This window comes from Paramisgurnus dabryanus, chromosome 17 (assembly GCF_030506205.2).
Source record: "Paramisgurnus dabryanus chromosome 17, PD_genome_1.1, whole genome shotgun sequence".
Taxonomy (NCBI): Eukaryota; Metazoa; Chordata; class Actinopteri; order Cypriniformes; family Cobitidae; genus Paramisgurnus; species Paramisgurnus dabryanus.
The window spans coordinates 35,663,885-36,240,600 of NC_133353.1; the positions used below are offsets into that span (position 1 = coordinate 35,663,885).

At 37.6% G+C, this 576,716-nt stretch overlaps 23 protein-coding genes across 48 annotated transcripts in view; 10 read left to right on the forward strand and 13 right to left on the reverse strand.

Annotated features, from left to right (window-relative positions):
- Positions 1–4,050: 4,050 nt before the first annotated feature.
- On the reverse strand, positions 4,051–71,377 carry col12a1a (collagen, type XII, alpha 1a). Of its 4 annotated transcripts, none has more exons than XM_065267321.2 (66): positions 71,255–71,377; positions 70,507–70,612; positions 66,591–66,707; positions 66,379–66,519; positions 65,550–65,600; positions 64,712–64,975; positions 64,374–64,538; positions 64,114–64,284; positions 63,718–64,008; positions 62,937–63,539; positions 62,162–62,440; positions 61,801–62,073; positions 61,446–61,715; positions 55,359–55,628; positions 53,510–53,776; positions 53,232–53,424; positions 52,856–52,977; positions 49,869–50,018; positions 48,520–48,639; positions 48,125–48,289; positions 47,893–48,039; positions 47,563–47,702; positions 46,319–46,448; positions 44,839–44,990; positions 42,380–42,509; positions 42,136–42,272; positions 41,085–41,214; positions 40,820–40,959; positions 39,411–39,543; positions 39,273–39,293; positions 39,048–39,187; positions 37,294–37,423; positions 37,044–37,183; positions 35,471–35,600; positions 33,597–33,739; positions 32,254–32,383; positions 29,989–30,131; positions 29,719–29,848; positions 29,026–29,145; positions 28,794–28,940; positions 28,591–28,707; positions 26,827–26,979; positions 26,667–26,741; positions 26,017–26,156; positions 25,807–25,930; positions 23,955–24,098; positions 23,504–23,668; positions 23,376–23,414; positions 23,140–23,278; positions 22,316–22,458; positions 22,072–22,181; positions 18,189–18,347; positions 17,852–17,929; positions 16,716–16,802; positions 16,243–16,296; positions 15,680–15,775; positions 14,746–14,799; positions 14,245–14,298; positions 12,610–12,663; positions 11,929–12,000; positions 11,764–11,799; positions 11,591–11,657; positions 11,301–11,483; positions 9,347–9,424; positions 7,419–7,589; positions 4,051–4,907 (listed from the first exon to the last, which is right to left on the reverse strand). In XM_065267321.2, the coding sequence occupies exons 2-66, from the start codon at positions 70,574–70,576 to the stop codon at positions 4,762–4,764; spliced, it is 9,333 nt and encodes a 3,110-aa protein (XP_065123393.1). In that variant the 5' UTR covers positions 70,577–70,612; positions 71,255–71,377; the 3' UTR covers positions 4,051–4,761. The 4 variants fall into 4 exon arrangements, with proteins under 4 accessions (XP_065123393.1, XP_065123395.1, XP_065123396.1 ...); XM_065267322.2 differs by lacking the exon at positions 4,051–4,907 and adding an exon at positions 4,978–5,827; XM_065267323.2 differs by lacking the exons at positions 42,380–42,509; positions 44,839–44,990.
- A 1,272-nt stretch (positions 71,378–72,649) lies between these two features.
- Positions 72,650–76,647, reverse strand: cox7a2a (cytochrome c oxidase subunit 7A2a). The gene is made up of 4 exons (XM_065288123.2): positions 76,510–76,647; positions 75,946–76,035; positions 73,278–73,362; positions 72,650–72,857 (listed from the first exon to the last, which is right to left on the reverse strand). Exons 1-4 carry the CDS (start codon positions 76,525–76,527, stop codon positions 72,802–72,804), a joined length of 249 nt encoding a protein of 82 aa, XP_065144195.1. The 5' UTR covers positions 76,528–76,647; the 3' UTR covers positions 72,650–72,801.
- Positions 76,648–77,883: 1,236 nt separating this feature from the next.
- tmem30aa (transmembrane protein 30Aa) lies at positions 77,884–83,058 on the reverse strand. Its single transcript, XM_065267423.2, has 7 exons — positions 82,627–83,058; positions 82,404–82,523; positions 80,822–80,929; positions 80,510–80,597; positions 80,280–80,423; positions 79,367–79,579; positions 77,884–79,149 (listed from the first exon to the last, which is right to left on the reverse strand). The coding sequence occupies exons 1-7, from the start codon at positions 82,873–82,875 to the stop codon at positions 78,956–78,958; spliced, it is 1,116 nt and encodes a 371-aa protein (XP_065123495.1). The 5' UTR covers positions 82,876–83,058; the 3' UTR covers positions 77,884–78,955.
- A 567-nt stretch (positions 83,059–83,625) lies between these two features.
- On the reverse strand, positions 83,626–91,800 carry filip1a (filamin A interacting protein 1a). 3 transcript variants are annotated; one of them, XM_065288117.2, is made up of 5 exons: positions 90,709–91,800; positions 90,077–90,253; positions 89,816–89,994; positions 86,734–89,299; positions 83,626–85,637 (listed from the first exon to the last, which is right to left on the reverse strand). In XM_065288117.2, the coding sequence occupies exons 1-5, from the start codon at positions 91,054–91,056 to the stop codon at positions 85,431–85,433; spliced, it is 3,477 nt and encodes a 1,158-aa protein (XP_065144189.2). In that variant the 5' UTR covers positions 91,057–91,800; the 3' UTR covers positions 83,626–85,430. The 3 variants fall into 3 exon arrangements, with proteins under 3 accessions (XP_065144189.2, XP_073668538.1, XP_065144187.2); XM_073812437.1 differs by having other exon boundaries at positions 83,626–85,640; positions 90,739–91,799; XM_065288115.2 differs by having other exon boundaries at positions 83,626–85,640; positions 90,709–91,798.
- Positions 91,801–99,685: 7,885 nt separating this feature from the next.
- On the reverse strand, positions 99,686–136,420 carry paplna (papilin a, proteoglycan-like sulfated glycoprotein). Of its 2 annotated transcripts, XM_065288113.2 has the most exons (28): positions 136,341–136,420; positions 133,921–133,995; positions 132,471–132,574; positions 131,027–131,087; positions 130,816–130,918; positions 130,344–130,474; positions 129,137–129,260; positions 128,982–129,062; positions 128,725–128,897; positions 128,523–128,646; positions 127,855–127,981; positions 126,848–126,919; positions 120,279–120,483; positions 118,548–118,724; positions 118,280–118,430; positions 117,410–117,490; positions 116,832–116,988; positions 115,681–115,768; positions 114,304–114,424; positions 109,849–110,170; positions 106,597–106,755; positions 104,913–105,040; positions 104,768–104,843; positions 104,552–104,692; positions 102,448–102,575; positions 102,246–102,354; positions 101,979–102,154; positions 99,686–100,602 (listed from the first exon to the last, which is right to left on the reverse strand). In XM_065288113.2, exons 2-28 carry the CDS (start codon positions 133,969–133,971, stop codon positions 100,436–100,438), a joined length of 3,537 nt encoding a protein of 1,178 aa, XP_065144185.2. In that variant the 5' UTR covers positions 133,972–133,995; positions 136,341–136,420; the 3' UTR covers positions 99,686–100,435. The 2 variants fall into 2 exon arrangements, with proteins under 2 accessions (XP_065144185.2, XP_073668406.1); XM_073812305.1 differs by lacking the exon at positions 126,848–126,919.
- Positions 136,421–140,820: 4,400 nt separating this feature from the next.
- On the reverse strand, positions 140,821–328,273 carry psen1 (presenilin 1). 4 transcript variants are annotated; one of them, XM_073812487.1, is made up of 11 exons: positions 328,262–328,273; positions 148,792–148,887; positions 146,969–147,240; positions 144,875–145,016; positions 144,730–144,797; positions 143,929–144,149; positions 143,580–143,678; positions 143,374–143,457; positions 143,003–143,194; positions 141,824–141,942; positions 140,821–141,734 (listed from the first exon to the last, which is right to left on the reverse strand). In XM_073812487.1, exons 2-11 carry the CDS (start codon positions 148,825–148,827, stop codon positions 141,579–141,581), a joined length of 1,389 nt encoding a protein of 462 aa, XP_073668588.1. In that variant the 5' UTR covers positions 148,828–148,887; positions 328,262–328,273; the 3' UTR covers positions 140,821–141,578. The 4 variants fall into 4 exon arrangements, with proteins under 4 accessions (XP_073668588.1, XP_065123454.1, XP_065123452.1 ...); XM_065267382.2 differs by lacking the exon at positions 328,262–328,273 and adding an exon at positions 149,590–149,642 and having other exon boundaries at positions 143,003–143,176; positions 148,792–148,886; XM_065267380.2 differs by lacking the exon at positions 328,262–328,273 and adding an exon at positions 149,590–149,642 and having other exon boundaries at positions 148,792–148,886.
- On the forward strand, positions 150,051–151,991 carry adi1 (acireductone dioxygenase 1). Its single transcript, XM_065267299.2, has 4 exons — positions 150,051–150,245; positions 150,496–150,615; positions 150,699–150,878; positions 151,580–151,991. Exons 1-4 carry the CDS (start codon positions 150,111–150,113, stop codon positions 151,694–151,696), a joined length of 552 nt encoding a protein of 183 aa, XP_065123371.1. The 5' UTR covers positions 150,051–150,110; the 3' UTR covers positions 151,697–151,991.
- Positions 152,876–166,760, reverse strand: trappc12 (trafficking protein particle complex subunit 12). The gene is made up of 12 exons (XM_065267298.1): positions 166,690–166,760; positions 164,364–165,628; positions 162,494–162,610; positions 159,850–159,963; positions 159,183–159,321; positions 158,888–159,000; positions 158,694–158,766; positions 156,966–157,039; positions 155,531–155,629; positions 154,041–154,144; positions 153,858–153,945; positions 152,876–153,433 (listed from the first exon to the last, which is right to left on the reverse strand). Exons 2-12 carry the CDS (start codon positions 165,606–165,608, stop codon positions 153,191–153,193), a joined length of 2,409 nt encoding a protein of 802 aa, XP_065123370.1. The 5' UTR covers positions 165,609–165,628; positions 166,690–166,760; the 3' UTR covers positions 152,876–153,190.
- Positions 166,837–197,784, forward strand: eipr1 (EARP complex and GARP complex interacting protein 1). Its single transcript, XM_065267326.2, has 10 exons — positions 166,837–167,023; positions 167,445–167,528; positions 169,562–169,694; positions 171,914–172,070; positions 177,696–177,795; positions 185,196–185,332; positions 191,550–191,717; positions 194,126–194,293; positions 196,130–196,309; positions 197,398–197,784. The coding sequence occupies exons 1-9, from the start codon at positions 166,976–166,978 to the stop codon at positions 196,302–196,304; spliced, it is 1,170 nt and encodes a 389-aa protein (XP_065123398.1). The 5' UTR covers positions 166,837–166,975; the 3' UTR covers positions 196,305–196,309; positions 197,398–197,784.
- Positions 231,326–312,656, forward strand: myt1lb (myelin transcription factor 1-like, b). Of its 5 annotated transcripts, none has more exons than XM_065288102.2 (22): positions 231,326–231,432; positions 231,623–231,856; positions 258,477–258,570; positions 260,200–260,248; positions 260,355–260,429; positions 279,511–279,884; positions 282,493–283,500; positions 289,614–289,748; positions 293,246–293,336; positions 296,400–296,507; positions 296,615–296,832; positions 297,596–297,867; positions 302,090–302,211; positions 303,169–303,237; positions 305,087–305,149; positions 305,230–305,313; positions 305,431–305,652; positions 306,025–306,116; positions 306,469–306,572; positions 306,937–306,984; positions 308,187–308,246; positions 309,225–312,656. In XM_065288102.2, the coding sequence occupies exons 6-22, from the start codon at positions 279,617–279,619 to the stop codon at positions 309,363–309,365; spliced, it is 3,105 nt and encodes a 1,034-aa protein (XP_065144174.2). In that variant the 5' UTR covers positions 231,326–231,432; positions 231,623–231,856; positions 258,477–258,570; positions 260,200–260,248; positions 260,355–260,429; positions 279,511–279,616; the 3' UTR covers positions 309,366–312,656. The 5 variants fall into 5 exon arrangements, with proteins under 5 accessions (XP_065144174.2, XP_065144172.2, XP_065144176.2 ...); XM_065288100.2 differs by having other exon boundaries at positions 260,396–260,429; XM_065288104.2 differs by lacking the exon at positions 279,511–279,884.
- Positions 314,991–360,191, forward strand: pxdn (peroxidasin). Its single transcript, XM_065267320.2, has 23 exons — positions 314,991–315,255; positions 329,596–329,667; positions 330,060–330,131; positions 331,329–331,400; positions 332,093–332,164; positions 335,568–335,639; positions 336,101–336,270; positions 340,004–340,121; positions 341,434–341,603; positions 342,095–342,367; positions 342,452–342,568; positions 342,794–342,952; positions 345,419–345,531; positions 345,650–345,806; positions 347,078–347,186; positions 350,430–350,587; positions 351,086–352,589; positions 352,672–352,806; positions 353,903–354,111; positions 356,004–356,118; positions 356,230–356,353; positions 357,477–357,590; positions 358,343–360,191. Exons 1-23 carry the CDS (start codon positions 315,071–315,073, stop codon positions 358,466–358,468), a joined length of 4,416 nt encoding a protein of 1,471 aa, XP_065123392.1. The 5' UTR covers positions 314,991–315,070; the 3' UTR covers positions 358,469–360,191.
- Positions 360,192–367,542: 7,351 nt separating this feature from the next.
- LOC135749014 (retinol dehydrogenase 7) lies at positions 367,543–375,803 on the forward strand. Of its 2 annotated transcripts, none has more exons than XM_065267373.2 (6): positions 367,543–367,617; positions 372,026–372,109; positions 373,763–374,192; positions 374,278–374,430; positions 374,521–374,654; positions 374,748–375,803. In XM_065267373.2, the coding sequence occupies exons 3-6, from the start codon at positions 373,808–373,810 to the stop codon at positions 375,108–375,110; spliced, it is 1,035 nt and encodes a 344-aa protein (XP_065123445.1). In that variant the 5' UTR covers positions 367,543–367,617; positions 372,026–372,109; positions 373,763–373,807; the 3' UTR covers positions 375,111–375,803. The 2 variants fall into 2 exon arrangements, with proteins under 2 accessions (XP_065123445.1, XP_065123447.1); XM_065267375.2 differs by lacking the exon at positions 367,543–367,617 and adding an exon at positions 370,696–371,065.
- Positions 375,804–377,544: 1,741 nt separating this feature from the next.
- ccr6b (chemokine (C-C motif) receptor 6b) lies at positions 377,545–379,798 on the reverse strand. Its single transcript, XM_065267456.2, has 2 exons — positions 379,429–379,798; positions 377,545–378,914 (listed from the first exon to the last, which is right to left on the reverse strand). Exon 2 carries the CDS (start codon positions 378,900–378,902, stop codon positions 377,802–377,804), a length of 1,101 nt encoding a protein of 366 aa, XP_065123528.1. The 5' UTR covers positions 378,903–378,914; positions 379,429–379,798; the 3' UTR covers positions 377,545–377,801.
- A 3,402-nt stretch (positions 379,799–383,200) lies between these two features.
- Positions 383,201–391,297, reverse strand: atp6v1c2 (ATPase H+ transporting V1 subunit C2). Its single transcript, XM_065267459.1, has 13 exons — positions 391,169–391,297; positions 389,303–389,370; positions 388,549–388,634; positions 387,992–388,054; positions 386,417–386,511; positions 386,231–386,322; positions 385,802–385,900; positions 385,655–385,723; positions 384,247–384,339; positions 383,780–383,867; positions 383,598–383,695; positions 383,396–383,522; positions 383,201–383,296 (listed from the first exon to the last, which is right to left on the reverse strand). Exons 1-13 carry the CDS (start codon positions 391,295–391,297, stop codon positions 383,201–383,203), a joined length of 1,203 nt encoding a protein of 400 aa, XP_065123531.1.
- A 1,181-nt stretch (positions 391,298–392,478) lies between these two features.
- nol10 (nucleolar protein 10) lies at positions 392,479–408,537 on the forward strand. Its single transcript, XM_065288094.2, has 21 exons — positions 392,479–392,668; positions 392,973–393,018; positions 393,149–393,247; positions 393,366–393,443; positions 395,232–395,269; positions 395,392–395,528; positions 395,623–395,688; positions 395,954–396,014; positions 396,098–396,183; positions 397,425–397,503; positions 397,607–397,756; positions 397,837–397,903; positions 398,305–398,357; positions 399,851–399,977; positions 403,871–403,950; positions 404,061–404,159; positions 404,591–404,677; positions 404,791–404,961; positions 406,477–406,784; positions 407,313–407,415; positions 408,079–408,537. The coding sequence occupies exons 1-21, from the start codon at positions 392,603–392,605 to the stop codon at positions 408,253–408,255; spliced, it is 2,178 nt and encodes a 725-aa protein (XP_065144166.2). The 5' UTR covers positions 392,479–392,602; the 3' UTR covers positions 408,256–408,537.
- A 13,839-nt stretch (positions 408,538–422,376) lies between these two features.
- Positions 422,377–424,700, forward strand: LOC135778300 (ornithine decarboxylase-like). Of its 2 annotated transcripts, none has more exons than XM_073812315.1 (6): positions 422,377–422,587; positions 422,681–422,764; positions 422,828–422,990; positions 423,074–423,189; positions 423,263–423,477; positions 424,568–424,700. In XM_073812315.1, exons 1-6 carry the CDS (start codon positions 422,408–422,410, stop codon positions 424,647–424,649), a joined length of 840 nt encoding a protein of 279 aa, XP_073668416.1. In that variant the 5' UTR covers positions 422,377–422,407; the 3' UTR covers positions 424,650–424,700. The 2 variants fall into 2 exon arrangements, with proteins under 2 accessions (XP_073668416.1, XP_073668417.1); XM_073812316.1 differs by having other exon boundaries at positions 423,077–423,189.
- A 3,096-nt stretch (positions 424,701–427,796) lies between these two features.
- Positions 427,797–430,833, forward strand: LOC135749037 (ornithine decarboxylase 1-like). Of its 3 annotated transcripts, none has more exons than XM_065267415.1 (9): positions 427,797–428,219; positions 428,753–428,926; positions 429,008–429,180; positions 429,255–429,471; positions 429,560–429,643; positions 429,730–429,892; positions 429,969–430,078; positions 430,152–430,366; positions 430,522–430,833. In XM_065267415.1, the coding sequence occupies exons 1-9, from the start codon at positions 428,118–428,120 to the stop codon at positions 430,571–430,573; spliced, it is 1,290 nt and encodes a 429-aa protein (XP_065123487.1). In that variant the 5' UTR covers positions 427,797–428,117; the 3' UTR covers positions 430,574–430,833. The 3 variants fall into 3 exon arrangements, with proteins under 3 accessions (XP_065123487.1, XP_065123488.1, XP_065123491.1); XM_065267416.1 differs by having other exon boundaries at positions 429,972–430,078; XM_065267419.2 differs by lacking the exon at positions 430,522–430,833 and having other exon boundaries at positions 430,187–430,352.
- An 11,273-nt stretch (positions 430,834–442,106) lies between these two features.
- LOC135748987 (ornithine decarboxylase-like) lies at positions 442,107–446,933 on the forward strand. Its single transcript, XM_065267329.1, has 11 exons — positions 442,107–442,263; positions 443,567–443,701; positions 444,117–444,250; positions 444,408–444,581; positions 444,683–444,855; positions 444,928–445,144; positions 445,238–445,321; positions 445,404–445,566; positions 445,650–445,771; positions 445,850–446,064; positions 446,185–446,933. The coding sequence occupies exons 3-11, from the start codon at positions 444,149–444,151 to the stop codon at positions 446,321–446,323; spliced, it is 1,389 nt and encodes a 462-aa protein (XP_065123401.1). The 5' UTR covers positions 442,107–442,263; positions 443,567–443,701; positions 444,117–444,148; the 3' UTR covers positions 446,324–446,933.
- Positions 446,934–450,349: 3,416 nt separating this feature from the next.
- On the forward strand, positions 450,350–460,167 carry LOC135777849 (uncharacterized). 5 transcript variants are annotated; one of them, XM_065288086.2, is made up of 15 exons: positions 450,390–450,453; positions 450,580–450,701; positions 451,642–451,782; positions 452,824–452,869; positions 452,984–453,026; positions 453,278–453,343; positions 453,517–454,941; positions 455,069–455,284; positions 455,373–455,850; positions 456,052–456,191; positions 456,385–456,446; positions 456,543–456,691; positions 456,775–456,869; positions 457,116–457,218; positions 457,354–460,167. In XM_065288086.2, the coding sequence occupies exons 4-15, from the start codon at positions 452,829–452,831 to the stop codon at positions 458,067–458,069; spliced, it is 3,534 nt and encodes a 1,177-aa protein (XP_065144158.2). In that variant the 5' UTR covers positions 450,390–450,453; positions 450,580–450,701; positions 451,642–451,782; positions 452,824–452,828; the 3' UTR covers positions 458,070–460,167. The 5 variants fall into 5 exon arrangements, with proteins under 5 accessions (XP_065144157.2, XP_065144159.2, XP_073668558.1 ...); XM_065288085.2 differs by lacking the exon at positions 450,580–450,701 and having other exon boundaries at positions 450,350–450,453; XM_065288087.2 differs by lacking the exon at positions 450,580–450,701 and having other exon boundaries at positions 450,350–450,453; positions 457,357–460,167.
- Positions 460,168–460,423: 256 nt separating this feature from the next.
- Positions 460,424–466,421, reverse strand: exd2 (exonuclease 3'-5' domain containing 2). Of its 4 annotated transcripts, none has more exons than XM_065267463.2 (9): positions 466,310–466,421; positions 465,405–465,797; positions 465,067–465,323; positions 464,588–464,714; positions 464,211–464,509; positions 464,009–464,115; positions 462,628–462,763; positions 462,095–462,457; positions 460,426–462,020 (listed from the first exon to the last, which is right to left on the reverse strand). In XM_065267463.2, the coding sequence occupies exons 2-9, from the start codon at positions 465,771–465,773 to the stop codon at positions 461,804–461,806; spliced, it is 1,875 nt and encodes a 624-aa protein (XP_065123535.1). In that variant the 5' UTR covers positions 465,774–465,797; positions 466,310–466,421; the 3' UTR covers positions 460,426–461,803. The 4 variants fall into 4 exon arrangements, with proteins under 4 accessions (XP_065123534.1, XP_065123533.1, XP_065123535.1 ...); XM_065267464.2 differs by having other exon boundaries at positions 460,428–462,020; positions 465,420–465,797; XM_065267462.2 differs by having other exon boundaries at positions 460,424–462,020; positions 465,067–465,797; positions 466,353–466,405.
- Positions 466,422–468,961: 2,540 nt separating this feature from the next.
- numb (NUMB endocytic adaptor protein) lies at positions 468,962–536,764 on the reverse strand. Of its 2 annotated transcripts, XM_065267523.2 has the most exons (11): positions 536,543–536,764; positions 490,894–491,033; positions 485,426–485,500; positions 479,212–479,244; positions 477,576–477,650; positions 475,028–475,168; positions 473,881–474,085; positions 473,100–473,393; positions 471,623–471,766; positions 470,918–471,061; positions 468,962–470,837 (listed from the first exon to the last, which is right to left on the reverse strand). In XM_065267523.2, exons 2-11 carry the CDS (start codon positions 491,017–491,019, stop codon positions 470,104–470,106), a joined length of 1,971 nt encoding a protein of 656 aa, XP_065123595.1. In that variant the 5' UTR covers positions 491,020–491,033; positions 536,543–536,764; the 3' UTR covers positions 468,962–470,103. The 2 variants fall into 2 exon arrangements, with proteins under 2 accessions (XP_065123595.1, XP_065123596.1); XM_065267524.2 differs by lacking the exon at positions 479,212–479,244.
- A 3,076-nt stretch (positions 536,765–539,840) lies between these two features.
- galnt16 (UDP-N-acetyl-alpha-D-galactosamine:polypeptide N-acetylgalactosaminyltransferase 16) lies at positions 539,841–567,897 on the reverse strand. Its single transcript, XM_065267437.2, has 15 exons — positions 567,567–567,897; positions 561,153–561,334; positions 560,895–560,993; positions 560,624–560,691; positions 557,288–557,353; positions 556,312–556,433; positions 554,066–554,153; positions 553,104–553,188; positions 552,861–552,964; positions 550,821–550,947; positions 550,642–550,734; positions 550,288–550,371; positions 550,051–550,174; positions 548,384–548,500; positions 539,841–540,987 (listed from the first exon to the last, which is right to left on the reverse strand). Exons 1-15 carry the CDS (start codon positions 567,732–567,734, stop codon positions 540,844–540,846), a joined length of 1,671 nt encoding a protein of 556 aa, XP_065123509.1. The 5' UTR covers positions 567,735–567,897; the 3' UTR covers positions 539,841–540,843.
- A 4,396-nt stretch (positions 567,898–572,293) lies between these two features.
- vps39 (VPS39 subunit of HOPS complex) overlaps positions 572,294–576,716 on the reverse strand; it is a 20,064-nt gene continuing 15,641 nt past the window's right edge. Inside the window, exons 22-24 of the mRNA XM_065267294.2 lie at positions 576,302–576,436; positions 574,109–574,200; positions 572,294–574,026 (exon numbers count right to left, since the gene is read on the reverse strand). Coding sequence (XP_065123366.1) covers positions 573,948–574,026; positions 574,109–574,200; positions 576,302–576,436 — 306 coding nt within the window. The 3' untranslated portion in view covers positions 572,294–573,947. The remainder of the gene's footprint in view (positions 574,027–574,108; positions 574,201–576,301; positions 576,437–576,716) is intronic.

Genomic DNA, 576,716 nt, shown 5'->3' on the forward strand with positions numbered 1-576,716 from the left:
ACTATGAATGAGAATCGGGAAAAGCCTGGTGGAAAATAAACAAATAAACACATTGGTATAAACCTCGGTGACATGGATGAATGTGCAATGGATGAGTAAGTGATTTAAAATTCAAGCCATGTGTTGATGTTCTGCCCAGCGTTGTGAGGTCAGGATTCAGATCTCATGGGTATTTGTGCTGAGTTGCTCTGAGAGATGAGCAATGTGCACAAATATGTTATACCACGAGAACCCTTCAGACGGGAGATTAGTTAGTTTTACGGCATCCTATGATGAGAACTGACTGAAGGGTCTAAAAACAACTGGAGATATATGATCCTCCATACGAAAAGTATTAAATAACCATCTGGTAATGGCTAATTTTGTATAATTCAGGGTTTGGATAAATACATCTTAGTTCAAAAACACTTCATCTTATTTGATTTTATAATTGTTATTTGGAAGTTGAAGGAATGAAAGCAAAATATATAATTATTCATAAAATAATTGAGTACAGAAATGCAACCGCATAATTATACGGTAATGTTTATAAAAATATCATGTACTAGAATTACTTTCATACTTTGAAAATTAAAATAAACAACAGGTTATAGTAATACAGGCAGGCATGTATCATTTTTGAGATTTGACAGTGCAGTGTGGCTACATTACAGCAATTTCACTTATAAAAGGGGTTTTTTACTGTAAAATTGCAGTATGTGGTAAAACTACTACTATCAAATGACTGACATTTGGCATCTAGTAGACAGCGATATACAGCTTAATGTTTACAGTAAAGACAACAAACTCTACATTGATGAATTTTAATATAGTTTGCATAAAAGTTTCTGCTAAACAACTTTTTAACAAACAGAGGCGGTCCTAACATAGAGGCATAGGTACGCACTGCTTGGGGACCCCTACCAGCGGCCATATTAGGGGGGCCCCCAACAAACTAAATAAATAAATAAAACCCTTATCATCATGAACTCTTCAAAAGCATTGCAAATTGAATTAATATTCTTAAGAAATACGTTTAAACTTTGAAATAGTAGTTAAAATGTCCAGTTCATGTTTATCTGTCACTACACACAAACACCCCCTTCTTTCACAATGAAATTGATGGTCTGTAACGGTGCGCGCTGCGCGGTGTGAAAGATTAATACAGAATGACAGGAGGACTGGGAAAGTACAGGAACAGAGACGAATCAAGACAAATATAAACGCTAAAATGGGGCTTTGGTGAGTCAACCGCCTAGTTCTGCTGGTAATAGCCTTAGCCCTACACTGATCAAAATTGTTCTGTGGTGAAGTAAATAACGTTACTACAGAAAAAACTAATTTAACCCATATGTTATGTTGGGGATGTTTTTGTCTACTATGGGGTGCTGTTGAGTCTTAATTTGGCCACAACTTTCTCTGTGTTTCAGCAAATGGAATGATTTTTGGTGACAAATCTTATTTTGACAATCATTTTGGGAAAATGCTTTGAATTTTTTTCTAAAACTCAACAATACACTGTGGGCAAATTCACAACCCTTTTGTTATGTTCGTAAAGAAAACATCCACTAAATTAAACTGTAAAAATCTGATAATTTTTTTTTATAAATCTGTTAATCAGCCTCAGTCCTGATTAATGTTTAATAAAAAATCCAGGATTTTTACTCTTTAATTGCCAATGAGTCAAAACTGATTTGGGGAAACAAACATACAATTACTTATTTACATTATAAAAAGTGATTGTGGATTGGACCTTTTATCACAGTCTTGGGCATGTGAAAGATTAGTAACAACGTTGGCTTTGATGCATTGCTAGTTTTTGTGCAGCATCAGATTTAAATTTTTGCTCCCTCCTTTACTGTTCATGGCTGTTTTTGTCCCATTGACTAATATTCTCTTTTGGTTTGTGTAGTGCTACAATTTGTGTGCTCTTTGCTTTCCATCTTAATTTTGGAGTAAACATTTTTTTGTTCTCTTTTATAGATCGGATGGGGGGCCCCATACATACCTTCGCCTTGGGCCCCCATTTTGCTAAATCTGCCAATGGTAACAAATGTGTATAGCTTTCAGTTTTGTATTGTGGAATTGATATAAAAACAGGGCAGTTTCAATATCTCATTGAAAATATTTCACGTCATTTAAAAATAGACACACACAGGGGAACATAAGAAAGCAGCTGACCTACAGCTAGAACAGCAGGATACTGTAGCTTGCAGAAAAAAGGATTTCATTTCCATCCAAGCATGTCACAAACAATAAATAAAACGATCAAATAACTGTAAGAACATCACATCCTATTCACATGCATATAGAACATCTATATTGTATCATGAGAGACAAAAAAGGCTGAATTAAATTGTGGTCATATCACATACACACTCCAAGAGCAACCAAAGAGAGAGAGACAGGCCTATGATCATCATTTACTGTGGTAACAAAATGACTTTCAGCATTTTAAAAGTGATCCAGTCAATTTTCAATGACATGATGTCAGAGATGAGGTCATTTCAGCTAGAGATTCAGGCACATGTTAAACAGTATGTGGTACTTTTACACTGGCAAGTTAACTCATCTGGACTGCTTGCACTACTGACGTGAGCAAACCTATGACTTGTTGAGGAGTGTGCTTAAAATGAGATATCGGATAGGACCACAATCACTTTTTTGGAAATGTTCATCTATGTTTAACAACATCATTTGGATGCTACTCCAAAAATGATTTTTAAAAGTTGTTCATTTTGCTTAAGCAGTTTAGTGTAATGCTACACATTTGTTTTAGTTTTTTATTCGAACAAAATTGTAATGCATAATACTGACATAAATGGGTAACTCTTTGAAATAACTTAATCTGTTTTGAAAATACTCAGTTAAGATGCTTACCTGCTTGCTCAGTTTACTTAATTAAGATGAGTTGGAAGTTTACTTGATCCATTTGTGTTGAGACAACATCAATCATTTTCATCTACTAACTGAAAAATTAAGTAATAAATCTTTGAGTAAGATGAAAATTATGGAGACATGTTATTGTTTGTTATTCTGTATTGTTAAAATTCAGAAGTTTTCTGTTTTGTATACATTTTTGGGTTACCATAATGGTAAAGTGTGTGCTTCACTTAAACCTCATTCACACATAAATATTTTTCTTGACCTCAACTATAGTGGTACAAATTAAATTTGTCATTAAAATGTCATTAAGTGTTAACACTCTTTCAAATAGTTTTATAACAGCGTCATGAATATTTTTCTTGACCTCAGCTACAGTGGTACAAATTAAATTTGTCATTAAAATGTCATTAAGTGTTAATACTCCGTCAAATGGTTTTCTAACAGTGTCATAAATATTTGTCTTGACCTCAACTACAGTGGTACAAATTAAATTTGTCATTAAAATGTCATTGTGTTAATACTCAAATAAATTTATAACAGCGTCATGAATATTCTTCAGTTCATAATGTTTTTCAGTTTCCTCCAAGTGTCTAACAAATAAAATCAATCATCCAATAATAATAATAATTAAAATGGATAAAATTATATTTTATTGCATTCAGAGACAGATTCACATAAAATTAAATGAAAACAGTACAGTAATGGGTTAAGCCATGAGTTTGGTTAATATCGTGCAAAAACATTCTTTTCTTCTATGCCAGAAAATTTTAGAACCCTCTATGTGAGGAAGAACAAGTTCTATTAGTCGTCTGTTTTTTATGTATTTTTATTTGTCAATATATATATTTTTATATATAGATTTTTTTTCTGGTAAGGAAATTTACAAATACCATTCATGAAACCTTTACATTTTTTGAATATTTTTTTTATAATTTTGACCCATACAATCTATTTTTGGCTATACCCCTTCTACTTATGACTGGTTTTGTGGTCCAGGGTCACAAATGTTTTCATACCTTTATTATTAAGAGTGTATGGTAAGTTTAGTAAACCACAAACTTTAGAGAATATCCAAAATAATTTTTTAAAATGACTACCCTTTTCAGTTCATGAAATATTAAAATAACGATTCAGAATATGTTGTGACTGATGCTGATGATCACAGACGACACATAACAGCCGTGAAACATTTTCAGTAGTTTTATTGAAAAATGCCTCTTCTGATTCAGAAATAAATAAGAAAATAAGGCTATGGAATTCACATGTGCAATTCTGACATAAAAGAAAAACAATTCTATGTCTATAGTCTTGCAACAAATTCCAAGTTTCCATTCGAGACCGATAGTGTTGGAAAACAACTATATTCTGATTGTAAACGTCTTTACTAAATATACAACACAGGCATGCAATTCCTCCTTTGGCGCGAATTGGTATACTACAGATAAATATTCAGTTTAAGATAACAAAACAAAAGCCATGTCTAACAAGAACGAAGGGAATTTGACCCATTTGCCATTTTCATTGAGGGAAAAAGACATAAAATTGCACTGCAACAAACATGTTTACAATCTTTCAAACTTGTGCAAGGAATCAGTTCATAGTGTTTATAATTCGTAGTTTTTACATTGAGTACAGGTTCTCCGGCTGGGCTACTAAACAAAAAAAAAAAAAAAACATTTCTTACAAAAACAAAACGCAGTTATGTTACAAGCAAAGACACATTTTGGAACCGTTAGCATTAGCACACAGGTTTCTTCCAAGGAAGCCAGGGTTGAACATCGGCCTTATTTCCACTTCAGCGTGTTAAATGTGCATACGAACAAAGCTCGATCTAGATTAAAATGCAGTTTTTTGACGTTACAGAAGATACGACTGAACAATTCAGTAGCGTTGGCTTTATGTTTTTATTCTTTTGGCTTCCTGTCTTGATAGCGATCTTTTTCCACGCTGGTTTCTTAAACCCGGTGACTGCGTCTCAATATCTTCTGAGGGTTCGGCCGGTATGGGGACTACGTAGGTTTCGGGGTCCGGCTGGTAAGGGCCTGCTTGGAAATATTTGGCCGACTGAGCATTTGCTTTTGGGTTCCAACATGTTACATTTCTTAACTTATACATGGTATGAATGTAATCTTAAGAATAAAATAGTAATAAAAAAGATATTAATACAAAAATGACAATATTAGCCACACTAACCCAGATCTGTAGTGCGTTCAGTTGTTTCCCTAAACTAATATATGTGTAAAAAAAAATAAGACAAGAATTCGGTTGTGGACGAGGCCACTCCTGTTTTGATCTCGCTGAGGTATCACACAATCATAACAATCACAATACAATAAAAATGACTAAGCGGCAAGTTTTTTAACACACAGCACCCTGCGAACGTACCAGAAACTTCATGGTTGTGTTACAATAAAGGAACGCACTACATTTTGACCTGAGCGATGGCTGCATACACATACATCAAGAAAGGTGTTTAAAAAAAAAAAAATAAGATTAAAACAAACAAGGTTACGTCAGCAAGAAAAGAGTTATCAGGCACAAGCTTGGATGACTGCTGTTAACCTATTTGTGTCATCGATTAACGTTTATTAGTTTATGTACAGTCATCTCACCATCATACAGAGCTACCACTGCTAATCGCTGTTAACATCCATGGCCATTGTTAGTAGTTTGACATGCGTCCTCAATAAACAGAAGCTCTCTCTTGCTGTTTTGCTGTTTAAGTTCTAGAAGCAAACAGGCCGTAACCATCACTGTCTTCAGTATGATATAGTAGCGCTCAGCTGGTGTTAGTGGCAGTCCAGTCCTTTCTTTGGTTTCGATTGTTTTAGAGTCGGCCAGCAAATATTCAGCATTTTAATCCATGGTGGTTATCCTTAATAACTCATGAGCGAGTGTGTTAATCTCTCTGACACAGGATGCGTAAGGGATCAGGCAGTCTAGATAGCCTACTATGCAAAACCTGAAATAGGTTAAAGATTGTGTTAGTTCAGGGGCATCATGACTACTTCCTTTAAAGTGTAAAAAATGACAAACGTGCAATTCTTTATCGATCAGTTATATTGTTATACACGAGCCATTTAAACAACGATATACAGTACACTACTGCGTACTCGAAAGCTCTGTTCTGAAGCCAAGTGAGTTGCCTACATAAAAAATCAGGACGTATCAGGACGAATCAGGATGTATCAGGATATATCAGGATGCTACTTTTTTTTGTAATTTAAGTAATCTTAATGATGTAGGGAATCCCAGAATGCATTATTAAACTTAATTTAAAGTCAATTGAAACTTTATTTAAGTTGTGACATGTTTATTAGAAATACATTCAATTCCAGTGCAACCTCATGGCAATTTGTACATGTTTTACACTGCAAAAAATTAGTATTTTTGTCTTGTTTTCAGTAGAAATATCTAAACATTCTTAAACAAGATGTATTTTCTTGATGAGCAATCTGACCTAAGAAAATAATACTAGTTTTTAGACCAAAAATATATACAAATGAAGTGAATTTGTGCTTAAAACAAACAAAAATATCTGCCAATGGGGTGAGAACATTTTACTTGAATTAAGTGTTTAAGAAAAAAGAAATCTTATTTCACAATTTTTTTCTTACCCCATTGGCAGATAATTTTGCTTGTTTTAAGGACAATTTCGCTTAAATTGTATATTATTTGTCTTAAAACTAGACTTATTTACTTGGGTCATTTTGCTCATCAAGAAAAAACTTTTTCTTGATATTTCTACTAGTGATGCACCGATGTATCGGCCGATTAGTGATGAATTTGAAACCATCGGCATATCGGCAATAGCACGAGAAAGGCCGATACCGATTGTTTATTAATTAACTGCATAAAGAAATCCATTATATGTAAAAACATTTGTTAATGTTGTTAATTTGTGCCTCTCTTATTATGTTGGTCAGTTGAATGTTAATTAGATCCAATCCATGTTCAGTAAAAATAAGTTGATGCAGAAATAAACTAGCTAATAGACCAACTGTATAGTATTGTATGCAAGTGTTTAATATCGGTATTGGCATCGGCCAGAAGTTGTCTGTTTAAATCGGTATCGGCCCTATCGGTGCATCCTTAATTTCTACTGAAAACAAGACAAAAATACTAAGTAAGAAAGACATTTTTTGCAGTATATGTATTAATTTGTATGACCACATCTGTACGTTTTTGAATGATTTGCTTCGCCCCGTGTCATTGGGGTTATGGGTGGGGGTTTATGATAAAAAAAATAATCGTACATTTTAGGTTACATTATTTTTTTACATACTTATAAGTGTTGCTATCTTCTAAAAAAGCTAAACTCAAACTTACATGAATCAGTTGAGTACACTTGGTCAGTGGTTGTGCCCCAAACTCCTCTAAAACCATCAGACCAGCTTAACTAGTTTGTCCAGATGGGATGACCCGCTAACCTTAATCTGGTTTCAGCAGGATTATGTTCACATTGATTTAAGACGTTCATATAAAAGGCACAGCAGCTCATCAGGCTTTAGAACAAAGAACTTTTCATTGGCTTACATCACAGAAGCGTTTACCTTGATATCCTTGTCCGTTGTACGGGATTCCTACACACTGAGAAGAATCACAGTATCCTGGAGGTCCAGGAGGTCCTCTGACACCAGGAGAACCCTGACGCCCTGGTGGGCCACTGGGCCCGGACGAACCTGTGGGACCTGGTGGTCCTGTATGAGATTGCCCTTGTGGACCTGAATAAAAAGAGAGGTGTCAACAAGTTTCTGACATTGCCGGATATGGTAGGGGAAGCTGATTTGAACGCTGTAATTTAAATATTTTGATGACTTAATTGAAAGGAAGAAGGGGGAAACTCTGCTGGCCTCCCCCCAAGCCCCTTGCAGTCTAGACAGTATAAACCAAACTGGAATGTTGTCCCCTGACTCTCTTGCACAGTAAAGTCAGAACATGTGTTGCCAATGAGGTCTCCACTAAAAACACTGAAGTCACTCCCTCACCGCAGGCTTCCTCCTACTGTACATATACAAGCTTCGTGTGTTTCATTCACACAGAGATCTTGGCGCTGTTTGTACGAGAAAAAGAGATTTCCACTAGGTCTCTACTGATGGCCTAGCTCTCGGGAATATGTGGTTTTAAACAAGCAGACTAGCAGATTGCACAGCTATTAAATAAGTCCCGTGGAGAGGATGCTGAATCGTGTTTGTGTGCCGCTGTTGTTACCATGGAGGTTATAAATCATTCGGACCCTTTGTGTTGTACTGAGTATCGAGATTGACAACATTCAAAACCCCAAACATGTCTGTACAAACTCTGTCTAATAACAACTGGATTACTTCGGTCGTCTGTGCTACTTCTTTTGGTTTATGACTCAGCGTGCAAACTACCATTCTGGCTAGCCTTGCCTTTTGGACAATGGAAGTGGTGTGTTTGATGAAAACCAATTTATTTATAGGTTCTCAAGTGTATTTGGAGGTCAGATCGATGATTATTATAGTTATAAGTTACTGTCATAATCATCAGTTATATGCTGAGGCGAATTCTCCCTACACTGTGCATAAACCATTTAAAATCTAGTGATGGGAAATGCAGTGAATTTCTAATTCAGATTTTGATTCCACATAACTATTCTTGTTCTTGGTGATGGCTTTTTCAGTCTTTTTAGGAAAGATAAATGTGCAGTGTCTGAAACCCAATCCTTATTGCATTCATCTCCATCAGAAGGGGGAAGCTCATCCAAGATTTCAGTAAAGTGTTTTGATGCTGATTCATGAACAAACACACCAGAAAATGCTCAGTGCCATCTGCATTGAGACGTTTCAAAACCATTACTGGAACAATCATTCAGTTCCACTCATTTGTATAAATAAAATCAAAATGAGAATCTGTTCTCGCTTCCCAACCCTCTCTTTGTCGATGGCTTTCTGGGATTCCTGAGATAGGTGAAGCTAGGCGCAGAACAAAAAGAAACACATTTGAAAACGCCTCAACGATTTAAAGATTTTTCATCTGTCTAGATATTGTTACACGCCCTTTGAGGCAAACACGCTCCCGTTGGCCCCTTTATCAAACTCTTGAAGTTCTTCTAATCCCAATTGTCACAACACGCTTTAATGAGAGGTTGGCACACTTCTGAACCAACCTGTCTAAACAAGCCAGGGAAAACAATCATTCCCGAACTTTTGGAAAAACTCATTCCAGCTATTGCCTAAGAAACCATTCATTTGATGATGAATCATCATTTTTGTGAAAATGTTCATCTGTCAGGCTTAAAACCTTCACTGTTCCTCTGGAAATTACTCACCATTCAAATACCTGTTAATGTTGTTAAATACACGATAATGATGATCAGTAAAATTGGTTTCATAAATCAAGAGATTTTGGAAAAGGCTACTGTAACTACGCCTGAACCCTACGGTAAAAAAGTGTGCTAACAAACTGTGGATAAATTTAAAGTGAACCCTAGATGGAGTTAGACTGAAGAAAGTCATACCAGGTGGTCCAGCTGGTCCTCTCTGTCCTCGAACGCCAACACCTGGACTTCCTCTTTCACCCTTCTCTCCAGGCAATCCTGGAACGGTATGGAATAATCTTTTTAAAACTGTGACTTATACAAAGTATACAATTTTGGATGATTTTGAGGTGAAATGAGAAGTTGTCCAATAAAACTGACCAGATATAACAGCTTTTTAGACAAGCTTTTATGAAAAATCTAGGATTAAACTTAGAAATACATTTGCACGACATATATGTAAATGAATGTAACTAGATTATTTTTGTTGCCCATGCCAACCTCATTAGTTGTTGTGTGGGATTACCCAAAAGTTTTAAGACACATTTAATCAGTTACTAGGACCGGGGTGTCCAAACTCAGCCCTGGAGGGCCGGTGTCCTGCAGAGTTCAGCTGAAACTTCCCTCAACACACGTGCCTGAAAGTTTTTAGTCTGCCTAGTGATTATTTGGATCAGGTGTGTTTAATTAGGGTTAAAGCAAAACTCTACGGAGACACTGGGCCTCCAGGAGCAGAATTGGACACCCCTGTAGTAGGACCTTCCTCCATACACAGTGTCCTAAATATAAATATTTTTGCAACTTCTTGTCAACTACCATCAATTAGAGTATTAATAGACTTAATATCTGTTATTACTTTTTTGTGATGATCCTTAACAGACATTCAACTGACTATATGTAACTTTGCAACTACATGTCAATGTATTCTTTCAACCTTAACCCATTCCATACCGCTACCACTAACAGTTAACTAATACTCTAATGAGAGTTATTTTACATGTAGTTGAAAATGAATGCAAGTTGACATGTGGTTGAAAATTAATGATTTTTTTTCGCGCTCAATGCTGAGTGCCAAGAGTTGGAAAATATTCAACTTTGGGTGAAAAGCTCAGCTCGTCAATGTCAGTTCTCTCACGGCCGTCCAATCACATTGGAGGAGGGGGCGGGACAAATAGCACAACAACCAACTGGCGCATCATACAACGATAAACAAAGCAGAAGTATCACAGCAACCAAAGCAATCAGCTTAAGAAAGCTGTCAGTCGGCGTCCGCCGGGAGTTTTCAGCCGCATAAAAACGCTTTGGTGCGCACACCCCCTTAGTTGACATGTTGTTGAAAATGAATGTGTTAGTTGACATGTAGCTAAAAGTTAATGACAGTTCGTTGACTTGCAGTTGCAAAAATAGTTACTTAAGGGCTCGATAGTAGCAAATGACAGCGTTTGCACACACTGAAGAATTTCCTACGTGCGGAAACACACATACATTCAACACTGCGTACATGTTGAACGTATGTGCATATCCGCAGTTGAGTATACTTGGAAAGCTGTACGGACGCAGGCAAGATTTTCAACTACATGTCTTGCATCTGTCTCACGTGCGCATGCTACCGCACAGAATTTCAAGTATACTCAACTGCGGATATGCATGTACGTTCAACACTGCGTACGTGCGTATCCGTACGTAGAAAATTCTATGGTGTGTGCAAACGCTGTCTATTGCTACTGTGTATGTTGTTTATAGTAGAGTGTCCTGTCTCAAAATTTTCTTGTGTATGTTCACCCTCCTAATGACGATAGTTACGTCATGCAGATACCGTGCGTACACAGACAGCCTGAGTATCTCTTGGGCATTATACTCGGTTAGTACTGTAGAATTATTGGGAAAAAGCAAAACCCCTAGGTCACTATGATATTCTTGTATCTAAATATAGCTCAGATTTCTTCTTCAGTATACAGTAAATGTATTAGGGATGTCACACTTGATCATTCTAAACCCTGGAATTAGAGAATCCTGTCTATTCAAGTTTCACACTGTATATTTATAAACACTGGGCTAACAATCTTATTTGCATATTAAGGGGGTCAATGACATTGTAAATTGGTTGAGAACCTTTCGCATTTGTATTTATCAGAGTTGTTCGAGAATCACATACCTCTTTCTCCTGGAGATCCTGGCAAGCCTGGGTTTCCTGGGAAACCATTGGGTCCAGGCTGACCTGGTTCTCCGTGGGGACCCTGATTGCCAGGAGGGCCTGGAGGTCCAGAAGGACCGGGACTGTTGCTTCTGTAGTTACTGGGGATCTGGTTCACCATCATATCGATTCTGCTCATTTGTCCTAAGAGTAAATCAAAAATATTAGGTTCACACAATGACAAATAATATTTAAACTTAAAAAGAACTTGTATAGTAGTCACTGGAATATACACAAAGAAAGCCTCTTACTGCTGACTAGCTGTTCACACACTTGTCTTGCAACGGTGCGCATCATATTCTGGGATGCAGTATCTCCCTGGAAAACAAAGCAGAAGTATTTGATGAACGTATAATACATGCAGAGAGGATTTGGTTAATATCATTGTCTCATTTTTGACAAAGATGGCATGAGAGACACCTACCCGTTCACCCTTCTCCCCTTTCGGGCCCACGGGTCCCTGTGATTGACAGAAGACATCAGATTAGCCAGAATATTCATTGATCAAACACTTCTGTCTTCGCTTTTCTTTCCCTTATTAACATCTTAAAATAATATCTCAGTGATGTTTTATTGAACATGTACATACTTGGAGGCCGGTGTCTCCCATTTTTCCTTGTTGTCCAGTGTTTCCGGGCATTCCAGGTGATCCTGGTGGTCCCTAAAAATGCAAAAAAAAAAAAATGTATGATTCATCTTGATATACACTTTATAAAAACAACCGATCCCTAATTTCACTAAATTACTGTAATGATTGTTTATGTTACTACGCATAGTTAAAGATTCACAGAACCTCTTATGAGCTTTAAGTACATACAACACAACGGTTCTCGCTTCATTTCCAGCCAGACGTGATTAAAAGCAATAACTTATAGATTAGTGAGTAAAACAGGCGTAATTGTAAACCGACTTATCGAGATTATTTAGTCTTAATTCAAGTTATCGGCTCATGTGATTCATTTGTTTGTGAAACACTTGACACTGGAGACTCTTGTGTTTTTGTTGTTGCGTGCGAACAAGTGAAAGTCTGTTTAATTTGGGTTTTCATCACATTTAAAACTGTGGCGTGCGTTCGACATTCGTTAACAGAACTAACAGCACTTTAATAATCTCAGTATTTTTTTAATAAGAAAAGAAACCAACCGGCAATGAAAAATAAGCATTCACAAACAGCCTGAAGTCATGACATCACTGTTCATTAACGATCATTAACATCGAAAATTTGCGTCAATTTGGTCTGAATAAACAACGTTCAAAATTTTTTACACACCATTGGTCCTGGTGGACCTCTTGGTCCAGAGGGGCCTTCATTCCCTGGTGGTCCCTGAATAAAAACACATGGCATTAAACAATGTACAAGATGCAAAAATATCATCAAATCAGACAGAGTGAAAATGCAAAGGGGCAAATTTCAGGTTTTTGTCGTGAAGCCAACAAGGAAGTGACTTAAACTGCAATTCATTGACTGGCCATTAAAGACAGTCTCCAAAAGGGATCAATCCAATAGACCCCCATGTTAAAATGCCCAAGTTTTTAAGTGTTTTGGTCTATAGAGCTAGTTTTGCTTTTCAGGACAACTGTGAGGGGGGGGGATTTTTGTAAGCCTTATGCTACGTACACACCAATTGTGGGGCATCGCATTACTCGCTCTAGATTACTCGCGGGATTTAACTTCATGTCATGCGTATTTTTCGCTCGAGTTGAATATTTTCAACTTGGGTGAAAAATGTTTGGGGGGAATAGCGTGTGTTTTCGCGGCAAACGACCACCCATATCGCGTCATTCGCATCACCCCACGCAAGGAAGCGTCAGATCATGTCTTTGTATTGACTTTGTATGTAATCTACTCGAGCAAATCGTTAAACTTGCTTCTGGTGTGAACCCACAGTTAGGGGCGATTCACATTTTGCGTCTTTTCTGCGCTCAAGTTCCTTATTTTAAATGCGGTATGCACACTCATAACGGAAGCGACCCTGTCGCGACACGCTCGTTTATTCCAGGCGCATCGGCACCACATCGAGTTAAAAACATCTCAACTTTTCAGAATGCCGCAAGCGCACTGCAGGTCATGTGACAAGAACCAACCGACAGTTGCGTTTTCAGCTGCGTTTTAGACGTGAAAAGTGAACCGCCGATTAAAGTTCTGCATAATTAAGGGTGTGGTCACTTGAATCACTGGTGAACTGCCATGGTTGTCACTACCGTCAAGCTAGGTGGGCGTGGTTTCAGCAACCATCCACCTCAGCTCCACCCACGTCCCGCCTCTTTGTCCATTTTTGGTTATCAGCGAGTGATGCATGGTGATACGCTGCCAAAATGCAGATGGCAGATCCCACCAACTATTGGCTTAAAAAAAAAAGCTTTTCACAAACCTATGGGTGACGTCACAGACAATACGTACATATTTTTTAGTCCATGAGTTAAACGTGTAGTCATAATGAAGTTCAACCCATTGTAATTCAGTAATATGGCAGAATATTTCCAAGTCAAACAGGATATCCAAAAATATAAAAAATGATGCCAGGAATTGATTTTATAGACCAAAAATTGATTGAACCGTGAAGTTAGTATTGGGCGTCTGAGAGAAGTCAAAGGTGTAGGAGTAGGTAATAACTTAAGATTAAAGATGAAATTTTCATTTAATTTTGATTAAAGATAACAAAGACATTTTTATTTTTTAATATGCCTGCATAAATCGTCCTCAATAAGACCAGGAATTTGTATTAAGTGTGTTTAAAATCAACACTGGTTTATGTAAACATGCTTTTTAGATGGACCCACCATATTAAACACTCAACTGGACTGAGCAGATAAAACACAAGCCAGATAGTAAAGCTAAAAACCTGCTCTCTTAAACAAAGTGTAAAACTCATTATAAATGTTTTAGTGCATGTTTTAGTCTTACCCGTCCTCCGGAAGGTCCAACAGGGCCCAGAGGACCAGGAGCACCAACGGGACCCTTGAAAGATGGAAAAATATATTCATTACAGAGGAGGATGTTTGAAAATACAGTTTTTATGCATCAAACAATCATTTAGCTGTTTATGGATTAAAGCTGAGCAAGATATGACTAACTTTAACCTTTCCGAGAAGCAGAAGGAAGGTATTACCGACTGAACCACATAACAAATAAACATCCAGTAATGTGGCCGGTGATTTACCTTCATCCTGACATTTATACTTCATGTTTTTTGTTTGTTTTAAAAAGTCAAAAATGAATTTAGGATGATCAAGGAATCATTCTGTATGGAAAGCTGCTCTGGTCTTGTGAATGAAGAACTTTTTATTTAGCCAAAACGTAATGAAAACAGAAAACCATGTATCTGACAAACACTAGCTTTCAGGATCCATCACGACTTCGGTTTATTTTAAGCTGCTTATAAAATCCAAACAAAAATGCACTTACTCTCTGTCCAGGTAGACCTGCGTCACCAGGGTCTCCCTTAGGTCCAGGCCGTCCCTGGAAATGAAAGAAATTAAAAGCTCTTTTACCCTACTGTTAAAAAGCGGCCCCACTCATTCTTCAGTGACATGAACATTCTCATCTCTACACGGATGACAGGGAGAGGGGGCGAGTTCATGCCGGCTCTGTTATATTCATGACTTTGAAACATTTAGTCATAAATCAGAACCACTCAACACTGTAGGCAGACAGGTTCGTAACTCCAACCTCCCTCGGCTATATTTTACGGCCTGTGTAAGAGATACTTGTCATGAATGTGGGAACTAATTGTTAGCGTACAAATTTTAGATAATAGTTTATCTATCATAAATTACCCCCTTAATAATATTTATTGAGTAGATTTAAATTATTACTTTATGATTCTCACAAGTGACCCGGCCTTGCATGCGAAAACCCAACTTAAGTCATTTTTTGTGATTTACTGTTTTCTATAAAACCATCCTACATCTAAACACCATTCTGTGAAAATATAACCTTGATTTCTTTAATATCGATTGAGTAAGATCACGTTAAAGATTGAACTCAATGACTGGAATCAAACGTTGATACTCCTCATCTCATCATTAGATGATGAGACTTTAACCTGGATTGCACAGATAGGGTCACAAAATTTTAACAAATATAAATTGAAACTTGTAGTCATTTTTTCCAATTTTGTCAAATACTAATGTTGACAATAGTCATTAAAATGCACCCATTCATATCTATTACCAATTAATAAACAACAATTTTACTTTCTTAGAGAAATGTCCGTTTATTAGTTGTTTGACCAAAATGGTTTGGTCCTAAACTAACAAGCCCCCTGTGAGCGCAAGCTCAATTTAGGCTAAATCTACAACCCTGTTACCCATTACTGCACATTTTGTTCATTACTTACTGGTTCACCGGGAATAGACAATCCATTGGGGCCCTGTGGACCTGGTGGTCCCATTGAGCCTGGTGGACCCTGTTCCCCACGTGGTCCCATTGGACCCTGGAAAGATAAACACAATAAGTTAGAATCCATTATTAGATTTACATGCAAAACTTTTCTCCAGAGCTCAAGTGCAGATGCTCTTTTAAAATCTTACAAGCATGTAGGGTGAATGTTTACTAACATTATCACATTAAGTTTGGTTTAAGTTGCAGATAATTTTTGTGCCTTTAGTTGGTTAATCCCTTTAAATATTGGGCAGAAGTCAAGCATTGAAAACAATGCAAAACTTCAATCCTAGGATGCTGCTTTCATTTAACTGGTAAACCAGTCTATAGCTGTTTATAAAGCAATTATACGATGCTTTGATCAATAAAGTATTGTGTACATACATGTTTTAAAATACTTACAGTATATTTTAATCATGCTGCATGTAATTACAGTATTATTATAAAGTACAGTGTTTAAATTAAACCTGATGCAATGTTATTAGTAACTATACATGAAAGAGGCCTACTGTAGCTTACCGATGAACCTGGCTCTCCTCTCTCACCTCGTGAACCTCTTGTACCAGGGCTGCCCTAAAAATTACAAAAAGAGCATGCTTAGACATTTAAGAAGATTTAATATTTCATAAGCAAACTGTCATGACGGTTGCAGAGAGTAAGATCTTTCAATGCTACCCAACGGACTTCACTTCTGCTTTCTGACCTTTAGCACATCCCCTCCTCAGCCCATGAGCAAGTTAGCGGTCATTAGCTCACGCTGCGCTCTATAGGCGATCCCAGATGTTCAATTCATGCAGAGCAGCGTATATGAAAAGAGACCCCATCATCATATTCCTCTATTTGATGTAAAGAACAGGACTGCAAATACAGCGCTGTGGCTTTGGGGAAAAAACCTATCCGTGAACTCTGGGCTTCTGTGATTTCAAGATCGGCAACGCAAGGGTGGTGACCTCACGGTCGGAGGAAATGTCACTGGACTGTGACGGTCTTACCTGAGGACCCGCTGGACCCTGAGGGCCGATGCTGTCTTGAGCACATGTGCAGGAGTGAGGAAGAGCAGGACATTTGGCTTCATCTCGCTAGAAAATAAATGAGAAAAAAACTGTTACTGTTAAATTATTTTCATATGTATACAAAGAGAATAAAGACATCATAAGAGGGATGCCTATATTGCACTACCTGTCCTTCTTTATATTACATGACCAAAGGCATGTGGACACTCTCTTTAAAATAACAAGTTTGGATAAGCCCTTAAAATTCTGTGGCATGCAATGCCATTCTAGAGCACTTTGGGATCCGTTTGGGGAGGGCCTTTTCTGTTCCAGCATGCCCCGGTGAACAAAGCAAAGTCTATAAAGAGTTACTGGGTTTGGTGTGAAACAAAACGACTGGCCTGCACAAAGCCCAGATCTGAACTGGAATGAATGGGAACACTGACCGCAGGCCAGACCACCATCACTGAAAGTCGGTGCATGAGTTCACTGAATGACAGCAACTCCCTGCAGCCATTGTTCAGACATGGGAGGTGGCATAGATCCAGCTATATATTAATGCCAATGAAATGCTCAACAAGCACAAATGGGAAGTTTACGTTTATACATAATTGAGGCTATATAATGTAAATAGAGTTTGCAACACAAAGTCATAGGTTTGATTCAGGGGACTCTGATGAAGTGCACCAAATGTTGTGTCTGACAAATGCATAAATGTATTCTCAAACCTGGATGTTTGTGTTATCTAAATAAATAAAGCCATATGTTTTTCATTTTTTAACTTTAAGCAGACGTTAATTACTCTCCACGCCGATCACACTGTTACGCATGTAATGAGGCTTGATGTTGAACTATTGGCTCTTGTTGTGCTTTTAAAGCGACGTGATGACATATTGCTCCAGAGAGACCGTCTGAAGATACACTGAGAGGAAGGGCAAACAAGTCAAAGTGAAACTCAACTGTTGGGATTTGTCCAACATTATGACAGCTGTGTTTGGAGAAATAACACTGACCTCTTGTAATTACAAACATTTTAATCGGCCGGGTGTTCATCACTATTGCTATTCATTACAAACATTTTTACTAATAGTCCAGGGAGGACACAAACCCCCCTCCCATACACAATCCTGCCTTACCATTGCTGGAATATCACAACATTTGTCTCGACTTGTCCAGCCCAAACTGCAGACAATATCAAACATCTGGAGCTGGAACTGAGGGGGGAGACACAAGAGAAGGCAAACGGATGTTACAGATGGCTTCTATTGAACGACGGGACTCAGAATTACAAAAAAATACTAAAAATGACATGCCCACATGCGCCCGACTGCAGCTTGAAAAGAAACACAGACAGAACAGACAGTACAGTCGCTTTGGATGTGAATGGACTTTAATTAAATGTAAGCGTACAATGGTACGTAGGTTTATGGTATTAATAGTTTAAATCTTTTGTCACAATGAATTTATACTCACTGTGGCCGACTCTTTCTTTGCACCACCAGACTTTGCCACTTTGCCAAGAACTTCAAAGCCATCTGTGGAGACGTTGTTGGCGGCATTGATCGGTTTCTCCGCCACTTCCAGACAGTCGATGTTCAGTTTGACATTTTTCGGTGAAATGGAGATGTGAAGCTTGAAAATAAATGTGCAAGCGTTAGTTAAAATACCTCAGTAACGCATCAGTAAACTCATTCATCTGAACATCTCGGCTTGGTTCACAAATCTCAATGAAAGGGATTTGCAGAACAAAAAAGTGAAACTGCTTTCCAAAACCATCCGCCCATGATGCCTCTGGACATGAACCGTATGCCCTCTAATGTTTTATAAACTGTGATTAAAATGATGCTATCAATGTTTCCAATAACAGATGATGAGTTTAATTAGTTCATCATGTACAGAAAAGCAAAGCAGAACTCGAATAATCTCTGTGTCAGCAGAATCGCCCTTAATGGTGATATTAAATGGTTGACCGACTGTAATTTTCGCTTTGAATACATAACGAGACTTTACATGAAGATGCTTTTTCCATCCTTTTTTGGGGCATACATTTTCTTTAGATGTAGCGTCACCGCATCTCACTATGATGTCATTCTGCGGCTGACCGTCTAATGATCCTCTGTCTGGCTTTTCTCAGTCAAAGAGTCTGATGAGCTCTCACATCTTCCGTAGATCAGCAGTCCCAAAGCAAGGTTATATTTCTCGCCACAATACCGTCAACACCATCTTTGGCAACCACATCCTGCATTTGGCTGGCCAGAAGTAGTCGACTCTAAAGTTTGGATGTAGCTACTCTCATGGAAAGTTTTGGAGGTTTTTTCCAAATCGCTTGTTCAATAGCTCATGGGAAATTAAGAATACAATAGGCTAGATATTATTGCAGTAACTAAATGCTGAGAAGTGCTTTTCCAGAGGTAAAGGTGAGTTGAAACAAAACGTGCCAAGGAACATTGCTCGCGTCTCATTTAACTGTGCCATGTGTCTTTACTCTTGCCCGAATCCTCCCATTCTGGCTACCTAGGGTGTCTGTCTACGCCCACCATGTGGTTTCATTTTGGGGCTGTTCTTTAGTCCTCCCACAACTGTCAGGCTTTCACTGTATCTATCTGCCTCCATTTTATAGTTGCATGTTTGACAGAACACTTCCATTTTCTCTACCTTACTTCTAGGAATTTGAGCTGTCGATGTCAGGCTGAAATGCATTTTCAACAAGATGCTGGAGCGTGTCAAAGTATTCACTTACGAGGGTTCTGCATTAGAAAGTAGCAGCTCATGAGATTTTGCTCATTTTTAAGCTGGAAACATTTTTATCAAAACTTTTTTGTCAATGAGCCTATCGCAATGATGTATAATTTGCTGTGAACTGTTTGGAAAAGCCTTTGCTTGGCAGCTCGCCTATGACGCCTTAAAAAAGATTCTTGCTAGTCAGTTTGGCACAGAGCCGCTCTGATCTAATTGGAATCTATTGAGGAGGGTACGAGTCTTGTGGCTTTAGGCCTGACCTTCAAATCTAATTAGGATATCATTTATTCGTGGATTTATTTTAGTTATTAAATTTATAATCAGTGTGATTGGATATAAAAGGAAAGAAATAAAGAAAAGGCCACTGTTTTGCATGATAATGTGCGGTTGACCAAAGACGCTGTTTTGATTTCTTATGGCTCTCTTGGCGCTCTTGTAAAACAGTATATTGGCACAGTTGATAAACAAATAAAATTGGGTCAATTGGTAATAGCACAATTGTGGTTCATGTGTTTCAGTCGCATGGCAATATGGATCACAAATCTGTACACAACCAAATAAATCCAGCCACAAATGATGCCTGAGAAAGCCAACTGCTGAAGAGCATCTATTCATCCGGAGATCAAATTTGAGCAACATTAAAGCTCAACATTAAGCCCTTAAATTAATGTAAAACATAAAAAGAGCCTTCCTGCTTTCTTGAAACATTTTCTAAAGCAAATCTCTCTTTAAACATGAAATTATTCTTGTGTCCTGTGATGAAAGGAAAATCTGAGCTCCTCTACTCATTGGGCCTGAAAGAGCGTTTTCAACTTTACACATTATAGGTTTTCTAAAACCAAAAGTTTCCTCTCCTTGTACCCAGTCTGCAATCTTTTGACCGAGCTGGTCAGCTAAACACCACCTTTAACCCAAAGCTCATGTTGTGCATTTAATGCCATTGATTGCAGATCATCTTGTATAGTACAGTAAGGTACACCACATAGCCAAACCAATGGTTTTCTGCTCAAACCCTGGACCACAAACTCTTTAGATAACATGACATCATTTATCACAGCATGCACTAACTACAGCAGATCCATTATAGTTTCCTGAGTGTCAGACCTTTCTTATATTCACTTGAAAACCAGACGCAGTGTTTGCTTTAGGGTTGAATAAACATATACATGTGCAAAAGTTTTTATATACAGTAAAAAAAACACCATGAACATTTTCTTTGGAAACATATGAAATACTGTTGTACTGATTGATGCTTCTGGGTCTACTATTGTCATGCACAGTGTACAGCCACTCTCAATCTAATCTTACTATGAAGAACGGCTGGTGGGTCTATAGGCTATGCGTGCACCATATGGACCATTAAAATATCTCAATTTAAATCAAAAGGTAAAGTCAACAGCAACAAATCTTTCATTAAGCTCCATGGAGCAAAACTGTAACTGAACTTGGAAACATGTTCTGAATCTATTGGCCGAGAAATTTTACAATCCATCTCTTCCTTGCATTTTTTACTACTTTACGGGGACTCGTATTCACCCAGAGAAATCCCGCAACTTTCTAAATGTGCTGTAACTAGCAGTAGAGAGTAGTAGGAGACACAGAGTTCAAATCCATAAAACCATTCATATACACAAGACAATGATGGACATCAACCATCTCATTTAAGCAACAGATGGGATTTAAATCCAGTTCAGGCCTTTATAGTTCACCCTGGCACAGGAAGAAAGCTATCTGTGCACACTGCAAAAAATGATTTAAGAAAAAAATTCTTAGTATTTTTGTCTTGTTTTCAGTAAAAATATCTACAAATTAAGATGCTTTTTCTGAGCAAAACGACCCAAGAAAATAAGTCTAGTTTTTAGACCAAACATATAAAATTTAAGTGATTCTGTGCATAAAATAAGCAAAAAAAAATCTGCCAATGGGGTAAGCAAAAAACCTCTAAAATTCAAGAGAAATTCAAGAAAAATTTTCTTACCCCATTGGCAGATTTTTTTGCTTGTTTTATGCACAAAATCACTTAAATTTGATATTTTTGGTCTAAAAACTAGACTTATTTTCTTGGGTCGTTTTGCTCATCAAGAAAAAGCATCTTAATTTAAGAATTTTTAGATATTTTTACTGAAAACAAGACAAAAATAATCAAAAAAAGTCTTGTTTTCAGTAAAAATATCTTAAAACTAGCAAAAAAATCTGCCAATAGGGTAAGCAAATTTTTCTTGAATTTTTCTTGAATTCAGTGTTGAAGAAAAATGTTCAAGATTTTTTTGCTTACCCCGTGGCAGATTGTTTTGCCTGTTTTATGCACAAAATCACTTAAATTTGATATTTTGGTCTAAAACTAGACTTATTTTCTTGGGTTGTTTTGCTCATAAAGAAAAAGCATTTTCATTTAAGAATTTTCTGATATTTTTACTGAAAACAAGAAAAAAAATTATAAGATTTTTTTCTTGAAAATAATTTTTTGCAGAATGCAATTTTAGAATTTAATGTGAGTCGCTGTTAGCGAGCTTTCAAACGTGGGCATGATTGACTCTGTATTATAAATTGTATATGTTTACTAAACCTTGAAATGGCTTGGTAGCCATCCAATGTACAGTAAGCAAAATCTCCCTACCTTGTGAAAACTGCCGTGGAAGATTTTCTTTACGTGGTCGTTATCAAAGGAGACTTTCTGGATTTCACCTCTGGTGTCCTTGTTGTAGAAAGAGATAGTCCTGCTGGAGGCTAGAAAGAAACCACACATCGATCAGTCTAGAGCACCGCAAAACATAAAACAGCCCTGACTTGTGGGATTCATTAAGAGCGTTTGTGTTTCGAAATGCATTACAGCAACAATGCTGACAACAGAAGGTCCTTACGGTCAACAGTGAGTCCCACTTCTGGATTGTTATTCTTATCGGCTATCTGCCATATGTCGAAGGCATCCTTGCCCGTATCCGGAAGGAGGCGGAAGAGGAGGATGAGGGTGTAGGATGGAGGAAGACCATCTGGATGAATTTCCCTTTCAAGAGAAACCAAACTTTGTTCACACTTCGGTAATGAGAAAAATGGTCCTAAAACTTTATGACTCTTTATGATGTTTCTAACGGGTTGCATGAGATTTCCTCTGGGTAAGTTTGATGGAAATAAAACTACATATGATTAAATATACATACACATTTTTGGACTGTCACACCAGACGAACTAAAAAAAAGAGCTGTGACAAAAACTAAACCCATTCACAGCCTTGAAACATTGCAACATATTGAAAGTATTTTCCCTCTTCTGGTTCTCGAAATGTTTCCATTTGTACAACTGCTTACCCGCACATAAATAAAAATCATTATGAGCACATTAATCGAGGATGCTTGGCCATAGACACAACCCTATAATTTTCTCAATTTGAAGTAAACTTTCTAATGGAGGAGTATTAAGATATAGACATAGTTTCGATATAGTATAGCATGATATTTATTAGCCTCTCTTGGCACAGTTTTAAATGCCAATCACAAATGGTTGCTACATCCCAGTCTTCTCCCTGAATTTTTTATTATTTCACAATGGAAATATTTGAAATATGTGACAGTCAAGCCACACAAACAAGATCTTTGTTGCACAAGCTTTCTGAAAATCATTAAGATAATTACATCGCTCGGGTATCATTAAAGTCTGGGGGGAGAACACGTGCAATACTGCGACCTACTTTGTGGGCTGAGAAATGAATGCATCCTTATGGAGTCTGTATGCAATGTAACTGTTGAAGGACCCAGGTTCCATGGAGACACCGTTCATGCCAGCAAAAGTCCTGTCGGTGATGTTAAACGCTTCCAACATCCTGAAGCCTGTTCATTTTCATCGAAACATAATTCATCAAGTCATGTACAGCAACAGCATTGGGGGATATGACAAGCTTTAATATATACAGAATCAAGTTCTGACCTGGTGATGTGAATCCATCAAGGTAAATCAAAGGACACGCTGTAAAACAAGAGCACACGTTTTTCCCCCCGTATTTTAAGTAAGTTAGAAAAAAGCTGAGACTGCAGATTTAAAGAATGGGTTCGTACTGGATGTTGCCGTTTCACAGATGAACGTAATGAGGTTGTCTTGGATCTTAGCGAATGCGTCAAAGTCATCCACAACAAAGACGTGTCTCTCGCTGGGCTTGCTTCCAATATTCCTCAGTTCTGCCATGTCCACATCAGCGACGCCCACCACAAACACACTGTAGCCTGTGAAAGCGAGAACACAAAGGCTTTAAAGAGCACGGTAATTTATCTACTGTAATTTGCAGTTGAAAGATTGCCCGCTATTTACAGTAAATAGTTCGCCTAAGATGGATGAATCTTTCAAAGCCTGTGAAAAGCATGGCCGGGTCAAAATCAAAAGAAACAGAAAATATGTTTTGGAGAATGAGCACTGAGACCATTTTTTCATGACAATATTCCAAAAAGCTAGATTGCAAAAATATTTTACTTTATAAAAACTTCACCATTCCTCTGATGTCTTCTGGGTTACCTGCATGCTGGAGCTTAATAGCAGGCTTCTTCACGTCATCCTGAGATCGTCCATCTGTAACCGCAACCAGGACCTTTGGAACGTTCCTCCTCATACCGCTGTCTGTGGTAAACACCTTTTCTCCAACATGCTTCAGCGCAGCACCTAAAACATCATCAACAATGTCAAAAGTGTGCATGCTTTATCCCCCATTCATCCAAAGAGACAGCAGCGCACAGTTACCACATTCACAATGAATGGCTGACCTACAGGTGTTAATGTATAATATAAGCTGTTTAACAAAGTGTCAGTAGCTGCGTTTCCATTACAGACTTGCGCAAAACTTTAGCGTTATTTTCTAAATGTTGACAAAAAACTATTGCGAAATGACGGCGTTTCCATTAACTGATGATATGCGACTGAAATGTAGTCATTCCAAACATCACGTCGACTGATGTTGGTAGGTTTACTAATATCACATCCACCCCAGTAGGCATTATTTTTAACCGAAGGAGACGTAAGTGTATTCTCCAAACATTAATGCCAAGGAAAGCCCCTTTTACTTAGGAGATCGAGGCAACGTATATCCTTCATAATATATTTCAAGCCCCCTGTGAAGGTACATCGACTTAAAATCGGTTGAATGACATGTCAACCATACCCTGACGGGGTCTGTATCGCTTTTACTTGTACGTTTAAACTTAGGGTTTCGGGTAGTAACCCGAGCACAAAAAGAACAACTACATTGGTCTGCTTTACGGCACACTTCCTCAAATTCGGACGTGAGAGCGCAACTATTTATTTTCCTGATGTTTTTGTCATGGCCGAAGCAGCAACTAAGAAAAAGAAACCCGGGGTTTTGTCAGAGGAGACCAGAAAGAGAAAAGGGGAGGGTGACAGAATAAAAAGAAGGACGAGGATCAATATTGGGCCAGCATTCGCTCGCTGGCGTAAACTAAAGGAGGAGGAGGGGTCCTGACCAATGCTGACTTAAGTTGGCCGTCATGCTTTTGGATAAGTAAGTAATGTTATATTGCTTGCATATATACTGTAAGTCCTGTCTAGCATCTGAACACTATTTTTTTACGTGAATTTTGCTGAAGGCTACTTGGGGAGTGTAGAGAATGACTTATATCATGTGACTTTGTGGCGCTGTGTTAGTGTCACGGACTTACGACAAGGGTGACCCAGGTTTGATTCCCCTTTAAGGCAATATTTTTTTATATAAACTTTAACCAAGCGACCACGTTACAACTGGCTTATAAACGTTAGCTACGCGATCTTTCGGCGTTTATAAAAAATAAAACCCATTAAATTATCTTCATATGACATGCTGGAAGGCACACCGCGGACTTTGTGACCTAAAGAGTTGTCTTTTCCTTTGCGACAGTGCGCTAGATGTGAAAAATACATGCAGCTAGTTGCCAAAAAGTTCTGCAGTGTGCCTTTAAATCAAAAGATATGCAAAAGTGTTATTCGGACATTATTGGCAAGGAAAGTCTGTTATACTTGGGAGCAGACATTGATTTTATTATTATTGATGTTTTACTAAATACACCTCTTCCGAATTGCCTGAGAAACCACCTCATGCATGCGTAAAACCTATTTTGCAATATATGAGAGTTTTTGCAAAATTGACGAGCTTCCATTGGGTGCATTTTCCAGTCGCAATGTCAATTTGAAGGGTATTGGAAATGCAGCTACTGGCAATGTAAGAGATAGACATGGCACAATGCCATTGGACATAATAATGGAAAACAATTCACGTGATGAATCTTTGCAGATTTTTGTGCAGAGCTCAAAAAAGTCAGTTGCAAACACTGATATTTAAAAACAAGCATTTATGCTAATAATCAACCCTGATTATTCAAACCTGTTTTGGTGTTTCCTCCTCTGTAGCTGACCATCTGCAGAGCAGACAGGACCTTTCCCTTGTTGTGGTAGGTGTTTAGCTTGAACTCGGTTTTGGCATCATCGCTGTATTGTACGAAAGACACCTGTTTCACAAAACGAAAGAAAGGACCGGGTGAGTCACAGTACGACACATTCGCTGTCAATCACCGACAGCTAGCGGATCCGTTACCTGCATGCCATCCCTACTGATGACATCAAACGCTCCGATCATGCTGAAGACGAACTGACGGACTTTAGCGAAGCTCTCGTCTCCGATGCTCCACGAGCCGTCGATCAGGAACACCAGGTCAGCTTTGGCTCCTCTGCACACTGTGATGTACAAATTAGTGTAATGAGTTATACAGGCATAATCGTCATACCTAATTTCAGCCAAAGAAAAACATTTTAAAGCTTTTTTAAAATGTAATTAGAAAGAAAGGAGACGTCTTATCTGTTTTCATAGGATTATATTGCAGGGAGGAAGCAAAATTTCGAAGCAAAGAATCTTTGAGAAATTGAGGCCTCAAGTGACTGAAGAAAAAACATTTAGGTAGCTTCTGGACAATTTTAGAGACATCAGTGTATCCTACAAAAGCCCTAAACATCATTCATTGACCTTTGAAGATGTCAATAAGATGTCACTAATGACCAAAAAGAAAAAACTCATTGGATTGCTGAACTGAGATATCAGCATTAATAGTTTAAAAGAGGGATTGAATGCATTTAATGCATCACATTTTTAAAGATAGAGGCAAATTTCTTCTTATTGCACTTTTTATAAATATTTCAGCACTAAACAAAATGCAATAACACTGAAATGATGGTGTTGTAGATTCTTACCATCGAGTGCACCAGGGATGGTTGGAGGTGGTGGAGGTGGTGGGGGTGTTGTTGGGGCTACGGTTGGCTTTACCACTACAGGGAGAAATAACCAGACATTATCAGTATGCTGTGAACAGAACTGCATCCTTCAACTCATTTGAAGATGTCATCGACTCACATGTGCGTTCCTTCACGCTGACCCCGGGTCCCTCCTGGTTGGGGGTTTGGGTGTAGACCGTGGCATTGTACAAGGCGTCTGGTGTCAGCCCATCGAAACAGTACTGGCTCTCAGATGCGGTGATGGTGACCTCCTGAGCACCACGGTTAGATGCTGATGATATGAGAAGGGAGCAATGTAAGGTCATGAAAGATACAGTGACAGATGAAATGTACAGTACAACATCAGTCAAAAATGTGGACATCATGACACAAATGGAAGTATGGAAATGTAATTACCAAAACATCAACAAAAGCAATTTTTTTTTAGCAAATGCTATATAGTGGATACTGTTAAGCTTTTTTGAGTATCTCTAATCATTCCGCCAGTGAAATACATGATGTGCATTCTGGGATGCTTTTTAAGCGTTCCCATGTGTGCCGGATACTTCTTGCCTTTTTTCCTTACTATCTGGTCCAGCTCACCAACAGAACAGAAAATAATTTGTACTGAAATTCACATTATTCTGGTTTCCCCAGAGTACTTATGCAAAGTTTTAGCTCAAAACATCATATAGATAATTTATTACAGCATGTTAAAATTGACACTTTGTAGGTGTGAGCAAATGTGCCGTTTGTGGGAGTGTCCACTAAATGGCAGTGCCGTGGTGGGATAGTACAGATTAAGGGGTGGTATTACCCCTTCTGACATCACAAGGGGAGCCAAATTTCAATGAGCTATTATTTCACATGCTTGCAAAGAACGGTTTACCAGAACCAAGTTACTGGGTTGATCTTTTTCACATTTTCTAGGTCGATAGAAGCGCTGGGGACACAATTATAGCACTTAAACATGGAAAAAGTCAGATTTTCACGATACGTCCATTTTAAGAGACATTGAGGTTGATCTACAAAATGTCAAGCCTTTCAATACAACAACGTGCACAGTGCACATCTGATAAAATTCACAATGTCTGCATGAGTGCTATCGGTGTTTTAGGACTCAATTTACATGAGGAATTATGCACATGGACACCCAACAAAGCAACAATCCTGCCGTGCAAAGGTAAAAGGCCATATCTTAGTTTTTTATCAAAAATTAGTTATTGATATATTATACATATTTTGTTTTTTAGGAAGAAATAACAGGTTGTCTTGACAGTAACTTCCAAAAGCCCAGGAGAAACCAAGGCCCTTTACTTTGGAACGCTCAAATTGTCATTTGACGGTCAATTTTTAGATGACAGGTATAAATGGGTATCAGATCTATACACCGACAACACTCCAATAATATGTGACATCCTCTATGTATTGCTTACAGATCACTTGTGCATAAATGTTTAACTGCATCATGCAAACAGCTCTGACATCTGTGAATCTGGAGCATCTTTTGCATTGACTGTCCAGAAAACCTTGCTGAGATGCTCAAAAGCAAACTAGTGTAGCCAGCAGACTTCCCAGATCGCATAACAAGCCAAAACCTCCTAGTAATCCAGCTTTCCTTAAAAAAAAAAAAACATGCTAATCCATCATCATGAGAAGAAGCACAATACTGATGTAGATCAGTACCAAGCCACTGAAGACTAGCAAAAAATGGCCTGGACCAACATGAACACTCATTCTGGTCCAAGCTGGTATTTTCAGAAGGAAAAAAGATTTTTTAAAAGGGTAAACAGGGCTTTATGCTACAACTACTCACATCTCAGTCTTCTCACTCTCTTCACAACATCATATACATGACAATCCCAACCTGACCATAAGCAACCTTCATATATGTTTTACTTACGAACAAAAGGATTGACTTTCAGCCTGTAGGAGGTGGCGGCCCGATGAGGAGTCCATCGAAGGCAGAATGAGTCATAACCCACATTGTATGTGCTGAGATCCGTCACATTGAGATACACTGAAACAGGCAAACAGATATTTCACAGTTAACGCCATCGAAAGGGAATCTCATGCAATTTTCCAGTTAAAGGAGGAGGCACATACGAGTGGTTCCCTGTCCAGTGAGAGCACCGCTCACGCCCGCATCATACTGGGCATAAACCTTTAGGTCATAGGTGGTGCCGGGCTGAAGGTTGAGCAGGTTATGTGTGGTCGTGTCTCCAACAAACACTTCCTGGGTGTCAACTGTGCCTGGAGAGCATTCAAACACAACTTACTTAAAAAAGGAATTAAAAATAAAATTCAGATTTTGAGTAATCATAAAGCCGTCTCATACCCTCTGGTGTGTAGACCAGCTTATATCCATTGACCCGTGCAGGAGCAGCGTCCCAGGAGACACGGAAACGAGTGTACCATTCGTCCGAAACACGCAGGTTACGAGGCTCCAGGAGACCCACTGAAGAACCGTGAAACATAACGTGAGCTGAGGTACAGCCGTTAAAGAGCGAACACAAAACCCATTGTAGCCTTCAGACCTCATGAAACGGCTGGATGAATGTCATGTGAAGGTGTTTTTCTTTGCGAGGCCAAAAGGTTTAGTTTTATTGTTTCTGTGGCAAAACATGTCACTACTGACAGTCCTCATTACTTTTCAAGTTCTTTATTCTGTGTTCAAGAATGTGTAAATTAATAATTTATTAAAAAAACGTAAACGTCTGTTGTCAGTTACCCTCATGCCGCTCCAAACCCACATGGCTTCAATAGAGAAAGGTTATTAAAAGTTATTTGGCAAAGTGTCAAATCCTGTCCATAAAGTACAATGAGGGCCCGCAGGCTCCACGATCACAGAAAAAACATGGCATACATTCACATATCAGATGTCAAGAAATATTTTGGAACGACATGAAGGCAAGTAATCGATAACCAGATTTTAAATTTTTCATCTAAGGTTTCATTTTGACCAGCCATGAGTGTCTAAGACATTTATAAATATCTCATTTTAACATATGATAGCATGAGCATTCCTCACATGTATGTCCATCTCCAGAGAGCCTTCCTCCAGGACCCGACTGATAAATGGCTTCCACATTGATGTTGTATGGAGTGTTTGGCTGCAGGTTTTGTAGGATGACCGAGTTTCTGTTGCCAGGGACGCTTGTCTACGTGACAATACAGAAGAGGACAAAATTAGCTTACGTTCAGACAAAGACTGACTCACAAAAGCACGACTATAAATATCTGGTTTGCTTCTTATCATTTGTACAGATTGTATCTTTTAGAATGACATATCATCACTTACAAATTCCTCAATGGGATCTCCAGTGGTTGGTGCGTAACTGATGCGATACTGTAGCACTGGACCTGTTGCGTGCTCCCAGGTCACAGACAGCGTGCTGGTGGTCGGATCATATACACGCATGTTCCTGGGACCACCGAGAGGAACTGCGATCCGAAAAAACAAACAAACATCAGCTGATTCGTCTCAATGTCAGGATGATCGTAAAAAAATTACTGTTTGTGTTCCTGTGCTAGAACATAGTGTCATTTCATGATTTCATGATTTTAGGGAACATTCACTGTTAATAATACACTGTGGTCCCATGATATTTACTTTATAAGACCATTTTTGGACATTTTGTATATATTTAACTCTAAAGCATTCGCTTTCGTTATATTATATATTTATTATGCGTGAGGTATCAGGCACAATAAAAATGATGTTAACAACATGAAGTCTAGTCTGGATAAGAGTTATATGTTTTATATTTAAAATATTTATACTTTTGTCTAAGTTATAACTTAATTCCAGGCAATAAACTGTAATGTTGTTCATGTAATGTAATACTTTAAGATTTGTCATACTCTGTCAGAAAAAATTTTAGCACCTTATTTTACAGATTGTGTACTTACCTTGTACAAATATGGTAAATATGTTATACTTACAGACAAATGTGTGGTACTTACTTTTGAGTATCTACATGGTAATTAAATGGTATCATTACTGGACTTACCAGTGGTACATACTTGGTAGTTATTATGTAACCCTAGGTACAGTAAGTACTGGGTAGTAATACCACATGCATACTTATAGTGTCGGTGTACTGTAACTAACAAGAAACACTACTGTACTTACAAATGAATGTACAATATAAGTATGTAGTACTTACAGACAAGTGTGGGATAATGACAGGTACTTATAGTGTACATATATGATAACTAATAACAAACACTACTGTACTTACAAATGAATTAATATAAGTATTTAGTACTTACAGGCAAGTGTGGGTTAATGACAGGTACTTATAGTGTACATATATGATAACTAACAAGAAGCACTACTATACTTACAAATGAATGTACAGTATAAGTATGTAGTACTTACAGACAAGTGTGGGATAATGACAGGTACTTATAGTGTACATATATGATAACTAATAACAAACACTACTGTACTTACAAATAAATAAGCATTTCGTACTTACAGGGCAAGTGTGAGTTAATGACATGTACTTATAGTTTACATATATGGTAACTAATAACAAACACTACTGTACTTACAAATGAATTAATATAAGTATTTAGTACTTACAGGCAAGTGTGGGTTAATGACAGGTACTTATAGTGTACATATATGATAACTAACAAGAAGCACTACTATACTTACAAATGAATGTACAGTATAAGTATTTAGTACTTACAGGCAAGTGTGAGTTAATGACAGGTACTTATAGTGTACATATATGATGAAACACTACTGTACTTACAAATTGTATATACACATGGTAAATGTCTAGTACTTACAGATCATCAAAATAAAGCATTCAACAGCCCGGTGGTATAATGGGAGAATAAAAGCCATTCCTAAACTGACGTTTAACCCTACCTACTAAATACTTTTAATCTTCACCTTATTTGCAGTTTTTGAACATTATCTTCATTTTTATTGAAAAAGAATGCCTTTTCGATGTGATAGGAAAAGGAAAATGAGCAAGGTTGGCCAGTCCTTCTAGAAAAAACGCTGAGTTTTTTTGTGATTGTTTGCGGGCGAAAATCCTTGATCTTTCAGCACGTTTTCTTAAAACATGTGATGAAATATGCGGGGTATTTACAAAAACTGTTTGAACTTGCAAAAACTGTTTGCAGCTTTTCATTGATGTTCACGTCGCGTAATTACGTCACTTCCTAACATTCCCATGACAACAGGGGACGTGGCTGCGCATGTGTGAAGTAAATGCAACATTTTTCAACTTTCTGCTAAGATATATGTGATTTTCTGCTACGAAAATGCGGGGATTACTTTACAGACTTTGGCTGATTACGCATTGAATCATGTGATCACATAATCGCGTTTTTCTGGAGGGACTGGTTGGCAAAAAGTGAATTTGAACTAGGGACATAATGTCAAAAGTCAGTTTAGTGGGTGGAGCTAGTGTAAATAACGTTTGCCAACAAGGGACGCTATTTGCACTTAGGGTAAATAGACACTCCGGAGATTATGGCAGTTTGTTAATACATGCAGTATGGCACTGGATCACCAGTGAATCGTTCATCAGCAGATACTCACGTGTTTTTCCATTATCAGCCACTGAAGGTCCTTCTCCATCAGCATACAAGGCCACCACACCAACAGAGTAGTCGGTCTCTGGAACCAGCTGCTCCAGTAGGGCTGTGTTAGTGTTTCCTGGAACCAGAACCTGATGGATACAGATAAAAATCAACACTTTTAAGGATCACTGAATACATTAAGATACTTATGAGCAAATCTCACAAAGACTACTGTGTATATAGTATAAACGCAAGTTAGTTCTCAATACATAGAAATTAGGGTAAAATAATGATATAAATAAAAATAATCATAATAATAATTACTTTATGCATAGTAAAGTAACATTTATTTTGTTTTTGGCATGAGATACGATGCAGCCATGTTCCTAGAAGATTCCCACAATCTGTTTTGGCCCAGAGCTGAAAATGTGGAATTTTCTTTCAATATCACATGAAAAAAAATAGTTGGCTTTATACGAGTTCAGACAAATTACACCCTTAGAAAGATGCTTGGCTGTTTTCTAATGTTGACCTTCTGCACTTACTGCTGTCTACATCTCCACTGACTTTCAATCCAACCATCAAACATCACTTTGTAAAGTGAGAGGCGGCAGAAATCCCCCTTTCATGTGTTAATAGTCTACTAGTTGGAGTAATAAGAGTGAATGATGTGTTGACAGCGGTTCACCTCCGTTCACTGTGTCAGGTCACGAGGGTCACTGGCTGCTGGCTAAAGACACAGGGAGCTTCCCTATTCTCTTTGTGTCTTTTTTAACTTTGTGTCTCCCATCTTTCATTTTTGAGACGGCGGTAAGTTGACGAATGATCGCACTTCAGCGCTGTGGGTTTTTCAATGTTCCAGTGGAAAAGGTGAAAGAATTTATCTCAGATCAGAGGTTAAATGAAAGCGCAGACAAATTTTGAGCTAAATTTCTCGACGCAAACGATTTGGAAAACTGGCTGCGCTGTTGGAAAAAAGTTCTTTGTCCAAACCAATATTCCACAAAGAAATAAAATCTTAATGGCTGCCGATAAGAAGCAAGTTCTGTTAAAATAAGACAACATCACAATGTATTAACTTTATTACCTCGAGTTCTGACATAAAAAAGGTTTAAGCAAAAAAAATTCCCACAGCTGCTGTTGTTTACGCAAAGAAGATCAAACGACAATACATTTATAATTTTACAGTATTATGAACATTTCTCTTAGCAATGAAGTTTATGTGAGAATGAAGTTGCATGGCACTGAAAACAGCATATTTGTGGAAGGACAGATTGCAAACAGACATTGCCTCAAAAGGATCAATTACTGATCTTTGACATTTGTCACCACTCTTTCCTCACGCTAAAGACAAGGACTCACAGATTGAGGGGGTCGGACTCCAGTCAGAGGGGAGTAGACGACGCGGTACTGCTGGACATCTCCAGACGCCGGCTCCCAGCGTACATTCAGGGTGTTTGTGGTGGGGTTATAAACCTGGATGTTCCTGGCAGGGGTCCGCACCACTGTTTTAGACATACAATAAAATTAAAGAGAAGCAAAGAAACAAACTATTTTAAGAGCCCAAAAATGAAGATATCCTACACAGATGCACAACAAAAGATGACATGACACTAAACACCGTTTGAAAAGGGGTGAAGAGAACACGGCAAAAATATGTTTTTCGTATTTCCCGATAATGTATTTTATTTATTTTTTGCATGATTCTTTTAATGACACCTTTTGGCATATTCCACCCTCGTTTCTCTCTTATATTTAAAAAGTATTAATGTATTAAGTAAGGATATTTGACGACGGTCTGTTGAATTATTTGAAAATAATGCACACCAAAGGTGGTAATGCCGTGCAGTTACACTGCAGGTGTGCATTATTTTCAATTATACCACGGGTCTGTTGAATGCTGTATTCTGATTGGTAGAGTAATGTTCTGTGGTATGCATTATTTTTTGATAACCGCACACCTAACTTGTCAAATGTCTTAAAAATAGGCACCAGAGCAATGTTTGTGGTAACCGTGGTATAAGAGGAATAATTGACTTTGGTCCTTTGAATTATTTGAAAATAATGCACACCTTGGGTGTGCATTATTTTCTTATAATTCAATGGCCTGTCGTCAATTATTCCTTACATAATTCAAAAGACTGGAGTCAGTTATTCCTTTTATACAATGGTTACCACAGACATTGCTGTGGTTGTTATTTTAAGTTATACCATGGGCCACGGGTTGAGAAATGTTCCATGGATGTTGATAATTTTTCTGTAAACCGCACACCTAACTTGTCAAATGTCTTAAAATAGGCACCAGAGCAATGTTTTTGGTAATCGTGGTATAAGCGGAATAATTGACTCCGGCCCTATGAATTATTCGAAAATAATGCACACCTGCGGTTACCAACATTACCACCTCGGGTGTGCATTATTTTTTTTATAATTAAATGGCCCGTCGTCAATTATTCCTTACACATTTGACAGGTCAGGTGTGCGTTTATTGAAAAATAATCAACATCCATGGTATAAGGCGATATTTGAAATATAACACCTGACATGTTTCCATTAAATTCAGCCTTTTAGCCGCAGTAAACAACCATTAGGGGCAGCTATCATTGTAACTGAACAGACATACATCAAGGATTTACAGATATTAGAAACATACAACGTGAATACCAAGTTACATGTGGAAAAAGTTATAGATTTCCAACAACAAAAACCCAGATACCAGATTTTAAACAAAAGCAGTGGTCAACACTTTAACATGGCACAGCTACAGAAAGCAAAGCCGAAGAACAAAGTAACACAGATGATGAGAAGCAAACTATGGCATTACTCCCTTGTGGAAATACGATGTCAACAAATCCTGTTAGCTACACTTCAAATGACCAGCATCAAGCCTATAGCAGTAAAGAAGTGTGCTTTTATGTCTTTGCACCTCCCCGGCTTTCCATTTGGTGAAATAGATTGTTGATGCCCCCCCATCATTACCACCCATAAAAGAGTCTTATTAGGGTCTGACTGGAGACAAATTTATGGTGTTGCCAACACATCGGCATTCCTTTCCTGCTAATCAATCCATTAAAGCTGACTCATTACTTGGACAAACATCTGGGTTACTACAAACCTTTGGGCAAAGCGGTCCTGTTATTGGGAAACATTTTATTGATAAGCATGTCAATGCTTTCATCATTTACTCAAGCATCTTTACGAACACTAAAGCAGAGAAAAAAGCTGTGTCGACTCACATGTTTTTCCGTTCTCAGACAGACGCTTGCCCTCCCCAGCTGCGTATACTGGCACAACTGTAACCGTGTACTCGGTGTCCGACTGCAGGTTTTTCAAAACTGTAGTGGTGCTTGAACCAGGCACCTGGACCTGAGAGAAGAATAAAAACACAATGTTTTTTAAAGTATGTCTGTACAATTTAAAGTTGGTTGCCAGGATGCTGCTAGTCTGCAAGTCTGACTGGTTGTGAGATATTTGGGTGCCAAGGGTGCGTAGGGTTCTCCTACATTATGCTTAAAAAAATTCCACTTTTCATCCAGGAATATTTGCCATGATGTTTATTGTCTTTCTTCACTCAGTTGAGAAAAAATTAAGTTTTTTGAGGAAAACATTCCAGGATTTTTCTCAATAAATTGTTTTTTTTGGACCTCAACAGTTTTCAGTTTCAGTGCAGCTTCAAAGGGCTCTAAATGATCCCAACTGAGGCATAAGGGTCTTATATAGCAAAACCATCGTCACTTTCACAAAAAGAGAGAGAGAGAAAATAATTCACAGCACAATTGAGTTTCAACTCCAAGAAACCACCATCATTGCGATCAGTGTTTGCACTTCATCCGCTCATTTGCATTTTAAAGGGCACACCCAAAACGGCACATTTTTGCACACACCTACAAAGTGAACATTTTAACATGTTATAATAAATTATTTATATGATATTTTGAGCTAAAACTTCACATATGTGCTCTGGGGACCCCAAAGATTTATTTGACATCTTAAAAAAGTCTTGTGACATGGCCCCTTTAACTTCTCGTCTTGCACTAGCCGTGTGACGCGCAGCTTGACCTTAGGTATTTATTACGAAAGGTCACTTGTTACATATGTGAAACGCACACTTGTGAACCATTATAAACAATAAACTGACAGAAAGACCTTGATTAATATCATTCCACATATGACACTGGAGCGGTAGTTTTGTATTGTTCATGCGTGACCTTTCGATTGATTGCATGATTGCGTAATGCATAAGGTCTTGCTGGCGCATCCAAGGCTAGTGCAAGACGAGAACTTGTGGTTTAGTACTTTTTTGCAAAAATGACGATTGATTTGCTAGATAAGACCCTCGGTTGGGATCGTTTAGAGCCCTTTAAAGCTGCGTTGAACCTGTAAACCGTTGAGGTCTACTAAAGTCCGCTACAGTATATGGAGAAAATTCCTGGAAACAAAATTTATTTTCGACTGAACAAAGAAAGACATAAATATCTTGGATGACATGGAAGTGAGTAAATTATCAGAATTTTTATATGAAAGTGCAGTAATCCTTTAACGGACATAAATCAAAATCACAATACAGCAGGGAAAACAATGTTAAATCTAATAGTGCATACCAATCCAAACAGTTAACAGGCATATTAGTAATGTGTTTTTTTAAGAAAGCAGTAACCCTTTTTCACAATGCCAACATGGGCAAGTTGCCTGGCATGCTCTCATCCTCATAAACTATGACCAAACTACTCAAGGCCAAATAATTGTTTGCTTGCATGTTAAATATGGTTACGTTTGGCACAAGCTGAAAAGCACTGAATTAAGACAGACCATGTCCTCCGCGCCTCCTCTGACGGGCTGGTAGTAAATCCTGTACTGCCTCACGCTCCCCTCGGCCGGCTCCCAACGTACATTCAGAGTACTGACAGTGGGGTCAGTGACCTGGAGATTTCTCACACTGCCCAGCGGCACTATGGGAACACACGTAAAGACTCATTCAAAGTGTTTCTATTGGGTGTCATGACCTAATTGACAGAATTGATAAATGCATTGACATTAAAGCAACATGCTGGCGACTTACGTGTCTTTCCTTCACCAGTTATGTCTTTGGCCTCTCCGTTTGCATAGACTGCAGCTACAGTGATGGAGTAAGGTGTGTCGGGCGTCAATTTCTGTAGGACGACCGTGTTCTTCTTCCCTCCAACTTGTGTCTGTATGACAAGAAATCGTGCAGTTCAATGCATGCTCGAAGGAAAGTGAAGTGTGCAATCTGTGTTGTCAACAGAGCTTACTGTATTTAACCTAAAGGCACCACAAAAACATGTTTGATACTGTTATTAAAACACATTACATGTGTTAGCATGAGAATCACTTTGCTATGCTTGTCTGTGCAAATGTATATTCATTCTTTGAACTCATGCCACAATCATGTAAATCCTGGAAACCCCGTAACAAAGAAAGGTATGTGATAAATGTATCCGTTATGTAACACATAGCCATTAGTTCATCCACCCAGAAAGGTAAGGACAATTTGGAAAATTTTACAGTTAAATAAAAAAAATACAATTGACAATAACAATAAATCCTCAAATAAAAATACAAGCAGCACGTTTCTGCTTTCAAACCTTCCAGTAAGCATTCCTGGCTAAATGATTTTCCTTTCATAATGGTTTTCTTTGGTAATCCAAGGTTGGTTAAATTATGTTAAGTTTGCATTCTTTTAGTAATCCTCAGCTCAGGTAATTGGGCTGCGTCTGAAAACTACATAAACGTCCAGTGTTTGTTTAAATATCATATGAGATACGACTGCGTTTCAGTGAACCAAAATTTCTGCCCTGTTATTCCTGCGACTGTTGCCAGTGTAAATATGGCTGCTTGATGAACAAACCAGAGGTTGAAAAAGTTACTGCAATGGCTTTAGTATAGAAAAACACCCACTTGGATATCACAAAACATGAAAAATGGCAAGAAGATGATTGGTTGAGAAGCTATAAAAATCTGATAGTGCCGCTGAGAAACAGCACAGCATCTCGCTTGCAGACGGAAGGGAATCTCTGATCATATATTATTCATATACACTCACCTAAAGGATTATTAGGAACACCATACTAATACTGTATTTGACCCCCTTTCGCCCTCAGAACTGCCTTAATTCTACGTGGCATTGATTCAACAAGGTGCTGAAAGCATTCTTAAGAAATGTGGGCCCATATTGATAGGGTAGCATCTTGCAGTTGATGGAGATTTGTGGGATGCACATCCCGGGCACGAAGCTCCCGTTCCACCACATCCCAAAGATGCTCTATTGGGTTGAGATCTGGTGACTGTGGGGGTCATTTTAGTACAGTGATCTCATTGTCATGTTCAAAAAACCAATTTGAAATGATTCGAGCTTTGTGACATGGTGCATTATCCTGTCATCAGAGGATGGGTACATGGTGGTCATAAAGGGATGGACATGGTCAGAAACAATGCTCAGGTAGGCTGTGGCATTTAAACGACACCCAATTGGCACTAAGGGGCCTAAAGTGTGCCAAGAAAACATCCCCCACACCATTACACCATTGCATTAATGAGAAATTGAACAGGTGTTCCTAATAATCCTATAGGTGAGTGTACATTCATTTCGAATATAACTGTGATGATATTACAATTTGTTTAATGCAGTCAACCGTATGTGCATTAAACGTATACTTTTATTATACTGACTGGATTAAGCAGGTAAGATATAATAACATGCAATGCATGCATTAATGAGATAAACAGACCAGCAGATTGATTCTGTGATTTGCATTGGATCAGTAGATTAATGTCATCCGTTACATGTTTATTTACCGTCAGCGTTCTGCCTCCTGCGACTGGGACGTAGCTGATCCTGTAGTTCAGGACTCGCCCAGGTGCGTGATCCCATTTGGCAGTGAGAGAGGTTGTGGTCGCGTTAAACACCTGGAGGTTTTGAGGAGGACCACTGGGAGCTGTAAGAATTGGGAAACATTTTAATCTCTGCACAAATAATTACATTCCTATGAAATCAACATGTCTGTAATATAACAGACTCACCAGGTGTTATTATCCTGGACACTAAATTCAAAAATGTATAAAGAAACAGAGCAAGAGATTGTCAAATCAAATGTACACGTGGTGAAGGTATTAAACATATGTAGTGGAGATTATAAAGTGGATTTTGTAGTTTCTTACATGTGCGCTGGCTGCCCAGAAGATCTTCACTCTCAGACTCATCTGGATAAATGGCAGTGACAGATACATCATACAAGGTGTCGATTTCGAGGTCCTCCAGGACGGTGGTGGTAAGCTCATTGCTCAAGATGTCCTGAGAAAGATAGCAAGTTTGTTCTTAGCTGTATCAATTTGTGTTTGGATTAAGTCAAAATACTGAACTGTATTACCGGTTGCCTCATGAAAACTGTGGTTGAAAGCATACATACCATCACAGTCTTACATGACTATGTTGCTCATGACAAAATTTAAAGGTGCCAAAGAATGCATTGAAATAATTTGTTACATTTTTCTCTGATATCTACATAGAAGGTCTGTGGCTTTATTAAGTGCATGTTTTACATATTTTTACAACCTTAGGATTTGCCTAGAGAAAGTAGAATGAAATGGTCTATTATTACCATATTTGAAAGGGTCATGAATAATAATGTTGAGCTCTGCTCTGATTGGCTGTTTCACAGAGCAGCTCAGTTCAGTAGCTCTATGTGTTTGTAAACAGACCTTATACTGTATGTTTGAGCCTGTATCAGACAAAGATTTTGAGGAATAATCAATTGTTTGCAGATTGCTTATGGACGTTTCTGAATGGTAAGTTTGTGTTTTTTCAGTATGGACCTGCAAAACGTAACTATGACGTCAATAGTAGAACTTCAGCCTAAACGCTAGCATATAGCATTAACTAGCATATAGCGCTAACTCAGCAATCACAACTTTGTTTTAGCATTGTAACAACATTGTCCTTAATGTCTAATTTAATGTTTGGGGCGTAAATCTGGACTGTAACGTCACAGTTGGTGTTATGTTAAGATTGGCCTGTTTTTCCGGCGGTCTTTTGCATGCACGATGATGCCATGCCATAATGAATGATTTTGGACTGCAGTTGTTTATACATTTGTCATTGTTGAACTATAGTTCAACAGGTTTGCATAGTAGTTAAACAGCTTCTCGGATATCTCAGCATGCTGTATCAAGCTAAATTAATACTTTATATGCATCCTGGAATAAGCCTCGTTCGGCGCGGTACGCGATTATGGCGCAGTTTGAATGGCACAGCATGGATGGTACGTTCTTTGCGAATTGAGCGTTGTCGCGGGAAACGCGCAAGTTGAAAAATCTGTACTTCGGCAGATATTCGAAGAAGCCCCTCCCAAGATGTGAATTTCCGCATTAATGTTTCAAATGACTGCGGCTTTCACGTGGGAATGAAGTCAGTTAACTCAAAATGTTTAAGCGTCCAAATATGGGTGAATAGTGCGTTTTTGCCGCCTCTAACGCGGCTGATGTGAACACACAGTTAGAAGAAATGAATCTTTAGTCTGACATTTGCCAAGTCCTTAAAACCATGACGTCTCACATCTCTGATGTCTTACATATTGGAAGTTGTTCTCTCCACTCTTACTCCAACCGATGCGGTACAGGGCGACATCAGGAGCGCCGTGCTCCCAGTGAACCCTGAAACTGGTCTGAGTCACTTCAGAGAACCTCAAGTTCTTTGGAGCGGGTACAACATCTAAAATCAACAGGAAGAAACACTTTAAGATTTGCTTGATGTCTTATTATTGAAAATAAACACAATTTATATTGCAAATATAATGAAAGAAAATAATAATTCATGCATCCACCAAATTGCATTACCAGTAATTGCTTGGTTAAGCATTGGGTTTCCGGACGCAGAATCGTACACTGGAGTCACAGCCACATCATATTCGGTTTGGGAAATAAGATTATCCAGTACTCTAGTCGTCACATCACCGTCAACTTCAAGCTAAAGAGAAAGATGAAAAGTGCAGTTAATGGTTTTAAATGTCTTTTATCTGCAATCCACAACTTCACCAGAATTCACATGCATGAGTAAAGGTCACTGTGCCAACACATCGGATGGCGTGATGATTTTGGGTCAGAGATGTTGTGAGACGTGCAGGAGATTAAATCCAATAATGATGTCTCAATGGATGTTAAAGCAATTGAAGTTTCTGCAGAATTAGACCCGAGCCTGTACGTGATCCAACAGTGCCTCATCATCTGTCAGGTAACAGGAGCTGAACCATCTGGGCTTCTTCTAAAGGTTGCTCAAAAATCCACCTGGGCCTCCGTCCGTCCGTGTGCGTGTTTGGTTCATCTTTGCATCCCAGAACGATGAGTTATGAGCAGAATCGAGTCTTGATTAATGCCCCAGGATGTGGCAAATATCCGAAGCCAAAACTGCCACAGGCAGTTTAAAAAACCCATAGGAAAAATATCCCACGCATAAAGCATACATCCAAAAGCGCCGAGTTGCTTCGTGCCATTCAGAACTCCAGCAGCCTCCATCTTTTTTTTGTGGGCGCCTGCTTTTGCAATCTTCTAGACGATCGGTCATAGCGAAATTAAGGAGAGAGCAGCTGCATTTTCCTGACAGCTGACGTCTCTACTGACTTGCGTAACGTAATTTCTATGGTGATGCGTTAACAGTTCTTTAATCCACGTATTGTGTAAGATGGCGGGAATCTTTCCACAAAAGTGCAGATGTGGCTTGGTGTCTACAGTGTCAACCAAAAAGATTTTGCACATCCAAAACATGTTGATCACCTCCTCAGTAGCCAACCACAAACTATTCCAAAATGACGTCCTCAGGGTGTCTCAACTTAAACTTCGCAGTGCTTACTTTGAGATTGAATACAATAATTGTAATTTATGACAGCCTTACCTCTTTGGGCTCTCCTTCCTCTGCCTTGTAAGTAATGATGTATTTACGAACGGCGCCGTGTGCGGCATCCCAGTCTAGCAGCATACTGCTGTGGGTAACGTCTGTGATCCTTAACTCACCGGATGGGGGAATAGGCACTGTGAATGGTAAAGAAACAAACAAAACAAAAACACAGACACAATGAGAATCTAAAGGCTGTGCTAAACGTCCCTGCTCAGGAGAAGAAAGCCCTAGCGCCACCTACGGGTCACCCCCTGATCAGTCAGAGGGCCACTGGGGGTTTTGCCGTGGAGGGCGGTGACGGAGACGGAGTAGGCCGTGTTGGGATGAAGATTCTTCAGCTGGACGTCAGTGATCTGTTTTTTCACACGCATCTGTGAAGGTTAACCACATCACAAATGAAAGGGATGGTGGACTCGTTCACGGTGACCATGATAGAAAAAAATCACCCTGCTGAAAAGACCGCTCCAAGCAATTGGACCAGAGGTTTTTAGCAATGCTGGTTGTAGAAAGACATCTTGCTTGTTAAAGTTAACATAAAATGACATTTACAACCCATTTAAATCTTGTAAAGTTTTGTAATACCAAATGAAATGGGACATTTAACAGGAAAACAAATGTAGCACAGGATTAACCTACTGCGAATTTATTGGAATTGTAAAAAGTGTCCGTTCTCTTACCATTGTATTATAAATCCGATAACCTTAATTATATTTCACCAGCATACAATAGTGTGTTACCTATTGGCAATAGTAAATTGTAAAATTATGACTTTATATTGATTTATATACATATTTTCACTATCTATAGGCAGCATCATTTGCTGCATCCAAAACGCTGGTCTTTTCAGCAGGGAAGTTACAGGACTATAATGCAACTTTTCATTATACACCACAAAAAAATGACTTTCTTACTCAGTATTTTTGGCCTTTTTCAGTAAAAATATCTAAAAATTCTTAAATTAAGATGAAATTTCTTGATGAGCAAAATTACCTAGGAAAATAAGTCTAGTTTTTAGACAAAAAAAATATATAATTAAGGAGTTTGTGCTTAAAACAAGCAAAAAATCTGCCAATGGAATAAGAAAAAAATTCTTGAATTAAGTGCTTTGAAAAAAGTAAATTTTTCTTATTCCATTGGCAGATTTTTTTGCTTGTTTTTTTACTTAAAAATTTACTTAAAATTTATATTTTGTGTCTAAAAACAAGACTTATTTTCCTAGGTCATTTTGTTCATAAAGAAAATACACTGCAAAAAATTATTTTCAAGAAAAAATTTCTTAGTATTTTTGTCTTGTTTTCAAAAATCTTGAAATTTTTCTTAAACACTAAATTCAAGAAAAATTCAAGACAAATTTGCCTAGCCCATTGGCAGATTTTTTTTGCTTGTTTTATGCACAACATCAATTAAATTTAATATTTTTGGTCTAAAAGCTAGACATATTTTCTTGGGTCATTTTGCTCATCAACAAAAAGCATCTTAATTGAAAAATTTTAGATATTTCACCTGAAAACAAGACAAAAGAACTAAGAATTTTTTTTCTTGAAAATAATTGTTTTGCAGTGTAACATCTTAAATTTAATTTTTTTTTTTAGTTTTTACTGAAAACAAGACAAAAATACTAATTAAGAAAGTCATTTTTGCAGTATTTACACACGGCAAACAAATATTTTCAAGAAAAAAATTTCTTAGTATTTTTGACTTGTGTTCAGTACAAATATCTAAAAATTCTTAAATTGAGATGTTTTTTTCTTTATGAGCAAAACAACCCAAGAAAATAAGTCTAGTTTTTAAACCAAAATAACAAATGTAAGTGTTTTGTGCATAAAACAAGTTAAAAAAATTGCCAATGGTTTTTTTTTGCTTGTTTTAAGCACAAAATCACCTAAATTTGATATTTTTGGTCAAAAACTAGACTTATTTTCTTGGGTCGTTTTGCTCATCAAGAAAAAGCATCTGAACTTAAAAATTTTTTGATATTTTTACTGAAAACAAAACAAAAATACTAAGAATTTATTTTCTTGAAAATCTTTTTTTGCAGTGAACGTAAATATTTCATTCCTGAGAGATTTTCATAGACAAATCTGAGAAAATGTGACCCATTGTTCTACAAAATTTTCCCTCCTCTACTGAAAGCTATGTATATTTTAATAAGTTATGACTGTGTGTACTCACTATTATGATGTCTAAACCAGTCCAGTATCACAAATACTAAGCAAATTGTTTCTCTCTAATGAAGAAATGGAGAACCAGAAACATCTGCTGTCTCTGACATCAGTCAACGTTTAACTTAAGCCCTGTGGATATCAAACGCTAGCCAGAACTGATGCTAAGACCTCTGGATCTTCTGGATATATGAGAAACTGTGTTAACAGGCCCAAATGAGCTAATCAGTTGTCATTGGTTGTTTCTCAGCCCATTATATGTAGGTGGTATCTCCAAAAATGCTTTCCATTTCTGTTTTCTACTATGTAATAACTATTGTCAGTCTCAAGCCGTATAACACCCTAGATTTTCCATTCGCACATTTGTTTTTTTCAAGTCAGAAAGCCAAAATTACAGTTGATTCATACATTGTACCCTTGGTTAACTATGTAGCTTTATGTAGAAAAGATGGAGGTCCTTAAAGCTTTCTGCATGGTATAGTGAGATCAGGACTGTGGTGGGTGGGTCACTAAAGTGTTCAGTGTGGCATCATGGTACCTCCTTTTCCACAGAGGGTTTAGTGGAGTTCAAGGCGCGGTATCGAATCATGTAGCCTGTGGCGCCCTCGGCCGCATCCCATCTCACATTCATTGTGGTGGAGCGCACTTTGTAGATATTCATGTTCCTCACAGCAGGTACAGTGAGAGGCACTATAGAGGGGAACATAGCTTTTCTCTATGTCTCTCAATCATTTGTTTCTCCCTCACTATCCATCTCAGCGAATTGAGGCTTGAATGGGAAAGGGAAGCATTCCGGGGTGGACACGTGACAAGGTGGGATGGAATGTCATGGAGGACAATGGTTGGATGAAGGTGGTCATTGAAAACATAGAGATACTTACTCGATGGGAATGATGGATGGACAGTCGCATGAACAAACATTAAGATGATGCACATAAAGACAATGATGATTACAATGATGATGATGATGATCATAACATAATACAAAGACACTTTGCAGTGCATAGCAGCAACATGCCATATATAACATGAATGACATTCGCAGCTCTGTCAAAAAATGCATGTTACGTTTCATTTAAATGTGGCAAACACAGCAAATATAAGCATAGGCACATTGCATAGCTTCATTTGCACGCTTCTCAGTATCTGACTGAACATCTACATGCACACTGTGCGATTTTTGTGATTCTTTACAGTCACACTGCACGACTGTGACCTGAATAATGATGGAGGTTAATTTTTTTCACAAAGTCCAAACGAAATCTTTTATAATCTTAGAGGACAAAATCGTGGTCAAAATCGTACAATGTGCATTTCAAACAAATCATCTAATTTGTCATTTTTAAAGAACAAGGACAATAGTTAAATATACATTCTGGGTGAATCTCACAAAAATTCTCATGTCAGGTGAGCAGAAAGCATGTGTCCATAAAAAGTGGGAAAAGCCTCACCATGCAAAAAACAAACAAAAACATAGGCCTTAAATATTTGTACAATATAAGCCTAGGAGTCTGTCAAGTTTCAGCTCAAAATACCCCACAGATCATTGATTATAGCATGTCCAAAATGCCCCTATTTGGGTTGGGGCAAAAAGCACTGTTTTCATGCATGTACCTTTAAAAGCAAATGAGCTACAGCTCCTCAGTGCCTTACTGACAAGGAGTGCTTTCGGTTAAAAATAGATCTGATTCCTAAACACAGTCTGACTCAATAGTATATTTAGCCACATTAGCACTACAACATGCTTTTTGGTTAAATTAACCAGTAAGTCAATGGCCATGGGCGAAGCTTTATCAGTGTGACATCACATTAACAAACAGCATATCTAATGCTTTGGTTTCATGGGGATTTAAAAAGGAGGAGCGGGTGGATTGTCTTCATTGCAGGGTTGTTGTGTTCACACACTGCCAATACACATTTATGTCCAAAATTTGGTTTAGGGGTGATGTATGACATGGAGATGTTTCGGTGAGATTCACCTGGTTCTGAATAGATTGGTATAGTAAATGTACACTTACATGTGGTATCTGAGCCCTTGAGAGGATCACTGCTGTCCTCTCCGACCACTGAGTAAACCTTCACGATGTACTCTGTCAGCGGAGTGAGATTTTCCAGGACCTTGGTGGTCACCGTCCCATCAACAAACAACTGAGGAGATTAAAGATGTATACTTAACAAAACTTCATCCAAGAGAAGATTCCAAAATAACTGTGTTATTCAGACATTTCAAAATAACAAATGTCGTCTAGGTCAAAATAGGTTCATCTATCAGGGGGGACTTGTTTTCATTGAAAATATGGCGGGCGTTCAAGCTAACAAACTGTTTTGTAAAAATAAAAGCTTTATTAAAAACACAAATCTTAAAGAAGAAGTACCCAGTCTTGTTCCAAAATAAAACTGATCAAGGCCTTTATTTGTCCTTCTTGATTTGTTTGTCTGCTCTAAATAAAGTTGCCCCAAATAAATTCAAGTAAATTTGTACCATGATTTCAAATGAAAAACTATGAATAATATAAAAGAGCTCAGATGCAAAATCCTCTAAGTGCGTCTATCATGTTTTCTCGTAAATTAGCATTCTTTATCAAACACTTAACTCTTTCCCGGCCACTGACGAGTATTTCCGTCAATCTGCAATATCGATATTATCCGCAACTTATAAAACCCAAAAGTATCATTCTAGGGCAAATAGTTGTATGTCCGTGTATGTTTTGAGGATCACTCTGAATCTGATCTCTATCAAAAGTCCTTCTAAAAAATTGAATTATCTCAGCTTTTTGCTCAAATTTAGGTGTTTTTGAAGAAACCTACCCATATTTGAGAGGTGATAAAAAGAGAACTAATGAAGGTAGGATAAAACATTTTTTTTTATGAAAGCAGAGTGCCTGTTCTTTCATTTGATATTTGGTATGTTTATATATTTTTTTCTGAGAGGCATTAAACTTTTGTGAAAATCATGAAAAATCCTGGCAGGGAAAGAGTTAATGGATTCTACCAACAAACCAGTATTTCCAAATGGTCTGTGGTCAGGATTAAGCCAAAGTATTTGAAGTAAAAGTATTTGATGAATAAATTTGATGAAAAACCATACATTTTATTATACTTTTCCCTATTCGTAGCAGTAGGACTGCAGTGTCTTGGTAGTCCTTGATAAAGCTTAGGTCCCATCTTTAATTTAAGTATGGGATGGGTTTTCCCATTTTATAACCGTGCACAAATGGCATCGGAAAGTTTCACACTTCAGTTGTACAACATTCATTCATACCTGCCGAGGTTCTCCTCCCGCTGTGCTCACATACTCGATTTTGTACTTTTCTACGGGACCGTCAGGGCCGACCCAGGTAACACGGAAAGAGTAATGGGTCACTTCTGAGGTCCTTAGATCAGTGGGTGGCTCCGGCCCTCCTGAAAGAATAATGATACTTGGACTTTAACCTTTGACCCCCTCACACAAATGGGCTTTGTTATTCAAAGACTAGCTGTCAACCTCAAATATTTTTAGACTTTTGTTAAATGTTTCATTTTCATTCATTTAAATTTCATTATAAAGTGAATAGTTTTGGTTCAGGACATACATACTGGACATCAGTATTACCTGGACCTTTGACACTGTTACACAGGTTGTTCGTCAGGTCGTCCACAATGTCTAACAGGAAGGAAAAATCACCCACGTTGTACATGTGAATGTCATCAGGATCAGAAGCGATGGTCCTCAGCTCGCCTTCATCTGCGTTCTTCACACCTGATGATGGCAAAACCCCAACAACATGTTAAATCCTTAAAAGTGCAGAAAACTTAAATGTAGTTTCCACTCGGAGAGTTCTTACCGATGGCGTACAACTCAATGCCCTGATCCCGAAGACTCTGAGAGCTCACCGCGATGTCGTCCTGTGACTTGCCGTCGGTGACAAGGACGCCGATCTTGCGTGAGTTTGGACGCATACCAACATTGGGTTTAAAATTGTTCGCAAGGATGTATTTCAACGCAAGGCCTGTGAAAAAATGTAAATATTGGCAATATTAGTCCAAAGATAAAAGTGACTTCAGATTACAAGACTAATTTATTTTTGTTTTTCTACCAAAGTGATTTGACATCCTTTTGTTTTTGAATGCTCTTTAGTTGGCATGGATTGAGAAATATTTGATGACTTATGTGTATATTTTTACAAGCATCCTGCATGTTTCAATTGAAGCAATAATCTGTTAAAACAATATATTTTACCAGTCAAAGTGTTTCCTCCTTTGTAGGGCAGATTGGCCACAGCGTCCAGCAGTTGTGCTCTGGTTCGGTGAGCATTTAGATGCCATTCTGTCTTTGGGTCTCCACTGTATTGCGCTAGACCTGTCATTGAAAGACAAATAAATGATTATATTTACACCATGAAGACAATTTAAATGCTCAGATGCATCTTCTCTCAGGAAACATAAGAGATCCTAATGCTACGTACAGACCAAATGTGAAGCATTGCATTTTCCCACCAACTCTCGATTACTCGTGGGATTTAATTTTGTCATGTAAATTTTTTGCTTGGGTTGAATATTTTCAACTTGCGCAAACACACATTTGAGACGAATTGTGTGTTTCAAATAGGGCTGTCACGATTAATCTTGCAAATGTGCATTTTCTCAATGAATGAATTTTAATGAATTACGGTGAAATCCCGGCACATCCCAAAGCAAGAGGGCGCTCTCGTGCAGAAACTTCCTTTGTGACATAGAAGTAGCAGCATTACAAACGCTATTCCAGGAAATGTCTACAGGAATATTCATATCGCTGTTCTTCAAATTGTTTAAGGTATTTTCATGATGATAAAGAATATTTTGAATGATTTTGTTTAACGAGTGTTGCTTTTTTAAATGCACGTTATAAACGATTCTGACTTATAATGATTTTAGATTGATATGGACTTCTTACTGACCAAATGCCGTAGTACACGCACAAGTTCTGCATGAAACACAGAATTCAGAGGCATTTTAATGGGACACGTGATTAATTGTTGCAGCCCTAATTTCCAATTGCACCTCAGAATTCGCGTAATTTGCATCGCACCGTGCAAGTTTGCGTGTATTGGCGTCTATGCAATGACTTTGTATGTAATCTAATCACACAAATCGCGTTAGGTGTGTACGCCCCATAAAAAGTTGGATTTAAGCATTAGCTTAGACCAGGGATTGGCAACTTTGGTCCTGGAGGGCCGGTGTCCTGCAGAGTTTAGCTCCAACCATAATTAAACACACCTGAAGCAGCCAATTATGGTCTTACTAGGCATACTAGAAACTTTTAGGCAGGTGTGCTGAGGCAAGTTGGAGCTAAACTCTGCAGGACTCCGGCCCTCCAGGACCAAAGTTGCCCATCCCTGGCTTAGACAAATTTACTTGAGAATACATTAAAAATATTGATTGTTGACTTTGGTATCTATTCAAATGGGAGTCTTAGATATTCTTGCACCTTAAACACACTGGGATATTTTCCTCAGGATAATTAGTTGAATAACCTGAGAGCAGATGACTTATGCAAAAAGAGATTCACCTACTAACTTGTGATACTAAAATGGTCAAAAATTTTCTTACCGATCTGGACTCGATCCGGGCCGATGTCAAACACACCCACCATGCGTGCGATGAAAGACCTTATGGTCTTAAAGTTTAGACGTCCAATGCTCCAAGATCCATCCACAAGCAGGACAATATCAGCCTGAGCTGAAGTTTTGCACTTTATTTCTGTACAACCAGAAAACACTTCAATCAGTTCATGAATTCTGATAAGATTAATCACATCGTTAAAATACACTTTGCTTTTAAAAAGTACAAAGAAAAAGTACAAAGAGAATTAGAAAGTTCGTGATGAGGAGCTTAGACGCGCTCAAACACATAAAAAAAATCACACTGTCACACAAAGTTGTTTATTTGGCATTTTGAGAAGACACAATCTTAACAAATTGGGTTAAATAACGTCTTTTTAAACTATGAACTCCATTCTTTTAAAAGATGTCTTGGTCTGCGTTCCATCTTGTCTCTCCAGACACCTGAATGTGGGGAAAAGAGGGGAAAGTGCCGCCCATCTGGCCCTGCTCAAAAAGAACAGGTTGCATAATTCTCTGATTTATAGACATTCCCTCAAGCAACACAACAAAAAAAAATGCAGAAAGCTAAATCAGAGCCAATGGATAACACAGATAACATTTTTAAAAGATCTGTGGTTATTGTGTTTACGAAATGTGTTTTCCAGGCAAACCTGCATGCGAGTTTCTTAGTGGCAATAAAAAGATTTATCTAAACATTTTAAAATGACTTAAAGCAAAAACAGACGTTAGTCTTCATATCTTTTATATAACCATAAACAGATGAGTGCCATAAACACTGACACTGCTGAACTGCTATTTCTGCTTATTCCTTATGCCTGTAAAAAATTAACCGGTTTTCACTCCAAGTGTTTTGTGACTTTTAGTCATTAAAGGAATACTCCATGTATATAAAAAAATCCAGAAAATGTACTCCCCCCATGTCATCTAAGATGTTTATCTTTCTTTGTTCAGACGAGAAGAAATGAAGAATTTTTTTCAAAAAAATCTTTTTTCTTAAACACTAAATTCTAGAAAAATTTGTTTACCCCATTGGCAGGGTTTTTTTTTTTGCTTGTTTAACGCACAAAATCAGTTTAATTTGATATTTTTGGTCTAAAAACTAGACTTATTTTCTTGGGTGGTTTTGCTCATAAAGAAAAAGCATCTTAATTTAAGAATTTGTTGATATTTTTACTGAAAACAAGACAAAAATACTAGAATATTTTTTGCAGTGTTTAAAGGGCTCTAAGAGGCAAAAGGGTCTTATCTAGCGAAACGATCGTCAATATAATAAAATATAATTTTAAACCACAACTTCTTGTCATGCACTACCCATGTGACACCCCAGCAGGACCTTGCGTATTGTGTAATCACACTGAAAGGTCATGCGTTACAAATGTGAAACGCAAACTTGCGGACAGTTTTAACATTAATTTAATTTAATTTAGACATTAATTAGTATATACAACAACGTCTGAACGCTTCTCTTTCTCCACACTTGTAAACACTGGAGCGGTAGTTTTGCATACATCATGCGTGACCTTTCGATGTGATTACGCAATACAGAAGGTCACGCAGGCGCATCACACGACTATTTTTAATATCACACGTATTTTTATTTTATTTTTGGTGAAAATGACAATCGTTTTGTTAGATAAGACCCTTAAGCCTCGGTTGGGATCATTAAGAGTCCTTTGAAGCTGCATTGAAATTGTAAACTGTTGAGGTCCAATAAAGCCAACTATTTGGCAAAAAATCCTGGAATGTTTTCCTCAATAAAAAATAATAGTTCTTTCGATTAAACAAAGAAAGACATAAACATCTGGATGACATGCCTGCTGGAATATGATTGCAAAAATGAAGTAAAACACAGGCACAGTATAGATACAGATGGGCTTTCTTTAAGTATTTCCACATCGTTCAGAAGAGCAAACACATGTTGGTTTCATCTCTGTCTGTTGGCATATGACCGCAATGCCATTTCATGTGTTGGACAGACAGTGCAGTTTTATCTCTGCTGTCATCCTCTATACTATCTAACATAAATAATTTACATCAAAAGGAGTTTCACTGCAACAGTCAAGCAAAGCAAAATATTGTTAAAGAGAAGGAAGACATAAGATTTTAACTAGTTGATCTAGTCTGCTGTTTTCTGTTGCAGCCATGTCCCTTTCGATGGACCATTCATCCCAAACTCAGTAAAAAGTACAAAAGTTGTCACTGGGATGGCACCTTTTAAAAAGATAAATTTTGGTACAGATATGTACCTCTAAGGAAGCAATGTGTATCTTTAAGGTACTTTTTGAAAAGCTACCGGCCCAGTGACAACTTTTGTAGAGAGCGCATGGTACAGTATGGTATTATTTGTACCTTGATAGCACTACTGTACTTTCTGGTACTTTTTGCTGCTAGTGCCATTTGTATAGCAACAAAAGTGGGGTATAACAACTCAGTGTATATTTTCCTTCTCATCTCCTGCTGATCCTCACCATTGGATCTGTTTCCTATTAGGAGCAACATTCCACATCAGGGTCAGCAGACCATGTGCAGTAACTTCTGTTTATGTCGCTTCGCTCCTAACCAAGTTGTAAAGCATTAATAATTGGGAGCAGGTAATATTTCTTGCTGTTTAATTGAAATGTTCCCATGCCTGAAGGCAGAGATGTGACCATGCATCTAAATCACCTTGTCTGCTATTTACAACACCGTTAGATGCACAAGACATTTGCTATCACACAAAGTCAAAAACTACAGCGTACTTACTGAAAATAAACTTTTGATGAACTAACTTAGGTTTCGTTTGATGAACTAACTTAGGTTTTGTTTCATATATCCTACATTACAAACTGGAGGCAGTGTATGCTTTGTGTACTCGGGTTATGCTCTGCCGTAACTTGATACGTGATTGGTTGATTTGTGGGGGGATGTTGTGCCTGGGGTCAGAGCGGGTGGTGGTACAGGCATGTCAGAGAGAGTTAAGGATGTTTATATTACCTGGGGTTTCAAATGGAGGGTCAGGGGCATCAGAGAGGGTGGTCTTCTCCTCTCCAGCCAAAGGCATACTCTCACCTCCCTCAAACATGCCAAAAACACTCACTGAGTACTTAGTGCCGGCCCTGACAAGAGAGAGGTCTTATTACACACAATACTTGTCATCGGTCAACATTCGGGTTATGTTTTGGTTAAACTTTATTTTTGAAAAGACATGCTCCACAGCTCTTCAAATTTTAAAAATAATTTTTGGTCATTTGCAATTTGTAAATAACACATGCACACTTTTTTCTCGCTGTCTTATGAAATGCATTCCCTATTCTCATAGTATTATTGCACAGATATCTCAAATATTACATCTTGCATTGGCATCTCATACCTTAATTCCTCCAGAACAACAGTGTTGTCATAGGGGCCGACTAGAAGCTCTCCCAGGTCTACGTCATCCTCAGTGGGATGGAAAGTGACCTTGTACCCCTTCACATCTCCAGGGGCTGGGTCCCACGTAACCCTAAAACTGGTCTTAGAGGGCTCTGAAGTTTGGAGATTTCGAGGAGCTTTGAATAAAGACACTGCAAAACGAACAATTTAATCAAATTAATCCGAAAATACACACAAACATACGAAAAACACTTTGCCTTAAGCTATGAAACATACATGTGGTTCCTTCTCCTTGTCTTGATCTTCCATCTCCAAACTTGTAGACGGGGATTACAGTGATGTCATAAGTGGTCAATGGCTGCAGCCGCCTCAAGACTAAAGTGGTGGTGCCCCCTGGTGCTTTGGAGGCGATCTGACGCACCTCTCCCTGAGGTTTATACATCACCCTATAATTGACAACATTGCCGGGGGCCGGTTGCCATGTCACCCTCATGGTCTTCTCTGTTTCTTCTGTTACCGTAAGAACTTTGCCAGCGGCTGACACTGTTGAAGAGATAAACGGGAGGCGATAAGCATTACCAGATCGAATTATCCATAATCCGCTTCATTAAATTTCTTCTCCCAATATCGGCTTAATCCAACCCAGACTGTGAATATTTAAACCGGGTGAAACCAGACACGGTAAAGTATCTGTACTTCAGGCTGACCACAATGTTCTCTTTTTAAGCCTTGACCTGAGTGTTTTTACGCAGGAGGGAAAGGAATGGATTTTCAGGACATTCAGTGACCCACCAAGCACTTTTAGATGGAGACATTTCACAAATTGGAGGGAGTTAGTGGAAGGAAAACAACACTTCCAAGTTTTCAAAAAAATATTTTAAAGCACGCCATGTGAGTACGGAAGAGAGTGATGGCAGGCATAAAACGTACTTGGCTGTTCCAGAAAATAGTTTTATATTCGACGGCTAGACTTCGTAGTCGGCAGACAGTAAATAAGTAGCCAGACAGCAAGACAATCCAATTACAAACTCCAAAATGTTGAATCAGGTTTATATAACTCCTCTAGAGGACTAAATGAGGATATGCATGCACTAACAAAAATTATTCATGGGGTTACTACAGTTTAAAACCATGGTTAGTGTAGTTAAACTATGGTTTTGCTGATAGTAATTAATACACCAAAAAAAAAACATGGTAACTACACTTTTACCACAATAAAACCATAGTTAATTTTCATAGGGGTGAAGACAAAGTGTGTCCTGTACTGTGTGTCGTAATCAAAGACTGCTTAAATAGAAAACATGTGTAAATCATTAAAATTAATGACTTCAGTCACTTTAACACCTCCATACCAAAAGGCATTAAAGAGCAAGCAATGGCAATGACGCAAAACTACGGCGATGACGCTACTTGACATTCAGCTTATAAAGAAATGAACGTCGGTCATTCATTTTTTCCACACTAGGAAGAACAGCGAGACGTGTCTGTAGTAGAGTCTTTGTTTCCAGCATACTTCAGAGTCTCCTCCAACATTTTATTACTGTAGAAGAGGGGCTGATGCTTTTACAACATCTGTTAAACTCCATCATACATAAAAAATGTAGTGAAATTGGAAAATTTTCTTTAAAAAAAAATGTTAATATTGTCCCAAAGTGCAAAACCACAATGTTGAGGGTGGTATACAAGTTATTTCACTGAGGTTGCTAGGTGTTCTGGATGGTTCGTAGGACATTGCTTAGTGGTTGTATAATGGTTTTCAAGTCTCTATGATATTCTGGTCTGTACGACTTGGGTCTGTCCTTCAATTTATTTCTTAATCTGTGCAGTTGCCTACCAAGAGTATCGTGTCCATAACACTAAAATGCAGTAAAGTTTAGACTTCGGGTTCAGAATTGTAAAAAAACCAAACTCATTATGAGACAACGCTGCTACATTCATTACCGGTGCTCACATATGCAAATATACTTCATCAGGGTTTAGTCTTACATTATAAACAGTAAATGAAGAATTAATCTTCTCGTGGTTGGGTTACCTCAGGACGAGAGGCCCACCTTACAGAAACAAAGCGAGGTAAAGCGTGTTTGCTCATATGCTGGATGCATTAAGGGGGTGGGAATGGATTTACCATCTGTGGTCTCTTCTCCATGCAGTGGTTTCCCCTCCTCCCGGGTGTAGGCAGCATAGACAGAAACCTTGTAGCGGGTTTCCGGTGTCAGCCCATCCAGAACAGTGCTGGTGATACCCCCGGGGACGGTTTTCTCTCCAGATTCCTCTGAAAAGAGAGATTTCCAGGTGACCCGATAAAGGTGCACATTGCCAGGGGCCGCAGTCCAGGAAGCTACAAAACTGTTCTCGGTCACATCTGAAGTAACCAGATTCGAAGGAGATCCAAGCTCTGAGGAATTGAGAAAGAAAGAAACAAATCAGACAAGTCTTATTTCATGCATAACTTCACTAAGTCTTTAAGGAGATGCAACACAAACCTTTGTTTCCACATATAAGAAATGGGCAGACTTTATAAATGACAGAATTACATTTTGGATACAAATGTAATCACTTCACTGCAAAAAATGATTTTCAAGAAAAAAATGTTCTTAGTATTTTTGTCTTGTCTTCAGTAAAAATATCTAAAAATTCTTAAATTAAGATGCTTTTTCTTGATGAGCAAAATGACTCAAGAAAATAAGTCTAGTTTTTAGACCAAACATTTTAAATTTAAGTGATTTTGTGCATAAAACAAACAAAAACATCTGCCAAAAATGTTCAAGACTTTACCCCATTGGCAGATTTTTTTTGTTTGTTTTATGCACAAAATCACTGTTCATTTGAATATAAGCATGCATGAACAAGATTATCAGTCAGTTCCTCACACAAAACTATCATAAAGGTTTAGTACATTTGAAAAATAATGCATGAGTTTTATAAAATACTTTCTGATAACAACGAAAAAGAACGCATTGAACGTTATACATTCATTTGTGCCCATAGAAAACACTCAGGGGGGGGGGGTATTGCTTTAGGTACAAGATTATGCCGTGTTCTCCCAATTAACTGACTGGTAGCTCATGCGATTGCCGTTATTTACTCTGTGGGTAACTCAGACACTGAAAAACAGTTCTGCAAAAACCATCTCTCCCTGCCGTCAAACATCTGTCATTACATCCACTTTCCAGTGAACACAAAACCCATCCATTAAAGACAGACGACTCAAACTGCAGATGTAACCTTCCTTATCCCCACCATACTACCTACCCTCTCTCTCGCTCTCTCTTACTTTTTCTTTCTAAGCTGTTTGTCAAGGAGCGCAAGCAGAAGTTATGTGAAAATGTAGGAGTGCTGACAGGCTGGTCGTCCTGTATAAACGACAGTGCTAAAGCCTCTCCCTCCCAGCAGTCCTTCTCATCCTGTTCTCCTGATGAGCATTTGACCTCAGGAAAGTCACCTGTCTCCCACCCACTGTGCCCTGCAGCCGTAATGCACGTCAAACGGACCATCTGTCAGGCTGAAATAACAGCTTAAAGTCAAGTTATGTTCGGGGGTCTGCGTCATCGCTAAAACAAGAACTAGATATCTCATCTGGGAGGATAGGGACTTCAAATCACAGGATAAGTGCTTAGGAAAATGATTGTCCTAATTTCATTCTGTTTTCTAATCCAATTCTTCTAAAACATTCCCACAGGGTCTCTTACAGTACACGTAAAAATATTTTAATCGGTTGGTGGTTCAGTTAGCAGGCTCATATAATGTTGAGGCAAACAATAAGAAAACAAATAATGGTTTCAAGGGCACTATGCAAAGTTGTCTCAAATCGTTTTAATATGTTGATAGTAGTTGCCAACTGAAAAGGCTCCATACCTGGTTTTAACTGGTGTAGCCAGATGCTTTTAGAGGAGTTTTGCCAATTTTTAGCTGGTCTTAGCTGGTCAGGCTGGGAAACCAGCTCACCCACCAGCTGACCCACCAGCTTGACCAGGCTACAAGACTACCTTGACCAGCTTTGGCAGCCTGGGAGGACCAACTTTAACCAGCTACTTCCATCTTAAACAGCTATGACCAGCCAAACAGCTTAGCCTAGCTGGCCAAGCTCAAGCATGGTCAAAATGGTTTAAGGTGGTGGGTCAGCTGGTCCTCCAGGCTGACCAGCTAAACCATGTAACAAGCTGGTTTTAGAGAGGTTTGGGCCAATTTTTGATGGTCTTAGCTGGTCAGGTTGGGAAGACCAGCTTAACCAGCTTTGGCATGCTGGGAAGATCAGCTCAAACCAGCTACTTCTATCTTAAACCAGCTACGACCAGCCAATCAGCTTAGCACCTGGCCAAGCTTCCAGCCTGGTCAAACTGGTTTAAGCTGGTGGGTCAGCGGGTCCTTCAAGCTGACCAGCTAAACTATGTAGCAAACTGGTTTAAGAGGGGTTTGGGCCAATTTTTAGATGGTCAAGATGGTCTTAGCTGGTCAGGTTGGGAGACCAGCTGACCCACCAACTAAAACCAGCAGATGCCCCAGCTTGACCAGATTGGGAAGACCAGCTTAACCAGCTTTGGCATGCTGGGAAGACCAGCCCAAACCAGCTACTTCCATCTTAAACCACCGAAGACCAGCTAAAACGTGTCCAAAACCCCTTCAACCAACCTGCTACACCAGCTTAATTAGTTAAAAACAGGCTTTTCAGTCGGGTTGCTAAGGTATTTTGGGAACCGTGGCATACTGACCTAAGTCAAATAAGCAAACCTCCAAGTCTACATCATAGCTTTATTACCCTATGTATGACCAAAAAGTGATTTTTGCGTTAGTGAACACCACAAACTAACCCAAGATGGAACAGACAGAAACAACTTGCCAGGTCTGGTTTCCTAACAGAGAGTAGTACATATGTTAATGCCATCATGGGCTGCTTTACTAATGTGTGGATGAAGGGCCAATGCCAGAAACAGCTCAGTTTACACATGCCACTAATGACAAATCATTTGTGCCATTCTGCTTTAATAGGAGATGTGGTCATTTAACAGAGATGCAGCAGTACAATACTGTGCACGAGTTTATTAATGCTGCTCTACAGATATTGTTATGGCAGATCAAAAGCAGACTTCTTTTGAACCTCCGCATATGCTATTTTTCATTCATTCTTTGAACTTTGTTTTTGCATTCCATCCAAACAAAATGTTGACGTTAACCAAGAGCAGAGGTCTAGCGTTAACGGGACTGTCGTCCTGAATTACGTCACGTTGGATGAACCTGGAAGCTCAGTGGTATCCTCTTGAGTCTTGACTTTAGCACTGACCCCATTATGAATGTTGAATACATATTTACCCACATTCAAACCATATGAGCTGTTAAGATAAAGGGACATCACAAACAGGTTCTAACAGAAGTATGTGGATCAATGCCAGTTTTCCACTATAAACCATGTTTGATCCACAGACATTAGCATTATCCTACATTCGAACACTAAGCAAACATATTCAGCAGGGCAAGAAGTCATTTCTGTATTTTGTTTCAGTATTCACCTTCACTTTGGACGGCACATTTTTTCAACGGATTATCTACTACATGGGCAAAAAAATAAAGGCCAAATGTTTATCTCCTGACCATTGATGATAGCTTTAGTTGAAAAAGAGCTAGTATTATCAACACATTCAGGTATTTTCCATTTTCAGACCTTACCCAGACCCTCAAACTGTCAGCACAACATATCAAACATGCTGGTGACTGCAATGATGAAAACATCTTCAACATGACTTACGCTAGGGCATTAAACAGCTCTGTGATTTGCTGTTGGTCCATCAAGGTAGACATTAAGTGAGATCTGTCCTCTATCTACTGTCTCTCTTCTCAAGAAGAATCAAAAGTATATATTCAGTAAAACAGAGCAGAAATCTGGCTCATAGACGCAGTCTGGCACGGACGAAGATCTCCCAAGCCCAGTTTCCACACAAACAATCATGAGACAAAACACATGCTGACTGCAACCACATTCACCAGGTGTTAAAACACACCAAAGTCTCGCTAATACATCTGCTGCAAACTTCGAAAACCCAAAGAAAATAACACTTTAATACGTAAAAAATGAAAAAAATCACCTGGAGCGGCAATTATCGCGATCCAAAAAGTTTAGCTAAAGAATGGTCCAAGTGCACCATGAATAATAAAGTCTGAACATCACACTTACAGTTTAATTACTCATTATTGACTTTGCCAAGAATACCGGCTCATAGGCTATCTACCAAACTATGTAATGAATCGGAACTCCTTCGTTTTTTTACTTTTTATTAAGTGTGCTTGTAGATAATAAAAAGCGATTTTTGTCAGATTAATAATTTTGGGATACTTAAGCACATGCACTTGTAGAAGTATGCAAAATGTTAACTTCCTGAAAGTTGATTCGGTTTAGTTGTAGCGAATCCAATTGATTAAATGTAATGAACCGGGGGCCAACTTGTCAGATATTAACTTTTAAAAGTTGCAGTATACGACCCATTAAGCCTTTACCCCTAGGTAGGCAAGCAGACAGTTCAAACAAGTTGAATGATGTCTTTTCTCTACAGGAGACCAGATGTAAAAAGCCTCTTACATGTTCTCAGTAATAGTCCCTAAAGCTCTTGTCAAAGGTCACTTCCTAATTGTCCTGACTGGTTTTGGCCTCATAATGCACTTTTTTGAAGGCGGAGACCAGAACTGACACAACTGAAACAAAGAGAGTTGTGTTATCCTCCAATTTAAATCAAAGATGCTTGTCATCGCCAGAAATGTTTCCTTCCACCCTGTGTGGAAAGTCAGCCTGAGTCAGCATGCATAATTCCCAGCCTCTGAAATATGTGCTTTTGTATAAACAGACGGGTAGTCATGAGTGCTTCAGACCAGTGTAACCAGTGGTTTGAGTATTGTGGCAAATTAGCATTAATGGTTGAGACTCTCTTCTATCAGTACCAAGTCAGTGTTGCTGTTTAGAAAGCAACTAGCAATTCTGAAGAAAATCTGAAAGACTCAATTATATAACCAGCAGGTTAGACCCTACGCAAGCAAACTTCCCGGAGATTATCTCATGAGATTCTTGCTTTCATTCGCCATTCATTTCGTGCCAAGAATGAGTTAGGAAATTTTTACAAGCTCAGCTCATTCATCTACTGCCCACAAAGGGGAATCCACATGAGTCGTGATTTAACCACGCTCTCATTATCTGACACAAGTGTGACTACTGAGAGAACTGCTGCTTCATTGTGGCATGAGATACAGAGCTGTTGTTATTTGATGTCTGAAAATTTGCCCCATTTGATACCAGCCAAAACCTACACCAAAGAGGCTGGTCATAAACAGAGAAATAAATGGCACCCGGTATTTTGTAATCTAAAGGTCACCCATTTGCTATTTCCCAGAATTTCCAAAAGGAAGCTTAGAGAAGTTCTCACTGTCAGGCATTCAATGGGCACCTTTTGATTTTTTTAAAGGGCACCTATTATGGCGTTTTTACAAGATGTAAAATAAGTCTTAGGTTTTCCCAGAATGTGTCTGAAGTTTCAGCTCAAAATACCCCACAGATCATTTTTTTAAAGCATGTCCAAAATGCCCCTATTTGGGTGGGAGCAAAAACGCACTGTACCTTTAAATGCAAATGAGCTACAGCTCCTCACTTCCTTACAAACAGACAGTGAGTGCTTTCATTTAAAATAGATCTGATAAATACAGTCTGAGACAATAGTATCTAGTGGACAGAGTACAACTCGCTGAGGGTGGAAACTATGGTAATGCAGGACTGTAAGTGGGCGGGGCTTTATCAATGTGACCTCACATTGATAAGAGAATCAAAACGGCATGTCTAATGAGACTGCTTTGGTTAAATGGGGATTAAAAAACAAGGAGCGGGTGGATTTTTTCCATCATAGGGTGGCACACTGCCAACACACATTATGTCCAAACACCTTGGATTTTGCATAATAGGTGTCCTTTAAGACAATTCCCATCAAAGATTTTCAACATACTATTTACATAAACACAACATAAAGGGATCTGATTGATGTGCATGTTTTCATGTCAGAAATATCAAATAAGAATTTATTTATTCTACTACTTTAGGCGTTAAAGAGGTGAAGGTGGTTTGCTTCAATTCCTTGTTTCATCTTAGTTCTTAATGAAGTAGTTTCATATAAATAGACAGGAAATTTTATTAAAGAGAACAAGAATCACATGCAAGTTGAACGAAAATGACTACGCCTCTTACCTTCCAGAGTGGTGCCTGTTCCCATGAGCGGATCTCCGAGCCCAGAAGCGTAACGGGCACTAACAAACAGCTCATATTCTGTGTCCGGCTGCAGATTTTTCAGCAAAGCAGTAGTTGAGTCACCTTTCACACTTATTTCTTTCCTCTCCCCACCATCAGGTTTGTAGGCCACATTGTACTGGAGCACATTTCCCGGAGCTGGTCGCCACGAGACCCTCATGCTGGACACCGTTTCATTGAAGACCCTCAGGTCACGTGGAGAGCCCCGAACTGAGAGAACCACACAGATGTGATTAACTTTTTTTGTCATTTTAGGCATAAAAGTTATGGAGTAAAATCATCCAACAGTACTGACCTTCTTTGGTGGTGCCCTCAGTGTCCATTGAAGGTCCCCTTCCACTGTCATACTCGGGGTAAACAGTGACGCGGTAGGTGGTGACGGGTAGCAGCCTGTGAAGCACAATCGTGACCTCTCTCCCATCGGTCTCTGCTTCCAATCTATCTCCACCACCCACAGGCTCATAAAACAGTCTGTACTTCTTCACCATTCCAGGAGCGGCTGTCCAAGACACACGGAAGCTGTCCACCGTTTCCTCACTCACCCTAAGGTTACGGACGGGGCCTGCCTCTGAATTACGAAATGTGTCATCAATAATTAAGAAATGTAATACAGCTATGCATGGATATAATCAGCTTTGGGTATTATTATCAGATACCTTCTAAAGTCGTCTCCTCTCCCGTCAAAGGAAAGCTGTCTCCTTTGTCATACTGGGCAATGACGTTAACCTCGTAAGTAGTTAGGGGAGTGAGATTGGGTAAAATGACTGAGTTGGTGTCATAATTAACCATCATTGAGATATAGTCTCCCGTTATATCAACCGCCGGCCTGAAACGGACCAGGAAAGACATGACATCTTCTCCTTCAGAAATCCATGAGGTCCTGAAGCTCCTGGAAGTCACCTCTGAGAAGCTCAGAGACCTTGGTGGAATCAAACCTGTGTGGTCAAACACATCTCTGTGAGCTAAAGGCACTTTTGTACAATGCACATTTGGTCTTGGTAACATATCTATCCTACCATGATACATGGTGGACCTAGAAAGGAATCTATTGTGTCTTATTCACGGAGTGTTGTTTATTTAAACTGGACAAATGACAACAAAATTCACATTAGATGTCGACTTAACAATAATACCATGGTACCTTTTGTTGCATAGTTGTTAGCAGAGAGAAATGCTTACAGTCTTGAAATTCATGGCATATTCAAACAAGCTATAATTTAAGTATTAAGGTGATCATTATCAAGATACCCTCAAACAATGTTTTTTATTTCTGGGCAAGACTCAGCATATGTTTCTGTTATAATCCAGCAGTACTTGATAGAGCAGGTATATGGGCAAAACAAAGTGATTGTGAAACATAATGACAAAAAGGTATTCAATATACTCTTTGTTTTAAACACAGCAACCATAAAAACTGAAGTTGCCACTTACTTCTTTTCTTGATATTATGGAGTTCCTGCTCAATTCTTAAACAGATGGATGTGGTCAGTTCCTTGGAGATCCGCTCAAAAGCATCAAAGTCTTCCACCTCGAACACATGGCTATCAGCAGGAGCATTGGCAATCGCCTCCAGCTCACTGCGAACCGCATCCTTGACTCCCACAGCAAAAATCTCCACGTCTGCATTCCTTAGTTTATTGGCTGGATCTTTAAAAGAGTCGGAGGACTTTCCATCCGTGATGAGAACCATGACCCGTGGAACGTTATCGCGGGCCCCGCGGCCGGAAGCGAAGATCTTTTCCCTCACGTAGGTCATGGCCTTACCGGTGTTGGTGGATCCTCCACGGTAGGGGAAGGTGCGAACTGCCTTGACCACCGTATCAATGTCGTGGTGCTTGTTCAAGGCAAACTCCGTGTAAGGATCCCTGCTGTACTGAACCAAGCTGATCTGCACTTTATTGGCTCCGATGTCAAAGGAGCTGACCAGCACTTCAAGGAAGGCTCTAACTTTAGCGAAATTAGGCAGTCCTATGCTGTAGGAGCCATCTACCAGAAGAACGATATCAGCTTGAACCTCCACTTCAAGGGAACACTCTATAAAACACAAAAGGTGAGATTTAACAACCTTTCTCTTTGACTGCAAAGTTAATACGTGTTAAAATATATGAGCAATATACAAAAACACACTATAAAGGTTTTTGATCAATACACTCAACCTCAACTTAATCCATCAACCTTGTAACAAATATACTGCAGATTGTTAGGATCTAACCTGTAGATATTTTTACAGGTTGAGTCTTTTCCGTGGTAGTTTTTGGCTCGCTTGGGGTCAGACCCTTGAGGGCAAACAGATTGATCTCATACACTGTCTCAGGGGTAAGGTCTCTGACATTGGCCAAAGTCATCGTGGGTCCCATGTACAGCTCCTGCCTCTTGGCACCAGCGACCGTGGGGATCATTTGCAGCTTATAGCCTGTGACGTCTCCACGAGATGCATCCCACGTAATCCTCATGGATTTGGAGGAGATGTCCGTTACTTTAAGGTTTGAAGCTGGTTCAACAACTGCTCAAACAGGCATGTATAATAAAAAGTTTAGTATGCAAATGGTTAACTTTCCAATTATTTTATGGATCATCCAAGATAATGCGTGAATGTGTTCATATGTACCTTCTCCGCTTACTAGGGAATTTAGCTGCTCCTCCACACCAGAGCACACCTCATTGATAAGCTTTTTCTGCACCGAATCGATCACGTCAAAGTTTGGAACGTTGTAGACATGCTTGCTGTGAGGAGTAGAGGCTATCTCCCTTAACTCATCCTCATCGGCCCCTTTGATACCTGGATGAGACATGAAATACTACTTTAGATGGTGTTTGAACGTATAAACTTCTGTTTGAAAATGTGTTAATAGAGACAAAGACACGAACCCAGGACAAAGATCTCTACTCCGTTGTTTCTCAGACGTTCGGCATACTCGGCTACGGGGTCTTGAGACTTTCCATCCGTGATAATCATGGCTATTTTTGGAAAGTCTTTCCTGGATCCGGCTGCCTCAGTGAAAGTGTTTTTCACCAGATAGTCCATTGCATCACCTGATTGAGGATATAAACTCCCTGTTAAACGATATACTAACTTGGCAGGGTGTTACATCATGCAATTCAGCTCATTCAGGCCAGTGAACCCCACCTCTTCCTAAATCCCTAAAATTTATTCTCGGAACAACTTGTACTTGGCGAAATCATAGAAAGCTTAATCTTTTACGCACCTGTCATGGTATTTCCACCCTTGTAGGGCAGATTTTTGATGGCTCGTAAGAGGTCTGGCCTTCGGAAATGCTGGTTCAGGTTAAACTCTGTCCTGGTGTCTGAGCTGTACTGCACCACAGCCACTCTGGTCTTATCTTCCCCAATGTCAAAGGCTCCTGCCATGGCCCCAATAAAACTCCGGATGTATTTAAAGTTTTCTCTTCCCACACTCCAAGAGCCATCCACAAGGAAAACCAGATCTGTGACTGCACTTACAGAGCACTCTGAAAGACAAGTCAAATAGGGGGAATGATAAAAAAGTCCACGATATTCACAACCACTAGCATCCAGTCATTTTTTCTTTGTTTTGCCAAAATGCTTTTTCAGAGCAATGGAAACTAAATAAACATACTTTTGTTTTTCCTAACCAAGATGTTACCTTTAAATCTACCTCTTTGCATGTTTTGGTACTGTGCTCACTATCTGGACTCATAACAAAAGAAACATGAGTAAACAATTTGAGTCATGAATGTAATCCTTTCCGTTTAGTTTATGAGGGTCAATCTATGAGGCTGGAAAGTGACCTCACCTTTTCTTACGTTTGGTTGCACAACGCAATGCTGTTTATAAGCTCTGATTTTAATTAAAAACAATTTCCACAGCCTTCACAAACTTTCCTTGCAAGCAGTAACAAATTCATAAATCCCACAGTGGTTGGACAAACAAGTCCAGAGGAAAGTTTTATATTTTGCATGACGAGTGCCATTTGATCTTGCATTACAAGAAACAAAACGACATTATCTAAACAGTAAAATTATTTAAAAAATACGTTTTGGCCGATTAAGTGAATATACTTACTAATTGCTTCTGACTGCGGCTTCCTAGTTTCATTGGTGGGACTGGATTGAACTGTAATTGAAAGTTGAATTAGTTCCACAGCATACAATGCAAGTAAATCTGTGCAAATTGTAATATTTCACACTTATTAAAGTTAGAGCATTTTTTTATTATATAATAGTGTTGCCTGCCAATGCACACCCCACCACCATAATGCTAGGGTGAGCATAATATGTTGGTCTCTATATAAGCTTAAATACTTCATTAATTGAAAGTCTTTAGATTTTGTTCATCCATTGTATTGTCCACCAGCACACTCCTCAACCAACCCTACCTACAATTATAATTATCATTCATGCTTTAAACACAACTGACAAGCTCAGATGCAAAGCCGCTGAATGCCACCTCCGTCAAAAATGAGATGATTGTTTTGCCGTTGTGGATTAAATGCTAATGAGCTGATCCCCTTCTGACATCACAGGGGGAGCCAAATTTCAAGGAGCTTTTTTTTCACATGCTTGCAGAGAATGGTTTACCAAAACTAAGTTAATGGGTTGATCTTTTTCACATTTTCTAGGCACTGGGGAATCAAATTTTAGCACTTAAACATAGACAAAGCCAGATTTTCATGATATGTCTCGCATTAACTAAAAAACACGTCTGGCGCACTTACAGGGTTTTGTATCTCAGCTCTCCAAATGTTTCTAGGGTGAAACTGCATGTTATGAGTTACTCCATAAATTTTACAACTTGGGTTATGAGCTCAAATTACTAACCTGCCATAAAAACAACGGTAATAATACAGTTTATTTTAGCAAGCACCATCATTAAGATGTGCATGTGCACTTACTAGTGATCTGGCCAAGAATGGGAATACTTTCTTCTGAGCCATAATATGAAACGATCGCCACCGAATAGTCCACATCTGGAGTTAGATCCGTGATCGATGTGCTTGTGGCCGATGAAGGAAGATTTAAATCTTTTGAATCATCTGCAAAAGCAAGACATCACGTTAGAAGATATATAGTTGCTGGGCTATGGACAGATGTTGATATCACTCACCATTTTCTGATGTTACTTGTATTTTGTATCCTTGTATTTGAGATGGCGGTCTTTTCCATGACATCTGCACTGTGTTTTCATTTAGGATTTTAAATTTTAAGTCTGATGGGGGCTCCACTGTAACAAGAAGTCGATCGAGTTAAGATCATGAGAAGTGGAGACATCTGAATTATTAATAATATTAACAATAAAGCTGAAGAAACAATACATGATTTTCACAGTCCCAACGACAAACACTTCAGGACTGAAGTTGAATCGTTTATTGTTGGGCAAGACAAACAGAACCAAAGACGACAAAACAACGCAAAAGGGTGACGAAAGCCATTCGAATGGATCAAATGGCCTTTTCTTGAGTTGCATAACCTGGATTGTCACGGCCTGCAGCTCAAGCTGAGAAAGACTAAACACATTTCTAGACCCGTAAACTTCGTCGCCCATCCATATGCAGACAACCATCCAATGCATGCTGAATGCTGTCACAATGCATGCCTGTACACTGGAAACAAAATGTAATCAATCAATCGTATCATTCCCAAGATATTGATTATACAATGGAATCGAGTTTTTGATGATTTTTATGATGCAATATATATACACTCATTGTAAGTGTATGTATAAATATGTATACATACACATAACTTTCAACAAGGCATTAAAGTACTAGCAGGTTTTATTTATAGGACACACATCCATTGCAAATCTCAGAAAAAGAATACACAAGTCGTGACCGACTTTTGTGTAGTTTCTTTTCACACATACTCCTTTAGCACACTTAATTGAGAGGTATGGAGCAAACTGTGTAACATCGACAAACAACACAGAGCATATAATCCATCCACATTCGGCTGGCTGTCATGCACATGTACATGAGAAAGTTGCTGAGTGAACAACTTGATAAACGGCTTCCATGTACACGAGGAACCAGTCATAATATATTTCAAAATGATATTCATTCAATGTCATAGACATTATTAACATGCAATCTACATCAATGCTTTGTGGGTCTCTTCTTATCTCAGCAGGTGGAGATGAAGATGTCCACGTATATACTCAACATCCACATCTGCACGAATGCTGACGATTGATGTAGATCTCGGATGTCAGAATAATGTCTTGAATTTAATGGCAAACAGACGATCTCATACAAAATGCAAACAACTGGGGATATTTGATATTTAAACATGCTTTGCTTTTACGTGTAAGTTAGTAAATAAGTATATGAAGGAGATTAAAGGCTTCAAGAAAGCTTGAGATGTAAGAGTATTGTGCCTACACTCTTTAAAATAAAGGTTATTCAATGTCTTTTCACAACACATTACAGTGCTCTTGGGTTTCGCTACATAGTTCTTTGAAAAAGTTTGTGATGCTGCATTATTAAGGTTTATCAGATCACATTATTTTTTTAAAGAACTAAATGCAAAGTTTATTTTAACTACATCAAGCTTTAAAACCCATATGGAACCTTTATTTTGAAGAGTGCATTTTAGTAAACTAACACATTAAAGCTACTCATCACCAACAAGGTGAAGAAGATCTTGTGCAAAAATCTGATTTCATGCATTACTGTTTAACCTGATATGGTCTTCTTGACTCTATCCTTCTGACTAAACTTATACCAGTCATGTTACTGCTTAATGCAGATAAGTGCTGGTTTTTGTTGGTTTAGCAGATTGCTGGTTCTGCTGGTTAAGAACAATGGGGGCTCACCAGCATATAAACTGTTAAGCAACTTTAACTAGGTACCTAGTGACCAGCTGGAAAATGGGTATGGCGCATGCAAAAACAAGTGGAAGTAAAGTTTTGAGTGGAAATCGGCGGAGAAAGACGGCAGCAGAATATCATTTTGAAATAAATGATGGAGGACAAACGACAAATAACACGACCCAAACAAAGAGTTGAGTTGAGGGTCTGCCGGAGGAAGAATGCTCACCAACCTGACGCATCATACTCAAACAGCCCGGGTAGATTAGCTTCATGTGTCCAAAGGGGCCCCGACCCCCATGAGTCTTCACTGATTCAGAGGTCAAGCCGAGGCATCTCGACACCAGCGCACAAAAATAACACTCGACCTACCATTTACTCGCCGACTGTCTGTCTAAAATGCAATATACCAGCGCCATGAACTGTGAAATAATGGAATGTGACGGCTTTGTTGACTTTGTTGACAGTTTAATAAGGAAAATGACAAAAATGTCTGCTCGCGTTGAGTTTGTGGAAACTTCAGGACAAAGAGGCCCATCAGGAGAGCACCTCTCTTATTCCCTGAAGAGAGGCGACCTCCTGCCAGTCAGGCATTCTTTTTGGCTTGCGCCGTCGCCAGGCAGTTCGGAAAAGAGGCCGGAGTCTCCCGGTGAAGCCGAACAGAAGCCAAAGTAATTCCGCAACATGTGCTGACATTAAACATTACCGCATATTAACTTTCCATATGGATTGCAACTCAGCGTTTTCGAGAACTTTCTGCTGCGGGAGACTTAAAAAAGGCTCTTTGTCTTGAAGACTAATTTCACCCACTCATGTTACATCTTTCCATTCTGTTGTAGCACAAAAAATGAATGAATTACGAGTTTCCATTCAGTGTTCCAGTTGACTCAGGCTCCGTGGTCAGATATTTTCCCGAGAGAGCTGTCGTTGGACTAAACTGATGCTGTTTGGTGACCAAAACTATATATCTCTCTTAAACTAAAACAACTTCAGATCTTGCGGTCGAAACCCCTTATCCATTTGACTACTGTAAATGATGGCACAAGTAGTAATTTCCTCTGTATATTCACTCTTGCTTTGTGCAATCCGAATTAAATTTGTACAGCTTAACATCAATCAGCTTGTGATAAATGTGCAGGCTGTACGGCTTTGTGCTCTTAGGGCGAAAAAGAAAAATGACTTTGTCTTTCTGCCCTTAGGACACTTTTAAGTGTGTAAACGCTGCTAAACATATACTGCACATATGAATAAATTGTCTGTTGTTTACCCTGTCCTGATCTGTTTAATAAAGAATGCTTTCATCTACTTTCCTCGTGCAATTAGCCGGCACTGTTGTGGTAATTCATGGGGCAAAAACTGACTCATAGAGGAGGTGATTATCATCCCAGACTTCATTCATCTTGCATATCTTCAGGACTGCAGAGGCATGCCCAGCAAACAAATCGTGCGCTTTTTAACATTTTCCATCCCATACATTGGAGCATGAACAGATACTTTTGAAAAATTGTGTGAGTTCATGTGTGTATCATTAGGAGCATATGGCTCTATGTTCACTGAAGTCCCATGTGACATCTGAAACCGTTAAACAAATACAGTAAATCTGCTCATTTTTAAAGCCTAATTAATCTACTTGCTTGAATAAATATTTATCATCTATTGTGTGTTTGTGTGTGTGTGTGTGTGTGTGTGTGCGTGCGTGCGTGCGTGCGTGCGTGCGTGCGTGCGTGCGTGCATGTGTGTGTGCGTGTGTGTGTAATCATCTATTACTTAAAAGATATGTATATACACTAGTAGTCAACTATAGCTATACTATATAACTTATTTTAGAAATTAAATTCTGTTTAATATTTCATCATAATCAAGGTATAATGACAATTTAAGTACTGAAATAGATTTTTAGTCCACAATAACATAGTCATAACATATTTGATCAGATATCATATAAATCAGATAATACACTTCAGATAACATGATAACACATTTCAAGTAATACAGAGATAGATTACAGATAAATAGATTACAGAGACAGATTATAGAAATAGATTTTAGAGATAGATTATAGAGATAGATAGGCTTTAGAACTAGACTTTAGAAAGACTAAAGAGATAAAATACACAGACTACAGGATAGGCTACATAGGCTTAAATCTATATATAGGCTATAGAGGTAGACTATAGAAACAGATTATAGATAGACTATAGAGTTGTGACTATACCTTGAGCCTCAACTGAATTCAGTAATAGAGTTAAGAGAGCAGCGGCTGCCAAGCACAGCCTGATCTTCATGTTTACACACAGTCAGTCACCAGCTCATTAATTAATCTACAACAAAAAATACGTATATAATCATCATTTTTGCATGCACATTATATTGTTTTTTATTTACTGACAGAAGAATAATTAAAGAAATTCCAAATGTAAACTGTGTTATTACGCACTAAATATGTCCTAAATAAATGTATTTAATCTTTAACAAATAATAGATAAGATTTTCCCATGCATTATTCTACATTAGAGCATTCATCATCATTTTACAGCTCACGAGCGCCTCCACGTGGACATTTATTAATGTGCAGAGAAACGCTACGAGCATTCAGCTCATTGATACGGATGAAACTTCAGTGCAACTTTAATTTAAAATCATTGTAATGTGTTTTTCTTGCTAAACATTTTAAGGTAGAAGAAAAACATTTTTTGCTGAATTTGCTAAAACATGTTTCAACAATATGTTTATACATACTTTATACAAGACTTTCAGAAGATTTTAAAATCTTTTTTTACCTTTTCAGGTTTTTTTACAAGTATCACCTACAGACTAATTAAACTTTAATGACAGAAAACATTATAACTAGTTATAATCCCACATGCAATTTATCTCTGAACACAATTCCAAGCACATACGAATATGCAGGAATTTTTATGGATAATTAATTTAGTAAATAATTGAAGAAATAATATTCTGACCTGTTACAGTGTCCTTCAGTGATAGAGATGTGAAGTCGGACTGAGATCTGTGAGCCTCCTCCAGCATTAAGGCAAAACCTCCGTGAGAATGGGAGGTATCTGAGCTCAACCTCACACTAAATAGGGGGTTGTTCCTAACTTTCCTCCCTTACGAAATTCCTTAAGAATGGTGCCCCCACTTTCAAACCAGAGACACGAGACTGGAGAAATGGATTGGGGTCTTTCACTTTGAAGGTGGTGGGGTTTACGTTTGATTTTTTTTGATTTTTGAATTAGACTCCATCAGATTCTGATCTAAACTTTTCTAATTCGGAAAGATTGAATTATTCAATTACAATCATTATTATAATCAATGTTAAACATTGTTAAAAGTAAAAATTCAGTGTACGGTATAAGTTATTACTGAGGTAAAAAGTTGCAGTTCTGTTGTGTGAAGGGTGCCGAGTCGCGTCCATTTAAGTTACTACAAACACGCGAACGTGACAGCGTCTTTCTGAAAAACGAAGCTTAAAATATATTTTAAACTAAGAATGCGTGCTAGTGTATAAGTAAACTCTCAATATTTATTGTGTGGTAAAGAATGAGTTCGATAGGTGTGTAAGAATTTATGCGGCGCTGCGCAGACCGATTGGCGTATGACATCAAAGTTCTGCTCTCGCGGTAATATGATGTCATATACCGATCGGACTGAGCAGCGCTGCAAGAAGACAGCGTATTAGCGGCTACAGTCAGACTGCGTCCCAATTTTTTTTATCCTTTTAAGTTTTATTTACGTACTTTTAAGTGTGTGGTCAGCCAGTATATAATACACATGACATATCACCATTGCACACCCAAAAACACATTAAACACACAGTTACAATTTTTTTGTAACAAATTAACAATCACAGACTGCTCATTTAAATGTCATTGTTAAGATGTTTTGGTCTGTTTATTGTTTTGGTTTCATTTACATAATTTATTTGTAGAATGAACAAATAGATAATACTTTCGGCTAACAGCCATTAGGCCATAATGTGTAAATGGATGGAGGTTGATCCTCCACCAATAGACCAGAGGTTGGGAATTGTAAATAAAACATACCATATGGAAAGTCTAACTTTCACTGTAAGACTTGAGTTGGAAAAAATTATTAAAAATTGGGATAAATGGATACATCTACAATTGAGTACTTTCAACATTGTAAAAACAGCTTTGTTTTCTTTACCCATGATCTTATTTTAGTCTTTTTTTATTGTTCTTTGTTCGCAATAAAAATAACAGTATATAAAAAAAGAATGAACAAGTAGATAAAACATCATTCTATTTCAAAGAAGCTCAAAGATGACATTAATATGTGCATACACCCTTAAACAATTGTGTTTGAGATGAAGCAAAGAAAACTAGTAAAAAGAGTCTGTTTGTACAGTGTGACATTTTATTACATATGATTGCTCTTCAAAGTACAATCAATAAATATTGATCCATGTATTCAAAATATCTGACAAGGACAAATCTGAGGATTAATGATCTTGAAGCTCAGAGAGGTAAATGGATGGGAATGTGTATTACTTCTTCTTAGGCAGTGCTGCATCGACAAGCGAATACACCACAAAACCACACCCTGTAAAAAGAACAGAAGTATTCATGTTTATTGTAGAGAAAAGATTTAATACATTCATATCTATCTCCTAAATGAATCAAATGAAAGAGATAAAACCTGAACACTTGACATTGCAAAAACTTTTATCTTTAATCCTAAATTAAAATATTGTGATGCTCAGTAATGCTCCCCAATATAGGGTCAATCCTGCCAATTGGTACTACTAACTAATTACACTAGCAGCACAACCAATAAAACATATTTACTTTACACCTACAATTAGGATTATAAACAGAAACATATGTTGTTGCAAAATGTATTTAATATTAATAAAATGTTTAATTATCAAAAACCCTATCATTCACTATCATCCAAATTAAACAGGATTTACAAATAAAAAGGCTGATGATATTAATAAATGTCAAATTGTTCACATCTTACCAAAGACAGTAAGGGCCATTGTTGCCCTATACAAGAGAGCATCTTTTGCGCCTCCCTTCAAATGAACTGGCATGCCATTGTCTTCCTGGAAAATAGGAGTGAAACAGCATATTAACACATTTCATATTTCAGCACTGACGTTTAGGAGCCAGAAGTAGACATTTCCACAAGCAGTGTGTGTGGACATGAGCAAAAGAGGCAGCTTAACTCATTCGCCGCCAGCCACATTTTGAAAAGTTGCCCGCCAGCATTTTTTGTGATTTTCACTAGTTTCACAAAATGCCTTACAGGCACATTTTCTTCTAAAAATATATAAACATACAAATATATCAAATGATAAACAGACCCCCTGCTTTCAAACAAACAAAAGGGGAAAAAACTTCTATCCTATCTATATTTTTTTTCTCTGCTTATAAACTATTAAATATGAGTATTTGTCTTTAAAAATAAAATTTTTAGCAAAAAGCTGAAATTGTTGAATTTTTGTGAAGGAATTTTGTTAGAGATCAGATTCAAAACGATTATCAAAACATATACAGAGTTTAAAATAAGTAAATAACATTTTGGCTTCAGTTTTTTCATAAATTGGGTAAGTGTGGTATTGCAGGTTAACAAAAAATTCTTCAGAGACAGTTTTTATGCAAATGTTTTCTCGTAATTGACATCAATGGCAGGGAAAGAGTTAAAGATGCCAAACCAAAATCTTCCATTGAATAAAACAGTGGATATTTTTTAAGAAATTTCACACAGCTATTTTTTCATAAGGCAACAGTTCATAATGACCAGGGAATGCCAAGCTAAAAAAAATCTCCACCATAAAGTAGTTTGCTAGTCTTGGGCACTTATTGTGCATAATTTTCCGATAGTCACATGATCTTACATCTTAAAGATATCTTTTAAAGAAGAGTGAGTCATGCGCAATCTTACTCTGATTATGCTTAATAGGCTGATAACGTGTAAGGTCACTAATCAGGGAAAGGTCAATTGCTTAGTCAAAATCTAGCAGATGGAGATTTCTGCCCATTACCCCATATTTTCTAATCCATAAAAGTATGTTCTCAACTCATGCAGCTGATGGCAAAAACTGCTAAACGATTACGTTCTATTTTACAGTACCTGCAGACATGAGAAGGGATACAACAGTATCGCTTCTGACAGATTTGCAACAACATTTTGTATTACAATGTGGACTATAGGTGGTGACATCAATATCTGTGAGAAACCTGACAAAACGTAAAATCCAATGTAAAAACTGTTTTCTACGTAGCCAATTTATTGACTTCCATAAAACTGCTTAAAGCGAATTTCTGTTGACTGAATCTGTTTTGTGCAAGTAAATGTACCCAATGATTAAATTTTTTCTTACTTAAACTGTGTAAACTGCAAAAATTATTTTCAAGGCATTGTATAATAATCCATAGTATGATTGCATTTTAATCTATTTTAAAGCCACATATGTGTCTTTGACTAACACGACTAATAAAATCATACAATTTAAGATAACTCTGATAATCTGTCACATAACAAGTCATGTGAAAGTATGTTGTACTATGGTAAATATAATTCACGTAAGATTAATGATCTTTGAAAAGAGCAAAATCCAAAAACCAGCCTTTATTTAGCTTGGTCTGTAAGCAAAGTAAGCCAGCATCAAAGCCAGTGACATCATAGTTACAGATTAAGCGAAGCATTACACTACTAGTTTAATTTGACGCTTTGACTATTTCGGCACTGCATGCAATGATTAGTAATCACAGCCTACTACCAAAGTGAACCCTATTAGCGAATCATTTCGTACTTATCTGTTCATCCACAATTTCAGTCCAGAACCTGGGAACAAATTGCAATCTTAACTTTAACAGTACCATTACGAAACATCATCTTATTGTGTGTCTGTGTGTGTATGCGTTATGTCCCAGATGTTTTAAAAGCGGTAATGACATTTCAAAGTTATCTTGAAGCGAGAATCATACCCCTATCATCTGGGACAATCATTTCATAAATCCTGGATGAGCCCCACATTAAAGGGAATAACTTTTAATAAATACAGTTATGTCAACAGCACTTTAAAAACATCTGGGATGTAAAAATATCTAAACACTCTCATACATTAAATGTAAAAATAACTGTAAATATGTTATTCTTTTAGGCTTTTGGTAATAAGTTCCATAAACTTTTGCTGTTAAGTTATGACAGTTCACCCTAAAATGAAAATTCTGTCATAATTTAATCACTGTCATGTTGTTACAAACCTGTAAAAGTTTGCTTGTTCTGATGACCACAAAAAAAGATATTTTGAGGAATATTTGAAACCAAACCAATCATGAGCCCCATTGACTTCCATAGTAGGATAAAAGAATACTATGGAAGTGAATGGGACTTATGATTGGTTTGGTTTCAAATAATCCTCAAAATATCTTCTTTCATGTTCATCAGAACAAAGACACTTTTACAGGTTTGTAACAACATGAGAGTGATTAAATGATGACAGAATTTTTATTTTAGGGTAGCCTATCCCTTTAATTCCTACCAATCAGTTTTACTTTCGGATTCAAATGAGAGCAGCTTATTTTCTTTTTATAAACTGATCAGTAATTAGATGACTAACCTGTAAGACTAGTCTAAACAGTTCATGTAACCAGCCGCAGAGCTAGCACACAGGACTAACCTGAAACAACTTCTGCTTTGCTGGGACTTTATTCTCCAGCTGTCTGGGAGCACTGCTGGTTATGGTCCGTCTGGAGACTTGATGAAGGGTCTAGAAAAAAAAGACAAAGTTATACTTTAATTCATATTTATACCTGTAACAATTAGAATAGAGAAAAAACCCTTCCAAACCAATGTTTCACTGCTAAACCTGGGTCAGAATTATACTAGACAAGAGAATAAGCACATAAAACCTAAAACATCATCTATAATAAATGTAATTGCCAGTCTAATCTATTTGTGAAAATATTATACGACTTGCTAAGGGTTAAAGACAAAAATTAATTATACAAACACACATATAAATTGCATTTAAAGAATATTCACACAACTGAATTGTAACATCTGAACAATTACATTTTATTTCTCCTTTAACGAGCAGGAGGTCACGAGCTCAGATGCTATGCTAACTGCTCTGCTTTCAACAAATCTAGACTTTTACACTATAAAACACATTCAATCTCATATATTTCATCCTCTCTATAGATCAATGAAATGAAACACACATATAATGTTGAAATCTCACCCTTAAGTGCCTAAACATGTTGAGTTTCTCCTTCAGATTGCAACGTTAAGGAAACCGCAAAAGCACAAGGACAGTCGGTAATGTCACTTCCTTCTTCTGCTTGATGCGGTAGCTGAACGAACAGCGCATTACTGCCGCCTGCTGGACAAACACCAGAAATATTCCAGCCAATCGCTACACCGTATGAAAGTGACCTACCCCTTACGCCCAAAAATACATTTCTTTGGCCAAAATATAGGCTAAATACATTTTGTAGAACGTAAAGCTTATTTAAATATATTTTTGAAATTGAAAATATATTTAGTTTTAACGTTTATATATCCTTCATATATATCAACATTAATTTAAAGGGCAACAAATACATATCTAATTTTACAACCCATACAGCAAAAAAATATATTTTCCTGGCCAAAATATAAAAGTTTGTATAAAATATATTTAATTTGAATCTTTTCAAACCTGTTATGTTTACAGATTTATAACATACAAAGTTTTTCTTCTAATGCAACGTGAATATAAATGCTTTAAAATAGATTTATTTTTAAAAATATATTACAAAATATACTACAAATGGTGTAAAGTAAAATGGTAAAATATATTGGTGAAAAATACATTTTTGTAAACATATTTCAAAATTGATTTCAGTACATATATTTTTTGGCCATTTTTTGTATATTTTAAAATACACTTATATTTAAAAAATATATACATTTTTGCCATATGGATGGTTGCTCTATGTAACAAAATCCTCTTTGGGGTAACCGCTTACATTTTTGTTAAAATATGCTTTTAAGAATTTTTTTGACTAAACTGCATATGTCCAGTAATCTGTCATAGCCTACATCAGAAATTAAAGAACACATTTATATCTTCTTATTAAAAAGTCCTATTAAACTTATATAGCATTAAGGATGTGTATGGACTTCCTAAACTAATGCAAAACATTGACAAAATTTACATTTAGGAAATATAAGCATTTAAACCTAGGCCTGTTTTCACAGACAGGGCTTAAATTAAGATAGGAGTAAGCCTTGTTTAAATTAGGACATGTAAGTAGTTTTTATAAATGTGTCTAAGAAAAATTATAACACATGTGGATCAGGGACAAAACATTAGCACTGATATATTTTCCTATATACTGTATGTCAGTGCAAGTTGTTTTTAAAGACAGCTCAAACATACCCATATGGCAACAATATTTTTAAATATATTACAAAATATACAGAAAATGGCAAATATTTGCTGAAATATATTTTTTGTTTCCAAAAATATATTTTGGGCCATTTTTGTACATTTTAAAAATGTTAGCTTAACCAAAAGATTTGAAAATTTCATATCTACATTAGCTGTATTTTTAAGTACAACAGCACAAACTAAGTGCTCATGCTTTAGTTTATTATTTCACTTTGAAATGTAACATTAAAATAATTGACACAGGACGTTTACAGAACTAAGCTGGATCAACTAAACACTCTCTTCAAGTTTCCAACTGCTTAAAAAATGAATACATTTGCTTTTAATACATTTTTCTAGATGCTTACAATTCAGCATTTTACTTATTATATTCGAACACTCTTTGCTGATATGCACGAGTCAAACTGTACATCAGAAATATCACATCATCATAATAAAAAGCATTGCTATATACTGTCTGTGGTGGAATGCATCATACCATCAGTATAAATACTCAAGCAAATAAATCTAACACAGCCTGTAACAAATGTTCAAGTCACATATTTTGCATAAATAAGCCTTTTTTTAGGATTGTAAAGATGTTTTGGAAATGTGATAATATTTTCATATTTTTAATTAAGCACTTTTTTCAACTTCTTATCACTTTAATGCAAAAAAATTAAGTATTATTCAAATCATTAAGTATTTATACATCACGTAACAGTAATGAAAATCTATAAGTGTATTAACATTCAACCAAAGTAAAAACTAAAACTGGTTGCAGTACAGGAATGAGAAGCTTGGGGAAAAATATGCCTTACAAAAATATGCTAACATTAGCTTTGTTTTCTTTATGCTAAATATCTCTCTTTGCTGTTTCCCTTGCATTTGTAAGTCAGCTTTGGAAAAAAGTGCTAAATGTAAATATACTTGAATTAAATCTTCTGCGCATGTTTTTGTGAGAGTAACCGTAAAAATGTATGATACTGTATAAGTTGTTTAATAATACAAACACACAATACTCCTCACACAATACTTTATAGTAAATTAAGAACTACTGACGGGTTCATAATAAACCTTTGGTGAGGATGAGTTATTATGCTTTAAAACAGATCAATTAAAATACCAGTGTATGAACAACACATCTGCGAATAGTCCCTCCAGTTACCTATGTGTTTACATAGGAGCATCTTCATCCATGAGATATGACAGATGAGTCAAACTGTAACCGTGTGACTCGTGCATGCATATCTCATGACTTCACCGACGTGTGTTAATTGGAAATGTCGGCACTGTTGTTGCGGTTGCCGTATTTATGGTGGATGATCAGCAAAACCACTCCCAGGAAGAAACACACGGAGCCCACCGTGATGTAGGCGATGCCCAGAAAAGGGTTCTTTCCCCCCATCCAAGAGATGGTGCTGAGGATCATACGCTTACGGCCATCAAAGCTGCGTACTGGGTAATCTGGTTAACATAATAAAGGAATTCTAAAAATAAATATGTAGTTGTACATATATATATATATATATATATATATATATATATATAGTCCATATACATGAATATGAGAATTATTAACCCAGGGAACTTAATAAACAATATTTATTTATTATTAATTTTTATTTGCATATTAATGAGGCCAGTAACATGCAATTTTCTGAGGTATTATTCTCAAGGATACTGTAGGTCACTTCCAGGCTGTAGTTTCCTGGCTGTAATGTTGGAGTCATGCTGTCTTTCTTCTTCTGAATGATACGGTAGAGTTTTCTAAAGGTTGGGAGAGCAGCTGTTCTCATCCACACAATGAAATCCTCATTGATAAAACCATTGTTGTCAGGATCTGCGAGGTCTAGTTCATAAACCGGCTTATGCCAGTTCACTGGTTTGCTTGTTTCTGTGATGATAAATAATGCCGGTTAGGATATCCTTAAGAAACACACAACAACAAAACTAAACTACCCTAAAATAATCGAATAGTGGTTCATTTTGTTTACAAGCATTCAAATTTGACAGACTTCACCTTGTCACAGAGAATGCAGTCAGATCCACAATCCACCCATCTCTCTCTTATCAATAAAAACAATAAATCATATTGAAATCTGATGTTCACTGGCCACAATCATAAACATGAGTTAACAAATGGTTCTGGATTTCCTAAGCAGCAGGCCACAGTTAGTCAGTAGTCACTATGGACCTCTTGACAAATTACTTTAAACTTGGTGTACCGCAGGGTTGGGTACTGAGTCCGCTGTTATTCACATCTCTGACTCATGAATGCATTGAGCAGTAGAATAACTGCATTTAAAGATGACACCAAAGTTGATGATGGTGATGATTATGTCTGATTATATTTATTAATCTGTACTATAATGAGTCTTACACATACGGCTATTATATATCAACGGTCATGCAAGTATTCTCGTCATATTGAGTCTGATTCTTTCTTTGGAATTTACCATCGATTGAATTTACCTGATTTATATATTTTTTGGGGGGAAAAACTTGTAATATATATTGTATATATATTGTTATATAAAAAACTTGACCCTTGTGGATGAGTGAAGTCTGTCCACCTGTGTCTAAGTTTTATTTACCTTGGAAGGCTGAAAGGTTATTGTTGTTTCCTCCTGGATTTCTAAACTTTACATGTTTGTCAGTCCACCAAGCAATGCCTGTCTTCACCAGATTAACAGCTATTCTGCTTCCATTAGGATGGATATAAAACAGCTCCAAAGTATCTACAAATACAAAATGAATGACAAAAATTCTTAAAAAATGAACATGATTTTATAAAAAAGGAACATAAGTGTATTTGACATCTCACCATTAAATAGACTGTTGGCAATAGCACCACATGGGGCGATGGGTTTCTTGTCACTCGTTCGATACGGCTCGCACTCTTTACTTGGGTTCTGTACAACATTTAGTTATTGATTTAGCAGACACTTTGATCCAAAGTGAAATTTTGCCTATAATTACATGTGAACTTGTTGAAACAGGCTCTCAAATACATTTAAGTTATATCACCATCCTTTTGATGGAAATTGATTGTTAATTTGGCATCTTTTCCAAACTCATTGGTTTTAAATGGTTAAACTCATTGTAAGATATCAGACGTTTGATATGAAAAAGTTACCAGTAAAGAGCTTTTGTCCCCATTCAATTGGCTGTCATCCCTGGACTTGACATAGCGTCTGTGGTTCTGATAGAAGTTGGACAGCCCATAGTACATGAAAACATTGCTCTGGAATAAATAAAAAAAACTACTTAAAGTGAAGTTTAAACACATAAAGCTTTTGTCCTGCTGCTATTTCAGTATATAGATCTGCAGCTTCTGCGATTTGAGTCAATGTGGTACATTTATCTTTACCTTATGAGCGGGAAACAACACTATTTCAACCTGTACACATAATCAATACAATACCCTCTAAAATGCTACTGCATTATACATGAGCCCATTTTAGAGCGATTTATTTGATCAATAAAGACATCATAGACCAAGTAACAATTCCAACTTAATGGGATGTTACTATAAATAAATCACCTTTGCTCAAACATCAAGGACCTTAGTAAGGGAAGTCATATTTAATTCAACACAAATAAAAACGAAACAGTAAGATACTGTTAATTTAAAAAGCAATGTCCGTGCAACGTATCTTACATTCACAATTCATGACTTTTCTCATTTTTTAAGTCTGCGGCTAACAATGTATTTTTAATGATGTACACATCGGTACATACATTGCATATACAGATGTCTGTATAATGTTCTTGTATCTTCCAAAATAAGATAGAAATGTAAGATTTCTGGTTAATACTTCACTTTTTTAATATCACACTAGCTTCTATGGTTATGTTCATCATGGCGAGAGCCACCCTTACGAAAATTAACCTTGGTTTTACTACTAAAAAAAAACATGATTACTATAGTTAAACAATAAGTACAACAAAAAAGCCTTGGTTACTGTAATAAAACCATGGTTTTGCCAATGATAATGAATACCCATAGATAAAAACCATGGCTTTTTTTCGCAGATTAACTGTTAATAAAGATGATAGTTTAAAGTCCATTTGGTAATGTTTATATCTTGATTCACACCTCAAGCGGACGCAGAATCATTAGGTGCTCCGACTCTGATGCCAAATATGATGCAAAATGCATTCCTTATAAAATGGAAAATGTCGATTACAACATTACATTTAGATCTGCTTACGTTGCATCAAATGTTTCTTTTTACTCCACTGTTTATGAAGTGTTGATCATTACAGCCAATCACAGACGTCACGTCACTGTGAGTTTTTCATTAATGAGTAAAATAGCAATAAAATCATTCTGTGTAGTCTATAAGAATATGGCGTTTAAATGTTTTTGATGTTAATAATTATGATAACAGAATGAAGTGTAGCTGTGCACACTGTACTCCTTTAAAAAATGTCCCTGAGGGTAAGGGTGTATTATTGGTTGACAGGTTTTCAATATATAACCTAAAGTTAACTTGTATATCTAAGATGAAGAGAAGCCAATAACCAAAAAAGCTAATAACCACATAATTCAAAACCCAAGATTGCTAAAATTACTAACAATTATCTGATAAAAAAAAGGTCGAGCTTATGTGATTAAGTGTTGATTCTGGAAACATGCATATGTAAGAACAACAACCTGACCATCAACATGTACAAGCATCTAAGTATGAGAAAAAAAAGGATAAAGTATATACTTCAAATGGCTGATCTAGTGTGAAGGGCACGGAGCAGGTACAGGTGCTCGTGCTGTTCCAGCTGTAGTTCTGCGCGCAGTTGTAACACGGACTGAACCGATCAACACCAGTGTAGTCAATCTAAAATAAAACCAACACGTGTTACTGAGAAACAACTTTAGCATTCATGCATTTAATTCAGATCGCACGAGCTCAAAATGTTGCTATGGTAACACGATCGCACCTCAAACTCTTTGATGTTTTTGGAAGTGACGAATAGTCCGATGCCGATGGGGATGAAAACGAGTCCGATCATGAAGAATGCGGGCAGGACGGTGCCCGCGGTCAAGATGGGCTGCCAGGCAGGTAACCGCTGCTGTTTGAAAGCCGTGTTGTCGGGTTTCTTGCTCTTAACGGCGCCCGGGCCACCGGAGCCCACCGATCCCGGAAGATGACCATCCTCATCCTTCGCGTTGTAGCTGGACGCCATCATCGCCCTTTAATCCTCTGAAAGTGAGACGTTGCTGTATAATTGTAACTGTGTTGTGTGTGTTTATCTCGGTGATATCATTGGCGTTTTGTTCAAAGCTTCACGAGAGGATCATCACCAGTAATAGCGAATATTTCTGTAACACAAACGCTCGTGGACAGGACGGGTAAACAAGGAAGCGCAACAGCCAATAGAGTGAAAGCGACGCCGTGACGTCACGGCATTGCCTAGTTTCGCTATTTATTTTTCTGCTAATATTTTAATAATGTAACTAACTGTAATATCACTTGTTCTTGTAATACTGTATGATTATATAGTATTATACAACTATTATTATTATTATTAATATATTATCATAAATGTACAAAAAATGGACAAAACATATTTGCATATTTGTTTTAAAATATATATTTTCTGGCCATTTTTTGTATATTTAAAATATAGGAATAGGAAATATATTCACGTCGCATTGGAAGAAAAACTTGGAAGAAAAACTATGTTTATGTTATAATTAATTTATAATAAAATTTATTTTCAACTTCAAAAATAAATTTTATAAAATTAACTTGTATTTAGCATAATTTCTTATAGATTTTGGCCAAGAATAAATTGTACATTTTCAAAATCAAAAATATATTTAGCATATATTTAAAACATATTTTTGGCCAAACAATTTTTTTGCCCTTTGGGACGTGAGGGTTTATTATCATAACATTACTTAAATTAATACAGCAATTAATAAATCATCCTGTCTGTATTCCTTTATTTAATAAACTATCAAAATGAATTACATTAAATACAATGCAACATACATTGTTTTATACTTACAATATACATAACAAGTTAACAAGTTATTCTTTTTTCTAAATGCATTCTCTTTAAGCCTTTCTAAGTGCTTAATTGTCACAAAAATATTGCACAACGCAATTTTTACTGATAGGAAAAAAGACACAACATTATCCATGCATACAAAATCTCCTAGTTCCATACTATATAAAATCCAGAAATAAGTATGTGTACCAAATAGTCCAAGCCGAGATTTTAAAATAAAGTTTTAAAAATAAAGTTATTTGGGTAGGGATTGTTAAAATCCTTGCCTTGTGTGACTGTTATCTATAATTCATTTGAAATATGAGCTGTCAACCACATATGCACAAATACCAACATATTAGCATATAAAACACAACAGTAGCGACAATAAATAAACATTTTTATGCAAAGTAAACATTACACAACAAGTGACTTGAAATAAACAACAATACCAAAATAAACCAGTAGCTGCATAATGTGTACAAGCCAGGAAGTGACAGCACTGTTAACATTTAAATCAGAATATAGAGCTGAAGGGATGATGTATTCTTGAAGACAAAAGCTGGAAATGAGTGCACGTTTTAGCACTTCCAGTCTCGTCCTGAAGTCAGTGGGTTTTTGGATGGGGTTTGATTAAACACCTTAAAAAAGATCTTTGGTTAGCACAAGCTTTCTCATTTTATTCTACGACAACATAAAACACACACCAGTAATACTTGAAAATTAAAACACTAACATTTTTTATGTTTCTTTAAAAGGGCAGTTGCTGACAAGTTGCGACATGGACTCAATACGTTGTTGGGAATTTTAAACATCACCCTACATAAAAATCTCAAAAACAGCGCAACATGGGCACAATCCCGCAAAAAGGTTCAGTATTTCCTTATCAGTTTATAATAAAGTTTAAAAGAGTTGTTGGAAGCTTGGTGGTGGTGATGATGATGTTAAAGTCGAGTGACTGTGGTGTATTCCGCTTATAGGTTAGCTTTAAATTCCTAGTAAATTAATTTAGACCTAAAAATTCATAAAAGTTGTGTTTATCTATGCAGATGATCTTGATGGACAAAACATGTAAGTATCATAACCTCTTGTTGCTCACAGAACTTATATTTTTGTGATAATCCAAACCCATATGGAAAAATCTCATTGACGTTTTGCCAAGGGATCTTCCAGGTTGGCCTACAAAAATACGTAATCTCTGCAGCTCTCTATTAGGTTTCAGTAATGCAAACAAAGAAAACCATATAATTGACTGAAATAACTAGCAAGAAAAATACTGTACATTTTCACAGGTAGTTTTTTTACCTTGCATCAGTTTACAAATAATAACAATAAAATCTTGCAAAACAGATGATGTCATCAGTAAGACTGTCAATGCATTCAAATTCACAACAACAGTACACAAAAAAAAATGCTTGGTCTGATATTATGTACATTCTAGAGATCGACATCAACACTAAAAATCACAATTCAAAATAGTGTTAATGTTTACTTAATGTCAGAATACACAGATACATTTAAATAGCTGTCAAAAAAAAAAAAAACAGAAACAAGATATAGACTACCCGTCCATTTGCCAGACAAACCTGGATCTCTGTTGCCATCGACTGACATTGTCCTGCAGCAAAGACAAAAAAAGCCAAACTCCATTAACTTGAGGGCAAGAAACATAAGCGTCCTCTTCTGTACTGTAACATTTACAGAAGCCATTGAAGTGCATTCATTTCCAGTAAAAAAAGTCAACAATTTTAACTCTTTCCTCCACCCTGACAGGCTCCGTTGCTTAAAGTTGTTTTCTTCAGCTCAGTGTGCATGGTCTGATTCTCTGCATGTGTTTCCGTTTTAACACCTGTGTTGATCCCAAGAGCCCCAAGCACTGCTTTACCAGTTTTCATTCCTCGAGACATGGGAATACGCGTGAACCCTGAACGTGCTGGTGGAGCATCCAGAACAGGCTGCTGTTAAATAACAAATGGTTAAAAAGACAAATGAATAATAACTGACAAAATGTAATCTTATCATAATGCATCGTAAATTAATTTATTAATAATCATTGTTTTAATAGTGTGACCAAATTGCTTTTGCCTTTTTCTGGATATGGAACAGCATCAGTCGAACTCCTTAAACTAGCCCTCAACTACCCCATAACCAGAGGGAAGTGCTTATAATGCAGCTAAACAAGTATATTGTTAAAGTACTAAGATGATCCCTACCCTAAACTTTACCCTAAAATGCCAACGCTATCTCAAGAGAATTCGTACATATTTTATGAGTTGGCTAATTCGTATTAATTCATAGGACCACATTCATAAGTTTTGGTACGATTTGCCTTGACCCCTGTGACGTTGGGGTTAGGGGTTTGGTTTTGTGTTTTTTTTTTCATGAGAATCGTACGTTTTTGGACGATTAACTTCATATGGATTCATATAAAATAGCCAACTTATAAAATGTGTACAAGTTCTCGTGATATCAGGCTGAAAATGCAGTACCAACACAAGATAAGTAACATCCTTAACTTGCGTTTCCATTACCCTTCAAATTGCGCAAATTGAAATAGCGAATTGAAAATGCGCCCAATGGAAACACGTCAATTTCCATTGACGCTTGGATGAGGTGGTTTTTCAAGCAATTCAAAAAAGGAATATTATATTTGTACAGGTCACCTGACATGCATAAATGTCACATGATCATTGTTTAAATATGGGGCAGTATGTTTGTTTGGAGGACAAAACAAAAGAGGTGTGTTCGACTTCATATAGCGTCAGAAGAACCGACAAGCGCATGACATCAAAATACCTTGAGAGTGATTTGTGAGCCAACTGCTCTGTAAGCTTTCAAGTCGCTCTTGTGGTATTTTGATGTCCTCCGCATGTCGATCTGGGCGGTGCCGTATGAAGTCAAAGACACCCGCGCGAGATTTTTGCAACGACTTATTTAAAGAGAACTAAATTGCGCTTTAGTCGTTTTTTGTCGACATAAGTTTTGCGCAAATCTTTGGAAACGCAGCTATCGCATGACCTTTATTGCTTTATCAGATAAGGGTTCACTCACCACTGAGAGTGTTGGTTTGGCTGGCGCTTTTGTGACTCCGCTCGTCAGTTTAGATGATGATTTACTGACCGTAGCGCTTTGCGCTGAACGAAGCACAGTTCCTGAAACTTCCTTACTCTCAGATGTGACAGAAACCGATTTGGCCATGGAGTTGTGGTTTTCTGTGGGCTTCTTGATCTGCGATCCTAAGTGAAAGTGAGTCTTGCTGTCCTCCGCGGTCACGATATTAGCATGTGCGCCGCACTTCTTGATAGGTGTGGGGACCATTCGTTTTTCAGGAGTCACTTTGTACACAGCTCTACCTGTGATCATATCCACCGGCTCAGGAGAGCTGCTGTTAGATGACATGGATACAGGTGATAAAGATCTGTCCGTACAGGGAGACCTCACCATCCCTGGACTCTTTACTCTTGAGATGGTGGCGATGGTCATTGGGGATCTTGCTCTCTCTGGATTCTTGGACTCTTTGGTTCTGTCATTTGTAGGAATGATGGTTATCTGAGGTTTCTGAATCGCTTGGGGTTGTGCTGCGGTTGATCGTTTCATCACTTCGTTGGAAGAGGAACTAATGTCAATTTGTACACTTCCCTCACTGTTCTGAAGAGCTAGGGTCACTTGATCATGTAATGGTCGATCGACTTCAGAAGATGGAGATTCCTCACAGTTTTCAGAAACACTGCTGTCTTTCTTCTTCATCCAGGGAATCCAGGACTTCTTCAAGGTAGAGTCTGTTGGAGGATAGAGTTCACGCACCGTTGGTCTTTGCTGTGGCTTCTTTAAGCTCTTCTGTTGAAGACCGTTCACGATTCGATTCTCTTCTTGGACAGACTTCTTGATCAAGACAGTGGGGGAGTCATTCTCAGCCGTCCTATTTTCGATCAAATCTGTTTGAACTCCGGTTGATGTCACTGGAACTTCCATCATTCTGCATCCCTTGGTGCAAGGCCGCAAGAGCTTGGTGACCTCAAGTTCTTTGGTGAGGTTTAGGACTTCATCGCTTACGCTCTTTTTCTTGTCCTCCTCTTCCAAGAGCCTCTGTTGCAGTGCAGAGTAATCCACCTGTAACTGGGAAAGCTTGTCCTCCATGTTCATGAGCTCATGAATTTTCTCCTTCAGGGCTTGCACCTCTGCCTGAAGGTTTCTAGCTTTGGCCTCCTCCATCATGAATCGATGTCGTAAATCATCTTCCTCACAGCATGCCTCATCTCGCTCTACTGTCGTACTTGACGCAATTCTTGTTTCCTTAACTTGCTGTGCATTTGGAAACATCTTATCCAACATTTCATCCTCTGATCTGATCAGGTCTCCCTCGAGAGCTTCAAGTTGATAGAGGCGATTCATCATCCTTTCAACCTCCAAAGTCAACTCCTTAACTTTATTTGGATCTTTTCCAGATGCATTCACAGATTTCCTATCTTCTTCATTTATTTCATCGGTAGTGTGCTTCATCACAACATGATCTTTGCATTTGTTTTTAATCTCATCTCTCTCCTTGACCAGATCGGCTATCCTTAACTCCATCTCTGATTTCAATTTCAGACGTTTCTTGCTCTCTTCGATTAGCCTCTCTGTGACCTCCGTCACTTTCTCCTGCTCCGCCTTATACAGTTTGTCGAGTTCCTCTTTCTTCTTTTCCTCCGATCTAATTCTGTCTGCCATGTTCTTGTGCTCATTAAACATGATGACAGTGACCGACTTGAGTTTCATTAGATCTTCTTTCAAATCCAATTCATCCTTTTCCAGTTTTAGCTCGGATGACTCAAGCTCTTTCATGCGAATTTTAAGACTCACTAATTCGTCTGTCAGATCTTTCGTCAGACTCTTCTCATTTTCCAAAGCAGCCTGAAGCTGGGTATATTCTGTTCTGCCCATACTGAAGGTCATCTCTAGTTTATCCAACTGTGTCATTCTCTCTTGCAAATTTTCCACCTTCTGCCTCAGCTCCTTATTTTGGATCTCCTCCGAATAAAGTTTCTTCTTCAACTCATTGCATTTGTTTTCAGTTCTGCTGAGCTCTTCATCTTTCCCATCCATTTCAAGAATGCGTTTGCGCAACGTCTCAACTTCTGCTATCAGATTTGAGTTGCTACATTCGTCCTTTTTCCTCCTCAACTCCCGAATCTCCTCCAGTGATCTCTGAAGGACTTTATTGGTTTCTTCAAGCTCCTCGTTTTTGCTTGACAATTCCATCTGCTTCTCAGACAGCAGCTGATGTTCAGATTCCCGACAGGACAGTTTTGCAGACATTTCTTCTTTATCTTTTGCAAACGTCGAAGTTCTTAATTCTAGCTCAACCTCAAGATCCAGAATCTTCTGACCGTCCTCCTTTGTTTTTGTCTCCGCTTCGCTGAGTTTTTGCTCCTGCTCCTGGAGTTTTTCATGAAGATCTTGAATTTTTCGCCGCTGTTTGTCAATCTTCTCCAAGTGAAGTTCTCGCTCATCGACCATCATCAGTGCAAACGACTTCAGTTTAACAAGTTCTCCAGATGTTCTTCTCATGCGTTTAGAAAAGTCTTTTTCCTTTCTCGTTTGGTAAGCTTTCTCTTGTTTCAGCAACTGCTTTAACCTTGAGAAGAAAACAGTCAGGCAGAAGTAGGTTTATATTTAATATCTGATACTGTATGACTTTTATAAATGAATGCATTATAGTAGATCATTCAGAAGGTTACTGTAAAGGGAAGGCGATCAGTTCTTGTTCAGCATGTGATGCTTTATTTGAGGGCCTTTCAAATCTGAATGAGCTAAACTACAAATAAATAACAAAGCCCTTTTATTGCTCTTACGCCTCGCTGCTGTCACACAGACTGCAATGTAAACGTCCGTGAATGTTTAACTATTAATCCACCTGGCTCTCCTCCACCTACACTATTTACCACAATCACTTTTCATGACAGCCGTTCTAGGCTTTGCTTGTACATCGTTTGAATTTATTTTTAGGTGTTTGGAGTATAGAGCACACAGTACAACAAAAGATAGAACATATGTTTTCTATGGATAACAAATTAGAGTAATTTACTTTTAATCTCTACGTATACAATTTGAATGTGTATTCGTTTTACTTTACAATATTTCTGCGTATCACCTCTCTCGTTCCTGCTCCAGTAGGTTGGTAAAGTCATCGCTCTTGGTCATATAATCCACATGTTTGCGTTTCTCCGTCTCCAGCTCATAAACGGTGCGCCGGTGACTTTTCTCCGCCAGCAATAGCTGTTCCATCATTCTCTGGTACGACTCTTTGTGTTTATCTCGTAATCTGTCCAGCTGAGATACAGACATACAGTTTGATAAGCACACATGCATGATTCAAGCCTGTAGTCAGTGGTATTTGGTTCTGTGTGCACACCTCTGCCGTTGGCTTCTCGTACACATTGTGGTGATGTGCGTGGTTGTTGGTGAGCGCTCCGTCTCTCTCCAGGGCCTGCAGGGGTTTGGTCGGCCACGCGCTGCCATAGCGGCACTTCAGTTCCTCCGGTCGACTCAACATCTGAGACCGCAGCAGACGGATCACATCTTCCCGTGCCTGAGTGATGAGTATAGAGTATGATAATCATAAATGACCTGGGAAATATCACCATACTTCTTCCTGAGGAACTGGAATGTTTGAATAGTGAAATTGTGAGGTTGTAATAATGACTGGATGTGTTGTAGTCTAAACAATATATTCCTAGTCATAATCTTATAATGAAGTATATCAGCCTGTTTTCATCCACAACAGATGGTGCCAGAAACTGAATCAAAATCTCAAAATCTTTCCTGGCTGGAAACTGTGGAATACTTGTAAAATGAAACAGCCATCAGACTTTACATCATTTTAAAAATGTTAAGCTCTGTTTCAGTAATGTTAGGACATAAAGTCACTTTTTCTAGGTCAATAATTAAACCATTTTTGTCACTGGTGGCCCTGTAAAAAACACCATATACAATTTTCTATGTCCTAAATTGTACATCTTTACGTATAATGAAAAAATACTGGACCTGGATTTCTCCTTCCATGATCCCGAGTACCTTCAGAAGGTCGGCTTTAGACAGATCCCTCGACCCAAACATCTCTCCGTCATTCTGTGCTGATTTCTCATCGTTCTCTTCAGCTTTTGTGTCTTTAACTTTGATTATTTTCTCAATGTCCATTATTTTTCCATCATCTTCTTCTTTAATGTCATGTGGTGTTTGTGTGACAAGCAAAACTTCATTCATCGGGCTGTCCGCTGTACTCTCTTTGGACCTCATTTTCCTCCTATAGTCAAGTGTTGGAAGGACACTCAGGCCATTATTATGAGCTACTGTATGAAAACACTTACAGACTGAAAGATTCATGCCACCCATATGCCAGTCTGTTAGAAACAATGTCAATGCAAGCAAGACTGTATAGCATGCATCATGCTTTAACCTCCTAAGACCCGAGCTTTGGTTTGAGTTCCAGTTCCAATTACACAGAATTACGTTTTATGGTGCAATCAACAAAAAATGTGATGTCCACGTATGTATTTTTAACAAATAATGAATGATTTAACCTCATGTACTATGATACGTAATAAGTTACACCATATAGCCCATCATTTAACCGAATCAATAAGTTATTTGAAAAAGTCAATATTTAACCTTCTTAACTTTACCAATTACACCAAACACAAGAGGATAAAGACACCTGCTGGATCACCTGAATAATGCACTGAGTCTCTGAATCGATGAACAAAACCTTTGCTTTCATTTGTCACACAGATGTCCACAGATTAAAGTTTTATTTATAAATCCTGTCTGACAGTTGCTTTGGCCATTCGTAGTAATTTTCCGGGGTGTTTTTTAGAATGCAGGGCTGGGCTGTCATGTGTACAATCCATGGTAAAAAAAAAAATGAAAACCAATGATGATTTCAATGATGGGTCTTATTTCAATGAGCTGTCTCAGCTTACATCTAAATGCACCCTGCTTGACTTTCTTCCCTAGTATTTTTGTCTTGTTTTAAGTACAAATATCTAAAGATTCTTAAATCAAGAATTTTTATTTAATTTTCCTAATGAGCAAAATTAGCTAAGAAAATAAGTTTAGTTTTTAGACTAAAAATATACAATTTAAGTGAATTTGTGCATAAAGCAGCAAAAAAATAAATTATATATATATATATATACACCAAAAAATCTGCCAATAGGGTAAGAATGTTTTTCTTAAAAAAAAAATGTTTTTCTTACCCCATATGTATATATATATATATATATATATATATACAGTCTTGTTCAAAATAATAGCAGTACAATGTGACTAACCAGAATAATCAAGGTTTTTAGTATATTTTTTTATTGCTACGTGGCAAACAAGTTACCAGTAGGTTCAGTAGATTCTCAGAAAACAAATGAGACCCAGCATTCATGATATGCACGCTCTTAAGGCTGTGCAATTGGGCAATTAGTTGAATTAGTTGAAAGGGGTGTGTTCAAAAAAATAGCAGTGTGGCATTCAATCACTGAGGTCATCAATTTTGTGAAGAAACAGGTGTGAATCAGGTGGCCCCTATTTAAGGATGAAGCCAACACTTGTTGAACATGCATTTGAAAGCTGAGGAAAATGGGTCGTTCAAGACATTGTTCAGAAGAACAGCGTACTTTGATTAAAAAGTTGATTGGAGAGGGGAAAACCTATAAAGAGGTGCAAAAAATGATAGGCTGTTCAGCTAAAATGATCTCCAATGCCTTAAAATGGAGAGCAAAACCAGAGAGACGTGGAAGAAAACGGAAGACAACCATCAAAATGGATAGAAGAATAACCAGAATGGCAAAGGCTCAGCCAATGATCACCTCCAGGATGATCAAAGACAGTCTGGAGTTACCTGTAAGTACTGTGACAGTTAGAAGACGTCTGTGTGAAGCTAATCTATTTTCAAGAATCCCCCGCAAAGTCCCTCTGTTAAAAAAAAGGCATGTGCAGAAGAGGTTACAATTTGCCAAAGAACACATCAACTGGCCTAAAGAGAAATGGAGGAACATTTTGTGGACTGATGAGAGTAAAATTTTTCTTTTTGGGTCCAAGGGCCACATGCAGTTTGTAAGACGACCCCCAAACTCTGAATTCAAGCCACAGTACACAGTGAAGACAGTGAAGCATGGAGGTGCAAGCATCATGATATGGGCATGTTTCTCCTACTATGGTGTTGGGCCTATTTATCACATACCAGGGATCATGGATCAGTTTGCATATGTTAAAATACTTGAAGAGGTCATGTTGCCCTATGCTGAAGAGGACATGCCTTTGAAATGGTTGTTTCAACAAGACAATGACCCAAAACACACTAGTAAACGGGCAAAGTCTTGGTTCCAAACCAACAAAATTAATGTTATGGAGTGGCCATCCCAATCTCCAGACCTTAATCCAATTGAGAACTTGTGGGGTGATATCAAAAATGCGTTTTCTGAAGCAAAACCAAGAAATGTGAATTAATTGTGGAATGTTGTTAAAGAATCATGGAGTGGAATAACAGCTGAGAGGTGCCACAAGTTGGTTGACTCCATGCCACACAGATGTCAAGCAGTTTTAAAAAACTGTGGTCATACAACTAAATATTAGTTTAGTGATTCACAGGATTGCTAAATCCCAGAAAAAAAAATGTTTGTACAAAATACTTTTGAGTTTGTACAGTCAAAGGTGGACACTGCTATTTTTTTGAACACACCCCTTTCAACTAATACCCCAATTGCACAGCCTTAAGAGCGTGCATATCATGAATGCTGGGTCTTGTTTGTTTTCTGAGAATCTATTGAACCTACTGGTAACTTGTTTGCCACGTAGCAATAAAAAATATACTAAAAACCTTGATTATTCTGGTTAGTCACATTGTACTGCTATTATTTTGAACAATACTGTTTATGTCATCAAGAAAATCCATCTTAATTTAATAATTTTTAGATATTTCTCCTGAAAACAAGACAAAACTACTAAGCAAGAATGCTATTTTTTCAGTGCATATTTAAGTTTGTTTGTTGTCAAATTGATTTGAACAAGAAAGTTGACAATGCAATTTAGCAAATGGCCTAAACAAGCGGACAAATATTAACACTATAATTGATAAACAATAGCAGATTTTTAAAGGAAAACACCACTGTTTTTCAATATTTTACTATGTTTTTACCTCAACTTAGACAAATGAATACATCCCTATCTTTTTTAATGCGTGCACTTAATCTTTGTACAGTACGTTGTGAATGTGTTAGCATTTAGCCTAGCCCCATTCATTCCTATAGGATCCAAGCAGGGATGAATTTAGAAGCCACCAAACACTTCCATGTTTTCCCTATTTAAAGACTGTTAGATGAAGTTACACGAGTAAGTAGGCGGCACAAAATAAAAGAACTATATTGTATGACGGAAGAGCACTTCGTTTACAGCCCTTTGACCTCGGTACCTCTGTATTATATTAAGTATATTTTATACAAAATGATAACGGCACAAAAAGTATAACCTCAACAAATTCTTTCAGGGGAGGTTTTCCAGACAGGGCTTACCTCAGACTACAATTCATGTTTGAGCTGCCTTTATTTAAAAACATCTTATACTGACCTATCTTAACAGATATCAGTGCCATTGTTTTGTCTCAAGATGTTGTTTTTTGTCAGGTTTGTTTGTAAAAACTACTTAAATTACCTTATATAAGTAAGGGCTAATCCTGGATTAATCTAAACCCTGTCCGGGAAACCACCCATCAGAATCATAAAAACTTAATTCAGTTTGATTGATGTCTGTTGATTTTTCTCTGACTGATAGACTGTGAATGACATGAGATCCTGATTTAGTCTCTTGAAGATACCTAACAGACCCAGCTGGTGCCAGCAGCTGTCCAAAGTCCACATTCATGTGCTGCCACTGAAGAAATGAAAGGTTTTAGTAGAGCTGTCATTCGATCATCTCAGTCATGGCATTTCCAACTGTGTTTCTGACAAGACATGATGTCTGTACACACATGTGCACTGTAAAAATCAGATGCAAAACTGTAAAAAATATGCAACATATATTTTTATGTTACTTTAACTTAACAAAAGTTAAACAATTTCAACTTGTTTTTATAAGTTATGTCAACTTATCACAGGGCAAAACTTAAAGGTTGAAATGACTTCCAAAACCAAATTGTTTTAATTTTTTACAGTGATGAATGTATGGACAAACCCAACAGCTACTTTAAATGAATGCTGGTTTGTTTAAACACATTGATGGGTCAAACATGGACATAAGTTGAAACAGCCTAACACATTTTTATGATGTACTGCAGTCTGAGACTCTGACACTGAATACCAGACTCATGAATAGACTCTAATGCATGCATTAATTTAATCATTATCACAGGTCACAGGTCATTCAACTTATCACAGGTCCAAACTTAAAATAGGAGGTTGAATTACCTTCCAAACCAAGTTGTATCAACTTTATGCTGCATTTAATTTTATATAGTGCAAGAAAAACTATGCAGTGACTGAACTCTGCATATCAGCTGTTTGATGGACACTTACAATATAGGCCAAAGTCTAATAACGGAAATGGCATTAAGAGACAGACAGTATAACAATTCACTTGTTTGTGAACCCTACTGTAACCAGGGACAAACCTGATGCCTATCTATGTGTGTGCGTGTGTGTGTGAATAATGTGGTGTAATGCAATGATTTTTGTTGCTAACTGTTTTACTCTCACTTCAAATGTAAGCAAAAATGTTTTGAAAGAGGACAACAACAATAATATATGTGACCCTCAACCACAAAACCAGTCATAGTTTTTCACAAGATAGATTTTTTTAAATAAGCTTTCAATTGATGTATGGATTGGTAAGGATACAACAATATTTGGGTGCAAAGAATATAAATATTCAGAAAATTCCATTTAAAGTTGTCCAAATTAAGTCCTTAGCAACACATAATACTAATGATTCATACATCTTTTTATATATTTACAATAAGAAATCTACATAATATTTTTATGGAACATGATCTTTAATTAATATCCTAATGATTTTTGGCATTTTGACCCATACAATGTATTATTGGCTATTGCTAAGTATACCCGTGCTACGTATGAGTGGTTTTGGGGTCACATATTAATAATAGTTGATTATTATGAATTATCATTATTATGCCTCAAATTTTCATTCATAAATATCGTCATTTAAAAAACCGACCCACAAATAGCCAACGTAGTGTTGTAATGCGTCTCTTAAATTTAATTTTACATTCTGCAATTAGTTTCTATTTCTGTATGAGTAAATTAGATATTTCCAAGTTCAACTTACTGTATACAGTCACCGGTTACTATTTCTATCACACATCCATAACTCACATTCGGACACGTTGAAGCAGAGCAGTTGTCATACCGGGTTACAGCTTGTAGTGCATTGCTTACTATTCACTGAACTCACATAAGGGCAACTGACATTAACCTGTGCAAACTTTGATTTTATTCCTGCACATATCATTACATCATTTTCAGTTTCCCCTATATTCTATTTTTGACAGAAAACAGTTTAATGCTTTTATAAGTCGACTTGGTTGAAGAGGCAGGATCGAGTATATCATCATCAGTAATCCAAAACTGGCCATCTCTGGTTACGTGACATCATTCAAAAGCTTTTTAAAAGGCCACTTCAAGGAGGTGAAGTTTAAGTATGAAGTTCATGTGTAAGTCATAATATTAATATGAGCGTAAATGACACCAGAATGAGACCGTAAATACTAAAGCTAAACCCTAATTCTTATACTTTTAGACATGTGTACTAAAGCCAAGTACTTCTCAGATGTTAATGTAGATATGCTGTATAGTAAAAATATAATGTTACAGATACCATATAGCCTTTCATCATGTGTCCTCTGACTTTTACACATATTGCAAGTGTTCGGAGTAAGAAATATGACTTTGTTAAAAATAAAACTTTGTTACCATGTCAAATGAAAAAGTGAGGCTGTTGATAGGTGACGCAGATGCAGATGATCACTGTGTTAATACTTTGGTATATTATGAATAATAATGGCTGATCCCATTATTGTGCCAAATCCCCTCAAAGATCACAGTTGTTTCCAACTTCCTATGAAAGTGCAATGAAACGCCACTTGTAATCACACTTTCACTTGGAAACTCATCTTTCCAAGATAAATTGTGTGCATGCATTGGCATTTCGTGAACGACCTGTCACCCATGATGCCCACGGGTCATTAAAAACACTATCTTTTAAAATGCATGAGCGACTGAAAGTAAATTAAATCTTTTTGTAAAGATGGGTGTGTTAAACAATCCTAATGGTAATGTTGTCATTTTGTGTTCAGATACATAATCTTCTGGCAATTAAACACCTCAACACTTGCAGATTTCAGGCAAGAAAATCCCACATCTGGACTGAAATGCAATGCAACAGAGAATCTTATGTGTCTTTTATCAAGGCTTTTTCAATAATGCAATACAAGTGATAATCTGCTGCTGTTTTTATTCTTTTCACTTTATACACTGCATTGTTTATCAATTATAGTGTAAATATTTGTCCGCTTGTTTAGTCCATTTGCTAAATTGCATTGACAACTTTCTTGTTCAAATCAAATTCTTATATCAAGATGAATTGTCTTGATGAGCAAATTGACCTAAGAAAAATAAGTAGTATTTATACAAAAATATACAATTTAAGTGAATTTGTGCTTAAAACTAGCAAAAAAGTCTGCCAATGGGGTAAGAAAAAGATTTTATTTCTTACACTGCAAAAAAAAAAAAAAAAAAAAAAAAATTATTTTCAAGAAAAAAACTTTTTGTATTTTTGTCTTGTTTTAAGTAAAAATATCTAAAAATTCTTAAATGAAGATGCTTTTTCTTGATGAGCAAAACGAATCAAGAAAATAAGTCTTGTTTTTAGACCAAAAATATCAAATTTAAGTGATTTTGTGCATAAAACAAGCAAAAAAATCTGCCAGTGGGGTAAGCAAAAAAATCTTAAACATTTTTCTTAAACACTAAATTCAAGAAAAATGGCTTACCCCATTGGCAGATTGTTTTGCTTGTTTTATGCACAAAATCACTTAAATTTGATATTTTTGGTCTAAAAACTAGTATTATTTTCTTGGGTCATTTTGCTCATCAAGAAAAAGCATCTTCATTCAAGAATTGTTAGATATTTTTACTGAAAACAAGACAAAAATACTAAGTAAGAAAATCATTTTTCTGCAGTGTTTAAACAATGCAACGTTAAAAAAGAGCTATACAAGTCAATATGATCTAACTCACAAACGTGTGCAACTTACAAATTTCAAACCTTAAAATGCTTATAAAATGTAGGCCTACTTGCTTTGGATGAAGGTTTCCATAAACCTTTTCTCAACATTACGATTTTAAGTTCAAATGTTAAATGAATCAAAGCAAGGGTCCTGTAAGGCATCAACAGTTTTGAAAACCTTTCTGCTTTATTTGCAGTTCACCTAAATAGCTGTGATATGACAAAAGTACAAATATCCCAAGTAATCTCACATTCAAAATGATGCAAAAATGAAACAGCTTGTCTAATGTTTCTAATGCCAACTAGACCAAGAGCAGGTTGATAGTAGATGTAACATAATGAGAAAAAGACTCACCCAGAATGAAAGCCCTGAAATCTTAAGTGAGAGTAATCCTTTGGAATTCATTTACTCCTGGTTTGAAAGTCTCCAGAAGGTTTTTCTCAGTAGCACCCCTTCAAAAAGATCCCATTATCTCCAGTATACAAGTGTTCCTCAGACCTTTCCTCTGTAAGGTGAAGCAGGTGTGCCACACGCACTTCAAACCATGACCCAGAAAGCCTGAGCGAAGGCCTGTAAAAACAACGAGTCATGAATCCTGATAATGATGAGAAGAACAGAAGCTGAATGACTCCTCTATCAGTGATGGTGTGCAGATCCACTGCTTTACTGAGCTATATTTAACTTCACCGCTTGTTCAGTTGTAGCCATTAAAGTCTGAGGGTGTGAGTGACGCTCTCCGAGGTGACAGCTGAGACTTACAATACTCACATTAGAGAAAGTTCAAACCAGTTGCTTGCTCCACCCACAATGCAGTCCAGGAACTCAAAGACGTTGAAGCTCTCAACACATCTACAACTGATCTTTATAGAGCCATGATATAAATCATCATTTGCTGTAAACCATCTACCCGTCTTCCTGTAGCTCAGTAGAGAATTAAGTTAAGAGCACAAAGGTCATGGGTTTGATTCCAGTGAACAGCACACATACTGATAACATCTATAACTTGTAATGCACTGTAAGTTGATATGGATGAAAGCGTCTTGAAAAATGCATAAAAGTGTAAAAAAAACTCGAAATAATCTTCTTCATTACATGTTGGCTTGACAAACTCGATGCCTCTTCATTATTGTTTGAATTTAACTAGATCGATTTACTCATCACCTGAAATAAGGTAATTTAAAAGTTTAATAATGTTATCCAAAAGTGCACTAAAATACACTTTAAGTATACACTTAGTAAAAGTGCTATTTTCATGCACTAATTTAGTAGTTAAGTTACAAAAAAGTCTTTAGTACTTCCTAAGATACACTTACTGTAAAAACATCTAAGTGTATTCAACTGAAACAACATTTATTTCAATATACTAAGAGTCAAATAAAGTATACTGTATGTATTTAGTAGCCTATACATTTTTTTCAAGTGCACTAAAGTACTACTGAAGTAGAACTATACTTTAAATTAGTATATTTGTAGCAAATAATTTTATACTTTTATTTAGCACAAAAAATAACAATGAAAAAGGTGTACTTGCTGGTATTTAAGTAGTTTTAGTACTATCAAGTATACTTTATCTGAACATGTGATACAATTTCCGCCACATAAGAAAAAGCATGCTTTAGTAAATCATAATTACGAGAAAATTAATGACTTTAAAAAGTCAAAGTTATGACTTTTAAAGTTTTACTTTTTATCTGCTATTTTTTATCTCATAATTATGACTTTTTATCTAAGAATTTTGACTTTTAAAGTCCTAATTTTTACTTCTTATCTCAGAATTATTATTTTTAAAGTCAAAACTTCGATGTTTTATCTCATAATTATGATTTACCAGAGCATGTTTTTCATATGTGGCGGAAATGGGCTTCCATATTAGACAGATTAAACACTCATATGTATTAATATGTATTAAGTGTGATATCTCATCACCCTCAAGTAACACATAACTATATCCACATAAAGCATTAAAGTCATTTACAGTGTTTAAAAATATTTATTTGTTAATTTATTCTACTGAGTTATTATGAATTAAGTAAATATTTAAATCAATCTATCAATTAATCCAATGGGAACAGTTGCATATGAATCCATTTTAATCTTTATATATTCAAACAATCCTTCATGTTGGGGCGAAAAAAAATATACAGATTGTCATTTATGTTAAAATGTATTTTGAGATATTCATAATGTTTTCTAGTTTACCGCACAAATATTTTTTATTAAAAAAATAAGCATAGACCTGTTCATAAAAAGATCAATAACTGCTTTTTAAAAGATATTTACTAAAATCCACTTAATACATACTGATAAATAAACATGAAAATGAAGGATCAGTTGGTACACAGTAGTATTTATAATAGGAATTAAATCCACAAGCTGCAGATCTGAGGTCAGTGTTGATGTGTTCTTCAGAAATGGGAAGATGATGTAAGATGAGTAAATGTGAGTCTGAATCAACCTATGAGAGTTCTGGATTCATTGCACCTAACCTCTGATCTGATTGGTCTGTCTTTTGTCTTTTGTGTATTTGGCACAGCTGGCACAGCAGAAACTGGAGTAATACTGATTGGAGCACAGGCGGGCGTACACAATCAGCTTACAGTTTGCTAGTTCAGGCTGATCCACACAGTCTCGGGGCAACCAATCAAAATCTAGAGAAAGAGCAAGAAAATTAAATCATGCAAATAATCAGCAAGATTTTGTAGGCAAACAGCTTTTGAGCGCCATTCATTTCCATAGTATTTCTCCTGCTATGGAAGTCAATGGTGCTCCTGCTTCCTTTTTTGTTACAAACATTGCTTAGAATATCTTCATTTGTGTTCAGCAGAACAAAGATATTTATGCAGGTTTGAAAGTAAGGGGGCGTGCACACCAAAGCTTTTTCGTCGGTGTATGTTTTCAATTGTTTCCTAGTGCTGCGTTTTTCAAAAAAGCAAGCAGCTGGCAATTTTTTCCACGCTGAAAGCTGGCGCTTGGTGGTTTTTCCGCACGTAGGGGCAGGACACACCAAAGCTTTTTACACGGCTGAAAACGCCCGGCGGACACCTACTTGCGGCTTTATTTTGTTGTACGATGCGCCGGTTGGTTGTTGTGATATTTGTCCCACCCCTCCTCCACAGTGATTGGACGCCTGTGTGAGAAATGACATTGACGAGCTGAGCTTTTCACCCAAACTTGAATATTTTTTAACTCTCGGCGATCATCGTGAAAAGAACGCAGAACGACGGCTTTCAGCATGGAAAAAAAACCCTACTGGTATTTTTGAAAACACCAGACTTCCATTGGAAACAACTGAAAACATACGCTGGCGTTAAAGCTTTGGTGTGCACACCCCCTTACGGTACGTCCACATGGGGCGTAAACGTTAACCCTTCCCATCCACTTTAAATGGGTGACGTTAAGCATTGCCGAACTGAATTGTGGATCCGTCGGCGCCACGTCAGTGCTGTTGCTCGCGGCAGAAGTTGAACATTTCTCAACTTTTCAAGCGGCAATGCGTGCGTCAGCCAATCAGATTGCCTTATGCAAATAACCTAGGCAGAGCCAGCCAATTACATTTAAGGAAGACCGGAGCATGTGCTGCGGCCACTGTGATTGGCTGTTGGCCACGCTTCAGACAAGCCTTCGGTCAAGCGTTAACGCTTTTGCCCTGTGTGAATGTACCGTTAGCGCTGGGAGTTGAAAAATATTCAACTTTGGGTGAAAAAGCTCAACTCGTCAATGTCAGCTTTCACAAGGCCATCCAATCACAGTGGAGGAGGGGCGGGACAAATATCACAACAACCAACCGGTGCATCGTACAACGACTGATAAACAAAGCAGAAGCAACTAAAGCGCTCAGCTGAAGAAAGCTGGCAGTCGGCTGAAATTAAGCTGTCCGCCGTGCTTTTTCAGCTACGTAAAAAGCTTTGGTGTGCACGCCCCCTAAGTAATGATGACAGAATTTTTATTTTTTATTTTGGATTTTTTATTCAAATTTGGGTAGGCCTGTAAGTATTTAGTCTTGCTTTCTTCTCACATTACAAACCTTGTTGAGGTGATTTGACCAGTTTTATTTCAGCCGCTGCACTGATGGAGTACGTCCCGCTGTAAGCGTTACAGGTATATTTCCCCTCATCTGATGCCTGGATGTTATTTATAATGAGTGTGCCATCTGCAGTCACATGCACGTGATGTCCATCAGGTCTCACAGGTACACCGTTCCTGACCAGACAGAACAAACACAGCGACATCTGATGATCTGTGAAAACCTCTCACACTGACTGTAAACAAACTATACAAACTGAGATCTGACCTCGACCAGCCCACTCTGGCGTTTTCTCCTGACACAACACAGGACAGTTGAGCGACGCTGCCTGGAGCTACACTGACATCTGTGGGTGCTTTAGTGATCCTGAGGTCCCCTATAGATGATCAGTCAAATATTACAAGCAGAGTATACTTATATACAGTATATAATATGCACATACTCAACAAGAGAGAGAGACTGAACGTACCAAAGACTTTGAGCTGAATCTGACGTTCTTCACGCTTATGGGCGTCAGTGACTGTGCAGGTATAAACTCCTGAATCTTCTGATGTCACGGCGTTTATCATCAATGTGCCATCTGAGTGTTGAGAGTGTCTACAGGATGAAATAGTTAGAAGAATATTACCATTTATTCCCACATGACAAATACTCTAGTATACTATAGTATTTACTTTAGAAGTATATCATCATAAACTGTAGTATATTATAACATATGTAGTGCGTAAAGTATAATACCATTTATTCTACTTTATAGTCTTGTATTTGTATTTAATAATTTATCATTTTTTGTGGTTTCCTCTCTTCTCCTTACATGTAAAGCTGCTTTGAAACTGGGCTGCACAATATTGAAGAAATATGTGATGTGATAGCTTGCTAAAAATGCACTATACAACATGCAATATGATAATGTCTTAATTTTGTAAAATCTTACAATAAACTTGTATAACCAATGTTCACATTTTTGGGGAAAATAGAAAGCAAAACTTTGCCTATACATTATTTTTTCATTTATTTAGTTATTGCAAAACCATTGTGATATGCACATTTGCAACATTTTCTGTAGGATTAACTATAGTAAATTGAAAGACTGTGGTAAATACCATAATGTACCTTAATATTTACCATACTAATGTTTAAAACCACTATAGTATCTTGGAATTTCACTACAATTTACTATAGTAAATACTAAATTACATATTTTTTCATGAGTCAAATTCAATATATTATTATTATTATTATTATTAAGTTATTATTTATTAATTCTTTTTAAGCTACATGCAGTACAGAGTAATTGTATTAGCATAAATGAACAGTACAACATTTACTCCTATAACATATAAACATTGTTAAATTTCTTATCATTTTGCCATCATTGTAGGGCTGCACCAACAATAATTTTCATAATAGATTAATCAGGCGATTCACTTTCAGATTAATTGACGAATCGGATAAAAACATAAATATTACTGAGATTTTTCACTTATTATAACTAAATAAGGCACTAAATTAAAGTATTCACATGTAGAAGTGTACTTTTAAAAGTGCAAAAGCCACACACTACAAAGATTTTCTAATATAATCTTTTTGATTTTGATATTTTAAGCCCTAAATAAAAACAGTTTGTGTAGCTTTTAAATAGTACACACAAAACAAATTGAGTCTTCAGGGATGTGCTGGTCTAACCACAGATTAATAAACTAATTTTAATCTTTAACTTTAGACCTTGATAAGAATTAACAAAATAAAGAAACCATTATGAAATTAAAGTGATAAACATGTGTTGTTATTACAATAATAAAAACCTGAATTTCCCCATTACTTTACTAAAGATGCTTAGTTTATGTTTTATTACTATTTTATGAAAACCCTACAACAATTTCTTTCTTTCTTTCTTTCTTTTTATTTCGAACAAAAAACAAAAACAAATTTAAAATAAAATAAAATATGAAAATACAATAATTGAAAATACAATAATTGTATTACCACACGAAACAAAACAAAATATCCATTAACTTCATGTGTCCGAAAAGGAGCGGGATGAAGCAAAAACTTGTTTTTTTCCCACCCCTCAATTAAAGAAATACAAACTCACTTATATTAAAGGATAAAATGAAACCTTTATTAACCAGCGTTTGTTTGCACTTTTGCTTCCGTCATTGGTTGGCCAGATCCAAAACCAGTAACAAAACCAACCTAATGGCCATTTTAAACTAGTCCAAAAGTCCCAATATTTCGAGCCCAAATACCAACAACTAATTAACCAAATCCTTTAATCTCTAAGCCACAGAAAAACATCAACCTGCAGAAACAGTTTACTATTGGGGCTGGTTTACTTCCCAAACTATCACATTCCTGTAACACTGTGTCCACACCACTAGGTGTCAGCAAAATATCAACATTTCTGTTACATAGTACATTATTTTTTCCCATTAATTTGATCTGAATACTCCTATTAAATCATGTTTCATTAAGAATATAAGATAACATTCTTTAAGCAAAACATTTACCTTTATATATAACTTTTGAATAATGTCTGTTTTGTAAGTGAGTAAACAATATCTGATCATTACCTGAGTGAGTTAAGTGGTTGTCCAGCTCTGCTCCAGTGAATGGTAACTGTATGTATGGCTAAAGATGGCAGCACTGTACACTGAAGTTTAGCAGCCTGACCAGCACGAGCTTCCACCAATGGTGCATAATCTATGGTGAACCTGAACCAATCAGAAGACACATCAGGTCATGCATGCACACGTGAGGCCGTCTGCTGTATATGCACATGCTCATACCTGGAAGATGAATGTGACGTGTCTGACTGTGATGAATCAGCCTCTGTTTCTGCACCGTTCTGGGCGGTTCCTGTATCTGAGAGTGAAACGAAACATTTAATTGAGTATAAATGACTTGTGAATAAGCGCAGTGGAGTGTTATTACCTGAGACGGACAGGTAGATATAGCGATGATCTCTCTCACGGTCTCTCGTGGCCACGCACAGATGCCATCCGGAGTCTTGTAATGTGATGGGACCCACTAAAACAGAGCCGTCAGACTGCTGCAGATGCCTGATGTGTACAACACTCATCAAACTATCTGACTAACAAAACACAAATCAAAATCTGTCTTCATTTACTCACCCTTATGTTGTCCCAAACCTGTTTGTCTTTCTTCCGTGGAATACAAAGAATGTTCATTCTGCCTTTTTCTATACAATCCAAGTTATTAGGAACTGGGATTGTCAACTTCCATAAGGACACAAGGTACAAAATCTCTTAAAATGACTCCCTATATCATTATAGATCGGGCTGAAATTCTGCAAATTGTGTTTTATCAGTTGTCACAGTGGTTAGGACACAGTGGTTCTGAACAATTACACTTTTCTCAAAACTAAGGAGCAAGGCCGAGTATGGGGAGGGGGCTAAGGGGGGCATTGCCCCACAGATTTTTCCTCTGCCCCCCGATAATGTCCTGCCAACCATAAAAAATGGATACAATACACAAATAGTGTTTCTTGATGGCAAATGCTATTTATATAAGCTGTTGACATTAAAAACTTTTATCATTTGGTCAGGGCAGCTGGTACTATGCAAAATATCTTCCGAAAAATTCTCCTATAGCCCTTTATTCCCTCTGCGTTTGCCGACATTGATAAGACACTGAATATGAAAGTCTTCAAGAATCAGGGAAAGGAGCAAGGCTGTGTATATGGGGGGCTAGGAGGGGCATTGCCTCCCCCCAGATTTTCCCTCTGCCCCCAAAAAATGTCTAGCCAACCATAAAAAACGGATTGTTCTTTACACAAATAGCGTCCCTTGTTGGCAAATGATATGTATATAAGCTGTTGACATTAAAAACGTTTAATAATTCGGTCAGGGCGGCTGCTACTATGCAAAATATCTTAAGAAAAAGTCTCCTATAGCCCTTTATTCCCTCTGCGTTTGCTGACATTGATAAGACACAGAATATGAATGTCTTCAAGAATCAGGGTAAGGAACAAGGCCGGGTATAGGGGGGCCAGGACAGGCATTGCCCCCCCCAAAAAATTTCCCTCTTACCCCCAAAAATGTCCAACCAACCATAAAAAATGTATTGTCTATTTACACAAATAGCATCCCTTTCTGGCCAATGCTATTTATATAAGCCATTTTATAATTCGGTCAGGGAAAGCTGGTGCTATGCAAAATATCTTCAGAAAAAATGTCCTATAGGCTTTTTATTCTCCTGCGTTTGCAGACATAAGAATATGAATGTCTTCAAGAATCAGGGTAAGGAGCAAGACCGTGTATAAGGGGGGCTAGGAGGGGCATTGCCCCCCCCAGATTTTCCCTCTGCCCCCCAAAAATGTCTAGCCAAGCATAAAAAATGTATTGTCTCTTTACACAAATAGCGTCCCTTGTTGGCAAATGCTATTTATATAAGCTGTTGACATTAAAAGAGTTTTATATGGTACTATGCAAAATATATATGTTGTGGACATTTGGAACAACATGGTGGTGAGTAGATAAACAGACAGTTTCAGTTTCATGATGAAAAATGATAAAAAAAATGAAAACTTTAACAGGAAAATTTGCATACATTTTATGTCATATACATGATGTATAGAATAAAAGCAGGCACCTACCTGATGGGGTCAACAGGAACACCATCTCGTCTCCACTCCACAACTACAGTGGAGGAGGGCGGAGGGGTCACCCTGCAGGGCAACATCACCCGCTGACCAACCAAACCCTCCACCGTAGAGGGGTCTGACTTGTCTATACTCACGCCTGCAGCGGTCCAACTGGAGCAGTGGAGGATGAATAGCGAATGCAAAGAAAGAAACGGAGTGAGAGAGAGAGAGAGAGAGAGAGAGAGAGAGAGAGACAGATGTGCATAAGCAAAAGAAAGAAGGAATGATGGAGAGAAAAAGAACAGTGATCACTTTATGCTGTACTATTGGAAACAGTTACCACAGCAGCATAAAGATGAGCCTTAAAGGAACAGTACATCCAAATATTTAATACATCTGTGATGAACGATTCCTTTAGTCTGGCTACAGATGAAATACAAGAACCCAAAAGAACCACACCGACCCAAAATGCTCGACTCAATATAAAAGACAACACAAAAGTACTAATTCCACATAATTTTGGGAAAACCAAAACTATGAAAAGTACAAACACGGTGAAGAGTCCACACATTACTGTCTGCTTATGGCTCAGGCAAAATGTCCTAACCACACACGATAAGCGTTTGATACGTTGCTAAGTTTTATTTTTAGTCTTCATTTGTTGGAAATCACAGCAAATATTGGATGCATGATAAAAGCCTTTTTAACCAGGAATAAGAACAATTTCTAAGAACTAAAGTTTAAAAATCATCAAAAATTGCCTGTTTGTAGGACTGCACAATATTGGGAAAAAACGTATGGAATTACTTGCTGACAATATTACATTTACATTTCGTCATTTAGCAGACGCGTTTATCCAAAGCGACTTAAAAATGAGGAAAACAATGGAAACAATTACATCAACAAAAGGGCAGCAGTGCATAACTGCTCTGAATCTCGTCTCGGTTAACCTTACTCAGTACACGAAGCAGAATATTTATGCAAAATTATGATTTAAACTTGTCAAATCTATGAATATATGTTTAAAAACTAAAAAAATCATATAACAAACATCTTCCACCCTCATTCATTTGCTACAACTTTGACTAGTCATAATAACCTTTACATTAGAAGTATTGAAATTATGTATTTATTGCAAACTATTGCAATATGCATACCGTCATCTGCAATATTTCAATATATTGTGCAGCGGTATAAGAATGGAAAGCTCCAAAAGTATCAAAAATGTTTATTATTAAAAACTATTGCATGGCATAGAGGTGACATTTCGAGCATGCAGGCTCTTTATCAGACCTTCACAATAAACATTTTAAACTTTTGGAGCTTTGGTGTTGCCGACTTTTCATTCGAATACTTTCACGTTCTTTTTTAAGCACCCTACTAAGATTGATGTGCATGCTTTTGCCTGCTTTTTAATATATTGTGCAGCCCCACCTATTTCATTATTCACATTGCGTACTATTAGTTGTGTATTAGGAATATTTTCTGCTAATAAACATCCCTAAGGTTTTCATTAAGGTCACATATAAGATCACAATTGGCAAAGTTACTTTCTTAAACTGATCACTGGCATCATTAAGCATGTCAGAAATGTGATTTATTTGCTTTAATATATTTAGGACATATTGTGAAAATGAGAAGATCACAGACACAATACTCAGGGCCTAAAATTACACTCGGCAAGCACCAAATGTGAGTAAAACACAGCAGTGGTGAGTATATGACTGATCAGCATATGAGTTCATGGTAACAAAAGAACGAATCTAGAACAGCGCATGGCTCTCGCTGAATTTTGACATCATAATCCGATTGGCCTGCACAGCAAAACGTGAGTTTCATGGCCAGTAAAAGAAATTATGACCGGACAATAAAATAGTTTTAGGCCCTGCCATGAGTTTTACTTTAACAGGCACTCAACAGTTAAATGTGTAATCCTTGTCCTGAAACAACATTCCTGTCAAACCTCAACAATATATTGACTTAAAGGGGACCTATCATGAAAATCTGACTTTTTTATGTTTACGTGCTATAATTGGGTCCCAAGTGCTTCTAACAACCTAGAAAATGTAAAAAACAACAACCCAGTAACTTAAGTTTTGGTAAACCATTCTCTGCAAGCATGTGAAAAAATAGCTCATTAATATTTGGCTCCCCTTGTGATGTCAGAAGGGGATAGTCCCGCCCCTTTATTTGCACTATCCAATCATGGCACTGACATTTAGTGCAGAAATCAACTTATTTGCATTTTAAAGGAGACACTCAAAAGCACATTTTTGCTCACACCTACAAAGTGTCAATTTTAACATGCTGTAATAAATTATCTGTGGGGTATTTTGAGCTAAAACTTCGCATATGTACTCTGGGGACACCAAAGATTTCTTTGACATCTGAGAAAAGTCTTGTGAAATGTCCCCTTTATAATCGTAATCGAATCTGATAGGTTGGTTGAAATGTTGTAATAGGACGTTGATTCAAAAATATGACTCGCTCGCAAAATGAAGGCAAGAATTAAATTATTCAGCGCTATGTTATTTAAATATTCTCTACACATATGCTGTAAGATGAAGAGTCAGGAGAGACAGATATTCAGTCAGGCATGATCAGGACACCACAGCAGAGATCTTTATTAATCACGCCGAGATAAAATCATGTACCACACACAGACCTGACGCAGGAGGGATAAACCAAATCAAACTAAACATAATACTACAAGCAATGGAGAGGAAGGTAAACAAATCAACGTCAGGGGAAGTAAACCAGTCCCAAAAGCACATCAATGTCCAATGAGGGGCGTCAACGTCTACAGGTCATGTGTGAATGCAATGGATTAATATGATGGCATCGCTGTTACAATAAAATGACATTACTCTGCATTAGATGTCATGACAGACAAATGTGAGCCGGTCTGTGAAAACTCAGCTAAAGCCATTTACTTTTTCTACATAAAATCATAATCTGAAGTACATTCTTTGAAAATATAACCTTGATATCTTTAATATTGACTGAGTAAGATCATGTCAAGTGAAATCAAAAGCTGGTGCTCCTAAACTAGATTATGAGACTTCTGGATTTCACAGACAGGGTCACAAAAAAAGCATGTACATGTGTCTGTATGTAAGCTGGTTAGTGTGTGTAAGCTAGTGAATAACCCGGTTGGCCCAGCACGAGTCTCTGTGCATAACTTGCCGGCTCCTCTCTTGGCTCTTCGGTGGGGTTTAAAAGGCTTGGGCCTGCGAGAGGAGCGTCCAAGGTGAAGACTCTTACCTGGCAGCAGGGTCGTTCTGGTGCATCGCGTCGGCAGGTGGCCAGTGAGACCGGCGTGTGTGTGTCCCGACCCCGGAGCTGAAGCGGGAGCGACTTCTTGCACGCAGCAAAGACAAAACGTGGTCCCGCTGCGGATTCGCAGCCGATCTCAGGCACGTGCCCTGACAATCCTCCTCCGAGATGAAGTTGTTGCTGTTGCCGTCGCAGCCGCCGTACCAGAAGTGCACGCAGCGTGATGCAGAGCGGTCGTAATAGTAACGGGAGGTCCACTGATCACATGGTCCGATCGTATGGGGCAGGTCACAGGATGGGGAGCTCTGTGCTGAAGGGGTCGAGGGGAAAATGCAATTCGTTCACGGCTCTAAAGCTCTGAGCAGCCATTTTTAATACACTTGTTAAGCCTTCACTCGTCGAAGTGGGACTATAATCTCAATGGTGTTTAATGAGGGTATGTTACACATTTAAAATAAGCTATAACAAACTCAAGATGTACACTACCCAGCAAGCAATTTTGCGCTTAAAGATGTCTAATAGTCGTCCAAGCACAAACCAGACATCTAGGCTAAAACAAGTTTATTAGATGTCTAACCATAGCCCAAAAATAAATATATAAATGAAAGCAAACACCTTGTAATCACTGTTGACTTGATGGAATATCATACATCTCACAAGTTATTTTTGGCATAATGATTAATCGTGACTAATCGTTTGCATAATAAAAGTTTTAGTTTACATCATATATGTGTGTGTACTGTGTATAATAATTATGTATATATAAATACACACACATGCATGTATAATTTTTAGAAAAAATATAGATAAAATATTTATATACAATATAAATTATATATAAATATAAAAATGTATATAAACATGTAAATTTTCTAAAATATATCCATGTGTGTGTATTTATATATACATAATTATTATACACAGCACACACACACACACATATAGAATATAAACAAAAAATTTATTCTGCAAACGTTTAGTCGCGATTAATCGATATGCAGCCCTACATGTAACCAAATTCAAGTTTATTTTGGCTAGAAGTGGGTTACTCATAGCTAAACTATATCGAGTCTATAGTTAACCTAGATGGTAAAATAACGACTATTGCTTGCCAAGGCCGCGTTATCCTAATGGGCAACATGGGCTGCAGCCCAGGGCCCCGAACACTAGGGGGCCTCCGAGACAATTTTTATTTTGAGTTTTTAAAAACATTTTGATTGACGTATTTCTGTGTAAGTGCTACCTAGAGCAGAGGCCCCCAACCACTGGGTCGCAAGAATGTTCTGAAAAAAAAAAATTGTATAATAGCTACGTAATAGCTTATGGGATATTTTGTCCTTTAAGAGCCTCCGCGCCCGGCCGCAATTCTTCTGGCATCTCTCCTCATCATCTCCTATTTCACTATTTCTCCTTATTTCACCTAAGGTCGAGGCTCGAGCTGCCTTCAAAAACAGCAAGCCAAGTTCGTTTACTGTTAATTATTATGACTAAATAGGCAGGGAATCTCGTGAAACAATGAAAGTAAAACGATCCGCCAAAATATGATTTAACTTGATTTTGATGATTTAGTCGAGGAATTCTCTTTAAAGAAGAGCAGAAAGAAGCACTTTTAGTTGCTTAATAAATGTTATCTTCTGTGCTGTTCTGATTGTAAAATTATTACTTGATAATATTGTTTAATTTGTTTAAATAATTTTAGCCTACTTTTTAGAGCCCTGCATTTCAGCCGAGCCAATTTTAACGTCACAGCAGATCCCCGGGCCGGACCTCGGGCATATTTAGGCTTCTCCATCTTTTTATATTTTTCAATTAATTAAAAGAACCTTTTGACAAACATTGATGATTGCAAAACAAACATAGGAAGACGTTTAACCTATCGCATGAGTCCGCTACGCACAGCCACACATTTACAATGCAGCTGTGCTTATTTAACAGCAGGACCTTCAGCGCACCAGGAAAAATTATAAATGGAGTACTAGATTAAAACCTTGGATACTGTACATAATATATGCAGACAGCATCCAAGACATAATCTATTAAAGACTTCTCCCTGTATTAATTTCGTGTAAGAAGGCTGTGTCTATTTCTTGTTTGTGTATGGATCGACTTTTTTCTTAGTTTAACTGTTGGATGGATACATGAATAGCCATCTGCTGTGGTAAGTCCTTACATTAAAAAAATGTATATGCAAAAGCGAAGTTGTAAGATAAGGCAACATGTTTATTCTGTTTCATGTTTATTTTGTTTCGTTTTGTATAGCCCTTTTTATTTTTTTATTTCTGCACCCGTTGCAACTGCGAGCAGCAGAGCAACCTGCCTTCGCTTTTTGATATGCTGAAAATATTTATTTTAAATAGTTGTTATTATAGGCAAGTGAAGTGTTGATTTGAGAGGCTCAATTCATCATACATGTCGTCAACTTGCTGTCGGTCGCTAACCACTTGTTTATCATAAAAACTTTAACAAACAAAAACTGCTCTAAAATGTAAATAAAAAAGAAATATAACTATTTTGCCATTTAAAACAAAACTTAACTGCTTTAATTGCTGCAAGAGTACAGCTGTACAAGCTGTGTAAGCAGTTATTTTTTGCTATTTCTGCGGATTTCTTTAGCAAAATCTATGCGGAATTTTGCAGAATGATTTAAAACGTTTTAAAACGATCCGAGAGAATGTGCGCTGTGAATATTACAAAAAATAAAATATTTTATAACTATATTATACATTTTATTAAAGGATTATCCTGAATTAAACTACACCAACATGAACCAACAGATAATGGATAATGTGCTTTCACGACCATAGAGTTTTATACAATATACATATATTACTGTCTACAGTGTAACAGTAAAAAGAAAAGGCTTTTCATAATGAATGTAGCGTATATAGCAAGATAATTTCATCAGTTTAACAACACAATGTATGTATATATATTTATCTTGTAAACGGACTTGAAATAATAAATAATTGTCGCGTCACGTAGCAAGAGAGACGATAGAGATCTCATTAACTTCTCCGCAGTAAGTTTTATTTCAAATTCAAGTTTTACATATTAAATAGGCTATTAAAAAGTTTGTGCTTCTCTCATAAAAACCTCACAGCAGACAGCACAGACTTCTACTCACAAACATACGCGATGCAGTAACTATATCTGCGGACACAGATTCCTAATGGGGAGAATTAAAAAGTTCGGACTCGGGCTGAGAATTCTGGGCTCTACTACTTTTGCGTCAACTTGATTTTAATAACTTAATTGAGGAATTATATTTAAAGAAGAACAGACAGAAGCACTTTTAGTTGTGAGTTGCATTTAATAAATGTTATTTTCTGGGCTGTTTCTGATTGTAAAATTATTACTTGATAATATTGTTTAATTTATTTAAATAATTTCAGCCTACTTTTGCCTCAACTTGATTTTAATAATTTAAATGAGGAATTATATTTAAAGAAGAACAGACAGAAGCACTTTTAGTTGTGAGTTGCATTTAATAAATGTTATTTTCTGGGCTGTTTCTGATTGTAAAATTATTACTTGATAATATTGTTTAATTTATTTAAATAATTTCAGCCTACCTTTGCATGATTTAATTGAAGAATTCTTTTTAAAGAAGAGCAGAAAGAAGCACTTTTTGTTGTAAGTTTTATTAAATAAATGTTATTTTCTGGGCTATTTCTGATTGTAAAATTATTTGATAATATTGTTTAATTTATTTAAATAATTTTAGCCATTTAATGTTGTACATACGCTGTAAAAAACACTGGATTTACTAAAAAATATAGACAGTGCATCGTTTTTGCATCCTTTTTTTTAGTAAGTTTTAAGTTTAATGGGGCACTTAGTAAATCCAGCCTTTATTTTTTTCAGTGTATATTGGGGGGGGGGCCCAAACCAGCGTTAGCCCAGGGCCTCACAAAGGCTTAACCCGGCACTGTTGCTTGCTAGGTACTTGATCCAGACTCAAAGGGGCGGTTTCTCGAACAGGGATTACGGTAGACTAGTTGTAGACTAAAATAAATGTAAGAGCTGTCCAAACTGAAAACAACTTGCATTGACATAGCTTAAAATACATCAGTGCTCTTTGTTTTGCCTCAAAATGCACACAAGTAATGTTTTTAGTAAGGCATGTTTGTTAAAACTTGTATCTCCTATAAAACTAAGGCCTTAAGCTTATCCCTGTCTGGGAAACCCTCCCATTGTGTCTCGGACATCAATATTTTAACAATTTATAAAAGATAAATAATTGCTTTGCCATCTGGGATTTTAGTGTTTGGACCTGGAAGTGGTGGTGCATGACGTCAGACTTGACAAGTGGATTGTATTTAAAATCTTAATATTTTTGATGCATGCATTTAATGCATGATTAATAATTTTGTGGCCTTGTTTATGACAATGTCTTATCCATCAATAGGACACACTAATATCTGACTTACATAGCTGACTTACTATTGCCTGGGGGATTGGAGCAACCCTCTCCACGAGGACCACCAGCAGCAGTCAAACCGTCATAGCAGCAACCGTACTTGGATGTTTGACAGTCTGTCGGTACAGATGGTACAGGATCTGACTTTATAGAGAAAAAGAGACTATTACTAAAGAATATTATTGAATAAATATTAAACACAAAAAATGTATTTGTCCTTCGTCAGCACATTACAAGGTCTTCAACAAAAGGTCTTGCACCAAATGGCTGGTTGCATCAAATACTTAGACTAGTCTTACAAGCTGGTCATCTAATTTCTCTTCTAGACAAGTCAGTTGCATATAAAGGTAGTCTGGTCTGATTTGACTCCCATATAAGTCAGACTAAAGCTGTGTGCACACCGGCAGCGATATAGCCCCCTATACCCTTAAATAGTGCACTATTTGAGGGAAGGAACATCCAAAATCATAGTGGACATTATTGAGTGCAGTTATTTAACCCCACAATGGACTGCAGTGCTTACTTTAAGCTCAAGGTTTCATTCAATCATTTGAGTGAACTAAATAAGTGGGGTAATGTAGGAAATAGTAAATGAGGGAATAGGGGGCTATTTCGGGAAACAGCCCGTGTCTCTTTCAGTGAGGTAATTTAGGAGGCGCTCTTTATTTAGGAGTTGTTATCCTAGTAACGATTATAAACAAATGAGAAACCGTCCAATGCACTAAATGCACAAATGGTACCAACTGGTAGTCGCTTCAGAAAGTCGCTCATCATTTGTATAAAGTTGAACTTTTCTAAACTTTATCACATTGGTGGACACGCCCATTTCCTGTCACCGGAACTCGCAGAAAAGTGACAAGTTATCTCGTGAATTAAGATAAAACGTTTCCATGCCAATGACGCTTTCCTGATGAGTTTTGACGGTAATCTTTAATTGCGCTACTAGATGGCATCAACTCTTACCCAATTTATAAAAAACTGAAGCTTCAGCGAATTCAACAACATTGGAAACTCTGTGTATGTTTTGATCATTGTTCTAAATCTGATCTCTTACAAAAGTCCACTACAAAAATGCAATTGTTTTAGGTTATTGCGCATAATGTGTTATTTTTGAAGAAACTTACTCATATTTAAGAGGTTATAAAAAGAGAACAAATGAAGATAGGATGATTTCCTGTTTTGTTTGTTTGAAAGCAGATGGTCTGTTCTTTCATTTGATATATTGTTTGTTTATATATTTCATTTTCCTGAAAGGCATTTTCTGAAACTTTTGTGAAAAAACTTTTTGGCGGGGGAATGAGTTAAAGTAGTGGCAAAGTGTCCATAGATGAATGTCTCACTGCATGACATTGAGTACTCATGAAAGAAGAACAAAGGGAATGAGTAAATGTGACACTCACTGTTGGAGTCCAGTACAGCCAGGATTCAGGACAACCCTCTTTGTTGGGTCCCTGCGCAACGGTCACACCATCACGACAACAGCCGTACCTGAAGAAAGAGTTTAAATGTTTATGCGGCTTTCACATAGGATGCGGTGTGCGCTGCGCTGAGCTATGAAACCCATTCATTTCAATGGCTTGCGCCGCGCGATGGCGTTTTTTTGTTGCGCCGAGCAAAGCGCAAACGCAGCAGAGCCGCGGTCAAAGTTCAAAATAGTTTAACTTTTGCGTTGCGCTCTGTGACGATTACCCGCGCGGCCAATAGAAACGGGGCATCCAAACAAGCAAAATGGACGAAAGCTTATACTCGGGATTCTCAGAGCTTTATAATACAAGTTTATGCTTCTACAGAGACATCGGAAGGAAAGCCGTGTCATGGAAACACGTAGCAATTCAAGTTGGCATGTCAGGTGTGTTTTAAGTCAAGCAGCTTGTTGTAGGTATGCTTAAAGTTACGTGAAATGGAGACGAGCAACATCAGTCTCTGTATTCCTCGTCGACTATTTAACGCAAATATAAACACTGTAGTAATTTATTGAACACCCCGCCTACTTTGGTCTGGCCATCAGAGCACAAATCGCTTGGCTGCGCCGAACCCAGTGGCGAGCGCAGCGCACACCGCATCCTATGTGAAAGCCGCATTACTTTTTTTGTTTCTTTTTTGGTAATACATCAAAATGTATCTTTTGCTGTCCTGTTTTGTGATATAGGTAGTGAGTCTTATTACAATAATACCACCCTTAATCTGCACTATCCAACCACGGAGAGAAAAAAAGGAAAAAAATTATTGACAGCAGAATTCAGTTTAAATTTGAACAAACCACCATCAGTGTTTGCATTTCATCTCTATTGCATTTTAGAGGACACACCAAAAACCGGCACATTTTTGCATTTGCATTTGCATTTTTGCAATTTTAATATGCTATAATAAATTATCTGTGGGGTATTTTGAGCTAAAACTTTACATACGCACTCTGGGGACACCAAAGACTTATTTTACATCTTAAAAAAAATCTCATATTGTGACCCCTTTAACCTGAATAATATGACCCCTTTAACCACAGACAGGGTCACATTATTATTTTGTCTGTTATAAATAAATAAATGTGCACCTGCTCCATGTGCATGAGGGTTGAGTTGGGCTCTGGACACAACCTTGTCCCTCTGGTCCACTGGCCGAGGTGACTCCATCTGGACAGCAGCCGTATCGAGTTTGACTACAGGGAGGAGGGAGAGTTGGAGTGTTGACTGGATTGTTCGGAGGAGGTGCTGATGTGTCGGATCATAAAAACATAACAGAGCCCTCATTAAATGTTTCCTGCCGTCAGAGAGCTTCATTATGAAACAGAAAGCATTACATCTGCACGACACACATGCATGGATTACATTTCACTTTCGGTATGAAAAACTCAGCAGTCCATCTTGTGTAACTAATCTGAGAAGTAATGAAAAGTCACCGACATCACAGACTGCATTTGATCTCACAGATAATGCAAAAAAGCTGTTTTCTGAATGAAAGAAATGCACACATGAGAAAGGTTTACTCTTCTGAAAGATATAAGTATTAATGTCTGTGCTGGTCAAGGCCGGTTACACTATAGTTTGAACCCGAAATCAGTCCAAGTGTAAATTCGAACAGCGTAACAAATGAAACAAAAGTGCACAATAATAGGAATATCTATAAACAAACCTAATGAGGGATCGTTCATGTACGGCTGGAAACCTTGAACAGTGTTGTCATATCCTGATGGGTCTGGCATGCTGGGCACCTCTGTGTCAGAAATGGACATGTTGGAACATATAAATAAACAGAGAAATGTGAAGAGAGCTCAACAGTGTTTACACTTTTCAGGAAATAATCCATCCTGATTTCAAGGGAATTTATACATATTTTATGTGTTGGCTTATTTGTATGAATTCATAGTTAGTAACTCGTACAAAAACTTATGATTGTTCGAAATAATAAAGTCATGCAACCCCACCCCTAACCCTCCCCTAAACCCAACGTCATAGGGTCAAAGACAGATCTAATAGAATAAGACACCTTGTAAAAGGAGATTTTGTTGAATTAGCTTACAAATTTATTTGTTTTCTGCTAGTGCTGTCAAAAGATTAATCGCGATTAATCGCATACAAAATAAAAGTTTGCATAATATATTCGTATATACACACACACACACACACACACACACACACATGTAAATGTTTCTTAAATACAAATACATGTGCGTGTGTGTGTATTTATTTATACAAAATATGCACACACATATATTATGCAAAAACAAACTTGTATTTTTATGCGATTAATCGCGATTAATCCTTTAAAGCCTGCACATTAAACTGCACTATAAAAAGTCCTTGTTGCACTTAAATTTTGAAGTTTAATCTATGAAAATGTCTAGCAAGGAGTTGCTATAAATTATAAAAATTTAAGCAAATTCAACTTTATTTGTATAATTTATAGCAACTACTCACTAGTCAAAAAAGTTGAAATAAATTGTAAATTCAAGTCGATTAAATTGTAGAAATTGTAACATAAAAATTAAGATGTGTTGTTTACCCTGAGGCCTGTAACATGGCTGAGTGTTGCAGTTTTCCACCGTTGAAGGTTTGGTGATGCCCTGGCACTCTTCTGTCCTGTACAAATTTCTCTGTCTGTCTGCGCAGATCACCTGCCGCTCTCGCAGGCCCGAGCCGCAACTCTTAGAGCACTTCAGAGAGGAAAAACTCAGTTTCTATCATATATAATATGATAATGGAAATAGAAATATAGTATTCACAAAGTATATGAGGTCTTATGTATAAATAGGGTGGTGATAATTCATTACCAGACCCCAGTCTCCGATATGCCAGCCGATGGGACTTCTGCAGACAGGCATCTGACAGGTCTTTGTCTTGGGGGGCTTTGGCTGCGTCCCACATGCGTAATCCTCTAGCTGTGCTCCATCTGAACCTATGCACACCACATCTCGCATCTGCTGCCCACTGCCGCACGACACAGAACACTAAACATGCCATCATATGTGAACATTAACACGCTGGAAACTCTTAAAACCACTGCAATGAAATCAACTGCAAAAGCTAAAAATTTTATGTTTGGAATTTTGGATGTGGGTGAATCTCACGAAACACATTTACTGACCATTATGTCATTCCAACCCACAGGGCCATCTTTTCTTGATGGAACACAAATGGGGAAATTTTGGGGGATGTTTTCTTTTTTAAATATGAAAGTTCTTAGGAAGGTCTGTTTACTATCTGCTGTCATTTCAAATCAAAACTGTTTGATCATGTTTTGTTTCTTCCATGTTTTTCTCTTTCTTTTTCGTAATGTACATTCTTGGTTTCAGTCTCAGTAGTTAGTGGTCTCTCTGTCTCTCTCTGGATCATCGCCTGTGACCGTTGGGTGTTTACGCTCAGCGTTTATCTTCAATCTGTGTATGAAAGCTATGGATCATTACAGTTTGTTTCATCCAGCAGGGAGTTTTTCCATTCATTCAGTCTGGACTGATGGATTGCACATGTGTACTTTTATGTGTTTGTTAAACGTCAAACAGCGCTGTTAGTAGTAGTAGTAATTTGTTTTTATGTATGACTATGGATGGTTGTACAAAAATATATTTCTATAAAACTAATGTGTCCACTGCAAGAATGAAGGTCTGTCTTAGTCTTGAGTTTTAACATAAATATCTAAAAAATCTTAAAGGTGCTAAAGAATGCACTAAAATAATATTAAATTGTTCTCTGATATCTACATAGAAGGTTTGTGGCTTTACTAAGTGCAGCATTTACAACCCTAGGATTTGCCTTTAAATTGAAATGGTCTATTATTACCTTATTTGAAAGGGTCATGAATAATAATGTTGAGCTCTGCTCTGATTGGCGGTTTCTCCTTCAGTAGCTCTGTGTGTGTGTAAACAGATCTTATGTTTGAGTCTATATAGATTTTGAGGAATAATCAATTGTTTGGAGATTGTTAATGGACGTTTCTGAGTGGTGAGTTTGTGTTTTTTCAGTATGGACCTGCAAAACGTAACTGTAACGTCAATAGTAGAACTTCAACCTTAACGCTGGCATATAGCATTAACTAGCATATAGTGCTAACTCAGCAGTCGCAACTTTGTTTTTTAGCATTGTAACAACACTGTATTTAATTTAATGTGCAATTTAATGTTGGGGTGTTCATCTCGACTGTAATGTCACAGTTGGTGTTATGTTGAGATTGGTCTGTTTTTCAGCGGTCTTTTGCACGCATCAGGAAAATAAGTGTACAGTGTCCCAATGTGAAGTGAGCTAGGGTCCTATCCAGTGCCCGAACTTGCGTACACAATCTACTGATTCAGTAAATAGGGAGTTGAATGAGACACATCTACTGTATGTTACAAGTAAAGTTACTATTATTAAGATCTCATTTAACATTTGTGTTCCACCAGTTTGGCACAGCATGAGGGTGAGTTCTTATTTCTTTTCTTTTTTGATTGAGGGTTGAAAGATGAGCGTGATGTTATTAACAGTTTTCATGAGATTTACCCGTACCGTATTAGATGTATTGTGTGTACCTGACTCCAGCTGTAAACTTTGTACCGAGCACACTTCTGCATGTTACAGTTTTGTTGACTGAGAGGTCTTGGAGTATACGCAGCACACTGAGAATCCTCAACCACCCGCGATCCCGTCGAGTCATGAGACATACACTCCACTCTTCTCACCTGAACACCGCCGCCACAGGTCACTGGACACGGGTTCCACTCCGCAGTCATCCAGCTGACACATACACACACATGCATATATCAGCATAAAGCAATGAAAACAATGAGAGAGAGTTACAGCATGCAGAGCTTTCATCCCTCGTACCAGCACCCCACAGGACAGACTTAACCAAAGAAGCAGCACGCTTAACTTTGGGTCATTAAATTCACAGATACAACCGAAGTGACATGCAAATCATTTTAATTCATTCTTCAGTTGCACGACACAAGATTTTGGTTCATTCAGTCCTTTTACTTGTGTGCGTTCCCATAAAGACTCCGAAAAGACGTGTAATGTCGTTGTAATCACACTTAGGGCCCTATTTTAACGATCTGAAACGCAAGTGCAAAGCGCAACGCGCAAGTGAGTTTGTGGGCGGATCTTGGGCGCTGTTGCTATTTTCCCGGCGTGAGAAATAACTCTTGCGCTGGGCGCAACTCAATAAGAGGTCGGTCTGAAGTAGGTTCATTATTCATAGGTGTGGTTTGGGCGTAACGTCAAATAAACCAATCAGAACGCTATCCAACATCCCCTTTAAACGCAAGGGCGCAAGTTCCATGGCGGGTTGCTATTATTATGACGGATTTACCAGGCGCACGCCAGGAGCGGTTCACAGCCGAGGAGACCGACGTTCTTGTAAATCCCAAGTTTGCCAGCATAAATCGGGCACGCCGTGTAACGGGAGGTGGATCTGCCTACACATGACCTGACGCCAGCAGAGGACATCGCTGCGTCCACCCTCACCGCTGAAAGGGTTTGGGGGCTTTGAAATCGGACCCAAGAAACGCAAGCAAGGTCCAACCCCAAAGTACTCTTACAAATCAAGTTCATATACAATAAGGTTTCTTATGAAAACATTTTAATTATTATTTACATAAAATAAACGTAATACAGCCACACAATAAAGTTATGAAAATATTTTAATCGTTATTTGCATGAGAATAAATAAAAACTATCACCACAATGCTCACCACTATGATTCCCCTTATCTCGTGTATTAATATTTTTAAGTGTAACAATTTATGATTTGCAAAAATAACTGTTGCATCTGTGTAGATTAGATAAGCAAAGTGTATGCGCGTTGTGCACGCTATACATTATGGTCAAGCATGCGCCCTTAAAATAGCATAATGAACAACGCGCCACTGACTTTAAACTTTTTTTTTCTGGTCAGTGGCGCAATTGTTTTTTGAAACTGCAAAATAGCCTCAGGGATGGTTTGCGCCGGAACACGCCTCTTTTTTTGCGCTGAACCACCCAGGGAGCGCAAGTTCATTCCCTAGTTTGCCGACGTGCTTCTGTGACGGGAAAAACCCGCTGTGCGCTGGGGCAAAATACGAATGATACATGCGTCACTGACAAAGTAAATTGCGCTGGGTGCAAGATAGAGCCCTTAGTGCCATATTTTCCACAGCATCATAACTTTCCTATTTAGATGCAATTTCACTCTCGAGAAATTACGTACATGCATTTTTTCAAATTTGATCATCAGAGCATCATGTACTGTTCCATTAACTCATTCCCTGCCAGCATTTTTTTTTTAAGTGGCCTGTCAGCATTTTTTGTGATTTTCACAAAAGTTTCACAAAATGCCTTCCAGGAAAATTTTCTTTTAAAAATATCTAAACTTACAAATATATCAAATCAAAGAATAGACCCTCTCAAACAAACAATAAACAAACAAACAAAACGAGAAAAAAAATAATTTCATCCTATCTTTATTTTTTTCTCTGATTATAAACCGTTAAATATGGGTATTTTTCCTTAAAAATACAAAATTTTAAGCAAAAAGCTGAAATAATTGCATTTTTGTGAAGGATTTTTGTTAGATATCAGATTTGGAATGATTATCAAAACATACACGGAGTGTAAAATTAACAAATCATTTTTTTGCTTCAGTTTTTATAAATTGGGTAAAAGCGTCATCTAGTGGATAATTGCGGTATTACAGATTACCATAAAAACTCATCAGGTACACGTTTTTTTCAGGCAAATGTTTTCTCTTAATTGTCGAGACACACTATGGGACTGATCCTGACCATGTACTAGGGGTGGCACGGTCCATGAAAAAAATCCGAACCGTTCGGTTCGCTTGTCTCGGTTCGGAGCGCGTGTGTACCGCACGGTTCAACGGTTCATGGCATGCGCAATGTAGTCTAATGCCCTGTATGTGACCTCAGATAGCGTGTTTCCCTTTCGCGTGAAAGAAGAGGTGACTGGTTTGGAGTATAAGTACTGCAGGTTATGTTACGTGTAGAAATGGCAAGTGGGAGAGAAAAGGAAGTCTGCCCGCAGTTGGAGGATGCGCCAGCGTCGTATAAGTTTGGTGTGTGGAAACATATTTTTATTTCATGTTACTTATGATGACAGCGGAAATAAAACAATAGATAGAACTGCAGTCTGGGTTGAATTGAATATGCTCCAACAGCCACAGGAGATCGCCTTCTCTCCGACCATTTATCTAATCTGAGGTACTGACAACAATGTTTTACGTCTTTTCATATTCAGCGCTATTTTTAGCCTTTCATTGATAAAATTAAAGCGGCTGATTTCCGCGTAGTTTCATTTTGCTAGCGTGTGAAAGTTGCGCGAACTTATTTCAGAAATTGCCCCTCAAAGTAATCAGAAGTGGTCAAAAGTGGACAAAAGAGACTTAAAGAGATTTTAATATTACAGGTGCAAAGGTTATATTTCTCTCTCGTCCACATAAACTCTCAGTATTAAAGCAGCCTCCGGGTGATAAATCTAAGAGCTACACTGAAGTTGGCATTTTAATAAATGCAAGTTATCTTTGTGTGCTAAAAATGCACATAAAGTTTATGTAGATGGCAATACACATTCTCTTTTTTGCCAATTAAATGAAAAGCATGTTGAAATCATCAATGTCTTCCCTCTTGCTCTATCAAAATCTCATCTGGCTTTCCTCAGAGATGGTCCAATGTGCTTAAAGTCAAATTCAGTTTGTGCATGATTACATGATTTAACTTTTTTTAATACTGTATCCTAAATTATGGATAATTAATACATTAATAAGATAATACATTTCTGGAGTGTTAAAAATTTAAAGAAAAAATAACAACAAGAACCGTACTGAACCGTGAACCGTGACCATAGAACCGTGATACGAACCGAACCGAGGGTTTTGTGAACCGTGCCACCCCTACCATGTACTAAAAAAAGTTTATCTTTGCCCAATATATTTTAAATATTTGCTAAATACAAGTTAATTTTGTTACAAGTATGTTTGAAGTTGAAAATATATTTAAAATTTACATTTTTAAACCTGTTATATTTACAGATTTCTGCCAGTTTTTTTTTTTTTCAAATTTCAAAGTGACGTAAATATTTTCTTAGATTAAAATATACGGAATGGCTAAATATATTTTTAAATGGTTTGAATTTAATTTTAATTTTATTCTAAATATTACAAAACGAAGAAAAAATATATTTTTGTAAACACATATTTCAGCAATTTTGTATATTTTGCCATATATTTAAAAATATATTTAAATATATCTATGGTATATTTTCCTTATGGGTTGGCAGCATGCCACAGAAGTTTGATTTTATTCATAATATTTCTTGTTAAAATAAAAAGACAAAACTAATTTAAGGTTACAAACAAAACATTGCACATACATTAACAAAAAGAAATGATAAACTTCTGAAAAAAGTTAAGAGGACAAACTAAGCGTTCTGCAAAAAACACTTAGCTTGTCAAAAGCAGGTGACCCCGTAGACCTAAACATTAGAAAATAAGCCATAGACATCATTCACAAGAGCACAGAAGAATTCGGTTTCCCCCACAACAAAAAGCAGAACCACATGTTCTCCAACCACTTGATCTGCTCAGAGAGCAGTTTCATGTTTCTACATAAATATCAAAAGAAGATCCCACGGGTACCACAGGTGAAAAGCCTTTTATTTAAATAACCTGAATGATGGCTTCTGCACTTTCTGAAACAGCTAGACCGTAGTCATCTACAACACCATATCTGATACACATGTATAGAAGATCTATACATAAAAATACATAGACCTAGACAGCAAAACAGATGATTCCCAGTGCAGACGTCAGACAGCAGCTCAGCTCAGAGATCAGTAAGAAACAATGGAGAAAACTGATCAGAGAAAGTGAAGATCTCTGAGCTAAACAGTTGCCATAGGGTCTGATGAGAAAACAGACCCTTATAAACATAACATGTAAAGTGAACTCAAACACAACAATCTCTCCAGCTCTCCAGATTCATTTCTCTTTCATGGCTCAGAAGTTCTCAGCTGTGTTTCAGACGTTTCTCCTTAAAAGCCAACTTTGGAAACATATGACTAGAAATTAGGATTTCATATTGAAAACCTGCAAAAAATTGAAATTTTAATTGGCAAATCTGAGTCGTTTGTGACCTTGCTGACAGCTCTGTTTATGAGAGAGACATTTGAAATGAAGCACACCTAAACTTTTTAGACCTCCATTTTCCATTTATTTTTATGAAACAATTAAAGGACACCCATTATGCAAAATCCATTTTTACAAGGTGTTTGGAGATAAATGTGTGTTGGCAGTGTGTGAACACAACCACCCTACAGGTACAATGAAAAAAAGTCTACTTACTTCTTTTTTAAATCCTATTAAATAAAAGCAGTCTCATTAGACATGCCTTTTGACTCAATGGGCCCTATCTTGCACCCAGCGCAATTGACTTGTATCAACGCATGTATCATTCGTATTTTGCAACGGCGCACAGCGGGTTTTTCCCTCCACAGACGCACGTCGACAAACTAGGGAATGAACTTGCGCTCCCTGGGCGGTTTAGCGCAAAAAAAGAGGCGTGTTCCGGCGCAAACCATCCCTGATGCTATTTTGCAGTTTCAAAAAACAATTGCGCCACTGACCAGAAAAAAAAAGTTTAAAGTCAGTGGCGCGTTGCGCGTGGTTCATTATGCTATTTTAAGGGCGCATGCTTGACCGTATAGCTTGCACAACGCGCATACACTTTGCATCTAATCCACACAGATGCAACAGTTATTTTTGCAAATCATAAATTGTTACAATAAAAAATATTAATACACGAGATAAGGGGAATCATAGTGGTGAGCATTGTGGTGATAGTTTTTATTTATTGTGTGGCTGCGTTAAAAAATTCTCATGCAAATAACGATTAAAATATTTTCATAAGTTTGTTGTGTGGTTGTATTACGTTTATTTTATGTAAATAATAATTTAAATGTTTTCATAAGAAACCTTAATGTATATGAACTTGATTTGTTAGTCTACTTTGGGGTTGGACCTTGCGTTTCTTGGGTCCGATTTCAAAGCCCCCAAACTGTCCTCTGCTGGCGTCAGGTCCTGAGGCAGATCCACCTCCCGTTACACGGCGTGCCCGATTTATGCTGGCAAGCTTGCGATTCCCCCGTACAAGAACGTGGGTCTCCTCGGCTGTGAACCGCTCCTGGCGTGCGCCTGGTAAATCCGTCATAATAATAGCAACCCGCCATGGAACTTGCGCCCTTGCGTTTAAAGGGAATGTTGGATAGCGTTCTGATTGGTTTATTTGACGTTACGCCTAAACCACACCTATGAATAATGAACCTACTTCAGACCAACCCCTTATTGATTTGCGCCCGGCGCAAGAGTTATTTCTCACGCCGGGAAAATAGCAACAGCGCCCAAGATCCGCCCACAAACTCACTTGCGCGTTGCGCTTCGCACTGGCATTTCAGATCGTTAAAATAGGGCCCTATCAATCTGACATCACACTGATAAAGCTCCGCCCATGGCCACTGACTGACAGTCCAGCATTACCATAATTTCTGCCCTCAGCGAGTTGTATGCTGTCAATAGTGAGATACTTTTGTCTTTGACTGTATTCACAGAAATCAGATCTATTTTACCTAAAAGCACACTGTCTGTTTTGGTAAGGGCGTGAGGGCAGTAGCTCATTTGTATTTACAGATATGAAAACAGTGCATTTTTGTTCCCAAGAGGCGTTTTGGACCTGCTATAATAAATGATCTGTGGGGTAATTTCAGCTTTAACTTGCAGACACATTCTGGGCACACCTGAGACTTTCATTATATCTTGTAAAAATGGGCATAATAGGTGTCCTTTAAAGAGATTTCAGAAAGAGTGGATCTCTCCTTCTTATGGGCAGCTTTCCTTACAAAGATCTCAGACATACATCAGTATAGATATACTGGAGGTTAGTTTTGATGTAGACATTTATACCAACAGATTTATAATTTCTTTAAAAATCTCATAACGTAGCTCCAGAGCACCCGAGCACATGAAACACTTTAGACTGTGTGAGAGATCAGAGAGACTGGACACATGTGTGTGTTTGAGGTCATGTCGTACGGTACATCGGTCTCTTACGGCTGTTACCTGTACACTTGTACAGAGACTCGTTGTGGTTCCATGGGCCTCCACAACTGCGGCTCGTACACATACGCCATCCTTACAGAACACAGCCAAAGCTATGAGTCCTTACTTTTTGTCCACACGTCACCATAATCTCAAAGTTCTGGACTAGGGTTGCTGGAAACTTTCCATGGGAATTAACAGGAATTAATGGGAATAAACTGGGAATTTGAAATAATTGCAATTGGTAATAACATGGAACCTAAATGTAGTTTAAAAAAAATAGCATAATTTTGTTTTAAACAACAAGATTTAATTCAATTTTATCCCAAGGACTACATTAAGCCAAGTTTTGATGATAAAACTTGATAAATATATTTGATCCATGGTATTATAGTTTAACTAGCAAATACCAAAATGTGTTTATACAGTAACTAGCAGATAAGTAAATCAGATATCTTAATGTAAGCTAGCACTATTTCATTGAACATTAATGAGGCTAGCTATCATGTAGTCAAGCTGTGCTGATCTTTCTTCTATATTCTGCAAGCCAGTTTTCTGTTATCATACAGAATTACTGTACCACCCAAAAGTATGGACACATTACTATTTTTTATGTTTTTAAAAGAAGTCTCTTATGCTTATGAAGCCAAATTTAATAAATTCAGGCTTGATTTGTATTACCTTCCATGCACATCTGCTTATGACCAAACAACATGTTTATTTATGTTTGTATATGATATAGTTTATAATAATTTCCACATAATTCCCATCAATTCCCGTTAAGTTTCCAATTTGGAATATTTCCAAAATTCCCCAGATTAACTTTCCATGGAAAGTTTACGGAAATTTACCAGAAACTTTCCGCCCCTTTTCAACCCTATTCTGGAAACATTCGGGACAATGTATATCAGATAGCTATGGGCATTTTCAAATGCTGTAGTGAAAAACCTCACTTGTTAAAGCACAAATGGTGCAAATTTCGTCTTCCTTGAAAAACACTTTTTTTTGGTGTCCTAAAAGTGTCCTACCTGCGGGTTTGTGGGCACTGTTGTTCATTGCATGTGCGGTTAGAGAGGGGTCGGGTAAGAGATGCACACAGGTAATCCGGGTAAGCTTCATTATCAATGGTACAGAAGACCAGACGGGACTGATAACCTAAAGTACAAGGGATAAATTTGAGACCCCAAAATATTTTTCTTTTCAACACAAATACATAAATTATGATGTTGTAAAACAAAAAGGCTATGTAAAGAAAATCCTACATCATGGACACGAGACAGCGTGCAGTATAAATAATAACAATATACAAAAACAGTTTTGAATACAATTCTAATATTAAAGTATCGCAAGAGCAATTTAAAAGCAATACTGTTGCTCTTGCGATACTTTGATGTCAAACGCTGATCGGTCATAGTACGCCACTCTGCTGTTGTCTTTTTCAAGCCACGCTGATGACTTACATTATAAAAGTTATAAAACTTTATTTTTTCATTATGTCATCCATGAACATGATTTATTAGTCTAGTTACATCAGCAGTGGAGGTGACGACTACAACTCCTATCGTTCCACGCTGCTTCCCAGCGTCATCAATCTACGACCTCAAGTGGTGAAAATGACATATTGTGCCTTTAATTCTGTAGCTATTCATGCTAACGCTTGCCAAGAAAAAGTGCTTACTAGGACTTTGACACTGACCTGAGCCGCACTCTTTGCTGCAGGCACCCCAGGAGCCATAACTCCAGAAGTATCCTTCAGTAGAGCGTCCTTTAGGCAGATAGTATTCATACGCGACTCCCTCATTGGGCTCCTGAGTAATTAGCTATAGGAAAAACAAAAACACCATTGGCTAACTTGTTTTATATATAAAAAACATCCTTTTCTCTAAATCCACTCTCACCTCTATCACCAAAGGCTCAGTCGTGGGACCGCGGCCTGTGATGATCTCAGGGGTCTTTTCCCCCTCAGGTCCCCTCTGGTAATACAGCATGGTACCGGCGATGGGTGTGGCACGAGAGAAGTCAATCACCCAATGTCCATTAAGGTAGTACTCGCCCCGCAGGTTTTTAATTGCTGTTAAAATCAATATGCAATGATAAAAATTGAAGACGAGCTTACAGCAATAAAATCGAGAAAGACAACAGATCATGCACTCACAAAGGTAATTTCGTGTTGGTACAGTCTCCCGGATGCTGATTGTCGTAGCTCCAACAGGAATGATGAACATTTGATTGTAACCTTAATGAAGAGGGTTACACCATTATTACAGACATATTTACCCACAGTGAACTGTAAGCCTGGTTGTGTGTTACCTTTAGGCAGGTTGCGCATTGAGAAACTGTTTTTCACTTGATCACACGTCTGTCCATTTCCTCCACACTGCAGGCATGGGTCTTCGTCCTGATTCGACTCCAACATGTTATCACAACCCAGACGCTGAAAAGAGTAGATGATCAACAGACAGATGACAGATTATAAAGACTTACACAGCTTTACTGTAACTTCCCACCAATAAAATTCTTTATGCCTATAGAGAAACTTTTGTGCTTTTATCATCATCAGAAAAAAAGGAATTCATACGACTTCGGTGGGTCTGAAATGGGGGCATGGCAACTCGTCGTCGGTACGTAAAGTGATCATTGGTTCTCGTGACTAGTCATCATATCTGTTGTGATGAAACACGCGGTCAGAGATCCGATGCGAGAACCAATGATCGTCTTGCATATCGACATGGAGCTGCCGTGGCGCCATTTTAGACCCTCCAGGAGTTGACTAAATTATAGGCTAATTTTTATTTTTGTGTGAACTATTCCCTAAAGTCCCTAGTGGTTTGCAGGGGAATTGCAGGTGGTCCATAAGTTGATAAAAAATTTAATCATGTAATGAAAAGAAATATTTTTTTATAAAAAATCTAAATAAAACACTAACAAAAATACCTTAAATATTTTTGATTTGCATGTTATGTGAACATAACACAACACTATAATATATCAGAAAACTGACAACTCTACATGCAAAACATTTTATGTTTCAATAAAAGAAAATTAGCAGATGGAGGTCCAATAGCAGGTAATAATACAATAAATACTACTGAAAAAAACAAACATCAAAATGGATGAAAAATCTAAGTTTTAAACATGCAAATGTGCTATTAAATTATTGAAATATTTACTTAAAATCTTAGGGGTTACTTCAAGTTATTTTTTATTTAGGTAATTTTTATTTAGGTTTAGGTAAAAGTTTAAAAACCAAAATGTACATCCATTAAACTGAACCAAATAAAAGGGCATCCAAAGGAAGACTGAAAGATTGAACTTCTAAACACTCTCATCTACCAAAGCCAGACAAGAAGGCATCTGCTTTGTACAATTCAGAGAATGTATGGTATGTTGGCACTATGCCACTTACAAATGAACTATTTTGTTTCAAATAATATTTTTATGAACTTTATTCAGCACTAATGTGAGCAGATAATGTTAAGAAAAGGTACAGTGATGATAAGAGATCTGTTGTGCTGACCTTACACAGTCCCGCCACACAGACATCTTTTCCCCCTGGGTGGCAGGGTGTGCCGTCCACCACCACAGATTGATGCCGATAGTAGAAATTTTCTCCTTTGGGAATGCAGTTTAGCTCACAGGGATTCGCCGCTGCACAGAGGAGAAGATATTTAACATGAGATTACACACACACTGCGCCTACAGTATATAAACATTATAAAGAATGTGTAACATTTACATATGAAAACATCTTTTGTAAAAACAAAATTGGTTTGAGATTTCCTGACAGCTCAACTTATAAATCACTATTATAAACTTACTGTTGTGAATCATGTTAAAGTAGGGTAACTTACTCAATAAATGATTTCTGTTAGTTTTTTACCAAACCAAGTAATGCATTGCCTAACCTCCCCAACACTACATGTTTGAGCCTGTCATGGTTTAATCATTTTCCAATACGCCACAAATAATTTGTTCCTGTTTGCACCCACCACCATAGTATGGGAGCCATTTGTAGCGTTTCCCTTGAAAATCTGAGCCATCAAACTGAGAGCACTGCTCCTCTCTGAAATCTCTGGACCCTTCTGGACAATCCTGAAACATTGAACATTTAATATCACTTTAAATAGATGTTTATGCATCAGACAAGGCATCAACAAATCATGGGGGTTAGCATATGGACATATGGGTCTGGTAATGTACCTGAACATTACATGAACGATAGGATTTCTCTGGGCCGATGCAGTTGTGACCTCCATCAGTCCTAGAATGAAAGAAAAACCAAAATACAGTCTTAGGGGGATTTCACACAGTTACGTTTAGTTTAGTTTAAAACAAAGCACGGTTCACATGAAAAACATGTCATGTTAAAGCTGTCGCGTGGAGCCAGAATCACATCTGGGTACCAAACCCAAGACTTCCCGATGGAGGTGGCACTGTAATATTACAGGAACAAAGTCAGGCATGGTACATGATTCATTTCCCCGGCGAGACAACAAGAAAAGCGTGCACAGGTAAACACACATCTGTACCAGCACTACAGCGAGGTAGCCGTAAGATGAACGTCTGCAGATGATCATTCGAGAAGTCTCAGAAAGCTCGCCTCAGGGTTAAAGTTTTAGTCATGAGGGAGAAACACTTACAGTAGATCAAGTTTCTTTGGAGACTGTGAGTCAGATTTAATTTCAAAATGACTCTTTCTGACAAACACACACCTTTGAGTTTACACAACACAAGCTTAACTGTAACTATATAATGCACTCTTAACAACAGTGTCTATACTGTAACTGTATACTGTAACCTGGCACATATAAAAACATACTGTGAGGTCAAAAAGTCTGATCATAACAAAAATCTGGTGCCTTTCCTGATCCTGTTTTTTATTTAAGAAAAAGTAAAATGATGAAATGATTAACACTCTGCCAGATGTATAGATCACTACGCAAATGTATGTATAAATATATGTATGACAAAATTTGTAAAAACAAATTGTCCAGAAATCACTAAATCAAACTAAAGTTAACTGTTTTGGTAATAACAACATTTTAATGCACTATTAGGTAAGAAAAGAGTTCAAACTGAATAATTTTTTATTACTAAATTGTATTACTGCTTGAATTGTCCAATTGTATTTGCTAAAGAGTCTAATTTTGGCAGGGCAACTAATTTAAAAAGGAGTGGTAGTGGCGATGATAGACAGTCTGTCTCTTTTTCATAAGTGTAGTTCACAAAGTAAAATTCAAGACAGAACACGCAGGCCAGATTCCAACGCCCAGATTTATGACCAAAGCTGTGGATGTCCTAGTGCACACTCTTCCCATCCAAGTACACAATGTAGTGCGTTCCAATGAAAGCGTACACTTGACCTTAAGCGAAACGGTCGGACAAAAGAAACACTGCATATTATTTCAGTTAGATAAACACATGATGAAGCATCTCATAAAATAATACCTGCAGGACAGATATGGTAAAAATGTCTGGTTTTAATAAACCATAATCCATTTGCACTATAACAATTTCCTTGATCTGCTTAATTTACAATATTTCAACTAGACTTTCAGTTATAGACTCTTTTCTATTCTTTAATCATTATCTGAAATAATGATTAAGCATTTGTGTAAATGTAGACTGAGTGTCTTCCACTTACCGCTTGGTTGCACATCGCCTCATCCTCACGGTCACTCCACCACCACAGGTCCGACTACACTCCCCGTACGGACCCCACTCATTCCAGTAATCACCAGTGGATTGCTAAAAACACGGATTGTTTCAGTCAATGAATAACCATTTGGAAAAATGTGCAATGATCCATTATAGACTAAATAGTATTTTGATTTCATTATTTTCACGTAAATAAGTAATAGTCTTATAAGTTAGCAATAAAGTCTGAGATGTATCCTGGAAAAAATCACGGATGAAGGGAGTTGTCAGGCACAATGGGAAGAGGAGTCAGAGTCAATGCAACCCTTTCAGCTGTGATTTATTCACGATACAGTTCAGCCTCGAGTACCTTATTGCTTTTATAAAGTGGTTACCACTCAATACAAATATTAAAGGTGCCAAAGAATGCATTGTAATAATCTGTTAAAATGTTCTCTGATATCTACATAGAAGGTTTGTGGCTTTATTAAGTGCAAAAATTATCCAGAATCAGTTTTACATGTCCATTTACAACCCTAGGATTTGCCTTTAGAATAAAATGGTCTATTATTACCTTATTTGAAAGGGTCATGAATAATAATGAGGAGCTCTGCTCTGATTGGCTGTTTCTCAGAGCAGCTCCTTCAGTAGCTCTGTGTGTGTGTGTGTAAACAGATCTTATGTTTGAGTCTGTATCAGATTTTGAGGAATATTTAATTGTTTGGAGATTGTTAATGGACATATCTGAGTGGTAAGTTTGTGGGGTTTTTTGTATGGACCTGCAAAATGTAACTGTAACGTCAATAGTAGAACTTCAGGCTAAACGTTAGCATATAGCGCTAACTCAGCAGTCACAACTTTGTATTTATCATTGTAACAACATTGTAATTAATTTAATGTGGGGTGTACATTTCGACTGTAACATCACAGTTGGTGTTATGTTGAGATTGGTCTGTTTTCCAGCGGTCTTTTGCATGCACGAGGTTTACATAAGAAGGAGGAAATAATCGTGTTTGAGGCTCACGATATCTCATTACAGTACCATATACACAACTCTTATTATTCATCTATAACTAGGTAAATACAAATTTATTTTCTATGGCACATTTAAAGAATGTATGAAAGCAACTTTCGTGAAGTAAAATCGCTAAAAGCCTTCCTTCCGCTGGAAAAAAATCCTTGACCGACTGTAACAGAATGTTTCACACGTTTATTACATTTATAAGGGTGCTGTGCAGTAATACACTGTGCAGCGGTCATGTGTTTAAATAAAACACAGCTATTGACCAATTAGAATCATGGAATGGAATTAACGTTTCCTAAATAACATTTTATAGCAGTAACCATGAAAAGAATAAGGTGTGTTTTACTATTCTTCTACTTGTTTTTTTAATATTTCAAAATTTGTTTGTAGTTACTGGTTGGACAAACACTATGCTATGTTGTATTTCACTTACCATAAAAGCAGGGGCCAAAAGAAGCTGAAGACAAGCAACAGTCAACAGCATTCTGATGTTTGAAGAGATCTTTCACTGTAAAAAACACACAACAACGCTCAAAACACAACAACACATGTGGCAACATCTGAAATATTATGTGACCACATAACGTAAAGAAATACCCAGCTTGTCCTAATTTAATGCTCAAACATCTAAGTTCAAAAAGACTCAATACGACATGACTTTAATGATGCTACAGGCATACAGTATATATTCCTAACAAACAACCCCCTTCTCATAAAGTTTTCTTATTTGTTGATTTATTTGTGCTTTGATTTCATGCAATTTATTTCACATTTTCAGGAATTTGTTTTTGTTTACATTAGCTGTTGCAGAGCCAACACGGGACCTGCAATTCATTAGTAACCAAATATCCCACACTCGAAAAAATAAAAGATAAAAACAAGTCTTCAAAATAATGCACTACTTGTATTCATGTGAAAGCGCTTTAATATCAAGTTACTGATTTTCAGACTGCAAGCATGTGATCACGGCTGGTGTCCTCATGAGTTAGCATCATTTGCCAGTGTCGCATTTTCAATGACGCACGACATGTCTTAACATGGGAATAATCGTTCTGTCCACTTACATTTCAGACGCGAATGCATGGATCTGATTCATATTCGATTTGTTTTCACATATTTCCACATCACAAAATATCGGAATAGATGTCCTTGTTTCCTGCTTACACGTTCATGTTACAGGTCATATCCGATGTGTGCCACATGAGGGAAACAGTCGGATTGAGTTACTTCAAGCAGGCAGTGTAAGAACTTGTTCACACTGTCAGCCCAAATCCGATTTTGGTGTATATCCGATTGGAATCTGTTCACATTTAGTGAACTGCCAAAAAACACATTTTGGGGCGGCAGTGGGTCAGTGGTTCATGTAATTTGTCTACAAACTGGAAGGTTGGTGGTTCAATCCCCGGCTCCAACTGACCAAACTGTCGAGGTGTCCTTGAGCAAGAAACCTAACCCCAGCTGCTCCCGACAAGCTGAATGCCACCTTGCATGGCTGACACCGCCGTTGGTGTTTGAATGTGTGAGTGAATGGGTGAATGTGAGGCAACTTGTAAAGCGCTTTGGATGGCCATAGGTCTGTTAAAAGCGCGCTATTTAAATGCAGTCCATTTACCACATGAAATCAAGTTTTTTTTTCTATAATCCGTTTCAGGCTACATCCAGAGGTGGTTTGAAATCCTTTTCAAATCGCATTTCCGGAAATCTATTTCAGTCTGAGCGCTTTGATCACATTTGTGTAGCTTTTCGGTTATGTCATGCTGTTGCGTCACATAAAACATAAACATTTCAGACGTTGAGGCAGATTGTTCAACATTCAAAAGATAAGATTTCATGTGGTTTGTGCTGTTCAAACATATGTGCAAAAATCAGATTTTGACTGCAGTGTGAACGTAGTCTTAGATGTCAGGTAACTCTCAAATAATGTTTAAACCCCCAAATGCCCTAAAACAAGCTACTAAAGTGCTTTAATATAGATAAATGACTGCCAGTCTGAGCATGCTGCCACCTGCCAAAGCTCAACTAAACTCAAGTCAAAGTGGCCTATAATGGAAATATTACCTGTAAGTGTTAGGATTGTGTTCAGCCCACAAATGTAAATCACATTTTATGCATTTATTACAAGGGGCATAACTTTTAAAGAAATCTGCTCTCCCATTAACCATACAATCATTAAAACTATGGTTGCATTAAGTCAAAATACAAACCCAAGGGACATCTGAAAAAAAGACTGACAGGCAAAGAGTCTAACAAGAAACAAAGTATTAACTTCATGAGAGAAAGAAATAAACGAAAAAACTAATACTGTCCATCATAATATTGTATCATTGCATCAAAGGTACACACACAAGATGTAAACATTGCGTGCTATCATAACTTTCGTGTAACTGAGTGAATATCACTTCTTAAAATAACACTGAATACAATTTAACACTGTAAAATCATGCTAGCATGTATTTACATTGTGCGGATGTACTCTTACAACATTTCAACGGAATATTCCTTCAAGATCAAATAATGACAAACTTATATTGGGCTTTTGCCTTGTTTTGATCTTCAATGTTGAGTTTAGTGGTGTTACAGCGGTTGGAAATGTTAAAATGTTAGGATTTTACCGTAAAACAGCGCGTGACACGAAATCGATTATTTTTAATCAGAAATTCAATCACTGTTCAACAAACATTCAATATCAATGACGACTGACTGAATGAACGCAAAGAAAGCGATTCAACAAATCATTACTCAAAGCACAAATAATAAAACTACACTGGATGATTAAAGTTTTACAGCTGAAAGTCTTGTAACTTAAAGGAAAACAGCGAAAAAGAGACATTTACAACAATAATTCACACTCACGCGATCCTTGACACACGGAGCTGATGTTCCTGTTTCACATTGATAAAGATGTGCTCGTCTCTCTCTCTCTCTCTCTCTCTTTCTCTCTCTCTCTCTCTCTCTCTCTCTCTCTCTCTCTCTCTCTCTGAAGATTCGAGTTTCAAATGGTAACTTGAGTTTACATTATATAAATTAAATATACTTTCACACAAAAACATGTTAATAATTATATAAAAGTATATAAATAAATTTAAACAGTAATATTAAAGTACAATTAAAACTCTGCGTCACACACGCGGGCGCGCACACGTACGCACGCACACACAAAGCGCTTCAGAGAGTTCGGGGCTATCACACACTGCAAAGACTTTCATATTTAGTATTTTTGTTTATTTTCAGTACAAATATTTAAAAATCCTAAAATTAAGAATCATTTTCTTGATTAGCAAAATGACCTAAGAAAGCAAGTCTAGATTTTATACGAAAAATGTCACATTTAAGTGAATTTGTGCCCAAAACAATGGGGCCAATGGGGTAAGAAATAAAATCTTGAAATAAGTTTACATTTTCCTTAAACACTTAATTGAACCCATAAGCAGATTTTTTTATTGTTTGTTTTAAGCACAAATTCAATTAAATTAGATTTTTTTTTCTCTCTTTAAGAAAAAACATCTTGATTTAAGAATTGTTAGATATTTACTGAATACAAAAATCCTAATTTAATTTTTTTCCTAAAAAATAAATTATCCTAAATTAACTTTTTGCCATGCACTTTTCACTACAATCTTTTTGTGCATACTTTTAAAGGTCTTTATTTCAGTAATACTGGCAAAAATAACCATTATGATTTGCAATTGCTCTCATGAATTCAACAAGTCAAACTCAATTTGTGTTGTAAAATAAGAATTTATATCTGGATTCAATCACATCCTGGTTTTATTAATCACATCCCAAGTTGTTTGACATTTATACTAAATGTGACTCAATGCTGCTCAAAGTCCTGAGGCACAGAAGCAGTTTAATATAATTCACATCTATAGATGAAAGGATGTTGATGTCTCTTCTGTCCACAGCACAGCTCTTTGTGGATTTACAGTCATGTATACCTGGAACACATCTGCATCCATAATCTTTTCCCGTATCCCTGCTGATCTTCCGGCTTTGATAAAGTTGTGCTTTTTTTGCTGTAATCATGCACATTGACACTGATTTAGAAGAGACTTGACATCTTTTGTGTTGCACCTGCATGCGGTTGGATGAGCTGGCCTGGTATCAAAACCTCATCTTCTCTTATAGTAAATAGTTTGAATAGATTTATTCCAGATGTTTTTGTGCTTATTCATTTTTAGATCTTTGAATGAAAGTTGGCTGATAAAATGCCAGGAGAACATTTATACACTGAAAATAAAACTTTCTTAAATTCTTAAATCAAGATGCATTTTTTTTGATGAGCAAAAAGAGTTAAGAAAATAAGTCAAATTTTTTGACTTTTAAAACTGTATCTGTTTTACAGTATTTTACATCATCCCCTTGGTCTAAAACACAAAGAAAGTAACGTACTCAAACAAACACACAGTGCATTCCCACTACACTAACAACCTGTCAGCCTCTTTAAACACCAAACCCATTAAATAGTCCCAAACAACCACATGCAACACATAATAACTCTTTCATATTTGTTTTTCAGAGTTGTCGGCTGAGCTTCTGGGCCTGCCGCTCCTTCGCATCGAAAGCGTACTTGGTATCCTGCAACTTCTCAATTGTTTCTTTAGCCTCTTTCATGTCTTGAGTCAGCCGCTTGTATTTTTCAGCTAACTCCTGGTTCTCCCTGCGGAGCTCAACCACGAGTCGACTCAGCTCTTCGCTCTGTCGGCCGCAGTGGAGCTTCAGTTGCTCCATCTCAGCGAGGGTCACCTCCATACGCTTCACCAGGCCTTCCAGTTTCTCCTTTGACATGGTTGAAGCTGAAGAGACAGCAGTCCTTCGAGAATCTTTGTTGCCTGCTGTGCGTCTGAGGATATTTGTCCTTACAGTCTAATCCTGGAATGCTAGTTTGTCTTACATATGTCGTAAGACTTCTAGTAATCCCCTTAGAGGAACTATCATTGGCTACATCTGTTGTAGTCATGGTGGTCTGGGTGCACGAGAGTCACCTCTAGGGATTAACATGTCTTACAGCTTACTATGGCCTGAAGTAAACCAAGTTAATACCTAAATTGGGAATTGAATGGTCCAGAGGTAAAGGTAGGAAGAGTCAAATTGGCCATCACCAAAGAGTCAGTATGTATAGAAAGAATTGATGTATAATGGTTTCTATATGACTTTTCAATGTAAGCCTTTAAGGTTTGTTTGGCCTTTGAGTATCTTTCACCAGGCAAGAATCACTTAAGAGTACCTCTTGTCAAAAAAATAAACATGATTTAAAGAATCATTCATGACTATAGCCTACATGATGAAGAACGAATTATGAGTTACAAGTTTCGAAAATTTGGTAAAAGAAGGTTATGTAATAAGGTACCAAGGTGGTAATGTGGCAACGAAGCGTAGTGACATGGAACTGTAATGCGGTCAACAGACCTGGAACTACTTCACTGGTCACAACCTTATAATGTTCTCAACCAATCAGAATGAAGCATTCAACAGCCCCATGCATATTTTACTTTAAATGAATTTAAACTTGCACTGATGCAAGTGTTTTAGTGGGAATCTCTTCATTTTCCCTATGGCATTACAGGATCATTTTAGACAGCAGACAAGATGCTGAAGTGGAATGCAAAAGCTCAGCTTAATGTTAATCATGAAGAAAAGTTGCCATGCAGCGCCAACAGTCACCATGGAAACCACTACTACTACTACTACTACTACTAGTTTCAGGGCACATGCCAATTCCACACAGTTAGGGATCTGAAAGAGACAATGGCATTCCGAGTCCAACAGTAATTCCTAAAATTATTATTATTAGCCTATAGTACTTGAGTTTGTTGTGTTTCTTGATGCATGTTATACACCTTCAAGTATGCATGTACATTACAAAAACTACTTACTTTAATTCCGCGCATGTAATTTCAATTTACATTTTTGTAACGTACAAATAAAACAAAACTTTTCACATTTTAAAAAATGTTTAATTTGAAATATGATCTGCGTCAAATACATTTATCCTTTTTCCTTGTCTCATGTGGCCTGACGGGCCAAATTAAAGGTCCTTGCGAGCAAACTTTGGCCCTAGTTTGGGAACTTCTGCTATAGTCCTTCAGGTGATGTTAAAGGTTGAATGGACAAAAATAATGTATGCATTTACTCTCAATGAAACACATGTACAATAAAATCAAAGCAACAGCTTATGAAATGATGAATACGTGAACACAGTCCAAATATTGCCAAGCAATCCCTAAAGTGCATAAAAGTTGCTTATATCAAAATGTTTTGGAGTAGTTTTCTCAACCTTAGGTTGCACAAAGAAGCATCGCTTTCACAAACCTTTCCCTCTTAAAGGAGCTGTATGTAAGTTTTTGACTGAACTCAATCAATAAAAATACTATAATATATTCATAGATATTTAGGAAACACGCCAAGTTCATGTATCTGTTTCTCTAAAAAACAATGCTGTGGCAAGCTATTTTCTTTTGGAAATGCTCGTTCCTTAGCACAACATTTGTTTTTTGTTTTGATCTGTGGGATCCTGCCTACTGCAAATTTACCTAAAAGTATATTTCAACAACACGGTTGCCAGTTATCACAGTTGCTTAAAGGGTATAGTTCACCCAAAAATGAAAATTATGTCATCATTTTCTCATCCTCATGTTGTTCTAAACCTGTATGATTTTTTTTCTGATAAAACAAAAGATATTTTGATAAATGATGGTAAGCACACAGCTGACTGTAACCATTGACTTCCATAGTAGGAAAAACAAATACGATGGAATTTAATGAACTATCCCTTTAAATGAGACCAGAATGGATGCAACCTCAAAAATGAGACGCAGATTGAGTTTAAAAAAAAATTCCACACTAACAGGTTTGTAATTCGCAGACAACAAAAAATATTTTATATAAATTGCAAATGTAAAAATGAGCAAATAAACGTATGCCTCCCATCGTCAGTTGCACACCTGTACGTCTGGCAACTCGAGAGGGATAAAACCATCTCCAATATTTTGAATTTAGACTGGGGAATCAAGTTCAACCACAAGCCAATGTTACATAAATATCCTTTAAAAATAAAGATGCTTTACGATGCCATAGGACCATTTTTGGCTAAATGGTTTCATAAAGAATCTAAAGCAACCTTTCTGTTTCACAAAAGATTATAAAAAGATAAGAAAAAAAAGGCTGAATGATTCTTTGAGCAATCAAAAAAAAAAATTCTATTATAGCATCGCTGTGAAGAAACTTAAGCAACTTTATTTTTATAGAGTACTGGGTTTTTTCTGAGACGCCAAAATAAAAACATTTTCAGCATTTTCTAAACACTATTGTGTAGGCACTTGTACAATACAAATAAAACAAGCACATATTTTTATTAAAAGAAGAAATGTTTTTTTTTTACATTTGCTCAAATGAGCAACCCCTTTATTTGTGAATCATTCAATTTACAAGTTAGAAAAAATTAGCAATTTCTTGAAATGACGAAAAATGTGGGTAATACGAAAAAAAAACAACGTTCATCAACCGTTCCACTGGTAAAAAACAGTTCCTGCACAAACGTATCCTTTCGTGCAGAGACGTTTAACATAAAAGACATTTAGGACTCATATAATACATTCTGAAATAATGCTCCTGCATGTTCTTGAAGAGCAAAACGTGAAAAAATGCAACTCAACCAATGCTCCCAAAACCCCCTAGAAGACAAGTCAGTACCTACCTGTGTTTGTGAATCCAACACATTAATGCTCACTTGATCACAGCTGATATTAACATAATGCCTAGAGAGTTAATGCAAGATTTGGTGATGAAAGCAAACTGGTCCCATTCCGCATAATACAGTTAAAATCGCTGCCATCCAATGCATTCATACATGTAAGATGGTCTTTGCTTTTGCTGAACAAGCAAGTGTTCGGCATATCGACCAAGCATGTTTTCAAAGTGAATATTAAGATCAGTCACTGGAGAGGCACTGCAAATATATAGTGTTATTTAATGCCAAAATCGGCAAATCCAGTCAAGTGTCCAGTAGAAATGTATGCGTCTACAGGGTGTCAATTTTCCCTGTCAGTGGATTCTGGAAATGAGCAGTACGTAAGAAGTGACCTCTTCGTACTAAATGTAGAACTGATGAACGGCCAGCTGATCCATGAACGGACGAACCAGGTTATCAGTGGCAAAGTAAAAGACCAGGCCGAAAGTTATTGAGATGGGTAGAGCTGGAAGGGCCTTTTTAAAGATGGCGAGGAGCAGTAGAGTCAGACATAAACCCTAAGAAGAGACAAACACGTTACAAAACCCAACAATATCCATTCCTCGATAAAGACACAAAGACGTTTTCATGATTTGGGGTCACTTACGATGAGAATGGCCACGAAGCAGGCTAAAGTTGTGTTCCAGTCCCCACTAGCTGTAGCTGACGCTTTACCAACCAGCATACTGTAAAAGATAAAATCTCCCAAACCCAGTTTCACACCCCCTGTAAAAACACACACAAGAGTAAGCATTATAGGCACTGTTCCTTCTTTGAACACATAATCCACAAATGATATAAAAGGCCGCAATTAACGATTTTTTCATAATCGATTACGCAGGTGATTCTTTTTTAAAAATTAATCGCCCGCCCGTTTCCATTGCGATTAATCGCCCGCCCGTTTCCATTGCGATTAATCGCCCGCCCGTTTCCATTGCGATTAATCGCCCGCCCGTTTCCATTGCGATTAATCGCCCGCCCGTTTCCATTGCCATTAATCGCCCAGCTGTTTCCATTGCCATTAATCGACTAGCTGTTTCGATTGCGATTAATCGACTAGCTGTTTCGATTGCGATTATTGACTGACTGGTCCAATTGCGATTAATGGCCAACCGTTTCGGTTTCGATTAATTGGTCACCTGTTTCAATTGCGATTAATCAGCCAACCAGTTTGATTCTGATTAATCGACTAGCCATTTCGTTTGCAATTAATCGACTAGCTGTTTTGATTGTGATTAATGGACTTGCAGCTTCGATTGCGATTATCAGTTAACAATTTTGATTGCAATTATTGTCCGGCCTGTTCGATTGCGATTATTGACTAGCCGGTTTGGTTGCAATTAAGGCCTGACCGTTTCGATTAACCGTTCAATTTCGATTATCGACTAATCATTTTTATTTCAATTAACTGGTTTGATTTTGATTAATCATTTTGATTTGCACTATATGAAGCAGACGCGCTGACCGACACCGGTGCATGTGACGTCACAGACCAATCTAATCTTGGTTAACAAAGAGTTTCATTATTAATTGTATAGATTAGTTGTTGCAGCCCTATATAAAAGTAACATTTGCACATATTTGTACTTTAGAAAAAATATACAAAAATGATATATTAGCGTTCAGCACAACTGACTATCACTTTACCGCATTCTAGTGGTCTGTAGCGAGATCTACTTTGCAATTCAATTCAATATCTTTCAATGTCCCAAATGTGCTCTTTCAATAACACCGTTCCTCTCAGCACCAAATATATGCCACCACGTTAAAATAAACCGATACGCACTTTCTTCATCATCATCATCCACAGGTGGGGGACGTGCAGAGGGCAACTCCTGGATCTGTCTTCTGGTCTCCTCCGAGGTCTGCATCGGGCCCAACTGATGCTGCTGGTGATCGACCCACGTCGGCGTGAAACCGCCGTCATCTTCAGGCTGAGCTGTAGGTGCCATTGCGACCACTGGGGACAGATAGAGGACTTTAACATAAGACAGTAGAGTCAGAACGATGCAGATATGACCATTTGATTGGTTGAGAGCATATGAAGACCTTAATCATAACATATTGTCTTTTGTAGCACTTCATAGTATTCATTGATTTAGGTTTTACCTATCTGGACTCTGATCACACAGAGTTTATTTTGATGGGCTGACTTACCTTGGTTTTCCTGTTGAGGAACTGGATGGCTAGAGTTCCTGCTGTCTGCCGTGTCAGCCATATTGAACAGCCATACCATGGTTGCTAATAAAGCAAATGAGCACAAATACAAAAGAATTGCGACTGTTAATGAGCAAAACATCAATGTATACAAAATGTGAAAATGCAATGATGATACAAAGGTAAAGCCGACGGATGCATCTTACAGGAATAGATGAGGGCTGGGAAAATGGGCTCGTTTCTCTCCTGAGCCGTTTCTACAAGTATACGCAGAGGTCCTTTCGGACACAGCACCGCCAACAGATCTATGGAAAAGAGGTGAGATATAATGTGATTCAGTTCATAACAAATAGTGTTCCCGTAGCTTCATTTGCAGAGCATTGTCATAGCAACACAAAGGTCACAGGTTTGATTCCCATTAAGCTATGGAAAAAAATGCATAGCTTAAATGCACATTAATATATAATATATATGATTTAAGTCAATGTATGGTTTATTTCCACAAAACTACATTTGTAACATCTGCTCGATGCTTTTATCAGTAATGTAACTGACCATAGACAGATATAGCAGCCAGGATGAGCCATGCGGTCCACTCGGGAAGATATTTGATGAAGACCAAAGCCATGAGAGCACTGATCATGATGAGATACGCCTGCTGGAGCCGCAGAGGACCTTTCCAATGAATACAAATCATTCCTACAACTCCAAAGTTCCAGATGATCAGCGCTAGCGTGAAGTAGTCCATGGCCACGTTGTACGTCTTAAACACTTCCCTGGTGTGAAAAACAGGGTGAACCGATGCTCTCAGAATAAATTGTACAGCATAATACATAGTAACAAATCATAAAAATAACTCAAAATTAAGGAATAGGTCGCCCAAAAATCAATGAATGAATTCATTTATGTTTCACTGACCTATGTGCTATATCAATATAAAGAAATGTTTTATTTTAATGCCATCATTTTGTGTTCTTATCCGAGGCTCAAACTCATGCAATGTATTTATTGGCTTTTCTACAAATATACCCGTCGTGCGACTTACAACTAGTTTTGTGGTCCAGGATCACATATGGATATGTATATTATATTGCATTTCTGTCATGAGATCCTACTAAAAGTTACACAATGCACCTTTAATAATTGATGTATGTGCTTTTCAGAGCTTCTTCCTGCTGACCCCCATATAAGATGATAACATAACATCATTTAAATAAATAAATTGTTTGTGCTCTTGGACGAAAGAAGGGTGAGAATTCACATTCTTGGGTGAACTATTCCTTTACTACAGTAAATAAGACAATTTGTGTCATCATGCCAAACAATCCTAAAGCCAGATTTGGGGTTTAAACTCACCCCAAATAAATGAAGGAGAAAAAGAACAGGAGGAGGAGATTGGAGAAGAACAGCCAACCTTGAATCACCTGCAAAAATCACAGGACCTACATTAAAGATGAGTCCATGAGAAGTAAACATGACAAGAAGAGCAAGATAAACAGACCTTATAACATCTGTACTTGTAGAGCACCACCAGCACAAGGGTCATGACCACTATAACACTGATCATAATGATGGCATTGAGCATCGAGTTGAGAGCGCGCTGACCCACGGTCTCGGTGTCCTCACGGAACGGAGTGTAGATCCTGCATGAGAGGAGGATTTTAATGGTTTATATGTTTCACAATAATAGCAAGAGTCCAGTTTATACATCAGAGAGCTCAGAACAGCACTGAGTGATGCATTAGCGCTGTCTAGAGGACAATCACAGCAACTACAGCACCTGAGCACAACAGATTTTCTTAGTGCACACATTTAAAGATACTGGGCTGGAGAGATTATCATATAGGGGACGGCATGCACTAGATCTTTGTATTTATTTTGCTGGAAAAGAGGATAATGTTTGCCCATGCCACAACACTGCTGGAGTGTTTTGGGTTAGTCAACATTAAATTTACCAGTACACCCAACAAGTGAAACGATTTGAAGGATCATTCTTGTCCATAGCACAGATGGGAGGACTTTTTAGGAGACGTGTTATATCAATAATAATACTTGCTAACACTACTAATAAGGCCTGGAGCCAATGGAAGGCTTGTTTTCCAAACACAACACACTTAAATCAAGTCAGAACGTGAAAACTGATCAACATTTAGTCTTTGGATTAGATGGGCATGAAGAAACGAATTCTGTCAGGTAGCTCAAGGGTTGAGTCTCAAAACCACTGGTGGAGCACAAAACAAAATAATAATACAGCAACAGATATAATAAGTATCTGATCACAAACAAGAGCATCTCTGTTAGATTGGGTCATAGGTTAATCATTAAAATTTTACAATATATTACATAAGTTTAAACAAGACAAAATGGCTTCTTAAGGATAGTATGACGTTATAACTAGGGATGCACCGATATATATCGGCCTATAATTGGTAACGACAAACAATAGCATTTTTCCCCACTATCGGACATTGGTCGATTTTTTTTAATATTTTAAATTGGGTGACAATGGCAACATAATTGCAATTTGTATGCTCTGCAATACTAGGATTTCATGGCATAATACTTTAAAGTGCACATATTTCATTGCTAAAAACAACATTAATTTTTGTATTTGGTATAACACAATGTGTTTGTGTGGTTTATGGTAAAAAAAAACACAGTACATTTTTGTAGCTACAGATATATAGTTTCATCGGACGCACGTGCGGTGACGTGATTACGCATCTGGTCAGAACTTTACTTCCGGTTTCTGTTTGTTTAGTGGTCTGACTAGTGGCTAAACTGAACTCTTGAACAAACACCTCATCGAAAATAACAAATGTTTTAGTTTCCTAGGTAATCTACGTGTTGTTGTTTTTTTTTGCTTGTTATATAAATAAACTACTTTAACAGGACTTTGTTGTTATTTATTCTCAGCGGAGTTTACCGGAAGTTACGTGATGACCATGAAAGCCGCTTGTTTATGTTGTTACTGCTGAACCGTCTATACCGCTTTCCTCAAACGCATTCATTTTTTACAAAACTCATCGATCTGAAAAGCTCTATGTCCCTGATTACCTCTGACGTCAGCCGGAAATGTGACGCTCCTTAACATGTTTGAAAGATTCGGTCACAATGCAATTAGGAGTTAACTTACAGGCTGTGAGCCTGAAGCAGGAGGAATTAAGATAATGTCGGTCTTGTCTACATTACCAATCCCATGAAATAAACTGTTGCCTACAATCCGTGTGTTTGTTGTAGTCCAAGAAAAGAGATTTATGTTGAAGACGATAACTCGTGTCATTGTTTACTTTTGGGCTTGTACCTTTTGCATATCGTTAACATGAACTTATACACACCAAAGGAAATGTAAAATCGTGAATCGGACCATAGGTGCTCTTTAAAACAAGGAGTAAAAAACAAAACTGTCAGTATCTACGTCATCACAAGTATCGGTATATCGACGCAGATATATTTTGTATCGGTGCATCCCATTTTTGAAAACACAATAAAATATAAGAGACTATGCTATATTATGAATGCATTTAGAGTGATCTGTCGTGGCCAACAACGGGTCTGTGACAACATTCACAAAAATACCAGTGACGATACTCACAGCTGCTCTCCGTCCTTGTGCGTGTAGAAATCTACCGATTTGATTGTTGCGACCACAACCACCATACACAGTGTCACAGGAATAAACAGCATGATAACATGTTTAGCTCCATATTTTAGAGTCAGTTCCTCATCTTCGTCTTCCTCGCCGTCATTTACCACCTGAGGTGGCCGTGCAGTCGGCAGCTGTCCGTTCAGCTCCACCTCATTCCTGCTGGGATCTCCTGTGCCGCCGGTCTGAGGTTGCCGGTTGGTCTCCGCTCCACCATTTGACTGTACACACAGAGAAATAACGAGCGTTGCTTCTGTTTAATGCACTTAATTTTCCATTTACACTTAGTATTAACATTTTTGTGATCCGACCACAGACAGACAATTATATAATGGCATTAAATAGTGCCCCAATTTTTTAAAGCTCTTTCCCCAACAACAACAAAAAAAATCCATATGGGTATTAAATGTCTTCTGAAGCAATGGGTTTTTGTAATGTTGGGTCAAAGGACAGCTATCCACCTGACCTCAACTCTCTCGTGAACATGGGATGGACATTACTGGAAAATAAATTACTTTTGATATTACATGTGGCATGCACACTACTCAGGAGTTTTGACCCTCATAAAAGGAGACTTTTGTAAACGCTGTAGACCCGGTTTTATTAGGAAAACTCTGGGGTTGGGCTTTAGTAAAGATGGACTTAACCAGTAACTTATGTAAACAAAGGCGGGAGTGCTCACACATGCTCTCTTGATTGGGTGTTCTGGATCATTGTGTATCCTGATTCGCGTGCGACCCCCTTTACCCTTTATTGTTGACTGTATAAACAATAACATGGAGATGGAGCTGCAAGTTTTTTAGTGTTTCAGCTGTTCAAATTATCTTTTTAAGCAAATTGTGTGTTTATTTATAACACAAACACCCAAAACAAGTGCTTAAGTACTAAGATAACCGTTTTCGCCACTAATGCAAACTAGGGCCTTAGATTGAACTGAACTTAAAGCTGGCTCTGTGCTTTTTACTGTAAAGTTTTGTCAGACTCAATAAAAGGAAATAAAAAACTTCAGGATTCAATCTATATTCACAACAGCATAAGCATGGGTCAAAGTCCTCTATTATCTTGGCAGAGGCATTTTAAAAGCCTTTCACAAAACAGCAGCAGTGCCAATGTTTTACAGCTGTATTATTGCAGCAGATACGCTTCATGAAGTCAGATAAGTGTGAGTGAAACAGCCTTCGGCTACAAGCTGTGATTAATACTTGATGCCACATATCTGTACCTCACATGCCCCACCTGATTTCATTTTAAACAGGTGTGGTCAGACGTGCCTGTGCCTCACTAAACACGTCTCTTTCCAGATCAGCTTTCAAAACTATTCTAGAAATCTCTGCTTTTTGGACATTCACATCATATAAATAAAGCTGATAAGACTTTAAGAATTTTCCTAGAATTGTGTCATATATCACCAAAAACGGGAGAACCTCGGCTTTTACGTGGCACATGATTTTCAGGGACTGAAACTCATCAAATTTTTGACGTGGGTTTCCTCAGTCAGTATTAAAAATATAAAGGTGATCAAATGTTCTTTACTTGATAGATAGATAGATAGATAGATAGATATTATGTAAAAAAAAAATGTAAATGTCCGAAAAATGCAGGGTCATATTACAGTGTTGCAAAAAGATTCCCAAACAGAGATGGGAAGAACGTTCTGGAAACCTAAAGGAACGCCTCTATTGACATTAAGAGTTCCTAACCAATAGGGATCATTGGGATATCCATTCTGGGAAGCATCACTAGTACAAAATACATGGGATATGCAGACTTACCACATTAGGGACAACATTGTCCACATTTTCAGCCATGGGTGCTGTGAAGTGACCCAATGATCACAAAAACACGGGGAGCTTTTGATCTGTCAGGACTGAGATCACAACACATCACAAATTAAAACATTTCAACTAATGAAACAATAAACCACACAAACATACATTAATTAATATAAATAAACTCCTATCTTAATATGTGAGCCAAATCAATGTCAGAAAGATGATTAGGTAAAACATATTGTGGTTGTACAGTACCATGGTATTGTGATAGTGATAAATAGTTTGGATAAATACTATGGTATTTAAGGATTGTGATTCATGTACCATAGTATACACAAGGTATTAACATTTAAAATGCCAAAATCATTTATTGATACTACAATGTTTCTTTAAAATACCATGGTTTCACGCTCAAAAACATGGTACTGTATGGTAACACAAAGACTTTGTAATTTTAATGCGCGGGAGATATAACAGTTACGCAAATAATGTAAACACGGTTTCTATCTTTTTAAACAACAAAGCCTAAATATATCTTTTGGTTTGTGAGTTTATGTTGAAATAAACGAGTAGTGTTTGACCAATGAATAACAAAGCAGCTTCCGGTTAACGTGAGTTAGCCCATCCGATAGCCGCTCACTTATTTCCCTTCAGTCAAAAATTATTAACGAATCAGATATGAGTCAAAACCTTACAAGTGAAAATAAACAGACGTATATCCAGACATCTCTTTAAGTAAAATTAAGAAATAGAATGACCATCAGATGATAATCATCTAAAGGTGGACGTAAGACAAACCTTGAGTGTGAATTCACAATGATAAAACACCCAAAGACTGTGAAGGCGGACACAAAGCGACACGGACGTGTCGAAAAAGGTCATGACTGTAAACCCTTCAAAATAAAAGTTTTTTTGCAACGCAACTTAAAAATCATATTTTTTCAATCTGGTTTTTCTACACAAATACAAGTAGCATAAAACAATATCAATGCACGTAACAACAACAACAACAACAATATTTAATAAAAATGCTGCCATGAATTTGTTTCTTTTAAATATTTAATCAAATTTAAGGTGAACATTTTCATTCAATGACATTTCGTTGCTACTTCAAAATGATATCGTTTATTAGTACATATTCATGATAATGATTTCAAATCAATACTTATGATTACTTATTTTATTTTTTTCTCGTTGTCGAGCAAAAAATTAATATATTTGTTTTGTTAGTTTATAAGGAACCTTTATTTTGAAAAATTTGTCAGCTTGTGAAGTTCAGTAACTTAAAGGGTGTTGAAACAGCTGGATGTGTTGGAAACATGTGTGGTTTTGGTGAAATTGAAGCCTGGTATATGGATGAATCTGATGAGGATCAGAGACTCCCTCACAAATGTAACCCGAATCAGCCCGTGTCACTTAAACAGCTCGAGCACATTGGAGTTTATTACTGGAAGGTTCGAGCGGAGATTGCATACATCACGTGACCTACATAACATAAGCGTTATGAAGTAAACATATGATATTTGCATGAATTAAAAAAAAGGCAATTACATGTTACAGCCTACTACAGTTTTAACATTGAGGTGGTGTGGTATGCATTTAAGTACATGCGAGTACAACTAAGTAAATAATAATCATAGTAATCAAACAGTATATGCACCATATTGTATATACATTTCAACATGAAATTGCTCTTCTTTTTAGTTAAATGCAGATATTTATGAAAATGACCCGGAACTGCAGAAGATTCGTGAGGACAGAGGTTATTCCTATATGGATATCATAACTATTCACCCTGAAAAACTTCCTGAATATGAGAACAAGGTAGATGTATTTATTTGGAATGAAATTAAATTCACTTCAATATATTGTGCATGGTTTCTTAATCTATAATTCCTCCAATGCAGGTGAAAATGTTTTATGAAGAACATCTTCACCTGGACGATGAGATCCGCTACATCCTTGATGGAAAGTCTTACTTTGATGTGAGGGATGAGAATGATCGATGGATCCGAATAGCTATGTCCAAGGGTGACCTCATCACGCTCCCAGCAGGAATTTATCACAGATTTACTGTGGATGAAACTGTAAGAATTAAACATTTCTTATTGTGCACCAAAACTAAAGGACCATGCTGCATTTGGTGTGTTGCTTTTAAAGGGGACATTTTACAAGACTTTTTTAAGATGTTAACCAAATCTTTGGTTTCCCCAGAGTGCATATGTAAAGTTTTAGCTCAAAATATCATATAGATAATTTATTATAATGTTAAAATTGCCACTTTGTAGCAAAACTTTTTTGGGCTGTGTCCTTTTAAAAATGCAAATGAGCTGAAAGCGCTATTCAACCACGGCACTGCCATTTATCTCTGCACTTAATGGCAGTGCCGTGGTTGGATAGCGTAGGTTAAGGAGCGGTATTATCCTCTTCTGACATCACAAGGGGAGACAAATTTCAATTAGCTATTTTTTCACATGTTTGCAGAAAATGGTTTACCAAAAGTTACTAGTTTGATCTTTTTCACATTTTCTAGGTTGATAGAAGTACTGGGGACACAATTATAGCACTTAAACATGGAATGAGTCAGATTTACATGATATGTCCCCTTTAAAATGTTTAGCAATAACATGCCATCTGTTTTATAGAGACACTTGAATACTCAATCATTTTTTGATTTTGAAACAACTTGTGTTTTTAGAAATGGTTAACGGATTTGATCCCATTTAACAGTTTGTTTCTGCTAATAATAGTTAGTTTATTTGTGTTTTTCTCTTTATATTCTCTATAGAACTACACTAAAGCCATGCGTCTGTTTGTCGGTGAACCAGTGTGGAAGGCTTATAACCGCCCGGCTGATGACTTTGACATCCGCAAGGCCTATGTGAACTCACTGAAGTGCTCCTAAAATGATTGTGTTTAATTCAGTACTGATCTGAAGTCTGTATTTAGACACATTAACAGTAACAGGGTTGCTAACATAACTGTGATGTTCAAGAGTGGTGCCTTTATTTACTGTAACACTGTTTACAATCATGAACAGTAATGGTTTCATTTACAGTCTCCACTGTGATATATTGTATCCGTCAATACTGATGTTATATAGAGAATTTTTAAAGGTACAAATATGTTGAAATGATGAAAGATGGCTTACTGTATATTTTGTCAAATTAATTCAGTTTTATAAAAAATCTTAAGAAACAAATGTTTACTGTACTGTATTCATTTTTCTTTATTACACTGTACTGTGCACTGTCTTACAGGTTAAACTAAACCTTACAAAGACCTTAGCTGGTAGTTCATCATTTGTCCATAGACTATTTTTAATCTATACCAACATAGTAAAATTTAAAAAGTGAAGTGTATTTCTCAATTGGTCTCTTTTAAAGGTGCCAAAGAATGCATTGTAATAATCTGTTAAATTGTTCTCTGATATCTACATAGAAGGTTTTTGGCTTTATTAAGTGCAAAAATGATCCAGAGACAGTTTTTCATGTCCATTTACAACCCTAGGATTTGTCCTTTTTAATGAAATGGTCTATTATTAACTTATTTGAAAGGGTCATGAATAAAAATGTTGAGCTCTGCTGTGATTGGCTGTTTCTCCTTTAGTGTAAACAGATCTTATGTTTGAGTCTGTATCAGATTTTGAGGAATAATCGTTTGGAGATTATTAATGGACGTTTCTGAGTGGTAATTTTGTGTTTATTTCAGTATTGACCTTTAAAACGTAAAGCATAAACGTTAGCATATAGCGCTAACTCAGCAGGCACAACTTTGTTTTTAGCATTGTAACAACATTGTACTTAATTTAAAGTTGGGGCGTACATCTAGTCTGTAATGTCACAATTGGTGTTATGTTGAGATTGGTCTGTTTTCCAGCGGTCTTTTGCATGCACAAGGTTTACATAAGGAGGAGGAGACAATCGTGTTTGATGCTCACGATATGTCATTACCATGTACACAACTTTTTATTCATGTATGCCTAGATAAATACAATTTTACGTTTTACGGCACTACATGTGTACTAATATTAAAAGAATTAGTGGAATAATCTACTGTATAAAATACAACCAGATATGTCAAAAAGTTTTCATACTTTTATTAACAAGATTCTTTTCCCCAAATACACAGTACAATCATTTAATGCTTGTAGCTTAATTCTTGAGACATTGGTAAGACGCTTGACCCTTTTTCTGTTTTGTGAGAGCAAATGTATCCGGGTTAGCAAGTTACCTTTGGTCCTGCCTGTACATTGTAAGATTTAAATACATAATCTTCAAAAAAGCTTCAAATCTAAAACAAAAATTTTAACTCCAGCCACGACGTGTTCATTCATGTCTGAAGAAAATCCACCGCCTGACTTCATTACGCAATGTCCCTGCTGTCGGATTGTGGTGTCTCATGCTAGCTTGAGGCACTGGATGTTAAAGCTGTCTCCTTCTCGGCTGGCCGCGGCTTCGAGCAGAGCCTGTTTCTTCTGCGTGCTGCGCGAGGACTCCAGCTCGTACATGGTTGTGAGGTTGAAAAGCACGCTCTCGTGTAAGTACAGCGCTGAGTCCTTATGCACCAGGCTCTCCAGCTGGCCCAGGGACTCCTTCAACCTCCCCAAATAAAGCAGACACACGGCTGCATTGTTGCTTGCCTGGAAGTGAAGTTCACACTTTTAGTTTCAGTACTTTCATACAGTGTTGAGTAACTTACCCAACACTGCATATAACATGTAAAAAAACAACAACATGAACTGTGGTTTGTCACGTAACATGCCGGTCCTCATGTGTAAGTCGACCAGACTTCCTGCTGATGGTCAAATGTCTGGTTTTGTGAGACTAGATTTGATACCAGACCATGGCCATTAATGACAGATCGGATGAGTTTTATTATTGATAAACCACTGAATCACTACATCAATAATAGATATCACAGCTCAGGATCTACTGAATCTTTAAGACATAGTGAACATATCGTCTATCACATACACTCACGTTTGAGCTTGTGAATTTAGCACAAGATAAGAGACATAAGAGATAAATGAATGAAGAATACAGAGCTGGAGAACGAGTGCTTACCACTGGATTCTTGGGATCTATTTTCAAGACACTGGAAAAACACACGTGCGCATCTGCGTAGTTATTCTGACTCAGATGAACAAAAGCCCTAAGTGACAACAAAACATTTCAAGTTAAAGCAGATCCACATTAAACAAACACAAATCTGCAAAAGTCACTGAATATTTATAAACCAGACTTTACCTGTTCATCAGGACTGATGCGTCTTCATCAGGTGATTTTCCCTTTGATTCACAAACTTTTTCAACATCCTGAAAATACTTCTCTCCAGTTCTGATGTCCCCGATCTACAGTAATGTTATAAACAAACACAATGCAGATTATAGTACAGTGTCTAGGTGAAGATACATTAAGAGTTAACAAAATGGGCTGTTTTGAGATTTCTGCACAACAAAGTAAGTCTCGACCATCCATGTTTCACTTAACCAATAAACATTATTACACATCAGTCTGTTTTGTTGGTCATTGTAACTGGCGCTGTCCCATGAGCGAGACACCAGAGTTTACTTTAATATTTTAATCTATCATGACAAACTATATATCATTGGAAAGGTCTAAGAGTTTAATTTTCATATTTAAAGACATTTTAGCATTAATATTAAAAATGCAGGGACAGTCATTTATTAATTTGTGACAAGAGTATGCAGCAAACTGTTGACACCTGGTCGTTGTTGGTAAAACCACTAAAAGTGTAACACAAACCTTATTTTGTGTGATACTTTTAATGCAATAAATAAAATAATGCAATAAAGTATATATTTTATACATAAATGTAAACTGCTATAACACATTTTAATCTAATATGTTCACCTCCAGATACTTCCGTGAAAAACTTTAAAGTGTCTTCTTTAAAACAAGACATTAAAACATTCAAGAAAAAGTTCACCCAAAAATGAGAATTTTATCATCATTTTGTTCCCCTCATGTTGTTGTAAACCTGTATGAGTTTCTTTAATTGAACACAAAATAAAATATTTTAATAAATAATGGTAAGCAAACAGTTGATGGTACCCACTGACTTCCATAGTATTTGTTTTTCCTACTATGATAGTCAATGGGTAACCTGTAACCTGAGTGCTTTTCATCATTTATCATCTTCTTTTTCAATCATAAGAATAAAGAAACTCATACAGGTTTAGCACAGCATTAGGGCAGCAATTAATTTGCATTATTGGGTGAACCATCCCTTTAAATGTGAGGGCCAAACTAACAGCATTGTTTGTATTGTACAGCATATGTAACAGTGTTTTATACGGTCTGATTTTTCATTTTAATTTGACATTAACATTTAAAACCTCATTGACTTCACCTGAATATTAAAACTCAGCTCATCATGGGTTCAAACAGTAACAAATATACTGATAAAAAAATATATCACTGCGTCTGCCAAATACATAAATGTATGTAAATGTAACCTTTATGAGATGCTTGTAATGTTTGCATACTGAAATTGCAAATTTGCATTTATTTGAATATTGAATTGCTTATTAAATCCTCTGTTGTATCTATGTACCCTCCCTTCACACTACATACATGTGGACTGAAGGCTGCTTGTGTGTTTATTGTCATGAGCCAATGTAATGGTGCATTTTATTTACACAGAGTTTGTTTGAAATCTGTTGTCTATACGGTAAATACAGATCTAGTTTGAATCCAGTTGCCCTCAATCTCACCTGTAGGAAAATGCGTCCGATACCGCTCAGCAACTGAACTTTCTGCTCCGGCTCATACTGGATAATGGAGCGATACACATCCACTGCCAGCACATAATCCTTCATATGAGACCAGACATGGAAACAGAGAAATTTATATGAAATAGGGAAATCACAACATTATATGTACTTCAGCGACATGAGAGTTCATCTAAACATGATACCGATCATATGACACTTCACAATGAGCCTTATGTCGAGCTGTCTGTATTAAAACTACATTCAACATGTTCTGAAGTCATATGACAGCTTTGTGTGAGAAACAGGATTTTAAAGTCAATACTGAGTGAATAGTTATCCATCTGCTTAAATCTTATGTGTGAAACTAATAATCCCTTATGAGAATTAACCACGGTTTTACTACAGTTAAAACAGACAAACAAAAAAAAGTGTAACTAGAAAACAACCAGGCATAGCATACTGAGAGTTTTATGTCAAATTTTAAATTGGCATATGCAATATACTGTAAAGAATAATTGATGACGGGCTGTAGAATTATTCAGAAATTACGTGCATTATTTTCAAAAAATTCAAAGTCAATTTTTCCACAATACCACGGTTACTACAAACATTGCTAAAGACATTTGACAGGTGTGCATTTATTGAAAAATAATGCATACCCGTGGAACAACCTATGGCAGTAGAAGTCTAAATATGTGTAATGGGAAGTAGCTAAAAACTTAAAGGACTATCAACTTGAAAAAAAAAAAAATTTCTGTTCATCATCATACCATTAGGGAGGGGGTCTCAAGTTGACAGAATTTTTATTTTTGGGCGAACTATTCCTTTAGGTACAGTAAAAGGGAAACCAGGTAGGACTTTTATTTATTCAACTCATATTTTCAATATGATGAAAAATTGTTTTAAAAAACAATTCAACATCTCCAGGGATTCCCTGTATCTGTGTATTTCAGTCTTTAGCCACCAGATGGCAATGTGTAGCTGGCAAAAAAACAAGCATTAATTTCCACTATTGACTGTTTCACCAATAAACAATGATGAGAAAACCTTTATCATTTAATCCAATAGCCAGATATAACCCAATCAATTACTCATCTTTCTGAAAGAAACGCTTCAACAATGTATGACCCTAGCAAAAAACACTAGTTAAATGTTTGCATGTAGATATAATCCATGCCAGATGTAATTCAATTCAAATTTATTCCTTTAGCACATATGCATATTGTTTCAAAACTGCTTTACAGAGAAAATGCATCATTATATTAGAAAAAAAGTTATAAATTATAGTGTTTTTTAGTTAGCAAATGAATTCGTAGAGCAACAATGATGATGGGAGTGATAATAAAGTGTATTATACATGTAAGATATAAACAAGCGAGTATAAGTGTTAGGATGTGTTTGTATGGGTGAAATGATGGCAGATCTTCCCACATACCTTCATCATTAGCAGACAGTTTGCCATGGAGTACATCACCCTGCTCAGTCGTGACGTCCACAGCTGGATGGAGGCTAAAAACAAGAAGAATAAAAAAGAGAGAGAAAGACTGAGCAAATGAAAAAGACAAGAAATCGCAGCGTTTTCTCTTCCAAACTAATTATTTGTCTGCAAATTATAGCAAAGGAGTAACAGACAGTGACAGTGGGATTTATTTTTGCCCTTTGGCTCACTGTCGACCCCGCTCTGATCTGTAGGAGCATTAACAGACTTCAGCTAATGCCTGACCAGCAATGATGTGTGACCGCGGGTTAATCTGAACGGAGAACAGATTGAACATGTCATTACGTTTCCTCATCCTCCTCTTCTCTGACATATAATGGGTAATGATGCTGTGATCATATTCCACACTGTCGTTACTACAGGCTAACATCTTTACTGTATAAGTAACCGGTTTAAAACGCTCATCTTAGGCAAGCAACACTATACCAAACACAAAAATGTATTCATAATGTACTTAATTTGATCTTCAGATTTGTTTTTAATTCAGGTTTGATAAAAGCAACTTCCTAAATCATCTTTGGTTTATTTGTAACCCAAAATTATCATTAAACAAATGCAGTACATTAGCGCATAGGTCTAGTATAAGTAGGCGAATTAGGACGCAGCTTATGTATATAGGGCTGTAACAACGATAAACTCGATAATAATCGATTATGAAATTCGTTGTCAACGAATTTCATTTGAGATTAGTTGGTCTGTGACGTCACAAATAAGAGCGGTTCGTCAATATAGGAGCTTTAGGCACAGTCAAATTAGACTTTTCTTTCCATTGACTTCCAATCATACGCATTCAAATGCATCAGACCGGAAACGCAAGTTCGTGCGATGATGATTCGTAGGTCGCTGCATAGCAAAGTTCAAGTCTGGTGAACTCTGACCTGCGAATTCGTATCACATGGAGATATGTGTCCAGTGCAAAACCGATACGTCACGGCGTGACGTTTCTCTCTACTGAAAAGCACAATAAAAAATTCAAAATCATTAATCAAAATTTCTTCACCAGCACATCACTGAAGATTACAACTCAATACGTTTTAAGATATTTTACTATTTAAAGGGCACCTACAACACAAAGTCCACTTTGGACATAATGTGTGTTGGCAGTGTGTGAACCACCCTACGATGAAAAAAATCCACCCGTTCCTTGTTTTTAAAACCACATTAAACCAAAGCAGTCTCATTAGCCGTTTTTATTATTTTATCAATGTGAGGTCACACTGATAAAGCCCCGCCCATTTAAAGTCCTGCATTACCATAGTTTCAACTCTTTTGCGAGTTGTACTCTGTCCACTAGATACTAGTGTCTCAGGCCATAATAGGTGCCATTTAAAAGCTGCAAAACTTTATTTAGGGTTTAAAATATAAAAATCAGAAAGATTATATTTGTAAAACTGTAGTAGTGTGTGGCTTTTGCACTTTTAATAGTACACTTCGACACATAAAAAAACCCTAATTTAGGGCCTTATATATAGCTATAATAATAAAAAAAACTAATTGAAAATTATTAAGGTTTTTATACGATTAGTCGATTAATCGGAAAAATAATTGCCCGATTAATCGATTATGACATGAAACGTTAATTGCAGCCCTATATATACATATATATGAAGAGTTCAGATGCAAAAGGTGCTAAAATTTGTGATTGTAAGAAGTTGATTTCTGTACCTTGTCTGTTTTCCTGTGTGAGGTTGATCATACTCCCATCTTCGGCTAAACCCTCCTGCAGGTTGCTCAGGATCTGTGAAAGACGTGAGCAGAAGTTTTACAACACTAATTACAGCAACGCTAATTTAATTTCCCAGCGCTGCAGAGAAGAAGCAGCCGGTGAGGTGGAAAGTTCAGAGCTCGGTCGCATTCACCTTCTGACAGACGCTCTTCATTCTGTACAGGCGGTCCAGAGTTTCCTGCGGCTTCTGAAGATACTGAGGAAGCTCAGCGTGCAGAATACGCATGGAGAACGGCACAATCGAACCTACAACATCCATATAAAATGAATGACAATTAAAACTCCTTCCTGGTATAAACCGTGGCTTCAAGTTCAGCTTTGATCAGGTAACTCTTTGATTTTAGGACGGTTCCTGTAATCTAAAGCCTTATTGAGACAGAGAAGACTTAACATCTTAACTTTATTTATGTTTATTTCAAAATATTCACCTCGTCGTCCAGGGTATACGGATGGGTAATACTCATAGTAGAGGTTGAGATGATCCAGATTGCCGAAGGGCTCGAACTCCAGTTCAGCATTTTGAAAAAGATTAAGCTTAACCAGAAGAGCCAGACGTACAAACCACAGCTAAGGGAGAAACAAACAACAACATGCTGTGCATTACTTTTAATTGTTTATGATTTATAGGCGTTAGAAGAGAGAAAGTGCTGTGTGACAAAAAGTTTGCACATAAAAGCGAACAGGTGCTTTGATACGCTCGACTCCAGATCCGCTGGGACATCGATGGGTTTCTACAACACTGAAGGCTTTGTACTACTTCAGGGTACTTTGCATGTAAAGATCATATAACTATACTTCACCCAGCGTTATTGAGAATAATTGGGAACAAACTGTTGCCGAAGACACAACTTGTAACATTTGTGTCAGCAGTAGATTTCCAATTTGGGTGATAAAATGCTGTAAATTTCATTTTGGATGAGGACATAAATACAGTGCTATCAGTTTGCACCTGATCATGCCATCAACTTTATTTTGCAAGTTGACTGTTAATGATCTGTTTAACTAATTTAGTTATTAGCTACACGCGATGTTAAGTCTCAATCATTTCCTCCTTTGTCAAACTACAGAAGATCTCCCAGGTGAAGTTTTACCGACCTGTAAGGAATCTGTGGTGTGGTTGGAAGGCTGTCCGCTCTTGCCGTAACCCTGACCGTGACCCGTCAGCAGTCTGCCTGTCAGATCCACGGCCGCTCTCCAGTTCTTAGTGCTCTGTGTAAGATGAGAGAAGATGAAGCTGATAAACAAACATCTGCTTACACATGACGGAGACCCAGCACCTGTAATGATGATGAAGGTCACTTACACATCACGTACAGCAAGATTTCTTATTTACTGTAAAGATTTAATCAATGGATACACTCACACCATCACAGATCAGTTTTCTCAAACATTTTCAATTCCAATCTGGGCTGCTTTCACATGTGGAAATGAATCAGATTTTTTTGCATTCATTTGCATTCTTTGTACACTCACCTAAAGGATTATTAGGAACACCATACTAATACTGTGTTTGACCCCCTTTCGCCATTTAGAAATGTTGGCCCATATTGATAGGATAGCATCTTGCAGTTGATGGAGATTTGTGGGATGCACATCCAGGGCACGAAGCTCCCGTTCCACCACATCCCAAAGATGCTCTATTGGGTTGAGATCTGGTGACTGTGGGGGCCATTTTAGTACAGTGAACTCATTGTCATGTTCAAGAAACCAGTATGAAATGATTCGAGCTCTGTGACATGGTGCATTATCTTGTTGGAAGTAGCCATCAGAGGATGGGTACATGGTGGTCATAAAGGGATGAACATGGTCAGAAACAATGCTCAGGTAGGCCGTGGCATTTAAACGATGCCCAATTGGCACTAAGGGTCCTAAAGTGTGCCAAGAAAACACCATTACACCACCATCATCAGCCTGCACAGTGGTAACAAGGCATGATGGATTCATGTTCTCATTCTGTTTATGCCAAATTCTGACTCTACCATCTGAAAATCTCAACAGAAATCGAGACTTATCAGACCAGGCAACATTTTTCCAGTCTTCAACTGTTCAATTTTGGTGAGCTTGTGCAAAATGTAGCCTCTTTTTCCTAACCAGGAGCATGTATTAACCCCGCCCCCTCCAACTGTCAGTCTGCTGTGATTCATTCCTAAATGCAACGCCTACTTTTCTATAGCCAATCAATTCACAGTGGATAACACAAGCCACGCCCACTAGTTTCATCATGTGATATTCAGTTCAGGAAATACATCACAACATGGAAGTAAACTCGATCGCCCCTTCCAGTTCATGAGGACGTTAAGGTCATGTGCTAGGCAGACCCGCCCACTATGAAGTCTAATTGGTCCAAATTCCCGCTCTTCATTGCTTTCATTAAACCCCACATTTTTTCTGATTGGCTGTGTTAGATTGCTCAGAAACAGTGTGCTTATGTCTGTGTATGCTGTATTTTCTTTCACATCAGTCTCCATGAACCCTTTGATATCTTGAGTTCAGTCTCTTTTTAGTATTTCAGTCTCTCCTTCTGCTCTCTCTCTCTTCTGTCAGAGACCCCAGAGCCTCTAAATCTTCATTAGAGCGGGAAATGAAGTCGAAAACCACTGTGGGGAAACCTGCACGAGCAGCATCCGCCTCTAAGATCAGACATAACACAAGTCAATGGAAGGGGAAATGGGACTCTTCTGATCTACGGCCCATTCAGGGACTCTACAAATGTCCCCACGAAACAGATCAGGGATGTACGTTTTTAGGGAGATGCCAATACAAACCTACAGGAAAAGCTCAGAGATGGAAGTTAAAGGCATTGTTCTCTCAAAAGAGACATTTCTGTCATCATTTATTCACCCTTATGTGTATTCATCTCATATAACTTTCTTCTGTCAAACAGAAGTGATATCTATAAGAGTGTCAAAACCAATCTTTGTAATATAATGAAAGCAAAAAAGTGTCAGAAAGGTACACTGCTGTACAGGTACATATATTTACATACATGTTTTTAAATGCAAAGATTGTAAGCATATAAGAGCTTGCATTTCATTTCAAAAAGAGCAAAAAAGGTGTGACAACCAGAGGTCACGATAACCGAAAATGTTCCATCTTTGACTGAAAAATCTGAAAGCCATCTGTCATTTTGACAACTTACATTTACAACTTGTAATATGATTCCCAGAGATTTTCTTCCTCTTTAAGCACTGCCTATTGTTAAAGATCTACAATGACACAATGAGTTTACTCAGATCTACCTCCTTACCCATAACCAAGTGCTTTTTGTTGTTTAGTTTAGTTCATTTAGGTTATTTTGGTTTGTTTGATGTGCATATTAGCGGTTTGTTTGTTAGATCCAGGGTTGCATAAGGTCTGGAATCACACTTGAGGTTCATTAAAGTGTTTACACATGTCCAGAAAACACTATGTTAACAGTATGCTGCCTGCAATCATAGTGCACTTTGTATAATTATACATTAGTTTAAACATTCATGGGTTATGTGATGTGATCAAGTGACAGGTGTGCGATGATGATGATAAGTGATCAGACATTTTGGTGCCACTTGTTCACTTATTTCTCAATCTTATTAATCCAAAGTACTGTAAATTAAACATCATTTACATTCTGTTCGACTGTAATCATTTGTATTGTGCACAATCATTTGGATTTTAGCTTGGATAGACAATTATTAAACAATGGCACATGTCTGCATTTAAATGAGAAAAATTAAAGGATTAAAGAGAAATAGTGACTCACGATAAGTCGCTTGAGACCCAGGAAGTTTTGCTCGACTGAGTTGGCTAAAAGCACCTGTCTCTTCATAGCCGCCTGCTCACCCAAAAAGCGCTGCATCAGATCTCTCACAGCATCACCCTGTAATACATAAAGTTTCGGTTTGTGCTACTTTTATTGTTCACAGTTTCAATAAGATCTCTGCTACACCGAGGGCAATGACAGCATATCTTTGACACGTGAACGATTATTTTTTTTTTATTGATGTCTTACATCCATTTTGTTTAACATGAACATATTAATTTACCACATGAAGATTGTGCTAAACTATCAAAAAGTATTTTTTTATAGCCCATAGCCTTTAATTTACATTTTGGGAAAACTATGATTTGCGTGCTGTTGCAAGTATGTGGCAGGTGGTATTATCTTGACAATTTGGAGAAAACGCTTCCCTGCCAATGAGTGCATTTACATGCATAGTCTTTCCTTAATTATCCTTAATAAACTGACAATGTGTGTGGTCATGTAAACGTGTGAAAAGGTTTTCTTTTTTCTGGGAAAGCCCATAAACGGCGCAAGCACAGGTAGTTTTTTGCTCATTACCCCGATTTCGCGTTGCAGGTAAACACCTTAACCGGTATTCTCGCAGTTTTGTTCATGTGCGCAAGTCTCCGCACGAGAAATATAAACTTCACACACAGAAGTAAGCACAAAGTAACACATAAAAGACTCAGGCAGTTGGCAGAGAAACTGCAAAAAGAAAAGCTCATATTGCATTCAGCGACAGATTTCCCATCGGCTTTTTGAATAACTATAGGTACTATCATGTGTTTCTATAAGTAGACTTTTGATAGTTATCCGCGTATTCTGCGCATGTAAATGCACTCAATTATGAGTTTTTACGCCAATCCATATTTCCGCTATTATCCACTAGATGGCACCCTTACCCATCTTATATAACACTAAAGCATCTATGGATTAAAAAAAAGGTAAAAACTCTGTGTATGTTTATATATTTAAAGAAGAAAATTTATTTGAAGGCATTACATTTTTGTGAAAATAATAAAAAATGCTGCCGCTGGCTAGGGCTGGGTGTCGATTCAGATGTTCCAGATCGATTAGATTTCGATTCACAAGCTATCAAATCGAATTGATTTCGATTCTTGATTCAATTTTCTATTCCGATTCTCGAGTCTATTTTTATCCTCGATTCAACTCAATGAATATAGATTTAATATAACTACAGTATTTCACTTCTGCATTACAGATCACGCCTATAGCTTTGTTGTTGTTCACAACATAATCATCGTCTTGCTTGCGAAATCCAAAATGCTTCATACCTCTGACTTTTTATGTGAAGGTGGCATCAACGGCATTTTAAGCACTGAATAAATGAATGAGAGGCTTGCCTCTCGCTCCTTGGTAACATCATGCAAGGCAAAAAAGAGGGTGACATCAAGTGGAGACGACTATTAATTACATTAACGTTAATCTTACGTTCAATGTTTTTGCGGAAATAAATATGGAAAAAAAATCGATTCGTTGCCTTTGAGAATTGATTTTGAATCAACCACATTTAAAAAAAAAACGATGAATCAAAAAAATCTATTTTTTTTGCCCAGTCCTAGCGCTGGATGGCAACTTTTTTTAAACGCTGGTAAAACGCTGGTGGGGAAAGAGTTAAGAGGTGCATGCTCAAATCTGTGAACAAGATGATCATCAATATTAAAATAATCAATATTTTCCAAATGCAAAAACTTGTGAAACATTTGGAAGTACGCTGGTATGCAAATGACCTTAAATAAATCATTGACTAGTAGCTACAAATCTAAAGCATCTATTTAGATTTGACTATGCTCTTGTTTTTAAATGTAATTTGGGAAACTAGACTGACCTGAAGGTTGTCAAACTTGAGTCCGGGCATGGCCAGCTGCTCTTTGTCTAACTGGACAAGACTGACCTGGTGCGTGGCCACTGATATCAACACTCTCCTGGTCTCCTCTGAAGGAAGCCAAGCATCATAGCGCTTATCCACCTCACTGGTGCTCAGAGCGCTCGCGAAGGGATCGTCCCCAACCGAGAACACAGCCTGAAGCTTATTCATCGATGCCACATGCTCCCCTGCACTTGCCTGAGGTTTTGAAATGCCACCCTGAGGTGCCGGGCCGAAGTACGTGCTGGCATGTACAGTATCCTGTGACCCTGAGGCGGGCACGCTGCTGGAGCCAGACAACAGTTGAGACTCTGGAGGGACGGTTGCCTTAGGCGACTCTGCATTCGGGTTACTGACTGATATGAACGAGGAGGAAATCGTGAAAGAATCGAAGAAGTCCGAGGCTGGGTTGACCGTCCCATTGTCTGTGAAGAATTTACTGAGGCTGGGGCTCGGCTGGCACACCTGAGGGACGAGCCTGTTAGGGGTTTCGGTGTTGCCGATGGTGAAGCTTGGGGACTTTACTAGGGTGGGTTGAAAGCCATCAGGTATCAGGGCTTGTGCTGTGGGCTGCCCACCATGGCTGAAGATAGTACAGACTGGAATGGGCTCATCTTTGGGGCTGGTTGTTCCTATAGTAATTTCAAGAGGTGTATCTTGAGCATCAGGACCCTTAGGGCTGGGAGTGTCAGAAGCAGCTTGGGTATCAGTTTCTATTTCATGATCAGTTTTATCCTCCATGCTTTTCTCCTCCTCATCATCTTTAAATAACCACTCAGAAGCGTCCTCAGGTTCAGCAGCATTGACAGAAGAGGAACTGTCAGCATCTTTCTTCTCTTTATCCGTATCTCCATCAAGCTCTTTGGATTCAAGGGCCTCCTCATCTTCACTCCGGACTAAAAGCGTGTCAATGGGAACGACGTCCTCTTCCTCGCTGTTGGGAGAATCGGAAATCATCACACTCTCCATCATCTGGTCGTTCAGCTTCTCCATCATGCTTTCAGAGGTAATACTGTCATCCCGCGGTGAAATGAAAGCTTCAACTTCCAGGTCGATGCTCTCCTCCTGGAAAGGCACGTCTGGAGTGAGTGACGGGCCTAAAGGATCAGTCTGAGGCAGGGCAGAGGGTTCGAGCCTTTCGGTATCACCTGCTATATCTATATCCAGAGTATCAGGTCTCTGTGCTGGACTGTCACTGCTGTCCATGACTCCAGCTTCACTGTTCCCTATGATTCCAGAACAGATTTCAATGCATCAATGCAAAGATGGGTTTCTGACAAAATGCTTAACGCTCTCTCATTTGTAAGTGGATTTGGATAAAAGTGTCTGCTAAATGAATAAATGTAATGTATGTAAATGTATTGGCCACCGATATTTATCAGCAAATTTTTAATCAATATAAAAACATATTGGCTATAGCATACTATAAAATACTAAAATAACAAACCAATAGTTTTGTAGTCTATTGGTGGGTGTCATGTCGTCCTATTTGTACTTTGTTTTATAGCTTACTTTGTGCCTCTCCTGTAATGTTGACCTATTAAATGTTAAATGGATCCATGTTTAATTAAAATTATTTGCAGAAGAGTAAATAGTAAACATCAATGCATTTCTTTTTGAACTTTGCTAACTTAAAAACATCAAAACAGTGATCTATTTTAATGACTAAAGTTCAACTAAGTAGGTAAGCAAGTGACAAATATCGGTATTGGACAAGAATCGGTACATCTCTAAAACTGCAGGCCTAATATGGTCAGACAGGAAATGCATTGCTTTACATCACTGATAATACAAATCAATAGGATAAAAGCTAAACATCTTGACCCATCTTATGATGTTTGCTTTTTTTTACTTTCTTTTGTACAAATGTAGGTCTTTTTTAAAACGGCAATAGATTATTTTCTTAAAAGTCTGAAAATACGAATCCCACATATTGGAGGACATAACTAATAATGACTTAATAGTGTGCATCCATGGAAAATTTTCATTTAACATATCACGTGAACAACACTGGACTCAACTCATCTTTATTCATTACATTACGGACTACACAAATTAAAATACTGCTGATGAGAAACTAATAGAGAAACATGATTAAAATACAGAAATTATCGATAATATAAACATGCTTGTGGCCTGAAGACAAATTAACATGCAAATAATGCTTATTTTTCGGATACAAAAACTACAACAACACAACACCTAAGTTACTTTCAGACGCTGTCAGTTTGTTATCAACAATCATGCAGAGATTCAATCTAATTTAAGAATAAAAACAGGATTTTACCTTCAGTTCAGTGAAATAAACGCCGAGATGACAGTCAGCGATGTAAACACACGCATGCGCACTGACGTCAGCATGAAACCGGTACGGTGGCCGAGAAGTATCAAACATCCGACTTCAGTATTCTCGAACAAAACTTACGCCTGCAAAACACAAACACGCGCTCACATCGAGGTGGGTTACGTCCGCGTTAATGCGCTGTTAGCGTAATCATCACGTCAGTCTCGCGGAACTGTTTTGCGTGGATTATTTGACAAACAGGATAATGTTTTGAAAGATAAATGAATGAATGAAAATGGAGGATGACGCTCCGGTTATTTATGGCCTTGAGTTTCAGGTACTGTGGCTCTTTTTATCTTTTAATTCATGTTTACACCACTGTAATGTATATGCATAAGATATGCAGTTAAACTGGTTCTTGTTTTACTGTTAATGATGGTTTTAAACTCATTATTTGTATTCGTACATTCGACAGTATTCGCGTAGCAAATATTTAATACAACGTAATAATATAATATGGTAATTTTACCATGTTACTATTGTATATTAATATGTCATCATCATGATATTAATACAAGGTACACGGAGCATATCATGGGTCTTGTCATGAGAGCATTTAGGTATCTTATAAGTTGTCTAAGTTACCTAGACAACAGTATTGGTCAGCTAATAAACTGTTTGCCCTGACAGCATAGCATGAGTAGAGACCTTCCTGAAATGATCACACATGATAAGATTTACTTTTCTGTATGTTTCAGGCTCGTGCTCTCGCAGCCCAGACAGCTGAGACAGATGCCATCAGGTTTCTGGTGGGCACACAGTCACTGAAATTTGAAAACCAGGTGAGTAACTGTATATACTGCATGTAAACATGGGATTGTATGCTATAGGAAAATGTTTCACTGTGAAGGTACCATGCATGTATAAACATTTTTGTGATTTCATCATATTATTTTCTGGTTTACTAAAGTAATTACAGCAATAATGTTGCATGCACGCAGGAACCACTGTGATCTATCTCAGCTTTTATCTTCTAAGTTTACACAGCAGCTTCAACAATCTCATGTACAGATGACAAAAGTCACTGTTTTTCAGAACATCGGTTAATGTATGAGATTTTGGGGATTCACAAATCACATCAGCACTTACAGTATAATAAAAATAAATAAAAATTAACTGCAGTTTAATCATTCGCAGCTGAATTGAATTCATGATGACAGTATTTCCATAATAAAGATTACTTTAATAAAGATACAATCTATACGCATCTATGTAGGTCTATTGTAAGTGCTAATCTAATTGGCTGAACTTACACGAGTTGAGCCACACGGGTTTTGTAATGTACATTTCGTTGGCGTATGTTTTTTAAACAAGTGTTTGCAGAATTTGTCATGCCATTGGTAATTTTTATTTTGGTTGATTTTTATGTTAATATATCTCTGATATTCTTAATCTCATGTCTAAGGAACATGTAAAAGTTGAAGATTTTCATGTAAATTTTAATCTATTACGACAAACTATATATCTTTGAAAAGGTCTAAGCATGTAGTTTTTATATTTCAAAACATTTAGCAGTAATAATAATGCAGTGGCAGTAATTTATTAATTTGTGACAAGATTATGCAGCAAACCGGTGACACCTAGTGCCCGTTGTTGGTAAAACAACTGTGCAACGTCCCAAACCCAATCACCTGAGCCCTTGACCCCTCCTACACATGTTGACTACGGTAAGAAAGAAGGCTCATGTAAAGACTCACTGTGCATCTATAAAGCTTAATTTGATAAATCAAGAGCCAGTCTCTCTCTAACATTCATTACAGAAGCTTTCAGCACCTCCAATTATCCTGTCCAGTCATCAGAATTTATTTGTATTGCCTCCCTCCATAAAATTATAATGTTGCCTAATAATTCTCCTCCATTCAAGGTTAATGGTTTTCCCTCCGACTTTCCGCAGTCCGAACTGCAGGGTTTCGCTCACGTATGCATGCGCTCTTTGTCTTTCTGAGCTATTTTTGGGTACAGCTCGTTAAAGTTCATTTCCTAAAGCCAGTTTTTTTGTTTTAAAGGCATTGTTTCTTAAACTTTCTCCCAGCATAATTATTGTCCATATGTATGGTATATTTCTGATTTTGGGTAGAAAGTGATTTGGGTTCTTGGAAATCTTAAGACGCTTCACATCTGAAAGAAATATGAAATACAATTCATAAGGAAGTAATAAGCAAATACGTTTAGCGTAAAGAACATAAAGCACAAAATTGTGATCGTTTTGCATAATGACAATATTAATATAACACAAATTATTATGTGTTCATTTTTTATGTATAGTAAAGTTGTCATTTTAAGTCGATTTTAATTAATTTCTATGAAAAAAAGTCTCTGAATAGTAAAAGTTACTTTAAGGGATCATGTGCTTGATTTTTAGCTGTTATAGTAAAAAAAAATACAATGATAGTCCTAAAAACAGACTTCATCAAATTTTTTTCTTAATTTTTCTTTAAATAATTTTGGGGTAAAATATATGACCAGGCTGCACTAACAGGTCCCAAACTCATTTTTCAGAGTAAACACAGGTGTATGTTGTAGGTGTAGGTTAAGGGTCTAAATGTTTTTTGTGGCAAGTTTGTATAAAAATATTATAATAAATTACAAAAATATTACCCAGAATGCATTCAGTTATTTTTAAATGCATGCTGCTTTGCCTAACTTTATTAATCTAACCCGAGTTCAGAAGTGACAGGCTTTTCAAAGTTTGAAATTAAAAGCTCAGTGTGTTAAAAAAGCATTTGCAAGTTCATTTATTGTGATATTAAAGTAAATATGTGGGAGTGAAGCTCAGGACTTTCTCCTCAGCTGTGTGCTTTCTTCTCACTTGCAGATACACATCATTGACTTTGATGATGAGAATAACATGATTAATAAGAATGTGCTCCTGCACGATGCTGGTGAGATATGGCACATCAGCGCCAGCCCTGCAGATAAGGGAGTGCTGACCACATGCTACAATAAGAGTGAGTTTATCTCTTTCTTTTACAACATGTACTGTGTTTCAAAACTAATACAAAGGCAACATCATCAGGTATACAGTCTGAAATGAAAAAAATTATTGAAGTACATCAATCTTGATCATTTTTGAGCATGTGGCCCAAATCTGCTGCTGGCAAATGCAATCTCAAGAGGCGGATCAGATACACGACAAATGCTCACAGCTGATTCAAGAAGCGTTGCTTACTTACTTTTATTTCAATATACATCTAAGATTATAGGTCACACTTTATAAAATACAGTACACCTTACACGTTGTAATATATTGTTGTCATGTGCTCTTACACCAGGTTACACAAACAGCTGGCAATGAAATATACAGCACATTCTAGCACTTTCCTTGAGGCTATTTCAAAACTTACACAAACATGAAGGGACAATTGAAATTGAAAAATTTAATTAAATCCCATGTTTATATGACTGACGCCTGCGGCCCGTCTGGTCAGTGACAGTTCAGATAGCAGCGAGTGAAAACTGGTACTTTTTTCATGTCTCATTCTATCTTCATTATGACAAGGCAAATGTGCAAGATGTCATATTGGAGTTCAAAAGAGAAATGTAATTACCGTGACATTCAAGCTAATGGAGTAGCTGGGCGGCTCAGAGTCTGCCCCCACCATCACCCAGCCTCCTTCTGCAGCACTGATCTGAGAACAGCTCTTATCCTGACACCACCACTAGGCCAGTGGCAGGCATTTACACAGCTTTCACACATCAGTGTGAAATCTACAGATACAAAGCTTTATTAATGTGTGTTACACTGTACATTAGGGTTTCTGTCCAAATGCTGGACAAACATCGTTGTGACGTGATGGACCTACAGAGGATTTGTTGCATGATTGTTATAGAAACTGCCATGCTGAAAGAAATGTGTGCATTTACAACAATATCAAAACAATGATAATTAGAGGGGGAAATGTGATTTATTGTCATGAGAATAATGCTAATATACAAAATATAATGTTTTTGTCTCATAATAAAATTAGGCAATAATGCCCCATAATCTTTTTGTCCCAGAATTAAATTAGGCAATAAATGCCCCACAATAGAACTATGCAATAATGCAAATATATATATATATATATAAAAAAACATCTTTTTGTCCCAAAATAAATTGAGGAAATAATGTCCAATATTATGCAATAATGCAAATATATATAAAAATTTTTTGTCCCATTATAAAATTAGGCAATAATGCCCCATAATAGAATAATGCAATAATGCAAATATATATATAAATGTATTTTTGTCTGATAAAAAAATAAGGCAATAATGCAAATATTTATAAATGTATTTTTGTCCCATAATAAAATTAGGCAATAAATGCCCCAAAATAGAACTATGCAGTAATGCAAATATATATATAAACATCTTTTTGTCCCAAAATAAATTGGGGAAATAATTTCCAATATTATGCAATAATGCAAATATATATAAAAAATTTTTGTCCCATTATAAAATTAGGCAATAGTGCCCAATAATAGAATAATGCAATAATGCAAATATATATATAAATGTATTTCTGTCTGATAAAAAAATATGTCAATAATGCAAATATTTATAAATGTATTTTTGTCCCATAATAAAATTAGGCAATAATCCCCCATAATAAAAGTATTCAATAATGCTAATAAAACATATTTTTGTCCCATAATAAAATGATGCAATCATGCAAATATTTATAAAAGTATTTTTGTGCAATAATAAGATTATGCAATAATGCCCCATAATAAAATGGTGCAATAATTCTAATATATACATAAAAATTTGTCCCATTACAGAATTATGATTTTTTTATTTTAAACACAATAATTTCTCCTTACCAGTGTGATAAGTGACCTTGGTGCATTTCATTTAAACCTATGGCCTGTAGAGGCAATATACTCACATAGTAAAGCTGTACTCCCCTGCAGTGTTCATATGGCACCGTGTGTTTTGATAAAACAATACACATGCATTACCCAATAATGTATACACATCTTATATGTGGTATCAAATTGATTGTCTGATATCATAGATGATATCTAAATGTACCTCCCAACACACTCTGTCTTTGTTTGATGTTGGTTCTTCTTACAAATCAGCTGAATCTGTGGTTCAGTTGAGCTCCAGCTGTTTCGTTTATATTTTTAAGCATGTTGTGTGTGTGTATATGACTTTGTTTTGTGTGTGTTGTGTCGGGCAGCGTCTGAGAGCCGGGTTCTTACATGTGCAGCGGTGTGGAGGATGCCCCTGGAATGGGAATCAGGCAGCCACGAGTCCCCCGATGATTCATCAAACAACCCGCAGACCTTGGAGCTTCTCTGTCACCTTGACAACACGGCCCATGGCAGCGTGGCCTGGTATGCTGCACGCTATCGATTTATCCCTGCAGCGTTCCCGTCCTTCCATCTGTCTTTCTCGTTCTGTCTCTCTCTCTCCTGACTTTTATTTCCATGGCTGTCTTGCTTTGTCTCTGTCTCTTGCAGCCTTTACCTCTCTCCAATCTATTGTTCTGTTACAGAAATTTGTTATAGAAATGCATTCTGTATTTCAGCACCCATCTGTTTGCTTTTATTTTTCACCTTTCATGGCATGCTTTATTTCATGCACCATAATTCACAACACGGATTATAAAAAGTGTGTATTTTGAAGCTTTTGTTAAATGGCCCACATCTATCCTCTTAGAGTTTTGCACATGCTAATAGGTTTTCTTTGCTGTTTCAAAATCCTTATTGCACTAGTAGACAAGACTTAATTATTAAGTTCAAAAGTTACTATATGTTATGATTTACTTACTCTCCTGTTGGTTTAAATGGTTACAAGACACATGGAGACCCAGTGACCTTTGACACCACTGACATGTGATTTGTATTGAGGCGAGTGTGAATCTCAGATCTCCGATCAGATCATGTTAATGCAAAACAACATTTTATGTATTAATTATTTTGTTCTGTCCTAAAGCTTTATTCTAACAATAATAGATTGAGGTCCCTTTTGCTGTCATCTCTCTGATAGCAAACATTGAAAACCAAACTGGGACCATCAGCAGCAGATGTCAAACAAATACACAATAAAACTTAATAAAAACTCATCACCATGAACCAAGAATAACTTGCATGTAAATGATGAACATTTATTAGTTGTGGCATCTATGATGTGAATGGTTTGTTGGTTTTATGTGTTTAAGCATGCGTGTGTTCTTCTGAAGAGGATTGAAGTGCTCCTATGGCATAATTGCTTTTCTAAGAGAGAGTGAAAGCAAAACAGAGGCAGATCTGAGAAATAGCTGTATTATGAAAGACACTGAAGTGTCTACTGAGGGTGTTTGAGAAATATGCATACAGGTTGATGTTGTTTGTGGCTGCTATCTCGAAACATTTGGTAATTTATGCAGTATTTCTTGTCTTTACGGTGGAGTACTCCTGGGTGGAGTTTAATACAGAGCTATAACTTCAAGTGTTATGAGAATTTCATAAACAAGATGCATGTGCGTGCGTGCACCTATTTCTGCCCCTGCTTAACTTTTTAGAAGTGCATATACCATGTAAGCAACTATGATGAAACACCTTCCCTGTCAGTGTTTTTTTTTTTTTAAGTTGCCACTGCCAGCCAGCGCCAGCATTTTTTATGATTTTCACAAAAAAAAAGAAAAATGTTCTTTAAACATATATACATACAATATATCAAATGAAAGAACAGACCCTATGCTTTCCAACATAAAATCATCCTACCTTTATTTGTTCTCTTTTTATCACCTCTTAAATATGGGTAGGTTTCTTCAAGAACACCACATTTTGAGATAATTGAAAGCGGAGATAATTACATTTTTGTAAAAGGACTTTTAATAGAGATCAGATTCAGAGCAATGATCAAAACATAAACGGAGATCTTACTGTTTGCCCTAAGGGGATGCTTCCGGGTTTTATAAGTTGGGAAAGAGCGCCACCAGCTGGATAATTGTGAAAATACGGATTGCCGGAAAAACTCGTCATTTCCAGGGAATCGCTTTCTCTTAATTGACGAGTTAACTCATCAATGCGAGGAAAGAGTTAACAGCGAATGTACATACACACCAACCAAGAGCCAAGATCACCAAAGTATTGTGTTGATGTTTGTGAGTGAAATATAAGCTTGTTCAGCTTCCCAATGAACCCAGCATTATGGAAACAATGGATATATAGTTTGTTTATCCGGGGTAGCAGCGGAGTTGTGCGTGTGTCTTTGTTTAATGCTGGATTTTGTTGTAATGGGGCGGTACGTAAACTGCATCAAATGTATGTCAGGGTTCCCATGGGTCCTTGAAAGTTTGTGAATCTGGGTGGAAAAATTCAAGGCACTGGGAAGTTTTTGAAAATATACATACATAGATACAGGTCATTGAAAGTGCTTGAATCTATTTTATGCAAGAAGTTTTCTGGAAAAAATCCATATTATTCCCTGTGTAGTGTAGGATAATATCATAAAAATTCTAGACTTTTTAAGCACACGTGCTAAACTGTTAGCTTTAAATGCTTATATCTTCTGTATGTGAATGTTGATTCATGGGAACCAGATGCTGCGTCTCCCTTTCCATACTTCCTGCGTCCCTGTAACGCCGTCTTTGGCAATATTTCAGATAGCGATATACTTCCTGGCTCCTGCGTCACCCTGTCTTTTTCGTTAAGCCTCACCATTGGTTGAATTTTATATACACATTCAATTCAATTTTATTTATATAGCGCTTTTCACAATTGTTAATTGTTGCAAAGCAGCTTTACATGAGTAGATGTAGAGGAGAACACAGAAAATCAATAGATAGTATAAGAAGTAGAATATAGCGGCTAAGGATAAACAGTACAAGCGAGCGTATTAATAATGTAACGTATACAGTAAAGTGCTAAGTTAAGCCGAAAGGGGGACGAAAAAACCCCTAGGAGAAAACCCGGTGGGAAAAACTCCTAGAAGGACAAAAACCCTTGGGAGAAATTAATATATATTTACATATATAGACACGGTAGGGATAGGAAGCGGGTAGGCGGATTAAACTGGTTCAGCCGGTGGTCGTTTGTCGCGCATCGGCTGGGAATCACGTTGAAGGACAGCCAGTAGATCAGTGGTGTGATGACCTTCACAGCAACAGGAACTGGGTCTGTTTGTCTCATTGTCCTCGGGGTTGAGGAGGGAGACAAAAACAGAATTCTATTAGCGTAGGGGCCGTTCGCGTGTAATGCAAGTGTCATACATTATGTTGTTTTAATTCAGCTCGGTTCCAGACAGGCTAACTATTGCGGCAATAGTATATTACCCATATTCAGATGCACCTGGAGGCGTCCCCAAAGTGTCACTGCAGTGATGCAGCGCGAGTTCCCTCAAAAGTGAACTGTAACAATGTATCTTAAAAGTTAACACAATGTAACCTTGCTCTCACTTGAAATGTGTCCCCACATTTAGTCCTTGAATTTGAGGGTATAGGACCTGGAAAGTGCTTAAAGGTCTTTGAATTTGAAGTTAACTAAGGTGTGGGAACCCTGGTATGTTTTGTTGGCAATCGGTGCATATAATGTAAACCAGTATTTCTCAGTCAGGGGGTCAGGGCCCACAGCGAGGCCTCAGCAGATTTACAAGGGGGCCTCAAGATTACTTAAAATTATACAAATTGGACAAAACAAGCATTAAAATAAGCTAAAACAAGCTAAATTCAAGATGTTTCTTATTTTTATTAGTGAGTGGGGGGCCTTTAAATATTGTTGTGGGAAACTAGGGGCCCTTAAATTGAAAAAGTTGGGAACCACTGATGTAAACGACACAAACACGTAGTGAATCAAAAATTGAGATAATGTTGTGTGTGTGTGTTGCTTGCTCGTGACTCAGTTTTCCCACGTTACGCCTCGAGGGGTCGGGTGTTCCAAAAAACGATCATTAGAGCTGATCTGTCTCTATAAATCTGATAAAACTAAAGATATGATCATATCTCTATGGATATATCGGATGTAATACTACTCTATAGGTACCCAAGATTAACAGATAAGCAGAAACAGCGTGTGTTATGGGAGCTTTCAAATGTTAAGGCCTTAAAAGACAAATGAAACCGCGAGAGAATTGCAAAAACAGTTTTATATAAAGTGTTGCATCAAGCTGTTTTAAAGACGAAATATTTGATTTCTAAGGTACCAAACAATCTGCCGTCTTGATCCTCATCCCCTTACCCCTCTGTTGTGGTAAAACTCACAAACTCATGTCAGTGTTTGAGACAGAAAATTATGCAATGTTTGAAAAGTAACTTTATACAACTTACATCAATCAGTGCCACAGGATTTTATTTATTGAAACCGTAGTGATACGTTTCAAGGCTGCTTATCGAGCAGTTTACAATTTTTGAAACACGAGTATCAAGAAAGATATGGACTTGTATGTTGAGATGTGAAGAAGTTCAAAATATTTTTCCAAAGTTACCCTGTCATCTATTGGAAAAGCACACACTGCTGTTTTGAAAACACCTCAATTTGGACTCATCATGAAAAGATCATACAAAATATCATAAAAAAAAAAACATTGTTGTCACCTTCTGCATTTTTTGGTTTCTCAGAAAAGGCTTTTAGAAATATGGTTTCATTTCGAAACCTAGCGGACGCCTCTTAATCAATGGCAATTGAGCACTTTATGGCCAATGGAGCGTTTGTGAGAATTTGTTCATGGGCCGTGCTGAGCGTCGAGTGATGGCAGCGTGAGACGTCCTAATGGCTGTGTGATGGGTTATCAGAGCCACCGCTGCTAGATCAATCGAAACTCAAGAAGAAACCAAAGCCAACTGTGTTATATAGGTCAGTCGATACTTTCAGTAATGATGGAGTAATCCCTGAGCTGTTCTGAGGCCAGTCGATGCTCACACACCTCATCTATTGTTGACATTTTCTACACATGGGACGCCTCTCCCCGACATCTTTTCTCTGCATCATTTAGTCTTTATTTAGGGCGCACTCATATTAGGCACGGTTGCCTTGAACTGTGCCCGAGCACGTTTGTCCCCACTACCCCACAGACTTACATTCACACCGTTCTTTTATCGATCCGTGCCCGAGCTTGCTTTCGTCATTAGGATGCGATTGTTTTGAAGAAAACAGGAAGTAAAACCCTTTCAACGAACGTGTGGGAACGAACGCACATATTTTGGGAAATCATTGGCAGTGTTAATAAACTAAACTGAAACGATCCCATGACAAATCCCGGACATTTTTCGTGTATTCTTCGTCATTTGCGTGTGAAAAGGTCTTACGTAACTTTGCAACTACATGTTAACTTATTTTACTAAACCTAACCCCTTCACTAAATCTACCCTTAATAGTCTACAAATACAGTTAAGCCTGGTGTATAGTTTGTTTTTTACACTCATGGTCAATTGATCAGCCTTGAAAAGCATAGTTTATTTGACTCATACGCATACATAGACGTTTGACAAATGCTGTGCATTGGGACAAATTACAATGCCTCTTCTTCCTTACCTACTACATACTTGTATGTGCATGTGTGACCCTCACGTACGTTTAAAAACGGGACTATACTTCAGGCTACAAAGTTATTTATAGCTAGTTGAATGTCTAAAGTGGACTAACAAAATAAGTGTAACAATGCCGTGATATTTTTGTGAATTACATATGCTGAAGTGTTTCTTCTGTTGTGGTGATTTTACAGTTCGTTGGGCACCTCGGGTGTCATTAAAAATAATCCCGTTTTAGCCATTTATATCCAGAGTAAACGCTCCAGTCTCCCTCCCAACAGATAACCGAGTTTAATGACTTTTAGAATATGACTTTGACCTTTTAACTTTCCTTTGCATGTTGTTTCCATTGGCATGCATGTCTGGGTAGTTAGTTAATAATAGTCGTATGGTTTATTGCACTTGGTTTATTATTAGATCATAGATTTAATTCAAACATTGTATTGTATGGTGGATAAATAGCTGTGATCTGCTGCTGTGGTTGTGATCACCTCTCGTGTGTTTCTTGCAGTGCATTATGGGAGCCCATGGGTGATGGCAAGCGTGTGATCTCTCTGGCTGAAAACCACGTGCTGCTATGGGACCTTCAGGAGAGCTCCAGCAAGGCCACGGTGAGGTTCATTATTTTTTAATTGACACGTTGTACAGCCGATATGAGAGGCAGCGGCTACTGGAGGTTTGTTATGTTATTCTCAGACTTATTACTTTAAGAACTGAGCTACTGAAGACACAATAAGACATAGTAAGAGACAGAGTTTACACCAAAAAATACTTTTACAGTACACTTATGCTGGCAAAAAAGTGACACATTTCGCTATAATCTAAAATATAAATGTGGTCTTGTTAGCAAATGGACTGGTCAAAACAGGGCTTAAAACTAGTCCCAAACTAAAATTTTAGCTAGAAACTCTCTTAACTCTTTCCCCACCAGCGTTTTTAAAAAAAGTTACAAGCCAGCACCAGCATTTCTTAGGATTTTTACAAAAGTTAAATGCCTTCCAGAAAATGTTCTTCTTTAAATCAATCTATAAACCTACAATACTGTTTCATATCTTCATTTGTTTTCTTTTTATTACCTCTTAAATGTGGGTAGGTTTCTTCAAAAATACAAAATTTTGGGCAAAAAGCTGGAAAAATTGCATTTTTGTGAAGGACTTTTATTAGAGATCAGATTCAGTGATGATCAAAACATAAACAGACGCTGCGTCCCAAACCGCCTACTTCCATACTATATAGAATCTAAAAAGCACTGCTGCGCCTACTATATAGTATGGAAGTAGGTGGTTTGGGACGCAGCTAAACTCTTTGCCTACCGGGAATACTTCCGGGGTTTATAAGTTGGTTAAAAGTGCCACCGGGTGTATAATAGCGGAAATATGGATTACCAGAAAATCTTGTCATTGGCAGGAATCGTTTTCTTTTAATTGATGAGTTAACTTGTCAATGGTGGGGAAAGAGTTAACTAAAAATCTATCTTAAAATATATCAGTGTTATTGTGTTGTCTTAAATACACCTGTATGTTTGTAAAAAAAAACCTTAAAGGGGCATTTTATGAGATATTTTTAAATGTAAAATAAGTCTTTGGTGTCCCCAGAGTATGTATGCAAACTTTTAGGTCAAAATACCCCACAGATCATTTATTATAACATGTTAAAATTGCCAATTTGTATGTGTAAGAAAAAATTTGCCATTTTTTGGGTGTGTCCCTTTAAATGCAAATGAGCTGATGAAATGCAAACACTGAACGCCAATGATGGTGGTTTGTTGAAATTGAAACTAATTTGTGCTGACAATTATTTTCTCTCTGTCTGCACTAAATGTCAATGCTGTGGTTGGATAGTGCAGATTAAGGGGTGGTATTATTATAATAAGATCCCATTCTGACATCACAAGGGGAGCCAAATTTCAATGACCTATTTTTTCACATGCTTGCAGAGAATGGTTTACCAAAACTAAGTTACTGGGTTGATCTTTTCACATTTTCTAGGTTGATAGAAGCACTGGAGACCCAATTATAGCACTTAAACATGGAAAAAAAATCAAATTTTCATGATATTTCCCTTTTAAATGTCTTAATATAACTCCGGCCAAGTCCTGCCTTAATCTAACCCCTGTCTGGGAAACTGCCCCTTAATGTTACTTAATTCAGACATGTTTCTGGTTTTGAGGTGGGAAATATCCTTAATCCAAGGAATGCAGCATTACACCTCCCGAACTGCTCACAAATTGGGGCCACCCTGATGACATCAAACATATTTGATATTTAAGATTATAAATCGTGATGATTAAGTCAGTACTTTACAATAGCCAATGAGAGCGGGAGGTGAATGACATACCTTTTGAAATAGCAACCGTGAAACAAGCTGCTGTACGGATCCGGTAGACAGCGGAGACAAGGAAATGGCTTCTGGAAGTGTGAAATAAGCGTTTGCGTTCGACTGTTCCATCGAAAATAAGAGCTGAGGAGAAATTGCCTTGCTTTTTAAACACACCGGGCAAGTGTAGAAAGCTGCTAACGTATTAAATGTAGACATTAATAATAATAATAATAATAAATGTATTACAATCTCCATTCGTTAACTTCCACTTCCCTGTGTGTTGACATGAAGCTCGTTCTGGCATGATAATCTTAATAATATCCTGTAAGGTGTGATGACTTTTAAATCTTGTAGTGTGAACATATTCAAGATTTGAGAAGAAAATCTGTTAAGATTCTCCTTATGTGTGTGCTGCAACCAGATTTTATAATCGTCTAGGATTTTTTTTAAATCTTGTAGTGTGACTTCAGCTTGTTTTGTTTGTGTCATCTGCTGGCCTGACAATCGCAACACTGAGTGTCTCTGGATGTTTAATCTGTAACATTCGGCTCTGTACTTTAATAATCATCCGCAGTCTTTATTAATTAATGCCTTTCAGATCAGGACTCACACACTCCCATGTCACAGGCCTTTAAGAATGTAACCTTGACTCGACATTTGACGATCCGCCACGTGCTAAAACACTCAGCGGTGGCTGGAGAAAAGACCCGTGGTCGACATCACGCCGAGGGGCTCCTTGAGCTCCCAATAATGTCGGTTTTGCATGCAGGGTGAAAGGAGGTTATCGAGTGGCAAGGCCTGCTGAGTGCAGCACGCCCATTAAAAAGAGAGAGAGAGAGAGAGAGAGAGAGAAAGACTGAGAGCGAGGGGAAGGATGTTGGGGAAGCTCAGGGCACTGCCAGAATCCAGCGGTGTTGTGAGGAATGCTAATCTGCTTTATGCAAATCTTTCCTCGTTCTGCCTCCATCCTCACAACACACACACTCATCAACCTCCTCTCTTATCCTCTCTGTTCTTCAGAAGAGCTCTGGATGATGTGTTTATCATGCACTGGCTTTCTCCGCCTGCCAGCGTTTTCTTCACTAAATCCAACAAACAGAAAACAGAGCAGAAAACCTGTGATGGGGTGGCATCATCTAGTCAATTAGTTTGCTTGAATGCCTTCAGTCACACATGTTCTTTATGTATCGACAGCAGGAAGAGAACTATTTTAATGCAAACATTATTGTAATGTGTGTAATATTGCTTTTCTTTAGGAAACTGTAATGTCTAGCTACTGTATATGAAATTATTTGAAAGGGAAAACACAGTGTACCCAAAGATATCAAATAAGAGCAAAAAAGCAAGTGGGAGATATCAATGAAAGCTACATTAATTTGGAGATACGTTGAGTTGAGTCTCACTGACACGAGTGCCATTATTGCAACATTTGGCTTACAGAAACAGCTAAGACCACTAAAGTTTCAACTCAAATTTGACGTAAGTGGCTCAGGTATATTTGTAGAAATTGCAGCAAAGAATACATTGCATGGGTCAAAAACAATTAGTATGTTATGTAAAGATCATGTTCCGTTAAGACATTTTGTAAATTTTCTACCGTAAATATATCAAACTATATTTTTGTGAGTGGATGCAGCTAAATCACGATCCAAATTGGCCAAAAACTCCTACAGATTTCGCTTTGCCACGCATTCCTTTGGGGATTTCCCCTTCAAGTTTGGTTCATGTGAAAGCTTACATTTACAACTTTCCCCATTTCGTCAACAAGGTCATTACGGCTGTAAGCCAGTAGAGAGCACTAAAACAAACCTTTTCATTAAAATGCGTTGCTGCATACGGACGTCATTTGACTTCAGCCAAATATTGTCCTATCCTAACAAACCATATATCAATGAAAAGGTTTTTTATTTAGATTTCGGATGATATATAAACCTTACGGCTGGGTCCAGGGTCACAAATGTCACGGATAACATTGATTCAGTTACAGTACTGCTGTAGACAAATAGTCAACTAATGAAGAGTCATTCAAGTCTTAACCCAAGGTCATTGTTGGCCATGGAAACATAAGGTGCCAGATTTACAAAACAGGGCAAATTAGTGTGAGAGTGTAATAAAAAAAAAATGCACCGAAATTTCTGTGGGTGATTTTTAGGTGCACGTTAAAAATACAGGTGCAAAAATATAATTTCCATAATAACCAACGAAATCAACCAAGAGCAGCGAAGTTTTTAAGACATGCAGCGTACGGTTCAATTTGCGATATAGGGGTCAAACCTTAAAGTCAACATAGGGGTGTGCGATATGAACAAAGATTTATTTCACGATAGGATTCATTTTATATCATGATAACGATATGTGTTATGGTAGAGTTTTTATCTTTTAATAAGGTTTTTATGTTATTAAAATATTTAATGCCATAGAATTTTCATAATTTCTCACAAAACAACTTATACATGCATAAAAAGAAGATAAAAACAAAAGAAATTCAAGCTCACTGAATATAAACAGTCAGTGATGAAAGAATGATAATAAATAATAATGTATATTATATATCTCAGTGTTTCCCATAGATCTGAAATGTACTTGTGGTTGTAGCTGGTGAAAAGGGCAATCATTGTCCACCAACAAAAAATGGTCTACTATACATGTGACAAAGAACTAATAATGTGTGACACAAAACAATACTTTGATTTATTAAACATTAATATTAATTTCACATTATAGTTCATTAATCTAACCACCCCAAACTTTCTTTGCCATAAACAAAGCTGACACTGTTTGTCAAAGCACCACGAAAACACTTAATGTTTTTGCACTGATATATGAAGTAATTTGATGACCCCTTTTATCAAACTCAATATATACAATACTATGTATATAGCCTATTAATAGACAGTGCAGGTCTATAGATTATAAATGTGACTTATGTTATAATGGTAATAATTTCTATTAGATAGGCACTTTTACTGCTTCTGCTTTCTATTTCTCTTTTGCCGATTAAAAAAAGCTTAATCCACTAATTATTTCAGATTTAAAAGTCTACTTGCTGTCCCGATGACAGACTTTACATTACAGCTTTGCGTTTTTTATATCCTGAGTCAGCTAAAGCTTTGCTCGTTCAGTATTAGGCAAGGCAAGGCAAGGCAAGTTTATTTGTATAGCACATTTCATACACAGAGGTCATTCAAAGTGCTTTACATAGAAATGAGAAAACAAAAAATCAAAGATACATGAATTTAAAATATCAATTAAAATAAAATAAATGTGATTTTAATAAAAATTGTTTAAATGTGTGAAAAAGAATAAAAAGTTTATATATTAGCACTGCTTTTTGCTACAATCTCTGTGCAAACTGTTTAGATTTTAGTAAAGATATGGTCTATTAATAGTAAGATTATAAAAAAATGGGATAAAGAAAATGAAGCGGCGCGTGGTCTGAAATCGCATTCGAGCTTTAGCCCGGTAGCGCTCGCGGCTGTTCTCCGATGTTATCTGTTCGGGTTTTACACAAAATATTAATCAGACTTGGGACCCGAAGTAATGAACTAGGACCGACCCGGACCCGACTTACCATTAAAAATATAAACCCGGAACCGTACGGGTCCCGCGTCCTCAGTGAAGAAAGACCTCTAATGGTAAAACTCTGCTCAAGTTCAGAAACATGAAAGGATACAATGTGACACTGAGGTTGCTTCGCGTCGCACCCAAATTCATTGAGAAACAGAGAGCACGTGAACGGACACTCAACGGGAGAGACACAACGTGCTTGCACGCAAAATGAAGCCAACTTAAGATGCTATAAACACATATGCACATAAGCATATGCGACTATTTTGGTCGCAGTGTAGTTCCCTGGCAGCTCCATATGTGCTGCACTTGATCCAGTTTGCCGCGCTGGATGATGAGTTTATGACACGTACATCATCTTCACGGTCACCCGACCCCCACCTCTCTCTCTCTCTCTCTCTCTCTCTCTCTCTCTCTCTCTCTCTTTCTCAACACCTCTCTCTCTCTCTCAACACCTCTCTCTCTCTCTCTCTCTCTCTCAACAAAACACGGGTCATCCAGTCGAGTTCAGAAAATACGGAAATTCGTAAAGTGATTTTTTTTCCTGGGCGGGTAGCAATTTACCTGGGCGCACCGCCCAAGTAGAGCCTATGTATGGGAAACACTGTATCTTATCAAAGCTAGAAAAGTGATTTAGTCAAGAGCAGTGAGAGATTTTCTCTCAATGCTGTTTGATTAACACGAGTGAAAGACAGGAGCAAAATTACGTAACTTTTACCTTTAAGACAAAAGTCCGGATCCAATATTGTGTTACACGTGCTTTTTCTCTTTTAGCTATTTACATTCTCTCAAGACCTAAATGGTTATGTTTATGGGGATACTTGCAAAGAGATTTTTGATGCATATGTGTATTTAAGGCAAATAAATAAATAAAAAATGCTCACGAGCTTAATGAGCAGTGGATGCGCGACTTGCGCGCTCCTCTCACACAAAAACAGTGCACGCATATAGCACTGTTGTTTGTGTTACAATAGCTTAAAATCATTTGTTTTAAAACAATGGTGCATAAATACGTGTACAAACGTTAAGTTTTCTTGACCATGCGCACAGCAATGTGACGTGAGTGCGTAACCTCGATAGAGACAATAGTCCAAAATCACTACCGGTTGACACATTTTCTCGCCCACCCCTAAGTCAACATGAACTCAGAATCGACCCCCTTACTTTGATCATGCATGTAATAAATTTGCTCCACCTCTAAAATTACTTAATTGTTTGGATGATGTCACCAATCCCCTTTTCATAGCCCATCCCTTTAAACCCGCTGTTCATATAAAGCCCATTTTTAACAATTCCCATTGGATAAAATAAATCCCTGGAGGAATTAAACTGTTGTCTAGAATCTGTGTGTTTGTTGTAGTCCAAGAAAAGAGATTTGAGACAAAAACTCACGTGATTGTATACTTTGGGATTTGTATCTTTGCATATCGTTAACAATCACTAACACACACTTACACACCAAAGGAAATCGTAAATCAATAGGTGCTCTTTAAATGATAATGACTCTAAAATAATATGGGTGTATGTGACTGAAAGAGGTAAACACACGTTTAAACTGATTTATATGATGTCTCAAGTTGTGCCCACTAGTCAGGTAAGATATTAAAATCATGCCTTGTCAGTGATGGTTCATTTTACTTAAAACCAAGTAAAAATCGCAGTGTACAGTCGACTGAAACAAGACATACTTTGTAGGTTTCAGTTCAAAAGCAGATGGACAGATGATCAGAAGATTACCTTCTAACATAACTACTTTTACCTCTGTGTGTTTTATGAACACAATAAACATCTGCATTGCACGTCATCTGCTTTTATACACTTCCATTATATGGAAATACCATCGCCATGCACATCTGACTACTATTATTCTTAAGACAATCTCTCACAATCTTAAAGAGTACTGAAGACAAGCAGCAAGGTCATTTTGAAAGCCTAAGAGCATTTTTCCATCGAATATCCGATATAAACATTGCACAATTCTCCAACAAGAGCCCATTTCCTTTACTCGCATCAATATGAATATTTTAAGTCTTCGGCCCATTTGCACTGATTTGTAATATCAGAGGTTGTGAGTGGGTTTGCTGTTGAATATTCAGACATATGTCTATCGATTCTCCTCCCACAGATCTCCAGCAGCACCACCTTGGAGGGCAAAGGGCAGCTAAAGTTCACCGCAGGCAGGTGGAGCCCACATCACAACTGCACCCAGCTGGCCACAGCCAATGACACGGCCATTCGAGGATGGGATCTACGCAGCATGAGGTACGAGAACATCATCATTTCTGTAGACCACATTTCAAATGTATCCTGAAACGCTTATTTCACTGGGAAAGCAAGACCTGATCTCTAAACGGGTCTAAAAGTTGGCAAATCTAGCATAAAGTTACTAAGATGCCAATAGTGCCACAGACTAGAGGTCTTCACCGGTCCACTTAGATCCGAAAACCTTAGGTCCGACCCGAGACCCAAAAGTTTTACGCGTTTCTCGTACACATGTCGCATATAATATTTGCGGTCTCAGGTAATTTAAAATGAATGTGTTTTTGCCGAACGGACCTGAAAAGACCCGAACTATCTTGTGTGTGTGCATCAAGTACTTTTTCAACCCTTCCTTTGTTTGCCAAGAGCTCTTGCGACGTCATGTGGCTGGCGATAGGTTTATTTTTGTTGACACAGACCTGTCAATCAATTTTGAATGCACATTGTAGTGGTTACCTTGGTGTTGTCGTCAGATAAAAAAAGGAAAATAAATAGAGCAGCTGGCCAAAATGGTTGCGAGACCACCAGGGTTTCTTTCTGTCTGACTGGTGCGTGCAGGGATGCTGGCTACACACACATTGTTGCCGTTTACTTTCAGATCCAGTCGAGTTTAAAAACACACCACTGGGTCGCGTCGGACTCGGGTCTAATTTCAGATTTTTCTCCGGTCGGGTCTTTCGGGTAAGGTACATTTCTTTGGACCCAAGCAGACCTCTACCACAGACAACCCACCCAATGATTAACATAGACATTTGCATACAAGTTGACTTAAAAATGAAAACCATGAAATAAAAGAGAACATAAAATAAAAAGTGAACTTTACATTTTAATCAGTCCTTCCAGAAAATTTATTGTGATTGTTGCGGGCAAAAATCCTTGATCTTGTGGCACGTTTTCTTAAAAAATGCGATGGAATATATGCGAAAATTATGCAATTTTATGCGATGAAATTGCGGGAATTTGCCAAAATTGCGTGAACTTGCAAAAACTGTTTGCAGCTTTTGCAGCTTTTCATTGATGTTCACGTCGCGTAATTACGTCACTTCCAAACATTCCCATGACATCAGGGGACATGGCTGCGCACGTGTTAAGTAAATGCAAAATTTTTCATCTTTCTGCTAAGATATATATATGACTTTTGTTACAAAAAGCGAGGATTATGAAATCATGAAAGCCCTGCATATTTTGCGAGCAGAAATCTGCAATTTATGCGGCGAAAGTGCAGCATATTAAAAAAATGCGTCCCCTGCAAAAATATTTGTATTTTGGCTAATTATGCATTGAATCATGCGATCGCATAATCACATTTTTCTGGAGGGACTGATTAATTAGATTTTTGTTACTATTATTGCGTGAGCGTTAATAAAACCTTTAAAAAAAATTATTTGTAGTTTCTTTCATGTTTGCTTTTTCATTTTAATATTGGCACTCTTGCCTCGAGATTGTTTTGAAAATGCAATGTCAAATCATTAATTGCATTTTATTTTTAAATTTGACAAGAAATATACATTTATCACCTGAAATAATTTCATTTAGTTTTCAATTTTGGCACATATTTTGCTCACAGTTTTCTATAATGAATTGGTAAATCTGGTTTTAATTTTCATTTTTGTCATTAATTTATTTAGTTTAAATTGGCGAAAAATTAACCTTTCATGCGTGTGAGCTCTACATGAGGAATAATAATCACGGTCCTATTGATCCCTAGATAATCCCACATCAGATCTGATGAGATGCGAATGATGAGAGAAGGGAAATAAAAGACCAGATGATGATAATGATTTAGATGCCCCGAACAGAGATGTGTTGAGCTACAGTACATGCATACTCATGGTGAAAGATTCAAACTGATATAGAGAACTAGATTAAAATAACAGTATAGGTTAAGACGATAAAAAAGCTTATATGATGATTTATGTTTATAACCAGTGGTTCCAGTTTTTAAAGGGGACGTATCATGAAAATCTGACTTTTTCCATGTTTTAGTGCCAAAATCCCCAATGCTTCTATCAACCTAGAAAATGTGATTAAGATCAACCCAGTAACTTAGTTTTGGTAAACCATTCTCTGCAAGCATGTGAAAAAATAGCTCATTGAAATTTGGCTCCCCTTGTGATGTCAGAAGGGGATAATATGGCCCCTTAATCTTCACTACCGAACCACGGCACTGCCATTTAGTGCCATTTAGAGATCCGCTCATTAGCATTTTAAAGGACACACCTAAAACAGCACATTTTTGCTCACACCTACAAAGTGGCAATTTTAATATGTTATAATAAATTATCTGATATTTTGAGCTAAAACTTCACGTGCATACTCTGGGGCAACCAAAGATTTATTTGACATCTTAAAGTCTTGTGAAATGTCCCTTTTAAAAACTCCATCCCTTCCTTACCCCAGTGGAAAAATATAAGTAGGCCGATTACACGCCATTAGTATTTTTGTCATCTGAATGTTATCTAACAAACATTTTGTTCTAAATGCTGAAACGTTATTTAAAATAGTTCCTGTCCTTTATATATTTCTGTTATGTTATAACCATTCTCTCATGATAAATTTCATGACAAGCGAAAACTGAAAACCATATTTCTATCTGTTATACAGTTTATAGTGGTGTATGTATTAAACCTTTCATTTGATCCTTATGTCTGTGTTTAACTTTGATAGAGAGCTCTGCTGTAGACAGAATAGTGTATGTGATCGATTGAGGTCATATTAGTACTATAATCATATAAACCAAATGTTTTATAGCGCTGATATATCTGTGACTCATCCAGGTCTCAATGTTCTCTATTCTTCATCAAAAGTTTCTTCATAAATGCTTGTTTTCAGAATAATAGTATGTAAGCTTAAATCTACATGAACACAGACCCTTACATATTGCATTATAAGATGCATTATATGGATAAAAAGTTTACATAGCAGCTACAAATTGCCGCATACAGCAACATCATTTCTCCTGACCTTTCAAAACACGTGCATGCCAACTAATAAATCTATAGCCTATAGACTCTGTCATTTCTTATATAGTCCTAATTGAAATCCACATGCTTTAAAACCGTCTTCTGGACTGAAGCAAACACAAGGCCGCTCCATTCAGCCTCGCTGTTGCCATGGAAACAAAGGTCCGGCTTCGCTGGCGCTCCCAACCTCCATTTATCAGCCGTCTGTGGCTCGCTGCAGTGCGGAACAGCGGTTCATAATGACTTCTGCGGCCAGGAAAGGGATGTTGGGAAGGGGATGCAGATTGCTTCATGCTGTGTCCTCAGGCGTATGGATCAACACTAATCTGTTACATTTTTTTGTGCATGGCGTGTGCCTGCCCAGGCTTTGCCTGATCGGATCCCAATTTCATATTTACGAGCATGAAGGACTTAGGAGCGGTGCGGTTAACCTCATTTCTTGCTCCATTTCTTTGGCTGGGCTGGAGCACCTTGTTTTTTAATCAGGAGGAGGGAAAGTCTACCAGAAGTCTGTGGTCCTCTGTTTAATGAGACCGGCATGTGACCGTAGATGTACGCCTAAAGAATTTCTTTTGTTTCCCATTTGATACCTGTAGGCAATAAGATGGGGTGATAAGGACTGCAACAACTACTTTATTAATAATATAATACATCAAATAATGCATTTTATTATTGATAAAGTGTGTGGAACAAAAAATATTGACCAGTGATGTGATATTATTTTTCTAAAAAAATGTCTAGGCAAAAAAGTTCAACCCAAGTCCTTTCAACATCCTTATATGAAACATTTTGAATAAAGTCATGAAGTTATAGTTTTATAATGCTTTAAACAGTATGCATGTGCTGTTCACTGTTTAAGACCTGGGTTTCCTATCATTTAAACTTAGTACAAATAGGGTTGCAAAGTGGTGGAAAGTATCCGGTAAATTTCCAGAAACTTTTCATGGGAACTGAATCTGGGAAATTTTGAAAATTCCAAATTGGAAAAATAATATACATTTTTGGGAATTTATGGGAAGTATTATTAGGAAAATTAGCTAATTGTTTTGTGCAGGATTCAAGAAATGATATGTGCATGTTATGGAAGAATGCAAGTACATGCAGGGGGTGTGGCCTCATTGGCCCTTTAGACTGAGAAATGTGCAGGGTAGAAATTCAATTGAAACTGCAGTTAATCTTGTTGTTTTAAACTAAATTATACAGAGTTTTTTTTAAAACTACATTTAATGCTGGGTACACACCAAAAGATAATCGGGTTGATTTTGGGCAGATTTTCCCCCTTCCAACAATCCTAGCTATATCCCGATTATCTTGATGGTTCTACAGATTATTTTATCAAATTTTCTTTTGGTGTAAGGTGTTTTAAGAGTGTCCGAACCTGATCGGAAGAACGTCGGAGACGCTCTGATCGCGAATTGTAAATATTAAACAGAAATCCTGATGTGTGTTGGGAACCCCAAGGACAATCGCGCACAAGCTCTTGAGATAATCACGTGAAACGAAACAATATCCAATCAGAAAGCGAGATGATGAAGGAAGCAGTCATGGCGCAGCACAAAGTTAAGTTAATGGAAAGTGAACTTGTACAGACCATGTTCCCGCTGTCTCCACAACTTCACCCAAACCCTTTTCTTTTTCTTCCTTGAATTTTCTGTGAAATCATTCCAAACATTATCATTGAAATTTCTTCCTGCATATCGTGCACCATGCTTTTTCTGAAGTCTTTTTTGCGAGATTTCCTGTGTTCACAGTCGAGACTCTGGTTAAAAATCTGTTTGTGTGTAGTGTTCTGTCTTTGACACGTCATTCCACACCACACACTAAAGGTGCAAAACGGTTAAATCTAAGATTGTTGGAGCCGATAGTGTAGTGGGCAGCTTTCCGACATGTGGTGCTTTCGCACTTTTGGCGACCCGAGTTTGATTCCCGGCTCGTGGTCATTTGCCGATCCCGTACCCCTCTCTCCTCCCTGCACTTTCCTGTCCTGTCCTTATTCACTGTTAAAAATATTTTAAAAAGGCAAAAATTGACAAAAAAATCTAGGATTTTTTATCCTCATGTTTGTGGTCTATCACATTTTGAAAATCTTATAAGATCTAAAAAATCTTTTGGTGTGTACCGAGCATTAGTTTTCTGTTTTTGCATTAACTCCCATTAATTCTCATATGTTCCCGTTAATTCCCATCTAAAAGTTTTTTAGCCTTGAAAATTCCCAGAATTTTGCAACCCTAAGTACAAAGGACCAAACATATTTTGTAATTAATTTTTACTAATGGCAAGAAAGTCAAGTCAAGATCCAAATATTTTGTCTTGTGAGCATGCACTCGTGTGTCAACAAAACCGAACAGATACACTGAAATATCAAACTGATCTCACAATATTTCATACATAATTATGAGTTGGCTAATTTATACGAATTTGTATAAAGTGAATCATACAAAAACGTACAATTGTCATAAAAAACTAATATAATCCTGCCCCTTATTCCAATGTTACGAATCAAAAGCAAATCATACAAAAATGTATGAATTTGGTTGTAAAAAAACACAGAGATTGCTTTGGAAATATTACTTTTTAAATATTTTTGTTGGGTGATGAATTACAAATATTTTAGTAACCTATTAAGGTTTTTTTTCATAAGGTCAGTAAAGTTCAGTAACACATGAATGAGTAATTTGGAGAACACATTCACGAGCACATTTCTTTCCAGCGGCTCCATGTGACTCGGGTAGAGACCTAATTGAAGAGCTCCGCTTTTCCTCGCATCACATTTTTCACTTCCTGTTTTAATGAGATTTTTAATTAGCATGTTAATTGTATAATGAGCGTATGACCAGATAGGCAGTTAATGGGAGTAGAAAAAGGCGAGCGTAATGGTGTAGCAATATGTCGTCCAGGCTCCGTTTAGTCCATACAGATGAGCCTGAAGTCCTTCAAACCAGATCTCTAAAACACAGCCATCCAAGCAAACCCCAGCACCGGCACACAACCGTCACCTTGCGGAGGACGTGAGCAGACTGAGCTTTATGGCTTGTCACGCTTTTATATGAGGCGTGATGGAGGTTTGACCTTCAGACCTAAACGTCCAGCCTGCTTCTTGAGATTCATGAGAAGTACTCTATCTCTTACTCTGTATGTTCTCTTCCTCTGTCTCGTCCTATCACTCGTAGTACGTGTGAGTATTTATCGCTGTGTTTTAACTGGTTTCACATTCGCATCAGTTAGAGGATGTAACCTGATAGTTTTGTCGTTTACAGTCAGATCTACTGCATTGAGAATGCCCACGGGCAGCTGGTACGGGACCTGGACTTCAACCCAAACAAGCAGTACTACCTGGCCAGCTGTGGTGATGACTGTAAAGTCAAGTTCTGGGATGTGCGAAATATCAACGAGCCGGTCAAGTGCCTGGAGGAGCATTCCCATTGGTTAGTCACAAACATACATGCACACAATGAGTTTTAAATCTAAAAACATACTGAGAGCACATAATGAGTGTTTGTAAATAAAAGTCATACAGTACATTGCATTAAAGGAATAGTTTACCCAAATATGAAAATTCTTATTATACCAAATGGGTGATTCTCACGAAATCCAGACTTAGAAGGTGTCCAGCATCAGATTTTTTAAGAAGCCCTTGAAGCCAATTTTTTTTGCACATATAAGATTATGGTCTGAATTTACTATAACCATTATTTTTCGAGAATTAAAAAAAAATTTCCCATAGAATTATTTAAATTTTTTAGATTATCATTATCAAAAAATATCATTACCGCAACATGAATGATATTACATTAAATACACTGCAAAAAAAATGACTTTCTTACTTCGTATTTTTATCTTGTTTTCAGTAGAAATATCTAAAAATTCTTAAATCAAGATGTATTATCTTGATGAGCAAAATGACTTAAGAAAATAAGTCTAGTTTTTAGACAAAAACTATACAATTTAAGGGAATTTGTGCTTAAAACAGGCAAAATTATCTGCCAATTGAGTAAGAAATTTTTGCTTAAATTAAACTTAAATTTATTTTTAGATTTTTTTCCTCACCCCATTGGCAGATATTTTTGCTTGTTTTAAGTTTAAATTTACTTGAATTGTGTAGTTTTTGTTTATAAACTAGACTTATTTTATTATGTCATTTGGCTCATCAAGATATAGCATCTTAATTTAAGAATTTTTAGATATTTCTACTGAAAACAAGACAAAAATTCTAAGTTAGAAAGTATTTTTTGCAATGTGTACACTGCAAAAATGATTTTCAAGTCAAAAAATTCTTAAATTAAGATGCTTTTTCTTGATGAGCAAAACGACCCAAGAAAATAAGTCTAGTTTTTAGACCAAAAATATCAAATTTAAGTGATTTTGTGCATAAAACAAGCAAAAAAAATCTGCCAATGGGGTAAGCAAAAAATCTTGAATTTTTTTTCTTAAACACTAAATTCAAGAAAAATTTGCTTACCCCATTGGCAGTTTTTTTTTTTTGCTTGTTTTATGCACAAAATGTAATGATATTTTTGATCTAAAAACTAGACTTTTTTTCTTGGGTAGTTTTGCTCCTGAACAAAAATTTTGTTTCGTTCGTTCTTGTAACGAACGAACGAACGAATGAAGAAAAAGCATCTTAATTTAAGAATTTTTAGATATTTTTACTGAAAACAAGATAAAAATACTAAGAAAATGTTTTCTCGAAAACCATTTTTTGCAGTATATCTTTGTCTACACTGAGGTTAGATGTAAGCTTTCCAACCTTTGAGTTTTATTTTCATGATGTGTAGTTTTAATAAGGTGATTGTAACATTTTGGACTTGCATGTAAACATTAACTCCCCTTGAAAATACTGAGATATTGCATATCGACATCCAACCCCAAATGACAGAGATTTGAATTTCATTCAATATCAACCAGCCCTAATATAAGTCCTCTACGCTACCAGTCTTTTGAAGCTTACAACATTTAGTTGAAGTTGTATAAATGCCTCGGGTTGCTTATAAACCATTCGATATCTCCACTATAGCTGACAGACAATCTGTCTTCTCTGACTCACCTTAGCAACCAGATTTATAATTTGTATTTAGTTATAAGAAAGTTAAACTACTTTTTCATAAGCGCTCAGGGTTGTAATCTCAAATCTTTTTCAAAACCCACCCCAGTCAAAGCTTGTCTGCCTTTCTGTTTGATCTGTATGTGTAAGGATTATCTGAAATATAAAGTATTTTAATCAATGTTAGTGTATTTATCTGACTGTGTGTGTGTGTGTTATTCCTAAAGGCTGTGTTAGGAAAGTGTTATTTTAGTTCACCGCTGATCTATTTCTATAGTATGTGTGTGTATCTGCTTGTAGGTGTGATTCACCGCATATAATTGCCTCACAATCTGACACATCACTTGGCCATGGATGTGCCGCTCGCACGCGTGTACACCAATCACGGCAAGCAAAAATATCATTCATCTTAAAAGATAGAGCCCTCATATCAATCGCAGCATTTTTGATCCTATTTAGATAGAAAATCGCACGACAACAGCGTTCCCTACATGTTTCTCATTTATGTTCGCAGTGGCAGGAGTTCAGTTAAGCCTCAGGGTGGGAGGTATTAGGGTATATTTTGGGCTAGAGACAGATTAGTTAAGAAGAAGTCTTGACTGAGCCAGATTTTACTGCTGACAGCTGAGTTATCGTCCCACAATCCCCGGCTATAAGGGTTGGAATCCTTTTCTGAGCCTTGCCTGAGGCTTATACAGATGGAGGAGGAGAGGAACGCTGGCCGTGTTGTTGTTGAGGTGGAACGGCTTGGAGAACAAAAGCAGATGGGTTTGAAGATGTTTTTGGTTTCAGGGTGTGGAGTGTGAGATATAATCACTCTCATGACCAGCTAGTGCTCACGGGCAGCAGTGACAGCAGACTGATCCTGTCCAACATGGTGTCCATCTCTTCTGAACCGTTCGGACACCTGGAGGATGACGATGACCTCAGCGACAGTCAGGAGACGCAACAGGAAGACAAGTACGCTTCATCTTTCTAGCTGTGTCTCAAATCACATACTTTGCACACTTATGTACTCAAGCATCTTGTGTATGAATTTTCAAACGGAACGCTTAATGTTTATTTACTAATCGGACGTATAAGGCCTTGATCAGGACACGGTTTTCTGGTCTGAAAATGCGAGGCACACCGCTGTGCTTTTTGTTTTTTGATTGACTTTTTTAATTTGGAAAAGAACAGCATACTGCGGTTTTTATGTTACTAGACAACCACCGAATTAGCTGTCCTGTTAGTTAAAGATTATAGTGAGAGCACTTTAGCTTTCTGTTAATCGTCATATTAGAAGGAAGGCCCGCCTTTTCATTTGTTTGATTGACGTCAGACGCTTTACTACCCAGAATTGTTTTCTTTTTAACTTTAGAGCGATCCTATGAAACCCAAGGCGCCCGGGGTGCATAAACAGCGTGCAAAACGCTGCAAAAAAGTCAATGAAAATCAGTTTTTCCATCGTTCTTTCAATGAGTGCGTTTACATGCACAGTATTACACTGATAATGCTTAATAAACGTATAATGTGTGAGGTCATGTAAACGCATAAAACGTTTTCTTTTATCGGAGAAAGCCCATAAATGGCATAAGTAAAAAAACACGGGTAGGTTTTTGCTCATTACCCCAATTTCGCGCTGCATTTAAACACCTTAACCAGTTTTTTCCCAGTTTTGTTAATGTGCGCGCACTGCAAAAAGTGATTTTCAAGAAAAAAAACATTTTGGTATTTTTTTCTTGTTTTCAGTAAAAAATATCTAAAAATTCTTAAATTAAGATGCTTTTTCTTGATGAGCAAAACGACTCAAGAAAATAAGTCTAGTTTTTAGACCAAAAATATCAAATTTAAGTGATTTTGTGCATAAAACAAGCAAAAAAATCTGCCAATGGGGTAAGCAAATGTTTCTTGAATTTTTCTTGAATTTAGTGTTTAAGAAAAATAATTTTTTGCTTACCCCATTGGCAGATTTTTTTGCTAGTTTTATGCACAAAATCACTTAAATTTGATATTTTTGGTCTAAAAACTAGACTTATTTTCTTGGGTCGTTTTGCTCATCCAGAAAAAGCATCTGAATTTAAAAATTATTTTTGATATTTTTACTGAAAACAAGACAAAAGTACTAAGAATTTTTTTCTTGAAAATCATTTTTTGCAGTGTATCCGGTTTATTGATTTGCATGTGAACACATGAAAACAGGTTTCTGTAATAAGCAGTTTTTTGATAGTTATTCGCATATTCTGTGCATGTAAATGCACTTAATGTCCTTGTTATCTGTTTTGCCCAACGTAACCCCAGTTATCGTCAAACTGAAATTATATCTGTAATCGTCTCCGCACGTTATCTTTATTCTCAGTAGGCCAGCATTACACACTTTTTTCATATTTTTAGGTTGAACGAGAAGTGCACTTTGTTTTGAATTTCCAATGTGAACACACTATTTACAGTATACTACTAAATGGCATAGAATAGTGCCTTTTTTGCTTGTTTTAAGCACAAATTCATTTAAATTTGATATTTTTTGATAAATTTGATAGACTTATTTAGGTCAAAATACATCTTAATTTAAGAATTTTTAGATATTTTTACTGAAAACAAGACAAAAAACTCTAAGTAAGAAAGTCAACTCAATTCAACTCAGTATGGGATAATTCAGTTCAGTACAATTCAGTACAGTTTAGCTTTATTCATTGCAATACAATTTGGTTCGGATGAATTCCTTTTAATGTCGTACAAATTAATCTGTAGTCGAAAACTGTAAATGGACACAGTCTCTGAACGGTGATATATAATGCACATATATGTTATGTGTAGGGGGAAAGAGCCTCTTCAGGACAGCATTATAGCCACATATGAAGAGCATGAGGACAGTGTATATGCAGTGGAGTGGTCTGCAGCGGACCCCTGGCTGTTTGCTTCTCTCAGTTATGACGGACGGCTCGTGATCAACAGAGTCCCTCGAGCCCTCAAATACCGCATCTTACTGTAAAACAGGTAAATCAACACATGCATGGGTGATAAAACTGTAAATATTATGTTACTCTTATATACCCATGCACATGCAAATATGTTGTGAAATAATGGAAGTGCAAGTGTTCGCATTTAAATGTGCTGAAATGGTTTGCGTGCATGCATAATTGAGTTAATACCCATTATTAATGTTGATGAATCTGGATTGTAAATGAGGTAAAGTGTGTGTGTTCACAGTCAGTAATTAGCATAATACACAGCCAATCCATCTCTACGTAAGGGCTTTCTGTACAACCTCTCCTATAGAGCCATTCTTCAACCCTAATGCACTTCTGACGAGATCTGTGACTGATGCCAACGGTGTGCAATTCAACACTAGAACACACCACAACATTATTGTAAAGCCCCCCGCCTCCTATATTACAAAGAAGGGGATTGTTTTAAGTTTGACAAAAAATCCCTATACAAAATGTGAAAACGTACAAAATGGCTTACATATCAATGCATGAGTTAATGCATATGCATGCAATGCAGCTGTTGTGGACACATAAAATATTTAAATAAAAGCTTAAAATTGTTCAGTTCAATATATATATATGTACCTCTTTACCGGTTTTTTAAATCTTTCCCCGCCAGCGTTTTTTAAAAAGTTGCCACACAGCACATTTTTGTGATTTTCACAAAAGTTTAATGCCACGTGAAAGAGATTCTTACTTTGTCAAAAGTCCTTTACAAAAATGGAATTATTTCAGCTTCAAAATCATAAAAATAGTGGGACTGGCTGGCAACCTTTTTAAAATATATATATATATATATTATAAACCCCTTAAAGGCGGGGTGCACGATCTCAATGTTGACAATTTTGACATTTGAAATCACCTAAACAAACAAGCCCGTACCCCAATAGAATCTGGACCTTCTTTTGAAAGACCCGCCCCACACATACACAACCCAGGCTACGGTGTCGTTTAGTAGACACGGCCCTTACTGCTGATTGGCTACAAGTGTGTTTGTCTCTCTCTCTCTCTCTCTCTCTCTCTCTCTCTCTCTCTCTCTCTCTCTCTCTCTCTCTCCATCCAATCACCTCTCATTGCTCTTTTTGATATTTTCAGAATGAACACTCTTGTGTTTCTCATCTGACCTGCAGATGTGGAGAAGAGTGACGTCATACAGGACTGACATCTCTCTGCAGCGGCCGTATCGATACTCTTCATATGTTATGATTTACTTTATGATGTATTGGACCTCACAGACATCAGCATTCGTTTATTTCCAGCAGAGTCCTGCATTCCTGTGTACATTGTTTTTTTGTGTGTGTGTATACGGTTTGGTTCTTTGGGAAATCAGACCCTGAAGATTAATTATGATTATGTGTCTTATCATACATGCTCCAACAAAAGCAATGCTCTGTGGAGCTGTCAAGAAGAGCCCAATTACCCCTGTACTGTATGTTTCCTCTAAAACAGCTTTAATTAAAGAGCCAGACATCTCCAGCTTCATTTTGATGTCCTTCCTCTCTTATTCTTTCCTTATCGGTCTCTCTGCTCCTCCGTGTGTAATTGCGAGAGCTGAGATTTGTGGGTGAGTGTTCATTAAATCGCTCTCCGGCGACAGGCCGTTTTAATTGCAGCTTGACTCTCCACGTCTCAGGCTGCCTGGGGACGGCTGCGGTCCGATCCATCAATAGCGCAATGACTCGTCCGATGCAGAAATGTCAGCGTTGGGCGTCCAGAGCGTTGTTCACGCGTCGCAGACAGATGTCAGTGATGTGAGGAGGTTTGAATGGGTTTGGAGTTTAGGGACTCTCACACCTCTTTTACTCTGAATGGCTCTGTCAACACTCTACAAGCCTCTGTCTCAAACCCATTTTCAGCTGACATGTGAAGTGGGGTGGATATGGAGAGATTTGCATGTAAGATATCCTTCTGATGGGTCTCTGTGACAGCAAAGAGCTTGTGTTAACACATGGTCTTCTGCTCCTAGGAGATTCCTACGGTTTTGGATAAACTGAATCTATTGCTTTGCTTTGTTAAAAGGGATTTTCAATGATAACATATACACCTTTCAATTAATATGTGATCATGTATGCTTCTATACTATAGAGACCACAGCGTGACTTCAACTTATTTGTGTTTTATCATTAAATTGTCATGTATTGGTCTTCTTTCAAGCTTAAGTTGAACTTCATTGTTATGGTGCATTCACACCAACCACGGTAGAGGTGGCAAAATGTGCTACAGTATTCACGCGTAGTTGGACGCTTGAACATTTCAGTTTACTCGCTTCGTTCGGGCGTGAAAGCTGTGCATGAATTTGCGTCATGGGAGGGGCTGCGACTCCACTTAGACTCCGCTCACTTCCTGTAATTACGTCACTACTACTGCAAGGTCCTGATTGGTTAACACGGCGCAGAAATCCGCTGAAGTTCAGATTTTTCAACTTGTGCGTTTCCCGCGGCAACGCTCAAAACACGCAGAACGCGCAATCCGCGCCGCGCGTTTCGCACCATTCCTGCCACGCTGCAGGATGCCTTATTGCGTCTTTGCATTGACTTAACATGTAAATCACTCACGCTTGCCGCCTCTACCGCGTCTGGTGTGAACCCTGCATTATTCTGCAATATGTGTACACTGTCGGAAATAAGGGTACGAAAGCTGTTACTGGGATGGTGCCCTAAAGGTCCTAATATATATCATTTAGGTACTTCTGAGGGACCAATATGTAACTTTGAGCTACTGATATGCACTCTTTAGGTACTTTTTGAAAGGCTACTGTCCCAGTGACCGCTTTTGTAGCTTTATTACTGACAGTAGGCGGTTTCCATCCAAACGTGAAACAAATATTTTCAAAAATCGCAAAAAAAAAAGAAAAAACAAAGAAATGCGAGTTAGGTGTGTTTGCATCAAGTTGTTTGAGCGAATGATGGTGGTATTGGTGGTACTGATACAGCTAGATGATCAGTCACATGGTTTATTTAGCCATTTAGAATGTATTTAGCAAATGCGTTTCCATCTCCTATTATTCGCATTTACACCTTATCGCAAAAGTCAAAAAACGTATAAAGTATATCATAATTACTTTAGTAAATACTTAAACATGCACATACATGCCTTATGCACAAGCATTGGGTTTAAACATGTAACAGCAGATAAAGACACTTAGTGTAATTTTACAGGGAGACAAAAAGTGCAAAAATAAACACCTATAAACCTGAGAGAAATCAACTAATCTGAGATGATGCTGTTACCATGGAAACAAAAATCATTGCACTTAGCAACAACCGCCCACTCCCATAAAGCATTGCGAATTATGTATAGTTGTATAGTTTCCCTACATGCTTAAATTACTTAAAATAAGTAATATTAGGGCCATATTATATCACCTGATTTGGTACATGTTTGAGCAGAGTTTAAAATTCTGATTTGTGTCATTTTTCTTATAAGAAAACATTTGCAGATGATTGTTTCAGCACCGGTTTATCTTATTCGTGGAAGATGCTGTTTGTTGTTAAGCACATCACATACTGTAACAGTACAGTGTCCTGGTTGTTTTCAACATCGCTTTATGCGGTCGGTGTCCTGGTTGTGTCCATTGACTGCCACACATCTTTGTAAAATGGTTCTCTGATTTAATTATGCGGGTGTAATCTCTGTGTGGTTGGATCTCACATGCCTCCAGTCATGTACGGTATTTCTATCTAGTATTTAAACAGTTTTAAATCTATTGAATATATTCAATATTAAAACTGTAAGGTCACTGTCGGGTAGTTCCCAGCAGGCCGGGCCAATATTGGATTCAGGTGCTCGAATGAAATGAAAGTAGATTTTTCAGAAATAATTTATTGACGTCTCTTCTGCAGGAGAGCGGCCTTTGTGAAGCTCATGTGACAATCACAAGATCTTTAATTATTATTCATAAATAAAAACCTTAAAATGAACAGAATGCACAAACTGAAGGAACAGAAAATAATCACGGGACATTGCTGACCTTATAGAGAATATACTGTACTGTAAAATAACCATGTTTGTGAACTAGAAGCATCCATCACCATTAACTTCATCCCTGTAGTTGATCATTTCATCACTTAAAACTCATTTTTGGGCATCATAATAGCACTTGTAATAGTTTTCCCTGTGACAGTAATTTATTAATGCTTTAAAACAGCTGAAATGTTACTGTACACCCTCACCTCATTCAGTATACACAGATCGATGAATATGCAAATTAGTCTCCGCCTCTACTCAGTCACACAGCTCTGACGATAGATATGCATATGCAAATTAGTTCCCACCTCCACTCGTTCGCACCACTTCAGACCATAGATATATATGTAAATAGATGCTACATTCTGCATTTTCAGACACATAACTGCGAAGTCCGGTCTCAAACTATGAAAATATAATGATACATTTTTGTTTAGCGCTAATGTTAAAAAGTTAAAGCATTCACACTGCATGTGTGAGCATCACAGAAATAAAGCTGAAGCAGCAGTCCAGCAATCGTATCAGCCATAGACTATGCAGCATCTATACATAATATCTATGGCTCGAACTACTGATCCTCTCATTCAACTCTAATGATGTGATTGGTTACAGGTTTGTGACGTATGAAAGGCGATTTTAAACCACAGGAATGAGGTTGTCTTCGGAAAATTCCAATTTTATGGAGAAAATACTCAGCAATGGTGAATGATGAATTTTCACATGGTTTGTTTTTTAAACAGCTAAAGCGCAAGAAACATTCAATTCAAATCTTTCTATGGCAGGAAGACAACTTCATAATTACATTTTCCACGTTTTTATTTTTTTATTTGATTGACTTACAAATCATGGTTATAATTTTATTGTTACTACTCCTTGAAATATTTTTTGTTTATTTTAAATTAAAAATATTGTTATGGATTGCAGCTTTTATGTTAATTGTTAGACTGCCTCAAAGATGTCGCAAATTTCGGTAATGTGTGCAAAAATGTCAAACTTATTTGAAATTAAAAACCAAACTAACAGCTAGCCCTGCCGAAACACATTTTCTGAAGGTTAACCGCCTGCTTTCACTAATATTTCATTGTAAGAGTTTCCCTCTGTTTGTCTGGGTACAGATACCGTAGAGCTCAGCATTCATAGCAGACGCCGGTAACATAAATCCTATACAGTTTTCAGTGGATGTCGGGAAATGGTACACAAATCTGTATTCATATCCAGAGCATTAGTTGTTTCTTTGCAGTGAATGTAGACAGCTACTTTGAGAGATAAATGATACACAGATGGAGCGAGAGATCGCTGATGTAAGGCACACGTTCAGTCCTGTGTGTTCTCCTGTGATAAAACCAATCAAGTGCGCTACTCAATCCTCATCTTTGTCTATTACTTGCATTTTCTCATAAAACACAATGGCTCCGGCTATTAAAACGAGTGTGATCTAGTCTCTGAGCAAAGCTTAAAGTGCTACGCTTCTTGCCTTTGTTGTTGCTTTCATTGTGCTGTTTTAAAGGAACAATTCACCCAAAAATAATAATTCAAATTTAACTATGGGGCTGTTTATATCTGGCATTAAGATGCATTTTGGTCGATCAGATAATAAGTGGATAAGAGAGACACATTCATGTTTACACCTGGTATTTTAATCCGTCTCTCTTTCATCCACTTTCGACCGCTTCTGTCCTTATTACTTTGAAATGCCGGGTTTAAAGGTCTGAGTCTGCCGATTGTGTTGTTTGTAAACATGTTGCACAACATTTTGTACCTATGTAAGAGCTTTCTCTGATATTTCAGAGCACTCGCTTGCAAAATGAAACAAAAACTAAAAGGCGGAGAGCAGCCGCTTCAGTTTTATCAATGAAAGCCTAGAGATTGCGCTGAACACCGTGGGTTTGTGCTAGAAGTCAGGTCTGGTGTAAAACATTGTGCTTGGTACATCACATTAGATCAATAGGCAGTGGATCTTTTGTGGCTGTTCGAACACATTTGGCCACATGAGCGTCTACAACACAAAAGCAATCTGGTCGAATTTTCGTTCACACCACGTTTACACCTGTATTGTGTGTGTTTCACTTGTGATCCGATCGACCAAAATGCATCTTAATACCAAGCCTCTTTAAGACATGAAGAGCCAACCAGATCTCATGGCAACTTAGCTATTTTTATGAGGTGGTGATTTTGTATTAATTTGTATAGTGTGAATTGTACATAAAAAAGTGCAAGAATAAAGGTGAGTCACATGGGGAAAGCAGTTGTTTTAAAAGACATGTATTAATACAAATTAACCACCAATTCACTGAAATATGAACTAGTTTAGCATGAAAACCACATTTCCTAAAATCCAAAGATATTGGATATAACAAGATTAAGCACTGCTACTATGAATGTGGCAAAATGCAACATTCATTATGGCCGCTCTAGAGATATAAGCCCCGCCTTTCAATTTAAAGAACCAATCATCAATCGATAAAGACAATTCACAATATGGAATAAAACATTTGGTTGATATCAGGTTTAATTGTTGGTCAGAAATATGTTGTGTAAATTTAATTTTAGCACACATATGTCTTCGTGCATTCAAGTAGCTGGGACTTTAGTCTTTCATGACTAAAATAACACTGCAAACATGGCGTCTTCTTAAAAGAGACTTTGTAAAAACGTACTGTTAGTTAGGGTACTGTTCTGCTATACTAAGGTGCACATTGCTTTTACAGTATAAGCACAGTGTTTGATGCTATTAATCTCAGATCTATGTTGTGAAGGCGATAATGTCATTGAATTACATTCTGTTCTTCGTGAGTAAATAATGATAAAATAAAGTAAAACTCAGCATGTAAGCCTTGACTTTTTGAGTTGTGGTCATGTTATTTCAATGCATATCGGTATCGGTTATAATAAAGCTTGACTGCACAATTTCGTTTGTATATCACCACTCATTCATCTGCTTGCTATTATTCTCTGTGGCAGCACAAGAATGATAAAATACCAAGATCAATTTCACATCAATTACACACCACAGCACAAACCTTTGCTGCTTTGTTGCATTAGCGCTAAGAACCTTGCCGTCTTCGTCAGTAAATGAAAAGGAGATAAAAACAAAATGAAATTGCCCAATACATTTATCTTTTTTAATAACTTGAATACACATTCACATGAACACTTCTTAACTCATGAGCAGATGTTTTTTATACTTATTGTATGGAATTACATGCATAATGATTACTAAGTATGCAAACATGTACATTGTTTACTGTTATGAAAAGTGAGCTAAGTAATGTAGCTTTTATTTCGTGCCTTGAGCACGAATGTCTTTTTTATACATTTTTATAAATAGTTTTTCGTGTCTATTACACAACTTTCTTTTTCATTTCATTTTATGTATTGTTTTCTCATAGTTTTTTCCTATTTTGTTACCATTGTCACTTGGGGTTGGTATTAGAATCAAATTCTGTTACATTTTTAGACATCCTAACCCAAACCCCAACTCCAGGCGAAAATAGTTTTAAAAGTGGAAGAAAACATTTAGAAACCAATACATAAAGTACTGAATTTCGTGCCATGGACACGAATAAATGAATTAAAATTTTAATGAGTATAACACAACTTTCTGTGAGATCATGTTGGGTCTATATTAATGACTATATTAGTGTCCACAACAATGTTGTTATATTAATTCACTCACACTTAGCAGAATTCATACAAATCATTGATCTTTAACGCCATTATTGTATATTTAATTTAATAAAATTGTTTGAAATTGTTAATATTTTCATATTTAATAATGTAATAATTGGTAAAAAGCTGCTTTGAAACAATATAAAAATTCAAACCTAGCTCTTTAAATTCAAAGTGATTTGATTGGCTGTCAATGGTTTATAAAAAAAAAAAAAACGCTCTGAAAGTGATCCCAATGATATTGTTCATAGTGTGAATGGGCCTTTACCCCTTGTGTTGGTTAAAACGTGTTCAAAATTTGATATCATTTATGGGCTTTCACCAACACGTGAACACATAATTGGCTCTGGAATGCAGTAATTGCTTCCATTTCTCATGTCGGCTACATCCAGCGATATCTCCTCTGAGGACTGAGCTAGATGGAGAGCATCTTGTTCTGGGTTACAACAATTGATCGCTTTCACACAGGATTCCTGCATTGGCTACTGTTCCTCATTTTGTAGACTGGAGGTCTGCTGTGTTTAAAGGTTCACATTTAGTCTAATGAATATAGAAGACAGTGAACACTTCTCTCCATGTCCTTCTTCATACTATACACTGCAAAAAAAATTCTTAGTATTTTTGTCTTGTTTTGTCTAAAAATTCTTAAATTGTTCTAGCAAAATGACCCAAGAAAATTAGTCTAGTTTTTAGACCAAAAATATCAAATTAAGCGATTTTGTGCATAAAAATCTGCCAATGGAGTAAGCAAAAAAATCTTGAAAAATTTTCTTAAACACTAAATTCAAGAACAATTTGTTTACACCATTGGCAGATTTTTTTGCTTGTTTTATGCACACCATCACTTAAATTTGATATTTTTGGTCTAAAAACTAGACTTATTTTCTTGGGTTGTTTTGCTCATCAAGAAAAAGCATCTCAATTTAATTTATTTATAGACATTTTTGCTGAAAACAAGACAAAAATACTAAGATTTTTTTTCTTGAAAATAAATTTTTGCAGTGTGCTTATTCATGTGTGGCACTGATATTGAAGAGCATGTTGGAACCCCTGACCCCCTTTACTTAGCTTTGCCTAAAGCCCACAAAATATTTATTCCTACAGATCAGTTTCTTCCAGATGCTGATTGTTTTTTAATGGACAAGAGGTTTTAATTGTTATTTGGGACCTGAAATGCCAGGCTTAACTAGACTCTAAAAAATACTGGGTTGTTTCAACCCACTGTTTTGGTGACTTCTTTTTTCGAGGGCGCACAATGCGAAGTTCGTCACAACATGTATGTAGCCCGTCATGTGTGTGGTTCCTCAATTCAATATAAGTGTTTGGCGCGTGGAGTGATCCTATGTGCATCATGTGTCTTGTGAAAGTAAGTGCCTGCTGCAGATGCATCTAAAGGGTTTATGATAAAAGAGACGCTCATGTTTGCCAGATACTCGCATCATCTCATGCGTAATCAGAGTTTATCGTTAAGGGAGTGTCTTGCGTGTATTTTGTGAACGTGAGCATCTCTTTTATTAGAAACGGTTTTGATGTGTCTGCAGCAGGCACTTATTTTGACAAAACACATGATGCACATGGTTTACATGACACATATTTTGAAAACAGAAGCAACACATATGACACTCCGAACACTTATTTTGAATATGCGCCTCCTCAGATAAGCAGTCACGAGCCGCCACTGATTTAAAAACACCTTTCACTGACATATTTTAACATACAGTATATCAGTGCCATTGTTTTGTCTCAAGATGCACACTAGTAATGTTTTTTATAAGGTATGTTTGAAAAAACTACTTTAATATCCTAATATAACTAAGACCTTGCCCTGGATAAATCTAAACCCTGTCCAGGAAACCACCCCTATATGTGTCAGATGAAATCTGACAGTTCAGTGTGCCGTCTTTAATTCAGCTGTGTTTGAATAAAACAACTGTGTCTCACCTACCAAGATTAGCTGTCGCCAGAGAGACCCGAACACTCCGGAAACAATTTCTGCTTATTGTCGTATGATAAACCTACCGCTATAGCTACCCAACCTACCCGACTTTTTTTGCTGTTTAGTTGTAACCCAGACAGCAGATGAATCCGGGCCAGATTTGCACCCAAGTCGTCAGCTCCAGTGCGGATCCGGCTCGTTGCACTCAGCTGTCTGGGAAAAATCAATGATACAGACACCTCCAAAAACTACAAAGTGACAAACTGTTTTGTTCATTTGGAAAGCCACTGCTATATTTCTATTTTAAATGCACAAAATTTCTGTGCCGATATGGACATTTCAAATTAGTATGTCATGAAATCCTAAAATCCATACAAACTGCAGTCCTATCGTCACTGTCACCCAATTTAAAGTAATCACAAAGTACTGTATGAGTTCCAATGAATTTTTCTGGTGATAAATAAAAATGCTTTTATCTGCAAATACCGATTATAAGCCGATATATATCATATATACAATGATGTCACTAACACTGCATTAAAATAAGATAAATCTTTTGTGAGCTGTATTTCTGTAGTCTTTTCCTGATATTCATCCACGCACTGAAGCGCTGGAATAGCCAGAGTCATGCAGGACAATCACAACATACTTGGCCAAGACGATTTAATATTCTGTTTACTGCCATACAAGACTTGCTTTACATGCTCTCATTTGCATTTTTAGTTGCTTTTACTGTTTTATGCAGGGCAATTATTCAAGTGTGTTGTCATGTTGTCGTATAAAGCATCACGCAGATCCAAATGTAATTGATGCAGTAATAATTCAAACACATTCAGTCTGAACAGAGTATGAATGTTCCTCCCACACTCGAGGAAATCACATCAAGCGCTTAATTTCAGAGCGTGCACGATCGACCATTTCATCCCCTTCGTTCCTCGTCTCTCGCTGGAGTTTGTTATTACCTCTATCTAAAGCCACTCGGTCCATGATTCAGGAATTAGTAAAGCCTTCACAGATGGAAGCTGTGAGCTATAATAAGAAGTCGTCCCACCCTTTGCCGTTCGCTGCTCCTGTGTGAAGTCTTTCTTCTGCTTGGAGTGACCTACATAGCCATCACAACGCTGTATTTGTGCTGTAGTTTGCATTTTTGGCGAGGGCGGGTCAATACAACTGCCATCTATAAAGACGTAGAGATTATTTGAGGTTAGATGTGAAGCTTTTGGGGATCTGCTGCAGTTTGTTTTTTGCAGAGTAATTGATCATTTAGAAAAGACTCAAGTCAAATTTATTTATACGGCGCTTTTTTACAATGTTGCATTATTTCTTAACAGCCTTAACATTAAAGAAAAGAAACTACAGAAAATGTGATGATTATTAAACATATAGAGTTGAATAGGCCTATATAGTGTTTGCAAAATCTGGTGTCCTCATAAATTCCTTAAGTCTTCATTCTTTGACTATCAAACATTAATTCAGTTAATATATCAGGGTTAACACTTTATTTTGATAGTCCACTTAACCTAACCCTAACCTATTCCCTAACCCTTACAGTCTATGAATACTCTAATGACAGTAAGTTGATGTATAGTTGCAAATCAATGAAAGTTAGTTGACATGTAGTTATTTATAGTTAATATAATGTCCTAAATGGACTATCAAAACAAAGTTCAACCATATCAGGCATCATATTAAACTAGAAATTGGAAATGGAAAACTTTTAGGAGAATCTTTTTTACATGAATGCAATATAATCTACATAACTATATTATCAGTGGTGTATAAAGACCTTACATATTGAACTGTATTGTTTTTATTACCTTAGTATGAGACGTTTTTATCTGCATAAACTGCAGCTCCCCTGTCGCCATTTTGCACCGCCACACTGCCAAAAATTATTTTCAAGAAAACATTTTCTTACTATTTTTGTTTTCAGTAAAAATATCTAAAAATTAAGATCCTTTTTCTTAATGAGCAAAACGACCCAAGAAAATAAGTCTAGTTTTTAGACCAAAAATATAAAAAATATAATATATAATTTAAGTGATTTTGTGCATAAAACAAGCAAAAAAAATCTGCCAATGGGGTAAGCAAAAAAAATTTCAAGAAAAAATCAAGAAAAATCTGCTTACCCCCAGTGGCGTGTTTACCCACCACGCAAACCATGCAATTGCATGGGGCCCCGCGGGCTTGGGAGCCCCTACTAGCCACAAGGTGTGCGAAAGTATGTTATGTTTATTCAGACCCAAATCTAAGGTACGGATAAAGCACGCGCAAGCGAGAGATTTGCGAGTATGTCCGCAGTAAAATATTTGCGCACATCCTTGCGAGGGCACATATAGGCTACTTCATGAGCAAAACTCTACGGGAAAGCGCACCTCTGCTTAGCGTGCACAAATCCAGCCACACAAGTGCTGGAATGAGCGCTTGCTCGACTCTCTCTATGCTCTCGTAACTGCACAACATTCACTCAATGGTCAAGTTTACTTTAAAGACTTTGGGCTTCACACCTGTGATTGGTGGTTTGTTTGATCAGTGACATGCATCTTTTGTTTCACGTTCCTAGAGGTATAAACGTGATAAAGACACGCAGGGGTTTAAATCACATCGAAAATACATAAATCATATTCTGTATCTCATCATTGTCATTAAAATCTCATATATGCTTGTTGTATCTCACAGTAAGTTTGTTTTTGCAATATAAACATGAGAGTTATGTCATTCCAATCCATAAATTCAAGCAATAACCAACTTACATTGTTGTTTGCTTGTGTTTGTTAGTTCAGTTGTTAGATCAGTCAGAATCATGTATCATATATACTGAATATTATGGTTGTGCAATTCAAATAAAAAACCTTGGGCAATGCTGGGGCATGGGGGGCCCCGGTTCTTGGACTTTGCTTAGGGCCCCCAAAATGGTAAACACGCCACTGCTTACCCCATTGGCAGATTTTTTTGCTTGTTCTATGCACAAAATCACTTAAATTATAAATTATATTTTTGGTCTAAAAAATTTGACTTGTGCTCATCAAGAAAAAGCATCTTAATTTAAGAATTTTTTTTATATTTTTACTGAAAACAAGACAAAAATACTAAGAAATTCTTTTCTTGAAAATCTTTTTTTGCAAATGAATGTCTTACTTAGTATTTTTGTCTTGTTTTCTAATAAAAATATCTAAATATTCTTAAATTGAGAAATATTTACTTGATAAGCAAAGTGGCTTAAGATGTTAAGTCTTGTTTACTGAAATAAATTATGAAATTTAAGACGTTACGGCTTGGAACAAGTAAAAATAGTGTGTTAAGAAAAATCACTTAAACTGAGTTTATTGAATTAAATTGAAACTGGAATTAAGTTTCTTCTTCTTACCCCACTGGCAGATATTTTTCCTTGTTTAAGTAAAGCTCTTGATTTTCATCATTTATTTCAATTAACAAGACTTAATATCTTAAGCTACTTTGCTTGCAAGTAAATGTTTCTCAATTTAAGAATGTTTAGATATTTATACTAGAAAACAAGACAAAAATACTAAGTAAGATATACATTTTTTGGACAAAATGCTTTATAGCTTTATAGAGTTGTCTCAGACGATGACATGTTTGTCCTGTGGCGGCTGCCGTAGCTTCACTATGCATTTTAAAAGGGAGGCATGAGTGGTGGACTGAGCCGTTGATCTTATTAATGAGCACCACTCACCTACAAAACTGAAACAGTGATATCGTTGAAATTGTAGTTGGCCAGACCATTATGATAAAAGCTATATTAACAGCAATGACAAAATGCTAAACTAATGTCAGTAAGCAAGCTGAAGAAATTGAACTTCTAAATCTCTTGTGTAATTGGGCATACAGTGTAAGTCCTTATATGGGCACCGGAATAGCCAACGCACACATACACCAGCCAAGACCTGACAGAAAATCAAATTCACCAATAGTGTAACTTCCCAAAGTACCCAGCCCTATGGAAACAATGTATATAGTTTGTTTATCCAGGATAGCAGCGGAGTGATGCATGGGTCTTTGTTTAACGCTGGAATTTGTTGAAATGGGGCAGTCCCAACCGGATCATGAGTCGCAGGCGGTAAGTAAAACTGCATCAAATGTCTGTGTTTTGTTGGCAATCGGTCAAAGTAAATAGGTGTATAATAATAATGAGTTTTAATTATATTTTGGATTAAAATAAGTTATTAATGAGTTATTCACAGTTATGTAGGAAGTCAGTTGCTCAGGTGAAGCTTTAGTAATTGTCCAAAAAAATATTAATGCTGAATGACACAATTAAAGTTTTTTTCCAAATTAAATATGACATTTTCCTTTAATTGAATAAAGGTTTAAATTTACCAGATTTGTATTTAAAAAAAAATAATTATCATTGAAAATGTTTAGAGATGATGTGGATGGAGGGTGTCTAAAGCTCTTCAGGTGTATGCTGGTGTTTCAAGGAGCATTTTCTGATTTTAAACTACGCATCAATTTCCAGAATTAAGGTAAATTCATTATAAATTAGATGTGTACATATTAATTACATATTTTACATATTGTTTCTGTTTACTTTGTTCTTCAGAAGCAGCTTTCACTGAGAAGACAACAAAAAGCAGATAGCATGAAATTATTGTCATGGCAACCAGATACAAGACATTGAAAGCATCAGCCCAATCATCTTCCAGAAGCAGCTTCCATTCTTTGTACAGTATATGGTACCAGAGATGACAGCTAGAAGATGGGTGAGGATGATAAGGAGATACCTCATGAAACCAGTACTGCCCGGACAGCCTCATATGATGTATGAATCTCTTATAAAAGCGCATGATGATGCTGTCATAGGTTTAGTTTTGGGTCCAGCGATCTGTTTACTGTTAATAAAAGTTCATGTTTCTAGACTCTCAAAACAATCCCATAAACCACAGCAAGGATAAACGTCCTCTAATCCTGTGTGTCCCAAACAACCGCTTGATTTCCATGGCTGTGTCTTTATCCCTCTGAATGAATCTGCATTTCTATACACACACACACACACACACACACACACACACACACACACACACACACACACGAGCTGTGTTTAGCACTCGGCATGACTTCACCGGGGATTAATAGGACTGGAGATTTCAGACGGGTTCTGTCGAGTAAATGAGCTTACACCTAAGCTAACTAAAAAGATTCTTATGAATATTAATACGAGATGGTTCAGTACGTGAAATGAATGCATGCTAATGTAGGATTTCTCTGTGCACAAGCAACCAAAAGCCACACAAGTCATTGTGTTAATTTCACATAATAAACATAAAGTTATCTACTGAGGGTGACAGTATTTCTCCAGCACCAGCACCTAATGGAATCATTCTTCAGATTTTTGACGTGTATCGTACCGTCTCGCTTTTTATTCCAGGAGCGCTATACTCCTATAAATGGTTTTTGGGATATGAGCGGAAAGTCAAATATCGCTTGCATATTTCAGAAGCATTAATCTGAAAAGCGACTCACAAAACACTTTACTCAATCACAAAAGTTTGAATCGCATTACTTTTATTCGTACTGTAGGTGATTTTGTATGCAGCATATCTGCGGCGTTCAGTGTCAATGTGCTTTGGGTCGGGTGACAATGTTGCTGAGGTTGTTTTTAAATGTATTGCTTTGTAAAGCCAGTGGAGGACTCTTACCTGTAATATACAGTAAAGGATGGTTGGGATGTATTGGAAGTTCTGACGTGCCTTTGGGATTTAATACTAAATCAGAATTTTCACATCAAATTCGACTTCTGCAGGCATACAGAAACTAATATTCTAATGTCATACAGGATTTTTATGTATAAATTAATGTAATGTTTGACTATAGCACCTATTTTATTTTTTCAACACTGAAAAAAATGATTAATTCAATTTACAATTTTTTTTTAAGATAAGTGGTTGCAATCAATTTATTTAAGCTACATTTAAACAAAAGTTTTTTGTTATGTTTTGCTATTCTAATTTTTTGTTTAAATGTAGCTTAAAAAATTGATTGCAACCACTTACTATTTATTTTTATTTATTTTTTTTTACCTTAAAATATTTAGTAAATTGGATGAATCATTTTTTTCAGTGAAGGGTAGAGAGAGAGATTTGTTGTGTGGTTACTTTAACTCATTCCACCCCAACATTTTTTTCACAAGTTTAACAAAATGCCTTATATTAAATATGGGTAGGTTTCTTCAAAATACCAAATTTTGAGCAAAAAGCTGAAATAATTGCATTTTTGTAAATGAATTTTGTAAGAGATCAGATTCAAAATGATGATCAAAACATACATGAGTTTAAAATGAATTAAATTAGTTTTTGCTTCATTTTTTTTGTAAATTGGGTAAGAGCACCATCTAGTGGGTAATAGCAGAAATACAGATTACCATAAAAACTCATCAGGAAAGCATCATTGGCAGGGAAATGTTTTCTCTTAAAGGTGCAGTGTGTAAAATTTAGTGGCATCTAGTGGTGAGGTTGCGCATTGCAACAAACGGCTCAGTCCACTGCTCACCCCTCATTTTTAAAATGCATAGAGAAGCTACGGTAGCCGCCACCGAAAAAACATGTCATATTCGTAGACAAGTTAGTAAAAAAAGTTTGTCCGTTAAGGGCTTCTGTACAAACATGTATGTAGATAGAAAAGTCTCATTCTAAGCTAATAAATACATAATGGTTCATAAAAAGGTCTTTATACACCCCTAATGATATAGTTTTGTATATTATTTTAATCCTTCTAAAAATTACACACTGCACCTTTAATTGATGAGATAACTTATCAATGGCAGGGAAAGAGTTAATTCCCAGCATGCTTTGCTCTCAGGACAAATGAAGACAGTAAATGTTTAAATATTTTTTTATAATTTGTCAAACAAAAGCATGGAAAGTTAGTTGGCTCAACACAAATTGAATTGTTGTGTACATACATGCATGTAACCAAAATCTTTGTTAAACAATGAATCGCCAAAAAAGCAAATTGCTGTATGCAGTCTGTGATGTAAAAATATTTTTTGTGCATGTCTGATAAACATTTTATGAAAGAGATTCACATACAAAGTACTGTGCAAAATTCGTAGGCCACCATGCCATTACATTTGTTGTTTTTGCAATGGTATAATGAGCATATATAATTATTTCTCAGTCTCTTTATTAAAATACAACCCGAAAATACAGGAAATCTGTATAATATGCAATACTGTTTAATATCATAAACAACACTTATATATGTCTTGCTATAATCTGAAGGGACAGCTAGTGAAGTATGGAAGATGCAGCTAATGTTTTAAAATTGCCTTTGACATAATGAAAATGCACAGATGAAACAAAAGTAATCTCTCTTAATACACATCTTTCATCCTTGTTACTGGAATGACATCTCAGAAACAGCTCAGGCTGTCATTTATAGTTTTTCTTTATTAACGTTCATGCATTTCGCAGCCCCTTTATGCAAGCAACTTTTAATGTTTAAAATGTATATTTAATGTAGCCTATATAAGTATACATTTTTATTAGTATGAGTGCTCCATAAGAATTAAACTCTGGACCTTTGTGTTATAATTGCAAATATTTTGGGACGAAACATCTAAAATTGGGCTTAATGTGAAAAATATTCTGGTGTGCTGCGTGTTATCTTGTTTAGTGGCAGCAAACATCATCTCTAAACTAAGCTGAACGCATGCATGCATATGGAGAATTCCTGCATCCTTTGATGTTAATATTGTGTGATTCAGAGCACCGAGCTCATCGTCTCATCAGCGAGAAGCAATTCACAGCATTATTCTGAACATCATAACTTTTTAAATATCTTTTGCTTTCTCCAATAATATACCTTCCCAATACTAAAAATATGAGTGAAATATATTTCTCTCATAAGAAGGATATAAGTTATGTGCCTTTCTGCCGGAGGGGACAGCGGGTAGATGCCGTAGACAAAGAAAAGCAGCGGTTTGATAACACGGTACAAGTCGAACTAATCGGGATGAATCTACACGTTATTACGGAAGTGGAAAAGAGCGTTCTGTCTTAATCTACACTCCTGCAGCTCATGAGACTCTCTAACTCTCCAAATTGTGCCATCTATCACCCCGTATATCGCTTTTTTCACCGTCTCTTCTTCTCTGCTTCTTTAGCGGGGTGGCAGAATGTCAGAGGATTGTTCAATTATCAAGGGAGCCGAACAAACAGGGCTCTTTCTTCGAGGTGCTAATAACCAGACCTCATATTTTCCTTCCCCCCCTTCAGTTTATTCTTTACCCTTTCTACAGTTTCTCCTCATCCCGCTGCTGGTGGACTCGTGCTGCGCTCTCATTATGCTGGGTGATAATTATGTGGGAGACAATGGCGACTGATTCGAGGGCGGCAGGCGTGGGGCAGGATGGAAAGAGTTAATTTCACACCTACAGCATGCTTTAATTAAAGAAATGAGAAAGGTAAACACACCTGTCATTGTGTGTGCATGTGTGCATTTGTAAAGTGCAGATGAATACACACGAGTCGGGTGCAAGGTTCATGTATGCATCTTACACTGTTTTAATGCTGTTTTATTTATAACTTGGTACAAATAAATGAGATTTTCGTGCTCATGATCTTTCCTGTGGTGGTTGTGAATTGTGAATGCATTGCGTTAGAAGCACAAAGATCATGGGTTTGATCCTCATGCTGATAAAATGTATAGCTTGTAATGCACTGTAAGTTGCTTTAGATAAAAATGTCTGCCAGATGCATAAAACACATTATATTAGGTTAAGCTGTCCATTAGCAGCTGATTGGCTGGTATGGAAATCTGACTTCTTGCTTATAGGAAACATAAATGTTTTTGAGCCAATCAGCAGATCTATTAGTGTCATGTGACTAATCACTCTAGAGGAGGAAAATCTTAATTGACTTTTCACTAAGCCAAGCCCGAAAACCGCAACAGGCCAATTGTGGTTTAGGAATCGTATCTAGGTGCGGGAGGTCTGTCAAGCTTTCGAGCGAGGAAAACATGCCGAATTGTCCGTATGGATTGTGAAATCTGATTCCCGGTATCGTCAAAGTTTGGACAGGGTGGAATTTTCATTTTTGGGTGAACTATCCCTTTAAGAAATTCATGAAATACCAAACAGATCATAAAAACCTGCATTAATTCAATTTGTTTTATCTGTTTTTGCCAGTTAGTTAAAGAAATCAATTTAATGGACCTTTTTCAAATAAATATAGGATGTTATGTCTCTTTGGCTGTACACAGACACTTTTAGTCATCATTATCACACAATTTTAGCCCTAATTTGTAAAACAGATAGTTGTTCCCATATGCATTCATTGCTTTCATTTTGCAGTTACTATATGAAAGGAAATAAACAATAACAAAATCCAATAACAAATGAGATTTTCTGCTTTTTGGTTGCTCTTCTTTGATTGAAATGCAGGTGTTTACTATACAATGATGACTTAAGTGCTCATCATCTCGAATTATATTACAACAGATATATAAACAAATTTGCATAACTTGTTTACTACAGTATGTTTTCCTCTTTCTAATTTCAAATATTTCTCCCACAAACTAAAGTTCAGCTCACTTCAGGTCCTGTACAGATATTCTTCACTTATTCAGCTACTGTATATAGTTGTTTTATTAATGATTTAATGATTAACAAAATTTTTATTTTTTAAGTTACAATGTACATGTATAGAAATAATAAAAAGGAAATTCAGTTTTGAAAAACGTTACAAATTCTCAACTATCAAAGAGATTTTGATAATGAAAAATTACCAAAATCTGCACAAAAGGTCATGTGTTTAAACCCAGGAAACACATGTTTACAAAAAAATATATACCTTGTAATGCATAAGTGGCTTTGGATAAAATCGTCTGTCAAATGCATAAATGTAATGCATTGGAGCCGCTGAGCATGGCCCCGGCCCTAACACAATATGATTTCTCAGTCAGATGCAGTAGTGCTTTGCATGACTTACAGTATGAAGTGATCATCTGCAGTAAACAGCAATGTTTTTTCAAACATGCTTTCTGTAGTGTACAGATGAGGTTGTGTGCTTGTCCGAATATCAATGTCTCTGAAGCTTAACACATTAAAACGCTTAATGCCATAATGCTGCAGCATCTCTCTGAAATAAATGTGGAAACATTCCCACAGGAAACATTTTACATTTCTGCTAGTAATGAATTTAATGAGAGACAAAACCCACTTCCATTCTCTTTATATACTGTACATACTGCTGTAATGTCTTATATAACCTCAAGACTCTTTATATACTGTACATATTGCTGTAATGTCTAATATAACATCATTCATGTGCAAGACTTCTTTCAGCGTTCTAGCAACGACTCTCACACGTTACATTACGATGTGTTGTAAAATGCATGACTTGGAAAAATCTTTGCTGAAATTCAGAAATATATTTCATCTGAATGTGTCTGATGTTTTGTTTTGGTGTATTCCCTGTTGTAACAGCTATTATTAATGTTGTATATCTGTAGATAACACGTGTTTATGCTGTGCCTAAAACCAGAAAGATACTGAACCTAAAAAGCTGAGATAAAATGAAATGATTTTGCTTCATTTACGTTATAAATGCAAGTTAAATTAAATAAATGAATAAATAGTCACTGTTTGTGGTCGGTCAGTCAGTCTATAATCCATTTAGTGAAATAAACATGAATGGATATTTGTGGTTTTGAAGTACAATACACTGTAAAAAATTTTTTTAAATTATGGCAGCTGGGGTGGCGGAAAAATATTGTAAAATAACGGGCACAATAAATTACAAAAAAATAAACGCAATACAAAAATAAAGTTTTTTTCTGTAATTTTACATTAACACTGTAAAAAATCTGTAAAAAACTGTACAATTCTAGCAGCTGGCATGCTGGAAAAATACAGTAAAATAATGGGCACAATAAATTACCAAAAATTTCCATAATACAAAAATAACGTTTTTTTTTTTCTGTAATTTTACATGAACACTGTAAAAAAATCCATAAACTGTAAAATTCTAGCAGCTGGCGTGCCGGAAAAATACAGTAAAATAACGGGCACAATAAATTACAAAAAAGTTCCGTAATACAAAAATACGTAAAAAACATCTAATTAGAGATTGTGTCTATGTACTCGTATAGCAATAATTCGCGGGATTACAGTATATACAGCCAGCCAGGTTGTTATCGCAAATAAATCACATACATTTATTCTGTGATAACAACTGACTGGCTGTACATTATCCCTTACTTATTATCAATAAACCTAATCAAATATTAAATGTGTCACTTATAAAACCATAACTTATCATGACGTATAACCAAGTTAATTTGCAACAGTTTTTATAAACGATCAAGTTTTATTATTTTGAGAAGTAAGGGGGCATCTCTGGGCTCGCTCGTGACTTTAAAATAAACAGCTTCATCTGTACACTGTATTAAAAGACAGGGTATATAAATTGAATTTCACATAAATTAAACTAGAAAAGAGCAGAAAAGGAAAATGATTGAATATTAATGTGTTGTTAAATTCAGTGTGGACGGAGGTCAGATGATATCAGTATGGGTTGATGGGTGTAAGAGATCGTGATGGTCAGTAGCAGGAGCTCAATGATGTTGTGTGGGAAGAAACCGCAGTGAGATGCAAAGGGCCAAAGGGTCACTGCCAGCGAAATTAATTTTTAAAGACTTTAGATGGAAGGAGGGTTTCAGAGTGCAATGATAGGACTGAAAACGACAGCGTGGATTTACCAGAAACCTGACATCTTTGTCAGGTTTAAAACACACTAATCGGTCATCTTCTTGTTGTTGTTTATTCCTATTTTTATTTGTGTTTTATTAGAAAATGTATTTTACTGATTTTTGACCACCCCTCAATAAGTTTAGTAATTCTTACAAGTTCATTAAAATTATAATTGCTTTCTCTTTCATCACATCTGAGACATCTGAGTTTGGAGAGGAGATGTGTCCGATCCGGAGGGGACGGGTGAGGTGTATGACTGACTGATGGAGGTGAGATCTATTGATTCATCCCTGCGCTTCACTCCATGACACCAGCGGCTGAAATCATTTCACTCTTTTCATTCACATAGAGACTCTTTAGAAGTACTGACTAACCCTGAATATGTCAGGCCTGATATTTTCTGCTCTCCTGAAGGCGCTCATAAACTATACAATATGTCATCTCTTTGTTATTGCATGGACCACTACATTATTTCTGTTTCATACATTAAACTGGTTAAATGATGAACCTGGAAGACTTATTTTCCATAAAGTTGATTTGTTTAATAGTAATAGTTTGTGTCTTTGTTTTTAAAATGATATTTATAGATGCAGATTGTTTCAGCAAAAATAGAATTAAAGATTAATCATCATGTTTTTAATAAAAAAAACTGTTTGGATGTATAATAAATGTGTTATTCACGTGTTATAAGCAGTTTATAGATTTGTTTAATAGTAATAGTTTGTGTCCTTGTTTTTGAAAAGTTATTTTAAAGGACTTGTGTAAGCAAAAATAAAATTAATCATCATGTTTTTGATGTAAAACTCTTTTGGATGTATAATACATTTGTTATAAACAGTTATAACATAGTTATAAGATGTAATAACGTGAAAAGGTGTAAAATACACAAAAAATGCATCAAAATATTTTATATTCATATACTGTAGCATTGTAAGGCACATTTAACAGCGTTGTGTGGATTAAACTGACCATTTAGGATTTAGGGTTTATTAAAGACAATCGTGTTTAAAGTTCACCTCCTTCTTTCTGTATTTGTTTTGTTGTTAATCATTAGGATTAGCATAAGTAATCGCGTTCTTGAGTAGATTATCACCTCTCTTCAAAAATGAATATCTGTCATCATTTCATTTTCATCTTAATCATCTCCTTCATCATAATTATCAGCGTCATCACCATAATCACAGTAATTACAGTCAAACTCAGACAGTAACATGACAAGTTTTCAAAGTTTGAAACTTTGATGATGGTTAGACATCTAACAAGCGTAGTCAATAGACCTTGTATTCCCTGCCAAATCCTTTGACTTGTTTTTCCTCTCCGCTTTGCCTGTATGACTTCAGGCCGTCTGCTGTGAAGAGATGTCGGTCAGGCCGGCTGGCAGTAAATGAGAAGCCGTGGAAAGAATCTGATCTTCCTTTGAGCGCCCTTCGGAGGGCTTGTGTCAGACTCGAGTTCATTATCCAGTCCAGATTTCAGCAGGATCACCGAGGCCATTTACAGTACAGGACACACTGGGGGTTCATGAGATGAGTGACAACATCCACCTATAGAGGACACTTAGGAGGGGTACAACAATTTATTGTCACTAAAATTCTGTTGATTACAACAGAATTTGAGCAGAATACAGTGGTGAAAGTATTTGGCAGCGCTGTGTGCATGGACGAGTCAGACTTTTCAAGCCCTCTGGTGTAACCCATCCATTTTCCTGTTCCAGCTGATGAAACGCTTTAATTGGACGACGCCGAGAGCCTGCAAAGTGCTGTTTGTTCACTCAGCTGCATCAGAGCAAACAAACAACAAACAAACACAGGCCAACCAAAGACTGTGCCAACCAAAAACACATTCTTTTTAAGATTCACAAACAAGCTTTATTGCAGAATATAGTTATATTTTCACTGATTCTTGAGCTCTTTTAATAATAATTCCTTACATTTATATAGCGCTTTTCTCAGTACTCAAAGCGCTTTACATATGAATGGGGGAATCTCCTCAACCACCACCAATGTGCAGCATCCACCTGGATGATGCGACGGCAGCCATATTTCGCCAGAACGCTCACCACACACCAGCTTATTAGTGGAAAGGAGACAGAGTGATATAGCCAATTAGTATGAGGGATGATTTGTAGGCCAATGGGCAAGTTTGGCCAGGATGCCGGGGCACACCCCTACTCTTTTCGAAGGACATCCTGGGATTTTTAATGACCACAGAGAGTCAGGACCTCGGTTTAACGTCTCATCCGAAGGACGGTGCTTTTTTGACAGTATAGTGTCCCCATCACTATACTGGGGTGTTAGGACCCACACAGACCACAGGGTGAGCACCCCCTGCTGGTCTCACTGACACCACTACCAGCAGCAACCTGGTTTTTCCCAAGTGGTCTCCCATCCAAGTACTGACCAGGCTCAGCCCTGCTTAGCTTCAGTGGGCAAGTTGTCTTGGGCTACAGGGTGATATGGCTGCTGGCAATTATCAACGACTATACTTATTAAAGGTGGCATAAAACTGTATTTATGTATAGATGAAAGAGTTTTGTACATGGTAATGACATATTGTGAGCCTCAAGCATGATTGTTTTTTTCTTCTTATGTAAACCTTGTGCATGCAAAAGACTAATGGAAAACAGACCAATCTCAACATTACACCAACTATGACGTTACTGTCAAGATGTACTCCCCGAACATTAAATTACACATTTAATTCATTACAATGTTGTTACAATGCTAAAAACAAAGTTGTGACTGCTGAGTTAGCGCTATATGCTAGTTAATGCTATATGCTAGCGTTTAGTCTGAAGTTTTACTACTGACGTTGCAGTTACGTTTTGTAGGTCCATACTGAAAAAAACACAAACTTACCACTCAGAAACGTCCATTAACAATCTCCAAACAATTGATTATTCCTCAAAATCTGATACAGACTCAAACATAAGATCTTTTTACACACACACAGAGCTACTAAAGGAGAAACAGCCAATCAGAGCAGAGCTCAACATTATTATTCATGACCCTTTCAAATAAGGTAATAATAGACCATTTCATTCTAAAGGCAAATCCTAGGGTTGTAAATGGACATGAAAAACTGACTTTTTGGATAATTTTTGCATTTGCAATGCACAATGTTGTTTTTGTTATTTAAAGAGCATGTTAGTATTATATGCCTATAAACGGGATGACAACGGAAAGCATATTTGTAAATTATTCTTTGAGATAACACTGATCATGCAGGCTATCCATACATTTACAACATTTAAAGACGGCTATTTTTACTAACTGAAAGAAAACGACTAAAAAAAAAAAGTATTTCAATACAAAAGAAAATAACACAATTTTTTTATCAATCTTAAACTGGGGGTCTTCTTCCTCCATTAAATTTTTCAGTTTACAAATTCCGCTTTCTAAATAGGGAATATTCATGGCGCCAGCGCAACTGGCTTTTAAAGGGGATGAGAGCTGAGACTTTCATTGGTTTATCGCACATTGCGCCAAAAACACACCCATTACTCATTACAAGAATAGGAAGAACCCTTTTAGACTGTGTGCTAGGCGCACAAACCATTTTTCGTCATTAAATTAGCAAAAGTGTATTCGGACACACCAGTTTAGACTGTGCGCCATGAGCTTTAGACAATGCACTTAGATGATTAAAATAGTGCCCATGAATTATAAAACAGACAAAACCTTCAATGGACACTAACTGTGATAGTTTAGCTTTGTTTTGTGTGTTCTTGACCCGGCGGCAGTACATTTACTTCTTCACATGCTGTAACTAAACCACATAAGAAAGTTTGTTTCTCACGCTCTTCTGTTGCAACATGGAGATGACCTTGGATTTGTCTCCTTATCAAGAGCAGCAGTACAGGTTTCACTGATGGTTAGTGGATAATATTGAACTTCACCTCTGTGTCTGTTGAGGCGTGTGATGGACGCTCTGCTCTCCAGACGTCCAGCTGGGTCACAGGTTTAAGGATGGATGATGTAGTAGACCATACGTCCAATGACCTTTCGCTTTCTGCTTGTTGCCAAAGGTTATTAGCACTACCATGAGATGCCGTCCTGCTAGTGTTACAGTAGCGTTTCTATAACAGATTTTGCGCAAAACCTTAGCGTTAATGTCGACAATAAAGTATTGCAAAATTTTGACGTTTCCATTAACCGATGATATTTGACTGAAACATAGTTTTTCCTCTCGCAACAAGTCATGATAAGACGTTAGAGTTTTATCTTAACATTAATGCCAAGGAAACCCCCTATAGGAGCGGAAACGTATAGGTGTTTCTTGGAGCAAATAGTAGATTATTTTAAATTTAAAAAAAAAATGTAGGAGGGTTATGCAAATATTATTGGGAAAGAAAGCCTCTTATACTTATGAACAGACACGTATTGAGGTGTTTCAGGGAGGTTTTAGTTCATACTATTTATCTTCAAATAATAATTATTTGACTGACTTACATCAAGTGAACTGAAAATGTGAATAAACTGTTTACATTGCAGTTTTGTGAGATACACCTTTTTTCGAATTGCCTGAAAAACCACCTAATGCAAGCATGATTTTTTTGCGATATATGGTAGTTTTTTGCTAAATTGGCGTGTTTCCATTGGCCGTATTTTCAATTCGCAATGTCAATTTGTGCAATTAAAAAGGGTAATAAAAACGCAGCTAGTGGGACGGTATAAGAATGGACAATAATTGATGCTTGATGTCTTTCTCAGTGAGATTTTATGAATGTTCTGCATACTTATGATAGGGTGGTTACTAGAATAGCTTTTAGCTAAACTAGTCAACTAAACCAATTACAAGCAAGTAAAGCACGCTAATTTCCATATCAAAAGTAATATTTTGTAAGTTTAATCCAACTCCAATGATTCATCAGTTCATGAAATGATTCATCCTGAACAAATTACCGCTCAATCATGGATCCTATAAAGTGAATTTTTTATTTTTTTTCAGCATCAGATCAAAAGGAATATCTGCAGCCACCTCCAGTCATGAATTCATTTAAAAACATTGAGGAATCGTGCGGGGTTGGACGAATAAGCCGGTGGAGAATTTCTGTTTAATGGTTGTTGAAAACTGTAACATCAAATTAGGCATTGATAAATGTAGATTGATCTAAATGTGCACATATGATTTTTTATATTCACATTAATAAGCTATTTCAACAGAGAAGACAAGGTGAGCATCTGTGATTCATGCCGACAGTTTGATTTTTCATATGTCTGAGGTGAACATCACCTGGAGATCTGAGATCCAAAACTTCCTCATCCTACCTCCATCCAAGCAGATGTGGTCATGTAATCAGATATCGCACACACACTCACACACACACACGCACACGCGTGCGCGCACACACACACACACACACACACACACACACACGCACACACACTCACACACACACGCGCCCGCACACACACACACACACGTGCGCACATGCACACACTGACTTAGACCCCAACAGCTCAGGGCGTAAAAAAAAACAAAGAATTCAGCTTATAATATTTCCTCTTTTCTCTCCAGCTTGTTTTCTGTGTTGGAATCAAAAAATCTGGCAACCAGCAGAGGAAGATTTAGACCTGAAAATTTGAGCAACACACACAATCGACAGTAGATTAACAGTAGAGGATTATTAAACACGAAACATTAAAGCATTGCTGCACACTACCAATTACATATTTATACCTCACAGCTTGATTTTCTTCTCTTTCATTTATTATACGTCAGTTTTCCTCATGTTTGTCTCTTATTTTTCTACAGACCCATGCATCTGCTGCTATAAGACAACATTCAATGCAAGATGTCCCGTCTGAATGCTTTCTCTCATCTGTGATGGCAGAGCAAAGCATTATGGGTATTTATCTCTCCCTCCATTCTTCCCTCAGTGGAAGAGTAACTGCATTATTTACAGAAGCGGTTAAAGTAGGACACAGGCGTCTTCATAGATGCCGTCTAAGGGAGTGGAGGGGGTTTGGTGCTGCTGTTTTCTCACACACACATCTTACACGCTCTGTAATTTCCAAGCAATCTCAGGTTGCCTATGATACATAATTGCTGGCTCTGAGAGAGAGAGAGAGAGAAAGAGAGAGAGAGAGAAAGAGAGAGAGAGAGAGAGAGAGAGAGAGAGAGAGAGAGAGAGAGAGAGAGAGAGAGAGAGAGACAGAGAGAGAGATGATATGTTGGTGTATTGCGCTCTCTTAGCAGAATATACATTATTATATACTGATATGGTTTTCTTGCTATTATCCCTGCATCTGAAATACTAATTTTTGCATATTATATAGTATGGTGGTAGACAATTCTGGATGCAGTATATGTGTTTCTCCACAGAACTTAATTTTTTTAGAGACTGATATGCAATGACAATCATTGTACAGAGCAGTTTGTATCTTCTCTCTTTTTCCCCAATTTCCAAGTCTTTCCAAGTCGTCCTTTTTAACCCCATTGGTACTCAGATAATGTGATGCTTGGGTTCGGTTCATTACTGACTCATTTCACAGGACACAACACATGAACAGGTACTGTAGGGGGCAGCAGGTTCTTGCTTCAATCGTATTTTAAATACTAAGGGAATGAATAAGAGGATGAGGGTTATGTGGAGAATAGACTTAAACGTTTGCTCTCTTATCAGTCATAAATCTTAAAGGGGACATATTATGAGATTTTTTTTAAAGATGTAAATTAATTCTTTGGTGTCCCCAGAGTACGTATGTGAAATTTTTGCTCAAAATACCTCACAGATAATTTATTATAACATGTTAAAATTGCCACTGTGTAGGTGTGAGTTAATGTGCAGTTTTCAGGTGTGTGCTTATAAATGCAAATGAGCGGATGAAAGCAAACACTGATCACCATAATGGTGGTTTGTTAAAATTGAAACTCAATTGTGCTGTCAATTATTTTCTCTCTCTCTCTTAATGGCAGTGCTGTGGTTGGATAGTGCAGACTAAGGGCGGTATTATTATAATAAGACCCCTTCTGACATCACAAGGGGAGCCAAATTTCAAAGACCTATTTTTTCACATGCTTGTAGAGAATGGTTCACCAAAACTAAGTTACTGGGTTGATCTTTTCACATTTTCTAGGTTGATAAAAGCACAGGTGACCCAATTATAGCACTTAAAGATGAACAAAAGTCAGATTTTCATGATATGTCCCCTTTAAATGGACAAAGGATTATATTTCACAGTTTGATCAGTATTTCTTCAACTTGAAAATCACTCGTTGTCCACCTCACACATATGGGTAGCTTAAGGCTTAAACTGATTTTACCAAGTGAGAGATGTGTTCAGGGCAACATATTGTTGCTGCAAGGACAACCCCAACCCAAACCATAACTGAACCCTAAAATCAGAGGGAGATGATAAGTAAAACGCAGCTTATCCTGGTTGTAAGCCGAAACTTGAAACAAACTGTAAACTCCTCTTTGACTCTCAACGAAGGCGGCCACATTTTCTCTCCCTCTCCTCCCACTTACCTTCCCTGCTTTGTTACTCTCATCTCGTCTATTGTCTTATACTTTGAGAGACTCTCTCCGCACTGCTCTCCAAACTTAAAAAAATCTAAATATCATGGATCTGATCAACTGGTACCTCAACGCAAGTGTCACCATCTTCTCGACAAGAAGCTTGAGTTCGGGGGAACCTGACTGCCCTGCCGAAATGTTCGCTGCTGGCTATACGATGAACGCATGGGAGAGGTGGCGGGTCGTGTTTCTGGCGACTCTTTCCATGGAGGACATTAAAGATATCTACCTATTCGGAACCATGATAACAGCTTTTCTGCTGATTGGATTAGGCATAGTCCTGGTTTATCGAAAAATTCAGAAACGCTAACAGCTGTCCAAAACCTCACAAGGCTGCTTGTCATGGTTGAAGCAATGGGCAGAGAGGTCAGCACTGAGACTATTAACCGCATTCTGGATAACATCATGGAAAAGCTCACAGCTTTGCAAAAGCAAATGGATCAATTCAGAGACCAGAATGGACTGCGGGAGTAGTCGTGTAAATCGGAATGCGGCTACTCGCCAAGACCAAACAATCCCAATCTTATCTGCTTTCGGCCCCCCTCAACCAGCAATGGCCTCGGCCAAGGTCACTCTTGGGAACAACAACTTCTTCGGAAGAGCACTGCAATGAGACGCTCTTTTGTTCCTTCCCCCACTTTTACAGACACCTGCTGATTGTTGACTCTGTCTTGGACCTGATCAAGGCCGTCTGCATGGCATTGACATTCTTGCGGACTGAGGCACCTAGATTTGATGCCGGGAGTAGGGACTCTCCAGGCCTACACATTCAAGAACTTACATACACACACACACACATACGCACATATATAAAGATATGCATTCACCCATGCCTTCGCTGCTTTGTACCACCAGCCTGACAAGCGGGCCTGTGACCAGAACCGAGAATGGCTGCAGGACCGGATGGCTGCTTGCCTGGGCTTGGTTACCTTCACCCCCCACTTTCCTCACCTGTTGCAAGTCGTGTGTTTTAAATGACTTGTACTGATTATGTGCTTATGTTGCTGAGGTGTTTTTCCGGTTCCCACACTGTACTTCCCACAGGAGCATAGTCTGGGGGTTGTTTTTTCTCATCCCCTCCCTTATGTTATGCTGTATTTCTTCCTCAGGTCTTCCTGTCCTGTCCCCCCTTGTCATATTGTACTGTATGTATTGTATGTATGGACAGGTTGATGGCTAATAAAGGGCTACTACTACTAAACTTATTTTGGAAATCTGATTGGTTGATTGAAATGTTGTCCCAGGTTCAGCTGCCCTGAGGACATCAACCATTTGGGAAAATCAGGTCGAGCATAGTATGAAACTCTTAAATGTCCTTCAAATGGGCTATACAGTATTTACTTTCTTGCTAAAGTCTTATTGATCAAAATAATGTTAGTTTTTTTACATTTATGCATTTAGATGCTTTCATTTAAAGCAACTTTTAGTGCATTACAACTAATACCGTTTTTTATCAGCATGTGGGTTCCCTGGGTTCGAACCCATGACTTTTGGATTGCTAAACTATACAGGTGCACGTTTACATCTTAAAGGCCACACATGGACAACCTTGCAGTACTTAGGATATATAATACAGTATATGGCATAGACCCCCTAAAAGTTTGTAAACTATGCAACATCTCCGGGGTGGGCGGGGCTTAGCTGGAGGCAAAAAGAGCCGCGGACGCAATGTTGATAAGTGTAAGCTAGCACATTTTAGAAGGGATTTATTAAACATGGATGCAGAAGAAGGTTTGGGACTGTCTGAATATGTACAGTCACTGAATCTGCAGGACCGGGACAGCTATTTTTATAAATTAACTCTTGCAATTTTAACCAGGTTTTGGATATTTCCTAGAAAACATATAAATTACTTTCGGGTGGTTAGGGGAATTTTGTCAAGGCTTATTGTAACCTATCGCTGGGATAACTATGAATAACAATGTGGATTATTTCAAGAGACCATTCAAAGGATGGCACACCAACATGATCTCACAAAGTTCCGTGGGATATTCACGGAATTTGTTGCTCATTTTTCCGTAATTTTTTGCTCATTTTGCCGTGGAATTTTCAAACCATTGTCGCTTTGGTTGAGGGTAAGATTTGGTGTTTGCGTTAGTTTGTCACTTTAAGTTTTGGTTTATACTACTTTTTCTGATGTATTCTTTTATATTTTCTAAACAATTTAAAGTTAAAACCTCAAACTTTTAGCACACCTGCTATGAGTTCTTCCTTATGTTTTGCCTCCAGCTAGAGCAGTGACGTCACAGCGACGTAGGCGATAAAGGGGTCTATAAATTAGGGTGACCATACGTGCCATTCTTCCCGGACGCGTCCTGGCCAGGATTTCGGTGCGTCTTCCCGGAAGTCGTATTTGTTGACCGCACGCAATTCAGTTAAAAACATAAGACATACAATTGTAGTTTCATTCTTACCTTAAAATGTAATGGTTGCTTTTCTGTAATAATAATAATAATCCACTATGACGTATGCGGTTGAAAAATACAACTTCCGGAAGACGAACCCGAAATCCTGGCCAGGACGCATTCGGGAAGAATGGCACGTATGGTCACCCTATATAAATCAAAGTATAATGTCCACACACATATATGCTATACAGTACATCTATCAGTATAATAAATGGAAAGGATTTCTTTGAGAATTAACAATAAAAGCAAGACAAACATTCCAGTTCATTTTATTTTAAAGAGAAGTGCGTGATGTAGTCGTGGTAAGAGGTCTTCCCCGGTTCGGTTCAGCCCAGACTTTGATTCTCAGGACTGACAACCTTATTATGCGCCATGCTTGTTATTGATATTACTCTGAGCTCGGTTGCCATGACCACCGCACAAGAGACATTTAATTTTCTCTCCTCCATCATCATTATCTATGAGACCATCTGTTGTGCAAAATGAATTCAGCCTCATTTGCATGACTGATAAGCGCATTCTTTATCTATTTAACAGAAGGTCATATGCCATAGGTTCGGAGACAGCAAAGGAGAGAGACGGAGAGGTTGTGTGTGTGTGTGCGTGTGTGCTTGTTCAGGGGGTTGGACAAGTAGGAGTGTGAAACATTTTTAGCACAGATGTTTATTTTGGTGAGCTCCTCTCTCACACCCAACACCGCCTGTGTGTGTGCAAATCTGCATGTTTAATAATTCTGTCAGGTATCTCACAGTGTTTAGTAAGAGGAGTGGAGGGGGGGCAGACTGCCTCGAAAGCATTTCACCATAGTAAAAGACTTGACTTTGATTGGACAATTCTTGTTCCAGAAACCCGGTGCGTGTCTCAAACTCCTATTCCCATATTAAATCGCACAAAAAGCATATATGAATTTTAATATATTTGCATTATTCATTAAAACCCAAAACAGGAAGGCGAAGGCGCGCTTGGCCCCCTGCTGTACAAAAGTGAGTATTCTGGGAAATTTTCTGGCTTTCTGAATGTCTCTCTTTGTATTATTGTAATCTAGTTTGTTTATTTTTAGTATGTTTAGTATTTTATCCTCTTTGCGATGTTTGACTCACTCATCTTTGGCAGCCCTGTTTGATTTCAGTATTAGGCTGTACGGATGTCATGTGAGCTGAATGTCTGATGTGTTTTGGGCTATTATACCTGACCTACTTCCTAAAATATTTGTGCGCTGTAGCCGCTCGCAGCTAAATCGCCCCTGATCACATCCTGATCACATTTATCATATGCTGCTATATTTCTCTAAAATAAATCTATGAGTATACCTATGTACCTAAAGAGTTCATCTTAGTATCTCCAAGGTATATATTGATATAAAATGTATTTATATCTCTACCTAATTGGTGCATTTTTTTTTTACCTTTTTTTCTGACAGTGTAGATGATGTAATGTAGCAACATGGGCTGATGTTCTAGTTGGAGATACTAAATTGTCTTTTTGGAAAATACATCTACTAGATGTCTAAATGTTTACCCAGATCTGCCAAGTTGTAGCTTTCAGCACCAGGAGCTGTCCGGTTCATCCGGTCCATTGCTTTCAACCACTGGTCATCATAGCAACACAACTGATATAAGAACAGATTGACTTGTGTGAGGAAATGTGTGTGTTGCTATTAATAAACCCCTTGGAGTGAGTTGTGGGTAACATCAGTTTGTTTCGAGTGTTCATAGATGTGCACTTTAAATAGTAGACTATCAGGACATAGTTATTACAATTTCAAGTACTGTTTAGGGTGGATAGTATGCAAAATGGGGTGCACATGGATGATAACGATAATGGTGATAAACAGTCACAAAAATTTATGTAGATGACATTACGTTGTCAATGCCGAACATCTTTACTCCAAATTTTGACTGCAAAATCTGGATGCTCTCTCTGAAGGTGCGTTCATCATGACAATGGTATAAAAACAGAAACAAATGAGAAACCAATATATAAAATGACACGAAAAGATGAACACAACTTTTCTCAGTGCGTGCTATTTATACTATTATGTTATGAGAATATTCATGCTTATGAAATCTTACCAGCTTGCTCATAGAGTTAGAATTGGGGTTTGGGTTAGGATTAGGGATGGGTATTGGAAAGGGCCTCACGGTACGATACATATCACGATATACTGTGTGGGTCATGATACAATGTATCATGATATGATACAATATGTTGCATGTTGCGATACATTGCAATGTTTTTATTTTTTTTAATAAAAAATGTAAAAAATAGAGCAGATTTTTTTGTACTTTTTTTTAAAAGCCAAAGTGCTTCCACACTTCGACTTTGAAAGCTGCAGGTGTTTTTTAATTTTCTACCATTTTTTCACTCCCACTAACTTCTGAGACATTGGCCGTATACGACAGACAACTGGACAGCGACAAATACAGCAGCGGTGGAGGAGGTTGTTTGACGCACACAGAGGGATTATTAATTAGTTTAAAATATTGATAGTAGAGATTGAAATATCATATATAAAATTATCATGATAGTTAGCTGTATCGGTATTTTTGCACATCCCTAGTTAGGATGTCATTTTATCTAACAAAAAGTTGCTCTAACTCCAAACCCAAGCGACAATGGTATAAAAATAGAAACAAATGAGAAACCAATATATAAAATGACACGAAAACATGAACACAACTTTTCTCAGTGTGTGCTATTTATACTACTATATTTTGAGAATGGGCTGATTTTATAGTTATCGTCCATAGTGTGAACGTCCCTTTATTAGGGTTTGGAAAAAGTGAAATACCAGTGGGAGTATTTCAAAAAGGTATTTACTTCAATAACATAATTGCTATATTTTTATTTATACATTTATTTGATTAAGCACATTTTCATGGTTTTGGTGCTGTTGTTTTATTACTATTGTAATACATTCTTAGCATGTTTCACTTTGAATGTTATGTTTGTTTTTATCCAGTATCTGTTTTAAAAACTTTCGGTCGATTAATCGGTTATCAGCAAGTAGGGACCAACGTAGTTATCGGTATCGGTAAAATCCACTATCGGTCGACCTCTATACCCAAGTAGGTCATTATCTAGATTTTACAGAAAAATATATAATTTTAGTTAAATCACTTATTGCCTTGTGACCTTGGAATATGAGTTTCTACGCATTATTTTCATCCACTGGAAGCAAAACATGATCGCAAACCGAAGGGATGTAGCAAATCACCTGCATCTTTTCTTTGTGTTCTCTATGTGCTTCATACAAAAATCAAATCCATCACCCTTGAAATGAAACGGTAACTCTCACTTACAACATACAACCTCTCTTGTGTGTAATGCAATGAATGTGTGTACTGTACATTGGTTTTGTCTGGTAGGAGAGGACTGCTGTGTATATCGGCTAAAGCAGGGGAGGTCGGCTGGCCGTGTGAATTGGCTGCACCCTAAGCCAGTTATCTTTTCACTCCACACTTCTGGTGCCGTGCCAGAGCTCAGGGTCCTGGATGAGAGATCACGTTAATGAGACGTGCTGAACTGAGACTGACTGCACCGCTCTGACTGTGGTCGTGTTGAAATCCCCTGCACCCGTCTGCATGTTATGTGTGTGTGTTTGTGATTTACTAAATACAGAAAGGAAGAAGTACACGCACACATGCACACAGTGAGACCCCAGGGCCTATGGGAGACTGTGATGTTGCGAGCAGACACACATGAACAGAAGGAGAGAGCAAATGCAAATTTAGTCTAGAGAAGCCAAAGCAGCCATATCCTACCTCCTCAAACCCTCGCTCGCCCAACCTCCACACTCACTCTCTCTCTTTCACACACACACACACAAGTCCTGTATCACCGGGAGACTTGATGCTCAACGCTGTATTGTTTCCATGAACGTCTGGGTGGATGTGAAGATGTGAGCATCACGCTGAGGGTAAGAGCTCTGACTCACATACAGCTGCTTTCTTCTTTTCATCACTGACTGCCGCTCTCATCCACACTGCCGTCTTCAGTATGGCGGCCACATCCTCGCATCCCTTTGCTCCGCCTCATTGGTGCTACCCCCCTCGCATGCCTTCTTTTTTTCAACTCTCTCTCTCGCTCTCTCTCGCTCTCTTTCTCAGCTCCAGGCCCATTGGTCTCTGCCTTCAACCATTATCTTGCTTCTCCGGCTGTCTCTTCGTGCTCTCCATCCTTCCCGTTCGCCCTTCTTCCTTTAACCCGTGAAGAATGATTAGCATGCAGGAGACCAGGAGAAGTTTCCAGCGTGAGTGAGGACGAGAACGAGTGAACGAGTGAGAGAAAGAGGAAAATACAAGCAGAAGAAAGTTGAGAGCGACGGCAGCTTTCTGAGACCGGTGGGTCACCTGTGTTTTTATGTTCTTGCTGGATTGCTTTGCGGTGTGTTTCATTTCAAGTAGCTACATTTCTACTTAATTATTAAAATGACTTTTGTTTGTTGATGCAGTGAGGTTGCTTTAAAGACTTGAATAAAAGCAGTATATTTAGATGCTACAACATGAAGCACATTTATGTCAATTACCATACAGATACAGTATTTTACTGTAGGTGGAATAATTTAAAGATAGTGTAATAAAGAGTTTTATATGAGAATGTACAGACCTGTAGTTTGTTGCTCGGTGATCCCACAAAGATCTTTTCTGGAGTATTATAGTATGACTGTGTTATTATAGTACGGTAAGAGGACTTTAATGTTTATCTGAACCAAACCCTGTGTGAATGTAGATGTTTTCAGGGGTAAACACGTCTTTCAGGTCACGAGCTGTGGCGCTTTGTCTCTAGAAGATTCTGTGGGCTCGGTTTTGTTGTGTAAAATGGCACAGTGATGTCCATAGGTTTGACCAAATCTGAAATATTTCAATCTTTGCTTGGTGTGTGAACGTTGATGAGACGTCTGTGAACTTCTGAGAAACTTTTGTTTACTCAAGACAGACTCGAAGACTTCACAATACTGCATTCATACCCTGGCTATATATCTTATGTTCTAACTAAATCCGACAATATTAATATATTATGTATTTGTACATATATGGCATATTGTCAATATATAGGTAAGAAGAACATTTCATTTATTATTAGTTTAGTTTAATAATTATAATATATGAATAATATATTACGCTAATGATATTTTTAAGAAATTGCATACTGACAAATAAGGGTCAATTTTTGGAGCTTGTGATTTATACATCATCTCAAAGCTGAATAAATAAACTTTTCAGAAAAAGACAATATTTGGCCGAGAAAAAATATTTGAAAATCTGGAATCTATGAGTGCAAAATATATAAATATAGAGAAAATCGCATTTGTCCAAGTTGTTCAAATAAAGTACACATATTACTAATGATATATTTACAATAACAACTGTACATGGAAACATGATTTTTACTTAATATCCTAATGATTTTAATAATTTTATCCATATAATGTACTGTTGGCTATTACAAATATATCAGTACATATATATTTTGACTTTTTGTGGTGCAGGTTCATATTTCAATAAATACGAGAAGGGTGTTGAAAGTGACACAGCTGTAATATTGTCGTTATATTTGGTGTGGCACGAGTCGCTGCGACTATAGTAATATAGAATAATAAAGAAAAACAAAACCGTTCTAGCCAAAAATGTTGCTGTGATTATCAGTATGATACCCAGTTCATCTTCAGTCGTTCACTTTACAGTTGGATGTAACTCTGCTGTCAGTAACTCAATCCAAAGTGTTCATGGTAGTGTAATGTAAAGCTGAGAGAAAGTGCACTTTACTCTGTCTTGATCTTTATTCTGAGACTCAAACATATACATGAGAAGGGTGTGTTCAGATCGAGCTTTCTCTGTGTTATATATTTGCACAATAATAATAATAATTTAGGAAGAAAGCTAATGAATAATCTTCAGATCATTGCCTGTAATGAAACATTAGTTTAACAGAGTACTTTTTTTCTATCTGTGTCAATAAAATTACTAACCTGGATTAAATTGATTGAGGGTTGCCGTAAATGATACCTGGGTCAGAACATTTATAACTTCAGTTCATCTACTGTACTGTGTGTATGACAACTGGATTGTAATTTTAATGTAAAGCCGTGCATGGTTTATTTTGAGATGACTATGTTGAAGATAGTGAAGATTAGTTTAAAAGACAATACTCTATGATTTAATTCAATCTTCTGACAGACTGCAGACGTTACCAACTACTGCTCAAACAATGAAACCTCTCCCATCTGAAACCCACTGAGATCTAGAAATACTTTACATCTTATCCATATATTCATATCTGCTAGATGAGTCTCAGCTTTAATATATTCATCTATGAAATGACTTGAGAAAGCTATAGAATAATAGGGCATATAAATCGTATGAACTGCTTTCATGCTGATGTTTTGTCCTGTTTGGAGATTGATTGAATCAAATTCTTCTTATTTATAAAAACATGGCTGTAGAATGAGATTTTAATATAATTTTATAAGTGATAGACTTTAACAATAGATGATTGGCTGTCCTGTTATCGTTATTGGATTGTTATTAACATAAAAATCAGAAGAATAATCGCACAAGAAAATCTGATGGTGCATACTGGACAAGTGTCAAAGTTAAAAGGCATAAAATGATCACAGATACAGGTAGGAAAGATAGGATATTGATGGGCTTGTAAAATGGACAGTTATGTCACAGTCAGTGGTAAATATAATTAAAAAGCACATATCATGAAAATCTGACTTTTTATCCATGTTTAAGTGCTATAATTGGGTCCCCAGTGCTTCTATCAACCTAGAAAATGTGAACAAGATCAACACATTAACTTAGTTTTGGTAAACCATTCTCTGCAAAGGTCACTAAAATTTGGCTCCCTTTGTGATGTCAGAGGGGGATCTTATTATAATAATCCGCCCCTTAATCTGAACTATCCAATCACGGTGCTGCCATTTAGTGCAGACAAAGAGAAAAAATTATTGACAGCACAATTGAGTTTCAATTTCAACAAACCACAATTATGGCGATCAGTGTTTGCATTTCATCAGCTCATTTGCATTGGCAAATTTTTTGCTCACCCCTACAAAGTGGCAAATTTAACATGCTATTATAAATTACCCATATGGTATTTTAAGACAAAACTTCACATATGTACTTATTTTGTATGTCTTGTGAATTGTCCCCTGTAAGAGAGGGACTTTCATCCAAAGCAACTTACAGTGCATTACAACCTATACATTTTTGATCAGTATGTGCGTTCCCTGGGTTCAAACCCATGACCTTTAAATTTCTTTACAAAGATGCTAGAGGCAAAATGAGTCACCAATATTTTACACAGCCCAGTCTCACGATATTTCGTTATATAGTCATGTAATTTTTTGATTCTTTTTCGTGATATTATCAAGAATTTTGGCGTTTTTCCGTGATCGTATAACGAATTCCTGCATTCGTGTGATTATCACGTATTGGTTACTCAACTGGTCCTATTTTCTTACCATTGTTGCTTCGGTTTAGGGTTAGATTTACATAAAATGACATCCTTACCCAAACCCAACTCTAACCCTAACGCCAGGCGACATATAAAAAAATTAATCCGAAAAAATAGTAAAAACCAATATACAAAGTGACATTCTAATGCAAGCACCAAATCTAACCCTAAACCGAAGCGACAATGGTTTAAAAAGCAGTTGAGTGACCAATACGTGATAATCACACGAAAACAGGAATTCGTTGTACGATCACGAAAAACGCGAACATTTGTGATAATATCACGAAAAAATAATACAAAAATTACGTGACTATATAATGAAACCTCATGAGACTGGGTAGATTTTACAATAACACCTTCATATATCTACAGTATATACTGTAATAAAACAGTTATAGTACTGAGAGAATCTAGGTTCTCTTGAATCAAATCTGAGAGCTTCCACAATGCTGAATTGTTCCAGTCACTGAATGAAACTGTGTCAATATTTACGGTTTTGTCGGCGATGAACCGGCGACAGACTGATGGTCGGTGTTTATTAGGCGTGAAGGCCATATTAGTAACTGAGATCAAGTCAACTACGTGTGACATTCAGACGTTCATCAGTTCTGTGTGAGAGCGCCGGACACCATCACGACCCATAAGAAAACATCATCTATTTCTGAGCAGCGAGGCCAATTAAAAATCTATCTTGACTTTGGTGCAGGACTGTAATAGTGAGTGTGTGTAGTATGAAGTAGACGGGTGATTAATACCAGCGCTCACCTACTGCCATAACACACACCCGCAGACATTCATCTGGCAAGCCTGGCTAACCTGTGCCGAGCGCCGGCACCGTGACAGTCCCGGGTGTCAGAAACACGAGGATTTGCATGAGTTATGTGCTCTGCAGGTGTGTGATAGAGTAACGGCTAGGAGTGAAGCATACAGACGGCACACAGACTGAAGCCACGGCGGGTTAGTTATCCCCACTCGCCGTCTACTTCAGAAAGAACAGAAGGGGGATTATCACAGCATTTCTTTGAGCACTCAAGCATCTTTTGACCGGGCTCAGTTGTGCATTGTTTACGATTTTACTCTGTTGTTCAAAGTGAACTCATAGTTTTTACAGTATCAGTAGTGTGAGCTGCAATGTTTATGCCAATGTTTTTGGCTGGGTCGTCTTGGCACCTGCAAAACTTTTCAGTATGCATATTGTAAATGGTATTCATTTTTTTATGAAATGACTACATTTGCATGAAGAAGAAGAATGCAATGCACTTGACAGAAAATAATTTCAGCTATCTTTTAATGACTGAACATTTTTTTACATTTTAGTAATAGCATACTGGGGAGATCTGACATCAATTCATCCATCCATCCATTCATCTGCAAATAACCTCCATCAGAAAGAAGAGAGATTTGATAAAACTATGGCCAGGAAACACCGTAACACTTTTGTAATGCTAATTTAAGATCTTCTTTTGCTGGATTTTAAAACTTTGAATCTTAAAAATACATGTTGTGCGTGTCTGCCAAAGAATGAGGAAAGGCTGCGGAGACGAAAATCCTCCTCCCCACACTGGGCTCAGAAAAGAGAAGCGATATTGGAAAATGATTACAAAACAGTCATCCATAATTCATCAAGCGTATTGGTGAGGGTGCACGATTCTTATTACAGCTGCTCTTTAAATCAGATTTGTCGGATTTGATCACTGTGATGTCTTCTAGTCGCACAACTATTGGGCAAATATTACTGTGTCTAATGGATAATTCATTATGACAAGTGATTCCATTGGGAAGGAAAGTGTGAGAGCTGGATGTAAAAGGAAGATGAAAGTTGCCTTACTGTGGATTTTCACATCTTATTTATTGACATTGTTACTATTAAAGACACTCTTTTGGTTGTTTTTAGCAAACTATAAACAAACAAAAATGATGATTATAAGTTTCAGCGTTATTGACATTTACGTTGCGGCAACGTTTGTGCTACGTTCTATTTTTACTCTGGCATCGTTGCACTTTACGTGTTTGCAACATTGTGACAACGTAGAAAGCAACATTTTTGTGCAACATTCAGCAATTGTGAGACGACGTTCAGATTTGATGTCCCAGCAATGTTTTGTTGTTAATTTAAAAAATTGACTAAATAAATAAAAACAACATGGCAAAATCATGTAATCTAACAAAGCTATTGTTGTTACAATTTCTATAACATAAAAAAATAATTTAATTATAATTAACATTATCTATTCTAAACTTTAAACAACAATGCAATAAAGGGATATTTTATTCAACTTTATTATTAAACATCACAATCAAAGAGTTGTATTTTAATTAAAGGAATATATGTAGGCTATAGCTTATATTAAGTTTATTTAATGTATTCATTTAAAACTAAATTCGTAGCCTTAAACCACCTGCATATCAATAGCTCAGACTGTGATTTTCTGGACACGGTTACCACCATTTATTGCAAAATTAAAAAGCGGAGAAAAAGGAAAAACACAGCTACTTTCCGCCTTCAGGATGCCGGTAAGATCCCCATCCTCAGGTGTCATGAAGGCAGGCTTTTAAGGACGGCACAGGTGCAGCTGGTTTCCTACTGAACGTATGAAAAAACAAACATTTTCAATTCTATCATGACTATACTGTAAATCAAAGTAAACTAGGCCAGTGGTATTCAAACTGGGGGCCCTGAGATGGGGGCGGGGGGCCCCAGTTGTATAATATTTTATAAAATACATGAATTTATCATGAATTCTGTGTAAACCTCAGAAAAAGAAGACGACTAACCAACCGCACTACTTTGTATATTTTAAAGCTCACGTAACACACTCTGTTTCTGCATTTCTGATGCTAATCTGGAGTACCTATAGAATAGTATTACATCCTTTATATCTCCGAAGAGTCTTTAGTTTCTGTTAAGAACATTTAATTGCATATATTTTCTCCATAAAAGAGCTCAACAATGTTAAAGTTAACACAATAAAAATATATACAAGCAAAATATTGCTGACATTTTATTTTGTCAACATATTAGGATTAATATAAACATGCAAATGTTGCTATAAAACAACATTCAAAACATTTTTATTCTTAAGTGTTATACACAAAATCATTTCAATAATAAGCATCATTATTGTGTTTAGTATTTACTGTACATATTCTAGTCGCCTGTAATACTTCTGTAAATGAGAAAACGTTATTGGACATATGATGAGGAGATTTTTTAGCTTTATTTAAAAATGTGAAAGCATCAAACAACTTCATGACAGATCGATAAAATTAAAGTGAGGCTGTCAAAGCGAAAAATAGGCGAGAAAAACGTAATAGCATTTTTACTGTTTAGGACCATAAAAAGCTGAAATATCTCTCAGCCAACGCTCTTGCTCACTTATTGTTGATTGCATCTTTTCATTGTGCCAAAACTTTATTTTATTGCCTTGAAATGACTTATGTAGCTTCAAGTGCGATTACTTATAGTTATTGATTTATTGTGCTTCTGCTCCTTTGGCTTTCAGAACACTTTGATAGCTCATTTTGACATTCATAACATCGACCCATTGATTGAATCTGCTGTTGTCAGGCTAACTATGATCATCGAGTCTGAGACTGATCCATCCTCAAAAAAAAAACAAAAAAAAAAACTCAGCCTAATTTACAGAAAGACTTGTAGAGGACCATAAAAGACCAGAAACACATACACAAGTACAAATGCAAACAATGGGATGGGATAGCAAGCTATTATAAAAAGTTTTTTTGGTTAAAAAATGTCACAGTGCAAATCAATCTTATTCTTAATATTTAAGCGTTTTTAACTTTTTGAAGAATCAAACTATGAATTCATCATTATTTGTTGTTGCATACTATATATATGTATAGAGTACTATGAAACTGAAACCTGATTCCTTTGTATGCACAAACTTCATAAAGCAAAGACCAGGGCTGAGTATAGAGACGGGAGCTGGTGTGAATCATGAGACAGAGAGAGATGAAAGTGGGACCCAGGGGCGCCTTTGTCAGCGGTTTTGGGAAGAGGCGGATGAAACCCCAGGTGCATACTGGAATTGCCCTACTTCCAAGAGCTGCCTCAGCCCTGAGTTTCTGTCCTTTAGCAGACAGCATTATTTCATTATAGCTTCTGCAAGATTATATGAACAAACAACAATCACAGCATTTCATCGATATCTTTTGTTCTGTTTGTCTATCATTTTACAATAATTTGTGAGGAATTCGGTTCGAACGAAAATATTATTGACATGTTTAGTGCTCCCTTCATCTTGCTTTGACCTATTTTATGTAGCTCTTCTGTAAAATACCTCAGTAAGAAATTTGCTGCATGCTTATTTCCAAAAGGCTGATTGTTGTATCGGCCACTGAGAAATCCTACAGCGTGCATTGAGAGTAACACGAGCAGGTTTCAATCTGTTACTGCGAGGGCTATGTTAGTGTCATCTGCCCATTTTCCATTTTTGTGATATTGTCTCCTTGCGGTTCTAGGTGAGAGTTTAAAGAAATTGTTTTGGTCCAGGTAGGGTCATTCTTGACAGCCACACGCTCTTCCTTCAGGTCCAGGGTGTGAGGATAGTTTTGATATGAGCACAAGATCCAAGTGAGGGGTCACAGTGGACCTGGCAACCCAGACGGTCTGTCTGTAGCACGATTTCCCTCGAGAGCCCAGGTGGTTCATCTGTGTGACATGATATGCATGCATAGGAAGGGTTTTACATCATTTTGGAGGATCCTGTAAAGCTTTGGTTAGCCTTACTCATCTTCATGAATCTTTGTTGCCTGTGGCTCTCGATGTGATCCGGTTACAGCTTCACATTATGTAACACTAGACTGGAAACGAATAATAAACAGCAGATATTTCTGTCATCGGATGAGTCCTATTTAACGTTAAATAGCTGATACACAAGCTGTGATGTAAATTGTGATGTAACCTACCATCCTTAAGTCCGCTTTACATGATCCCTAACAAGACGTCTTGACATGAACACATTCTGTTTGGTTTTTTACATTATTTAAAGGAACAGTATGTAAGAAATTTATATCAATTAATCATAAAATGGCCCTGATATGTCACTAGACATTAAGAAATCATTTTCATTTCAAATACTTATATCACTGACAACAGTGGTCTGGCCAGGATATTGTCATTTAAAAAGTGGACTTGCAGCCCTCAACTGATGTTTATGTTGTGTATTGGCCACCAGTTGTGTCATTGCAATACCAGTTTTGGCCACAATCCTACATATTGTTCCTTTAATGATTCTTCATAAATGGTATGGCTGACTCACCAACCCAGTATCACGAAATTACGTACCTATAGTCACACTTACACGGAAATGTTTTTCTGCCTTTTTGCGTTAACATGTCACAGATTTCTGTTTACGTGTCATTGTAATGTATTTGTAACTGTTTTGTCCTATTTTCTTACCATTGGCGCTTTGGTTTAGGGTTAGATTTACATAAAATGACACCCAAACCCAACTCTTAGGGGTTTGGCTTGAAAACGCCTGGAGGACACCGTTTGCTGTTTTTTTCAGCTGAGCGCTTTGGTAGCTGTGATACTTGAGCTGTGAGCCGGTTGGTTGTTTTGATATTTGTCCCGCATCTCCTCCACTGTGATTGGACGGCCGTGTGAGAACTGACATTGACGAGTGGAGCTTTTCACTCAAATTTGAATCTCTTTCAACTCTCGATGCCCAGTGCCGAACGCGGACAAACTGCTGAGCGCCGGAAAAAAAATGCTAGCTGCTGGCTTATTTGAAAAAAACGACAAGCTTCCATTGGAAACAATTGAAAGCATGCGCCGGCCGCGGGCGTAAAAGCTTTGGTGTGCAAGCCCCCTAACCCTAATGTCAGGCGACAATGGTTTAAAAATCATAAAATATAAAAAACTAAATGATGAAAAAAGGTATAAACCAATACTTAAAGTGACATCCTAACGCAAACACCAAATCTAACCCTAAACCAAAGCGTCAATAGTTTGATAAAAGGACAAAACAGTTGAGTAACAAATACGTGACAGTGACACGTAAACAAAAATACATGACTTGTTCACGCAAAAAGGCGGAAAACGTGTCAGTGTCATGGAAAAGACAGATACAATATACACACAATATACAAAAACACATTAATGCATCTGAAGATGGTGCTTGAATGAAAAAAGCTTTGCTAGATTTGGGATTTTCATTCAAACACAGTTTGGGAAGAGCAAGGACATTCTGATAGACGTTCATTTCCATCCTCTACAGCTACTGCAGATGAATCATTCATATAGCTGTAAAAGCACGAGGGCGGCGTTAAGCGTTTTCTTACCCGTCCGTGTCTTTTTCTTATTATTTTCTCTATTATATAACATCAAGCGTTAATGTAAAGAATACATATGAAAGCTAGATTTGATGCTGAGTTTATCGAGCTCCGTCTGGTGATGTTTCTGCTATTCGGCTCAGTGGTTCGTCTGGCTGAAGGGTTTGTTTTAAGCGTGAAGGGCATTGGATTCTGTCACGCCTGGCAGGCGTTCCTCTCTGGATGCATCTGCCTGAATACTGAAGACCTCTCAGGATGTGTTTGAGAGATGTGCGGCACTCCACATAAAGTCTGAGTCAATGTCAAGCGTGTGAGACGTTCATAGGTTTTCTTTGTGGATGCAGACCGTTGTTCCTGATGCTGTGCATGCTGGGTTATTGTGTACAATTGAACTTGTTCTCAATACGAGTGATTGAAAGCCCACGGTGCTACAGTGTTTCGTATGGTTTTTGTTTGGTATGGATTGCTAAAAGCAGTAAGATCGGTTGTTAGTACAGTAGGTTTCATAGTCCGTTACTAAGGTGTTCTGGATGGTTGCTAGGTGGATGAACCATAGAGACCATCACCAAGCCCACCCTATAATATTCAGGTTTGTAGATAGTTTGAGTCTCTCCTTTATTGTTCTGTCAGTCTATAAAATTGCTTTCATGATCTCAAAGTGTAAATCGATAATCTAATCGATTAGAAAAGTAACCGTACACTCGACAGCCCATATGATTTGATCGTTGTGATGTAATCGTACCATGTTCATACCACAAACAATGTGAGAAGAGTTAAATATATTTTCTAAGTTATAAAGGGCTTGTTACCAATACTAACCGGATGTTTGTCTTAGCATGCACCTATATTTATCACATACGCATTAACATTACATTACATTTATGCATTTGGCATATGCTTTTATCTAAAGTGACTTTCAGTGCATTCAAGTTATCCGTGTACATCGTGTATTCAGAATGAGCCATTGTGTTCAGGTCATGGCTGTGAATGTAGTATGCAGGCATGTCTCTCTCTCTCTCTCTCTCTCTCTCTCTCTCTTTCTCTCTCTATCACACTAATGCTTAACATGCCTGACTGATTCTGCTGTGACGGCTGATGCTTGTTGTGGATCCGCCCTCAGTATTGGTTTGTCGGTCGGCTCTGGAAGTCAGTCCGACTGCAGGCTGGTGTGGGGCTTTAGTTGCATGACTGCTGGGTAACACCTGTCACACAGAGGCTTTCTGTCTCAGATAAATACATACTGACAGCTCAGAGTCTCTCTCTCTTATTCTCTATCCCTGTCTCTCGTTCATATTCTCTCTCTCTGTCTGTCTCTCTTTTTCTCCCTGGCTGTGCGTCTGACAGTGTCTCTTTCTCTCGCTTCCTCTCTGTCTGTCTCTCTCTCTCTTATTCTCTCTCTCAGTCTGTCTGCATGTCTCTCTCCCTGTCCTTCTTTCTGACGGTGTCTCTGTTTTTCTTACTCCCTCGCCGTCTGTTTCTCTTTTCTTAGTCTCTTTCTCAGTTTCTCTCTCTCCCCCTCCCTGTCTGTCTGACTCTTTTTCACTCTCTTTCTGTCAGAAGGCCTATAAAAATATTTTTTAAAGAAACAAAAGATGCATACATTTTGCCTTTTATTTATATGATGCACATGAAAAATATCTTCAATCTTAAAAGATGCATTTAAAGAAAATAAGAAAAAAAAAAATCTAATTTAAGTGAATTTGTGCAAAATCTGCCAATGGGGGTAAGAAATAAATATTGAAATTAAGAAAAATGTTCTTTCCCCATTGGCAGATTATTATATATTTGTATATTATTATATATTAAAAATCATCAAAAATATCAAATTGAAGTGATTTTGTGCATAAAACAAGCAAAAAAAATCTATCTGCCAATGGGGTAAGCAAAAAAATCTTGAACATTTTTCTTCAACACTAAATTCAAGAAAAAAATCTAGAAAAATTAGCTTACCCCATTGGCAGATTTTTTTGCTTGTTTTATGCACAAAATCACTTCAATTTGATATTTTTGGTCTAAAAACTAGATTTATTTTCTTGGGTCATTTTGCTCATCAAGAAAAAGCATCTGAATTTAAGAATTTTTAGATATTTTTACTGAAAAGACAAAAATACTAAGATTTTTTGTCTTGAAAATCATTTTTTTGCAGTGTAGTATGTAAATGTGGTCGGTGGGGGGTGGTTTGGTAGAAATCTAATCTGACTTCTTCTTAAGACTTTTGTGTTTAGTTAGGAAGGCAACAACAGACGTCTTTCCTAGATAACTGTTTACACAAATGCCTCTGTAGTTACTGAGGTCAAATTTGTCTCCAATTTTGTACAGTGGGTACACTGCAAAAAATGATTTTCAAGAAAACATTTCTTAGTATATTTGTCTTGTTTTCAGTAAAAATTTTTAAATTAAGATGTATTTTCTTAATGAGCAAAATGACCTAGGAAAATAAGTCTAGTTTTAAGACAAAAAATAGACAATTTAAGCGAATTTGTGCATAAAACAAGCACCAAAAATCTGCCAATGGAATAAGAAAAAAAATCTTCAATTAAGTTTGGGTTGTTTTTACTTATTCCAATTGGTTTAGTTTAGTTTGTGTTTTTCTGATCAGGTGTAAGACTATCTGAGGAGATTTCTCTGAACAGGTTTCTCTCTCCCAGTCTGTCTATCTGACTGTATCTGTCTCATTCTTTCTCTCCGTCATTTTCACTCACTTCCAGTTAAATCTTGATTGTCATCTCAGGGTAAAGTAAAGAGCATTTCAGATACCTCCATCTGTTGTTTCTGATGCACAGGCTGTTCCAGATACATAATCACTTATGGATAAAGCAATCCTAGACTGCATTTCTTCAAGCTTATGCCCATTGGTGGACAGGGAAGAGAAACATTTAGATTTAATTCAAATACAAATAATTGACAAATAATTCACTGAAATGTGTGTGCTGTGTATTTTCTTTATAGTACAGTATTGTATATCAAACCAATTTAATTGTGTTTCTGTTAGCATTCTAGAAAACCATTGGTTGTTTTTGAGCTTGTTTATGTTTTAGTAACTGTGCCTTTAAAGGTATCTGCTTATGTAGAGAGTCAAAAGTGAAACATCTCACCAAGGTGTTATATTTGTTTTGGGAATTGTAATGTGTCCTCCTTGAACTGTGGATGTTCAAGTTCTTAGGAAGAGATGTATTCCAGATAAAAGACAACATTTATGAGATGGCAAGGTTGAATATAGTGATTGCTTTGATTTCATGTGAGATTTGGAAAAATGAAGTGTTACATTCTATATTTGAAAAATTAAAGCTATTTTAGGACCATTAGTATTGTTTGCATTAAGACAAACTCTCATGACTATTATGTGTAAGGACAGCGATTGTTAATCTCAGTGGTGACGCGATACAACAACACAGCAAATACTAATTTAGATTACAACATGAGATAAGAGACTGCTCTAAATTGATTTTGACAAATCATATTCTTTATATAATTTAATTCAATTTATTATTAATTTTAGAGACATTCTTGACAGGTTTTGTAAGATAAACCCAGCCGTCTATGAAGCTGTACACTTCAGGAAACCGGACATCAACGCATGCATTTCAATGCCTTGAACAGGTGCCAAATGGATCATACTGCATTAGTTTTAGTACTAATCCCGCTTACCTTCAGGGACCTCCTAAAGGTCCATCAGTGTTATTTCGCTAACATTACCAGTCATGTTGTTTTGTTCCCTTCAGATGAGAGAATCATTGTAAGCTCAGACAGATGATGTGCAGTTTCGTCTCTGATGACAGGGCTGGTGGCAATCTCTTTTAATGGCACCCTGTTTACCTCAGCTGGCACCAGCTCAGAGGTATTAGCAGATTTTACTTTCCTCTAACAGTTGCCAGCACAATGCTGGACTGCGAATAAAGAGCAAGACAGATGTGCATATGCGATAATTAACTCCATCCAAGCGATGAGCGATGAAAGATCTCGCTGACAGCCCACCTCCCGCTCATCCCGACCCACCCGAGCTGAAGGGCACGTGATGGGAATCTCACTGTGGCCGGCAGCAAGCCGACGTTCAGAGGATTCACATTGACAGTGTGTGACAAACAGCTTCACCCTTGGACAAAGAACAAGAGGGAGGCAAAAAAAACAAAAAAAAAACAAAGAGTGATACAGATTGCATCTCTAATGTTGGAGGCAGGGAAGGGTTTTCCATGGAAAACAAGACCTCATAGAGGAGCTTAATAATTGAGCAGGCAGGATTACAGGCAGATGCGGTGAACCGGCATTGTTTCAGTGTTTGTTGGAGGGGTGTCAAGTATTGCCAAGCAATGTTCCCTTTGTTTTGTTTCTTTTCTTGTCATGCAAAACATATTTTATTGGACGACTGTTTTGCAACCTGAGCAGAAGCATTTAAATAAGTATTGGATGCTGAATATATTATAAATGTGTGTTATGTATGTCTGAAGGATAATGAACATTTCCTGATTATTTACTATTATTTTTGTACACTTCCCCTAAGGGAAATCATGGCCACCATGTTAAAGTGCGTAGGGAGTACGAGAGAAGTTAATATGGACAAACCCTTGTTCCCCTTGATTTTGACCAAGGGGACGAGTCTGCATTCCATGTACACTTCAAACTGCTCCATAGACAACAATGCACCTTGATTGTGATGTCACAATAGCAACTTGCCGGTGCATACAGTTTTTGAATTGATCTCACGGTACTTTGATGTCATATCCATCGGTCTGCGCAACATTGCATGAAATTGAACACACCTGCAGTATTTTCACTTAATTTAAGTGATCAAGGGCTTAGTGCAAACCCATTAAAGTCTTCCTCCAATAGTAGGCACTCATGCAACTTAAGCATTAACGCACATCCGCGTCAACAATAAGTTTGCGAGGGAAGGGCATTAAAATCTTTCCTATGTGTTTTATTAGTCATAAGACATGTGAGAACCAATGAGATTTCATGCTTTTTTATCTTTAGTCACCTGTGGTGTTTGCATGATGCCATAGTTGATTATTACAATAGCAAACCTCTTAAAAAAGAGGAATCACACAATTAGTGTATGGTCTGACGCATTTGATGGCTAATAATGAAACATGCTGGAACCAAGAAAATTTCATGCATTTTAATGTGGCTCCATTACTAAAAATAGATCATTGTTTGTTTGCATTACATATGGGGCATGCATACTAGCACTAAAACTATCACATTATACTTCACGAGACATTTATTAACAGACTGATCTCACGAAAAGTCGTGTGTTATAGGCACAAAACTTTCTTTTTCGTGTCATTTTAGCATTGTCGCTTGTGGCTGGGGTTAGAATCACTTTCTGTTACTTCCTAAACCAAACCTCAACTCTAACCACAACTCCAGGCGAGAATAGTTTTAAACACGGATGAAAAACATGTAGAAACCAATGCATAAAATTACATCCTAACCCGAACCCCAAATCTAACCCCAACCCCAAGCGACAATGATTTAAAAATAGGGGGCAAAATGATAATACATAATAATACATAAAATCACATGAAAAAGAAAGTTGTGCCACGGACACAAAAAACTATTTATAGAAATCCGTGCAAGTGACATGAAAAGACATTCATGCTTAAGGCAGAAAAAATATGAATTCTGTGCCATGGACACAAAAAAATTATAATTTGCGAGGGAAGTCACAAAAAAATTACAAATTTGGACAGCTTGATCGCACGAGAATTCAATCCTAATTTATGAGTTGGCTAATTCATACAAAGTGAATCATACAAAAACTTACGATTATCATAAAATAAATAATGAAACCCAACCCCTAACCCCAACATCACAGGGCAAAATGAAATTGTACAAAAATGTACGTATGTGGTCGTACAAATTAAAACGAATTAGCCACCTTGTAAATTATGTATGAATTGCAATGACATAGCATTGGAGTAAATGCGCTTTTTGAGCATCGAATCGCTGAATCACATTTAATACTATTATAAAGCATGAAAGAGGCAGGACAATATTTAATATGACTCTGATTGTGTTTGGCTGTAGAAAGAAAGACATCTTGAATGACAAAGGGGTGAGTACAAAATATATAATTTTCATTTTGGGGTGGAATTTTATGTATTAAATAATCAAAACACATCTAATACATGGCCTCTGTGGAGTGTCCCTGTATTGTTTTAGGATTAGTGCTGGGCAAAGATTAATCGCGATTAATCGCATACAAAAAAGTGATTTTTTTGCATAATATCTGTTTGTGTACTGAGTGTGTAATTTAACTACACACACATACATACGGAGCCCCTAAGGGGACATGGAGCAAAAGTTAAATAAAGTTTAGTTTTGCGTGTGCACGTGAAACTATCGCACACGCGAAAGCAAAAGTTTCATGTGTGCACGTGAAATGTATATATCACATAGAATATATAGAAATATAAATAAACATATATACACATGTAAATGTTTTTAAATACATTTATGAATGTGTGTGTATTTATATATACATAATAATTACACACAGCACACACTCATACATTATGCAAAAAAAAAAAAACTCTTTTATATTTGTATGCGATTAATCGCGATTAATCTTTTAGGACTATTTCAGGGCTATCTCAGCACTATTTAGGATACAATATTAATCCTATGAATTGCAGTAAAAAAGGCTGAAAATGTACACTCAGGATGTCTCACAGCAGTTTTATTAATGGACCATAGTTTTTCGTGTTGCCACTATAAGAGACCACTGTTGCCAAGAATCTTTGTTTACCGCGTGACAGTCGCCAGTATTGTTTGCATGTTGCCATACAGTAGTTGACTTTTACAGCAGCAAATCTCTTAAAAGATATTTTGATGCTTTGCTTGCAATGTTTAACCTTTCCTCCTCTTCACTGTAGTGTGCAGTGTTACTGAGAGGCTAACTTTAGTTCACATTTGTTATTTCCATCGAGAGCTAAATTGGGCAGGCAAAACAGTTCCTGAGAGAATTCTGGCCATTTGGGAAGCACTCTTGACATTTATTATTATGGATTATGCATAATTTGAAGTAGACTCCTTGTAAATACACCGTGAATGACTTGCCCTGCCCCTGACGGTTTGGATTAAAAACGTTGGACGTCTGTGGCAATTAAAACATCTTTGACAGGAGCGGTTTGTTACAGGCAATGGCCTGATATTGTACTGTAAATACACTGCTCTCTGACAGAAAAGAGAAAGGTGATGGAAGAGATATTTCTAAATATTGAAGCTTCACTGTGAGCATCTGCAAGAGATGAAAAACAGAGGAAAAGTCTTGCCGGGGGATATCTTTAACTGTACAATAACAAAAAATAATAGGAACGTAGGCGCAAATAACAGCATGTCAACAATTCTGTCAGCCTGGAGTGTCTGTGGAAGTGAACGCTGGATAAAGAGCACGACTGAGATGAGATGTGATTTTGGCTGAGGTTGTTTTGATGGGGCAGTGTACTGTACTTGACCAGAGACCACTACGAAAGTCAGAAAGAACAGATCATGTAATGATAGATGATGTATTGAATCGACTGCAAAAAGTATCTCTTGATGTATTGTACTGTATGTGGACTGCTTTCTTTTTGGTCAAGTGCTGTAAAATGCCATGCAGTTCAACAAAATCTTCTTGAATTGGATCAAAGCTACTCAAAACTACACAAGCACTCAACTGAGACATTCGTGTCATTTACTCAACCTCGTGTCTTGCACATACAGTACAATAGTAGATGTTCGGCACAGGTTGACATCTGATGGATACACACATAACTATTATTGAGATTTATGAAACTCTGACCAGAGCAACAGCTTACAAAGCTATTGTCAGGATCTCCTCCATGTTTTCTTGTCAGTCTTTCTTCTCTTTTTTATATTCAATGGATTTACTGCACATGTTGTTTTCCTTAAACTGTATCAACTTCAGTAAAATATCTTAAACCTCTGTGAATGATTAAAATTGCCAAAGAAAACTGCTTAATGAAAAATGGCTAAATGAAACAGTGAGTGATGGTGCCCAGCAGTGGCGGCCGGTGATTTCGATGCAAAGTTCGTCACAACATGTATGTAGCCCTTCATGTGTATGGTTCCTTATTTCAAAATATGTGTTCTGCACATTGAGTGAACCTATATGTGCATCACGTGTCTTGTCAAAATAAGTGCCTGCTCCAGACGCGTCTAAAGGGTTTATGATAAAAGAGACACTCGCGTTTGCCAGATACTCCCATAATCTCATGCGTAATCAAAGTTTACTGTTAAGGGAGTGTATGCGTTTATTTTGTGAACGTCAGCGTCTCTTTTTATCATAAAGTGTTTTGAAGCGTGTGCACCAGGCACTTATTTTGACAAAACACGTGATGCACATGGTTCACATGACGCAACAAACACATATTTTGAAAATGCAAGCAACACACGACACCCTGAACACTTATTTTGAATTTGTGCAAAAAATGATTTTCATGAAAAAATGTTCTTAATAATGTTGTCTTGTTTTTAGTAAAAATATCAAAAAATTCTTGAATTAAGATGCTTTTTCTTGATGAGCAAAATGACCCAAGAAAATTAGTCTAGTTTTTAGACCAAAAATATCAAATTATATCAAATTTTTCTTGAATTTAATGTTTCAGAAAAATGTTCAAGATTTTTTGCTTACCCCAATGTCAAATTTTTTTTGCTTGTTTTATGCACAAAATCACTTAAATTTGATATTTTTGGTCTAAAAACTACACTTATTTTCTTGGGTCGTTTTGCTCATCAAGAAAAAGCATCTTCATTTAAGAACTGTAAGATATTTTTTTTACTGAAAACAAGACAAAAATACTAAGATTTTTTTTCTTGAAAATCATTTTTTGCAGTGCACTGATCTAGCTATAGACCCAATATATTTAGTCATCTAAAATGTCAACCTCTTCCCTATTCTTGATTCAGGAAGGTTTACTGAAATAGAGAAACTTAGATACGTCATTTACATTTTACGTTTACACATTTGTAACATATTTGTTTACACACAGATGCTTTTTACAGTGTATTACAAGATATAAATGATGTGGACATCATCAATATCTATTTCAAATCCAAAGTCAGAAATAACCTAACCCTAACCCAAAGTCAGAAAGAGCATTGCTATCATTTGTTGAAGTCTGTGCATTCGTTTAAGATTTTAGCCATTTTCTGATGGTGAGAGAACTCAGAATGTAAATTTCTTCATCGTAGTATTACAAAAAAACATGCAAACTTTTATTAATCCATAGGTTAAATCTCAATTTAGCCAATCTTTATGTCAGAATATCAGAATATCTTTGTTAGTAGCGGACAATAGTGCTCAGTTTGTGCAGGTATATATATTATAGATGTTTTACTGTAACTGTTTTCTTTCACTGGTTATTTGACTCAACATTTCCAATCTGTCCTAATCAGGCATGTGAACACACGGATATCAAAGGTGGCTTGATCACCTACCCTTTATCTTTCTTTTTAGGGTGCTTCTTTTAAATAAAAATATAACTAAAGCACTTCCCCAATAGTCTTTCCCCTGAAATATTATGCTTAAATATGCAGATTAGCAAAATTTGGTCAATTTAGTAGAAATCTACTGAAGCAAACATTATGAGAGTACCCTTAAGTCCTCTAAAATGTCTACAGTATAATACAGTAGCAGTTGATTTTATTCCTTGATGTACAACTCAAGACACTGAATTGTATCAACAATATTGCTTTGTGTTTTGGTGTTGGATCCTTTGGGTGTAATATTTTTAGCGTGCCAAAAACGTTTTTAAGAAGAGACATTGTGTCCAAAGCCAAATATAGGATGATGGTATTGTGTAAGTCTCACCCCATTTCGTCAATATTTGACGACACTTGACCATTCGTCATATGTTGACGTGAAGGGTATACCTTTCGTGTCATTTTTTGACGAACTGGGGACTTCAATACTATTAAGTCCGTTGCATTCTCTTTCCTATTTTATTACCATTTGCGCGTCGGTTTAGGGTTAGATTTACATAATGACATCCCTACCCAAACCTAACTCTAACCCCAACGCCAGGTGACAACTGTTTCTAACCCCAACGCCAGGTGACAACTGTTTAATTTCGCGTACACTGTTTAATTTCGCGTACACTGTTTAATTTTGCGTAATCTAACCCTAAACCGACGTGCAAATGGTAATAAAATAGGAAAGAGAATGCAACGGACGTAATAGTATTGAAGTCCCCAGTTCGTCAAAAAATGACGCGAAAGGTATACCCTTCACGTCAACATATGACGAATGGTCAAGTGTCGTCAAATATTGACGAAATGGGGTGAGACTGTGTTATGTTGGATTGCTGTATGATTTTTTTCTTTTTTTATTGGTTCTCTTTATTTTTGTTTATCTATATGTTTTTCAAACTTGTCTTGTATGTATTTGTCATCCATCCTCCTGTACTGTCAGCAAAAACATGGTCCAAAGCTTTCCCTGAAGCAGTACCCTTTAAAAAGGTCCTAATATACAATTTAGGTACAGATATTATACATTTGGTACCAATATTTACCTTTGACATATGAACTCTTTGAATGGGTACTGCCCCAGTGATAGCTAGAGATCATTTTTAGACGCATTTCGTTCTGACAATGTGGATTTCTAAATAGATGGCACATGTTCTGCTTGGCTCTGTAACATTGCCATAAAAAACTGTTTTGCATTGTAGCTTTTGCTGGCCAAGAACAAAACATAAATGAAGCCATGAACATCCAAAAATTGTCAAATTGTGCATCTACTCTCTTTGTTTCTCGGTCGAGTCGCTCAGTCTGACTCTCAGACGTTGCATAGCAGCTTTAGTCAGATTGGAAACGATGGACTTCAGCACTTCTAGTCATTTAAATGTACATTTCAATTTTATCAGATGACCTTTGAACTGATCCGTTGTTGTTTCTTCTGTGGCTGAATGAGAGCACCTTGAGAGTATTGATAAGCTGGACCAGATCCGTACTTCATGATGAATTAACAGGTGTTTACGTCTCCAGTATCTAGGATAAAACATTAAGGTGATGTAGACCTACAGATGCAAACATGCAGTATTTATAGATAAACACAGAAGCTGTGGATGAACTGATTCTACATTAATATACATTAGTATACTGTAAATGCAATATTTTGTATGATCGTGCTCCTCCAAAACAAAATTTTGGAGACCTGATGCACATTGTGTCCAGAAACGGGCATCGCACCCATGCGTTAGATAAGACTGTCGTTCAAGAGCATCATTTGGGATATACTGTTATAGATTTTCAGTAAGACGGTGCCGATGGCTGCCATGTTGAAGCAGTGGGTGCCAAAAGACTCAATAACATGATGGCTCACTTCTGGAGCCGAGCCGCGACCTCTCGGAGGCGCTGATTGAGAGAACGCTGGCAATGTTCTCCACCATCATTAGCGACACCTACCATCTGCTACATTGGACCGTTTCTGCACAGTGAAATGAATTAAGCATTAGGCTTCTCCCACCATGGCGTACAAGGAAACAGTTTACAGGCCGAGTCCCTACTGCTGCCAGCTCTTCTGGAGCAGAGAAATCACCATTTCACCACTTTTTACCTGCGGTACTTGCTGTTGTGTTTGTGCCTCTGGGTTTCATACTTTTGAAGTACGCTCATATTTTATTTCTGTGCTTTATTATGACAGGACTGTTTAAGAAAGGCAAATGAGCAGATTCACTTCTCAAAAGTTATATGTATGTTTATCCATTTATCTTGATGTGTAGAACTGAATATTATACAAGAGATGTTTTGTTTTCAACCAGTGGTTGGGTAAAATATGGACAAACCCAACAGATGGATAACATTAACCAAGAAAATGTTCATATTTTACACAACCATGCTCTATATTGCGCTGGACTTCATTCCCCCCAATGGAAAGCCTATTTACACTTTCTGAATTGTTTCTTATCCCCTAAATAGCGCACTATTATAAATATAAGAATTAGTAAAAGTATTAACAAGTGTTCATTTCAGAAGCGTGTGATTTCTGTCGCAGGGGACGGGCACTTCAGTGTCTAGAAAGCATTTGATTGGACAGGAATAAGAAACTGAGAAGCTGAAGTTTGGTGTGTTTTAAATGCTCATATCTTCTGAATGCAAATTTTGTCAGAGTTTTGGATCATACCAATTTGTTCATGCAAAGACACTGAGTTTGCTTTAGAAATCAGCCTGAATATCCAACGTGATCTTATTAAAATATGTATGTATTTTTATGTAAACTGTGCACTGTAAACATTAGCTGTAGTTATGCAGCTAGTTGCCAGTAACTTACTGTAAAGAATAAAGACTGTAAATGATTTATGTCATTTAACTTTGAACAAACTTTTGCCAGTAAATAACATAAATGTAAAATCTACAGTAAGTTACTGGCAACCAGCTGCCAGTAATACTGTAATTTATACAGAGTTTTTTTTTTTACAGTGTGGTTGTACCACTCGTTTTTTCATACACAGTGAAATGTATAATATCGGCATGTTGACAGGACTAATATGTTCATTATTTATGTATTAACAGCTTTACAGATGTACAGATTTGTACGTATTCATAATGACATGTCTTCAGTCGTATACTGACTTATTTATTTACTAATTTAACTAATGAAATTTTGAAATGACTTTCAGAGAATTACACAATATTAAACAAGACTACACTTTAAAACCTTAAAATTAATAACATTTCTGTAATCATATAACTATTTTGTATTAATTTTAGTTTGTATGCCATGACACACAAAAGGTGTTTTATGCATCAAAATTTGCAGCATTTTTGTCAAATCAACACATATTGTTGTGTTACTTTAACTTAAAAAATTAAGTTAAACAATTATCACTTGAATTTATGTCAACTTTTTCAACCCAAAACTAGAAATAGTAGGTTAGGGTTAGGGTTGTTTTAACTTTGTGCTGCATTTTTTTTTTTTTTTTTTACAATGTAATTACAGCAAAACACAACATAAATTCACAAAAGATGTTTATTTTATTCATTTGCTGTAATCCACATCCTTAAAATTCATACGATTCCGAGGAACGGCTCAAAATTCAGGCCTTTATCCAGCGATCTTGATCCCAGTTCTCAGCAGCGAGCGTAAACGTCCAATCTCGCATTTGTTACGAATTTGAATATTGCACCTCAAGAAGCTTTACTACACATTTCATTACGGCAGTAATATCAAAGCTCATTGGCTCTTGCATGATATGTCCAGATTTGTGAAATAGCCGTCTTTCAGTCGATGTACTTTCTTGTAAAATGTGCGCCTTGAGAGAGAGAAACCAGATTTACGTTCTCATGGATTAATAACCAATAAAATACATTATGTATTATTAAACTTTTTGTATATAAAGGGTTTGGGTAAGGTTTGTGATGGGTTAGGGTGGTAACTTGGTAACTAATTATCAAGTAAAAAGGAAATTATACAGCTATTTTTAGAGCATGAAAGATTTGTAAGTGTTTTATGTTTTGTAGCTGTAAAAACATAATAATGCTATGATTAAGTGTTGCAAATACGTCTATATTGCTTCAACATCTATTTAAATGTACAAAAAGTACGCTTTGTGTTTTTAAAAGTTGAGACGGGTCTGGAATGTATCTTTATATTAAACTAATGTAGGGTAGAACCATGGACAAAGCATTTCAATGATTTGAATGAATTTGAATGAATTTGAATGATTTTATGTCTGACCTACTGAAAAATCCAGCTAAGACCAGCATAAGCTGGTGAGCTTGTTTTAGCTGGTCTCCCAACTTGGTTTTGCTGGTGTAGCAAGCTGGTCTAGCTGTGTTTTGATCACTTTTTAAGCTGGTCCAGCTGGACTTAGCTGGTCAGGCTGGAAGACCAGCTGACCCACCAGCTTGACCAGCTTTGCCAGGCTGGGAGGACCAGCTTAAACCGACTACTGCCACCCTAAACCAGCTAAAACCAGCTTCCAGCATATGCTGGTCTTAGCTGGATTTTTCAGTAGGGTGTGTATTCAAATTCAAATGGAAAGATATAAATTCAATTCATTCAATTCATGAACATCTTTGGATTGAGCTCTAGAGGAACATTAAGGAAAAAACTGTAAGGTGTGCAAGCGTTTGTGAGCGATGGGGATCCTGAAGAGAGATGAAAAACATGAGGATGTGCTGCAGACCTGTGAGTGTTTGACTGCTGATCTGACATAAAAGCTGTGGTTCGCTGTTCTTTCAAAGATATGGTTTGATTTCAGAAGACTTGGAGCTGTATGGTGTCTGATATTTGTATAGAGCTTGACATGATTCATAAACAATGGCGTTCTCTCTCTTTGTTATGGTTGAAGTTTGCTCTGTTCTCAGAGGATTATCAGTACAGAACTGATCTGAGCTCAGTTCAGTGGAATAATAAAGCTTTCAGCTGGCCGCGCTGACACTCGGTGTGTAATTAGAGGTCTGGTGCTGCTGTTTGATGCTAAATGAAAGAAAATGGCCTCTCTTTCTCCTGATGATTGCTGCCTGGCATCTTTCACCTGAATTTCCCGTCCGTCCCAGCATTGTGCAGTGGGTTGTAAGCGTGTGAGCGGGTAATTGCCCCGCCAGTGAGCGATGGATACCGTGCACCGCATTCGCCTGGGGAATAAAGCAGCACAGTCTGTGAAGGCTCGATCGTTTGCGACCTTTCCAAACCTGTATACCTGCGGAGTCAAAACAAGACATTCGACTGACTTTAAGAGAACAGAAATTAAGATCCTCGGGTTTAAATGTTATTTAGAAAGCTTTGTGTGATACTAATGTGCTTTACATATATGACATATATGTTTTTTCATCTATTGCCATTTTTACCCAAAGATTACGGAAAATACATGGAAAATGTGTCCGGGATGTTTGATTTTTGGTTCATTCATGCTGCCAATGATTTTCTAGAATTACACATACTGTAAAAAAAATCACGTAAAGACACGTGACGTATTTAAAGTCCTGCACGGTTTTTCCACACCATCTGAAGTTTGATAATAATCCGTAATTTCTCTCTGGTTTGTTTTTTACAAGATCATTAGGATCTTGGCATGCTGGTGAATGATCTTAGCTTCAGCGTTGATAGTCATAACTCCCCAATCTCTGCTTTAGTCCAGTTTGCAGACATTTCTGGTCATTTTTATCTGCGTTTAAATCCCTTTACCAAAGAGCTAAACCATAACTTCTGGTTGCACGTCCTTACTAAGGCCCTTATGGCATTGTTACTAGGTACACTTTACCGAGCGATCCCAGAACATTTACGGGACGTCTTTACGTTCACACAGAAGCTCTGCCAATTTTACAGAAATTTTCACCAAAGTGCTGTGTGAATGAGGTTTATCTTATTTTAAGGATTAAAACCCTGGGATGTCCAAGTTAAGACACTTCCATTATTTAAGTGATTCCTTTTTCAGTGTCTTTTAAAATGTATACTAAATGATAATTTGATTAAAGTTATTGAAAAGAAATAAAATCTGGTATTGAACATAACCTTAACTCTGCATGCGGTGACATCAGTTGGTTGTTTTCCAATTTCCCAAATCCCAAATTAGTTTCACACCTAATTGCAGTAAATGACATTTGGCTCATTATCTTATTGTAATATTTTCAGCCAAATTCTAATTGGAAGCCTATAGGCAACTGTCTTCATTTACTGCAAGGTTGCCTATGAATAAATCAATGTGCATAAATGGCCAAAACACGTAACATGGTTCAGCTTTCAATGTGGATATTTTGATGTCTTTTATTCTGTCCTAGATAATACAGAGCTTCATCACGCTGCTTTAATCCCATAACCATGACTCTCACCATTTATTTCTGATTCATTATCAGAACGTTTGAAGATTTTTTTTATTTCATGCATGAGGACTGAATCTTCAGCTTGTTCCCTGGAGACAAAGATGGTTTCAGAGAGACAGAATTGGGAAGTTCTTCTTAATTAAATACATCAGAAAAAAATAAGTAAATACAGTTCATATGCAACATTAATACCACAAGTAAAAGCAAAACGTTCATCCAAGAAAATATAGGAACTTTTACAATCATCTGCTTAAAATTTAAAAGTCAGTAGAATGTTTAAATGGATTTTTGCAGGCAAATGTGTTCAACGGTAGCTCTAGTTTTGGCTACTGGGAAGCAGTTCAAAAATTGAGAAGCAAAAACAAATTTTGGACACAAAAGTATGGCCATTTTTCCATAAGAAAATCTGACTGAAAGACAAATCTGTCAACATTTTGCCACTTACATCTTTAACACGTGAACTTGGCTTGTGTACGGCGATGGTAGGTGGCTGTGCGTTTGATCTCTGATTGGCCGGATCTCTGTTGACCAGATCTCTAAGGGATCCTTCATTGCCCCACCACACTTCACTATAGCACCAGTAACACATCATCTGTTAACTCTCGCTTCACTGATTTTAATTAGTGTCTGTGAAAACAAACGCACAACAAAGGCTTAAAAATCAAACACCACTGTTCTCCATTCATTCATCTGCTCCGGCCACAAACCATATTCAATTTATACAGACAAATACACAGAAGAGATTGGAATTCTGTCCTTACTAAATACTCTCTGGATATCAAACTGTTCCGCGGTCAGATTCACAGTAGCAGAAGATTTTTATATTATCTTAACTTTATTTATTTTTCATTGCAGACACTAAAACGCTCTTCATGTAATTAATGTGTTAATGTCCTGCTAGTATGGAAACTTTAACAGAATGATTATGAAGACAGCACTGTATTATCATTGATTATAAAATTATCTGGTCTATCTCTGGTCTATGTTTAATTGGGTCCAAAGTTTAACTTATGTGCAACACGTTATTGGAAAATGCAATTTATTTTACTGTATTATTTTCACTTTCTACAGTGTATTAGAATTGGTTAAAAATAACTATACTATTCAAAAAGTGTAAATAATCATTATTGAATGTGCTTTGTACACAACATAAGCAGGTTTGTTTCTCTCAGATGCCATTTATTTCTCTTTGAAATAGAGGCAAAAGCTGTATTTGTCATAATGGGGACAAATATTTCTAATGAGCCATACAAATTCATAATTTACGATTGATTTTTGAATGTATTTATTATCATTTTATATAAGAAAAGAAATGTACTGTGTGTTGTGCAGAAATGAAAGCTGCTCTCCTGCATTACTGCCTGTGTCTCATTGTAAATGTCATTTGCATGCTGAATCGAGTCTGTAATTACATGTTTACATTTTTTCACATTGCAGAAAATGAAATTTGAGAAGTAGTGACCAGTCAGATACTATAGAGGAGTAAACAGAGGTCTGAACCACAGAGCAAACAAACCTGCAATTACATCAGGTAATCAATCAATCAATCAATCAATCAATCAATCAATCAATCAATCAATCAATCTGTATATCTGTCTGTTTATAAAGAAAGTATTATAAGTAGACATGCATGATACAAAATTTATGTGCTGATACCGATATTTAATGACTGACACAGATACCAATATTTTTGCTTTAATCTCCTTGTTTCAAATGATGATGTTGTGAAATCAGTATAGAGCTTACAAACTATAATTCTGTTTATCATTGTGACACAAATGATGCATTTTTCTGACCCTTTTGATCTGTCCTGATCATTGGCTCTTTTTATGCAATCGGCCAATGTCTGATAGTTTGAAAAATAGCTTTTTTCTTGCCAATATTAATTATAGGCAATATATCGGCGCATCCTTTATTATCAGATTTAATTGTGGAGATATTGTTGCAGTTCATTTTTGTTGGCTTCGGGTTTTTCATATTCATTTTTGAGAAAAAGAATCTGATCTGGCCCTGTTCAAAGAAAAGATGTGATCTATGCAGTAGTGGTTTCGGCACGGGCGAACCTGGCGGCATTTTTCATGAAACATGGTGGGCGGCACGCAGTTAAAAAATATTCTCTTCACCACCGCGAATCATATTTCTATTATCTATCATTTCACTGTGTGGGGAATTGGCAAATTGGCGCCCCTGCTTTCACAGAAGATGGGTGGTTTGTTTATACTCGTGCTTTGCTCTGCACAGGGAACCTCCGCTGAACGCTGTTGCACTATTCTTTGAAACGACAGGGGGCGACTTGAGCAATCGAGTCCAAAACCAACAAAAAATAAAGGATAGAAGTCGTCGTTCGCTGGAACAACCCTGGTGCTTGTTACATTAAAGCTTGATATATAAATATAAGAACATGAATATAACAACAATCTCTTAAAAGTGTCTTATGTAACATTATCATTTCATTAACATTTTTACTAAACAAACAATACAGAAATGTAAAAGAATTCGTGTTTTAATGGGCAAAGTTTCCATACTTTACTAGATAAATGGTATATGCACTGTTTTGCATGGATCGATCAAAGAGATTGCATCCTCGGCCAAAATCGTCTTGAGGTAGGTTATTTTCAAATGCGGAGCCATGCTAACACAAAAATTGCAGCGCACACCTCCACGCAAAATTGGGTCTCGTGGACCCAACGTGCATGACTCCGCGTTGACATCATTTTTTGCCGCACGCACCAACGTGCTCATACGTGCGTGTCTAGTATAAACAGTACTGAATGAATAATGAAGGGTTTGTGCAATTGAGAGGTATATTATTTGTTTTAATAAAATAAAAATAGAACTGTTTGTGCAGAATTTGTGTTTTTTTTAGGGGGGGGGGGGTCTCGCCCAGTGTATAATTCCATGCAGAACCTTCATTGGATCTATGATATTACATATATACAAATTGTATCTTAATTGGTAGAGCATTGCTGCATCTCCAGCTTGATCTCATGCAAATTCATAAGAGTTTGTATGATTATAAGGTATCATTATTAGAACAAACCGACAGTGAACCCATATCCCCACCCATAAACATCACTGTGACACAGCAGATTGAGCTAAAATGCACAGATGAGTTGTGTGCAGTCCTGATATACTAACTGTTTTGTGTGTCTGTTGTCAGATGGAGGTGGATGTAGCAGATGAGAAGCGCCATTGCACACGCTCAAAAGGTATTTCGGTTTCTGTCACTCACACATAGCGCAGAGATGTAATGTGACGATATGTTCAACGCGGCCTTTAGTTTGGCTGATAATCTAATCTTCTTTTCGCCTTCAGACTGACCTCTCACGTCCTTTGTCCTCTCTCTTTCCTCACAGTCCCGTTGGAGCCAGCCATACAGGAGATATTCAGGTGAGTGGATTAACAGACTGCATCTCTATGGACCATGGTGTCAATGCACAGTGCTGTCATCACATTTACCCGTTCACCTTCTGTTTTCATAGCTTTTCTTTGGCTCATGGTGATAAAATATTGTTGTTGTTTTTCAGAAAGCTCATTCTCAATTAAATTAAGGGCAAAGTAAAAAAACAATTTTACACGATGACTGTAGCATGTGCATCATAACACTAAGATTTTAATCATGCATACTCACACTCCTCTGTCTATCTCCAAAGGCAATATGGAAATTAGGATTTTGGGTAGTTTTGTTTATTAATGTACCGGAGTTCAGTGAGAGAACTGTATGCAGTGAAGGCATAAATCCTTTTTGTAGAAAGCAATGTTTGTGTCTGTTTAACGCTTTCACGCGCCTTATTGCAATACAACATGCGGTGCATTGCATGTCTCCGAACTTCTTTGCATCCATTGAAGTGACGCAGAGATCCCTGAGGGCTAAACAGAGCAGACATGAGCAGAGTGGCTGGTACATTGGTTAAATGAGTTTACACAGAGCGTACACAGCCTGAGGAATAAAGAGACTCCAGTCATGTTCAACCTGATTGCAATATGATCTGAAAAAGCTCGGTTTAGCCTTTTAACCGCTCCATTTGTTCCAGTAATCCTGTAGCCAGCGGTCTGTGAGGTGGGAGTCGATTGTGTACATGTGTATTTCTCTTTATTGTATGCTTGCAAAATGTATTTCTTGCTAGCATGCTCGAATGCTGAATTCCATGATTATTTAAATGCAGCAATTGTTCAGAATATCAAACATACGAGAACAACTCACTGATTTACATTTCTGCATCCTTATTTTGATACTAAATGATATGTGACCCTGGACAACAAAAACAGTCATAAGTTGCACAGGTATATTTGTAGCAATAGCCAACAATACATTGTGTGGGTCAAAATTTTCTATTTTATGCCAAAAATGATAAGGATAAAGATTATGTTGCATGAAGATATTTTGTTAATATCCTAGCGTAAATATATTTAACATTTATTTATCCTTAGTGAAATGTGTTGCTAATGACTTCATTTGGAGAATGAAATGCGATTTTCTCAATATATCTGTACAAATCATACATTAATGAAAAGCTTTAAGATGATGTATAAATCTCAGTTTCACAAAATTGACCCTTATGAGTGGTTTTGTGGTCCACAGTCACATTTCATCAGCTTACAGTATAATAAAGTTGAAGTTCATTGTAATGGTGATGATCAATGTAAAGCTCATTTCTGTTTCTGGAGATCTTTACTTTCATGCAGCACATACACTGAAAAAAGTAGAATTCACCTCATTTTTATTTAAATTTTCATACAATTTACTAATTTTTTAAGGCAAGTGGTTGCAATCAATTTATTTAAGCTACATTTAAAAAAATTGGAAATTAGAATAAAATAAAAACTTTTGTTTAAATGAAGCTTAAATAAATTGATTGCAACCACTTACCTTAAAAAAATTAGTAAATTGAATTAATCCTATGTTTCAGTGTATAATAAATTTATATTATAAGTTAATTTGACACATATGAAAATTAAGTAGATCTACTAAACTAAATTAAGTAAAAGTGCGCTGTAAAAACTATATGATATCTAACATTATACATAATATTTTTAAGTACTTTTTAAAGGCTTTCTTTTTTAATGGACTGATCTCAGTACTGGCATTAGCACAGTTATTGCTCACTGAATGAATTAACACACATTGTGTTTTTTTGTTAAAAGCATGCTGGGAACTAAAAGTTCACTGCCTAGTTAGTTATGTTTACCAAAATCATTCACGCAGTTTCAACACAAAAGTATTTAGGTTAATTTCCTTCTTACAAATTTAAATGGATTATATTATATATAATAAAATTTAGTTGAATTTACTTAATAATGTGTTCACTTAGAATTACTCAAATTACTCGCATTTTTAGGTTATTTTAACTCAAATATTGATAAAGAAATTTTTTTATAGTTGACACATATTATTTTTTGTTAAAGCAACACTATGTAGTTTCCATGTAAAAATGACTTACAGCTCCCCCATGTGGTTGAAAAGCGCAACAGTGCCTGGTATCAGACACTCTTCTGCAGGCAGGGAGAGGGGCGGGGCTATGTGCTCTACCCTCCACCTCCACTTTCAGAGTGTGCATGTAGCAGCTAGGAGGCTGCTCAGGTTGCAGCAACAGTACAATTTGTCCAGTTAAAAGTTGTTGTTTCACTGAAATAATTTTAGAGACATTATTTAAAGGTAAAAAAAAACTACATAGTGTTGCTTTAAAACTACTATTGCACATAATCTCTTTTTTTTAGATCTCCAAACCCAATTAAACACATCTAAACAGTAAATCACTGTCCAGCTTTACTTTAAAAAATCTTCACGCCCTTGGGCCGCCCTTTCATGGAAAAACCATCAGTTTTGGTATTCTGTAATCTTTGTTTTTATGTTAAAGCAGGTTAAATAGATCTTGCTTGTAGTTTGTTTTCATTATCGTGACCTTTATTGATCTCAAGGTTCTTTCGTTTCATCAGGTATTATAGCTCGAAAGCCTCTTAATGGTTTTACTCGGTGTGAAAGTGGCCCATGAAGAATCTTTATTTTGTAAGGTGCCTCCTTTAAATAGAAATCCTGGTGCATGAATCTTCTGCTGTAACCTCTGGCTGTGCAACATACAGTAGAGATCTCCACTTCATATTTTATTTCTGGCTCATGTAAGCCATGTAGCACAGAGGAGAAGTTTGTATTCATACATCAAGAAATGGTGTGTTGACTTTGGCTTTATATATACTAGTCAACATTTGAAGTGGGTCAAGACCTTTCATAAAAGTTGTCTTAAAACCAATTCCCAACACCCGTTCTTGTCTTTGGACAACTTTGATTAACTTTTTTGATCCACTTCAAATGTTGACTAGTGTATTTATATTATATTTATGCATCTAGCAGACGCTTTTATCCAAAGCGACTTACAGTGCATTACGAGCTACACATTTTTTATCAGTACTTGTGTGTTCATATCCATGACCTTTTGCGCTGAAAACGCAATGCTTTACCAGTGAGCTATACAGGAATTATGGAGATGAGCAGGATTTTTTTTGTTTGTGTGCAGCTTCTTATCAATACAGTTATACAGTATCAGGAAGACCAGAATGTCTAAATAAAAAAGATTTACCAGCTTGTGTGTGGAAATATACTAAACTACATCTTCAACAATGTCTGCAGCAGTGGCATGCACAGACCTCCACAGGGGCAGGGGCGGACGGACTAAAAATTATTACATCAAATATATTTTTTTACATATTTTAAATGCAATTATTTATTAAATAAATTATCTGTATTTAACTCTTTCCCACTGTTGACGAGTTATCTCAGCAATTAAGAGAAAACGCTTCCCTGTCAATGACGAGCTTTTACGGCAATCCATATTTCCGTAATTATCCACTAGGATTACTGAATCTGATCTCTAACAAAAGTCCTTTACAAAAATGCAATTATCTCAGCTTTTTGCTCAAAATTTGGTGTTTTTGAAGAAACCAATATTAACGTTAATGTTGCATATATTTTTCAACACAGTCTCACGGCAAGTCGTCTTATAGTAACGAAAATTCTAATTTATTCCTGTTTGATGACACAAATTTCTGCTGTTTTGCGTGTCTCTATAATGTCTTTTTCGTCCTTCCCAATTTCTATCAATGCCTGTTTATGTCTGTGCCACGACTTTCTTTATCGTGTCATTTTATATATTTTTCTCATCGTTCTTTCGTATTTTTAAATCATTGTCGCTTGGGGTTAGGATTAGATTCGGGGTTTGCGTTAGGATGTAATTTTATGCATTGGTTTCTACATGTGTTTCATCAGCTTTTAATCAACTATTCTTACCTGGAGTTAGAGGTTATAGTTGGGGTTTGGGTTAGGAAGTCACAGAAAGTGATTCTAACCCAAACCCCAAAAAATTTAAAGGAAATATAAAATGACACGATAAAGAAAGTCGTGCCACAAACACGAACAGCCATTGATAGAAATTGGGAAGGACGAAAAAGACATTAGTCTCCAGAGACACGTAAAGCAGTGGAAATTCGTGTCATCAAACACAAATAAATTAATCAAAATTTTCATTACTATAACACGACTTGCCGTGAGACTGGGTTGTATTTTAAGGAGTTGAGAAAGAGTTGTAGTCCAAACCAGCCATCTTTGTAGTCCTTGAAAAGTGAATTGTGTAAAAGAAAATATATCGCTTGGCAGTGAACTTTGAGCTTTATAACTTTGCAGGTATCATTTATGCCCTAACAGAAACCTTACACACCAACTAAGGTTTGAAAATGTGATCACGAAAAATGGCACCTTTAAATATTGATGTCAACAAATGGTTGTTATATAAGAGGAATGTAGTGAATATTGGATCAGACTCCACACTCTCAGTAAATGAAAACCGAGCCTACAAATCCTATTATAATAGAGACTAAAGACATAAGAAACCACATAGCAACCATCCAGAAAACCCTTAAAACGGCAAAGGCGCATTATAAAGTCATAGCAACAACATGGCAACCGCCCACATCATCCCAGCATCATGCAAGCACCAATAAAATGATTGTTTATATTATTATTAATGTTCTAAAAATAAATCTTCATCAAAACCCTGTGCCTTGCCTGAATCACGCCACCTCCATCATCTGACAGCTAGCTTGATAATCACCAGACTTTTGATTGACAGCCGGGTTCAGCTGTATTGATCGGCATCAGTGGAAGAAAGATTGAGAAGTGGAAGTTGATAAAAAGATGGAAGGTAAAGATTGCAGTACAGTGCACCTGCTGCTGTGCTTTCATCTTCCTCCACCAGCAGCTTTAACCAGATAATTAAAGATAAACAAAACAACGCTTCAATCCATTCTCTCTCTCTCTCTCTCTCTCTCTCTCTCTCTCTTTCTCTCTATCTCTTTCACGGTTGGGATCATTGCTTCTCTTCATTTGCATGCTTATCAAAGTGTTTTGACTCTCCAGCAGTAGCTGCAGTGTTAAGGTGGGATCATTAATATGTTAATTAGTCTTTTTGACACTTTGCTAAAGCCTTCACAATATCCTCTCGATGCTCAATGTTCGCAAACTCTGTTCGTAATATTTTCAAATACTCAAAAGCTCACAGTGAAACTCACAAAATATAAACCCAATGTCATATGTGCAGCAAGTGATAACCACAATTTAATATTTTCTGTTATGCTTTAAAACCTTTCCTTAGGAAGGAGGCGACATTTAGCATTTATCTGAAACAAACTTTGAATCTGCTCCTCTCGTAACCAACTATATTCCGAGAGTAGATAACACTGCATGGTTGCTGTTGGCTGAAACAGCTTTGCACTTGTTACAAGCAATCTTTGCAGCCGTTTCAAGCGACTATGAAATTACAGTAACATCTGCAGATAAATGACTCCTTTCGAAGATCTTTGTCTCTGATGATGTATGAGGAAGATGTTAGTGATGATGAGAGAAATTTGTTACTCCCTCCTGTCTGCACCGACCCTAAAACCCACCTCATGTACCCCCTGAGATCACACGTGCAATTATAGAGAAAACGTGTAACCATAGCGACATAACATCTCAAATAATTGCATGTTGAGAAAATGGCACACTGCATTCAAATATGAATTGAAGTGTAGAATCAGAAAAAGATAGAAAGTTATGCATAAATAATGAGAATTATATAAACATCCAGCTACATTAATATGAATTTGTCATACAAAGCCTTGAAAGTTAAAAGTTTTGAAGTGAAATATGACCTAGCTGTGTTTCACGAGATTCACTCAGGATAAGATTTGGGATAGCGGCATTCAGGAAAAACTGCTCTCTTACAGTTTGAGTTTCGGATCACGCACCATTAGCATATGATTGACACGCATTATTCAGTGTCGATGGCAAACACGCACACATGCAAATAACCACAGCAGCGTTGTGTGACTTCAATGTTTTGAGTGACATTTAGTATCGAGGTTGCACAAGTTGCTCCATAAAAGAATCAGGAGTAAATCTGTGAAAGCTGAATAATTCATGAGGCGAGAGGTAAAACAAAGCACCATTGTTATTATTTGTTAATAAGAAACCGTGGATAATGGGAGCGCTGCGGTTTACAGTCGGTCTTTTTTCTTTCCAAACATTCTGGCTACCCACAAAATGCCTACAGCACTTCAAGGAATCATAAGCACTCTCCTGACGCCAACAACATTTCAGACAGAAATCTCTAATGTTGTCGGCCAATCACAGCTAGATGTGGGATATTCCAACTTAATATCTCCAATTTAAAGGGACTGTAATGCTGCAGTCACACCAAAAGCGCTTTAAACGCTTGCAAACGCAAGGCGCGACACACTGCCTTTTTAAAAAAAAGAGCAGTGCGGCGCGGCTTTTCATATTGCTAAGCAACGCGTGCGCGGCAGGCGGCAAAAAACCGCAAGGTGCTCTGCGCGCATAAACAGCAGGCAAACGCGCCCTGCCCATAGAATATCATTCAAAAAAGGCGCCTGCAACTGCCATAAACGCTTTTGGTGTGACTGGCCCCTAAGTAGGGTTTTAAGTGTTTTATTAATCAGAATCAATGTCTTTTTTCATAAATATGTCCTCATTGTGTCAAATGTCCTCTGCCAGTGATCTGACTTTTCTTTGTAAGCTTAGAATTTCTTCTATTTATTTACATTGAACGGGTAAGTCCAAGGAGGCTTCCATGTCGTTCCGCTGTATTGATAAACTAAAATAGCAGAGATGGACAAAAAGCACTAGCCTACCAAGGCGTTTTCATTCAGAACACGTGAACCAGCTGAAACGGACAAGGAGATCAGTAAGTACATAACGGCTACCGTAGTTTGGAAAAGCGAGGCGCTAGAGAGCACTATTCGTTTGAATGCAAAATACAATTTCACCACTAGATGGGGGTAAATCCTACTTACTGTCCCTTCCATTGTCCAACATTTAAAAAAGCTATGCTAATAAAAATGCTATAGATATCTCATACGGCAAAAAAAGTAATTTCTCTAGCCAAAAATATATTTTAAATATATGCTAAATACATTTTGTAGAATTTGGAAATAATAGTTTTAACCTTCATGTATCAATGTATTTCAAATGGCAAAAAAATTTTTATTGCATACCTACAAGTTATTTTTATTAAGTATATTTTTTGAAAGTTGAAAATATTTTTAATTTTAACTTTTTAAAACTGTTATATTTACAGGATCATAATATAAACAAAGTTTTTCCTCCAATGCGACGTGAATATATTTCCTTGGGTTGAAATATATGGAGGGCTAAATATATTTTTTAATGCTTTAAAAGGAATTTACTTTAAAAATATATTTCAAAATATACAAAAATGGCAAAAAAATGAAAATCAATAAAAATATATTTTGTAAACATATTCCCAAATAAAATTTCAGTGAATATATTTTTGGCCATTTTTTGCATATTTTGAAATATGTTAAAAAATATATTATAAATATATTTTTTGCCGTATGGGCAACATTTCTCTTTTATGGATGTGAGCTTACTAACCTATGAAAAATAATTAGAAAAAAATCCTTGAAAACTTAAACGGAAACCTCTAATTGGTATTTAAGCCACTCCCTACAGCAAAAAAATATTTTATAAAATATTTTTAATATTTCAAAATATACAAAAAACGCCAAAAATATATTTGCTGAAATAAATTTATGAATATGTTTACAAAAATATATTTTTCACAGATGTATTTTTTTGCCCATTTTATATATATTTTGAGATATATTTTAAAAATATATACATTTTAAAGCATTAAAGCAACACTATGTAGTTTCCATGTAAAAATGACTTACAGCTCCCCCACGTGGTTGAAAAGCACAACAGTGCCTGGTATCAGACACTCTTCTGCAGGCTGGGGGAGGGGCAGGGCTGTGTTTCCTACCCTCCACCGCCACTTTCAGAGTGTGCTTGTAGCAGCTAGGAGGCTGCTCAGGTTGCAGCAACAGTAAAATTTGTCCTGTTAAAAGTTGTTCTATCACAGAAGTAATTTTAGAGACATTATTTAAAGGTAAAAAAACTACATATTGTTGCTTTAAAAAAGTATATTTAGCCATTCATATATTTCAATATTAATGTTGCATTGAAAGAAAATGTTTGTTTACATTATGAACCTGTATACATAATAGTTTTAAAAGGTTAAAAATAAATATATTTTTAACTTGATAAAATATACTTTATAAAATTAACTTGTAGGCTATTTAGCATATATATATTCATACATATATATGAAGAGCTCAAATGGAAATCCCTCTGTGTCTGACAAGTTTTCTTGTAAATGAGCATTTTTATTAGACTTTAAATGGATTCTGCAAACAAACTTGTATTTCTACATGACCTGAGGCCTGGATTAAGCAGATTTGAAGCGAAAGTATTTGATAATACGTGCCGAGAGGATTTGGTTAATATCATTATAAAATGTTTGATGGAGGTGGCATTTAGCGGCGTTTGTATATGAGTTCCTCATATATAATTATACCCTGAATCCTATCACATATTATATTTAACTCTTTGAATAACAGACTGTCACGCCATATAAAAAATATCCCACTATAATGTCATATACCGTTTGTCTGTTGAATAAATCCATATGTAAACTGGCCAGTGATGGATTGATACTACACCACGTTGCCTCAATGCATAGTAATTATAGGAGCAGTAAATAGATTATTGATATTACTTATATACTGTGTGCTAGCAAAGGACTGGCAAAAGGATAAGTAGAAGCAAACCAGATTACAGATGAAGAATGAACAGAGCTGAATAACTGCATAAATATAATAGTTTCAGCTTTTATCTATGGTAATACAGACCAATCAGATCTAAGTGTGAAAATAATGTGTAGACACAACGTTGCGCTGTGATTTTATTGGTTAATGTATTGACCGATGTCGGGAAGGTCAGCCAGGTTATAAACTAGTCACACATTTTAGCCATTAATCTAAGATACTTGGTTCGATTATGGTCCGGACCCAAATTCGATTCCACACTCCGCCCCTTACACACACACACACACGCACGCACGCACGCACGCACGCACGCACGCACGCACGCACGCACACACACGATACCATTATAATGTAACTGCTGGCTGCAGATGTTTATCATGACTTGAGGAGGAAACAACAGTAGCATTACTGTGTTACTGATGTATTTGTCTGGATCTGGATTTACCACCAGAACATTTCACACCCAGAAGCACACTAATGTCTTTAATGCAACAGAAGCAGTGAATGTACAGAATATATTATCCCACCTAAAGCATTTTACTTTCATGATAAAGATTAATTGCATTAAAGGCGGGGTGCTTGGTTTTTGAAAAACACTTTGGAAACTGGAGTCGGGCTGAGTACCAAAACACACTTGTAGCCAATCAGCAGTAAGGGGCGTGTCTACTAAACAACATCCTTGCCTGGGTTGCGTATGTGCTGTGGTGTCTTTTAAAAGAAGTTCCAGATTCTATTGGGGTAGGGGCGTGTTTGTTTAGGTGATTTCAAATGTCAACATTGGTTTTCAGAGATCGTGCACCCCGCCTTTAATTGTTAACTGTTTTGGAATTCACATGTCCCCTTTAAATGAAAGAACTGAAGCATTGCCGGGTATTATGCAACAAAGTTTTTTCTAATAACATCACAAAAAATAATCATATGTGACCCTGGACCACAAAACCAGTCATAAGGTTCAATTAAAAAAAAATTATTTATATCTCAACTGTAAGTTGAATACATAAACTTTGAAAATCTAGAATATGAGGGTGCAAAAAAATCTAAATATTAAGCAAATTGTTCATATGAAGTCCTTAGCAACACATATTACTAATGATAAATATTTTTTTTATTTACAATAGGAAATGTACAAAATATTTTTTTCAGGGAACATAATTTTTACTTAATATCCTAATCATTTTTGCACGAAATAAAAAAAACAATAATTTTGACCCATACAATTTATTGTTGGCTACTGCTACAAATGTACCCGTGCGACTTATGCTTTTGTGGTCCAGGGTCACATGTGAAAATGAGTAATGAATAATCAATAGCAGAATTGTTTCTGGATCTTCTGTTGGTGTTACTGTGGAGAGATGTTTTTGGGTCAGTATGGCCTTCCAAAATTTTTTATAAATCTGCCTACAGCTGTTCACTAAACACCTGATGCATATTACGCTCAAAAATACTTTCCACCTTTTTATCAGTCAGTCTCTTTCTGTCCTCAGAACCTATTTCTACACGGAAATAATGCTGGAGAAATAATTTCACCAAATGAAGCATAAAAAGCATAATTTGTAACTTGGCAATATTTTTAAAATTCACTGCATGTTGCAATCATTTTTTATGTAGCCCCTATCCTCCGCCCCTTTACACAAGACTAGAGTTTACGATAAGGACCTGGGTTCTTTTAATACTAAATGATCTTTTAATCCTGTCTTCTACTAATTAATTCACTTCAAAACTGCAAAAACACACACACTCACAAATCAACGTTTAAACACAGATATACTGTATTGAATGTCTTTTGAAATGAATAGTTTTTTACTTGAAATGAAATATGAAATGGAATGAAATATGAATCAATATCAAAATCTGACAATGTAAATGAAATGCAAATAAACAAATAAAATAAATCAAACAAACTTCTGTGTGATTGTCTTTCTTTTAACTGCAACTAAACACTTTCTCACTGTATCACTGCAGGATTATCAATCTTAAATCACCGTAGTGGATTTAAGTCACAAAAGTTATCCACATAAACACCAAACAGACAGTTTAAAGCTTCAGTTACTCAAAGTTATACTTTACAAATGAACGTGTAACTCGTTTAACTTTCTGTAAGCCCAAATAACTCTTTACATCTTTTAACGTATCCAAAACACATTAGAATAAAAGAAAAGGAAAAGACCGGTCACCTTGTTATTAGTGCACTTGAATCTCTTTCACACGTGCACGCGCACACACATACACAGTAAACACATCCCACCCCGTTGCAGGCCTGATACGGAGCTTGAGTGCGTAGTGGCCGGGAAAACAAAACTGGCCCCTTCGCTCTGAAGAGCAAACAAAAAGACTTTTTGGTCGTTTACCTCAATCTGGAAGCTAGTGTGCGTTGAAACACATTCACGTTCATCACATTGAAATGGTCCTCAGTGTCACGTGCGTGGCGATGTCTCAGTGTGCAACAGGTTCAATGGCTGTTTAAGCACCAGATGCTCATAAAGTTACCAGACGATGCCCACTGACATCCCGATCCCGAGAAACGAAGGTCCGCGTAATTGTCATGAAAATCCGCTCGGTTAAAGCAGATAACAACAGCAGTTTCAGTCACAATAATACCGTAAGTTATGCTGACGTGCACCGCGTTCAACTCTGACCGAGCCAAACATGCAGAGACTGCAAACTTACTTGAAACAGTACGAAGTAAAACGATCCACCTCCTCAATGTAGAAATACGAGCAGTACTTCTGTTTACAGCAAGATTCACGTTTTAAACACTCAAACAAATCACTATATATCACGTCTTTCCTCTCGGTCACTTTCTATCGTCTCTCCTCTCTTATCTCTCCAACTTTCTCTGAGCATCTCCCAAACAAACCCTCCCTTCTGACAATCTGATTGGCTCAAAAACATGTCAATCACTTTTTTGTCCAATGAACATCAAATGACAACCCAAACTGATGTTAGACACGTTTTTCTCATGTACAAATCAACCAAACTATAATATAGCAAAGTAAACAAAAACAATACATTTTAAACAAAATCCAGTTTCAAAATACATAGAAAATAAAACATTTTATAATACATTCACCCTCAGTAAATAAAGAAAATAACAAATTTATACATCAGGGTTACATTTATTCAATTTGTGTTGCGTAATCTATGTCTCTGTTCTTTGTAGTTTTTCATGTTACCCCACCCTAATTCTGTCTAAGTGTGTGTTGTTACCCTGATTAGTCTGCGTATGTATACCCCAGTGATTTCCATCATCCTCTTTTAGTCATTAGATGTAGTTGTGTGCTGTTTTATGTTGTTTTGATTTTAAACCATTTTAGATGTGCACTTAGATCCTGGTTTAATCTCATGTTTGACAAGACATAACAACAATGTAGACCATGTAACATACAGTACAAACTGTGACACGACAAAACTAAAAAGCGATGTTACAATCAATACAGTATATGCCATATAAATATCTTTGCAGCTTCAGGGTAAAGGTGAAATTGCAGACCAGTCTCTCTATTGTTTTTAGACTGTTCATTTTCCCATATGTGGCTCTATGTGATGTGTGGGTGTGGTGTTAATGTATGTAATGCAGGTTTGAGTCCATCTTGAATTATTTCTCAATCTCTACTCTGTCTCATTTTCATTTTACACTGGCTTTTCATTTTCCTGGACATATAAGAACAGTCCCCCTTGGCGGCCATGTTTGCAGCACCTCCAGTCAGCTATTTTAGTAATTTGAGACCAATTCCTATCCGCTTGAATGTTAATATCTTTAAAATCATTTTCTATAACAACACAACAACATATTTCCAATTAAATTTCCTCTATCTTTTTCTAAGTGAGCACAGATCCTGAATCCAGCCTCTTTATTGCAGCTGGGTTTCCATAATCACACGTTCTTGGCACCAGCATGTCGGGGAACTAAAATCAAGTGATTTTCTCCTGATGTGTAGCGCATTTGGATTCTGCTGACTGCCTCAGGGTTGTATTATTCATACCTTGACAGATAGCGCTCACTGAAAGCATTGGCACGCGGCCAGGCCGGCAGGGTGGGCTTTCAGGTGGACGGGCGGGTGGGCAGGCAGACAGACTGGCAGGTGGGCATGATAGCTGAACGCTGGACTTCTCTGGCTGTGAGAGAAAGACAGAGCGAGAGAGGAAAGAAAGATCCAAATGAATCCTGAGAGCAGGTTGGACTGACAAGCGCTGGCACATCCTCACCCATCCCCTCTATCGATAGAGTTGGCCAAGCAGGACTGTGTGCTCTGACTGTTAAGGTACATTAATCACGACGCAACCCCTCGGCCCATCAAAAGAGCCCCCCTCCGTCTCTCTCGCGCTCCCTGCCGTGCTATCACAGCCCGCCACTGCGAACCGCATTTCCATATTTAATGGAGGCTTAATTTGATTGAATGACTGCACGGAGGAAACAAAATTGCATAGGGAGGTCTAGTAACAATAGATGCCGGCAGTGTGTGCAGTCTAATCAGATGCTTTTGTCGCACGCCTGTTATGGGCTCTGAATCACGTGATGATGTCGATCTCACACATTTATTTTCAAAGAAAGATTTATTTTTGAAAATAGTCATTCTGCTTGTGTTTACGCTCTGGTTTATCCTGCATTTTAATGATCTGTTCAAGTGAGATGCAACAAAGAAAGTGTCTTCTGTGCTCCTCGCGTGAAAGCGGTCGTCTGCAAAATTACTGCCGCAATTTAAGATACTTTGTGTTTGCCAAACTGCCGCAACTCAGGTGTCCTTCACAGATAAGGCGATTTCAGAATACAAACTACGAATACTTCAAATAGATTTCATTCACAACTGAAAGGTATTGATAAAAATAGATCAATTGTAAACTAATAGCAAAGTATTTGAGTGTGAGGCTCTGTTGAATCAGTCATGAAGGTTGAGTCTAATGTGCTTCACGTGTGAGCGCTATTTGTAATTGGGGCCGATAATGGAGTTTCTGCCTGTTAATGGCTTTCAAAATCAGTCACAGACTGTCACTGTTTTACTGCCACTTATGAACACCCCATACACACACAGGCGCGGGTGCACACACACAGTATAATCGGGCATGGGGATGCCAGCTAAAAAGAGCTTTGGGCATTCTAGATACCAGATTTTTAATCCAACCCTTGTGGTCTTGTCCATATCACATAAACTTAGTCTGGCTTCTGGTTGTGACTTCAATTATTGATCTGACTGTGGGTCTGCCCTATTGTGTTTTGCAGTTTATTAAATTGGGTTGCAGGGCTCTAATGGCTAGCTAGTAAACAAACAAAGTGGTTAGTGGTTTAAATGAATACTAGACATGGAAACTTGACAGTTTGTGTCTTGGTAAATCAGATCTTCATCTGTTTGGTCTTGTGGTGTTTGGTTTTGGGATCTTGATGGGTCTTTGGTCTTGACTTGCCATTATTGGAGAGCAATGAGGACTATGATTCTTGTATACTGTGTACTGGATTAGTGTAAATAATGATGACAATAAATTTGAAACGCTTGATGCTTTTAAATATGGTCTTTAAAAATCACACATTTACACAAGCAGTTTATCATACTGTATGTTTACATTTACTGAACTATGCATATGGCAGACGCTTTTAACCAAAGCAACATACTGTAGAGTGCATTCAATCAATGCATATTGTATGAGTATGTCTGTGTATGTTGTATTTGCACAGATAACACAATGCTCTACAACAATAACGTACGTCAAAACGAAATGTAAAATGACAAGTCGTGATGAGAAACTACTTCAAAAAGAAGTTGTAAAGAAAATCTGATTACTTTAGGGTCAGGGTTTATGTGCATGCCATAATAATATAAATAGTGTTAGGGTTGTGCAATAATGTGCTGTACAGTACAGTTACACTATTGCTGTTCCATGCACACTTAATATGTGACTTTTTTTAGTGTGCTGTTATAATCGAATCTAGTTTAATTGTATACACAGTTGTCATACGTGGCACGTATCTCTCTTTCTTTCTCTCTCTCCTCCTGTATTCCAGTCACTCCTGCTGGCTTTCTCGCTGTCTGCTTGCCAAGATGGCAAATCCCACTTGGATTTGAGCCGGAGATCACCATGGCGACGGCACTCCTGCCACTCGCGCATATAGATTGCAGTATATGGGCACAGCGAGAGCTTTTATACCACAGAATACACACACACTGATATTTCATTCTTTTGCCTCGTACTCATTCACAGATAAGCGTATAATGCTGATGAACAGCTAAAGCCGCTCTTTCCTAAGTATTTATGAGATTTAAAAAGATTTACGAAGCTCATATTCCAGTGTTCTTCATAATTTGACTGTTACTTCTAGGAACTGAAGTGATTGAAAGGAAAGTAGCTTAATACTAATAAATGAATAAAGGTACAGTTATCTCAAAAATGTTAAGTGGATGGTTTCTGAAATTAAAAATAGACACTGTATTATGTACAATTATCTCAGTCTGTGTATGCACTGCTTAGGATCTGTAAATCGCATTTGTGCAAAAAAAGTTACATAAAATGTAAATTTCTAAACAAAAACAAAATAGTACCCTGGGGGAAATATGTTGGCTTTATTGATTATTTAATTGTAAAAAAATCTATGTAAAATTATCTGCAATAATAAAATTTTGGGGGGGTATATTGGGTTGTTTCACCTCATGGTTGGGTAAAATACTGTATGGACAAACCCAATGTTGGTTTGTAATTAAGTGGTTTGTTGTTACCTATCCAGGGGTTTAAACATTCCAGCATAGGTTTATTTATAACCTAACAGTTAGGTTTGTCAATATTTTACTTAAAACAATCCAATATTTTTAGACTGAAGCTTTGTTTTCTCATCATATCACTAAATAAATCATGACACAAAGCTACGCTTGCCTTGAACAGGGTTGGTGTTAACATTATGAAATATATGTATTTTATTGTATTTTAAAATGATCTACTGAAAAGTTATAAAGCATATTTTTGAAATTGAAAATATATTTATTTTTAACCTATACAAACCTGTTATTTTTAAATGTTTTGTAACATAAAGTTTTTCTTCAAATGCTGCGTGAATATATTTCCTTGATTTAAAATATATGGAGGGCTAATTAAAATTATATTTATTTTTTAAAATATACAATAAAAGAGCAAAATATATTGGTAAAAATATATTTTTGTAAACATATTCCAAAATATATTTCAGCAAATATATTTTTTGGCCATTTTTTGAAATATATTTACAATTCTTTTTTGCCGTATGGGAAATCTCACATTCCATCACACATGATGGCGTTTGTTAAAATATAAATACTACAGCATTTATTCAAACCATTTCAGTTTAGGTCTGAATCTTCTCACAGAACAGCTGAAGTACAGGTGTGTATCAGGAGTGTCTTTGACAGACAGACAGGGTATAACCCATCACTCCTCTTCTCACACCGGACCGGCAGGGACAGATTCTGATTTATTTGGTAGGCAGGCCGACAGGATGAGTGGCATTTTAATGTGCTTTTGCGATGCTTGGTCACAAGCACTATTGATCACGGCGTGGAGTCAGCGTCTCCGGAGAGCCGGGGTGCCACGCGTGATGTCAGCCCTGGAATGAGTTGCAATGCCTGGGTTTCCAAATGAAATCGTGCCCTGTTGGAGGGGTCAGTCCAATAAGCTCACATTCTAGAGAGATGGATCCTGCCAATCGCCTCGACGGCTGACAGATGGACAGTCAGTTATTTGGACCCGAGTTGTCCGTCCATGTGCAGAAGTGTGTGTAGAAGAGAGACGTGATGGGATTGAGGGAGACATATTTTAATGGGCCTTTATTAGACCGAGAGAGAGAGAGAGGGAGAGAGAGAGAGAGAGAGAGAGAGAGAGAGAGAGAGAGAGAGAGAGAGAGAGAGAGAGAGAGAGAGAGAGAGAGAGAGAGAGAGAGAGAGAGAGAGAGAGAGAGAGAGATAGATTATAATATTTTTTAAACACTTTGTAAATTCAAAGACACACAAATGCAATGTCAGAAAAAATGGTCACAAAATTTCCCAAGTTATCACTATTGTGGTACCCTTTCAAAAAGTTCACATTTGGACCTACAGACATATTGGCACCAAGTTTATACATGTAAGGACTTAAATGGTAGGACATTTTAAAAGGATAATATCATCCCAGTGACAGCTTGACTCCATTTTTGGTCATTTGTTCAATGTGCAATGATCTTGGCACTATTTTGTAAATAAATTATTTTCTTTATTATCCAGGCATGTAAATGTTTTGCATTTACAGTTTAGACAATGAAAACATGTTTTCATGTTGACTAGGAGTATAAGGTGAACTAATAAACACCCAAAATCCATCCATCTCATTTCCAAACCTGTACAGAGTCACGGGAGGATGAAATCTATCCAGCATTTTGGGTCAGAGACAGGATTCAACCTGAATAGATGACCAGACATTCACTGAATGCTCAAAGACAAGCATTCACACACCTAAGGGCAATTGATTGACTTAAATTCATATCTGCATGTCTTTGGACTGTGGAGAGAGAACGTGGACACCCAAAATCCTCATCTGTGCAAGACTTGTATTTTTGCATGTTTTTGTAGACGAGGGTTGTATAATTCTCATCTGTACTGATATCAGGCTCATAACACACATTATTACGTGATAAAATCTTGCTCACCGGCTTATTTTAGCTGAAAGTACAAAACACAATTAATCCTCTTAATATCTTAAAAGATGTCGGTTTGCATGTAAAATCTGCTTTAATAGATATCCTGGAACAGTAAAGGAATCTGATACAAAGTGTTAAACAGCTTGATGGCTAATCAAGATACTAACTATTATTTTTTCAATGCATTTAATTTACTTATATTAATTTACTAAATATTGGGATAGTTTAACCAATGGCTGGGTAAATATTGGACAGAACCAACTGTTGGATTATTAATAAACCGATGCTGGGTTGTTGTTACCCAACTTTGGGTTAAACCAACCTGATTTTTTTTGGAGTGGATAAACTGATTTGTTGTTGTTTAGTTCTGAGGATGTTTTCAGCTTTACCATGAGTATAAAGTTGGAGAACATTTATGGGTTTGTAAATTTGACATTGAGGCTATTGTGTGAGGGTAGACATCACATTTATTTTGATGTGAACAAACAGGGAGAGTTGTAAAGGATTGTTGTTTACAGGATTTGTTTAATTGGTTGGACTCTTGTGTCAGCATATTTTATGAAAGTTAGACATGTAAGCATTATACAGTAAATATGTCTGCCATTAAATATTTCACACGTAATTAGCATGCAGACTGCTGTATTAGTATACAACAAGTGAAATATTTAATGGCAGACATATTTACTGTATATTGACAGTCTGTAAAAATGCAGTATTTTGTCAAATCAACATAAATTTTTGTTACTTTAAGTTAACAAACGAGATTAACTTTTTTAAGTCAAAACTCCAAATAGTAAGTTGAATCGACTTGCAATACCAAGTTGTTTTAACTTTATGCTGCATTTTTTACAGTGTTTGAAATGCTTAAAGGGACATTCCACTTTTTTGAAAATATGCAAATTTTCCAGTTCCCCTAGAGTAAATTTTTTTATTTTTACCGTTTTTGAATCCATTCAGCTGATGGCAGTACCACTTTTACCTTAGCATAATCCATTGAATCTGATTAGACCATTAGCATCGCGCTAAAAAATAACCAAAGAGTTTCGTAATAATCAAGGACTTTGCTGCTGTAACATGGCAGCAGCAGGCATAGTGATTTTACACACTACCCAAAAATAATCCACTTGGTTACTTTTTAAAAGCAGGGGACTATTTTCAGGTGCTGCGTAATATCACTACACCTGCTGCTGCCATGTTACAGCAGCAAAGTCCTTGATTATTACGGCAGAATTAGAGTATAGTTCCCCAGCCAGATCGGCCTAGAAAATCACAACTTTTAATTTTCTGTCGGTGTTAGTGCACGATGTAACTACAGAAGAGTCAAGGTTTAAATAGGAAAAATATTGAAACTCTTTGGTTATTTTTGAGCGCAATGCTAATGGTCTAATCAGATTCAATGAATTATGCTAAGCTATGCTAAAAGTGGTAGGGCCAGACCCGGAGATCGGCTGAATGGCTTCTAAAACAGTAAGAATCAAATGTTTAACTTTAGAGGAGCTGGAAAATGAGCATATCTTCAAAAAAAGTGGAATGTCCCTTTAAATGTCTCAAAACATAGGTGTCTGGGGTATAAACGTCACGCCGAGGTCTTTCGGGTGTGGGACAGTACTAAATCACAGCAAATCCAAATCCAGGTTGTTAATTGCTTTTTTCTTATCTCTCCCGCTCCAGTGTGTATGGCTGTCCTGTGGCCAAGAAGAGGAAACCTCTAGAGAGTCATGCCCTGGAGCTGTCGCCCAACAGAAAGGTCTTTCTAACAGTCATAGATCAGGAGTCGATGGAGAAATGCTACGAAACAGATAAAATGGAGGAAAAAGAGGACGAGGAAGATGAAGAGGAAAGGGAAGAAGAGGAGGAAGAGGAGTTTACAGACAATGAGGACCAATATGAGAATGAAGAAGTAGAAGTGATAAATGGAGATGAGGAAGAGGTGGAAGAGGAAGAAGAAGAAGTGGTGGAGGAAGAGGAAGAAGAAAGAGAGGTAGAAGAAGAGGAGGAAGTGGAGGAAGATGAGGGAGAATATGAGGAGCAAGTTGAAGAAATAGGTGAGCAAATCTGCTAAAGATGGACATGGTTTTGATTTGTCATGCTGTAATGTGAATCGCTGTATTAATTTTGCATCAGATTCATATTTTTGGATGTAGTTAAAAGCCAGGCCTGAAAGTGAAGTGCATATTGGCTAAAGTCATCCTCCAGAGGGGTAGAGGGAAGTAGTTTGGCGTCTTTGGAAGAAGGTCACGGTAATTTGAGGTGCAGTTGGATGATTTTGTTGTGACCTTCGGTGTGGTCTCAGTATCAGGCTAAAAACAGCTCTCACAAAACACTGATGCTCGGTTCCCTGATACACTGTCCCATCAGCTCACACTACTGGAGGTTAAGTTTAAAGTCTGCTGCTCAGGCCCTTAAATATTAATAACACGAACAAAACATGAATGACTCCTAGGTTACAAACTCAAATCTACCCTAAAAATAAAACAGCGTAGGGTCAAAAATTGACTAACCCAACCCGTTGTTTTGAAATTTAACCTATGCTGGGTTGTTTCAAATGCTGGGTTGTTTTAACCCATTGTTGAGTCAAATATAATTTTGGGGGGAACCTCATGGCTCGGTTCATCTGTTTTTTTAACTTTCGTTTTTTTAAATGTCTGTTTATGGTCATGAAGAGAAATAAATCTGATAAAATTATGATTTGTTGTGGTTTATATAATGCATTTACATAAGGGCCGGGCACAATTTTCATTGTACATTTTAATTTCTTCATTTATTTATTGGGTTTCATTCACTACCAGTTGCATACATTTGTATTTATACGCACTTTAAGCCTATAAAAAAATGTTGTATCATATTTATTATCTGTAAGGTTTTGCTTAGCATTTTTCATTTGGGACGTTTTGCTGTCATTTGGACAATCACATTTACATTAGATTTAGATTTATGCATTAAACAGGCGCTTTTATGGAGATTTATGAAAATGAGAAAGGATTGTCATTACGCACATATTCTGTTTGATATAGAAAAGATTTGGTATATTAGTATATAAATATTGTATATCAATGATATATTATATTATTAGTATATACAGTACATTATATACGTAGTATTTGATTAGCATACCACCAGTGTTGGCGGTAACGCATTACAAGTAAGGTGCATTACGTAATAATATTACTTTTCTGAAGTAACGAGTAAAGTAACGCATTACTTTTTAAATGTACACATTAATATTTGAGTTACTTGCAAGTTTAATTAATTTGATGTAAAGAAAACAATGCACTGCATTAAACTGAACGTATTAACGTAGATTTACGAACTCTATGCATGCGTGCCTGAGCAGGAACAGTTTCAGTAATTTTTGCAATGGAAATATGCAATTTCTGAATGCAGAACTTCTCAGTCATAAAAACACCTGCAAGGCCTGAAAGAGATCAAGCCTCAGCCAAGTAAGAAAAGTACACAAAAGTAACGCAAAAGTAACGTAAGAATTACTTTCCATGAAAAGTAACTGAGTAACGCAATTAGTTACTTTTTGAGGGAGTAACTTAATATTGTAATGCATTACTTTTAAAAGTAATTTTCCCCAACACTGCATACCACATAAGTAATTATTGCGTAAATGTGGTATAAAGTGTTCTTGTATTTTTTCATATTTTTTCTGAATCATGATTTATTTTGAATCGCACTGTTTTGTGTGTGTACCTTTAAATACAAATAAGCTACAGCTCCTCACTCCCTTACCAAAATAGATGTTTTGGTTCAAATAGATTTCATTTTGCAAAGAACCACAGAATAAATAGCGACCAACTCACTGAAGGCAGAAACTATGGTAATCAGTCAGCGGCCATGGGCGGGGCTTTAGCACTGTGACATCACATTGCTAAGAGAATCAAAACAGCATGTCTAATGAGACTGTTTCGGTTAAATGGGGATTGAAAAAAAGGAGAGAAATGGTTTTTTTTTTCATTGTAGGGTGGTTGTGTTCACAGACTGCCAACACACATTTATGTCCAATATCTTGTAAAAGTGGATTTTGTGTAATATGTGCCCCAAGTGCCCCTATAGAATGTCGCAATATCTGTTTGAGGTTATTTCTGGTCGTGGTTGAATGTCTCCTTGATAAGTTAAGTCAGTCGTGTGATGTGTCTCAGTCGTGTCTCATCCTCTTCAGACATCTCAGTCAGACACACATGACAGGACGAAGCTCTCTCCAATCAAACCTGACAGAAACTTGCAGTCTAATTAAGAATCAAGCTCTCTAATGTATTGACATTAACCCTGCCTTCTGTACTCACCTGTTATATCGACTGTGTCTCAGAACCTTGTGAGCTGATTCAATGCCTGCAAGGTCAGTTGTCTACACAGACAGCATGCAAAGTACATCAGAACCAACGAAATTCATTTGAGATGCTCTTTTGTAGGTGCCAAGTTGGATGGCATAACCAATGGAGCGTCAGACAACATTCTGATGTTAGCGTTCTGACGTTAGCTAGCCATTTATTTACATCATAAACATAACACTAATATACACATAAGAGTCCTTTGCTGTCCCTTACTGATGATATACAATAGTGATGAAATCTTACAGAGATTCATAAAATCTTGTCAAGAGCTGCAAGTGCTGTGATTGAAGAAAAACTGTTTGTTTGTCTTTGACAGATAGTGATCATATAAACTGCGGTAAACAGAGCGCAACAGTGGAGAAGGACGACAACAACAACGACGAATACGAAAACTACGATGAACTGGTGGCCAAATCTTTGCTTAACCTTGGCAAGATTGCTGAGGATGCTGCTTACCGGGCCATGACTGAGTCAGAGATGAACAGCAACTCCTCGAACAGCGCAGAGGAGGAGGAGGAGGAAGAAGAGGAGGATGAAGAAGAGGACGAATATGATTATGAAGACGAGGACGAGGAAGGTGAGGAATGTTCTAGGAAGGGTGAGCTGAGCCTAGACGTCAACAGTGATGTGGTCAGAGAGACGGTGGACTCGCTTAAGCTCTTGGCACAGGGTCACGGAGTTACACTTTCAGACGTTCACGAAGGAGACTATCAAGAGAACGGAGAGTGCGGGAACATTAACGCTAATGGACTCAACAATTGTGGGCAGGGCAGAACCAACACTAATGGTCAGATGGCAGATAGGAGCGATGAGGAAGTTTGCCTGAGCAGTTTGGAGTGTCTTCGCAACCAATGCTTTGACCTGGCGCGTAAGCTAAGCGAAACCAAGCCGACCAACAGCCAGCAGGTTCATCAACTTTCTCAGGAGGCCCAACAGCAGCTCCACAACCCCGAGGAACGCCGCGTCCTTGAGCGTAACTACTCGGACATGGTCAACCTGATGAAGCTGGAGGAGCAGCTCAGCCCTCGCTCCAAGACCTTTTCACAAGAGCACAACAGCTTTCCGGACTGCGATGAGGACACCACGTCCGTAGCGTCGGACCACTCGGAGGAAGTGTTCGATATGACCAAGGGCAATCTGTCGCTTCTGGAGAAGGCCATAGCACTGGAAACCGAGCGGACCAAAGCCATGCGGGAGAAAATGGCCTCAGAGGCAGTCAGGGGAAATCGATTGCATTTGCATGATGGTTTACGACACAGCTACGCAGAGGAACGTAAGGCACGTCTGCACCATGATGGACTGAGGAAGCCCTTCTACCTGAAAGGTAATTTCTGCAATTTCTCGACACATTGTGCTGTTTACTAATAAATTGAAAATCATCATAATGCAGGGTTACAACAATTAACATTTACAGTAAACTACTGGGAAATTCAGGAAAGTTCCTACACTGTCAGAAATGGTCGGAAAATGGTCCCCAAGCTGTCATTGGAGTCATACCCTTTAAAAATGTCCTAATACGTACCATTAGGTATAGATATGTACGTTTGATACCAACTAATATGAGGTCTTTAAGTGCAAAGGTTTTCTTTTTGAAAGGGTACCACCCCAATTACCTTTTTTACGGTTTTGACCAATTTTCTTACATCACAGATTCAGGATCAGCCTGTGCTACTGGTTCACTGTTTATTCTTGAATACCATCTCATCATCAAATGTCATTTAACATCCCCAGTACAGAAAGGTCATTTCAAGTGGATTCCTTTACTCTAAGAGGAACCCACAGTGACCCTGGTACAAGCTTTTTCATACATCTCCATCCCCGCGGTGGAAACAGCAGTGGATTAATGTTGCTCAGAAAGGCCAGCATGGCCACATCACAGGCTTAGCTTGTCAGGCATAAGTAATGGCAATCTGCACGGCCGGGAGAGCAGCAAATATCATCCAACGGCACAGTCTGACTATTTATAAACTCACTGTGTGGAAATACAGCTCTGCCACTGGATGAACACTGGAATAGAAAATAAGCAAGGAAATTGGACAGCGCTGCCTTTCCAGGGAGTTTAACTGTATTTCTCTGGGGATTGCAGAGGCAAATTGCATGACCAAATCTTTGAGAGCATTACTTTATGAGGATAATGCAACATTTTCTACATTTTCCAAAATAATCATTCATAATATTGGCCATGTCAGTGCTCATGTGGACATTATTTAATATTTATACTGACATGGGTTACTAAAAAAATCTAATTTATCATTTTATTATCATCATCCCCATGCTTGATACATTTACAGGATTCCCACGGGTCCTTGAAAGTTTGTGAATCTGGGGGAAAAAATTCAAAGCCCTGGGAAGTTTTTGAAAATATACATACATAGATACAGGTCATTGAAAGTGCTTGAATCAATTTTATGCAAGAAGTTTTCTGGAAAAAAAATCCATATTATTCCCTGTGTAGTGTAGGATAATAACATAAAATTCTAGACTTTTTAAGCACACGTGCTAAACTGTTCGTTTTAAATGCTTATATCTTCTGTATGCGAATGTTGATTCATACCAAAATGCTTTTTTGCATAGTTGTGTTTGACAAATGAAAACGTCTCAGGTTACGTATGTAACTGTTGTTCCCTAAGAAGGGAACGAGACGCTGTGTCACCCTTTCCCTACTTCCTGCGTCGCTGTAACGCCGTCTTTGGCAATATTTCAGATAGCGATATACTTCCTGGCTCCCGCGTCACCCTGTCTTTGTCGTTAAGCCTAACCATTGGTTGAATTTGATTTACACATTCAGGCGCACTTAACCCTGGAGGCGTCCCCAAAGTGTCACCGCAGTGACGCAGCGCGAGTTCCCTCAAAAGGGAACTGTAACAATGTATCTTAAAAGGCAACTCGATGTTACCTTGCTCTGGCTTGAAATGTCTCCCCACATTTAGTCCTTGAATTTAAGGGTATTGGACCTGGAAAGACTTTGAAAGGTCCTTGAATTTAAGTTAACTAAGGGGTGGGAAACCTGATTTAGTCAGCAATGCTTCTGTACTAAATCAAATTATTTATTATAGCCAGCCTGATCTCACGATAATTCGTATCTTACGTGTCGGCTAATCTGTATGAATTCGTACAAAGTGAATCGTACAAAAACACACAATTATCATAAAAAACAATAACAAACCCCATCCCTAAGCCCTAAACACCATGTCATGGGGCAAAAGCAAATCGTACAAAAATGTACGAATGTGGTTGTACGAATTAATACGAAATAGCCACCTCGTAACATCCGTACAAATTGATAGCGTTGTTGTTATTGTTGTTGAATTGTTTTAAAGATGCAGTTTGTATAATTTTCGCCGCTAGATGGCGCCAGATCAAACAATAACAATGACGCTCTGAAGCAGCGTGGAATTATGGGATTTGTAGTCTTTAACTCAACCACTGAACCACTGATGGCCATCAATCAGACGCGAACGAGAAATCACGTAAGGTAATCAAGTCTTATAAATGTTGCGTTTGATGACATCGTTTATTTCATTATGTAAGTTTATATGTGATGTTCAAAACGAAATTGTTAGTCATATTGATATTACAGTATTAGTCCAAATTCGATGGTAAACACAGCACAGAATTAAGTTTTCAACTTACAATCTACAATGATTTTTGACATAATGTATTGACAGTACAAATCTTATTGTGAAGTGTCTTAAAATGACCATTTATATTGCTGTACAATACCTTTGATGTGCATATCGTCCGCGGGAAGACGCGCTGATTACAATCTACACACTAATGTTGTGATCAATATAATAGCATACATTTTTTGAAGGGTTACGAATCAAAACAACTCACCCATCGCGTAAAACACAAGCAGGATCAGAATCTCGGTCTAGTTAAATGTTGTCGTGAAGCTCTCTCCATCCAGATAATGCAACAAATTGATCCTCCCTCGTTTTGTTCCAAACTCTTTCTGGGTCGTTTGGTTGGCCCGTACGCTTACAGGAGCTGACACAACCAGAGGCAGACGGTACAGAGATATCCATAAGTTCATAAGCAAGCGCGTAGCCCGACAGGCGCTATCGCATAGTTCCGCATTTGTCCACAACACTGGCTCGCTGTGTCCGAAAACTCAAGGCAGTGAGGACTTGTTGCCTCGCTGCCTCTTGAGGAAATGACTTCGGCCTCGGAGGCCTGAAGGCCGCTCAGAGAAAGGCTTTCCGACACACTTCAAAGGCAGCGTGTTTGAAATATAAACAGAGAGCGCCTTTGTGATAACTAATCACATATTTGAAAACTACAATACTAATTTCTCGCTAGAAATGCAATTAAAATGCTTAAAAAGTGAAAATATACGTTTATTTTCACTAAATTTGTGCTCCAGCTGATTCCTTGGCCGCCATTTTATTTGTTCGAGCTCGACCACTGTTGTCATGTCGTTTACGTCAGTAAAGGCGGTGACAAAGGGTCACATGGATATTAACGTCATTGACAGGAGACTGCACTGCCCCGTGTCAATGTTTTGAATGGAACTTTTCTCACGATTTACAAGTAGTTGAAAACATTACAGATATTGATAGTAATCAGCTGGACAAAATATATAACACTGGCCTAGTGGTTTTTGGACATTTTACTGCAAATATCTTACAAATTGCACCTTTAAAGTGGCTTTACCTAAAAATTAAAATGAATTATTACATTTTAAATTGCATAATAAATGATTATATACCTACTGTAAATATTGTTTATTTGGATGCAAAGAAAAGCTTATGTTGACGATTTATAATTTTATATTAGTTTTAAGAGCTGTCGAGTCTGATTGTGTGAGAAAGGTCAAGAAGCTGAACGTTTTGAACATAAAGGCATATAAGATTTTTCAGTTCATTATTCAATCCAAATCTTTCTCTCTGATGACGCTCTCAGTTCTCATGTGGCTATTTTATCTCGCCATGTAAGATGCATTGCGCCAGGTTTGCTGTCGATGACACTAAACAACTTTCTGGTGTGTGACAGTCCATGCATTCAAAAAGAAAATCATACAGGTTATAACAGCACAAAGTGAATTTTCATTTTTGATTGAACTACTCTTTTAAAACTTTCATACGCTCTCTCTTAAGATGACGATGGGCTGACAGCATGTGCAAAAGGACGTTTGGCCAGACACTTTCTCTCTAATGGCAGAATAATGAGGGACGCTCGGCCATTACACGACGATAACATCTCGCCACGGCAGAGATAACGGCAGACGCTCCTTAACCAGGAGGCATTATGATTTATAAAAAGTGTGTAGGCCTGACAGTTATGGAAGGAGCTCTTGCTTAAAGAAGGCACGAGGCGGAGATGGAAATTGAACAGTATCAGTATGACCGATAACAAACGGCAGGACCACTGACTGCACATTAATTATCCTCAGACGCTATGCTAATGGAGGCCATTTGCTATGCAAAGCGTGGCTTGTCCTGGGCCACAATCAATATCCAGCACTTTCTAATATGTATTCCACTCGCCTGTGCTCTCTCTCTCTCTCTCTCTCTCTCTCTCTCTCCCCCAAACAACCAGAGATCAGTCACCAGAAGCAGGGCGATTGTAGAGACATATGTGTGTTTATTAGACTCAGACTGAGAGGTAAAGGTATCTCAAACAGAAATCAAAAGGGGAGGGGGAAATGCGACATTAGTCTTAGCATTTAGATGACCATCACATGACCATCCCAAGCACAGATCTGATTAACTGCCTTTATGCAATTTTCAGGAATCAGATTTCACAAGTTTTGAGTCAAGTCATGTTTACGATCAACACATCAGAAAAAGACAGGCGGTAATAAATGTATTCGCCCAAAGTTATCATGTTTTTTTTTAGCACTTACCGTAAACTATACCCAATTTTTGCATTTAAAAGACGTCTAATAGCCGTCCAAATACAGCCCAGACATCTACACCAAAACCATGCAAAATTTGTGCTGTCAGTGAAAATGTAATCATAGCTCAAAAAGAAATGAAATAAATCAATAAAAACTGATCACCTTGTAATCAATGTTGACTCACTCATGGCAGTTTGTTCGTATTTTATGGTTTGGTTAATTTGTATTAATTCGTACGACCACATTTGTACATTGTGACGTTGGGGTCAGGGGCAGGGTTTTGTTATTGTTTTTTATGAAATTAGCCCTTTTCTTAAATACGTATGAATTCAGCAAGACAGTGAATTGACAGCTACTGCATTGCTTGCTGGGATATTTACATTAGAACTATATTCTGTAATGTTTCTTGATTTACACAACTGGTCAAAAGATTTACTAATTCTCTATTAATACTCATCAAAACAACACAAATGTGACTTTGTGAATTATGTTGTGAGATGACTTTTAAACAGTACTGAAAGAGTTCTAGACTGATCTATTCTAGACTCTTATTGGCTCTTTATTATTCAGTTCAATAAATTTTTTTATATTGCACTGTAAAAAAAATCACATTGTTTGCATGCTATTTAATACGGAGCACCCTAAGGTGACATGGATCAAAAATTAAATAAAGTTTAGTTTCGCGTGCACACGTGAAACTATCGCGTTTAGTTTTGCGTGCGCACGTAACACTTTCACTTTCATGTGCGCACGCAATATATTCACATGCGCACGCGTTAGTTTCACGTGAGCACGCGAAACTAAACTTAAAAAAAAAAATTATGCACATGAAAGTTTCACGTGAACACATGAAACTAAACTTTATATTTTTTTTACTCCATTGTGACCTTAGGGGCTCAGTAATTAAACACATTATGTGTCATTCTGTGTAAAAAATAAATGAAAGAAACTGTTTTTAAAGTTATTAAATTTAATAAAAAATATATCTTAGTCTACAAAAATAAATTCAAACATTTAAGATCATGAGAAGCAGTCATTTTAGTCAAGTGGGCCTAAACTTTTTAGCAGTGTTGTTATTCTTTATTACAAATTTTCTTATAGAAAACAGTACACACACAAAATTATGAAAATAACTTAAATTAGTCCTAGTAAATTAAAACTTTAATCTATTATAGCATCATCAAAAAGCTATACTTTTTGGCTACATTTTGCACAACTAACATTTTGTCTAAACACATTTAAGATCAAAAGGTTTTTAAGATCAAAAGAACAACATCAGGAAAATAAGCAGTAGTGTAACTCTAATAATCTGTGCTTAATATTTTTGGATGAGAAGAAAGTCTTTGCACATGTCCCCTAATTTGTTGGTGTTTTGGATATATCCACCCCTAAATCATATGTACATACAAAACTTTACATGTCTGTCAGACGATCTAAGTGTGCAGTTCTTGGCCAGAATAAACTATAATGTGGACCAGACCTCATGCCAAAACAACATAACATCTGTGAAAGAAGTAAAAACACATAACAGTGATATTAATATATCAAATGCTTGTAATTGCTTACATGTTTACTTATCAATATTCTCTTTGTAGATTCTTCACGGTCAGGGAAGAAAGAAAGTCGGTGCCCGACGCCTGGTTGTGATGGGACAGGTCATGTGACGGGTTTGTACCCTCACCATCGCAGTCTGTCTGGATGTCCTCATAAAGACAGAGTCCCACCAGAAAGTAAGAACATCAACGCTTGTCCTGTTCACTTTGTATGCTTTGGTTGATTATTTGTCTGTCTGTTTGGTTTCTGTGGGACTGAGATTGTTTACAGTTACACACTTTGGTTCATTTTGCATGCTGTCGTACGACACACCACAAACTTCAAGCAAACATCTGGGTCATTCCTGCAGTTTTGAACACTCTATAAAAGTATTTCTATAATAGTGTGTAACAGCCTTTTAGAAATGTCTTTACACATTTTACACGATAAAAAGTATAGCTTCACTACAAAAACAAATATCTACCCAATGAAAAACATTACATTTTCATCAATAAATCAGTACATACAGTCAGTTTGAATTGTTTGTTGTGATTAAATGAACATGAAATTGCACTGGAAAGTTGGAGTGATTAGTTTAGTCTTTGCGTGATGGACACGAGCGATCTCAATATCACAGTCATGCATGAATGCATTTATTGTTTCTGTTGATAACTGTGATGGTATCCTAATGAAGGCTACTTTAATAAGCTGCTTAGATTTCTCATATTGTTTTAGACGCTCAATTAAATCCAGTTGAATAAACTGTTTAATAATTATAATCTGATGAAAGAGGACGGACGAGACGTTTGCTATGATTTCCACTCGCTCACCTTGTGCAACTCTTCCATTAAAGCCTCTTTTATGAGATTCATTAAAATGCAAAAAAGAATTGTGAGCGAGTTTTATTCACAAATGGACCAGATGGCAATCAAACTAACTGACGGCTTTGACAACAGACTGAAATTAGTTCACAAAAACATTTGCTTTAGCGCGTCCAGATGGCACAGAGTTTGTGAGCTGGCACTTGGGTGGCACAGAAAGGGCATTTTTACATGACCATCACTTTAGTTTGTACAGTGACGTGAAAGATGACAATGTCTAGCGTGTATGTTGAGTCATTGGGAGTTGATTTTGTCAATCATATCATATTATCATACAGTATTTGGAGATTTTCTGCTTATCATTCTCCTGCCAGTGGGAGTTCATGGAAGTCTCTTGTAAAATGTTTTTGGAAAGAAATTTGGCACATTCATAATAGAGAACGTTAACTTTTGTTATACACACTATTTACACTAGTTCCGCCCACCAATGTGTGGTTAGGCCGCTAAAGTTAAAAAGAAGACATGCAGAAATCAAATGCCTCAGTAGAGCATATGGCTCATAGATCTGGCTTTTGATGCAATGTCCTTGGTTCAAAGCTGCCTTTTCCCGACTTCAATCTTTTCCCCTTTCCTATCACACATCACATCAAAAAAGCATTTATTTTCAATAAAAATAAAGAATATGTTCAAAAAGTATAAACGAGTGGTTAATAAGAATAAAAGTATTGATTGGGTTGGGCTAGGGGTCAGTATAGGGAGGGCTTTTATTCTCCCATTAATGCAGCATTTAATAAATATAATAATTTACACGTATTGCAAATATAATTATTTTATTTATTAAATAAAACTGAACCCAGTCTCATGTAGATGCGTATAAATAGCACGAAGTGTGAAAAACGTGCAATACATATGCCAAATTCCACTTTGGTGTGCATATGATACGCCAGTCCTTCCCATTCACCTAAACGGCGCATCCTTTTTTGTCGTTTTATATATTGGTTTCTCAATTTTCGTTTGGGTTTAGGGTTAGATTTGAGATTTGCTTAAGGAGGTTATTTAATATACAGGTTTCTCCATGTTTTTGTCTATATTTAAGCCATGGTCGCTTGGAGTTGGGGTTAGAATTGGGGTTTGGGTTAGGATGTCATTTTTATATAACAAAAAGTTGTTATAACCCTAAACTCAAGCGAAAATGGTAAAAAAAGCAAAAAAATTGAGCAACCAATAAATAAAACGACAAAAAGATGCACCGTTTAATTAAGTAAATGGGAAGGACTGGCGTATCATATGCACGCCAAAGTGGAATTTGGCATTTGTATTGCACAATTTTCACACTTCGTGCTATTTATACGCAACTCCGTGAGACTAGGTTGGCACATCTATTAATGCTTCCCATTTACTTTGAATTGGTGATGTCATGCCTTGTGGAACTGAATTGTGGATCCGTCTGCGTCAAGTCAAGTTGTACATTTCTCAATTTTTCAAGCGCCAATGCATGCGTCAGATCATCTTACATTCTAAAAATGGCTGGGTTATTTTTGACCCATAATGGGTAAATATTGGAAAGAACACATGCTGGGTTAAAAATGACCCAATGTTGGGTTGTTATTATGCAACCATTGGGTATAATAACCCAAAAGTTGGGCTAACACAACCCAATATTGGATAAATTTTAACCCAACAGTGTGTTCTGTCCAATATTTACCCATTATGGGTCAAAATTAACCCATGCAGCCATTTTTAGAGTGTATGCAAATAGCCTAGTGCAGAGTCAGAGACATTTATGCAAGACCGGAAAACAGAGGAGCATGTGTAGCGGCCACTGTGATTGACTGTAGGCAACATTTCAAACACACCCTTCGTCAACCGTTAACATGTGAATGCACCGTAAGGATGTGATGATGAAGAGTGCAGATCTGCTCACTCCTGCCCGTCTTTTCTGTCCTCGACTCCGGCGGTCTGCTGATCTGTCATCATACTGGTGTCTACAGGGAGTGTAGACGGTGTTGGACAGTTGTGGTGAAACCAAAAGCACATTTATTACAGAAAGAAAAATAATAGATGTTCACATGTGAGAGATGTCATTTATCTGGCTGCTGATGTGACAAACCTACAGTATAAAGCACTGAAAGCATTATATACGAGGCAGCTTCAGTAGGTGATCACAGTCCAATCCAGATTCAAGGTTTTTGTTAAACCATCTGCATCATTCACATCTACTGTGCTGGCGAGTTAAAGAAAGAAAGAAGCAGATTTTACCTGCAACATCTTGCAGAACCCCATGAAATGACCTGATGGGGACAGCTTTTTGTTCTATTGTGATGTATTTGCAAATGGACGTATCCTTCTTGAAAGCCTGTAGTTGTTAGTTAATATATGATCTAGTTGCCAATATTTCATTATAACATGGATATAAGTGACACTATAGTCAAACAACTGCTATAGCAGAGAAACAATGACATTATCATACTGTTTTATCTGCCAACTATACCTTTGCTTTCCTTTTTCCGCTCTTAATGTATACAGTAAATGGCTTTACTGAATTAAAGTCTTGTTTTAATGTCTTTAAAGCTAGTAACCAGCAATCCAATTATACACTGCTAGCAAAACTGCCACTGAATAACCCACAATATAATGAAACGCAAAACAACAAACTGAATGGAGTGTTTGTGTCTTATTTGTTGCATGTGTCACGCTGCATGGTGCATGCGCTCGCAACCGTTCTTTCATTAGCAGTTTTCTTGCAAGCTGTTTGATGTCTTTGGTTGTGTAGCTCGCTGGTGATAATGACAGTGTTTCACACTAATGCAGATCACTAACTGTAGACCTCTAACTCTTAATCTTCCACCCTGTTTCTCACGCCTGCTGTCAAGTTCTTGCAATGTATGAAAATGTTCTTAAGTGCCCCACGCCTGGCTGCACGGGCCGGGGTCACGTCAACAGCAACCGGAACTCTCACAGGAGGTGAGTTACACTCCATCTGGAGCGCTCTTACCGGAGAAAGACAACCGGCTATTTATTATTAACCTCTTTGTGTTTTTCCTCGAAGCGCGGCTTATGTTTGTCCTTTTGCATTATACCTGATAAAGGGGACATTTCACAAGACTTTTTTTAAGATGTCAAATAAATCTTTGGTGTCCACTGAAGTTCTAGCTTCACAAAATTGCCACTTTGTATTAAAATGTGCCGTTTTTGGGTGTGTCCTTTAAAATGCAAATGAGCTGATCTCTGCACAAAATGGAAGTGCTGTGGTTGGATAGTGCAGATTAAGGGGCGGTATTATTATTAAAAGATCCCCTTCTGACATCACAGGGGGAGCCAAATTTCAATTAGATATTTTTCCACATGCTTGTAGAGAATGGGTTAACAAAACTTAGTTACTGGGTTGATCTTTTTCACATTTTCTAGGTTGATAGAAGCACCAGGGACCAGATTTTCATGATTTGTCCCCTTTAAAGCAGTAAAGTTCATTTACATTTATGCATTTAGCAGATGCTTTCATGCAAAGAGACTCGCAGTGCATCCAAAGTATACATGTTATCAGTATGTGTGTTCCCTATGAATCAAATCAATGACCTTTATCCTGGGTATTATACAAATCTAAAGTATAAACCTCGACATCTATCTCATTGTGCTCAGATCAGACTGCTTGTCGAGGAGTGCTGTGCAGTTAATTTAATTTTAATCTTTTGAAATTCCTATCGAAATAGGAGTGAGCTATATTGTATGTACAGACCAAAATAACAGAAACCTAACCACACAGCATCATGCTAAAAATAAATGCCCCTTAGCAACCGCATCAGAACACCCTAGCAACCACTCTGACTGCTTGGCAAGCAGCACTCACATTGCTGATGTTTTACAACCTTGCAGAGCATCACATTGTCGCCGTTGAAAGGTCTAAGTGTGGATTTCATTAGTCTGATTAAATCAGTCATGCGTTCTCTTCACACAGATATTTTGGGAGGGTGCCACGGTAAAGCTCTCAGCAGCTGCTGTAGGGAGCATCAGCTATTAGCACATCACTGACACCTCTCAGAGGATGAAACCCATGCACTCCAGACCCCTGAAATAAACACACACACACCTCGCATGTACTCACAAGAGTGAAAATATATTTCCTCTGGCCTAATAGCAACCTGGCAGCTTCATTTCTGTCATGAAAATTACTGCAACACACACATACACGCACATAGAGCAGCTTTTAAAGGGACACTCCACTTTTTTTGAAAATATGCTCATTTAGCATTAAACATTTGATTTTTACCGTTTTGGAATCCATTCAGCTGATCTCCGGGTCTGCCGGTACCACTTTTAGCATATTCACAATCCATTGAATCTGATTAGACCGTTAGCATCGTGCAAAAAACTACAACAAAGAGTATTTTTCCTATTTAAAAATTGACACTTCTGTAGTTTAAGGTGACCAGATTTCTAAAATGAAAACCGGGGACATGTCAAAATATCATTAAAATCTCATTTGTTGTTATCTATTAATTAAAAAATGGGGACAAAACTTTTTTTTTTGGTTTACTGCAAAAAATGACTTACTTCTTACTTAATAGTATTTTTGTCTTGTTTTCAGTACAAATATCTAAACATTCTTAAATCAAGATGCAAGATCCCCTAAGAATCTAGCTTTAAGACAAAAAAAATTAAATTAAAGTGAATTTGTGCTTAAAACATGCAAAAAAAATTCCTTGAATTAAGTGTTGGCAGATTTTTTGCTTGTTTTAAGCACAAATTTGATATTTTGGTCTAAAAACTAGACTTATTTTCTTAGGTCATTTTGCCCATCAAGAAAATGCATCTTGATTTAAGAATTTTTTTATATTTTTACTGAAAACAATAGAAAAATATTAATAAGAAGGTCATTTTTTGCATGTTTTTATTCAATTAATTGACCAATTTCTGTAGCCTAAATCTAATTTTTTCCTTTTTTATACAATGCACAGAGACATACCTCATCAAAAATGAGGTACTACTTCAGCTGATTTCATAGAATTGTAAACGTGAAGAACAGAAGGAATAATGCAAAATGTAAACATATTTAGCCTACACAAAACAAATGCTCAGTACCATAATCATTACACGTAAAACGGGGACATTTCTGGGACAGCTCCAGTCGGGGACAAAACACCAAAAAACGGGACTGTCACCGGGAAACGGGGACGTCTGGTGACCTTACTGTAGTTACATCGTGTACTAAGACCGATGGAAAATGAAAAGTTGAGATTTTCTAGGCCGATATGGCTAGGAACTATACTCTCATTCTGGTGTAATAATCAAGGACTTTGATGTTACGAATGATATTATGCAGCGCCTGAAAACTAGGGGAGCTGGAAAATGAGCATATTTTCAAAAAAGAGTGTCCCTTTAAGCACTGCACCTGTTTACAACTTCATACACTCTAAAATATACTGGTTTGCTTTCAACATGGTTTGGCCAAAAAGGGACACAACCAACCGCAAGGTTAAATTAACCTAGAAAAAGTCCATATTTGACCCAACTATGGGTTGAAAACAACTAAGCATTTTTGCAGTGTTTTAATCTTCATCGAAGGGTAACAAATGCATTATCATCAAAGGACCCTCACATATTTGGACATTTAAGCCATGCATGTTTAAAATGAATGAATGAATTGCATTATACACTTATATAGGGTTATTTTAAATCCAGCATTGGGTTAAATAGGCACAAACCCAACCCGATGGCTTTCAACATATGCTAGGTTGTTTTAAGCCTTTGTTGGATCAACTGTAAACATTTTCTGAGTTAGGGGTTTGTCCCTTAAGACTTAAAATGTGTGAGCAGTGTAACTATAGATGAGATTCATCCGATTAAAACAAAATAATTACAGAATGTTAGCGTTGTATTTGTGCAAACATTGTGCATGATGCTACATTTGTTGTTTGGTTGTATAATACATTTAACTTTACATAAAAATTTTTTTTTGTGATTTATCACAGATTGTTATTGTCTTGGTAAAATGTCTTTAAAAAGTCCTATATCTCTCTGTTTCTTCAGTCTGTCGGGCTGCCCGATTGCAGCTGCGGAGAAACTGGCCAAAGTCCATGATAAACACCAACCTTGTGACGGGACCAAATCAAGCCAGAGTTCAGACCGGGTCCTCAGGTAATCAACACATCCGCTGTGGTCCTTCAAACCAACACAAGTCTGAATTCAATGGTAACCTGATAAACCTCTGCTTGTTTAAGGTTTATTGTTCATTTTTATTTCAGACCCATGTGCTTTGTGAAACAGTTGGAAATTCCACAGTACGGTTATAAGAACAACGTCCCCACTACAACCCCACGCTCCAACCTTGCCAAAGAGTTGGAGAAATACTCCAAAACCAGCTTCGACTACAACGGCTTTGACAACCACAACGTCTACAGCAAACGGCAAACCGCCACGCCCAAAGTCCTCGGTCGAGACTCGCTGCCCAAAAGCGATGACGGTAAGACCTGAACGATCACGCGTGCTTTATAAAATCTGTGTGCATGCTCATCTGCTTGCATTTTCCTCACAGTCATATTGATTTATCCATTGATTAATGATAATATGTCCAACAAAGTTTTATTGCAAGATGAATGGTGAAAATAAACTGTATAAAAATGCCTCCGAGGTCTTCGACAGGGCTCGACTATATTTCTAAGGTATGGAAATGTATGGAAATGATCTGGAAGCAGATGCATGATGAATGAGGCGGTCGAGTCTGGATTTAGGGCTGATGTTAATTGCTATTCTGTGCGGATAACAGCGAGAACCACGGCCATCCTTTAATGAGAGGCAGGGAGAGTAAAAGTGAAGGGGAGATTGAAAGAGAGAGTTATGGCAATGGGACACCCGGTGGGAAATGCCACTTTGATGCCCAGCTGGTGGTTGTGTCTCATTGTGTCAAACTGAAAAGAGTCTCTGTGTCTCTCACCTACAGCTCCGCCCGAAACCCCTCAACCCCCCATCATTTACAGTCTCATAATAATACATTTACACAATATTCATTCCACAGGGATTTGACAACAGACTGCTATGTATGACATGGGTTTCTAACTGGCCCCCTTCACAAAGGACAGTATGTCATATTAGGACAGACAAAAAAAAGCTAATTATTGCCATGTGAGATATATGTAATTAGATACAATTAGTCGGAGATGTTACTAGTGGTTGGCCGGTCATACTATATATCCGCCATGTCAACATCACTCTGTCTATCCCACCAGCCAAGCGCTACTGCAAGAGTCCGAGCTCAGCGAGCAGCACCACCAGCAGCTACGGGCCCTGCAGTAGTCTGAGTTGTGGAGGGGGTGGAGCCGGGGGCGGAGCCAGAGGCGGAGAAAGCAGCGCCAGCAGCACCTGCAGCAAAAGCAGCTTCGACTTCACCCACGACTTAGAGGCGGCACACATGGCTGCCACTGCCATCCTCAACCTGTCCACTCGCTGCAGGGAGATGCCACAAAGCCTGAGTGGAAAACCACTGGAGATCTGCGCGCAGGTGTGTGTGTGTGTCCACTGTTATGTCTACAGATGTGATCATAATTAAAAGCCCTACTAGCACTAGTAAAAGAAAATAAGTAGCGCTTGCATGTGCACAATTTGCTGACATGATGCTATGGTATTGTAGGGGAGAGCGGGGTAAGTTGTCACACTGTTCATAACTCCAACACTAGAGACTCTATCTCAAAAATCAAATAGCCACTTTGTGTGATGACTTTTTCTATAGTCAACTTTCACATGTGGTCAAGATCGCTCTAATCTGACGTCAGCACAATTTTTTTTGCTTCAAAAGTAAAAAATTTGCACTTTAAATTTCATGCTATACAACTTTGTAAAAGGCATCTTTTGCACAAAATAGAATAGATAATATTCTGTCTTTTGATACTTTAGCTGACGTGCTATGTTGAGCTAATCCTGAGATTAAGCCAACATTAGCCCACATGTTAGTTTGGGGCAAGTTGTCTCAATGACTTTGGGGCAAGTGGTCACATGCTTTTCGAACTGGAAATAGTTAACTCCCGGTTATCCTTAACCCGGGTTAATGGAATCCTGGGTTATCTGTTTCACGTTTTACACTGTTCGGACTTAACCAGGGGTTAAAAGGTAACCCTGGGTATTCATAATCTGACGTTTCACACTTTGCATTCCTAAACCTTGGGTCAGGAGTCTCTAACCCTGCTCCTACACAGCTGTCTGTAATTATCAAGCAACCCTAAACACCTTCCTTAACTGCTTTAGCTTTGTTTTATTGGGGTCATGACATTCTAACCCTGCCTCCTTTCACACTGCAAGCGTTTGGCAGCACAATGTGGGGTTAACCCCAAAAAAGCAGGGCTAGCAGTGTTTCATAACCCAGAGTTAATTTCAGGAATAACCACGCTTCTAGATTAAAAGCAGGGTTTTATAACCTGGGTTAATTTCAGGGATAACCCCGCTTCTAAATTACAAGCAGGGTTTTATAACCCTGGGTTAAATTCAGGGATAACCCCGCTTCTACATTACAAGCAGGGTTTCATAACCCTGTGTTAAATTCAGGGATAACCCCGCTTCTACATTACAAGCAGGGTTTCATAACCCTGGGTTAAATTCAGGGATATCCCACTTCTAAATTACAAGCAAGGTTTCATAACCCTGGGTTAAATTCAGTGATAACCCGCTTCTACATTTACATTTATTCATTTAGCTGACGCTTTTATCCAAAGCAACTTACAATTGCTATATATGTCAGAGGTCACACGCCTCTTGGAGCAACTAGGGGTTAAGTTTCTTGCTCAGGGACACAATGGTGTGTCACAGGGATTCGAACCCGGGTCTCTCACACCAAAGGCGTGTGTCTTATCCACTGTACCAGATAACCCAGGGTTAAGCGCAGAGTGAAAGCCCTAGAGTAAATATTTCCAGTTCTGGTTTGAATTCAGTGTACTGTAAGCTTTTGGGACGCTTATTGACTCAGTGTGTGATTTGAAGCATCATCCATGTATGGTACTGGACGATTTAGGTAGGAGTTACAGATTCACATATTTTTTTCTAAACCTACTGTACCTCTAAACCTACTGTAACCCTTACACCGTCCTGATGATGTGATTATAGCATAATATGATTTGGCTAATTTATGACCCTGGAATATGAGTGAGGAATGATGTAAACCTACAGTCAGATGTTTAATGCTGATTTTTAGCAGTGATGCTAAGAATAAAATTCAACAGCATGCAGGAAAGAAGAGCAGATAATGTGTGGTGTGGAAATATGGAGATGCCTCAAGCAAAAGAAGTGAGGTCTCTCTCTCTCTCTCTCTCTCTCTCTCTCTCTCTCTCTCGTTTGCTCTCTCTCATGCTGTCTTTCTGCAGTGGAGAACAGGCTGAGACTGAGCTGGCCTGCAGCTAAACTCCTCTCCTTCTGTCATGGGCTCAGGGGTGTATGATGCTGCATTTCAATCTCTGTTCCTCATGTCTCCACCCACAGATGTCAGTAGATCAGTATATCTGAATATATGTGCAGTCTCTCACTGGCTCACTGTACAGCTGTTTAAGTATGACTGTGGTGTAGCAGACAAGATCCCATGAGATCTTCATATATCGCATACATTTTACCCAGTGAGGTGTCTAAAAGTCTTATGGGCATGTCAAACGTTATGTGGCAAGCGTCGAAATCGGCTACAGCTTTTCTCATGTGGTGGAACCGTTTTGTGCAGCATTTAGTGCAAACATGTTTATCTTCAAGGCTCCTCCTGTGAAGAGCCGTTTTCCGTGGAAGGGGCAGGATTTTGGGTTTACAAGCAAGGCATGCGCTTCACCTTTGTAACCGTCTTTGTTTTGATAGACACTAGCGGCTGCCGCGAACCGTGTGAAACACTCATTATTTATAGGGATGGCAAAAGCATTTTGCTATCTAAGATTAAGCAGTATTGCAAGGCATTGTGGTTACACATTCATTCAAAATTCTACTATATAGAGAAATGTGGCTTATAAATAAACTTCAATCGAATTTTTCAATATTATAAAGTATCAATACAAATTTTCTGGACCAATTGTTCTGTAGAGTCCAGATCAGGTGGTGGTCCCAGTCAAATCAGTCTTGTGACCAAATATCAGGACTCTCTCTCTCGCTCTCTGTGTAATTGGAGCAGCTTTATTCGGTGTGGCAGCAGGAAGTAGATCCATGGGAGGTGACCTCTTGGCCACTGTCACTTCCTCATAGGGTTGCCATAGTAACAGAGGTCAGGGTGACTGTAGGCTGTGACACCTCTCTTATTCCTCACTTATGAGCTGTGATTTCTATGACCATGCACACAAACAACCTTTAGTAGCCTATTGAACAGCTCATATCATTATTATAACATTATTAAACTGTATGTTCCCATTATTCCTGATCCTTCTCTTCTTCATCTCTTCTTACTGTAACTTTGTTCATCTTCCTCTGCTGGTCAGCTCTTTATCACATGTTTGAACACAAGCGTAAAGACTTAATGTCATATTTAAGGTAGGCTTAAACTTTCAGATGAAATGACGAGCCATCGTTTTATTTGACGTTTGTTTCATGAAATGGTTTATATTTGATGTAGTTGCCATCAATTCTGTCGTCACGATCTTACAGACATTTTTACAGTTAGTATCCCAAAAATAGGAGGGACCTGATATAATTCACAGTGTTAAGAGGTTTGAGAATATAAACAATACATTTGCATCACATTTGCATATGCGCAGCACACTCTCTCTCTCTCTCTCTCTCTCTTTCTCTCTCTCTCTCACTCTCTCTCTCTCTCTCTCTCTCTCTCTCTCTCCATACAGTGACATATTTTTTCTTTTTTATATCACGCTCTCTTTGTGCTGCTGGTCTGTTGAGGGTTGAAGGAGAGCAGAAATATATGTGTGCCCTCACATTTTTCAGGTGCTGTTGAGAAGGGCTTGCTCGATAACCTGAAACGTGAAAGGCATTACACACACCTATACACACACACACACACACACACACACATGCACACTTTTGTTGTGTCACATTACCACAGTGCCATCTAGTGTTTTCCAGCACTGAGAATCACTTAAGCTTTTCCTGAGCAGTGACTGTACGTCTCCAGTCTTTATTGTTTTAGTAACGTCTCTCTGTGAATCCTGCTGTTATAAAGGCATTTGTTAAAATATAAAAATTTAAAAAGTGATATTGCATGATTGACAGCTTCATTCTCATACAGTATCTTCTGCTGTTTGAGTTGTGAGGAACATTTCATTGATGTTTTTCTACAATTAACTTGCTGGTTCGGGAAATGATTGTGTATTTTTAAGTGAAAGACTTCAAATGTACATGGGAAAATCAAGATCCCTGTTATTGATGTTAATGACAGTGGTTGAACATAATGTATGTGATTCTATCAGTCTGAACAAGTCCATGATTTCCATCATGTCTATACTGATATTTAAAGTCTGAACGGGTCATTTTTAGTCTTAATTTTGATATAATTAAGATGATCCTGAACTCTGAAATTTTCCTTTTTTTTTTAAAAAAGCAAATGCTTTTGAGAGATACCTGTAGTTATATCAGCTTTTTCCAAAACAGATTGACTACTGGATGAACAAAATCATCCAATATTTGTAAAGTGAGATGTGTATGAATTGGCCAAAAAGATAGTCTTTAAGACCCCCCTTATACTGAACAGAAATAGCCAGAACAATGAGATTATGACATGAAAAACTAAAATTAATAAGTATTCGTCTCTCTCTTTACAGTCTGATGATCTGGATCCCTTCCATGACATTTTAGAAGATAGCACGTACGCTCCAGATGTCAATATTCCCAGTCCAAAACCAAAATTCCCACCTTGCAAAGAAAGCAAGAAGGATCTGATAATGTAAGTGATCTTCTGTGTGTCTCTGCCTCTTCTTGTGTTCTTCTGTATCTTCTCATTGTGCTTCAGAGCTTTGCACTTCATGCTACATAAAGTCAGGACACCAGAAGCTAGTGTGCTTATTTTCATCGCAGCAGTTCATGGCTTAGATTTGCTTAAGGATGTGATTCAGGAAACAGTCTTGCAGACAGTGAAGATAAACTGGAAACAATGAAATTGAAATGATTAAATCTATCTTAGATGTTTTGGCAACACTTTGTATTTACCCCGCCAATCAGATTTCAACTAATGCATAGACAATTACTTAACCCAACAGGTATAAAATATCTGTCAATGGTATACGCCTAATGCTTATGAAGGTGTTTTAATGTAATGTGGGGTCTAGATTAAAGTGTTGCAGTATTTTTTTATTATTATTATGTTTTGGATTTTGGCCTTTTATTCTGTCTATTTTTTCTGGAGACAGATGTCCAACACCAGGGTGTGATGGGAGTGGTCACGTTTCGGGTAATTACGCCTCGCATAGAAGGTGTGACTCATTTTCTCATGGTGGATTCAGTCGGATACATTTATTGTTTTCAGCTTACTTCAAATATACTGTCAGAAAGTCAGCAGACTGCCTCCACATTAACCCTTTGAATATACTAGCAGAAATATAATTGTAGCAAAAAGTTATGTGCGCAGTGATGCATTACCACCTTGGGTGTGCATTATTTTTGAATAATTCAACAGCCTGTCAATATATATATGTATATAAGGCATATACATATATATATATATATATATAGAGAGAGAGAGAGAGAGAGAGAGAGAGAGAGAGAGAGCAGATGCCTCTATTGCTTTTTTGCTTTTGTGAGTCTACTGTATGTGTTTTTGCTTTTTACTTGTTTACTTTGTGCTTTTAATGGCATTGTCTGACGACAGTTTGTTTTACTTACATCCATCTGCTTGATATTGTAGTCTTTCAGGTTGTCCTTTAGCAGATAAAAGCATTCGGAATATGATGGCCACCAACTCCCAAGAGCTCAAGTAAGAGTTAACAGAGCAACTGTACAGTACAGACATGCATCATTCTTAAAAACTGTGCCATTTATTACTGAGAAATTCAGGAAAAAAAATATTTTATTTCATCCACTGCAGACATGCATCTCCAGAAATTTAGAAAAGCTGTGAATCTTATGCCGCCTTCACGTGCTATCAATGTGTCTTGGAAAACTGTTATTTACAGTAAACACATAATGTACTCTAACAACAAGACTAACAACAAGAAGCTGTTGTGGATAAAAACTATTAAAGCGGCAGCAGAAATCCTTCTCTCATTTGAGGCCCGCCCATCTTGGGATCTTGGATATCAAAATTATTTCCAAAGTTTTTTGACGTGTTCATGTGCACATTTTAACTAGGAAACTCATATTTATAATAAATCTGATTGCACGTAAAGGAGGCATTATTACAGCCTAGCAAAATTGTTTTAAAAATATATATGTTAATATCTGATTTATCTTTAGAATTTTTTGTACTAACTTTGTTATACTGACTTTTTACTAACTGTTACAATATATTCAAATTGGGGTACCTTAACATAACTATAGCAAATATTATTAAGTCAACATTTGTGTACATAAAATACGACTTAAACGTAATAAAATACCCCAATGAATTTTTTTCTGTTTAATCCATGTGGTCAGAAAGACTTTGATGATGCAATTCCCTCAAAATTATATCAGAAAGATCAAAGCATTATAAAGGGGAAAATATTCTGTATTGCATAAAAAATGCATAAAAAATTCAAGGAAAAACTACACATAAGTAACATTAGGTAGAACTTAACATATTTACTTGATATTTAACTTGATTTATATACAATCTTAATCTAAAGTCTTCTGTTAAATATATCAGCGGTAAATCTTGGGGACACATGACAGTATTACTTTCAGCTATGTTATTTACTTGCAACAGTTTGTTCAAAGTTAAATTAACATTAAACATAAACAAGTCTTTGTCTTTAAAGAATAACAGCCTTATGCAAAGGATTCTGGGAACCAAATTCTGAAAGAAAAAACAGAAAAAGGTTGATGAGGATTTCTGGTTTCCAGAATGCTTTGCATGAGGCTGTTTTTTTTAGTTGTATTCTGTAAAGATAAAGACTTGTTAATGTTTAATGTTCATTTAACTTTGAACAAACTGTTGCCAGGAAATAACATACAAGTTACTGGCAACCAGCTGCATAAATTACAGCTAATTTTTTACATTGTATGTGCGGTTTACTTTAATTTTAGTCTAAAACTAATAGTCTAATGATGAGAGTTGGAGCATCAAAGTTTGACTTCACTTTGATTTCAATGTTTGATATTACTTAATATTAAATATATCAGAATTATATAATCAAAACTTTATGTATTTTTTTGTATAGCACATTTAAAAGCAACTCGTGTTGGCCAAAGTGCTTTACAATAAAGCAACATATAACCAAAACTAAAACAAACAAGACCATTAGATAAACCCCATCTATCTTACATCAAATGCTTGGGCAAGTAAGTGCCCTCTTAAAAGTGTTTTAAAATGACCTAACATCTGACGACCTAACATCTCATTCCAAAGGTGAGGGGCCGCAATCGAAAAGGCACGATCTCCTTTGCAGGATTTAGGGACCTTTAATAAAACAATGGCCGTATCGGAGAGTAAAACTGGACCATGCCCGAAATATACTCAGGTGCTAGACCTTGCAAGTAGGATGATTTTTAATGTAAAAAAAAAAACAGTAAATCACAATAAAATGCCTTCAGATGGGTTTTCACAGACTGGGTCAGAACTCAACACTGATTTCATTTAGAGTTCTTCTCATGCTGGACAGTAACAGGATGTATTTCTGTCCCAGGTGCTCGACCCCGGGCTGTGACGGCTCGGGACATATAACTGGCAACTACGCTTCACATCGAAGGTAAAGTACCAGCTTTAGACCTGAACTTCACAAAGACACACACAAACACACTGAGCTAACAGCTGTGTGTATATCATTAGTTTGTCAGGATGTCCACGCGCTCGAAAAAGTGGAATAAAGATTACTCACAGCAAAGAGGACAAAGAAGACCAGGAGCCAATCAGGTACAGACTGTCCCAGAACTTTTTGTGAAAATAAACCCATGCACGAAGGCATCTAAGGGCAAATGATCTGTTCACAATTTGTCAACTGAAAGTAATGGCTGTATTTCATGTTGGCAGGTGCCCGGTGCCCGGCTGTGACGGTCAGGGTCACATAACAGGGAAATACGCATCGCACCGCAGTGCGTCAGGCTGTCCTCTAGCGGCCAAACGGCAGAAAGATGGATATATCAACAGTTCCCAGTTCACATGGAAAGCTGGTAAAGCAGAAGGAATGGCGTGTCCCACTCCGGGCTGTGATGGATCTGGACACGTCAGTGGCAGTTTCCTCACCCACAGAAGGTTCTTATATTGTCTATTATATTTAACAGAAAATTAGTTGAAGAAAAGCTTTTACATGCTACTGTAGCTTGCAAAGAATATGATAAAACATGTCTCATCACACAATATAAAATGCATTATTTGCATTATTTTCTATTTATATTATAAAAAAAAAGACTTTACAAAGACATGATTGAGTTACCAGGCTGTTTAACATACAAACAGAACATTAGAGACATGGTTACAATGCTTGAGGTTAGAGCGCCCTCTGGTGCTCAGGTGATACTGTGATGATAATAATGATGATTTTTATATCCTTTTTGTTGTCAAACAACATGTCAGGATGTTTTGTGTGAGTAATCCATGTTCTGTGTTTGTATGTCATTGTTTTAGTCTCTCTGGTTGCCCACGAGCCACAGCGGCCATGAAGAAAGCCAGACTATCAGGGGTGGAGATGCTCACAATTAAACAGCAATCAAGCAACGGTAACATCATCATCATCATCTATCACCTTTGATGTTGTTTTTCCTCATAAGTTATGTGTTACTTTTATTTCATGTGTTATCCAAAATATTAAGATATATTTGATTGCCATATAGTAAAATTGACCCTAGTGACATTTTATTTTCAATTAGAAAATTTCCATTGTATGCAATTTATTGGCCTATTATTGTACTGTATTGTGCATGATGTAAAAAAAACCTCTCAAGTGTATGTTATATTGTTATAGTCACAGCTATAGAAATCCTGTCTAACAAAGCTTTGCACCCATGACTGCATTTTCATTATAGCACAGCCTCTCGTACCTAGTATGTATTTTGTATGTTTTCTCCACAGGTTTAGACAGCGATAGAGAAGTTAAACAACTAAATGAAGATATTGAAGATTTAAATGAAGCTAATTCACAGGTGGAGGCAGATATGATCAAACTTAGAACACAGGTAAGGGAAATAATGTGATGATACTTTGTGTATATGTTTTGACTTAAACTCCAGTGCTGATTCACTTAAATCACGTTCATAAAGACAGCATTTCTTTACTTTAATGCATGTGTTTTGCTGGATGTAGTTAGTCCTGAATATCTGTTCATTTTCACATTCTCATTATTAAAAATCTCCAATGCATCTCTTACACATCAGAACAGCTAAAAGGATATTTCTGATTTGGTTATCAAACATATATCATGTCACATTCTAATAACCTGTCAATCAAATCAAGATAACGCATTATATTCTTATACAGTACAGTATGAGTAGGGTCTTAGATTACAATAAAATGAACATATCTGGACATTCATCTCTACAGATTACAACAATGGAGTCAAATCTGAAGTCCAGAGAGGAAGAAAACAAGGTGATTGAACAGCAAAATGAATCTCTGCTGCATGAGCTGGCCAACCTCAGCCATTCTCTGATAAACAGTTTAGCTAATGTCCAGCTATCTCATATGGTAAGGGCTGCCACCCCAAAACAGATAGAGGACAAGTTACCTCTAGAGTTAATCTTCTGGACTGGGTCATTTAACTAGAACACAGGCGAAAAGTGGTAGGATCCTATCGATCGATTTAAAATAAAAGAATAAGAATAAAACAACCCCCACGGTGCTCAAATTACTACCCCAATTATTAGTACTGCTCTTAGTTATCTTCCCTAATGTAAAGCACAACATTATTTCAACCTTGTCACACTAAAATTAGAAATGATACAATTTGCATATTGAGTATGTTCTTTAGTACACATTATGGGAAATAAATTAAGTCAGCAATAACTGACAACAGGTCGTTGAATTATAAGAAAATAATGCACACCCAAGGTGGTAATTATTATTATACCACGTTACCAAAAAATTTACTTTGGTGCCTATTTTTAAGACATTTTAAAGGTTAGGTGTGCGATTATAAAAAAAAAATCAACACCCATGGAACATTTCTCAACCAATCAGAATAAAGCATTCAACAGCCCTGTGGTATAATAAACCATATATATATATATGTTTTTTTTTTTTTTTTTTTAAACATGGTCTGTGCAGCAACCATTATTGTTACTATATTGGAATAATGATTTAACATTACACATGTCAAAAAGATCAAACCATTATTTTTAAAGGGGAGAAATGTCACAAAATAACGTAAAAGTGAAGACCAAGACAAATTTAGTTTTTTGGTAATTTTCATTTCACAAATAATGTGACTATGCTCTGTATCTTTGATTCAATTCAATGAATACAGAATTTATTGGATTACAGAAACTGGGGATACGTTTATATGTAGAAATTCATAGCTATGTGTTTGAAATATATAAAGCATAAGCATAAACATTAATTAGTTCTTAATAATTACTGAAACAAAGCATTATTAAGTTATTTGTGTATTGCTTTTAAAAAAGACATAGTATACAGATTTCATATCATTTACTAAAATTCAGACTAGATCGGATGAAAAATTTCTGATATAAAATACAATAAAATCATTAATATTAGCCCGTATGTTTTTAAATCCAGATGTGGCCAGGTCTTCTTTGTAATGTTTTGAACATGTTGTTTGCATTTCTCTCTAGAAATCATCACTTCATAAAGAGCCCAATAGAAATAACAGCTGTTTACAGCTTCATCAGAGAGTAAGAGCTTTATTTCACACTATAATACTCTTCTTTACCTATCTGTGAATGTTTACACTTTATTTTAAGGTCTCCTTGTTACAGTTTAATTTTATAATGAAGTACTAAGTAATATTAATTAATAACAACATGTACTAAAATAAGGTTAGAGTGAGCTGCTTGTAATTATGCATAAATAACTGTTATTAGTAAGTACACAAAGACAATTTAAAGGGATAGTTCACCCAAAAATTAAAATTCTGTCATCATTTACTCACTTTCATGTTGTTTCAAACCCGTATATATTTCTTTATTTTGATGGACACAAAGGAAGATATTTTGAGGAACCGATCAGAAGCCCCATTGACTTCCATAGTATTCTTTCATCCTACTTTGGAAGTCAGTGGGGCTTCAGATCTGTTTGGTTAAAATCATTCCTCAAAATATCTTCCCTTATCTTTATAAGAACAAAGAAATATATCAACATAAGATATAACAAACAGTTTTGAGCACCATTGACATCCATAGTGTTTTTCATACTATGGAAGTCAATGGTGCTCCTGCTTGAGGGTGTGTTAATGATGATATAACTGTCCATTTTATTTATTACCTTTAATGATTATATACAGTATATATTACTATGTTTGTACTGTAGCTCTGGGGCTACTGCATTATGCACTTTAAATATTATTAGCTTGTGTTAAAAAAAAGGTTATTAGTTTATCCAGGTTCTGTTTGTTTGTATTGGTTATTCTTGTAATTAGGGGTTTCCTTTCTGTAAGTGCCATGTCAAACGTCCTGCATCTAAACACTCACAAGACTTAAATGAAAACATTTCAAATTCATGTCGTTTCAGCTTCTCCAAAATTAATACTCTGCTACTGTGATTGACACTGAGAACGTGAACTGGAATTCAAAAGCCCCACAACCCTGACTCATATCTGCTTCAGGGTGATGGTGATGGCAACTCTGACACTCACTTATCTTTGTGTTTCACAGGAGCCAATGAACGAAGAGAACTTTGATGCTTATGTCAGCACACTAACGGACATGTACACAAACCAAGAGCAGTATCAGTGTCCGGAGAACAAGGCCCTGCTGGAGAACATTAAACAAGCGGTACAAGGCATTCAAGTGTAGCTTCTCTGCTAATGAACGGGAAGGAATACAGGGGACAAAAGACAATTCCAGAAAAATGGGATGCATCATATTGTGTGTCAGTGTTAAATACATACGTTCTTTAAAAAAGTCAATGGTCAAGTGTTATGCTGACTATGAATATGATTTTTCTTTGGACTTGCAGTATTTTTTGGCCTTGCTTAAAAAAATTACAATGTGCAGAACAATCTGCGGTTTTTGGAAATATTCACATTTTGTACGTTTTCATATGGACTAACATGGTGTGAAGTCATCTTTCTCGCTGCTCATTAATGCACCTTTTAGTGTATATTTCTGAAAAGTAATGCAACCTTTACTGAATATACATTCTTTTAAAATGCTTGCTGAGAGAGGATTGCAGAGAGAAGTCGGAGGTGAAGTGTGTCATTTTGCAACGTTTTAAAACACTAAACAATGCTAAATACTTTCACTGTGATTTTTAATGCTGAAGCAGGGGACCAAAATTGGCATGTCTCCATTTCTGAACCACCCACGCTTCGTCAGAAATCGTTTACTGTGACAATTACATGAAGTACTCTCAACTTTATTGTTAAAACAACTATAATTTATAACAATATAATTATAGTATGTGTGGCTGCACTATATAAAGTACGGTAAATACATTTAGACATACTGCATCCACCATGTCGTGTGACCTGTATGTTTTTGAACTGTGATGTAATCAGAGCAACTACGACCATAACTTACATCTGCGTTGTAAGCAGAATAAAGCATGTGCTTAAAATCTCAAAAAATTAGGAAATGATTATATTTTGCCCATAAAACTAAGTAAGAGATAAAAAGATGCTTAATTGATTTTGAGGTTGCATGCAAAATCCACTTGGCTCAAAAATCCGAGGGGGCACGTGCCCACTCAGTTACAATGGGCGTGACACCTATGCCCCGGCCAATGAGCATTAAGCTTTGTTTTTTTCCATCTTGCTTTTCATCAACACAGTCTCTCTAGTGCAACTGAGCCTGCCTTCAAAATCTGACAAGCCTGTTTAGCCATCCCAAAAGGTTTTTTGGCACACCTCAATGTGACATCAGAGCAAGTTAGACATACCTCGGAAACTTTTTTATATTCACTAGTTGGAATTTGGCAACTCCTCATCTCACATGGCCTCACGGGATAGTAAAGTGTCCATCAAATGCATGCATAAACCATGGTTTTACTACAGTAAAAAAATGTGGTTACTGTAGTAAAATCATCATTACTCAAAAATAACCATGGTTTTGATTTTCAAAAACCATAGTTAAACTACGGTTACTGTAGTAAAACCATGGGTTTGCTTATAGAAATCAATACACCAAAAAACATGGTTACTACATATTTTTACCTAAAAAAGCACGGTTCATTTTTGTAAGGAAAGGTCATGAATCTTTGTTGAGAGTTGATTTTTAATCAGATATATAAATAAAGGAAACTGTTCATAATGTGCAGTGTGGCTCCTCAGGACCAGCATTAAAAACCACTGAAAGTTTTTTTTTTTGCCCAACCAGCCAAACAAAAAGAAATCATCTCATGGGTTTTAGGCAACAAACCTGTTTGTGTAATCAATAGTTAGTAAGGAATTTCCAAATCCTTTTCGAAAGTCATTGTTATTGCAAATTCTTTTAGCAGTTGTGGTAAAATTACACACTTTACTTTTGCAAATGCAAAAACTACAAATTGTATTAATAATTTTACCTATGATTTAAAAAAAGTGAAAGTTAGAGTTAAAAAGAAAAGATCATGTGAATCATTCATTGTAAACATCATGACACATCTATTGGTGCAGATCCTGTTCCTTTGCAAATGTGCTAAAAAGATGTTTTGTTTATTTAATAGAAAAACATTGTCATTTAAACTGCATTAATGTGATGGCAATAGCTCGCTAAATCACTCATTACACCATATGCATTTTTATTCGGTATCTGCTTGAAGTAACAGTAGCCAAAATCAGACTGTCTCAGCAATATATGAACTAACCGTGTGTTCGAAAAAGAGATGCACTCAACGTGATGGAAACAGTTTGGGTATATGCAATTTTGTGTTTGTACAGTGGAAGCTACAGAAACTTTTTTCTATATGTAAATGATTGATTTTTATAGAAATCTTTTAATATAAAAGTTTTAAAAGAAAGAAAACATGGACAATAAGTTGAGAGACAGGCGAGAGTTTCATTGTGTTTCTGTACAGTGCTGCACAAGGACGCTTATGTTTCCATGTTCGGATGTTTGTATGAAAACAGAAAGGATTTGTAAAGAGTATATGGACAATGAGAGCAGGACCTACAGGGTTTTATCCCCACTTTAGTGCCAGAAGACTATTTGCACTTGTCTGAGAGATTTATCCAACCTTTGCTTGATGTGCAATCTTCAGGTGTCTCTTTGGCACGCGCCTGGAAGGCGTAATGACGGACATTTAGAGGTTTGTTGAGAGATTACAGGGATTCGACGGGACAATATCTTTATTGTGAATTTAACATATGATGCTAGCTCATTTCGTATGATCTATATCATGACAAAATAATCCCCAGGCACTTTATGTCTAATCACTGTACAGTCAATAAAGAGTAATCAATCAAAAATAAGTGAAGAAAAAATCTCCTGATACGATGGGGTCGGAGTCTAAAGTAGAATTTGGGGTTGTTGCAGAAATATGCGACCCTGATTTCCATTGTACTAATAACTGTAGCAACCTTGTTAATACCTTATTGAGAGCGAATGGGAAGGTGCTTGACTTTCACTGGATCTCGTACTAATCTGTCCTTTATGGGACTACATTATTCATGATTGCACAGAATCTCGTCTGCAGCTTTTTGCCGATATAGCAATGCTTTCAAAAAAGAATTAAATCATTTTTGATTATAAAGTAATTGAAATTGAAGCACAAACATTCAGATCATTTACTGTCATTTAAAAAAAAGATATCCGTGACTCAAGGTAATGCAAAAAGATGTCACGTGTTATAATGCCGAATTTTTATATGAATTATTGTGAATTCATGAGTTCATTTAATCGAAATTCTTCATTTCGAGGTTGAATTGTTTAATCATGAATGAAGACAGGATTTTGTATAAACTATTGTGCTCGATGTGGAACTGGAGTTTGACTTATTTTTGTACGACACAGCATGAATTTGTTGACATTTTAATTTTAATATAAATGTGTGAGATCACAAGTTGCTGTGATTTTTTCATTTTTAAAAATTGTGAAATTTGTACAATATTTGTCATGGCTGGACGTTGACACATCATACTCTAAATAAAGACAAATGGTGTTGCCACAGACTGAAGTAAATGTATAATAAAATAAAACTTTCATTGTATGTGAATTACAACAACATTTGTAAACTTTCAGACCAGATACTGTTATAACTGAACTCAGCCTGGCAACTGATCTTTTCTGCCATATTATATCAAAATATATAAATATTATATATTAATATAATATATTTTATGCCAGTTTATCAATTCATTATTTATGCCAACATAATAGCAAAGTTTTATCAGCAAGCATGCAATTCCCTCTTTCAATTTCATTTAATTTTGTTTATAATGTATTTATACATTTTTAATTGTTGTAACATAACATCACTATGTTGGATTTTACACATTCAGTTATCATCCTATTGCCTAAATGGATACTAAAACAATGTTTATGTCATTAATGTAAAACTTCTTGATTTTTGCAATCCATTTCAATCAATGAACCACAAGTTAAAAATCACAGAACAAATAGCTATTAGTTCAATCATTACACGCTCTAAAAATGTCTGGGTTATTTTTTACCCTTGTTGGGTAAATATTAAACAATAACCCATGTTTGGTTGTTGTTATGCAACAATGGGTTATAACAACCCAACATTGGGTCAATTTTAAACCAAAAGTGTGTTCTATCCAATATTTACCCAACATGGGTCAAAATAGAGTGCATTTAAAATTAATGCTTAAATTTTGGTAATAACTATGTTATAACTGAGTATCCCATACAGTTGCTGTGCCTATTTATGCTATGCCCTAAATGTACTGTTTTGGTTATGGGAAAGTACAAACATTTCAGTGTGGAGCAAAAGAGTATGCAAGTAAGGGGACATACTAATGTGTAACAATAGTAACCTAGTATTTAAGACAGATAGTAGCCTGTAAGAATTGGGATGCAAGATAATTATTTCTATAATTTCTATTACTAAGGCCAGGGAGGCGCGTTATTTGATGTCATGCCCAGTGAGATGCTTTATTATAAAAAAAACATAATAACATTATGGGGCGGTTTCCCGAACAGGGATTAGACTAGAAACTAAAAGAGACTAAAACAAATGTAAGAGCTGTCCAAACTGAAAACAACTTGCACTGACATATCTTAAAATATATCAGTGCCCTTTATTTTGCCTCAAAATGCATACAAGTAATGTTTTTAGTAAGGCATGTTTGTTCAAACTAGTTATATATCGTAAATAAACTAAGGCCTAGTCCTGGCTTAAGCTAATCCCTGTCCGCGAAATAGTATTTAAGTATTTTCACAGCATGAAATGATATGAAACAAAGTCTTATGCAAATGTTATTAGTTCTTACAAACAATAAATAACATTCATTTTGGCGCTCTTTAATGTTGCGTTCTGTGACATGTAATTGCACAGGTCTGACCCAACTGCCAAAAAAGATATTTTTTACATATAATTTTAAATATATTTTAAAATATACATATTTTTCACCAATATATTTTTGGCCCTTTTTTGTAGATTTTGAAATATATTAAAAAAATATATATATATATATTGAAGCATTTATATTCACGTTACATTGGAAGAAAAACTTTGTATGTTACAAACCTGTAAACATAACAGGTTTGAAAATATTAAAATTTAAACAATTAATAATTTCAACAAAAATGCTTATAATTTTATATTTTAAACATACTCATAGGCTACATGTTTAACTTATACTTTATTCATTTTATTATATATTTTTTGCCGTAATGGTTGTAAAATTAGAAATGTATGTGTTGCCCCTGAAGTAGGCTACATTTTTAAATATATGTTTCTATGTGAATGTTAAAAACTAAATTTATTTTCAAATTGAAAAATATATTTAATAAGGCTTTACCTTCTACAAAATGTATTTAGCATATATTTAAAACACATTTTTTGCCCAAGAATTTATTTTTGTCGTATGGGGAGGTAGAACATTTAAAGTGGGATATTCCCAGTTCCGACTTGGTCTCACAAGTATATCTAATGCCGCTTCCCAGTCAACCTGTAACCCGTGTTTTTCCAACCTTCTACCCGTGAATGTGCACTTGAACGGCTGTCAAACCCGTAACTTCCCACCCGTGAACTCGTACTAGATCGATGTACTCCCAGTTCCAAGTCGTGGTTTTAAGTCGTGATTTACGGGCTCAAAAACCTGCCTGGAACGCAGCATAAGATCTTGGCCTATTTGGTCAATTACTTCGAAAATGTTTTTAACTTTGTACATTTACTTTGTATCTCCACACATGCGTGTATTCGTGAGTTTGGTGTTGTTCTTACCTACAAAGTACGCACTACACTGGTGACGGTAGGCGCGCGCTTTGAAGTATGTAGTGGGCGAAAGTTTAGTAGGCTGGTCTTTTCATCGTGAACGTGATTGAGGAGCCTGCATGCTGTGTAGTGCACACGCCGCCGCAGAATAGCGCCACACTCCTCTCACGAACTGCGGGTCATGGCGCTACGGACTGTCCTAAACTTACCTTGTTTTTTAAGTGTACTCGGCGTGTTTTTCCTCACCGGTGTCCCACATCGGGCGCTGTCCTGTCCGAGCCGCTGTTTATGTTTTCGTACCACTGTCAGATGTATGCATTTAAACCTGGAAACTGTACCCGCGGTTCTTCCTCAGACCACCATCCTGTGAGTATAACAGCCGTTATTTCTCTGACAGAAACTTTCCTCAGGACATTTTAAGTCTGTTATGTGCTCATCTGCGTGGATGTTAAAGTTAGTATCGGTCTTATAAAGTTACTAATGACTTTATCTAGAAGTAGTAAGTATGTTACTTTGAAGTCGTTGCTGTTATCATAATTTATGGTTTGTTGCGGTGTGACGTGCGCGCCGGTTACTGAGTGAAAACAGACGGTGTTGAGTGACAGTTTATAAAGTTTTCTTGCCTTTGGTTTTGTTTTCTTCATCTTTCAATGCCTTGATCTCTGAACTGATTTACTGTGAAACATTACTCATCTGGACGAGTCTTTGTTTCGCGTACACAGCGGCTGTGTCTCTAAAGCTAGTGAGCTCCCTACATAGACAGCATTTTTGGGCATCATATGACTCAAATAGCTTAGATCACTCGTTTACCTGTACATGTTATTCATTTAGCAGATGCTTTATCCAAAGTAACTTACAAATGCCTGCATCAGTTTGTCTTGGTACGTTAGCCAATTATAAGTATGGTCTACAAAGCTGTGTACAAGTGTAAACTGAGTTGAAGAGAAGAGCATAAAGACAAGGGACTGAAAGCTAGCGCATATAATGACCAAATGTTGGACCTAGAATTAGTGATAGATCGATATATTGCACTATTTGAAATTATTATTTATGTAAATATGTTTTAAGTACTTCCCAGCAAGTACTTTTTTAAAAGGTTGTCAGCTAGCGACAGCATTTTTTAAAAATGATTTTCACAAAAGTTTAATGCTTTCCAAAAAATTTTCTTCTTTAAATATACATTCAATATATCAAATGAAAGAACAGACCCTCTGCTTTTAAACAAAAATAAAATGTTTTGTATAACAAATGTTTATGTAGTTTCACCAATTTTCTGTTTGTCTCTTATTTACTGTAATTACAAGTGTTATCGGCCTTATATCAGCCATTAAAAATCTCATACCAGTCGACCACTAGAATGGGCAAAATACACTAAATAATCAAAGCGTCCCTATTACGGCCAAAATACTGCCTGCACCTAATATGGCCAAACATAGTTTTGTGTTGGCCTAAAATAAATGCTGTATGCTCCCATACTACCTAAAACATCTACATAGGCATCTTACACAGTTTTGGGACACAGCCCTGACTTTGCACTCTCTTCAGCGGTACCTGTTACTGGTTGAGATCAACATATCAGCATACTGTTCGTATAAGCAATGTCTGTGGCCTTGTTTTAAAGATTTAACTTTTATCAAATATATCAAAAGGCAAAGGCGAGCTATGAATAGGTTAAAGTGTAGTTGACTTCGTGGCTTTGATGCACATTCAACAGTAACGTCATTGTGTTTTCTGACTGATGATGAATGAATGGCTTGTTTAATGGACTCTTGTATGTGGGTCTCTGTGTTAAAGCTGTGCTGTTTGTAGTACTCAGTCACAGTATAAACAGTATCGATTAGCCCTTGATTGGATTTACAATGCTTTTGTAAATCTAACGTCTCTGACTCTCTGCTGAAAATACAGATGTGGCACGTGACGTCTTATACACGTATTATTGTAAGACAGAGAAAACAGATCCCAAAATGCACTAAATTTGCAATACGTTCCCCTGCTGGTTTTAATAGTCCCTTGTGACATTCGTATGCAGTTGTTTCCTGACCCACAATTCATCTGTGCTAACAGAGGCCTCCATTGAGATTTGTGATTGCAAACGAGTGTCTCAAACATGACGGGCGTGCAGTGTGTTCTCCATAAACCACATCTGTCTGCAAGACACCGGTTCTCTCATCCAGACATCTCTATGCTGACACACCGCTGATAAACTGAACAGAGACCAGATATAAGTTAACCCTGTCGACGGTGTTTTATGGTTTAATTATTTAAAAAGCTCATATGCTTTAATAAAATTGTTGCATCAGATGGTTTTAACATGGTCACCTGGTCCTAATGTGAGCCAGTTTTATCAGGTACACGTGTGTTAACTTTCACTACTGTTCAGTGTTGCTGTTGATGGTTCTAGAGTATTTTCCAATCAGCAACCGGGCAAGACTATTTGTTTAATTTAAGCAGGTCAAAAAACAAAGAAATATTATACTTTAATTATACATTTGGGTTATATCTGCTTTATATCGGCCATATGGCTTTCTTAATATTGCTATAGTCATCAGCCATAAAAACCCATATCAGTCAACCACTAATAAATGTCTTTTTACTTGGAGCAAATCTTGTCAGTTAGGTCTGTCACGATTATGAAACTTGGCTAACGGTTAATTGTTTAATAAATTGTGCCGATTATGACGATTAATATCCTGTTTATTGCTTTGACATTTAATTCCCATACATTTTTTGTTTGTGAAATATTTTTCACTGATTGTTGTGATTATTTAATCAAATCTTTTGCAAGGTTTATCTGGCAGTAAATATTAATCCACATAACACATTTTTAAAAGTAATCTGATACTGTCTCATTTATGCAGGCACTGCAACCCCCCTTGTGTTTTTAAAGAGAGATGTGCAATCATCGCGGTGATCTGAAATCATCGTGATGTGGTCAAACAATTGTGATGAGATGATTATTTAATCATTGTGACAGCCCTAGTTTCCTTTAGTTTCTTTCCAGACTGCACCAATGCTTTGTTTACATGTTAAAATAGAAAAAAATTCTTGCAGGGAGGGGAAGCCCTATTCGTCACCTTTTTCACATCTTGTGTCTAGAAGTGTACATTTGGGACCCCTTTGAAAATGAAAGGCCAAGAAATTGTTGTTATTCATTTACAGTAGGTTAAATTAGCCAGCCCCTTTATGTCTTTAATGTCAATTTGTGTTGTTTTTGTGGTAAAAAAGAACAAGAAAATATGTAAATAACAAGTGAGGTATGTTTCCTGTTGGGTTTCAATCTCAAGTATCAACTCAAGTGACCTTAAACATGGAGGACTCCATGCAAAAATGCATTAGCCAAAATGCATTAAAAGTTTAGCATTTGAAATTTGCCCCATCTAAAGACAAGTGTTGACCCAATCTAGAATTTATGTTCCTGCCATTTCAGAAGTGTCCTGCACACATTGTGTAAAACTAAATCCCTTTTCCTCCCTAACACCTCCCATGACACCATGTGTCACTGTTAATTTATGATTTGCCTTTAAATTGTAAGTAATTTGACAGGTGTGTGAAGATTTTTACACCACAGCTTTACTATAACAGCTACAGGCCTATTCACATCAGGGGAAGATTTTGGCCTGAAAAGTAGGCAAAGGACATTTTAATTTGAATCAGCAGCTGTTATTGCATTTATTTGCTTAGTTTTCATCCCAGTGTTTTGTAAAAGAGATTAAACACCTGTCACGTTGACAAAATAGAAATTTTAATGTGGATAATTTTAATATCTTTCATGCTAAATTAAATCTGAATTCTTCTTTCGAAACACTTTCTCACGTATTGACTCTGAATTGAATGATAAACTTTTGAAAACCAGAATAATGGAGCCATTGTGTTTATTGAGTCATTTTTAGGATAGTTCCCACAAATAATCCTAGATGTTCTGTTCTAGCTGAGTGTGAGTAATACGCTGATATGTATTAATCCATGCAAAATCTTAATCTTTTCCCCCATATTTCTGCATATCTCTGTATCAGAAGTCATTGATGTTTCATATGGCATGAGAGACACTGCAGTAGCTAACGGTTTATATTCAATATGTTCAGTAAGGTTTACTGTAAACAGTTTGCTGTTCTTGTTTGGAACTGAGACAGGATTCATTTGCAGGTGCAAAACAGATTTATGGAACAATCAAACAGGAACACAACAGAGACGGTAGATCCGCTTGAGGATAGGGGACAGGACAGATTTGTCTGAGCGCAGGACTCGACTCACCAGGAGGCCGTGCAGGAGAAGGGAACTCCATGAGAGGCGCAGCATGGCTAAAAAGGCGACAGCAGGGTTGTGGTGGACTGGAGATGGGAAGCCGATTCTGGAGAAAGCCAGGGCAAGAAGTGGTGAGGAAGAAGCTTGATGGGGCGTGGATAGAGAAGAGAGAAACTAAAAAAGAATACAAAAATAGCATGCAGCCAAGAGACTAGACACGACAAGACTGTACTGAAGCTTAATTGAAGAACACTGAACATACCGATCTGGCACAAGACAGCAAACAGAAGGAGAATAAATAGGGGATAAATAGAAAGGTACAGACAGCTCAGATGTGGGCATTGAAACAAAAATGGGATCATTAATAAAATAACAAGAGAGTCAACACCACAATGACAACAGAGCATGCTGAAAACGATTAAAATGAACCCCAAAGAAATAAATGTTTTATCACCAAAGTGAACACCTCTTCTGTCTCTTCGGTAGTTGCTCTTAGTAAGAATCCTATGAATTTCAGTGAGTAAGAAAGAGGGAAACACCACTGTGTGGAATTTGCTGCCGTCAGGGATTGTCAGGCATTCATTCACTTTCCCATTGAGCAATGTAAAGCCGGTAAAATCCCTAAAGCTTTGCTAATTTGTGCAGAAGAGATAAAGGGCCAGAGAGTTTTTACAGTTAAAGAACACTCCTGGCACTCCTGCCAGTGCAGAGAGTTTGCTACACTATTTAAATATTAAACGGCTGAAAGTGAAGCTTAAACCTGTTGTGTGGCATGCTAGAACATAAATTGACCCGTAAAAGTACGACTGAGCAGAAGAGATGGATTGATTTGTGATTAATCTCTATGATATTGATGAAAATGCAATAACTCACTAAATGGTGCGATAAGTGGGAGGGACAGCTCTGAGGTGATGTGAACTTCAAAGGCCAAAAAAATTACTTGCATGTACTTGCATTCTCCCATAACATGCACAGAGATCATTTCTTAAACTTCCATGTCTGCATATGACCAAACATGATATTAATGCTGTGTTCAAATATCGATACGACGATACATCGCCATGAACTCCTGACGATGCGCGCATCGATACAGCATCTTACTTATCGATTCGGAATGCATTATCTTTGTAAAACTGCTTTGAAAAACCCCAAAAAGCTAATAAATGTGGGCGTGGTTGGATAGTGCAGATAAAGGTGTGGTATTATTGTAATTGGCCTTGCTACCTACCTTACAAAACTGGCAAAATCTGAACAACCTAATTTTTCACATGCTTGCAAAAAATGGCTTACCCAAAGAAAGTTACTGTGTTGTTGTTTTTTCATGTTTTCTAGGTTGATAGAAGCACTTGGGATCCAATTATAGCACTTAAACATGGAAAAAGTCTGATTTTCACCCTATGACCCCTTTAAGGTCAAATCATAATGTAGACCTAATTGTCCCCTGCTTCTTTCTGGGTTGCATTTAACAGGTCCACAAAACTGCCAAAAAGGAGTCGTAAATTAAATAAATCATGAGATCAAGTAACAGAAGATTTTGAATCTCATGGCAGACGTGCACGAGTGACCCACTTGTGATGGACTGAATGTTAGTTCACTCAAATGTAACAACCAGAGAACACGGGCGGGAATTTTGGCACTGGGTCCAAAAAGTGCTGGAAAGTGCGGCTTCTACAACCCTGGACACAATAATGCTTTAAGTAGTTTGTAAAATCTACTTGAATAATAATAAAATATATTTAAAATCTAAAAATGATACAACAACATACATGTTTCACATTCTTTCTGAGAAAAGAAAGCATCACTTTCTTTGTCTTACCATTCTCTCTGCTATCTGCATCAACCTAAAACTCTGACTATGCATACTTTAAGTATTGAAATCATTCAGTTATTGCAAATCATTGCTATACTGTATGTGTATTGTGGAATGCAGATTTACGGCATTCTTGAGATTTCCTAATTGGGATAGCTAATCAGTTAAATGGCAACTGTTTGATCTTTGTTTGACCATAAATATGTTTTTACTGCATTGAATAATTTGTACACAAAATTAATCTGTCGCATGTGCCATTTGACTGACTTCAGTTAAAGGAATGTTCTGGTTTCAATACAAGTGAAACCGTATCAAAAGTGTTTGTGACGTAAAGACGTTTACCACTGGAAATAATTTGCAGACTGTTAGGGTACTGCATGTACCAACAAACTGCACAGAGCCAGACAATAAACACTGTTTTAAAATGCATATGTCTGTGACTAGATGAAAGATCAATAATCTAGGGGCGTCGCTAGACCCCTTTTACTGGGGCACGTGCCCCAGTGTAAATCTTTTGTGCCCCTGTGTAAATCTCAAGTTTACATTTTAGCAGTTATATTCCTTTATAAAGACAATCGCGGCAAAACGGATCTATATGCAATGTAGTTAGCCAATTCACTTTTGAGCAGTCGCACTGACGCGTGCACGCCCCAATTCATGTCCGCGTCCACGCACCCATTCATGTCCGTGCGCGACTGTTTTGCCGTGCGCAGCCGTATACAAACACGCGATTGAGTTGGTTTATGAAAACATCACGAGACTAAAGTAAGTTTCTAAATAATAATGAAAATCTTATTTTCACCCGATCATTGACGCATGTGATGAACAGCAGAAATGTTTTGTGCAAAGCAGGAAAACGGAAGCAAAAATGAGAGATGATGAGTTTAAGGGAGTAAAGACACATAACATCTTACCCTGTCAGGGCTCAAACATTAGAGGAAAAATCTCAGGAAAACTTATGTTCAATAGTCTATAAAATTGCATTGTTCACATACAAAAACTGTGTTATACTGTTCTGGATTTTCAGATATGAAATTAATATTTAGTTCACTAGCTCTAGGTCATTACATAAGCAGTAACTAAGATAGATTGTTTTAGTAGCAGTCATAAAATGAAAATATTCTTAAAAATAAAAAAAGAAGTTATTAATCATTTTTATGCCTTTAAACATGTTGATAATGCTGTATATAGGTATATTTGAAGATGATACTTAAATATTTTTAAATAAATGTTTGTCTTTCCCATTACTTGTTGCAATGTTGGAATAGTGGGTTAAGCAAAGGAATTTGTATCTTGCACACCGCAGGCTTTCAAGAAAAAAAATAATAATAATGGGGGGCCCGTGCCCCAGTAGAGCTTTATGTCTAGCAACGCCCCTGCTATAAACATTGAATGTTTGAACTTGTGCCAGTAACTTTTGGATGATAAACATGAGGGTGCTTCATGTTTATGTTGAAAGTCTTTACTGATAGGATTTACATTTGTAACAAAACTTTTAAAGGAGGTCGCAAATCTGGCGAGAAGCATTGCATCGCATGTGGGACAATTCGCAGGTATCACATACCGGACACACATTCTCAGACTATGTTAATCGTTAATGATTTGGGACAAATCTAATGTTATTTAATCTCAGACTATGTGAGTGGCGTTCTGTGGCATGGCAGGGATTTGAGCAGCGTCCCGAGTCAAGAGTTTTTATTTTAAACTAAGGTTTGATTGAAAATTGTTTTGTATATTTTTGTTGCATATTTGTACAAATATTTTTGAATGCATCTTTTGTTATCATGGGTAAAAAAAGATTAATATATCATTAGCAGTCATAAACCCAGCAGATAGAATGAGGTAAAGTAAAAATGTTAGCATAGGCCGTCCAAGCTGTATTTGTACTTTGAGTTGAATTTACTCATCATTAAGCAACAGGGTAACTATTATGACAATCGGACCGGTCACACACCTTAAGACCACAGTTTCGGTTTTCAGACCACAATTTTATCAGCAAGCAGAATGTTGATAAGGTTCTCCTCTATCTTCTCTTGGCTGTATTATCATTTTCCCTCTTGCTCTTTATCACACATATGAAGTGGGGAATTTCCCGTGTGATATCATTAGACTGGATGTAAGCCTACAAGGACCAAAATCACATCCTGTTTTCTGTTGACATGCATCAGCTCACATGTCTGTCCGTTCACATTGTGTCCACAGAGAATAATCTGCAGTGAAGCCCATCAGCTGTAATGTGGTAATACATTTGATATAGTTAAAGTTTATACTATGGTACTGAATACACGGTTAGGGCTGTGCAAAAATATCGATACAGCTAACTATCGTGATACATTTCCCCCCGATAGTGTATCGAAATTTCAATCTCTACTATTGATATTTTTAAAAACCCATCAAATCCCTCTGTGTGCTTCAAACGACTTCCTCCGCCGCTGCTGTAGTTGTCACTGTCCAGTTGTCTGTCATATGCGGCCATTCGGCAAATGTCTCAGAAGTTAGCGTGGGTGAGAAAATGACAGAAAATTTAAAAACACCTGCAGCTTTCAAAGGTGATGTGTGGAAGCACTTTGGCTTAAAAAAAAGAAAAAAAGAAAATAATTCAGCTCTATTTTTTTTACATTTTTGATGAAAAAAGAAAAAGTAGTGCAATGTATCGGATATGTATCGTATCGTGAGGCCCTTGCCATTAACCAGCCGTATACATGGTACTGAGTAATTCCATTGCTTACATGCCATAGTACTTCAAAGTTTACTACTGTAATACCATAGATTCATGCAATATTTGTGTATGAGCAGGACATGTTTTACAGTGGTGGTTGTGTTATTTTGGCTGTGCATGGTCTGTATTAAGTATGTCTGTATTATGCTTGTCATCATTTTAGCTGAAAACAGTTCAGCTCTCTTATCTGCTATGATGTGCACAGCTTGACTTTGCAGAATGCTGAAATGTGATTTTGTGCCAGAGAATGACTGAATTATGAAGGAGGTTTGGATAACTATGGATTTTTTCCATAAGGAATGCTTTGGTGTCTTACACCACAGGCAACGTTGCACAGATTTTACACTTGCAGTACGTGAGGTTGGAGTATTTTGACTGGGATTTTTTAGATTGCATTATTTGGTGTTTGCAATATTATTTCTTGGATTTGGATCAAATAATGTTGTAGAACACCACATAATGCAAAACCCAATTGGCGTTGAGTACAGAACAGTATGTGCAATTAAATACTGTTGCTACATACAGTAATGCATTCTATAAATCCCAGTGAAAATACTGTAAACACCACATAATGCATTTTACAGATTGCAGTATTTTTACTGGGATCTACAGAATGCATTATGTGGTGTTTTATTCTTTCACATCACCTCGGACCATATTAGATTAATATGAATAGATGCTACATTGGGCAGTTTCAGATGCATGACTGCTAAGTCCGGTTTTACACAATCCATGCATGAACTGAGCATTTGTAGCACTGATTTGTTTAGCGTTGATGTGTAATTTTAACATGTTAGAGCATTTAAACTGCAAGTGTGAGCATCACAGAAGCAGAGCTAAAGCAACAATGCTACAATCTAGTATGCAGCACCTATACATAATATCTATGGCTCAAACTACTCATCCACTCGTTAGGCTGTGATGATGTGACTGGTTACATGTTTGTAACCCCAAAAAACTCAAATTTTATGGAGAAAATACTTACCAATGGTGTTGTTGATTGATGAATTTGGTGGTTTGTCTTATGGCATATTTAAAACACCACATAGGCATATAAACAACCATAAAAACTTGATTTAATAACAGGGAGACCAGCCAGTGAGTCACAACCCATTTATATACACCTTTAGGGCCCTATTTTAACGATCTGAAATGCAAGTGCGAAGCGCAACGCGCAAGTGAGTTTGTGGGCGGATCTTGGGCGCTGTTGCTATTTTCCCGGCGTGAAAAATAACTCTTGCGCCGGGCGCAAATCAATAAGAGGTTGGTCTGAAGTAGGTTCATTATTCATAGGTGTGGTTTGGGCGTAACGTCAAATAAACCAATCAGAACGCTATCCAACATTCCCTTTAAACGCAAGGGCGCAAGTTCCATGGCGGGTTGCTATTATTATGACGGATTTACCAGGCGTACGCCAGGAGCGGTTCACAGCTGAGGAGACCGACGTTCTTGTAAGAGCAGTCAAAGACAGAGAAGTTATTTTGTATGGGGATAGGAGAAACCCGCCCAAATCAGCGTAGGTTAAACAGGAGTGAGAGGAAATAGCCACAGTCTCATCAGCTGGCATATCGTTGCGCCAAGCGCTACAATGATGTCAGGAGACGGGGGAATCCCAAGCTTGCCAGCATAAATCGGGCATGCCGTGTAACGGGAGGTGGATCTGCCTCTACACATGACCTGACGCCAGCAGAGGACATCGCTGCGTCCACCCTCACCGCTGAAAGGGTTTGGGGGCTTTGAAATCGGACCCAAGAAACGCAAGCAAGGTCCAACCCCAAAGTACTCTTACAAATCAAGTTCATATACATTAAGGTTTCTTGTGAAAACATTTTAATTATTATTTACATAAAATAAACGTAACACAGCCACACAACAAACTTATTATTATTAACTTATGAAAATATTTTAATCGTTATTTGCATGAGAATTTTTTTTACGCAGCCACACAATAAATAAAAACTATCACCACAATGCTCACCACTATGATTCCCCTTATCTCGTGTATTAATATTTTTAAGTGTAACAATTTATGATTTGCAAAAATAACTGTTGCATCTGTGTAGATTAGATGCAAAGTGTGTGCGCGTTGTGCACGCTATACCTTATGGTCAAGCATCCGCCCTTAAAATAGCATAATGAACAACGCGCAACGCGCCACTGACTTTAAACTTTTTTTTTCTGGTCAGTGGCGCAGTTGTTTTTTGAAACTGCAAAATAGCATCAGGCATGGTTTGCGCCGCAACACGCCTCCTTTTTTGCGCTGAACCGCCCAGGGAGCGCAAGTTCATTCCCTAGTTTGCCGACGTGCGTCTGTGGAGGGAAAAACCCGCTGGGCGCCGGTGAAAAATACGAATGATACATGCGTCACTGACAAAGTAAATTGCGCTGGGTGCAAGATAGGGCCCTCAGTCTTACTTTCTCACCTCTATTGTCTTTTTGTTCTCCACCTGAGATGAAACATTACTCATGATGTAATAATTGACCAGGCTCAGCTGCAGTCTATTCTTTAGATTTAGGGCGCACTCACATTATCCAAACCAAACCAAACCATGCCCCAGCGCGATTGTCACTCCTCCCTACTCCCCCAGGTGCATGTACTCACAGGCCCTGTCCCAAATGGCACACTCCAGACTTGTTGTCCTCCTCAGAGTCCACACTTTGATGACATCACGTAGTCCAGACTTTAGGGACCCTTGATGCGAGTCCACGTGGGTGCACCGGAGTCGTATTTGGGACAGACTCAAGCATCACACCGGAAATATGTAGAGAAGTTGCCCGTCAGTGTGAACTCCTCCCTTCCAATCGTCTGATTGGTCTGATTGCCCTTTCCCAAGGACTTCTGGGTTGGTAAAGTGCACGAAGCCTGCTGCAGTGCGGGCTTCGCTGAAGACCGCATCAAGGGGGCAAAGGAGGCGCTAATGAGCACACTTCAAAACGTAAAAATTACAGATGGGACACCCTACGAACTCGTAGACAAGCGAGAAAGCGCAATTTAAGGCCACAAGACCGAAAGTCCACATGAAGTGCGCCATTTGGGACAGGGCCATACTGTACTTTTTATCGATCCGAGTCCGGGCGCGCTTTCGTCATTAAGATGCGATTGTTTTGAAAAAAGCAGGAAGTAAAGCGCTCTCTTAAAACTGGAACCCACCATAATGATAAGTCTGTGATTTTTATTCGGAGTCATTTGGTGCTTGATTACAGACAGCCCTCTCACATGTCATCATATTGCTTAGTTGATCTGTCACGTGTGCAGCTCGGACATTCACGTAACCCCGCTGCACGCATCAAAAGATTTTTACGAAGGCAGATGAAGGTGAGTGGTCGCCCAAATGACGTCTTCACCTTTTGAATCGCGTTCAGGCGCGATTGCGCTCACACCACAGCATTCCGCGTCTGAGCCCAAGTGAACCGCGCTCCGGTCCACCTCTGCAACCCGGCCGCGGCGCGATTAACCAATCCGTGCCCGGGTGCGGAACAGAGCGATCACACTAGTCAAACAAACCAGGCTTTGGGGGTCAAATGCGCCCGAGTGCAGTTTGGTTTGGATAGAGTGAGTGCGCCCTCTTACACCAAACTTACTTCTTCTTGTTTTACAGTAATTTCGTCTTTAGTGTATCGTAGCTTTCAAAGCAGCAGTGCCTTCAGTAAAGTATTACTGACAGTTTTCAGCTTCAAGTAGCTGTTATTATGCCTAAACCGATGTGTTTTCTATTAGGATAAAGTCACAAGATCATGGATTTTATTCCCATACAAAAACTTTTAAATGCATTGGAAGTTGCTTTATACAACAGCATTTGCCAAATGACTGCTGTGTATACAAAATTTTCTTTGATTTATTCGCTGATATAAAATTAAGCAATGAATATAATTTTGTGCTTCTTAAAACTTTTGCTTTTGGCTAAAAAAGTGCAGATAGTTATTTTCTTGTCTTGTAAGACACATTTTTATTTCTCAGACTTTTTAGGGTGTAGGCTAAATGAAGTCCATATTATTCTTAGTAATTATATAAATGTGACTGGAGTTAATCTTTTCCCAGCACTGTGGAGAGACCGTGTTTTATGTGGTGTAGTAGGCAAGATCTTTACTAAAGGGCCTGAGGCAGCTTGGAGGGTCTGTAGGAATCTGTTCAGCCAATGTCTGAACTTGTTTTTGCAGTACACATGACTCGGATTGGGGCTCGTGTTTGAGGTTGAGTAGGGTATCCCTCGACCGAGGGGCTGTCAAGCATAGCTGTTTATCTTTTTAAGCATTTACAGTATGACCAGACGCTCGGATAAAAGCTCAATGAGGCAGTGTTGAACTGTAAGCAAGAAAGTCTTGGCAAACGCAAACAGTCCAAATTTTCCAACATGTTCCATTCTCTTGGCAAGTGTAAAAAATCAGTAGACAATTTTATTTGTCTGAAAGTTAATGCTATGTTTTATTATTAGAAATTTAAAGTGACATACTGTAGAATATACATTGTATATTTGTTGGAGTCAAAGTCCATAGTTTACTTATTTGTCAGTTTGGGTTTAATGTTAGTATGTTTGTCTTTCTGTCACAAATCATCAACAAAATTTTGGGTAAATCATAGGTAAATGTTTTGGGTAAGTTGTTTGAGTCTGAATAATGAATAATAATTATTATTAGTCAAAAAAGGGCTTTTGAATATAATAATTTTCATGATGCATCGCGATGCTGATGTAAATGATTACTGCATCGATGTATAAAAGCAAATAATCGATTATTTAAAAAACAGTGCTCGCACGTCTCTCTCTTTCTCTCTTGGCTGTTGAAAGTTCTTTAGGATGTAAAGCGCTCAGTCGACACGATTGATATCGGGATTTAATTGAATCATTGACATTATGATCACAATCGAACTGTGAGATCAATAATAATTGTAACTTTTCAAACTGGTATGTGGAACAAATGATTTTTTTGATGTCACATTTGTGAGGTCAAGAATCTGAGCTGGTAATTAAAATGCATTCTTCGACTCAGACATGATAGCTGAGACACTTCAGACACAGCACTATTGTTCTTGAGTGCCTTTGAAGGGTTTGTTCTTGTGATGACCCTCAGTATCTCAGCTGTTAAGGGCCAGTTGGCACATGCCCTGTTTACATAGCAATTTGGTAATTTATGGCTATTGACTACCAAATGAATGTTGTGATCTATGTTGAAAAGTGATCCTTTACTTAATCCTCCTCCTTCAAACTATGTTAATGTCATCACAATAAACCATTTAAACAGATGTTGTATGATACCCTTTAATGTTGTGTGACAAATCGCTGGAGTTTTCCCATCAGCTATTCTCTTCACTAGCGGTTATAGCAGGAACTAAAACATGAATTACCATCAGCATAATATGATGAAAACTTTGTGCAACGGATCGATTGCATTACAGATGATCTGTTTAAGCCAATGATTGTTTCAACATCAATGATGTACCAATTTAACATTTACCTCAGGTTTAATACAGATATCCAAAGTCTTTAGCAAATTTGTTGGTCCTGGCTAAAACATCATGTATTCACGGTAAATTACCTTAAATTACCTTACAGAAAATAAACAGAATTTCACAGAGAAGATCGCAAAATTGTGTTCATAATTGTGTAAAATCTTCTCAGATATTGTATGCGATTTTGCATAGTTTCTCTGTGAAATACGGCTCTGTGTAGTAAATGCCGCTCCATCTGAAAGCAGGTGATGACGATTTACTACTAATCACTGAACCGGCTTTACTGATGAGACACAAATGAGAAACGCAGGCAATTTTTTGCCCAGGTCTACTATGTTGTACAGTGAGAGAGCTTCAAGGTTTTGTTTTAAAATACTAGTTATAGATATTTAATTTCATCTGTACGACAGAGATAAGTATGTAAAATTTTTAATGCAGATGGCAATAATATCCATTTTGTTTAATAAAATGTTTTCAACTTTTTTTCAGAGACCTGAGATTCAACAAAATCAAGGATTTACAGCCAGGGTCCTTCAGACGATTAAAGAACCTCAATACACTGTAAGTGTTTTTGTGCTTCCATGTCAAACTCAATCACCTTTATTGATTCACCTTCTAATGCTTATTTGATAGCAGATCACATTTGTTTATTCTCAGATCTTCTGGTCTTTGTCAAGACCTTCCATTGGCAGGTCCTATAAGATCTCCTATAGACTGATTACACCCATAATATGTTGCTTGTTATCAATCACTGCATTTTTTTAACTGATGTTGAAAATCACTCAACACCTTCAGAGATATTGATAATAAAGTTACTCTCATGTTCATACGAAGCTTCATACAGAGAAAAAACATTTGAACATTTAAAGGCACCCTAAAGGTTTGTTTGAGAAGGGCCTTTAATGTATAACTATTTCTTTTGATGTCTTATATGTTTTTATTATTTCTTTAAGCCTTTTAAATAACAATCATATCAGAAGAATCCCAAGAGGAGCCTTTGAAGATTTGGAAAACCTTAAATATCTGTGAGTTATATTTTATCATCTTCAATGTTCTTCTAAGCTTTTGGTCTTTGGTCATTTTTTCAACCAGCTTCTTGAGATCTCACCCTAAAATCTTTTTCTCAAATCAAGTTTACATTCTTTTTTCAATTTCAAAAATATTTTTTTAAAATTTTGTAATGAAAAAGAAATGTATATGTTGTTCACACAATGATATATTCTGAATATGTCTTCAGATCAATTAATTTTTTAGATCATGAGTGACTGTAAATCTTTGAATGGTAGCGTTTAAATGGTTTTATTTCTTCGTAAGCAACAAGCCAGCATAATGCACATCATGCATTTTTGAATGATTCACTTGTGTCTGGCATTATTTGGAAAGACAAGAGGCGTAGTCTTTGAGAGAAACTCCCAGACATGTGTGCAATTTAATTGTCTGTGCTGTGAAATTATCTGTCTGCAAGCCTTGACCCAAAAATGCAGACAGAAATCAGATGGAGCTGGAATAGTTTGTCTGTGACACCACTTCCTGTCTTTGTTGGTCATAGGCCAATTACAGAATCTCAAACTTTGGTTGTGGTGAAAAGAACAAAGGTTTCACACCTGGTTTGTCTATTACTCTCAGACAGAGTATTATTGTCATAAAGTCTGATATCTCATACAGACTGTCCATGATCTGAAGTTCTCCTAGATAATTTAGAGGGGCTACTCTGGTATTAAATCTGTTTATAAACATTTTGGAAAAGGTATTTTTGAATAAATGTTATTCTGCCCTTTTCACATATAGTTTTCTTCCCATGAGCTTTGTATAATAGTGTTTTATTATTGTGTACATCTCTAATATTCAATATTAAAATACTTCATGCTTATATGGTAAGACAGTGCATGTGTGCTATAATATTATATTCCTGTGGGATGGTGTCACAGTCCTTAAGGTCACCGCATTAGAGATCAGAGGATCATGTGGTTTGTGTGACCATGCGTTTATTCTCACCAGCGCACTGTCCCTAGACAGGAAAAGCACAGACTTCACTTCCTGTTTCCCACAGGCTGCACCAGCCATACAGTACTGTTGGTGCAAAGATTTACACTGTACATCATACAGAGAGTTACTCTAAAAAAATTTTTTATATCTGCATATTTTAAAAGTGTTAGTACATGTTGTATATGACAGTATATTTCCTATTGTGTACTAATACCTCTAACTATTTCTTCTTGCAGTTATTTGTACAAGAATGAAATCCAGACAATAGACCGGGAAGCCTTTAAGGGACTTGTCTCTTTAGAACAACTGTAAGTGAACTACTACCTCATCTCTACGACTTGACTGTATGGCCATGGAATGACAAGAGTTTAGCAAAATGGTCAATTTTCTTTTTTCATTGAACTAAAGGGGAAGGGAACTGGGGTTCAAATATCACTACAATAATTTATACAGATAATGACATTATGGTGAGTTATACGTAATGTCATTTAATCCATGTTTTTACAAACATAAATTATCATTCAGAATATGCAAAAAGATGTTTTCTCACCTGCCAGCCAATAATAATAATTTGCTGATCCACTTTATAAAAAAAATTAAGTTATTTATTATGACTCAACTTGTATACTTAAATGTTCTGATTTCGTTGTATGAATTTAATATTTGGCTTGATGGCTACATCTGGTGGAAATTTTGTGTCAATAGCCCATTTAGAAATCCCCTTAATGATAAAAATACTAATGTGTCAAATACGTATTTTCCCCGCTGTAGATTATTCATCTCAAGTCTATCTGCCTATAACCCAGAAAGACTTTTACGACTTTTGCAGGCAAACTGGCTCAGATGTTGTTCACTAGATTAATAATACACTAAATTATTTACAGGGAAGCAGGCATAAAAAATATTTACGCCTATTTTCTGCACATTTTATTAAGAGATTGTAATCTAAATGTATAGCCATTGTAGTGTTATGAGTACGACTTTTGTCTTTTTTTCACAGATACCTGCACTTCAACAACATTGAATCATTGGAGGCAGAGTCTTTCTCTCATCTTCCCAAGCTTGAGCGTTTGTAAGTCTCACATGTCTCTCAAAATTAAAATTAATTGCTCTGATCCCTTCAGGTTTTAACTTGTTAGGGTGTGTTAGTCTTTGTTTTGAGGAATAATGATATTCTTCATTTTGAGAAGGATTTACATTTTTTTTACGTTATTGTCTGATGTTAGTAACTGTGTAGTCAGCTAATATTTTTACACTGAAAGATGAATCAAGCAGATTGGGTGTAATTCAGGCCCTGGCCACACGTACACAGGTATTTTCAAAACCGTACATTTTTCTATGCAGTTTGGCCGTTTGTCCACATGCAAACGCACTATCAGCTGACTAATAAACCAAACTTTTATAAAAACTCCTGCCAAGATTTTTAGAAACTCTGGTTGCAGCATTGTCGTGTATTTTTTGGCCTGTGACGTGCTGAGGGGAAACTATGCAATGGCTTTTGATTGGCCAGCATGGTTTTACAGTTAGGGATATATTGGCATCTGTTGGTTTGGCATGCTATTGATAGCGCTTCATACAGGGTTTTTCTGTGTTCATGTGGACACAAAGATTTTTTTTACGAAGGAGGGAAAACTCTGTTTATAAAAATACCCGTGTACATGTGGGCTAGGCCTTAGACAATATAAAAACGAAAATTTCTAGATTTCTGGAGTACTCAAATGATTTTTTCCAAATGTATCTGCAGCTTCTGATAAGCCATATAACCAGTGATCCATTACTGGTCATATGTTGTGTTTTGGATGCTGGTCTCTCTATAACAAGTTTTTTTAACTATCCTGATCCTGTGTTGGGTCGTTTATTGTTGGTAAACACCTAGCTTTGCTGATCTGTTGTAGTATAACACCAACACCCCAATAGCAAGCTGGTGGCTGCTGTATTGTATCACTGAGCATTCATGTCCATTGCAATGGCTGCTTCAAGATATTAAGTTGCAGAATGCCGCCAGGTTTTGGGTGTAGAATATTTACATGTTTTGTGATATTTCAATAATGCATCCCAACTATCAGAGCAGAAAACATCACTACACAACATTTTCAAGTAACACCATGCAAAATACAACTTGAAACCAGTCTGTGTTGCGCAATCAAGTTCAATTGAAAAATGTATTTTCCATCTCTGCCTCTCTCCTTCTGCTTGGCCCTCTGTCCCAATGTTTGGCGATTGTGGCGCTGAATGACTTCAGAAATTCACCCACACACATTCTGATGTCTTTTAAAGACGAACAGACACTTGTGCTAACTGTGCTCAGTGCTGGATTTTAAAGAAGATTAAACGAAGATCTATGGACAACATCTGCATCCTGCGATTGCAAATAAATGTTTTGAATGTATTATCTGTTACACTGTTCAAAAAGTACAGGAAAAAGCATTTAAACTTTGCATGTAACGTTTGCATTGTATTTGCACATAAATGCCAAGAACAGACATAACTATTCATAACTATTCAGGAAATTATGTTTTTAGTAAATCATTCATGCAAGTTGTTTAAAAATGTGTTCTATATTTCTGCTTTTGGCCTTTAGTACAGTCACTTCCACAGAAACATGTTTGCATTTCTGTAAACATGTTTCTCATTTGTTTACAGATGCTGTTGATGAAGTGTAGCTAGTATTTAATTCAGAAAGTCTATCATAAGAGAGAGGAGAGGAGTGCATTAAAACCCAGTGGGTGATGATGAAGAGAACTGCATGTGGATGCTGTTTAATGAACGAGAACATTCTTAATGTTTATTGGAGTAGTTGTGGTCAGTTGTGCATTGCATGCAAAAGTGACATTGATAGAAAAGAGGAACATCCCTGTGGACCTTCTGCAGGACATATAGACACACTGGCAGGAACGTCATAGATTAATATGATTAAAATCACTTCAAGGGCCCTTTTCCTGTAGCCAGAATCAGGCATGAATGTCATAGCCAAATGCTTACGTAATCTCCCTCATTAAACGTCTCTGTTCTCCAGAGGCACTGCCAGAAACCGTCACAATGGCTTTGAGAAAATACCAAGTACAAAAACATGATATTAAATCAAATCCAAAGAATTCAAATGAGGTCCCAGGCTAGTGTATTTACTAAAAATGAAAAGAAAAAAACAGACTTTTACATTTCCTTAAGAAAATGTAATCCATCATTTAGTGCTACTTAATGTCATTTTTTGCTTGTTTTACCAATTTGCCTTTTGGTCACTTGGTAATGTAATAAAAAAAAAATTTCCTCATCAAAATTTCAGATTTTAAAATGACAGAAAGTCACAGGTGTCAGCCAGAAAAATACAAAAAGGAGCAAACTACTTCCTGAACTTCAACCAGCTCCTTGTTTCCTGTCTGCCATTTATTGGACGAACTGATTAATCCAGGTGTGCCTGACCTCAGTAGTCACAACAACAATAATCAGACACACCTGGATTAATCAGTTTGTCCAATAATGGCAGACAGGGAACAAGGAGCTGGCTGAAGTTCAGGAAGTAGTGCAGCCTATTGTTTGCAGGGTCTGCCGTCGCCATCTTAGCATCGCGTCACTCATTGATAACTGAAAATGGGTAAAGAGGTGGGACGTGGGTGAAGCTGAGGTGACTGGTTGCTAAAACCACACCTGCCTAGATCGACAGCAGTGACAGTTCATCCGTCACTCAATTGGCCACGCCCTTAATTATGCAGAACTTTAAGGTTTATTATAATTTAAACGAATGAGTTACAAAAAATTCACCCCCCTCACAGCCCTCATGAAGGGGAAAATTAGCTATTATAGAACAAAAACACTTTTTTTAACAGGTTGTAAACACATTATTTTCTGCTGTAAAGTTGGCCATTTTAACATGGGGGTCTATGGGACTTGACTTCCTTTGGAGCCAGCCTCTAGTGGCCAGTCGTTGAATTGCAGTTTAAGTCACATCCGTATTGGCGTTATCAGAGAGATCGGAAGGTTGGCCCATCAGTTTTATGTCATAGAATAAAACATGAAAATACATTGAGGTTATGGTAACCCCAGATCTTGGGTTTAAGCAAAACCCCATTCAAAAAAAAACTTGACTTGGGACTGTGGAACTGGAAGTGCTAAAATGCTAAATCGCTTCTGGGCTTTGCCTACAAAAATATCTCATCCCGCGGCATTTAATTTAGTGTCTTACCGCTCTTCATCTGGCAATCACTTAAGTCAAATGCAGTCACCTGTACCTGTTAACTAAAGCAAACATGACTAAACCACTGAAACACATTTTTAAATGTCCTTCCGTACATTTTGGGTCATAGAATTTCAGCTTTTTAGTCAGGGAAATTCGGGGAAAAGTCATGGAATTTGAAATCTGGCTTAGATTGGGAACCCTGGCAGTAGTGATGAATGAATTACTATACATTTGTTTTCTTCTGTCATTGCTCTTGTCATGCAAGATTAATCTGTGTATTTCTTATTGATGTCTGTTGCAGATTTTTGCACAACAACAGAATAACTCATTTGACTTTAGGAACGTTCTCCAATTTGCAGTCCATGAAGAGACTGTAAGTATTCATATGAAGGATTACTCCATCTAAAAGATATATTTATGAATGTTTATTGACAGCTTGATGAAGTATCTGTTTCCTCAATCTGCCTTCATTGGTATGAAAGAGTTTGTAAAAGTTGGGTGCTTAAAAGTTATACCCAGAAGTCAATAATTCATTTTTTCATGCACAATTTTTATCCTTAATTGTTTTTAATTGTATTATTATTGTGCCATACCATTGACATAGATTTAATTTTCATATACTGCAGTGCTTTGCACAGACATGAAATATACTTCTGTTGGTAGCGCGTGGGAAATTCAGTCATTACCTACCAACAAAAAAAGGTTTACTACTTGTGACAAACATCCAGTATGTGTGACCTAAAACAGAATCATTGAAAATGGTTATAGTTGTTTACAGATCAACAATATGAACATTTGAATTTTGCTTATGTGGGTGTTTTTTTTTTTTTTTAGGCGTCTGGACTCAAACACGCTGAACTGTGACTGTGAGTTGCTGTGGTTGGCCGATCTGTTGAAGCAGTACGCAGAGTCCGGTAATGCTCAGGCCGCAGCTACGTGCGACTTTCCCAGCCGCTTGCAAGGACGCTCGGTCGCAACTCTTACTGCAGTGGAGCTTAGCTGTGGTGAGACCATTCGCACTCATAAACACACCTCACTCACTAATGTACACAAATCAAAACCCATATAGTCGAGTGTAAATATTTAGAACGGTCACCACATCCACAGCAATGGCTCAGTCGGACCGGTCTGAACGTCTTTATGCATGTAGTCATCACGTAATATCTAACAGATGCCGAATGGAGTGAATTCCCAGATGTGGTTGTTCATATGTTACACCTCCTCTTTGTTCAAGCTGTGGGTCAAACAGGATAATTTTTGTTTTAAGAATTTGTGGAACAAACACAGATGTAGGGGTTTTGTGACATCAGTGTTAAAAGATAAACCCCAGATTGAGCTTCTGATATAGGGTGAATCACCAATCCAGTGATTCCGAATCAAGTTCTAAGTTACTGTAAGTAATGTAACTTTTTCCATTGCATATTACCCCACGGTTTGGGGCGGTTCAACTTACATTTGGGGGTTTTTCCACTGGATCACGGGTCCTTGAAATCCTTAAAAGTTTGTGAATCTGGGGGAAATAATTCAAGGCCCTGGGAATTTTTTGAAAGAAAAAAAAACATACATAGATACAAGTCATTGAAAGTGCTTGAATCTATTTTATCCAAAGAGTTTTCTGGAAAAAAATCCATATTATTCCCTGTGTTGTGTAGGATAATATTAAAAATGTCTAGCCTTTTAAGCACACGTGCCAAACTGTTCGCTTTAAATGCTAATATCTTCTGTATGCGAATGTTGATTCATACCAAAATGCTTTTTTGCATAGTTGTGTTTGACACATGAAAACGTCTCTGGTTACGTATGTAACTGTTGTTTCCTGAGAAGGGAACGAGACGCTGCGTCTCCCTTGCCATACTTCCTGCGTCCCTGTAACGCCATCTTTGGCAATATTTCAGATAGCGATATACTTCTTGGCTCCCGCGTCACCCTGTCTTTGTCGTTAAGCCTCATCACCATTGGTTGAATTTGATATAACCGATGTAACCTTGCTCTCACTTGAAATGTGTCCACACATTTAGTCCTTGAATTTGAGGGTATTGGACCTGGAAAGTCCTTAAAGGTCTTTGAATTTGAAGTTAACTAAGGTGTGGGAACCCTATGGGTGCAGTACGTAGTACTTGATACATTTTTAGTACCACTTTGGTTGGGGTTCCAATCAAGCCGAGCTGATACCAAAATGTGATGCGAAAACACTGTAGATCGCTGATTGGTCTGAGAGAATCGTCATTACCAGCGTCATCACTATAATGTTAAACATTAGCTTTACCTTCGTGTTAGCTTGCGCTGTCTCAAGTAAACCTGTTCCCAAACTTCCTTTTAGCGATGACTAACATCCACAGGTTGATAATCAGGAACACCATAACAGTTTCCAGGCTTGCAGTTTATGGCGGCACATTCGTGATGCCTACGTTCACATATATGCTTAAATGGAACTTAAATGAGGCTCAGACTGATGCCACAGGTGTTTGAACAGAAACTGTCATGTGAGACAGAGGTAGTGATAAACGCGATGTGCAAACATCTATTTGTGGTGGTCAATTTTAATTTTGTGTCGGAGTGAGAAATAAATAAATGTATGGGAATGTACAACAATGCTCTCACTTGTATGATGTCACAGCAGTAGGCAGCGCAAATATAACGACACGCTAATAAATCCCTCCCACTCCAAAGTGTTACTTAACTTGATGGAAAAGCTAACCAAGTCAAAGTGAAGTGAGCTGACCCGACCTAAACCGTGGGGTAATATGCAATGGAAAAGCGCCATAAGAGATTTGTAAACAAGGAACTAACCAAATGCTTTCACTGTCTATGTTTAACTAAGATTGAGTAGTCTCTACATTCTTGCGGATCTTAGACCGCTGCTGTGGTTTTGGTGGATGGACTTGCTCAGGCTTGTAGCAGTAATCAGACGGCCCTTTTGGCCCTGCAGAAGAATGAGTCTGACAGAGTTCGGCTCTCCCACCCCCTCTATACATAAAACACAGCACACGTAGGCCAGGGGCACCTGTCAAAACACAGCAGCACCAGCCATCCCGACTTTTATGTCGGTTACGTCATGTTAGTTGTCTTTGAATGATGTTTGGCTGAATGTCCGGGAGATCTTTTTTCATATAATGGACACTGATCGTCAAGCTCCAAAAAGGGCAACACACAGAAAACCTGAGGACTTTTGATATAATATTAGTGATATAGAGTACCGCAGGGATGACGTCAACATAAAGGACTGCCCCGTGGCCCAGGGACAGTGTGAGAGATGCTCGCGCCAGTAAACAGTATTGTCACTCGCCCTCAGTCACTAAAATATATATATATTTTTTGTCCGTGGACGTTTGTCTGTATGTAAAGGGAAAAGGTAGGGGAAGGAGAGGGGGGATGGAGGAGATAAAAAACACATAAAGTATTAATAATAATAATAAATAACCAAAATAGACTATTAATTAACTAGATAGATGAGTGAGGATAGTATAAAGCTATGTGTATACTACAATGTGTAATAATAATAATAATGGTTACATAATAACAATATACATTATAATCATATATTTATAAACGAGTGTATTGACAATATCATTATATACAAAGACATAATATATCACACATATATAGATTCCTATTTCAATTTCTTTCATTCTCATATTTTATTGTTCTGCCTGGAAAATCAATTAATCAATAAATAAATTATATAACTATATAGTTGGGAGATTGTGCGTGTATCCAGGTTCAGGCGTCTAGTATACTAAAATATTGTAGAAATGGGTTCCAGGTGTGGGTGAATGAGGGTGTAGTTTTTTACTGGTGGATGTATTTCTTTCTAATGTAATGTATTCTATAAGAGTCCAAGGGTTAATATGTAAACAATTTTTAGATTTCCAGTTTATTAAAATGATATTCTTAGCGATAGTTATAAGAAGTGTATTTTTATATTTGGTTGGAATAGTTATTGATTTCTGTACTATTGCCAGGTAAACAGAGTGATGGAGATAAAAGGATTCTACAGCCCAAAATAATAAAGTTTCTTAGTGACAGATATCCAAAATGAATAAACAGGTTGACAGGACCATGTGGCATGAAAATAGTCATCTATGCTTCCTGGTGTGCACTGTGAAAACCTCAATTTCGACCAAAATCGACATTTATACTGTCTTTTGCCTTTAGCTCAAAATTAAACCGTGTGCATTTCGACTCATTTTGCCAGCACGGGTCACGTATGGTGTTTTAGTCAGTGTCACTCTTGAATATAAAGTAGCAGCATCATATTCTGACAAATCTTTCATTTAAAAAATCTGTATGGGCTTGAACCAACATGAGGTAATTACATGATGAAATATACAGATTTCAGATGCATAAATGTAGTGTAAACTATGCCCATGTTTGCCTCTTCTGTCTTACAAAATAACTTTTAGTTTCGCCAGTGTAAACAGGTTTGTGCCAGATGGTTCAGGAACATGCTTAACTATGTGCACAGTGGTGTTGATGGATCATATTTGGGGTTTGAAACAGCCTTCATGACAATATACACAATCAGCTCGTGTCTGGCTCTTAACCAAGATAAGCAGGCGAATTTGCAGAGGAAGTGAGGCAAGAGGAGAATGTCAAATGTTATGTGTACAGAGCGCCACTACATACAGTATAAGCCCTTCAATGCTTTTGACTCTAAAAGCTTTCACATACCAAACCCATCTCTTTTTTTCAATTCCTGTCCACTTTTATCTGATTTCTTCTGGACGTCTGAAGCAGAAGTGCCTCGGATCACATCTGAGCCTCAGGATGTTGACGTAACCTCTGGGAATACTGTGTACTTCACCTGCAGGGCAGAGGGCAACCCCAAACCACAGATCATCTGGCTCAGAAACAAGTACGCCTTTATTCTTCTGTTTACACGTTTAAATGAATAGTTTACCCAAATATGAAAATTGTGTCATATTCTCACCCTTGTGCTGTTCTAAACTCTTACTTCCATGAAACACAAAAGATGAAATATTCCAGTGTGCTCTTTCACCATAGTGGCTGGGTCAAATTCAGGGATTTTTTTGTCCAAGTCATGGAATATCAGGGATTTTTGCTGTTGTTGTTGCTTTAAATGTTCGTTTTATCAAAATTCAATCTGCTTGTTAAGTTGCAGCATACGGAATGTCGTTTCCGAGTCAAGGGCTTCACTGATTTCAATAGACACTACAAACTAAACAGCCATTTATTGGGATTGTTTATTCGTTTCAGGCATTTAAGCTAATTTTATAAACTCATTGTGTACACTACATTATCCAGGCTCATGGCATCCTGGACACAGGTCATGGAAATCCAGCTTTTTAGTCAGTGAAATTTGGGACTTTGACATTTGGCTTAGAGTGGGAGACCTGTAGCGACTGCAACTGTTTAGCTCCATACTTGTGACAACAACCAGTCATAAGTCTCATGGGTATATTTGGTGCAATAGCCAACAATACATTGTATGGGTCAAAATTATACATTTTTTAATGCTAATCAGTATTATTAGTAATATGTGTTACTAAGGACTTTATTTGGAAAACATTACAAGCGATATACTTGTTTGTTTCTTTGTTTGTCTGTTTGTTTGTTTATTAATTTTCATCTAACCACAAACACCAAAAAAACAAAAGCGATTTCTTAATAGTTTGATTTTTTGCACCCTCAGATTCAAGATTTTCAAATAGTTGTATCTCGGCCAAATATTGTCTTATACATCAATGGAAAGCTTATTCAACTTTAAAACCTCAATTTCAAAAATGTGACCCTCATGACTGGTTTTGTGGTCCAGTGTCACAAATAAAGTCGCCCATGCTGCATTTCAAGACTTCTTAAAGCAAAGAAAAGCTTAATGTGAGGAGCGTATCAAATTTTTGGGGGGGTTATTTGTTGTAATGCTTTCACTTAGGAAGTACTGGCATATTTTCATACTGGAATTCACAATCGTGTTTAATTGAAATATGATACATCAAGATGAATCTTCTATGTCTTGTTATTAATAACAAATCTGGTGCAAATCATTCTGGCACTGTATTTAATTTAAATGACATTTAAGAAGTATCTGCAAGAGGTTTGGAAAAGTGTAAGAGGGAGTAAAGGATGACCGAATTTACCCCTTTAATTTGCTGGTTTTAAGTTTAAGTTTTGTTTGGTATGTGTGTAAACAAAATCTTTTTTATCAGCAATGCTCTGAACATGAGGGACGACACTCGTCTGAATCTTCTTGAAGATGGAACCCTGATGATTCAGGACACCCGCGAGACGGATCAGGGCGTGTATCAGTGCATGGCCAAAAATGTGGCCGGAGAGGTGAAGACCTCTGAGGTCACCTTACGATACTTCAGATCACCATGTGAGTTTGCTGGGGCCAATCAAATGAATAGTTTGCCCAAAAATAAAACTTGTGTCATCCCAAAAATCTATTTTTTCTACAGTATGGTACATCAGAATCCTTATCCATAATATGACAGTTCTTAAAAACCACCCCTGTCAACTTTCAAAAAACAAAAATAATATTATCATAAAGTACTCCATATAACTTATGTGCTGTAAAAAGTATTTTACCTTTAGAAGTACAAGTGAATAAATAATAATAGTGGCTGAAGTAAACCATTCAGTAATATTGCAGTAAAACAGATTTTAGTTGCCTCAATTTTTTTGTTGTTGTCCATCAAAAGTCATAATCTGAGCTGAAACCACATAAATATGAGGTGAAAGTATTTGCCCAAAGGCTGAAACATGCTAAGGCGTTAACAAATAGCTCACAAATTTGGGTATTTTATGACAAATAATGTTGTCTTTTACTCCACGAAGCCTTACTGACAGAAGCTTTTATACATCCAGCTCGTCCCAGTTTTGTGATCCAGCCGCAGAACACAGAGGTTCTGGTGGGTGAAAGCGTGACCCTGGAGTGCAGTGCCACGGGTCAGCCACAGCCTCGTATCACCTGGACTAAAGGAGACCAAACGGCCTTGCCGGTGGATACTCGCATCAACATCACACCTTCTGGAGGTCTCTACATTCAGAATGTCAATCAAGCTGATGGAGGACAGTACACCTGCTTCGCAAGCAACAATATTGATACCATCCGTGCCAATGCTAATATTATAGTACAAGGTAAGTAATTCACTTTTTACAGTTCAAACAATTACAAATTATTTATTTTATTGGTGTATATTTACTTTAAAATTCTCTCACCAGCTCGCCCTCAGTTCACGGTGACTCCTCAGGATCAGTCAGTGTTGGAAGGTCACACAGTCGATTTTCACTGCGAAGCCAGTGGTTACCCTCAACCGGTCATAGCGTGGACACGTGGCGGTACGATTGTCTTTCACTTTTCAACTGTCTACCCAAGTCGTTAATATAAGTGCTTGTTGAGAATTTGTTGAAATGATTGCACAGATCCTGTCAAAAATGTTTAACTTTACTGAACCCAGACCAAGGACACATTCAAAGATCATTACTATCAGTCAGTGTGTCATCTGTTTGCGGTTTGTTTTCAATTGTGGTGAAATAACTGAACGTCTCGTTCTTCTACCATAGGCAGCTCTCTGCCCAATGACAGAAGACATGTTATCCTTTCCACGGGCAGCTTGCGAATCAGCCGTGTGGCTCTTCATGACCAAGGCCAGTACGAATGCCAAGCGGTCAGTCCTGTTGGCACTGCCAGAGCAGCTGTTCAACTGAACATCCTTCAGTCCGGTGAGAACAAAATCACTAGATGGTTTATTTTGAAGTACTGGTAATTATTTTATTAAAGGGACTGTAAGTAGGGTTTTAAGTGTTTTATTAATCAAAATCAATGTCTCTATTCAAAAATATGTCCTCATTGGTGTCAAATGACCTCTTCCAATGATCTGACTTTTCTTTGTAAGCTTCGTAAGTCCAAGGAGGCTTCCATGTCATTCCGCCGTATTAATAAACTATAATAGCAGAGAGGGACAAAAAGCACTAGCCTACCAACGCGTTTCCACAACATGTTTTCATTCAGAACACGTGAACCAGCTGAAACCAAACAAGGAGATCAGTGATTACATAACGGCTACCGTAGTTGCAACATGCATTTGGAAAAGCGAGGCGCTAGAGAGCACTGTTCGTTTGAATGCAAAATGCAATTTCACCACTAGATGGGGGTAAATCCTACTTAAATTGTCCCTTTAAATATGATTATTAGTAGGGATGTACCGATAGGATATTTTGGGGGCGATACCGATTTAAACAGACAACTTCTGGCCGATACCGATATTAAACACTTGTACACAATACTATACAGTTGGTCTATTAGCTAGTTTATTTCTGCATCAAATTATTTTTACTGAACATGGATTGGATCTAATTAACATTTAACTGACCAACATAATAAGTTAGGCACAAATTAAGCCAAAAAAATATAATAAGACAGCATGACAACCTTAAAAGGTGTTTTTTGCTATTCAGCATTTATTTTTATTAACAACATTAACTAATTTTTTTTTACATATAATGGATTTCTTTATGCAGTTAATTAATAAACAATTGGTATCGGCCTTTCTCGTGCTATTGCCGATATGCCGATGGTTTCAAATTCATCAAAAATCGGCCGATAAATATCGGCGGCCGATACATTGGTGCATCACTAATTATTAGATTTTTCACAAATTGATGAGTCTGGTATATAATATTAAAGTAAAAAAGTTCATCTAAATATAAGGAGCTAAGATTCGAAGGTTGCTAAATGCCACCACTGTCAAAAATGATATTAACCGAATGCTTTCGCCACATATTATGTGTTCATCAAATACCTTTGCTTCAAATCTGCTTAATCCCGTCCTCAGATTATTCAGAAATACAAAAATTACTGTGCATCTTAATGTGTGGGTTAGTTTCTTCATTTTTACATTCTGACTTTCATCATTTGCATTGTTTCTAGTTGCATCTTGAGTGATTTTGCAACTGTTTACTGTCTTGTCTAAAGAAGTGGAGGTTTTGCCAAAAAAACTTGCATGCACAAAAAAGGTTTTGCAATGAGAGACCAATGTAATGACTAAATTGGTCGGAGCCAATGGTGTAGTGGATAGTGCTCTGACATATGGTGCAGACGCACTTCCGGTGACCCGAGTTTGAATTCCGGCTCGAGGTCCTTTGCCGATCCCATACCCCTCTCTTCACCCTGTAACCTCTCAATTACTGTCTATCAAAAAAGGCAAAATGGACCAAAAAATATCTTTAAAAAAAAAAAGAAATTACTAAAGTGACACTTGAAAATAAAGCATTTCAATTACTGACTAATAACTTTTTTATTATCATTAAAGTGAACCTAGTAAACTTGATAAAAAATGCTCATTTATAAAAAAAAAACATGTCAGACGCACTTAGAGGGTTTTGCATCTGAACTCCTCATATGTAACTTTTTTATAATTTACAAAATTTGTAATCATTTAGTAAAACCTTCATGTCATCCAACCTTTGAGACAAGAACAGACATGATGTTACTAAGAGAAAAGGAGGGTTGTCTTCATAAACTAATTTGTCATTATGCCACAACTGAAGCCTACAATTAAAACAACAATGCCTCCATAAAACCTCAATGACAGATGTAGGACCATGTCTCTGCACGTGAATGCCTTTAAACCGGCTCTTAAGCTTTATTACAGGCTTGTGGAGTGGCTAGCAAAGCTCACCGCTTTGAAATTCCCACATGGCGAGATGTTTTCCATGTAGTAATGGTAGTTAACAGTAACACAATTAATAACAACCGCCAGTGTTTACTGTGAAACCAGGGCTTTGGTTTAGCTCATGCCTGGTTTTACTTACAGCAGCATCACAGTAACTGATGTAAGAAATGCGAGTTAACAGTTACTCATGAGTCTCATACGCTGAACATTTAGCACTTGACTTTAAGGATCTTCTCACAGGATAGAGTGATTTTAAACCTCCAGCTCATTGCTTTGATGTTTCACTGAAGCTTTTTTTGACATGCCAGTCCACATTGGCTTTGTTGACTCACGTGTCTTCGACTAAACCTCTTGCCCTTTCATCGACTTCATCGTAATTACAATACCTTGAAAACTCGAGACCACGTATGACCCGTGCATGCTCTGTAGATGCCATGTATGCGTCTCATCTCATGATGGATGCAGCTGTTTTTCTGTGCGCTGTAATCATTAACATGTGTTTTTACATCATCAGTAAGGCCTGTTTTCACAAATGCTCCAAGGGATTTGACTGTGGAGTCTGGATCAGATGTCCAGATTCCATGCAGTGCTCTGAGTGAGCCCACACCTATCCTCACATGGAGCAAGGTTAGACCAATGGGCTATTCCCAGAACCTAACAACGTCCATCCATCTATTTCCGGCACTGTTGTCTCAGTGGGACTCTCCTCGTTCTTACTGAAATAATCTTTGGTCCTGATCTGCAGGATGGAGTCCAGATAACAGAGAGCGGGAAGTTTCATATCAGTCCTGACGGTTATCTGTTAGTGAATGATGTGGGCCTTGCTGATGGAGGAAGATACGAGTGTGTAGCTCGTAACTCCATAGGTTATTCCTCATCGAGTATGGTGCTAACGGTGCAAGGTAAGAAACAACTGTCTCATTCTGTCCTGTCCTCTTTTTACCCTTCATGGCTTTCATGATTATGCTTTGCTAACGCGTTAAAAGTGTGTGTCACAACGTTTGTATGACCTCATTCACACAGCACTTTGTTTCCAGAAATGTTTTGTAAAAAAGAGGCTTCTGTGTGAACACAAACACGTAAATGTTCTGGGATCGCTCCCGTAAAGAGGACCTACTGTAGTAGTATTTCCGTAACATTCACAGAAAGCATTCTAGTGTCGTAGTGAGGGCGCGTGTGTCATCGCAACAAGAAGTTTTAAAGATTTAACCTCAGATCAAGATTCACGACAAGAAATGTCTGCAAACTGGACTGAAGCAGAGATCAGGGAGCTTGTCAATATCAGCGCTGAAGTTGAGATCATTCACCAGCATGACACAGAAAAGTGCATCACGCGCTCCTTATGATCTAGTCATAAACAAAAATGCACACACGTCGTTTCTTAAGTGAGAAATCACGGACGCTGTGGAAAAAACCAAGTGCAGGACTTTAAATATGTCACGTGTTTTGTGTGAATGCACGCACAGATTTCGGAGAATCATTGGCAGCGTGATGAATGAACCAAAAATCAAACAATCCCTGACAAATTCTGGATGCATTTTCTGTGTATTTGCCGTAATGTCTGTGTGAAAAGGGCTAATGTGTATTTCCTTGAAAATTGTAAACACTGTGGCATTCCACTAGCTCCACCAATGGTTTAAGTTTGAGGCGGGACTATCCGTTTGGCAGACAGATGAATTCCCAGGAAACTAGTTGAGTAAAAGTTGTTTTTGCAATTTGTCAAATTGAAACCCTCGTATTATCCACATACTGTACAATGACAAGGTAATGGACTGGTTACACTATAAAGGACACATAAAACTATATATATCTTTCATTCACATTAAATAATAATTCATCTTATTTATGTAAAACTCTTTCTCATGGTTTCACAGACAAGGCTTAAGACTTGTCCCAAAGTAAAACACATGTTTGAACTGTCTCAACTGAAAATAACTTACACTTATGGATCTTAAAATATGTCAGTGCCATTGATTTGTCTCAAGACACATACCAGTAACGTCTTTTTCTAAGCCATGTTTAATTTACCTAAGCCTTGTCTGTGAAACCAGACCTTTTACTAGCTGATATGTAATTATCTAATGCATGGAGCCTCTGATATTGTTTAGTTTTCTCATCCTATCTGCAGAGAAATAACATCAGTCTATAAGATTGGATTGCATTGTGTGTCCAGTCCCACAGGTGAGCAGGGAGGGCGATCCATTCGTCTCAACTTCCCTTGAAGAGGCCATTCGGAGTATAAACAGTGCAATAGACTCTACCAGGAGGCAGCTCTTTGACGGGTGAGCTAAAGTGTATAATAGTAACTTTTTTTTTTTGCTGTGAGTCACAATCAGGAATCAGGAATTTACTGAGACCATTCATGTCCTGAACACAGGCTGGTCACTGGAAAGAAAGCCTGTGCACTTCGGCCTTGAATCAGTGGAGTTGTTCACATTTCAACCAAAAATAAAATGCAATTTTAGCACAAAATGAAAAATGACTTATTTTTGTTTTTCAATATCCATAGGACAACTTGATGTTTATATAAACAGTAAACTTGTGATGATTGCCATTACAGCTCACAGTGTCGCTTGCATTGTTTATGCTACGTCCAGATGTTTAACACTTTTAACAACAAAGAAGAACTGCTTTCATGATATGGATTGTCATAGTGTGTCAACTTTAGTTTTTAAACCTAATGCTCAAGACACAACGTCAGTGCACAGTGGCACCTTTGCCTCACATCAAGACGGCCCCGGCTAATTGGGTGGAGTTTGTATATTCTCTCTGGGTCAACGTGGGTTTACTCCGGGTATTCCGGTTTTGCTATCAGGTCAATTGGAGATACTGTAATTGCCCCTTTTCCAACCTGTGTGTGGATTAACTTGTCTATGGATAAACCGATTCTCGGCATGAATATAGCCATGGATGCTGTAATGGTAAATAAAGAAGTTAAACAAGTCTTATATTTTATACTCTTTATATGAAGAATTTATACATTGTGAAAAATATGAAGCATTTCAAATCAACATATATTTTTATGGTACTTTAACTTATAAAATCAAGTTGAAATAGTTTAACTTCATTTTTTAAGTTATGTCAACTTCTCACAAGCCAAAACTTAAAATACTTTGCACTGCTAACGCAATGCTCTGCCAGTTTAGCTACAGTAACAATAACTGTGAAAATAGTAAAAAATCAAAGCTTTGTACATCCAGTTTGTATATTTACAGTCATACTTGAGCTCCTAATTTCGTCATTTGAAAGATAAATAAAGATTACTGCCACCTGCTGGTGTTTGAGACTTATTTCCTCTCTATGTGCTGGTTGGCTGTGGTCTTTGCGATTGTGTTCAGCCGCACGCAACATGAGGCAACAACACGGTTGGCTTAGTTTTTTGGCATCGGTTTAGTGTATACTGGCTTAAAAGAGAATGTTAAAGATGATCAGCAGGCCACATATACATTCTTCCGCTCTTACATATTTTCATTTTTAGGTAAACAAAACTGTCAAGCCAACATTGGAAAATTGAGATGTCTTTGTGTTTTGTAGCTGAAGACATTTCTCTTAGACAAATATTTATTTGCAAGAAGTCTGAAGAAAGATAATTATTTCCTTGTCAAAAGAGATTACTAAAGTCTGTGTTGAATTTGAAAACTGATGTCATATTTTTACAGAAAGCATTGATTTTGTGTTTAATATAAAGTTGGCAAGATAAAATGTTTTTTAACAAATAATGTTGTCCAAGACCAAACACTGCCATGTTTGGCACAAATGTTATACTGTTTTAAACTAACACCTGCTGTGTTCTTGAGATAATATAGTTTTATCAGGCCGAACTATTACACAGCGTTAAAAAAATGACATCAATGCTGTAAGATTTTAATGTTCTTTCGTTTTTATTTGAGTTCACTCCAACAGTTTTCGGGGCAATGGGTGACTGTTAACTTTGGCAAAGTGCTTGTTCTTTGTTTAATCTGGTACACTCAAATAACCACAGTGTAAATAAATAAAAGATTGTAGTTAATCACATTTAGAAGATAAAATAAACATAGCTGTTATTTAAAATCAGCTGTGTGTAACATTTAAAAATGCATTTTATTTTTTCAGAGTCAAGCGTCTTAAAGGGAAAGTTCACCCAAAAATGTTGTCATCATTTACTCACTCTCAAGTTTTTATACAAACCTGAATAAATGTCTTTGTTGTGCTAAACACAAAGAAAGATATTTTGAGCAAGGTTTGTAACCAATCTGTTTTTAAGCACGTGCTTGTGTTTCCTGCTAAATTACAAATATCTTTGTGTTCAGCAAAACAATGAAATGTATACAGGTTTATAAAACTCAAGGGTGATTAAAAAATGACAGAGTTTTCATTTTTGTGTGAACCAGGCATTGAATGTATTAAAAAACACATTTGTTTCACAGCATTTTGTGAAGATTTCAGAATCAAATATACTCCTTTGTCCACTGGAACGTTTCTCCTGCGGCCGTCACATGTTTTCAATAGTTTTGTCCGCGCTGGGCACCAAGAGAAATGTTCAACTTTGGGTGGAACGCTGAGCTCATCAATAGCTGTGTTTACATGGACAATTATAATCAGTTTAAATGTTCAATCCGAAATAGATCTGAAATAGATGCCCAGCGATTTTGGGATGGTTTGTATGCGTATCTTGAAACAGCGCCAAACCATACAGTATGTGCAATGTGCGCATGTCAAATGATCAAATCTGATTTGACGCATGTGCCATATAAACACGCACATTATTTCGATCAGTTCATGTAAAAGCTATGATAAGATTATCCAAATATATGTATAAAGGCTAGATGTGCTGGTCTCTAACGTCATCACCTGGCGGCCATCTTACCACAGGCAGCTCGCTTACTTGTAACATTGAGTTTAATGGTGCAGGTACTTTTAAATGACCATAACTTGCAAAATTTTCGACTAATTTTCAAACGGTTTGGTTTCTTACAAACGTTTTTAACATGGTGATAATTCTGGATTCTTTAACATTTTTTTTTTTTGTAGTATAAGTATGCAGTGTTATAGGTACATCTTTGATGTTTATAACAAACCAAGCCGTTTGGAAATCGGTAAAAATTTAAGCAAGTTATGGTCATTTAAAAGTACCTGCACCATTTAAACTCAATGCACCGAGTGAGCAAGCTGCCTGTGGTAAGATGGCCGCCAGGTGATGACGTTAGAGACCAGCACATCTAGCCTTTATACATATCTATGGGATTATCAATCAGAATGATTTCATACCGATTGAGGTAAAATATGTCCATGTAAACGTAGCTCTTGTAATTTTTTTCTAAGTAATCCAATGACCGCGGGGAGGAGCGGGATAAAAACCACACCAACCAACCAGCTCATCGTACATGGCTGATAAACAAAACAAAATTATCATGGTAACTAAATAGCTAAGCTAAATAATGCATTTAAATGGTTTGGTGGATATAGGGCCTAAGACAGTCTTCCACAATGTGTAAATGCTTAACACTAAGCAGAGATAATTTGTTGTTCACTCTCACTATTGTTAGATCTCCGCGTACCCCAGCCGAGCTGCTGGCTCTTTTCCGATATCCTCGGGACCCTTACACAGTGGAGCAGGCCAGAGCTGGAGAGATTTTTGAGCAGACGTTACTCCTCATTCAGAGACATGTTAACCAGGGCCTCATGGTGGACACTAATGGAACAGGTATCACACAAAGACACCCCTTTCTTCTGCTTTATTAAAAACATGCATCACCATCATATCATTACTACAAACATTTTTACAATAGTTACCATACTAGTCTATTATTTCAGCAATGCATAGGCATATACAAATACCATCTTGATATTATTAGTAGTAGTTGACATGAGTATGCACGACTTGTGTATGACAAATGAAATGTGTGTACAGAAATAACAGCTACTAAAGCTCAACAGACACTGTGGCTCTTTGTACTGCCACAGAGACGACATTGTTATTTCTGATGATGACAACAGCACGGCTTTCATTGCCATATGATTGCTGAATGGCCTTACATGTTTGTACAGGTCCTGCCCCGATCTAAGTGTTTTACCTTTAAGCAACATGCACAGACACCAAGAAGAGCTATATATATATTTATTGCTGACTTCTCAATGTATAAAACAAATTAATTGTAAGCTTAAAGAGACGCATTTAACAAGCCATGTTCTGATTTCTCAGCCTTCCGCTACAATGATTTGGTGTCACCACGTTTCCTGGATATGATTGCTAACCTGTCTGGCTGCAGAGCCCATCGACGCTTCAACAACTGCTCGGATATCTGCTTCCACCAGAAGTATCGCACCCACGATGGCACGTGTAACAACCTGCAGCACCCGATGTGGGGAGCCTCGCTCACTGCCTTCGAGCGCTTGCTCAAGCCCGTCTACGACAACGGATTCAATCTCCCTCGTGGTACCATTCAAAGATTGCACAACGGCTCGCCTCTGCCACTTCCACGGCTCGTGTCTACCACCATGATCGGGACAGAGACCATCACCCCTGACGATCGCTATACCCATATGCTCATGCAATGGGGCCAGTTCTTGGACCACGACTTGGATTCGACCGTCGTATCCCTTAGCCAGTCCCGTTTTTCAGATGGACAGTTGTGTACTTCGGTGTGCACCAACGACCCACCTTGCTTTCCAATCATGTTTCCACCCAACGACCCTCGGCAGCGACGCAGTGGAGCGCGTTGCATGTTCTTCGTGCGCTCCAGTCCTGTTTGCGGTAGCGGAATGACCTCTCTGCTCATGAATTCGGTTTATCCACGTGAACAGATGAACCAGCTCACCTCCTACATCGACGCTTCCAACGTGTACGGCAGCTCGAAGCACGAGGCAGAAGAGATCCGTGACTTGGCCAGCCACAGAGGGATGTTACGGCAGGGTATCGTTCAGCGCACCGGCAAGCCGTTGCTGCCGTTCGCCACCGGGCCACCGACCGAGTGCATGAGAGATGAGAACGAAAGCCCCATCCCTTGCTTCCTAGCTGGTGATCATCGAGCCAACGAGCAGCTTGGGCTGACAGCTATGCACACGGTTTGGTTTCGCGAACATAATCGCATTGCGAACGAGTTGCTGCGCCTCAACCCGCACTGGGACGGTGACACCATTTACCACGAGGCACGGAAGATAGTTGGAGCCCAGATGCAGCACGTAACCTACAGCCATTGGCTGCCCAAGATACTCGGTGAGGCAGGAATGAGGATCATGGGTGAATATAATGGCTATGAACCCAATATCAATTCTGGTATCCTCAATGCTTTTGCGACCGCTGCCTTCCGCTTTGGCCACACGCTCATTAATCCCATTCTGTATCGGTTGGATGAAAACTTTGAGCCCATCCAGCAAGGACACATTCTGCTGCACAAAGCTTTCTTCTCGCCTTTCCGCATCGTAAATGAAGGAGGCATCGATCCGCTGCTCCGCGGCCTGTATGGAGTTGCAGGAAAAATGCGAGTGTCCACTCAACTGCTTAACACGGAGCTTACGGAAAGGCTTTTCTCCATGGCGCACGCCGTGGCGCTGGACCTCGCCGCCATGAACATTCAGCGGGGTCGTGATCACGGTATCCCACCGTATAATGACTACCGAGTGTTTTGCAATCTTTCATCCGCTCAGACGTTTGAGGATCTGAGGAATGAGATTCAGAACCCCAGCGTACGGGAAAAGCTTCAAAGGTAAGCAAAGGTCTCGATATCTAATATTATTGAATGCAACTCTAGGCTTTTTCACTGGGTATAATGATCTGTTTTTTCCCAGACTCTATGGCACACCGCTGAATATTGACTTGTTTCCTGCTCTGATGGCTGAAGACCTGGTGCCCGGCAGCAGACTGGGACCAACTCTGATGTGTTTACTGGCAACCCAGTTTAAACGGCTGAGAGATGGTGACAGGTAAGACTTATATCCAGCCCACATCATATTTTAATACATGAGTACACTCCTGTATAGCTTAGTGTTTAAGCATTGTGTAGCAGTGCTAAAGGTCATGAGTTTGAACTAGAGATCTTCAAGTTGTTTCCACTTAGATCCGAAAACCCAAGATTTGGGTCTAAAGGGGATCGCACACCGGCCGCGCAGCGTTGCACAGCGCTGCGCCGCGCCGTTCTAAAAAAATCGGACACATTGTTTTCTATGAGTATACGCACACCGGCGCCGCCAGGTGGCGCCTGTCCGCGCCACCCAACTGTGACTCAGGAAGTTGTTCAAATCCCTGTCGCGCCACACAGCGCCACTCACATAGTTTAACATTAAATAACATCATATTTGTCCCAAATCATTAATGATTAACATTGGCTGCTAACGTATATTTTGCATTTTGAAGTAGACGCTATCTGACGAAGCTCGCGCTATTTAATGTGCACCTCCGGTTTACAATACCTCCGTCCTAGACGTGACTCAACGTCATTCTTGCGGTGACTAACGGAAAAATCCAAACCTGTTTTGAAAACATTTCTCAATTAGATTAATGTCAACTTAAGGCTCAACCTATAGACCCCTTCACAGTTCACGTCACAGGCGGTTCTCACTGTGCATGTTGGGGTCAGAAAAGTCATTACAGCAGATTGAGTTGAATGCCTACTCGCGTGGTGGGCTTTGAAAATCGCACCAGGTCTGCCGTTAAGTTTTTCGGGATTCCTGCAGAATCTCAAAAACAAAAATACAACATCTGTGGCTGCAAGCAATTAAACGTGCAGACTGGGACAATGCAAAGATCAAAGAGGCTTGTGTTTGTAGTGCTCACTTCATTTCAGGTAAGTCATCATTTTTCAGCCCTGTTAGATTAAACTAGAAAGCCTAGATGGTATGAACAGTTTGAGCCCATGCTGCGCGCGCACCCAATCGTCATTCAATGTTTACAAACCTTGAAGGGGTCTATAGAATAAAAGACAACAATTAGGGGTTAGGGGCGGTAGCAATAAAAAACAATCATGGAAAATTTGAAAAAAAAAAAAACTTTTTTGTTCTTTTGGTGATGATGATGATGTAGGTTTTGGTACGAGAACCCAGGCGTTTTCACCCCTGCACAGTTGACTCAGTTGAAGCAGACGTCTCTCGCCCGTGTGCTGTGTGACAATGGTGACAACATCACCCGCATCCAATCAGATGTCTTCAGTGTGGCAGAGCTTCCTCATGGCTATGGGAGTTGTGATGACCTGCCCAAGATTGACCTGCGGATGTGGCAGGACTGTTGTGAAGGTACAAGACTCTCTCTTAATTGATTTAAACCATGAATGCTTTTTTTAGGGTTGAGCTTGGTAATACAGAATAGGAACCTGTTTCACCTTATAAACCCAATTATGTAACATATTTAGGTAAACATTTTCATAACTCCCATGTTTGAAAGGTGACAATAAAATAAAATATGTTTTTGGATATTTTGCTGGTCCAGAAACAAATGCTAAAGAAACATTTCTAAACAAAGACTACCCCTAAATCAGGCATGTTGACATAATGGGACAAATGACTGGTTTATAAGCCACAACCCCAGCCCTAGGGCTAACACTGAAATCTGATCAGTTGATAGTCCAGGACCAACGTAGATGTTGATCCAGAATCATCATATTGCAAAATCACACTTCACTGTGGAGTCCTATGAAAAGATGTTATCAGATGCATGCAGGCTATGTGACGTAGAGTTGCCCTCATTTATTTTTGTATTAGTTATCAGATTGAAGCAAATTGTTCACTGGAATTTCAACATTGCCTTTGATTTCTATCTAGTAGCTGCATCTTTTGTAGTGACCCACACTTTTACTGTCAACATTCTTGCACTCAATGACCGTGAGCAGCTTTCTTAAGTAGACTGTTCTGAGGTCAGGACATTGACCTTGAAGTTTGTCTAGATTATGATGAATTTAGTGTCCTTATATAACAAGAGATCGTGATTTTTGACTATATTATGCATATCACACAGTACATTAAAGTCACCATGAAACGTAAGTAGCGATTGTCGTCTTACTATCGTGACATATATCCGAGGGATATGGATTATACAATGAGGAAAAATGTAGGGCGGGACTTGATGTCATCCATCGAGTAGTGATTGGATCGTTGGAAGTTGGGCCATGATGCTAATTGCTAATCATTGCAATGTTTTCCCGGGCATAAACAAGCCTCCGATAGCCTCTTTGAATGAAAGATTATGAGGGCACGTACATTTAAAAAAAAAAAATTACAAAAAAACACTACAATATTATAAAACGTTTTTAACATAGACTGTATAAAACATGGACCTGTATGTGACCTGTAGGTTTCTAAAGAGCATTTTTATACAGTCCCTCCAGAAAAACACGATAATGTGATCGCATGATTCAATTCATTATCAGCCAAAGTCTGCATATTTATGCGGGGGGCTGCATTTTTTCAATACGCCGCACTTTCACCACATAAATTTAAGATTTCTGCTTGCAAAATATGCGGAGCTTGCATGATTTCATAGTCCCTGCATTTTGTAGCAAAAAATCACATATATCTTAGCAGAAAGTTGAAAAATGTTGCATTTACTTCACACAAGCACAGCCATGTTGTCATGGGAATGTTAGAAAGTCACGTAATTAATCCATGAAAAGCTGCAAACAGTTTTTGCAAGTTCACGCACTTTTGGCAAGTTCACGCAATTTCATCGCATAAAATTGCTAAATATCCCGCATATTCCATCGCATTTTTAAGAAAACATGTTTTTCTGGAAGGACTGTTTAAAGCCCAAAGTGGGAGTCACCGTCTTTGCATGGCGTCACCATGCATCACTTCCAGATAACCAAAAATGGGTAAAGAGGTGGAATGTGGGTGGAGCTGAGGTGCCTGAAACCTCCCCCCCAGCTCAATGGTAGTGACCGAGGCAATCCATCTGTCACTCAAGTGGCCACGCCCTTAACTATGCAGAATTGAAAGGCTTAATATAATTAAAACGGATGAGTTACAAACAAAAAGTTATCATGAAGTTGTCATTGGTTTTTTATTTCAGTTTCAGGGTGACTGGTTTGGTGGTTATTCCCAAATGGTTATGTGTTTGTGTTTACATGCACTCAGTTTAGTTTTTAAGAGTGACAGATGATTATTCGTGTTAATATTATGTTTTTCTCCCGCAGACTGTCGCACCAAAGGTCAGTTCAATGCCCTGTCATACCACTTCAGAGGTCGGAGGTCAGTGGAGCACAGCTATGCTGAGGAGAAACCTGGCAGTAACATCACAGATAACCACAGGTAAAACTCACAATGTCTGCATTCCTGCTCCTGTGTGACGTGTGAGAAAGACTTACCATGAATCAGAGTCATAATAATTTATTCACACTGTTATTTTATTTGGTTTTTCAGCACTTTGAGAGATGCTCAAGCTAACATAAATGTATCACCACAGTCAAGCACTGAACCCACAGTCAAGGATTTCCAGGACTTTGTTACAGACATGCAAAAAACTATCACGAGTTTACGAAAACAGGTTAGGATGTGATGTTCATCTGTTATATCCAACCTTAGAAACAACAAGCATTTACAGTTTTAAGCATTGATAGACTTTGTGTCGGTGAACTGAATTTAGAAAAACTACTGATTTCTGCCCAGACACATTTGGCACTGACAGCGAGATACTTTTACACTCCAGTTAAACAGGCCAAGAATTTAAACTTTCCAGATGTTTCCCTGATTAAAAACACGTGTGAGAATATCTGCTCACTTTTATATTTCCACTTCACATTGGATATTCTGAAGTCGTTTGACTAAATCAATTATTACAGCCAATCAGAGCAGAGCTCAACATTATTATTCATGACCCTTCCGAATAAGGTAATAATAGACCATTTTATACGAAAGGCAAATCCTAGGGTTGTAAATGGACATGTAAAACTGTTTCTCGATCATTTTTGCACTTAATAAAGTCACAAACCTTCTGTGTAGATATCAGAAAACAATGTAACATCTTATTAACATTTATTAACGTATTATAATGCATTCTTTGGCACCTTTAAGGCTGAAATTTTGAATGAGCAATTCTTGATTCCTATCTTTCTGATATGGAAGTGTTTGTATTAAGAATTATGATTATTAAAATATGTAACAGGAAGAAGATATGCTTTGAACCGGCTTCAATAATCATATTTGTCCATGTTTTCAAGAACTACACACTGAGTTGTATAAGAGCTGAATGTCTTTGATCAAGAATCTGAATCTGACACAGGAAACTGAGGATTAGCTGAGGAAAGAGTGACATTAACATGATCTGAAGAGACCACTATGTGGCCCTGCGTTAAACAGCATATCCAAACATCAGATCAGATAACAGCATGTGTTTTTAGACTTTAAGCCCACTTGAGGGAATGCACATCTCAGTGGAATGGAGCTGAAATGATTTACAAGACCCTTAACTTATTTGACATGCATAAAATTCAGGCAAGTGGAGACTCAGGCAATGTGATTTTAATTTAGTTTCAGACTAATATGTCATACTATCCTCTCTGTCACACTTTGTTTTCAATGCAGCGAGGTGTAACTGTGTTGAGGGGCATTAACAGAATTGAGAATGTAAAGATGATCTGAGAAGTGTAAAATCACTTTATCTCTGACAGATAAAAAGACTTGAAGGCCGTCTGAGTAAGAGCGGCTGCACTGATGAGGAGGGAAGAGAACGAGAAGACGGAGAAAGCTGGAAGAAGAACCACTGCACCATGTGTCAGTGTAAAGTAAGTTCACTTCAGTACACATCTTTCCCCCTTTCTCTCTCACCCATCTCTCTTTTCTGGCAACTGGTCTCATCTTTGAAACTAAACTTGAAACTTTACATTCTTTACATATTGGGAATTAAGAAAAAAATAATTCAGATACAGTCACATGCTGGAATTGCTCAATCTGATTCACAGTATGCCCCATACGGCAAAGAATATGTCAGAAACATATTCTTTAATTATAAAATATACAAAAATGGTTACAAAAATTGCAAAAATATATTTCTAAAGCATTTCAAATGCATTTTGACTTCAATCCAAGGAAATACAGTCAAATTTCATATATTTAAAACATATTTTTTGCCAAAGAAATTTATTTATAAAAATGTTTACCATATGGAGCAGTGGGGTTATGAGCCCCTAAGGTGACATTGGAGTAAAAAAAACTAAAAGTTTAGTTTCATGTGCTCACGTGAAACTTTCATGTGCAGAATTTTTTTTTTAAGTTTAGTTTTGCATGAAACCTTCCCGTGCTCACATGGAACCTTCATGTGCAGAATTTGTTTAAAAAGTTTCGTTTGATAGTTTCACGTGTGCACACGATAATTTCAAATGTGCAAACGAAACAAAACTTTATTTAGTTTTTCTCCATGTCCCTTTAGGGGCTCCGTAGTGGGGCTCTGATGTGTGACGTTAGCTTGTTGTGAATGTAAAAGTCTACTTTACTTTTGTACCTGCTCATTTGTCTTTTACTCTCCCATCTCTGTCAGGAGCCCCAGGTGACGTGTTTCGTTGAAAAGTGCTCGCCGGCGGCATGCGTGAATCCCGTGACACCTAAAGGCTCGTGTTGTCCCGTGTGTCTCCACCAACAGCAGGATAATGAACATCACATATAACCTCAGGACACTTAACCGATGTGACCGTGAGCTCACGTCCCCATGTTTTTTGTCATCTTTCAGGGTTTTTTATTGTTTGCTATGTATTGGTATGTTTTAATAGCGCCCACCACTTCACCTGGCAAGACAAGAAGCATAAACGCGCATTATCTGTCTTGAAGTATTTGAATGGACAGATGGATGAATGTGGGACTCCCTCCCTCAGGCCTCGGATGACACCCGGAGTTGCTCATTGACGGCGTGACCCCAGCCAATGAAACGTCTCTGGACACGTCATCTGTCCGGGAGCATTCTCAGGTGGGAGATGCTAAGAACTGGTGCTATTTTACCCGAGTCTTAAAAGTATTGTTTTATGCGTTTTATTGTTTTGCAATATACAATGCATCATATATATATATACACACATATGCTTTTGAAAACCACATCTGAGCGAATGTTGTTTTGAAGTTACTCTAAAAATAAAATTCAAAGCGATTATACTTTGACTAACGGTACATTCACACGGGGCGTCAGAGTTAACGCTTCTCATTTACTTTGAATGGGTGACGTCATACGTTGCTGAATTGAATTCTGGATCCGTCGACGTCATGTCAGAAGTTGAACATTTCTCAACTTTTCAAGTGCCAACGTGTGCATCAGCCAATCAGATTGCTTTGTGCAGCCAGAAAATTGTGTTTATGCACGACCGGAGAACAGAGAAACACGTTATGTTGGCCACCCTTCAGACACGTCTTTCGTCAAGCGTTAACGCTTACGCCCGTGTTTATGTACTGTAAATGTTTATGGTGCGTAGTGTCATATTCAGAACACATGTAGGACTGAATCTCCCGCTTTGGATCTTCCTCACGTGAAGAAAAATGTGAATACAAATATTTGCGATGGGGAAAGAGAAACGCTACTGATCACCAAATGTTTGTTTCCCGAACTCGAGACTTGGTTTGCTTTCCCTTGACAGAAAGATGTTTTCGGGAGGTAGAAGGTTTCCGTCACGAGGGTCTCTGTTAAGATGTTACTGTACGTTTCTATAACACACCAGCACAGTATTTATTTCCTTATGTTCTTATTATGAATGAAGGTTCAGATGTTTCCTCCAGGCCTCAAACAGTGTTAGGATATAAAGGATGTAAACAATTGCAGTTACAACACTTGAAGCGTACACACTTCTCTCCATTCGCATCATCCAGATTTCTTTTGTGTTTACAAATGATGTAAACTTTGACACATTAATAACAGAGGCCAATCATTTATCTCTTTTCTTTTGTGTGGTCTCACTTAAAATAAAGCCATATGAAAGGGACTGCAATGGTGAAAGACGTCCCTTTTCTTTCTAGACTACTACCCCTTTAAAAGCATTCCCATTGCAGACTGGTTAATAATCACGGATCACTGTTTGGTTTGTATTCTTACTCTCATGTTTGTTATTGTCTCCTACAGTATGTGACACTCAGGTTGTGTCCATGTCAGGGTTTTATTACTCCCAAATGGTGTTCCTTCCCTCCCTAATGATCTTACGACTTCCCCAAAATCAAACTGTACCCATCTGCGGTGGAATGCACTGCCCATCAGGACTGAACACGCTCGAGTCGATTCTCATACGTTTTGTATTTTTGCCAAAGATTGTTTGCACTGTAATGTATACATTTCAACAATAATAAAATGACCACGTATGAAATAGAAAACTGTGTCATTTTCAATAAAAATGCAAAAGTAAACCAACAAATAATGTCTTTCAGTGTGATCAAACATCAGATCTCAGGAATGAGATTGTGGGTGTCTCGTGCGGCAGAATATAAACAATAACTCGGCTCTAGAGCTTCAAGTGTCTGTATTGCAGCAAAGCCCAATAAGGTCTGCAAACCATAATCTTGGTGTTTAGCAGTAATGAATTCAAAATGATAAAGGTGTAAACTCAAGTTATTCACTCTGTGGTGATCCATGATGCTATGGTTTATGAATATCAGACTGTAAATTGTAGGATGAGTTGTCAAACACAATCCAATAGAGCTTACATTGCATGAAAGTTATAGTTAACACATGTTCATCGCCTGTGGTTTCAGACTTCTATTTCTGTAAAACATTATATAGTGTCAATTCCCTTGGTTTTACTACAGGTAAAACAAAACAAAAAACATGGTTACTTAAGTCTTTTTTAAGATGTCAAATAAATCTTTGGTGTCCCCAGAGTGCATATGTGAAGTTTAGCTCAAAATATCATTTATTATCATAATTTATTATAGCAAGTTAAAATGTTTACTTTGTAGGTGTGAACAAAAATGTGCCATTTTGGGTGCGTCCTGATCTCTGCACTAAATGACAATGCTGTGTTTGGATAGTGATTAAGGGGTGGTATTATTATAATGAGATCCCCTTCTGACATCACAAGGGGAGCAAAATGTCAATGACTTATTTTTCACATGCTTGTAGAGAATACCAAAACTTTGTTACTGGGTTGATCTTTTACACATTTTTTAGGTTGATAAAAGCACCCAATTATAGGACTTAAACATGAAAAAAGTCAGATTTTCAAGATATGTCCCCTTTAAAGAGCTGAACCATAACTTTTGGTTGGGATAACACCCACATCTTGTTCACACAGAATGCTTTCCGTGAATGTTACGGCAATGTTACTAAGTCCCAGGCCCGGATTGGCCATAGGGAGAACCGGGAGGATTCCCGGTGGGCCGGTCTGTTTTTTTTGGCCACGAGGGCCGGTGTTGTCATGCCACCGGGATGACGCGTATTTGCGGGTGAGAGATGTCCCCGCCGCTTTATGCACAAGTTGATTGTGTCCCGAGTCCCGACCACTTATTGGAAGAATTCTTGCATTAAGGTTCATTGACATCTAAAACGCATGGGAAACGCAGGACGTGCCGCTGTCTTCTACTTACTTGAACACGAGTTTTGTTTCAGACGCGTCTATATTGAGTGCGCTTGCCGGCCGCGCGTCTACATTTTAAATAAACTTGAGCGCGTCTTTTAACAAACGGGCTGGTCTCTAAAAGGAAAAGAATTTACAAAACGTATTTTTTTATCCAAGTCATAGATGAACTCTCTATGAATAGTCATTATTCATCGTTTATTGCAAGGAACAAAAATCTATTTGATGCAAAACTCATTAGTTTATTTGAAAAAAGTCGTTTCAAAAGTATATCCATTATGTTTTCTTTTTTTTAACACAATGTACCTTAGCCTACGTTATTTAGCAATAGACATGATCTAAGTACTAAAAAAATAAGATACAGATTTTTTCCATTTGTTTCCAATGCATACTTGATAAATCTTGCTTGTGTATTGTATATCAGGGGTTTCCAAACGTTATCAACCCAACAGTTAATCTCAAGACTCACCATTTTTTAGAAATAGAAATATAGAGGAAAACACAAACACATTTGTTTCCTTTAGTTTTTGAATAAGTTTACTTTAGTAATATTATGGTCTTATGGTAGGGATGCATGATTATGGCAAAAAATATAATTTCATATTCCTGCATTTGCACGGAATATGAAATTATTTGAAAAATACAGTGAATTGCAAGGCTGCAGAGAACAGTGCACTACTGCAGACTTATACTACTGAGGGTTTAAAGATATTATTTTAATAGTCAGTCGTGAACTAAAGTGGGCCGGTCTAAGGCATGAAACTCCAGGGCTGAAAATGAGTCCCACTCCGGCCCTGCTAAGTCCTCTTTATGGGAGCGATCCCAGGAGATTTACGTCACGTGTTTGCGTTAACACAGAAGCCAATTTTACAAAAATGTTCTGGGACCAACGTGCTGTGTGAATGAGGTTTTGGTGAAGTAAAACCACGGTTTTGCTAATAGTAATCAATACACCAAAAAAAAACATGGTAACTTCATTTATACCACCAAAAATATGGTTAATTTTCCATGCGTCCAAAAAACATTGAAGTTATTGCTGGTTATTGTCACTGTTCTTTGCAGATCTGATTTCTGTACCCTTAAAGGCATTTTTTGCTTCGCTACCTCGTTGAACTCATAACATAATGGTTAAGGATTTGTATCAGACAGAGAGCAAGACATCACCAATAAACATCCTCAGAAAGTTGCACAAGTCGTCAATAATGTGTGATGTCTGGAGCTTCACTGTGTTTCTCTGTTATCTCTTTATTTGTATCTCACAACTTCCCTCTGAACATCTAAAGAAACACCGGAATAGAGAAACGCGGTGATTTTGGACAAAGAGTCCTCTTACTTGCACGCACTGAACATTAACCCTATGCTTTTAACTTTGTAAGCTGAAAGAAAAAGAGCAGCAATATCTTTTCCCCCAAAACAACAGAGCAATGTTGGCTGGGAGCTGAACAACACATTCTCTACACATGAGATGTTTTCTTTCAGGGTTCAGCCCGGGAGAGAAGCCAAGTCGCAGAATTAGGCCATGCAGTCTCCCCCCATCTGGTGAGCTTGTATACGTGCATGCAAGTCCCCATAAAGTGGCCCCTGACTTTACTAAAGCTTATCTCTCCGTGGGGACCCCTGACTCACAGAAACGCCTACAAGCGGAGAAAAAGTAAATGTTTCAATGGCTGACAGGAATATAAGCATCACATATCTGAAAGGAAAGCAGTAAATATGAATGAGACGGTTCATCAGAGGACAGTGAGTGGTATTGAATTCAAGGGATGTTTTTCACAGTCAGGAGACGCTTTAACCAAATGTTTACCCAAAAATGCAATGCATGTAAATATTCACCGGTCACATGAGAAGCTTGTTTGTAAAATCACTGCTATGTGGAACAAAAGGAGAGTTTTCAGAATGAAACTTTGATCTTTTGGGTTAAGGTGATCCTGTTTTCTTAAAAGACTTTACCTTTTACAATAACAGGTCAGGGGTTAAAGGTGTAGTTCTTAAAAATAAAGGTCATCCTGTTCTGGAAACAAACTTTGCCTGGAAGCAAACTAATAATGACAATATTTTATATACAAGTAAAATCATCATACATACAGCCGTAATAACCACTGTTATTTTACTGTGAGTCTGAAAAAAAATGTTTCATTCAATTAACTCAATTTTTTAAGGTAATTTTTTTATTTAAATGTGGTTGCAATCAATTTATTTAATTTACATTTAAACAAAAGTTGTTTTGTTTTTTTTTCTGATTTTTTAGTTTAAATGTTGCTTAAATAAACTGATTGCAACCACTTACCTTAAAAATGTTGAATAAATTGAATGAATCTTTTTTTTCAGTGCAGAAATATTAGATGATATAAAAAAATCAGCAGATTGTGTTTGTTGGGGTTAGACAGTGCACTGATTTAAACTAAAGTCTAAATGTTGTTTACGGCACATTTAGAGAAAATTACGATGCATCATTTTACACTTAGAGTATGCAAAAGTAAAAGTTTTATAAGGCAATTATGCTCATCCAGCATGCTTTTTTAAGTTTTAAAGGAAATTCTTTCAGCATCGTTCCTCCTCCTTAATCTCCTCCTCAATTACTCTTTATTTCTCTATACAGTTCTATCACATGGGGCTTACGAAGATTGAAAGGGCAAGCAAATTCATTTATCGTGAAATGGATAAATTGTGTTTTTATTTAGGAAATAAATTACTTAAGCATAAGCAGGAGTTGTGAAAGAATGTACTATACATTTTTAAACAATACATTCAGTGTTTTTTGGAAACATTGTAAAATAACATTTGGTGAATTAAACATATTGATTTATTTCATTTAAAATGCATTGTTACTACACTGTAGAAAGTGAAAGTTGGATCAACTTAAAAAATTACTTTAACATTTTTAATTTTTATTAACTTACATTTTCTCACTTTTAAGTTAAATATTTAATGTGAAAAAACTTTTTTAAAATTACTTTCATTGGTAACACCTAAAAATATCAACTTTTTCAACTTTTATAAATTTGTGTTGAAATGTTTTTAATCCAACTTTCACTTTTTACAGTTTATAAATGACACGATGGCTACTTATTCTGTCTGTAGGCGTAGCGTCTGGGCATGCAGGGTATGCACGTGCAAATGGGCCCGGGTCAATATAGGCCTCAAAGAGAAAAGAGAAGGCAGAGAAGTTAGTCACTAACGTTAAAAACTACCCAAAACCTTTCGGTTTTTTTTTAAATCTACCCTTTAAAGTAAAAAAGTAAAGTAAAAATATTTGACTACCTTATTAAAAGTATATGTTATTAACAGACTTGCACGCCACAGTTAACAGTGCCAACGGGCAAGGTTGGGGGGGGGGCTTTGGCTTAAGGGGGCCCGTACATTTTTTTATATCTTTGCTTTGTTAAAAATGTTTTTAAAGTGGCATGCACTGTCTATCTACCTTAAACTTTTTCCTGCTTTGTAGGTTATTAGGTATAGATAAAAAAATATTGTGTGTGTCTGTGTTAAAAATCGATTTAAATCACTCAAATATTGTTGGACTTTTATTTATGTTATCAGTTGTCCTGTATTACTGATCTCCACATTACCTCCAACCCAGATACATTTTTCTCAAAAAATATATATATATTCCTAATAAAAAATGTTTAAGAAAGGATTAATAGAAATCAATAAGCTTATTGAAGAAATTAATGTTTCAACTGGTCAGTAGGGGTCGCTCTACTCAAAGAAAATAAATCACTAACATAGGCCAAATTTCAGACAAAGCAATAAAAACTAATGTTAACTAATAAAAAGTGTTTAAATATTAAGAACCCTGTAGAAAATGTGTGTTTTAATCCTGTTCACTTGTGCTTTATTTTTAACTTAATAATGGACCAAATCATTTTGTGTTGCAATCAACATTACTGGTCATTTTATCTCTAGCAATGACAGTCACACTTTTAATAACAGTTATCTGATCTTGATGTGTTGATGACAGGTCTTCCTCTGTATTCTTGTATTTCTCTGTGTATATTTGTCACATCCGTGTGTAATAAGCACTCCTGACAATGAGGTTTATATTTCTGGGACACAGTGGAGTAAATCAGGTCAGATCTGGAACAACAGAGCTTTCAGAAAACACGAAAGCTGAGATGTTTCAAAGATTAGGAGCTGCTGTAATACTTTCCCTTTCTTTGATTTTTTTTTTTTTATTTAATTCATAAATAAGTCTTGAATCAGAACTTAATTGCACAACAGATAAAGTACAACGAACTGGAATCTTCCTCTATTGACAATTCAGAAGATTTTCACAGATCATGTGACTAAAGTGGCATGTTTCTCAAGATGGGCAATTCCATACAAAGGTCATCTTACCACACAAACAAACAAAACTAAATGTTCACTTAGGTCTATACTTTATTGTAAGGAAGCCCTCTCTTCTATGTTTAAAGATTTACTGTCAAATCTAGTACAATGTTCACAGATGCATCACATCAATAATAGACTTTACAATTTAAACATTGATATTTTATGTTTCGCTAAGACCCCATGTGGATATCAATTAGAAATCATAGTACAGTCTGTCATTTTCTGTCATATTTGTAAAGCATATTTGGGGGATAAATATATTGTAGGAAAACATATTTTGCTTATTAACTCACACGATTAGTTACCCAATTTAAATATTGTAAGAAGTTTATTTTTACTGAGACATCAGCTGTTAATATACCTTTGTTTAAATGTGTCAAGTTGCCCGACACATCATCATTTATTCAACAGTGTGTGGCTTTTGTTTGCTTGCTTTAGTATGAAGTATTTACCAGGGGCGGAGCGAGGGGGTGCCTTCTGGGGCTCAAGCCCCAAATGTTTTGACAAAAGCCCTGAATCTTTTCAGATCTGTAAAATGAATTCATCCAGTACGCTAGGTGGCGGCATTCAGCTTTAAACTCTCTGGTCCCCCACCCCACTAAAAAAGGAATAAGAGATTGAAGTTGAAGCGAGTGGCAACCTTCCAGGGTGCGTTCCACTCCAGTTTTAGACACGCACTCGCGTGCTTCCCTAAACACTTCCCTCGGGGGAATCCCTGTTGCCATTTTGAAGTGCGTTCCACTTTGTCAAGTGGACGAGGGAAGTTTGTATGGACAGACCCTCGATTTTGACCAAGGGAGCGAGTTTACTTCATAACCCTTACCCTCGCCTTGGTTTAGGGTTAGATTTACATGAAATGACATCCCTACCCAAAACCCAACTCTAACCCCAACCAGGCGACAATTGATTAAAGTTTAGAAAATATAAAAGAATACATCAGAAAAAGTAGTATAAACCAATAGTTAAAGTGACATACTAATGCAAACACCAAATCTAACCCTAAACCGAAGCGAAAAATGGTTTGAAAATAGGAAAAAGCAGTTGAGGAACCAATCCGTGAGAATGCCACGGAAAAAGACAGTCCGTAGCAGGGCCACGGAAAAATGCGGAGATCCGTGAGAATGCCACGGAAAAATGAGCACAAAATTCCGTGACTATCCCACGGAACTTTGTGAGATCATGTTGTTCTTAAGGGGATCGCACACCGGCCACGCCGCTCAGCGCCACGCCGTTCTAAAAAAATCAAACACATTGTTTTCTATGAGTATACGCACACCGGCGCCGCCAGGTGGCGCCTGTCCGCGCACCCAGCTGTGACGCAGGAAGTTTCTCAAATTCCTGTCGCGCCACACAGCGCCACTCACATAGTTTAACATTAAATAACATCATATTTGTCCCAAATCATTAACGATTAACATTGGCTGCTAACGTATATTTTGCATTTTGAAGTAGACGCTATCTGACGAAGCTCGCGCTATTTAATGTGCACTTCTGGTTTACAATACCTCCGAGTTGTCCAAGAAGCGACTCGACGCGGCGCGACGCTGAGCTGCGCGGCTGGTGTGCGATCCCCTTTAGAATTGAGAAACAGCCCATATGCTGAATCTCGCCACAGCAAACGCGTATTTTTAAAGTGTTTATTATTACAGTCAGGGATGGGCAGTATTTCAGATACATGTATTTAAAATACGTATTTGAAATACAAAATAGCATTTTGTATTTAAAGCTTTTGGAAAAATGAAATGTAATTTGTATTAAAATACATTTAAGATGAGTATTTTTAAATTACTCAAAATACTTTGAGCCAGTCAACCAGTCTGGGTGCTGCATGCATCAACTAGTTCAGACCAGACACACCCCTTCCCCCCACCCTAACATTTATCCAGGTAATCCGCAGTTGTACAACCCAGCCTTAAATCAGCAACTTTTCAGGAATAAGGTGAGGATGTGCTACTTATTCATTAAAATAGCTCATCAAATGTGTTTAAAGCATTAACGTTACTGCATGTTAGGGATGAGTGATATCATATAACAATACATATCGTAGATTGGTAGGCTAGCGATGATATAAATTGTGAATCGATGGAACTTTTTCTAAATTGTTTACAAAGATCGGGGTAAGCAAATATATCTGTGCAGCTTTTAGTGGGCAGGAATAATTGAAATGTTGGAGTGGGGGGGGAAAAGCAAGGGCGATTGAGTTATTGGGTGTGATGTGGTTTGTGTTATTATAACATTTTCGCAGTAACATCTTCACAGGAGCTTTCTCTTGTTAGCTTTGTGCAGTTGAAGCCTTGTTTACACTTTTGCAGTTTGCATGGCTCTACTGTACAGCGTGAACCTGCTGAACCTGCGGGCTCCTGAGTAAACCTACAAGGCTTTTATGCTCTCGTATAAAGAGAGAGTTACGACACGCTTTGGTCACGTGATTTATGTAACATTCTACAGTTCCAAGCCGGGCTGTCAATCTAAAGCTAAATTCCAAAATGTTGGCGTGTCCCTTTAAGTTGAATAATTATTGTTTATGACAGATTTATTACAAGTTGTGATGTATTGGTTCATGTCAAGTTGTCATAACAAAGATATCTCAAACAATGTCATCTTTGCATTAAAAATGAGTGATCTTTGTCATAAATGTGCATAAAATCTCCTTCATGTTCATGACACGTGTCATGTCATGATTATGAAGGTGTCATGTCAGCCTTATGCACACCCCTTCAAGTAAAGTGTTACCAAGGTTTTTTTGTAGTTTTCTATTTCCTACAGGGCAGGGAAAGGCAAGAGGTATGTCAAATAAAACTAAAGTGTCTAAGCAGTTGCACACATCTAAATGCTTTTTGGCATTCAGAAATAGACCCAGATAGAATTCAGCCTAAGGGATACTTGCACGGAATCCCCAATTTCACATGAATTTTGTTTATGTTCAAAATACTGTTTTTGTATTTAAAGGTGCAGTGTGTAATTTTTAGAAGGATCTCTTGACAGAAATGCAAAATACTATACAAAACTAAATTATCAGAGGGTGTTTAAAGACCTTTCATAATGAACCGTTATGTGTTTATTGCCTTAGAATGAGACGTTTTATCTACATACACAGAGGGTGCCCTTACATGGAAGCCGCCATTTTGTGCAGCCATGTTTTTACAGATGCCCTTTACAGACTTTTTTATTAAAGGAACAGTATGTAAGAAATTTATATCAATTAATCCTAAAATGGCCCTGATATGTCACTAGACATTAAGAAATCATTTTCATTTCAAATACTTATATCACTGACAACAGTGGTCTGGCCAGGATATTGTCATTTAAAAAGTGGAGTTGCAGCCCTCAACTGATGTTTATGTTGTCATTTTGTGTATTGGCCACCAGTTGTGTGATTGCAGTACCAGTTTTAGCCACAAGTTTTGTGATTGCAATACCAGTTTTGGCCACAATCCTACATACTGTTCCTTTAAGTTGTCTCCAACGATGACATATTTGTCCGGTGGCAGCTACCGTAGCTTCTCTATGTGTTTTAAAAGCAAGAGGTGAGCAGTGGACTGAGCCATTGGTTGCAATTCGCAACCTCACCACTAGATGCCATTAAAATTTACACACTGCACCTTTAAATACATTTTTCCACACAATATTTCGTATTTGTATTTGAAATACATTTTCATGTATTTATGCCCATCTCTGATACAGTGCCTTCATTATTACTGTAAAAGTATATTTATGTGATGTAAATACTGTTAAATAGCTTCAACTGAAATATTATCTGCATGGCTAACGGCTACTGTTAGCGATCTGATCTGGTCTGCCTGCTCTGCTGCACACTGTCGTTGGTAACGTTATATTTAAAGTACATTTAATAACAGTGAAAAACCTTGCTTATTGCACATATCCGTGGAAAGACGTCAGAAGTAAGAAGGTGAGACGGTATTACTTTAGGCAGCTTGTTTTGTCCATATGCATTTCACTGAAATGTGCAATGGTTTCACCTCAGAAATACATTGATAGACAGTTATAAGATGTGAATCCTTAATCTCTTACATTAAAATATCCTTATGTGTGATAATTGTCAGTGCAAATAAGGAGAGAGAGAGAGAGAGAGAGAGAGAGAGAGAGAGAGAGAGAGAGAGAGAGAGAGAGAGAGAGAGAGAGCATCCATAAGCAGGTGAGAAATTGATCTGCTAGCTAGTGAAGTCAAAATTCTTATAGTTACTGGATTAGCCTATACAGCAAACATATTTTGCCTATTTTTGTATAAGAGAAGTTAAAGTGTCACTGTCAAAATTTGTTATGTTACAGTTTCAAAATGACAATAGAGAGAACACTTAGATTAAAAAATAGTTTATAAAGCTGCCATAGTGGAGAAAATATATCAGCAGGGGACCACGCTTTGGAACCCCTAGATTTGGGCTAAGCCCACAATGTCTACAATGTCTGGCTATGCCCCTGGTATTTACTATGATTATTTCTACCTTCATGTGTATATGTCCTTTGTGCAACAAAATGTGCTCTCTAGATATTGCACTACAAGCGTCTGCTGTCCAGTGATTGTTCATAATGAGCGATGAGTTGTTATTCAATGTTATGCAAGTCTTTCTTTTACACTGTAAAAAAATTCCGTAGAAATTTCAATGTTATTGCAGCTGGGTTGCCGGTAATTTACCGTAGATATACATTTATGTTATTTACTGGCAAGAGTTTGTTCAAAGTTAAATAAATTTCAAATATTAACAAGTCTTTATCTTTACAGAATAAAACTATACAATAACAGCCTCATGCAAAGCATTCTGGGAACCAGAAATCATCATCAACCTTTTTCTGTTTTTTGGTCCAGATTTTGTTTCCCAGAATGTTTTGCTTGATGCTGTTTTTTTAGTTTTACTCTGTAAAGATAAAGACTTGTAAATGTTTAATTTTCATTTAACTTTGAACAAAATGTTGCCAGTAAAAAACATAAATGTAAATCTACGGTAAATTACCGGCAACCCAGCTGCAATTTCTACGGAATTTTTTTACAGTGTAGGATTAATAAACATGGAGTCATGCTATCATGTAGTGGTCAGTTTATACGTCAGTGATCTTATGAATGCATATAACTTCCCTTTTCATGCAGTTATTATATCAGTTAATTGATTATCGGTGATTAAATCTTTGTTTCAGTCTCATCATCAGATGTTTATTCTTCATTCATGCATTCAGTGCTGTAATTCCCACAGTCATCACGAGTGCCAGGGCGTCATGCTTTATGAAATGGTTAATGCATTAGGTGAAATAGATAAAGGAGTTCATCAGGCATCTCATGCAATCGAGGAAACGTCTTCAGGCCATGGAAAAGAAAGCTTGAATGTTTTTGTATTCAGATTCTTCAATGTTCACTGTTTTTTGAAAAGTCAAAGGTATGTTTGGGGATAATTTGTTGTTCACAAAGTTGTTTGGTTTAATTTTGTTTGTTATAAATTAACATTCTCCTACATCAAGATCTTATGTTGACATTTATATATGTCTTAAAATGACTAAAATCTGTTTAGAATGTGAGAAGGTGCTTTAGAAGGATATGTAGACTAAACTTCATCAATGTACAGTATGTGTGAATATATTTGAGTTTGTGTTTCACATGTATAGGTGTACATCAGGCATGTATGAGAGTGTGCACGCAACAATATTTGATGGCAATATTATTGGTCTCATATAGTGATAGACCATGAATAAAGCTTTCCTGTGTGATTCCTAATTTTACTGTTTGTTTCTAATGCGGAGTGATGTTTGTCTTGGCACAGCCTGTAAATTGAGACTTTGTCTGGGTTCTCTGCTAACCCAGACAGAAGACGTTTCCGTGCCGGATCTACACCGGATTCACACCAGAGCTACTATTTCTGCACAGATCCGGTGCGGATCCGGCCTGGAGTCGTCTGGTGTCTGGGAAATGCCTGACACTATTTAATTAAAAACTTAAAATATTAAAACTTAAATCTGACAAATAGACAATGATTGGTTGACATTGTTCTTTTTTTACTGGGGATATGAATAATATTGTGGAAAAAGTCATTAAAATACTGAAATGTTCAGTAAACAAAATAATCATATTGTTCCTTATTCAAAAATATGCAGTACATCCAAAAAAACAAAAAAGAAATGTGTTTATAGGAGCTTGTTTTGCCATTAACCCAGAACATTTCCTGACTTAAATTCTTCACTGATGCATTTCTAGTAAAATCCTGGAAGAATCGATTTAGGATGAACAACAGTTGACTCTATAGGGACCACTAGTGGTTGAGCTAAATGTGTGTTTGTTTGGAGAGGAGATGTTAAACAAGATGATCAGCTGAAGTTAATAGACTGATGATGGGTTTTTCCAGGAGTCTCCACTGAAGAATCTGATGATCCTCGTGTGTTTGAGTCTGGAAATGAAGCGGTCATCATGAACCAGTGAGCACAGAGGAGTGAGTAAAGTGAAATATAATAAATAATGTCTGCAATGATCATTATTCATCTTTACAATGTTTCTTAGAATATACATTCAAAAAAAAAATCCTTGTTGCACTTTAATTAAGTTTAATTAACTTAAATTGACAATTCAAGCTATTTGCTATAAATGATCAAAATAAAGTTGAAATAACTTAAGCTAATTCAACTTTGTTTTTATAATTTATAGCAACTTATTACTAGCCAATGCAGTTGAAATGACCTGTAAATCCAAGTTGATTCAACTTAACAATTTAAGTGCAAAAAGATTTTTCACAGTGTTGTGTTCAATTCTCCATAAACAAATGGCAACAGTAACTCTCGTCTCCTGTAAATCTCTTATCATTAAAAAAACCTCAAGCAGTCGATTGGAACGTTATGTGTTTTTCTGTTATCTGCAATCGCCAGCCTGTAGTTTACAGTAAATACAACCATCACAACTCCTAATCATAACATCAATCTGCATATGACCTGCTTATGATAAACTGCATCTTGCTCATCTCTCGTCTGTGTGTGTGTGTGTGTGTGTGTGTGTGTGTGTGTGTGTGTGTGTGTGTGTGTGTGTGTGTGTGTGTGTGCGCGCGCGCGTGCGTGTTTTAATCCCTACAGGTATCAAAGGGATATTAAACAATTTTTCATATTTATCACAGTTACTGGGAATATTGCTGCATGAAGTTTATGCAACTTAATTAAGTCAATTCCACCTACTTTAAGTGATAAGTTGACATAACTTATAAAAAACTAGTTGAAATTGTTTTAACTTAATTTGTTAAATTAAAAGTAACATCAAATATATTTTGGCAGTGTTGGGGAAAATTATTTGCATTACAATATTAAGTTACTCCCAAAAAAAGGTAACTTATTGCGTTACTTGGTTACTTTTCTTGGAAATGTATACTTGCGTTACTTTGAAGTTTCATTTTGCTTTACTTTGTATTACTCGGATGAGGTTTGATCTCTTTCAGGCCAAATTTATCAGAAATTTTATATTTTCATTGCAAAAATGTCTAGCTCTGGCCTGCCATCTCTGCTTCTAACTTAAACTGTTCCCGCTCAGGTGCGCACGCATAATTCTACTTGACTTCATTCAGTTTAATACATACATTACTGTAAAAAAATCAAATTAATTAAACTGAAAAGTAAGTTGCATTACTTTTTATAAAAGTAACTCAAATATTAATGTGTACATTTATAAAGTAATGCGTAACGTTACTTCAGAAAAGCAATATTATTACGTAATGCATGTTACTTATAATGCATTACCCCAACATTGTATGTTGACATATAGTATATACAGTATAAAAAAAATTTTTTACAATGTATGTACCGGAGAGCAATGGTGAAAGTAACATTTTTCAGAAAAACATAATTTACATTTATAAATAAAATACAGCTTTAGGAATTTATTTATCATGGTTGAAAACAGCTTTCTGGACCTACACACGCAAAACAATGATGAAATAATTCAAAAAGATAAAAGATGCTGTCATAGTTTTAAAATGCAAATGCAGTCAGGGCTCTGAGAAAATCACTTTGTTACTTTCACCCCGATTCTCCTCTAATATTATGTAGATGACTGTTTAATAATTGTGAAAACCCTCATTTAGATTTATTTTGTTTTTTTATTCAAGGTTCCTTGATTGTTGGATTCTTGATCGTGTGTTTCTTCATTCATAATGAAGCTCGCATTATTAAGCGTATCTGTCCCGCTCATATCCTACAAATGTTTTGGCGAGCATATCTTTACATATTTAGCCGTCATCATCTGGCTTCTGCTCTTGGCTCACATGCTAAGCCACACACAAAAAGGCTTGTCGGGTGGATTTGGCCGTGGGGTGCTGGTGACGGGCTGTGACAGTGGATTTGGACATCATCTCGCTAAGAAACTGGACAGCATGGGTTTCACGGTGTTTGCTGGATGCTTAAACCCCAACAGTCCTGGGGCTGAGAGTCTGACTGAAGAAGGGTCTGATCGGATGAAGATAATACGACTGGATGTGACCAAAGATGAACATGTAAAGTTGGCCAAGGACTTCGTGAAGGCAAATTTGCCAGAGAATGGTGACTGACTCAAATACTTTAAGCCTTTCAAATGTATTGACTGTAAATGCTCTAGTTTTCAATACTTTTGTTGTTGTTTCTTCAGGTCTTTATGCTGTGGTGAACAACGCAGGAGTGAGCGACTGGGGTGAAATCGAGTGGAGTACAGCTGAGGACTTTCAGAAGATGGCTGATGTTAATTTATTCGGTGCCATCAGAGTCACCATTGCTTTCTTGTCTCTTGTCAGGGCTTCTAAAGGTCCATCAGTAACCTAACGTGTCATGTTTTGCGTGCAATTCATTGTTGATTAATTTATTTATGGAATGTATCGCTGTGTTTAATTCTCAGGTCGTATGTTGTACGTCTCAAGTATCTTTTCTTTCTTCAACTGTCTGAATATGGGAGCGTACAGCATGTCCAAGCGAGGACTAGAGGCATTTGCAGACTGTTTAAGAGTAGAGATGGCCAGTTTTGGGGTTAAGGTAAACCCTCATACTTGATGTTGGACTATTTTTTTAATCCTTACCAAGTAGACATTGCTTGGAGATGTGCTCATTTTATGTCCCTTGTTTTAGGTCAGTATTATTCAACCTGGAAATTTTGGTGCCGCCACAAACATTCAACGCAAGAAAACCTCACAGGACATATGGGATGAGTTTGACGCTGCACGTAAACTTAAATTCAGCCAGAAATACATTGAGATGGCATGTGAATATTTCCAGTCGGTCTGCTCGTTAGGATTTAAGGATTGCACAATGGTAATCGATGCCATGTTGCACGCACTTACCTCTGCCAAACCTCGAGCTCGATACCTGCTGGTTTCCTGGCTGGATTTGTGTTTTTTCTACATCTTCCCTTTTCTGCCCACATACATCACTGATGCTGTGTTTAGTCTGAGCCCCATGTATCAACATCGTGAAGTTATGCTTTACTCTTAAAATTCAAATATAAAAACCTTGACAATAACATAAACAAATAAATATTACATTACCAGATATGAATAAAAACAGAGGTTACTTGTTTGCTTTCTAAGAATGTTTTGTGTAATTGATTTTTTTCAGCTTTAACCTCCTTTGTTAAGAAACATGAAGTCTGCAACAGTGTTAAATTATATCTAAAATATATATGTAATATATAAAAAATATGCATTATCAGAAAAAAATACATCGCACTGTAAAAAAATGTTAAACCAACTTGGTTTTGCAAGTCAATTCAACCTACTCTTTTAAGTTAAGTTTTGGCTCAAAAAAGTAACCATAACTTATAAAATTGTGTTGAAATTGTTTAACTTAATTTTTTAAGTTAAAGTTACATCAAAATATGTGTTTATTTGACAAAAATCCTGCAATTTTTTACAGTGCAGCTGTCACTGGATCAGTACCCTTTTAAATGATCCTAAAATTTAGCATTAGGTACAGATATGTATACAGTAGGTTATGTACTTTTAATATGAAGTCTTTAGGCCCAAAGCTGTACTTTTCGAAAGGGTACAACCCAATGACAACTTGGGCACATATTTTTTTCTGACGGTGTCCTTAAATACCAGCAGTTGCATTTGTAGTACATTGTTGTTTTGTGCTAAATAAAAGTGTAAACATTATCCACTACAAATTAAGTAAATAAAGTATACTTCTACTTCAGTGCACAAACACCACCTTCAATTGATTATTTGTGTATCGAAATAAATTCTAGACAACGGATCTGTATCCGTACCAGATCTTTGCCGAAGTCTGCGGCTCCGGTTCGTATCCAGCCCGGAGTTGTCTGCTGTATGTTGTCTCACTTGTGTACACTTAGATCTTCTTAAGTTTATCTTAGGCACTAAAGACAAATATTTGTTTATTCAAAACAAAATTAGTGCATGAAAATAGTAAATTTAATAAGGAGTGGTTTCCCCGGCAGGGTTTAGGTTAATCCGAGACTAGGCTTTAGTTATATTAGTACAATTAAGACGTTTTTTTTTTTTTACAAACAAACCTTACAAAAAATACTAGTACAGGTGTGCATCTTGAGACAAAACTATTTCACTAATATATGTTAAGGGCAAGATATTAAAGCAGCTCAAGCATGCATTTTAGTCCAGGACTAGGATTAGACTATTTCTTGACTAAAATAAATATAAGAGCTGTCCAAACTGAAAACATCTTGCACAGACATATCCTAAAATACATCAGTGCCCTTTGTTTATCCTCAAAATGCACGCCCAGTAATGTTTATAGTAAGACATGTTTGTTAAAACTAATTATATTTCCTTATTAAACTAAGGCCTAGTCCTGGCTTAAACTAATCCCTGTCTGGGAAACCGCCTCTAAGTGTACTTATTTAGTGCACCTGGGTTACAGTATTTGGTTATTAAAATTAAATATTTTCTCCTACATTACCATTTAAAATAAAGTAGCACTGTAAAAAAACTGCTGTAGTTATGCAGCAGTTTGCCAGTATCTTACTGTAGATTTATATTTATCTAACATTAAACATTAACAAGTCTTTACAGAATAAGAGTATAAAATAAAAGCATCATGCAAAGCACGTCTGGGAACCAGAAATCCTCATCAAACGTTTTTTTTTTTTCACAGAAATGCTTTGCATAATGCTCTACTTTTTTATAGTTTCTTTTTCCTGTAAAGATAGTCTTTAATTAATGTTCATTTATTTTTAAACAAACTGTTGCCAGTAAATAACATACATTTCAATCTACAGTAAGGTATACTGGCAAACTTCTACCAGTAATACCTTCATTTCTACAGACATTTTAACAGTGTGCTTTCTCTTATACAGTATATTTATTTTTTATATTTTTTACCTATATGATCAATGTTAATAACAGTGTCAACTGCCTTTGAAGAAAGCAGACTTGCAGTAAAAGGGAAAGTAAGACTTTGGTTTTGCATTTGCATTCGTAATGTTGTCATTTATGTGTTTACAGCTGTAGTAGAAGGAAATGTGGCGAGTATTATTTAAATAGGTAAATGTACTGAAGAGAGAAGTCAACAGACAGATAAATGTCTGCTTTAGGACTTTCCCTTTGTAGTGTATCCTGCTTTTATAAATATTATAGCATGTGAATGTCTTATTTCTCTCTGCTCTGTTTACATGCATGTACTGAAGAAGATAACCATCGCTTTAGTTTTAGTCTTAAATGTGTGTGCATTCATAATAAGAGGAAGCAGAAGTGTGTCATTGGCAATAGAGATTGGACTTAGGGACGGTCTGTAAAGACAGGTGTTCCTTTCCAACCACAAGGTCATGACTGCTCGAATGAAGGTTCCAGTCAAACATAAAAGCAGGTTTTTATATGATCAAAGTTTTGAGATGACTGTAGAGAAAGCATTCAATGTGTGTTTATCAGATCACAGATTAACATCACTGACAGACTCAGAATAATCACTTTATTAAAACTCTATTGTTGTAAAAATAAACAAGATCAATGCCTTCATACAGTGTCACATCAACTGGTCGATTACATTAACAAGCAGTCGCATACAATAAAAAAGCATCTGCATTTCAAAAAAATGATACTAAACGTTATATACAGTACAAATCTATCTACCGAAGGATAAGCCAAGCACCAAACAAATCTACATCACCGCTATCTAAACGAAAAACATATACTGCAAACTCCACATCGCTCACATCGTAAAAGACGATGGGTTTTCAAGACTGCCCTCAACCACAGTTTTGTTAGCTGATAAATACAAGTCAGATGTCTGCTGAGAGGAACGACCGGAGTAGATGTACCTCTTTCCCAAACACCTTACGTCCTGCAGGATCTGACAAAAATGACTCCTGAATTTCACCCCGATGAAGGCGTAGAGAATGGGATTCAAGCAGCAGTGAAGATAAGCCACGTTCCTGCTGACGGACATTGTCATCAAGATCATCTGCTCGTCCTTACAAGTTCTACTTTTGAAAAGTTTCATGGTATGAATGAGAAGAGCCACGTTGTAAGGCAGATGGCAGAGCACGAAGACCAAGACCACGACGAGGACCACGCGCACCGCCTTGTGCTTCCGAAAGTTCCTGGCTTTGAGCAGAGATCCAATGATGCACGAGTAGCAGAACATCATGACCAGAAGTGGCACCAGGAACCCGACCACCATCTGAGTGCCGGGAATCAGGACCTTCATCACTTTAGCCGTGTCTTGTAACTGATACAAAGGAATGCATTCATTGCCGTCCGTCTCCTCGACCCGCTGGTAATACACGAAGGTCGGCACCGACAGGAAGACGGCGAGCAGCCATGTTACGGAGCAGATGAGACGACTGTACACATGAACTCGAGTTCGAATCCGCACTGATCTTCTGGCCTGGACGATGGCTACGTAGCGGTCGCCGCTGATGCAGGCCAACAGAAGCGTGCTGCTGTACAGATTGATGCTGTAAGAACCTGACAGCACCTTGCAAGCCCACGTTCCCATATACCAGTCGTGCCTTTCGTTATAGATGATCAACGGTAGGGCGACGACGAAGAGAAGATCGGCCAACGCCACGTTAACCAGGTAGATGTCTGTCATGGTCTTGGCTTTCTTGTACAACGCGTACGTGACGAGGACCAAGATGTTGCCCACCAGGCCGAGAACACAGATCAGAGAGTAGATGTAAGTTTGGATGACCACCTCGTGCTCGTGGTTCCATCTCAGGTTACAAGGCTCCTGGTCGTAAAATGAAGTGGAGTCGTCGTCGGTGTAATTCTCATAATAATCGACAGTATACGAGACATTGTAATCCATAGCTGCTCTTTCCTGAAAGAAAAGGTTGATGTAGTTGAAATTTATTTCTTTAAAGGCTTCTCTGTTGAAGGCACATTTGTATAACGTGAGAGGGAAGCCATGCAAATCATTGTTTTCAGCATCATGCGTGTTGCTGAATAGATAATAGAGGAGATAATGACACCACAAGCATCTGTATGAAAAGATGACGGCTGTGTGTTTCCTGGTTAAACACGCTTTTGGTGTTTCAGTACATTTTACCATCAAACCCACAGTATTTCTTGTGTAGATCGGCACGAATAGACAGTCTGAACAAACATTCTTTTTTACTATTTTTCACATTAAGAAATAATAGTAATGTTAAAATGATGAAATATCACATTTTATGTTTTTTGATCCTTCGTAAGAAGTCTGCACCTCAAACATTTGACTACCTGTGGTTAATATGATCAACTTAATTAAAGTATAAACCTTTAAGGTTTTAAATGCATTAGAAATACAATTCAGTTTAAGAAACGTTGCAAATATTTTAAAATAAATGCTGTACCTTTGTGAAAGTTTTTCTTCAATTCGACATTCAAAAAGAGAAAGTTGACTTGTAAAGCACCTGCTTCAGTGTTGAGCTCTTCTGGCTGTTCTTTTGTATTTGTATAGACCGGCCCCATTCGTGATGTGATGTCATGTCATGCACGATCATCGGTGGTAAGAAAATGTCTCTGTTGTTAGAAGCTTCTGCTATCTGCTGAGGCATCTTCCACATTGCTTTCTGCACAATTTTCACCTACACCATGAAAGAAACTTTACTTGGCTTTAACCACCTACATGAAACGCTTTGATCCCACAGAAGCTTTTATGATTTTATATAAATACAAAATGATGAGAGTGCTATACATTCCCTTTATAATGGAAACTTTATTGTTTTATTTTATATAAAGACTTTAGGACTTACAGCTTAGACCATCACTGATTTCCCTGTATCTTTACAGAAAGTTATTGGTAGCACACGTAGATTTTAATTGAAAATGTTTTTTATCCAAAGTGATATACAGTAAAATCTGAGATTGTTCAGAGAAGAACTAAGTCTAGGTTTGTTTAACCACTGCAAAAGATTTCTTTGTTTGAATTTGTACTAATGCATTTTTCAAATTAAAAGTTTTATTCAGTGTTCGAATTATGTCAACGATTATGGGGGCCCCCTAGATAAGCCCCACCCACCCAAACCCCCATCATTAAAGGGTTGCCATTATTGGTCCTTAATTCAATGGTTCTCAAATGTTTTGGGTGTGCGGCCCCCCTTCTGTATGGTGCATCCCTTCATGCCCCCCTCAAAGAAAATTGACATAAAACATTCCAAAACATCACATTTGAATTGAACAAAACATATTAAATTTAACAATGTAGTGCTCTTGGTCACCAGTAGTAGCCTTTTTTTCTAAGATTTAATTGCACAGAATTGATAATCAATTTATGTTTTTTATAAAATAGCATCAATCTGGGGCCCCTGGCACCATCTCAGGGCCCCCCAGGGGGCCATGCCCCCAGTCTGAGAAGCAAACCCAAATTACCCTTGACTCAAACCCTAGCCATTTTTACCCCTTAAATTAGTGTGAAATAATAGTTTGAGAAGATTTTTTTGTAAAGCCCCTAACCCTAAAGATAACTAAAGATAATAATTAAAGATAATAACTAAAGATAATAAGCAGGCCACAACTCGCATGTCTCTTCTTCTTATTTCAGAATATTAACAATTATAAAGTTGACTACTATTCTTAGTTAAGCATAAAGTGTTGTAATAGGGTTATGACTTGTGAATGTAATGCTCGGTTAACTAAAATAAACCAGTCTTGTTGACGTATGCAGCCTTCATATGCGACCTCCGGATCGACTCGTCTGTCAATTTCTCCAGAAAACAGCTTGTGGCCCACTTTAGAGTTTATTTCAAACAGAAATTTTTGGATTCATTTATTGCAACAATTTTTGGGACAATTAATAGACAGTATCGCTATGTGTCAGGAGAATTTTAAATTCATGTAGTATTTTGTATATAAAAACCAGGGAACCCCCCTAATATTATATTTTTTCTCAATGCTTAGGAGGTCCATGACCACCTCAGCCCCCCCTCAAGTCAAACACTAACTTGTATCTGTTAATGCACAGCGTTCAAACCCAAGCCTTGAGTTGCCCTAAATCAGATAAAAGAAATGTTTATGTGAGGCGTGTTGGTGTTTGACATTTAAACTTGATAATAGTGCTGATTTTCGTTTTGATATGTAAATTTACTGACCTATTTGAAAATATGAAGAGCTCGGATGCAAAACCCTCTAAGTGCGTCTGACATGTTTTCTTAATGAGTATTTTTTTATCAGACTCATACTGGATTCTGCCAACAGCATTATTTCTGAATGGCCTGAAGCCGGGATGAAGCAGATTTGAAGCGTACGTGTTTGATGACCGTATAATATCTGCAGGGAGCATCCGGTCAATATTATTATCTCATTTTTTGGATGGAGGGTTGTTAAGATTACTCAGTGGGTGCTCGCTGCTCATGTTTCATTTCCGCTCCTTCGTCCTCCAGTCTCTGACCCAGAAACTCATCATGCACCGCCATTTTGGCTGTTTATCAATCTGAAGGCTGCAGCCTCAGGAGGTTAAATTTGTAGATTGCATACATAATCAGGACTCTTATTTGAGAATATTAACAATTATAAAGTTGACGTATTATTAGTTAATGGTAAATTGTTGTAATATCCTAATGAGTTGTGAATGTAATGCTAGTTAATGTAAATAAACCAGGCTTGATGATGCATGCAGCGTGCATAGGCTGTAGCCTTTGTATTAAGTTGTCTAATTGCTCCAAAATGAGATGAGGAACAAGAAGTAATGGGGCGTTCACACTATGATGATAACTATATTAGTATCCACACAGAGATGATAATGATAACGTTATATTAATTCTTAACAGTGTTACAGCCACAAAAATGGATGTTGATGACCTGCTGTTGCTTTGTTATGTCAGACAATTTAATTGTGCATTATTGGCAAGATAAAACTGAATATTTGTACTGCCAGTGAATTTGCAGCTGAGCTGCATACAACTATAGTGCAAATAATGTTAATAATTGTATGAAATTGACCCAATCTTCCACAGAGGAACATCAAACTGCTTTAAAACAAAACAAGGGTGATGATGTCCAAACTTTCAGTTGTGGGAGGTGAACATGTTAACCTTCTGATTTGACATTATAGTTCAATTCCAGCTCCACCTTCAGTTTTTCAGACATTTGTTGTGATATCTTCAAAGATAATTATTTATTTTTTGCATACAGCAAAAAAAATACATTTCATATATTTTAAATATATGCCAAATACTTTTTTTAAGTAAAGCTTATTTGAATATATTTTTGAATTTGAGGGCAAGCAAATACATTTCTAATTTTACATCCCATATGGCAAAAATGTATTCATGGCCAAAATATATTTTAAATATATGCTATATGCTAAGTATATTTTTGAAGTTAAAAAATGTAAATATTTTTAAGTTTAACCTTTTTAAAACTGATATGTTTACAGCTTCATAACATAAACACATTTTTACTTCCAGTGCAATGTAAATATATTTCCTTGGATTGAAATATATGGAGGGCTAAATATATTTTTTAATGCTTTAAAATGTATTTTAAAATATATTTCAAAATATACAATAAATGGCCAAAAAAATATCGGTGAAAAATATATTTTTGTAAACTTATTACAAAATATATCCTAGCAGATATATTTGTTGCCCATTTTTTATATTTTGAAATATATATATATATATATATATATATATATATATATATATATATATATATATATATATATATATATATATATATTTTTTTTTTTTTTTTTTTTTTTTTTTTTGCTGTATGGGTCTCCTGACTTTCACATCTAATATATTCACCAGATGCTCAGGTGATTCATAAATGAGCTGACCCAAGAACAGTGATGATTCATTTGATCTTTGTTACTTACAAACATGCAGTTCGTCAATACAGTACCTCTGGGGCCGGGGCTTATCCTAGTCCCAAACTAAAATGCATGTTTGACATTTAAAAACACTGTGTACTGACATATCTCAACATCATATCAGTGACATTGTTTCGTCTCAATAGTGTTTTTTGTAAGGTTTGTTTGTAAAAACTACTTAGAAACCGACCCTACAGTTCTGTTTTAATAAGAAAATCTACATAATAGCACAATGCACGAGATCTTCAGGTATTTCAGGGTTTATTGAAAGCTACAAAACATTAAAGTCTGCCTAACTTTTAAGATGTCCACTAGCTTGGCTCCATCATTTTAATTTTGATGGGGTAACAGATGTAGGAATAATATTCCTGTTGTCCAGAGCTCACATCTGGGATATCAAACCCCACCTACAAACAGTGAACAAACACACAATAGAGCTCATAAAATGAGTTACTGGGGAGTAAAAGAGGAGGATATTGTTTTAAAGAAAAATTAAATGATCTTACATCTCCTTTAGCAGTCGCCGCGGGATCGAGATGTTTAAATAAAGAGTTGAGTTGCTTTCTAAGCTGCTTCATGTTCTTCTTATTGGGCTGCAGTAAAACTGACTGGAAACCCACCGGTAGGCCGTATCTACCAACAGAAGACATCTATCTGTCTGTGATACTTTATTATATCAATGTTTATTTGATCAAATGGTAATTTTACCTGAGGACTGACTCAACAAATGTACGGAGAACCTTGACGTGAATCCAGGCCACAAAGATCTCACTGAAGTTCACCTTCAGCCAGCGTACAAAAGTCCTCTGGTGGTACAAATCTTATTCTCAATAAAGAACTTATAGAGATGATTGTTTTTTGTTTACATTGTTATATGTTATCTTTCTTACACACAATTCCTTCCGGTCCACAGTGAGACGGCTCATTTCCAGCTTTTGCTTCTCGGCCTCATCCAGGTTGTATTTCCTTACCGTAAACCTGTTAACCACCACAGAAAAAATGCATTTCTTTCTTGTTTACTTTATTTATTTAATTTCTTTATCAAGTGTAAATTAGCACAGAGGCTCTCCTGATTTTGTCAAGTGGTTACGTTGACCCTGGGACATAATTTCAATCAACCAATCAGATTTTAGAAATAAGTTTGGTGGATTTTGCTTGAGCTTTAATCTTACAATCAGTATTAGCTGCTTCTAGACCATTGTTTATCATTTATCATTTCCCTTTGATTTTAGGATTTGGATTTATTTACAAAAATGCTGTCCTTGAGTCAACACAATAAGTTTGCCCTAAGGACATCTCTCACATGGCAAATTCAGGTTGAGCATAAACAGAGGTTTGTTTTTGCGTGAACACTTACTTGTGATTTTTGGCATTGGCATTAAATTCATTGACTGAATTCTTAAAGAGCGTTACTGTGAAAATCCCTGCGTCTTTATCTTCAGCCAACTTCCTGTGTTACAAACACAAACATACTTTATCATTTTTATTTTAGTTCCTAGATATACACAAAACTACTTTAAAGTCAATATAAAAGTTTCATTTAGTAAAAAACTACTGCTATATAAGAAGTCAAATACATCCAGGATGACTTGAGGGTGAGAATTTACCAAAAATAAAAACTAGTCTATTTAGGAGGGGATCACACAGAACGTGTTTATGGCAAAAGCTTTTTTAATAATATTTTTTTTTGGGGGGGGGGGCAGTAGCGTTATGCTCACTGTTTATGTGCGCCTGTGGTGAAAAAAGTAAACTTATGCTACCTACACACCAAACGCGTAGCATCGCGTTGCTCGCTCTAGATTACTCCCGGGATTTTACTTTGTGTCATACAAATTTTTCGCTTGAGTTGAATATTTTCGCATTTGAGGCAAACAGCGCTTGTTTTCCCGGCAATTACCGTCATTCGCATCAATCGCATGAGGATACGTCTGATCATGTCTTTGCATTGACTTTGTATGTAATCTACTCGCGCAAATCGTTAAATTCGCGTTTGGTGTGTATGCCCCATTACGCTTCAATATTTGATTGACAGGACAGGTGTCTCGGTGGTTGCCTAGCAATATATAAAATGCAGTGCACCGCTCTTTTTATTTAAAGCGTGTTTGTGTGATTGGCCGCTTATGAACCTTCAAGATATTGTAGGCGTACTTTCTTTTTCAGCCGGACATATTCAGAGTTATATTAAATAATATCCTGTCTCTTTTCAGCTTTATAATGGCATTGGATGGTGCCCCATTTTTAAAGCACCAAAAAGCACATCCATCCATCAAAAACTAATCCATACCGTTATTAAATGTCTTCTGAGGTGAAGCCATGTGTTTTCATTTTGGCGTGAACCACCCCTTTAAGGCTATTTTACTTTAAATGTTTGTTTTCCCAATTAAACAAAGAATATATTTCTTTGAAAGACACTTTTTGTAATGTATATCTAATCCCACAATTGTTATGTATAGCATGCAGTTTATTTGATACCATGTCATTCATCAAATATTTATTATTCAAACTCCTAGATAGTTGTTGTTATTATTATTATACTATGCAAAACTGAGGTAAATGGCCATCGTGGCCTCTTAGTCGAGTTTGAAACCACAAGCGCATGAGACAGAAAGTAAGTCAGGTCAATGAAAAAAACACCGGCACTCAGACTTTAAGATGAACTCTTGCTTTCCATCAGTAACTTGATAATACTGTTGGATTAACCATCATCAGTCACGTGACTGTTTAAGTTCTGAATAAAGAAGTCCACAAACACACTCGTGACCAACCGGCTGGATCGAGGAACAACAAACTTTGACATGGATTCATAGCTCCTCTCCCATAGTCCATATGACGTCCTGTAGAGATATAAGATAAATGCATTTTAAAATGATTTCAGGGATGAATGAGTTAAGGTGTCTGGAGTTCACACTGACCTGGACACCACAACCAGCAGTGTTGTGAGATACTCTGAATTTAAAACCAGGTCCTCCTTTTTCACAATGTCACTCAACCCACGCGTCTGTAGAGATCCCCTGAATACATACATTAAAACAATTTCATCTCACTGAAAACATAAATATGACTTGATATTCACTCGATATTAATAAAAACATGTGCATTTATAAAAACGCCTCTTTTTATGACCACTTTGAATTATTGTACTACTGCATTGCCATTACGGCAGTAAAACAAATACTTTCAAAATGTGCATGTTAAATAAGAACTACATAATGATGCAGATGTGCTTGATTGTCATGAAAATGTCACAAACAGTATTATAGGTACTATTATAATGAGAATTTTTTTTATAAAAACTCAACATGAATATTATAAATATTAACCGCTTTTATAGATAAACTTACTCAGTTTTCAGCTCAATGCTTTGAATATTGGACTTCACATTATTGTAAGCAGCTTTGCGTGACTTCAGCTCTGTGTTCACCTGAGACACTTGCTGATAGATAGACACACGGAGAGAAAGAAACAGTCTGACATATGTATAAAAACAAATCTTTTGTGTTTGATATATAAGGTAAATCTATATTTACTTTAGAGATGATGTCAGTGAGGGTCTTTAAAGGATGTGCAGGAGGATATTTGGCTCTGTCCCATTGAAACTTGGTTAGATATGCTGCCAAGTCGACTGAAAAAACATCAAAAACAACATGCAGTGAATGTACGGTTGTGTACAAAGCTAAAAGTGCAATTAAAACGATTACCCCAGATAAACTAGTCTTATTAGTTTTGCACAAAATTACATTCAAATAAAGCACCGGGCCACTAGAAATCATGTGCGACACAGACAATCACATAACAATTTGTCATTTTTTACAATGTGTTTAATTCATGTGAATTTGTATGATCTTGTTTGCACATTTTAGTAAGATTTTCTTTGGCACCAGACATGGAAAAAACATATATAAACACATAAGTTTCAATATAGGTTTTGATATAGGTTGTACATATATGTGACATATATAAAATTGGCTGTTTTCCTATATTATATGTACATATATGTAGCAATGTGCAATCCCACGCGCCAGCTGGGATTTAAACACCCAACCTTCCGATCATTAGACAACTCGCTCAACCATCTGCGCTACTAGAACATGGAACAGTAGTTGTTAAATTGTAAACCATTTTGTTACATGTCCTAGACAGACCTTGTAAATGTTTTAAACGTGCAGACATCATAACTTTTCTCCCTGTAATTGCCATACACTCTTAAAACGAATGTGTTAAAATAACACATCTAATGTGTTGTACTTAACTTAACACAACTCTGTGTTATTTTTGTGACAACACACTTTGTGTTGTTTTAACACATCTTGTCCCTTTTCTTTATTTAAACTCAAAATCAAGATGGAATGACACATAGTGTGTTAAATAGGATTAACACATCCTTTCATAGAGTGTAGTTAAATTCCATAAAATGCCAATTACATGTGACACAAATTTCATGTGTTTGCACATACATAAGTTCTTGCATTTTTTTTGTTAGTTCTAGTTATTGCCTTGATAATAGAAAATATGAGCTGGGCATGTATGACATTTGCCAAAGTTAGATATGAGCTACAAAATGACCAGATCCTGCTTTATAGGAGACATAACTTATAGGGCTCATATGTGGATATAAAGAAGCAATACAGGAGACCTATATGGCCTGTATATGCACATATAGCCTATGCATATGCAGCATATATATTATCATATATGGGCATATATTCTGTATATGTGCAGCAGCATATATGTGCATATTAGCTGCATATAGGTTTCATATATGTGCATATTATTATATATGTGCATATAAGCTGCATATAGGTTTCATATATATATCCACATATAGGTTCTTTCCATGTGGGAGTTTGGGTAGGGATGTGGCTTCATTGCTGCTCTTTGGTAATAATAGCATGTTTTGTATGGATTCATTTGAATTAGACATCTCATAAAATCATTTTGAAGTAAGATCAGGCTAAAAAAACATACATAATGTGAATAACAAATATCAGAATATTGAGAAATGCAGACTTTTTTTAAGTCCAAACTCAATTTGGTTTCATTTATTTATTTTAGGCACATGAAGGCATATGCACATTTTTCTTTTCTTAAAAGAGTTTACTTACCCTGTATCGTCTGAAAGTAGGATTTCAAAGGTGAGTGTTTATCTTTCTGATGAGTTTTGTATTCTGGTGAGAGCATTAAAAGAGCAAGAAATTACTCGAATGACAGATAAAGAAATCTTGTTAGGAAGTTTTTAATGATTTAATGATATATAACCTTTTAATCAGGTCATGTGTATCATGATGTCTACAGTATGACCCCATACATATTTTTCTTGTCCAAAATATAAATGTATGTATCAAATATAAAATTAAACATAGATTTTTGTAGTTAAAAAAATATTTAACTGCAATCTTTTCAAACCTGTTATGTTTATGTTTCCAATGCAAAGCGAATATAAATGTTTTAGAATATATGTATTTTTTAAATAATAAAAAATATATTGTTTAAAAATACATTTGTGTAAAATTATTTCAAAAGACATTTTAGTACATATATTTGTTGGCCATTTTTTTGTATGTTTTGAAATATGTTTTAAATTATATTATTAAATGCCGTATGGGATGGGTTGAGATGTGATGTCCTGCAGATGATGAGCTCAGGTTCAATATAAACTCACCTGTGTTTGTTAAAATGCTCTCCAACAGTTTCCCACCGACCTCTTTCATCACGTCACACAAACACTGTGAGGTCTGATGCAGGACACTGTAGTGTAGTGGAAATTTAACATAAACAATGGGTTTAAAATCAATTTGATTAATACTATGTTCCTACATTTCTCTGTCATGTCAATAAACTATGATGGTCAAAGAACAAACTGAAGATTTAATGTACCATAATATCCACAGCTATTGAACCAGGACTATAGAGCCATAAGCCTTAAACTTCAATGTAACCTTGTCTGAAAGTCATACTGTATGAATGGATATGTTAGACTGAGGAGAGAGCAGTTTCCACAACACATAAACATTGGAGCCGGGGCAGAAAGGTGTCACCTGAAACTGTACTCGAGTGGATAAAGTGACTCAGATAGTGATGACTGTATTACACACAGAGCTTCACTCAACCTGCACTCCAACATTCAACAAATTCATATAAGACGAAGAAAGATTCACCAGATTTAGAGGAGACACTTTTAGTCAGACTATCCAGCAAACGTAAAATAAATAAAATTGTTATTGATATTATGTTATATAATATTTTACATGGTACTCACAAAAATAGCATCACTGTAGTTTCCACAAAAACATACAAATGCTATTTTTAGAAAACAATGACTTTAACACAAAGGTCTAGTGATGGTGTGTCTGGTTGTTTAGTAATAATATCATATAGTGATATTATTAAAGTATTGTTAAATGAACAGTGCTCACCTCTCTGTGTATGAGTCCAGACTGGACAAATCATCAGAAAGACCCACTAACACATCCAATGTTCCTACCTTAACAAACATAAAAAAAAGGTTTACACTAAGTAACCAAAACAGATGAGATCTACATCAAGAGCATCTACAAACCTAGAGGATTATATTAACAAAGACATCATAACAAATCATCCAGATTTGATCTGTCCAGTAACCCTTTCAGTGTACATTTAACAGCACAACCCTGAAAAATCAAATATGTGACCCTACCTGTGAAACCCCAGCTAGTCATAAGCCAATGTCCATCTGACGTCAAAACACAACGTCAAACTGACGTCAAAACCCAACGTCAGATTGACTTCAAAACCCAACATCAGATTGGCTTCAAAACCCAACATCAGATTGGCGTCAAAACCCAACATCCATCCGACATCAAAACACAACGTCAAACTGACGTCAAAACCCAACGTCAGATTGATGTCAAAACCCAACGTCAAAACCCAACGTCAGATTGACTTCAAAACCCAATGTCAGATTGGCGTCAAAACCCAACATCAGATTGGTGTCAAAACCCAACGTCAGATTGACGTCATAACCTAATGTCCATCTGATGTCAAAACACAACGTCAAAATGATGTCAAAACCCAATGTCAGATTGACGTCAAAACCCAACGTCAGATTGATGTCAAAACCCAACGTGCATCTGACATCAAAACACAACGTCAAACTGACGTCAAAACCCAATGTCAGATTGATTTCATATCTCAATGTCAGATTGGCGTCAAAACCCAACGTCAGATTGACGACAAATCCAACGTCCGTCTGCCGTCAAAACACAATGTCAGATTGATGTCAAAACCCAACATCCATCTGATGTCAAAACATAATGTCCATCTATCCTTGATCTCTTTAATATTAACTCAGTGAGATCATGTCAAAGATTGAAATTAATGTGAAATGAATGGCTGAATTCAAACTTCGAAATCAAACAATTTGATTTTGAGACTTTATTCTGGTTTTCACAGGCAGGGTCACATATACTGTATCATCTAAATCCTGGAGAGATCAAACTTTTATATCTTTTACCATCAAATAATTTAGTTTCACAAATGGCTTCATATGATCTCTTAAATAAAGAATTGTATTGAGGGATACAGTACAACATTTTTAACCTAAATTATTTTTAGAAATATTCAAGTCGTCAATAATTTCCAAGAAAGTCCCTAACTGACGTTATAATATTGATTTGATAAACAAATAAAAGTCAAATATTGTCCTTTATCACACTCCAGTGGCTATGAAAAATTATAAATGATCTGTGCAGTTTTTTTATTCTGTTCCAGTTAATGTAGTCATGCAGAAGCAACTATAAGTGAAGCATTTATATGACTTCCTGAAGAATCTGAAACACTGTGACTATCAAAACATTGTTTTGCTTGTTTTAGTGTGACATGCCAAGTTCTGTTTAATGTTTTAAAACAATTATTTGTTTTTGGTACAGAAATTATTACACATTTTACTGAATAAAAAAGCATGCTCTTTTACCAAATTTAGCTAAAGAGCCCTCTATAGACAGTCGTGTCTGTTATAAGAATATACTAGAATATATTTTTAATTCTCTTAATTTTGTTTTTGCAGTTTATTATTAATTGAGTCTTTAATTCAATAGGTTCCACCATTCAGTCAAAGGTTCTTATAAAAACCATTTAATTCTTGCCTTTTTATAATCTAAAGATCTTTTTATTATTACAAAGAATCCTCTTTTAAACAGAAAGGTTCTTCAGATATTAAAGGTTCTTTATGAAGCCAGAAATGGTTCATTTTTGGCATCATGAAGCACCTTTAGATTTAAGAGTGGCTTCAGAAGATCTCTTACCTTCAGCTCTGGGATGTGGACTCTGGTGCTTGTGGTCAGACCTGTTTTGTCTTCCACCTGTTTGAGTTTCTCTAAAGACTGACAGCTGACTTTATCCAGAGGAACTGAGATCAACCAGAACTCCATCATCTTCTCTTCTCACCTGTGACAGAAGTCTATCACCTGAAATGAAAGGAAAATATAAACTCTATTGGAGTACATTGACCGGCTGCATTGACTGTATCCTCTGCTTACTGACTACAGTGTCTGACAATATTAGGTTTCTCAGACATGGAAACACAATTCCCATCTTCTGACAACACTAATGTTTCATGATGAGACTAAATGAATTAAAAAACTCATCACTCCATCAGACAGACAGATAGATAGCAATAATAAGCAATTGTGACTGAAATAAATGTCACTTACCTGCAGTTCATCAAGTTTCTGATTATTCTGAATCAGCTGTCCGATAACCATGACATAAACAACAGCATGAATGATTATATTCACTCACAGATAACAGGCTGTATCAGAAGAATGAATGAGTTTTTATTTTAGATTGAAATGAATTAATAAATATTAAGGTTTCATCCTCTTCAGCAGGTTGTGTCATGTGTTGTGTGTGAGGTGAGACAGACGGCAGACTGTTGTGTAAAATGATAGTTGTTACCTCATTGTTGTGTGTGTGTTTTGTGCAACCACATCTCTTCTTACATTACACACAATGATCCTATATTTGATTCCCAACACATTCTTTTAAAGCAACAGTGTCATTGCTTCTTGGAAACTCTATGGTGGCCTAATAATATACACACATACTTTAATAACGTTGCATGGATACATTAAGTCAAGAGTCAACTGCTACATTTAAAGGTACATTTAATTGAAAGGTTGAACTGTGTAATAAGGACATGTTTTTTTTTTTTATAAATGTCAACTCAGGGCAAATTGATAAACGTGAGCTTTAGATATATACATGTGTACGTTTTAATTACAACATTTATTACAACAACATTAAGCCAAAACAATGTTTTTTACTTTTTTTAATTAAAACAATATTTAATTTTTCATTATAGAAGGCTATACGCAAATATGTGTTAAAATAAAAAAAGACAAAATGTTCATTTAAATGAACCGAACCTTTAAACAGTATTGTATTTAAACTCATATATTCAAATAAAAATCCGTTTTCAATTTTATAAATCTGAAATTTTTATTTTATTAATGTTTTTTTTTTAATACCTATAAGTATTTTTATGTTACGTATCAAGAAGGGTGAGCTAGGAACTATTGTGCCGGCATCTGTGTTTCCACACGGAGACACGGACTCGGACCGGTTCACTTCCTGTTGTGACGACCACATGGGTCTGATGAGTTTTGCTGGTTGATGTCTGCTCGCATCAGTATTTATTTATACATTTGATTTGTGTGTTATGTTTGACGGCTTCAGCCATGCAGGTGTCCAGTGTAAATAATGTGAAGATTTATAATCTGAGTCACGGAAAATCTCTTCCGGAGGTAAAGCATCCTTCTTTTTCTCTAACTAGTTCAGTAGAGTTGATAAATAACCTAAATTATATTTTATATCTTTTAGTAAACTATCAGCTACTTAATTTACAAAACCAGCCTCGTTTATTTGTATTTTACACCCCTTTACCTGTCAATTGTACGAAATGCTGATCGCAGTTAATATTTGTTGTAATGAATGGGCTAACTTTATATCCATGCTTTAATTTTAATAACCAAATGATTCCTTTAAAATGCATTTGAGATTATCTGTAATGTCAGGTTACTTAAACAATGCATTACATTTTAATTTCAGTGGCTGTCAGATCGAAAGAAGAGAGCTTTACAGAATAAAGATGTTGGTAAGATCGTATAACATTTTATACATTTACATTTTTTTACAGTAAGAAATATATCAATACATAAATATATTTTATATTTTTCTTTCTTGTATTAAAGCATTACAATTAATTTTTTCTTTTCTTTAAATAGATATCCAGAAGAGGATTGAGCTTATTCAGGATTTTGAGATGCCCACAGTCTGCACCTCTATTAAAGTGTCTCGTGATGGACAGTACATATTAGCTGCAGGTACTTTAATGAGAAATCTCTTGGCTTGTGATTTGTCAGTTCGATTATTGAAAAAAGTAAAAAATAATATTTGTTGTTTGTGCATATGTGTTTTAAAACTTTGTTTAAATGCTTTCAGGCACGTACAAACCTCGAGTACGATGTTATGACACATATCAGTTATCTCTGAAGTTTGAACGATGTCTGGACTCTGATGGTAAGTGTTATAAACATTTATAATACATGCAGTTTAAAATATACAGTGCTTTTTGTTCAACACAGATGTGTGATTATAAAACTAGAACTTAAATATAACCTAAACCTAAGTCAAATATGAGTAATATTAAAGAATAGTAAGAATAAAAAAAATTTTATTGCTTGATGAAAAATTATTGCTTTTTGTGCAATGATACTTAAACCATATAGTCCATATAATTTATTTAAATATGAATTCAGTATAATTTCATATGAAATTGTATATATTTAAAGTACAGAAGGAGTTTTGTGTCATAATGTTAAAATAACTGCTGTTAATAGTTTAATAATTAGAAAATTAAAATTGGATGTATAAGCAATGCCTGTCTTTTTCAATTAATAATAATGGAACCAGAAATAAAAATAAAATAAGGGTTTGTTTGTGTTTATTATTAAAAAAGATGTGAATTAATCCATACATCTAATATTAATGTAATAAGCTCAAATAAAGAGCTGTTCGTCTGTAGGTGTATAAATACCATTATTTCATAGTTTATTTTTGCATACATTTAGAACAGGGATGCAACCTGACTGAGGGCCGTGGGCCGAACATAAATGTTGCTGTGTTGTATTTAAATTAAAGTTGCCCTGATTCTCCTCATTTATAATTTTCTAATATTTCAAAAATAAATAAGCAAACATTACTCTGTTTATTCATAACTAATGCAGTTTTTTTTCAAAGGTAACTGCTGTAAAAAAAATAAATCATTTTGCCAATCATTTTTAAATTTCCTTTTGCCTGTGTACCACTGCCTCGACCTCTCCATGATTAGCCTATAATATTATATTATATTATTTATATTATTATTAGCCTATAGTACCCAAGTTCATTGAGTTTCGTGATGCATGCTATACACATTCAAGTATACATGCACATAAAAAAATTTATTCACTTTAATTCCTTGCATTTAATTTAAATTTACATATTGTAATGTACAAAGAAAACTGAACATTTAAAAAAATGTTTAATTATCTCACATGGCATGATGGGCCAAATTAAAGGTCATAGACCTTTCTCACAGTAACCGGAAATACGTAATCGTCGTGTAAGCGGAGTCCCTGTCAAGCGTCAACACACTAGAAAAACATAAACCCGGGCAAGTTTAAAATGGATCAAAAAGTCTACACAACTTCGTTAACGGATTTGCCAAATATTACATTTGCTGATGTGACACGACTAATGGAGGAAAACTTTTTCCATGAAGAATTTGTCCATAAATTTCTAGGTAAGTAGAGAGCGAGTCTAACTGTTACTGAACTGTTAACTAAAACGACACATTATAAGTCTCGCCGAATAGCCTGAATCCACTTCTGTCTAACTTCATCATCAACAGGGAATTGATGGAACAGATACGGCTTTTTACATTGCCTTGACTGCGGAGGAAGTAAATTTCCGCGACGATTGCGTATTTCCGGTCATAAATACGGAAGTTGTGAGAAAGGTCTATTGCGTATAGTTTCAATATTTTTAGTGTTGTAATACTTAAGATTATTATTATTATTATTAGATATCATATATTATATGTAAGTATGTAAGGGTTATTTTATTTTGCAAACGCTGGCCGTGATGTTTTGGGTTTTCTCTGTGATGATATCTGATGTCCTATGTGTCTGACTCCACTGGTTAATATTTCAGTATGACCACATGCAAGCACTTAAGCTTCCATTACAAATAACAAAAGATGTGATGACTGAGACAGGTGCTTGATGATGTAATGAAGGTCATCTGATGTTTTATTTTTTCTCACAGTGGTGGCGTTTGATATTCTGTCAGATGATTACTCTAAGGTAAGAATTTCACCTGTTTGTGTCTATGCTTATGTGTCTGTTTTAATGGTGCTTAACTCTAATAGAAAAACGAATGAAATTTTAAAAGAATGATTAAATATTTTGTCTTTGTTTGCATATAGTTGGTGTTTCTGCATATCGACCGCTATGTGGAATTTCACTCACAGCATGGTCATTACTATAAGACTCGCATCCCAAAATTTGGTAGGGATTTCTCCTACCACTACAATTCCTGTGACCTGTACTTCGTGGGTGCCAGGTAATGTCCTTTTTTGTTAATAGTCCTTTATAACCATTATAACCAACTGAGTCTGTTTTGTTGTATTGAAATGATGTGTAATGTTATGCTCCAGTTCAGAGATCTTCCGGTTGAACCTTGAACAAGGCAGATTTCTCAACTCTCTACAGACAGACGCAGTGTAAGTATCTGACCATCAGAGGGCGCCAGTGTTTGTTTCTCGTGATGATGTTCCAGGAAAAAGATTACTAAGAAATAACATAGACATGCTGTTACTACAAGAGCAATGCGTTAGTGGAGCAAAAGGTCATGGGTTCAAGCACACATCCACTGATAAAAAATGTATACCGGCTAATGCACTGTAAAATGAAATAAAAATTGTGTTTGTCAACTACCTAGATGTTTGATGAGTTGATCTGAATGTTGAAACTCTTGTGTCTTTACAGAGAATTGAATGTGTGTGACATTAATCCCGTCCATCATCTGTTTGCTGCAGGTACATTAGAGGTCAGTGTACCGCTTAGTAATAAATGACTTGTGTACATGTTACTGGTTAGTTGGTTAGTTATTGTGTGTTGGTGTTTGTTAAGGGGCGAGTGGAATGCTGGGATCCTCGTGTAAGGAACAGAGTGGCTGTTCTTGACTCCGCCCTCAGCAGCGTCACTGATGGAACCGAGTGAGTCACATGACCTTATTTATCCTGATGACAGTGTTGCTATGCAACATGTTTACAGTGCAAAGATACAAAGTTTCTACCATTGTTACAGAAATGTTTGAAGGAATGTAGCCATCATCATTATAAATGCAGTTACTTTTATATAAAAACATTTTGTTTTAAATTTGTTGGCCCTATATGTACACTAGAGGGCTTCTCGGGTCCAAAGAAATGTACCTGACCTGAAATGACCCGAATTACTTTTTTCATGACATGGCATGCATAAATAATTTTCTTTAAAGAAAGACCCGACCTTAGACAAACCCGAGAAAATTACACCCTAGTCCAACCCATTGGTAATTTTTTTAACCAGAATGTAAACGGCACCGATGAGTCAGACATAAAGAAACCCCGGTGGCCTTGCATCCAATTTGGCCCAATGCTCCATTTGTTTTCATTTGTTATCTGACGATGACACCAAGGTAACCACCAAAATGTGCATTGAAAATTGATTGACAGGTCTGGCTCAATGAAAATAATCTACCGCCAGCCACACAATGTCGCAAGCGCTCTTGATAAACAAAGGAGGGGTTGGAAAAGGACTTGATGTACACGACTTGGGTCTTCTCGGGTCCGTTTGGCAAAAAACACAATCATTATAAATTACCAAAGGCCACTAAAATTAAGCTTGACTTGTGTCCGAGGCATACATGAAAGATTTAGACCCAAACCTGCTCGGGTCGGACCACAGGTTTTCGAATCTAAGTGGACACATGAAGACCTCTAATGTTGGGTTTACACCAGGCGCGTTTAAGGGGTCAAATTTGCGTCTAACGCGCGTAGTTGGATGGATGCTTGAACATTTTGTGTGTACTCGTTTCATTCTTGTATGAAAGCCGCACGTGAAATTCTTGTCATCGAGACATTCATGCAAAAATTCGCATCATTGGATGGGATTCTGCTATTCCACCCACTTCCTGTAATCATGTCACTACTAGAGCAAGTTTTTGATTGGTTAACATGGCGCGTTTTTCCGCCAAAGTTCAAATTTTGTAACTCACGCTTTTTCTGTGGCAACACTCAATAATTTCAACAAAGTGTTTGTGATATTAGAAATATGAGAGATCTAGTGTGTGTGTGTGAATTTTAAGATTTGTGTTTAGGCCTCAAAATCTTTTAGTAGTTAATTTTGTGAATAAGGGAAATGTTATTTCAGATGTTTAATGTGCAGCATGTTTTAATCGTGTTAATCTCTGTTGTAGGGTTGAAGGTTTGCCGTCAGTCAGTGCACTGAAGTTTAACGGTTCTTTGGGTTTGGCAGTGGGCACCAGTACTGGACAGGTCATTACTTTACCAGTCTAAATAAACTTATTTTACAGTATGAAAGGCTTAATGATTGACTCTTGTGATGAGTTGAATAATCAGACTTGTGCTGTGTGTTCAGGTTCTTCTCTATGATCTGCGTTCCTCACATCCTCTCCTGGTTAAAGATCATTACTACGGTCTGCCCATCAAATCCCTTCATTTCCAAGACCAGCTTGACCTGGTGATATCCGCCGACTCCAAAATCATCAAGATGTGGAACAAAAACAACGTAAGAGCCCAACTCTTAGTTTTAATGATATACTTAACCCCCAAACATTAAACGTGCAGTAAACATGTATATCATTTTAGGGAAAAGTGTTTTCCTCCATCGAACCTCAGGCCAACATCAATGATGTCTGTCTCTACCCATCCTCTGGTTAGTTGAACGCAAATGAGCTAAACTTGTACCCCAGTAAAACGGTGGTTTATTCTTCAAAGACTAAAATTTGACACAGTAAATTTTAGCAGACACACATTTAAAATATGTGTAAACAGTCTTTACTTCTGAGAAATGAAGCAAATTATTGTAATATCATTGTAATACACATAACGTAATATAATATTATAAACATTGACTTTGATGTGTTTTAGTCTCTCTATAAGATAAGTCTTTTTTCTGTGATTTGAAGTAGAGGTCATATGTGAGACTGTGATGTTTAGACCCACATGTAGACGTTAGGAGGATGTTGATATTGGCATCATAAATCATGTGTGTTTCCTTAACCTGACACTTGTGTATTTTTGTTTCTTCTTACTGTTTTCTAACACTTTTCACAGGTATGCTGTTCACTGCCAATGAAGATCCTAAAATGAACACCTTTTACATTCCTGTAAGTGTTACACTGAGTCATTGAGTTTCTTTGTACATTATGTTCAGTTACACACCTTTTCTGGGTTTCTGAGTAAAAGCACAGATATGAGACACGTGTTGAATAAGAGATTAACTTTTCTCTGGAACCATTTTAAATCAAGCGTTGACGTTGCGTATCTACATTTTTGTAGATATAAGTACAGAGGTATGTATACATGTATGTACAGAGTTCCCACGAGTCATGGAATTTCTGGAATCTCATTGAATTTTTAAAGATCTTTTTCCAGATATTAAAAGGCAGGGATGTAAATTTAAAAGTCAAATAATATCGGGGATTTTGTTTGTTGCTTTAAATTATAGTTAGATTTTTTAAAAATGTAATCCGGTTGTTAAAGGTTGTTGAAAAACACTTTGGAAAAGTGAGTCATGCCGACTTCCAAAAAACTTGTAGCCAATCAGCAGTAAGGGGCGTGTCTACTAACCGCCATCGTTGCCTGGGTTGCATATGTGTGGGGCGGGTCTATTAAAAGAAGGTTCAGATTCTATAGGGGTAGGAGTGTGTTTGTTTATATGATTTCAAATGTCAACATTGGCTTTCAGAGATCATGCACCCCGACTTTAACCTATGACATAAGGAATACTATTTCTGGGTCCAAGCCTTTTTTCCAAGCTGTTTATTCATTTCACGCATTTAAGCTACATTTTTATAAACTCAAGGTGTACACTCACGGCATCCCGGACACAAGTCATGGAAATTTAGCTTTTTAGTCATGGAAAGTCAGGAAATTTGACATTTTACTTGGTGTAGGAACCCTGCATATAATAAAATGATCTACACCTATAATGTGAACCCAAAGTTTTTGATTATTAACGTTTCATTACTGTAAAGGTAGTACTGCAAACACTCGTAAAGTGTATACATTAAAAAGCACCCAACATAAAGTATTAAATATTAAAGGGGACATTTCACAAGACTTTTTTAAGATCTCAAATAAAACTTTTTTTTTGAAGTTTTAGCTCAAAATATAATCTAGATAATTTATTATAACATGTTTTTTGTGAGGGGGGGTCTTTTAAAATGCAAATGAGCTGATCTCTGCACTAAATGGCAGTGCCGTGGTTGAATAGTGCAGATTAAGGGCACTATTATCCCCTTCTGACATCACAAGGGGAGCCAAATTTCAATGATCTATTTTTTCACAGGCTTGTAGATAATGGTTTACCAAAACTAAGTTTTTGGGTTGATCTTTTTTACATTTTCTAGGCTGATAGAAGCACTTTGGACACTATTATAGCGCATAAACATAAAATAAGTTTGATTTTCACGATATGTCCCCTTTAATATCATGTTTTTACATTATAGTAGGCTACTGTTAATTGATGGAGTTTTGGTTCTAAGTATTTTATTTGTAATGTTTATGTTGTAATGCAAAATGTCTAATGGTCTCATGAATGGATTTATTAAACATCTGTAAGTTATTTTTCTGATGTCTTAAATCTGTGTTTCTTCAGGCTCTTGGTCCTGCTCCACGTTGGTGTTCCTTTTTAGATAATCTAACAGAAGAACTTGAGGAGAACCCAGAGAGCACCGTCTATGACGACTATAAGTTTGTTACCCGCAAGGACCTGGAGAACTTGGGTAAGAGTTTTCCACATTTTCAGAGTGGCTGCGTCTGGACGTTTTTGATTTATGAACGTAATAAAGTCTGTGGTTAATATTTGTCCAAGATATTTTTCCTCAGGCCATTTCAAACTAACTTAAGTTTACCCTACTGAAAAAACAGCTTAAACCAGCACAAGCTGGTTGGCTGGTTTAGCTGGTTGTCCAGCGTGGTTTTAGCTGGTTAAGCTAGTGTAGCATGCTGGTTTTAGAGAGGCAGGGGAAACCAGCTGACCCACCAGCCTAAACCAGCTTGACCAGCTTGGCTCGTGTATTTGCTGGTCCTTCAGCCTGGTCTTCTGTTCAACTGTTCTTCTGAAAACACAACGTTGGAATTTGCCTTAAGGATAGGTTTTATCATTTCAATTGATGGGCATGTTTTAACGGGTTATATGGAGGTGTGCCTAAAAGGTTGAATGGAGATTTTGGGTGGATCTTGGTTCATCTGTCAGCCATTTATTGTTACTTGTAAAACATTCAGTAGTTATGGTTACTGAACGCACAACTTCCTAACAGTTTACTGAAGTCAAAGATTGATGTGTACAAGCAGACCGAACAGAAACAGAGCCGGATAGACGAAAATATTCAGTCCAGTGGGCAGAAGGTGGGAAAGATGAAGGAAAACAGCAGAGGAATGTCAGCATCAGCAGAAAGCAGCGTGTGTGACGCAGATGATTGTATAACAAGGGGTCCAATGAAAGAGAAGAGATGCAGATATCTAGTGAACTAACTTCTCTGATCATAAACCTCAGTCTGATTGGTTTAGAAAAAGTGAATTCCCCAGAAAGACGTGCATTTACAAAACTCTCAAAATTTCTAAATCCCTGGTAGCCCTTCAGGCAGGCGTTTTTCCGTATTTGGTATCCCGAAATGAATGCAAGTAGACAGAATAAAAATGACATCATTTTTAATGTACAATATTAAGACAAAACATCTATCAATACACACATAATAATCATCAATCCAAATATGTGGTTCTAAGTTAACTAATAAATTTCTTTAAACTTCAAATTCTGAATCTGAAAAAGTCACAGATAAGAAAATGCTGCTTGATGTTGAGGGCATCTGACCACAATGTTTGCCTTGCTATTCTTGTTGTTTTTGGTGCTGAAAAAATCTGTCTCTGCTTTTCTCCACACTGAATCTACTCACCATTTAATAGTGGTCCAATGGGTCACAAAACTCACAGTTTGGATCATATAATGTTTTTCCAGTCAGAGACTGGATGATTTTTAGATCAGTTAAAAATGAGCTACTGTCGCTTTAAGAGAAAGTTCTGCATGGAGCCACATGGCTTAATGTCAAAAATCTGATTTACTTCAAAACATAAATATTTTTTTTATACTAGAATACATGACAAGATTGTTTTGTGTGTATCTGTCTTGTAAAGACATGAGAGGGAGAACTTGTGCGCGTAGTCGGAAATGCAACTCTTTGTATGCGAGTTTTTGCATGTGTGCTTCTGTACATAGCTTATGAATATGCAGTCTATATCACATTTAAGCTTGCTGTGGGATATTTCATCTTTCTACCTGAGGAAAATAATAACTGACAAGACGACGTTGGAGGAATTTGTGCACAACAGATTCAGAGCATCAATGACAAATCAGTACTGCGCGCACCTGTACAGTTTGACCGATCGCGACTGGAAAGTGAAACTAAAAAGCACGATTTCAACATTTAAATGTGATGCACGAATTGCGTACAACATAATTACACAACCAAATCTGTGAAAGGATGTAAAAGTATTGAAAAATATATTTTTCCTCTCTAATGCTGCGTTCACATCAGCCGCGGTAGAGGCGTCAGCATGAGTGATTTCAATGTTAAGTCAACATGAAGACGTGTTGACACGTGTCTGGAGGTCTCGCGGCGCTAATGAGGCATTTAGATGCGATTCCGCCTCATTTACGCATCTAGTTTCGCAAATGAGAATGGCACGAATTGAGCGCTGCAGTGGGAAATGCACTAGTTGTAAATGTTGAACTTTGGTGGAAAAACATGCCGCGTTAACCAATCAGGAGCTTGCTCTAGTAGTGACGTGATTACACGACGTGGGCGGAGTCGCAGAAGCCCCTCCCATGACGCGAATTTCTACGTGAATGTCTCAATAACTAGAATTTCACACGCGAATGAACCGAGTAAACTCGGAATGTTCAAGCGGCAAACTAGACGCAAACGCGGTCTGTGTGAACCCACAGTAAGATAGCCCGCCGGGCAGAGATACATTTTGGTAGGCCGACTAGAAGGCAAAATAGCCCCGGTACGTCAGGCTAGCGATTTTGCGAGCCCTGATTTATGACTACTTAAAATATTGTGCTTAAAAATTTACAATTTTACAATTGCAATCCATCATTTTGACAAAGTACAGGAAATGAGTAAATTTGAAACCTGCTACGTTAAGATATTTCATACTTGAACCAATAAAGCTTGTTAACCAATTAATAATTGACCGATTTCTAATCCTAACTAGTGGTATGGGTCTTTACTGTTAAATTGCAGTTATAAGAACATGTTGAGGGGTGAGAACCAGAAGTGCGAAAGTGACATTGTGGGTGAAATGGAGATGTCAAATGATGAGCTGCCAAAAAGACACGAGTGAATTCTAAATCAATTTACATTTATGAAATATTGAAATTGGAACACAAAGTAAGATCCAACTATGGTCATTTTTTTGTTCTTGTCCTTCTGTAAAGTTTGTAAAATGTCATTTACGCACTTCTGGATCTCACTCCTCCATTTGTGAACAGGATCTTTTTGTAAAATTGCTCCTGTCAATTTACCAGTTAAAGAAGTTGTAAGATTTCCAGTCATTTATTGGAGCAATGCTATGTGTGAACAGATTATCGCTAAGAGCAAGGACGATGTCAGAACACGCTGAGTTTGCTGATATCACGAGACAGCATTTTAACTTCTCGGGAAATATAGTGACGTTTTAATACACAAGATCTTGTCACACCCCTATATCTTACTGCTAAAAGGGCAGAACAAATTTGCATGCATACATTTTTGTATTTCCTGTAAGAATGATTCTGGTAAATTTATGGTAATTTACTGTGAAAGAGGCTTTTGTCTGATGGATTTGTTGTTGTCAGTCTGAAGCAGTTGTGTAACCGATGATGTCTGGGTTTTATCTCTAGTGTAAACCTTACATCTTTTTTAGGTGGTTGATCGGTGAACTAGCTCACCAAACCTGATATAGAGAAAGATCAATAATGTGCTTTAGGACAAACCTGGCAACTTAAAATGAATAATAATAAAAAAACAGATAAACATAAATATCTTAAATAATGATGAATCCAGATTGTATAATGTTGATGATTTGGTAGCAATAGTGAGTTTTTATCAGTTATTGATCAGTGAGTGATCAATGTTGTTTGGTTGTTTGTGTTTTGTAAGGGTCAAGGTATTGACCCGGGTTTGAAAGTTGATGTCCCTGCGTGCTTTCGGGACCACTACATTAACTTTAAACATTACTTATAGCTTAAATATGAAAACAAGTGAATCAGCAAAGAAATAACGCTAGAGATTTTCTCACACTGACTGCAATCTTGTTGTATTTAACAATTGTTAAAAATACATTTATTGATATTAATAATATTTATTCTTGAATTAAGGGTTAAAATCTGGAGTTGGTATTTAAATGTATTTTTAACATCATATTAAATTGATGTTTTATTTACACAAACAAGCAATATCTCAAAAATAACAGATTTCATCATCAGTAATCTTATAGTTTATAAGCATGTCATAGACAGGACCCAGCGCATAATTGTTTATTATTATTATTATCATTATCATCATCATAGTGTAATTATTGTAATGACCCAAATAAAGCTGTTTTTCCGATTGTGCTCAATGTTTTTTTCCAGGGTTGGCTCATCTGATTGGCTCGGCTCTGCTCAGGGCTTACATGCATGGATTCTTCATGGACATCAGACTTTATCACAAGGTGCTCATAAATAACTTTGATATTTATGTTAAAGCATTTGTGCACGATTTTCTGTATGATGACTTATATTTTTATGGGTAAACGTCTTTGATTCACATGCACTGCTGTAGGTGAAGACTTTGGCAAACCCATTCGCGTATGAGGAGTACCGCAAGGACCGAATCCGGCAGAAGATTGAGGAGTCGAGAGCACAGAGGGTGCAGATCAAGGTACAGTAACACACATTCACCCCTGTCTTTGTAATTGACTGAATGCTTGATTCATAGAAATAAATGAGCGGGAAACATTTGGAGAACAAAAAACGCTTATTTTAGTCATCTGGACAAATGCATGAAGAATGAAAGGAATCTAGTTAGACGTTATTGTCACATAATGAGACCATTGACTGAATGCGTCACTTAAAAACTGAAGAATGGCTGGGTTTTTATGAGGGCTACAATAACTAATTGATAATGAAAGAAGTGTTTATTGATTAGTTTGGTCTGTGACATCACTTGACCCCTGCCCTATAGCAACAAACAGAGCAGTGGGATGATGGGGTCATCTTCACCAAAGCACTTTGTTTATTCCCATGCTTGTGTTATCTTCAAGGCTTTGACTCTCTGTGTTTCTCTTGTCCTGTTATCTGTGTTCATAACAGAAGCTGCCCAAGGTCAATAAAGAGCTGGCCATGAAACTCATGGAGGAACGCGATCTTCACACCAAGAAGATGAAGAAAAAGGGCAAAGTGAGAAATCTTCCCCTGTTACACAACTATACACTGATTGTTTCGGGAGTTTATATAAATCTATCTCCCTCTCTCTCTCTCGCTCTCTCTCCTATCATTTGTTTGTAACCAAGGACGCAGCCAACCTCCTGACGGACGATCGGTTCAAGGTGATGTTTGAGAATCCTGAATACCAGGTGGATGCACAGAGCGAAGAGTTCAGACTGCTGAACCCCATTGTGTCTAAAGTGGGTGAAAGGAGAAGAAAGAAACTGGTCCAGTCTGTCCATGATGAGGAACAGCAGGTAAATTAAGAGCTTAACAAAGTAACACTGAATAAACTCATTTTTATGATTACACAAAAGTTTTATGCCTTCCAGAAAATTTTTGATATTTAAACATACAATATATCAAATAAAACAACAGACCCTCTGTAATCCTATCTTTATTACTTTTCCTTTTATCACGTCTCAAATATGAGTAGGTTTTTTCAAAAACACCACATTTTGAGCAAAAAATGTATTTAATGTTTTTGGATCAGTGGATGCTTGAGTGTTTTAAGTCAGGTAAGAGCACCACCTAGTGGATAATAGCGGAAATATGGATTGCAGTAAAAACTCGTCATTGGCAGGGAAGCGTTTTCTCTTAACTCTTTCCCGCCAATTAAGAGAAAACGATTTCCTGCCAATGACGAGTTTTTCTGGCAATCCGCAATACTATTATCCACCAGGTGGCGCTCTTCTGCAACTTATACAACCTGAAAGCAATGCCTCATGTGAAAGAGTAATGCTGCGTTTACACCAGCTGCGATAGAGGCGTCAAGCGCGGGTGATTTACATGTTGAGTCAATGCAAAGACACGATTAGGCATCCTGCGGCGCGGTACACGCGTTAAGTGCGGTGCGGATGGTGCGGTGCAGATGGCGCGTTCTGCGTGAATTGAGCGCTGCAGCGGGAAACGCGCGAGTTGAAAAATCAGAACTTCAGGACCTTGCTGTAGTAGTGATGTGATTACAGGAAGAGAGCGAAGTGGCGGAGTCGATGACTAAAATTTCACGCGCGGCTTTCACACGCGAATGAAGCGAGTGAGTTCAAATGTTCAAGCGTCCAACTACACGCGAATAGCGCATTTTTGCCGCCCCTACGGCGGCTGGTGTAAACGCAACATTAGAAGTCAGGTAGGAATGCCACCTAGTGGATAATAGCGGAAATAGGAATTGCAGTAAGAAGTGGTCATTGGCAGGGAAGCGTTTTTTCTTAACTTTTCTCGCCAGTTAAGAGAAAACGCTTCCCTGCCAATGACGAGTATTTCCGGCAATCCGCAAATACCACCAGGTGGCGCTCTTCTCCAACTTATACAACCTGGAAGCAACGCCTCGCATGAAAGAGTAAGAATTCAGTGTATGTTTTGGTCATTGTTTTGAATCTGATCTCTATCAAAAGTCCTTCACAAAAATGCAAAAAAATTGTGTTTTTAAGAAACCTTCCCATATTTGAGAGGTGATAAAAAGAAAAAATAATGAAGGTAGGATGAAACAGGGTTTTGTTTGTTTGAAAGCAGAGGGTCTGTTCTTTCATTTGCTATATTGAATGTTAATATATTTAAAGATGAACATTTTCTGGAATGCATTAAACCCTTGTGAAAATGGCTGGCAACATTTAAAGAAAAAACGCTGGCAGGCAAAGAGTTAATTGACGAGTAAACTTGTCAATGGCGGGAAATAGTTAAAAAAATGTAATCTTAAAGTTTCACTAGTTTGGATCGAGAGTGCATTACCCTTAAATTTCACACTAATGATGTTTCTCTTCTTGTCTTATTAGCAGGATGAGGAAGAGGAGGAGATTGAGGGCCGCGCCAGCTCGGATGAAGAGGAAAGCTCTGATGATGATAAGAGTTGGGTGGAGGAGGTGAGAGAGCAGAGACGTCTTCTGCGGTTGGAAGAGAGAGAGCGCAGGAACGACGAGAGGAAAGAGAGACGACAGCAGGACCGTAACACCAGCTTACAGAGTTCAGATCCGGTCAGGAATCCCCGGCAGGATGCTCAGAATCGGCCTCGCTTCTATCAGATTAAAGCTGGAGAAGAGTTTCGCAGCTTTACTGATGTGGCTCACAAACAAAAGATGCAGAAGTACGTCACTACAACACCACACTTTACACCTAGATTATTATTATAGTCCCATACACGAACATCCACACTTCTGTGCAGTTAAATAGGGAACAGGAGAGGTTTAAAATAACGTAAGCCTGTTTAACCTCGACTGACACCCAGTGACTTGTGTTGAAGCCGGCTGGTTTATTAATAGGTGACACGCTAGCTTGCTGAAAATAGTGAACGTGGTTCACTTATTATTATTATATACAGATCCATTCTTATTATGTCTTGCCTATCATCTGCCAGTGAGACGACAAAATGTGGATGTTGGTTTTAAGAAATGAGCTCTTTATACTAAAGATGACAAACTTGTGTGTCACAATTCAGGAAAATTCCCCATGACCTCAGTTACTTTGTATTGCTCATTATTATCAACAATCCCACACACATTTTTTCAGCTTAATCTTTTGTTGTACATTTACACACTTGTCATCTCAGTCCACGGATTATGAGATCATTCTTGTAATGGTAATGTATGTAACTGTATTGTTTGTCATCGGACAGGACCTCTCTGGAGGAGAGACTCAAGCGAGAGGAGAGATCTGGGATGTTGAACCTCAATGACACAGCAGTTGGAAGTAAACAGCTCACCTTCACCCTAAAGAAGGTAAAATATATCCACAACCTTCCCAGATATTTTACTGTCTGCGCAGACATTGCACTGCAACACGAGTCACACTTCGCACATGCAATATTTAATGCACTTACCTACATAACACTGTGCCTTAAAACCTTAAAACAAAACCATTTAGATACCTGTAGTGCACTGATCATGTATACTCAACATAGTCCTAATGCACAAAATGTTTTGAAATGATGTCAACCGCCTACCTTTTCTTCCTAAATTACCATTAACACTTAAATTGCTATTGGGCAACTCTATGGAAATGTCAACGGTGGAAATCTTGTTTATTTTGGTCTGTACTTAAGAATTGCTATTCTCATGAATTCCATGTAAAAATGACATATCAGGGATCTAAATATTGCCTTCATATGACAACATGAATTTTACATTTATACATTTCAGAAAAATACAATTTATTTTTATATAAAAATATAAATAAATATGTCTTAAATACATACATGAATTTGTGCGTATTTGTCTATAAATAATAAAGAAGTGTCACACGCACTCTACGTTGAACCTTGCATATGCATAAAAACAGAACTTTAGTTCTGTTTTTAAGTGTTCAGTGTGAAGTTGTAAACTTTGTGTAGGTTTGACAGATCCTAATGATTTACTTCATGCACAACTCTTTTACTTTATCAGTCAGAGAAGCAGAGAAATCAACAGCGGGCTGAACATGATCATCATGAAGAGAGGAGGAAGATCAGACGCGCTGCAGGTCACTTACATTCAAATAGAGGAGGAGGAGGTAGAGGACGAGGAAGAGGGGGAGGAGGAAGAGGACGAGGCGGAGGAGGAAGAGGCCGGAGACCTTTTTAACATCACACTGATCATGTGCCTTAAGTACAGGACTTTTTTAATACTGCCATGAAAAGCATAAAAAAGTGTTGTGGTAATGTATTTCATATGAAATGCGTGAGATTGTGAGGAGACTGAGACTGTTGCAACTGTGAGTTTCATTACAGATGCTGACGATGAGCAAGAACTGTCTCACTTTCACATTGTGCGTGTGTCTCGAACCTCCTCTGTTTCACAACATCACGTTGTGAAGTCTAAACAGGACCTTTTGTTTTGTAAAGAATCATAAAACATTTTACTCACTTCTCCTCTCATTTCTCTTCTGTTGCATTGCACTACGAAACCAATCGGATTCACTATTTAATAACTATAATTCTTATATTCTTCTCACGGGTATTTTACTGAATTCTGGTTTTACTTTCACAAACTGGTTCAACAAAAAACATAAAAATATGGCATGAAGATGAGTCATTTTCACAACTTTATATCTGTTAAAGGGAATGCACTATTAAGAAAAAAAGACAAAACGTGTTTAATCGCTCATTTTTAGGAAAAAGTTAACACTTGAATATGTGTTCCCTTGTGCTGCATTTAAATGTCCCTACACTCTCTATAAACATCATAGAAAATATATACATTATACAAAATGTGCTTAAGATTTCTGGTATATTATAGGTTAGTCATAATGAATTGCATTATTCAATATATTTAAGTTATACTGTCACCAATGAATTACACCTGTCACAATAGGATACGTAGTCAAAATTAGGATTGTGTCTTTATTTGCATCTAACTATTAAGACTATAGCCACCAATTTATCATGCTTTTTACTTTTTTAAATGATGGAGGTTATTCAAATCAGATCTGCTTCAACAGATTATGAAACCATCAGCTGCTTATATTTAAATATCAGAAGTTACATTTAGATGTGAAAGCGTTCCTCATCTGAGTTTTTGCTGTAAGTCACTTCCTTTTTGTGCATTCAGACAGAATAATGTATTATATCATCAACCTCAGGGCTCAAATATCAAGCTTAAAACATCTCATAGATGTGAAGGGTGCCTTTTGGTCGTCCGATCACACGGTTAGATCTGATGCTGGGAAGGAGAATGCTGCAACTTATTACATATTTTGCAAATTTTATCCAAAGTGACCTCAGGCTATTTATCTTTTATGGGATCAAACCCAACATTTGTGTAGCCAATACAATGCTGTACCAGTTGAGCTACAGGACCAGCAAAGTAAAAAATCTGATTTGTGTACAGTGAAACATCACTTGACCATTAAAGGGGTTTACAATAATATAACTTTGAGCTCAGTAAATAAAAATTATTGCGAGCTGTCATGTTTGAAATGTTGCTGAAATCATTTTGATCTTTTTTGATTTATTTAAAGAGAATCTTTACAGTACGATGTCATTGCTCATCATGTTAATTGTGGGTGGTGAAGTAATTTCAGATGTACGGTCTCCACCTTTAGACAGAGACACAACATGTTCATAAACAAAATGATGTCATTCATAAACAATACAGCAGAACTTTCCTCCAGACTTTTCATTGTCTTTATGAAAGCCTTCTGCACAGGAAGAAAAAAGTATTTCAGCCCTCATAATGCGTGTCCTTAAATAATGTATGATTCTGTCTTTTATTCCTCTTATAACCCTAACTAATAAACTTCTCACCTAACTAAAGATCATAAAGTACCTAACGACAAGAATAAAACTCTAATAATGCAATAAAATAACACTTTCTCTGTCATAGTTTCTTCAGATTAAATCTAATGAAGCTGTATATATTATAGTCAGGTGCTGAGCAGGAATGGGTCTGAGTTCAAATATTGACATTAGGTCTGTTTCAATATGCTTGCAGGGACTCAACATCTCCGTCCATCCATCAGAAGGGTTGTACCGTAATATGAGTCGTCTTGGCTGCTGTGACAGCAAAAGGCTTTTAGGGAAACATTCAGGCACAAAATCAATACAAGCTTTATGATGATGGGATAATGTGATGATAGGACGATGCTGGTGTATCCAGACATTTTCTTGCTTTAGTAAAAACCTTTAGACAAACAGTACACAGCAAAATCACTAGTGTTAAATCTACACAGCTGGTGTTTATATGAGTACCACCAGACCTGATGATATCTACATATACACGCACCAGCAGTGTAACACTGGTAGACTGAACCTAAAACATGTAAGTCGCACCTGAAACTCTCTAAACATTCCCATACGGCAAAAAAAAAAGATTATTTGGCCAAAATATTTTTAAATATATGCAAAATACATTTAGTAGAAAGTAAAGTTAATTAAATATATTTTTAATTTTAAAAATGTATTTAGTTTTAAACTTCATAATACATATATTTCAAAATGTATTTTAGAGGCAACAAATATATTTCTAATTTTACAACCCATACGGCAAAAAAAAAATCCTGGCCAAAATATTAAAGTTTTTATAAAATGTTTAAAGTATAAAATGTATAAGTATGTATAAAATATAAAATTATATTTTTGCAGTTGAAAATATATTTCATTTTAATATAGACTGTTATGTTTACGGGTTACAAAGTTTTTTTTCCAATGCCACGTGATGTACACTTAAATAATTACTTCAAAGTTGCTTTAAAGGTATTGCAGAGGATTTTCTTTTTCCGGGTGGATCATCAAGACTATTGGTCCTCCTAGTTGTCAATCAGGAGTGTTGCGCAATTGCATTTTTTTTAAAAAGTGGAGAAGGCGGTTCTTTTCTAAAATTCGAGAAAATCCTCCACTACACCTTTAACTAACATGTTTAAGTAAAATGAAAAATTTTAATTGAAATAACTTTTTTTAATTTTTTAGGTGTTACCAATTGAACTAATTTTTTACTTGATCCAACTTTTTACAGTGTAAATGCTTTTGAAAAAATATATATTTTAAAATATATTTCAGTTCATTTTTTGCATATTTTAAAAATATATTTCAAATTATATTTGAATATAATTACATATCAAGGCTAGTGGCTTTGATTATGTTTGGCGTAATATAATTGCAATGTAATTCAATTCAATGTGTGTTCACACTTTTTGGGGCCACATGCAATGTTTATTTAATATATATATTGAACTAAAAGGCATGAAATAATTTCACTTAAACAATGTTCAGTACGGTGTGTGAGATGATTTTTAGGTTTCACACAGTCAGACAATAGAGGATCTGTTTATTCAGAGTAATCTCCCCTCTCAATGATGAAAGTTAAAAGCCGCCCCTTCATACGTCACTGTCTGAGCCTGACAATCTGACCGCAACAATAGGATTTACGATGTGAAGGACCTAAGTACATTTCTTAGAAGAGGACATGTGTGTATCCACTTCAGCACACTTTATTTACACTATGTTTTATAGGTTGCATGACTGTAGGCATGTCAGAGAACAATAGTACATATTATATATTTAAAGTGTCTTTCAATGTGGAAATCCAACATAACATTTTATGCTTCTACTGTATAAACACAATGCTCTACCAATTAAATGTGCAATTAGATAAAAACAGTGAGCTCACATAGCGTGGCCCCAAAAAGTGCCTGAACACACTTAAAATGTAATTGAATTATACAATTATATCACGCCAAACATCATCAAAAATGACGTAAAAAGTCATCCCCTATGTTTATTCTTGTTAAATATCTGTTGCTGAATTATGTTGAATGCCACACAGACATTATGCACATGACTGCATCTCTGTTTTTGGCTCTTTGACAGTCTCTGTAAATGTTTGTGCATGCAAGACGGCTCTGAGCTCTCGCTTTGATTTCTTTTTTCACAGTCGTGTCCTCATTTATCCTCTTCTGATCCCGCTCTCCTTCTGATCTTCCTCTTTTGTCTGGCTCTTTCTCTATGGGAGGAGTTGAGAGTAATGTGCTGACTCGAGCACTGTGAGCCGAGAAAGACTGAGATCAATGCTGGGTCTGATGCTCAACTGCCTGTGTGTATGTCTTTATGTACAGAAACTCCAGCAATGTCAGCAGATCATAATTGAGATTTCATGTCATCTGATCTTGACACCAAGCAGCCAATGCTGTCATGCTAAAATGACCAAATATGCAAGAATTTAATGCTTTTTATTACTTAAAAGAAATATTTAATGGAGTGCAACAGTGTCTACCCATGCATTGCATCTGAAAGTATTTTTCTCATTTATTTTCTCCATGTGGATGCAGATAACTTCAGTAAAGAGTAATGAGCCAAACCATCCATCCATCCATCCATGAACCGAAACATCCAGAGAGCTTTGATTCTTATCCCACTCATACAAGTGAATTGTAATATAAGTAAATTAAATTATTTCTGCAAAAAAATGGATGCTTGTTACAAAATTTTATTACAAAACCATTTTAAAGCGGCAGATGACTCCGGGCCGGATCCGCACCGGAGCTGCTTACTTCGGTGTGGATCCGGCCCGGAGTCACCTGCATTCTGGGGAGATTTTGTCATTAACAATGCTTGATGAAAGTGCATTGAAAGTGGTTTCATCTTTAGACCCACTGGTGTTGTAATGCTGACATGAGGCTTTTTCAGAAAGTTTGTGTCATCTCTCAACAATCTCAGGGCTCAGCAGGTCTGCCTTAAAAAGTTTATAAAGTCACAAATCAAATTGTCTGGAGAAGATGAATTCGATTTTTAGTTCTTGACCGTTTGGACGATCTCTGTGGTCAGAGTTCACCTGCTAAAGTCATAGTCGAAATGATTAAAACAAGGAAACTATGTAACCTAATGTGTTTTGTCTTTAAGTATGAAATTAATGTGACCACAGACTAGTGTGGTCAGAAACGTCTTGATTTGTGCTTAACTTGAGACGTGATGTAATAGAGAGAAAAGCCATTCAAATCCCTTTAGATCTTTTCTCCTGAACTTAATAAATAATGCAGAGTTACGCTTGTTAGTTTCATAAACTTTTTATTATTAAATGACTTAACACAACAAAGACACAAAAGTGTCATGTTAAAATAATCAGAAAAGTTTGGTAAAGAGTACACAAACAGCAAAAAGTAAAAAAATGACTTCAACTTTTTTTTTCAACATGTTTAATTGAAAAATACTTTGTGAATAATTTAAGTTGGAAAAAAAATTAAAATTGTGTTCTGGGTGTGAAATAAGCTGCCATAAAAATGCATTCCTAAGCATAAAGGGTTATTGATAGTGATCAAAGACTTTTGGTAAGTTGTTTGTAAAGTTGGTCTTTGGTTCGGTCACTTTGATTGCATGAGGTTTAGTTACATGGACAAGGAAAGGATAAAAAGGCAATGTTGAAATTGCTCTGCCTTATTTTTCTTTATGCTTTTCTTCTTCACCTGAGCTCTGGCCTTCAGGTCATCCGGCCAAGCTTCTAGTTCTCAATGCGTCTCTTTCTTTTAAACTTTCTTTCTCTTTTTTATTCTTTACATCTCAGCTATATTTCATACAAATTAGGAATAGTTACATTTTATTATTTACCATTTCATGCATTAGTGTAACCATTTCAATTGTAACCTTAAGTCAGTAAAAAAAAGTTTTATACTGTTTTTAGTAGGGCTGGGCATAGATTAATCTAGATTAATCTCATACAAAATAAAAGTAATTTTTTGCATAATATATGAGTTTGTGCTGTGTGTAAATATTATGTATATTTAAACACACACACACACACACACATACATATATATATACATTTAAGAAATGTTTTATTTATATATAGTTTTTTATTTATATATAATATAGAATTTATAATAATATAAATAAATGTATATACACATGTAAATGTTTCTTAAATATATTTAAAAAGTATTTATATATACATTATAATTACACACAACACAAACTCATATGTTATGCAAAGATTACTTTTTGTATTTTGAATGAGATTAATCTATGCCCAGCCCTAGTTTTTAGCATTTATAAATCTGTCAAGTTTTGAGTTAATGTTAATATTAATATTTAAGCCCTACCCATTACAATACAATATATTCATATTCTGGCAATGCTCTCCCACATATTTTGCTATCATAACTGTGTTATTTACAAAAAGTACACTGTAGAAAATGCATTTTTTCTAATCAACATTTATTTTTGTGTTACTTTAACTTTAAAAAATAAGTTCAACAATTTCATCTTGTTTTCATAAGTTATGTTAACTTATCGCAGGTCAAAAACTTTAAATAATAGGTTGAATTAACTTTCAAAAACAAAATCTTGTTTACAGTGAAGTTACCTGATTGTCTTAAATTTTTGAGTTCATTCAACTTAAAAATATTAGTTGACAAATATTTTGAGTCAACTAATATTTTTAAGTTGAATGAATTACATTTTAAGCCAAGCAGGTAATTTACTTCTTTAAGTTGAACCAACAAATAATTTTTTATAGTGTATCAGCAGCAGAAGCGTATTGATCCATACAGTTTTACATCATCTTGCTGTTAATGTTTCTTTAGTCATTTCAGCATTCCTACTGCTTGAACCACTGTAATAAATCCACCCTTACAACGTCACTGGCCGTAGTCTGATCAACCTTCAGCCAGAAAGAAGCAGTTTGTGCTTGTTTCCCAAACAACATTGTTTTCGGTCCAGTGCAACCCACGTGATCACGTTACATCTATACTGACAGCGATGACATTGAATATATTTACATAGTTTTAAGTCAAGCGTTCTGTCAGGTATACGATGTGAAACCAAACCCTGGATCCTGAGGGCAAATGTGTAAAAAATATAATTTTTGCTCTCTGATCTTCCTCATCTCAGTGCAGAAGGTGCTTGAGTTTGTTCTAAAGACGTTTCTCTTTAATCTCGCAGCTGTGAATTATGTGAGCCAGAACTTGAAACATGACTCGTTTGAGTTTATGACGTCATTACTCGACCCTGCACAACATGTTTCCACATATCCATGTGTACCCAGTACATTACATAATCTAGTGATGTCATTTCCTAGAAAGTTTTTTGTTGTGAGAAACAGCGACATGGAAAATACACTAAAGCCTAATGCCATATGTGTTGGGAATTATCTGATCTGATATCTAATCTCTTTATTGATCCAGATATCATTTACTGGTTCTTTTTTGTGTTATTTGCCAATATCAGACTGTTCAGCGATGCCCGTCATAATGTCCTTGACATATATTTCACAACACCTCATGAGGGTTTGACAACAAAGTTTCAAGTAATTGTCTTTCACAATGCACTGGGTATGTTATGTTCCCGTTGTCATTATAATGCATTACTAATTGAAACTGCATTGGCCCAGGTCCATGTTTCTATTGTGTGATTTAAAAGCAGGTTCTCACCTTGAAAATAAATGATCAGTGCCATACTAGAGCTTCCAGTTTCGACTTGTATGCTTAGATTACCATTTCATCTGATAAAAAAAGTTTTGCATCGATGCATGTGAAATGTTCCTGTAAATAAAAACTGGCAGAGCATGGTGCTAGCAACACGGGATTCACGAGTTCAGTTCTCCAGGAAGGCACGTAGTGTTGATACACATACAGTGAATCTCTTAGATAATGCTCTTAAAGTTAAGACACCTGAGGTCAGGCATCACAGATGCTGTGTTTGAAAACAGTCACCTGATCTGTCCTGGTAAACTTGAAGACTTAAAGGTAACTGTGACACAGAAACCTCATTTCTTTAATCCCTGTCACTCCACACTTACATTTCAAGACAGTTTACCCATCATGCATCACTCTTCAGGAGGTCAAACCCTGTTTATGCACACAAAGTCCCTCTTGACTCCACTAAACCAGTTTGGTGTTTGTGAATAATTTGTAACAAATATGTGTCAATAATGTCAACTTACATTTTTACTGCAGGCATTCTGGTGTTAAAATCTTACATGTGATTACTAACATGAGGCACAAACAGTGCAGTTTCATACTGATGTTTAATACCTGTAGGGTTTGTTTAAAAATAATTTAATGTGTAAATATGCTAATATTTTTTAACCCTTATGTGTTGTTGGGGCCATTTTTGTTATTTTTTAGTCTTAATTTGGCCACAACTTTCTTTGTGTTTCAGCACATGGAATGATTTTTGGTGACAAATCTTATATTTACACATAGTTTAAGAAAATGCTTTAAAATTTTTCAAAAACTTAACAATTTTGGGTGGGCAAATTTACTACCCTTACATGTTGTTAGTGGCCAAAAATGGCCACTAAATTAAACTGCTGTAAAAATGTATCAGATCAATTTTTTTCCAAATTTTTTGGCATAAATCTGTTAATCAACCACAGTACTGATCAAAACTATCAAATGTTTACAAAAATTCCATGATTTTAACTCTTGAATTGCCACGTTTATAAGTGGTTTCACTGATTTGGGAAAAAAAACACCCAAAATGAAAGATTTTCAATATAAAAAATGATTGTGGACTGGATTTTCTTTTACCTTTTTCACAGTCTTTGGCATGCCAAAGATTGGTAAAAACATTGGCTTTGATGCATTTTTACTTTTGTGCAGCATCAGATTTTATTTTTTTTCTCCCTAATTTATTGTTTGTGGCCAACTTTTATGGACTTCTATTATAACAACATTTTTTGATTGCAAAGCCATGACTCCTTTTATTCATGCATTTTTGATTCTTTGTGGTTTTACCGTTTGCTAAGAGGTAAAATTTGTCATTTTTACTGTTGATCACCATGTGGCACCATTAACCCTTTAGTAGGCCTGTGCAAAAAAACAAAGCTCAAATTCTGGCTTGTACATAGAGTTATATGGAGTATAACAGCATATTATTGTATGTAAGTTTGTGTGGGCATGCCCAAGACTGTGAAAAAAATCCAGTCCACAATCACTTTTTATATTGAAAATCAGTCATTTTGTGTTTTTTCCCCTCAAATCAGTGGCATCACTTATGAACTTTGCAATAAAGAGTTAAAATCATGACATTTTTGGAAACATATGGTAGTTTTGATCAGTACTGAGGTTGATTAACTGATTTATGCAAAAAATAGATTTTTTGTAATCTGATACATTTTTACAGCCGTTTAATTATAGTGGCCGTTTTTGGCCACTAACAACACGAAAGGGTAGTAAATTGGAACAATGCACAAGGGTACAACACTCTTTAAGATGTTGTTTATATTTATAGGTGAAAGGAAACCCTTGCAGACTTGTGTGACTTTCACAGTTATTTAACCAGCATGATATCAGTGTTTGAATCCATTGAAATGAGGCACATCCTTCAATAGTGCTTTGACTCAAAACCATCCATGTTGTTAGAAATAAGGCTAAGTATGAGGATAGTGTACATAGAGTGTGTTAAGGGCCTGTGTGTCGTGTGTATCCTAAGATGAATTTGTAAAACAGGGCTGTATTCAGAGATGATATTGTAATGTGCACCAAACAAACACACAGAAATCAGACTGTTGAAAAAAGCTTCAAACACTTAAAGCCTTTAAGGCTATGCACTTCCATTTTATGATCTCTCTGTGGAGTGATGGGGAAAATATAGGATTATCAAAATGGGAATGTTGTAATCTTAAATGTCTGATAAGGGAAGAAAATGTGGCCTGTAAAAATGTCTGGAGTCTGGAGGGTGAATCTGACAGAAAACCCCAAATATTACTGCAGTCATGAAAAGTGATTTGTGGTCTGTGGTGTTTAAGGTTAATAATAAACAATGAGCTCATCTTCTGGTTGACCTCTAGGAAAAATCACAGATCTGGGTTTTAAAAAAGCGTTAAATTAAAGAATTTGCAAAAGTCTGGGCTCATTTGCATCTGGGAAAGATATTCGCCACCACTATACCACAGAAATGTAGTCTTCATGGATCATCGAGTCTCTCAAGTTCAAGCGATCTAGAAGAAACCCACGAGTGTGTGTGACAGTGTGAATGGAAACATGGACATTTATGGATTTTCCCATTTAAATTACTTTTGAAATTTTATATATGTAAATAAAATTAAACCTTTTTTCATTCTCTTGTGAAAAGATATCAAATTAAACATTAATACACTGAAAAAATGATTCATTCAATTTACTAAATTTTTTTAAGGTAAGTGGTCGCAGTCAATTAATTTAAGCTACAATTAACATTTTCTAATTTGTGTTGTATAAATGTAGCTTAAATAAATTGACTGCGACCACTTACCTTAAAAAAATTGAGTATATTGAAAGAATCATTTTTCAGTGTATGTATAACATTTGCATGTGTTAAATAATTGCTACACGCCCACACCCACATGTACAAACCATTAGGATGTAACCAACTGGATAAATATCATGTAACTTTATATTCAATAAATAAAATGTTAATCTATATCTATAAAAGCCTTCAGATGTTTCTAAGATGACAATTGAGGACAAAGACAACATGTCTGTATGTTTACATTCTCACATGACTGGCTCACCAGTGCTCTGTTTATTTAATGAGATCTGATAATACATGAGATGTGTTTATAGCTGATATATTTACTGTAGGTGTAGTAGTGTCCACTCCTAATTTCATGACATCTGGCAGGATGTCCACAAAGTGAAAACAACATTTGTGCAGAAGGTGAGGAAACATCGTTTAGGATCTTCCAGTAGCTTGGATGTTGTTATTATGACACCAGATGGCCAAATCATAAGGAAGGAAATATTACAAAATACACAGAAACCCTTCCTAACATGACATCATTTCATCTGCATTCGACCAGTTTAAACACTGTAATACTGAACTGTAAATCTAACTGTGATCCATTAATGTGTGCTAACTGCCAAAACATTGCTTGCTTCTAATATCTATTAACTTTGCATTTACATTATTTACAATTCAAATTGCCCTATAGATCATTGACGCCTGGTTAAATGCAAATGGAAAACTGAACATTTTCAACTATGAAGTGAACATGCTGTTTTTTGTATAAAAAGCAGGGCTCAACGCAAATATTTTTTTATACTGGCCCGGTTGGAACAGTGGTTCAGGTTTTCATTTGCCCTGCCAAAATTTTCAATGGCCCCAATAAAAAAAATGTCAGTGTCACATATTTACAAAGAATAATTCCAAAGTCAAATATAATTGTATACATATACAACAGACATGTTCCAACGAAAAAACGTTTCTGCTTTACCTAAACTGACAGCAAACAAAAAAAAATTGCTTCATTTATTTCGTTGTGTTTTCCAAAGTAAATGTCTGCTTCCAAGATGTTAAAAACTATACATTGATGAAAATATATTTTAGTGACTGAGCCTGGGCAAGTGACATTATTTTTTACTGGCCCGAAAGTCTCTCACGCTTGCCCCGGGCCACCGGGCAGTCCTTTATGTTGAGCCCTGCAAAAGGTTAAAAACATCCAAATATATATTTTTAGTTACACAGATGTGTTAAGCAGTGCCTTCAAAAACCTGTCCTGAATTACATCAAAATTTAAACGACAAAATTCTAACATTAAATTGAACACTTTTGCTAATTTTTAAACTTATCACTAGAATATTTTAATAATCGCTGAAACATGTATGTATTTTTATCATTAGTTTAGAGTTAAATTTAGCAGAAACGTTTACAGTAGGCTATGATTGGTCACTAACGAAAAGCCATTTGTAAGTCTTTATATAAAAAAAAAACTTTTTCAGCATGTGGCCCCCTTCCTAAAACTTAAAATTGTAATTAAACCAAAATATTAAAATACACAATGTAGTGCTGCTGATTAGTAGCCTTATTATTCTGAGGTTTAATTACACACAGGATTGATGATAAATTCATATATTTTTATAAAACTGGGGCCCCTCTGGCCTTTCAGGGGGCCCTTCTGGCCTCTCAGGGGGCCATGCCCCCCACCACTTTATTCAACTCCTCACGCGAGTCTAGTGGCAAGAATAAACCGGTTTGCGTGTTCAGAGGAAGCCGGTTCCAGCTAGTGCGTCACCCTGGAAACCACGTCACGTATATATAGTGCTGCACTTCAGGGTCGGCTTTATAGTAGAGCCGAACCGCCTATCAGCAGCAGACATAAGGTGAAAGTAGTGTCCTTAATTTCAAGCACTCAGGTCTAATGGGAAAGTCTTTGTAAATGCATTTTAAGGTGGGTTATTCAATATTTTTAAATATATTTGGATAAACTCATTGTTTTAAATGAACAGAGAAAGTAGTCAATCTGACTGATTAGTTAACATTAACAGTTTCTTTGAGTTTAATTGATAGCAGGTTGGATAAATGTGTCGTCTGTTATAACATGATGGGCCTCTATCTGGAGCTGCCAACGTGGCCAGTATGTGTCATTTTTGGACAACTATATGTATACTATAGGTAAAACTATAGGTGGTGACGTCACTGCCTGTGAGAAACCTGACAGATATCCAAATCCCATGTAAATGCAGTTTTCTGTTTTGCATGAAGACAGGGTTTTTTTATAGCAAAGGTGGATGATGGAGCCTCCCCAAAAGTTCCCAGAAGTTACTGACAGCTCCATGGAGCTGGGGCAGAACAGAGCAGACCCTTTTATGCAAATTGTTACGAGGAGGCAACAGTACAAGTAAGGGATAATGTAGAGGCAGCCGGTAGTTATTGGGAAATAAGCCCCGACAGTGTGATCAGGACCCGACGCGAAGCGGAGGGTCTTGTATCACACTGAAGGGGCTTATTTCCCAATAACTACCGGCTGCCTACATTATCCCGCTTATTTCACGGCTACTTGCCACAAAAGAAAAAAAACTGGACATGAATATGAAACATTTTATTGGCATATTTGTTTTAAATTAACATTTTTATCCTTCCGCGAAACTTTGCACAGATGCATAAAATGATCGTAATACCTTATTAAGATCCTCTGCTTCATACTTGTCTGTCTCCATTTTTTTCTCTTTAAGCCAGTCTTTGGGAAGTTTTAACGCCCATTCTGTATTTTTTTGTGTGTTGGCTTCGTAGCTGTCATGCTCTATTTTGTCAAGTTCAGTCTCAGTAAGCTGTCTGTGTCTTGTCGTGGTTGTCGAGTGTTTGTCACAAGATGGCGCCAAACAGACAGTAATCTTTATTGATCTTTATTGGCGCGGAGTGATTTTACTCGTGCAAGTAGTACCGGCTATGCGTTATTATTTTGGAGCGGTTATTATTTGAAAAGAACGAACCTGCAAATGTCTCAACTGACCAATCAGAATCAAGCATTCCAGAGAGCCGTGTAATAAAATGTGCTAACAAGATACAAGTTATCACTATTCCAAAACAATACCTGTTGAGAGAAAAAGAAACTGGAAGTGTTTTTCTACTGAAAAGAGAGAAGAGATCGTAATCAATATCTATGTCAAGTATTTTTGGAAGAGATGGGAATTTAATTTTTTTATTTTGCAAGAGATGTGGGTAACTGGAGTGCAATCCACCCTTACAAGACTCTACTTGGATTAATTGCTTGATCAATCGCAATGACCAGTTTGACTGGAGAAGACTTTGACTTCACCTTCCTGGAGGAAGGTTTCTGTGCACGAGATATAGTGGAACAAAAGATCAATGATTCATCATTATCTGTAAGTTTAGCTTTTATTAAACACTTAATCATTTTTTTATTACTACAGTATTTTCTAGATTTAGAGTAAAAGTATAGTCATCAGAACCCACATATATAGATGTTTGGGAGTTTAGCTGCTTGTATTATAATCTCCAGTCGTTCTCTTATGAGGTGATTTCTGATTCTTTCCTGTAGGATGATAAAGATGCCTTCTACGTGGCAGACCTGGGTGACGTTTTGAAGAAGCATCTGCGGTGGGCGCGCATCTTACCCCGCGTCATGCCGTTTTATGCAGTCAAGTGCAATGAAAGCAGAGCTGTCATCACAACTTTGGCATTTCTGGGAGCTGGATTCGACTGCGCAAGCAAGGTATTCAAGACTTGACATAAGCATGCCAACTATATGTGTGTTTGCTTTAATCCCTTATTAACCTGACCTCTCTGATCTCAGATGGAGATTCAACTCGTTCAGTCTGTGGGTGTGGAGCCAAGCAGGATCATCTACGCAAACCCCTGCAAGCAGGTGTCTCATATTAAATACGCCTTTGCCCATGGGGTGCAAATGATGACCTTTGACAGTGAAGTAGAGCTCGTGAAGGTGGCACGGTGCCATGACAATGCCAAGTGAGTAACTTGACTAGCATCACAATTGTAGGTAATAACTGCAAGTTTCTGTTTATTGACCTGGATTTGTGTTTTCTGGTAGACTGGTTCTCCGTATCACCACTGATGACTCAAAGGCCATGGTTAGGTTAAGCGTGAAGTTTGGAGCCACGTTAAAGACCAGCCGTCTGCTGCTGGAAAGGGCAAAGGAGTTGGGGTTAAATGTGATCGGAGTGAGTTTCCATGTGGGCAGCGGCTATACTGATCCTGAGACGTACACCCAGGCCATCTCTGATGCACGCTATGTCTTTGACATGGGGGTGAGTGACCTTTCACTGTCAAAATTTAAACCGAAAACCATTTACATGTCTTGTGCCGTTTTGGATCTAATGTGAAAAATTGTCATCCAACAGACGGAGCTGGGATACAACATGACGCTGCTCGATATTGGAGGAGGTTTTCCAGGCTCTGATGATACCAAACTGAAGTTTGAAGAGGTATCTTTTATGGTTAAATAAATATTTTATATCAAGATGTTAACTTATTGTTTGTGTTGGCAGATTGCTGCTGTGGTAAATTCTGCACTGGATAAATACTTCCCTGCTGACTGCGGTGTGAGGGTCATCGCTGAGCCTGGACGCTACTACGTGGCGTCTGCGTACACGCTGGCAGTCAACATTATTGCTAAAAAGGTCATCATGAAGGAGCAGTCAGCCTCTGATGGTAAGAAATTAAACTCAACATTGTTGATTTTTAAGTATGCATTAAATCTTTATTCTTAATCTTGATTTGATTCACTTCCACAGAAGAAGAGGATGATGATGGGGCCAACGACAGAACCTTGATGTATTACGTGAACGATGGCATCTATGGTACCTTCAGCTCTTCTCGGACCATTCCTGTCTTACCAAATTTGTACAAGGTAAGGAAATTGGTCAGAATGATAAGATTCTGCTGTGCATTAAAATTAACCTGTGATCCATAAACTCTTATAGAAACCCAAGCCTGATGAGCGCTTGTACCAATGCAGTATTTGGGGTCCAACGTGTGACGGTCTAGACCGCATCGTGGAGCAGTGCAGCCTGCCAGACATGCAGGTGGGCGACTGGCTGTTGTTTGAGAATATGGGGGCCTACACCTTGGTCACATCTTCCACCTTCAATGGCTTCCAGAAACCTGATATTGATTACATCATGTCCCGAGCAGCCTGGTGAGTAGTTTGTAATTTAAACATCACTTCCCTTTATCTCAGTTATTTCGAAGGAACCGCTGTAGTCTGTAAAATAAGTCAGGGAAAACGAATGAAAAATAGCCTTTTGGCTAATTCTGGTGCATTTACAGTAATGTTAATTAATGTACACTGTCCCTGTCAAATACATTTTAAATGTTAAAGCTTCCCTTTTCTGCCGCTGAGGTTAAGAGCCAGATTTACTAACAGCTTGCACCATTGCAAAACTATCATTTTGGCGTTAAATAAAGGCTGTCGGGATTTACTACGCTCAGTCAAGGTGTGGTCTAGTTATTTTTGTGACTGATCTGTGATCTTATTGCATATGCATTTCTAGAAACTCCCTTTCAGATGCAAATTTTATAAGATTATTTAAATGATTCACACAATGCTATTTACTAATGTTTGTGCGTGTTATATTACTGGTGTTTACTGGCCATTGTTTAACACAGAAAAAAGCATGTCTTAAATCATATTGCGCTTCAAATTGCTGCAAAATAATGAGGCATCACAGAGAGCACATGATACAAGGCAGAGGATTGTAACAGAAACTGTTTATTTGGATTGTCAGAGGAACATATTATTCAAAAATATTGTTTGCCAAGCCATGTTATTTTTTATTTGTTGAAGTAAATAAAAGTCACTAGGAAAAGTCACACAATACCAGATGTTTCAAAACTTTTTTGTAAACCTTCAGTACTCCAGCTCTTTTCAGTGTCCTATGACTTTCTTAGCTGGGATTTCACAACCTGAATTTTCCGCTGGGATTTCCGTGGTGCAAAAACAAGCGCACCTCATCAGCTCTGCTTATTTGAGATTCTGAACTAGCGTTGGTTGCGCTTCTCTTAGTAGATTGCGTTGGTCATTATGGAAATCAGCTGTAGTGCCTGTGTTATTTGCGCTTTTTGTAAATAACCCGCAGATGTTACCACTCCCATCAACGGTTTTTCGAATTGTGCTCTCACGCTTATTTGCCCCGTTTAGTAAATCTGGCCCTTAGTCTTAATGCATTTTAATGATTTTTCGCTCTTTTTGACATTTTTGAACTCTTTTCACTTTTGTTTGACTTCAGGCAGTGCATGCAGCAGATCTGTGCACTGGGATTGGCCGCTCTTACTGAGGAGCAGTGCATTGAAGGCGTGAGAGTAGCTTAGATATTCCAGCCAAACTGTGCCCTACTCGTGTCCTCTGGGCTATTGAATGATGGCAACTGTTAGATGTTTTATTGTAAATAGGCAACTCTTCTTATTTCCTATTTTCTTTTAATTTTTTAATGCCAGATACTTGACTGGCAGATTTAAGGGGGTTTAAATGTATGTCCACCTCTCTTTGTGTTTGATCTGTTGTTAAACTTGCTCTCATTTTAATTGAAGGGCTGAGATGTTCAAAATATCCAACAGATCATTTATTATAGCATGTCCAAAATGCCCCTATTTTGGTGGAAGTTTATTGTCTGTACCTTCAAATGCAAATGACAGTGAACACTTTCAGTTTAAATAGATCTGATTAATACAGTCTGAGACAATAGTATCTAATGGACAGAGTACAATTCACTGAGGGTGGACATTATGGTAATGCAGGACTGTAAGTGGGCGGGGCTTTATCAGTGACCCCACATTGATAAGAGAATCAAAACGGCATGTCTAATGTTTAATGGAGATTAAAAAACAAGGAGTGGGTGGATTTTTTTCATCGTAGGGTGGTTGTGTTCACACACTGCCAACACACATTTATGTCAAAACAACACCTTGTAAAAGTGGATTTTGCATAATAGGTTTTCCTTAATAAAATTTGAAGAATTTTTAATAAAAATGCTGACGTTGTTTTTTTTAAACCTTCAGATGTCAACTTTCAACGTGTGATTACTAAGAACAATAATGGCATGAGGCACAAACAGCAGAGCATCGAGTTACACCCTGATGTTTAATACCTTTAGGGTTTGTTTAAAAATAATCTCATGTGTAAATATGCCAATACTCTTTATACCCTATAACCCTAAACACCCCTTAAAGTTGATGTTTATAATACGTGATGGGAAAACTTTTGCAGACTTGTGTGATTTTCGCAGTTATTTAGCCAGCATGACATCAGGGTTTGGATTTATTCAATCCTTCAAAAGTGCTTTGACTCAAAACTATCAAAGTATGAGGATACTGTACACAGAGTGTGTTAAGGGCCTCTGTGTAAATAAAAGCCTTGTATTTAGAGATGATGATATTGTGCAAATTTCCGAACAAACATGCAGAAATCAGACGCACATAACGTGAAAACTTCTAACACTTGAAAGCCTTCAAGGCTATGCACTTCCATTTTATGATTTCTCTGTGGAGTGATGGGGATTATCAAAATGGGTTAATGGATAGTAATAAACAATGAGCTCATGTTCTGGTTGACCTCTAGGAAAATCACAGATCTGGGTTTTGGAAAAGCGTTAACAGCATGGAATGGAAACACAGACATTTATGGATTTTCCAGTTGAAAACAACTTAACAAATTAAAAGTTTATGTAACGGATAGAAGAGAGTTCTAAGTTTAGCTGTCAGCTGACTCCCTAGGGGTTAAAAAACGATACTGTTAAAACAATTCAGCATTTATGTCAAATTAACATATATTTTTCACTTTAAAAAATAAGTTAAACAATTTCAACTTGATTTTATAAGTAATGTCAACTTATCACAAGCCAAAACTTAAAATAGTAGGCTGAATTGACTTGCAAAACCAAGTTGTTTTGACTTCATGCTGCATTTTTTTACAGTGTGGGAATAAAAAAATTGAGTAAGAAAACATTTTAATTATAGGGAAGCGGTCAGTGGTCGCTGGTCAGACATCAGCTGGGCATCACGATGATGGAAGGCCAGTAGATCAGCAGCAGGGTCTCAGTGTCCTTGGGTTCAAGGACGAGACAGGGAAAGAGATACAAAATCCTATTAGTGTATTCGCATGTAATGAAAGTGTCATACAGTATAATGGATGAATATCTGTTCGGTTCTGGACAAGCTAACTATTGCGGCATAAGTATATTTACTTGATGAATTATGTAAATGCTTTGTTAAAGAGAAATTTCTTTAGATTAGACTTAAATTGATCGACTGTGTTTGATTCTCAAACATTGTTGGGTAAATCATTCCAGAGCTTAGAGGCTAAGTAGGAAAAGGATCTTCCACCTTTAGACACTTTTGATATTATAAGCATACTTAAATGACCAGATTTTTGTGACCACAATATACCCAATGGATTGTATTCTGATAGTAATTCACGAAGATACGAAGAAGATAGGCCACTTAAGGCTTTGTAGGTGATTAGCAATATTTTTAAATGTATGCGATTATTTAACCATAGCCAGTGTAAAGATGCCAGAATTTGGGCTTATTTGATCATGCTTATTCGATCGAGTAAGCACTCTTGCAGCTGCGTTTTGAACCAGCTGAAGCTTGTTTACTTGATTTCCATGACACCCCCCATGTAACAAGTTACAATATTCTATTTTTGAGGTCATAAAGGATGGATAAGTTTCTCTACATCTGATTAAAGATGTTTCTAAGAAGGAAGAATGCTGTGCGGCAATAAGTATCTCTGTCTTTCTGGAGTTTAGCATAAGGAAATTATTTGCCATCCAGATACTAATATCGCCAATACAGTCGGTTAGCCTAGAAAACTGGTTGGTTGGATGCAAGGAGATGTAATACTGGATATTATTAGCATAGCAATGAAAATTGATGTTATGTTTCCTGATAATGTCTTCTAGAGTTAACATATATAACGAGAAAAAGATAGGGCCTAGAACCAATCCCTGCGGCACCCCATATTTAAATAGTGGTAAATTACATCCTGTCCTAAATTTAAACAACAGAATAGATCATATTTATTTACCCTTACAAAATTAACCATGGTTTTGTTACAATTAAAACAAACAAGCAAAGAATAAAAGTACTATACCACAAAAAAATCTGTAAGGGTATATAAATATTGATACAAACTCACACTGAGCTAAATTTACACTAATACATTTATATTCTTGTTAACAAAAGTGAGGTATATTATTAGGTTTTCACCCTATTCAGTCTATAGTTTATAGTTTACTGATAATATTTTATGGATTATTTTAACATTTTTGCTATTTTTTTTTAATCTTTTATAAGTAACACAGGAATATGTTAATAATCGCTGAAACTTTTATGTCCTTTTATGATTAGTTTAGTGTTACATTTAGATGACATGTTTGAAGTAGGCTGTTCAATGATTGGGCAATAAAGAAAATCCCTTTTTAAGTCTTTTAAAACATTATATTTTGAAAAACCAGAGCATAGGTCTCCAATCGTGTTCCTGGGGGGCATCTGTTCTGCAGAATTCACTTGCAAACCCATTCAAACTCCCCTTAACCTGCTAATCAAGTTGTTCAAGGCTACCTAAAAATGTAAGGCAGGTGTCTTGGAGTAGGGTTGGAACTGAAAGATGCAGGACAGGTGCAGATGATACATTCTTAGTTTCAGCAGACATTTGATTTACGGAATCCACCCTTACAAGACTTTACTTTAAATACAGTCTCACAACTGTGTTGTCTTGGGTTACATTTTGTAACAGTGTTGTCATTTTCTTTTGCAATCCAAACTTGATCAATCGCAATGACCACTTTGACTGGAGAAGACTTTGACTTCACCTTCCTGGAGGAAGGTTTCTGTGCACGAGATATAGTGGGACAAAAGATCAATGAATCATCATTATCTGTAAGTTTAGCTTTTATTAAACACTTACTCATTTTTTATTATGTCTGACCTTCTCTGCACCTATTCTCCTGCCCGGTCCCTCAGATCATCTGAGCTTGGTCTTTTGTCCATTCCTCGTTTTCGTCTGTCCACCGTAGGTGGTAGGTCCTTTCGTGTTGATGCTCCCAAACTATGGAATTCCCTACCCCTTTCACTTCATACAATACCAACTTTGTCTACCTTCAAGGCCCAACTTAAAATGTATCTCTTCAATAATTATTATGGATAATGTTGTTAAATCTGCTCTAATGTGTTTGTATTGTGTGTATGGTCTTATGTGTTGTATAGGTGGAGGTGTGAAGCGGCCTTGAGCCATGGAAAGGCGCTATATAAATAAAACTTCTTCTTCTTCTTCTATTACTACAGGATTTTCTAGGTTTAGAGTAAAAGTATAGTCATCAGATCCCACATGACACAAATAGATGTTTGGGAGTTGCTTATATTATAATCTACAGTCGTTTTCTTATGAGGTGATTTCTGATTCATTCCTGTAGGATGATAAAGATGCCTTCTATGTGGTAGACCTGGGCAACATTTTAAAGAAGCATCTGCGGTGGGTCCATGTCTTACCCCGCATCATGCCATTTTACGCAGTGAAGTGCAATGACAGCAAGGCTGTCATCACGACATTGGCATCTCTGGGAGCTGGATTCGACTGCGCCAGCAAGGTATTCAAGACTTGACATAAGCATGCCAACTGTAAGTGTGTTTGCTTTAATCCCTTAATAACCTGACCTCTCTGATCTCAGACGGAGATTGAGCTTATTCAGTCTGTGGGTGTGGAGCCAAACAGGATCATCTATGCAAACCCCTGTAAGCAGGTGTCTCATATTAAATATGCCTCTGCCCATGGGGTGCAAATGATGACCTTTGACAGTGAAGTAGAGCTCATGAAGGTGGCACAGTGTCATGACAATGCCAAGTGAGTAACTTGACTAGCATCACAATTGTAGGTAATTACTACGTGATCTGTTTATTGAGCTGCTTTTTTTGTAGCCTGGTTCTCCGTATTGCCACGGATGACTCAAAGGCCGTGTGGAAGTTAAGTGTGAAATTTGGAGCCAAGTTAAAGACCACCCGGCTGTTGCTGGAAAGGGCCAAGGAGTTGGGGTTAGATGTGATCGGAGTGAGTTTCCACGTAGGAAGCAGCTGTACTGATCCTGAGACGTACACCCAGGCCATCTCTGATGCACGCTATGTCTTTGACATGGGGGTGAGTGACCTTTCACTTTCAAAAACTGAAAACCATTTACATGTCTTGTGCTGTTTTGAATCTAATGTGAAAATTTGTCATCCAACAGACGGAGCTGGGATACAACATGACACTGCTCGATATCGGAGGAGGTTTTCCAGGCTCTGATGATAACAAACTGAAGTTTGAAGAGGTATCTTTTCACCCTTCTCTCTTAAGCTTAAATATTAAATATTTTATGTTATACACAGTGTTGACATTTGTCGTTTGTGTTGGCAGATTGCTGCTGTGGTAAATTCTGCACTGGATAAATACTTCCCTGCTGATTGCAATGTGAGGGTTATCGCTGAGCCTGGACGCTACTACGTGGAATCCGCATACACGCTGGCAGTCAACATTATTGCCAAAAAGGTCATGATGAAGGAGCAGTCAGCCTCTGATGGTGAGAATTAAATCCAACAATGTTGATTTTAATTACTCATTGAATCTTTATTCAAAATCTTGATTTACTTCCACAGAAGAAGAAGATGGGGCCAATGACAGAACCCTGATGTATTACATGAACGATGGCATCTATGGTTCCTTCAGCTCTTCTCGGCCCAATCCTGTCTTGCCAAATTTGCACAAAGTAAGGAGATTGGTCAGAATGATAAGATACTGCTGTGCATTAAAATTAAGCCGTGATCCATAAACTCTTATAGAAATCCAAGCCTGATGAGCGCATGTACCAATGCAGTATTTGGGGTCCGACATGTGACGGTCTAGACCGTATTGTGGAGCAGTGCAGCCTGCCAGACATGCAGGTGGGCGACTGGCTGTTGTTTGAGAATATGGGGGCCTACACCATGGCCACATCCACCAACTTCAATGGCTTCCAGAAACCTGATATTGATTACATCATGTCCCGAGCAGCCTGGTGAGTAGTTTGTAATTGAAAATTAGTTCCCTTTATCTCAGTTATTTCGAATGAACCCCTGTAGTATGTTAAATAAGTCATTGTAAAAGGTTTCCTTTTCTGCCATTAAGGTTAAGTCTTTTCACTCTTCTTGACTTTCTGAAATCTAACTTCAGGCAGTGCATGCAGCAGATCTGTGCACAGGGATTGGCGGGTGGCTCTAACTGAGGAGCTGTGGACTTGACACAAGCCATCCCACTGCGGGCATGAGAGCAGCTAAGACTGTGCCATACTCTTGTCCTCTAAGCTATTGAATGATGGCAACTGTTAGATGTTTTTTTCTTACTCTTTTGGTCTTTGTAACTGTAAGCTGCAGATAATTGGACCTGGCACATTTTGGCATCAGTTTTTTTATTTCCCACTTTCTTTTAACTTAACTTTTAATGCCAGAATTTAACCACGGTTCCCTGATGGAGGGATTGAGACAATGTGTCAATGACGACAGTAGGGGTGTGCTCACGAGAGCCAATCTGGTCTGACATGTATATAAAACGGCAATGAAATCGCGCAAATGGTTTTGCATACCAGTCTCCACCTACTCGTGTATAAAAGGAGATGGCAAAGCACCATTATTTGCTTGTGTCTGAGGAGCTCAATACGGCATGCGTCAGCAGAGTGGGACAGGGTTGTGGGAACCATGGTTACAGTCGTAACCGAGACGTTCCCTTTCTGTCGTACATCTAATTTGTAAGAATAAGGAGGCACTACAGAGACCATACCTTACCCAACTGGGGAAGATCGTATGGAGATAGGCAATAGTTTCAACATCTGAGGAAAACACATGACCAAAAATGTGTCTAAATGCCTATAGGGAGACACCAGTGCAGCGACATATTGCTGGGGGAACACTGTCCCAACTGGGAGATTCAAGAAAAAGACTGAACATTAGTCACAGTACTGGCATTGTCGGATGAGATTACTCAAGATCCGGGCTGATGAAAAACTGCTCCATTTTCACCAGAAAGCCTAGAGATGGAAGGTTACCAACCCATTCATATAAAAAGGGAAAGCTTGTGTATGACCCTGACTCATTTGAAAATGGGATAGGGTGCTAAGGCAACCAGGATGCTCAAAAACATTAGGAATTATCCAACCTGCAGCTCTATTCTGCCGTCCAAAGCGAAAGCACAGTAACTACACACTTGGTCGAAATTGAGTTAAGGCTTGAAATGAGCTTTTTGACATCTGTTCTGTCTTGTGACAAAGTCTCCTGGTTCAATTTTGTCCCGTTTCAGAGAAATGAGGGTGTCAAAATTGCAGTAACTACAAAATCCATGCTAATACCAAGGCAAACCGCAGTAAGTGATGTTACTGCGTTCTGGCTTTGTTTTTCCAGCTTTGATACCGCAGATACTGCGGTTTCCCCCGATCGTAACACACAGAAACAACAAACCATGGCACAATCCCGCGGCCAAATGATGGTTGAACTCGCGTTAAAACGCAAAAAAACAAATACTGGTAAGGAAGATAGCTAAATAATACCTCATGCTAAGGCAAATTACAGCTTTATAAGTAGTTAACATTGACTAGCCAGCTGCTAGCAAGTTTTGACCTACCTGTGCTCGTCCATTGAAGGCAATATCCTCTGACAATAATGATATAATCCGATTCAAGCGCATTGGTGTTTGTTGATTCGAACATCTCTCCACTTTTTAGGCAGATAATCAAATTGTATTGACAGGGGTTACTCCTTCAAAAGTTTGATAAGAGTCTGGTAAAGTTTTATTGTTAGGCAAAGATAGCGGAGCCCAGTCAACCTGACGAGTGCAGCCGGGCCAGCCGAAAGCACACTATGTGAAAAAGTACACTTCCATAATAAGTGCTCTTTCTCCACGAACTAATTTTGTAGGCTACTTAATATTAAAATAATTAGTTTAGTTCTTCTTAAGCTAATCTTAAAAATATCTAAGTTTACATAACTGTGCTACTTTGAGATGAAAATTAACTAAAATGTACATACTGTTAGTTACCACTTATAGTACATTTGAAACAATAATGTCTTCGGGACAAACATGTTCTTCTATTTTTAAATTATGTTAATTTTTAACTACTGTTTTAAAGTAAACCTTGTCTAATGTAATTTTTTTAATAAATAAAAATTAATAAAGTGAGTTAAATACTCTCTTTGTGGTAAAAGGAGCATTTTTAGCATTCACAAACATAAATAAAACTATTACAGTTATTAAAAACAATCAAAATGTATTAAGAAGCATGAGAAAAAGTTGAATGAACACATTTAGTTCGTAGATACTGCACTTTGCTTTTGCAATAGTGTTTTAGTTGTGTAAGGTCTTTCAAAGGCAGAGTGCAGTATCTGCATTTTGGGAGTCAAAGGTCACATCGGTGGTCATGTTTTTTATCTATAAAAAATTTCTTCCTAACAAGGCATTACATGAATGCATTACCACTAATCTACCTACAACATGTTTGGCTGGCTAGTGTAAAAACTTTAAAGCCATTTTTCTCAGTTTCAGTGTTTGCCTAGATACTGCACTTAGGCTTTGGAGGGCAGTATAGATGTCTGCTAGGGTGGCATCCTGTGTCAGTGTCCCAGAGGAGGCATGCCTCCAGTGGAGTGAGCACTTCCTCCAACTGGACAAGACAGATCTTGAGAACGATGCACCAAAGAGATGCAACCACGATCCAGTGCGCCAACCTCTGTCTGGAGGCAGCGTCCTCTTCTGCTGTCCTCTGAAACAGGCAAAGAGCTGGTCGGAAGTCCCCGAGTGTGTTTCCAGAAGGGCACAGCGCATACCGCACACAGCAAAAAGGGTTGTGTCTCTTCCCTTGGAAGGGAGAACTTACAAATCCCCACCTGATCCTACAGGAAGTAGTGGAAATCTTGGGCAAGTTGCTGGATCAAGGTCAATCTAATGAACACCCGGCCCAGCTCCAGGTACTTAGAGGAGCCAGAAAGCACCTGCAGGTCCCCCACCCTCTCAATAAAGGCAAGCGCCACCAAGAGAGCAGTCTTCATCATGAGATGAGGAAGATCAGCTTTCCTAGGACCTTAAAACGGACCCTCTTAGGCACGGTCTAAGCAGGTTTAACCTTCACGGGCCTCTCAGGATCCTACTAATCATAACTAATCAGCTTCATACACATTAAGGTCGCCCTGGATATATGCGACAAAAGTCTCTGCAAACATCACAACAAAAGGCATCAGATAAGTTTCAACATCCGACAGCAGACAGTGAACACCAATGCAAGCGAGAGCCCTTCCAATGCCCCAACTCTGCATGCCCCTTACACACTGCACTTAAATAATGGTCCTTTGCTGCTCTTTTTATACACGCAAGCGTGGTTGAAGACTGGTATGCAAATACCATTTGCGCAATTTCATTGGTGTTTTATATACATGTCAGACCAGATTGACTATCAAGAGCACACCCCTACTGTCATCATCGACGCAAAGTCGAGTGGATGACAGAAAGGGAACTGGGGGATATATGAGGGTTTAAATGTATGTCCACCTCTTTTTGTGTTAGATGGTCTGCCTTAAACTTGCTCATTTTAACTGAATCATTGAGATTAAAAAATGTTAAAATAATATCTAATAAAAATGCTGTTGTGGGGTATTTTTAAAACCTTGAGATGTCAACTTTCAGACGTTGGAGATATGAGTATTTAAAGATAGATTGCTGTTGAATATTACAACTAGGTTCTTGACTGTGGAAGATCACACAACAGTGCAACAGTCTATGGACAAGTTGTAATCTGGCCTATCATGTTTGGAGCTATTTGGTTAGTATCCCTGTCTTATTGGAGTTTAGCATATGGAGATTATTTGCCATCCAGTTACTGATATCACCAATACAAATAGGATGTTAAGCTGGGTATCATCTGCATAGCAATGAAAACTGATGTTATGTTTCCTGATAATGTCTCCTAGAGGTAACATATGTAATAAGAAAAGTATAGGGCCTAGAACCGATCCCTGCGGCATGCCATATTTAACCTGAGAATAACATTACTTTTTTTCTCATTTACATAAACAAAGTGATAGTCGTCAATTAAATACGATCTAAACCAGGCAGAATTGGGTCTCCAACCCTGTTCCTGGAGGGCACCTGTCCTGCATATTTCAGTTCCAACCCAACTCCAACACACTTGCATCTAATTTTTGAGTACCCCTGAACAACTTGATTAGTCGTTAGCGCTTTATTTCAATGTATATAAATGCCTTTTCAATGTGATTGGTGACAGTAAAAGGGAGGAGAGCGAGGTTGACAAGTTGGATTCCAACTGTCAAAAACCAAAACTATAAGCAGCTTGCACAACAGAAACCCTTGGCCATTTTAGCAGGGGGGGTTTCAAACTGTAGTGCTCCAACCAGACTTTGATGTGCGGAGCTACTGTAAAAAATTCTATGCTGCCTAAATTTTTTGTTAAATCAACTCATTTTAACTTACTATTATTTATCTTGACTCTGTAGTCTCATGAGTTGTTATAACTTCATTTATTAAGTTGCAGCAACTCAACTCTTGTCAAGATAAATCATAGTAAGTTGAAATGTAAATTTCTGTAAACTGTAAATTGAATTTTTTACAGTTTAGTGTTTGCCAACAAGGTACTATTTGCACTAAGTGTACATAGACACTCTGATTAATAAACGGTTAAACTTGAAGCCTTGGGAAAGAATTTCATGCAGGAGACAGTTTTGGGCCACCAGTTTTAATCGTGACATAGGTGCTAAAATCTAAAGTTTACTGTATATCATGGGTCTCCAGCTTTGTTTCTGGAGGGCACCTGTCCTGCATATTTCAGTTCCAACCCAACTCCAACACACCCGCCTCTAATTTTTAGGTTCTTGATCTACTTGATAAGCAAGTTCAAGTGAGTTTGGAAGGAAATCTTCAGATACCTTCCAGGAACAGGGTTGGAGACTCATGATCTAGCTGCACTTCAGCATCAGCAACGGCTTTAAACTCACCAGCAGACATAAGAGGAAAGCAGTGTCTTTTATTTCAAGCATGCTGGTCTAATGGGAAAGTCTTTGTAAATAAGTTTTAAGGTGAGTTTTGGAAATTTATAATCTTAATGTTGGGATGTTTGGATAAACTCTCATTTTTTAATATCAACAGAGAAACTAGTCAATCAGACCGATTGGTTGACGTTAACAGTTTCTTTGAGTTGAGTTTTAGTAATGGTAGCTCATGTAAATGTTTTGCATGTTATAACATGATGGTAGCAGTCAACGTGGCTGGTATGTGGGCTTTTTGAACGACTATATGTACTACATGCGGTGATGTCACTGCCTACTCCCCCTCTCGCTCAAACTTCTGTCAATATTATTGCTCCAGAGGTCAAAGTGCTGCAAACTAAGTGCTCTTCCGCCATACAATATAGTTCTGATTCTTATCTGCTTAAAAATCGTCACGTTTTGTGCTCATGTAAAAGTCTTTAAATAGGGAAAACATGGAATTGTTTGGTGGCTTCTAAATGCATCCCTGTTTGGATCCTAAGGAATGAATGGGGCTAGGCTAAATGGCTTAAAGCGATAGCGGTACACTAAAAAAAATTATTCACTCAATTTACTCATTTTTTGAGGTAAGTGGTTGCAATTAATTAATTTAAGCTACATTTAAACAAAAAAAGAATAAAATTATAAAATAAAAAACTTCTGAATGATGTCCTTAAAAATATTATAGTAAATTAAATGAAGTTTTTTTTTCAGTGAATATATGGATCTGAGCTTATCCGGTCTTAAAGTGGCAGTACCCTCAAGAAATCTGCTTATGTTTGTGTGATTATGTTAATCAAACAACAGAAGGAAAAAGGAAAATCACTTATGTAGCTTTAAAAAGATTAATTCATTTATAGAATGAAGAAGACTGAAGAAGTGTTATTATACTTTATTTGTAACTTTGTTATGCTTAGAATTTCTTGATTTGTTCTTATTTTATTTTCCTTATATCATTGCGACATTGAGGTCCACCATATTTCACCAAGGTCCACTGAGTTAAATTTTTTGGCTTTGCCACTGCAATACATGTAAAAAAAAATGTATGGGTGGAGTGTTTGGCACTGTGATTCTGCTGTTTAATTAAATGCAATAAATGAATCTATTACACTGAAAAAAATTAAAAATTAAACTTAACTTTTTTATTTTTTACGTTTTTGCACACAGGATTTTCAAGTAAAGTTCACACAAAAAAAGCTGATTTAAATTAACAAAAAAAAAATAGTTAAAGTAAGTAAAGTGAAATTACAATGTAAAATATATGTGATGTTTACTTATAATATAATAATATTGTTACCAAAACATTTTTAACATTTTAAGTAGGGTGACTTCTTTAATGAAATCTTTATGATTAATCACGTAAAATTTCTTCTTTTTTTACACATTTATTATAATATACCACATTCTGATGAGCAATTAAGAAGAGACTGGTCTCAGTACTGACATTAGCAAACGTATTGCTCATTGAGTGAATTAAAAGACGTCATGATTTTCATCATGTCACCTATTATCTGTATTTTATTTAATGTTTATTTGACAGGGACAAATGCTTTATAAAAAATACAAAGTAGATGCCATACAGGTTTATAGCCAAGACTAATTTGCAACCCCTGTCCCTGGTTAGGCTTGTAAGGTTAAAACAGCACACAAGCACAAGTCTTCTGAATGATGTTAACCACAAAACTCAAAACAGAAACTCTTCTAAATCTCAAAGAAAAATAAACATTAAACACTAATATGTCTTTCTTTTTAGTTAATTTAAATTAAATTTCAAATTTTACTCTCCAAATGCAGCCCCATGCAAAGCATACTGTGAACTACAAGTCCACTGCCTAGTTAGTTATTTCTACTAAAATCATTTAAGTAGTTTCAACACAAACGTATTAAGTTAATTTCAATCTTACAAATTTAAGTAGATTTAAGTTGAATTTAGTCAATAGTTTGTTCATTTAGAATTACCCAAATTAATCTAATTTTTTGAGTTATTTTTACTCAAATTTTGGTTAAAAAACAAAAGTGAATCCACCCTTACAAGACTTACTTTGACTACAGTCTCACATCTAAGTTGTCTTGGGTTACATTTTGTAACAGCGCTGTTATTTTCCTTCACAGTTTCTTTTGCAATCCAAACTTGATCAATCACTATTACCACTTTGACTGGAGAAGACTTTGACTTCACCTTCCTGGAGGAAGGTTAATAATTAAATTTTTTTTTTAAGAAAATTGAGTAATCCTTTAAGTTTAGACCTGTGATAAGTTGACATAACCTATATAACAAGTTGAAATTGTTTAACTTAATTTGTTAATGCCACATGTCTAAAAATGGCTGGGCTATTTTTGACCCATAATGGGTAAATATTGGACAGAACACATGCTGGGTTAAAAATTACCCCGTGCTGGGTTAAAAATGACCCAATGTTGGGTTGTTGTTAGCAACCATGGGGTATAATGAACCAGTAGTTGGGTTAAAATAGCCTTACTCGTCTTTGTGTCATGTTTATCCTATGATGAATTTCTAAATAAAAGCCTGTATTCAGAGATGATATTGTGCACCATTTCCAAACAAACATACAGAAATTAGACTATTGAAAGAATTGTCAACAACGTAACATAAACACTTAAAACCTTCAAGGCTGTGCACTTCCAGTTTATGATCTCTCTGTCTCTATGAAGTAATATGGAAAATATAGGATTATCAAAATGGGAATGTTGTAATCTTAAATATCTGATACGGGAAGAAAATGTGGCCTGTAAAAATGTCTGGAGTCTGGAGGATGAATCTGACAGAGAAGCCCAAATATAACTGCAGTCATGAAAAGTGATTTGTGGTCTGTGGTGTTTAAGGTTAATAATAAACAATGAGCTCATCTTCTGGTTGACCTCTAGGAAAAATCACAGATCTGGGTTTTAAAAAAGTGTTAAATTAAGGAATTTGCAAAAGTCTGGGCTCATTTGCATCTGGGAAAGATATTTGCCACCACTATACCACAGTCATGTAGTCTTCATGGATCCTCGAGTCTTTCAAGTTCAAGCGATCTAGAAGAAACCCACAGCCAGTGTGTGAATGGAAACACAGACATATATTGATTTTACTATTTAAATTGGGAAAATATGTAAATCTCAACTGAAAATAACTTGCACTGACAGATCTTAAAATATGCCAGTGCAATTTCACATTTCCATGTTAACCAACAAGATATTTGCATTGTTATGTTCTTATTTTCAGGAGTATATATTTTATGATTTGTGGGTGTCCCTCAGTTTGGCTTACACCCCATCACACTAACTTGGTTAATCTATAAATAATGTACTGCTGCTTACATCACAAAGTGGAAGTGAAATCATTTGAACCTTGTAGCCACCAAAAACAAAGCAGGCAAGTAACCACCCAGTTACGCAAAATAGATAATTATTTATTTTACATTATTAATGCAAAGAAAGTAAAATTTTAGATTGACTGAATGCATGCTATACTTGACTACATGGGAGATGAAATTCACCACCTCATCACGTTTTATTGTTAGGTGGTGGTAAGGGATGTGATGGGGTGGTTCTGCATCCCATTTGAATTTGAGAATGTGTGTAAACAATAATTCAGGCTAATCAAACTTGAATCAGTATTTTTTGTTAATCCCTCCCTCACACGCTCGCTTGCTTGCTGGCTCACATGCAAAATGTTACATTTTATAATAAACACAAACAGCACACAATGAAAAAAATCAACCCACTCTCATTAGACATGCCGTTTTGATTTTCTTACCAATGTGATGTCACACTGATAAAGCCATGCCCACAGCCGCTGAATGACAGTCCTTACCATAGTTTCTCCTCTTATAAGTTGTACACTGTCTGACATTAAACATATTTAGCCAAAAGTGCTTATTGTCTCTTTTGATAAGGGAGTGATGAGCTGTAGGCAGCTCATTTGAATGTAAATGAAAACAACGCATTTTTGCTCCCAGGGGAGACATGCAATAATAAATGATCTGTGGGAAATTTTGAGCTGAACCTTCACATACAGACACATTCTAGACACACCTGAGACTTATACTACATCTTGTAAAAAATGGCATAAAATGTGTATTTTACAAACTTAGGGTTAGGGGTAGAATACATTAAATTACATAATTTCTATTGATGGTTTCGAAAAATTAACATTGCACTATTAGGAAACATTGGATTTTAAAAATCTATTTCTTGTTTTACTATAATGGCATACATATTGTCCATAGTATTAAAGCACCATTTATTTTGTGCCTAAGTTGGTCAAATATGTTTTCTTGCAGTAGCAAAATTATATTATTATATTATATATAAAAAAGTTTGTTCTTAATAAACATTTAAAAAATTCCAAAAGTTGAAATGGCACCCTTTTCCCAGAATGACTCGTTTGCATTCTTCGTATTATGACTGGCTCACTACTGGTGCTCTGTTTATATAAACACATGAGATGTGTTTCTGTGCATGTCTTGATATCATCAACATGACTTGTTTGCTCCTTTGATGTAGAGGTCATTTTATATTTACTGTAGGTGTAGTAGTGTCCACTCCTAATACCATGACATCTGGCAGGATGTCCACAAAGTGAAAACAACATTTGTGCAGAAGGTGAGGAAACATCGTTTAGGATCTTCCAGTAGCTAAGTTGGATGTTGTTATTATGACACCAGATGGCCAAATCATAAGGAAGGAAATATTACAAAATACACAGAAACCCTTCCTAACATGACATCATTTCATCTGCATTCGACCAGTTTAAACACTGAACTGTAAATCTAACTGTGATCCATTAACGTGTGCTAACTGCTAAAACATTGCTTTTAATATTTATTAACTTTGCATTTACATTATTTACAATTCACATGCTTTTCGGCCTTAGATCATTGGCGCCTGGTTAAATGCAAATGGAAAACCTCACTAATCGTCCAATAAAATATATTTTAATAACCATAAGACTTTTGTGTTTTATTTTAGAGTTCTGTGGCTTTAACAGTTTAAAATAATTGATCATGAACCAAATGTAAATGCTGCATTTAGACACGTGACATCATTGTGTCTGCACTCGCCCAGACCCTAAAAACTGAACATTGTCATCTATGAACTGAACCTAGCTGTTCTTAAAAGGTTAAAAACATCCAAATAGAACTGTTAGAACGTTAGAACAAACAAGCAAAAACATAGTTACTAGCTACACCATACCATAATACAGGGGCGTCAGTTTGTGTTGAAAAGTGGTGGGGACAAAAAATCAGATGAAAAAACATTACAGCAGGACGGGAAAAATATTGAATAACGGCGTATCAAAAATGGCCATAGTGTAAGCCGGTCAACAACACAAAGAAACTCAGCATAAAATCCTCAACAATGTCGACTGCACATGTACGTAACAGTCCCTGCAACACCAACTCAACCGAACAGTGCCAAAGCACCATACTGTAGATAACAGCAGCACGTTAAGTCAATGATTACAATAAAAATTCATTACATATGTAAAAGAAAACACACTATAAGCACACAACGCAACATATGTGACCCTGGACCACAAAACCGTCGTACACTGCAAAAATTATTTAAAGAAAATAAGTTTAGTTTTTAGACGAAAAATACCAAATTTAAGTGATTTTGTGCATAAAACAAGCAAAAAAATCTGCCAATGGGATAAGCAAAAAAATCTTGAGAATTTTTCTTAAACACTAAATTCAAGAAAAATTCAAGAAAAAATAGCTTTCCCCATTGGCAGATTTTTTTGCTTGTTTTATGCAAACCAAGAAAAAGCATCTTAATTTAAGAATTTTTTGATATTTTACTAAGAAATGTTTTCTTAAAAAACTGACTTTCTTACTTAGTATTTTTGTCTTGTTTTCAGTAGAAATATCTAAAATTTCTTAAATCAAGATGTAAGAAAATAAGTCTAGTTTTTAGACAAAAACTAAACAATTTAAGTGAATTTGTGCTTAAAACAAGCAAACATATCTGCCAATGGGGTGAGAAAATTTTGCTTAAATTAAGTGTTTAAGAAAAAAGAAATCTTATTTTTAGATGAAAACTTATTTTAACAAGAAAAAGCATCTTGATTTAAGAATTTTTAGATATTTTTACTGAAAACGAGACAAATATACTAAGTAAGAAAGTCATTTTTGCAGTGTAAGTCGCACAGGTATTGTTTGATTTTTCAGAACATTTTAACCAAATGCTTTCAAAAAGTGGTGGGGACAAAATCAGCCATTTCAAAAAGTGGTGGGGACATGTCCCCAGCGTCCCCAGTGTAAATGACACCTATGCCATAATAACATATTACTAATATTTTTAATACTTAAAAAATATATGTGTTTTGTTGAAATTATTATAAATGTCAGATACAGGGTCAAGTTGTCACCCTTTTCAGTCTGTACAGTATATTTATTTATTTATATGAGACTTGTATGTTTATAAACATGTAAAATTTGTTTTGCGTTAAATTTAGGTGACACGTTTACAGTGGGCTATTCAATGATTGGTCAATAACGAAAAACCCTTTTTACGTCTTTAAAAACTTTATAAAACGAAAAACTTTTGTTTTTAATAGAAAACCCCTTGAAATCCCATGATAAATATTAACTGGAGTAATGTTTAAAATGACAGTTTGGGTTGGTTTCATTCAGATCAGTTATCTCTTTATTCAACTCCTCACGCGAGTCTAGTGGCAAGAATAAACCGGTTCGCGTGTTCAGAGGAAGCCGGTTCCAGCTAGTGCGTCACCCTGGAAACCACGTCACGTATATATAGTGCTGCACTTCAGCGTCGGCTTCATAGTCGAGCCGAACCGTTTGTCAGCAGCAGACAGAAGAGGAAAGTAGTGTCCTTAATTTCAAGCACTCTGGTCTAATGGGAAAAGTCTTTGTAAATGCGTTTTAAGGTGAGTTATTATACATTTTCAACACTTTATGTAACCATTTATTGATTACATTTGAATAAATTCATTATTAAGCAAACAGAGAAAATAGTCGCCTGATTGCTTAACGTTAACAGTTTATTTGAGTTGAGTTTTATTGATGTAAGTTAGCTCGTGTAAGATGTGTCGTATGTTATAACATGATGGGCCTCGTAACGTTAAGTCAACGTGGCCGGTATGTGCGCCACGCTTTCCTACGCATTTTTTAACTTTCGAGTCGATACGTTTTATTTCCTGTGGTAACTTTTTTTTGTATGCGTGGAGGTGGAAATTCTCGATTCCAATTGTTTGTTTAACGAAACAGTTATTCGGTGTTAATTTAATGAATGAAGTCTTACGCCCGACTTGGTTGAATGAGCGCGTTCTATTGGTTGAGCTTACTGGCCATGCCTGCTCACTACGATCAATGATTGGCTGAAACGGATGCCACTTATAGTTCGTTCAAACAAGGCTTTTCCTTATTGGGTAACTGATGCAGTCGCGCTTTTCAGGGGAGGGACCAATTTTACCGGCTTCGCGTAAATCTCCGGCAGCGCGTGTTCCCAAAACTGACACCGCTTTCGTGGAAAAGGTTTGGACTTTACCTCACAAATACTTGATAACAAAGTGAAAAAAACGTACTTTCAAGTCGATTAATAGATTTTATCCTGATAAATGTTTTCTTAAAAGTCTAAAGAATGATATTGATACAAATTAGTCTTTTTTTATTTAGAGGAACCTGAAATATATGTAACTTATTATTTTGGGATTTTACGTAACTTTACACTGTGACACTTTTTTTTGTGATTGACTTTTCAAAATTAGGAATCACAAAAGATTTAAATTGAGACAAAATGTTTTATTTTTATTATAATTGTCAAATTAAAGTCGAAACTTATTTTATTAACCATATTTTTCATATCCACACACATCAATTTTCTAAAAGCAAACCAGTGTTTTTGAAATTTTAACTTGATATGAAATCTATTGAATGCTCTAAAAAAAATGTAATCAATAAAAACTTTGGACTTGAAAGCATGTTAGGGTTGGCACTGTGACTAGTTGGATATTATTGGTAAGATGTGAAAAATGTATTGATTTATGCAATCATTAAAAAATAACACCGTTGCCTTGAGAAAGCATTGCCTCATTTAACAGGAAATCATCTAATGCAATAAATAAAAGCGTTGATGCATACTTGGTTTCAGCAAACATTTGAATTACGACATCTCACCTTTTCTATGTGTAGTTTGTTGTATTTCAATATATTTTGCTTTAATTCTTCCAGAAATCTTGCCCAGAAGAGGTACACACTGGCCCGGGCCTTGAGGCATATCTGAAAGGATTCAATTTCACCGGTGAACCGCCTTGGCTGCTTGTCTACTGTTAGCTGCCATATAATCCCATCTCTTCCTGTGATCCGGTGAGCATAAAACTTCTCAATCTATAACTTGTTCGCAATGCAGAAATCAATGAAGAATGAGGGTTCACGTGGTTAAGATTTAGTATTTGGAATTGATCAATAGAGATCAATATAATGGACTCCAGGCTTTCAGGATCTGCTGCTCTTTGCACTTTTGACTACAAAAAGTTAATTGCAATTACTCAATGTAATGTTCGAAACATGAGCAGGCTTCAACAATATATTGAATTTTATGGGTGGTTTAATCACACAGTAGCACATTAGTGTGACGTCAGTTGACTTTTATCAGAGAGTTGCCCTTGTGCGCTGGTTAAGATGTCATTATTGCAAAGATAAGACTTTACTTTGACTACAGTCTCACAACTGTGTTGTCTTGGGTTACATTTTGTAACAGTGTTGTCATTTTCCTTCACAGTTTCTTTTGCAATCCAAACTTGATCAATCACCATGACCACTTTGACTGGAGAAGACTTTGACTTCACCTTCCTGGAGGAAGGTTTCTGTGCACGAGATATAGTGGAACAAAAGATCAATGAATCATCATTATCTGTAAGTTTACCTTTTATGAAACACTTATTCTTTTACTACAGTATTTTCCAGATTTTTAGTATCTGTACCCAAATGACACCAATAGATGTTTGAGAGCTGCTTATATTATAATCTCCAGTCGTTTTCTTATGAGGTGATTTCTGATTCATTCCTGTAGGATGATAAAGATGCCTTCTACGTGGCAGACCTGGGTGACGTTTTGAAGAAGCATCTGCGGTGGGCGCGCATCTTACCCCGCGTCATGCCGTTTTACGCAGTGAAGTGCAATGACAGCAGGGCTGTCATCACAACATTGGCTTCTCTGGGAGCTGGATTCGACTGCGCCAGCAAGGTATGCAAGACTTTTCCATGCATCTCTATGTGCACGTGACGTAAACACGCCAACTGTGTGTTTGCTTTAATCCCGTATTAACCTGACCTCTCTGATCTCAGACGGAGATTCAACTCGTTCAGTCTGTGGGTGTGGAGCCAAGCAGGATCATCTACGCAAACCCCTGTAAGCAGGTGTCTCAGATCAAATACGCCTCTGCCCATGGGGTGCAAATGATGACCTTTGACAGTGAAGTAGAGCTCATGAAGGTGGCACGGTGCCATGACAATGCCAAGTGAGTAACTTGACTAGTATCGCAATTGTAGGCTGCATGTTTCTGTTTATTGACCTGGTTTCTTTTTTGTAGACTGGTTCTCCGTATCGCCACCGATGACTCGAAGGCCGTGTGCAGGTTAAGCGTGAAGTTTGGAGCCACGTTAAAGGCCAGCCGTCTGTTGCTGGAAAGGGCAAAGGAGTTGGGGTTAGATGTGATCGGAGTGAGTTTCCACGTGGGCAGCGGCTGTACTGATCCTGAGACGTACACCCAGGCCATCTCTGATGCACGCTATGTTTTTGACATGGGGGTGAGTGACTTTTCACTGTCAAGATTTAAACCGAAAACCATTTACGTGTCTCTTGCCGTTTTGGATCTAATGTGAAAAATTGTCATCCAACAGACGGAGCTGGGATACAACATGATGCTGCTCGATATCGGAGGAGGTTTTCCAGGCTCTGATGATACCAAACTGAAGTTTGAAGAGGTATCTTTTCCTCTTCTCTTTTAAGTTTAAATAAATATTTTATATGTAATGCAAGATGTTAACTTATTGTTTGTGTTGGCAGATTGCTGCTGTGGTAAATTCTGCACTGGATAAATACTTCCCTGCTGACTGCGGTGTGAGGGTCATCGCTGAGCCTGGACGCTACTACGTGGCGTCTGCGTACACGCTGGCAGTCAACATTATTGCCAAAAAGGTCATCATGAAGGAGCAGTCAGCCTCTGATGGTAAGAAATTAAACTCAACATTGTTGATTTTTAAGTATGCATTAAATCTTTATTCTTAATCTTGATTTGATTCACTTCCACAGAAGAAGAGGATGATGATGGGGCCAACGACAGAACCTTGATGTATTACGTGAACGATGGCGTCTATGGTTCCTTCAACTGTATTCTGTTTGATCATGCGCATGTCATGCCAACATTGCACAAGGTAAGGAAATCGCCCCGTACAGAAATCCATAAGAATAATAAGATATTAAAATTAACCCATGACCTATTACTTTTATAGAAACCCAAGCCTGATGAGCGCATGTACCAATGCAGTATTTGGGGTCCAACGTGTGACGGTCTAGACCGCATCGTGGAACAGTGCGGCCTGCCAGACATGCAGGTGGGCGACTGGCTGTTGTTTGAGAATATGGGGGCCTACACCGTGGCCGCATCTTCCACCTTCAATGGCTTCCAGAAACCTGATATTCATTACATCATGTCCCGAGCAGCCTGGTGAGTAGTACAAAAATGAACATTGTAGTCCGATTTACCAACAGATAGTCGTTGAGGTAAAGTCTTAATGCATTTGAGTGTTTCTCTGTTTTTGACTTTCTAAACTCTGGTCGATTTCAGGCGGTGCATGCAGCAGATCTGTGCACAGGGATTGGCCGCTCTTACTGAGGAGCAGGGTACTGGACACGTGCCATCCAACTGCGGGCGTGAGAGCAGCTTAGACGTTCCAGCCAAGCCGTGCCCTACTCGTGTCCTCTGAGCATCTTCTGTATGCACGCTAGCGCAGCTAAAGCCTGTTCAGTTCTCATTCAGACAGCTATTCGTCTTAGTTCTCCAGTGATGTACAATAAAACATTGGTCTTGATGTCCAACACGTTAAACTGTGAGCTATTGAATGATGGCAACTGTTACATGTTTTATTGTATAATGCAATTCTGTGTGCCTGATGCCCGAACCTGATAGAAGCACATTTTGGCACCAAGTTTTTTATTTCCTTTTTATGTACTTTTTTTAATGCCAGAAACTTGACTGGAGGATGTAAGGGGGTTAAATGTATGTCCACATCTCTGTGTTGGATGACTGTATGTTCTTAAAACTTGCTTTCATTTAAATTGAAGGGGGAGTATTTTATTAAAAAGACGTTGTGTTTTTTTAAAAAACGTTGAAATGTCAACCTTCACATACGCACATACACCTTTACTTCCTAAATGACCATTTCCAATTAATACTTGATTTGTAACTTAAAAATATTATTGACCTGTATAGCAGTGATGCATTAGAAATGGACGTGAAAGAGATGGGATTGCATTCATGTTGCTTTCCTATGGAAACTTTTTTGTATTTTTTATATAAATAAAATGTAGCCATAATGTGTTGAGTGGTTTGTCTTTAATTTGGCAGACTTCAAGATCTCTTAATTCTAGATACGTATGTACATGTTCTAAGAAAATTGCGCCATCTAGTGGTGATGTTTAAATCAGAGATGTATTATGACAGTTTTCATGTTTTTCTAAACCTTTTACAAAACTAAAACTTAACCCTTTTGGGTGATGGGAAATGTTAATGATCTACAATTTTACTTTTTATTACTTATTTAACACTTGGCAATAATAGTCTCAGCATTATAATTTTTTTAAGTCAAGTCACCTTTATTTATACAGTGCTTGATCCAAAAAACCTCAGTTCAGGTTTTGTTCTTATACAAATAGCATTAGGGCAGTCAAATCAATATTACTTTCAACCCAGGTGAAAAAAGTGCACTAAAATACACTTTAACCCCTTCAGACCCTGCGTCCACTGAAATGGACATCAAATGTTTTGTGGATCAAACCAATCAAAATAAGGCACACTGATTAAACACCTGAAAAATCAGGTTTGAAGGGCTTAAGTACACTTTTTATATTAAAAAAATGTGTCTTTAGTACTTGAGATAAATTTACAAGAACTTCTAAGCGTACTCAACTTGACTAGTTTTAGACACTGTTTATTTTAATACACTAAACATTAGTTTAACTGATATTACTACTGAAGCAGAAATATACATTTATTTAGTATATATTTGTAATGTATAACATTTACACTGTTATTTTACAAATGTATTTGCTGATATTAGTTTTAGTACAATTAAAGTGACACCATGTAATTTTTCAACCTTCATAATAAATTTTCAAGACCCTTGTGATAGTACATCGACTTTAAATAGGTTGAATGACATGTCTACCATAGCCTGACGGGGTCTGTATCACTTTTACTCGTATTTTAAAACTTAGGGTTTCTGGTAGTAACCAGAGCACAAAAAAACTACAAAATTCGACTGCTTTACGGCATACGTCACTTCCTCCACACAATTTGTTTTAACGTGAATTTTGCTGGAAGCTACTTAAGGAGTGTAGAGAGCAGTTTCTATTATGTGACTCTGTGGCTAAGTCTTTAGAGCCACAGACCTATGACACGGGCGACCCGGGTTCGATTCCCCTTTAAGGCAATTTTTTATATAAACTGTTGATTCATACATAAATGCGATGTTCTTTATAAATTACGGCGATTATATTGCATATAGTTCCCTGTATTCAGATGCTGTGTTCACGTATTTACCTTTCTTTTACTGTGTCTATGATATATTTACATTACAATACAGGATGCTATAGCACTCAAACTTGCTCACAGTGTAAAACCAAACCCTATTCATTCACCAATCAGATCCGAGCGTTTCTCTCTTCTCTCTTCCTCATTTGCTGCGTTCCGCTGTCACTCGCGTGACGTATTACAAAGCGGCAGACCTAAACGCATCGGTTTACTTGGATTTGGAGCGATTTTCACACAAAAAAGAGGAATAACGAGCGCCATTGCGGAAAATCCTGATGGCGAGGGGGAGAGAGAAAGGATGCAACAATATTTGTTTGGAAAAGGCAAGGAAATACGTCTGGTCGTTTCTGAATTGGAATTTTACGATTAACTAAGTATAATAGTCAACTTTGTAATTGTTAATATTGTGAAATAAGACAGTATTGATGACGTATACAGCTTAGAAATACGACATCCGGAGGCTGCAACCTTCAGATTGAGAAATGGCTTCTGCCACGACGAGTTCCTCATCAGAAGGTTGTAACATGAATGCGTTTCTCCCTGTTGTCTCAAAATGTTGATCGTTTAGCATTTTAAAGGTTTAGTTTTTAGTTTAGTTTTAAGGTTGGCCAGTTCCTTTCCTTTGCGACAGTGCTGCGGCGCTTGTGGGCTCTAGGGGCGCTAGAAGTGAAAAATACGTGTCTAGCACCCCCTAGTGGCCAAAAAGTTGCATGGTGTCCCTTTAAGTACTCTTTTTTTTACTTGGGAATGAATCCAAACTCTTGTCAGGCGCACTGTAAACAAATTGCTGCATAGATTTTTAAGTAGCCTATAATCAAAGTTATTTCAACTCAGTATTGTCAATCTTGATTAAGTTGTTGTAAAATATAAAAACTTATTTTGATGAGTCCACATCATTTTAAAATGTGTGACAAAAATATCTCCTCTGGCCTATTCACATAGTGGTTAATACTGGGTTTAGATCAATTGCCCATTAAGAAAATAAAGTGGCTAATAGAAATTGTTAACAAGTTGCAAGTTGTAACTGATATGTTTGTTTTGTTAAACATTAAAAAGACAAAACAGAATGAACAAAACAGAAAAAAACACTACAGGAATAAAATCACATAAATATCCATGTAAAGTTTCACAAATAAAATAAGGGAAGAGAAATGATAGATACAAGAAATAAAAAACAGACAAACATACAGAGGAAATCTTTTGCATCAGTGGCATTAATGAAAAAAAATCATCATAATATTTAAAAAATCTGTCACATTTCTTGTTTTTGAACCAGACTAAGGGATTTAAGAAATGCTTCAACTTCAGAAAAGGCTGCGAGATAATTTTTGTTTATGAATTAAAAAATCCAAGCAAAATAAAATATAATAATTAATTAAAATGATTTAAATATTAGTTGTGTCTTTATAGTAACAAATTATGTATTTTAACTGAAAGGATTTGGAAGTATCAAGGTGCCTAGCTTCAATAAAAATGTTTTTTAAATGTTTTGAGTTTTGTCACAATGGAAAAATAAATGGGCCAGTGTTTTCTCTTTATTCCCACAAAATAAGCAAGAATTGTCAACATCCATATTTTGCCACGGTATCATTCACAGAATATATTTAATGTTAAAATAAATTTATTTGGTCTTATTGGGAATGCAGTACCTACATGAGGTAACAGCCAGGATTCCTCCCAATCTAATTCAATTAAAGATGCCCAATAAATTTTACCTTTAGGAATTGTATGCGTTTTGTTCAGAATAAAAGTTGTAACTGATGTTTTTTTGTGTGTGTGTGTTTCCTCCTGCGTTCATTTTTTATACAAGAAATTGAATGATATATACAATCACCTTCAGGAGAACATTAACAAATAAAAGAAGATTTGCCGAACAATTGTTACTGATGTGTGACAACTGAACTGAGAGATGTGACGACAGCTTTATCATTGCTTTTAGTAGGTAAGGCTAACTTTCAGTGTTTTAATGTGTTCTCAACTTGTTCACCCATCAGCTATTACAAAAAATCTCATTTAAATGACTAAAACCAATAAATTACCATATAAAGCACATTTTAGGGTTATTTTTTATAAAAGCGCAATAGTGCATTTTCTTTATCCGAGTTTCAGTATTTGCGTGATGTCACAGCGCTGGGTGGTGATATATTTCTGATGTGAGGGCGCACTGGTCCCTTGGTTTGTTTCTCACCCCCCGTGTGTGAGCCCGTGCCCCTCCTCCTCCTCCTCTCTGTGAAGAGCTGCTGAGATCGGGGATGGATGGCGCACAGGCCCGCGTCTGAAGGACAATACAGCACAAAGACACTGGTGAGTTAAATTCATCCTCATCTTCTGCGTAATGAAAACGCGCACTGTAACGCTGTGTGATGTGATAGACAGACAGCTGTGTGTTTATCTGTGCCTGTATTCATCTCCGCTGATCCGCGTCTTCAGCAGCATCCTTTACCTCAGACCTGCGCTGCCTCCTTAACCCGAGACGAAGAGATGAGCACACATCTGTCTGGGACGCGCGCCGCGCACCTGAATAACGGAGTCGTGATTTCAAACAGCGTACAGTATGAATGAATATACATGTTTTAATGTGAGCAGCGGTAAGAAAACACGTTTATGGTACCTAAAGAATAAGAATGTTGTGTTTCTGGAGGAGATATGAGATGTACGATCTCTGAAATTAAATAGAGACAGAAATAAAAGAAAATGTCGCCTATAGAAACTAAAGGTTTGAGCATTGCACGCTGCGCAACGAACTCCTTCATAACCTGCACGTGCTTCATGATGTGCAACTGTGCAAATACATAAATTCATAATGCGTGCGTCACACTTTTACATTTGCTGTCATTGTTACTGTGCCATACATAACATCTGATGGCAATAGTTTTTTTTTTATAAAACACAGGCCTGATGTTGCCCTGTGCGGCAGATCATTTTACAATTTACTTTCTGTCAATTTTACTTTTAGAAATAAAGCTGCTTCACGATGCCAAACATCACAACATTGCATTAGATGATGTTTAGACATTGTGTTGAATTGAGAATACTCATTGTTTGTACAAACTGTGGTGGCCGGTGACTTCTCTTCCGAGGGGCGCGAGTGCCATGTGAACCATGTGCATCATGTGCATCATGCGTCTTGTCAAAATACGTGCCTACTGCACACGCATCAAAGGGTTTATGATAAAAGAGACACTCATGTTCACAAAGGCACTCACTTAACATTAAACTCTGATTACACATGAGATTAAATGAGTATCTGGCAAACGTGAGCGTCTCTTTTATCAAAAACCCCTTCGAAGCATCTGCAGCAGACAAGTATTTTGACCTGACGCGCCAAACACGACAGGCTACATACATGATGATGCCAAACATCATAACATTGCATCATATGATGTTAAGATATGTTTTGAATTGAGAATTCTCCTTGTTTGTACAAATATGCCATTTCTATAACATCTATATGAGATGATCTCAGTGATGCATCTGTGTTTACTTTTTCAGGCCCTACCCCAAATCTTACAGGACTCTATGATGTCCCTACAATGTCCAGATGCCTGAAGTCGTCCACATCTCATCTCTAAAGTCAATGAAGTGCTCCCAAAGTCTCTCTCTCTGCTCTGAATGGAGCCTCCCTTATAAAAGGTCAGGCCACTTTACAAAACCCACACAATAGGGATGGGCGATACCAGTTATTTTCTTGTCGATCCGATACAAAGTACTTTTAAGACAAGTATCGCCGATTCCGATTCCGATACTTTTATGAAATATTTTTATGTATGTATTAAAGTTTATTAAAGTGATTTTATTGGGTCTTTTGATAGCCATCATTATTAATATCAAATAATAGACATGACACCTTTTTGCACTGCACACTATTACCACATTTCTTCCCTTTATACGTTTTTGAAATAAAACAAGTGAATGTTAAAATTAACATTTTCCTCTTGAGCCTGTTTTTTCTTTGACTGATAAAGTCTACTACTTCTAAAAATAAAGCAAGACCCTGATAAAAGTTACTAAAATGCACTGAAAAATCAAACCAGGGATGACCGAGGCTGCATTGCTTCGTGCTCTGTAACAGTTATTTTGCTTTTAGATGCTTTGTCATATTTGTGGTATTACCACAGTGGCGTATTTTTGTTGACAAATGTCACACGAGGCTTCATCATTATTAACTGAATGCAACAATGCACTTAAACCCCTTTTTTAAACCTGCCTGCGCCGACTGAGTGTGCTGGTAGTGACTGAGCGAATGAACGCACGCTGTAATACAGCAAAAGGAGATGGGACTGAATGAGCGAACGAACGAACGCGTGATACAGCGGAAGGAGATAAGACTGAATGAGCAAACGCAGTAACACAGAGCAAGAAGATAGTTCCCACTGACATTACGATTTAAATCTATTTATATACAAAACAGCGTCCAACTATTACTAAAAATCCTCAAATCACCTGTTAAAAAACAAAAAAACAAATAGAATCGATACTTGTACTTGAGAATCGATCCTTTTGATACAAAGGCAGGATCGATAATATCGATACTTTAGGATCGATCCGCCCATCCCTACCACACAATCTGTATATAAATCAAAATAATATAAACCGTATACATGTTTTTCCTTGAAGCATAATTGAATTGTGAGGTATTGCCTTGTCATCCCAGTCTAACATCTTGCTTTTTAGTTGAAATGGAGGATGAAGATAGCACTTGTTTGCTGGATGTTTTGTGGTAAGAGTTATTGCATCTACTAGTTTGATTTTACAGTTGTCTAATGCATTCAATTTAGTTATTGTATCTGTTAATATATTAGCATTTAACTCAAAGCATTTTATTTTTAAACAGCGACCCTGATGCCCTACATGATTTTCTTCATGGGACAAATGAGGTATGAAGGCAGTCATTTTGATGGATTATAAAGGGGAGATATGAGCACCTGTATGATACTACCTGTTAAAGATGATGAAACCTGTTGCATTTACACACATGCCACTCTAAACTGTGCAGGAAGTGTCTTTAACTTAGAAACTTAGAAGGGTCTGTAACACCTTTATATTTGTGTGTTGTTTCTGTGCAGATAAAAGATCCTTAAAATTACCTCATGTAAATAATTGTCCGTTAACCCTTCTGTTCAAACAGCTGCCGAGTGGGGACTTACTCATTAGTTCGTCCTCTGGAGAGCCGTCACTCTTCACAGACACTCCAGTGAGTCTAGACCTCTTTCCCTGTGGAGAATTGAAAATACAGAGAGCTGGGACCTCCCAGAGCTTAGCATGACACACCTGTCTGTCTAACAAAACTCATTTTTATTATCAATGAAGAATTTTAAATGGTGAATTTCAGAGTGTCAAACTTGTGATTTTTACCTTTATCTTTAGAGTCCAGGGTCTCTGTTAGCAGATGATGCTAGTTCCCAGGATACACCTGTCTCTGGCTGTGTGGATCTCTCTTTTCTGGATGAAGCACTGTTGGCATCACCAACAATAAGTGAAGGTCCAGATGAAGATCAAAAAGATCCCGTTGTCCATGCGGTGGAACCACAGCAGAAGGAGTCCGAAGAGATCTGTGATATTCTCCAGCAGAGTCTTCAAGAAGCAGACATCACTGAGCATACTCTAGCACTAGAGGCAGAACTGGCTCAGACAGCAGAAACTTTTCAGCTCGGTCTGTGTGACGCATCCCTCCCTTTGTCTGCGGCACAATATCTCTCCAAACCAATGACTGTTCCCAGCTTTGTATCTGTAGCAAAGGACACTCAAATAGCAGTGGAGCCTCCTCAGCCATCTCTGTTAGCTGTTGGCCCAGGTTGCCCCTCACTGAAACCTACAGGAACCCAATTAATGAGTCTGCTTCCTGGGAATGTCTTCCCTGCACCTCCGCTTGGGACGTCTTTTTCTCTTAACTCGGCAAATGGCTCGAGCATGATCATCCAGAAGACCCACACGGGCCATCAGATGTTGGCTTCCACCATTAGAACAATTGCTCCTGCAGGTGTTATGTTACAGAAAACACTTTTACCCATTCAGCCTAAGATACCAGTAAACATTCAGCCCAGGCTTATACAGATCAGTCCTAAACCAGCAGGACAAAAACCCTTGACAGGACTTGCCTTTATCCCAGCAAATACATCACAGAATGTCTTGTTGTCCACTTCTGTAGGCTCAAACAAGTCCATACCACCACAGGCTGTCAACAAACCTGTTAGTCTCCATCTGGTTAGTCAGGGAGGACCCATTGTCATTCAGCCTCAAAGACATGTTTTCCTCCCCAGCCAAACCCCTGCAACTACGGCCCAGTCTACCAGCACTCCGATGTGTCTTCTTGGTACACCAAGCAATCAGGTGTCTAACAAAAGCAAAGAGCGAGATGTAGTTGATAGTTCTCAAATTGTGACTGTGCATGCAAAGCAAATCAATTTCAGTCCTATTTTGCCATCCCCAAATGGACAACTCACTCTCAAACAAGGCACTCTTCTGCCAGGGTCCCAGATTCAGTCAACAACTCCAACAGTCTTCCAGATACCAGCACAGCTAGCAGGGACCTATGGATCCCAACTGCAAGGGCAACAGGGTGCTGTAGTCCAAAGCCCCACTGTAGGAAACCAAATGACCTTGATTAACAATGCTAGTATACTCATCCCTGATATGAGCACCATACCTATAGTGAATGGTCAGTTGGCAACTCCAGTGCATAGAGTTGTAAGAGGGGGGCCTGAAGGGAAGCTGACTCTTACCCAGACCTCAGTGCTTCACTTGCCTGAAAGAACAAGAGCAGATGATGGAAGTGTCAATGAACTGCCCCAAGTGAGTTCATTTTCAGTCTTAATGTAAGGACTACGTGTTACAGATTTGTTTTCTTACATATTTGCTAAAGTTCAAGTTGAAAGCATGTGTATTTGTAGATTGATGTTCATGTGTCTTCATGCATCAGGAGGTCAGATCAAACCCCTCTGGTTCAGTGGAGTCATCCCTTCAGTCCTCCAGAGAGACAGAACCTCTACAGTCATCACCAGATGTTAGCTGTAGTCCTGAGCCAATTTTATCATTATCACCACAACTGATCAACCAAACACAAGAGCAACAATTTACTGAAGGAAAGCACAACCCATTGCCTCATGCACAGGCTTTAATACACCTTCCTCAACAGGTAATCTCAACAGGTGTTCAATCAAACATTATTCTACTATTGCAAATACTTTAGGGGTTTTTACTGTCATAAATGTTCTTCCCTGCAGAACGCACTTAAACCATCAGCCACCCATGAGTCCTTGGCAGAAGCTCTGCTCTTGAAAATAGAAAACAACATCTCTCCTGCCATGGGTGAAGCTGAGGATTTCCTTGCATCTTTTGTAGGATCTGACACTTTCTCTTCATTGTCTGAGTGTGAAGAGATGTCAGTGTACCCTGATTCAGAGCACACTGATATAACGTTGACATCCCCTGTTGACCAGAACTCTGTAATGTATGGAGCCTCCATCATGGGACCTACACCATCGGCCTCTGAAGAGCAGTGTCTTGAGTCCTGCCTGTCAATTGCTTCTAGTACTGACCTTCAGAGATATGAGGGGGCAATAATGAATAAGAGTCCTTCCTTCTCTTCAGAGAAGGTGTTTGAAGCTCAGCAGCAGAGGACTCTTGTATTTACTAACGTCAGCAGAACATCAGAGTCAACAGCCCAGGTGTACAATCAGCCAAACAGAGAGTTTGCCCATGGTAAAAGTTTTACTTGCCATCAGTTAGAATAAGTAGCTGAACAGATGTTCAGTGGTGTAGATCCCTAGTTAAGAATAGTTTAACTCTGAAATGTTTGATCAGCTTTGATAGAGATAATATTTCTCTAGCAGAAAACAGTTGGATCTTCTTAACCATTTTCATTGATTGACTCTACTTGCAATATATACCTCTCTTGATTAGAGCTCACAATCAACAGTTACGGTGCTAAAGACTGTAGTGGAATAGTTTGCTTGGACCAGCATGAGTTACAGGAGATGATGGGACCTAGGCTGCATTCTCAGTGCACAGAGACCAGCTCAACACTTCAGAAGTTAATCCAGGTAAGAATACTTTAAACTTCAAAGAGAACAATACCAATGGGTGTAGTATATGTTGTGAACGTAACCTGTGGCACTATGCAAACACAATGCTAGATCTCAGGCAGATTTGAAATTCAATGGAACTATTTACATTTTTTTACATGAAGCATTGTTTTATATAACTTATTAACATGTCATCTCATCTATGCCACAGACACCATCTGTATGTGTAGATGAGAAAGAGGATAGGCTTACTCTTGAGGAGAAGCAACACATGTGAGTACTAGTAGTAGACTTGCTCTACAGTATGGTATTCTGCATTTAATCAGACATTGTCACTTATAAAGATTTGCATTTGTGTGATAAATTCAGGGTGAAACAGCAGCTGTTTTTGGACCACAGTTCTGTCCTTAATCCAAATACTTCAGCTCCATTTGTTTCAATGGAGGACGCTGTGAGGCATTTGTTGCCCTACCATGCTTGCGCTAGACCAATACCTGGCCAGACTGACCTTATCTCAGGTTAGACAGACATCTCAAGCTTGCATTTGGTGTAACAGTTGCCAAAATTGTTGTCCCGTAATGGACTCTTGCTCTTTCTACAGTGGACAAGCAGTTTGAGTGGATTTCAGCCCTGCTGTTAAAACAGATCACAGACATGTTGAGCAAGTACAGGTTGCTTCTTCTGTGTGAAGCCCAGGTAACTGGCATTTCTCATCTCAGTTTGTTACAAACATATATGGGTTTTAAATGCTAGTATGCTAGTGTTCCTACAAGGCTTCTAAACTCTCCTGCAAACTTTTCTTGGACAACCAGCTTCCTTGCTGTTGACCAAAATGACTATGCAAATCCCTATCTAACACTCCTTGTTCTGAAACCCACAGCATCATTTTAGTTCATTGCTATTTAAGCGTACCCAAGTCTAATTAGATATTTTCTTCTTTAGCAGGAGAGTCCATCAGCAGAGATGGTGATGCTAGAGCGTTTGTTTCTTCAGTCAGAGAGACTCTCGTTGGGTGAAGACAGACGCCGGGCCAGGAGAGATCCAGGTAACAGGACTTAAACACACACCTCACAAATTTCTTTTAACCTAGCATGCTTATGTGAAAGTCTTTAAAGATTTTACCATTACACAATTACCTGCACCCTGACCTGAAACATCTTGTCTTGTTTTGGGGGTTAAGTAGAGTCCTTTCAGGAATCCTGGCACTTAAGCTCACCTCAAAACAGCATGTTGTCAGTTCAGAAAGGACATTCCAACCGTCCTCCATCTCCACCATCGTGGCCACTGCAATCTGACAGACCACCCGGCCTCAAGACTTACCGATCCAGCAGCAAAGGAACGCTACGCCTTACAATCAAACACGAGTCAGGATGCCGCAAAATTATCCACAACTCTGCATGTGATTTCTCGTGCACCACCTCTGGCCACAAACGAAACTACAGTGGACAGTTAACCAACGGACAAGAAACGCAGGAAAAAGAAGAATCCCTCAAGCTTCCAACATCGGATGTCACACAGAGCAAAAACGATCTGACGCCAGATCAGCTTCCTGAGATGAAACTTCACCCTGACGTGGAAACATGCAGGACAGATAGCGATTTGCAGGTACTCTCCAATCCTTTGGTCAGGCCAGAATTCACAGCTGAAAGCAGCTTATATTCAAACCAATCCTCCCCAGTTCTTAAAAGGAATAAGGTGGATGCTTCAGAAGCAGATTGTCCAGGTTTACCTGCATTCATGGAGGACAGGGGTCTCAGCGAACATCTACAAAGTGCTATTGACAGCATCCTGGAGCTACAAAGGCTTCAGGGTTCGGCTTCAGGAGTTAAACTCAAGACTCAACAATCCCGTACAATGGATCAGGCTGTCAGCAGCATACTGAAAAGACAGCTATGACAGAAAGAGGATATTAGCAGTATGAAGCACTAAATGAAATGAAAAGCCTTAGGATACACAAGCGTGATGTCTTTCCTTTGAATATAAGACTTAAACGTTCTGCAAGACGAATTTTATTTATTTCTGAAAATACTATTTATTTGAAAGTTTTTTAAGGTAAACTACATGATCATTACTATTGTGTCAATTGAGTGAGAATTTGTGCTATTTAGTGTGTCTTTTTGGAGATGTATAATTTATAGTCTTCAGTTTAAACGGCCTCAAAATCACAAGTGCAGATTGAATGTATATGCATTTTGATAGGAATGTTTTATATGTTTGTGATATATGGTGTCTTTCACACTTTTGCTGCAGATCCGAGTCTGTTTGACGTCGTTTTATTGCTGTTCAAGTTATTTTCCGAACTCAGGTGTCAACCAGCTCAAAAGCACTAACCTGTGAAAACTTCAAATTTGAATGATCCGATCCTGAGTTAGGAAAAGAAACTAAATCAACCACTATTTGATATCAAACAGACTTCTTGAGCAGCATACAGTATGACTTCCAAAATGATGTCTGTTCCAGCTTGTTTACCTCCAAAGAACATACGCTCTCCTTTTTCTAATCACCAGCAAAACCAGCGACATTGCCATTGTAGAAATTCCTTATCTCAAATCCAGATGAAAATGTAAACCATATAACAGGATAACCATTTAGCTACTGGCAGATGTAATGTATGCTTTTCTTTGCCGTTGCATCAACTGTGATATTCCAATTGTGATTTAGGAAGCATAAGTAAAGTCGGCACACCAAAGCTCAAAAATGTATTGAAAAAGACTTTTAAATGGCATGTGACGTTTCCAACATGGAGGCTCTTCGTCAGGCCAGTGCTCGAAATTCGCCATTCGAAAGTCTTTTTTGGAGCTTTGTTGTGCTTTACTTTTATATGATATGATTTATAGTCGAGCACCCATGTGAGGTTGATGTGTGTACTTCTGTTTACTTGTGATTTAGGACAAATTCCTCAATTACCCTCAATCCCCTTAAAGGGGACATATCATGAAAATGTGACTTTTTCAATGTTTAAGTGCTATAATTGGGTCACCAGTGCTTCTTTCAACCTAGAAAATGTGAAAAAGATCAACCCAGTACCTTAGTTTTGGTAAACCATTCTCTGCAAGCATTGAAATTTGGCTCCCCTTGTGATGTCAGAAGGGGAACTTATTATAATAATACCACCCCTTAATCTGCACTATCCAACCAGGGCACTGCCATTTAGCACAGAGATCAGCTCATTTGCATTTTAAAAATACAAAGTTGCAATTTTAACATGCTATAATAAATGATCTATATGGTATTTTGAGCTAAAACTTCACGTATGTATTCTGGGGAAACCAAAGATTTATTTGACATGTTAAAAAAGTCTTGTGAAATGTCCCCTTTAAATACTCCAATGCAAAAGCAATAGGTCAGGTAGCAAAAATAATTGTGCCTCAGTTAAATATCACAAACTGTTGTTAATAATTAACAAATAACAACAAATACAGACCATTTTAACTTTTTTTTTTTTTTTATAAATCAAAGCCTAAAGCAGATATCCAGACAGTGCCAAATTGATATCCACATTGTTGGCGTGTTTTTCTTCTCCACATTATCACCAATGATCACTTTAGAAATACTTCATATAGTAGTAGTTTTATGATAGTATTTGTTTGCTTTTTAGTAGTTAGTACATTATAAATACCGTGTTCTGGTTTACATGACTGCCAACTTTGTTTTCGTATCGCTTCCCGACAGACGCTATGCATTCATCTTTAACACTTTACTCCGACGCTGCCAGTATCACAAGCCGAGTACTGTGACACGTCCTAAATGTGACCAAATCATCTCTGATCTGAACGTGTAAAACACGTAGCCTGTTTGATGCCAATCTGACATGCAAAATATTCAACATCACAATCCATGAGGCCTTAAACCCACTGAACCACATTAAAAGATTCACTAGAAATAAAGTCAGTACTGATCGAGCATCAAAGACTGGATGAACATGAAAAGGTTTCCTAAACAATTCAAAAGATTACTAAACCATGGTTTTTAAAGAATAAACAGCAAAAATGTGTGCTTGACTACTGTTTTACTTTTTATGCATTGCAAAATGACACAATGAAAAACTCACAATGTACGCATCACGCATATTATGAAGATATGTGACCCTGGAGCACAAAAACAGACATGAGGGTCAATGGGTCTCATTCACTTAACATTCATACTCACAAATATGTGCATACAGATAATTCAACGAACAAATCATGATTCAACAAAAACTTTTATACTAAAATTTCTTCTAAATATTTGCAAAAACGCAAGAACAACTTAGACCACACGTATGCAATAATCAAAGAAATTTTAGTATGAAAGTTTTTATTGAATCATGATTTATTCGTGAAAACTTCTGTACGCACATTTCATGCACAAATTCGTACATATGCATGCTTAGTGAATGAGACCCAATGTTTTGAAATTAAGATTTATGCATCACCTGAAAGATGATTAAATAAGATCTCTATTAATGTATGGTTTGTTAGGATAAGACAATATTTGGGATATTGAAAATCTGAAAACTGAGGGTGCAAAAATCCATATATTGAGAAAATGACCTTTAAAGTTAAAGGACCAAATAAAGTCCTTAGCAGCAACACATATTACTAATGATAAATACATTTTGATATATTTATGGATGGAAATTTACAAAACATCTTGATGGAACATGATCTTTACCTTATAAACTATAACTTTGACCCATACAATGTATTGTTGGGTATTTCTACAAATATACCGTGCTACTCACATACAGTATATCATTTCCAAGTCCTTAGATATGACATTAAATATCTTTATTGACAATAAGGAAACACATTAGCTTTAAATAGGTTACATCTGGACAAATGTAAATAAAAAGAAAAGCTGTAATGTTTCTTAAGTTAAATAATAATAAGTGTTAAACTCTCAGTGTCCTTGAGCTCGGCGTTTACATTTATCATCCATGGAGCTGAAATCTCTCAGGCTGTAACACAAACTGGCGCTACAGAAATCTGAATCAGTGATTGAGACCAATGAGCTGTGGGGTTTGTGTACAGTCGGGTTTATACACGACAATGTGTCCTGACATCTGAAAATGATCCTTTACATATTACAGACAACATGATTGATGTATTGTATGAAGATCTGATCAAACTTTAAGTTGAGTTTTTCTCAAAACCCACTGAACAAAAACCAGCGTGTATTGTTCACAAAAATGGTAAAGCTCCATGATAAAAAACAAGATCACAGGAGAAACTGATTTAACACTTAACAAAATATTTAATATGGCCACAAACCTGCAAGAATTGTACGCTATGAATATTTTATTTAATTCATTATGGTTAAGAATTAAGAGCAGGTTTGGGCTGGTTAAAATGTCAATGTTTTACAGAGAAATCTGAATGCTTATCTCCACAGCTTTTAAACATTAAAAAAGTGTGCACATAACGCAGTAATTGTACCTGTCACCATTGCACAATGCATGAGGTGTCCTTTCATTCACCACAGTGGCTTCTGATCCCACAAGAGTCTCCATCTGATCCCTTGGGGCCCAATTTAGTCACCAGGACTTGCCTGTGATCAGAGTTCATCTCATGACCAACACAGGGTTTATAAGACGAGGAAACCTTTCCATCTCAGCATGAAGTCTAATCTGTATAAGACCGGCGAGGGCATCAGTTGAGCAGGATTTTTAAGTCTGCTCCGTACTTGCGCAGATATTTGTCATGGTTGTGGTTGACCGCCCAAAGTGTGGGCAAAAAGCGTGGCTGCATGCTCGTCAAAAAGTGCTGCCGCCAGCGGCTCTCCAACTCCATCAGGCCACAGAGACCACGCTCGGCATACGCCCGCACCACCTTCAGTCCGTGTGGCACGTAACTCTCGTTAAAGATCCTAAAAGACAAGCGGAGATGAGAACGATAGACAGACGGATCGACAGACTGATCTCTAATCAAGTGAGGTCTCACCTGGTCTCGAGCGCCGCAGCCATCTGAAGCATCTCTTGTGTGATTTGCTGACCGTCACAAAAGAAACTCTGGATGACAGACAGGAGCTCCTCGCGTCTGGACTCTGGCATCCCGTCACCGGCGCTGAGAAGAGCACGAGCGGCCGAGCGTACTCGCCGGCGGTCTGCGTCTTCGAGCAGTCTCATGCCCTCCTCGCACCCCTGCGGAGCCAAGTGTTCCTCCGCCAGCTGCTGCTTCAGGACGCCATCGTGCACGTTGGACGCTGCGTGACAGGCAGTACACAACAGCAGGATGTCGTGCGAGTTGTGGTCCTTCATCTCGGATGGAAAGTGACGCCTATACTCGTGTGGGACAATGTTCTTCCTAGATTAACATTGAAAAACACCAGCAGTTGAAACCACAAACCAGATATGTCTACAAGTTACTCAACATACAAGCTTTTACAATTGTGAACAGCCATATCAGATTTACTAACTATTTAGTATAAGAGCACTTTTTATTATTAGTTTAGATACAGGAAACAGAAAACAAACCTGATGTAAGACTCCAGTTTCCCACACACCACACACAGATTCTCTTTGGCCGTGAGGTAATAATCTTTCTGTGAGTCTGGACGACCTGATGGCTCGAACAGGAGCCGGACAATAAAAGGATCTTCACTGACCAACTCTGATGAAAGCACAAACATCACATTATTACACATTGGATTTCTGGATATTTTCATATGGACCGGACGTGACATGGCGGCATCAACGATTCCATTTTTTGATTCAAAGTTTGAGGTTGTGACTCAATTTAAAATCGAAATCGTGACACCCTTACTAGTAGTCAATATTTGAAGTGGATCAAAAACGTTTATCAAAGTTGTCCTAAGACAAGAACAGATATTGGGTATTGGTTTTAAGACAACCTTTAGGAAAGGTTTTGATCCACTTCAAATGTTGACGTGTATATACTGAACTCTTGTTATTCATCTATGCCTAGATAAATACAGTTTTAAATTTTACAGAACCATTAAATATCACTCCTCAACTTGGGCCATCTTTGTTTTACAGTCGCAAGCGGAAAGTGTATGATATATGTAGGGAATAATTGACGACGGGCCATTGAATTGTAAGAAAATAATGATTACCCAAGGTGGTAATGCGGCACAATGCGAAGCGGGTGTGCATTATTTTCAAATAATTCAAAGGACCAGAGTCAATTATTCCTCTTATACCACAGTTACCACAAACATTGCTCTGGTGCCCATTTTAAGACATTTGACAAGTAAGGTGTACGGTTATCAAAAATAATGCATACCCATGGAACATTTCTCAACCAATCAGAATACAGCATTCAACAGACTCGAGGTGTATATATATATATGGGAGGGAGGGGTTCTAGAAGACCAATCACAGCATTTGCAGTCCATAACATTTTTGGGCAGGTGCATGTCAGGGTACACTTGACACAGAAGTATAAATTGGGCTTTAGATGAAACAAATGCTGACCGAGCTACAGCTCATTGCACAGTACCCATAGAAAAAAAACTATTAACCTTTGACAGGATCATATGCCAGTGACTTTATTTTACAGCAAAATTATGCCATCTACTGTATATAATAGACATAAAATAAAGTTAAAAATTCAACTAAACTATTAACTTACCAAAATGCTTTATTTGTTATGCTTAAATGTCATTTAGCTGAAACTACAGTATATACACAAACCACAAGCCTCTCTTCTAGTTTTTACCATTGATTGAAATGTTTCTGTTTCTTCAGTGGTCATGATGATCAAATCGCTTAATAAATTACAACAAAGAAATGAAGATTTACATGCATGTATCATACATACATACATCTCAATTTGCTAATTTCTTGGTACATCTGTCTGCTACAGTAAAATAAAGACAAAAGGAACAGCGTGTACCTCCAATTCCCTTCTCCAGGTACCATTTAGCTTTCTTTTTGTCACATGTGCAGAGCGGCTGGCCGTCGGGTGCGTGAAGGAAGCAGTTATCATAAAGGGGAGATTTCCTGAGTCAATTAACACAAACACATGAGCATCATTCACCGCAGAAGTACTTCAGCATCAAACCACAATAATAATAACAACATCAACGCATCATCACCTGGCAGAATAACCCACTCCCAGTGGTTTCCGTTTGTTCCTCCGCGGGTCTGGAACTTGCTGGTCTCCAGACTCAGGACTGTCCGCGGTGGACTTCCTGCTCCGTCTCCTCCTTTCCCCTTCTTCTCGCTCTCCTCCACAGTGCCCTCTAAAGGGCAAATCTACCAGCCCCTGGCACCGTGATGCCAACTGAACAAACACGCTTTCACCCTCAGCGGGGCAGCTGAGCTCGGCACTCAGCTGCAGCAGGTGAAAGAAAATCGCAATGGAGATCTGCGCGTCACGGGCTGCATAGGTCATCTGGTGAATACAGTACAGGACAGTTACTTTATATTAGTTAGATAAAACACAAATGTACTTCTCCGTTCGACTATTCACCTGTTCCTGGGTCAGTATGTCTGCCTCCCAGTCACTGCAGCGCAGCTCGTGGGATTTGTCCAGTGTGATATTCAGCAGGTCTGAGGCCAGAGACTTCAGACTCAGTCCATTATTCAAAACAGCTTGCCTTCAAACAAATAAAAAAGTGAATAATGATTGGTCATTTTACTGTTAAAAAATGATAATAATAATAATAATAATAATAATAATACGATATATCAGCCACTGAAGTAAATTGGTGTATCACTACAAAATCTCCTTTTGTATGGTATATACCAGGGGTGCCCAAACTCAATCCTGTAGGGGTTTTTTTTCTTTTAGTTTAGCTTCAACCCTAATCCAACGCACCTGAAGTAGTAAATTATGGTCGTACTAAGCATACTAGAACATTCTAGGAAGGTGTGCGGAGGCAAGTTGGCGCCAGGTATATATGCCAGGTATATACGGTCACACCAACCTGCCCAAACGGCAATGATTACCTCTGTCTAAGAGCCAGATAGCGAAGGTCCACTGTGCATTCAAGAGCCAAGCCATGATCATTAGCCAGGCGCTTTCCATCCTCAAAACATCCCACCCCCACTTTAAGTACACGGGGGTCTGAGAGGACCCTGACGAGACTTTTGGGCAGAGGAAGCTGTGCGTCACGAAACGTCAGCAGTCTGACCAGCACACAGCGGCCAGTGAACGTCGCCAACTGGAGTAAGGAGACCGCGGAGGCCTTGCCTTTGAAGGACACCTGCGGGTCAGAGAACATCTTGTGAAGGAACGCGATACTAAGACGAGACCGTTTCATTTCACCACTTACACCCACTCTTACACGCATGCGTTTTACCCATTCACAGTCCAATCCCAGAACCGGATAGACTGACAGGTCTTTCTGGAACGCAGGCCAAAGCGTCTCCCACTCCTCTGAGGAACTGACGATAGCAGGCGGCACCTGTAACAGGGCATCGACGGGCGTCAATGGCACAGGCTTTTGGGTTTGTGTTGGCGCGGATCGCTGTTGTTTCGCAGGCTCTGATTGGGTGACGTCCGGCTCCAGCTGGGCTTGAATGGGCTCGGCTGTAGCGGGGTCTTTCAGGGCTTTCCTCTTCTGAGAGCGAATGCTGCGCCATATGAACAAACCACCGAGCGTGGCACCTAACATAGTGGCCACAGCTGCCGTCAATGTGCTATGTCTGGACATCTTTGCAGCTGCACCACCTCCCCACTAAAAACAAAACAAAACAAGGGATTTAAGGTGACTTTAGACATGCCTGTACAGAACGGACCATGGTACATTGGCATATAGCTGTTCTGATTGGTCAATACTAATACCACTATCTAGGAAGTAGTGTGGCCAATACATATCATAACATTTGATGATGCCAAATTATACGTACCTATATTGTTAATATTAAAGAAATATTTAATTCAACACATCTTAAACAGAAATCGTTATAAGCATTGCTGTCAATACTGTTATCTCATGGAGGAAACTTCCTTATTATTCTGAGTTATGGTCAAATGTACAGATTTAAATGCGTTAAATATCACTCCTCCATGACTGATTCATAGAAATACTCGTGCTTATAATAAATTAGGAAATAAAAGATGAAATCAGATGAATGAAATCACAGCGTGTTTGTGTTCATATCAATGGTGTTTCATAGCGGATTTCTGTCGTTCACGCGTCTAAATAATCTCTAAACTATCGGGTCGTGTTGTTTATAATAAACATACCTGTGACACTCAGCTGACGTGACAGTTAAATCAGTAAACACACCTGCTGTGCACGAGCTTCTGATGATCAGCTGCAGCGCTTCTGCTTCATCTGTTTTATAAACATCAGCACACACTACAGCGACCCCTGCTGGACCAGAGCAAAAGCGCATGCGCAGAAACAACAAGAGACGTGTAACTACATGCGACGCTGCGAAGATTGATAGCGTTATGACATCAAAGTACCGCGAGAGCGATTTCAAAGCAGAACTTCTCGCGATACTTCGACGTCATAAATAAATTCATCTGCGCAAAGACACTTGAACACATTTAAGAGCTTGCGTTGAGAAATTTGGATTTTGGTGAAACCTTAGCGGAGTAAAGTCAACAATATTTGCATAAGTATCCCAAAATCACTACTAACTATATAATATAAATGATACATAATAATATTCTTAACACAACACCGACTGTAATGTAATTTAAATGGGATTGACGCAGACACATCTAAAAAAAAGTTTATGAATTTGATGAGGCATTTTCTATTTTTCTCCTGTATATAATATACTACATCTTCAGAAAATATCATATATTAGCAATATTATTATCATCTCAGACACAAACATGCTATCCTCCAGAGGGCGCATTCCCCGTAAAACCGCATTTAACTTTAATTTGTACATGAGATTATATGTACAACATAATCCATTAGGTGCTTGTTTTACAAATGGTATCTCCAGAAATTTCTATGAAACGACTTCTATCTAAGATCTTTTAAAAACATTCAATAAACAGCAACGAATGCGATTGGTCCATTTTCCCCAGCGCTGAGAAAGGTAAAATAAGACATACAGATTAATGCTATTTACCTTATAGTTGTGATTTGAATAATAATTCAATTAAAACCTAAATGACACGGAGAAACGTATAAAAGAGATCAATAGAAATAACTGATCGATTATATTCAAATGTAGTAAAAAAAATCTATCTGTGAATTTTATCATATACATTTTGACATTAATGGGAATAAGTTTTATGTTTTATTTCAGTAAGAATGAGTCGGATTTCTATGGGCTGGCTTTCATCATCACTGAGAGTGCGCGTTCACGAGAATCTTGTTGCTTCTTCCAGTGAAGTCTCGCTTAGCCACACCTTCATTTTTTTTAGCCACACCTTCATACTGAAGCCAACGGACCTTGACGTATGCGTGACGTCAGAGATTACTTCCTGCAGTACTCCGCCCAATATAAATCAAAATCAATCGCAGAAACTCAAATCCACACTTTAATCCATTAACTGTTGCAGTTATTTTTAAGTGTGGGGTGGGTGAAAAGGTGACGTACAATTTCAAATGAATATAACACTGCAATTTTTTTGTTTAGAAGCCTAATCTTAGTCTTGTTTCAAAGAAGACACTTTAAAGGAGGTGAAAATATAAAATAGAAAATTGTTATAGCAGTTACATTTATTTTAATAAATACAAATAATGCAATAAAGTATCAATAAATCTTATACATTAAATTATTAGGTTTGTGTTACACTTTTAGTGGTTTTACCAACAACGACCACTAGGTGTCAACGGTTAGCTGCATAATCTTGTCACAAATTAATAAATACTGTCACTGCATTATTATTACTGCTTAAACGTTTTGAAATATGAAAACTACATTCTTAGACCTTTCCAACGATAAATAGTTTGTTGTGATAGATTAAAATTTACATTTTGCAAAATATTAAAATAAACTCAGGTGTCCCACTCATGTGACAGCACCAGTTAAGAGTTAAAGCTATTTTTCTCATTTTTAGTGTTGTCTTAGCCACTGTTTGTTACCACAGCATTTATACAAGGAACACAGGTGAGCAGCTCTGTAGTTCATGAAACATGCATGTTAAAGAAATAGTTCACCCAAATATGAAAATTACCTCATAATTTACTCACCCTCATGTCATCTCAGATGTATATGGCTTCATTTATTCAGCAGAACACAAACTAATATTTTTATCGTCTTATACAGGGTTAAGAAGCTCAGGAAAGCACATGGGGTGAAATGGGACACTTATGTATGACACCTATAGGTATATAAACTTAATGTGCGGATGTGTATGATAAATCAGGGTTCCCACTCACTCAAATCCCCTGACTTTTCACTAACTAATAAGCTGAAATTTGCCGTGAGCCTGGATAATGTAGACCGTGAGTTTATAAAAATGTAGCTTAAATGCATAAGATTAATAAACAATGCCAATAAACAGCTGTTTAAATTGTAGTCTCACTTGAAATAAGCAACGGTTCGGACCCGGAAATGGTTTTCCTTGTGTCACAAGTTAACAAGCGGATTACATTTTGATGAATGGAAACATAACATTAAAGCAACAAAAAAATCATCCCTGATATTCCTTGACTTGAACAAAAAAGTATATAATTCCTTAACTTTCAATGTCAGGAAGACCTTTTAAATTACACGATTTTCCAGAAATTCTGTGAGCCGTGGGAACCCTGATAAATGTATGCGCAATATATCGATTGCTAAATGAGTCCTTAATATTACAGCATTTTAATATAAAATGTTTATCCGTGAAAATGATGTGATATATATCTGAGGTGACATAAATAATGAGAGAATTTTCATATTTTAATGTTAAAAAAAGTGTGAATTAACTGAGCACACTGAATTGTTTTCCTCTATCACCAACATTTTATTCAATCTTTGAGATTAAATTTTTCCGTAAAGAATTGGAATACAATGAAATACTTACAAAATGGAATCAAAACCTAAAAACAGGACCAAATCATCTTCATGTTTGATTAAACAAAAGGGTTGATCGGACGAGTGGAAAAAAATAATAAAAAACTTATATTTAATCTAACCGGAACCATTTTTTGGCTGGAGCCACAGGTCATTTACAGACAGAGATTGAAGCTCATCAATGCCAAAGACCACATTAAGTGGCTAAATGATCAATGATTACAGTGCTTGTGCTATCATGAATAGATATCTCTCTTTATCCAAATAAAATACAAATTAAAGTGGCTTGACAGACACTGTCAAATAGTGTTAAAATTCATTAAAAAAACCTTCTAAAAATTATTATATATATATATGAGTAAAAGAAATAAAAGTATTGATGAGTAACAAAAAAGGTTAAAATAACAACATTGTCTGGGACCAGCTTGATTTAAAGGTCTTTAAACCCAGCGCTGGGTCCACATTGATTATCTACATACAAAACATCCAAACTATGTGAGGTGGCCATAAGACTAAAACTGAAAAAGAGACAAGAAATTAAAAATGTCCCTTCACACAAACATATATATATATATATATGCTCTTTTCCAGTATGCACACAAAATAAGCCTGCACCTTTGGAAAGATTATTTACAGCTCTTCTGTTAAATCTCAAAGCTATTTAAAATATACTTAATGCATAAAAATAAAGATTTTGGCATTCATCCTCTTCGAATTGTGAAGTTCTACAAGAACCTCGAAGATCTTCAGTGCCTCGTCCTTCAGGTAGGGAGCAGTCATCCAGCCTGCTGCTAGGGGGCGCTGTGAGGCGAGTTAGTGGTGTAACGGGAGTACTGAACAATATCGGGTCATGTTAGGGCATTTAAAGATTTGTTTTAAAAATGTTTCAACATTCATCCATCCATCCACCCCCTCGTCTCTATCTGGTCATGTCACGGATGTAAAACAGACAAACAAAGCAAAGATATGGAGATATGGAGCTGAAGTGGTTCGCGGGGCCGATCCCCCTTTTGTTGTCCCTCCACTAAACATCCAACGTGTTGTCCTTCAGTGTTGGTTTGTGAGTCCTTAAAGCTGAATCTCAAAGGTCTTGTGAAGATCACTGGAGAAGGGGTTCGTAGGGGACGGAGCGGTGCGCTGCTGCGATCGACTCTCCAGGGCGGCCCACTGGGCCTCAAAAGCATCGACCGGCTGCTGTGCCGCTGAAGACTGCACGGGTGATGGCCAGCTGTTAGCGCCGTTTATAGCGGCACTCGCTTTGGGCGGCTGCAGCACTGTGGCGCTTGACGGCGGAGGTAAGAGCGGTTTGCCGAATGCACTGCATGCGCTTTGGGTTTCGAACTGAGCTAATGGCGGGGTGGAGAAGGGTGATGACTGAGGCTGCGTCTGGGGCACTGGGACGGGCACCGCCGCGATGGGTTGAGTTTGTGTGGCAGAACCAAACACATGGGCCACCATCTGGGAAGGTGTGATGCCGACCACCGGAAAGCTCGGTTGGACGTACGGGAGCCCGTTAGACACCGGGAAAGAAGCCGGGGCCTGTGCGTGAAATGCGGGTTGGCGCGGGGGCACGACGGGGACCGCAGGAGGTAAGGTGGACATGAAGGGTGCAGAAGGACCTGATGCCATAGGAGCAGGCACTGCGGCAGGAGGCGTCTCGGTGACGGCAGGTTGTTGGGCTCTCACAGACTTGGTCACCTCCTCCAGCCAGCGGTCTGCTTCAGATGGTGTGCGCTTGTGAGAGGTCACAGATGGGGAAAGATTGGAGTTGACTGCAGGTGCGGCATTCGGCCATTCAACCCCTACAGAGAAAACATCAAAACGATGATTTTATTTGTATAACACAAAAATAACAGAATGTTAGCAAGCTCCGAGCTCTCACCCGTCTGTGCCGTCGTAGGGGCCGGTGCTGGGGTTTTGCCCCAGGGGTTAGTCTCTCGGACCGGCAGAGGAGGTGGTAGGATGGGAGAGTTAGCAACCGTTACGGTGACGCTGGGTGGTGGGAAGGCAGGAGCTGTGCCATTCACTACAGCAACAGACGACAGCATTTGTAGAAAGACACAAAAAGCAGAGATCAGAAATCGTGCACACAGGCACGCACCCATTTTTATTTATTTAATTACTATTTTTATTCTAGTGAGATGCAAAACATTGCACACCTTGGACAAGGATGACTTGCAAAAAGTAATTACGGAAAATATAGAAAAATGCATCCGGGATCTTTTGATTTTGGGTTCTTTCATACTGCCAATCATTTTCCAAATCTGTGCGTGCATTCACACACATAAAGTAAAAGTACTACTGTAGTTAATTAGCTCTGCCATCAACTGGATCTTTGTCAACTCAAACCATAACCCCCAAATCAGATGATTGAAAAGAATGGTACACAAGCCTCTAACCTATCCTGCAATCTGATTGGTTGATTGATATTCAGGATGACGTCATCCTTGGTGAAATCATATTCAGACTAATAATGAGGTTATGAATGCTTTTGCTGCTCGACTAACATTCTCTCAACACAATGATGCCAAAAACATGAATCCATCTGACTGCTAAAACTGAGGATTCGTGTAAGAGTGCAGCTGACCTGGAACAGAGGGCGACTGCGGTGAGGACACAGGTTTGGTCATGGGTGCGGATGAGAAGGGATCTTCTGTGGGTTTGCTGAAGGTAGATGTGATCTGAGTGCAGAGAGAGCTGATGCTGTCACCTTCACCCTCCACTTCCATCACTGACAAACCAAACAACACAAGGAGGGAAAATGTTAGATACAGTAAACAAGAAACTGTATGTTTATTTAGAATAAAAAGTACATTACATATCAAATTACACTGACATTACAGCGAGTCTGATAATGACAAACAACAGTGGCGGCCGGTGACTTCTCCTCCGAGGAGCGGAAATCCAAAATGTGTGTTCGGTGCGTCTTGTGAACCCATGTGCATCATGCGTCATGTCAAAATACGAGCCTGCTGCACATGCGTCAAAAGGGTTTATGATAAAAGAGACGTTTATTAGACACTATACTTTTTTTAGTGTAAAAAGACACTAACTTAACACTTAAGACAGATTATCAGTCTTGTTGCGGGCAAAAATCCTTGATCTTGCGGCACGTTTTCTTAAAAAGTTGCAATGGAATACGCAGGATATTTATGCAATTTTATACAATGAAATTTCGGGAACGTGCAAAAACTGCGGGAACGTGCAAAAACCGCGGGAACGTGCAAAAACCGCGGGAACGTGCAAAAACCGCGGGAACGTGCAAAAACCGCGGGAACGTGCAAAAACCGCGGGAACGTGCAAAAACCGCGGGAACGTGCAAAAACTTTTGCATCTTTTCAATGATGTTCACGTCACATAATCATGTCACTTCATAACATTCCCATGGCAACACGGGGCATGGCTGTACTTGTGTGAGGTAAAAGCTAATTTTAGATATAAGTGATTTTTGCTATGAAAATGCGGAGATTATGAACTCACACGGAAATCTGTAAAATTTATTTGGGGAAAGTGCTGCGTATTTGAAAAAATGCGTCCCCCGCATATATATGCGGACTTTGGCTGACTATGCGTTAAATCATGTGTTAGCATAATCGCGTTAAATCATTAAATCATCAAACGCGAGCGTCTCTTTTATCATAAACTCCTTCCGAGCGTCTGCAGCATGCTCATATTTTGACATGATGCATGATGCACATGGGTTCACATGACGCACCAAACACATATTTTGAGATGACAAGCCACAACCGACGGGCTAAATGCATCTTTTGACGAGATTTGCATCGTGCACCCTCAAAAAAGAAGTCACCGACCGCCATGGGCAAACAATCTACAAACGCAATGATGCATTGAGCGATCTGTGTGCCTGGATTCAGAATCAAATATTTCACAAATCTTTTTTCTTGCATAGATAAAAGTATAAAATGAACAATGATCTACAAAACAAAGTTTGAATCGAAGTGGATATAATTTCAGAACGTTGCGGAGGACTATAAGATATACAGCAAGGACTATAACAACACACCACATAATGTGACCTCTGCAATGTGTACATCAATGCTCACCAGTGTTTTTGATAGAGAAATCAGACTTGCGCTGCACAGTGGATGGCAGTTCATTCATGCGCAGTGACATCTGCCGTTTAAAAGGCGAGGTTTTGAGCGTTGGGAAACCCCGGAACGATCCCTGCCGAGCCATCACTTCCACAGGGGCGTGCCGACGAGGGATGGCGTGAGGGTTGTTATCCTGAGGACCCGCTGTGGACAGAGGAGGAGACGAGGACGAGCCGTTGGATCCGACGAGGGAGACCGATGGGTTAATCACACCGCCAGAAGAGTTGCTCAACATCACCTCCGAGTCTGGGAAAGGAAGATGGCCTGTTAGGTTTAAAATAATTTCTTGTGTGCAAAATTAAAATCTGAAAGAGTCTGTCAGGACACAATATTTGTGATTTTGTGACACTTTGGTTCCTGATTATAAGAAAATCTCTGTTAGTTAGAACTGAGGCTTTTTTTAGGGCTGTCCAAAAGATTAAATCACAATTAATCACATACAAAATAAAAGCTTTTTTTGCATAATATATGTCTATATATTTATCTCTTTAGAATTTGATATATTTCATATTATATATCGATATATAAATAAAAAAATGTATATACATACATTTTTCTTACATTTATATATATATAAAAATATATTTTTTCTTAATGTGTATATTTATATATAATTTTTTTTTACACAATACCCCCACCAATATATTAAGCAAACACAAACTTTTATTATGTATGCAGTTACTCTTTTGACAGCCCAACTTTATTTACATTATCCTCACATTCTCTCACACACCTTTCTTAGCATCCTGCAGTTGTCGCATGACCTCCTCTCGCTCCGCCTGCTCTGTTGCCGTGGTGACGCGGAAGGAGCCCTCCCGTGTGAAAGTGGTACGGTTGGCATCAAAGGTGGCGGTGACCCCGCACTCCTTTTCCCTCTTCTGTTTCCTCTCCAAACACGCGGCAAACGCGCAGCCCACCGCGTGACTGAGACGCTCCCCCTTAAACACAAAGCACACATCTAAATACCCTTACTGTACATCATCTAGCAGATCTTTAATCCATGACATAAGACAGCAGCTTCACACACATGGTTTTTGGGACACTGTTAGGTATTAATTTACTGTTTCATATTCTTTCTGTTGTCATATTTGTGTAATTGTGCTTTTTGGCATAGATCAGAATGACTGTGATCATCATCTGTGCTGATTTACGGCTGAAGTGTGATATTATAATTTTAATATTCTACGGCTCTCTGGGATACTTGACTCTGATGGGTCAAAAACAACATTCGGTGATTAAACACTTCTGAATAATGAGCTCTAAACACTATAATTGACTGCTGGCCCAGTTTTTCCCTGCTTAAAGGGATAGTTCACTTAAAAATGAAAAGTCTGTCATCATTTACTCATCCTCATGTTGTTCTCGTATGAATTTCTTTTGTCTGATGAACACAAAAGAAGATATTTTGAGAAATGATGGTAAACACACAGCAGTAAGTAGCTTCGTTTAAAAAAAAATATTCTGCTTTTTTAACTACATTTAGGTTCCCTGTTATATGCAACTCTGCAGTTTTTTCACATTCCCAGTTTATTCCCGTTAATTCCCATATATTCCCATGCAACTTGCAACCCTAATTCAGCTACTGATGGTTCTTCAAAACTGTACTGCATGCCTTGAAGAAACATTGGGTTGTAAAAAACCATCTGAATGTTTACTGCTAACAAGATCACCATTACACTGTTTAGAGAAAGGACACAGACAAGATTAACAGGTTTGGGTTCAATCAGAGGTCAGAATACATCAGATGTTTCAATCCTGCTCCTGAAGACCTCCATCAAACACACATAAATCAGAAGATCTAAGTTTGGATGAGGTGTTTGGTAAGAGCTGAGCTCTTCTCTACAGGTGCTGTTGAGATTGAATTTAATGAGAGGTCTCACCGAGTCTTTGATGGCCATGAAACAGTGACAGATCCAGCGGCGAGTGGTGCCGTCTCTGCAGATGTAGGAGAAAGCATGCTCGAAGTTTCGGTCCGGTGCACAGAACGATACCTTCTCTATTGTCTGGTCCAGAATAAGGTCCTGAAAACAAGCAAGCAAATACTATCGTCATAACGCATATGAGGTTCTGCTTCATTTTGTTTGTGTGAAGTCCCTGCAGTTTATTTTACAGAATAATAAAATGATGCATAATGCGACTTCACTCCCTGACTCTGTGCTGTCAACAAAGTCCAAAAGAAACATTTCTGAGTAACAGCTGGCTTTGAATACTCCACAATTGGGCGGTAACTTCTTTAGGATTTCTAACATTCTGCTGTTAAACTCTTCACTGTTGAGTGACATTAAAAAAAACACACAAACACCCTCAGGTTTTCAATCAACTTAAGTCTTTACAAAGTGAAAAAGTTATTATTAGACATTAATCCAGGATACCCACTCATGTGGTGATGTGGAGGATTCACGTTGAGCCACAAAAATAAAAAAATGTCCTCAATTAATATTTAGGCAAATGTGATCCTGTCTGTTTCATAATGAGTTAAGAAACATCATGTTTGATTTCAATCATTAACATCTTAGTCTATATTAAAGATATCAAGGTTATATTTTCAAAGAATGTTCTTTACATTAAGCAAGATGATTTAAATGACACAAATAACAGGGTAGGGTCACAAAAGCCTGGTGTCAATATGATGAGCAGTAAGAGACTTTGACCAGCAGAGGGCAGAAAAAACTGAACATGAGTTCGGCTTCATTCACCTGCTCCTAAAACATAGGATGTGTGTAACACCTACAAAACCTGTGTTAAAGTTCACCCAAAAATAAAAATTCTGCCATCATTTCCTCATGTTGTAAATATGTATGAATAATTTTTTTCTGATGAACACAGAAGATATTTTGAGAAATGATGGTAAACACATAGCTCATCTACCCATTGATTTCCATTGTAGGAAAAATAAATATTATGGATAACAATGGGTACTGTCAACTCAACTGTGTGCTTACCATCAATTATCAAAAAATCTTCTTCATCATTTATTACAAATAGGGATGCTAAACAATTAATCGCGATTAATCGTTAGCAGAATAAAAGTTTTTGTTTACATCACATATGTGTGTAAACTGTGTATAATAAATATCTACATATATAAATATGAACACATTCATGTATAATTTTAAGAAATGTTTTTTATATATTAAGTATTTATATTTATATATAATATAAATTATACATAAATATACAAATGTATATACACATGTAAACATTTCTAAAACATATACATGCATGTGTGTACATTTATTTATAAAAAGTTATTATACACAGTTCACACACATATATGATGTAAACAAAAACTTTTATTCTGCTAACGATTAATCGCGATTAATCGTTAAGCATCCCTAATTACAATACTTCCATAATATTTGTTTTCCTATGGAAGTCAATGGTTACCATCAGCTGTGTGTTTACCATCATTTATTCAGTTTTTTTTTATCGAATGGATGAGAAAATTATGACAGAATTTTCATTTTTGGGTGAACTATCCCTTTAAGACCATTATAATTTTTTACATTGTGATATTATGTATATGCTAATTAGGCTGATTTCTCATTACTGTAATATACCTGAATATTGTAATTCTGATTATTCTCAGTGATAATTCTCATTAGTATAATACAATACATCATTTTAATTTACATTTAGATATTTGGCAGATGCTTTAAACCAAAGTGACAGTATACATTTGTATTTATTTTATCCCTTGGTCCGAACCGCGGGGCAACCTTCCGATCTCTCTAATGAAGCCAATACGAAAGTGACTTAAATTGCAATTAATTGACTAACTGCTAGAGAGGAAGTCAACTCCTATAGACCTTCATGTTAAAATGGCCAACTTTACAGTAGAAAATAATATGTTTACAGCCTGGTACAAAAAGTGTTTTTGGTCTGTATAGCTAATTTTGCCCTTTGTGACAACTGTGAGGGGGATTATTTTTTTTGTAACTCCTCCGTTTAAATAATATTAAGCTTTAAAGTTCTGCATAATTAAGGGCGTGGCCACTTGAGTGACGGGTGAACTGCCACTGTTGTCACTACTGTTGAGCTAGGTGGGTGTGGTTTCAGCAACCAGCCACCTCAGCTTCACCCAAGTCCCGCCTCTTTACCCATTTACCCATCTTAAAAAAACTCTTCATAGACCTATGGCTGATGTCATGGCACTACGTCCATGTTGTTATCCGAATGTATGACCTTTTGCGCTGCTAATCCAATGATCTACCACTTAGCTATACAGGAGCATAAAAACATTATTTTATAAATTCACAGCTGTGTTTTCACAGATTCTGTGAGATTTACCAAACCGCTATAATATTAAAATTCAACAAGTGATCATTAATATTAAAAATCTGATTTAGTTTTGACTCATGAACACTGCAGTACTGAGGTCTGTGATTACAGCAAACACAATGACATGATGATGACAGAGGTCAATACCTTCGTCTTGTCATCTACGACCCTCAAGCCATCCGCAGACACCATCAGCATCGCCCGTATGGCCTTCTTACCCGACTGTATGGAGAGATAGAGAGACAATCAGACAGTGAGAGAGAGAAAGAGAGAGAGAGCGAGCTGACTGTACTCTGCTGATGTCCTCCACCCTAAGACAAAATATTTTCATCTACAAACAACACCTGAAAATAGAAATGTCAAAATTTTTTGAAATTTGATCTGTTAGAGCAGAACTTTACATTAGACTTCAATTCCGTCAATTCCTAAAACTGTATAGTGATTTACTCGTAATAAAAAAGTGAAGAAAGTAAAACACTCAAACACACACACACACGAGGAATATTATTTCAAGTTGTCCCGTGTCTTCATGTCTCCTGTTGATCCAGTAGTGTTTTAAGAGCAAACTGCTATTAGTGTAAAGGAAAGCAAACAAACACTTGCACATGTATAGGCCATAAACATACTATACGCAAGTACGCTAACAAAAACTGTTGGCATGCATCCCATACATGACGTGTGAGCCTGTGGCGACAATAAACCTCAGATTAATGGAGCAATGGATTACTTGCAAAACTACTTCCGCATTTTACTCAATACGGCTCAGTCGTTTCCGTTAAAAGCGTTCAGCGCGTCTACATGCAGAGATAATTTCATCATCAGATCATGTCTTGTTTTTTTTTTTTATTTAACAAAAAAAATATAAAATTAGCTAAAACTAATCTCTTAAAGCCACAATTTTTGTAAGAAACATTACGTCTTATATACATTTAATGCAGTTGTGTACTTTCATTAACCCAAAAGTTCCCAAGGATTTGTAAATCCAGAGAAACTCTTAATTTAAATAATGTCTGGTCTTTTCTCCCTTGACAATAAAGGAATTTTACACTTACACTGATTTTAAACTTTAAAGGTGCCAAAGAATGCATTGTAATAATCTGTTAAATTCTTCTCTGATGTCTACACAAAAGGTTTGTGGCTTTATTAAGTGCAAAAATGATCCAGAGTCAGTTTTACATGTCCATTTATAATGAAATGGTCTATATACCTTATATGGATGGGTCATGAAAAATAAAGTTGAGTTCTTCTCTGATTGGCTGTTTCTCAGTAGCTCTGTGTGTGTGTAAACAGGTCTTATGTTTGAGTCTGTATCAGATTTTGAGGAATAATCAATTGTTTGGAGATTGTTAATGGACGTTTCAGCAGTCACAACTTTGTTTTATCATTGTAACAACAATTTAATGTTGTGGGCGTCTATCTTGACTGTAATGTCACAGTTGGTGTTATGTTAAGATTGGTCTGTTTTCCAATCGCATGAGGTTTACATAAGAAGGAGGAAACAATGGTGTTTGGGGCTCATGATATGTCATTACCATGTGCACAACTCTTATTATTCATCTACGCCTACATAAATACAGTTTTACATTCTACGGCACCTTTAAAGTTACACCTAAACTAATCTCTGCTATAGCGCCTCTTGAGGTGACACTGAGAATGCAATGGATCCTTGTTAGAAATTGCAGTACTACACATTTTGGTAATCACATAAATCTACTTGCGTACATGAACGTCCTTGCGTAGAGTATGTTTTGCACACATAAATGCACACAGCAGCAGCACTTACTTTTGCAAAGAAGCCTTTGAAGAACTTTCTGTCCTGGAATGGAGGGTTGATATGGGATGTTGGGATGGGAGGAAAACGCAGGAGAGGGTTACAGATTAACTCAGGCACAATGTTTTGTGAGTTTGTGATGGTGTACTTTGGTCTCAGAGGTTTGAATGGTTAGGAATGACAGGGTTGTGAAACATGAATGGGGAAATCACAACTCCAGCCCACCAATCAGATATCAGACTCACCACTTGTGCCATCATTGTGTTTGTTAATGCTCTAGGTGTTTTATTATTATTCCACTATGTGAGTTTACTTCATACGATAGTCTTAAAGGACCAGTTCACCCAAAACACACTCTGTCATCATTTTCATGAGGGTGATCAAATAATAACAGACTTTTATTTTGTAGTTGAACTGACCCTTTAAACCAGCGGTTCTCCGTTCCGGTGGACTCACAGCTCTGCACGTTTTTATTAAGTCTGTATTATCTTGTGTGCTAAAGCCCAAACGTGCAGTGCTGTGGGTCAAGAACTAAGATGAACCGCTTCATGTCATCATCATATGTTAGTGATGAAAGCAGGAGGTGGTTAGTATTGGTTCTGATGACATCACATGACTTCCTAAAGTGGATCATTAACAAAAACTCCTTCCACACGCATCCAACACAATCATCTGAGAGAAGATGTGTGTGTGAAGAGTTCAGAAACACGCTGGCCACATACACACTACAACTTTATAATCCTGTTATATGTGTTGAACCCAAACAGTTTATTATTGTATGCAATGATATGCAACTGAATTGTTTGAATGAAATGCATCTGTAGTTGTTGGCATCGTGTTTCTGATATGCTGACAAAGTGCCGATATTTTTTTGTGGAAGTGGGAGTGAATCTGGTTTTCCGTACAAGAACATAATGGTGTGTGACGACTCGCTCTTCACTATTAAAGCGGTGTGTATGTGGTCACTGTAACATTAACCGAAGGCTCATTTCCCCTCATCTATCTCAACCTCAAACCTCTTAAATGAGGTTCAGCTTTCAGTTCATGTAATCATAACCATTATACACCGAGCCCACATCTTCAGTTAAAGGTGTTTCACAGAACCAAGCAGAAGTTAAGAGGTTCAGAGTTAGCAAGAGTTCATAAAAGCAATGCTCATTGGGTTAGAAACACAGGTTCAAGGGGTCAAAGTGGACTGAGACACTCATGTGAACAAACCTGCTTAAAAGAAGAAAACATCACAATGCATTACCATCAGTACATAATGTAAACAATGAAAGGAGCGCTGCATGGAGATAAAAACAGCTACTGATGCTACAAGTACCGAGGAAGAGAACAAAAAGAACACAAATACAGGAAGTGAAACCAAAGAGGAAATAAACAAGGAAAAAGAAATATGGGAGTAGGGCTGGGCAACACAGCTCAAAAAAGGGGATCTTGAGATGGCTTGATATAATTGTTCGGCTTTATTTCAGTCAAAGGAACCAACATTTGTTTAATGCATTAAAAATTTTTTAACATAAGATGTTAATGTAGTAAAACTGGCACAACAAAATTTTTCATATTCAGAGCTGCTGTCAAAGTTCACGCAGATTTCATTGTTCAATCAGAAATGTGACCATCAAATACAAACTGACAACCCATCAAAATAATAGTCTGTTGAATGTAATGAAGTTCAAAAAGATATATTACTATTGTATAGTAAAATCTTAAAAATAAAAATAATTATTTAAATGTATTTTTATATCTTAAGTAATATAATTACACTCAAAAGATTTGTACTTTAATTTTTAATTCAAACAAAGTTCTGTTATGCAGCACTTTGACCAAAATTAAAAATGCCATGTTTTTTTAAGAAAAGTAATTTGTTCTTATTTGATTATTTTAGAAAAGATAAATCATTACATTTTATGCATTGAGTTTATTAAACATGCTGTTTGAAAATAAATGTATAACTGTTATAACTATAATTTATAATATATTACAATAACTGAATTTTAAATAAATAATTTAAAATAACATTAAATGTTTATTATAAGGCCTCATGAATCTACACGTTTAATCATAAGCACTTGTTTAAATGGGCCAAGCATATTGTAAGTCAAGTGTGTGGCAAATAATTTAATATCAGGTTTGATTGTTTAAGCTTTTAATCTTCAAGATGATGAAGTTCTGGTGCTCCTGGATGCACAAAAATTTTAGCTGGTGCTCCTAACTTTTAAATTTGGGAGCACCAGTGCTACTGCTACCTAATGACAAAATGTTAATTTCGAGCCATGCAAAAAACACATTTTTTTATTATTATTTTCATTTAAATTCACAGTTTATGGTAATAAACTTCTTTTGCTCTGATAGTTAAGAAACTCAAAGGACGAGTTGAGATCTGCTCGCAAACCCAGTAAACCGATCAGCTAGACAGTATTTGAATAAAACACCAGCATGATACAAACATAAACATGACAATTTTATATTGCCTATGAGGTACCTCATATCAGCCCAGATTATAATATATCCTGCACATTTATCCCAAATTTATGCAAACCCAGAATGCACGATAACAAGGTTAGTTAAAAATTTAGAGAGAATATGAAAGTAAAGGGAACAATTTATGATTTGGATGGTTTCCAATTAAAATCTAATTAAAAATGGACTAAATATTTGTGTGTACTGTGTATTTATTAGGCTTTTTAATTTACATCAAATATCCTCTAGTCAATTTACATTCTATGCAATAGTATTTAACATGATTTATGCATTACCTTAAATTAATATTCATGACCTCATCACCGCTAAGATCCATGACTGCTGATTATTTTAACAGGATCCAGTCTGGTTAGTATGCTGCCTGTGAAGGCCGTAGATAACAAAGCAGCTGACTAGATTTGAAACGTTGCCTCAGGGTATATATTTATAATTCTCCCCAAATACATGGACATGGAAGTTCGAGGGCATTAGATCTTCAAACAGCCCTTTGCATGTGAAGGTTAGTTACATTTATTATTGTGGTGATAAATTTATCATTGTTGTAACTTTGAGGACATTACGTGCAGCGTACACACTAATGATAAACAACAAACTCAAGTCAAGTGTATGACGTCAATAAAGATGCACACGGGTGACAGAGAGGAAATCTCATTAGTGACCAAATAGAGTTTGCATGGAGTCAAGTTACTTCTTGACCTATAACTACTTCAGTTTACAGCAGGCCTCAAAAGATTAAATGGCAATAACTTGCATACAAAATAAAAGTTTGAGTTTGCATAATATATTTATGTGTGTATTGTGTGCAATTATTATGTATATAAATTCATACATACATGTATAAATGTAAGAATATTATTTACACATAATATAAAATAAATGAAAATCTAAATAAATAAATACATTATATATAAATATATACACACAGTGAACACACAAATATTATGCAAAAACAAAATTGTATTTTGTATGCGATTAATCTTAATTTATAAAAACTACTTAAATGTCATAGTTTAACTAAGGCCTAATCCTGGCTTAATCTAAGGCCCTGTTTAAACCTGGTGATGTAAGTGGATGAAGCTAATAAATAAATGTGTAAACTGGGTCTTTGTTTTGAGCTCTTTCACTTTCGAGCACATTCAGAGGTAGTCAAAAACACATTCAACAAGATTGCTTTTTTGTGTAGGCGCTCATGTGGTCAAATGTGTTCCAGCAGCCACAAAGACCGCCTTCTCTCCGTCTATTGATCTAATGTGTGATGTACCGAGCACAATTGAATTCACGATTACATGTGATTGAAATGTTCATACTTGTTAAACTAAGACTTTGAATTAAAGAGCACCTATTGTCCGATTCACGATTTTACATTTCCTTTGGTGTGTAAGTGTGTATTAGTTCATGTTAACAATATGCAAAGGTACAAACCCCAAAGTAAACAATGATGCGAGTTATAGTCTTCAACTTAAGTCTCTTTTCTTGGATTACAACAAGCACACGGATTGTAAGCAACAGTTTACTTCCTTGGATTAATGATGTAGACAAGACCGGAATTATCATAATTTCTCCCGCTTTAAACTCACAGCCTGTAAGTTAACTCCTGTTAGCATTGCATTGTGAGCGAATCTCTTAAACATGGAAAGGAGCATCACATTTTACGTACAGATTAGCTGGCCAATCAGAGACACAGGGCTTTTCAAGAACCATAAACCACGAAAACACATTGTATTACACCAAATAACATTGTTTTTAAGCAATGAAATAGGTGCTCTTTAAAATCCAACACAAAAGAATGTGTTTATTTTTAAATCTGTACGTCTAAGTACTTACGCCACATGTGTGCCCTGCCCTCTTCCTGTGAAGTTGTTACTATGGCATCAAAGATCACAAGGTGATTTTCTAGGTAAGGCGGGGTGCATGCATGCCGAGCTTGAACTTTCAGTTCAGTTAATCTCACAAAGGAAGCATTGCTGAACAAAGCATTCATCTGGACTTCTGTATACTGAAGAAGCAAATTAAATCCACTACTTGATTTTGTGTATCTGAGAAATGACCGGGAAGTATTGACAGGGTGTGCACACTTTTGGCAAAAACGTTGGTGTCTACTTATCGCACCTACTTAAATATAAGAACTTTCCTAAATCTTTCAGCTTATGTTATGTTTAAAGTAGGAATGCATGTTAACAATGCTGCAATAACAGTTATACTTGTTGGGGGTTCAATATTCGATGATAAAAAAATGCATATAATCAAAGAGCAAGTGTGATTTAAGTCAATAACTGTTCAACCGTTTAAACTCATATTGTGACATCACTAGTGACAAACATCCCAGCTCTTAAACCGGGTGGAGGTGCGAATAATCTGGAATGCCTTTCATCTGTCCTGTCGGGAGAGGAAACTAACATCTGTCCATTTAAGTAGATGGTGGGTTTATGTGCTGGGATGGGGACATGATTGAAGAGGTCCAGATCTTGAGGTCTTGTCACAAATCTTTGCCCATTTTCCCCCAACACAGTGCCAGTAAAAACCAAAGTGAAGTTGGTTCTGGGCTGGAAAAACTGGCTGCGCAACGAGCTCTTAAAGCTGAGATCATTGAGTCAGCAACCACTAACATAAGAGACCGACGTCTCTGGCATGTACAACAACTCAGTTTGCCAAAATACTTTACTCTGTAACTACATTGTGTTCGGTAAAAGTCTCTCTCTTAAAGTGTCTGACACACCTGATATGACGAATTACAACAATTGGTTCCTGAGAAATTCCACCCAGTTAAAAACGTTTCTACCAAATGTTTTAACCGTACTGATATTTCAAGATGTCAACTTTTGGTGACTTAAAAGTGCAAGGTCTCTGTTTAAGTTTTTAATCAAAAACTTTTTAAATATTTTTTAATTATTTTCCATACTTAAATAAGTGTAGGTTTCATAATTCACACATCCATAACAGAGAAATGTCACATCTATAACGTTGTTTCTTACTCATAAATGCGCAGACAAAAAAATCTGTTATTTAAAGGGCCGTCCCTAATGCTGCGTTTACACCAGCCGCGGTAGAGGCGTCAAGCGCAAGTGATTTCAATGTTAAGTCAATGTGAAAACACGTCGACGCGCGTCTGGAGGCCTTGCGGGGCGAATGAGGCATTTAGCGCGGTAGACGCGGTTCCGCCTTATTAACGCATCTAGTTCGCGTTGAATGGTGAGTTGCCGCGGCAAACGCGCGAGTTGAAATATGCGCCGCATTAACCAATCAGGAGCTTGCTCTAGTAGTGACGTTATTACAGAAAGCAAGCGGAGTCGCAGAAGCCCCTCCCATGACGCGAATTTCCGCGTGAATGTCTCGATGACTAGAATTTCACGCACGGCTTTCACATGCAAATGAAGCGAGTAAACTGTTCAAGCGGCAAACTAGCTGCGGTAGATGTGATTTTAACCCCTCAAATGCAGCTGGTGTGAACCCATTGTAAGAGAAATTCACAGAACCACCACCATCCAAAACCAGCCCAAATTTGGCAGTTTATGGCCATACAGCTCAAAGATGACCGGAAGAGGAGGAAAACAGCAGGAAAAGACAGGCACACTTTAAATAGATCCTTTACTGTCCACCGCAAGCTGTGTGTCGTGTAGGAACAAGAAATGTGACGTCAGTGGAGGAAGAGGACACTCAGAGATGAAAACAGTACAAAGGAAAAGACCCTGCACTTGATCTGTGACAGATGAATAAATGTCTAGGGTGAGGTTGGGATACCTACCGTTTTCAGTCTCTTGACGGCTTCTTCACAGACATGCATGCCACGAGACTCCTCCACCTCCACGTGTCCCAGATACTGCAAAGAGACACAGACAGAGACATAGCAGGATTAGGTTTGACACTGTTAAGACTGTTGAGACTCAATCTCTTTCCTGTTCCAGCAGGAAGAGGTCACATACTCCCAACAATTCCAGTTAGACCAGTGGTCGCAGACGCTCAATGTGCGGAAACAGCGGCGCCCTCCCCTACCCACGACACTCATCTCTCACAGAAGACATCAGTGTGTCTCGCCTCAAAGCCTCCTGGGAGCGCCAAGGTCAGGCCAGGAGGCGGCAGCTATTGTGCGGAGAGGAAGTCCTGCCCTTTCTCCCGGTAAAACACACTGGTCTTAGACCACCAGAGCTCCTGAGCCATTGTCAACATGTGACTAGCAGAGGCAAATATGAGCCGGGCTTGTGTTACGTGTCATATGTACACCTGCTTTGGAAATTACAGCAATCGACAGTGTTTTTGACCAACTTTTTATAAAGATCAGATGGTTATATTGAGAACTATTAGCCAAACTTCATAAAAGACTATTGAGAAGTATTTTTTTTCCATTTACTGCCCGTTGTTGGGTTTGTTTCTTCTATAAAAAAGGAGAGTGTTCGGGATGCTCTTTCCAATGCAGTCCAATCAAAATGCTAACTAATAAATAATTCTAACATTATTAATTCACTTAAATATCGGCATATTCAAAGTTGGTACAACACAACCAGTCATGTGGCATGCAAAAAAAAAACACAAGTGGTGTTCATTGTATCAGATGCTGAAGACTCAAGCTGTGGGGACTTAAAAGGTGCTTTGTTCTCCTTTGACCTTCTTTCATTTCATTACCAGTCCTCTATTTTAGGGTTCCCCAAATCTTACCCTGGAGGGCCGGAGCACTACAGAGCTTAGGTCCAACCCTAATCAAACTTACCCACCTGTGATTTTCTAGTGATCATGAAGACCTTGATTAGCTTGCTCAGGTGTGTTTTATCAGGATTGGGGCTAAACTCTGCAGTGCTCCGTCCCTCCAGGGTAAGATTTGGGGAACCCTGCTCTATGCACCATAGGACCAATTATCGTCTTTTATACCACAGGCCTGTTGAATGCTTTATTCTGATTGGTTGAGAAATGTTCCATGGGTGTTGATCATTTTTCTGCAACTGCACACCCAACTTGTCAAATGTCTTAAAAATAGGCACGCTGACATCTTGGGTCTTGAGTCTGCACAGTAGCGATATCGGGACCAGTCCTATGCAATAGTGAGCAGGAAGTAAATCCTCGAAATCAAGTACCCACCCTCGCAGAATACGCATATCACAGCTGTCAATCATGACGTCACACCACCATTTTTATAGCATGAAATAACTAACTAAAAACAAACTTATTTTAAAAACAAACACTTGTATTTACATCAGCCTGATAAAAGCTACAGTAAATGACAGAAACCACCTTCCAAAAAAAGATAATTGAAGTGTAATTAAATTGTTTAGTTGGTCTCAAGTCACATTGAATAACATGGGGGAGGCAGAGTTTATGACCTGGGAGTTTATACTGGGACCAGTCACTGGGGGGCGATCGAGACGTTTTGGCTTCACTTTTCACGCTGGGTGTAACCAACAATAGCAATGCGACAGCCAAAGAAGAAGCAGCTTGGCCAGTAAACCCATCAAACGAAGAAGTAGCAGCTTGTTGTATATGATTTGAGAAGTGATGGAGGTTAATAGACAGTGACTTTTGTTGCCGTTTGAGTTAAATCAATTCCGCAAGCGGAAATGCCTATGAAGAAATGCGACGCATATATTGTCGGGAGGGGATCTATTGGACCAATCACAGTGCTTGTGGTCCACGTAGAACGAATGCGTTGTTAAACGCACAACTATAAATTACACTTTAGTCTGAAGCAAAGTAATGCATTAAGTAATGAAAAAAATCCTCCACAACCATTGAGAGGTACATTTTCAAAGTGACGGGCATACTTTATACTGAAATAACACATAAAATAGTTTCAAATTGGAAGTGTGGAGGGAGTTTTGTCCCCTTGAGTTCAATAGACAGATAATTGACTGAAGCTTAGACTTTTTTTTCCATTTAGATGGCAAATGAAGTTTTAAGGTATAGCCTACATCTGACAGGGTTTATAACCTGGATCTTAACCAGTTATTGAGTATAAATGAGAAAACCAGCCGTCTATAACCATGAGAGCAGTTTTCCATTCTTTTGTATAAAAAACAGAGCTATAATTTAACCAGAAAATGGGCAAAGAGTTATTCATCGAGTCATTTACGCAGATTCTCCACTGCCTACATGTTGACAAGCAAGTCCTCAGCACAGCTTAACCTTTAAGTGAACCGAATTGATTCGGAAATGACATATTACTTCAAAACTCAATTAGACTTGTTTATTAAATAATCTCCTGACAATTGTGATAAGACTTTCCGGTCTCTGATATTTACTTTAGTCACTGACACAGAGTTTGACTTTGGTTTTCGATCATACAGACAGGACTGGAGTCGCTCCTGTAAGCAGACACTGACTGTGGCCAAGTATTTGAGGTTTTGTGTTTTTTAAATGAAACGAGATTTGAATGAGAACTTGAGCTCGGTTCCCAAGCCTATAGAGGAGACGATCTGTTGTTTATCTTGCACGGATTTTATGCACCAAAACACACCAGATTCACGGGCTGTCACCGGCCTCACCAGCACCTCAACTAAACAAAAGAACTGTAAAATACACAGAGACTCACTGCTGAGCGCACAAATACACACACACACGCACACGCACGCACACGCACACACACACACACACACACACACACACACACACACACACACACACACACACACACACACACACACACACACACTTGCCCATTTTACAAGATGTTATACAAGTCTCTGTAAGACATTTGTTCATCTTCAGAACACGAATTAAGATATTTCTGATAAATTTTGAGAGCTTTCTGACCCCAAATTTGACGGCAAAACAACTCACTTTTCAAGGCCCATAAACGTAGAAAATACATCATTAATATAGTCTATATGACTACTATAAAAAGAATGACTTTTTTCCATTTCTTCTCCTCTGTGTCAGTCTCCAACACAGCACAGCAAATGTTCTTCGTCAAAACAGCGTATATGGGTGCACGGGGCAAAACTAACCATGTTAGTTAGTTGTAACACGGACTGTTTACATTGTTGCACAAAGTTGAGCGTTTTGTTTTTCCGGTATCTTTTTCACGCTGCCAAAAGACAATCTCCCGCATTATTGGAAATGTATAATATTTTTCCAGAGAGTTATTGATGAACGAGTGTTTTGGTGGCATGTAAGTTAATTTTTTCATCATGTTTTTTTCTGTTTCTAAGTTGGGTGTTTAAGATACCAAATCCAATGCTGTGTCATATTAATCAGTGTCTTATTGACTAAAACATACCATCGTTTTGAAATATGTCTGCAGCTCTTAGCAACTTTTTTGGTGGGCTTTAAAACCACTTACGATATGAAAACAGCTAAGGTTAGCGTAATTCTTGGATTGTTTTAAATAGGCTACACACAAATGATTGCTGGCTGCCAACAAAATAAATGTGCCTGTTTTAACAAAAATCGTGTGTCAAATTTATTTTTGATCATATCTTTAATATTGATTGAATAAGGTTGAAATCACAATGAAATTAATGGCTAAAATCAGACTTTGATGCTCATTATCTCAGAATTTGATTTTGAAACTGAAGTATGGTTATTACAGACTGGGTCACATATATAAAATGTCATAGTTGTGCTGCTTTTTTTCACATATTTAGACATTTGTATCCATTTATAATTGAACTATTGTTAGAAAAGGGCTGTATGAATGAATACAGTGTGGATACCTGTCTATTATAGACAGATATATAAACAATATCCACTTCAAGAATATAGACACAATAGTATTGAAATATTTGCCCACAAACTTAATTTTTACTTAAAGTGTTACAACTAACCCCCTGTATACCTGTTACGATTAACCCCACCTATGGGTTGTAACGTTTGCATTTCTGTCACGTTTGGTGTAATTGTCCAAGAATGTTAAGTACTAGAAACAAACTTCAAAAGTTTATTTGTAGCAGAGATCTGTGTGTTGCTTGTATAAAAATATAATTAATCAAATTCAAATATTTTTTGAATGATTGAGCCAAAACCAAAAAGCATAAAGTTGTGCCCCGCTCTCCCCTACTGCATCAGCAACATACACAAGCATCACAGTTAGCCCCACCCTCATGCATTGTGGGGCTCTCGTGAACGTGCGTTGGAGACTGACAAAGAACAAAATAAAATATGGAATAAAATGTATTTTGCACACAAAAGTATTCTTGTTGCTTCATTTAAAAAACAAACACTGTATTCCCTTGTAATATTTGAACAATATCTCAAACTCACCACAGGCCATCAATTTAGTGTGAAGGAATGATAAACAGATTAAAAACAGGGAGGTGAAGAAACCCCTCCTTTTTAAGACAAGTGAAGCCCAAATGCTCAGTATGTGGTTTCTAGCGGCTCTCTCTGTGGAATTGTGGGTAGATGAATGATATGTTAAATGAAATACATCTGTGTCAGCTGCAATTTACAGCTTGATAACAAAATCAAACCAATCCTGTGTTTATCGACGAGCAAATTATTTACAGTTCAGCAAATTAGTAAGTGACAGACTGTTTTAAAGGTGCCGTAGAAAGTAAAACTGTATTTATGTAGGTATAGATGAATAATAAGAGTTGTGTACATGTTAATGAGATATCGTGAGCCTCAAACACAATTGTTTCCTCCTCCTTATGTAAACCCCGTGCATGGAAAGACTGCTAAAAAAAGACCAATTTCACACCAACTGTGACGTTACAGTCGAGATGAATACCCAACATCAAATTACTTACAATGCTAAAAACAAAGTTGTTACTGCTGCGTTAGTACTATATGCTAGTTGATGCTATATGCTAGAGTTTAGGCTAAGTTGTACTGTTGATGTTAACTGAGACTTAAGTTTTGCAGGTCCATACTGAAAAAAACACAAACTAAGTAACTAACCACTCAGAAGCGTCCATTAAAAATCTCCAAACAACTGATTATTCCTCAAACATAAGATCTGTTTACACACACAGAGCTACTGAAGGAGCTTCTCTGAGAAACAGCCAATCAGAGCAGAGCTCAACATAATTATTCATGACCCTTTCAAATAAGGTAATAATAGACCATTTCATTATAAAGCCAAATCCTAGGTTTGTAAATGGACATGTAAAACTGACTCTGGATCATTTTTGCACTTAATAAAGCCACATACCTGCTTATGCAGATATTAGAGAATAATTTAACAGATTATTTCAATGCATTCTTTGGCATATTTAACAAGAAGCTCCTGTACTGTCTGTCAGTAGCAGTGTGAAGATGACTGACAGCTGCGAGCGAGTTTATTACCTTGACAGCGAAGCTACACTTTCCAACTCGCACGGCCTCCTCATCCGTTTGCCACTGGTGCGGCCGGCTGGACTCCGGCACATACACGTCTTTCTTTCTCCGGAAACTCTGCCGTAGCTTATTCATCGCTTCACTTCCTCCTGCACACAGACAGAAATACATGGACAGGTTATTGCTTGATAACAGCCAGAAAACAAGAAGCAGCCACATGGAAAGGAAGAAATCTGACTGCCAAGTAAAGCAACCGACTATGATCACATTTTTAATGATGTAACTCCCAGTGACCTTACAATAACAGAGCAGTGTAAAAAGCTAATAGATTGGAGTGAAAGTTTGTTATCAAAATAATACACATACAGATAGGCATGGGCCGGTATAAGATTCTGGCGGTATGATAACCTTTAGCAAAAATACCACGGTTTCACGGTGTTGCGGTATTGCCATTGCAACACTAAAATGTGTTATTTTCAAATGCCAGGTACAATAAAGCCTTTAAATTATAATATGCTTTCAAAACATATATAATATTTTCGTAATATATATTAAATGTAAACATCAAATCAATCACATGACTTCATGATTTAATGAATTTTGTATAAACACAGCTCATACCTTGGAGACGGTGTCACAGAACATTTTAGTGGTTTTGAAACCTTGACTGTTTTAAACCTCGGTATACCTTGAAACCGGTAATCGGCCCATGCCTACATACAGATATCAAAATATGATATCAATACAGAATACCCCAGGTGGTATACAGTTATCAGCTCCTTTTTGATAAAAATGTATTGTACTATGTATCGTAGCACAATATATTGCAATATATCATATCATGACCCATGTATCATAAGGCCCTTGCAAATAAACAACAGTCAAAAATGTCTAACTTTCACATGTTTATGTAGTAAAAAGCAGTGAAGCAGACCTGTAACAGTATGGAAAAATCACATCATCTCCGTCAGATATTTATGATGGTCTCAAAGTAACCACACAACTTACATCAGTGTGTTCTGACCTGGTACATGCTCATACCAGTAATCCTATACTTTGTTTACACATACAATCATAGCTGACACAAAAACAGTGGTCATGCACACAGAGTCACCTGCAGTGTCAGACCGCAGACAGGTTTCATTAAAGCCATGCAGGACATTCTCCAAAAAGAGAAACCCAAACAAAATTTTCATTTTAACTTAACATCAGCTCAGATTTCATCACGAGTCTCATTTGAATCAGTGAGTCAGGTCACACACATTAACAGCCAGTGAGAAACTGCTCAAACACAATACAGCATTAGCATTGTGTGTATAATGTGCGTTTTGAAAGACAAACACACAAACAAACTACTAAAACACCAGACCTGAGACACACTTCAGCTAGAACTAAAAACACAACTTATATCACAGACATTGAAACAAATATCTGTTCAGTGTACAATAAAACAGGTGCATTTACAGTAAAGAGTAAATCTGCATTTTTAGCAAAGAAGAATGACACTAGTTTAAAGTTTGCACAAAGCCACAGAATAAAAGTGGATATTAAAATTTTTATATTTTTCACTGTTTTCTCTCATTATAAAGCTTGGAAGAGCAAGAAAATTGTATATAAATAACTCTAAATGTGCTTGTCTGAAAGATGATGGCCATATGTATCTCGAATTGCTTGAGGGTGAATTGCTTTGATATTTAAGGGCCGGGTATACTTTTTTTCCGCGTCCGCGTCCGGCTCGCGCGCGCACGCGTCCGCGCAGCTTTCCGGGTATAGTCCCCGCGGCTACACGCGGATGGCCGCGTTCGACACTATACGCAATACGAATGATTTCTTATTCAAATTATTAGTCTAACAGGCTGTCAGGGCAGCACTGATTTGGTGACATTTAGAGTACATTAAAACATTAGGATAGGTGAAGAAAAGTAACTGATCCACCATTGCAAACACAGTTTAGAACAAACAACAAGACAACAAAGAACAGGAATCAAACAAACATGCTCCACAGCTTTCTGTTCTTGGAAGAAGTAAAAGTTATAGAAGAAAAACGATAGTGTGTGTGCAAATGCTGTCTATTTCCTTTGTATAATTGTTTATAGTGGAGTGTCCTGTCTAAATATTTTCACGCGCATGCGCTGTCGTACGCGGACTGTACGCGCACTGTCCGCGCGGTCTCAAATTTTGGGCTGCACGCGGACGGTCCGCGCGGCCGTCCGCGCACCCTCCTGATGACGAAAATGACGAAAATGACGTCATGCGGACGGCGCGCATATGCGGACGTCCCGAGTATACTTTCGGCTTTAGCCAACACTGCCAGGCACACGTTGATGAATACACCAAAATAACCATATAGCAAAATAAGACTATGACCTCAGATTATGTCTATACTAAATAGTAAATAAGTCTACACTATCAAACACTAGGTATCTGTTTGCATCCCATTGCATACAATTCATTACTCGATATTAAGCAATAACTTAATATGATGTGCAATACTTGATCCCACTGTGCAACGTGCAATATTGTGTTGAATACGTATGCAGTACATTACTGTTTATTGTGCAATAACTAGTTTATATGATGTGTAAAAACATGCATTAAGATTCTACTGTGCAATATCGTGTCAACACTTGACTACTTTATACTTGTGCACCAATTCAAATACAATAATGCAATATTCATTCATAGATTCCAGTTTTTTCCAACTCTTCTTCTTCTTTTCTGAAGCAGCTCAACCAGGCCTCATCTCCTATTTTTTGTGCATGCTTCAGCAGGAAATATTTAAACATTTAAATAATTACATATTTTTGAACATGTGAAATTTACCAAGGAAGTGCTTTGTAGTTCCTTCAAGCTGTTTGCTGTAGTTCTCGAAAAGTGTTAGCATAATGCTGCGTTTACACCAGCCGCGGTAGAGGCGGCAAGCGTGGGTGATTTACATGTTAAGTCAATGCAAAGACGCGATTACACGGTATGCGTGGTACGTTCTGCGCGAATTGAGCTTTGCCACGGGAAACGTGCAAGTTGAAAATTCTGAACTTCAGCAGATTTTCGCACCACGTTAACCAATCAGGACCTTGCTGTAGTAGTGACGTGATTACAGGAAGCGATGTTTTTGCCGCCCCTACCGCGGCCGGTGTAAACGCAACCTAAGACCTCTTAAATGGGCCTTACTTATGCTTACCAGCCAAACCTTGACCTCAGAAACGTGACCCAACACTTATACAATACATGGATGAACTCAGAAGAAAGTCTTTTTCTGTCTACTGGATATAAATATTTGTTCCCAGGGAGCAAATTCATACAAATGCATTGTTTTATGATAAAATATTGATGGCTTCCAATATATTTATTTTCAGTGTGAGAAAACTTCAGAGTAGCAGAGGAAATGAAGAGGAAAACTGTTAATAGGCACAAGAGATTACTTTGTGTGTATCTGAGATCAAAAGACTGATCTGCTGCCAATGATCCTGTTCATACTGTCAGAGGATGAGAAAGAGAGAGAGAGAGAGAGAGAGAGAGAGAGAGACTGAGAGAGAGAGAGAGAGACAGAGAGAGAAAGAACAGAACTTCAGTAGGTCTTCTCTGCTGGTCTGTATTTGGGTCAGATGGTTTGTGCATTCGAGGACACATCTCTACAGGCTTCTGCCTCCACACATCACATCATCTCATCTTCAGTGACATCATCATCACAATCTCATCATTAAATCTTCAGTCCTGTTTACATGAACAGTAAGCTCTGGAGTCTTAGACATCACACGTCTGAAACCGCCTACTTCCATACTATATAGTAGGCGAAAAGCAGTAGGCGAGGCGAGAAGTATGTCCGAATACATAGTATTTGAAAAACAGTATGCCAAAAGGACCCAGATGACCTACTACTTCCGGTTAGATCTTGAAGCATGAATACGACTGGACACTTCACAATCCCATGATGCCCCAGGAGCAGAGTTATGCAACGAAGTAAAAAGTCGAAAGCAGGAATGCAGCTGTTTTCACACTGGTATGACATGATGACGACGTATGTCACGTGATGTATCAACATGGTGGATGTAGTATGTCCGAATCGCATTCATACTACTAGGATTCATACTATACAGTACCTACTGTTCTAACAGTCAGTAATTAAGTACTTCATCTCGTTCAGTACCTACTGAACAGTATGCGGTTTCGGACGCAGCCAGAGTAATGTGAGGAGGCTTATCTGAACTACAAGTCACTTTCAAACATCAACCTGTTAAACTGTCGCCAAACAACATAAACTCACCAATTTAAAGCTATATAAGAACAGAGACTCATGACAGTTTGAGAAAAATGGCATGATTTATTCGGAGCTATATGTGCAATATTGTTTGTGCTATCTGATATAAAAGAATAGATTTTGATTTCACTTCTTATGCTGCGTACACACCAAGCGCAAATCTGCGCATTCCTCGCTCTAGATAACTCGCAGGATTTAACTTTGTCATGCACATTTTTTGTTTTAGTTCAACTTGCACTAAAGACACATTTGAGGCAAATAGCACATTTTGTCCCAGCAACCGTGCCACCCAATTCACATCGCATCTTGTGCTTATCTTTGCATGTAGTCGCATGATTGAATTCGCATTTGGCGTGTACGCCCCATTACATGAGTATGCCCTAACCGTATCCATGCTTGAATATTAATATTTACACCAAGATTGGTCAAAACACATATATATATACATATATACATATATATACATATATACATATATATACATATACATATATATATATATATATATATGAATTTGTTCCATTTAAATTCAATTGGCCACACCCTGTTTAGTTTTTATAGAGTGTCGCAGGATGACATATTTTTGTTGGCAAACCCCGGAAGCAAGTTAGCATTTTAGCACTTTTGGTTCCATCATCAAGTGTTATATTAGGTAACAGGAAGCTGATAAAGATGAAGTGAAAAGGATTGAATGGGAGGAGGGAAGCTGGCCTGAATGCTGAATGTTGTGTAAGAGCTGCTCCATTTCTTTACCAGTCCTGACAAACAGCCGCTTTTAGAAACACACAATTACAGCCAAGCAGAGCAAATCCACACACACAAAAAGCGTCTTCACTGAGCATTTCACACTTCTCTATTTATAAACCATTAACACTATTAATTATGAACACCATTAATGTCATTTAGTGCTGCAAATGCAAAACATTTTCACAGCCACACTCAATGCAAGTCAAAAATGAGATATAATTATAGCCTGAAATATGTAGTCCAGGGTCCTAAAATTATCCTTTAACCCTATCAGCCACAAATTTTAACTAACTATCCAGTCAGATTTCTTAACAGACTATAATGAAATAATCTCAAGCTGAACTCTTAGAGCTCCTCTGGAGGTTTGTGTAAAGCATTTAAATGCTGATGATCATTGCATTTGCATTGGGTGCTTCTGGCAATACAGAAACTACAAGCATATTAATGCACCTGCATTAACCCACATTTGGTACTTGCAAATATAACCCCACACAAATAGGACTTGCAAATATTTGTAATTGTAAACAACTTGTTCAATTCCTCAAAAACTAATTGCTATTATGTAATCAGCTTCATTTTGAGAAAAAAAGAAATATTATTATGTCTTATTACACAGCTGGTTGGAATGCTTGATTCTGATTGGCAATTTGTTATTCCCAGATAACTACTCAAAACAAATAACCCATGGTAACCCGGATGCTGCAAATCATTTTGACGGGTACAGTTTAATATTACACAAAAATGAAATATAAATATGTCTTTTAATAACATATATGACATTAGGGGTGGGAGATATGACCAAAATCTTATAAAACAATAGGATTAATTTAATATCATGATAACAATATATATCAGGGTAGAGTTTATAAGGTCTTTATGTTATTAACAGGTTACATAATTCTCATAAAAAACTTAGCATAAAAAGGAAGACAAAAAACAAACAAAACTCTAGCTCACTGAAGATAAACAGTTAGTGATGAAATAAGGATAATAATATATCTTATTAAAGGTAAAAAAGTGATTAAGTCAAGAGCAGTGAGATTTTCTCTCAATACTGTTTGATTAACATGAGTGACAGACAGGAGTAAAATTTGGTAACTTCCCCCTTAACACCAAAGTCACTCCGGACCCAATATACTGTTACACGTGCGTTAGCTTTTTTAACTGTTTTACTTTCACTTAAGACCTAAATCATTGTGTTTATGAGGAAACTTTTTGATACACATGTGTATTTAAGGCCAATAAAGCAGTAATAATGTTCATGAGCTTAATGAGCAGTGGAAATGCAGCTTGCGCGCTCCTCTCACAAAGAAACAGCGCGTGAATTTAGCACTGTTGTTTGTGTTTCAATGGCTTCAGAAGTAAAAAGCTGTGTTATAAGCGGGATAATGTACAGGCAGCCGGTTGTTATTGTGAAATAAGCCCCAACAGTGTGATACTTCACAGATCACATTGTCTGGGGTTATTTCTGTGATAACAACCATTGCCTTTACGTTTTCCCATTACTTATGCCAGCTAGATTCAACAGCAATGTATAAGGAAAATGTGTTCATTTGCAAGCCACATACAAAATAAATCTCTAAGACATCAGGTTATTCTTGGTTTACTTGTTGAATAACCAACATGATCTACTGACTGTCTGACAGAGAACGATTCCTGCAGTTTAATAATAATGCTCATGAGACATCTGCTGTCAGATCGATTCAAACTCCACAATACGGCGAGTAAGGGAGAGTAAATGTGGTAAATATAAAAAAGTGAGAGAGACAAAATCTTCAACCTCATGCCACGATTTTCCAGCTTTTCAAAAGGGAATCAATCAGCTGCCAAATGTATTGTTCAGAAACAAACCACTACCTTCAAAAGAACAAAATCAAACCCAATCCATCTACACATACAGCACCCTTTCATCAAGAACTGCAGTAATATATCGACCAATAACCAGCATCGAACAATAACTGCTGAGAAAAATTGCTTTTACCAGCCAAAGCTGATTATTGGTCGATATATCGGTGCATCCAGCCAGTAGTCATGGCCGATATATTCTGTCAATAAAAAGGGAACAGGAAAATGCAATACATTTGAGCTCTGTGTATAGAAAATGTAAAAAAAATCACTAGTTTAATGTTCAATATTAATTGTCATTAAATAAATGGATAACATTCACATAAGTTAATCTTTAGAATTACTATTTACTATACTATCAGTATCAGCAGGTATCAGTATGAATAATCGGCCATCGGTGGAAATTTTTCATATTGCTGCATCTCGATTTTCATCTTTCTTATGATTTCTTAATATTATTTATGTAATGTTTTTAATTCTTTTTTTTGTCATTAACTGTTTTATGTACAATGCTTTGGCAATATTATAACTAAACACAATGAATAAAGTACCTTAAATTGAAACAGAGAAAAAGAGAGAGAGAGACTCAGAGAGGCTCTCAGTGGGTCTGTCATGTCTTCATCGGTGTTAATTCCACTAATGACTCCGATTGGCTAAATCCACACAAATCCAAAGAAACCAAGTGACACTTCACATTAACAAATTGTGCCTCTGTGTGCAGTCACCTGTGAATGTGTGCTGTGTTTAAGATCAAGAGAACAGACGATCTTTGAAGGCTGCAGTCTCATGTTCACTGGGTTCAGGATCACAGCTCGAGTCTGCTTTATTCTTTTTTCAAGTAAAACTCTCAAGAACACAGCTGAAAATAGTGCAACTGTCTGGTGCTTTTTGTTTGCAAATATATTCTTTATGCAAAGCACAATTATTACAGGGAAGAAACCAGGAAATTTAACAGCTTACGGAAAGATCATTGTGAAAAAAATCAGGCCTAACAGGATCCAATTTAACAACCTCTGGGCTGAGCTACCAGTCCAGTTATTCATACCACTTTATAAGGGATCTTGTGCGTATCCAAGCCTTTCATGCGCCAAAGGGGAAGAAATCAGTCCGGCTGATAGATGGAAATGTTTACCAGTCAAATTTCTCAATGACCACTTTTTTGTCTGGCAAGCTAAAATGTCATTATGGGCCTTGCCAACCATTACTCTACTAATGTGGGGACAGAGATGGATACATGGAAGAACAGATAAAGCATTTGTGTGTCACATTAAAAAGCTCTGAAAGACAAAAACATTTGCATATCTAAATGAAAGTGAATGCATGTTTATGGCCCTCACCGGGTTCACCGTTATCTGTGTTACGCAGGTCTGTACACATCCACTATGACACTCACGACTTCATCTGAATTCATCGGAAGTTAGTTGACGCACACATCTTTTAACATAAAACAGGACAGTTCCTGTTCAACATCTCAACTTTAAAACGGAAAAGAACAAAATTGAGGAGCTCAGATGCAAAAGCCTCTAAACACCACTTCCATTAAAAACGAGAATGATAATAACCATATGGTCCCCGAAACGTAAATCATGTTAATATATGATTATATCATACTGGATACACACAAATAAAAATGGCAGAAAGCTTTGGTTGATCCTTATACCTTCAGGGATGAATGAGAAAGTGGATTCAATTTATAGCTGCTAAATGACGCACACTGACCCAGTTTCCTCACTCTGGTGCTTTAAAAAGCTGACACGGACTTAAAGAGCGAATCAGCTTTTTACAATCACAGTTTACACACACAAACTCTCATGTGTCTGAGTATTTTTGCTTTTATCAGATGAATTTTTTTAAGGAATGAATGAGTATATCACAAATACTGTTTGCTGATGCTGTTCACACCCCTATAATGCAACTAAAACAGGCTGATGTTGGACCTTCAACCAAGATTTGCAGTGGTATACCGGCTGCTTCTGAACTTTGTGATAAACTTTTTTGTACACTTATACACTACACAAACAACTCATGCAATCTCTCACATAAGCACACGCACATTTATATCCACTGACATTCTGTTACTTAAATATACCGTAACTAGTTCTGTACCGGATCGAAGTTGATCGGTGATCCGCCCACTTTTCACGGATTAATAAACAAATTGAAATAGGGAATGAATAGGGCACTTGTTTCAAAGCTTGCAAACAGGGGCGTCGGACTGGGGGTAAAACCAGTACTGATTACCAGGGCCCCAAAGGAAGAGAGGGCCCTTGAAAACTCTAAAATAGGGATGTTCACATTGACCGTTTAACCGTTAACCGAAGGTAAGAAATTATGACCGATTAACATTATCAGTTAAAATAAAAAATATTTGTTAATACATGGTGTGTGTCGCCATGAGCCGACAGACATTTCGCCACTTTTCTATCTTTAATTTGTGAATGTCCTGTAAATGACACAAATTATTGCTGCCCTGACGGTCTGATAAAGTAATCATTTGTATGAGAAATCATTTGTATGCGTGTTTGGAAGCTGAACGGAGACGCGTGCGTGTCCGCGCAAGATGACGCGGTCCGTCTGCGCACATCCGGACAGACGTTCGCTGATGGCATCTGACCCTAACCATAAACATCTAGCTCTTTTTGGACAAACGGAGAAAGACGACGCAAAACCAAAACTTTCTGAAAAGCGTCCTGCTTTAGAAATGACCACTGTGGTAGATGAAACGGAGACAATCTGCCATTTGGATATTAATCCACTGGACCGATCGCGTGCTTTTTAACAAGGTATGTTGCGTGAATATCTGATAATGTATGAATCCTGGTTCTGTTTTTGATCTGTGGCTGCTGTTTGCACGACGTAAAACCAAAGACGACGCAAAACCAAAACTTTCTGAAAAGCGTCCTGCTTTAGAAAAGATCCACTGTGGTAGATGAAACGGAGACAATCTGTCCTTTGGATATTAATCTACTGGACCGATCGCGTGCTTTTTAATAAGGTAATGTTGCGTGAATATCTAATAATGTATGAATCCTGGTTCTGTTGTTGATCTGTGGCTGCTGTTTGCACGTTCAAATTAAATGTTTTGTTTTTACTAGTTCACAGACAACCGTCAACTGTATTTTTACTCAATGACAATTTCATATTAAAATCTTATCAGTTAACGGTTAATGTTCGGTTTAGAAGCTACGGTTGTCGGTCGGGAAAATTAACTGATATGAGCATCCCTACTCTAAAATATATTATGGGGTGGGGCATGGGGGCCCATCAGGACTGCCTATGCATAGGGCCCAAGATCTTGTGCAACGCCCCTGCTTGCAAATGTTAACATTCGAGTGATCTTAAACAATTTAACTACAAGGCGCTAAAGTGAGCAGCTTTCTGTACACATACAGCAACATGTGTGGAGTCCAACTCCAAATAGAAGTTATCATCCCTATCCCTTTAAAAAATGTGTAAACTTTAGTGTGTTGCGCTACTGTGTCTCATACTGTAGTCCATTAAAATACATTTGGCCAATAGAGTAATGAAAAACAACGTAGCCCTTTTTTGCTGATCCGAAAAAATTTTCTGATCTGTGCCTCAAAAACTGTAATTTGATCCCAACCGTGAGTTTTGTGATCCATCACACCCCTAACCGTAACTGTACACATATTTTAACAAATTTTGTGATTAAGGGTTTTTTTTATAATAAGAACAAACAAAGCAGCCTTTAAATCCAATTTGAGTTTCTTTGAAGTGCTTGGAATGCAATGCTGTTGCGCAATTAAATCTATTTTTTTTAATTGTCAAAATTATTTATATAAACACTTATTTCAAAGTTTATTTATTTTGTAGCCATAATAACAATATATCATAAATGTACGCAATGACATTGCTTGAAAAACAGATGTTAATGCAATAATGTGAGAAGAATCTGCAGCAGATAAATGGTGTAGACTCTACAACATATTAAGGATCAAGCCAATATTAAAATATTTCTTCATAAACTTTTACTATACTAACTTGAATGCTTTACACACACAGACACACACAGAAAGCTTTTTAAAGTTCACATGCTATTAAGTGCATCATTGCAAATCCTTGAACAAGTGTTGTTTGGCGACTTTTAAATGGCATATAAAATTATTTGTCCTCTAAACTGAAGTGAGGAAAGGTGACACCAAATAACGTAAAAAAAACTTGTTCCTGTTATCCGCTGTAAAAATATATTGAAAGTCAGTGACCCTTAGATTGAAATCACTTAGAGGTTATCTTTAATTCAGAGTGCTGTAAGAGTCGACTGTAAAGTTATTGGAAGTCTGCTGAAACCAGAGCTCCTCCGCTCATGTTTTATTCAGACTGACAGTCCAGGAACAAACATCTGAAACCTGTGACTAAAATCACAGACACATCCAGCATGAACCTCCCTCCCTGAAACCAGCAGGCCACCTAATCCTTTCATATTACAATGGGCCATTCACTCAATTGAAGAAAAAATGTCTGATTACACACGAGTAAATGTGTCTGGATCATATTTCACACAAACATCTAAAGAAAAAACAAAAATGAGTTTTCTGAAAGACACAAAACTTGTTGTTTACTGTAAAATAGTTTTGATTTGGTATATTTTTCCTTTCTAAGTAAGCTACTGTAATGTGGGAAACGGTAAAGTATTTTATTTTAAAGAATTATTGTGTTTTTATTGTGATACAGTAAAAATAAACACTGCATTACAAGAAACTGAATATTTTACAAATATTTGTAAGAAAATAATATAATGCAAATCATTCCTGTTGATTTCAGGGTGAAATGTGACTCAATAAAGAACTTAATACGTGCAGGTTCAGAAAGTCAGGTTTTGTGTAAGAAGTAATCTAATTGTTTCCTTTCTCCAAGCATTCAGGTAATATAAAGGGAACAAATCAAATTCAATAAAATCAGATAAAGAGAAGCTCCAGGGTGTAAGACGTTCTTCCTGTCTGAAAGACAATACTGAGTAACAGTGTCAGAATCCTGCCGGATCCTGTTGGTATTTTAGTCTAGTTTAGCATGGCAGGGTTCTGACAGTACATATGTTCTATGTGGGAAGTGTGTGGTTGTAGTATTGGTTTATTTCGACCACGCATTTCCCGGGTCTCGTCACTTTTTCCCCGATCCCTTACTCGTGATTATTTTCAGCTGTATGTAATTTACTTTCTCCCTATTTAAGAGTCCTTGTGTTTGTTGTCTAGTGCACGTTCGTCTTGTTTCATGCCTTGTCGTATCCTGTTGGTTCCTGTGAGTATTAAGTTTAGATTTTGTCATCGCCTGTTTTCTGTTTTGAGAAGTTTATTGTTAGTGTTGTTAAAGTTTAGTGTTAGTTTAGTGTCGTGTTTCCCAGTCTTGTTTTGCCCCCTCGTGGGTTTTGTTTTCTTGTTTTTACCCCGTCTGTTCAATAAATTCCTTTTTTGTTACGTCCGCATCTGGGTTCGTGTTTTGTGTTCCCCAATTCCTGACAGAACGAACGTGCCAGAAAAGAACCCAGCGGACATGTACACCGGTACTCGCCTGGCGAGACGGGGAAAGGGTTGCCGCCCCGCATACGAGTCGGGTTACGAGTCTTATGACCCGCTCGTATGCGGACCCGTAGCCAACGTCAGGTGGAACCCGACCCGAACCGCCGAACCCCATCGACTCCCGCCCATCCGGGAGGGAAGGACCGTCGGGATGTGGGGGTTCGGCGACCCTGAACTCTCTCCTCTGGCTCCAGAGAGCCGCTCCCCGCCTCCGTCCCTTCGAGGGAAGCGTGAGAGGAGGATCTCCTGGGAGTCTTCGTCTGGGGGGTCCTCCTCCGACTTAAGAGCACCACCACATCCTCTATCTGCTCCGCGACCTCGAAGGAAGAACAGGAGGAAGGGGGATCTCACCCAGCCGCCAGAGCGTCCAGAGCGCCCAGAGCCGTCGACGCAGCCGCCAGAGCGTCCAGAGCGCCCAGAGCCGTCAACGCAGCCGCCTGAGCGTCTAGAGCGCCCAGAGCCGTCGACGCAGCCTCCAGAGCGCCCAGAGCCGTCGACGCAGCCGCCAGAGCATCCAGAGCGCCTAGAGCCGTCGACGCAGCCGCCAGAGCGTCCAGAGCGTCCAGAGCGCCCAGAGCCGTCGACGCAGCCGCCAGAGCGTCCAGAGCGTCTAGAGCCGTCGACGCAGCCGCCAGAGCGTCTAGAGCGCCCAGAGCCGTCGACGCAGCCGCCAGAGCGTCTAGAGCGCCCAGAGCCGTCGACGCAGCCGCCAGAGCGTCCAGAGCGCCCAGAGCCGTCGACGCAGCCGCAGCCGCCAGAGCGTCCAGAGCGCCCAGAGCCGTCGACGCAGCCGCTAGAGCGTCCAGAACGCCCAGAGGCTTCGACGCAGACGCCAGCGCAGCCCCAGCCATGTGCGCCGCCAGCGCAACCCCAGCCTTGTGCGCAGCCGTGTGCGCAGCCAGCGCAACCCCAGCCGTGTGCGCAGCCAGCGCAACCCCAGCCGTGGGCGCAGCCAGCGCAACCCCAGCCGTGGGCGCAGCCAGCGCAACCCCAGCCGTGGGCGCAGCCAGCGCAACCCCAGCCGTGGGCGCAGCCAGCGCAACCCCAGCCGTGGGCGCAGTCAGCGCCACCCCAGCCAGACTTTGCCATTTTTGGCCATGGTCATCCCGGGACTCTCCCGAAGTCCACCCAGACTCTTTCCCCACCCTCCCACCCTGGACCACCCCCTATGAACTTTTGTGTTCCCCCACCCCCCCCTCCCTTGTTTATTATTTTTATTGTCCCATCCCAATCCAGTCATTGTTATGTCTTGTTTGCCCCTAATGTTATTTGTCATGTTTTCATGGTTCGTGTCATGTATGCAGTCCGTCTTGTCCCGTGTTTAGTGTTCCCCCTTCGAAGGCGTCTAGTAGCCGCCTTTTGGAGGGGGGCGTACTGTCAGAATCCTGCCGGATCCTGTTGGTATTTTAGTCTAGTTTAGCATGGCAGGGTTCTGACAGTACATATGTTCTATGTGGGAAGTGTGTGGTTGTAGTATTGGTTTATTTCGACCACGCATTTCCCGGGTCTCGTCACTTTTTCCCCGATCCCTTACTCGTGATTATTTTCAGCTGTATGTAATTTACTTTCTCCCTATTTAAGAGTCCTTGTGTTTGTTGTCTAGTGCACGTTCGTCTTGTTTCATGCCTTGTCGTATCCTGTTGGTTCCTGTGAGTATTAAGTTTAGATTTTGTCATCGCCTGTTTTCTGTTTTGAGAAGTTTATTGTTAGTGTTGTTAAAGTTTAGTGTTAGTTTAGTGTCGTGTTTCCCAGTCTTGTTTTGCCCCCTCGTGGGTTTTGTTTTCTTGTTTTTACCCCGTCTGTTCAATAAATTCCTTTTTTGTTACGTCCGCATCTGGGTTCGTGTTTTGTGTTCCCCAATTCCTGACAAACAGGAGCTTACGTGACTCACAGTGTTTTACCTGAAACCTGCGCAGGGAATTTCATCACAACCTGCTTAACCAGTTCAACCGCTCGAGTCCTCTTGGCGTATTTAACTTTCAACCCGAATCACTAAATCACACCTGAGTGACACTCGACTCAAACCAATCGTAGGCCTCTGTAGGCTCGTACATTTAATTGAAAATTAAATTTCTTCTGTCTCTCAATGGCGACTGTATTGCATGAGAAGATCACAGCTAAGCAAAAAAAAGATAAATAACCACTGGCACAGACTTTACAGGTGCTTTGATAGCTTAGAAGATATACGTTCTCATAAACAGCAGCTATATCAGATTAAAGATTGCTGAATGAAACTCAAATCAGTCTCGGTTTGCGTCTCAAGGGAAGATTTCAAGCAAGGCTTCAAACAGACTTAAATCCCTCACCAAGCTTACAGCACATTTGAGAAAAGACAGCAACAAGGTCATATAGCTCCACGTAATGCACATTCATTTGATAAAAATCCCATTTCTATTTGTGATGTACAGCTTATTATATGTGTCTTACTGAAATAAAAGTATTCACAAGCATCTCAGGAGTGATGATTTTGTTAGGGATGCACCAAATGTTCGGCAACTGAAATTACTCAGCCGAAAATAGCAAAAAATTAATTTTCGGCATTCGGCCCAAGCAAGTGAAAAAACAGAATAAATGTATCAATGACACAATCAAACAGCAACCAGCACTAGGGTTGCAATGGTATGGAATGATTTTGCGGACAATATTAAAAAGGAATTGCAAATTGTATTTGCAATTGCGTTTCCTACTTGTGCGTGTAAAAACTGTGACATAATTCAAACACAAATGCAAACCATTCGCATTTCCGTTTACGTGAACGTACAATATATGCCAAATTTTAAAAGGAAAAGCAAAGTTGGCAAATTTACCATTTGCAATTTCACTTCCTCTGGCGTCGCATACGGATCCTGACAAATCTAAAATGAAATCGCAATTCCCTTTGCATTTGCATTTTCAATGCCTACACATAAACTTGTCAATCACAGTATTGGGATTATAGTATAGGCCGGGCATGTTTGTATTTGGATGCGACGTCTCTCACAGTCAAACACACCTCAGCTGGTAAACGGCCACAAGGGGGAGCACAAGAACAGCTAAAATGAAAACGCAGAAAAACGTTACAGAACTGTACAATCTATTTTATTACGATACAAAAATAAAATACAGGAAAAATTTATTTTCAAAACTAAATGTCTTCTTTAGACATCGTCTGTGTTTAGTGTGACCTCTCTTGGCACTAAAAACAACTTGAGTGTTTTTGAGCAGAATGAAGTAAAAAAATATAGGATTTAATTTTATTTAGGTTTAAAAGATCCTGCAGTTACCTCCTATTGCCCAAGTGGAAGGGGAGTTTACCCTAAAAACTACACACATTAGTTTACATTTTTTATATACACATTTCCTGTATTTTCTGGATGTATTCTATTAAAGAGACTGAGAAACAATTATATATGATCACTATAACTCGCAAAAACCACAAATCTAATTCTGGTATGGTGGCCTAAGACTTTTGCACAGTACTGTACATTAAATTATATATTACCTCAGATATATTTCAGCAATTATTAACCAAATAAGTGTTTAAATTTTTTGGAAATGTATATATCATATACAAACATGAATAAACCTTTTTTTGTTTATAAGCAGACATGCATGCACGGTAATACAATGTGTACGGTAAAATATGTAAAGTCTAACGTAAAGTCATTAGGAAAAAACCCATATCAGTGCAGCTTTTATAAATATAGTTAAAATTATGCAGTGGTAAGAAAATCAGCACAATAATTATGTTGGCTTGACAAAGCCAACATACTGTTCTTCGATCTAAGCTTATTATTATTATTATTATGTTGGCTTGACAAAGCCAACATACTGTTATTGTATCTAAGCTTATTATGTTGGCTTGAAAAAGCCAACATACTGTTATTGCTTTTAAACTTATTATGTTGGCTTGAAAAAGCCAACATACTGTTATTGCTTTTAAACTTATTATTATGTTGGCTTTGAAAAAGCCAATATATTGTTATTGCTATTAAACTTATATCTTATTATTCTACCCCAAAATTTCTGACACTAACTCGTCCTAGGGCTTTCAAGCTACATGCACCAAATTTTCCACAGACCTTCAGACTGGTCTGACTTAGTGTGCTATATCTTTTCTAACTGATGGGACCTTCCAAATTCCTAAACGGGGGGCTCGAACACCCCAAAATTTCCATTGATTTAACATTGAGACAAACTTTGACGGGTCATAGCTGTGAGTGAGAAACTTGTAGAAACTTGTGGCTTATCACATTTAAGGAGGCTGACAGGCTGTGTAAGAACATACCTCACAATGGGGTGTAAGCTGTACCCCTGGGGTGTAAGAGGCCCCCAAAATTTCCCATTGACTTATAATGGGGCAGGAAACATGCCCATAAAAGGGAATAAAAACGTCCCAGATGGCATATCTTCACTTTAGAGTGTCGCAGAGACATGGGGGTGGGCTCATTTTACTCAGGCAACCAATCAGTCTCTTAGGATCACCACAGAGCTATTAAGCCACGCCCCTAGCAACAATTTTGGGTACCCTAGCAACATCTCCCATAGACTACCATTATAAAAAGCCCAGATGCATATCTTTGCACAAGAGTGTCATAGAGACATAGGGGTGGGCTCATTTTACTCAGGCATCCAATCAGTCTCTTAGGATTCTTATTGAGGTATTAAGCCACGCCCCTAGCAACCAAATATGAACACCCTAGCAACATAATAAACAAAGCCTTATATCTCTGGATCTGAACATCATAGAGACATGGGGGTTGGGTCTTTGGGTCATGTTAGCGTCATGCTAGCTCCATGCTATGTCATACTAGCTTCATGCTAGCTTTATGCTAATTTCATGATAAATCTTGATAACTTCATGCTAAATCATGCTAACTTCATGCTAAATCATGCTAACTTCATGTTAAATCTTGTTAGCTGCACACTAAATAGTGCTAGCTTCATGCTAATCATGCTAGCATCATGCTAATCATGCTAGCATCATGCTAATCATGCTAATTTCACGTTAAATCATGTTAGCTTCATGCTAATCATGCTAACCTATGCTTACTTCATGCTAATTGTGCTAGCCTCATGCTAGCTTCATGCTAATCATGCTAACATCATGCTAGCTTCATGCTAATCATGCTAACATCATGCTAGCTTCATGCTAATCATGCTAGAATCATGCTAGCTTCGTGTTAATCATGCTAGTATCATGCTAGCTTCGTGCTAATCATGCTAGCATCCTGTTAGCTTCATGCTAATCATGCTAGCTTCATGCTAATCATGTAAGCATCATGCTAGCTTCATGCTTATCATGCTTATCATGCTAACATCATGTTAGCTTCATGCTAATCATGCTAGAATCATGCTAGTTATTATTCTTCTTAGCACCCCAAAATTTCTGACACTAACTCGTCCTAGAGCTTTCAAGCTACATGCACCAAATTTTCCACAGACCTTCAGACTGGTCTGACTTAGTGTGCTATATCTTTTCTAACTGATGGGACCTTCCGAATTCCTAAACGGGGCGCTCAAACACCCCAAATTTCCCATTTACTTAACATGGAGACAAACTTTGACGGGCCATAGCTGCGAGTGAGAAACTTGTAGAAACTTGTGGCTTACCACATTTAAGGAGGCTGACAGGCTCTGTAAGAACATACATCACATTAAGGTGTAAGCTGTACCCCTGGGGTGTAAGAGGCCCCCAAAATTTCCCATTGACTTATAATGGGGCAGGAAACATGCCCATATAAGGGAGTAAAAGCGTCCCAGATGGAATATCTTTACTTTAGAGTGTCGTATAGACATGGGGGTGGGCTCATTTTACTCAGTCATCCAATCAGTCTCTTAGGATCGCCCCAGAGCTATTAAGCCACGCCCCTAGCAACAATTTTGGGTACCCTAGCAACATCTCCCATAGACTACCATTATAAAAAGCCCAGATGGATATCTTTACACCAGAGTGTCATAGAGACATAGGGGTGGGCTCATTTTACTCAGGCATCCAATCAGTCTCTTAGGATTCCTACTGAGGTATTAAACCACGCCCCTAGCAACCAATTTGAGCACCCTAGCAACATAATAAACAAAGCCTTATATCTCTGGATCTGAACATCATAGAGACATGGGGGTTGGGTCTTTGGGTCATGTTAGCTTCATGCTAGCTCCATGCTAAGTCATACTAGCTTCATGCTAGTTTCATGCTAGCTTTATGCTAATTTCATAATAAATCTTGCTAACTTCATGCTAAATCATGCTAACTTCATGTTAAATCTTGTTAGCTGCACGCTAAATAGTACTAGCTTAATGCTAATCATGCTAGCATCATGCTAATCATGCTAGCTTCACGTTAAATCATGCTAGCTTCATGCTAATCATGCTATTCTCATGCTAACTTCATGTTAATCATGCAAGCCTCGTGCTAGCTTCATGCTAGCTTCATGCTAATCTTGCTAGTTTCATGCTAGCTTCATGCTAATCATGCTAGCATCATGCTAGCTTCATGCTAATCATGCTAGCATCATGCTAGCTTCATGCTAATCATGCTAGCATCATGCTAGCTTCATGCTAATCATGCTAGAATCATGCTAGTTTCATGCTAATCATGCTAGCTTTATGCTAGCTTCATGCTAATCGTGCTAGCATCATGCTAGCTTCATGCTAATCGTGCTAGCTTCATGCTAGCTACATGCTAATCATGCTAGCATCATGCTAATTAGCTACATGCTAATCATGCTAGCATCATGCTAGCTTCATGCTAATCATGCTAGCTTCATGCTAATCATGCTAGCATCATACTAGCTTCATGCTAATCATGCTAGCATCATGCTAGCTTCATGCTAGCTTCATGCTAATCATGCTAACATCATGCTAGCTACATGCTAATCATGCTAGCATCATGCTAGCTTCATGCTAATCATGCTAGCTTCATGCTAATCATGCTAGCATCATGCTAGCTTCATGCTAATCATGCTAGCATCATGTTAGCATCATGCTAGCTTCATGCTAATCATGCTAGCATCATGCTAGCTTCATGCTAATCATGCTAGCATCATGCTAGCTTCATGCTAATCATGCTAGCATCATGCTAGCTTCATGCTAGCTTCATGCTAATCATGCTAGCATCATGCTAGCTTCATGCTAATCATGCTAGCATCATGCTAGCTTCATGCTAATCATGCTAGCATCATGCTAGCTACATGCTAATCATGCTAGCATCATGCTAGCTTCATGCTAATCATGCTAGCTTCATGCTAATCATGCTAGCATCATGCTAGCTTCATGCTAATCATGCTAGCATCATGCTAGCTTCATGCTAGCTTCATGCTAGCTACATGCTAATCATGCTAACATCATGCTAGCTTCATGCTAATCATGCTAGCTTCATGCTAATCATGCTAGCATCATGCTAGCTTCATGCTAATCATGCTAGCATCATGCTAGCTTCATGCTAATCATGCTAGCATCATGCTAGCTTCATGCTAGCTTCATGCTAATCATGCTAGCATCATGCTAGCTTCATGCTAATCATGCTAGCATCATGCTAGCTTCATGCTAATCATGCTAGCATCATGCTAGCTTCATGCTAATCATGCTAGCATCATGCTAGCTTCATGCTAATCATGCTAGCATCATGCTAGCTTCATGCTAGCTACATGCTAATCATGCTAACATCATGCTAGCTACATGCTAATCATGCTAGCTTCATGTTCGCTTCATGCTAATCATGCTAACATCATGCTAGCTTCATGCTAATCATGCTAGCATCATGCTAGCTTCATGCTAATCATGGTAACATCATGCTACCTTCATGCTAATCATGCTAGCTTCATGCTAGCATCATGGTAGCTTCATGCTAATCATGCTAGCATCATGCTAGCTTCATGCTAATCATGCTAGCATCATGCTAGCTTCATGCTAATCATGGTAGCTTCATGCTAGCTTCATGCTAATCATGTTAGCTTTATACTTAAACATACTAACTGCCAGATAGCCTACTAAACTAAACTTCTGTCAATCCGTTTTAAACGTTCAGGCTACGCTTTTTCAAGCCAACATAAAGTTTGTCTTCAAACTTTAATATCTAGTTATTATTCTTTCTTCTCCTCCCAAAATTTCTGACACTAACTCGTCCTAGAGCTTTCAAGCTACATGCACCAAATTTTCCACAGACCTTCAGACTGGTCTGACTTAGTGTGCTATATCTTTTCTAACTGATGGGACCTTCCGAATTCCTAAACGGGGGGCTCGAACACCCCAAAATTTCCATTGACTTAACATTGAGACAAACTTTGACGGGTCATAGCTGTGAGTGAGAAACTTGTAGAAACTTGTGGCTTACCACATTTAAGGTGGCTGACAGGCTCTGTAAGAACATACATCACAATGGGGTGTAAGCTATACCCCTGGGGTGTAAGAGGCCCCCAAAATTTCCCATTGACTTATAATGGGGCAGGAAACATGCCCATATAAGGGAATAAAAGCGTCCCAGATGGAATATCTTTACTTTAGAGTGTCGTAGAGACATGGGGGTGGGCTCATTTTACTCAGTCATCCAATCAGTCTCTTAGGATCGCCCCAAAGCTATTTAGCCACGCCCCTAGCAACAATTTTGGGTACCCTAGCAACATCTCCCATAGACTACCATTATAAAAAGCCCAGATGGATATCTTTGCACCAGAGTGTCATAGAGACATAGGGGTGGGCTCATTTTACTCAGGCATCCAATCAGTCTTAATAGGATTCTTATTGAGGTGTTAAGCCACGCCCCTAGCAACCAAATATGAGCACCCTAGCAACATAATAAACAAAGCCTTATATCTTTGGATCTGAACATCATAGAGACATGGGGGTTGGGTCTTCGGGTCATGTTAGCTTCATGCTAGCTCCATGCTAAGTCATACTAGCTTCATGCTAGTTTCATGCTAGCTTTATGCTAATTTCATAATATAGCTTGCTAACTTCATGCTAAATCATGCTAGCTTCATGTTAAATCTTGTTAGCTTCACGCTAAATAGTGCTAGCTTCATGCTAATCATGCTAGCATCATGCTAATCATGCTAGCTTCACGTTAAATCATGCTAGCTTTATGCTAATCATGCTAACCTCATGTTTTCTTCATGCTAATCATGCTAGCCTCATGCTAGTTTCATGCTAATCATACTAGCATCATGCTAGCTTCATGCTAATCATGCTAACATCATGGTAGCTTCATGCTAATCATGCAAGAATCATGCTAGCTTCATGCTAATCATGCTAGCATCATGCTAGCTTCATGCTAATCATGCTAGCATCATGCTAACTTCATGCTAATCATGCTAGCATCATGCTAGCTTAATGCTAATCATGCTAGCATCATGCTAGCTTCATGCTAATCATGCTAGCATCATGCTAGCTTCATGCTAATCATGCTAGCATTATGCTAGCTTCATGCTAATCATGCTAGCTTCATGCTAATCATGCTAGCTTCATGCTAGCTTCATGCTAATCATGCTAGCTTCATGCTAGCTTCATGCTAATCATGGTAGCTTCATGCTAGCTTCATGCTAATCAATGCTAGCATCATGCTAGCTTCATGCTAATTTCATGCTAATCAATGCTAACATCATGCTAGCTTCATGCTAATCATGCTAACATCATGCTAGCTTTATGCTAATCATGCTAGCATCATGCTAGCTTCATGCTAATCATGCTAACATCATGGTAGCTTCATGCTAATCATGCTAACTTCATGCTAGCTTCATGTTAATCATGCTAGCATCATGCTAGCTTCATGCTAATCATGCTAACATCATGCTAGCTTCATGCTAATCATGCTAGCTTCATGCTAGCTTCATGCTAATCATGCTAGCTTCATGCTAATCAATGCTAGCATCATGCTAGCTTCATGCTAATCAATGCTAGCATCATGCTAGCTTCATGCTAATCAATGCTAACATCATGCTAGCTTCATGCTAATCATGCTAGGATCATGCTAGCTTCATGCTAATCATGCTAGCATCATGCTAGCTTCATGCTACGCTTTTTCAAGCCAACATAAAGTTTGTCTTCAAACTTTAATATCTAGTTATTATGTTGGCTTGAGAAAGCCAACATACTGTTGTTGCACTTAAACTTATTATTATTATTATTATTATGTTGGCTTGAGAAAGCCAACATACTGTTGTTGCACTTAAACTTATTATTATTATTCTTTTTCTGAGACTAAAATTTCTAACTCTAACTCGTCCTAGAGCTTTCAAGCTACAGCCATCAAACTTTGGACAGACCTTCGGTCTGATCTGACTCGAGTTGCTATATCTTTTCTAACTGATGGGACCTTCCGAATTCCTAAACGGGGCGCTGAAACACCCCAAAATTTCCATTGACTTAACATTGAGACAAACTTTGACGGGTCATACCTGCGAGTGAGAAACTTGTAGAAACTTTTGGCTTACCACATTTAAGGAGGCTGACAGGCTGTGTAAGAACATACCTCACAATGGGGTGTAAGCTGTACTGCTGGGGTGTAAGAGGCCCCCAAAATTTCCCATTGACTTATAATGGGGCAGGAAACATGCCCATAAAAGGGAATAAAAGCGTCCCAGATGGAATATCTTCACTTTAGAGTGTCTTAGAGACATGGGGGTGGGCTCATTTTACTCAAGCATCCAATCAGTCTCTTAGGATCACCCCAGAGCTATTAAGCCACGCCCCTAGCAACAATTTTGGGTACCCTAGCAACATCTCCCATAGACTACCATTATAAAAAGCCCAGATGGATATCTTTGCACCAGAGTGTGATAGAGACATAGGGGTGGGCTCATTTTACTCAGGCATCCAATCAGTCTCTTAGGATTCTTATTGAGGTATTAAGCCACGCCCCTAGCAACAAAATATGAAGACCCTAGCAACATAATAAACAAAGCCTTATATCTCTGGATCTGAACATCGTAGAGACACAGGGGTTGGACCGTTTTACTTGTGGCTTGAAGTGTAATCATTATGGGATGCCAATTTTCTCCCTAGCAACCAAACTTAGTACCCTAGCAACGGAATAAACAAACAAAGCCTTATATCTCCGCTTCAGAACATCATAGAGACACGGGGGTTGGACCGTTTTACTTGTGGCTTGAAGTGTGATCATTATGGGATGCCAATTTTCTCCCTAGCAACCAAACTTAGTACCCTAGCAACGGAATAAATGTTAGCTTCATGCTAGCTTCATGCTAATCATGCTAACATCATTCTAGCTTCATGCTAATCATGCTAACTTCATGCTAGCTTCATGCTAATCATGCTAACTTCATGCTAGCTTCATGCTAATCATGCTAACATCATGCTAGCTTCATGCTAATCATGCTAGCATCATGCTAGCTTCATGCTAATCATGCTAGCATCATGCTAACATCATGCTAACTTCATGCTAATCATGCTAGCTTCATGCTAATCATGCTAGCATCATGCTAGCTTCATGCTAATCATGCTAGCATCATGCTAGCTTCATGCTAGCATCATGCTAGCTTCATGCTAATCATGCTAGCATCATGTTAGCTTCATGCTAATCATGCTAACATCATGCTAGCTTCATGCTAATCATGCTAGCATCATGCTAGCTTCATGCTAATCATGCTAGCATCATGCTAGCTTCATGCTAATCATGCTAGCTTCATGCTAATCATGCTAACATCATGCTAGCATCATGCTAGCGTCATGCTAATCATGCTACCATCATGCTAGCTTCATGCTAATCATGCTAGCATCAAGCTAGCTTCATGCTAATCATGCTAGCATCATGTTAGCTTCATGCTAATCATGCTAACATCATGCTAGCTTCATGCTAATCATGCTAACATCATGCTAGCTTCATGCTAATCATGCTAGCATCATGTTAGCTTCATGCTAATCATGCTAGCATCATGCTAGCTTCATGCTAATCATGCTAGCATCATGCTAGCTTCATGCTAATCATGCTAGCATCATGCTAGCTTCATGCTAATCATGCTAGCATCATGTTAGCTTCATGCTAATCATGCTAGCTTCATGCTAATCATGCTAGCATCAAGCTAGCTTCATGCTAATCATGCTAGCATCATGCTAGCTTCATGCTAATCATGCTAACATCATGCTAGCTTCATGGTAAATCATGCTACCTTCATACTTAAACATACTAACAGCCAGATAGCCTACTAAACTAAACTTATGTCAAACCGTTTTAAACGTTCAGGCTACGCTTTCTCAAGCCAACATAAAGTTTGTCTTCAAACTTTACTATCTAGTTATTATTATTATTCTTTTTCTTCTGAGACTAAAATTTCTAACTCTAACTCGTCCTAGAGCTTTCAAGCTACAGCCATCAAACTTTGGACAGACTTTCGGTCTGATCTGACGAGGTGTGCTATATCTTTTCTAACTGATGGGACCTTCCGAATTCCTAAACGGGGCGCTGAAACACCCCAAAATTTCCATTGACTTAACATTGAGACAAACTTTGACGGGTCATAGCTGCGAGTGAGAAACTTGTAGAAACTTGTGGCTTACCACATTTAAGGAGGCTGACAGGCTGTGTAAGAACATACCTCACAATGGGGTGTAAGCTGTACCCCTGGGGTGTAAGAGGCCCCCAAATTTTCCCATTGACTTATAATGGGGCAGGAAATATGCCCATAAAAGGGAAAAAAAGCGTCCCAGATGGAATATCTTCACTTTAGAGTGTCTTAGAGACATGGGGGTGGGCTCATTTTACTCAAGCATCCAATCAGTCTCTTAGGATCACCCCAGAGATATTAAGCCACGCCCCTAGCAACAATTTTGGGTACCCTAGCAACATCTCCCATAGACTACCATTATAAAAAGCCCAGATGGATATCTTTGCACCAGAGTGTCATAGAGACATAGGGGTGGGCTCATTTTACTCAGGCATCCAATCAGTCTCTTAGGATTCTTATTGAGGTATTAAGCCACGCCCCTAGCAACAAAATATGAAGACCCTAGCAACATAATAAACAAAGCCTTATATCTCTGGATCTGAACATCGTAGAGACACAGGGGTTGGACCGTTTTTCTTGTGGCTTGAAGTGTAATCATTATGGGATGCCAATTTTTTCCCTAGCAACCAAACTTAGTACCCTAGCAACGGAATAAACAAAGCCTTATATCTCCGCTTCAGAACATCATAGAGACACGGGGGTTGGACCGTTTTACTTGTGGCTTGAAGTGTGATCATTATGGGATGCCAATTTTCTCCCTAGCAACCAAACTTAGTACCCTAGCAACGCAATAAACAAAGCCTTATATCTCCGCATCAGAACATTGTAGAGACACGGGGGTTGGACCGTTTAACTTGTGGCTTGAAGGGTGATCATTATGGGATGCCAATTTTCTCCCTAGCAACCAAACTTAGTACCCTAGCAACGCAATAAATGTTAGCTTCATGCTAGCTTCTTGCTAATCATGCTAGCTTCATGCTAGCTTCATGCTAATCATGCTAACATCATGCTAGCTTCATGCTAATCATGCTAACTTCATGCTAGCTTCATGCTAATCATGCTAACTTCATGCTAGCTTCATGCTAATCATGCTAACATCATGCTAGCTTCATGCTAATCATGCTAGCATCATGCTAGCTTCATGCTAATCATACTAGCATCATGCTAGCTTCATGCTAACTTCATGCTAATCATGCTAGCTTCATGCTAGCTTCATGCTAATCATGCTAGCATCATGCTAGCTTCATGCTAATCATGCTAGCATCATGCTAGCTTCATGCTAATCATGCTAGCATCATGCTAGCTTCATGCTAATCATGCTAGCATCATGCTAGCTTCATGTTAATCATGCTAACATCATGCTAACTTCATGCTAATCATGCTAGCATCAAGCTAGCTTCATGCTAATCATGCTAGCATCATGCTAGCTTCATGCTAATCATGCTAGCATCATGCTAGCTTCATGCTAATCATGCTAGCATCATGCTAGCTTCATGCTAATCATGCTAGCATCATGCTAGCTTCATGCTAATCATGCTAGCATCATGCTAGCTTCATGCTAATCATGCTAGCATCATGCTAGCTTCATGCAAATCATGCTAGCATCATGCTAGCTTCATGCTAATCATGCTAGCATCATGCTAGCTTCATGCTAATCATGCTAACATCATGCTAGCTTCATGCTAATCATGCTAACATCATGCTAGCTTCATGCAAATCATGCTAGCATCATGCTAGCTTCATGCTAATCATGCTAGCATCATGCTAGCTTCATGCTAATCATGCTAGCATCATGCTAGCTTCATGCTAATCATGCTAGCATCATGCTAGCTTCATGCTAATCATGCTAACATCATGTTAGCATCATACTAGCTTCATGCTAATCATGCTAGCTTCATGCTAATCATGCTAGCATCATGCTAGCTTCATGCTAATCATGCTAGCATCATGCTAGCTTCATGCTTATCATGCTAGCTTCATGCTAATCATGCTAGCATCAAGCTAGCTTCATTCTAATCATGCTAGCATCATGCTAGCTTCATGCTAATCATGCTAACATCATGCTAGCTTCATGGTAAATCATGCTACCTTCATACTTAAACATACTAACAGCCAGATAGCCTACTAAACTAAACTTATGTCAAACCGTTTTAAACGTTCAGGCTACGCTTTCTCAAGCCAACATAAAGTTTGCCTTCAAACTTTACTATCTAGTTATTATTCTTTCTTCTCCTCCCAAAATTTCTGACACTAACTCGTCCTAGAGCTTTCAAGCTACATGCACCAAATTTTCCACAGACCTTCAGACTGGTCTGACTTAGTGTGCTATATCTTTTCTAACTGATGGGACCTTCCGAATTCCTAAACGGGGGGCTCGAACACCCCAAAATTTCCATTGACTTAACATTGAGACAAACTTTGACGGGTCATAGCTGTGAGTGAGAAACTTGTAGAAACTTGTGGCTTACCACATTTAAGGTGGCTGACAGGCTCTGTAAGAACATACATCACAATGGGGTGTAAGCTATACCCCTGGGGTGTAAGAGGCCCCCAAAATTTCCCATTGACTTATAATGGGGCAGGAAACATGCCCATATAAGGGAATAAAAGCGTCCCAGATGGAATATCTTTACTTTAGAGTGTCGTAGAGACATGGGGGTGGGCTCATTTTACTCAGTCATCCAATCAGTCTCTTAGGATCGCCCCAAAGCTATTTAGCCACGCCCCTAGCAACAATTTTGGGTACCCTAGCAACATCTCCCATAGACTACCATTATAAAAAGCCCAGATGGATATCTTTGCACCAGAGTGTCATAGAGACATAGGGGTGGGCTCATTTTACTCAGGCATCCAATCAGTCTTAATAGGATTCTTATTGAGGTGTTAAGCCACGCCCCTAGCAACCAAATATGAGCACCCTAGCAACATAATAAACAAAGCCTTATATCTTTGGATCTGAACATCATAGAGACATGGGGGTTGGGTCTTCGGGTCATGTTAGCTTCATGCTAGCTCCATGCTAAGTCATACTAGCTTCATGCTAGTTTCATGCTAGCTTTATGCTAATTTCATAATATAGCTTGCTAACTTCATGCTAAATCATGCTAGCTTCATGTTAAATCTTGTTAGCTTCACGCTAAATAGTGCTAGCTTCATGCTAATCATGCTAGCATCATGCTAATCATGCTAGCTTCACGTTAAATCATGCTAGCTTTATGCTAATCATGCTAACCTCATGTTTTCTTCATGCTAATCATGCTAGCCTCATGCTAGTTTCATGCTAATCATACTAGCATCATGCTAGCTTCATGCTAATCATGCTAACATCATGGTAGCTTCATGCTAATCATGCAAGAATCATGCTAGCTTCATGCTAATCATGCTAGCATCATGCTAGCTTCATGCTAATCATGCTAGCATCATGCTAACTTCATGCTAATCATGCTAGCATCATGCTAGCTTAATGCTAATCATGCTAGCATCATGCTAGCTTCATGCTAATCATGCTAGCATCATGCTAGCTTCATGCTAATCATGCTAGCATTATGCTAGCTTCATGCTAATCATGCTAGCTTCATGCTAATCATGCTAGCTTCATGCTAGCTTCATGCTAATCATGCTAGCTTCATGCTAGCTTCATGCTAATCATGGTAGCTTCATGCTAGCTTCATGCTAATCAATGCTAGCATCATGCTAGCTTCATGCTAATTTCATGCTAATCAATGCTAACATCATGCTAGCTTCATGCTAATCATGCTAACATCATGCTAGCTTTATGCTAATCATGCTAGCATCATGCTAGCTTCATGCTAATCATGCTAACATCATGGTAGCTTCATGCTAATCATGCTAACTTCATGCTAGCTTCATGTTAATCATGCTAGCATCATGCTAGCTTCATGCTAATCATGCTAACATCATGCTAGCTTCATGCTAATCATGCTAGCTTCATGCTAGCTTCATGCTAATCATGCTAGCTTCATGATAATCAATGCTAGCATCATGCTAGCTTCATGCTAATCAATGCTAGCATCATGCTAGCTTCATGCTAATCAATGCTAACATCATGCTAGCTTCATGCTAATCATGCTAGGATCATGCTAGCTTCATGCTAATCATGCTAGCATCATGCTAGCTTCATGCTACGCTTTTTCAAGCCAACATAAAGTTTGTCTTCAAACTTTAATATCTAGTTATTATTATTATTTTTCTTCTGATCCCCAAAATTTCTGACTGTAACTCCTCCTAGAGCTTTCAAGCTACATTCACCAAACTTTCCAAAAGTCTTCAGACTGGTCTGACTTAGCGTGCTATGACTTTTCTAACTGATGGGACTTACCGAATTCCTAAACGGGGCGCTCAAACACCCCAAATTTTCCATTGACTTAACATTGCGACAAACTTTGACGGGTCATAGCTGAGAGCGAGAAATTTGTAGAAACTTCTGGGTTACCACATTTGAAGAGGCTGGCAGGCACTGTGAGAACATACCTCACATTGGGGTGTAAGTTTCACCCCTGGGGCGTAAGAGCCACCCAAAAATCCCCATTGACTTATAACGGGGCAGGAAACATGCCCATATAAGGGAATAAAAGCGTCCCAGATGGAATATCTTCGCTTTACAGTGTCATAGAGACATGGGGGTGGACTCATTTTACTCAGGCATCCAATCAGTCTCTCAGGATCGCCCCATAGCTATTAAGCCACGCCCCTAGCAACCATTTTTGGGCACCCTAGCAACATATCCCATAGACTGCCATTATAAAATGCCCAGATGGATATCTTTGCAGCACAGTGTCACAGAGACATGGGGGTGGGCTCATTTTACTCAGGCATCCAATCAGTCTCGGAGGATTCTTATTGAGGTATTAAGCCACGCCCCTAGCAACCAAATATGAGCACCCTAGCAACATAATAAACAAAGCCTTATATCTCTGGATCCGAAAATCATAGAGACATGGGGGTTGGGTCTTTTGGTCATGTTAGCCTTATGCTAGCTCCATGCTAAGTCATACTAGCTTCATGCTAGTTTCGTGCTAGCTTTATGCTAATTTCATAATAAATCATGCTAGCTTCATGCTAATTCATGTTAGCTTCATGCTAGCTTCATGCTAATTCATGTTAGCATCGTGCTAGCTTCATGCTAATTCATGTTAGCATCGTGCTAGCTTCATGCTAATTCATGTTAGCATCGTGCTAGCTTCATGCTAATTCATGTTAGCATCGTGTTAGCTTCATGCTAATTCATGTTAGCATCGTGCTAGCTTCATGCTAATTCATGTTAGCATCGTGCTAGCTTCATGCTAATTCATGTTAGCATCGTGCTAACTTCATGCTAATTCATGTTAGCATCGTGCTAGCTTCATGCTAATTCATGTTAGCGTCGTGCTAGCTTCATGCTAATTCATGTTAGCGTCGTGCTAGCTTCATGTTAATTCATGTTAGCATCGTGCTAGCTTCATGCTAATTAATGTTAGCGTCATGCTAGCTTCATGCTAATTCATGTTAGCGTCGTGCTAGCTTCATGCTAATTCATGTTAACGTCGTGCTAGCTTCATGCTAACTCATGTTAACGTCGTGCTAGCTTCATGCTAATTCATGTTAGCGTCGTGCTAACTTCACGCTAATTCATGTTAGCGTCGTGCTAGCTTCATGCTAATTCATGTTAGCTTCATGCTAATCATGCTAGCATCATGCTAGCTTCCTGCTAATCATGCTAGCATCATGCTAGCTTCATGCTAATCATGCTAGAATCATGCGAACTTCATGCTAATCATACTAGCATCATGCTAGCTTCATGCTAATTCATGTTAGCATCATGCTAGCTTCATGCTAATTCATGTTAACATCATGCTAGCTTCATGCTAATTCATGTTACCATCATGCTAGCTTCATGCTAATTCATGTTAGCATCATGCTAATTCATGTTAGCTTCATGCTAATTCATGTTAGCACAATGCTAATTCATGTTAGCATCGTGCTAGCTTCATGCTAATTCATGTTAGCATCATGCTAGCTTCATGCTAATTCATGTTACCGTCGTGGTAGCTTCATGCTAATTCATGTTAGCATCGTGCTAGCTTCATGCTAATTCATGTTAGCATCGTGCTAGCTTCATGCTAATTCATGTTAGCACAATGCTAATTCATGTTAGCATCATGCTAGCTTCATGCTAATTCATGTTAGCATCATGCTAGCTTCATGCTAATTCATGTTAGCATCATGCTAGCTTCATGCTAATTCATGTTAGCATCATGCTAGCTTCATGCTAATTCATGTTAGCATCATGCTAGCTTCATGCTAATTTATGTTAGCATCATGCTAGCTTCATGCTAATTTATGTTAGCATCATGCTAGCTTCATGCTAATTCATGTTAGCATCATGCTAGCTTCATGCTTATTCATGTTAGCATCATGTTAGCTTCATGCTAATTCATGTTAGCATCATGCTAGCTTCATGCTAATTTATGTTTGCATCATGCTAGCTTCATGCTAATTCATGTTAGCATCATGCTAACTTAGTGCTAAACATGCTAACATGGTAACTTTTGGTATCATGTTTACGGAAAGTTATAATCCTAAACTAAACTTGTTTTAAATTTCTCTCAATCTGTTTTAAACGTTCAGGCTAGGCTTTGTCAAGCCAACATAAAGTTTGTCTTCAAACTTTTCTATCTAGTTATTATGTTGGCTTTGAAAAAGCCAATATATTGTTATTGCTATTAAACTTATATCTTATTATTCTACCCCAAAATTTCTGACACTAACTCGTCCTAGGGCTTTCAAGCTACATGCACCAAATTTTCCACAGACCTTCAGACTGGTCTGACTTAGTGTGCTATATCTTTTCTAACTGATGGGACCTTCCAAATTCCTAAACGGGGGGCTCGAACACCCCAAAATTTCCATTGATTTAACATTGAGACAAACTTTGACGGGTCATAGCTGTGAGTGAGAAACTTGTAGAAACTTGTGGCTTATCACATTTAAGGAGGCTGACAGGCTGTGTAAGAACATACCTCACAATGGGGTGTAAGCTGTACCCCTGGGGTGTAAGAGGCCCCCAAAATTTCCCATTGACTTATAATGGGGCAGGAAACATGCCCATAAAAGGGAATAAAAACGTCCCAGATGGCATATCTTCACTTTAGAGTGTCGCAGAGACATGGGGGTGGGCTCATTTTACTCAGGCAACCAATCAGTCTCTTAGGATCACCACAGAGCTATTAAGCCACGCCCCTAGCAACAATTTTGGGTACCCTAGCAACATCTCCCATAGACTACCATTATAAAAAGCCCAGATGCATATCTTTGCACAAGAGTGTCATAGAGACATAGGGGTGGGCTCATTTTACTCAGGCATCCAATCAGTCTCTTAGGATTCTTATTGAGGTATTAAGCCACGCCCCTAGCAACCAAATATGAACACCCTAGCAACATAATAAACAAAGCCTTATATCTCTGGATCTGAACATCATAGAGACATGGGGGTTGGGTCTTTGGGTCATGTTAGCGTCATGCTAGCTCCATGCTATGTCATACTAGCTTCATGCTAGCTTTATGCTAATTTCATGATAAATCTTGATAACTTCATGCTAAATCATGCTAACTTCATGCTAAATCATGCTAACTTCATGTTAAATCTTGTTAGCTGCACACTAAATAGTGCTAGCTTCATGCTAATCATGCTAGCATCATGCTAATCATGCTAGCATCATGCTAATCATGCTAATTTCACGTTAAATCATGTTAGCTTCATGCTAATCATGCTAACCTATGCTTACTTCATGCTAATTGTGCTAGCCTCATGCTAGCTTCATGCTAATCATGCTAACATCATGCTAGCTTCATGCTAATCATGCTAACATCATGCTAGCTTCATGCTAATCATGCTAGAATCATGCTAGCTTCGTGTTAATCATGCTAGTATCATGCTAGCTTCGTGCTAATCATGCTAGCATCCTGCTAGCTTCATGCTAATCATGCTAGCTTCATGCTAATCATGTAAGCATCATGCTAGCTTCATGCTTATCATGCTTATCATGCTAACATCATGTTAGCTTCATGCTAATCATGCTAGAATCATGCTAGTTTCGTGCTAATCATGCTAGCATCATGCTAACTTCATGCTAATCATGCTAGCATCATGCTAACTTCATGTTAATCATGCTAGCTTCATGCTAATCCTGCTAGCTTTATGCTAGCTTCATGCTAATCATGCTAGCTTCATGCTAGCTTCATGCTAATCATGCTAGCTTCGTGCTAGCTTCATGCTAATCATGCTAGCTTCGTGCTAATCATGTTAGCATCATGCTAGCTTCATGCTAATCATGCTAGCTTCATGCTAATCCTGCTAGCTTCATGCTAGCTTCATGTTAATCAATCAGCTTCATGCTAGCTTCATGCTAATCATGCTAGCTTCATGCTAGCTTCATGCTAATCATGCTAGCATCATGTTATCTTCATGCTAATCATGCTACCATCATGCTAACTTCATGCTAATCATGCTAACATTATGCTAGCTTCATGCTAATCATGTTAGCATCATGCTAGCTTCATGCTAATCATGTTAGCATCATGCTAGCTTCATGCTAATCCTGCTAGCTTCATGCTAGCTTCATGCTAATCATGCTAACATCATGCTAGCTTCATGCTAATCATGTTAGCATCATGCTAGCTTTATGCTAATCATGCTAGCTTCATGCTAATCCTGCTAGCTTCATGCTAGCTTCATGTTAATCATGCTAGCTTCATGCTAGCTTCATGCTAATCATGCTAGCTTCATGCTAGCTTCATGCTAATCATGCTAGCTTCGTGCTAATCATGTTAGCATCATGTTAGCTTCATTCTAATCATGCTAGCATCATGCTAGCTTCATGTTAATCATGCTTGCATCATGCTAACTTCATGCTAATCATGCTAACATTATGCTAGCTTCATGCTAATCATGTTAGCATCATGCTAGCTTCATGCTAATCATGTTAGCATCATGCCAGCTTCATGCTTATCATGTTAGCATCATGTTAAATCATGTTACCTTCATACTTAAACATTCTAACAGCCAGATAGCCTACTAAACTAAACTTCTGTCAAACCGTTTTAAACGTTCAAGCTACGCTTTTTCAAGCCAACATAAAGTTTGTCTTCAAACTTTAATATCTAGTTATTATTATTCTTTTTCTCCCCCCAAAATTATAAACACTAACTCGTCCTAGGGCTTTCAAGCTACATGCACCAAATTTTCCACAGACCTTCAGACTGGTCTGACTTAGTGTGCTATATCTTTTCTAACTGATGGGACCTTCCGAATTCCTAAACGGGGGTCTCGAACACCCCAAAATTTCCATTGACTTAACATTGAGACAAACTTTGACGGGTCATAGCTGTGAGTGAGAAACTTGTAGAAACTTGTGGCATACCACATTTAAGGTGGCTGACAGGCTCTGTAAGAACATACATCACAATGGGGTGTAAGCTATACCCCTGGGGTGTAAGAGGCCCCCAAAATTTCCCATTGACTTATAATGGGGCAGGGAACATGCCCATATAAGGGAATAAAAGCGTCCCAGATGGAATATCTTTACTTTAGAGTGTCGTAGAGACATGGGGGTGGGCTCATTTTACTCAGTCATCCAATCAGTCTCTTAGGATCGCCCCAAAGCTATTTAGCCACGCCCCTAGCAACAATTTTGGGTACCCTAGCAACATCTCCCATAGACTACCATTATAAAAAGCCCAGATGGATATCTTTACACCAGAGTGTCATAGAGACATAGGGGTGGGCTCATTTTACTCAGGCATCCAATCAGTCTTAATAGGATTCTTATTGAGGCATTAAGCCACGCCCCTAGCAACCAAATTTGAGCACCCTAGCAACATAATAAACAAAGCCTTATATCTCTTGGTCTGAACATCATAGAGACATGGGGGTTGGGTCTTTGGGTCATGTTAGCTTCAAGCTAGCTCCATGCTAAGTCATACTAGCTTCATGCTAGTTTCATGCTAGCTTTATGCTAATTTCATAATAAATCTTGCTAACTTCATGCTAAATCATGCTAACTTCATGTTAAATCTTGTTAGCTGCACGCTAAATATTGTTAGCGTTATGCTTATCATGTTAGCATCATGCTAATCATGCTAGCTTCACGTTAAATCATGCTAGCTTCATGCTAATCATGCTAACCTCATGCTTACTTCATGCTAATCATGCTAGCCTCATGCTACCTTCATGCTAATCATGCTAACATCATGCTAGCTTCATGCTAATCATGCTAGAATCATGCTAGCTTCATGCTAATCATGCTAGAATCATGGTAGCTTCATGCTAATCATGCTAGAATCATGCTAGTTTCATGTTAGCATCATGCTAGCTTCATGCTAATTATGCTAGCAACATGCTAGCTTTATGCTAATCATGCTATCATCATGCTAATCATGCTAGCAACATGTTAGCTTCATGCTAATCATGGTACCATCATGCTAACTTCATGCTAGCTTCATGCTAATCATGCTAGCATCATGCTAGCTTCATGCTAATCATGCTAACATCATGCTAACTTCATGCTAGCTTTATGCTTATCATGTTAGCATCATGCTAGCTTCATGCTAATCATGCTAGCATCATGTTAGCTTCATGCTAATCATGCTAGAATCATGCTAGCTTCATGCTAATCATGCTAGAATCATGCTAGCTTCATGCTAATCATGCTAGAATCATGGTAGTTTCATGCTAGCATCATGCTAGCTTCATGCTAATCATGTTAGCAACATGCTAGCTTTATGCTAATCATGCTATCATCATGCTAATCATGCTAGCAACATGTTAGCTTCATGCTAATCATGGTACCATCATGCTAACTTCATGCTAGCTTCATGCTAATCATGCTAGCATCATGCTAGCTTCATGCTAATCATGCTAACATCATGCTAACTTCATGCTAGCTTTATGCTTATCATGTTAGCATCATGCTAGCTTCATGCTAATCATGCTAGCATCATGTTAGCTTCATGCTAATTATGCTAGCTTCATGCTAATCATGCTACAATCATGTTAGCTTCATGCTAATCATGCTAGCATCATGCTAGCTTCATGCTAATCATGCTAGCATCATGTTAGCTTCATGCTAATCATGTTAGCAACATGCTAGCTTTATGCTAGCATTATGCTAGCTTCATGCTAATCATGCTAGCATCATGCTAGCTTCATGTTAATCATGCTAGCATCATGCTAGCTTCATGCTAATCATTCTAGCATCATGCTAACTTCATGCTAATCATGCTAGCAACATGCTAGCTTTATGCTAATCATGCTACCATCATGCTAATCATGCTAGCAACATGCTAGCTTCATGCTAATAATGCTACCATCATGTTAACTTCATGCTAGCTTCATGCTAATCGTGCTAACATCATGCTAATCATGCTAGCATCATGCTAGCTTCATGCTAATCATGCTAGCATCATGCTAGCTTCATGCTAATCATGATAACATCATGCTAGCTTCATGCTAATCATGCTAGCATCATGCTAGCTTCATGCTAATCATGTTAGCATCATGCTAGCTTCATGCTAATCATGTTAGCATCATGCTAACTTCATGCTAGCTTCATGCTAACATCATGGTAGCATCATGCTAATCATGCTAGCTTCATGCTAATCATGTTAGCATCATGCTAGCTTCATGCTAATCATGCTAGCATCATGCTAGCTTCATGCTAATCATGCTAACTTCATGCTAATCATGCTAGCATCATGCTAATCATGCTAGCATCATGCTAATCATCCTAGCTTCATGTTTATCATGTTGGCATCATGATAAATCATGCTAAATCATGCTACCTTCATACCTAAACATACCAACAGCCAGATAGCCTACTAAACTAAACTTCTGTCAAACCGTTTTAAACGTTCAGGCTACGCTTTTTCAAGCCAACATAAAGTTTGTCTTCAAACTTTAATATCTAGTTATTATTATTATTATTCTTCTGGTACAAACTTTTTCTCACAGTAACTCCTCCTAGAGCTTTCAAGCTACACCCACAAAACTTTACAAAACTTTTAAGACTGGTACGTAGATTGTTGCTATGACTTTTCTAACTGATGGGACCTACCGAATTCCTAAACGGGGCGCTCAAACACCCCAAATTTTCCATTGACTTAACATTGCGACAAACTTTGACGGGTCATAGCTGCAAGCGAGAAATTTGTAGAAACTTGTGGGTTACCACATTTGAAGAGGCTGGCAGGCTCTGTAAGAACATACATCACATTGGGGTGTAAGTTTCACCCCTGGGGTGTAAGGGGCACCCAAATTTCCCCATTGACTTATAATGGGGCAGGGAACATGCCCATATAAGGGAATAAAAGCGTCCAGGTGGAATATCTTCACTTTAGAGTGTCGTAGAGACATGGGGGTGGGCTCAATTTAGTCAGGCATCCAATCAGTCTCTCAGGATCGCCCCATAGCTATTAAGCCACGCCCCTAGCAACCATTTTTGGGCACCCTAGCAACATATCCCATAGACTGCCATTATAAAATGCCCAGATGGATATCTTTGCAGCACAGTGTCACAGAGACATGGGGGTGGGCTCATTTTACTCAGGCATCCAATCAGTCTCGGAGGATTCTTATTGAGGTATTAAGCCACGCCCCTAGCAACCAAATATGAGCACCCTAGCAACATAATAAACAAAGCCTTATATCTCTGGATCCGAACATCATAGAGACATGGGGGTTGGGTCTTTTGGTCATGTTAGCCTTATGCTAGCTCCATGCTAAGTCATACTAGCTTCATGCTAGTTTCGTGCTAGCTTTATGCTAATTTCATAATAAATCTTGCTAACTTCATGCTAATCATGTTAGCATCATGCTAGCTTCATACTAATTCATGTTAGCATCATGCTAACTTCATGCTAATTCATGTTAGCATCGTGCTAGCTTCATGCTAATTCATGTTAGCTTCGTGCTAGCTTCATGCTAATTCATGTTAGCATCGTGCTAGCTTCATGCTAATTCATGTTAGCATCGTGCTAGCTTCATGCTAATTCATGTTAGCATCGTGCTAGCTTCATGCTAATTCATGTTAGCATCGTGCTAGCTTCATGCTAATTCATGTTAGCATCGTGCTAGCTTCATGCTAATTCATGTTAGCATCGTGCTAGCTTCATGCTAATTCATGTTAGCATTGTGCTAGCTTCATGCTAATTCATGTTACCGTCGTGCTAGCTTCATGCTAATTCATGTTACCGTCGTGCTAGCTTCATGCTAATTCATGTTAGCGTCGTGCTAGCTTCATGCTAATTCATGTTAGCGTCGTGCTAGCTTCATGCTAATTCATGTTAGCTTCGTGCTAATCATGCTAGCATCATGCTAGCTTCCTGCTAATCATGCTAGCATCATGCTAGCTTCATGCTAATTCATGTTAGCATCATGCTAGCTTCATGCTAATTCATGTTAGCATCATGCTAGCTTCATGCTAATTCATGTTAGCATCATGCTAGCTTCATGCTAATTCATGTTAGCATCATGCTAGCTTCATGCTTATTCATGTTAGCATCATGCTAGCTTCATGCTTATTCATGTTAGCATCATGCTAGCTTCATGCTAATTCATGTTAGCATCATGCTAGCTTCATGCTAATTCATGTTAACATCATGCTAGCTTCATGCTAATTCATGTTAACATCATGCTAGCTTCATGTTAATTCATGTTAGCATCATGCTAGCTTCATGCTAATTCATGTTAGCATCATGCTAGCTTCATGCTAATTCATGTTAGCATCATGCTAGCGTCATGCTAATTCATGTTAGCATCATGTTAGCTTCATGCTAATTCATGTTAGCATCATGCTAGCTTCATGCTAATTCATGTTAGCATCATGCTAGCTTCATGCTAATTCATGTTAGCATCATGTTAGCTTCATGCTAATTAATGTTAGCTTCACGCTAATTCATGTTAGCATCATGCTAGTTTCATGTTAATTCATGTTAGCATCATGCTAGCTTCATGCTAATTCATGTTAGCATCATGTTAGCTTCATGCTAATTCATGTTAGCTTCATGCTAATTCATGTTAGCATTATGCTAGTTTCATGCTAATTCATGTTAGCATCATGCTAGCTTCATGCTAATTCATGTTAGCATCATGCTAACTTAGTGCTTAACATGCTAACATGGTAACTTTTGGTTATGTTATGTTAACGGAAAGTTATAATACTAAACTAAACTTGTTTTAAATTTCTCTCAATCTGTTTTAAACGTTCAGGCTAGGCTTTGTCAAGCCAACATAAAGTTTGTCTTCAAACTTTTCTATCTAGTTATGAAAATGAATCTGTTGTTCGATATTCGGCTGGGTATTTTATTTTATTCAGCCGAAGTTTTTCCTTTTGATGCATCGCTAGATTTTATTTCTTGAATTAAAGGTTTTTAATGTTTTCTAGGAACGATGACAAGGATTGACTTGCCCAATGTTTGTTTGCAGAAGTTTGTCTAGCAACGTAAAAAGTGACATCACCCGTCCAGTGGAAACACTTGCTGAATCTGAGGTTTACCGCAGTACTGACGTGAGTGAGAGAGATTCGGACAGACACAGACTGTCCAATGTGATTCATCTCGCCGGCCCAAACCACTGATAAAGCCGGAATGTGTGAGGGCAGATGAGAGCCGGAGGAAAAGCTTTCCGTCGCTGTCCCCTCCTCCTCGGGAAGGAATGCACATCACATTACTCTCATCTTATCTGAGGGAGGCTCAGCACAACACGTTCTTCTGCTTATGTGTGCTCATCTTTGAATCATCTATAGCTGACAAAGCAGGTTCAGGCTTGGGCTGCTTTTCGAAATGCACGTTTGACAAAAATTAGGATGACTAAACACAAATGACCTATGACACTTATGTTACAACCAGAAAACAGCAGCGCTCTCAGCGTAAACGTCCTGACTTCACCTTACTTACAAAAACAACACTCAAAGCAGTCGCATCAAAGCTGTGGTATAGCGAACGCAACACAGGACGTGTGCTACACAATTGCACAAGTCAATCTGAGCTTCCTGTGTCAGGCGGCGTTCAAATTCCAGGCCAGAAAGAACAGATTTCATGACAGCGAGGTGCCTTTAGCAAGTTCCCTTGGCTCAGCTATGATCGAGGCAACTTATGACACCAAGCCAAGTCACAAAGCACAGGCGAATGTTTGGAAAGGTCTAGCGATGCTCGGCTAAAGACTAGACCCTGATTTCCGCCTCCGACCGACCACTATGTTCCTGACGTAACCAGGAAACAAGACCCAAAGTCATTGGTATTATAAAAGTAACGCAAGCAGAACCTTGCCACGGGATGTTACGTGTGCAGGTTGTTGAGAAGATATTGTATCACATTGTGTCACAGGTTACAGATTAGCACATGGCTGTACTTGAGTAGGACTGTGATAAACAGATCGAATGCATGAAGACTCAGACTCCATCTACTGCAATAGTCCTGCTTGACATTATTATTATCCTGATAACCAAGCATTTCCCTATTGTGCAAGTTATTTTTACATTAAGCAAAAAAAAAAATTCAATGCAGGAGATGTTAGATGTAGGGCTGCATAACAATTAATCGTGATTAATCATTTGCAGAATAAAAGTTTTGGTTTACATCATGCATGTGTGTGTACTTATTTGTACATAATTATTATACACAGTACACAAACATTTATGATGTAAACAAAAACGTTTATTCTGCAAATGATTAGTCACGATTATTCGTTATAGAGCTGTAATCGGGCCTTAAAAGTTAGGCCCGAAATGTCCGGAGCCCGACAGAATGCAGCCCGAACCCGAACGTACATTTAGATTGACAGCTATTTAAAAGCCCGAACCCGTTTACAGCCCGACATTATTTAAATGTGCGCACACACACAGCTTTTGTCAAGAATGAGAAATTTACACAGGTTTTAACATTATTTACTCATGACTAATAATCTACACGCCACTTGGAAGTTGAAACAAAGAAATAAAATAAGTCATCTGTAACATTGTAACATCTCATTCTAAATAGGCTTATGCAATACACTATAAATATGCCAATAAAATTATTATTTCTTAACGAATTAAATTAAGATAATACATTCTGAATTAAGATGGGTATTTGGCAATAACGAAATTAAGAGAAAGGCTCCGCGGGATTTGCGTCGGCACTTCTCTCCATTACTGCCAACATTAGTCTATATCCTCTGTCTAAATTATGTATTTAAGACTCGATTCATATTTAGTTATACATTGAAAAACCTACTCACCAAGATTAGGCTACATGTTTTTGATGAGGAAAATCATTAAATCCAATCCACTGTAAATGAATTCAGCGCGATCCTGCGCTACTGATTGAACTTGAACGCTCATTTACCTCACAAAGCCGGAGCGCAAGCCCAAGCCCGCCCCGAGCCCGTGTAAAATGTTAGAAAGGAAGCCCGAACCCGCCCGAGCCCGTCGGGTCCCGACGGGTCCCGTCGGGTTCGGGCAAAGATCTTCAGCTCTAATTCGTTATGCAGCCTTAGTTAGATGCTGCTCTTTTCCATACAGACCTACTATAAAAGAGAAAAGCACCAGAAAAGTATCCCCCACTTTATTTTTTTTTTATTGTTTTCTACCCACCGTTTGTCGTAGTTACCAACACATTCACATGTTCAAGCTCGGTCAGGTTACAAGACTCGAGTGATCCAGTGACATCTGACATTGGTAAATCTAGACTTTCAGTAAACAACAACTTACATTCAGCTCTTCCTTACACACTTGGCATGAGAAGATCTGTAAAGTGCACAAACTGTGTTTGCTTCTGTGGATAAAATAACTCATAGCCTAGATTTTTGACCCAAGGGAGATAAATGGTGACAGACTTGTTATTTTTGGTGAACTCACTGTACGATGGGCCGGCCAGCCCTTAATCAGAGTTGTGATGTCAAGAGCTCATGGTAAAGCGGTTGCATGCAAAACGTCAGCAATGATACGTTTTACAGGAATGTCAAAGTGTTTAAATGTTAAGTGTACGATTGGCTAATTTTTCCTGTTACGACACACGCAGCTTATGGGTGAGTGAGTTTGTCTGTCAGGTCTCGCCACACTATTAAAGTCAAGAGTTTTCATTAACACCAGACAGCATCATCATTGTGTTTTCTGTTAAAAGAGACTCAGGGTCTGAGTGCAGATGCATTTATAAAGATACAAATGTCTCCATTAGCATAAACATTCATCAGCATCAGACCTTAGACTTTATTATGATTCACATAATTCTGCTTGTTCATAAGGCTTTATGTAAAGTGGTGATGATGACATAGTCTTTCAATTAGACCTACACAGAAAACAGTAAAGCAACCAGGGGAAACTCAAGTAGCAGGTGGAAAACTGCAGAAATATCTGGCAATGACTATGTTTACAGCAGCTGCTTTAGTGATGTTAAATATAAAATTGCCCTTTTTAATCCAAGACAGCATTGCTTCCTTAAACCTGCTCATTTCTGGGGAACAAATGCCTCTTAAAAACATTAAAAAGTTTTGAAAACAGCAACAGCAACCCCAGCTACTTTATTTCCATCTGAATAAGAGATCTATTTAGAAATATCAATACTTTAAGGTATTAAGGAATGCACAGATGTATTGGCCTAATTGGTAATTGGTATCGGCAATTTTCAAAAATTATTTGTAAATTGGGTGACAAAGCTGGGTTTTACATTTATACATTTATAGAAAATAACGTGTTTTGTTTTTAGATTCATGGTGCGACGCGGTGCTTCTCGTCCGGTGTACGACCCAATTTAAGTGCATTTCCATCAAGTTGTTTGAGCCAATGACGGTGGTATTGATAACCTAGTAACTAACAGTAAACAAAACAAGACACGCTTAGAGACAGGACTGCATTTAGTTACGATTTGGCAAGTTATAAATTCACTAGCAGTGCATCTTGTAACTGAATAACGTGCACAGAAAACGAAAAGCAGAATTTTTGATGCAGGCACGAGCAGCAAGGGCATCAAGCCCTATATAAGATAAAACCAACATCAGCTGATACAGCAAGACGATCAGTCACGTGGGATTAATGTTCGCTACCTCAAAATTTATTCAGCAAACACGTTTCCATCTCCCATTATTCGCATTTACTCTTTTTCGCATAAGTCAAAACCCACCTCAAGCGAGCATAAAAACTCTTTGCAAATTAAGGGATTTTTATTCGAAACCCAGCTAATGTCAATATAGTTGCTGTTTGTACTCTCTGTAAGGTTTTCACAACATACTAGTGATGCACTGACGTATCAGCCACCGATTTGAATTTGAAACCATCCGCATATCGACAAATAGCATGAGAAAGTTTATAAATAATGTTTATTAATTAACTGCGTGAAGGCAATAAGTGGCATGTCTGTTGCATAATTAAAAATTTTTCAATAATTATTATCAAAATAATTAAATACTTCCCAAAACAAAATAAAATCTGTGCAAATTATAGTTTGTCAGATGCACGATGAGGGGAAAAAATTGTAAATCACGTAGTTAATCACGTGAGAGATTACTCATTCAGTATTTTGGGAAAATATCTGTGGTCTGGGCTTTTTTCAAAATCTTGAAAAAAAAAAGACATTTTATATAACTTTGTGCTTCTTTAATTATGTTGGTCAGTTGAATGTTAAATGGATCCAATCCATGTTCAGTAAAAAATCATTTGATGCAGAAATAAACTAGCTAATAGGCCAACTGTATAGCATTGTATACAGTACAAGTGTTTAATATTGGTATCAGCCAATAGTCCTTTGTTGGACTCGGTATCGCCCCCCCAAAAAATCATATTGGTGCATCCCTACAACATACATAATAATTTGAAATAAGGATTAAAAGCAAAACTATCGGTAGAAGTCAAAGTAATCAAATATCGGTGTCTGCACAGAAATTTTGTAACGGCTAATCCCAACTATAATTCCTTTTGACATCTCCTTAATGACATATAACTACATTAAAATAAGCTTGTAGTGCCTTTGATTCAATATCTTTGGATGGTAAAAAGTGTATTAATGTAAAATATCACTCTTAACTGTGTTAAAGTATGAAATAATAGAAAGTGACAATATCATTTTAAAATAAAACTGCTCAAATGGATGTTTATGAGCGAGAGTCGCAAAGCACTGGCCGAGCACATTCCCCAGCATCATTTCAGTGCACGACTTTAATGGCTTGATTTACAGATAACACTTCATGAATGAATTGACATTGAATGTGATGTCAGAGAGCAGGACACACAGCAGCCCTGTGAAAAAACACAGCCATTCAACCTGTGCCATGACCTGACATAAAACAGACAACCAGAATCCCCAGAGTCTACACAGTCCTAATAAATAACATGAATGGAGAAAGACCTAACCAACCATACAGAGCCGAGAGTCCATTTGCTTAAAAAAAAAACACACCACAAAGTCTTTATAATTGAGTAAATCGATTAATCGATGTCTTAAAATCGATCGATCTCAACCACAGCCATATAAAAACACGATTCTAACCATATCAACAAAATGAAGCATACCAGTCAGGGTACAGAGTTTAAGATGAGATAATGATTAACCGTTAGGTTAGACAGACTAGTACGGCAAGAACGCACCCTACCTGAATAAACAGATAATAAGAGCCTATTGATTTCTATCTCGTAAGTCTAGCATCTATAAGAAAATAAGCCATGACTTTCTCTCATAAGTGTTCAGTTTAATGACTCATTGTCTGGACATACAGGTACTGTACTTGTTTCCGGATGCCATCGCAATTCCTAGCAAAGCCAAACCCTCATACCAATCCAGGTGAATATGTAGCCTACAACAAAAGCTTTCTGACCTCACACAAAGCAAATATTCCCATCAATCTGCACACAATTCGGATATGGCAGACATTTAAAGTGTTAAAACTCCAACAAAACTTTGTGACGAGATCACAACGTACTTCATTTTCATATTCAAAACTGCAATAGTTTCTAAGCAGGTGAGATCAGAGTCCAAGACTCAAATCAGGTGTGATAAGAAGCCATCGCATAATGACAGGTTGACAGACCAGTATGGCATACACTAGTCTTATGTAATCTAAGACATAACCACCAACAACCAGATCTACCCTAAACCATCATTTTAACCTGTGACAGACACAAACAAAGGTCGTTTAGGGTCAACAATTAACCTGTACAGGTATAAGCACCCTTAAAAACATTAAGTTTATCATTTGGATCACCTTATGTCCATAAACCTCCACCATAAGCATTTACATGAGCATTAATAACAAGATTGTTAAAAATTGTCAATGATTAGTTTCTTTACCAGGCTTAACTGCATGTGTGGGTTTGGGTTTAGTTCAAAATATCAACAACACAATAATAAAAGTAAGATATTTCGTTCTTTAGGCTTCATTGTAATAGGACAGATTAGTAAAGTTCACTGTTAATGTATATGAAGTGTTTCAGTGGCAGGTGAGCTGCTAACCGGCTAACTGAGCTAGCAACTCTTCAGCAAATAGTCCAAACCTGTGAACATATTAAATATAGGTAAACCATCGACACAAAACACACATTCAGACAGCTTTCTCCACGCCAAACAAGACTTTTGCTCGTTTTTACCTCAGACGAGGCTCGTTAGCAGCTGACTCGTAGCAGCCGGATGCTACGTTATGAAGTCAAAGTCAAACTAGCTCGCTAGCTGGCTAACAACATCATTATCATTACCTAAAGTCTTCGTCATTATCATCATCATCATCATCATCATCATCAAAACGATCATAACTACGGATCATCATCATCTACACCACAGTGTCAGTTCAAATATGCGGAGGTAAAGATGAATCGACTCACCTGTTCGGTAGCGACTCAGATGAACGGCTCGTATCCGATTAGAGGAATTCACAGATTACCACAATCAATAAAATGAAATATTGTATTCCCAAAGACTCGTTTGGGTCGGTCTGGAGCACTCCCCCTGCACTCCTGTCCGTTTGTGTGTCGATACTCGCCGGGTTGAGTTCTCACCCTCAGCCCGCCCTGAGCTCGCGCTGGGCGGCGTCACACTGTGACACGAGCTCTGATGAATCATTCACAACATCAGCGCGAGGCCTGGGAGGAGCTTTCACGATACCATACAATCAATAACAGCATACTAGACTAGAGTAACTGTGTACAGTACTCACAGACGGTGTTGCTGCTTTAAATAACACGAATTTGTCTCGAACCACCGATGGATCTAGTGCTGCGCAAAGATTAATCACGATTAATCGAATACAAAATAAAAGTGCTTTTTGGCATAAAATATGAGTGTGTACTGTCTGTAATTATTATAAATACACACACATTCATGTATGTATGTATTTAGGAAACATTTACATGTGTGTATATATTTATTTATATTTTTATATATTTTATATAAATAAAAAAATTATATATAAATAAAAAAATCTGAAATGAATATGTGTGTGTGGTTAAATATATATAATAATTACATACAGTACATACACATATATTATGCCAAAAATCACTTTTATTTTGTATGCGATTAATCACGATTAAATTTTGCCCAGCACTAAGATAACAGCTATGGAGTGCTGCTGATCCTGGAAAGAGCTGATCCTGGAATGAGCTGATCCTGGAATGAGTTGATCCTGGAATGATGCTGATCCTGGAGTGCTGCTGATCCTGGAATGTTGCTGATCCTGGAGCGCTGCTGGTCCTGATTTTGAAGTGCTGCTGATCACGTGCTCTTGATCCTGGAGAGCTGCTGATTCTGGAATGTTGCTAATGCTGAAGTGTTACTGATGCTGGAGTGCTGCTGATCTTGGAGCGCTACTGATTCTGGACCGCTACTAATCCTGGAGTGTTGCTGATCCTGATCATGGAGTGCTGCTTATCCTGGAGTGTTGCTGATCCTGATCATGGAGTGCTGCTAAACCTGGAGTGCTGCTGATACTATTTTGGAATGCTGCTGTTAGTGATCCTGGAATGCTGCTGATCCTGGAATGAGCTGATCCTGGAATGCTGCTGATCCTGGAGTGTCATTGTTCCTGGAATGCTGCTGATCCTGGAATGAGCTGATTCTGGAGCGCTGCTGATCTTGATTTTGAAGTGCTGCTGATCCCGTGCTCCTGATCCTGGAGACCTGCTGATTCTGGAATGTTGCTAATCCTGAAGTGTTACTGATGCTGGAGTGCTGCTGATCTTGGAGCGCTGCTGATTCTGGAACGCTGCTAATCCTGGAGTGTTGCTGATCCTGATCATGGAGTGCTGCTGATACTATTTTGAAATCTGCTGATCCTGGAGTACTGCTGGCCCCAGAATGCTGCTGAAAGAGTTCTTTTCCCATGTGTGCTGGATGCTGTCTGTCAAATTTATAGACATATTTTTTTGAGTCTGCAAATAATTTTGAAGCAATTAAGGCTGAAGGCAGAAATATTTTAAAGAGCATGACACAAATAAATTGAGTCAAGTGTGTGCAAACTTTTAATTGCCAGTGTATTTATACATTTACACACAATGGCATATGTTCTTTTCTATGATATGATAAATACACAAGTGTAGCTATACATAAAGTTCCTTTATTGTGAATAATAACTTGGATTCTTCCAGGGCCGGAGCTCAAACAGCAGCTGGGAGTCAAGACTTACTGAGATCACTAAAGAATGTATGGCATGCTGGTGAAGCTTAAAGCTGTCAAGCCTGTTTGAGTTCAAAGCTGCTGTGTGTGTGTGTGTGTGTGTGTGTGTGTGTGTGTGTGTGTGTGTGTGTGTGTGTGTGTGTGTGTGTGTGTGTGCTGAGTGCATTCAATGCATGGCAGCAACTATATTGAATCAACTATCCATTTGTTGTGATATTGTATATGTGTACAATTGTTTAAATGTTCACAGTTGTCAAGCAAGAAATGGTCAGCTGCTGCTGAGGGACTGAACTCTACCTAACCATCAACATATTATAGTTTTTTTTATTATGTATGAAAATGCCAAATGTTTTTCTCTAAACAGATACACTGTTTCAGTTTATTTGATTTAAAGGGACACTTCACCCATTTGCATTAAGCTTTGTATAGTTAGAACCCCAGTCATGTTTTTGAATGGTCATGCATAATTTTCTCAGTTGCCACTGAGACAGGAGAAATACAGATTTCAGTGTTGCACTTCCTTCTTTCAATGATGTAAAAATCATCATATTGCATCATTGAAAGAAGGAAGTCCAATATCTTTGTTGTGGGAGTGAGACTACAAACACCTCTTTTCTCAGTCAAATAGGCACCAAATTCTAAATGTATGTTACATTTGGACTACAAATATGACACACTTTCAATAAAGATTCATGTTTCTATGGGTGAAATGCTCCTTTAATCACAATGTTTATTGTAACTACAATTTTAACTTTTTATTATTTCAAAGTAATTATTTGCTAACAATATATTTTGTATCAATATTTTCCTTCTCTGTTTCAGTACAGACTTTTAAGATGTTTCCCATCTATTCTAAGAAGAGTCTGTCATGACATTTGAATCTGTTGATGTAACTCCTGTTTTGATATTTAGAGGCATTAAGCGCATTTGTGATGTTGGTCTGCCACCGTGTGGTCAGTTAATGAATTACAACCACTGCATTTCAATAGTCACATATATCACTCTGCTGCTCTTTCTTTACCCTTACAACAAACACTTTGCAGCAACGTTGACTTTTCTTCATTTGGGCTTATATATAAATAAACCATTAAGGAAAACTAAATATTTTGTGATAGAGACATAATTGTGGTATATATATATATAAATAAATGAAGTTGAGGTCTAGGTCATACAGAAAATGACTAATCAAGCAATCGACTTCTGTTCTTTTATAAGTGAAATGTGCACTATGATAATTTGTCATTTGTTTACAGTAACATAGTTAGGAGCACCTTATTGATTTAATAAGAAATGCAATGCAACTTTGTGTTCATGCATAACACAAATTGTGCTATTTAGTAATAAATCCAATAATTAAAACAATGTTCCTTCGAGGAGTGATCTTGTTTGTGATGGCACTGTGTCTTCATATAAATCTATTATTTATGCACCCATAATGGGGCACATAAAGATCAATGGCCAATGAAGTATGAATATAACATATAAAACTGAGACAATACGTTTTAGATAGTTTTCCGTTTGTGGCGGTAGTCTTTATTTTTTAAATAACATCACTGCCATCTACAGTAGCACATGTTCCAAAATGAAAACTGCTTGCTTTAAGTTAATACAAATTTTCAAAGGGCAAACACAAAAGACAGAGAAAAAAAACAGTCTTTAGGCCTGACATGTTAGCAAAAAGCCTGTGGGTTGTGTTGATGTACAGTACCATGCAGAATAAAAGCTCTTTTAAAGCATTTTGCACCCATCTACTCATTGCATTGTGTTATCACTGGATATTTCTGGAGCCATTCGATTCACCCAAACAACTTCAACAAAAAGACTAAAACCCTCTGCAAGTATGCCAGCCTGGTACGGATAATCTTTGACTTTTGTTTATTGTAAACCTCTCGAAGCCTTTCTGGCGCTGAATGTGTTTCTAGGGTAGATGCATTTTCAATTGAAGGAATTGAGACTTTATCCCAATCTTATACTGAGTGAATCAAGCAGAAAACCTTTCACAGTGATGAAACAAAACTATTCAGACCCTTATAAGAGCAGATATTTAAGCCTGTGCTGCAGATGCCACAGTGTTTTGGGGAATGAGGAAATATACAGGTCTGAGGCGGCTCCAAAAGATGGCATTTATATACACATCTATTCTCTCGCTTTTGAAAACTTTACACAACATTCAGAAAAATCACTCAAGATGTCACGAAGCACTCCTGTAAACCGACAAAACCATGCTTTGTGAACTCCACGGCCACTTCTGAAAAATGGAAAACTGGACAGTGAACGCTGGGAACGCCGAGCCTCAGGCTTGGATTTGGCAGCAAAACCGTTGCTATTCCCTCTCCGGCTATTCCATAATGAAAACATGAGGTTTTGTACACGGCCATGAGTAATTCTTCTGAAAGCAGCACCTTTAACTAAAACAGTGTGCAAACGTTTTCCTCCGGGTCCTACGGCACCTCGAGTTCGGTCACCCTGCTTAACTTCTCCCCTTTCCCCTTCTTCCCCAACGCTCTTTAAGTCAGGTGATCAGCTGCGGCTCCCAGGATTGGCTGGCCATCTGAGGACGGCACTGTGCTATGACCGGTGGTCCGGACGGGGGCTGACTGTCCAAACACAAACCACTGATCAAATGCTGCAATGCCGGACCTCTGGGCCTCCATTTCTACAAAAATCAAGACATTGATTCATTACATGCATGTTAAATATTTAAATATTTTAAACTAATACAGTTAATGATAATACACTTGGTTGAATAATCATAATGAATCATCTGACAGTTTTGGCATTACTGTAGTATGTAATTAATTATAAATACACATTACTTCATAACTGTGTCTGTTTCCAACATTGGCACAATTAAAACAAGCAACCTGACTGCGCCAATGCAGCAATGTTTTGGCATCTCACATTGTGTGACTGGTGCAGTGTGAGGTCATTGAGTTTGATATGGGTACGCTTGACATATGCTGTATTATCCTGTGAGTCTTTGCTGGCAGCGGCAGAGAGCTGAATGACTCCATGATTCACTGACCAAGCAGCCGAATGAGCAAGCTGACCTTTTGTATATATATTAATTACATGTTTCATGCACAAAATGTGATGCGGTTCATATATCAAACTCTTCTCTTACAGCTCTCAGCTCATAGGTGGATGAGTCTCAGTAAGTAGGGGAGAGCAGGACACAAAGTAATGCTTTTTGGCTTTGGCTCTATCATTCAAAAAATATTTAATTTAGATGAATTTTTTTTTTTTACACAAACAACACACACATCTCTACTACAAATGAACACTTAAAGTTTATTTGTGAGACTATAATAGATAGATATCCATAAATTCATCCATCCATTCATGATCCTTCATCTAACCATCCTTGTGTTATGCATCAATGCATATAAATAGATTTTTTTGAAAGGGATGCAGAAAAAAATCATAATTGTGAGTTGTGTGTATTTCCCCTGATATTGTATCAATATTTGGATTAACAGTATTTACATTATTTTCATTTCATTATCATTGTATACCGGAGGTTTCATTGTAACACCGTGTGACAGGAGATGACAGTAAGAGAAAAAGACCAAAAGCACAGATTGCTTGGCCCTGTATAAATATGTAAAATAGCTGCGTTACAATCAACCCCGCGTTAGTTTGTGCCCCACTCACCCCTACCCGTGTAAATCGTCTCGGTTACGGATGTAACCCTCGTTCCCTGAAGGAGGGAACGGAGACGTCACGTCGTGACCGACGAATTGGGAACTCGCTTAGAGAGACCAATCTGCTTCGTATACTACTAAAACGCCAATGAACTTGGCATTGAGATATTTGCATAATGCTGGCGCCGCCCCGCCAGGTGCCTTTATAAGCAGCAGGTGCAAATAGGGAAATTAGCTTCTTTTCGCTGAGAAAGCCGGGAGAAAGTGACCGGTCGATAAACAGCAGGGAGCAGCCCTGTGGCGACAGGACGTGACGTCTCCGTTCCCTCCTTCAGGGAACGAGGGTTACATCCGTAACCGAGACGTTCCCTTTCAGTCGGTCACTACGACGTCACGTCGTGACCAACGAATTGGGAATCCCTATCAAAACGCCACTAGGGGCTGACCTCTTCCAGTGACTGCGTAAAAGCCCTCCGGTTCCACTTAAGGAGGAGGAGGTAGGTTTTAAGGCAGAAGGCCGGGCACTAGATGTTCCTTTAACCCCACAGAAGTGCCAGCGACTGGGAAGCGCCCTACCTGAGCGGGATAGGAACGCTGCGGAAGCCACCACCCGTCTTAAGGGCTAATGGTGGGCGAAAGTCAACCGTAGTTGAGGAATAAAGACAGCCGTGGCTGTGTAAGCAAAGCAGTGCTCTGCTAAGGGAAACGTGGGCTGGTAGGATTAACCCCACGGAAAAATACTCACAAAGGAACCCGGTGGGACACAATGTGGAGCCCGAGCCAGACACGTAGGTTCGCGAGGATACAGCTAGTGAAAGGCTGACAGCCAATGCTCCGCAACAAAGGCTGCCAAGGCAGCGGAGGAAGAACAATTCAAACCATTACGCATCTTTGTTCTGAAGGCCTTCCATACTGACACAGTTATGAAGCATCAGTTGGAGGCTGCAAGCCGACCTGCGAGACTGCTCTCCGTGTTCCCCCTGATGAGGAAAGAACACGAGAGGATACAGGCTCGATACGAACACTGTAAAATCTAGTGAACGTATTAGGTGTCGCCCAACCAGCAGCTCTACAGATGTCTGTTAGCGAGGAACCACGAGCTAAAGCCCAAGATGAGGCAACACTCCGTGTGGAGTGCGCTCTCAAATTAAAGGGGCAAGGAATACCCTGAAGATTATAAGCCAGGGTGATAGTATCAACTATCCAATGAGACATCCTCTGCTTAGTGACAGCTTTCCCTTTCTGCTGGCCACCATAACAAACAAAGAGCTGGTCTGAGGTCCTGAGGCTTTGCGTGCGAACCACGTAGAGTCGCAGTGCGCGTACGGGGCACAACAAAGCCATGGTTGGGTCTGCGTCCTCCGGGGGCAGCGCTTGCAAGCTCACCACCTTATCTCTGAAGGGAGTGGTGGGAACTTTGGGCACGTAGCCTGGTCTGGGTCTCAGTGAGACAGCAGGACCAAACTAATAAGCACGAATCGTCAACAGAGAATGCATGTAAATCCCCTACTCTCTTCATGGAGGCCAATGCTATCAGGGTCAGAGTTTTCATTGATAAAAAACATCAGACTCGTAGACTGCAAAGGCTCAAAAGGGGAGACCTGAAGGCTTCAGCACCATGGACAGGTCTCAGGAGGAAAGAGGGAGGGCGCGAGGGGTTTAGCCTGCGAGCGCCTCTTAAAATGTAATAATTAAATCATGCTGGCCAACTGATCTGCCGTTGATAAGAGAGTGATGAGCAGAAATAGCGGCGATATCAACTTTAATGGCGGAGGGACAGCCTACCATCTAACCTATGTTAAAGATATAAAGCACAATGTTAATGGGCATTCTCTGGGGTCCTCGCGTTGCGAAGAGCACCGGGTGACGAAAAAGGTTTCTTTAAGCGCGTAAGCCCGTCTTGTGGACGGTGCTCGAACCGCGTCGATGGTGTTAGATACCACTTGCGATAAATCACCTAAACCTTGCGCGCGCTCAACGACCATACATGGAAATCCCACAGGTCGGGGCGCGGGTGCCATAATGTGCCCCTTCCTTGAGAAAGAAAGTCTTTCCTCAGGGGAAATCGTCAGGGAGGGGCTGTCGCGAGGAGCATTAACTCTGAAAACCAATCCAGTACGGGGCGACTAATAAAAGGCTCTCCTCGTCCTGCCTGACTTTGCACAGTGTCTGCGCAATAAAGCTCACTGGAAGGAATGCGTATTTACGCAGCCCCCGCGGCCAGCTGTGTGCCAACGCATCCACGCCGAGGCTGCCCTCGGTTAGTGAATAAAATAGGCGACAGTGGGTATCGTCCGGCGACGCAAACAGATCTATCTACGCACAACCGAACTTCTTCCAAATTAGCTGGACCGTCTGGAGGTGGAGTCGCCATTCGCCGGGGGCGCAGCTCGGGAAGCGCGTCTGCCGCTGTATTGAGCGAACCCGGGATGTAAATGGCACGAAGGGACCTCAGATGCTTCTGACTCCAAAGGAGGAGATGACGAGCGAGATGCGACAGGTGACGAGAGCGCAAAACCGCCTTAACGGTAAATAACGCAACAGTCGCAATGTTATTGGTGTCGGCTAATACATCCTTCCCTCGCATCTCCATAGCGGAGCGTACAAGTCCCAGATATACAGCGCACCGCTCGCGGCAGTTGGGGTGCTATGCACACCCCTGAGACTGCAAGCCCGTCATACATGGCTGATCATCCCGTGCTGAGGGCATTGCAATATACAGAATGCCAGGAGACCCCTCAGGGGCATATCTTCTATCGGAAATGGCGGGTCTACCACAGGGAAAAATTTAAATGACACGCAGGTGCAATGTTTACACGGTGTATGTCGGGTGCCACGCTCTCCTCGAGACTCGATCGTAAGCCAATGCTGAAGCGGTCTCATATGAAGCAGCTCGGGCGGCGTCACAGCCGCAGCATGCTGTCATATGTCCAGGAGCTTCTGAAATTGTTTCAGAGGGACCGCGTACTTCCCTCGAATTAAACCGAGGCAAGTCAGAACTGACTGGTTGCGCGCTCTTGTTAAACACGCCAATTAGTCGATCGAGTCTTATTTCCATACTGAGAAAAAGGATCCTCTGCACGGGGCAAAGTTGCTCTTTCCCAGTCGACCTGAAGACTTAAACGAGCGAGATGCCGAAGCATTAACTCTATGTGTTCGCGCACGTCTGCCAAGAACGGGCTATTATAAGTCGACGTAGAAAAAAGCAGAATGCGAACAACGCTCTCTCTCTGACATTTCAATGCCGTGACTACACATGGAGACACGGAGAGAGAGACAGCTCGAATGGTGTACTTAGTATTAATATGCCCACCCCACGACGCAGAGCGAAAAAACGGTCTAAAGCGAGGGGAGATGGACACATAAGTACATGTCTTACAGGTCTAAGGCTGCAAACCGATCTGAACATTGAAATACGAGCCTCGGCGTTATCATCCAAAAAGAACACCTTCGTAGAGCCGGTGCGTAAATCAAATCGATCGTAACCCGCCGCGTATTTTGGGTACTATGAGATAAAGGCTGGAAAAACCCTATCATCATCATCTCGGTAAGAGGGACCGGCTCGAACATCCTTCGCCAACAGGATATCGATTTTTGCACGCAGTACATGTGCATCGGACGCTTTCACTACAGTGAAACGAAAGCCCGAATTTTGGGGTGTGCCGGATTCGTAACCGAGGCGGATCGTGCGTAAAACCCAACGAAACGGGCTGGGAACTGAAGCCAAGCACCCAGGCACCGTACGAGGAGAAATAACGACACTACCGAAGTACCCGCGGTGGGGCAGCGAAGCGAGACAGGTGGGACTGCCGGTGCGTCTGCTGTGACAGCATAAACATCTACAGTATGTGTGTGTGACACTGACCTGAGCCCGCTGAGGGTAACGGTCGTCTGGTCTCCTCTACGGAGAGCGCAGACTCCGATGAGGGTGCTGGTGGTCCGGTCTCCTCAGCGGAGAGCTCGGACTCCTCAGGTCACCCGCTGGCGATAGAGGAGAGGTAGGGGAGCTGGTGTGTACCCGCTCACGGCTCTCTCGATCCTCCGGAGACCTAGAGAGGGAAGAGGAATGCACTCTTATGTGTGGTTAAGTGGGTACCGGCCGAACAGCCGGTGGAACATATGCAAACCAAGGATTTTCCACCCGACCCTCTATCGGGGGAAGGAGCTCCATCTCCTGAAGAGTGATCCTCTGCCAATCCGGGTCGCCCTTCACTGGCCACTTAAACTCCCGAATTTCACGGGAAGCGGCTAAGCGGGCGGGGCGAGCTGCTGACGACCGGTTCCCCTGCGCTGCCGAGATGGGGTCCGAGGAGGGGAACGGAGGTGGTCGCCGCAGGACGCCGACGGCGAGAGGCAGACTGAGGAGCCGGCGTGGTGGACCAAGGGCAGCTCTCTTCCGCCGGGGCATGACCTAGGAGATCGCCTCAGTCTGCGCAGCGGAGCTGTACGACTCCCCTGGCTCGCCGAAGAGGCCGGTCTGTGAGACAGGAGCATTCAAGTTGTTCTCGTCTGCGTCCGTCATGTCAGCCAGACACAGCCAAAGGTGGCGATCTTGAACCACTGTGGTGGACATCGCACGACTGAAGGTCGCGGGCTCCCTCGTAAATCCTTGTGAGCCTGCAGCAACGTTATTGCGTGCAGGGCCGAAGCCGCCTCTCCGGCATGCCTGATGGGCAGCGTCCGTAACCGGACGACTGTCTACAAACACGGGAGGGAAGGGTTGGGTGGTCCCTCCAGGAACGCATCCCGCTCCACTGAAGGGGTCCCCGCCCTTAGCGGCTCCGTTGGTGAGGGAGATGAGGGGTGAAGCTGAACGGCCGGACGGCCGCAAATCACGTCAGCTCTTCGTGCCGCCGGGAAAGAAAGGCACAGGAGGAGAGGACCGAGAGGCCCGAGCAGCTCCGAAGTACCAATCATGTGGGCGGGACGGTTCGGGCGGAGAGGGGTTAACCTTTCCAACTCTACCGTCTCCGCCGCTCGCGGGCACGGCCGCCATCTCCGGAACGACTCTGCCTCGGAGGAAAAATGGACACCCCTCTGATGCTGCAGAAGTGACGGGACCAGAAGGAGGTCCAATGGATTCGGCAGACATCGTAGAACACGACTCTGCAGTCTCCACCGGAGCCTCAACCGGCTGAGGATGAGAAGGCCGGTAGGTGGAGGACGCCTCCTCCGTCCTACTCAGCGTAGTGACGCGAAGGGCGCCCTGCGAGCGCTTGACAGCCGCACCATGGCGGCGTCAGCACTGCAAAGGCGCGGACAGCGTTCCCGTAGAAACGACAGTCGTCTCCGCAATCCAAGAGGGTTATGCTCTCACAGAGAGAACAGAAACTCTCCACGAACGCAGCCCCGGAGTGCTCGATGCCTGAGCACGAAGACAGCGCTCGTGACCGTCACTGGAACCCTTATACTTCTCGCATCCAAGATCGCACGGGCGAAAAGCTATCCTGAAAAGGACGCTGATCTCCGCATATACGAGAGAGTGGCTGCCTTTAACAAGGCACAAAGCTCTCTCGTATCACTCTTTTAGGGAAATTCACTCAGATGCTTAGTTGATGAGCGCACAGGAAGGCAACGCACACACTAAACTCAAAACAATAAACAGATGTAGAGCCGTGGAATAAGCGAAGCGTCCGCTGTGATACTGCTAGTTCAACCAACTTCAGCAATCAAATCCCAACAGAGTAAAGTAGCTTCTCAGTAGCAGATAAAGCCGGCTTTCGAAGCGAAAAAGCTAATTTCCCTATTTGCACCTGCTGCTTATAAAGGCACCTGGCGGGGCGGCGCCAGCATTATGCAAATATCTCAATGCCAAGTTCATTGGCGTTTTAGTAGTATACGAAGCAGATTGGTCTCTCTAAGCGAGTTCCCAATTCGTCGGTCACGACGTGACGTCGTAGTGACCGACTGAAAGGGAACTTCTGATTTCTGTGCGCGTGTGAGGACTAAACAAAATTTAGATGACATAAAAAAAAAATGGAAAGGAGCAGAAGAAAATAAAAAATAATATTATATAACCATACATATCTAAATGTTTCAGACAAGATCTATAATAAGAATAACACTTTTACTGTATGCCTTTTCTTTCAAATATCACATTAAACTCAGCATGCCATCATGATTTAATGTAGAAATGAATTTAATGTATCAATGTAGCAGACTTTCGTTATTTTTAAAATATAAAGATCCATCATGTGAATATTTATTATTATCATTACATTTTCGAACTAGAGTAATCTATACATGGAGTGTAAATAACGACCAATTACATGTTGTCCAAAATAAATAATATTAACATTAATGCTTAAAAATGAATTTTTTGTTCAAAGCCTTCTGTTAAAGATATTCTAACCCAATGTATTTTCAGTGTGTTGTCCTGTTACATTATCTGACACACTTTACACTCACCTGTCTGGATTCTTTCAAGTTACAGGGATCCAGTTTGACCTTTGACCCTGGAGTGAAAGCAGTGATGGCCAAACAGAGGTCATTCTGTCGGATCTGTGGTTCAACCAGAGTCCACTTCTGTCAAACCACAACACAGAAATGAAGATATAACAGTGATGTTAGACTAACAGTCAAAGAGAAATCTGAGGTTTTCTCAGTGTTGTTAATCTGAAACCTCTTGTAATCTACATAAAGTTTATTATTACACAGCTCTCTACAAGCCTTGATTCTTATTGGCCAGTCGCAACATTCCAACTCTATGGTATGTTATTCCGAGATAACCACCGCCTGAAACTGTAAACCCGGATGCTGCAAATCATTTTGACAGATATGGTTTAATATAAAACTAAAAATTAATATAAATGTGTCTTTAATTATTTATAACTTAAGGTGTGCATTTATCAAAAAATAAGGCATACCTGTGGAACATTTCTCAACCAATCAGAATAAAGCATTCAAAAGCCCCATGGTATAAAATAATGCACACCTGTATAACGTTTCTAAACCAATGAGATTGTAGCGTTTAACAGTCGCGTGGTATAAACTATAAACAAAATATAGCCAATTTAGGGGCGATGTTTTGAAATGTAAGATCATGAAAAAGATTTTTCCAATTAAAGTATGACAAAGACAATAGAGGATACTGTGATGTAAAGATCAACTAAGGGACTAAACTTAAACTTGAACAGATTAATTACAACCAAATAAACATACAGTAACACACAGAAGCCAAACACATAATGATGAACAGAAGTATTTAATAAATGATTTTTTCTATCAAATATTCTACCAATAAGGACATTAAATGTTGTTAAAGTTGCAATGAAAATCAAATGAAAAACTGTCATTTGTTTTGGAATATTGTGGTATTTGTTTTACAAATACTTCTCTGTGAAAAGTATTCCCCGCCAATGACGCTTTCCTGCACATTTTTATGGTAATCTGTATATCCTTTTATCCACTAGGTGGCGCTCTTATCCAATTTATAAAAAATGAAGCAAAAACTAATTCAATAACAGTTTAAACTCTGTGTATGTTTTGATCATGATTCTCAATCTGATCTCTAACAAAATTGCTTTACAAAACTGCAATTATTTCAGCTTTTGCTAGAAATGTGCTATATTTAAAGAAATCTACCCATATTTGAAAGGTGTTAAAAGAGAACAAATGAAGGTAGGATGGAAAAAAGTTTTTCCCCGTTTTGTTCGTTTGTTTGTAAGCAGGGTCTGTTCTTTCATTTGATATATTTATATGTTTATATATTTTTAGAGAAAAATGTTCCTGGAAGGCATTTTGTGAAGCTTTAAAGAAAAAAATTAATGTGCCCTAATATTCTTAAATCAAAAACGCAAATTTCCTCCCCTCCTCCAAACAATCTCTCTTTACTTTCGATCATATGGGCAGGGTACGGGAAAAAGATAGCAGCAAATAGCAACACGGCCCAACTTCAAACAATCCAATCAGTTCTCGATGGACGAATTCATGACCAGCTCTACCTTTAATCATTTCAGAAGCTGTTTTTCTCGGATATACATCACCACGGAAAAAATAAGACAATCAATACTTCAGTTTCATGGCGACTTTAAGTTCATAATGTTTATTTCTTCAGTATGATATTAAACTCTCACCTGTGATTCAGGTATGTCTGGTGCACTTTTACATTCAGTTAAACTAAGACTGTCTGTGCCGTGACTCTCCAGACACAAATCGCTCTGTTTCAGGACACTGTATGGAGATTCCTGCTCTGGAATCCTGAAGAAATAAACCCAGAAACACATGAAATAAACAAAACACGTTCTGCACAGACAGCAAAGAGTATTAAATAAAGTTTGTGTCAAGAGTTCAAACACAGAGACGTGACTCACTTGAGCTCAGGGTAGACGTTCTCAAGATACCAGCGGAAAGATTTACAGTTTAATTTCCGTCTCAATGTAAGACGATCTGCGATACTAGAAAAGAGAGAGAGAAATAAATAAGATTAAGTTTAATAAAATGATTAATATTATTAGTTTTTAGCGACTGATACATGGGACATCTATGGATCACAGCTGTAAGGATAAATATGGCAGCACATCTATAACATTGAATCTTATAGTTTCTTGCGCATCTCGTGAAGCATTTGACAATCTTATAACAGCAAAGTTCACCAGGTTCTACAAACATATCCACATATACATCTATCAAATCCTTTAGAAGGTGTAAAGAAAATGACCCCTGACCTCCCGAAGGCCTTGCCCTGTGCCGACGGTCTGGCAGCATAGTAATACTGCTTATAGTCATCCATCCAGACTTCTGCCGCACGCCGAGTGTTCCTGAAATACACACAGAGATAACAAATAACAAACAAACTGCTAGACACGTGAAAGATCAATGGTTAAAATCAACAAAATCAAGTTACTTGATGTATGTGAGCGCATTGCCCTCTGGGAAGTCATATGGGTGACGTTTTCTGAAGACGTGTCCGACGCGACTACACGGCAAGATCTCCAGACTCCCTCCGCACATCCAAACTCTGAACGACAGCTCTATATCAGACACAGAAAGAGTACAAGACACAAGAAAAGAGAGATGAGATCTACAAAGATGACAACAAATGTGTAGACAGGGAGGCAGATTGTTTGAGGTCAGGATCTTCTTTCATATCCCCCAGATGAAAATTAGGCCATCATTTATTCACCTTAATGCCATTCTAGGTGTATATGATTTCTCTTTCTTCAGCTGAACACATTTAGAGATATATTAAATAATCATGACTCTTTCTAGCTTCATAATGGCATTGAATAGGGACTGTGTGTTAGAAGCCCATCCATCATCAGATAAAGGACTCCAGTGGGTTAATATCTAGATTTGGTTGCACGACGGCTTCACCTCAGTACACAAGACGATCATTGGTTTTCATCGTAACTCAAATGAAGTCCTGAAACTCGAGAGAACCACTGATCACGTGACGTACCCATGTTGAGCCGGTGCGATGCCATTTTAGATCTAGGTTTTTGTCTATGAATTGTGGCCACTTTTCAAAGCCATTACAAAGCTAGGAAGAGCCATGATATTTTGAATATAACTCTAAATGTGTATAGCTGAAGAAAGGAAGTCATATACAAATAGGATTACATTAAGGTGTGTAAATGATGGGCTTCCCACTTGCTTTACGTACCAATGATTACGAAAATGTTTCTGTTTTAGGGTTTAGTGTTTAACGAACAAATCAAATACACTACAGAAAGAAAGACCAAAAATCAATCTACCTCCTAACACACCTGGAACTACAAGATTAATAAAAGAGACAAACTTAGTCATCATACATTGCTTATAATATTCACATACAGTATACAGTATATATTAACAAAGAGTTTCTTATACAGGAATCAGTTTTAACCAGCACATGGCCCTAAACACAACTGTAACACAAACATGCATGCCCACATACACAAATGCACACACACACATACATACACACATGCTCATGCGCACACATACATACATACATATGCGCACACACATGCACGCATGCACACACAAATGCATGCACGCACAAACACACAAACACGCACACACAAATCCATACACACACAAATCCATACACACACAAATCCATACACGCACACAAACACAAATGCATACAGATGCACTCAAACACACAAATACATACACACACGCACACGCACGCGCACGCATGCACGCACACGCATGCATGCACGCATGCATGCACACACATGCATGCAAACACGCACACACAAAAACCATAAACACACATACACACGCATGCATGCATGCATGCACATACACAAGTTCACGCATGCATGCACACACACACACACAAATGCATACACACACACACACACACACACACACGATCACGCATGCACGCATACACGCACGCACACACACGCATGCATGCACACACACACATAAATGCACACACACATGCACACACACATGCACACACACGATCACGCACGCACACACACGCACATGCATGCACGCACCCCCGCACACACATACACAAATGCATACAGATGCAAGCAATCACACAAACGCACATGCACACGCTCAAACACATGCACATCTGATGATAATTATCTCAGTTAGGCACATCAGTAGGGTGTCTGTATCTTCACTGGATGTTTGCTGTGTAGTTTATCTCATGTGTCGTTTCTTTTAAAGAGAACAGTAAATCAAATCTGATGAAAGATGAAATAAAACCAGCAGCTTCATCTTCCACACAAAAGTTCAGCATTTCCCCTCACAGAGTCAATATTCAGCACATCAAGCATCACTCTTATTACAGCTCATACTCAGGGTGTTAGTGTTTCTTCATCTGGCCTCGTACACCACCTAGCAACCACCCAAACAACCTAGTAACCACATAGCAAACTCTCTGGCAAACAGCTGCTACAATCCAGCGAGAAATGTGAGAAGTTAACACAAGACTTACCAAAGTTTTCACCACCCCATATATCCATATGAGTGTCATACTGGCCCAGGTGGTTAAACCAGCCTTTATCCATTACAAAGATTCCTCCGGCAATCACTGGAGTCCTACAACAACACAACATCTGTTTGAAGACAAAGATACTTTGTACACACACACACACACAGAGATAGATCTGGATGTATAACATCATCATTCCAGAAAGTATGTTAAACTGAAAACACAGAGATAGTTTGTAAACTGGACCTGATTGGTTGTGTTGGGTCATTTCTTGCCATTTTCTGTTCTATGGGAATTTGTTCCCATTTGAAATGTAAACTCCAGTCAAACCCTACAAGAGAGGAGAAACATTTTGCTCAACCCATGCAAATCTCTTCAGCGTGTCTGCTATCAGATCATTTTAATAACTAGCACACAAACAGAACAGAGAGAAAAACTTCAAAATGTTCACACTTTCAAAACTCAGGAGATTTAAAGGGCACCTATTGTGCAAAATCCACTTTTACAACGTGTTAGGACATAAATGTGTGTTGGCAGTCTGTGAACCACTTACTCCTTTTTTAATCCACATTAAACCAAAGCAGTCTTATTAGACATGCCATTTTGATTCTTTTATCGATGTGACATCACACTGATAAAGCCCCGCCCATTGCCACGGACTGACAGTCCTGCATTACCATAGTTTCCACCTTCAGCGAGTTGCACACTGTCCGCCATATCTCAATGGTATAATTAAAATAGCTCATTGAAATTTGTCTCCCCTTGTGATGTCAGAAGGGGATCTTATTATAAGAATACCACCCCTTAATCTGCACTATCCAACCACGGCACTGACATTTAGTGGAGAGATCAGCTCATTAGCATTTTAAAGGACACACCCACAAATGACACATTTTTGCTCACACCTACAAAGTGTTAATTTTAATATGCTATAATAAATTATCCATATGATATTTTGAGCAAAAACTTCGCATATGTGCTCTGGGGACAGCAAAGATTTATTTGACATCTTAAAAAAGTCTTGAAATGTCCCCTTTAAAAGCTAACAGAGAGATTACTGTGGATACACTGAGATTACTGCAGGTTTATTTTTAGGAGCAACATCTAAGGAGCAGAAGAAACTTTACAATACATTAAATAAACTTTTGCTATGTAAAAAGCATTGCACTGCTTTAGATGTTACACACATTAACGTTGAGCTCTCTCACCTCCCCTCAGATCTGCAGATGCGGCCAGATAGGCGAAGTTATCCAAACTGATGACATCAATGATAGGACTGACAACACGAGTGTGATCCTAAAACCACAATAAACACCATTAAAACCTGTAATCATCTACTACTGGGACATTCTGTAAACGTGTAACCATCCCTGAATAACCTGAACTACACATCAACACAAAACATGTAAACAAACACATCAAATCTCATGTCAGTGTGACTCTTGGTTTACTGCGGTGTAATATGTTAAACTATTTATGATCATGTAAGCAACTGTGTCACATAAAATCTTGTATGCCGGGGAAGTTCACATTACAACTGCATAAGAGAGAAACAAATGTTTTGGATTAAAGACTGGCTCTCACTGTGAACACATTGGACTCCAGAGAGATTGAGTTTGGGTGGGGGGAAACCCGGACCTCCATCTGTAACCCATCTCATACACAACAGTGTCATACATTACAACTGATAATGAGAGGTCTGTCAGTGAAAACTCATCTTTCCATCCCTTAGAAAGAAAAACCGGGGCGGAACCATGGTACAGGAATGTTGTCAGATTATAATAATACATGGTTTTGGAGGATAAACCATTGGATATTTACCTTCATATATTCTCTATACTGTTTAACTCTGAATTACTCAAAGATATGTAAAAATTTTTTTTTTAAAAATATATGTCTAGGATATTTTTAGCCCTGTTAAGATTTTTGGGATTGTTGACATTATAATCCTGACATATTCATAAATTCAATTTATCTCAGTAAATATCTTAGTACTGTAATGCAACAAACAACATAAACATAGAAAAACCTTAATGATCTCTTAATATATAATGTTTAAATGTTTTGTGTCTATAGACCAGTTTGCAAGATGTAAACAACACTGGTGCAGAAGCACTTCATGTATCAGTTTTTTAACACTACATAAATGTTGGGATAAAATACAACCAACAGAACATATAGAACTGAATTAAAAAGTCAAAGAAACACCTTAAAGATATATGTGCTATAAAGAAAACTGTTACAAACTGTTTCTGGACCAGTGTTGTTTACATCTCGCAAAATGGTCTATAGTGTCAAACACTAACTGCATTTCCATTATCCTTTAATTGCGCAAATTGAAATTGGGAATTAAAAATATGGCCAATAAAAAAACTACTTACTCCCATCTCCATATCGCAGTTTTTTTTTACGCTCACATGAGGTGGTTTTTCAGGCAATTTGGAAAAGGTGAATTTTGCAAAACTGCAAGGTCACCTGATGCAAGTAATCATATAATTATTATTTGAAGATGACGCAGTATGAACTAAATAATAGTTAATAATAATAGATAATGGAAACACTATCATTTCGCAATAGTCTTTTGTTTACATTTAGAAAGTATGCAAATCTTTAACGGAAATGCAGCTAAGTGTGTACTTTAAGTCTTTCCCCGCCATTGATAAGTTATCTCACCAATTAAGAGTTAATGCTTTTCTGCCAATGACTCTTTCCAATCTATATTTCTGCTATTATCCACTAGGTGGCACTCTTACCCAACTTATAAAACACTGAAGCATCCACTGACCCAAAAACAGTTAAAACCCTGTGTATGTTTTGATTTTCATTCTGAATCTCTAACAAAAGTCCTTCACAAAAACACAATTTTCTCAGCTTTTTGCTCAAAATTTGGTATTTTTGAACAAACCTACCCATATTTAAGAGATGATAAAAGAAAACAAATAAACCAGGATGAAACTTTTTTTGTTTGAAAGCAGAGGCTCTGTTCTTTCATTTTTTTATATTTTATGTTTATATACAGTAATTATAAAAGAAAATGTTATTTAACTTTTGTAAAAATCATGAAAAAATAAGCCAACTTTTTAAAAAATGCTGGCTGGGAAAGAGTTAACATTTGTTAATATTTAAGGTTGAAACAATGAGGCTAGCTACATACATAAGCTTTTGTTTAGGAAAAAAAGCAGAGGGAATGATGAAGAGAGTGAAGATGAGATACGGTGCAGCTGTGAGAAGATAAAGTGTCTCTCTCTCTCTCTCTCTCTCTCTCTCTGTTCTTAAGAAAATATGTTTCAGAAGATCCTTTCTGGATTCAGATCATTCATGAGTCATTAATAACACTAAAAGCTCGGTCAGAGAGTAAGAGAGAAATTCATCATCTGATAAAACAAGTGCTGATCTGGTATACTATGTGCTGTGTGTAATGTGTGTTTAGTGTAATAGAGACGAGTCGACGCACCTCTTTAACTCTTTGGATCATAGGCTGAAGCCAATCTGTGTTCACCTCACAGTGACTGTCCAGAAACGTCAGGATGGAGGCTGAAGCTGCAGATGCTCCTCTAACACGAGACCTAATGAGACCTGAACACAACACACAACACACTATATAACACCTTTATTAACATAGTCAGGCATCTGCAATCAATTACAATCAATGCATAATGCAATATGTAATACACACTGTCAGAAAATTCTCTAATATTGGTCCCTAGCTGTCACTGGGGCAGTACCCTTTAAAAAGGTCCTACTATGTCCCATACAATATGCACCTCTGAGGTATTAATATGAATTCTTTATGTGCAAAGGGTATTTGGGCAAATTGTTTCTTTAAATCTTACACAAGAGAGTAGCCGTTCTTTGGTTTTTATAGCCAGAGAGATGCTGTAATTCATATTAGCAATTCCAACGTTATGGACGTGATGGCTGCAGTAAAACAATTGAACTACATATGCATTTATTACCATATATATTAAACATTTATATTTTCCTAAAACCCTGATGATAGAGTCCAGACATCAGAAAAAAAATATGATATAATTTTAAATTTGTCGCTTATATCTTTAGATCTGGACAGTATTCATGCGTTACAGGTGTGACCAAAAACGACACAAAGTTTTGGGACACAATATACTTTGTAGGATTTCTGTGAATTAAAACACAGAAAGGGGTGGGCTCTTTAAAGATCACTAAATATTTATTTACATTTTTATTAGTGCATTAATGAGGAAAAATTGTGGATGTGACAATTCTGAAATTTAACTTTACTTATGAAAATATGTAAACAAAAATGCTTCAAAAACTTTTAAAAGAGACTTCGGATGGGTATTTTAACAGTCACATTTAAATGAAATTGCATATAAAATGTTAGTTTAGAAAGTGTATGAGTGATTTCTATTCAATCTTACAGTAAGTAAACTCTTATTTTACACACGTACCTTCTCTGCGTTCATTGCGCAGACAGCGCACCTTTGGGATCTGAGAGAGCAGTCGACAATCTTCAGCTGCAGAGAAAGAGAAAAACATCAAACCTGGAGCATTAAGGGTCAGCAGATTCAGATTACAGAAATATTTGACTGCTGAATTCTAAATCAAGTATTATTAAGTAAGAGTATAGCAAAATGTATCTGTGAATGAAACTATTAACGCACAATAAAAACACAAAGACAAAAGCTGAAGAGTAAAAATAAATCACAGCATGATAACAGATTAATGTAGAGCTCAGAGAAACCACAGCAACCACACTCACAGAAGTCATATACACACAGTCAAGTGTTGCTTTATATATACAGTACTATAATAAAGAAGAGAGAGCGAGAGTGAGAGAGACAGATGGTGATGGGATCACAGATTAGCAGAGATCAAACTGATCTTACACAGAAACCTGTATGTGTAAAACACTTTATGGTGTTATTTTAATGTGGGACATTTTCTGGAATTCAGTGATGCATTTATTTTCATTTGACTGTGATTGTTACAAAATAAGAAAAAATTACCAAAATATTTGAATAATAATAATAATAATAATAATAATAATAATAATAATAATAATAATAATAATAATAATAATAATAATAATAATAATGCTGATAATGTCAATTGCTCAAAAAGACACAGTGGTCAAGACATTAAAAGTTTTTTTACCTGTGATCTAAAATGACTTAAAGGTGCCAAAGAATGCATCTGAATAATCTGTTAAATTGTTCTCTGATATCTACACAGAAGGTTTGTGGCTTTATTAAGTGCAAAAATGATCCAGAGTCAGTTTTTCATGTCCACTTACAACCCTATGATTTGTCACAGATTACAGATTTTGAGGAATAATCAATTGTTTGGAGATTGTTAATGGACGTTTCTGAGTGCCAAGTTTGTGTTTATGGACCTGCAAAATGTAACTGTAACGTCAATAGTAGAACTTCAGCCTAAACGCAAGCATATAGCATTAACTAGCATATAGCATTAACTAGCATATAGCATTAACTAGCATATAGCATTAACTAGCATAGAAGGTTAACACAGCAGTCACAACACAGTTGGTGTAATGTTGAGATTGGTCTGTTTTCCAGCCGTCTTTTGCATGCACAGGGTTTACATAAGGAGGAGGAAATAATCGCATTTGAGGCTCATGATATCTCATTACCATGTACAGAGCTCGTATTATTCATCTATGCTTACATAAGGTTTACAGTTTTAAAGACACAATGAGATCCTGAGAGAAAATACATGAATGTTTCTGAACATTGAGTTCTTCAGATGATGCTGATGATGAAATAGGAGCTCAATTATGAGCAGCACTATTCATGATTTAAAGATGAAGGTAAAATCCTGCTTTACCAAGACTAACTCACCTCACTACGCATAAATCTCACTAAACCTATTCTCTGAGATATTCAATACTAAATACTGAAGGTATACAGACAGAATTCAGTACAGTATTCTGGTGCAGTGAAAACATAGAAATATAATCCATAACCTTAAAAACTACAGTTAAATGCCCTGACACAAGACATTTTACCCATTTATCATTTGCATTGTTGTATCAGTAACTTGGCACTGGTAATATACTGTACACTCACAAACTAACATGACAAAAATATCTAAAACCCCAAACCTCTTCCCTTTCATAGTTCAGCTCGTCCAAAAAAAGGAACTCACTGTAATAACAGCCTTTGCTGTGCCCAAACAAACAAACAATGATATACTACAGCATTGCATACTATAATGTTCTGTAAATGTACCATAGTAATACCACGGTGTGTTTAAATCAAGAAAAATTGCATTCAGTATCAACACGATGTGCAGATAATCAAAACTCAACAAATCATTAAATCTATCACATCAAACTTGTTATGGTCTGTGGAGGTTCTGTAATGGTTTGGGTATTTTAGTCGAGTTTATTCTTACAAAATGAATCGTGTTTTTTGTGGTAAAAGTGTAGTAACCATGGTTTTTTGGTGTATTGATTACTATCAGCAAAACCATGATTTTACTACAGTAACCATGCTTTTTTTTATTTAACTGTAGTAAAACCATGGTTAATTTTCATAAGTGTAATAATACGGTTCCCCTCAATGATTTTATTGGCTGAACGGACACACAACAGTCTTTTAGTCACGGGCTGTCAGGATAAAATTCTCCTACAGTTCCAAGAATCACACAGCATTGACAATGTTTGGCCAATGTGACTCCAGTGTAAATACTATTGGTCCAATATGAATTCAGTGTCAATCCTTGGTTTTTGGGGTAATATCTGCTTTCTCTGATACTTTGGAAGCCCATTTCTGCCAAATAAGAAAAAAATCATGCTCCGGTTAATCATAATTATGAGATAAAAACAGAAATTATGAGAAAAGTGTCATAAGAAGAAGATTAAAAAGTAGAAATTATGACTAACTCTTTCCTCGCCAGCGTTTTTTTTTTTTAAGTTGCCAGCCTGGGTCCTGGAGGGCCACTGTCCTGCAGAGTTTAGTTCCAACCCTAATCAAACACACCAGAATTTAATTTCCAAGTAATCCTGAAGACTTTAATTTGATTTTTCAGGTGTGTTTAATTAGGGTTGGAAATAAACTCTGCAGGACAGTGGCCCTCCAGGACCAGGGTTCCCCACCCCTGCTTTAGTGTTTAATAAGTTGCGACACCTAGTGGATAGTAGCAGAACTATGCATTGCCGTAAAAACTCATCGTTGGCAGGGAGGAGTATTCTTTTATTGAAGAGATAACTTGTCAATGGCGGGGAAAGAGTTAAAAGTCAAGATAAAAAGATATAATTATGTAAAACTTAAAGTCATAATTTCTTTTTTATCTCATAATTTTGATTTACCAGAGCATGATTTTTATCTTATGTGGCGGAAATGGGCTTCCATATATACTGCTATAAGAGCAGACAAATGTACAGTTTTCTTCAGAAACATACATCAGCTAAAACATACATACATCTTATCTTTAATACAAACTTCAGCCAACCAGCATGTGTGTGTGTGTGTGTGTGTGTGTGTGTGTGTGTGTGTGCGCGTGTGCGTGTGTGTGCGCGTTTATGGTCATAATGTCACTGTGAATGTACTGCACTGTCTGAACACATGGTCTCTGGAAAATCACAGTTCAAGTTGCCAGTTTTTGGTCTCTATTTACCATTAATCACAGCGGAGCTACAATTCTGATTCACAGCAGGTCTGAGATCAGTCTGACTCACACAGACATACAGAACAAAGGGAGTGAGTACTTCTCATTCATTTACTAGTTTATTGTGTATGGATGTGAAATGAATCTCTACTCACGGTCAGAACTAAAGTCATCCACCAGAATAATCTCCTGAATCAGATGAGCCGGGCTTCTCATTAACACACTACATTAAAAACACATTTTAAAAGAATCAGACGGATGCAAAACTTTTATTAAAAAAAGTGTATTAAGGAGATGTTTTTGTGTTTGATTTCCAGTAAACATACATAATGATGAACAAGTATAACTAAAATACATTGTAAGTCACTTTGGATGAATGTGTTTCCCAAATGCATGAATGTAAATGTAAAGCGTAGATGTTGTTACCTTTTAACAGTGCGGAGAAGGGTGGAGCGTGCTTCATTATGAAATGTGATGATGATGCTGGTGGACGGCAGGTCAGGGTCAAAGGTTATGGAGGCACACCTGTGAACACACAAATATGTATATGTTGTGGGAGTTTCTTTGTATATGTAGTTCAGCAGACACAACCCTGAACACTGAACTGAACAGATTATTGCTGGATAATTTCCACACATTGGATTTAAATGTGTGTGTGTCTGTGTGTGCGTGCGTGCGTGTTACCTATAGTGACGTGTGTCTCTGATGGAGCGCTCACTGCCCAGTCGATCGCTCTCCTGTAGGTTAAACGCATGATCTCTATATGGATCCTCTCCAGCTTTCAGCGTTTTACTGGCTAGATAAGATTTTTCGTCAAACAAGCCCAACAGCTGACCCAACGGATCACCCTTAGGTGCATGGGTCACCTAAAACACAGAAAAAGAGACTGAATTACACATCATGGAGTGTATGAAAGCATAGGTCAAAATGTTAGAAATTAGTTATGACATGAAAAATATAAATGGGATAACATATTAATTCTTTTCATTTTAAAAGAAATGATCTTATTTAAAGAAATTTTTTTTTAAATGAATGACTTGAATTGAATAATAAAGAAATAGCAGCCAATAACAGTGCAGAATAACTTCAATTGTGTTTAAAAATCATCTCAAGGTAAAACCTCGAGAAGCTGAGTGAAAAAACAAAACACAAGAGATTGTTTCTGCAAATTTAGACAAAGGGTGATGACACTAAAGGTACTAAAAATATAATCTCTCTTATTTATTTTAATTATCACAACATAATTCCCATAGTTATATTTGTATTAGTTTTGATGAGTTTAGCATTATTCTAAAATGTGGAAAAAATATTCATTATATATCATAATAGTCGTTTTGAGATGTTCAAGGTAAGAAATTAATGAAGCTCTATATCTATAATCTAAATACACATAAGCAGATGTAAATGTTTCTTAAATGCACTGAAAATAATGTATCATTCAATTTACTCAATTTTTTAAGGTAAGTGGTTGCAACGTTGTAAAAAAAAACGTATGTGAAAAAAAGAAGACTGTGTGTAAAACATTGGCAAAGAAAAAAACAGAGCCAAAGAAAAGCTCAAAAAGGAGTTGTTGTTTTTTTTAGTTTCATAGAATACAGGATATACTATAATAAACTTTTCTCTTCAGAGATTTTAATAAATTCCCTGGTGAGCGGGTTAAGTTATTTTTTGGGCCATTTTTGCCTTTATTTTGACAGATATTAATGTGATGAGAAGACAGAAAAGCTCAGGGTGGAGAGAGGGGTACGGGATCAGCAATGGACACTGGGATACAACCTTTGGTTGCTGAAAGTACATCTGCACTACATGTCGGAGCACTGTCCACCACAACATCGGCTCCGACCACAAGGGAATTTTGTGTGCAATTTTATATGGGAAGTTTCTCTGCTGTTTCACCAATAAACAAGAGTCTGCCAAAAACACTGACGTTTATATCCCACATGATCCTACATAAATAATTCAGGAAAGGAAAGCAATCTTATTTTGATGAATTTGAACTAAATCCAAACATTTTCTGCACAGATTTTAAATGTGGTCTGAGAAAATTAGATATATCTGAATGTAAGAAAGCACAAGGAAAACATGCAATAGTGTATAACAGTTACATAAGCAGCTCTCATACTGAACAAACCATTCAGGAGATTTCTCATACATCAAGCTCTTTATCTATAAATGAAACATGGAGTACCAAATGCACAGAAAAGAGGTCAGAGGAAAGAGACGGGAATGTGATGTTGGCTCGGAGGAGATAAATAAATGTGCAATATGATGCTCTACAGACCGTGTCAATAAAAACTAAAAGCTTGAGTTACGGTTAGATGTTATAAACCATTTGATTTGTGCACATAAAGCTCTTATACTTTTAGGACTTGTAAATGCATTTCTGTTATTAATGAAGTATAAAGACACGCTGGAATGCTTGACCATTTGATTTGATCTTATCTTACAGGCACAGATGACATAAAAAAGGCATTTACATTCAAAGCAGATTAATTAAAGTACAGAACTACAGGCAGGGTTTGAAGACAAGCCAATAATGGGCCAAATGTTTAAGTTATAACCAAATATAACCGGCAGCAGATAAATCCATTGTCAGCTAATAACGGTCAATGAACAACGTCTGTATTATAATTAGGGTTGCAAAATTCTGTGAATTTTCAAAGCTGGAAACTTTCCATGGGAATTAACTTAAACATATTGGAATTAATAGGAATCAACTGGAAATTGCAGAGTTGCCTATAACAGGGAACTTAAATGTACTTTTAAAAAGGCTTAAAACAACAAGATTTAATGCCATTTCAGTTGAATTTCCACCCTGCACATTCCTCAGTCACGTGCACACAGCACACTGCTTACTAAAGGGCCATTGAGGACACACCCGCTGAATGTACTTGCATTCATCCATAACATGCACAGATAGTTTCTTCAATCCTGCACACAAAATAATGGCAAAATGTTTTGTGTAAGCAAGTGTGCAACAACATTAAATCATTGTTAATACAAATACACTGACTGAGAAAACATTTAGGTGAGATACTAACCAAAACTAACCACCAAAACACCCAAAAGTTTGTTTGGACCAAACTAAATGTTTATTTATGTTTGTATATGATATGGTTTATATACATTTCCCAAAATTTCCAAAGAATTCCCACAAATTCCCGTTAAGTTTCCAGTTTTGAATATTTCCAAAATTCCCCAGATTAAGTCCCCATGGAAATTTACCGGAAACTTTCCGCCCTTTTGCAACCCCAAAAATTCTAAAAGTTCTGCAGGGCACTTAGAAAAAAAAAAAACACTGAATTGTTTTGAATCTAAACTCGACTGTTTGTGTCTTGACCAAATTAACTTAATTAGGACTTACATTCATTTATTCATTTAGGGGATGTGCACACCAAAGCTTTCAAACACGGCTGAAAACGCCAGAGGGACGCCGACTGCCAGCTTTCTTCAGCTGAGCTCTTTAATACTTCTGCTTTGTTTATCAGTCGTTGAACGATATGATATTTGTCCCGCCCCTCCTCCACTGTGATTGGACAGCCGTGTGAAAACTGACATTGACAAGCTGAGCTTTTCACCTGAAATTAAATATTTTTCAACTCTCGGCTTTCAGCGCGGAAAAAAAGTCAGCTGCCTTGGAAAGAATTGAAAATATACGCTGGCCGCCAGCATAAAAGCTTTGGTGTGCACACCCCCTTAGAATGAACAAATGAGAGCACATTAAACATTTTATCCAAGATTAAATTGTGTCACTGTTCTGTGTACAAAACTAAATTTATTATGTGCAATAGTTCATCAAACTAGAATAACAAATATTTTTCAACGAAAGCCACTGATACGTATAAGAAATATAAGACATAAGAAAAGCACAGAAAAAGCAGCAATTTTCCTCATGTAGAATAAGAGTCTATAACAGTCTCTCATATTGAACAAACCATTCAGAACCGCCAGAGAGATTTCTCATGACATACACACATCTGGGCTGTGTTGTTTGCGTCCAAGCTATTTGGCTGTTTAAAACCAGATAAAAACAACAAAATCCAACCAGACCATTAGCAGTCCTGCAATAATATCAGCATGTGTGATGATCAAACACATACATGATGCTGGGAAACACAGAGTACCTAAAAGTGATTGCACTGCTATAAAACACATGTCGTATATATGTGCATAAGAAACACATTTCTCCATTTTCCTCAAATAAACCTCTGAAACAAATATCTGGTCGAAAATAAAAAACATGGGAAGAGACTGCCAGCGTGGATCATCGCTGTGTGATAACCAGTCAAGACTTTAAGAATCTGGATCCAACATTGTATACATTCATTTTTTTTATACAGTAACATGAGCTCAGTGCAGTAGTTGATACGCTATAGCAATGTTTTGAACTAAAGTCGTTTACTTGTTATTTATTGTTATAAGAAATAATCTACTCTAGAGAGACTCTAAATAGGTCCACTTAGATACTAAAACCTGAGGTCCGACCCGAGCCAGATACGGCTTTAAAAGGTTCACGTGTGCATTAAAAACATGATGGGTATAATATTTGCGGCCTCAGGTCATTTAAAATGGCCCGAACTCTCTCACGTGTGTGCATCAAGTCCTTTTCCAACCCCTCCTCTGTTTGCCAAGAGCGCTTGCAACATCGTGTGGCTGGCGGTAGGTTAATTTTGGTTGAGACAAACCTGTTAATCAATTTTTAATGCACATTTTAGAGGTTACCTTAGTGTCGTCATCAGATAATAAATGAAAATAAATGCACCAGTATATTGGATGCAAGGGGTTTCTTTTTGTCTGAGTGGTACGTGCGGCGATGCAGACTGCACACAAGTCAGTGGCGTTAACATTCAGGTCCAGTTTGGTTAAAAAAAAAAGGCACTGTTCGGGTCGGACTCGGGTCTTAAGTTCTCGAGTTTGTCTCAGATTGGATAAAAAGTGATTTGGGTCATTTCGGGTCAGATACATTTCTTTGGACCCGACAAGACCTCGACTCTGTTGTGGTGAATTCTTTACAGAAGTCTACCGGAACTTTGCGAAAACGTATGTATGTTTTTGTGGCTGAAAGCATCAGGATCAGGTTTAAATACAGAGCATGGATGTAAATGTAAAAGAATGAAGTGATAGTGCAGGTGAACACACAGTTTGATTTTGTTTTGAGACATTAGTGGCCATCACGTTACTGTTTAAATGTGTTTAAAGAGAGATGCTGTTGCCATGGAGACAGAGGATAAAGCACATGGATACTGAATTCATCTCTCCTGGTGTTTAACACATCAGACTATGTTTAATCATCTAATGTATTTTGTGTTATTTCTGCATGTGTAAATCCATCCAATGAAAATCACAAAACCAATACATTTCCTATAGCTCAGCTGGTAGAGCATTGTAGCTGCATTGCCATTACCCTTTAAATTGACATTGCGAATTGAAAATATAATCAATGGAAACATGTCAATTTAGGAAAAACTCCCATATGTCACAAAAAACATTTTACACTCGCATGAGGTGGTTTTTCAGACAAATGGAAAAAGAAAATGGCAATGGAAACATTGCATTACCACGTCACCTGAAAAATGTAAGTCACATAAGGATTATTTGAAGATGAAACGTTTAGAGAACAGTCCTACATCTCTTTTGATTTAAATTAAAAAGGTACCATTACCTCCAAATCTCCTTCGGTTAATAATAATGGCTAGTGCAGTGGATATGATTTTAGTAAACCTACTAACATCAGTCGACGTGAATGTTTGGAATTTCTTTTTGTAAGAGGAAAAACTACATTTCAGCTGCATATCATCGGTTAATAAAAATGCCATAATCTAAGTCGATATTTAGAAAATAACACAAACGTTTTGTGCCAATCTCTAATGGAAACGCAGCTAGTGTTTGCAGTTCAGAAGGTTAGTCGCATGCAAAGAAAGCATCCACCAAATGCATAAATGTAAATATTAAGATATTCTCGTCTAAAGGAAGCAGACGTTTGACTTTGAGGAAGCAAACCTGAGTTTCCCCTTCACCTGCTAAATGTGGCATTAAACTGTGAGGAGAAAACCAAACAACAAACATCTGTCCTCCAGTACAGCTGCCTCACATCCCCTCAGCTGAGTCAATCTGAGGCACTCTTGTTTTACAATGAAAGATATAAGTGTGAAAAGAAAGCAGCACATGACGTTCAGAAAGAGTGCACGGGGTGAGAATAACATATGACAGATCTCATGTAGCTCAGTTTGTGTACGCTCGCGGGTTTGACTCTCATATACGGAGAAGTTACTTTGTATAAAAAAAAATGCATCTGCTGAATGCATCAATGTTAGATTACATGCACGAGTAACATGAAACCGGTTCACATCGGCTCTTCAATAATTCTGACACCCATTCACAATTAAACAATCAACATTAACTCTTCAAGGTTACCATAGCAGTTTATGGACTGTATTGCAAAAACACCCTAAAGAAATGTCAGATCAACCATCGTATCGGATTCGTGAAATCCAGTTTGATCAGAATCACATCACAGATCTATGAAATAATGTAAAGCTACTGGTGTGTGATGTAGAAAATCTGAGCTGATGTTAGGTTGGGATCCAACTGAAAGTCCATCAGGATTTTTAGGATTAAAGTTATCGGTAGCTGACATGGCTTGTTGGGCATATTTTCCCATCAACTTATTTTTCATTTTTGTATCTTAAATGTCATCATAAATGAATGTAGATATAATCATAAATGATGGCATACAGAGACTTTCTGAGCTAATCAAATCCCCTTCACCTAAACCTCACAGAAAAGCTTTGCCATTGTGTTTATGCAAAGTTCAGTTTGTGTTCCCATCTTTATTCACATATTCAAACTCACTCACACACAGACACACCTGCAGCTGGCTTAAGGAAAAGCCTCTTACATGCACCTGACATCACTGTGCGGGCATGCGCACGCGCGCACCCAGTCTGCATACATGAACAGTGTAATGAAAGCGCATTACATGACATCCCAAACACACACACACACACACACACACACACACACACACACACACACACACACACACACACACACACACACACACACACTGCAGTAATGCTGATCATCATTACGACTTACGATGAGAGGTAGCGTGCGCTCATCCAACCTGGTTTTCTGCGCGTGGCTCTTCGGCTGTGAGGATGAGGTTGAGGATGCTTTACTGTCCTGCCACAGGTAATAAAAGGTGCCCAGGATCCAGGCCACGGTGAGGATGAGGATGGCGTTGGCCCGAATCCTGCGCATCATGTGCTGCTCTTGAGCTCGTGTCACTCTCTCTCCGTGTGTGTGTGTGATCTGTTGTCGCCGATGATGATGATGATGGTGATGATGAAGCCGCGTGCGCAGTCAACAGCCACACTACAGCTGCTGTGATCGAGCGGATCTCTGTGTGTCGGGTGAACCGCAGGTCCTAGTGCCTGACAAAACTCAACTGCATACAGTATACATTTTCTGTAGTGGTCTCAATCTGGTCGTGTATGTCTCTCTCATCTGACAGACTCAGTTTAGTTTAATGAGATCTTTGCTAATGAGATGATGATTTTAATCAGCTGTGTTAAATAAAGGAGACAAAATGTGCAGAGCAGTGGAGCTCCAGGATCAGGATTGAGAACTGCATGTGTGTTACCTCAGACTGAATTTGGTCTGGTTATCTGCACTTAAACATAGGCTATATATATACTGTATATTTTTTAATAATAAGCTTTAATTGGTGTGTGTGTGTGATCATTGTCACGGAAACTTTCTAAACAAAAACTGTGACACATAGGAAATTGCATTATTTGGCTCAACATTTATGCGAATTGTAATTACTCTCTCTACATAATTTATTTTATGAAACACTGTTACAAGTTCACTGAAAAAATGGTTCATTCAATTTACTAATTTTTTTAAGGTAAGTGGTTGCAATCAATTTATTTAAGCTACATTTAAACAAAAAAGATTAGTAAAGTAAAATAAAAATAAAAACTTTTGTTTAAATGTAGCTTAAATAAATTGATTGCAACCACTTACCTCAAAAAATTGAGTAAATTGAATGAATATTTTTTTTCAGTGTTAAATAAGGTTGTGCACCAAAAATTCTTCCAAATATCTACAGGACTTTTCATCCACCCATACGGCAACAAAATATTCAAATACAATTTAAAATATATTTTTATTTAAAAATAATAATAATAATAAAAAATGACCAAAAAATATATGTATTGAAATATAATTTGAAATTTGTTTACAAAAATGTTTTTTCACTAATATATTTTTGTCCATTTTTTGTATATTTTGAAATGTATTATTAGGATATATGAATTTTAAGATATGTTAGTGCAAGTTGTTTTCAGTTTGGACAGCTCTTACATTTATTTTAGTCTAGGACTACTAGTCTAATCCCTGTCCGGGAAAATGTTACAATGCTGTAAACATAACCGGTTTAAAAGGTTTAATTATATAATTTTTTTAAATGCAAAAATATACTTCTTATTTAATATTTTATACATTTTATACTTAATAAATTTTATACAAACTTTTGTATTTTGGCCAGGATACATATATTTTTTGCTTTATGGATTGTAAATGTATGTGTTGCCCCTGAAATACATTTTGAAATATATGTTGTTATATAAAGGCTAAAACTAAATATATTTTCAAATTGAAAAATATGTTTAATTAAGCTTTACTTAGGGCTGGGAAAAGATTAATCGCGATTAATTGCATACAAATTAAAAGTTATTTTTTGCATAGTATTTGTGTGTGTACTGTGTGTAATTATTGTGTATATTTAACCACACACACATTGTTTTTTAAAAATGTATATAGAATATATAAAAATATAAATAAATATATATACACATGTAAATGTTTCTTAAATACATACATGAATATGTGTGTATTTATAATAATTCCACACAGCACACACTCATATATTATGCCAAAAATCACTTTTATTTTGTATGCGATTAATCGCAATTAATCTTTTCCCAGCCCTACTTTATACAAAATGTATTGAGCATATTTAAAGCATATTTTTGCCAAAGAAATTTATTTTTTGCCGTATGGCACGCTGCTCACGTGACAAAGAGTCCAGAATCCAGTAATGTAAAAGATTGCAATAATGCAGCAGATAAAATGCAATAATCCTGCTAAAATGATTCATCTTCATCAATCTGAAGCCCAGCAGGATGATTTGTTCAGATTTACAGTGAAGTCAGATTGGCCGTGCATGTTTCAGGTTGTTCAGGGTTAAAAGCACAAACAGCTGCTCTTACACTGAGTGTTTGGCAGTCGGACAGGATTTTCCTTTTCCGTGTAACTTATGTTTCACTTTTCTTGTATGAGATGACTTCAGCCCATCAACAGCTCTGATAATGCGCCACAGCTGTTATATCAAACTGTGAAATAACCATCATATGTAACATTAGGTTAAAGAAACTGAGGTTTTTATAGTAAAACTGTCTTGTAAATGCTGACATCTTGTGTACGGATGTTTGACTGTAAATGCCCACATGTGGATGATGGGTAAGTTGGTTAATCTGTTACAGTGAGAAATACTCTTTTTCTGTGTTTCTCACACAGCAGACCAATGCATTCATCATCTTCATCCTATATCAGAGATTCTATTATGAAGCTGTTCAACATTAAACTATTAAAATGTGTATCCTATATTGACATTCAATCAGACTGTACAGTAGTAATGTGTTTCTCATTTTTTCTCCCAATCCAATGCTCCTAAAATCTGCATTAGTAAGGTATGTATATTATTAATATACACTCACCTAAAGGATTATTAGGAACACCATACTAATACTGTGTTTGACCCCTTTTGCCATCAGAACTGCCTTAATTCTACGTGGCATTGATTCAACAAGGTGCTGAAAGCATTCTTTAGAAATGTTGGCCCATATTGATAGGATAGCATCTTGCAGTTGTTGGAGATTTGTGGGATGCACATCCAGGGCACGAAGCTCCCGTTCCACCACATCCCAAAGATGCTCTATTGGGTTGAGATCTGGTGACTGTGGGGGCCATTTTAGTACAGTGAACTCATCAGTAGCCATCAGAGGATGGGTACATGGTGGTCATAAAGGGATGGACATGGTGAGAAACAATGCTCAGATAGGCCGTGGCATTTAAATGATGGCCAATTGGCACTAAGGGGCCTAAAGTGTGCCAAGAAAACATCCCAAACACCATTACACCACCACCAGCAGCCTGCACAGTGATAACAAGGCATGATAGATCCATGTTCTCATTCTGTTTACGCCAAATTCTGACTCTACCATCTGAATGTCTCAACAGAAATCGAGACTCATCAGACCAGGCAACATTTTTCCAGTCTTCAATTGTCCAGTTTTGGTGAGCTCGTCCAAATTGTAGCCTCTTTTTCCTATTTGCAGTGGAGATGAGTGGTACCCGGTGGGGTCTTCTGCTGTTGTAGCCCATCCACCTCAAGGTTGTGCGTGTGACATCACATTGATAAGAGAATCAAAACGACGACATGTCTAATGAGACTGTTTTGGTTTAAAGGGAGTGGGTGGTTGTGTTCACACACTGCCAACACACATTTTGTCCAAACACCTTGTAAAGGATTTTGCATAAGTGCCCTTTAAATTATTTCAAACTCATTTTTATAATTTATATAGCAACTACTCACTAGTCAGGAATGTTAAAATTAAGTTTACACCCCTTCTCAGGAACTACAGGGACAAACACAACCCATCTGATCCTGGAACAGCCTTGATAATGAACCATATGAACCTCTGATCCTAATGCCAAAATCTGTACACAGAGATCTTGATGTCTCTTCATCTGGTACAAGCATACTTACATTTCTCTGTCAAAATCTGTTTCTTTTTTCGTGATTGTTTGTGCTACATATAGGGGTGGTTTCCCGGACAGGGATTAGTTTAAGCTAGGACTAGACCATAGTTTAATTAGGAAATATAACTAGTTTGAACAAACTTACATTACTAAAAACATTACTTGTGTGCATTTTGAGGTAAAACAAAGGGTACTGATGTATTTTAAGATATGTCTGTGCAAGTTGTTTTTAGTTTGGACAACTCTTACATTTATTTTAGTCTAGTTCTAGGACTAGTCTAATCCCTGTCCAGGAAACTGCCCCTTAGAAATGATCTCTCAAATCATGCCAAAGAAGACAAGCAATGATTTTATGTCAATATTTTTGTCAAGAAGTGTGCAACACATGCCAGATATATTAAACCACGATGTAATAGATTTGAGAGGTGTGGCAACCCCCGTGCACCTGCTCTACCTTCGCACAGCTCGCTATCATCAATATCCTGTCTACAAGATATTTATTGTCTAGAATACATAAAATACTGTTCTTAACCTCCAAGCATCCAGAAGAGGAGAGCAAAGTTGCTTAGCTCGGCCAAAAAGTGTCTGCTAACTTTCATTTTTATCTGGTTGACTGTTCAGTCATTGCTCAACACCGATAACATTATTCAGAGAGACAACGGCCAAACACAATAAACATTTCGTTTTTAACGATTCTCAATGTTTTTGTGATGATGTGTGTAACTGTGTGCTCTCTCTGCAGCTTGAAGAATTGGTTTTTTGGATCAGTGTGCTGTTTTCTTGGCTTGTCCTCGACTTTCAAACTTTGAAATAAGCATATGACTTATATTCTCATCTGATTTCACCTTCATGTGAATGTAAAACTCCTTCAGGGAGATGCACTGAAGAGAAAGCTTAAAATAAAACAAGGACAAAATCTCAGAAAGAATAAACAGACAGCTAGAGAAAGTAAACCAAACTAACTTTTATAGTTGAAAAGTCTGTGCAGAACTCACAGCCGATGTTAGGGTGTTGTTGCCAGATGTTGTGTGGTTTCTATGGTGTCCTTCACGTTTAAGTGGATTAACGTGTGGTTTCTAAGGCTACCTAGGTGGTTTTTATTCGGTCCCATTGCAATTAATAGAGCATAAAGACTGCTGGTTAATAGGATTTTTATAGCATGCTGCTATCCGGCTACAAGAGTTTGCTTGCTCACCGTCTCAAAAGAGAAGAAAAACTTGCATCACTCACAGGGTTGCCAGGTTTTCGGAGTAAAACCTGCCCAATTGCTACCTTAAAACTAGCCCAATAGATTTTTGAGGGGGAAACTAGGGATGCAAAATTATGGGAATATTCAAGGCTGTTAACTTTTCATGGGAATTTACAGGAATATATGAGAATTAATGGAAAATATAAGAATTAATGGGGATTTATGGGAATTTACGGGAATTTGAAAAAAATCCTACAAATTTAAATGTAGTTAAAAGAAACTTTCCGCCCCCTTTGAAACACGATTGGGTCAGTAAAATACTGGGGAATTCTGGGGTAAATCTGTGTTTTTGTTAAGAGGGTTAATCTCTTAAAATGTGCATTCCATCCTGGGGACAAATATCCCATTATTGGGGCCGCTTCAACCCGCTGACATGATAAACCGCAGACTTGGCAACCCTAGTCCCTCCTTTAATGCAATTCAATAAGAATGTTTTATCATCAAACAGTTTGTATATAAGTGATAGCGCACATCTTCACAATAAGACATGATTTGTGCTTTTATATAACTCTAATTATGGTTTGGGTTTGTTTAAATCACTAACCCAAAGCATTAGTTACACAGTTATTTTGATAGAGACAGAAATGAGTTCTGTTTAAATAAATGAGATTTGAGGCGGTGCATTAGAGAAGATGCATGTTTATTAGAAGTGACCATCAGCTGTACAAACAGTTGATTTACAGTCGAGTGTTAATAGGAGAGGACACTTAGTAAGCCTGTGAAATACTGATCGCACACATAGGTGATACATTCCTGACCCCAAGCACGTGTTTAGACAGCGTGGTCATAATAAATTAAAGCCAAAAAAAAAGGTGGCATGCTACGGCGAGCATTCACAGCTCTCCAAAATAATACAAAATCAAAGCACTGGCAAACAATACCAACCAACATGTCTGGTATTGCTTTAAAATACTAAACTTCCAGTTCCGGCTGTAAACACTTTAATGTACCGCGCTAGAATGAAAAGCTTTTATTCCTCCATCAGACGGTCGGTCACGCTCTGTGCTGCCCCACATTAGAGTTTAATCTCGTGTCTGATTTCATCTGAAAGTTACAGCAGCACCTACAAGCCCAGCTTAAAATAACAGTCATGTGAGAGGGCATACGAACACAAGCCTTTACTCCGGGCATCTGACACAGCGTCACGTTGGATGAAAAGATTCTTTGTGAGTACAGAAGAGAAGATAAGCTTTTGTTTTGTGCAGTAAATCTGAATTTAGTCTCAGTGGGCAGAGTTTCCTATGGAGGAGCGGATTCATTTTCTTATGAGAATGATGCCTTTGTCTTTCCATTAAAGAGAGAGAGAGAAAGAGAGAGAGAGAGAGCATCCAGACTGGCATTTCCGTCTGCAGAGCTTCAGTTTGGTATCTTCATGCTGACCCTTCACGTGTGTGTCTGAACTACTCGCTGGGACACGTGTTGCGGTCTTTACAGCAGAAGTAGTGAACCACCACACCATTGGGATACCTGGCAAAGGCACTGGAGAAGACGCACAACTCTGAAAAAACCTTTCTTTCAAATGTCATAGAAATACGAGGAGTTACATTTCATTAATAATCACCTGTTACCGATTTTCTTCTTACATACTCGACAGATCTTCTCATCTGTGATGACACACTTTACCTGCTGGTGAAAGATTCGCTCCTCCTGCACCTGCATACAGAAAAACTTACATCATGCATTGCTTCTGATCTTACTCTTGTGTCAGAAATAAAGATAAAAATCACTGGGACGGTGCTTTTTAAAATGTACACTTTAAGGTACTTTTAAGGGTGTACTTTTTTATATGGTACCGTTAGTATCTTTTTAAAATGTATGTTTACATATACAAATAAACCAAATAATTTGCTTGTAATCGGATTAATGGCTCAATCGGATTGAAAAGTCTTCATGTAAACACCTTAATCAATACGACTGAGGTCGATCCAATGCAAACTTGGTTCGTATTGAAGGGGGTGGTGTGTGTGATTCGATCTGCAGGAGAAAAGTATGCATGTAAACGCGTGAATCGTAGTATTTTCTAAATCGAATGCAAAAAGACATTGTGCACATGCGCAGAATATTTGTGCTCCAAGTTCACGTGTTATATTTACCGCTTATATCACATCGTCACATGAAATACGCAACAACAAGGTAAAGCATCACGCACATTATTAAGGTAACATTAATGGGGTCACGCGCTGTACTAAATTCTGCCGCGTTTATGTGTACTTTTAAAACATTAGGCTTCTTAAAGTAATAAAATAGCGTTGTGCTTTTTGAAAAGTGTATTTTCATTACATATACCTGAAAACTTCTAAAAACAACTTTCTACATCGCTTTGACTTTTATTCAGAGATAAAGTGCGAACTCGATGAGAGATGCTGTCCACAGCGTAGCGTTGCCAAGTCCTCTGCTTTTTTTCCCGAGTTTAGATTTGGGCTACTGTTTAAACCGTGTGGGTTAAAGATCAAATGATTTCATTGCTTAGTTATTGGTATTTGGGCTTTGAATAGTCAATGGGATCCTTTTGGGCAAATTTTGAATGTCCATTGAGATGGTTTTAACACGCAAATCTGGTAACCCTGGCTGTGCACCTGCGCAGACGTTCAGTTCTTAATATATAAATTGTACATGTAAACTAACATTTAATCAGGTTGCAGTGTTTAGGGTGAATGTAAACTGTATCGTTGTAACCTTCAATCGTATTAAATTCAGTCGGATTAACAAAATTTTGTGCATGTAAACATAGCCATTGAAAGGGGTGGTGTAGTCCGATCTGTGATCTGATCATCAGGAGAAAAGTGTGCAGCATTTTTTATGATTTTCAGAAAAGTTTTATGCGTTTCAGAAAATGTTCTTCTTTAAATATATAAACATACAATATATCAAATGAAAGATCAGACCCTCTGCTTTCAGAGAAAAAGTTCATCCTGTCTTCATTTGATAAAGATCAGATTTAGAGCAATGATCAAAACACACACTGAGTTTAAACTGTTTGACCTCAGGAGTTGCTTCCAGGTTTTATACGTTGAATAAGAGTGGATAATAGTGGAAATACAGATTGCAGCAAAAACTTGTAATTGGCAGGAAAGTGTTTTGTCTTAACTGACGAGTTAACTAATCAAGGGCGGGAAAAGAGTTAAGGTAATGGGGTCAAGCATATATACTTTTCATAAAGCAATAAAATACCGTCATGTTTTTATTGCCTATATCTGAAAACTTCTTAAGAACTTTCTCCAACTCTGCTTTGACTTTGTACATTTATCCAGAGATAAAGCATGAACTTGACGAGAGATGCTGTGCGATGCGTTGCCAAGTCCTCTGCTTTTTGGTGAAGTTCAGATTTGGGATACTTTGTTGATTTTTTTCCAGGTTAAAGATGAAAGGATTTTGTTTATTAGTTAGAGGTATTTGGGCTGTGAATAGTCATTGAGATGCTTTTAGGCTGATTTTGAATGTCCATTGGGCTGGTGTTGATACGCGAATCTGGCAACCATTGTGCAGACGTTTGTTTCAGATTATACAGAATGTACATGTAAACCAACATTTTAATCAGATTGCACATGTACATTTAACCTGTACTGTCATAACCTGCAATCAGATTAAATTGACAACATTTTGTGCATGTAAACATCACCAAAGTGTCCATGACTCAAAATGTAACTATGAAGGTAGCCAGAATGTTATCTATTGACTTTAAATAAGCAGTATACAGTACATTGACTTTTGTGTATGCTAGTATTATTATTATTTAATTAACAGTATATCATACCCGCAGGAACTCGGCCTGTAAAAGACTCTTCATGACCTGATAAAAGCGTTTACGTTCAGCCTTCTCCTCTAAAACGCTCTCCAGAAACACCTTGATCTCTCCAATCTGCGTGTTGGCCGGCAGCAGGTTTATGGCCTGATGAAAGTAAGAGAGAAAAAGAAAAGCCTAAATACTGCCTGTAACCACAGTGACATTAAGTTAAAGACAGAAACTTTCATTCGACCGGACAATCTTATTTGACCAGACATAATTGAACAATTGATTCCACTGGAGGCAGAGTTCATCTGTCAAATCTCAAGTAACTCGCAGCAGACTTGAATGCTCGCTTTAATTTATAACAGAGCATTGAGCACTTGGGTCGCACCCAGACCACAAAAACAGACGGGACGTGCTGCAGTGGATTTGAAGCCTTGTG

What these genes read in the sequence shown, in the direction of transcription:
- eipr1 (XM_065267326.2), top strand. Translation starts at nt 166,976, where the DNA reads ATGAAAATGGAGGATGACGCTCCGGTTATTTATGGCCTTGAGTTTCAG. An exon ending in TGGGATCTACGCAGCATGAG is followed by an intron (nt 185,333 to 191,549) that starts GTACGAGAACAT and finishes TGTCGTTTACAG; the next exon opens with TCAGATCTACTGCATTGAGA. An exon ending in GAGACGCAACAGGAAGACAA is followed by an intron (nt 194,294 to 196,129) that starts GTACGCTTCATC and finishes TGTTATGTGTAG; the next exon opens with GGGGAAAGAGCCTCTTCAGG.
- pxdn (XM_065267320.2), top strand. Translation starts at nt 315,071, where the DNA reads ATGGCGCTACGGACTGTCCTAAACTTACCTTGTTTTTTAAGTGTACTC. An exon ending in TTGCAGTCCATGAAGAGACT is followed by an intron (nt 335,640 to 336,100) that starts GTAAGTATTCAT and finishes TTTTTTTTTTAG; the next exon opens with GCGTCTGGACTCAAACACGC. An exon ending in TGCAGTGGAGCTTAGCTGTG is followed by an intron (nt 336,271 to 340,003) that starts GTGAGACCATTC and finishes CGTCTGAAGCAG; the next exon opens with AAGTGCCTCGGATCACATCT.
- nol10 (XM_065288094.2), top strand. Translation starts at nt 392,603, where the DNA reads ATGCAGGTGTCCAGTGTAAATAATGTGAAGATTTATAATCTGAGTCAC. An exon ending in AGATGTGGAACAAAAACAAC is followed by an intron (nt 397,757 to 397,836) that starts GTAAGAGCCCAA and finishes ATATCATTTTAG; the next exon opens with GGAAAAGTGTTTTCCTCCAT. An exon ending in CACAAACAAAAGATGCAGAA is followed by an intron (nt 406,785 to 407,312) that starts GTACGTCACTAC and finishes GTCATCGGACAG; the next exon opens with GACCTCTCTGGAGGAGAGAC.
- psen1 (XM_073812487.1), bottom strand. Translation starts at nt 148,827, where the DNA reads ATGGCTGAAAATGTGGACAATGTTGTCCCTAATGTG. An exon ending in ACAATGTTGTCCCTAATGTG is followed by an intron (nt 147,241 to 148,791) that starts GTAAGTCTGCAT and finishes CTGTGTGTACAG; the next exon opens with TCAAATGGTGGAGCGGAGAC. An exon ending in TTCTCCTTCATTTATTTGGG is followed by an intron (nt 144,150 to 144,729) that starts GTGAGTTTAAAC and finishes TTTTCACACCAG; the next exon opens with GGAAGTGTTTAAGACGTACA.
- LOC135748987 (XM_065267329.1), top strand. Translation starts at nt 444,149, where the DNA reads ATGACCACTTTGACTGGAGAAGACTTTGACTTCACCTTCCTGGAGGAA. An exon ending in GCTATGTTTTTGACATGGGG is followed by an intron (nt 445,145 to 445,237) that starts GTGAGTGACTTT and finishes GTCATCCAACAG; the next exon opens with ACGGAGCTGGGATACAACAT. An exon ending in TCATGCCAACATTGCACAAG is followed by an intron (nt 445,772 to 445,849) that starts GTAAGGAAATCG and finishes TTACTTTTATAG; the next exon opens with AAACCCAAGCCTGATGAGCG.
- filip1a (XM_065288115.2), bottom strand. Translation starts at nt 91,056, where the DNA reads ATGGGTGGCATGAATCTTTCAGTCTGTAAGTGTTTTCATACAGTAGCT. An exon ending in TCATGGAAGGAGAAATCCAG is followed by an intron (nt 90,254 to 90,708) that starts GTCCAGTATTTT and finishes CTCATCACTCAG; the next exon opens with GCACGGGAAGATGTGATCCG. An exon ending in CCAAACCAACACTCTCAGTG is followed by an intron (nt 85,641 to 86,733) that starts GTGAGTGAACCC and finishes GTTATTTAACAG; the next exon opens with CAGCCTGTTCTGGATGCTCC.
- LOC135777849 (XM_065288085.2), top strand. Translation starts at nt 452,829, where the DNA reads ATGGAGGATGAAGATAGCACTTGTTTGCTGGATGTTTTGTG. An exon ending in CACTCTTCACAGACACTCCA is followed by an intron (nt 453,344 to 453,516) that starts GTGAGTCTAGAC and finishes CTTTATCTTTAG; the next exon opens with AGTCCAGGGTCTCTGTTAGC. An exon ending in CTTGAGGAGAAGCAACACAT is followed by an intron (nt 456,447 to 456,542) that starts GTGAGTACTAGT and finishes TGATAAATTCAG; the next exon opens with GGTGAAACAGCAGCTGTTTT.
- LOC135749014 (XM_065267373.2), top strand. Translation starts at nt 373,808, where the DNA reads ATGAAGCTCGCATTATTAAGCGTATCTGTCCCGCTCATATCCTACAAA. An exon ending in GGCAAATTTGCCAGAGAATG is followed by an intron (nt 374,193 to 374,277) that starts GTGACTGACTCA and finishes TTGTTTCTTCAG; the next exon opens with GTCTTTATGCTGTGGTGAAC. An exon ending in TGGCCAGTTTTGGGGTTAAG is followed by an intron (nt 374,655 to 374,747) that starts GTAAACCCTCAT and finishes CCCTTGTTTTAG; the next exon opens with GTCAGTATTATTCAACCTGG.
- LOC135778300 (XM_073812315.1), top strand. Translation starts at nt 422,408, where the DNA reads ATGGTTAGGTTAAGCGTGAAGTTTGGAGCCACGTTAAAGACCAGCCGT. An exon ending in TCTTACCAAATTTGTACAAG is followed by an intron (nt 423,190 to 423,262) that starts GTAAGGAAATTG and finishes AAACTCTTATAG; the next exon opens with AAACCCAAGCCTGATGAGCG. An exon ending in ATCATGTCCCGAGCAGCCTG is followed by an intron (nt 423,478 to 424,567) that starts GTGAGTAGTTTG and finishes GTTTGACTTCAG; the next exon opens with GCAGTGCATGCAGCAGATCT.
- galnt16 (XM_065267437.2), bottom strand. Translation starts at nt 567,734, where the DNA reads ATGATGCGCAGGATTCGGGCCAACGCCATCCTCATCCTCACCGTGGCC. An exon ending in AGAGACACACGTCACTATAG is followed by an intron (nt 560,994 to 561,152) that starts GTAACACGCACG and finishes GTGTGTTCACAG; the next exon opens with GTGTGCCTCCATAACCTTTG. An exon ending in ATCTGCAGATCTGAGGGGAG is followed by an intron (nt 553,189 to 554,065) that starts GTGAGAGAGCTC and finishes CCTCTCTTGTAG; the next exon opens with GGTTTGACTGGAGTTTACAT.
- col12a1a (XM_065267321.2), bottom strand. Translation starts at nt 70,576, where the DNA reads ATGAAGATCAGGCTGTGCTTGGCAGCCGCTGCTCTCTTAACTCTATTA. An exon ending in GGGTGGAAATACCATGACAG is followed by an intron (nt 64,539 to 64,711) that starts GTGCGTAAAAGA and finishes ATCCTCAATCAG; the next exon opens with GTGATGCAATGGACTATCTG. An exon ending in CCCTCCATTTGAAACCCCAG is followed by an intron (nt 50,019 to 52,855) that starts GTAATATAAACA and finishes CTGGTTGTACAG; the next exon opens with AAATAAAGTGCAAAACTTCA.
- cox7a2a (XM_065288123.2), bottom strand. An exon ending in CAAAGCAGAAGTTGTTTCAG is followed by an intron (nt 73,363 to 75,945) that starts GTTAGTCCTGTG and finishes CCTATTTTCCAG; the next exon opens with GAAGACAATGGCATGCCAGT. An exon ending in AATGGCCCTTACTGTCTTTG is followed by an intron (nt 72,858 to 73,277) that starts GTAAGATGTGAA and finishes TTCTTTTTACAG; the next exon opens with GGTGTGGTTTTGTGGTGTAT.
- adi1 (XM_065267299.2), top strand. Translation starts at nt 150,111, where the DNA reads ATGTGTGGTTTTGGTGAAATTGAAGCCTGGTATATGGATGAATCTGAT. An exon ending in TTGGAGTTTATTACTGGAAG is followed by an intron (nt 150,246 to 150,495) that starts GTTCGAGCGGAG and finishes TCTTCTTTTTAG; the next exon opens with TTAAATGCAGATATTTATGA. An exon ending in GATTTACTGTGGATGAAACT is followed by an intron (nt 150,879 to 151,579) that starts GTAAGAATTAAA and finishes TATTCTCTATAG; the next exon opens with AACTACACTAAAGCCATGCG.
- paplna (XM_065288113.2), bottom strand. Translation starts at nt 133,971, where the DNA reads ATGCTGTTGACTGTTGCTTGTCTTCAGCTTCTTTTGGCCCCTGCTTTT. An exon ending in ATCGTTCATGTAATGTTCAG is followed by an intron (nt 130,919 to 131,026) that starts GTACATTACCAG and finishes TCAATGTTTCAG; the next exon opens with GATTGTCCAGAAGGGTCCAG. An exon ending in GGCTGTACTGGACTCCAACA is followed by an intron (nt 114,425 to 115,680) that starts GTGAGTGTCACA and finishes TTCTCTATAAAG; the next exon opens with TCAGATCCTGTACCATCTGT.
- trappc12 (XM_065267298.1), bottom strand. Translation starts at nt 165,608, where the DNA reads ATGGACAGCAGTGACAGTCCAGCACAGAGACCTGATACTCTGGATATA. An exon ending in TGAAGAGCGTCTGTCAGAAG is followed by an intron (nt 158,767 to 158,887) that starts GTGAATGCGACC and finishes CGTCTTTCACAG; the next exon opens with ATCCTGAGCAACCTGCAGGA. An exon ending in TAGATCCCAAGAATCCAGTG is followed by an intron (nt 153,434 to 153,857) that starts GTAAGCACTCGT and finishes CTTCACTTCCAG; the next exon opens with GCAAGCAACAATGCAGCCGT.
- tmem30aa (XM_065267423.2), bottom strand. Translation starts at nt 82,875, where the DNA reads ATGATGGCGTCCAGCTACAACGCGAAGGATGAGGATGGTCATCTTCCG. An exon ending in GGGACAAAAGCTCTTTACTG is followed by an intron (nt 80,598 to 80,821) that starts GTAACTTTTTCA and finishes AATGTTGTACAG; the next exon opens with AACCCAAGTAAAGAGTGCGA. An exon ending in CAGCCTGGAAGTGACCTACA is followed by an intron (nt 79,150 to 79,366) that starts GTATCCTTGAGA and finishes TATGTTAACCAG; the next exon opens with ATTACCCAGTACGCAGCTTT.
- LOC135749037 (XM_065267415.1), top strand. Translation starts at nt 428,118, where the DNA reads ATGACCACTTTGACTGGAGAAGACTTTGACTTCACCTTCCTGGAGGAA. An exon ending in GGAGCAGTCAGCCTCTGATG is followed by an intron (nt 429,893 to 429,968) that starts GTGAGAATTAAA and finishes TTACTTCCACAG; the next exon opens with AAGAAGAAGATGGGGCCAAT. An exon ending in TCTTGCCAAATTTGCACAAA is followed by an intron (nt 430,079 to 430,151) that starts GTAAGGAGATTG and finishes AAACTCTTATAG; the next exon opens with AAATCCAAGCCTGATGAGCG.
- myt1lb (XM_065288100.2), top strand. Translation starts at nt 260,200, where the DNA reads ATGGAGGTGGATGTAGCAGATGAGAAGCGCCATTGCACACGCTCAAAA. An exon ending in GCTGCCCAAAAGCGATGACG is followed by an intron (nt 296,833 to 297,595) that starts GTAAGACCTGAA and finishes CTATCCCACCAG; the next exon opens with CCAAGCGCTACTGCAAGAGT. An exon ending in GTTTACAGCTTCATCAGAGA is followed by an intron (nt 308,247 to 309,224) that starts GTAAGAGCTTTA and finishes TGTGTTTCACAG; the next exon opens with GAGCCAATGAACGAAGAGAA.
- ccr6b (XM_065267456.2), bottom strand. Translation starts at nt 378,902, where the DNA reads ATGGATTACAATGTCTCGTATACTGTCGATTATTATGAGAATTACACC.
- exd2 (XM_065267462.2), bottom strand. Translation starts at nt 465,773, where the DNA reads ATGTCCAGACATAGCACATTGACGGCAGCTGTGGCCACTATGTTAGGT. An exon ending in TATCTGGCTCTTAGACAGAG is followed by an intron (nt 464,715 to 465,066) that starts GTAATCATTGCC and finishes ATTTGTTTGAAG; the next exon opens with GCAAGCTGTTTTGAATAATG. An exon ending in AAACTGGAGTCTTACATCAG is followed by an intron (nt 462,458 to 462,627) that starts GTTTGTTTTCTG and finishes ATGTTAATCTAG; the next exon opens with GAAGAACATTGTCCCACACG.
- numb (XM_065267523.2), bottom strand. Translation starts at nt 491,019, where the DNA reads ATGAATAAGCTACGGCAGAGTTTCCGGAGAAAGAAAGACGTGTATGTG. An exon ending in CCGTCAAGAGACTGAAAACG is followed by an intron (nt 479,245 to 485,425) that starts GTAGGTATCCCA and finishes CCTCCATTCCAG; the next exon opens with GACAGAAAGTTCTTCAAAGG. An exon ending in TCGTAGATGACAAGACGAAG is followed by an intron (nt 475,169 to 477,575) that starts GTATTGACCTCT and finishes GCTTGTTTTCAG; the next exon opens with GACCTTATTCTGGACCAGAC.
- atp6v1c2 (XM_065267459.1), bottom strand. Translation starts at nt 391,297, where the DNA reads ATGATGGAGTTCTGGTTGATCTCAGTTCCTCTGGATAAAGTCAGCTGT. An exon ending in TCCACATCCCAGAGCTGAAG is followed by an intron (nt 389,371 to 391,168) that starts GTAAGAGATCTT and finishes ATGTTTGTTAAG; the next exon opens with GTAGGAACATTGGATGTGTT. An exon ending in GAGCATTTTAACAAACACAG is followed by an intron (nt 388,055 to 388,548) that starts GTGAGTTTATAT and finishes TGCTCTCACCAG; the next exon opens with AATACAAAACTCATCAGAAA.